Source organism: Lissotriton helveticus, chromosome 7 (genome assembly GCF_964261635.1).
Source record: "Lissotriton helveticus chromosome 7, aLisHel1.1, whole genome shotgun sequence".
NCBI classification, from domain to species: Eukaryota; Metazoa; Chordata; class Amphibia; order Caudata; family Salamandridae; genus Lissotriton; species Lissotriton helveticus.
In genome coordinates this window covers 1,596,952,236-1,597,528,951 of record NC_136068.1, presented here as the reverse complement: position 1 = coordinate 1,597,528,951, position 576,716 = coordinate 1,596,952,236, and the positions used below count along the sequence as shown (strand labels likewise).

General features: G+C 46.2%; 2 protein-coding genes across 15 annotated transcripts in view; one reads left to right on the top strand and one right to left on the bottom strand.

The window, feature by feature from the left end:
* The window catches only part of LOC144770566 (protein kinase C and casein kinase substrate in neurons protein 1-like), a 232,088-nt gene extending 10,510 nt beyond the window's left edge, over window positions 1–221,578 (top strand). For 3 of the 5 annotated variants that reach the window (XM_078655195.1, XM_078655196.1, XM_078655197.1), the window contains exons 2-10: window positions 150,944–151,029; window positions 151,440–151,596; window positions 180,023–180,258; window positions 187,934–188,089; window positions 198,263–198,438; window positions 200,433–200,553; window positions 205,968–206,065; window positions 210,256–210,350; window positions 219,918–221,578. In XM_078655195.1, the coding sequence (XP_078511321.1) occupies window positions 150,970–151,029; window positions 151,440–151,596; window positions 180,023–180,258; window positions 187,934–188,089; window positions 198,263–198,438; window positions 200,433–200,553; window positions 205,968–206,065; window positions 210,256–210,350; window positions 219,918–220,033 (1,215 nt within the window). In that variant the 5' untranslated portion in view covers window positions 150,944–150,969 and the 3' untranslated portion in view covers window positions 220,034–221,578. The remainder of the gene's footprint in view (window positions 1–150,943; window positions 151,030–151,439; window positions 151,597–180,022; window positions 180,259–187,933; window positions 188,090–198,262; window positions 198,439–200,432; window positions 200,554–205,967; window positions 206,066–210,255; window positions 210,351–219,917) is intronic. The other 2 variants (XM_078655199.1, XM_078655198.1) reach the window with 2 other exon arrangements.
* A 68,753-nt stretch (window positions 221,579–290,331) lies between these two features.
* MED25 (mediator complex subunit 25) lies at window positions 290,332–550,331 on the bottom strand. Of its 10 annotated transcripts, XM_078655193.1 has the most exons (28): window positions 550,195–550,331; window positions 539,667–539,768; window positions 515,788–515,889; window positions 512,873–512,944; window positions 512,693–512,787; window positions 512,516–512,609; window positions 512,303–512,417; window positions 496,944–497,014; window positions 484,197–484,289; window positions 436,475–436,663; window positions 429,822–429,867; window positions 429,179–429,303; window positions 428,173–428,271; window positions 427,735–427,855; window positions 419,850–420,006; window positions 416,334–416,467; window positions 410,741–410,834; window positions 408,673–408,914; window positions 406,445–406,534; window positions 405,504–405,641; window positions 404,856–404,941; window positions 402,235–402,292; window positions 378,322–378,429; window positions 377,556–377,744; window positions 331,706–331,789; window positions 331,423–331,611; window positions 322,447–322,654; window positions 290,332–291,375 (listed from the first exon to the last, which is right to left on the bottom strand). In XM_078655193.1, exons 10-28 carry the CDS (start codon window positions 436,612–436,614, stop codon window positions 291,266–291,268), a joined length of 2,418 nt encoding a protein of 805 aa, XP_078511319.1. In that variant the 5' UTR covers window positions 436,615–436,663; window positions 484,197–484,289; window positions 496,944–497,014; window positions 512,303–512,417; window positions 512,516–512,609; window positions 512,693–512,787; window positions 512,873–512,944; window positions 515,788–515,889; window positions 539,667–539,768; window positions 550,195–550,331; the 3' UTR covers window positions 290,332–291,265. The 10 variants fall into 10 exon arrangements, with proteins under 10 accessions (XP_078511319.1, XP_078511309.1, XP_078511315.1 ...); XM_078655183.1 differs by lacking the exons at window positions 512,303–512,417; window positions 512,516–512,609; window positions 512,693–512,787; window positions 512,873–512,944 and adding an exon at window positions 375,998–376,108; XM_078655189.1 differs by lacking the exons at window positions 512,303–512,417; window positions 512,516–512,609; window positions 512,693–512,787; window positions 512,873–512,944 and adding an exon at window positions 375,998–376,108 and having other exon boundaries at window positions 404,856–404,938.
* Between the last annotated feature and the right edge of the window lie 26,385 nt (window positions 550,332–576,716).

Below are 576,716 nucleotides of genomic sequence, written 5' to 3'. Positions count from 1 at the left end.
ATTCAGAGGGAGAAAACTAATAAAGAAAGCAAGCTGAGTCTCCCAAACATCAGGGGCATGAACACAAGGAGACTACATAAGTTCAATTCATCTGGCACTGGAAGATGGATAAGAGTGGGATCTGCAGTGACGGAGCGGCAAATGGCCCACACCCACTAAGTTAAGGTGTCAGCCACTGGTGAGAATCCAGGCTGTCCATTTCTTCGGTGATTCCTACACCCACTAAGTTACGTGTAGGCCACTGGTGAGAATCCAGGCTGTCCATCTCTTCGGTGATTCCTACACCCACTTAGTTACAGTGTAGGCCACTGGTGAGAATCCAGGTGGTCCATCGCTTTGGTGATTCCTACACCCACTAAGTTACGTGTAGGCCACTGGTGAGAATCCAGGTGGTCCAACTCTTCAGTGATTCCTACACCCACTAAGTTACGTGTAGGCCACTGGTGAGAATCCAGGCTGTCCATCTCTTCGGTGATTCCTACACCCATTAAGTTACGTGTAGGCCACTGGTGAGAATCCAGGCTGTCCATCTCTTCAGTGATTCCTACACCCACTTAGTTACAGTGTAGGCCACTGGTGAGAATCCAGGTGGTCCATCGCTTTGGTGATTCCTACACCCACTAAGTTACGTGTAGGCCACTGGTGAGAATCCAGGTGGTCCATCGCTTTGGTGATTCCTACACCCACTTAGTTACAGTGTAGGCCACTGGTGAGAATCCAGGTGGTCCAACTCTTCAGTGATTCCTACACCCACTTAGTTACAGTGTAGGCCACTGGTGAGAATCCAGGTGGTCCAACTCTTCAGTGATTCCTACACCCACTTAGTTACAGTGTAGGCCACTGGTGAGAATCCAGGCTGTCCATCTCTTTGGTGATTGCTACACCCACTTAGTTACGTGTAGGCCACTGGTGAGAATCCAGGCTGTCCATCTCTTCAGTGTTTATTACACCCACTAAGAATCCAGGCTGTCCATCTCTTCAGTGATTCCTACACCCACTTAGTTAAGGTGTAGGCACTGGTAGAATCCAGGCTGTCCATCTCTTCAGTGATTCCTACACCCACTTAGTTAAGGTGTAGGCACTGGTAGAATCCAGGCTGTCCATCTCTTCAGTGATTCCTACACCCACTTAGTTAAGGTGTAAGCACTAGTAAGAAACCAGGCTGTCCATCTCTTTGGTGATTCCTTCACCCACTAAGTTAAGGGGTAAGCACTGGTAAGAATCCAGACGGCCCATCCTTTCGGTGAGTCCTACACCCACTTAGTTACAGTGTAGACCACTGGTGAGAATCCAGGCTGTCCATCTCTTCAGTGATTCCTACACCCACTACGTTAAGGTGTAGGCCACTGGTGAAAATCCAGGCTGTCCATCTCTTCAATGATTACTCGAGTGCAGAGATTATGGGGGTCGTTGACTCCAAGGTGAAGATCATCGTTGATGAGGACGTGCTACAAGGGGGACATCATGAGCTGGGCCAGGGTCACGTGAAGTCGAGCAGCATCAGCTGAGGATGTGACTGAAATAAGCAATTCAAAGCCAGAAGTTGGTGGCCACCACCCAATATTACTAGCATGTGTGTCCAGGCACAACATGTTTTGACAAATTATTCTGCTGCGTTTTACTTTGAAATGGCACAAAACATGTAGATCCAGGAAATTAGTTGGTTGTGATCAGGTGGCTAAGGTAATCTGTTCCAAGGACAGACAAGGTGGATTATTTATCAATGAAACAAAAACGTGAATTGGTTGCCAGGGTGTGCAAGAGGGTACCAATCCATTCAGAAATTGTTTGAGGTTCAATCGAAGGAGTAATGTTTCGGTGTTTACAGGTGATTTCTGCATTTACTTCTATATGGTTACATTTGTAGCATCATCGTGCCACAGTCTTGAGAACTCCGAGACCCTGGAGAGAGGAGAGGAGAAGGGTGGTGGAGCGGAAGTGAAGATGGGAAGTTCCGGAAGTGAGACAGTGAGGTCTTTAATCCACACACAGGAAGGGGAAGGGGAAATTGAAGATGTGCTGTGCTTGTAATGCCCGCACTACCAGTTGACTCTCGACCATCCAAGAGCAGGGATTGGGGGTGAGACTAGAATGGATGCCAGTGAGAGGAATCAGGGCCTACACTGAACCTGACATCTGCATATGAAGGGCGGGCGAGGGGGACATGGGTGGGGTCTGAGAGGAGTTCGGGGAAAGCAGTTTGCTGCTCTCAGCTCTTCCCTATCATTCTCACCCTGCTCGATGCGTTTATCTCAGAGCCCAGAGCTAGATAGCGCTGGGGGAAGGAGACGGAGGTCTGCCAGGCGCACGCCCCTTATTGCCAGAGCTCGAGCCCTGGGGCGGCCTGAACCGCAGCGCCTGTCCCCATATAGTGCTGAATATAAACGTGCTTATTGCATTTCTGTGCTGAGGCCCCCAGTGGTCTCGGCCTGGCGCAGAGCCCTGCACTGATTTCTGGGCAACAGGTGCCAGCGGGGACAAGCTGCCAAATGCACGGCTGAAGCCAGGAGGCGTGGTCTGTGCAAGAGAGAGAGCGTGACCGAATACACGCACGCACGCACCCTTTCCCCGCGGGAAGCGGGCTGCAAAATAGCTGGGGGAACACAGAGCTTCATGGAGCTAGGGCGGCCCGCTGTTTGCCCCAGTCGACTTCGTCATTAAATGTTGCCTGGTGCTTTCTCGAGTCGAAGCTTTTAGTGAAATGTTTCAATTGGAACCAAACTGATGCCAATCATAGTGTGACCTGCAGCCAGGGTTGGATTGGTAAGGCGGGCACTCGGGCAAAGGCCGAAGGGTAGGGTGACAAGGCGTCCCGGATATGCCCGGACAGTCCCATTTTTTACCAGCTGTCCCAGCAGATTTCAGGAAAGCAGGGATAGTTAGCTGCTGGTATAAGAAAACAATTCAATTAACAGGCATGCTACTGGCTTTAAAAATATCATTTTATGTATGCTCTTACTGCCTCTTCAGTAATTCTCTGCTAGGGAGCGCTATCATTCTGTGCGCTAGGTTGAAGGGAAATGGTAGTCCCTCTTCTATGTTTGGAAAATGTCCTGGTTTTTGGCTTTTAAATTCTGGCCACCCTACCGAAGGGCCAGTATCTGAGTTCCATCTGCTTTTTTGGGCAGTCTTTGGGGGGGGGGGGGGGGGGGGGGGGGTTGGGTGGTGTCTGTGTTGTTCAGATGCCACCAGTGGTCCAGTGGGTGCCTGAGTGGACTTTCTGGAGGCAAATGGGCATCCATTACCTCCATTTTATCAACGGGCAGAGGTGTCACTCCCTTTCTCTCGCTGGGCCAACCCATTAATGTATGCATATTGAGCGGGGGCAGGTGGCCGGAGCAGAAGTGGCCTCACTTGTTTTCAGGTGTGTTTCACCAGCGTGAACTAATCCGTGCATTTTTTTTTTATCTACGTAAGATTAAGAACACATACCTCTGTCAGAAACACCCTGCCTCCCCCCTTATTTTGATAAAACTTCGCCGGAGCAGTGTTTTGCGGAAAGGCATTATGCAAATGATGGCCACTTTTTTGCATGCCTGGGCTGATTTTTAATCTCAATCCAACCCTGCCTGCAGTTTACATCAAAATGTGTATTTTTTCTCAGTAGACGGTTGTAATGTTGATCCTATCCCAGCTAATTTAAGGTATCTTTCTTTCCCATTACGTCTACATGAGCCTTCTTCTTCCACTTCCTCCCACTCAGGGTGCCTTCCAAAGGTTACTGAAATGTGTTCCTCACCAGTAAGACTCACTTCTCTTTTCCTGTCAGCTTAGCTCCCCTTACCGGAAGACTGCTATCAACACTATAGAACAGATAGTCATTGTTTTGCATCAGCCAAAAGGGGGCCTGCAGCACTGAGCGCACTTTAATAAATGGCCCATTGGTTTGAAAATGACCCCTTCTCAATGACAGGTCCCTTCAGGCAGATCAAACCACACACACACACGACTCAATCTCATGGTTTCCAGGCTGTATGTGTGACCACCCTGTGAAAGAAATCTGCACAATGACAATCTTAAAGTCCCAAAATGTTTTTTTAACACAATTAATATAATCTGTGGATCACATGGTAGGCAAGAAGGGTCTCCCAGTGCTAAAAGCAAAGTATAGAACACATATGTCTATCTTTCCACACACAATTCTCCAGTTGACTTCATGTGACAAAACCAAAACAAAAGACTATACAGGTTGATACATTGAAATCATGGGGTTGGACACAGTCACCCTTCAAACTGATACAAGAGTGTGAACTTTCAGAGTTGAGCAAGCTGTTTGAGCCTTCTCTCCTCCGATGATAGACATGAGCGTGAAGCTCTACACGTCAAAGATGGGCATGGATTTAGTATTGAGCAAGAACATGGCTGCTGTTACCACAGTTACGCTATGGCAATATTTTAAACTTCAACAGTCCTGTGAGTAGCAGTCCTTGAGAAGGTAATGAGGACAACTCTATAATAAACATTAAATGGATGTTGGTGAGGCTATGTGGGATATAAAGAATGTATAAATGCGGATTTAACCTTAACCAACTGCTATGTACCATAATGTAAAAGTCATTCATAAAGTGCTTGTTCACCCAGTCGACCTCTTGGAAGGGTCGAAGAGGTTTGTGGACATTTGTGAAATATTGAAAAAAAAAGCTATATTATAGCGCAGACAGTAAAAAGTTCCACCAGGTAGGTCTAAACAGAGGAAAGGGACAACTACCCCATCTTTTCCTGCTAGTTCAAGTGAAACTTCATAGATGAGCTTAAGCCAATCAAAATGGTTGGGGTGGAATGTAAAAAGGAACCCAAGAGCGATATGATCACACCAAGTGCGGTGGATATGCTCAAGACCTTGAAGTCGATAGAGGATCCAGGAGCCAATGAACTTTCTTTGAGAGTAATGTGTGCAGAGAAAAGAAAATGAGCAGCAACATTTGAGATGATTTGAAGACCAGACAGGAAGGTCTTGGAGGAAAACAAGTCTAAAACATTTGCAGTAATTAACTCTTGAGCCTATTACAGTGGAGTAGTTACTGACATAAACATTGTACATGACAGGTTAAGCCAGGGCAAGATTATCTTGAGCTGTTTAAATTGAAAAAACCAAGGGGCATATTAACAAGGGCCTTATCTCCACTTTTTTGGCTTTAAAAGCCAAAAAAGCGGAGATAATATTATCGTCCTATCTACAAGGGAATGCTAACATGCATTAGCGCATGTTAGCAGCCTTTACCCCGACCCTTCGCTCTGCATCTCTAATGAGATGCAAAGTGGGCGTCACTAGGCGTACCTCACACAGGGAGACTTGTATCGCGATATTTACAAGGCGGCTCACAGCATTTTAGCAGATGTTAGGTTTTGGCGAAAACCATGGGTTTCGCCAAAAACCAACGTCTGCCAAAATCCTGACTAATGTATGTGTAACGTGGGAGGTGGATTATTGTGTCATGACCACAGGATTGTATCGTCAAGCATATCACCGTTTTGCAGGGAACAATGCTGAAAAAACAGTGATGTTCCCTGCAAAAAGGCGATTTCCCCGCTATCGCTGGAATTAATATCGCCATTGCGCTATGCGTTGTTAAAACAGCGCAAGCATGGCGATAAATTCCAGCGATAGCCGGCGTTAGCAAAAACCACGCTAAGCGCGGTTACCGGTAATTAACGCTGACTCTTGCTGACAGCGTCGGATTGATAACGCGGGCATTCGGGCAATGCCCGAGGGGCCGGTGTCCGAGTGCTGCTGTGGGCCTCTTTTTTTCGCAGTCTGGGGGGCCATTTGGGCGCTGTCTCTATTGTTCGAATACAGCCAGCGTCCCAGTGGGTGTCTAAGTGGCCTTTCTAGAGACAGATGGGCGCTCATTACCTCCGTTTAGCAGAGGTGTCACTCCCTTTGTCTCGCGGGCGGGCCCATTAATGTGTGCACATACTGAGTGGTGACAGGGGGCCTGAGTAGAAATGGCCTCACTTGTTTCACCACTGTAGACTAACGCGTGCATTTTTTTTACCCCCCCGCTTTCTAAAGTTTTTTTTTATAAGATTACGCCAAAGCAGTGATTTGAGGAGTGACTATGCAAATGTGGGCCGATTTTTCTTTTTGCGTGCCCGGGCCGATTTTCAATCCCAATTCAACCCTGCTTGCTGATATGCCCCCACAAGAGGCCACTGCAGCGACCTAGGGTGTCAGAGCAACCCCAGAGCCGTTCTGCAAACTTTGAATGTGTAGCAGCACTAGTAATAGAGTTGGGAACAGTAGCAGGAATCATTCACCTCAACCATTAGAGGTTAAAACTCCTTAAAAAGCATTTTGATCTTGGATCTTGGAACTAGCAATAGATTCCACTGCCTGTGTCCGTGCACTTTTAAACAGCACCTCATGCCTGACGTTTCTTACAGTGTGGCTCCTCATAGGTTGGACCCGTGTCTGATTTTAAGTAAGGTAACATCTTTACTTTACAGGAGTAGGCAGAGTAAATCTGCAAACGCAAATCATTTATGGATGCTGCATGGTTCGCCATCTTTGTTTTTCTCTCACTTACTTTTTGCTGCTCTCTTTTCACCCCATGTGCCATTTTTCACGTTTTCCTCTGTTGTCCTCTCTGCAGCCTCCTAACAACCACCACACTTTTTTCTGCCTCCCCTGCTCCTTACCTGCTCTTCCTGCCACTCCTGCTCCTGGCTCCGCAGCAGCGTCCCCCCGCTCCACCAAAGACCTACTTAATGGCGGCCTCTGTGCAAACATGCAGCAGGCATGCCGGAGGAGTGCAGAAGGCTAGCTCGTCATCGCCAGTCCATGCCTGCCTGCGCACAGCGCCTGTAACTCTGGTCCGACCACCACCTGACGCTACTCACAGTGCTCCTCTGTGCTCTCAACTTGGGACTCCGCTCCTCCCGCTACTGCCATGCTAAAGCACGCTCCAAGGTAGGAGCTTTCACCTGGACCTACAGCCGGTTATCCGTAAGCAACTCACTCACAAGCCCCACACAAACACCAGCAACACCAAAAACAACCCCACCCATCACCACACGCCACAGCAAACTCACAGGACAACACTCGCTCAATTGCACGCTACTCAACAGACAATGACTTAGCAAACATGCAGCCACAATCTGGGACCTGCTGAGCTGCGAAGCACTGATCCCCATCTTCATCACAGTGATCTGGCTCAACTACCCATCAGCACCCAACATCGCCACAGTAATCCCAGTAGGCTACAAAATTACACACCAGGATCACATCCACAAGCCAGGAGGAGGACTCACAATCATCTTTAAGGAACCCATCAAATGCTCGACAGGTTGGTCTGCGGATCCGCAGACTTGTTGAATATCTGTAGCCTTCTGAGTAAACTGAGCAGGATCTTAATTTTGATCTAGCCAGCACTGGAAGTCAGTGAAGGTGCACTGTGACTAGGCTCACATGATCCCAGGTCTGCAGCCTGTAGATCAATCCTACTGTATGATTGTGTACGTACTGTAAACGAGCAGTAGCAAAAGTGAGACATCCTCCATAAGAGAGTGTGAATAATCCAGGCTCAAGACCTTTGTCCTGGTCAGCAGCATTCATCTGGCATAAACTGTCAGGAAAAGCAAGATATTTTTAGACAAACTGCGAATTAGAGTTGATTCTTTTTTTACTTCCTTTGATTGTTTGTGCATGGACAGACTTTAGTACATGGTTCATTTAATGTCATATTTCTCAAAGTTCAACAGTCATTGTGGGCTATTTACTTGACCGCATATTCTGTTGGAAGGTATTAATTGTTAGGCAAAAAAATGTAAAGCACCCATGGATTCTAATGAACTCAATACTATCGTAGTAGTATGTTCTCCAATGCCTTTGCTTTGCATGAACATTCTACTTATCAGCTGATTATTGTCTTTTAAACTTTTTAATCTTTCATTTAACCATTTAATCTGTAATGCACTTTACATTTATGTGAGATAAATTATGTAATGTTTAAATATAAACTAGGAATGTAATTGTACTCTTCAACTCATAGTGCTTTATGTAAACCTTGGTATAATCTATTTATACTATAAAAATAATAAAAGGTGCTATAAAAGGATGGGCAAGGGCGCTTGACACCATTAAATTGGGCTCTCCAGACAGGTGGATTGTTTTACTAATTCTCTTTGTTTTGAGTAGTGCACCTCTGGGGATTCTTTGGAAATAGAAAGCTGGGACAATAATTTAGATGTCATTAAGGTTAATGTTTGTGTCACCTCCACTGGGATGTGAGCAATCAAAAGCTTGCATTTCTTCACTCGGTTGTCAAGTTAGTGTCTGTACCACAGAGACACAACTAAACTACAACAATAAACAATGCTGGTTTCTTCCCATGAAACTTTACAGAACAGATCAATTACTGTAGACACAAATATGTGAAGGAAATACTGTCTGCATTCAAGCTGTGGCAATACTCGTATATTGAGGCATGCCAATAAAGCTTTGTTGTATTGAATTACTTTTTTTGTTCGTTATGATACTTGTATTCTTGTATTTGGAATGGGAAATATAAGAGACTTCAAGCCTCAGAATGCAAAGACATAACTGGGCAGGAAGGACTAATAATACCTGGCTTGGGGAAACAGGATCCTTTGGTATCTCACATCGGGGCAGCCTCCCCTGCCATGATTAACTGTTGGCAAATACAATCCAATTAAAGTATTGCAGCTAATACACTTGTTTTTTTCTAGGTGGTTAAACAATGTGGTCTTTACTTTAATCCATCCATCCTGGGTTATGTTGGTCAAACCGTGATTGTTTAGTTAAGGGATCCTCATAACTTGGTTAAAATGTCCTAATGATTCTTCCTTAATGTGCTCCATTTATTTCAGGAGGTCCTTTGTCAAATTGAAATAACGATCAGATATTTATAGAGATTATTAGTACTCCCACATCCAGGTCAAAATGTTCCTTCTGGATTTATTCAGGACCTCAGAGATCCCTAATCTCGTTGGTATGGTTAGATCATTGTCCATCATAAGCTGAATATAATGTGGACCACACATCTGTTACATCTACACTACATATAGGAGAACACCACAGCTATCTTAGACGTAAGTGTAATACAACAAAAATGGCAAACCACTTCATAACATTGGGACATAACAGAATTTGATTTGAGATGGGCATTTATTGACCAAGTGGAGAACTATCGGACAACTATGAAACTGTCTAAAATCCTGTTCGAGAAGGAACAGCGAAGGATCTATAAAATATCCAGAGATGTGGTGGTAATTCCCTGGACCAGATTTACCTGAGGTAGGGTAATTACTATGTGGACATTTCCTTCTGTGACATCCCTACCTCTGGGGGTAATAGTGCACAACGTCGCCACCTGGTCAACTCCCGTATATTCAGGAAATAATATGCTGAGTAACAAAAAGGACTGGAATTGACAGACAAGGCCAATTGTTTGGGTGAAACACTAAACGTTTGAGGCACCCGACTCCTGTAGACTCAAGAGACATAATATTATGCTATACATCGAATATGACGTGGCAGTCAAAGAGGCATTGCTTACCCCACACATTAATCATGGCGACCAGGTCAGGATAATAGAAAGTATTTTAAGCCCCTAGTAATGATGTATTGGATCGGTGTAGCACGGTTACAACAAATTTTTTACAACGCACTACCATTACATCGCAACTTTTACCACGCAAACCATTACAACGCAATGCGCTGGGGGGCGCTCTAGGATAGGGAATGTATTTAATATACTATCCAACACCTTCCCTGCTATCCACGGGGACTGGAGTTGGAATAGTAAATTAAATAATTCACTATCCAGCGCCTAAAAGCATTATGCGTTGTAATGGACTGCGTGGTAAAAACCGCGTAGTAAAGGCATGCGTGGTAAAAGCATGAGTTGTAGTGACACCAATCCTAAGGATCTCTGAATATTAAATAAAGCTATAGAGTGTAGAACGACCAAGACAGGGACAGATAATATCACTGTTGTGGTGCACCATTTCGAGGCAGAACAACAACAAATCGCCAAACATCTTGGCACGGTGCATGTACTACACGACTGAGAAGCCACTCATTCTTGACATAAGGCGCCAGTAACCAGTGGCAATATGATCCCTTAGCCATTTACTGACAACAAACATGGGACCTAGAGTACAAAAATACAAGTGCTAACCCTGTTAGATATTATACAGAAACACAAATCAGGCAACACGCCAGGAAGGACCTTTGACGTAGTAAGTAACGTTTATCGTTATTCCAACTATTTGCTCTTTCTCGATTGCTAAGTGAGTCTCAGTGACACTGCTGTATATTGATTTAGTAACTTGTTTAATTTGTACCCAAAGAGTGTGTCAACAAGGTCTAATCCACTATGCAGCAGGACTAGCACAATACACAAGTATGTTTTATTGAACTTAATTACTCTTTATGCTTGCATGAGTGCAACCCTTAAAGAGTACAGACATTAATTATATTAGATATAAGATACGGATGGAAGGGATCTGCCTATCTCTAAAGGACCAGCCCTTCTTCTGATCCTAGTATCAATCACAGAAACACAAAAGGACGTGGAAACCCCAGTGGTGTGCTTTGCTGGTTTACAATGATCCAACACTGGTGGAGGACATGGTTATGAGTGACCAGGAACAATGAAGCAATGCATGGTTGTCATTATACACGCAACATCAGCAATTGCGATAGGATGGAGGAAACTAGCGCTTGCACAATTATTTCATAGACTGGAGTGATTAAGAATAAAGATAATTCAGCACAGTCACGCATTAATAACCATGTGTGCAGTGTATGGCACGCCATTTAATAAAAAATGCTGACTAATGTGAACAAATAATATTGTTTTGATGTCCCTGTGCTCGCAGATCAAGGCCAGGAAGTATCTGAGTGGCTTTACTGGAGGGAATGCACGAATAGATGTGTGGTTCACATTATATTCAGCTTATCAAGTACAGTGATTTAACCATACCAATATAAGAAAGCCCGTGACCCACTGGGAAAGCATAGGCCGACGGAAACATGTAGAGCTTGAATATAAATGTGGAAGTACTAATAATCCCCAGTGGCGGAGTCTATTAAATTGCATTGCTCACACTGAGTTTAATGCCAGGAGTTTGTCCCACGCTCTAAAATCAGCGCGAATGGCACTACGCATTGCGCCAGAGGGTGCTGCTGTTTTCTGCTGCTCGAGCAGCAGCTTCCTCACGGGAGTGGCAGACTTCTCAACAAGAGCGGTCGCGACCTGCCGCCACCGCCCGCGATGAGAAATCACGCAAGGAGGAGGTCTAGCGCATTATTTTTTCTCTCAAGCGCTTGGCGAGCCGCTCGAGAGAAAAAACTCTGCTCAGCGTCACTTCGTGGAGTTTTTCGGAACTCCGCACAGAGAGCAGAGCAGGCAGAACTCCCCAAAATCCGTCAGCTGAGCTGAATTCTTCACCCACCCCTAATTAAGATATAGTCTTGCACAACCAAAGCATTCAATCGATGTGTTGGTTCAAATCAAGCTAGTACATGCATGCATATACACACATATATATTTTGGGAATAAAGGTACTCCGCACTTAATCCCAGTATTTCCAAAGAGAAAGAGTCTTACGGACAGCTACAAATTAAAAATCAGATCCTGAACACCAAGTTCCGAACTATCCGAGGGATCGAAACGACAGCAACATACAACGCAATGGAGGCGCGCAAGACTAAAAGAGCTGATAAGATGGCGACAATGTTTTAAACCGATATCAGCGTTTGACTTGAAACTACAAAAGGCAAAGGTATGCAACGTGAACAGGACCCAGCATTAAAACAACTGTTCTTACAGTTAGAACACCAATACAAGAAAGAAATTAGTAAAAGTTGGTAAGTGATTGCATTACAGAAATATCTGGAACTAGACAGAGTTCCAAGGGGCTTAAGGATTTTCATCATGCTGACACACCCGGAAACAAGTTCAGAAATGTTTGAAGAATGGAGAGCTAATAACATGGCATGCTCCAAAAACATGATGAAGATTCTAATTAAATACGACAAAATCGACTTGGAGGAAGTACATACTATAATCAAAGACTTGGAAAATAAAGGACTACAGTAAAACAAGGAAGAGGAGTTAAAACTAAGAAAGGACATGGAAATACATCTAGAGAAATACGAAGAGGAAATCCAAGAACTAAAACAGAGAACATTTGTGAGGGAGGACATTGACTACAGGCAAGAACGAATCTTCACCTTTGTCAGAAGGTTTGACGCTCTAAAATCAAACTATGGAAAAAATATTCCCAAACCAATCAGAGACACAACAAGCGAATCTGACATAAGCGAAAACGAAGCAGCAAGTGGCTTCAACTCTTCGAAGGGGATTTCTTTTTTAGAAGAAATTAGGTTGATGCATCTAAATCAGATATTAGCCAGATCTCGGGGGAAAGGAAGAGGCAGAGGGCAATCTTCCGCAGCACCTGAAAAACAAGACAATCAAAGCACATAAAAACAGTACCCCTTACAGAACCTGACACGAAGGAAATAAATGAAACAACCTCATCATAAAGCTCTCAAGCCATATACTTTCCAAAGATGAACGCTAATTATTAAATAAGGGACTGTCATTCTGTCCTGAGAGACATTTCGACTATACAGACACTAAAATTGATATTTGCAAATATGTATGAAAACAAACTAACAAAAAGACACGTGCATTGCCCCTTGGAAATAAATAAAGCAGATACAATATCAGACAAACAAGATAAAGATCCAACATTAATCACTGAACAGATTCCAGACTTAAAACATTTGTTCAATCTAATGCACAATCTTAAGGATGATGAAACCAGGAAAGTCAAGTACTACAAGAACTGGGCCTAGACACAGCTAAACATACATCAAGTGGTCATAAAAACAAATCCAAATACTGCCCGCAACTATCTCCTGGCAAAAAAATGGATCTGTTCTCGGAGGCAGTCATGAGAGAGCTGGATAACCTGGAGAAAACACAAAACTCTAACAAAAGAGAGAACCTGTCAAAGAAGGAATGCATGGCATTAAAAACAATGATGGAATACAGCAATATAATAATTAAGCCAGCCGATAAAAGCCAGAGCATAGTGAAGAACCGCGATAACCCACAAACTGGGTCTCGGCGGCGGGGGGACCGCCCAGTCTTCCATACCTTCCATACTTAGTAAAAGGAGACACAGGACCCTTCGTCTGCAGGAGGAACCCAGATTTATTTCAATAGCCTGGGCTATGGAACAGAGTCCCAAGCTAGTCAGAGACAAGATAGAGGAGGCTGCTACTTCACTCTGTTGCTTACAAGCCTTTTATACATTTTTCATTATTCTTTACAGAACAATATATGTTCCCACCCGGAGATAAAATAGTAATAGAATGCATTCACTGTAACTCCAAACTGGAAAATAGGAAAGAGAAGGAATATTACATATCACTAAAGCGATGAGTTGTCAACTGCACAGAATAGAAGGCCCATATTAATCAGAAACAGCCTCTAAGTTCATTAGAACTTAGAGGATGTTTCTGATTAATATGTAAAGAATAATCCTGAAAGTTATACCGGGGGTATGCCGATACACGGCTAGATCGTATGTAAGACCTCAGAAATGTATACCATGTACTGTAGATCTGGCGGGCGTCTTCGAGCGCAGATTTGGTAATTATGCCAGTGGTATTGTGGAAAAGTAAATTTTGCCATGTTCTGTGTCCCTACATGTCATCCATCATATGTTATATGTGCATGATTAATATGCATATGTTATTCCCCATGTTTGATTAAAGACGCAATTACAGTTGTGTCCACCTCTAGTATGGCAGTTTCCAGTTCTCGTGAATACTACGAATATCAGGCCTATGTAAAGCTACGTTGCCACGTTTCTCAGTGTGCACGTTATTCCATTGTAAAGTCCCCGTTTCTAGGCCTCAAAAGGGCCCGGACACCAGATTCAGCTCCTGTCTCCTGTCTCCTGAAGCCCCGCGGAGGAGTGACATGGCCCCCACCTGTATCCTCGACCCTTCACTTACTTCCTGCCTCGCAGTGCCCGGTTCAGCTTGGCCCTGCCTCTGAGTCTGCCAAGAGTATGTTATGATTCCAGATTATCAGTTCAGTCCTCTTCCTCTGCATTCCTAAAGCTACTGAACTGCATCAATAGTTTCCGTCATTGTCTAGCCTTTACGGCCCCATGTTAGAGAAATACTGTATTAATGGTCATTTAATATTCTTCATCACGCACTACATGTAGAATAATGCATGGTCCAGTCTTAGTGTCTGTTAGCCTTTCCCCTCCTGACTTCTAGTTTATATCAACATGTTCCCTAAACATCAGATACTAGATACTGTTTAGGTACATGTCGCCCTGACTCTCCAGACTTCAGTCTCTGCTCCTAGCACAGAGTTCATAGCCCCCAGCTTCTCCTAGTAACACGTCATTGCCAGTTTGCGCGCACCATCAGGTTAGAGGTCCCGGCTCCTTAGGTAGCCCCCTCCATGGTTTCCGCCCCATTCATGACATATTCTGTTACGTTTGCATCACATGTCTATGTATACGCCCTGTTACACCTCTTTTCACCCTTATCTTTCGCGACTGCTACGCGTCACGCCTATTGCTCCACCCACTGCTACGCCTATTGCAATGTAATGCTATGTGTTTGCGTTATGTATATATGCTCATGTACTGTTATTAAAAGTTAGCCGTTACGCCGTCATTCCCGATCCTGTCCCCGGCAGCTGCCATCCTATTCCCGTGCAGGTCGTCCTGTTCCTGTCCTTATGCTGTATTAAACCTGCAAAACTCCTACTACCTCGAATCTTGACTCTTATTTATTGAGCTATCTGTTATTCATTTATTCATTCAAAAATAGGGTATTATTTATTTATTTACCACATAATGGCGCCCGAACAGGGACTTGCCCTTTCCCCACGCGTCGGTGAAGCCACGCCGACCCCCTGACCCTCTGCAGTCGTGACGGAACTCTTCTGCGCACCGGCAGATATTTCTGCTTCAAGTATCCCTCAGGCCCACGGAGGAGACGGAGGAGGCGGTCCAGCATCCAGACGAGACGGTGGAGGAACGCGGCGAGTCCCGACCAGAGCCCAAGCCGAGAGTCCAAGGTCCGAGGTATCCGGAGGTCCACCCGTAACTGAAGTCCGAAGTTCGTCGTCCGTCGTCGTAGCAGTCCAGTCCAGTCCGAGGCCTTCCGTTCTTGCTGCCCGGTGAGTACCGTTACTGGGGTGGTATCTAGACAGGGTCAATCTAATTGACTCTGGTCTGTGTGTTGGTGGTACACAGACTCACAAACGAAGTGTCCACTTCGGTGGATGCGGGTCCTGAACGTGTCTCTTTATGAGACCGGTAAGTTTCGTACTGTTTCAGCAGTGCATCTAGTTTCTGTTCTAGTCAGTTCTGTTCTCGAGAAAATTCATGTATTCTGTGTTCCGTATTCCAGGTAGTATTCTGTTCGAACTGTTATTTTAAATGTTCTTCATGTATTTTAACGTCGTGGTATGAATGGGGAATAAGTATCGTGTTCATTGTGTATTGTATTGTGTCTAGATTACAGTCCAGTCATGCCCTTGTTTTCTAAGTTACGTCAGTTAAAAACTAGAAAGGGTCTGCTGGAAGCAGCAGTTCCAGTTCCGCCTAGGGACAGTCCAGGTCATTTTATGTATCAGAAGCATGGCATAAGCGCCATATTGTATCTAGATTTATGGGTAGAGTATACCAAACAGTTAGAAGAAAAGTATAGATGGCCCGTATCGGGCACATGGGATGCCGAGTGCATCATGCGAGTAGAAGAAGCATTATGGAAAAAGAAAGCCAGACAGTCACAGAAAGATGCCATCGAGTTATGGCGCAAAGAAGCTCATAAAAGAACCGAAAAAGAAATCAGAAAGTCAGAATTAAGTAGAGAATCCTTGGAACGAGCCCAAGAAAAAGAACTAATCGAGATAGGTGAACAAGTTAAAGCCGAACAATCAGAGAGACAGAGGAATGCCCTTATTAAGGGTATGTATCCTCTCCTTGCCGAGGGCCTGCCAAAAGCGACCCCGGAGGCATCCAGTAACTTTCCGCCACCATTAGTTCCGACCAAGCTACGTCACAAACCGACCGCAGCTGATATTTTTATTTCGTCCTATTTGGACGACACAGTCCCAGAATATGCAAATCCTGTTCGCGCTCCGCCAGTCCCTGTAAATCAGGCACTTCCCGCTCCTCCAGACACCGGAGTACCTGTTACGGTACCCCCGGTCCAGCCCGCCATACAAGTCCAGCCTACATTTCCATTTCCCACTCTGCCAGGACGAAGAGCATCAGTAGACGACTCTAGTTTAGGGGCCGCAGGGGGAGGTCCTCCTCAGACCCCGCCGCCACATAAGCGTTTAACAACAGCCGAATTACATATGCAAGCGTCACAGCGTACGCCCAGACATCAGTCTGTAGCAGAAATAAGAAAAGCCCTTAATGAATGCGGCTATGATCCAGTCCCAGGAGAGGATAATATGGTTTTATATTCATTACGTGTAAGAAGGGTGGCCGAGTATCTAGTCACCCTACCGAATATGAAAGAAGACCTAGACAGAATATATCGTTTCATCCGTACGGGGGATGATCCAGAAAGCATTGGCGAGGCCATGTCTCAAAGGAAAGCTGAGACCCAGCTCATGATATTAAAGTTTCTGATCAATTGTCTAATAAGAGAACAAGATTACCCGTCCAAAGATCAAGCCGAAATGAGAACCCTGACAAAGTGGAGTGATAATATAGCCGAGGGTAAGCACAGAACCATGAGTGCTATGGACAGTATGTACAAGAAAATTCGTAAAGAAATAATAAGGTTACACGATCAACGTAAAGCAGCACAAGTAAGCGAGAAAGAAAGTAACTCTGATACTGAAGAGGTAGATGACGAGAATCCCGACAGAATAGCGTATGTAGGAAAATCTAGATTTCCAGATCGTCATTTACGCCTAGAACACAAGTCTACTTTCCATCATCCAGCACCAGAACAAGGTTCTCTAGAACAAGTATTCCAAGCTACCGATCACATTCTGAAATCACGAATCGGTTACAGTGAGTTGAGTACCATGCATGAACAGGAACTAGTCCGATCAGCAGTCCGATGGATTACTGATTCTACCACTTTTCCAGACGAAATAGTGGCACAAATGTTTCTGAAAATGCCCCCAGCCGAGCAACGACTGGCGGGTATGTATATGATTCAGCACCTCATTACATTGTATGAGGGTCAGCACTCTGATCCAGGCCCGTTACATGATATCCTGAACGAGTTACTCCAGTATAGATGGAAAGGTTTAGGTACCGATTTAATTAGTGTCGTTCTAGAACAGCGTCACAAATATAGAACGTTTTTGAACCCGCATTTTGTTCATGTCTCACCCCCAGAAAGTAAACCATTTTACATGGAGAGACAGAATCCGTTACGAGAAGTCCACCCAGTTAGAGGAACGGGTGGCGAACTAGAACGAGTGTTTGTTTACACTCCGATTACAAAGATGGAACTCCTAGAGATGAAGAAATTAATTCCCTGTCATGATAAAGATCCAGCAGGGTTCCACCGAGAATTAAAAGACATGCTCCGTATGGGAGAATGCACGTATCCAGATATAATTAAAATGTTAAAGGTTCTGCTGCCCGCAGGGGTGTATGAAAAGCTCAAGGAAAAAGAATGGGAGGTGGGAGAGAAAAGGATCGATTGGGCAGTTCTAGAAGCTGAAGATAAGGCACGAGTACCAGGTACCGGTCTTGGAGCGAAATGTAAAGAATTACCAGAATTATTAATACAAGTTTTGCCCAGATTATTGACAACTAGAAAAGAAGACTGGGATGCAATCTCAGCCTGTAAACAGAAACAAGATGAAGACATTAGTGATTTTTATTCTAGATTTGAGAAATGTTTTAGCATTAACAGTGGTCTCAAGACAAGTAGTGAGTCATACCCTCATCTTTTTGTTACTAAATTAGTCGAGAATTCAAGTCCACCAATTAAAAATCGAGTTTTGAAAGTCGAAAGTACCTGGCAAGCTAATACCCCGTCCCAGATGTTGCAGATGCTCCAATACCACCAGAATAGAATCAGAGAAGAGCAAGACCACGAAAGGAAGCGTATGAAAGACACGAAAATGAAAGTACTAGTTGCACAATCTGTTCCTCAAGACAGTCAGAAGAGGGGTCCAAATCAAGCCAGTCATCCTGCAGCTCCCGTTAAAGGGAACTGCAATTATTGTAAACAGCCAGGTCATTTTATAAATGAGTGTGCAGTTCTGAAACATAACATAGCTACCGGTAAGACTAAAGAAAGACCACGTCCGCCTAGACAAGAACAAGTTTTACAGATTCCTCAGCCACAGAATGCACCACAGACAGTTACAGCACCGCAGCCCATCGCTGCAACACAGCATGTTACACAGCAGATGTACCAGTATGCACAGTCTGAGTATCCAGAGTACCAGCAGTATTCATGAAACAGCCTAGAGAGCGAGGTAGGCTTGCCTCTCATCGAGATACCTGTAGATCAAGAAGGTCCCTATGTTCACAGTCAAGTACTAGGGAAAGATAGAAAGTTTTTGATTGATACAGGGGCAAGTAGGACCACAATTAGTCACGCCGAAGTTCCAGGGGCTCCGCTCTCAGGCTCAAGAAATGTTTCCCTTGGATTTTCAGGAAAACCTATCGTAAATGAAATATCAAAGCCAGTTACTCTAGAAGTAGGTCCATTGTCCCATACTACTGATCTGTTACTTACTAAGTCATGTCCAGAAAACCTATTAGGCATTAAAACACTGAAAGAGTTAGGTGCAGTTATATGTTGTTCCCCAGAGGGAATACGTCTGTTCCTACGTGACTTCAAGGGTCACTATGTATTACGAGATTTTGATCCAAGATTGTCTAATGTTCCGCAGCATTTATGGGCGCAAGGTCCAACTGATGTAGGTTACATGCAAATCACACCCCATCGTGTGACTCTCAAGCCAGGTGTAGTGTTACCACGAATCAGACAGTACAGATTGCCACCTGAGGCTGTAGCAGCCTTATCCAAAATTATTGACGAGCTCATCGCTCAAGGAGTAGTTGTAAAAACTGACTCCAATGTATGCAATTCTCCGATCATTCCAGTCATGAAACGTACTGATCCAAATGCACCCCCAGTATATCGATTAGTGATTGACCTACGAGAACTTAATAAATGTATTATTCCTCAGTACCCAGTTGTCCCAGACATTTCATCACTATTGACAGCCATTGATTCCGAAGCCACATTTTTCACTGTCATAGACCTCAAGAACGCGTTTTTCAGCGTTCCCATTCATCCAGACAGCCAGTTTCTTTTCGGATTCTGTTTAAATGGAAGGAGCTATATGTTCACACGAGCTCCTCAAGGTTTCACAGAAAGTCCTAGTATTTACAGTCAAGCACTTAAGAGACAACTTGATAATGTTCACATGCCAACTGACACTGCCCTGCTCCAGTATGTCGATGATCTACTGATCACAGCCCGTTCTGAACGTGATTGCGAGCGAGCATCCCTTACAGTCTTCGTATTTCCTAGCCGAGATGGGGCACAAGGTGTCCCCTTCTAAGCTTCAATTCTGTGTCCAGCAAGTGGTCTACTTAGGACACTTACTGTCCAAGAGGGGTAGGCAGTTGACACCAGACCGTATCCAGTTAATAGCGAGTCTTCCTCAGCCCAAGACCCAGAAGGAGGTACGTGCTTTTATCGGCCTCACTTCTTATTGCCGACAATGGATTCCTCAGTATGCATTCCTAGCCAAGCCACTGATACAGTTAACGACACAGGAGGCTGCCGTATCGTCTGTCCTCCCTTGGACATCTGAACATACACTCAGTTTCAATGAGTTAAAGAAAGCCCTATGTCAAGCTCCAGTTCTAGCTACACCAAACTACAGTAAGCCTTTTACACTTTTCGTCACAGAACGCGAAGGTACAGCATTATCTGTTCTCACACAAGATCAAGCAGGACAATACAAGCCATGTGCTTATTTTTCGAGCACATTAGATCCTGTAGCCCAGGCTCTGCCTGCGTGCCTCAAGTCAGTTGCAGCCACAGCACTAGCTATCAGACAAAGTGATTCCATAGTCTTAGGACACTCCCTGACAGTACAAGTTCCACACTCCGTGGAAGTTCTTTTAAACCGAACACAGACTCAGCATTTGACAATTGCACGTTTAACAGGTTATGAATTGACACTGTTCCAGCCACACATAGAAATCAGACGCTGCAACGTTTTAAATCCTGCTACATTGTTACCATCAGTTACTTCGAATTCTGCCACACATGACTGTGTGGAAGTAGTTAACATTACGACAAAGCCCAGACAAGATCTGACAGATATTCCGTTACCAGATCCCGACCTGACACTTTATGTGGATGGTTCATGTATGAGAACAAGTACAGGAGAACTAGTCGCCGCGTATGCAGTGACTACTGACACCGAAGTTATTGAGACACACCGTATTGACACCCTGTCCGCTCAAGCAGCAGAGCTAGTTGCTCTGACACAAGCCTGCATACATGCCAAGAACCTGAAAGTTAATGTTTACACAGATTCACGCTATGCATTCGGAGTTGTACACGACTTTGGAGTGCTCTGGCAGGAGAGAGGTTTCATGACTTCTCATGGAACCAAGATTCAGCATGGTCTCCTTATTCAAGCTCTGTTAGATGCCATACATTTACCGACATCCATTGCTATCATGAAGTGCAAAGCACATACGAAAGTTATTGACATTATTTCCCAGGGTAACGATCTAGCAGATCGCACAGCCAAGCTTACAGCACAGACTCCAGACATTCCAGTTAATCCGACACAGACACACACTCCAGATCCGACTACATGCATGACAGTTAAGGACCCTACTCAAGATGTCATAGACATACAGTTACATGCTACTCCCGATGAAATCAAGAAATGGTCCGAACAAGGAGGGATCCAGACAGATCAAGGATGGTTAACGAAGGGTAGAGCCACATGGTTTCTCCCCGACTCTATGGTTCAAGTCATTATCAATACCGCACATAGTCCAGCACATTTAGGAGAAAAAGCTATGTTAGACAGTATCCAGAACATTTGGTTCAACAAGCATTTACGAGCTGCAGCCAAGCAGAAAGTCCGTACCTGTATGATATGTTGTCAGTTTAATCCAGGTAAAAGTGTCCCGGTGGAACAAGGGGGATTCCAGCCTCCTGACCACCCTTTTGAAGTCCTCCAGATGGATTATATTCAGATGGAGCGATGTCGAGGTTTCAAGTATGTCCTTGTAGTTGTATGCGCTTTGTCCAGGTGGACAGAAGCATATCCAGTCCCAGATTACACAGCCGCGACCACTGCCAAGCAGTTGGTTCGTGAGTTCTTCCCCCGTTATGGACTCCCTAGGGTCGTATATTCTGATAACGGCCAGCCATTCTCATCAGAGTTAATGAAACACGTTTCCCTATTGTTAGGGTACCAGTGGAAGTTCCATTGTGTACGCCATCCTGAAGCAGCCGGTCTCGTAGAGAGACATAACCAGACCCTGAAAATTCGCATCGCAAAAGTATGTAAAGAGAAAGGTGTGGACTGGCTAGTAGCTCTGCCAGTTGCCTTGTTTTATATGCGCATGGTCGCACATTCCAGATCAGGTCTGTCCCCGTATGAGGTCGTTTTCGGCCGCCCCCCTAACATGTGGGGTACTCCTAGACCCCGAAGTATTACCGATGTTTCAAGTAATATGCTGACAGATTACCTAGCTTCCTTGATGTCTGCCCTCAACTCTTGTCGTTCACAGGTTGCCGCCGCATTTCCAGACAATACCGAGGTGGCACCGCATGAAATCGTTCCAGGATCCATGGTCCTTGTCCGGAATTTTGACCGCTCAAGTCCGCTGGAGCCACGCTGGAAGGAGCCCCGACAGGTCCTCCTCGCCACCCGTACAGCCGTGAAGTTGGAAGGTCGCAAAGGCTGGGTGCACCTTTCGCACGTGAAGAAGTTTTATGGACTGAAACCCGTCTCAAAGAACATTTCCCAGGATTTGAAGGATTGCCAAAATATTGTTCTCAAGGACTGTCCCGCAAAAGACATTGCTACAAACCCTCCCCTGTTAGAGAAAACTCCGCAGCAGGAGTATAAGTTGAAACTCCGGTCTAGTAAAATAAGTCAGCCAGTTTGATTGTCTAAGTCCTCCCCTAGGTGAAACGGTTAGACTGTTTCTGACATGTATAAAATAGACCCCCATAGTGAGAGAGTTAGTCAAAACTCAATCCGATGTATCATTTTTCTATGTTTCATATTATTTCTCAGCATTATGATTTCCTGCACCAGTTATGCGTTCTACCTGTATTTTCCAGTTTCTCATGTAAATACGTCTTCTAATGCTACAGTAGAGCACACGTTTAGTGATCTACCTCCTCATGAACTCTCTTACCGCCTCGCTATGCGAAATAATTCTTTTATCCGCATGCTACATTACTCACACCAAACCAGCAATGCCACTAATTGTTGGGTGTGTGGTCGACTCCCCCCTTTCCAGACGCCGAAGGGAGTTCTGCCACTCTTTCCTTATCCATTTTCACATAATGGTTCGTGTGGAGCATGGTCCACGTTAACGTCATCCTCAACAGATATGTCTTTTCTTAACAGTACATGTTTTCCAGACAAGCAAGGTCTCCCCCACAGAATCGGGTTAGATCTAGAAAATGAAGTTTACAATTTAGGTAATTATTCTTCGAATTTCATGGTCCTGAATGTTCAGTCTGATTCCACTCCAGATTTACCTGCAATTTCAGTACTACCAGTCAAAGGCGAATTATGTGTCCGAAATAATGGTTCCGTACACGTAGGACATAGTGATTGTACTACTATTGTCAAGTATAGTGACAGTGGGAAATCTATCTTCAAAGCTTCACGTCATTCTTATTTTATTTGTGGTCAAACTGCATATGTTCGTCTGCCCCTCGATTGGGAGGGAACCTGTTACATTGCCTTCCTACTGCCACCAGTTTTCCTAGCCCCATCTGATTATCATAGAAACACACATCTAGTACACATTAGACATAGAAGGGAGTCCCCAATTGTCGATTATACTGAAACTGCCCTAGAACAGTATACAGATTTCAACAGAGGTTTCTTTTTCTTTATAGGACCTATCCAGAATAGTAAGCTAATCCGTAGGTTAACCAGAACCCTTGAAGCTGTAGTCAATGAGACTGCCTCTGCTCTAGGTAACTTAACCGAAGAGCAATCTGCTATGAGATTTGTCGTTTTACAGAATCGTCTCGTCCTTGACGTCATATTGGCCGATAGGGGCGGGGCCTGTAGAGTCATCGGATCTAGTTGCTGCATTTTCATTCCAAATAACGCGCCGTCTGTTTATTCAGCTATAACCAGACTCCATAAGATTGCCCATCTGTTACACCAAGATCCAGGCACCTGGACATGGTCCGGTTGGTTCTGGAATATAATTTCCGCCTGGGGATGGAAAGTCTTGTCCTTTCTAGGTATTGCAGTAGCGATCATATTCAGCTGCTGCCTCTGTATACAATGTGGCCCTGCGATTTGCGGCATTTGTGCTACCTCTTGTATTCCTAGTCCCAAGCCCCGTTCTAAATCCCGTTCCAAGACAATTCGAGACGAACAAATGATACTGTATGAAATGATAGATGGTATCATGAATATTGATGTTTCCTGATGAAACGTAGTGACAAGGAGGGAATGTGGAAAAGTAAATTTTGCCATGTTCTGTGTCCCTACATGTCATCCATCATATGTTATATGTGCATGATTAATATGCATATGTTATTCCCCATGTTTGATTAAAGACGCAATTACAGTTGTGTCCACCTCTAGTATGGCAGTTTCCAGTTCTCGTGAATACTACGAATATCAGGCCTATGTAAAGCTACGTTGCCACGTTTCTCAGTGTGCACGTTATTCCATTGTAAAGTCCCCGTTTCTAGGCCTCAAAAGGGCCCGGACACCAGATTCAGCTCCTGTCTCCTGTCTCCTGAAGCCCCGCGGAGGAGTGACACGGCCCCCACCTGTATCCTCGACCCTTCACTTACTTCCTGCCTCGCAGTGCCCGGTTCAGCTTGGCCCTGCCTCTGAGTCTGCCAAGAGTATGTTATGATTCCAGATTATCAGTTCAGTCCTCTTCCTCTGCATTCCTAAAGCTACTGAACTGCATCAATAGTTTCCGTCATTGTCTAGCCTTTACGGCCCCATGTTAGAGAAATACTGTATTAATGGTCATTTAATATTCTTCATCACGCACTACATGTAGAATAATGCATGGTCCAGTCTTAGTGTCTGTTAGCCTTTCCCCTCCTGACTTCTAGTTTATATCAACATGTTCCCTAAACATCAGATACTAGATACTGTTTAGGTACATGTCGCCCTGACTCTCCAGACTTCAGTCTCTGCTCCTAGCACAGAGTTCATAGCCCCCAGCTTCTCCTAGTAACACGTCATTGCCAGTTTGCGCGCACCATCAGGTTAGAGGTCCCGGCTCCTTAGGTAGCCCCCTCCATGGTTTCCGCCCCATTCATGACATATTCTGTTACGTTTGCATCACATGTCTATGTATACGCCCTGTTACACCTCTTTTCACCCTTATCTTTCGCGACTGCTACGCGTCACGCCTATTGCTCCACCCACTGCTACGCCTATTGCAATGTAATGCTATGTGTTTGCGTTATGTATATATGCTCATGTACTGTTATTAAAAGTTAGCCGTTACGCCGTCATTCCCGATCCTGTCCCCGGCAGCTGCCATCCTATTCCCGTGCAGGTCGTCCTGTTCCTGTCCTTATGCTGTATTAAACCTGCAAAACTCCTACTACCTCGAATCTTGACTCTTATTTATTGAGCTATCTGTTATTCATTTATTCATTCAAAAATAGGGTATTATTTATTTATTTACCACAGTATGCCGATACATGGCGAGATTATAGTTCTAACTGGCAGTGGTTACTAGCCTATAGTGATGACTGTATGTTTTAATAGGATTTACTCTAAACATGAACATCACTTTTCATGCATTTATGTTGTATAATTTAATGGCTGCCACGCTTTACCAGCGCTCTATTACGTACGATGGTGTACCTATACCGGAGTCCGTCTTCACTTTCGTGTGAGGGCGTACACAAAAAGAGCCGCGCGCAGCATACCATTGACACTGAGGAAGGACTTTGTCTGAAACGCGTTTGTCTATTCACTGTTGCTGTTGGCGTAAATAAACTCTGCCACCTTACCCGGTGTGCTTAAATCCTTTCATTAAAAAGTCAAAAGTGATTACTGAGCTTATATATATATATGTATTCTGCTCACAACTTCTTTCAAATCCGGTAAAAGAATGGACGGCACTCAGTGATTCAGATTACACCAATTCATTAGATTTATTTAAATCAAAAACAGGACGCGTTTCGGCATAGTGCCTTTGTCTGCTGTTACTCACACAATGTCAGTTTGCATTTTTAAATAAAGTTACATATTGACGTCACATCCTGTAGTTAATTGACATAGGGGACGGACTGTTTGTAAGTTTTGTAGTGGCCATCTTGAAGTTACCTAAAACTTCGATTAATTCTGGCCAATTTGGACAAACGAAAAAATAAAAAAAATATTATTAAGCCCTGGAAGGGCAATTCTTGACCACACATAATTGTGCTAATAATACATAAATAAGTACATCCACATTACTTCATTTCATCAACTGATCAAATTGAATTGCATCCTCTAGTTAATTCACACAAAGAACGGATTATTTTAAGTTTCATGGTTGCCATTTTGAAGTTACCTAAGACTTCGATTAGTTCTGGCCTTTTTGGACAAACGAAAAAAATATTATTAAGCCCTGGATGGGCGATTCTTAACCAAACATAATTTTGCTAGTGGTAAATAAATATGTACATCCACATTACTTATTTCATCAACTGATCAAATTGAATTAGACATATCTATCATATTCAGATGTCAACTTTTTTGCAAGGAAGAGCATTATCATATAAATGTAGATCATTATAGGCTATGGGATGAGGCCTGCTGAAGAAAGAGATAAAAAACTTTACTGCTGGTCTATTGGCCTAAGTGCACGGCCAACTCCTCCCCAATGTTCAACCCCAGTGGAGTTTTAGTTCGGAGATCTATGATAAATCTCGACTCTAATCTCCTCATTTGAAGCTCCCTATTTCTTCCCTGGTCTTTCAAGGGGAGGAAATAGTATTCTTTTCTTTACTGGGTGGATTGAGCTGCCTACGTAATGCAGTTTGCAGGGACATTCTAAACAATACACACAGAATAGACTTGTGCATGTGAGAAAGTTATTGATTTTTCTTACTCTGCCTGTTTCTGGTATTTCATAAGAGGTTACTTTCGTACTGCTCTGACAGGCTTTGCAGTTGTGACAAGGGGAAAACCCTGTACGGTTCCCTAATCGTGGAGATCTTGGAATTGAGTCAAAATGACTATGTATTAAGGTATCTTTTAAAGATCTGTTCCTTCTATATGTTATTTTAGGGTAGGAATGTAAATGTTTTTGAGCTTGTAAAGCGCACTGCTACCCGTCCATAGGTTTCCTGGCGCTGTATAACTCTGGGGAACCCGTCCTGGCTTTCCCTGTGGGATGGTCCCTTGCTGGGAGTCCCCAAGGTGGAGCCAGGCATCCCCGGAATTGGTGGGGCCGTTGTGGAGATTAGGCAAGCTAATGCCCAGAGTTGCCGAGTGGAACCCCTGATTAGAGTAAGCACCGAAGCGAGAATTATCGAGTCCGCTGACCAAGGTCCACGACCCTGCCGCGACGGGAATTGAACCCTGGTCCCGGGCCGACTTCTGCTCTCGGGCCTGCCGCCTCTAACCAGTGAGCCACACTACTCCACAGATCTCCACAGACAGATCTTTGCCAACTATCCCATCTGTTTTCAGAATATTCCAATGCCTGCCCAGGATTCGATGGATCATTTGTGAATCTCTGGAAAAAGTTGTAATAAAGCGAGGAGTTTTGTCCTCATTTTCCACTTTCCTGATCGAATCTTTCAATAAATTGGATCTCGGGATATGGGAGGCTTTGTCATATACTTTTTGAAGGGTGTCATCTGAATATCCCCTAGATTTGAACCTTCCTATTGATTCTTGTGAAGCCTTTTCAAAATCCTCATTTAATGTGCAGTTTCTTTTTAGGTGTAACAGCTCCCCGTATGGTATGCTGTTCTTCAGGGGTACTGGATGACAGCTACTTGCTTCTAAGGTTGAATTACGGGCAGTATCCTTCCTGAAAAGGGAGGTACAAATTTGGCCGTCCTTAATAAAAACTTTTAGGTTCAAGAAATCCACCTCCTGATTACTTATCGTGTCACTCAGTTGTAGGTTAACTGCATTTTTGTTTTTGTATATATATAAGCTGGGGTGTGTCTGTACTTGCTGTGGTTGTGGCGAGGAATAATTGCTACTGCTCGGTTACGGAATCTGGGATCTATATATACATATATATATATATCCCAGATTTTTGTGATACAGAAGGGTCATAGGAGGTAGAGATCTTGTGATATAACAGTGATTTAGAACAGTGCTAATTTCTTTCACCATGGGAACTGTAGGACCCAAGGCCAATCCACTGATGCATGTCCATCTGTGTAACTAGCACACATAGGTGGACACATGTCGTTGATGCCTCTTCTTGTGAATCTTAAGGAATACCAATGTTGACCACACAAGCCGCAGACATTTTCAACTCATAATTTGAAATACCCTCCTACTTTGTGGAGCACAGGCTTTGCAATGTTTATGAACATTTAGGGCCTCATTTACAAGTTTTTGGCGCAGGGCAGTGCAGTAAGTCACTTTGCTGCGCTGTCCTGTGTCAAATGGAAATGCAGCAATGTGCCTTATTTAGGATATAAGGCACATTGCTCTCCTTTCAGCCAGCACCGTCTCACAATTCGGTGCCTAACGCTATTGCAGTCACCCTTGCACCATGGTGTAAGGGTGTTTGTGTGGTCGGCAGGATTTTTTTTGTGGAGGAAGGGTCATCTTTCTGCACAAAAACAATCCGTGAAGGCGTTTTCCTTGTTCCTTGTGTGCTGCAGAATGCATAGAAAAAGGAAAAATGAAAACATTTCTCCTTGTTACACCTGCTCTCGGAGGAGTAAGGTTTTGGGGCTTCCCCAAGTTTATGTGATTTTGTAAATCTAGGGCCGCATCAAAGTCCATGGGTGTTGCGTGGGAACACCCACCGCAACGCCCATGGAATGCTTCCTTGATGCAGAGTAAGTGAAGGCAGCGCTTTGCGTTGCCTTGCTTTACTAGATATCTATGGGGCCAAGCAGAGCCACGCAGGGTGGCTTTCTGTCGCCTCATAGATATGATTGAGAGACCTGCGCCACTGGAGCATGCTTCGTGTAAATAAGACCCCTAATAGTTTGGACTCCATATTACCCCTCCTTTGAGAATATTTTATTGGTTGCTCACAAACTCTGCTGCAATGTGAGGTCTTGACATTGGCAGACTGCTCTATTTATGGAAACTATGTGTCAAACTTAGATTAAAACTGAAGAGCTGAGCTACAGCCCTCTGCTCTGGGAAGACATTCCTGCTGGCTGCCCCGCAGTACAAACAAGGTGAGCATGGGACGTTCCCCTGTGTTTCCCACGTCATGCTTTGCAGTTCCCCACCAGTTTCCATTCTTGAGATGACCACACTGCCCACATTTAGAACGGCCACAAAACACCTGCTATTCAGAAGTACAGCTCAGTGATGTCCAGGCAATGTGAGTTTTTTTTAGCACTACCTAAATCTGATCATGACGTTTTAACTGTTCTGAGAGGGTCCATTAAAAAATGTAAAATAAATTAGAAACTCGAGTTATAAAGAAGAGCTGAAACATTTGTGGGTGTTTTTCGTGGAGTAAGAAAATTGGACTTCATACCCAGGTAATTAAAAAAAATTAATAAGTTCAGCGTCAAAAGATTTCCTTATCAGCCTCACAGGTGCGTTACCAAATGCCAGAGTTCCTGAATGCCGAGGCTGCCTAGTCTTGGATCCATCTCTTGCTTCTTTCCTCCACCTCCCTCCACTTCTAGGATCTTTATCTCTGGCTTGTGGATCTTTTTCCATTCCTGCTTTCTACCTTTGTCACTCTTTCTCTTTCTCTCTCTTCTGCCCTTTCTCCCTAGCTCTGGCACAGAGCCTGATGATGAAAAAGAAGTTCTGGTTTCCTAAAAGAAGTATAATCTCAATATAGAGGTCTCTAAGGAGGAATTATTACCATCCACGGTACCACTCCATATAATCAATACTCACACAAAGGTAACCGGATGGTGTATCTACACTATACAACAATTATTCTCTGTGAAGGTGAGGGGACAGACGCACACAAGTGTTGAGACGAGAACCCTCACTCACCCTAAGGTGACATGCTTCATCATTGGCTTCCCTCTTGCACACTGGGACCGCAAGGCACCCAGTGTGGGCTACAACTCTCCCGCAGGAGAGGAGCGCGAGGTGTTTTTAGTCATCCAATGTAAGTTGAGTAAGGAGCAGAGTGCAAAGAAACAAGAAAGTGGTTTAAAACTATCTCCTGGATGATGAAGTCAATCCTTTATTAGTGTCCCGAGTGGTTAGAATAAAAACAACTAAGTGAGAATAGGGATATGGATGGTTCCTATTAGTACCTGGTCAACATGTTTCTGCCTTGTTAGACCTAAACGGTTCTTGGCATTCCTCAGGACCATGCGATTCATCACTCTGCTCAACAATGTGAAAAAATTAAATCAAAGGCCATACCTAAAAGGAGTGCCAGAGCTCACCACCTGCAACCACTGGCTCCTGGTAAGTACTGGAGAGGCCTGGACAAGTAATTAACTTGACACCAGTTAATTAACCCGGTCTAACCAGGTATTTCTCGAGGCCTTGCTTCATCTCGGAGTGTATAATGGCAGGCCTAACAAAACAACCCACCACAGTTGGAAGGAGGACGTGTACTGCATGTCAGCGCCGAGGACCCTTTAGAGAGTTAACCCTTACTTCCTTGGATAGAATTGTGGTAAAGAGTGATGCCACGTTTCCCACATTCCTCCACATTGCCACATGTGGCCAGCTGAGGCTCTGCCTGCTGGAAAGAGCGCTGAAGTCCACGAGCCGCCTGTGACTTTCAGCATTACTAACCACGTGACCATGTCAATGGTACATGCGTAGTGGTATTGGTAACATGTAACTATGACTGGGTAGCTACAAGAAATATCTGACAGTGTATCCATGCGAGTATTTAAGCGTGATACTTATATGACAATGGCATCTGCATGGCTACAACTAAACTAAAATACCACTGTGTGGGTATCTGTGTGGGACTGCATTGCAGGTGTAAAAGAGACCACCCTACCACTTTGCTCACCCTCTGACTTTAACTAGAAGCACAATGTGACTCTGCAGCTGCACTGCCTGTGACTTTGTGGCCATGTGTTGCAATGCTCAGGATTGCTCTGTCTACCATGTAACTCTGTGTGGATACTGTATCCCTGTGTGAGTGTGCAGCTGTGAGTGTGACAGACAGCTATGGATACTGTATCCCTGTGTGAATGTGCAGCTGTTAGTGTGACATGCAACAATGGATACTGTATCCCTGTGTGAGTGCGCAGCTGTGAGTGTGACACACAGCGATGGATACCGCATCCCTGCGTGAGTGCGCAGCTGTGAGTGTGACACACAGCGATGGATACTGCATTGCTGTGTGAGTGTGCAGCTTTGAGTGTGACACACAGCGATGGATACTGTATCCCTGTGTGAGTGTGCAGCTGTGACTGTGACACGCAACAATGGATACCGTATCCATGTGTGAGTGTGCAGCTGTGAGTGTGACACACAGCGATGGATACTGCATCGCCGTGTGAGTGTGAAGCTGTGAGTGTGACACACAGCGATGGATACTGCATCGCTGTGTGAGTGTGCAGCTGTGAGTGTGACACACAGCAATGGATACAGTATCCCTGTGTGAGTGTGCAGTCGTGAGTGTGACACACAGCGATGGATACCGCATCCCTGTGTGAGTGTGCAGCTGTGAGTGTGACACACAGCGATGGATACTGCATCCCTGTGTGAGTGTGCAGCTGTGAGTGTGACACACAGCGATGGATACTGCATCGCTGTGTGAGTGTGATTGTGAAGCTGTGAGTGTGACACACAGCGATGGATGATGAATACTGCATCCCTGTGTGAGTGTGCAGCTGTGAGTGTGACACACAGCGATGGATACTGCATCCCTGTGTGAGTGTGCAGCTGTGAGTGTGACACACAGCGATGGATACTGCTTCGCTGTGTGAGTGTGATTGTGAAGCTGTGAGTGTGACACACAGCGATGGATGATGGATACTGCATCCCTGTGTGAGTGTGCAGATGTGAGTGTGACACACAGCGATGGATACCGCATCCCTGTGTGAGTGAGCAGCTGTGAGTGTGACACACAGCGATGTATACTGCGTCCCTGTGTGAGTGTGCAGCTGTGAGTGTGACACACAGCGATGGATACCGCATCCCTATGTGAGTATGCAGCTGTGAGTGTGACACACAGCGATGGATACTGCATCCCTGTGTGAGTGCGCAGCTGTGAGTGACACACAGCGATGGATACCGCATCCCTGTGTGAGTGTGCAGCTGTGAGTGTGACACACAGCGATGGGTACCGCATCCCTGTGTGAGTGCGCAGCTATGAGTGTGACACAAAGCGATGGATACCGCATCCCTGTGTGAGTGCGCAGCTGTGAGTGTGACACACAGCGATGGATACCGCATCCCTGTGTGAGTGCGCAGCTGTGAGTGTGACACACAGCGATGGATACCGCATCCCTGTGTGAGTGCGCAGCTGTGAGTGTGACACACAGCGATGGATACCCCATCGCTGTGTGAGTGTGCAGCTGTGAGTGTGGCACACAGCGATGGATACCGCATCCCTGTGTGAGGGGGCAGCTGTGAGTGTGACACACAGCGATGGATACCGCATCCCTGTGTGAGTGTGCAGCTGTGAGTGTGACACACAGCGATGTATACTGTATCCCTGTGTGAATGTGCAGCCGTGAGTGTGACACACAGCGATGGATACCACATCCCTGTGTGAGTGTGCAGCTGTGAGTGTGACACACAGCGATGGATACTGCATCGCTGTGTGAGTGTGAAGCTGTGAATGTGACACACAGCGATGGATACTGCATCCCTGTGTGAGTGTGCGGCTGTGAGTGTGACACACAGAGATGGATACTGCATCGCTGTGTGAGTGTGCAGCTGTGAGTGTGACACACAGCGATGGATACCGCATCCCTGTGTGAGTGCGCAGCTGTGAGTGTGACACACAGCGATGGATACTGCATCCGTGTGTGAGTGTGCAGCTGTGAGTGTGACACACAGCAATGGATACTGCTTCGCTGTGTGAGTGTGATTGTGAAGCTGTGAGTGTGACACACAGCGATGGATGATGGATACTGCATCCCTGTGTGAGTGTGCAGCTGTGAGTGTGACACACAGCGATGGATACCACATCCCTGTGTGAGTGAGCAGCTGTGAGTGTGACACACAGCGATGGATACCGCATCCCTGTGTGAGTGAGCAGCTGTGAGTGTGACACACAGCGATGGATACCGCATCCCTGTGTGAGTGTGCAGCTGTGAGTGTGACACACAGCGATGGATACTGCATCCCTGTGTGAGTGTGCAGCTGTGAGTGTGACACACAGCAATGGATACCGCATCCCTGTGTGAGTGCGCAGCTGTGAGTGTGACACACAGCAATGGATACCGCATCCCTGTGTGAGTGCGCAGCTGTGAGTGTGACACACAGCAATGGATACCGCATCCCTGTGAGAGTGCGCAGCTGTGAGTGTGACACACAGCGATGGATACTGCATCCCTGTGTGAGTGCGCAGCTGTGAGTGCGCAGTTGTGAGTGTGACACACAGCGATCTGGAACTGTGCCCGTCAGACACCTCCTGCCCCCCCCCCTAACCCCGCCTTGTGATCAGCCCCTGAGATCGCCATGGCTGCCTTCAGGATCTTTCAGTCTCCACAAGATGTACCTCTCCCTCACGGTCCTGGTGAACCCTGACAAAACCAGGGAAGCACCATCTCAGCAAGGACATAGCGCTATGAGGACCGGTTCGTCTGGTGTGTTTAGGCGCTTTCGAACGAGTGCAACAAAATTCACAGTTATGTTTGCTTTGGCCCACTGTATAATTACCCCAGCATGAAGGCGTGCGCGGAGTTAGACTAGTAAATGTGTCTGTCTATGTCTGTTTGTGAGAAAGAGATACATTGTGTGTGCCTGTCTGTGTGTATGTGTTGGGATCAGAGCTGGGAGAAAAGGACAATTCTAAGAGTGAGGGGGATTTATATATCCCAGAAGCACATTTAGCCCCTTACCTCTCGCTGGACAGACCGCATCGAGGGATGTCACGGAGCTCAGCCATTGCACCAATTCATTATTTAAACTTGTTGCATTTCTAAGATTAAAACGGGTGCACAGCCTCTAAGCCCACATAATGGCTGGCCTCTCCTCGGAGAAATCAAGTTTAGAGATACAAGGCAGGACAGGCTCCATGCCAGGGGAGTCATGAATCCCCCACTTTAGCAGCCTAAGCATGGGCGGGTGCCACTGAGGAGTGTATATAAAATAAAACCGATAAACTGTTGATGGTTCCTTTGACTTTGATTGGACACGATGGCATTCCTGCAGAAAGCCACAAATACTGCAGCATGAGGATAGTATGCTGGCACGGAAAGGGAACACTGGAAACGAGAGCACAAAAGGAACGATGGAAGGGGTGACGAGAGGGATGGATAGATGGGTGGATAGATAGATTGATGGACTGGATGGGTGGATAGGATCCACCGTCGTAGGACAGGTGGATGGATGGTAGATAGATGGTAGATGGTTGGATGGATAGATGGGTGGATGGATGTATACATAGATTAACAGATGGGTGGACGGATGGTTGGATGGATGGGTGGATGGATGGATAGATAGATGGGTGGGTGGATGGATGGATGGATGGATAGATGGGTGAATTGATAGATGGGTGGATGGATGGATAGATGTGTGGATGGATGGATAACCAAATTCATTGAGAACCGCAGTGTAACGTGTCATTTTGCAACAATTTTTCATCAAGTCCCGGACTTGCTTCTTCAGTCTCTCACGCACAGCCATTCAGCATATGGCTAACCCTTGCTCCAAGCACATTTAATCCTTGATCTCTCCCTACATACAGAGGTCCACTTCGAAACACCAGGGAAGTATGGCCTCTGTGCCCATTTAATCCAGGGTCTCTCATCTGTTATGACTAGAGAACACCTGAACCATGTGGATGCTGGCTGTACACTGAACACCACTGTCTCTGTGGGGATGGACGAAGGAAGGAAGCAAGAGAATTAAGGACATTCCAGGCAGCGAGAGATAGCATAGGGCCCTCATCAGAGGAGATCTTGGAACAATCGACAGAAAGTGATGGACTAATACAGAATAGCTGTAGTACAACTGCCTGGATCTGTCATCATTCCTCCTGCAAACAGGAACAGGACATTCTCATCTCTGCAACTGTTGATATTGCTAACACTCATGGGCACTTACAATAGACCATGGTTCTATTGTTCAAACAGTGGTGGTTGGTGTCAGGGCAGAGTAGCGGGGCGGAGGGGACAACAACGGATTACAACGAAAAAAATTAAGAAATAATAATTTACCTTAAGCCAGCCACATCGCGCTCTTCTGCTCCTCTGTGCAGACAGACTCCCAGAATCCCCTGTGGCCAATCCTGATGCTGCTTTCATGTAGCATGACAGCAGCATCAGGATTGGCTTGAGCGCCCTTGATTTGCACTCCGAATGAGCCCGGGAGCCTGTGCCTGCTGCCTCCAACCCGGCAACGCAACTCGGGTTGGAGACGGCTTCAGTGTACATGTTGGTTTGGCTGTCCTGAGATGGCCGGCCAAACCCACATGGGCACTGAAGGCAGTGCATCCACTCTCCCTCAGTGCCTGTCATCCCTCTGGCCCCGCTCCCAAGACTTGGCACTCTCAGGGGGATATTTACAATAAAATGTCGGAGGGCTGTGTAATTAAAAAATTGGTGCCGCCACGCCCAACAATTTTTAAACGCTGAGATTCACCATATTTACAAATATTAGGCACATCTCTTGTTTCCCCTAGCACTGGCACTAAAAAAGGTGCCTAGTGCCAGCGCAGCCACGCTTGTGCCATGTTGCAAGGGTGCCTGTGCTGCAGTGGCAATTGTTTAATGTCATAATGCAGCACACATAGAAAGAGCAAAAAACTCTTTTAATTAATAATTTCTCCTCTTATCCCCATTCTAAGACCAGGTAGTGCCTGGTCTTCGTTTTTGGCGCAGCCCCATCCTTGTAAATATGGGGCAGCGTCAAAAAGTGATGGGTGTTGCAGCACAACACCCACTGCAACACCCATTGCACGCGCCTTTCATGCTAAGTGCTGCATGAATAGGGTCGTTCTATACAAGGCGGTGTTAAGTTTTGTTAAGTGGCTTAATGCTGCTTTTTAAATTAAGGGGATATCGCCAGCAGAATGTCACTAAATGTGACGTTATAGTGGAGATATCCCCTTGTAAATATGTCCCTTAATTAGAAGACAAATAAAATATCATCAAGGGTTTTTGAGGGTGCTGGCAGGGGGCGACGCTCCTCTGTTGTAGCGGGTGAGCTGCCGCTGCATTCAAAGAGGGCTGATGCTGGTCAAAAGCATTCCAACTGGCATAGATTGTATTGAAAACAGCATCAAAAATAATGTATGCTTTAACATATTTTTAAGGCTTAGTAAATCATAATTGGTAAATTACAACATTAAATTCGATTCCTCAGTTAAGTGGGAGCAGTAGAACAGGGTTTGCTGCAGCTCCAACCACACCCCTAGTACCAGCTTCTTTGCCAACATCCCACAAGGGCCTTATGAAGTCCCCGGCCTGAGGTCTCCTGCGGGCAGAGCCAGGCCTGGCAGTCACGAGTTTATTGACAGTGTTTGTGAAGCTCGGAGGGAGTTCCTGCTCTGAGGGAATTTGGGAGACTTGACTTCCCTAAGGCTGGAATATCTGAAGTGGCTTCTGTTCTGGGCTAATGTTTATTTGACCTGAACCGACTCCCAGAGCCTGGGCTACTGGTGCTCCAGATGTGGACGCGTAGCGTGGCAAGGAGTAAAGAAATGACTTCTGGTGCATAGGCATGGTGACAGGACATAGGATGGTAGCACAGCTCAGGAGCAGTGCACATGTTGGGTGGTGGGGGCAGAAATCAATATTGTCTGAATGGGGGTCTCGAGAAGAGTTAACCCATTTGTTGCTAGGAATTTATTTTGAGAAACGACCAATACCTGCTTTGCGACTGGGCTAGAGAAAGTGGCAGATTGTGTGTCTAACTCAGAAAATCAGTTGTATCAAGTCTAGCCACGCCTTTCCTGGACCACAAAACGTGGTCAGCAGCCAGAAGAGGGACTGATGGATATTGTTTGAAAGAGTGACCATCAGATTTGCTGAATCAGCATTGTGTTTTCGTAATGTCAATATTTGTCCTTTCAACCAATCAGAACAGGGCCCTGTGTTGGGGGTCATTCTGATTGCTTGCATCCAATCAGAATAGCAAAGGCACGAATTACCAGAAACATTTCTGGAGGTCCTTGATGAAACACTGCCTCTTGTTCTAGTATCATTATATATTGAGTGTGTGCAGTGGCCAGAAGCTTATAACCCCCTCATCCCCCCGAAGAAAATAGCATATTCTCCAGGATTTGTTTTCACTTGCCATGTACTAGACTCTAATTTCTTCCTGAATTGGTAGAGGCAGCCTAGCAGTGAGGAAGGCCTCCTTTCAGAGTTTTGATGCATTCATAGGGATGCCCCGCTTGGTCAGCGATCCTTTGCTGTACGCACTCCTTGGTGCTGATGGCCTCGAAGACGGTATACTACATCTTGAGACTGAGTCATACTTGGAGACAGTTTGCAATGTGTTTCTTTTTACTAATAATTGGGGGAAGCAGGCAGCATCCTGAGGGTGCCACCTGTTGGCAGTGTGAAATGACTGGCAAGGGCCCCAAAGTCCTTTTTAAAGTGTATGTTGGGGCAGATTTGCAAGCCCCTTCCGCCGCCAGTGCATCACGTTGCGTGACGCACTGGTGGCGCAGCCTGCTGAGTGACATTTACAAGCACAGGTAAAGTCACCCTGCATGACTTAACCTGTGCTTGTAAATATTGCCCTGTTCACGCAACACTTTGCGCGTTAGGGGCGTGACATGGGTGTTGCTCTGAGTGTCCCACGCAACACCCATGTCCACTGATGCATTTCCAGATTTACGAGGAATCGTAAATCTGGAAATGCGTCAGAATGCTATGCCATCCCAGGGGTGGCGTAGGGAGGTGCAATGAGGAGACATTTTTAAAATTGCTCCTCGTTTTTTTCCTCTTTCAATGTGTGCTGCATTCTACAGCACGCATTGAAAGAAGAAATCACCTCAATTGATTGTTTTTGTGCAGGAAGGTGCCCCTTCCTGCACAAAAACAATCTCCCCATGATGCAGGCATCCTTGCACCATGATGCAAAGGTGCCTGCGCCGGCGCATGGCAGCAGTTTGTGCGCCAGCGTAGGTGGAAGCACAGAGATGCGACATATTGTTGTAAATATGTTGCATTCCTGTGATTCGAAACTAATGCAGCGCGACGCAGCAATCAATCAATCAATCAATCAATCAATCAAAGCATTTATATAGCGCACTACTCACCCGGAGGGTCTCAAGGCGCTGCCTTAGTTTCTTGTAGATCTGCCCCGTTGTTTTTTGTTTTGTTTTGCTTTGAGTGCTGAAAGTCATTGCGCCATTCCTGGATGCAACCAGCTGGTTTGACATTTCTTGCTCACAGAGGCTTTCGAAAATGGAGGGTGTTTTTGTAGAAGCCATGTTTCTGCTCATGGTGGGGGAAGAAATGATGAAGTCGTGCCACGGGTTGGTGCTGAGAGTGTCTAGAGCTGTGTCCGGGTCCACTGCTGAGTAGTCTCAGTGCTAGGAGTACTGCGGGTGCCTGTTGAACTTTCCGATTGATTGGGTAGTGTTTTGATTGGGTTTATCTTTGTGCCTTTGTCACTGAAATAGTGCTACTTACCTGTGTGTAATTTACTCCTGGCTTATCCAAATCATCCTGTGTTGACAAGACTGAAGGAGTTTGACACGAGCGACCAACTCACTGCTCTGGATGTGGGACAGAGGAGACACAAAGGCAGTGACAAGGAAGAGCCGGAATTGGTGTTATGTTATATATTATATTATATATTAGAATATTACTGGCAATCATCAGATTGCCATTTCATCCATCACCTTGTCTCTATTCATTGCCCCAGTCCTTGCTAATTAACAAAGTACCCAAGCCTCACCTGATCATTGACCACACAAATCCCTCCGGTAGGCAAAAAGAAATACACTTGGAACAATTCGACTACTATACAAAAGGAAATCTGGTCGAATTTTATGGAGAAACACATTGGAACACAGGTAGCCTATCTAACTTCATCAAAAAGTGTTGCTCCTAAAGTGTGATTTGTAGTATATGTAGCAGCGTTGTAAATATTTTGGATGAAAAATACATGACGTTGCACCTTCAGTGCTGTCATTTCTCAAGTGGAGCCAACATGATGTTTTGCAGAGTCGCAACCAGCATCCATGTTACTAGGACATATCAGAAACAATATTCAGAAGGTAGAGATGCAGAAGCTGTGATACTTTTCTTGATGTGCCACCAGTATGAGATGGATGGCCGAGTGGACATACAATTAGATTTCTCAAGATTTTGTGTTGGTTGATGGTGTCATTTTTGTAAACCCATGTGTGATTCCTGTGCCGTCCATTGATTCTCACAAACTACACATCCACCCATTGTTTTCATGTGTGCTTCATGTGTGCTTGTCCATGGGTTGAATGTGCGGAGGATAACGTGGGTGGTGTTGCTTTAGTGCAGGGTTCTCCAAAGTCGATTCTGGAGGGCTGAATCCATGCCAGATTTTTGAGATAACTACATTTATGTAAATGGGGATATGCTAAAAATACGGCCTGGATCAGGCCCTCCAGGACTGACTTTGGAGACCCCCGCTATAGTGTGTAGAGGGTACATGTATGTTCTAGAGCCTGATGCATTTTACAGTGGGCCTCTATAATATGACATCTTGTCACAAAAGGGTGTTTTATCCGAGGTGCACGATAGACCAAGGTTTCTTAGCATCATGGCACTGGATGTGAATTGGGAGAATTGATGACAGCAATGCATGATGCACCGGTCTGTAGTTGGGCTCTGATGGGGTTTCACATGTTTGTGTTTAGAAACCCATGCTTCCTAGACTGTGGGAGACGCAGGAACATGTATTCATGTGAATTCTACGTCGCCATCTACATTTGGGAAACCCACGATGGTGTAATTTGTGCTTCTGTTTCATTGATGGTCTGCTGGTTATGCGGAAACCTAAGGTTTTGATGCAGATGCCTTAACTGTGCATGCTTTACCAGGGTGAGGATATGAGAATGTGTGGGTTGCGACCCTACAGTTTGCAAAAATGCAGGGCAGCATTCATTTGAACGTGGGCCTATGGGTGTCTTTGGTTCAATATCATGTTGGATGCTTGCCTGTAAACCATTAACTGTGCCCACGTGGTACACTGGCCTTCTGGTGGGTCACCATGTTCCATGGTGTTATTCTGATATGAAATCCTTTCATAGCTCTCCTCTGATGATAACTCACAGCCTTGTGAGCTTTCTGGCACCGCACCCCATGTCGCTCTCTGCCTCCTGCCTGGCGGGGAGCAGACAGTGTGGGATTTGCCGCAGAAGTAAGATGCGTGACGCTGGCTGCCACCTCCTTGTAGCTATGCGTACACGGGAGCTTAGTAGGAGAAATGTCATGCAAGTGTTGAGGGCTCAATTGGTAGCTAATACTGCTGTGCTTTCTCTGTGTTTTGATATATTATAGTATAATATGTGTACAGTCTCATACTTCTGGTGCACACTGAAGTGCCATCCAGTGCTGCCGGTTAAAGTGCTATTCTGCTGGCTGTGCATCGTTGGGAGAGTGTATGTTTATAGTGTTAGTACCTGTAGAATTTCTATGTGTGCAGTAGCTGCATGCGGAAATACCACATGTGTGAGTAGTTATGTTATGTTATGTTATTCGCTTTTGTATCGCGCTCGAATCACCTGGGGGCATCTCGGCGCTTTACTCTAACTCACCTCTGAGGTAGGACAGTAAGAGGACAAATTTAATACAGGAAAGCTTTTAAATGTTTCCTACAAACGAGGTAGGAGGGAATTTCTCGTAATGAAAGTGGAAGACTATTCCAGTATTTGGGGGCGATATAAGAGAAAGCCATGCCCCCGGATCGCTGGCGTCTGATACGGGGCACAAGAAGCAGCTGCTGTGTGCAGGATCTTAAGCAGCGAGTTGGCACATTTCATTCCAATTTATTCTGGAGATATTCTGGACCCTGACCCTGAAGTGCACGGAAGGTAAGGCAGCAGATCTTAAAAAAAGCTCTCTGCTTGATAGGAAGCCAGTGTAGCGGTCTCAGCAGTGGTTGTGAGGAGATGCCAGCCGGCATGGTCAGAACCAGCCTGGCAGCCGTGTTCTGAATCACCTGTAGTTTTTTCAGAGCTGTAGCTCCCACTTCGGCTAACAGGGCATTACCGTAGTCCATGCGGCTCATCACCACGGCCTGAGTTATTAATCTGCGATGTTCTAAGGAGATGAACGGCAGTAGTGCTTGTGATGTTAGCACTAAGGTTCCCCAAAACAACACAGCTTCAAGTAAAGGTGAGAGACTCTGCCGTCACAGTCCCGCAAATCTCCATCAAGAGTCCCAAAAAAATGAAACTTAGGAGCTGATTCACAAAATCAGTTTGATTATGGGAAGGAACACTACTACAGTACTATTTTATGTTGGAAGCCTTTGTGAATTGCACCTGAAACTTCCCTCCCGATTGGTAAAAGTTCAAAGACGGCACAGTCCTTCGTAATTTTATATGTATATGAATATTTCCTGAATGTTGAATTGCATTTAAGTCTCATGTTAGATATTCTAGGCAGTGCTTAATGTGAGCCAGTGATTTCTGGTGCTTTGCAAAGGCACCTAATTGCCAACACCGGGTCTTATGACAGTGTGCCACATGGTGGCGCTGTCTGCATTTTTTTTAGAGATGAGCAGAACAACTGTTGTTTATCAATTCAATATACATTAAAATCACTCATACCGGCCGCCCAAGCCATTCTTATAGCTTTGAGGGCCTGGAATGGCCTGAAGTGCCACACTTGAAGGAGTGTGATGTTCGTAGGTATGCTTGTAATTCCACCGGCAGTGCTGTCCGGGGCAATGGGTGGTGCAGACTGCTGAGACCTCTTGATGACAGCACTGGCACTTATTTTATTATTTTACAAACTAAGCACTGGTTATAGGGTCAGTTCATAATGGCCTGTAAGAGAACACAAAACAACACTACATGAGCACTACTTTCTGCACTCCAAAATGCCCTATTGGTTGTAGTTTTTAAAATATACTTGGTGCCTATCCTCCTTCCTCTCCCAGAGACTTCCTGGGTCGCTTTCTATGACACCGATCGATTATTAGTAGGGAACCGATGAAGCCAGTTTCTTACCCAGATAGGCAACGAAGGGTGAGTGTGATTCAGGTTATGCTGTGGGTCTTCCAGCACCTCGAAGAACATATCCCCAGATTCATTTATCCATTGACAGTGCAGGCCGTATCCTTTGACTAGGAGGCCAAGGGCTACTTTAAGGATAGTTCAAAGATTCCATCAAAATATTCTTTTTCTGCTGGACTCCTCCTTATCCGGTTTTAGTTGTTGTATTGTGCTTTAGTGTGATCCGGTAGTGACAGTGTAAGGATAATGCCTCACCACAGCCTTGCATCTCAGGACCTGATCTTGGGTGTTTTCTCTCTGGAGTTTTCCTCAAACCTCCCAGCCTGAACTTTGGGTAGAGTTCTGTGACTGGACTCCACCTATTCGTGCTGTGACATGTGGGTGGGGTCATCTCTAGAAGACGTTTGCGCGAGCACAGCCTGGTGCGAGTCGTGCGTGGACGAGGAGGTGTCCGATTGGTCAGGTGCCCGGATGGGGGTCCTCGAAGTCCTCCTGGAGTCGACAGGGGACACTCCGTTCAGACAGCCCGAGGAGAAAGAAAGACATCTCTTAGGAAGTTGGTGCCCCTGGGGAGGGACCAGCCAGGAAAGCATTGTGCAATGATGTGGCATGACCTAGAGGCAGCCTGTGAGTATGAGGGGGGCAGTAGCCCATCCCGAGTTTCAGAATAGTGTGCTCTTGGGACGACCTGGTTCCCTAACATTTCAGATGGACAGAGCAGGCCAGACACGGGGTCTCCTGGTACTGGGTAGTAGGGAGTTCAAGTATGCTGTGTCACGACATTAATTTACTTCTGGTTTTTTTTGCAGGGTTTTGCATTCTATATAAATGAATGTCACCTCAGAGTACCAATGGCAAGGGAGCAACAATCCATGTTAGCAGAGCCAGCGCTCTGTACTTCTGAAGGTCAGCATTGAAAGTTGGCCTGCCAATGAAGCCTGATTCACTGATGGTCTCATATCACGGGGATTCAAGCAGTGGCCATTTAAATGACTACATCTCTAACTGAGTGTAATGTGCTTAGTTTACATGTGAGTTATTGTAGTACTTTTACTATTTCTATTATTATGTCATTTAGAACCTGGTCTCGAACCAAGGTTCCTCGTGAAAGTATTGTTGTAGAGAGTGTATCTTCAAACATGTTTATGTTTGAAGTTGCATCTCTCGTGGTGTGCATTTCTCCTGTTGGCTCAAGTGCAGACGTTTAGTCAGATAGCAGTTGAGTCTAGTGCAGTTGATCGGTTTTAGGCATCTGGCGCTCTGGCTGGAGCTGGGCACTGGGCAGACCTATGCCCATGGTGGGTGATGGTGGGAATAGGTTGGATGCTGGTTCGGGAAACCTCTCAGACAAGTCCTGCTGTGGGTACCCTGAGGGGGTAAACAGGAGGGCGGCGCTCTCAGTTTAGTCACAAGGGCCCTGACTTTTACAATTATGAGAATGTCCTTCATTTGTCCTAGATCAACTGTGTACTCCAGTGTAGGGAGGCCACAGGGAGCCGTAGGGAGGACCCCCTGGAGACCAGCACCAGCAGGAACACAAGAAGCCTTGCATTGGCCTGAAGCTACTGTTCTACATCAGATGTCTATGGAGAGCCAGCAGGGCCAGAATGTGAGGGTGCAATCTCGAAATTAGAGAGACTGGTACACAGTCCCGGCTGGCATTAAACGTGGGTAATAGGTGCAGGGGGTCACGCGGGGAGAGGGGGGTCACGCAGGGAGCGTTTTAATTTAGTAATAAATAAATAACGTACCTGTCCATCGGCCGGGTCCCGTGTCGTCTCGGCTGCTGCTCCTGCTCTCCTCCCTCCCCTCCCCTAAGCCAAGCACAATGCTGCAATGGCAGCGTTGTGATTGGTGGGGCCACCGCCCAGCCAGGGGCACATGGGGAGGCCATGTTCTCCATGCAGGCTACAGTGCCGCCAGCATGGAGAAAGGGCAGAGTGCGCATGACTGGTTTGGGCGTCCCCAGAGGCCCAACCAATCAATCATTTTGCCCTCAGGTGTGGGCAAATTACTCCTCCCCTGCTTTCAGAGCAGCCTCGCCCACCTGCCCGCTTGCAACGAAACATAAAATGGTAATAACGGGACGTAACTACCATTTTATGTTTCTGCTTCTCGCACTGCGAGAAACCAGTGGGGCAACGCTCCTCCGCCCTAGTGGAGGAGCCGCCCCTGCTTGTAAACTCGTTTCTGTGACTCGCTTTTGGGAGGGAGATGGGTAGTGATGCACTTCACGCACATCCTAAATATTAACTGGAGGCGCCTTGTGTGATTTTGGTGACTAGGAAGCACAGCAGAGAAGCATTCTGCAAGGCCAGGGAGCAGTCTTCCAGGCACGAGCCGACTTTCAGGGTAAGAAGCCCTCCTCTGGCTTACACCAGGCATTGCACCACCTTTAGAACCTCTGCCCTGTCCCCTGGCCCTAGTAACACTAAAGAAACCAACATGGGCCCGGCCCATCTTCAGTTCTGTTAACGGATGTTAACAAGTCTTAGACTCCATCCATCAACAGTTCTTGACGTTGACTTGATTTGAGGTAAAGAAGAGAGTGTTCCACCTCCAACCTCCACACCCCCTGCCCTGGCTGTACCCCAGGGCCATTCGCTTTTCTATCCCCACTGATTCACTTCTGAGGACCCTGAGCCCTCCACCGCACCCACCAATAGGAACCTAAAATGTCTCAACCAGGGGTGTGAGGCAGGCCCCTGCCGCCCCTGTGATGTGGGGGCAGGGGGGTAACCTTCAGGGGAGGCCCACTTGCGTCTGACCCAGGACCTGCTGATCTTCAGGAGACTTCTCAATACCTGGCTGTTCAACCAGAAGCTGCTCTCCCCATGCCCCCCACACCCCCCTAGCGCCTTGAGACCCTCACGGGTGAGTAGCGCGCTCTATAAATTGACTGAATGATTGATTGATTATGCCTACAGCCTATGAAGATTTAGGAGATACAGGAATATCAGGGGCCCTCATCATACTGTGCAGGGGGCCCTGTCATTTCGTGCCACCAGTGGTCTTGGCTGACCTTTTGGGACGTTCATCCCACACGCAAGTGACCTGGAGACTTGTCGAACCTATATTCTAACTGAACACTGTCTGGTTTGGATGACAACATTCCATATCGCCTTTGCAAAAACAACACAAAGATAAACCACATTAGAAGAATATATGATTCAGTGCTGAATGAAACTGGAAAACAGCATAATGGAGCGCCTCCTATGACTCACCGGCAAATAGTAAAAGAGTTTTGGTGATGCCACGTAGACCAGTCCTTCGCAAGGCTTGTTTAAGACGGCCTGTGCTTAAGCATGGACGTCATTTGGAGGTAGACAAGGGTCGCACCGATCACCTCTAGCTTGCTCCTCGCTAATCTTTGCACTTCCTTTGCAACCACTAGCCTCAGAGGGGGCAAAACCGTTGCCTCCTCTGAGTCCAGAGATTGCAAAGGAAGTGTCAGGAGTAGCAGGGAGCAAGCAGGAGGTCACAGCTGCGACCCCTGACTACCTCCAAATGGTGTCCATGTGCCTATTGCTGCCTTGTGGTGAAAGTACAGGCTGATGGAACTGTCAAATTGCCTCCTTCTAAATATACCCTATAAAACGGTGCCTGTCACAACATACATTGACCATCGAAACATTAATATACACCGCTTGTTCACACACCGAAGCAGTCGACCCCCACCTCACTGCTAGCAGGTCCTACAAAAGAGTTGCTGCGGGCCACCTTTTGCAATAATGCCTCTCCATTCCTACCGGGCTCGGCTGTCTGCACCCACTGTCACAACACTCCAGACTCCCCGTGCCCTGGCGTCACCCTAATATAATATTGCCTTGAGAGCTGTGCTGGATGTTCTGACATCTAATCTCGTGATTCCTCGTATGATGTCATAGGATAGCAATTCACTGATTCTAACAGGTGCCCATTGCCATGATGGAGCCAGGCAGCCTGCCTGACCCTCGCGGCCTGCACATCCAAAGGTCTCAAGTTACCCAGTTCAATGCGTGAGTAGCTCAACTAGTCCAGGATTTTTATATTATTCCAAGACTTGTAGGCCTGGTTTTATACTGAAAATCCCGGCATGCTACGAAAAAACCCTGGAGTGGATGAGCTACTCACACATGGAGCTAGTAATCTGAGAGCTCTGCAAACCTATCCCGAAATACCATCATGCCACACTGCGCGACATGCCAGACAGTGAGTCAAGTCAAAAGGGCGTGAGTGGAGGGGGCCCGTGGGATGGGGAGCGAGGGGTGGGGGTCGTTAGGAGGGAAGTTATTGAAATATTTTGCTGCATATCAGTGGTTGACTAACAGGGACACCAGCTGCATTTCTCTGCATTCCGGCTTAGCATGCCAAGGAGGGACAGGAACAAATGGCCATTGTGCCCAGCTTAGCATAGCCTTATCAAAATAACAAGAACCCTTCTGCACAGCAGATATAGCACAGCGCCTTCTGCTGCATGTCCCAGAGATCCGCCCAGCAAAATAAGTGAAGTGTCTGGAATAGGAATACAAATATAATCCTCAATATTAATGATTCTATATAAAAAGGCACCTAACTTCAAGCAAGAGATAAAGGCCCAGGGAGTTCTTTGATCTTGTTGTTGGAAGGGAGCGGTGGATTCCAGTGAGAAAGGGGTATTTATACCCAAGTAAGGGACAGGGGTTTTGGGTAAATATTGCTTTCATGGGGCAAGTGTCCTTTGCTTTTTCTCGGATTCAGACTCATCCTCAATTAGTAAAGCCTGAAGCGAGGGACTGGCCGAGGCAGTAATGTACAGAAAAAGGTCCTCTAGAGACTCGGCTTGGTGTGGGAAGCTTCCACAAACTTGCAGGTCCGAAGGAAGAAAACTATCTCTGTAATATTGGTCTTATGTTACTTATTTCCTACGTAGGACCCTCTACCACGGTTATGGCCTTGTTATCTTGTGGGTAGCGGCGGATGTGCCTGACCGCAGAGCCCTAAAGCTGTTATCCAGACATCTCCTTCTAGGTGGCTGGTTGATAGGATGTTGCCGGCCTGCGTTAGGTGAGAGCATGGAAACATTCCTTTGGGTGTCTTCTGTCCCCGGTCGGTATCTCTCTGACAGATTTTTGTTGTCTTCCTGACCATGGACGTGTTTCATTGTGTTCAACTCCCATAATGTGTGCTTCCTGTCCCAGCATTGATGTCAGTATCTTCCTGTCCCATTGTTGTTGTCAGTATCTTCCTGTCCCAGCACTGGTCTCAGGTTCTTCCTGTCCCACTGTTGGTGTCAGTATATTCCTGTCCCAGCACTGTTCTCAGGTTCTTCCTGTCCCAGTGTTTCTGTCAGTATATTCCTGTCCAGCATTGGTGCCAGTATCTTCCCGTCCCAGTGTTGGTGTCAGTATCTTCCTGTCCTAGCGCTGGTGTCAGTATCTTCCTGTCCCACTGTTGGTGTCAGTATATTCCTGTCCCAGCACTGTTCTCAGGTTCTTCCTGTCCCAGTGTTTCTGTCAGTATCTTCCTGTCCAGCATTGGTGCCAGTACCTTCCCGTCCCAGTGTTGGTGTCAGTATCTTCCTGTCCTAGCGCTGGTGTCAGTATCTTCCTGTCCAAGTGTTGATGTTAGTATCTTCCTGTCCTAGCGCTGGTGTCAGTATCTTCCTGTCCAAGTGTTGATGTTAGTATCTTCCTGTCCCAGTGTTGGTGTCAGTATCTTCCTGTCCTAGCGCTGGTGTCAGTATCTTCCTGTCCCAGTGTTGATGTTAGTATCTTCCTGTCCTAGCGCTGGTGTCAGTATCTTCCTGTCCCAGTGTTGTTGTCAGTATCTTCCTGTCCCACCGCTGGTGTCAGTATCTTCCTGTCCCAGTGCCAGTGTCAGTATATTCCTTTCCCAGCGCTGTTCTCAGGTTCTTCCTCTCCCAGTGTTTCTGTCAGTATCTTCCTGTCCCAGTGTTGGTGTCAGTATCTTCCTGTCCTAGCGCTGGTGTCAGTATCTTCCTGTCCAGCATTGGTGCCAGTATCTTCCCGTCCCAGTGTTGGTGTCAGTATCTTCCTGTCCAAGTGTTGATGTTAGTATCTTCCTGTCCTAGCGCTGGTGTCAGTATCTTCCTGTCCAAGTGTTGATGTTAGTTTCTTCCTGTCCCAGTGTTGGTGTCAGTCTCTTCCTGTCCTAGCGGTGGTGTCAGTATCTTCCTGTCCAAGTGTTGATGTTAGTATCTTCCTGTCCCAGTGTTGGTGTCAGTATCTTCCTGTCCTAGTGCTGGTGTCAGTATCTTCCTGTCCCAGTGTTGATGTTAGTATCTTCCTGTCCTAGCGCTGGTGGCAGTATCTTCCTGTCCCAGTGTTGTTGTCAGTATCTTCCTGTCCCAGCGCTGGTGTCAGCATCTTTCTGTCCCAGCGCCAGTGTCAGTATATACCTGTCCCAGCGCTGTTCTCAGGTTCTTCCTGTCCCTGTGTTTCTGTCAGTATCTTCCTGTCCCAGTGTTGGTGTCAGTATCTTCCTGTCCTAGCGCTGGTGTCAGTATCTTCCTGTCCCAATGTTGATGTTAGTATCTTCCTGTCCCAGTGTTGGTGTCAGTATCTTCCTGTCCCAGCGCTGGTGTCAGTATCTTCCTGCCCAGTGTTGATGTTAGTATCTTCCTGTCCTAGCGCTGGTGTCAGTATCTTCCTGTCCCAGTGTTGATGTTAGTATCTTCCTGTCCCAGTGTTGGTGTCAGTATCTTCCTGTCCCAGTGTTGTTGTCAGTAGCTTCCTGTCCTAACGTTGTTCTCAGGTTCTTCCTGTCTTAGCATTGGTGTCAGTATCTTCCTGTCCCAGCATTGGTGCCAGTATCTTCCCGTCCCAGTGCTGGTGTTAGTATCTTCCTGTCTCAGGGCTGGTGTCAGGTTCTTCCTGTCCCAGCGCCAGTGTCAGTATATTCCTGTCCCAGCGCTGTTTTCAGGTTCTTCTTGTCCCAGTGTTTCTGTCCGTATCTTCCTGTCCCAGTGTTGATGTTAGTATCTTCCTGTCCCAGTGTTGGTGTCAGTATCTTCCTGTCCCAGTGTTGTTGTCAGTAGCTTCCTGTCCTAACGTTGTTCTCAGGTTCTTCCTGTCTTAGCATTGGTGTCAGTATCTTCCTGTCCCAGCATTGGTGCCAGTATCTTCCCGTCCCAGTGTTGGTGTTAGTATCTTCCTGTCTCAGGGCTGGTGTCAGGTTCTTCCTGTCCCAGCGCCAGTGTCAGTATATTCCTGTCCCAGCGCTGTTCTCAGGTTCTTCCTGTCCCAGTGTTTCTGTCAGTATATTCCTGTCCCAGTGTTGGTGTCAGTATCTTCCTGTCCCAGTGTTTCTGTCAGTATCTTCCTGTCCCAGTGTTTCTGTCAGTATCTTCCAGTCCCAGTGTTGGTGTCAGTATCTTCCTGTCCCAGTGTTTCTGTCAGTATCTTCCCGTCCCAGTGTTTCTGTCAGTATCTTCCTGTCCCAGTATTGGTGTCAGTATCTTCCTGTCCCAGTGTTTCTGTCAGTATGTCCTTTTGTTATGCAACAATTACAAGGAGGCCTGTAAATTCTGATCCCTGTACAAAGCTGGGGATTGGAAGTATACATTGTGTGGCAAAGCTGCAGCTCCTGCAGCATTCCCGTTGTACGTTTTGGCAGGTCCCATCTCCCAAGATTTAGGAGAGGAGCCTTGTAAACTCAGATGAATTTGGGACATAACGCACCGACTTCCCATGAAATTCCCTAATTGATGCCAAGCCCCTCTAGTTTTCCGGTAGCATGAGTACCTCTTTCAAAATTAAACCAATGTCCTAGGACGAGTTTAGAAAAAGCTCTGTTACATACTGCCACCTAGTGGTGACTGTGGTCACTTGCCTCATCATGAATATATCATTAAAGCTTGCATTTGGGGTACATAAATTAATTTAGTAGTACGAGCCCTCGGGCCAGCAACCCTGGCTGCTCCCCTTTATATTGGCATGGTACCAGGGGCGCAACTGGACTCATACTTCGGGAGGCTGACACTTTGAACAATGGGGCAGGAGGGCCATTTTCCAAACCAGGGTCAACATGTCTTGTAAGGGCTCTCTTCACTGCTGTTATATGCTTAACAATAGGGTGGAACATTTTTCTGGACAGCATACAGCCATTGGTGCATTTTAGAGCATACTTGACCAATAACCTTGGTTTCAATTTAATATCCGTTAGCGGATGTATTTCTAAGGAGAGGACTTCAGCGTGCTTTCAGTTGAAGCAGAGGTGATAAAGGTGTTCAGGACTTTCTTGAGTTCGTCCCTAATCGTCTTGCTCCCATGATGGCATAGTGGGGACCAGGGTCCGTGGGCACTCCAGAGTGCATGCAGATCATGATAGAGATTGTGGCTTGAGTTGTGATCGGGATCCACTGAGTGAGCAGGTGTTCGTGGTTTGTGTTAGTGGGTGTGAGCAGGCTGATGCTGTAGGCCGCAGGTGGTTGGGGTTTGAAGTTTTCATAAATGACTGAGAGCATGTCGTGAAAGAAGTCCACTGGGGCATCACAAAGTTCTTGGGAGGAGGTGATGTCGTTCTCTGCAGCTGCAGGGCTGGAGAACTCCTTCATGATGGCGAAGAGCTCCTTGGTGCGGTTTGTGCTGGCTTCTATGCTGTCTGCTTGGGCATTACAATGAGGTCTGGTAGGGCATTCTTCTTTGTTTTTTTTGGGAGGCAGTGGCACTGGGTGAGGGCTGGTTTGAAGGTGTTTTGTTCTCCTGTCTCTGTGCTGGTCTGCCACTTCCTTTCAATACTGTTCCAAAAGCATGATAATTGGAATGTTTTTATGTCTCGTGCCTAGCGTTGCAGTGGGCAGCACTGATCGCGCAGTAAGAGACTTTTTGTAGGGGGTTTGGAAATGGACCTAGGAATCGCACACGCTTGTGCGTGTGCTTTTCCTTTTGGGCCACGCTATTGGCCTTTGTGTGCGTCTTTTTCAGAAAGACTGCACGCAATTGGCCAGAGGTGAGCGCATTGCTCTGCCCATGGCCTATTGGTGTCTATTACGCACACCGCTGCCATGTGGTTTCAATTATCGTGCCAAGACACAGGCACGATAATAGAAACCACATGAAAGAAGGGAAGAGAGGTGGGCTGCAAGCGCACACCACTCGTTTCAGTTAATTAGTTGAGGGAAACATTTTGCTAATTTTTCAATTTGCTCCTGATGGCTAAGTAATGTTGCCAATATTTATATTGAACGCTTCCAAAGTCTGGCCACCGTTTCAGGGCGTTTGTAGGATATCTCGTTGACTGTAGCGCTGTTATGTCGTTTTGTTCGGATACGTAATGTTGATCTGTTCAGTATAATTTTTTTGTGATTTTGGTTTTCCCACAAACGTTAGTAGGGTGATTGTGATGTGTTCGAGCCTGCCAGAGTCCTGTGTCATGTACTTTGTGTATGGATGCCTGTGCCATCTGACTGATGTTTTTCATTCCATGAAGGGGAGCGTTTGATCATTCTTCTGGCTGAGGTGTCTATGCTGCCGAGGCATTGTTTGCCAATAGCACTGGCGTCCTCTTGTGTGCTGTGAGTTGCATATTCTGTAAGTTTGTGTGTGGAGTGGTGAGCGCCCTCTAAAAAGGCAATAAATAGCCGCCTGTAAGGCTTTGCTACACTGATGTATGCCTCTGCTTGTGAAGGGGCCTTACTCCGAAATGTCCTTAACTGATTAAGGGACGGTTGACTGAGAAGAGGGGTTTGTGTGTGGGGTTTGGCTACTCATTGCTTAGCATGTAGCTTTGGTACAGTGTTTTGCGCATGTGAGTACTGAGAGATCTTTCTACTGTGCTGATAGGGGCTTAGGGATGTATACAAGTAGACTGGAAGCGAAAGGTAATATACTCTCTTCGTTTTTAAGTGTTGTTGAAAGACCCTTGATAGATGACTATATGGCATATTTGTGCTTTGTTGGATGCAAGAAATATCTGCAGGTGATAATGTTTTGGGTTTAATAATTGACTTTCCTGCAGGAGCAGTGCGAATAAACATTTTGTCGGGTTGATCCTTAAGAAATACATTTGATGTAATGATTGGTGGTACAGGACAGTTGCCGTCAGTTGGTGTGATATAGCTCCTTTACATTCTACACATATTTACAGGTTTTTCTGTATTGGCCAGGTTTTTAAGAGATCCAGCTATGAGCCAGTTATGATCTAGTCCAATTATGAGCTTCAAAATGTTTTTTAGAGTTCCTGGGTCTGCCGATGGGTACGAGATGGCTCTGGCAGTCAGCTAAGACTTGCCCTGTCACTTGCTTATTTCAGTCTGAGATTAGTGTGTGTTAAATTGATGATAAATACAAAGTATTGTACAAGAGATGGAGGAAGTTGTTCCTATTCAGCGTTAGATGTTGAAATTGAGGGCTGAGAGCTACTTGGGTTTCAAGAACCCAGTTCCATCTGTGAGGTAACAATATTTATTACAAAACGACAAGTGTGATATAGAAAGGTCTCTGAGAATTATTGTTCCCATGGATTCACTTAATCTATTATTGCATATTAAGTATCTGTATTGTCCACCTAGACAATATTAGACAATATTAAATGAAACCGTTGAAATGATTTGGATCCTAGAGAGATGTATAGAGGGAGTGTTGGGAATGAATCATATTAGAGATGTGGTTGCAACACTGGGAGGAACTAATACAGAGCATCAAGGTTTAATCATGCCCTCATTCTAAGCGAAATGCATTGAGTGTTGTGAGAGCAAACCAGATTGCGAGGGTATAATTGCAGTTGTAATGTGAGAGTGTTTGTGTGATCAGCCCAATTTTGATTTATCTCAGATTGAATTGGCTTATAGCACAATATTTGTGAGGTCAACCAAATAAACAAGTTAAATAGAACATAGATATTTACTCGGTTCACGGTTCAAAGTAGGGGATAACCATCAGTTTAGACCTTGCTATACCTAGAATCATCACCGCAATAGGCTTCCTAGTTCTCTGATTATGGAAATGTCTTCCCTGTTTAGGACTTTTATGGCTGTGGGAGTTATACAACAAAATTGCCAATTTTTCCACATTTTGTTGAAAGCTGGCTTATACATCCCCCGCCTGCTTTGCTCTCTGAAATCGTTGATTGCTTCCCGCTACATTGAGACTCTTGAACTCACTCACTGCTTGAGCCAGAAGGTTATTACTTCGCACATATATGCAGTTTTACATTGCCAGCTCTCCCTCCCACCCAGCATAGCTGATACTCGCCCAACACACTAAGTCAAAGGAATGAATGTTCTGGGCCATCGTTGCCTTCCCAGGCGCACCCCCAGAGTTTTGGTAATAGAGTGCTGCTGAAACAGCTTTTTGCCTGGTGTACCTGCACCGCCTCTCTTATAGCCAGATCACCATATCCCCAGTTAAATCGAAACACTCTCTACTGCCACTTTTATTCAAGTAGCTGGGGAGTGTTTTCTTTTGCTCGGCTATTTTAGGGTACATCATGCATGCAAATAAACTGCAACGAGAAAGATCAGTCGGGGGGGGGGGGGATGAAATATACATGCAGCAGGAATATCTGAGGCAGATAATTTTCGAATTTACCTTTCTGTTCCTTAGTAGTATTTTTGTCTGTATTCAGAGAATTTAGCCTTTATCACTCATCATATTACATAGTTCATAAATGAAACAGCTGAACAGAGCACCTGCAGGGCACACCTGGCATCTTATTATGGATATTATTAAGGAATTCAGTGGAGAAATAAGTGAGCTGACACACCGGTCTACTAAACTGTAACCACCTGCTGCCGGGATATTGTCCATTAATGATGATTCGTTATTTACGATAGCCTGATTTTAAACAGTATTTTCACACAGGCATACAATAATTTTTTTTAGAATTGCCAGTCATTTACCGCTTTGCTTCCGATTACGATAACTCCCAATATATTTGAGCCTAACTGTTGTATCATTTCAGCTCAGTATTACTGGACCGAATATATATTTTTCCTAAAGCCTCATTTAAGGCAGTAGTTCATCTATCTGTCTTTGCCTTTCACCGCTTGGCATATCAACAAACACTGCTGCCTCACAAGTGTTTTATGTGCTCCACAAATGATTTGTGGGCCCTGTCATCACCATTATCTCTCTTATCAGATAATCTGAACAGTTTTTTTTGGGAAATACAGAAACATGGAGTGTTCTGGATGCCTGTCTTACGTTAAGCACATTGCTCTTCCGCTCAGCTATGCTTAAAGGGAACAAAAAGACTGAAAAAAAACTGTTCACAAATGCAATTCTTGGATTTATGCACGAGAGTGCTAAACAATAAATAAAAAAAACAATCACAGCCATAAACATGCCATTATTGTATCTCTCCCATGAGCAGAGACGAAATATTCAATGTCAACAAAGTCTTAAGTGGTTATCAATTCCAGAATCAGGTACAGCTGTGTAAGTGGCTGGAGGCCACTCTGGTATCAAGAGGAGAAGGAAATTGACATTAAATTGTGGAATCAGGGACCCTTAAAAAATATGGAGTATAATATGGTTGTACGGTTATAGAAAGATCCTTCTACCACATGCTGGGTTATGGTAGCTTATAAAAGCTATTTTATGGGATACATTAAATCCAACCTGATTAGCATGCCTTTGTTACCTGTGAGTTACCATCATTGATACAAGATTATATCCCCAAACTTCGCCCCAAACCTCAGTCATCATACAGCAACCATACATTAAAAAGTAATAGACAGTGTCCCTGTTAGTTGGAGATAAAGTGTACAGACAATGCCCTATAGTAACAGACTCAAAGGAGGCAATCCACATAACCATGCTCAGTACGGGGAACTTAAGTCGCACAGCTAACTGTGGAAAGGGCACATGCTGCTAGGTAAGAAGAGGGCTGATTTGTCATGCATACTTACACCAATGAATGTGAATGAAAACAGACACATAATGCATTTCAAAATAGCTCTTTTATTATGATAATGAATCATCTTGTGCTGCAATCAGTAAAACTTTAATTTGCTTTACATGTCAGGGCTCATTTCCCTAGTGCTTGGCCTCTGTGACAGCACAATCTAAAAATGGAGCCACATTGTGACAGACTCAGGGATGGTGGTGTCATTTGAACGTGTACTCACATGGGACACATTGGTAGCCCAAATTAATTTCATCACAACACAAATACACCAAAAAATACCACACCACACAATTCCACAGCTAACATATCCAAATACAACCCACATAATGCCAATCCACACCTCATACACCCAAAACACTCCAAACAATAACACATAGGTAAAAGACATTATCATTTACAACCCCACTAGCTCTAACTCTCACAAACGCAAGACCTATTGCATTGCAAATGCTTGTTAAAGTGGCAAAGGGCACACATATCAATGCAGTGGTTTTCAAACTTTTTATGCAGAGCAACCCTTGAGTTGAAAATATTTTTTACTCCCCACCCTTCCATGACGTAACCTGCTAAAATGTGAACATTGGTGACTGAAGATGTTTCACATTAGAAATGCAGGGTACTTGATTGGAATAACTTCAAAGATAGGAGAACAAACTTCATATTCTTTGGCACAGTATCCTACTCCACCCAGCCAACATGTAAACAGCTGGGATGTCACAGCGTTTCCAAAAGCATCAGACAGACCAGGGTGCAAATTCCAGCGAAATATATGGAACCTTTTTTTCATTTCACAAATATATAAGGTTGCTTGCTACAGCAGATTTTGCAGGAATCAAAAGGTGAGGGGTAGAATGCTTGAATTATATCAAGCACTTGAAATTACTTGGGACCATATTCCAGTCCAATGTTTCTTCTGTCATAAAATAGTCTATCTTTTAACTGCCCTTTGGTTAGAGTGAAGGTGTTGCAGGAAATCCCTTCTGTTATTCTGTTATTACCCATTTCACATGTGCACTTTACACAGCGAGTCACTACTCTTGATTATGGAAAGAACAATCATGTTATATAATGATAACATGAATTTGTATTATGATAGTCAAAGCAATTGGGGCACCGCGACTGTCAGGGCTGCAACTGTCCTTGCAGGAACACTTTGCTGTTGTGACTGAAGACCAGACCAGCATCTCCTGCCCAGCCAGCCTAGCCCAGGGAACCTGATGGGGGTGGGGGAAAGAGGGAGGGGGGGAGGCTAAGGTCCTCTCAGCCCCGTGGTAGTTGCACGCCTGCATGGTACCCATCCCATTCCAGCCCTCTGGTTGTCAGTGCCTTCTTCTCCTGGTTTGTTTATCAGTGTTTGCTCTTTCTGGTGGAGAGTGTCAGTATCTCCCTGTCCCAGTGTAGGTGTCAGAATCTTAATGTCCCTGTGTAGGTGGAAGTGTCTCTTTGTGAAAGCATGGATGTCGCCATATCCCTTTTACTTTGTAGGTGCCAGTGTCTCAATGTCCCAGTGTATGAATCAGACTGTGTGTGCTGGTAGCTTTCACTCTTAGCTTGGGCATGTTAAGGGTTTACATATTTCAGCTACTTGCAGTGTCTCATTGCCTTACTATCAGGAGCTTCTGCCCCAATATCTATCTTTTACTGTCCCACTGTCCGCTTCTCATTGTCCCGGCCACCGTTACGCGTTTTCTTCCCTCTCAATATTTTTCTTCTTTTCCTCACATTTCTTAACATTTTTATATTTCAATCATTTTTAATGAACTTTACAACCTCACTTAAAAACAACAAACAAGACCCACTAAACTCTACCCCACCCACAGCACCGTGGTTCTATATTGGTGAAGTTCCAGGTCCTTCTCTATGCCAGCAGTCTGTTTCCTCTAGTCTTCATTCAGATAGTCTCTTCCAATAGTCAGAAGACCCAGGGCGCGTAGTCTGTTGAGGCATGTTAAGTCTTCATTGTCCTTGTTCAAATAGGACCAAACAGTATCCCACATTTTATTACATGTAGTTGATTTGTACTTCAATTCAGACGCTACTTTCTCATATGCCACAGCCTCTGAAACCATACGTCTGTGTGCGGAGGAAGATCCTTGCCCCAGAGCCTCAATATAGTCTACTTAGCAGCTAAAAGAAGGCGAGAGATTATTTTCCCATTAGGAGAGAACAGGGGTTAGGTATCATCTATACGGAAGCCCAAGATTATTGATACTGGGTGTTTCCCTATATATCCACCCTCAATTTGGCTTAGAATGGGCAGGATGGAGTCCCAGAAATTGCCACGTTTAGAACACACCCATAATATTTGAAGAATCGTGTCCGTCTCTCCACAATGTCTCCAGTACATCATGGTGCTTTTGTTGTCTAAGATGTAAATTCTCACTCACATATAATGCCATTGCTTTAAACTCTTGTAAAGAGTTCCCATCCTTGAGCATGATGTGCATAATTGTCTGTGTGTGCATAGATTGAATCCCATTGTTACTGGTCTAGCTTAAGACTCACATCTCTTTCCCACCCGTTCTGATAAGCAAAGTTATGCTGCGGAGGACTATGGTTGAGGGTGGAATAGATCTGGGAAATCAAGTGTTTTGGGGACATAAGTCTTTGAAAGAATTGTTTAAAGCTAGTAAGTGGATACAGAGCAGCAGTTTTAGTGTGTGGTGGTGTGACCTAATGTTTGAGTTGTAAGCATCAGAACTGCCCCCTGTCAGGCATACGTTACATTGTCTTAATAGCTTCAAAAGAACAGACTTCTCCATTATGATAAAACTCCCTTTAGTTGGTATCATCCCTTGCGTTTTCCTTGATTAAAAGCGAGATGTGGAAAAGTCCATATTCCCAGGATCTGGTCAGTGAGGAGGGACGGATAGTAATTCCCTTGTAACTGATTCAGTAGTCACAATATTCTATTGCCGCTTGTAATGGGGTGGGTAACACGGGGGAAGGAAGTGAGTCTGAAGGCTGAAAAAGTGCTTTTAACGAAGGCTTTATTTTAAGGTAGGCTTTCTTTCTCCTGTTAGATAGTCTTATACGGGCGAACTCATCCGTCTCCGTCCTGACGCCTTTCGGGAAATTAGGGATGTCCAGGGTGGCTCTGCGACGTGCAGGGGTTGCTGCCGCCAGAACGTCGGGATCGCCGTCGACCTCCAGCCGGAGTCCGGGAGAACACCACCGGAAAATGAAGAAGAAGAAAAGAAGGGTTTCAGGGGGAGTGTTTTACTCACACTCGTCGAGGGGGCGGGAGTGAGGGATTCTGTGCTACAGTGTAGTTTACAAGGCGAGGTGACGGCGTGCCCGTGAGGAAGGGGTGCAGGGAAACGTAAGGCGGAAAACAGTGAGCAGATCATCCGCTCCAACCCGCCCAGCCCGCAACCTTGCCCCGTACCTTTGTTAGCCACGCCCCTCCCGCGGGAGCATGGCAGGGCGATTCGCGGAACCGTTGGCCTCCTGGCTTGACGTCTTCCGTAGAACTGTTTTCTCTCCGACCCGTCTTCAACGTCTTCTCCTCACCACAGTCGACCTCCGAGAAAGTATTCTCCGGCGTCTTCCGGGTTCCGTCTCCTTTTGTCGTGACGAGCTGTACCCTGGGCGGAGTCGGACGTAGCTGTCAGCGTTAAAGGTACAGTGTACTGGATCTGTCTCTCCACCCCATGGGTACGCAAATTCCGGGCTTGCCCACTCCTCTTCGGGTAATGAAGTGTTTTGCTGGAGGGGACGAGAAAAGGGCAATAAAGGCACAGCTGACCACCAGTCTTGCGTAACTGTTCCCTTTTCCCCGTCAACCTCATCGGGGCGACCCGCCCCGTCACACCGCTCTAGTCACTATGAAACACAGCATCTTTGTCTTGTGTAGACCAAAATAACTTCACCTAAAGATATGGCTGTCATGTTCTGATCTGATCTATAAAATCGCGATTACACCATGTAATGTATTTGTGAAGTAAAGTTTTGGTGACATATTTCCGGAATACCCAGTGGTCCCTGTTTAGGGTGTAGTTTACATGTCCATTAGTGGAATGTGGGCTGTTTTCCCATACATATAAAGTGGGCTCCACTGCTAAGGAAGAATATGTGTGTATCTTTTATGGTTTTATAACCGAAATAAAGATTATGGTGATGATGAAGATGATAAAGTAGTTGCAGAGGTCTTGCAATTATAGGATTACGACTTTCAAATGTGGGAGAGGGAGAACCTGAAAGATGTATAATGTTTTATGGATTATCAAATTATGCTATTCCCCCTAGTCAAGAAAAGAAGTCTGAGAAATCTGGTTGTTTTTTGAGTGGGGTGTTAATCATGCTCAAGCAACAGCCACAATCACAGTCAGGATGAACCACAAAAGTCACTAAATTAACTTGTGCTTAACCCTCGTGTAGTTTTGTACACAAGTAATCAGGGTTAACTTAGAGACAATGTGTAAAGTATTAATGCAGCCCTCAAACAGTAACAAAGTGAAAACACAACACAAGAAAAATCCCACACCAATATAGAAAAATATAGTAAATGTTAGCAAAATATTTAAAACCAAAACAACAAAAAAATCCAATCAGTAGATTCAAAGTTATGATTTTTTATATTTTAAGGTACACCTAAAAGATCAAACCGCAGACATCAAATTGCACGAGACCGGGTCAAAGTTGAAAAATATGCTGTCCACAGTGGGGTGCAGGTCAGATACAGAAAGTTGATTGGGCCCACTTGGGGCTTGCCTTCAGATTTAAAAGACATTTTGAAATCAAATGTTCTGAGACTGTAAACTTCAACAGTTCAAGGCTGCAGGCAGTGTCCGAGGAGGGTGCGTCGTTGTCAGGACGTTAGATGAAGTCATGGTGAAGATTTCTTCGTTCTGGCTTAGTCACTTTTTTGAAACTTAAACATCTACATTGGGGCAAAGATGAAAGTTGTAGCTGACAAAAGTCCCAGGAGGCTGGATACCGCTTTGTTGAAGGAGCGCTGAACAGGATTTTCTGCTGCGGAGAAGAACATAGCTGGAGTTGGTACAAAGTCAGGCCGACCAACAATGCACCTTGGGCGGCTAGAGAAACAGGTTGGTCCCAGTTTTCTCTCTGTTCTCAGGGCAGTTTTTAGCCCCAAACTTTCAAAGTCCCATGTTCTGGATTTTCCTGCTTCTTCTGGAGAAGAGTTTCTAGATAAAATTTTAAAAAGCATTGGAAAAAGAGGGCATCCCTGCCTTGTGCCACTCTGGATCATTATCCTCGGGGAGCTAACACCATTCACTCGCATTCTAGACTACAGTGATCCATAGAGTGCATCGATCCAACTCCAGAAACACTCTACAAAGTCTGCCCTATTTAGTGCTGCCTTTATCATATCCTATTCTACCCCATTGAATGTTTTCTCTGCATCCAGGACAACATGATTGCCCCTTTGTGGCTTTTCCACACTAGATCTATCAAATGAAGGACTTGTTCAGTGTTATAGCTTGTTAACCTGGATGGTACAAAGCCAGTTTGGTCAGCATGGATAAGGAGTATTAGGAAGAATTCCAATCAGTTTGCAAGGCTCTTGGCCATTATTTTTGCGTCTACATTCAACAGGGGTATAGATCTGTATGATTAACAACTGGTGGGGTCTTTGTGGGGCTTTGGGATTAGAGTAAACGTGGCTTTAGGCATCACTGGGGACATTTCATGTGATTGATTCTGGTCATAAAAACCTTGGCAAGCAGAGGAGCTATGAGTGGGGCAAAATGTTTACCAAACGTGTCTGTGAAGCCATCAAGGCCTGGGGCTTTATCCAACTTCAAATGCTTGATGACTGCTGGAATCTCTGCTACAGAAATTGTGAATTTGAGAAGCCAGGAGGGAAAGGAGGGAACTGACTGCAAATATGCCAAAGTAGCCTCTTCAATGGAGGAGGCCAACATGTAAAGTGTTTATAGTGCACATGAAATGCTTGAATTTTCCCTTTCTCAGCCACCTGAAACCTGATGTGTCCATCAGGTTTTCAATAAACCTCTGGGCTTTGTTTAGCCCATAATTTATTTGCCAAGAGAGACCGGGCTTGTTGTAATCCTTATAAAAGCGGGCTCCCATCCTGGCAACAATGTAATTTAGTTTGTCAATTTTGAGGGCGCGGAGCTGGCCTCGAATAGTGGTCAGCTGTCTCCATGTTTTTTCGAAAGCGTTCTGCTCATGTTTTTTTCCCCATGGGAATGAGCTCTTCTCTGAGACAGAACAGTGTGATCTCCCTCGTGTGTCAGAGGCAGCTGGCCTCCTGAATGAATACTCCCTTATGAAAGCTTCTAGGGCATCCCAGACCACTCCGGGACTCAATTCACTGGTATAATTAAGACTCTTACGACTTCTCATATTTCATGGAACACTTCAGGATCTTTCAGCAGAGAGTCGTGTAATTGCCAAGGACCTCGCAACGTTTGGTGCGACTTATCCAATGGGAGGAGACACTGTTGAAGTCACCGCAGATAATAAGAGGGTGCTCTGATAAGCATGTCAATTCTCGTGTTATGATAATCCAAAATGTATTTTGGCCTACATTCTGAGTGTATATGGTTGCTATCATGATTGGAGTGTGATTCCACTCCCCTATGACAGTTTACCATCTATTTTGTTTGTCAACTTTGACTTCTCTCTATTTATATATATATATAGAAAATGTATACTTGTCTTTCAATAATTTTGCTACTTCCACTGTTTTCGTCAGGGCCGATGCGGCCAGTTGCCAAGTATCTAGTACGTAGTCAATGCTGGTCTCTTTCAACTAGATGCATCTCTTGCGGCAAGCATATGCCTGCTCCCAACCTCTTAAGTTCCCCTATTATATTCAAACATTTGTTATGGATATTAAGGCCCCTAAGATTTCAATGACGGTGAGTTAGACACTATTTATGGTGAGCATTGAGATGTGTAAATGAGGAGCTTGAAGATCGTATCAATCTAGTACCTGATGGACTGCTCATCAACATTTTAGTTGTGCCATGACTACCAACCTCTCCCGAATCCTGCTAATTAAATGTTCAAACAGGAGGGAAACTGAACCTTAAGGTCTGTGGGGTCCTTGAGGAAAGGGGATCAACGCAAATTGTCTTGGTCAATCCAACCTTGTCTGGAGACTACTATTAGAAGACACCAACATAGAAGATAGGACAAAACCTAGTCTCCAATCTCTCCTCTGTTCGCTCAGTCCCATACTATGAAGCCTACAGTTCTCCAGAGGATGCTGGCATCTCCAGAGCACCGTCAGCCACCTTGCCGAACTATGATATGATAATCTTATTGCTTGCTGCTATTCCCTTGCTATCAGGCTTTGGGTGGCATCATTTGATCAAAACAATTGTCCTGAGTTCTTTTGTGTTATGCTTATTGGAGATGGGAATGCTGTGTCTCCAGTTTTAGTGAGGCCATGAAGAGAGCTTGCTTCTTCCAGAGAGGCAAGAGAGTGAAACTTGCCCTCCCACTGAAAGATTAAATAGATAGGTGCCCCCACCTGTATTTAACCTCACGAGATCTCAAAGAGTCTGTTATGGGTTTGACAGATATATACTTGGCCAATGTTTTGGGTGAGCAAGATTAAAATAATTGTAGGGTAGCTCCGCTGAATGAAATAGGGCTGCCATCTCAAGCGCACGACATAACAGCTTACTCTAGGCAGCCTGTCCTGAGGCAAGGCCTTGGGTGGCTGTTAGTGAATTACTCTGTGGCTTCTGTTTAGTCTGATGCAGGGTAGATTCAGTACCTTCATAATGGCTTTGAAGAGATTCTGTACGTATTTCGGGAGGGCTGTTTTTGAGACTTCCTGTGGGATTCCTCGAATACAGACATTGTTCTGGCGTAACCTATTTTCGAGGTCTTCACATTTTTCTTGCAGTAGTATGTGTTGCTCTTTCAGGATGAGCATTCATTGTTGGATGTGATCCCAATAATCTCTCTGATCATGTAGGCCTTTTTTCCACTTCCTTAACGCAATATCCTAGGTCTGTCACATCCTTTTGCACCTCTTGTCAGTCACTCCTTGAAAGAGTGGATTTCCTTCTTAAGGTCCTGTAAAGCGACAACCGACCACCTTTTGCATTTATGTCTTCATCTTCCTGTGAGGACATGGAGGCTCGACGAGATGATGATTGCGGTAGGAGAATTTTAATGGATTTATTTTTGTTAGCCCGGACACCTGTAATCAGGGCTTTCAGTGCGATGAAAAAAATGTGGGTCTCTCAAATTGGCGTGGCCTATGTAATTATGGGCGTGGCTTAAAAACACATACGTTAAAAATCTGTTCTTAGCATAGAGTGCCGCCCGATATATTTTGCTGTTTTTGTCATTGCATCCAAATATATGATACACTGAGTAACATCCCTACAAGTCAGGACAATTGGCTTTGTCAATAGTTGTTAGTTTCATAAGATAATTAGGCAGCAACTATGACTTGTATATAATATTGAAAAAGCTTCCACCAAAAAGCCCTGGTGACACCACAACAATGTTGCTGCTCCTGAGTTTCAAAAAGAGAAGGGAAATCCAGAGAGAAAATGATTTCCCTTCCCCTGCAACGCTCACCTGGCATGACGTCTTGCCGTAACTTCTCCACTAGTGAGAAGTGAGCAGTGTGAGCACGAGCACATCAATGTGCCCGCTGTCAGTGTAGTCCGGAAAAAACGAACCGCCTCTGCCAGGGCACAAAACAGAGCCAGATAGGGACCCTTTTTGAGGCCCCCTTAAAAAACTGCTGGTGCTCAGCACCGGTGAGACCCGGCCCACTTAAAGCCCTGCCTGTAATGATTGAGTTGAAATCTGGAAGCCAATATGTTTGCAACAGTAGCTCTTGTTTAGGTGGTTGGGACCAGAGATGTGTTCTGCTATGGTGTCTCTCACCGGAGACCCTATTGCACGTCAGGTGAGGAAGTGTCCAATTCCAGGTGTTCACTCAGTAGTTCACCACCACAGGTGTCAACTTGGGCCCTTTTAGGATTTGTGTAGTGGGTGAAGGTGATTAGGGGCCCCTCTAGAGCATCTGGCTCCACCAAGGGACAGGATTACTGTTAGGCCGGATATTGTTATTTGATTATGGTGTCTCTGGAGTGGGCGAACCAAACACTGTGAGCCTCCACCAGGTGCTAGTCCAAGCCTCAGCTATAGAGGTGCAGGTGTGCTACTCCAAGCAGGGTCCCAGACGCAACACATCCTCAGTGCAGGCAAATGGTGAGAACCCAGGAATCCAATCAGCCGGCCATGGCAGGGTCGACTTCCCAACCTCCACACACTCAAAAAGGTGAGGGGCCACTTCTCTGGGCCCTTTCCTCCACCCATTTCCAGCCCTGCCAGCCCCTGCATCCAATCAGCCATCTAGGCCTGTGTCTAGGGTGCAGGCATCCGCCCTTGCTCCTACCATTGCATTGATGCAGTCTGTCCCAGGCTCCTCGTGGGCTCCCCAACCCAGGTCACTACGTTTCCATGCAAACCCGCCATGAACCGCGCCTCCACTACCATTCCTCCTGCTGATTTTTCACAGCCCCCTTGTCATGGGGGCAGCACCAAGGATGATCAGCTGATATGTCGGTGAGAGGGTACCATCAAGAGAAGGTCAGGGAAGAAAGTAGATGGGATTCTGTCGAAGTTGAGCAGGAAGAGGCAAGGGCAATAAGGAAACTGCATTAATCACATCCGGATAACAATCAATTCAGGCGAGTCAATTATAGGAAAGCAGGTGGCCAGGTGGGGTGAGTCATCATTTAAATATCAGTTCTCCCTCCACCAGCTGTGATAATGGTGAGGGATCTGATGTCACTTCTTGTGATGCCACTTCCTGTAAAGTCATTGTTTGAGAAACCGCTGTCTATGATGTCAATTCCTGTGATGCCATGTGTAATGTCATGCGCATTGATGTTGTGCACTGTGATGTCATGCGCCATGATGTTGCTCGCCGTGATGTCGAACGCCGTGATGTCACTTCCTTGCTGCCTAAGTAGGTTAGTCCCCCCACTTCTTTTTTGAGGACTTGTGCCTTGCCTACTGTTACCAATCATTTAAAATATACACAGAGGGGCTTTGGCTTCACCCAGAGGAGTATTTATCTCAGCTCTTGCTATTGGCTGCTTGGTGTATCAGTCTGCGTTTTCGGAGTGTTCGCATAGGGATGTATGTCAGTACAACGCGATCTAAATGACAACGCTGCCATTACAACGCAAGTCGTTACAACGACTTGCGTTGTAGGGCGTGGATTGTGGAATATTATAATTTTATATTCTAACACCAGTCCACGTAACAGTAGGGAAGGTGTTGGAATATAAAATTGCAATATTCCTTATACAACAGCGCCATCCAGCGCAAGTCGTAGTAACGACTTGCGTTGTAATGGCATCGTTGTAAAGGCATCGCGGTGTTTTCACCTCGTTGTAAACGATGTTCCCCTCGCATAGCAGTGCATGGAAGACTATTTTACATCTCAGATGTGCTCTGAATCTGCATACATATTCTTTATCTTATGCATGCATTGTATATAGAAAGCAAACGTATTATGCTTGTGTTTTTTCATTGCTGCAGGCTCGTTTAATGTTTTAGTCAGGACTCAAAATATGAGCCAGACTTAGGGCCTGTGCCAATGCTTGTTAAGTGGATGCAGCCTGCTGACTTCACTAGAACCAACACTGCTGGCAATCCGTCCCAGGTCTGGCTGCACCCCATTATCTACTGAGCATTAACTATACTTGCACTATCTACGACCACTGTATGCCTTGGGGCACATACACCCAACAGGCATACCGCTGGCAGAAACTCTCGCCTCACCTATCAGCTGCTCCTTTGAAAAACAAGCATTAGCATAGCCAATAGGTCTCGCCTTTGGGACCTTATAAGTGTTTAGTTATCCAGCACAATATCCTTGATGCAACAACATCAAATGTTACATGGCTAAGCACTTATAAGGTCCCAAAGGCGAGACCTATTGGCTATACCAATGCTTATTATTTGGAGTTCATACATTACAACCCTTCTAGTGTAGCACAGTGAGTTATGAATTATGAACCAGCATCAATGATCTACATGCAATCTGCAACGCACAGGTTTACAACCTTATTGTTTTATTCTCAATCTGTTTGTTATTCTATGGTTGAAAAAAGGGTTCCTGTGGGTGGTAATAAAGTCTTATTAGTACAGTCAACCCTGACCACTGGGTTATGTTTAAACTTGACTTTGTGTTTCTCCAGACTATGTACTCTTTATATATAATGCCTATCAGTAGGAAACGATATGTGATTCCTGCACCCTGTAACCCTTACTGTCTTATATGACATTTTCTGTGCATTGATTTACACACTTGTATGATATATTGTCTCTGTATTCAGTGTGTGATGAAAACACTCTGACACTATTCATTGAGACAGACAAGTGATTACACGTTGTGCTCTTTTATTTTCACTATTGCACTGGGGTCTAGGTGTTAGGCTCCAGATAGCTCCCAGCCAGGAGGATACCCTAACAAAAGAATGGCTGATGGACCTTTAAATCAGACCTTTGTTTTGTGCCAGGCTGGAAGTGAAATAAGAATGACCCCTCTGCTGGTTGCTGCTTTGAACAGAAAGCAGATAGCACGCAAGTGCAGCTCAATGTGTCCTGGTGTCTGCAGATTACACCGGAAAAAAAGTTGGACACCAGTTTGGCTCAATAATAGCTGCTGGATGGGATCAAACTGGATCCCCCTCATTTCTGCATTTGTTGGGACTGCGGCCACCAATTTGGGTCAAAAGGAAAACAGAATAGCCCTTCACTAACAAACTAAAATGTATGCAGCTGTCAAAGTCGCATTATTCTGAGCTATGTTTGTTACATGTTACTTCAAGGACAGAAACAACGTATTAAAGGTCAATGAAAAACTTGTATATAAAACAGTATTTGAAATGTCCAAAAAGAAAGTGCAGAACACTGTGCACACAAACTATGCATTTAGAACACATGTAAAAAAGCATTTAATTTATATTTAAAAAATTGTATTAGGTGTCTATAAATCTGCTTGTACAATAGCATGTACCAAAAGTGTCCCCAAAATCAGAATACAGAGAATAGGTAAAGCAGAGCAGGGAAAATGCCCTAAAAGTAGATGTATAAGCTTGTGAATTAAACAGTGCGTGGGCAACAATCTTTTAAAAAGGTACCTAAAATCTTATTTAGAAAACGGCGCATTAAATGTCTATAAAATATATAGAGAACCTTTATTAGAAGTGTCAGGGAAGTGCATTTTGAAAATTCGGTATTAAAAGTGACTACAAAAACATATGTTTTTAAAAGAGGTTCACGCATGAGAGAGAGGGGGAGCAGGAGCTGAGCCCGGGAGTGGTGCGTGAGTGCGCGCGCAGTCTGCTCATTTTCAAGCACTGCACTTGTGTTTGTGGCGCGTCTCTGCTCACTCCCACAAGGTGGATCCCGCCACAAGCACGAGTGTGTGCTTCCAAAAAGAGCAGAGCAACGGCTAAAGGTCCTCCTATTCAACGCATGCGCGCTGCATAGGCGAGACCTAAAAGTAGTGGATGAAAGAATGCTGTTGGGACGCACCCTTTGCTTCTGCACTCTTGCAAATCTCTCACCCCCGCTTTTGATGTAAAAACAGGTGCAAGCGTAAATCTTTTAAGCCCCTACGGCTTTCAATTACTCCTACATTCTTAAATGATGACTCGCGATGGATTGCGCCTGCTAGAGCCATAAATCCACCACCCCCACAAGCAGAAAAAGTGAGCAGAACCGAGGTCCATGAGCAATACGTGTGGGTGAAAACATGATGTCGTCACCGCACCGCTGATGCTCACCGTGGGATTGGCCATCTCGCCATTTTGGAAAGTCCTGGCAGTGGTCTGTAGGCCAGGGAGATTCTTACAGGGCTGGATAAGATGCCATGATTCAAGCCTGACAGTGTTTATGGCCTTATTGTAGTCACAGCCACCCCAGTGCCCCGCTTACTGCCAACTCAAAATGGCGCCCACTGCACATAATTTGTTTTTCCAACGTAGAAAGAGCAACCTGTAGAACAGTGTTACATTACATGGGTGTAACATGCTTCCTCTGTGAGTGATCTGAGCAGGAGCCCGGGCTCCGTCTCACCAAAGGAGCACAGACAGAAGCAGCAGAGAGGAAGATGAAAACCCAGGCTGCTGTCTAATCTGTGATGGCATAGAATGTGCCACTTGTTGTCCCAAATAGTGATGGGCCTTGAGGGTCCAAGTGCATGGAGCCAGAGGATCCGTGCCCGCATGAGACAAGCTCCCTACCAATCAAGGGAAAGGTAAAAAGAGACAAAAAGAGGAGAGTTGAGGAGAAGAAGACAAGATGAAGGAAAGGGAGGAGGAATAACAGGAACAAAGCAATTGCATTTACTTGTTTACATTGTAATGGTGCTTTATATGGATACTGTGGTGCTTTATACAAGCTCAGTGGATTCTGGCATGATTGTAGTGCTTTACTTGTGGCATAATATGGATTCTGACTTGACATTGAGGTTTCACTTATGGCATAATATGAATACTGACATGACAGTTATGTTTTACTGGTGGAATAATATGGATTCTGACATCACAGCCGTGCTTTACTTATGTGGCATATTTGTTCAATTAAATGTTTGGTTTTTGCTTTACAGAAATATTGTAACAGTGTACTGTGGTAGACCCTGAAGAATTATTTTGTAACATACTTTGAAAAATGGTGCTGTAATGATCGCTTTTTGGACCACTTTGTTCGGAGTTTTCTTTCGAGGAAGGACCCACCCAAACCCACAGAATAAAGGCAGGTAGCTCATTCTACTGATCTATACTGTAGTGTGGGCCCCAGTCTGATTCCTTCAGGGAAGGACAGCTCAACAAGAGGTGATCGTCATCCCGGCCCATACAAGGTACCCCTGGGCACAATGCCAGTACCTGGGTGCGATCGAAACGCATTCCATGTGCGCGCACTGCAAGGGCCTGTCCCAGTATTGTAACAAAGATGCCATGGGCCCTGGGGCAAGCAAAGAAATGGCCCCTTTGACTGCCGATGGGGTAGTAAATTATAGCAATTATCAGGGTTCAACAGACCCCTCAGGGCTCCAGGCCCTGGTGCCGCTGCACCTACCCCACCTATGGTAGCTACTTGCCTGGCCTGCCACTCTTCTCTCCATTGGGCTCAGAACCCATGTCGCTGTGGTTGGATGACATCTGCTTTACTGGAGTACTTAGTCACGTGTTATTCTAAAGTTCCCCCCGAGAGTCACGTGGGGCTAATTTGGTAGTGGAGGGTAAAGGTTTCACATGTTAACTTCTCACTTGTAGAGTGGTGTGGCTCAGTGGTTAGAGGTGGCAGACCCGGAAGCAGAGGTCGACCCGGGACCAGGGTTCGATTCCCGACGCGGCAGGGTCTTGGGCCATGGTCAGCAGACTCGATAATTCTCGCCTCGGTGCCTACTCCAACCATGGGTCCCACTCAGCAACTCTGGGCAATAGCTTGCTTAATCTCTACTAACGGCCCCATCAGCGCCAGGGATGCTTGTCTTCACCTTGGAGATGCCCAGGAGGGACCATCTCACAGGGAAAGCCAGGATGGGTTCCCCAGCGGTATACAGCGCCGGGACGCCCCTTTGCTGGGGCAGCTGTGCGCTTTACAAGTATACAACATTTAACTTGCAGCAGGGGCACATTGTTAGTATCTAGTATCCCGGTGTCTCTCTTGCCAATCTCTGCAATGTTACTGTACATTTATAAGCAATGAAGAAATGTCTCTGCCACATGCTTCTAGGATCCGTTCACAGACATCTGCTAACGCCCCCACGATAACCACAAACCAAAATATTAAATTTGTCTTTGTAGTGGTGCTTTACATACCTTTGTTAGTTAAGTAAGTTGAAACACAGCTGGTGCAATCTTGCACTGATTTGTCTTTATTACATACAATGAAATGGTAATTCTGCAAATTTGCATCAACAACACAGTGTCTGAGAAGCCCAAAAGCAATATTTTGCATCAGTCCGTGTAACCAAATATCAGTGGAAAATGTTGTTGCAAAAGGTCACATGTTCAATCTATCTACTCCAGAAATGTTAGCAAAAAGTTGTATCAGTAATTATGCAAGCTACTCAAATGTATGTATGTATATGGTATTTCTAGAGTGCAAACCTAACCAAAAGGCGGAAGAGCACTGTATTACTTTCAATCCTCGATCACCTACATTTTAACCACTTCCGCGCTCATGACGAGCTGGGCTTGTCATGAGCGACGACGCTCGTTCGCTCATGACGAGCTGAGCTCGTCATGTAACGCGGCTTTTTTTTAAACACAGCACGCAGCGGGAAAACCGCTAACGCGCATGCGGTTAATGTAGAGCACTGCACAAAGCCATAGGCAAGCATAAAGTCAATGAGTGAGAAGAGCTAGCTGGGTTAGTGATGGTTAATGCATTAAGATGTATTGTTCTTTAAACAGGTGAGTCTTCAGCTCTTTCCTAAAATGGAGCAGTGTTGAGTGGTCCTGGTATGGCACAGGGTGTTGTTCTAGATCCTGGGTGCATAGATGAAAAAGACCTGCTGCATGTTTTTTGTTTTTTTACACTTCTGATGGTGTCCTGGCTGCAAGTGTACTGAGAGCCACTGGAGATGGTGGGCTTGACCACACGATCATCGGGGGTGCTAGTCGTGATGGCTTTGTAAAAGATGCAACTGGTTTTGAAGAAGGTGCAGTCACATGGGGAGTCAATTGAGTTCCATTGGGATGGGGGTGATGTGATCATATTTCTTCATGCCTTGGATGAGGCATGTTGTGGAGTGTAGAATGCCCTGAAGGGGTGTCAGTGGGAAGTCTGGAAGGACAAGGAGCAGGGCGTTACCACCATAAAGAGCCAAGAGTATAACGGGTTGAAAAGCAGTTCTGAAGTCGTTTTCTGGAAAAAACAATTTCACTTTTTTTAGAAAAGAGAACTGGTACTAGGCCATCTTTCATTTTTGGCAATGTGTTCGTTGAAGATGTGGTTTGTCTCTAAGATGAATCCAAGTGACTTGACATTCAATAAAAGTTGGGGTTTGAAGATGTCAAGGTTTATATCATTGATCTATGTTTGTACTGTTTCTTGTTTGCTGTTTTTGTAAATAACAGGAATTCTGTCTTGGTTGGATTGAGTTTAAGTAAGTGCAGGACATCCAGGTCTGGATGATACGGAGGCAGTTTTTGAGGCACCGGATGTCTGACGCAGAGGAGGCTTTCAAGCAGAGTTGGGTACCAACCACTAGGGTTTCTTGCACTCCCTGGCCGAAGAACAGCAAGCCCCAGCTCTGAGAATGCTTAATATCAACCTGATCTCTCCTGGGGTCTGGAGCACAATGCCCACAGAAACGGTCTAGAAGACTTAGACTGAGGAATTACTACTGGGACCAGAGACACAGCTGCAGCACTGCCTAGAAGACTTAGAATGAAGAATTACAGACAGGACCAGAGTAGCAGCCAGCAGCCCTGTCTAGAGAACTTAGAATGAGGAATTACAAACGGGACCAGAGAAGCAGGTAGCAGGACTGCCTAGAGGACTAAAAATGACGAATTACCACATGGACCAGAGAAGCAGCTGCAGCACTGCCCAGAAGACGCAGAATCAGGAATTACCATTAGGATCAAAGAAGCAGGTACAACACTATCTAGAGGACTAGGAATGACTGGGACTAAAGAAGCATTTCGCAGCACTGGGTAGAGGACTGAGAATGAGGAATTACCACTGGGAATAGAGGCACAGCTGCAACACTGCCCAGAGGGCTAAAAATAGGTAAATACCACTGGGAACAGAGACAAAGCTGCAGAACTGACTAGAGGTCTAAGAATGGAGGTATTACTGACAAGACCAAAGATGCAGCTGCAGCACTGTCTAGATAGAGTAGAACGAGGAATTACTGATGAGACCAGAGAAGGCAGCTAGCAGCACTGCCTAGAGGACTTAGAATGAGGGATTATCACTGGGAATAGAGATACAGCTGCAGCACTGCCTAGAGGACTTAGAATGAGGAATTATCTACAGGATCAGAGTAGTAGCTGTAGCACTGCCTAGAGGACTTAGAATGAGGAATTACAGATGGGACCATCGAAAATGCTAGCAGTACTGCATTGTGGACTAAGAATGGAGAATTACCACTGGGACCAGAGAAGCAACTACAGCCCTTTTAGAAGACTTAGAATGAGGTATTACCACTGGGACCAGAAATGCAGCAGAGTCTAGAGAACTAAGAATGAAGAAATACCACTGGGACCAGAGAAGCAGCTAGCACCACTGGCCAGAGGACTAAGAATAGGGAGTTACCATTGGGAACAGAGACGCAGGTGCAGCACTACCTAGAGGACTAAGAAAGGGCAATTACCATTGAGAACAGAGACACAGCTGGAGCACTATGTTGAGGTCTAAGAAAGGGGAATACCCACTGGGAACAGAGACACAGCTGCCGCACTGTGTTGAGGCCTAATAAAGAGGAATTGCCACTGGGAAAAGAGACAGCTGCCACATTTGTGACCAGACACTGAACAAGATTTACAGTCCTGTTTATATAACCAGAGCAATGGAGCTCCTAGCGAGTGAAAAGGAATCAATGCTAAAAACGAAAGATTGAGTGACAGGGAGCTAGCGAGTAAAGTCAAATCTCTAACATTCTAACTTTGTGACTGCTAAACTCGTGACCCAGACTCTATAGATCATAAGTGAAAGCTAAGGTGTGAAGGGGAGAACACACTGAGAAACAGTGGGTGGGTGAGGGGAGCAGTAACACTGGTGAGCTTCTCGAGTTTGCAACATTTCCAGAATACGAGGCAGGCAATCGGAAAAAATAGTTGGTGAAGTAAACTGAAATGGACAGAAGCTAAAGGAGCCCTATAGCAGGACCAGTCGCTATGGGAGGGAATGACAGAACAAAAGGAGGGACAAATAGGCACAATTTATCATCCAAACGTAAAGAATTTAGAGAGGCACCCGGAACAACCAACGACAAGCGAAGGGCTGGCTTGAAGCCCATATCCCAACTACATCACGCCTCGCAGAGCAGCGTATGCGCGCTGCTTGGCTCCAAATCTCTTTTTTTATTAGGAGTATGTGAGACAAACTGGAGGATTCTGATGTCTGGGGCCTGGCAGGATCCATAGGTGGAAAGCCTTGAGAGGTCTGGTGAGATGCTTTGGTGGAAAGCCTCAGGCAGACCCAGACAGAGGGATACTTGGAACAATCTATGAACATGTCTCTCTCCCTTCTTTCAGCCCTGCACACTGTGATTATGAGACGTGAAGAAGTGGTTGTCAAAAAGTGGGAAATCCGTGGGCTGGATCAATCGACCTGTTATAATTAGGTAGAGCTGCATCCTATCAGGAAATACCCCTCAGCCCAACTTATAATTAGGAACTAAAAAGTATGTTATAGTGCTTCATTAAACAAGGACAATTGTGGGCCAAGTGGCCATTATCTGTCACCCCTTTATCTGCTTAGCAATGAAAAAATGACAACATCTTATTGTGTGAATTAAAACCTGCCAGGCGGCCTGTCATGTGACTATGGCCTGTCGTGGGACTATATCCTTGGTGCACATTTTCAGTTCCTCTATAAGCAGAGTCCGGTGGAGAGTGATTTGCCCAAGATCAAACAGTTTGTGAAAGTAGATAAATCAAAGGTACAACTTAGTACTACTTGTGCCAAGAGCTGTAACATTCTCACTTTTGCACCCTTTGATTAATAGACTGTGCGATCAGGTACTGTCGCCTAAGTGGTAATATTCAACGTGCGTTAGGTTCCAGTACAGATTTTAATGACACACTTACTACTAGCTTTTAGCCGATTTTAAATACTGCCAAGTTGACAATAAAAAATGGGAACAGAAGAAGTTAAAAAAAGTGATTGCTCGAGAACACACAATTGACCACACAAGAAAGCTTGTATTAAAAAAAAAATCCTCACTATTCCAAAGTTTGAATCTTTACCACGAGATCACATGTTGAGTGGCAGCAATTCTGACAGCTTCCCATCGAAATGCTACTGTGTATGCAGGCAGCAGCAATAGAGAGCAGTCAAAAGCTATTACCTGGAGGAGGTATGGAGATTGATCACATGCCAAGATTTGCAAAGAAGAGGGAGATTTAAAAAATAATAATTGGCGGATATATTTTCCCTATTGACTTGAAGTGGGTACAAATTCAAGCAATACAAATTTAAATTAAAGCCATCTTTAGCTATACAAATCGAAACTCTAACGTGTGAATCTGTTTGCATATATGACCTTAATATCATGTCAGAGCTAAAAAAAATTACGAGCCTAGTGGTCTGATTTACAGAAAGACGTTATATGATACAATCTCAAAAATGTTTTCTGCGACTCGTGATCTTTACCCATCAAATATATTCTGATATCTGTGCGTTTGTACACCGTCTCTGCACATTTGCCCATCAGCGTGTGCGGTGCCAAGTGACAGTGAAAGTTGTCCATAGATCTGACCTACTTTAGGCGCCGGAGACCCAGACTGGAGACGGCGTGCGTGGCGTGAGATGGGCGGAGGGCTAAGAAGAGGCCTAAAGCCTGCCCAGCGCTGGTCCTCGTGTGCCTGGCTGTGGGCGGGGCCTCCTCTCGGAACAATCCGCCCATCGCATGCAGTCCCAGAGCATCATCTAATGCCAAGCGCTTGTTTACTTTCCGACAGCGGGGCAAGGAGACGGCTGGGAGCCTCTCCACGTGGCAGGGCCGCGCTGCCCTCCACAGGCGGAGACGCCGCTCCACGTGGCGGGATACCGGTGCCAGCAACATACTTGGGCCCGTGACTCTGGCGGCACACGTGGCAGCGCACGAGCCTTTCCACCGCTGATGCCTCCGTGTGTCTGCGTCAGCGCAGCATCTATAGCGTAGCCTGTCAGTCCCAGGAGCCTGTCCTTCCTGCTGCGGGGCGCCAATGACAAAAGTGACTCAAGGCTAGGATCGGCAGCCTATGTGCGCTGCAGGCAGAGACGCAACTAGAGTCAAATTTCGGGGAGGGGGGCCTAAGAAAAAATTTCAGGGGGGGGGGCTGAATCTTTAGGCAATCGGCAGAGTCGAGCTGCAGGGGCTCTTAGCGGGGGTGAAACAACAACAAACCCCCATTAACATGCACATGGTCTTTTAAAGACCTGTGAAGTGCTCGGGTGCGGCTTGTTGTGGTGTGCCCTGAATGGACGCTTGTGGACGGCCTCGCCTAGAGGCCTCGCGCGGGGGCAGGGTGCGCCGCAGCGAGTCACACACACGGACACTGGTGGTGAGCTCGGAAGTGACGTGCTCGAGCGCAACGTCCTTCATTTATTGACGCCGCAGGCCACGCCTGGCCTGCGGGTGTATGAATGCATGTGCGTGCATACACTAGACCGCTCACGGTCATTACATCCCTATCCAACTATGCAATTTGTTTTCTTTTAAATCACTGAAAAACAAAGTCATTCTTATAATACGTCACATCAAAATGCCTGGGTACTTGCGTGTCCCTTGTTGACCAAATCAGGGTCTCAGCAGGCAGGCATAGTCCTTTAACTTCTGGCTCGGTGGTGGATTAGGTCTCAGGTTGTACCTTCGGACGTTTCCCCTGCCACCCTCATCATTCTGATGAGTGTCTCTGGTTGCACTCGCCGACATTTGGGATTCTACTGTGGATTCCAGGTCTTCCACTTGGCATTCTAGGGGATTTGTATTTTCTCCTCGAGAGGTCGCCGCCCCATTTGGTTGATTTTCCCCTTCTGCTGTCTCTGATCGTTGCCTGCACTCCGGCTGGAGGGCTTTGAACCATGAGGTGTTTCGTGATACCTCTTCTCCTCCCTTTTGAGCTGTGACCATGGTCCCTTTCGTTGCCGTCACTGTCCACGTGCCCGGCTCGTAGCGAGTTTGGAATTTTCCTCCAGGACGTCTGTTCCTGATGATCACTTGAGTCCCTGGGCTTATGTCTCTCGGAGTGGCCCTCCTCCGCATGCTGATGCGCTGATTCCCTTGCCGTCTCCGTGCCTGGGCTTCTTCGGTGTCGGCCAGGGGTGGTGCCCAGCCCGGGGCGGTGGGGAGGAGGTCTCTCCGGGGTCCTTGGAACATGAGGGTCCATGGGCTCCTTTGGGTTACGCAGTGGGGAGTGCTCCGATATTCTCGCAGGAATTCGTGTAATCTTTGTTCGGGGTCGGCCTGTTCCACTAGGGCGATTCGAAATACTTTGTTCAGAGTCCGCATAAACCTTTCCACATCCCCATTCGCCTGGGGCCACTGAGGTGTGACACGGCGGTGTTGAATTCCTCTCGTGGTGAGGAATGTGGCAAACTCAGCCCCTTGGAACGGTGGTCCGTTGTCGCTCCGTATTTCCACTGGGTAGCCGAACATTGAGAAAATCTTTTCCAACGCCGGTCCTACATGTGTGAAAGCAGTGGAGACTACCCTCTCCACTATCGGGTACTTGGAGTATGAGTCGACGACTACTAGTGTGTGTCCTTCCCCGGGGAAGCTTCCAAAGTCTATGCTCACCTTGGTCCAGGGAGATGTACAGGCATCTTCCGTGATTATTGGCACAGGTCTCTCCGGGTCGCTCGTTAACTGGCAGCTCATACAATTCCTCACATATTCTTCTACCCTGATTTCCAGATCCGGGAACCATACCTTCTCCCTCATGCGAGCCTTCATCTTGGTCGTGCCTTGGTGCCCTCCATGAGCAAGCTGCACCGCCCGGTGTCTTAGACTTTGTGGTATGACCAGCCGTGTTCCTCGTAGCAATACTCCGTCATCCGTGGCACTCAGCTCGTGCCGTACTCGCCAGAATTTCGTGAGTGAGTCTTTGTCTTCCGCGGCCCAGGACGTGGGTGGGCGCAGGTAATCCGCCCAGGATCCGTCTTGGACAGCCTGAAGCGATCTCCGGTATGTGCTGTCAGTGGCCGCGGCTTCCTTGATGTCTTCGATGGTCATGCTGTTCGGGCATGATGTGATGGCCACCCACTGAGCATACTCCTCACAGTCGTCGTCTGTTGGTTCAGTGTCTTGCTGTGAAGGATGGCGTGACAGGTAGTCCGCAGGATTTTTGGCCCCAGGGCGGTAAGTGACCTCCATCTCGTACGATTGTAATTGGATCACCCACCGTTCGATGCGAGGTGGCGGATGAGGTGCGGTTCCCTTGAAGAGGGGTACTAGTGGTTGGTGGTCGGTAACCATTACAAACGGGTGACCTTGTAGATATAAATGGAAGTGGCCGCAAGCCCACTTGATAGCGAGGGCTTCCCGCTCGATCTGGGCATACCTTGTCTCAGTCGGGGTTAGGGCCTTACTGGCAAACGCCAATGCCGTCCACTGGCCAGGTTCATGTTCTTGGGTCAGGACCGCTCCAAGACCCACCGGGCTGGCATCGACCACCACCTCTGTGCGCTTCGTAGGGTCGAAGTATGAAAGTGTGGCTTTCTCCAGGAGTGCATCTTTGATCCCTTGGAAGGCTTCGTCTTCTCTCGAGCCCCACTGCCATGGGGCGTCGGCTTTCGTCAGTGCTCGTAGCGGCTCACTCCTAGTGGCCAGGCCTGGTATGAATCGGCCACAGTAAGTGGCCATGCCGAGGAAGCTTCTCACTTCTGTCGGGGATTTCGGTGCTAGCGCGTCCTTGATGGCCTTCGATTTTCTCGGGTCGATTTGGATGCCCTCCTGGTTGAAGACATAACCAAAGAATTCTATCGAGGGTCGAAAGAATTGGCATTTCTCTTTGTGGAGAGTTGCTCCATGAGTTGTGGTAAATAAATAAATAATACCCTATTTTTGACTAGGCATATATCATAACAGATAGCTCAATAAATAAGAGTCAAGATTCGAGGTAGTAGGAGTTTCTGCAGGTTTATTACAGCATAAGGACAGGATCAGGACAACCTGCATAGGAACAGGGGCCCGGCAGCTGCTGGGGCTGGGTCTGGGATGAGCGCGCTAACTTCTAATAACAATACAAGAGCATATATACATAACGCAAACACATAGCATTACATTGCAGTAGGCGTAGCAGTGGGTGGAGCAGAAGGCGTGACGCGTAGCAGTCGCGAAAGATAAGAGTAAAAGTAGGTGTAACTGGGCGTATACATAGACATGTGGTGCAAACGAAACGGAATATGTCATGAATGGGGCGGAAACATTGGAGGGGGCTACCTAAAGAGCCGGGACCTCTAACCTGATGGTGCACGTAAACTGGCAATGACGTGTTACGAGGAGAAGCTGGGGGCCATGAACTCTATGCTAGGAGCAGAGACTAAAGTCTGGAGGGTCGGAGCGACATGTACCTAAACCCTATCTAGTATCTGATGTTTAGGGAACATGTTGATATAAACTAGAAGTCATGAGGGGAAAAGCTAACTTGACTCCAAGACTGGACCATGCATTATTCTACATGTAGTGCGTGATGAAGAATATTAAATGACCATTAAATGCAGTATTTCTCTAACGTGGAGACGAGAAGGCTAGACAATGACGGAAACTATTGATGCAGTTCAGTAGCTTAGGAATGCAAAGAAGGAGGACTGAACTGATAACTGGAACTATAACATACTTTTGGCAGACTCAGAGGCAGAGCCAAGCTGCACCGGGCACTGCGAGGCAGGAAGTAAGTGAAAGGTCGAGGATACAGGTGGGGGCTGTATCGCTCCTCAGCGAGGCTTCAGGAGACAGGAGCTGAATCTGATGTACAGGCCCTGTTGAGGCCTGGAAACGGGGACTTTATAATGGAATAACGTGCACACTGAGAAACGTGGCAACGTAGCTTTACATAGGCCTGATATTCGTAGTATTCACGAGGACTGGAAACTGGCATACTAGAGGTGGACACAACTGTAATTGCGTCATTAATCAGACATGAGGAATAACATATGCATATTGGTCATGCACACATAACATATGATGGATGAGGCGTGGTGACACAGAACATGGCAAAATTTACTTTTCCACATTCCCTCCTTGTCACTACGTTTCCATCAGGAAACATCAATATTCATGATACCATCTATCATTTCATATAGTATCATTTGCTCGTCTCGAATTGTCTTGGAACGGGATTTAGAACGGGGCTTGGGACTAGGAATACAAGAGGTAGCACAAATGCCGCAAATCGCAGGGCCACATTGTATACAGAGGCAGCAGCTAAATATGATCGCTACTGCAATACCTAGAAAGGACAGGACTTTCCATCCCCATGCGGAAATTATATTCCAGAACCAACCGGACCATGTCCAGGTGCCTGGATCTTGGTGTAACAGATGGGCAATTTTATGGAGTCTGGTTATAGCTGAATAAACAGACGGCGCGTTATTTGGAATGAAAATGCAGCAACTAGATCCGAGAACTCTACAGGCCCGCCCCTATCGGCCAGTATGACGTCAAGGACGAGACGATTCTGGAGCACAACAATTCTCATAAAGGATTGCTCTTCGGTTAAGTTACCTAGGGCAGAAGCAGTCTCATCTACTACAGCTTCAAGGGTTCTTGTTAACCTACGGATTAGCTTACTATTTACAACTGTACCTAAATAAGGGAACACACCTTTATCTATATCAATGAATTGCTCTGCGGCAGTTTCAGTATAATCGACAATCGGGAGGTTTCTCTTGTGTCTAGTATGTACTAGATGTGTGTTTCTATGATAGTCAGGTGGGGCTAGAAAAACAGGTGGCAGTAGGAAAGCAATGTAACAGGTTCCCTCCCAATCGAGGGGCAGACGAACATATGCGGTCTGACCACAAACAAAATAAGAATGACGTGAAGCTTTAAAAATAGATTTCCCACTGTCACTATACTTGACAATAGTAGTACAATCACTATGTCCTACATGTACGGAACCCTTATTTCGGACACATAATTCGCCTTTGACTGGTAGTACTGAAATAGCAGGTGAGTCTGGAGTAGTATCAGACTGAACATTCAGGACCATAAAATTCGACGAATAATTACCTAAATCATACACTTCATTTTCTAGATCTAAACCTGTTCTGTGGGGGAGACCTTGCTTGTCTGGGAAACATGTACTGTTAAGAAAAGACATATCTGTTGAGGAGGACGTTAACGTGGACCATGCTCCACACGAACCATTATGTGAAAATGGATAAGGAAAGAGTGGCAGAACTCCCTTCGGGGTCTGGAAAGGGGGGAGTCGACCACACACCCAACAATTAGTGGCATTGCTGGTCTGGTGTGAGTAATGTAACATACGGATAAATGAATTGTTACGCATAGCGAGGCGGTATGAATATTCGTGAGGAGGCAGATCACTAAACGTGTGCTCTACTGTAACATTAGCAGACTTATTTACATGAGGAATTGGAAAATACAGGAAAAATGCGTAACTGGTGTAGGAAATCATTATGCTGATGAATAATATGAAGCTTAGAAAAACGATACATTGAATTGAGCTTTGACTGACTCTCTCACTATGGGGGTCTTTTTTATACATGTCAGAAACAGTCTAACCGTTTCACCTAGGGGAGGACTTATACAATCAAACTGACTGACTTAATTTACTAGACCTTAACTTTTGCTTATACTCCTGCTGCGGAGTTTTCTCTAACAGGGGAGGGGTTGTAGCAATGTCTTTTGCGGGACAGTCCTTGAAAACAATATTCTGGCAGTCCTTCAAATCCTGGGAAATGTTCTTTAAGGCGGGTTTCAGTCCTTTAAAAAGTTTAACGTGAGAAAGGTGTATCCATCCTTTTCGGCCTTCCAACTTCACGGCTGTACGGGTGGTGAGGAGGACCTGACGGGGCTCTTTCCAACGAGGTTCCAGCGGACTTGATCTGTCAAAGTTTCGGATCATTACCATGGAACCTGGAACGATTTCATGCGGTGCCACCTCGGTATTGTCTGGAAATGCGGCAGCAACCTGTGAACGACATGAGTTGAGGGCAGACATCAAGGAAGCTAGGTAATCTGTCAGCATATTACATGAAACATCAGTAATACTTCGGGGTCTAGGAGTACCCCACATGTTAGGGGGGCGGCCGAATACGACCTCATACGGGGACAGACCTGATCTGGAATGTGCGACCATGCGCATATAAAACAAAGCGACTGGCAGAGCTACTAGCCAGTCCACACCCTTTTCTTTACAAACTTTGGCGATTCGAATTTTCAGAGTCTGATTATGTCTCTCTACTAGACCAGCTGCTTCGGGATGGCGTACACAATGAAACTTCCACTGGTACCCTAACAACAGGGAAACGTGCTTCATGAGTTCAGATGAGAATGGCTGACCGTTATCAGAATATACGACTCTAGGGAGTCCATATCTAGGGAAGAATTCACGAACCAACTGCTTGGCAGTGGTCGCGGCTGTGTAATCTGGGACTGGATATGCTTCTGTCCATCTGGACAAAGCGCATACAACTACAAGGACATACTTGAAACCTCGACATCGCTCCATCTGAATATAATCCATCTGGAGGACTTCAAAAGGGTGGTCAGGAGGCTGGAAACCACCTTGTTCCACCGGGACACTTTTACCTGGATTAAACTGACAACATATCATACAGGTACGGACTTTCTGTTTGGCTGCAGCTCGTAAATGCTTGTTGAACCAAATGTTCTGGATACTGTCTAACATAGCTTTTTCTCCTAAATGTGCTGGACTATGTGCGGTATTAATGATGACTTGAACCATAGAGTCGGGGAGAAACCATGTGGCTCTACCCTTCGTTAACCATCCTTGATCTGTCTGGACCCCTCCTTGTTCGGACCATTTCTTGATTTCATCGGGAGTAGCATGTAACTGGATATCTATGACATCTTGTGTAGGGTCCTTAACTGTCATACATGTAATCGGATCTGGAGTATGTGTCTGTGTCGGATTAGCTTGAATGTCTGGAGTCTGAGCTGTAAGCTTGGCTGTGCGATCTGCTAGATCATTACCTTGGGAAATAATGTCAGTAACTTTCGTATGTGCTTTGCACTTCATAATAGCGATAGATGTCGGTAAGTGTATGGCATCTAACAGAGCTTGGATAAGGAAACCATGCTGAATCTTGGTTCCATGAGAAGTCATAAAACCTCTCTCTTGCCAGAGCACTCCGAAGTCGTGTACAACTCCAAATGCGTAACGTGAATCTGTGTAAACATTAACTTTCTGGTTCTTGGCGTGTATACAGGCTTGTGTCAGAGCAACTAGCTCTGCTGCTTGAGCGGACAGGGTATCAATACGGTGTGTTTCAATAACTTCAGTGTCAGTAGTCACTGCATACGCGGCAACTAGTTCTCCTGTGCTAGTTCTCATACATGAACCATCCACATAAAGTGTCAGGTCAGGATCTGGTAACGGAATGTCTGTCAGGTCTTGTCTTGGCTTTGTCGTAATATTAACTACTTCCACGCAGTCATGTGTGTCAGGGTTTGAATTAACTGATGGTAACAGTGTAGCAGGATTCAGGACGTTGCAGCGTCTAATATCTATGTGTGGCTGGAACAGTGTCAATTCATAACCTGTTAAACGTGCAATTGTCAAGTGCTGAGTTTGTGTTCGGTTTAAAAGAACTTCTACGGAATGTGGAACTTGTACTGTCAAGGAGTGTCCTAAAACTATGGAATCACTTTGTCTGATAGCTAGTGCTGTGGCTGCAACTGACTTGAGGCACGCAGGCAACGCCTGGGCGACTGGATCTAATGTGCTCGAAAAATAAGCACAGGGCTTGTATTGACCTGCTTGATCTTGTGTGAGAACAGATAATGCTGTACCTTCACGTTCTGTGACGAAAAGTGTAAAAGGCTTACTGTAGTTCGGTGTAGCTAGAACTGGAGCTTGACATAAAGCTTTCTTTAACTCATTGAAACTAAGTGTATGTTCAGATGTCCAAGGGAGAACAGTCGATACGGCTGCCTCCTGTGTCGTTAACTGTATCAGTGGCTTGGCTAAAAATGCATACTGGGGAATCCATTGTCTACAATAAGAAGTAAGGCCGATAAAGGCACGTACCTCCTTCTGGGTTCTGGGCTGGGGAAGACTCGCTATTAACTGGATACGGTCTGGTGTCAACTGCCTACCCCTCTTGGACAGCAAGTGTCCTAAGTAGACCACTTGCTGGACACAGAATTGAAGCTTCGAAGGGGACACCTTGTGCCCCATCTCGGCTAGAAAATACAGAACCGTGAGTGACGCTCGCTCGCAGTCACGTTCAGAACGGGCTGTGATCAATAGATCATCGACATACTGGAGCAGGGCAGTGTCAGTTGGCATGTGAATGTTATCTAGTTGTCTCTTAAGTGCTTGACTGTAAATACTAGGGCTTTCTGTGAAACCTTGAGGAGCGCGTGTGAACATATAGCTCCTTCCATTTAAACAAAATCCGAAAAGAAACTGGCTGTCTGGATGAATGGGAACACTAAAAAATGCGTTCTTGAGGTCTATGACAGTAAAGAACGTGGCTTCGGAATCAATGGCTGTCAACAGGGAAGAGATATCTGGGACAACTGGGTACTGAGGAATAATACATTTGTTAAGTTCTCGTAAATCAATCACTAATCGATATACTGGAGGTGCATTTGGATCAGTACGTTTCATGACTGGAATGATCGGAGAATTACATACATTGGAGTCAGTTTCTACAACTACTCCTTGTGCCATGAGCTCGTCAATAATTTTGGATAAGGCTGCTACAGCCTCGGGTGGCAATCTGTACTGTCTGATACGTGGTAACACTACACCTGGTTTGAGAGTCACACGATGGGGTGTGATTTGCATGTAACCTACATCAGTTGGACCTTGCGCCCATAAATGCTGCGGAACATTAGACAGTCTTGAATCAAAATCTCGTAATACATAGTGACCCTTAAAGTCACGTAGGAACAGACGTATTCCCTCTGGGGAACAGCATATAACTGCACCTAATTCTTTCAGTGTCTTAATGCCTAATAGATTTTCTGGACATGACTTAGTAAGTAACAGGTCAGTAGTACGGGACAATGGGCCTACTTCTAGAGTAACTGGCTTTGATATTTCATTTACAATGGGTTTTCCTGAAAATCCAAGGGAAACATTTCTTGAGCCTGAGAGCGGAGCCCCTGGAACTTCGGCATGACTAATTGTGGTCCTACTTGCCCCTGTATCAATCAGAAACTTTCTGTCTTTCCCTAATACTTGACTGTGAACATAGGGACCTTCTTGATCTACAGGTATCTCGATGAGAGGCAAGCCTACCTCCCTCTCTAGGCTGTTTCATGAATATGGCTGGTACTCTGGATACTCAGACTGTGCATACTGGTACATCTGTGATGTGACATGCTGTGTTGCAGCAATAGGCTGCGGTACTGTAACTGTCTGTTGTGCATTCTGTGGCTGAGGAGTCTGTGAAACTTGTTCTTGTCTAGGCGGACGTGGTCTTTCTTTAGTCTTACCAGTAGCTATGTTGTGTTTCAGAACTGCACACTCGTTTATAAAATGACCTGGCTGTTTACAATAATTGCAGTTCCCTTTAACGGGAGCTGCAGGATGACTGGCTTGATTCGGACCCCTCTTCTGACTGTCTTGAGGAACAGATTGTGCAACTAGCACTTTCATTTTCGTATCTTTCATACGTTTTCTCTCGTGTTCTTGCTCTTCCCTGATTCTATTCTGGTGATACTGAAGCATCTGGAGCATCTGGGACGGAGTATTTGCTTGCCAGGTGCTTTCGACTTTCAAAACTCGATTTTTAATTTGTGGACTTGAATTCTCGACTAATTTAGTAACGAAAAGGTGAGGGTATGACTCACTACTTGTCTTGAGACCACTGTTGATACTAAAACATTTTTCAAATCTAGAATAAAAATCACTAATATCTTCATCTTGTTTCTGTTTACAGGCTGAGATTGCATCCCAGTCTTCTTTTCTCGTTGTCAATAATCTAGGTAAAACTTGTATCAATAATTCTGGTAATTCTTTACATTTATCTCCAAGACCGGTACCTGGTACTCGTGCCTTGTCTTCGGCTTCTAGAACTGTCCAATCGATCTTTTTCTCTCCCACCTCCCATTCTTTTTCCTTTAGCTTTTCATACACCCCTGCGGGTAGCAGAACCTTTAACATTTTAATGATATCTGGGTAAGTGTATTCTCCCATACGGAGCATGTCTTTTAATTCTCGATGGAACCCTGCTGGATCTTTGTCATGACAGGGAATTAATTTCTTCATTTCAAGGAGTTCCATCTTTGTGATCGGAGTGTATACAAACACTTGTTGCATTTCGCCACCCGTTCCTTTGACTGGGTGGACTTCTCGTAACGGATTCTGTCTGTCTATGTAGAATGATTTACTTTCTGGGGGTGAGACATGAACAAAATGCGGGTTCAAGAACGTTCTATATTTGTGACGTTGTTCTAGAATGACACTAATTAAATCGGTACCTAGACCTCTCCATCTGTACTGGAGTAACTCGTTCAGGATATCATGTAACGGACCTGGATCAGAGTGCTGACCCTCATACAGAGTAATGAGGTGCTGGATCATATACATACCCACCAGTCGTTGTTCGGCTGGGGGCAGTTTCAGGAACATTTGTGCCACTATTTCGTCTGGAAAAGTGGTAGAATCAGTAATCCATCGGACTGCTGATCGGGCTAGTTCTTGTTCATGCATGGTACTTAACTCACTATAACCGATTCGTGATTTCAGAATGTGATCGGTAGCTTGAAATACTTGTTCTAGGGAACCTTGTTCTGGTACTGAATGATGGAAAATAGACTTGTGTTCTAGACGTAAATGGCGATCTGGAAATCTAGATTTTCCTACGTACGCTATTCTGGCAGTATTCTCGTCGTCTTCCTCTTCAGGATCGGAGATACTTTCTTTCTCGCTTACTTGTGCTGCTTTACGCTGTTCGTGTATCTTTATTATTTCTTTACGGATTTTCTTGTACATACTTTCCATGGCACCGACGGTCTTGTGCTTACCCTCGGCTATATTATCACTCCACCTTGTCAGGATTCTCATTTCGGCAGAATCTTTAGACGGGTAATCTTGTTCTCTTATTAGACAATTAATCAGAAACTTTAATATCATGAGCTGGATCTCGGCTTTCCTTTGAGACATGGCTTCGTGAATACTTTCTGGATCATCCCCTGTACGGATGAAACGATATATTCTGTCTAGATCTTCTTTCATATTCGGTAAGGTGACTAGATACTCGGCCACCTTTCTTACGCGGAACGAATATAAAACCATATTATCCTCGCCTGGGACTGGATCATAGACACATTCGGCAAGGGATTTTCTTATTTCTGCTACAGTCTGATGTCTAGGCGTACGCTGTGACGCTTGTGCATGTAATTCGGCTAACGTTAAACGCTTGTGTGGCGGCGGGGTTTGAGGAGGACCTCCTCCTGCGGCCCCTAAACTAGAATCATCGACGGACATTCTTCGTGGCGGAGCGGGAAGTTGAAATGCTGGCTGGACCGGGGGTACCGTAGCAGGTACTCCGGTGTCTGGAAGAGCGGGAAGTGCCTGATTTACAGGGACTGGCGGAGCGCGAACAGGATTTGCATATTCTGGGACTGTGTCGTCCAAATAGGACGAAATAAAAATATCAGCTGCGGTCTGTTTGTGACGTAGCTTGGTCGGAACTAATGGTGGCGGGAAATTACTGGATGCCTCTGGGGTCGCTTTTGGCAAGCCCTCGGCAAGAAGAGGATACATACCCTTAATAAGGGCATGCCTCTGTCTGTCTGACTGTTCGGCTTTGACTTGTTCACCTATCTCGATTAATTCTCTTTCTTGGGCTCGTTCTTGGGATTCTCTACTTAACTCTGACCTTCTGACTTCCTTTTCGGTTCTTCTATGCGCTTCTTTACGCCATAACTCGATGGCATCTTTCTGTGACTGTCTGGCTTTCTTTTTCCATAATGCTTCTTCTACTCGCATGATACATTCGGCATCCCATGTACCCGATACGGGCCATCTATACTTTTCTTCTAACTGTTTGGTATAATCTACCCATAAATCTAGATACAATATGGCGCTTATGCCATGTTTCTGATACATAAAATGACCTGGACTGTCCCTCGGCGGAACAGGAACTGCTTCTTCTAATAAACCCTTTCTAGTTTTTAACTGACGTAACTTGGAAAAGAGCGGCATTGTAAACTTGAATCGGAACACAATACAATACACAAAGAACAATAACAATTGGGAAAACAATTCAGGCATACCACGACATTGAAAATACATTAAACAATATCATAACATAACAGTTCGAACAGAATATTACCTGGAATACTGAGAACAGAAATACAAGAATTTTCTCGAGAACGGAACAGACTAGAGTTACTGGATGCACTGCTGTAACAGTACGGAACATACCGGTCCCATAAAGGGACGCATCAAGACCCGTATCCACCTAGGTGAACACTTCGTTTGTGAGTCTGGGTACCACCAACCCACGGACCAGGAGTCAATTTAGATTGGTCCTGTCTAGATACTACCCCAGCAATGGTACTCACCGGGCAGCACGGAACGGAAAGCCTCGGACTGGACTGGACTGATGACGACGAACTTCGGACTTCGGACTTCAGTTACGGGTGGGCCTCCGGATACCTCGGACCTTGGACTCTCGGCTTGGGCTCTGGTCGGGACTCGCCGCGTTCCTCCACCGTCTCGTTTGGATGCTGGACCGCCTCCTCCGTCTCCTCCGTGGGCCTGAGGGATACTTGAAGCAGAAATATCTGCACTTGGCCAGTATGGTTCCGTCACGACTGCAGAGGGTCAGGGGGTCGGCGTGGCTTCACCGACGCGTGGGGAAAGGGCAAGTCCCTATTCGGGCGCCATTATGTGGTAAATAAATAAATAATACCCTATTTTTGACTAGGCATATATCATAACAGATAGCTCAATAAATAAGAGTCAAGATTCGAGGTAGTAGGAGTTTCTGCAGGTTTATTACAGCATAAGGACAGGATCAGGACAACCTGCATAGGAACAGGGGCCCGGCAGCTGCTGGGGCTGGGTCTGGGATGAGCGCGCTAACTTCTAATAACAATACAAGAGCATATATACATAACGCAAACACATAGCATTACATTGCAGTAGGCGTAGCAGTGGGTGGAGCAGAAGGCGTGACGCGTAGCAGTCGCGAAAGATAAGAGTAAAAGTAGGTGTAACTGGGCGTATACATAGACATGTGGTGCAAACGAAACGGAATATGTCATGAATGGGGCGGAAACATTGGAGGGGGCTACCTAAAGAGCCGGGACCTCTAACCTGATGGTGCGCGTAAACTGGCAATGACGTGTTACGAGGAGAAGCTGGGGGCTATGAACTCTATGCTAGGAGCAGAGACTAAAGTCTGGAGGGTCGGAGCGACATGTACCTAAACCCTATCTAGTATCTGATGTTTAGGGAACATGTTGATATAAACTAGAAGTCATGAGGGGAAAAGCTAACTTGACTCCAAGACTGGACCATGCATTATTCTACATGTAGTGCGTGATGAAGAATATTAAATGACCATTAAATGCAGTATTTCTCTAACGTGGAGACGAGAAGGCTAGACAATGACGGAAACTATTGATGCAGTTCAGTAGCTTAGGAATGCAAAGAAGGAGGACTGAACTGATAACTGGAACTATAACATACTTTTGGCAGACTCAGAGGCAGAGCCAAGCTGCACCGGGCACTGCGAGGCAGGAAGTAAGTGAAAGGTCGAGGATACAGGTGGGGGCTGTATCGCTCCTCAGCGAGGCTTCAGGAGACAGGAGCTGAATCTGATGTCCAGGCCCTGTTGAGGCCTGGAAACGGGGACTTTATAATGGAATAACGTGCACACTGAGAAACGTGGCAACGTAGCTTTACATAGGCCTGATATTCGTAGTATTCACGAGGACTGGAAACTGGCATACTAGAGGTGGACACAACTGTAATTGCGTCATTAATCAGACATGAGGAATAACATATGCATATTGGTCATGCACACATAACATATGATGGATGAGGCGTGGTGACACAGAACATGGCAAAATTTACTTTTCCACAGAGTGCTCAGTCTCTTCAGGACATCCCTCAGGTGCTTGTGGTGTTCCGAGGCAGTGGCGGAGTGTATCAGGATGTCGTCGCTGACATTTATGACTCCCGGCAGTCCCGAGAGGAGTTCTCGGATGGTGTTCTGGAACACCTCCGCCGCCGAGGAAATGCCGAAGTTCAGCCGTTTGTAGCGTCGGAGCCCCATGTGGGTGCTAAATGTGGTAATGAAACGACTTTCCTCCGCTAGGGGCAGCTGGTGGTATCCGGCGTTTAGGTCTATCTTCGAAAACCACTTCGACCCATTTACATCAGCGACAATGTCATCCATGGTAGGGGTCAAATGTCTCTCCCTGCGGATGGCGGCATTTGGAAGCCGCATGTCAATGCATAACCTTATTGCGCCCGGCTGTTTGGGTTTCTCCACAATGACCATGGGTGACACCCATGGGGTGGGCCCTGTAACTTTCTCGATGACGCCCAGTGATTCTAGTTTCTCCAGTTCTTTCTCCACCAACGGGCGTAGGTGGAAGGGTATCCGGCGGTGGCGCAATGCAGTGGGGGTGATCGATCTGTCAATATGCAGTTTGACGGGTTCACATTTGATGCAGCCCAGGCCTTTGAACAATTCAGGGAAGCGTGCCAACAGCTCATCTACTTGATGGGCCCTTATGCTGTTTGCAAAAGCTATGAGTTTCAAGTCCTCCGCTGTGTGGCTGCTTATCAGAGTGTCGGCCTCCCGGTTGATGATGTGGATCGTTGCCATCACTTGTGATTCATCGGTCTGGATTGGTATCGTGATTTTTCCTTTGAGGGGTAGTGGTGTGTCCGCTCCGTAGGCGAAGATCCGCGTCTTGGATGGTATTACCTCCGGCCGTGGTCGTAGTTTGTTGAATTGTTGTAGGCCCATCACATTTACCGTGGCGCCAGTGTCGATTATGGCCTTGACCTCATTTCCCGCCATTTGTACGATGCACGTGGGTTGTGGCCGTCGTCGTTGTTTCAGCTCTCGTGCAAATGAGACGATGTATGCCTCCTCATCCTCTGACTCCGAGTCATCATACACGGTGGGTAGGAGTTTCTCCGCCCTTGTTGGCGGTGAGTCGTTTAGTGACAGCTGGCGGACAGCCTTTGTGGGCATCCGTGCCTTTCTGAACGTCTTGGGCGTGTTTCTCTTGCGGCACACCGATGCAAAATGGTTTGGTATCCCACAGTTTGCACATGTCTTCCCTTGGGCCGGGCAGTCCTTGGCCGCGTGGGGTTCATGCCCGCAGTACCCACATCGTGTTCGAGTTGGGTCCCTTCGGTATTCCTTTTGTGGTGGTCCGCGTGGTTGGGACCGTACTGCATCCGCCCGCTCCACTTTGATAGTCTCTACCTTGGTTTGTGGCTTGTGTAGTGCCTGTTCCATGGCGGTGGCTCTGATGCTTGAGAGTTCGTGGGACCTAGCGAGGATTAGGATGTCTTCTAGTGACATGCCCGGTTTGCGTAGAATCGCCCCTCTCAGTGTCTTGTCTCGGCACCCCTGAATAATCTGCCTTCTTATGGCTTTCGGTTGGTCTTCGTCAGTAGAGCTGGCCAGCTCCCTTACACGGGTGTGGAATTGGTCCATCGTCTCGCCTTCCCTTTGGCGTGCTTGCCCCAGCTTGAAGACCTCGAAGTCCACATTCAGTTGGGGGTCGAAATGGCCATTCAGAGCGGCGACTGCTGCGTCATAGTCAGTCGGAGGCCCCGTGTTGGGCAGGTGCTTGAACAGCCTGAATATTTCATCGCCTGCGTAGTGTAGCAAGAGCGACCGCTTCACTGCATTGTCTGTCTCCCTTGTTACAACAAAGTAATTTTCCAACCTTTCGAGCCATATTTTCCACCTTGGGGAGGCTGTAGATGGGTCGGTCGCTTCACTGAATGGCGGTAGTACCCCCGTGGCCGCATGCTGGAATGGGATGGTGAGGATAGGAGCGGGTGTGCCTTCGTCCCCCATGCTGACGGTGCGTTGTGGTGCTGTCTGTGGGCCCCTTCCTGCCTTGTTCCCCTCCTGCGCTAGTTCCGCAACGCTACGTGGTCGCTGTGCAGCTCACCTCGGAACCTTCGCGATTGTCGTCGATCTCAGGGACGCCACGTGGTGTTCACGCCGTAGGCCGTGCTCCTCTCATGGTGACGTCCGTCTTCAGGCAGCGTGTGTGCGCCGCGCGCTGGTCCAGAGGCTTCCCCCCCTTGACACGGGCAGAGTGTGTTCTGGGGTGCAGCAGGTACACCCCCCCCAGCGAGTTCCACGGCTCACCCTCAGTGTGGGAGCCTACAGCGGTGTGAATTCCTATCTCACGCGCGATGCGTGAGCAAAAGCAGGCACCGCGCCGTTCCGCGGCTCACGCGAAATGCGTGGGAAACGGCAGGGGGTCGCAGAAAGGCGGGCCAGCTTTGCGCTCTCCGGCGCCGGTGACTTTTCCGAGCCTCGTGGGTGTAATGGAGGCCCTGGACAGAGGGCAGGGGTCCAGGCATGCAGGCCCCAACGTGGCAGGGGTGCCGACCAGGACCTTCGCGGTAAGCACCGTGGGACGGAGCCGGACGCTCCGACGAGGCGCAGATGTGCGAGCGAGGGTTGGGCCCCCTCCGCTCGTCGCCAATGTTGTGGTGTGCCCTGAATGGACGCTTGTGGACGGCCTCGCCTAGAGGCCTCGCGCGGGGGCAGGGTGCGCCGCAGCGAGTCACACACACGGACACTGGTGGTGAGCTCGGAAGTGACGTGCTCGAGCGCAACGTCCTTCATTTATTGACGCCGCAGGCCACGCCTGGCCTGCGGGTGTATGAATGCATGTGCGTGCATACACTAGACCGCTCACGGTCATTACACGGCTGTGTGCGTGCCCGGGAGCTGTCTGAGCCCGGGCTACACACGACGGGGGGGAGGGGGACTGAAGCCCTTTGAGGCCAATGGGTGTTGCGCGCCTGGCTGCAGGGCACACGTGCCCCCAATACAAGAGCCTTTCTGCATATTGCAAGGCTGCAGGGGCGTGATGGCAGCAACTAGCGGGGGCCTCTTGCACCCCACGGCCCTCTCCACGCTGTGGGAAACCAGAGCCAGTGGTCGAAGTGGGCGGGACCGTCAGGACACGGCGTGCCCCTACTTATTTTATTTATTGCAATCCGTTCCCCCTACTTTTTCAAATGCGCACAGGATGCCATAAATAGCCAAAACATATAGATAAGGCTTGGCCGTTCGGGGAAAGAAGGCAGGGTGGGCAGAGATGGAAAAGGACTCCTATCTTCCTTCTTGCCCAAAGAAGACAATGACAGTGTCGTCTTCTGCTGTTCTGTTGCTGGCAGTTGCTGCCCCTCTCTTTCTTCTTCTTCTTCCCCCCTCTCTTTCTGTCTCTCTCTCGCTCCTCCTCACTTGCTGTGAATCGTGACTTACCCTCTCTTTCCTCCTTCCCTTCATTCCTTCCCCTGTGAAATGGATTTAAAAAAAAAGAAACACTCTTGCTGGAAAGGTCCTCTTTTTCTGTCTCGCTACCGATGCAGCGCATGCGCTGCACGCGTAGCGAGACTTATTGTCGCCGTGTAGCTCGCGAAGTGAGACAGGATAGGTGCACAAGCTTACCAAAGCCATTGCAGTCAATGGCTGTGACAGCGCGCTTTAGGAGACACGCGCTGTGAACCCGCGAAACTCTTCTCGCGCTCTACCACACTTTCACTTTCACAGCACGTGTCTCCTAAAGCGTGCGGTCACAGCCATTGTCTGCAGTGTCCGGCGGGAAGCATGAGCCAGTACCCAGTAGCATGACGTTCTTCACTAGTTCATAGACTGTTCTAATACTACAACAGCGAATGACTTGTCTGTGCAAACAATATTTCAGTAGGTTATTCCTGTTTACTCTGTAGTCGAGTAATCAGGCCCCTGTACTCGAAGTGTGAATTTCTTCCCGCTACAGTTGCCTGCATTGATCAGTGTTGCATGGTTTTCTTGCTGTTATTCAAGACCTTTCTCGCATTGTGTGCCCAACCCCCAGCTCCCTAGACAGCCCCGCTGTGCCCTCCACGGGGGAGGCGTTCACACCTCACTTCCCCTCCCCCTCCTGCAGTAACATCAGTTGAACAACTGCTGCGTGTAAGCGGATGTATTCCTACCCTTACCGCCAGCCCCTTAAACTGACTCACCAGGAACCTTGCAACAGGCCCGGGCACCCTTCGAGCCCAGGTTCAGCAGTGGCGCCCCGCTCTTCCCAGGAGCTCGGCCTGCCAGCACCAGCCGCTCTCGTGATGCCCGCCTCATTTGCATGACTGTATCACGGCCTCCTATTGGCCACCGCGTCCCTTTGGCTGCTTTGGGAAGTGCGCAACTGTTCCCGTGCTGCGTGCGTGCACGCCGAATGAAGCTGCACAGTGCAGCTAGTGGTGTGGGGCACTCTCGTTTCAGCGCTTCATCCCGTATCCAGTCTCTTTTTCCCAACAACACCGGAGGTAATACATCCACACACACAAAGATACAGGAATGGCGAGGAAGGGGATCAGCCAACATGGACGCCTTTGCCCGCAGCCAATGAGAAGCGCGCTTACTGCGAAGTGCTGTCAGGACACCAGGACTTGCTGGCTCTCGTGAGAAAGCGGGCAGCTAAAGTTCATCTGAGATAGTTGCGCCGCCTGCAGGGAGCGTCGACCATAAAGTAGTATCGCTGTGATCGGTACTGACAATTAACGTGAAGGACTCCCAAAAGCACATGTAGTTGTACCTTTCAACTTTCCTTCGTTACAAATTCAGTAGTGTTTTGGTATTCGCGTGCTGCCTCTGAACAAACCAAAAGTCTCAATGGGTTTCAATGGCATCAGCTAGGTTGTTTATATTAAAATCTATGTTAACCATCCGACTTCCCCCTATTTTAGTCACAAATTCAAATGGCCCAGCACCACAGCTCGCTTAGCTAGACTTATTGTCGCCGTGTAGCTCGCGAAGTGAAGACAGGAGAGGTGCACGAGCTTACCAAAGCCATTGCAGTCAATGGCTGTGACTTATTGTCTCCGTGTACCTGAAGTATGAATTTCTTCCCGCTGCAGTTGCCTGCATTGATCGGTGTTGCATGGTTTTCTTGCTGCTGAACAAGACCTTTCTCACATTGACACCACCTTTAACTGTCGACTTTCATTGTGAGATTATTCTTTGTCAGTTAAGTAAAAGCGCCACATAATAACTTAATGTCACATGAACGTTATCCAAGAACGTATTGTGCAAGTCTTGTTATGTTGTGGGTTTTTTGCTCTGTCGAAACCCCAATGTATTATACCTAGGATCACCAATGGTGTGATTATAATTAGGCGGTGGAATGTAATTATAAGAGCCGCAGCATTGCTGTGTTGAACAGTTCTAGATGCTGCATCGCCATACAAGTACACATTGGTGATGTGCATATCACCAATGTCATTACGTTGGCCACCTGCTGTTTGAGCGAGTGCAGTAGCCTCGAACTCGGTTTTGGATTTGCTCATTCCCTTTTCTGAAGCCGGATAACTGCTTGAGGGACATCGGCTTGTCCCGTTAAGTGCTCTATGGGCGCTGGTGCCCAGTGGATCTAATTCGCCCTCGTTCCCTGAGTGACCACCTCTTGGATGAGTGCGTGTTTTTGTCTTCAGTACCCTTGTCCTGATGATGCCATAAAGACCCCAGTGGCAGAAACGCGACCGCGACAGCGTCGACACCCTTGTGATTAGGAGTCCCTGCTTAGTTTATCTTTGTTTGTATAGTCAGGCGCCTTATGCAAAAGAGAGCGTTGAGAGAAGTTACATCTCAGGCGGTTTGGGATCTCCATTATAGGGTTATATCACTCGAATTTAGGAGTGTATATAGTGTGTGATAGGTCATCCTATGAGATCTATCTATGGGTACACGTTTTGTATATATATGTAATGTATAGATTGTATTTGTGATTTGTATATAATGCATTGTTATGTGTGTATATAGTGAATTTGCTTTCTCTTTATACATATTTGTTTTGCGCCATTCCCTTTTTGTACTTGTTTATATGTCCTCAGAATTTTGTAAAGTGATTTGTTATATATTTAGTTATATAGAACAGGATAATTTATCTTTTCATGTTCTAAAATTATAAATTGAATTTATCCCTCAATACTATTTTGTTCTATTTTTTCATCTTTTGATGCTCCTTGTCCAGGTATGGGAGGGTAATGTGGACATAACCCCTGTTTTTGCTCCATACCACTGATAGTGCCAGTCAGCAACATGCCAAGTGCTCTGCCGCTGGGCTTCTGAGATCGGTCTTTAAGGTGGCAGTGCCCTCTGGGTATGTCGCGTGGTCTCACCTTTTGCAAACAACACTAAATCAGCCGCAAAATGCACCATTCAAGATAGCAGAACCATCAGCCTATTAGCAATGTGGCACTGCAGGAGGCTCTTCACCTGTGCGTGCGAGGTAAGGAAAACCAGTCGAGACAGGACCTTTGATGAGATGTGGGTATAACTCCAAGGGCAGCGTGACCCCTGCATCAGTCAGTCTCATCAGTGTGAATCATTGGCCAGGCTTGAGTCTAGATCCAGGGGTCACATCTGGAGTATGATGCTCAGACCTGGAGATTACATCTGTGCTGTTGTACCCCGATCTAAAAGCCATAACTGGAGTCTTGTGCCAGAGTTGGACCTCACATGTGATATATTGTGCCCAGGCCTGGAGGTTACATTTTACAGTAATATAGTAGGTATAAAGGTTACAGCTGGAGAATACATATGTAGTGTTGCACCCAGACCCAGAGTTCCCAACTGTTTTACTGTGCTAGAGTTGGGACCAACATATAATGTATTGTGTCCAAACCTAGAGGTTACATATGAAGTAATGTAGCAGGTCAAAAGGTTACAACTGGAGTATTGAGCTCAGATTTGGAGGTTATAACGAAAGTGTAACTTCCAGTTCTAGACGCCATGACTGGAGAATTGTGCCAGAAATGGAACTGGCTACTGATTTATTCTGCCCAGACTTGGTGGTTACATCCAAAGTAATGTACCCAGGTCTAAAGCTTACAACTGGAGTATTGTGCACAGTCCTGAAGGTTACCTCAGATTATTGTAACAGCATTAGAACGTATACCTGATGTATTGTGCCCAAACCTGGAGGTTACATCAAAAGTAATGTACTCAGGGCTATAGGTTACGTGATGTTCACGTCTGAAACGTTGCCCAGATCTGTCGATTGAATCTAGAGTATTGTGGTTAGATCCCGAGGTCAAATACGAAGTATTGAACACAGGTCGCAAAGTCAGATCTGGAGTACTATGTCCAGATCTCGAAGTAACATCTGCAAAATTGTGCACAGTCCTGCTATGATATTTGCGTCATTAGCTGTTATCTGGAGATCACATCACAGATTGTGCCTACATTTGAAAACTACAACAGGAATATTGTGCACAGTAGTGAAAGTCACATAGGAAGTATTGTGCACAGTGCTTGAAATGGAAAAGTAGAAGTGCAGGTACTCTGTACCCAGGTACCTGCTTGTTTCTGAGAAGTGCCGGTACTCTCCAATTAAAAGTATTACATTTCTCTTGAGAAGGGCCATAATCTCCCTCTCAAAATAAAAAAGTTCCGGTACACGGGACCGGATAGTACTGGCCCATTTAAAGCACTGATTGTGCACAGATCCGGAGACCACAGCTGGAAAATAGTGCATGGTCCTGAAGGTCAGCTTTAGAGTATTGTGCCAAGACCTGGAGGACACAACTGGAATACTGTAGGGAGTTCCAGAGGAAACATCTGGAGTTTCATTCCATCCAATGGACATCACAGTTGGAATAGTGTATGCAGTTCTTTAGGTCACATCTGTAGCAGTGTAACAAGACCCAGAGGGCACAACCAAAATATTGTGCTCAGATGGTAAACATCCTATACAACGACTGCATTCCAACTCAGTCCATTGCCCTGTATTTTTTACTCCGCAAAATCTTTTACAATGCTGGGCTTTACACCGCAAACCATTAAATGCGCATTCCCCATTACAAAGCCCTGGTGGAGTTAGAATAGTGAATTGTGCTGTAATGGATAATAGGTTGTAATGGAATGTGTTGTAAAGCCCTGCGTTGTAAAAGATTTTGTGGTGTTTAAAAATTCGGGGTAATGGCACACGTAAAAGCGTGTGGAGTAAAGTGACATAATCTGCTCAGATATGGAGGTTACATGAGATTAACCTGAATCCCACAGCTGGAGTCGGATTTGGTGGGTTGTGAAAGTCCAAGCAAAAATCAAAGATGCATTGCAATTCTATATTGAACTTGTCACATTTGCTGTGCTTCAAAGACAGAGGTCAAATATCAGGCTATGTTTTATGACAAATTGCTGCTTTTTTAAACACAGGTATTGGTGTTTACAAACTCCTCTTACCATGTAGTCAGAGAAAAAAAGTTAAGTGAATTATGTGTCAGTCTTGCTGGGGTACAGTGAGTGTGAAAGGAAAGACTGTGGGATGTCATTTTATGCAATGCACAACACAATGTAAATGCACGTAAATGAACTGTACATATTGAACAGTTAGGAACACAAAAATGAAGCACATTTTTGGTAATTCTGAAGTGTGATGGAAACAAAGATTTTAATACGATCAAAACAAATCAAGACACTTTACTTGGTGAGGCACAAATTATAACTATTTACGGAAACCCAATTTCCACACATTAGCACTTGCGTGCACCGTAGTTGTATCAGTGAAGTTGAATGTTGGTGCAAATTTAGTGGCCATTTCAATAGAAAATATACTTTGCAAATGTGAGTGACTGCCACATGATGCTTTAAACATTAACAAATCGCCTGCCTCACGGCCACTAAAGCTAGTTGGTTTGCAAAAGTTTGTTGTTATAAAATGTGGGTCTTTGTTTTAAACAGTTTGAGAAGCACTTTTGTAGGCAGAGCTGATCATCAAGTTAACAAGCGTCAACTTTTCTGGAGCACTGAGGCTCAAACCCCAGCAGTATTTCAGCTAAGTGGCTGATTAGAGTGCTCCTGATCTTGGCTTCGTATATGAATACAGGCGCCAGCAGTGAGGCTTTCATCGTATCTTGTAAATTCAAACACGTTCAGTTCCCGCTGCTACTGCTACCTAGCATGATCACAGCCACGGTACAGAGAAACATGGCAAAATGTTGTCCCATGCATACTTAAGGTCATTTTTGACATTTGGGCTCACTGAAAGTATGTGGGGTGCACACATAGCAAAATTCTGGAAATGGCATATTCTATGTACTATAATGTTTGCATTCATGACATATGCGGAGCACCCATGATAAAATGCTGGCCAGTGCATGTTAGAGGCACTTCTCGACATATGGGGGACACCCATTGCAAAATGCTGGCTCTGGCATGCATGAGGTATCTGCTAATATATGAGTGAACCCGTGCCAGACTTTGAAAAAAATGGGGTCAGATCCAGGACAGGTCAGGCATCCTTGGTACACCATGAAAGCACTACCGTAGGTCGTGCATGCCTTTCAGAGCCTATGACGTTTTAGCAAATTTATGTAAGATTTGCTGGTTTGACCCATTTTTCTGGAAATGTTCTCGGGGGAATCGCATAAGCACTCCTAGAAAAAGTCTAACACTCTCTCACTGCTCACTGCAATTTGGTGTAGATAGTATGCCCCAAGACTTTCAAAGATTTCCAGACATTCATGGCGAGCAGGAGTGGCAGGTAACAGAGTGGGCAGTGTATGACAAGAGGGGTCAGTGTGTTTGGACAGGGAGCTGGAGCAGAGATTGAGCTATGAAATTAACATTGTCAATTTCTACAATAAATTACACTGCTCACTTTTCTCAAGCGGATAGGCCAACCACACTCCCCAAGAGGGCCAGCCAAGCAGTCATGCACACTTAGGGAGTGTGCTTAACACTCCTTTCCCAGCCCCATGCACTGGCCAGCCCAACCCTACCCACCCCACACCCAAAAGGAAGGAAACGAAAAGGATAATAACATTAGTTATTTTCATTTTCCTTTTTTACACTGCTCGCAGAGCAGTGGGGAGACGCTCCTCCGCCTTAGCGGAGGAGCCGCCGCTTGTATTATTTTCAGCTCTGGAGAGTGACATAGTTCTGAACGTGTCATTTTCAGTAATAGATCCAATTCTGAGATCACATGTTATGTTACGAATTCATCAAGGATCCCCTGCAGTCTGAGCAATAGTGGACCTGTTGAAACACAAAGAAAACATCATTCTGAATAGTTCCCATGTCTTCACATGCTAAAGACTGAATTTCTCGAGAAAAATATAACATCTTATTCTTTTGTAGAAAAAAAACATCTATATAAAGCACCAGGAAGCAAAAATAAATTGATGGACAGAATGTTTAATAATGTCAAACATTCACCCCAGTACAAAGATCTTTATCTAAATTGATCGTTTTTTTGCTCACCATGCCAATCCTGTTTAAACTCAGCCATATGCAAATCTGTCTTGACCCTGATCCCCATGGGAATAGTCCAGCCCTCCCTGCCAGGTCAGGCCCTCCCTGGACCAGAAACAAGCATCCTGGGACCAGTTTGGAGGTTTCAGCCCTCATCAGTCAGGCTAGCTTGACTCCACTGGCATGGAGAGCACGGGACCCACATCTGGGCATACTTGTCCCACTCGAGGTGACAAATGCAAAAAGGACAATTGATGGACAGACTGTTGAACAATGTCAAACAGTACAGAGATCTGGGTCTAAATCCATCGTTTTCTTTGCCTCCATGCCATTCTAGTTTAAACTCAGCCATATGCAAATCAGGCTTGACCCAGGTACTATCAACACATTATTTGAAAGTCTTGGTAATGCCAGTGAATGTTTCCCCACCACCTCAACCCCAGGGACTTTACCTTAAACCTTGACAATAAATAACAGAGCATCTTGTTCTCTCCACTCCTATCTGACCACCTCATAATGAGGGTCCACTGGATTTAGTACTCCTGCGAACCACATCTACCCATTCCTCACTCAGTATGGTCTGTCCCCTCTCACCTTGCCATTTTGAAACGTCCCCATCCCCATCCTCTGCACCTCAGCTCTATGTGATGTTCCCATCAGCTTCCATTGCAGCGCATAGTCATCTTCAAATGTCTCCCTTTGTCTGTTTTCTGTTTCCTCTTCTCTCCGTGAATCCCAAGAGAGCATCTTCAAATGTCTTTCCGTGTGCTTTTTTATGTCTGCTTCTCTAAGCATGCTTGCACTTGTCTCTGAGTTCCCTTGACCTCCTTGTGGCTGTCTTCACTTTATTTGTCGCTGCTTGCCTGTGGTTCCCCATGTCTCCTGGTATCTCTGTCTTTCCAGCATGTGTCTTCCAGAGCCCACATCTTTCAGTGTCTGCATCTACCGAGTGTCATGGTCGCTCTTGCCATCGTGTTTTCGCAGTGTGGTCTTGTCTAAGCATATTATATCGTCTCTCCTAACATTATTAAAAGCCTGTTACGTTTTCCAGTTCCATAAATGACTAGCTATTCCAGTTCTGGGGTTTTCTTTACGCTCTAGAAATTGTAAGCTTGTTTATCCAGGTATAAAACCTAAACCAGAAGTAGTAGAATGTAAAATAATCTAGATTGGAGTGGTTCTAAAGCAGCTCTGCTTATCAGTGTCTCACACTATCTCCTACTGTCTGTGTCTCCCCCAATATCTTGGCTTGACTTACAGAGCCTGTGTCTCTCCAACGGACTCACTGTGATTGTGTCTTCCGCACTGTATTTATGAACATCCTCAATGTCTCTGTCTAACTGGGTTCACGCTTCTCGGTTTCCACTTCTCCCAGTGTGTGTGTCTCCCAGAGATTGTCATCCCAGACTCTGTGTCTCCCAGTGTCTGTGTCTCCTCAATGATTATCATGCCAGACTATGTTTTGCACAGTGTCTGTGTCTCCCAGTGTCTATGTCTCCCCAACAATTGTCATCCCAGATTCTGTGTCTCTCAGTGTCTGTGTCTCCCCAACGATTGTCATTCCAGACTCTGTGTCGCCCAGTGTCTGTGTCTCCCCAGGGATTGTCATCCCAGATTCTGTGTCTCCCAGTATCTGTGTCTCCCCAAGTATTGTCATCCCAGATTCTGTTTCTCCCACTGTCAGTGTCTCTCCAGGGATTGTCTCCCAGTGTCTGTGTCTCCACAGGGATTGTCATTCTAGACTCTGTGTCTCCTAGTGTCTCCCCAGTAATTGTCATGCCAGACTCTGTGTCCCAGTATTTGTGTCTCCCCAGTGATTATCATTGCAGACTCTGTCTCTCTCAGTGTCTGTGTCTCCCCAGTGACTGTCATCCCATATTCTGGGTCTCCCAGCGTCTGTGTCTCCCCAGTAACTGTCATCCCAGATTCCATGTTTCCCCAGTGATTGTCATTCCAGACTCCGTATCTCCTCAGTGATTATAATCCCAGACTCTGTGTCTGTCAGTGTGTGTCTCCCAAGCGAAGGTCATCCCACACTCTGTTTCTCCTATTGTCTGTGTCTTCCAGACTTTGTGTCTCCCATTGTGTGTATCTCCCCACTAATTGTCATCCGAGACTCTGTGTCTTTCTGCCGCACTGTCTCATTGGCAGTGTTTCTGAACTTTGGTAGTGGTTTGTGTTTCTTCCAATCCTACAGAGAGAGAGAGAGAGAGATAGACAGACAGACAGAGAGAGAGGAAGTGACATGGTGCAAGTACACTAGGCGTGCATGGCTGCAGACATGGTGCAGGTTGTACTGGACACAGGTGTCACAGCTTTCTGAGGTATATCAGTCGTTTAATGGTTCAATGTGAGCTCTGTAAGGCAGAACCACACACTTTGAAGTTAGTTTAAACAGACATGTCTGGTGTGCTGGGGCATACATTATATTTCCTCTCCCTGCAGCCCGCCCTTCAGGTCCCTAAAGTGAAGTTTTTTTTCCTTTGTTCAAGTTTGGCCTTGCAGTCTTTCCTGGACAGCTCATTCTCTGGCCCAGCTCCATGTTCAAATGTAATCTTTATAGAAATAATTTCATTTTCCACAATTCAGTGGCATTTAAGCTGGAGTTTGGTCTTAAACCACAAATATGGCGTGTTACATAAAACTCTGGAAACTTTCAGGGATGGCAGAGGAGGTTTCTCTAAAGAACGTGGCCTGAAAATATGAGGAAAACAAGATTGCATCAGCAGAAAATCCACGGGCACCATATTTAAAAAGATTGTTAAGAAAACTAGAGATAAATGAAGAGTGGGAGAAAGTCCAGGGTGCCTCAAATTCCAGGCGGTATCAGCATTTCAGCAAGTCATCAGATCTGGATGGGCTGCATTATGAACAATCAAATATCAGGAAAGTGGCATTGTATGTAATTCCCTCGTATGATTTAGGAATGAGGTAAAGATAAGAGGAGGAGCACCGGCCAGGATCATGGGGCTCAAGTTCACCAGTGGACCCTTTCTACACATTCGAGTCATGGAATTAAATAACCCGCAAGGAGGCAATCATTTGTAGGCTGTGCTGGGCTGCTCACAAGACCATGTTACTCATTAGATGTTCTTGTAAATATTTGATTTGAAGACATTGGCCCAGGCCTATATTTTTGGGATGGAAAATGACCTTCTAGGCTCCTTCGATTTTTCCAGCATGTAGAAAAGAAGCCTAACAGAAAACACATGTAATTGAGGGAAGGGGGAGCTCTGTGAGTGGACAAGTTTTATGAATCCAGATTTAAAATGTGTTCTTTAAGATAGAGATCCCGTTTTTAATGTATTTTGCCGGTTTTACCTGAATAACATTATTTTCTGTAGTGTGCTCTGGCGGTAATTTCAGCTCTTAATGTGAATGCATTAAAATTATTTTAATTAAGCTAGCTATGAAAAATATTCATTCATTCACCCTCTTTTTCTAAAGTAATCTTTCAGGCTTGCCTGTTTGTAAACTTGATTGGTAGCAGCTACTGTTCATTGTATTATATGGTGTTGTAGCATTTCTATGGTGCAGTCCTTCCTCTTGGACAGGGCCTGGATTATATTATATTGTATTGTGGCATTTCTCTGCTGCTGTCCTTCCCATTGACAGGGGCCTAAAAGGCTGTACAGTTGTCTTGTAGGTCAAAAGAAAATGTTGGTTGAGGTATCACCGATGAACAGAACAACTGGAATTATGCATGAGAGGAGGGTCAAATTATGCAGCAGGGTTTACTAGATTATGTGGCAAGAAAAGGTAAATTATGTAGTTAATGCAGCTCATTTCTGATAGTATTTCTTCCTTAGTTAGCCATTTCTAAACATGTTAACACTGTCTTGTAAAACAGTTCTTATCAGTACAAGATTAACACCCAACTACAGCAATAAGCAAATGAAACAGAACTAATCAACCTTTGCGAAGGGCGTTCCGCTGCATTGGAACACGCCACCATGTTTTTAGTAACTTTTGATCAGTTTGAGCTCAAAACAGTTTTTTTGTTAAAATCTACATATTGTGCGGCAAATGCGGCAAACCAGTACTTGTGCGTAAAACAACGTGGCCGCAGTATCACATAATTCCAGTGGCCAGCCTATTAGTGCAGTGTTTCGATGGCGTGTAAGTGTCCCACACGTGCTCCAGATGTGATGCAGGGCGTGTAACGGCATTTTACACATGGAGTGGTATGCAAACTCATTGTAAGGGTTTATTTATGTATAATTTCTCAGTTACATGGGTGCATACTATGGCCATAAGCATGCGTTTTCCTCTGCCTCTTGTAAATCAAAATTTTTGTTACCTGTTAAGTAAAGGTAGACTTTCCTGTTGCAAGGAAAAATAGTAAACACTTATGGAATATCTGGAAAAGTGGGGGCTTGGCTGGATGCTGTTGGCTTCTCAGAACAGGAACCACTGTCCCTTGTCACAAAAAGCATTTTGTGTGCTAGCTTCAATGCTTTAGGAAACAAATTGTCTGCAGCTTCATCCAGGAGTTTATTTCAGCCTGGCATTCATTGGTGCCAGGCAATGTAACCAAAGCATCCTGTGGTAGCACACTTTCATTTGCAGACCGCACATTTTCCATTGAAATGGCTACTAAATTTGCACAGACAAACAGTTTTCTGATAAAACTATATTGTACACAAATGATAATGTGTGGAAATTGGGTTTCAGGGAATATTTATCATTTATGCACCACCAAGTAAAGTGTCTTATTTAGTTTTGAGCCTATTAAGATCTTTATTTCCATCACACCTCAGAAATGAAAAAAAAGTGCTTCAATTTTGCTTTCCTTACAGCTGAATGTATATAATTAATTTAGTTATTTACATTTTGTTCTTAGTTACAAACAATTACATCCTACAGCCTCTCCTTTCACACACCTGTGCCCCAGCAAGACTGTCATAGAATTCACTTTACTTTTCTTTCTCTGACTACAGAGAGAGAGGAGTTTGTAAACACCAATCCCCATGTTAAAATAATATGCAGCAACTTGTCATAAGACGTAGGCTCACATTTGACGCCTGTCTTTGAAGCGCAGCAAACGTGGCGATAAATTCAGATTTTTAAGACATCTTTATTTATTGCTTGGACTTTCACGACCCACCAAACAACAGCTCTTTTGGGAAATACTGACCAAGAGGTCTCTAATTTGCTCATTCTACCTCTCTTTCCCAAACTTCTCACTATTGCTCACCTTGGTTCTCTTTTCACCATCTCTTGCCTCCTTTGTCTCATGGTTCCTGCCCATTTAAAGCACTGGTTTCAATCATTCAGAACTGGGGACCTGTAATGATACATGCCAACCCTCCCGATTCAGATGGGTGCCTACCGATTTCAAGGCTAGTCTCCCACCTCCTGATTCCTGCAGCAAGAAGCCTGATTCCTCTGCAGGCTTCCGATGGCAGGGGATGGTCTTATGTGACTGCAAATAACCTGCTCCTGCAAGCAAGTGCCCAACATTTCTGCCACGCTTTCTCTGCCTGCCGTAGAGATTTGTCTGTGCTCCTGACATGTATGGAAAAACGTAGATTTGAATTTCTGATAGCCGATCCTGCAGCAGCACACTTGCAAGTCCCATACATGCCAATAGACCGGATGCAGGCCTCAATAGAAGTCAATGGGAGAAATGTATTCTCTCAATATGTTTTAAAAATCTCCCTCTGTCTTCTTCCAAAATGTTGGCATGTATGTCTTACTGCATCTAGGCCCCCTTACAGCTCTGGGTCCCGGTGCCACTGCACTATCTTCACCACTGATATCTACACCACGCTTCACCTCACAAGGGTAGAATGGAAGGGCTTAATGTGTGGGAATACCTTCCTGTCCACATCCTACCCTGGTGTGAGGCCATTACTCTGGCCTCGCTTTGGGCCGGACTTGAACCCTAGCGTCAGCAGTGGTCAGCAGTGGTTCTCGCGGTGAATCCAGAGTTGGCCTGCACTGTGACACCTCCCTGACCTGGTCCCTCTCCGAGACACAGCTTGGATGTATGACTGCCTGGTTTGCCCCCACTGCTTGCCAGACCCTGGAGCCGCTCTGCCCCGACTCTGCCAAACAATGCTTTGCCACAGAGCCCTGACGTTTGGGACCCTCTTCCAACACACATTTAAGCTTGATCCCTTGTATCTCAAGATGCAGTTACTTAGTAAACCTAATCCCTCATAACTATTGCAAATATGATGACCTGATATTTAGTCACATTGTGGCCTGGTGTATATGTTCTTGGATAACTTAAACAAACTCTAACTTAGTTACTCATTGATGGAATGTTAACCCTTACCCTTTGCTATGTACCTAGACCTTTGCTTCACCGCCTTGCTTTTTACTGAATCTAAATCGCTACCAAATTGTAAGGCGCTGTAACATCTCTTAGTAAGTAATGATCACACTGTACTTGGAACTGTTAAAACATAAATGCATTCTTTAAATAAGTAACAGAACCGCACTGGCCACTCTGCCACCCAGGCATGTACCCAGTGGGCTGCAGGTTAGCAGGCTGACCTGTGGGTCAGGGGTCATCACAGGTATCCGCTGTCACATGTATAAAAATCTGGGTGCTATCATTTTGCATAGTGCAGTGCCGCCCATCAACGACTTGGGGAATGAGAGACGAAACATTATAGACTTCTCCAGTTTACTAATGTCAGGCGTTACCTTCAGGTCACACACTTTATCGAAGTCGCGACTGATGTAGGTACCCAGACACTGGAAGGGCTCCGCTCTAATCGAGATCGGTAACCCCAGTAGCTCGCCCACAATCGTATCCCGGATAGGGTAAAGCTGTGACTTAGTTTAACTCACCCATAAATCAGACACAACTCCATATTCCCATACAGTGTCCAGCATGGAGAGGGGCATTGTTCTTGGATCTTTAACATAAAGCAAGACATGGTCTTCATATAAGGACAGCTGCCTACAGTTAAGCCACCATCACCACCATAACAACTGTGCCCATGGATCCAGTATCAATGTAAAGATAAGGACATCCCTGCCTCCTGCCCCCCCCTTGCTGTCCCATTTAGCTGACAATGTGATATTAGTTCTGTCCCATGCAGTTACTTCAGTGTGCAAAAGCTGGAGTGTAATGCTCATCGGGGTAAGGTTTCACGCATGCACCGAGAGACAACCATTCCAAATGCTTTGGGTTTATGTAAACTCACCAGGGCATGCATTGCACCTCTGTTTTGCATTTCTTCCAGCAGCAGGAACAGTTGTCTTATTTCCATCCTTGTGATTAGTTTTGGGAAGAAGCTCTGTTGATCCTTGTGCATCAATGAAGGTATCTCTCTGGTTACTCGATCTATCCTCACTTCACATCAGATTTTGTTGTCAACATTTGTTGTAGAAAGGGGGCAATAGGGCTGGCATTCCAATGGGTCTTTGCTGGGTTAGAGAAGCACCACACCAACCTCCCCAACTCCAGAGCTTCATTCTAGACAAGCCCACTGGAATGATGGGATGACGCAGCTGCAGGGTATTTCATATAATTATGATTTACTGCAGTTGCCACAAAATCCGCTACCTGCTGCATTACCTGCAGATTTTAACCACAACATTTGCTTCTAGCTCAAACCATTCCAATGTTACTAAATACACTGTAACATATTACCTCGCAGTGGAAGGCCCTTCACAAAGGTACACTGGTCACCTTTCGGTTGCTTATTGATATTTTGGGTGTTAAGCTAGTACTAATGAGGTGCAACCTATGCCCATACAGTGCTAACAAGTGTACACATTACAAAATAATGAAGTAATACTATAACAAAATGTGCTGCATTACACTGCATAATTGACCTTTCCTTGCTGCATGACTTAGTCAACCCTGCCCGCATAATTTGGCCCTCCCCTGCTGCATAATTCTAGTGACCCTGACAATAGACAACTAATAACCTGGTGCTAGCAAAACAGAGTAAGTTTTATAGAAATCAGCTGATAGACTGTCCACTTCACCTCCCACCAGTATTTTGCCTGAATGAATGTGTCTTAGAGCCCATCCCATCTCTTTTATTATAGGTGGATTTACTAACAGGGATCACATGATCTGTGCCTGCAGATCTCCGTCCCCATCAGCCCCAAAACCCTTCTTTTGTATTTGCTTCTGGGCATTGAGTGGTCCTGGCTTGCTGCCCGCATTCAGGTTCAACTAAATGCACCCAACTTTTATGTGCTCAGCCCAATTTTCTCCTGTCCTGATGATCGCCTTTTACTGACTTGAGGTTGAAATGCCGTCAACTACAGACGCTACATAGACTCACTTTTTTGACCCCATTCCTGTGAATCATTCGAGGAATCAAGAGTCATAAGTCTTTTCTTTATTTTGATGCACCCCTCACTTCATTATTCACTTGAGCACCTGTTCACATTTAGAACACCTCATCTCACAATATTGTTGCAAATTTTACCCGCTAATTCTGTGAACAAATTGAATTATATGTAATTGCTTTATGGCTGTATCTCAAGTGTATTATCTAAATTGTATTAGTCATGTCAGCAAATATTAAAACTGGGTATATTTTTGATTATTATACTACTCGCGGAATGTGGCTGTATCCACACCTTAATTTAATTTAATTTAATTTAAAAAAACATTTGTAAAGCGCGGCGTTCACCCTACGGTTTCTTGGCGCTATAGTAGTAGGTCCAGCAACTAAGGGCGGAGTGAACCTGGTGCAAGGAAAGGAGGGACAGGTTACAAGGAAAAGGCCTGTTTAAACAGAAACGTTTTTAGGTCTTTGCGGAAGGAGGAGTATTGTGTGGCAAATCATAAATGGTCGGGGAGGGAGTTCCAAAAGGTGGGGGCCAAAGTTGAAAAGTTGGCTCCCCCCCACTTTTTACGTTTAAAGCGCGGGATTTGCAGGAAGGATTTAGCGGAAGAACGAAGCTCTCTGACCGGGACATATTCATTAATCTCAGAGGAGATGAAGGCTGGGGCGGTGCCCTAGCGGGCCTGATAGACCATACAGCCGGTTTTAAAGAGGGAGCATTCCTTGACAGGAAGCCAATGGAGCTCCTTAAGGAGGGGTGTAGAGTGGTGAAAACGTGGGAGACCATACACCAACCGAGCCGCTTGGTTCTGGATTATCTGGAGCTTGCGCAGGCTGTATGCTGGGATGCCGTTGTACAGGGCATTGGCATAGTCCAGCCGCGAGATCACCAGCGCGGACATGATCAGCTTAAGTGCCTGGGGGGAAAAAAAACGGGAGACAGCGCGAATAGTTCGGAGAGTGAGGAAACAGGAAGAAACCACAGAGCTGATTTGTGAGTGTAAAGTGAGTTGGTTATTTATTTTAACACCCAGGGTTTTAACTGTGGAGGAAGGAGTGGGGGAGGGACCAAAACAAGAGGGCCAGAAGAGAGAGTTCCAGGGACTGGAAGAACCACCTGTGAGAACCAACTCGGTTTTGTCCGGGTTCAGCTTGAGATGGTTGTGGTTCATCCAGTCCCTGATGAAAATCATAGTAGACTGGAAATTTGAGATAGAGAGGGGAGAAGAGGAGAGATTAAAGATGAGCTGGAGGTCATCCGCGTAATTATAAACGGTGACCTCCAGCTGCTGAAGTGCCAGGATTAGAGGAAAGATGTAAAGATTGAATAATAAGGGAGAAAGAGAGGAACCCTGGGGGACACCGCAGGTGACTTGAAGTGGGGTGGTCGTGAAGTCCCCCAACCGAACCGCCTGGGTGCGGTCCCTCAGGAAGGAGGATAGCCAGACCAGGGCTGAGCCCTCAATTCCCGCTGCCCTGACACGTGAAAGTAAGATGGTATGGTCCACCGTGTCAAAGGCGGCGGAGAGGTCGAGGAGCACCAGAGCCTGATGTTTGTTGCAATCCATACCCTTCCTGAGGTTGTCCAAGACTGACACCACGACAGATTCGGTAGAATGCCTGGGGCGGAAGCCGGCCTGACGAGATGCGAGACCCCCATTTGCTTCTACGTGGGTGCTGAGTACCGAGGTGACATGGCGCTCAAGCACCTTGCCCAAGTATGGCAACAGGGAAATGGGGCGGTAATTAGCTGAGATGGATGGGTCAGCGCCGGGCTTCTTTAAAATGGGCACTATTGTAGCTGATTTAAGAGCGGGGATCACCACTCCCTGAGTAAGGGAGCTATTAAGGAAAGTAATGGGAGGCTGGGAACAAGTAGAGTAGATCTGTTGTAGGATTCGTGCTGGACAGATGTCTGCTGGGGAACCAGATTTGACTTTAGGAAGTAGCTTTAAGAATGCTTCCTCAGTAAGGAGGGGAATTGAAGTAAGGTGGCACTGAACAGGGGGAGGGGAAGGGTCAACAAAAGTAGGGGAAGGGAGGGAAATGTTAGCCTTAATGGTTGCAATCTTGTCCAGAAAGTAGGAGTTTAATTGGTCACACAGGGGCTGAGTTGGGGGGATTTGAGGTGAGGCTCTATCGGAATAGGCTAGGTCATTAACTATACCGAAAATCTCCCTAGATTTATTTTCCGCTGTCATTATTTTTGTGGAGAAGTAGGAGGTTTTGGCAACTAAAATAGCTTCCTTATACTCAGTTAGTAGTATTGAGTAGTGAGTTTTTAAAAAGGGGCAGTAGTTTCTTCTCCACTGTCTCTCTGCTTGCCGTAAGGTCAGTTTTAGTTCTTTTAAGTTGTCGTTGAACCGCCTATTGGAGTCCTTGGGTCGTCGGGTGGAGATACGACGGAGTGGGGAAACCGAGTCGCAACCTCCAGCCAGCCAGGTATTGATAGCGATGGCTTGGGAATTGGATGAAAGACCAATGAGGGTCGGGGAGGAGTTCTGAAGCAGGAGGGTCAGGGAGGGAAAATCAACTCGGTTCCAATTCCGCGCCCAGGTGTTTCTGGCATGTGGGACCTTAGAAATAGGTTTGAGAAGGATGGAAAAAGAGATGAGGGCATGGTCAGACCAGGAGCAGGGAGATACAGACACCGGGGAGACAGGAAGGTTGAGAGACCAAACCTGGTCAAGTATGTGACCACGAGAATGTGTAGGGACAGATATGTGAGGGACAAAGTTCAGGGAAAGAAGAGATTCAGTGAATTCTTTAGATGTGGTGCACTCGGAAGGGTCTGAGGGCCAGTAGTTGAAATCGCCTAGCACCAAGACCGAGGCATAATTGACCGCCAAAGTGGCCAATAGGTCTTGAAATGCTGGTAGAAACAGAGACGAAGGCTGGGGTGGACGGTACATCAGGAGGCACGTAATTGGAGGGGAAAAGGATAGGGAGCGGACTACAAGGAATTCAGTTGGGGCAATAGGGGGAGAGGGAAGAAGTTGAAAATTAAAATCGGACCGGGCAATTAAGGCCACACCACCACCCATTCTGCCCGCGGGGCGATCGGCCTTCCTCTAAATGCTGTTTTTAGTAATAAATCTACAGTGAACCATTGTTGTTTGTTATATACCATTGCCCCAGGTTCCCGGTCCAGCAGTTTGGGCATACCCTTGTTTTCTCTATAGGATAATCAAAATTATGATGTTGGGTGATGTGTTGAGCAAACCTGTGGCCTCAAGTGAATGCCTCTGACTCATTGTGGTGTGAATACCTTACCCCAGGTGCTCATAGGTTCACAAAGCTAAGAATGTTTGAAAGGGGAGCCCAATGTGCTAAAGGATCAGAACTGTTTGCCAAGAAACATAGGAAGGGAGCCAAAGTTTGCCAAGAAACCTTTTTTCATTAAAAACAAGTTTAGGATTTTAATATTCCCGGCCATGCTGTTTACCCACTTTGAATCGTTCCATATGAGAAGTCCAAGATCTTGATGGCGATGTTGCACTGTATCTGCCTGTCCGTTTTCTGTCCTGTTAATATGTGGGAAGCTTTCACTGCTGTTGTAGTGTTGTATCAGTTCTGTGTGCTGGGGAATCTTGCACCTCTGCTTCCCATGATGCACCTGTTCAGTACGCGAGGGACGCTTGCACTGCTGCTGCAAGTTTGTATCAGTTCTGTGTGCTGGGGAATCTTGCACTGCTGCTTCCCATGATGCACCTGTTTGGTACGCGAGGGACGCTTTCACTGCTGCTGCAAGTGTTCAATCAGTTCTGTGTGCTGGGGAATCTTGCACTGCTGCTTCCCATGATGCACCTGTTTGGTACACGAGGGACGCTTTCACTGCTGCTGCAAGTGTTCAATCAGTTCTGTGTGCTGGGGAATCTTGCACTGCTGCTTCCCATGATGCACCTGTTCGATACGCGAGGGATGCTTTCACTGCTGCTGCAAGTGTTGTATCAGTTCTGTGTGCTGAGGAATCTTGCACTGCTGCTTCCCATGATGCACCTGATCGGTACCCGAGGGACGCTTGCACTGCTGCTGCAAGTGTTGTATCAGTTCTGTGTGCTGGGGAATCTTGCACTGCTGCTTCCCATGATGCACCTGTTTGGTACGCGAGGGACGCTTTCACTGCTGCTGCAAGTGTTCAATCAGTTCTGTGTGCTGGGGAATCTTGCACTGCTCCTTCCCATGATGCACCTGTTTGGTACGCGAGGGACGCTTTCACTGCTGCTGCAAGTGTTCAATCAGTTCTGTGTGCTGGGGAATTTTGCACTGCTGCTTCCCATGATGCACCTGTTCGGTACGCAAGGGACGCTTTCACTGCTGCTGCAAGTGTTGTATCAGTTCTGTGTGCTGGGGAATCTTGCACCTCTGCTTCCCATGATGCACCTGTTCAGTACGCGAGGGACGCTTGCACTGCTGCTGCAAGTTTTGTATCAGTTCTGTGTGCTGGGGAATCTTGCACTGCTGGTTCCCATGATGCACCTGTTTGGTGCGCAAGAGACGCTTTCACTGCTGCTGCAAGTGTTCAATCAGTTCTGTGTGCTGGGGAATCTTGCACTGCTGCTTCCCATGATGCACCTGTTTGGTACACGAGGGACGCTTTCACTGCTGCTGCAAGTGTTCAATCAGTTCTGTGTGCTGGGGAATCTTGCACTGCTGCTTCCCATGATGCACCTGTTCGGTACGCAAGGGATGCTTTCACTGCTGCTGCAAGTGTTGTATCAGTTCTGTGTGCTGGGGAATCTTGCACTGCTGCTTCCCATGATGCACCTGTTTGGTACGCGAGGGACGCTTGCACTGCTGCTGCAAGTGTTGTATCAGTTCTGTGTGCTGGGGAATCTTGCACTGCTGCTTCCCATGATGCACCTGTTTGGTACGCGAGGGACGCTTTCACTGCTGCTGCAAGTGTTCAATCAGTTCTGTGTGCTGGGGAATCTTGCACTGCTGCTTCCCATGATGCACCTGATCGGTACCCGAGGGACGCTTGCACTGCTGCTGCAAGTGTTGTGTCAGTTCTGTGTGCTGGGGAATCTTGCACTGCTGCTTCCCATGATGCACCTGATCGGTACCCGAGGGACGCTTGCACTGCTGCTGCAAGTGTTGTGTCAGTTCTGTGTGCTGGGGAATCTTGCACTGCTGCTTCCCATGATGCACCTGATCGGTACGCGAGGGAAGCTTTCACTGCTGCTGTAGTGTTGTATCAGTTATGTGTGCTGGGGAATCTTGCACTGCTGCTTCCCAAGATGCACCTGTTTGGTACGCGAGGGACACTTGCACTGCTGCTGCAAGTATACGATCAGTTTTGTGTGCTGGGGAATCTTGCACCTCTGCTTCCCATGATGCACCTGTTCGGTACGCGAGGGACGCTTGCACTGCTGCTGCAAGTGTTGTGTCAGTTCTGTGTGCTGGGGAATCTTGCTCTGATGCTTCCCATGATGCATCTGTTTGGTACGCGAGGGACGCTTGCACTGCTGCTGCAAGTGTTTGATCAGTTCTGTGTGCTGGGGAATGTTGCACTGCTGCTTCCCATGATGCACCTGTTTGGTACACGAGGGACGCTTGCACTGCTGCTGCAAGTGTTTGATCAGTTCTGTGTGCTGGGGAATTTTGCACTGCTGCTTCCGATGATGCACCTGAACGGTACGCAATGGACGCTTTCACTGCTGCTGTAGTATTGTATCTGTTCTGTGTGCTGGGGAATCTTGCACTGCTGCTTCCGAAGATGCACCTGTTTGGTACGCGAATGAAGCTTGCACTGCTGCTGTAGTACGTGTTGGCTGCCATGACTGCCAGGCTCCAGGAGTAGGGGGGTTACGGGAGGGACTGTGTGTGGGAGAGGGTGAAGGATGTTGCATCCCGGTTGTCTCAGGTACAGACAGGACTACAGAGACGTTTTTCTTTCATTTATCTTTGTTTTTTATTATTTAAATAAGATGACATAATCAGGGCTTGTGAAATCTCTGGAAATGAGTCCTTCAAACATGCATTGAGGGAAGAACGGCCATCAGCATTGTGCCGGTGGTAGCAGCGAGTTAGCGACCGTGTCAACCAAAACAAAGATTCCACCCACTTTGCGAGCAACTGTTAATCATTCCCAACCCTCCCTGGAAATGGGTTCTGCTCAGTAGTTTCTCTCCCTTGTAGATTTTAACACAGGTGCTGAAATATTTTCCGGTCCACTGGTTTTAGCTCCTTGACCAGAACCGACCGTGTCTACCAAACACTTCTCTCAAAACTATTCAACAATCACAAGCCCGCCCACTAATTACAATTCTCCCAGCTTTAGTTCTCTGGTTTGTTCTGTTGCTTTTCACAGTGAGTGTGTTTTTCTTCCGCAAATTAGAGGAGATGGTGCCTGTAAACATGTCATGGGCTGTACTTCTGAGGACTAACTAGGCAGCCGCCTAGTGCGTCACAAGCCTGGGGACCCAGATTTCCAACGGAAATAACAATTATGGGCTCCTTTTCAGGGAAAGGTGGTCAAATGTCTTTTTGCCTTGAGAGCAGGAAAACTGTGGACTGGCCACGCAAACCATGTGAGAAAGTGAGGAACGTGTCTTTAATTGCTGGAATTATTTAGATGGATGAGCCTATCTATTAATATTAGTGCAAGCGGGCACTCACCACCAATCACGTCATTAATTTGTGTAGGCTTTTGCTCTGTGTACAAAGCAGGCATGTAGCTTTGTGTATATTTTTGGTACTCATCAGGGAATGCTTTCAGAGTGAGAACTGCCTTTTCTTCCCAGACTATGCCATATAACACTGCATTTGTTCCAGCATTAAGGGGCAGATTTATGATGGGAATGCGCCACGTTTGCGTCACACAACTGCGGCGTAAACGTGGCGCATCCCTACGACCCATTTACAACGTGACGCATCTAGGCAGATGCGTCACGTTGTAAAGCCCTGTGCCACTTGTGAGCGTTCCGGCGCAGGGTGGGCGTTCCGGGGCAGGTGCGCCTCGCAAAACTGGCTTTGAGGCCAATGCTGTGTCAAAACCCTGCGCCTGCTTGAAGCAGGCGTAGGTCTTGACGCAGCATTGTATAGACGGGGCACCCCCGAGCTTTGCTGAAGCTGCGTCGCGCTTGCGACGCAACTCCAGCAATGCGCCACCTTAACGGCACAGATGCGTCACGCATCTGTGCCGTTTTTGCCCCATGGTGCGCCGCAGCGGCGCAAAATAACTGGCGCATCCCTGGGGATGCGCCAGTTATCATAAATCTGCCCCTAAATGTTTTGTTGGTAGCGGGGCAAGTGGTGTGACTGAGATGGTTAGAATGGATGCATCTCTCTGTACTAACCGCTGACTCTAGCTCCATGACTGGATTTGCCTAGCCAAGCCACGGTCAGGGGGGCCATGGTGAGGATGGAAGGAGGTGATTCCAGCAGTCCTGCCGGTGGTTGACACAATCGTGTGGCCCTCCCTTGGTGCACACCTTAATATCCAGCCTGCTGCTTCCTTTATTCCTTCAGGGTGTAGGGGCGATCAGCCTGTAGGGGCTGTCGTGTGCATGGATTTGTATTCCCATACTTTATGACTTCATGACCAAGGCACTTTAGAGGCGTTTGCACTTTCCAAAAAGTCTCAATGAGCAGGCTTCCCCTGTGCAGCCGTCTGTCCTTGGCCACCGCCCAAAAATGTACAAGAAGGTGGGTGGTAAGTCGTGCTCGCCGCTCCCGCTCTACATACGTGGCACTGTGCCATGGGTCTTTCCACTTGGAGCTTTTCACATAGCCCAGGCAGGCAAAGATTAATCTATGCCCCCCTGAGGGTAGGAGTCACCCTTCTTAACTGAAAACGTGACTCACATCGTGCGGGGCACTCCTTGAGGTTGGGTTGGGGGCGGCCATCGATACTGTTCAGCTGCCCACGAGGGCTGAGTTGTCAGAGAGCTGTGCTCTGATGGCTACATTGTCCCCTGCAGCATCATGATGCCGCTTGAGTTGTGACCTCAGCTTCTCTGTTTGCAAAAACTGTGTGACCCTTTGAAAATCGCTCTAAGTCCCTTGATTGCTAGAACAGAGACCACCTCAAAAACCGAGGAAAGGCGGTGGAAGAGAAGGCAGTTACTCGGTAGTGTAGCAAGGATACCATGGGCCCTGCTGCAAGGAAGGAAAATGCTAGTCCCTTTGACTATTGTTGGGGTAGTAAAATACAGCAATTATCAGTGCTGAGGGGCTGCACTGGGGCTCTGTGCCCCGGTGCCACTGCACCTGCTGGACCAAAGGCAGGTACCCCTGAAGGCAGGTAGTGATAGATTAGTTGCATAGGTTCTCTGACTGGCCATTAGCTGGTGATTACTGTAGTCTGTGTTCTGCCTTGCCGTCAGTGGCTTTCTAGTGGCAGATCGTTCCTGACGTATGCACCCTAGTCATAGGAGAGCCCTGTACTCTGTCCCGCTGTCAGTGGCTGGTCAGTGGTGGGCGTGTTATCACTTCACAAGCACTCAACAGAGACTATGATTATCAGGCAGGACATTGTTCAGCCCTCCTATGCAAGTGATATGCATGAACTGTAAGAATGCCATTTGTATCTGTGTGTATTGGTCATTACACAAATTACGATCTAGATGGCACTCACTAATTCATTTCTCTTTTTCTTACACTTGCTCTCTTATTGCTTCGTCCACCTCTCATCTGCTCTTCTCTCCCTCCCTCACTATGATTCTCTCTCTTGCTTTCCCCATCTCTCTCTTTCCTTCCTCGTCCTGACTCTTATTTTTCTCTGCTCCCTCACTCTGATTACTATCTCTCTTTCTCGTTTCATCTTTCCTCTTTCTGATCTTCCTACCAATCTCTCTCCTTGGTCTTCCTTCTCTCTCTTCTTCCTGAATCCCTCTCTCCTTCTTATTTGTTTCTCTCCATCTTATCCTCTCTCGTGTACACTCTCATTTTTTAGGTCTCGCCTAGCGAACGCAGCACCTGCGCTGCATCGCTTGGCGAGCCTCTATTGTTGTGGCTTTGGTGAGCAAAGGGAGACAAACCATGTGCGCGCACGGACAGGCGATGTGCGCGTGCATGGCGTCTCCTCAGCCTCACAAGCTCCCACCGCGTGCTCACATTACAAGGCAGACACACGTTTGTTGCTTACTGAAAACCGTGACTTGAAGAAACGGTTCACAACCTCTCTTTCCTTCTTTCATTTAGTTGCTTCCCTGTGAAATGGATCCAAGTAAAGAAAAACACTCTTGCAGGAAATGCCCTTTTTCAGAAATTTTTCTTTTCTAAAGTGCAGCCTCAGGATGGAGAGAAATAAAAGGTTTTAAATATGAAAAAGAAATACATAACTAAATAAAGCAACACAGAGTGGTTGCAAAGTGGCCAGATTAGTTTTATTCAAATGCAGACACATCAGCCTCACTCTACAAAATTTGCAATGAAGCGCTACTTTTGTTTTCTCGTCTTTCTTTGAACAGCATTGTTGTCCCCAGGTGGGGAAGTGCGCCATTCCTGGATGTATTGCAATACCTGGTTGATGGGTAGTTTGGAAAACAAAATGTGTACCATGGCTCTGTGTTTATGGGCGTGGTCTTTTTAAACCATACTTCTTACGTTTTGTAAGGATATAACCAATGGACATTGAAATGGTTCTCTTCAGGGCCCTGTTGTCATGTCCTTAACTTTCCAGGTAAAACCACTCGCTGATTTCTGAATCGTGAGTGAGAGATTGTTTAGGTATCCATGTTGTTTCTGATTCCATTTCACATGCTTTACTTAATCTTGCATTCCCTATGAGTGTATGCTTTTACTTTTTTTTTTTTAGGCAGGATATTCTCTTTTCAAGTGCATAATTTGAATTGAGCCACATCCAAGTGTTTATAGTGGGCACAATTTGGTTGTAGCTGAAAGCAGTTCTCTAGTGGTGTCAATTGTGGGTTAACCTTGAAGGCCTGTCCACCGCAATCCATACTGAAGTTCATCTCCAGTCTTGCAGGCAGGCCTACAAAGCAGCACACCCTAGAGCACAGGTGATCCAGTCACTGTGACTCTGTCACATGAACCTTGTGCAGGTTAGGGCGGTGCGAATGGTGTGACCGCACAGGGTACCTATTTTGGGTGGGTGCGTAGTGTTTGCAAGTATATTATGGTTTTAAAAAACTTGCTGCTTCCTTCCTGGCCTCCAGCAATTGTCAGCAACAATAAAAATGTCATGATAACTTCGGTGATTAATGTTCTTCCTAGAGAGAGATCAGAGTTTTGTCTATTGGAAGGGTTGACTCCTGGAAAGGGTTATTGTGCCTGCTGCAAAGCACATGTACCATGCACATCACAAAGTGCTCATATTGTTAACTAGGTTAGTAGGTTACTGCTTTTGTCAGAGAGATCCTTTTGTTACTTGCAGTCTATAAGTTAAAATCCTAACATAGAACAGTGAGCTATTAAACTATACTGCCTACTAATATGGTTCTCATGTGGCTTCTACACCTTGTAGTCCTTTGTCTTATGTAACATTTCCTATACAGTGATTTACACACATATAAATGATTGTCTCTGTGTAGTGTGTGTGATGTAAAGTGCTCTGACACCGTACACTGGTATGAGTGGTGCTGTAAATCAAATTAAATGCATCTGAGAAAGAGTGTGGATATGGAGACTTGAGGGGTACTGTTAAAGGGTGGTAGTGATGGATTCCGAGGTGTAGGTGATCATTGGGGGCACCAACTAACATTGTTGCACAGGGCACCACCAGCACTAAAGCCGGCCCTTCTATCGATGCCAGTTCGCCTCACCCATTGGTACCTCTATGGGCCTTGTTTCAGCAGTAGTAGCTGCAACTCAACAAGGATCGGCAATGCAGGATTTGCACACACACCAAACTAAGTTTGCAAACTTCACAGTCTCTCTGCTTCATGCACAGGCACTTTTAACATTTGCTACCTGCTCTGAAGCCACTGGAATTATGCAGCAATGGGTGACAAAATGATGCTGCAGTGTTGACTAAATTATGCAACAAAAAAAAGGCTGCAGCGTAATGCAATATATTTTCTTATACTTTATTATTTAGACATTTTTACACATGTTAGTCTCTGCAGAGATTCTGCCTCATCAGTATCAGTATAGCATACAAATGCAGCTGTGAGAAAGGTGATCAGCCAACCTTTGCAAAGGGCCGTCCACTTTGCAGCAACTCAAGTCACATTTTTTAGTAACTTTTTATCCGTTTGAGTTACAAAAATTATTAGTTAAAACTGTAAGATTATGCAGTGGATGATGTCTTATGTGGCAAATATGGCAGAGCCATAATTATATAGAAAACATTTGCAAACTAGGGTATTTTGCCATTCATGTTTGAACTGCTCTTGTGGAAGAAGGGAGGAGAAGTGCTAATAAATGAAACTTCATGGCTTGGCGACAAATGGCTTGTGATTCCACGTTTAAGCGTATTTGGGACATTGTGTGATTGGAAATATATCCCACTTTGTGAATGTATTTAAAAGGCAATAACTCCTATTAACACTTACATAATCAAATGTATCCATTGGTTGAATTAAATAACACAATAAGCTGTAACTGGTCTGTGAAATACCAAACAAATACTAAAAATGTAGATGTTTGGCACATTCTGGCAACACCTCTGACTCCGCCCACTGATCCAATCCTTGGGTTATCTCCGCCCTCGGAGTCTCCGCCCACAGTTCCCCTTCTTTTTCCCCCCCACTTCGACCACTGCATACATGTAGTGACCCACATCAGCACTAGAACTCCCCATGTCCTTCCGCAGGACCAGGGTGGAAAATGAACCCCATTCTTTGGACGGCTTTAACCCAAGGTGTAACGGTGCCCACCATGGGTGGTAACAAAGTGCGAACCGCGCTCTTCGAACGGAAACAAGGTCCCTATACAAGGCGGTATTTACTTTGCTTTTGTTCTCTTAATACACAACAGTGCCATCTTCTGTAGCATTTGCTGCTCTGCCCAACCTCATCCCTCTACTCCCGGGGGAATCCCCGCTCCATCATGCAATAAATGTACTGCCTGCACTTGGTAAGCGGCACGCTTTATTATGCCCATTTGAAGGTGTTTGCGACTGTGTAATTCGTAAGCTATTGTGGCCAACAATTACGCAGTAGTAAAAGCATTTATGCCCGCTACGTAGTCCTTTGTTGAAAACTGAATGCCAAAAACACAGTAATTGTGGGCTGTAAAAGTATGCTTACCAACGAAAATGCCTTTGTAAATTGGTCCCCAAGTTGTTTTAGACCCCGTACCCCAGAAAGTGAACATTCAGCATTTGCACCACTTAGGGTCTTTGCCACAGTGCAAAGACGGGGCTGGAATCGGAGGAGGTTGGCGCTGGGGCGCAGCTCCCAGGAATGTGTGCAGTCTTTATGGGCCAGGCCGTTTCAGGCTACCTCTTGTCCATGTATCTGAGCACAGATCTCCATGCTCTGTGAAAACGAAGATTCTTAGACTACCTGGGCGTTATTCAACCTTTGGTGCTCAATTTATAAAGCTCTCACATTTTTAATTAAACCATTTATGACTCAAAGTAAAGTTACAACATCGTTTATTCGTCCTGGCTTAACCTGGGAAGCCTGCCAACCTGTGCATCCTTATTTTGCTGACCTACATCCGGTTTGAACTTTAGTTTGGAAGAGGCTTAGGGATGGGGGGTTGAGAGGTCATGCACTTCTGCTGTAATTTGTATATTATCTGCAAGTCACTCACTCCAGTCCAATTGTGTGATTAGTCATTTATTGCCTTTCATTTTATAGCACTTAATACCGTGGCGTGGGCTTCAAATAACTTTGAATAGTAACATTAGTTATTACCTATCGACACCGGTACCCTTTCACTGGCCTTGGTAAGATGAGAGGTGGTGATGTGAGTCCAGCTTGGTTTTTGAAGGACTGGTCTCCCCCCTCCCCTCCCCCCATCCTCGTTCGTTACATTCAAGGGAGCTTCCCCCCGCTTTAATGTGATAGATTAGTGAGCTGTTGTATCTGTGTGTCACAAGTTGCAGTTCAAGCTGGACAGCCTTTCATCTTTTAGCTGTCGAGACATAGTGTACCATTCAATTCGGTAATAGTGTTTTTCACCAAACGTTTTCTGAGACACTTCATCCTGTGATAACTTATATGAATGTTCAATAATATCAAGGCCTTTCTGAACATAGCAGAGAGGCAGCCCCTCTTTTTAGGTCGAGCCTGGGCAGCGCATGTGCTGCTCTGGGAGGCATGCTATATTCAAGTATGGACCTGAAGCTCCGCCCACTCTCCCCGTCCATAATTTTCATTGGCTTGTGTCATTGCCCACTGTGAACAGTGGCTTTTCATTGGTCAATATGCTTAGTAGTCCCTCCTTAGTACCGCTTTGTCTTATTTTGTAACCTCCCATAAGGACACCCCTGTTACGTTTTTGGTTACATGGTAGGCTTTATTTATAGCCTCCAAACACTATTTTCTTAAATCGCTTTGTCCGTGTTCTGTCATATCTCTCCTACCGATTAAAAAAAAATCTTTATAGCACGGGCGCCGAACACATTTGCAATGCTAAAGGTCTTGAATTTGCGAGAGTTTGAGCTATTGGCATTGTAAATGAGAATGCCTTTTATTTATCTGTTTTAAAAATAACACATAAATAAAAGGCTTTGTCATTTACACTGCCAATAGCTCAAACTCTCATAAATGCGAGACTTGTTGCATTGCAAATGCTTGTTTATTTTTCTCCTGTCTTCTTCCTCTGCCCTCCTATTCCTTCATCTGGCTCTCTTTCTGCCTCTCTCTAACACTCTCATTTATTTTACCCTCCCTCTTTCTTGCCCTCGGTCTTTTCACTCTTTCTAAAGGTTTTTCTTATTTTGCTAATATCTATGTATCCCCCTTAACATTCCCTCTTTCATATCTTCCATCTTTCTTATCTTGTCTTTCTACTTTTTATTTCCAACATTACCTAACATTTTAGTTCTCAATCATAGTCATTTTTTCTTTGACAAACATCAGTTTACATTTGGTTTCTCAGTCAGTTTTCACTTTTGCCCCTTCACTCCTTTACTTTTTCTCCATTGTTTCAATGTATTATCCTCTCATTCCCCTTTCCTGTATATTAATTTCTCATGGTTTTGCACTTCCTCTGTCGCACTTTCTCTTCTTCCTCTTTGTCTCCTCTGTTTATCTCTTTCCACTTTTGCGCTCAGTATTTCCCCTCTCGTTTTTTTCTTTTCCTCTTTGCTGCTCTTTCTTCTCTCCGTCTCTAGTCTTCTGCCTTCTCTCTTTCTCCGTCTCACCATCACACAGGCACTCATCCTCTGTTTCTTTTAATCTCTCCTGTGGTCATTCTTTCTGACACACACTATCTGTTCTCCCCCCCCTCTCAATTTTACTCATTCTCTCCCTCTTGGTTCCTCTATCTCTCTCTCAAGCACATACACACATAATTTCACATGGTTTCTATTCTATTGCTCTCCTCTCATACTAGCTCAGTCTGTCTTTCTCACATGTTTATTTCTTCCTTCTACACACACCCTCTTACCTCAATTTTTCATTCTCTATCTCTGACCTCAAAGCTTAGATATATATTCTACGGATTTCAGACTCTGTCGACATAGTTTCCAATGTCCCCCATTGCCATAAGAGCAGTCTGCCCTCAGAATCTGTTGATTGTCCCCTAGTGTCCCTCCTCTGCTCGTGTTGTAATTCAGGTACTATTTCCCGGCCTCCATTCTCCCGTTGTTTATATCCCCCACCAAACAAAAAAAAGCTATAAGAAACAGGCATTAGAACAGGCAGGAAGCAGTTGCCAGCATTGCAAGGACAAAAAAACTAGAAGACATTGTTTGTATTAGTTCCTTTTTAGGTCTCGCCCTGCGATTGCAGGCCAAAGGCCTGCTGTCGCAGAGCGAGACTTTTGTTATCATTCCGGCTTTCAAGGACTCAAAGGGAGCCGGAGAGGACAACAGACTGTCACGCGCACGCAGCAGCAGCAGCAGCAGCCTGCCGGGATCAGGTCGCGCGCATCAACAGGCTCTTCACAACACATGCACAACACACATACAGCCCCCCCACGCATACACACACACATACATACATACATACAGAACCCCCCCGCATACACACACGCACGCACGCACACACATACACAGAGAACCCCCGGCGCTTACACACACATCCCTTACCTCGTCTCGGCGTCTTCGCGCTCCCTTGCCCCCGCTCCTCTGGTGCGCGCGCACCACTAGTTTCGATTCCCGCGTCGGCTCCTCAGCCAATCAGGAGGCAGTACTCCTTTTAGACATGCTCCCTCTCTGGTCCGCTATCATTTCTAACTGCAGGGTGCGTCGTGGCCCCAGCAAAAACGGCAGCATGGGCCAATCACCTTTTTTCAAAACGTGACTGATATGCATCCCAGGGGTCTCTAACCTTTTCAGTAATGAGAGCTTCTTATGGCTAATGAAAATCATTCCAAGCTACTAATAATACCGCTGTAATTTTCGACGTAGACCCCAAGCGCCCAGATATGTCGAGAGGTGCTGCTCTCTATAAATTAATGTTTCACCTATTGGTGTGCTCAATGTTTTTTTAAAGATGTTGCACAGCAGCATTAACCGTGCCATGGTGCTTTTTTCTATGCACATTTTCCATCGTGTACACTGGGTCTGCAGCGAGTAATCTTTATCCCTCCTCCCGACAGGACCGTCGTGCCGTGATGCAAATGCGTGGAAGCCCCAGCACCGGTTTGCGCGCCTCGATGAGTCATGCCGGCTCCCTACGTGCTCAATTACTCTCCCCCAGGGACGGGCAGAGAGCAGTGGAAGACGCAGGCAAATGCACAGTACTGCACGTCCGTGCCGAGGCACTGGACTCGAACAAGGAAAAACACCAAAGCTGCCACGCCTCAGTTATTTCACGCTACACAGCTGCAACACAAACATATACATTGAAATGCCCTTAATATATTTTGCATTTTTGATGACAAAATGCCGGAAGTACTACCCGTGATCATTATTTGTTATGAAACCTAGCCGATGCTTGGCTAAACTTAGCGTTTAGAAGAAAATAGTAACTCAGAAAATGTAATTTGGAATTATGCCTTTGTTACAGAATTTACCTTGCAATTATCTACGATGCTCAATATGTTGTCTTTTGTAATGTGAATGCACATAAATGCACGCAGTAAACAGACACACGTTATCATGAAGTCTAGCAAAAATGCAGTCATCCGTGCACACAGTGCAGCAGAGATACAGCCAACAATGAACACAGCCAGGTATCCACCACACAGGGCACCAGAAGGTAAAGGGTTATGGACACAAGCTGAGCATCAGATGATTCATAGTGGAGTGCACAAGGTGATGTACAAGATGATGTGCATCAGGTGGTTCATGGCATGACAATATTACTCATGCATCTAAGGGACCCATCCGGCTGATATGTGACAGGGGAGTTCTGGCTGATGCACCTCATGAGAGCTCTGGGTACGTGCATCGGGGAACACTGGGTGTTGAATACGAGATGCGAACTGGGTGATGTGCAGTTAAGAAGTGCAGGAATGTGTGCATTATATGGAAACATGCTGATACGCAACATGGAACCAGGGTACAATGGTTTCACATGGTGTTGTGCAACAGGCGAGACACATTAATGTGCAATTGTTGGCAAATGGTGATGTCACACTGGATCAGGGTGTCCCTCATCAGGCATGAGCAGGTCATCCAGTCCTACTTTGTCTCTGTGTTTTAAGACTGGTAGTGTTATTCTCAAAAAACAAATTCTGAACTACTGCGGCCTAGCCCTGCATCTAACCCCCTGCAGGCAGCCTCCCCCACGCCAAGTTTCACACAGCCTTTCTACTATTAACGGCGAGGGGTTGGCTGCTTGCACCCCACCCCCCACGGACAGCCAGTCCCCCGGCAGTAGACAGCATGGGGTTGGGCTACAGGCAGCCAATGCATCACCACATATGGCTGCAGGCAATCAATCCCTTGGCATGCATGGTCTTTGGTCGTGTGCAGCGTGAGGTTGGCTGCAGAGCCTGACCTGCGCTCATCTCCCCTTCCGGGCACAGCCTTGGGCCATGAGCGGCATGTGATTGGTTACAGGCAGCCAATGCCTCAGATGGCTGAACCAACAAGCATTGGCATAGCCAATAGGTCTCGCCTTTGGGACCTTATAAGTGTTTAGCTATGCAACAGGTGATGTTGTTGCACCAAGGATATTATGCTGCATAACTAAATACTTATAAAGTCCCAAAAGCGAGACCTATTGGCTATGCCAATGCTTGTTTTATAGGGTCGTTCAGTTGTACATAATGTCTTCTTTGTTATAAATAAGTAAACAAAACTGCTCATAACACTTTTTTATTACAACTTTTCAACATGATGCGCAGCAGCCACGCTGCTCTACAACATAGCTTAAAGACATCTGCAAAGCTAATAGCTTTGGCTAAACACTTTAAGGTCCCAAAGGTGAGACCTACTGGCTATGCCAATGCTTGTATAATTTTCAAAACTAACTAGAGTACTCCCTAAAAAACGAACCCTTTCACAGTTTGCCACATGACAGGGATACGTACAATGATGTGTGTTACATGGAATGCCCTAGTACAGGGGTGAGAGCAGTGATATTCAGTGCATGGAATGCCCTACTGCAGGGCAATGATATTTAATGCATGGAATGCCAGGCTGCGAGAGGGCAAAATGAGTGTTGAATTTCACAGATTGTCCTATGACAGTGGTGGGGCAGTGTATGATCCCATTAGTTGAGTAGGGGTTGAACTGCAAGAACTACCCTGTACAGGGATGTATGCAATGTACAGTCCCACTGGTGATGTGGGATTTGACGTATTTTGCATGGCCTGTGAGAGGTAAGCATGCAGTGATATTTAATGCACAGAATGCCCTATGGCCGATATAAGTGTAAATATGTTGCATGCTCGCTGTACCTTAGGACTGGGCAAGTGCAAAGGTATATTGCACTGAATGCTTATTTTAGGGATGAGTGCAGTGTATATGGTCCCGCAAGGTGTGCAGGAGTTTGATTGCACGGAATGGCCCCTGGACAGTGTTGAGTGCAGCTGAGTGCAGTGATGTATGGGGCATGCAATGCCCTAGGACAGGGATGAGAGCAGCTGGCTTCAAGTTTCATCCTACTTTGGTTGGAGGGCTAAGCTAATTCTATTTATAGTTTGTTGTGTTGTTTTTAAGGGCAGTTATGGGTCCTGGTTGCAGTGTTTACAATTGTTACTGAAGTCTAATGCCCATGTTTATCAATTTTTCACCCAACGCAGCAAGCCACCTTGCCCTGCTGCACTGCGTGAAAGGGAGGGGGCAGGAATACACCATATCTAACATTATATGGCACATTGCTGCTCTCTACCTGTGCTGGCTCACACACTGCTGCTTAGGACCGACGCAGGCACCCTTGCACTATGGTGTAAGGGTACCTGCATTGTAGGCAATATTGTTTTTGTGCAAGAAGGGACAACTTCCTGCACAAAAACAATCCTCTGTGAATGTTCCTCTTTCTATGTGTGCTGCATAATGCAGCAAACTTTAAAAAAAAAAGGAAAGATCGTGGAGAAATAAAGATATTCCTTCTTGTTGCACCTCTGGTGGGGAGATGTACAATTCTGACACACTCCCAGGTCTACCAGTGTTGGTAAATCGGGGAATGTGTTAGAACACATGGATGGATGCATTGGAACACCCACTCTCCACCCATGGCATGCTTCCATGCAGCAGAGTGTTGCAAGGCAGCGCAAATGGCTGCCTCGCGTTACTCTAGATTTATCAAGCCACGCAGAGCCACGTATGCTGGCCTTGCATGGCTTTGAAAATCTCATTTAGGCTTTGCGCCGCCCTTGCGTCCCCTTGCGTGGTGAGAGAGCGCAAACTGATATAAATGTATGAGTACATCACACTTACCTATAGTAAGCACAAGTCATGATGAGAAATGCCATGAGTGCTAATAGTATCTGAAATTATATTCTAAATGTATAGCTAATATAGAGATTTAAGTAGAAGTGGAACTAATACAGAAATGTGTGACATTATATGATTTTATTAGACGTGATTATTTTGAATCTATGTCGTGTAGCTGTTAACATATAAGATGGTCTGTGGTAAAACGCAGAACGTGGTAGGCCTCAGGGCCAGAGCTGGAGCTAAAAGGGAAGGTGTTTCTTTTCACGACACAGATTGTTTAACGTTTTTGGTCATTGCATTAATGGGCCATGATTTAGAGTAATGTTTTCTAAATAATGGAATAAGAGTTTAACATGCTTTAATTAAATGAAGAAATTGAATGCTATAATCATAATGTGAAATATTGTAGGCCTGAAATGTTTTAGCAGTGATTTACACGTACATGTCTGGGCTGAGAAATGTTGCAAGCCTTTTTAGAAGTCTATGAGAGTTGGGTTCTTGGCGGCAGATATCTGTCTGCAACAGGAAAGGGGGGATCCAATTATAAGTGAATGAATAGAGGTCTGTTCAGTAGACGGCCCAGACATGGAGGAGGGTTCTGGAATGTTTAAGGGGTATCAGCGGGCCGGAGAAGAGACTGAGAAGCAAGGTCAACTCTAACGTCTGAGGCCCAATACAAAGCATCATGGAAAAAGCCTGAAGTTGCACCACGTGAGAGGCGTTTCGCAAGGGGCGTCTCAAATGTTGTTGACTGTTTTGTATTAGGGACAGCACCCCTGGGTGGAGTTAGAGCAGAGACCTGAGGACCCTTTAGAGAGCGGATGGGTAGGCAGTGAGGGGTCATGACTGGAGAACTTTAGGTTTTCACCAAGAGACTTAGAGTGGGTGACTTCCCTTGGGGGTCATTCATTGCTGACACCTTTGTTAGGTTGGGATTTGGTTAAGTAGGGATACCATCTAGAACAGGGTAGGGACGCCTAACCTGTGTTTGTTTTCCTCCAACCTAAATGAAGGAGAGATATGCGTCTATGCTGATAGCTTTGCTATTTTTAGAACTTGTGTTAGTGATTTCCGTTGCTCGTCTGAGGGCTTTTCGAGAGCACATGTATGTAATTGGACCTGTGTATCTCGTGAATCTCATTCTGAGATGCTTGTATTTGCAGCTCATTATATCTTTACAATAAACTTTTGAAACCTAGAAGTTGTCCGTGATCTTTGAGAGTAGAGTCCTTTCTTGGGTGAACTAATTTGCAGATAGGTGTACTGTTTCCTTCCAAGACAGGCAATAAAGGTTCAGTCGACCAGATCGAGGTTTGGATCAATAGATATAAGGTATCGATCAAAATCTCGCCCTTTCAGTTGGTAGCTATAGAGGATGGTTGCCTTCTTGAGGACGGTGACCTAGGCCAGGTTAGCTTACCCCAAGGCCCCTAGAAATCGATGATCGGAAGAACAGCCCGCAGATGAAGATCCGGATGACGTGAGACAGAAAAAGCAGCAGTATCAGAGAGAGTGAGTATAAAGGGTTATGCGTGTTAGATTGCGGTGTTTTTGTATTGTATCTATGTTGTAATGTTTGGCGGAGTTGAATGTCTGTAGAGTGACTGTGGAACAGGTTGTGAGCGCGCGCAACCGGTGGAAATCTTAAGTTCAAGGAGAGCTTAAGTGGTTCGGGTGTATCGGACACCCAGAGTAATTGTCAACTAGTGTGAAGGGGGTCATGAGGTACCATTGATCACCCGAGAGACCGAGATAGGGGGAACGTAAGAGTGAGTGCGTGAGTAACGGACGCTGGTCGGAAGTTACTGTGTGTGTAAGTAACCTATCAGAAAGACGATAGACATCTCGTCAGTTGTGTTGACAATTACAGATAGACTGTGGACGTACAGTCGAGAGAAGTGACCGCTTGGTCGGAAGTAGTCATTTTTCAGTGTATGAATGGGACGCATGCATAACCGGGAGACGAGTTGAGAAAGGAGGGGTGCTGCTGCGAAGCGGAGAAAAGAGACGTCAGGTGGTGTCGCGCAGCGATTGGCTGACAGGAGAAAGACCGCGCTGTGATAGGCCAGCTAGCGAACACGTCATACAGGGTCGCGACGTGATTGGCCAACAGGAGAAAGACCGCGCTGTGATAGGCCAAGCTAGCAAAGCCGCGACAGGATTGGTGGATTGTCATCAGGAAGTAAACAGAGTAGCGAGGCTGGATTTTGTGCGCATAATTATGAAGTGTTTTAAATGGTTGAAAGCGCTGTTTAAGAAAGAGAGGAGAGGATCGTATGAAGGGGAAGAAGCCCCGCCGGAGGGTACGCCAGCTCGTTATATGGCAGTAAATGTTGGGTTGCATACGATCCTTTGGATATCAGAGTGGAGTAAGATTACTGAAGGAAACGAGGAACTGACGTTCCCGAAGTACGGGACGTTCAGATTAGAGGTGTTACATCGATTGAAATCAGTCATGACCTCAAAGAGACCCTTGCCTAGACCAACCCAGTTTGAAGCCCTTGAAGCATGGCTTAGGGCAGCGCATGAAAGGAATATGAACAGACGGCAAGAAAGGGTGAAACGCTCGGTAAGGGCAGTACAGGATGCCAGGTGGGATGCGGATGCTAAAAGATGGAGAGTGCATAATTTGGAAATAAATAAACTGTACCCAGTGTTAGAGGCGCCAGTAAATAAAAGCCCCATAGAAGAAGATGACGAGAGCGAAACAGAGGACAGCCTGATAAACAGATTACTGACAGACAGGCCACCCCCGTATAATAGAGCAGGGGGAGAGGTCGAGAATACTGAAGGAGAAAAGGGGGGCAATGCAGGAGAGCATAGACTGCTTCCCAGTTCAGAGTGGGATCCTGAGCCAAAGAAAGAGTTGCTCCAGCCTAGTCAGGTGCAACAGGTAGTCGGTAGGTTTGTGGTACAAAGAGCGCCGGAAACGGAAAGCGCCACATCCTACCCATTACCAGATGCACTACAGGTACCTGTTACCATAGGTCCTATAATATCGATATATGACCAAGAGAGAGCAAAAGGGGAAGAACGGAAACGGAAAGACAGAGAAAGAGCAGAGCAGGCAAGGAGGAACGATACCACTAATTCCCCAAGTCAGATGCCAATACCCAGAGAGTGGAGTACCCCGATGCACACAGCAGGGGACCCAGGAGGAGATCCTGGGGGCCCTAGATGGCCAAAGGATCTGAGGGGATCTGGACGAAAATCCTTTCAAGAGCTAAATGAGTACATGAAGCAGTGGGATGAGGCAGTGAAGGCTCAAAAGTGCATCAATGCTGCAGAAGCAGAAAGGGAAAGTCAGGACAGCAGAGCACGAACTCACTGCGGGGCTGGGGAGAGTAGCCCGGAGTGGGACTGTAGAGGGAGTAGGGGAGTCACCCATTGGGCCCGAAATGGAGGTAGAACAGACCTGGAAAACGGGGGCCCCGGGAGTGAAGGGGTGGCGTGCCCAATACTCAGTGAAGGGGAGAGGAGAGCGCAAGAGTACAGGAACAGCTTTAAGTGTCCACACTGTGTGCCTGGCACCAGAGAACAGAATGGGAGTTGTGAGAGGTCGCACCATAGTCCCTGTGATGACAGAAATGAGCGCAGCCCAGGGAATATGGGGAACCAGGAAGGATCGTATCGGATACTGAGCGATACGAGGCAAAGGGAGTGTAGCGACCAGAGGGAAAATAACAGAGAGATGTGCGGTGAGAGGAGAGAAGAAGACGAGAGTGGGCAGAGAGAGAGTAGGGATAAAAGGCCCGTGTTCCATCACCTTCCAAGATTGGATGGCCGAGCATGGGACCTGGAGAGATGGGAGCAAGGGAGGCCACCCATTAATTCTCCTGAGCCCAAACGCAGAGCTCGAAGTTGGGATGGGAGGGAGACCAGTGAGCCCCCTTCAAAAGACATATTGCGAGCTGAGATAAAAGCCAAGAGACTTGATGTCTCCAGCTTAAGGTCAGATCTGGATGACATGGTAGATGGTACCCTGCCTTTAGAAAGAATGGAAATGTATGAACAGGATGAAATACTGTATATGGCAAAGGACATCACACGAAAGGCGAGAGCAGTCCATGAGAAGTTAGTCGAACTAGCAGGCAAATATATGGTGGACTTGTCAAGAACCAAAGCATTACAGGGTAACCACAGGCTACATTACTCAGATCGAGATCTAGATGAGAGGAGAACGATTGGGCTGAAAACACACATAAGGGAACTGATTACTGGAATAAGGACATGGAGGGCACTAGATAAGTGGGAAGAGAGGTGGTCCAAGAAAGGGACCGGCAGAAGAAGCATGATTGGTATAACACCAGGACAGCAGGGAATAGAAGCTTACCCTTTGCGTGAAGTTGCCAATGGGAGCTATGTACATGTCCCTTGGAGTAGGGGAGATTTAGCTGCTTTTACCACATCTTTCCCCAAGTTACGAGAGAGCCCCGTGGAGTGGTACAAGCAAGTGGAGAGATTTGTAAAAATCTCAAAGGTCCTTTGGATAGATCTGAACACGCTGTTTGACATTGTAGTACCAGGAGATCTGTGGACAGCATGCAAGGTTAGCGCTGAGTGGCCCACAACGGAGCCAGAGAGAGATGCTAGGACTAATGGGCCGTCCGAGATCGTGATGGCAAAATTCGAGAGAGTGATGACTTGGCTGAAAGAAAAAGTGCCAATGCAAGACATAGATTGGGTCAGAATAGACAGAACGAGACAGGAACCCAAAGAGACAGTCCATGAATATTACGAGAGATTGCTGAAGGCGTTTAAACAGTATAGCGGCTTGGATGTAATGGATCCAAAGGACATAGGGCAATTCGTGTCCAAGTTCGTCCTGGGACTGAGACCGGATATTAGTTTAATGATTCAGCAACACTCGATTTGTTGGCAAAGTAGACCCCTAGATGAAATACTGAGATATGCCAGGTACTGCTGTGATGAGGTAGACTCCAAGGCTAAGAAACTAAAAGAGAAGCTGATGGTGGTACAATTGCAGGCAGCAGGAAAGGGGGGACCGCAACAACAGCAGCAAGGGACAGGTACAGGAGGTAAGAAGCAGTACAGTCAGAACAAGGGTAATGAGGAGAGTACTACCTTCAGACCCAGAGTAGACATAGCTACCTTGAAGAAAACGACTAGGTGCCACCAGTGCAACGAGTTGGGGCATTGGAAACGCGAGTGCCCTTACAATGTAGAGATCGGAGAGCAAGAGATAGAGGAGGAAGAGGTCCAGAGCGCACCTATGAGAGGGGCGACGCCATACCAAGGAAAGGTGCTCAAAGGGGGGGGGGCTCCTCCCCGAGCCCAGTTCCCGCAACCTCCTCGAGTAGGGAGTATGGGTAAGACCTATAGACAAATGCCCCTGTTGGTGGAAGGTGAAGAATGCTATTATGTGGACCCATTAACCGGACAGAGAGTGGAAAGAGAAGACTGCACCCTTGGGGCAGCCTTAGAGGTAGATCAGAGGGGACCCTATGTGGAAGCAGAAGTAGCAGGGTGCCCTACGACATTTCTGGTGGACACAGGAGCCACTAGATCCACGATCAGATCAGCTGCAGTTCCAGACCTGCCCATGTCTGGAGAGACCATACAGGTGGTAGGGGTCGCAAACAGGAGAATAACCAGCCAATTGACAGAACCGGTACAGGTGAAAATAGGGAAGTACAGCGATGAGCACCAATTTGTGGTTTGCGATTCAAGCCCTGTGTGTCTGCTAGGAAGAGACCTGTTGTGCAAATTGAATTGTACTATATATTGTACACCCCAGGGAGTGGAGGTATTGACTAATGATGATGATGCAGATTTCAAAGTTGCAAACTCAAGAATATGTGTGGAGCTGTACCCTACTTTGACAGTAGACGAGCTTCCCTGGGATTTGAGAGAGACAGTGGCATCAGAGGTATGGGATTTCACTGGGGAAGAGATTGGATTAGTCAAAGGGGTGGACCCAGTGAAAATTGTAGTGAAACCGCATGCTGAGTTCCCAAGAACACCCCAGTATAAATTGACTCCAGAAACGATTGCAGGCATAAAACCCGTGATCGAGTCCATGATTAAACAGGGAATACTGAAAGAAATCGTGGGTAGTCCATGTAACTCCCCGATTATGGGTCTGCAGAAACCAAATGGGAAATTTCGGATAGTGCAGGACCTTCGAAAGATTAATAACATAGTCGTTTCATGTTGTCCAGTGGTACCGAATCCATCAGTGATACTGTTTCAGATTCCATTCCAAGCAGAGTGGTTCACTGTGATAGATCTTTGTCAGGCTTTCTTTTCGATCCCTTTGGACGAAGATAGCCATTTTCTTTTCGCATTTAAGCTGGAAAATCGCGTCCTAACATGGTGTCGTATCCCTCAGGGGTATACAGAGAGTCCATCGATCTTTAACCAGCTTCTGAAGAAAAATCTTGAAAGTCTAGTGCTGCCCCAGAAGTCAGTTCTGGTCCAGTACATAGACGACCTCCTTGTGGCGTCAGAAACAGAAGAAGCTTGCAGGGAAGATTCCATTGCTTTGTTAAATCACCTAGCTGCCAATGGGCACAAGGTGTCCCCGGGAAAATTGCAGTACTGCCTGACAGAAGTGCAGTACTTGGGACACAGAATTGAGAAAGGCAAACGAAAGGTGTCACCAGACAGGATAGAGGCGATCATGAAAATGAACGCGCCTCAGACACAGAGAGAGGTCAGGATGTTCCTAGGGATGGTGGGTTATTGCCGACAGTGGATCGTGAACTTTTCACTGAAAGCAAAGCCCTTGCAAAAACTGACGCACAAAGAGGTGAGTGATCCGGTACCATGGGACAAAGACTGTTTGATGGCGTTCCTACAGTTGCGAGAGGACCTGTGTCGTGCTCCGGCATTGGGAATGCCTGATTACAATAAACAATTCTTTCTTTACTGTTGTGAGAGAGAAGGTTGTGCGTTGTCTGTGTTGGTCCAAATCCATGGGAATGCCCGTAGACCAGTTGCTTATTTCTCGGCTACTTTAGACCCAGTAGCCGCAGCGTTGCCCGGATGTCTCAAATCCGTTGCTGCAACGGGTGTCAGCATTGAGAGATGTGAAAATATTGTTATGGGGCACCCGTTAGAGGTGTGCGTGCCACATTCTGTTGAACTGTTGATGACCAGGACCAAAACACAGCATCTGACCAATAGCAGGCTCACGCGCTATGAGCAAGTTATTCTTGCTGCAGAGAACGTGACCCTCAAGAGATGCTCTGTTTTGAACCCTGCTACCTTAATGCCACTTCCAAATGATATTGATGATGATGATGAATATACAGACCATGACTGTCTCGATGTGACTGAACTATGCACCAAACCCAGACCCGACATCGTGGATGAGCCACTGACGGACCCAGATGAAGTTTTCTTTGTCGATGGCTCATGTGTAAGAGACGAAGTTGGGCAGTTGAGAGCAGCTTATGCTGTTTGTACAATTGAAGGAGTTGTGGAAGCTGGGTGCCTGGAAGGAGTACACTCCGCTCAGGTAGCCGAGATTATTGCCCTAACACGTGCTTGCTTAGCAGGCAATCAAATTCGAGTCACCATCTACACCGACAGCCAATACGGGTTTGGGGTAGTTCATGATTACGGGCAGTTATGGTCTCAAAGAGGGTTCATGACTTCTTCAGGCTCTCCCATTCGCAATGGAGAGTTTGTGCGCTTGTTGTTAGAAGCATTGCAATGTCCAGCAAGTATCGCAGTTGTAAAGTGCATCGCACATACCAAAAATGAGGACTTTGTTTCGAAAGGCAATAGATATGCTGATGAAGTTGCGCGGTATTGCGCAGAACAAGGTTACTCTTTCACAGAGGTGGATGTGGGTGGAATAAATGTGAGAACTGAATTAGCCATGATACTGGAAACTGTTGATACTTGGGATGAACTGTCAACCATGCAAGAAAATGCTCCTGATTCAGAAAAGGAAACATGGGAAAAGGCAGGATGTGTAATGGGTGAGACTCATTTTTGGGTCTCAGCAGACGGCAGAGCAGTGTTGCCCAATGAGATGGTGAGTCCAATGGCTAGACTCATACATGGTCCCGTACACTTAGGGAGAGATGCTATGCTGAGAGTGTTTAGACAGACTTGGTACAATCCTAAGTTTAGAATAGCAGCAGAAGCAGTGTGCCAGCGTTGTGTGACCTGCCAGCAGCTGAATGTAGGGAAAAGAACACCAGTTGCGCTAAGTCACATAGGAAGGTCTGGAGGTCCATTCAACAGAATGCAGATAGATTTCATTGAAATGCCAAGATGCAACCGCCTCCGCTATGTCCTGGTGGTTGTTTGTGTGTTCTCCAGGTGGGTTGAGGCATACCCTACACGTAGGTGCGACACCCTCACAGTGGCTAAGTTACTGCTTAGAGAACTTATCCCTCGGTTCGGGGTGCCGGCCTTTTTGGAATCAGATAGGGGAACACATTTTAACAGCGAGCTTGTGAAGATGATTTGTGTTGCACTGAATATAGACCAAAAACTCCATTGCAGTTACCGACCAGAAGCCTCAGGAATTGTGGAACAAATTAATGGCACGATCAAGTCCAGAATAGCGAAAGTTTGCTCCTCAACGACCCTGAATTGGCCTGACGCCCTGCCATTAGTACTCATGAGCCTTCGTAGTACCCCAGACAGAAGAACAGGGTTGTCACCACATGAGGTGTTAATGGGGAGAGCAATGAGACTGCCATCTATTCCAGCTACTGCACTGTTAAATATCACAGATGATATGATCCTGGACTATTGTAAGGGGCTGTCTGACGCCATGCGTTCTGTGTCCCTTCAGGTGCAGGCTGCAGAGGTTCCAGCGTGCCAGGGCCCTTGCCATGACCTGTATCCTGGGGACTGGGTCCTGGTGAAGAAACATGTGAGAAGAAGCTGCTTGGATATTCGTTGGCGTGGGCCCTACCAGGTCATCCTGATCACAAGTACAGCTGTAAAGGTGGGAGGCCTGCCCAACTGGATACACGCGTCGCATACGAAAAGGGTTCCAGCACCTCTGGAAACAGCTCCTCTCTCGAATGGACGTCCAGCAGAGGACCAAGAAGCCATAGAGGGGGCTAGCCAAGCTGTAGAGGTGCCAGTGGAAGCAGGGAACGAGTCTGACCAAGCTGAGGACGGTCAGTACAACAGCGAAACAGAAGACGCTACAGAAGGAGAAGACAGCTGGGAGTACGAGTCTGACCCTGACAGGTCTGAAAGAGAGCGAGAACAGACCAGAAGGAGAAGGAGTAGAAGGGCACGTGGAGAAGCAAATTGGCCGCAAAGAAGAAGTTCTAGCCTGAGGTCAACTCCAGAAGCAACCCTTCCTCCGATATCAGAAGACTCAGACCCAGAAGAAGGTGCTCAGGGCGCTGAAGCACCAGACCGAAGAAGGTCAAGAAGAGTGCGTGTGCCTAACAGAAGATACTCCACACCTGAGTGGACATATCTGGCGACAAATGTCTGTGAAACCGGAGACAGGGAGGATCCGAGCGGTGGTGGTGTCCAGTTCTGAGCCCATTATCACCGTGGAAATACAACTGTTGGTACCCGGTGTCGAACAAGAAGGGTCACTAACATTCGTGCTCCCCAGACCTCCCCGCCTCAGCAAGTTAAAACACATGTTTCTTACAGAATTGAAATTCCCCGACTTTGGTACCACGATAACAGCACATGAAGAGCATACTCTTCGCATGGAAATATTGAACTATGCTATTGAAGCTGCAACCACAAATCTAATAGTCGATTGTTAAAGGACTTTGTAAATAAAGCAAGTAGAAGAAAAGAAGATTACCTAGCGCCCAGGAAGCAGAGAATTTTAGGGAACCCCTTGAGTGGATGGAGAAGGGCTAGGGTTGTCTTTTTGAACTGTGAAAGGACTTTTTGCGAAAAAGGCTGTCAGCCTCCAGCTGTGTGGATTCTAAAGACAAGAAAAGGATTGAAAGAGACTGTAAAGGAACGAGAGGAAAAGAACTTTTTTTGCAAAGAGAAAGGGAAAAGCTAGATTGTCTGACGAAATGGAGGCCGGCACCCCGAACCGCAGAGCTAAATGTATAATAGGTACACTAATAGTAGGAGTGATAATATTAATAGCTTTAGTGGTAACAATTTCTTATGTAAAGGGACATGAGGAAGAGGTAAAGGTAACTGATGCGAATTCTGTAGTAACACTTACACCCACTGTTGCAGGTGAGAAAAGGGAAAACACTCAAGAGAAAGCGTTATTGGCTGCAGAAGCCCGCAGGTTACATGTAGACGAGTCCCAAGGAGACTTTAGGTCAAATGCTTATGCTAAACTTTTGTATGAATACGTGGATGCCATGGAGGTTAAGGATTGCTACGTCTGCATGCAGTTGCCTGCGTCTGTAGATGAGGGAATTCGATATCATCACCTCCCTCTGACATATGGCATTACATGTAGCTTATTGCTTAGTATATTTTATGAGAGAGATAGTTTTGAATACTATTTCTCCAATTATGATTCTGTGTTGCCAGAAGTCCCGAATTATAAGCAGATGAATAAATGGGATTACTGGAAGAGTGAAGACAGATTGGCCAAGTTCTTCATTCCTTGGATTACCTTAGATACTTCACATGCCCGTAGAAATAATCTGACATGCAAGGTGTCAGAAGTCGAGAAAAAGTTCATAGGGCAGGTGGATGATCGTTACAGGAGACAAAAGATTTTGAAAAAATCAGGACAAGGGAAATTAGATTGGACCGAGGAAGAGAAGTCACATAAGAGAAAGGGTAGTAGTGGTCCAATAGCTTTAGATAAAGCGCAGAAAGGAAAGTTATGTCTTCACCGAGCCAAAACGTATTATGAAAATGTATACGTGGGTGAAGTTGACTGTGAACATGCTTTTAATTTAGAGTACTACACTAAGGATTTCCTGAAGGGAATGCAAGTGATTCCAAATGTGTATTTTGTATGTGGAAGAAATGCTTACGTGAGACTACCTGACAACTGGTATGGATCATGTTACTTGGCAATTGTCTTCCCCAAAATATATCATGCACAAGACTTATTGATCATTGAGGGCCAGACATCATCGAGGGGAAGGAGAGATTTAGGCGATGCAGAAATGGTTGGAGATGTCTTTGGAGCTATGTTCCCTCTTTTGGGAATAATCCTTAATGATGTTAAAATTAGACGACTGGCAACAGTTGTCGACAGGTTGTCTGCCAGCACTGCTCAGTCCTTAATGCTGGTAGAAGGAGAGATGCAATCGATAAGGGCTATGGTTCTTCAAAATCGGCTTGCATTAGATGTCTTATTAGCAAAAGAGGGCGGAGTCTGTAAGGCTTTGAAGGTTCAGGAATGTTGCACTTACATTCCAGACCTTTCAAAACCCCTTGAGAAAGTTATTAAGAACATAACTAATATACACAAAGAGATCGAAGACTTGAGTAGAGAAAATGTCTGGGAAAAGGTGGGCCACGGAATGAGTACAGTTGGAGGGTGGTTTTCCACCTTAGGCAAAAGCTTTATTTGGTATATCCTAAAGCCTATCATCATAATATTGATCTGTGGGATAGTATTGTGGGGATTGGTGAGGGTATTCAAATGGTACAGAGCAAGAAGGTCAGAAAGGGCCCAAAGAGAACAGTTGCAGAGATTGGCTGCCATACAAGATAATCAGTACAGGAGCCTGAGAGCTCTGGAAGCACAGAGAATGCCAGCAATAACTGCAGTTTAAATGTTAGTGATGACCCCGAGAGGTCATCAAAGGGGGGAACTGAGAGAGCGCAAACTGATATAAATGTATGAGTACATCACACTTACCTATAGTAAGCACAAGTCATGATGAGAAATGCCATGAGTGCTAATAGTATCTGAAATTATATTCTAAATGTATAGCTAATATAGAGATTTAAGTAGAAGTGGAACTAATACAGAAATGTGTGACATTATATGATTTTATTAGACGTGATTATTTTGAATCTATGTCGTGTAGCTGTTAACATATAAGATGGTCTGTGGTAAAACGCAGAACGTGGTAGGCCTCAGGGCCAGAGCTGGAGCTAAAAGGGAAGGTGTTTCTTTTCACGACACAGATTGTTTAACGTTTTTGGTCATTGCATTAATGGGCCATGATTTAGAGTAATGTTTTCTAAATAATGGAATAAGAGTTTAACATGCTTTAATTAAATGAAGAAATTGAATGCTATAATCATAATGTGAAATATTGTAGGCCTGAAATGTTTTAGCAGTGATTTACACGTACATGTCTGGGCTGAGAAATGTTGCAAGCCTTTTTAGAAGTCTATGAGAGTTGGGTTCTTGGCGGCAGATATCTGTCTGCAACAGGAAAGGGGGGATCCAATTATAAGTGAATGAATAGAGGTCTGTTCAGTAGACGGCCCAGACATGGAGGAGGGTTCTGGAATGTTTAAGGGGTATCAGCGGGCCGGAGAAGAGACTGAGAAGCAAGGTCAACTCTAACGTCTGAGGCCCAATACAAAGCATCATGGAAAAAGCCTGAAGTTGCACCACGTGAGAGGCGTTTCGCAAGGGGCGTCTCAAATGTTGTTGACTGTTTTGTATTAGGGACAGCACCCCTGGGTGGAGTTAGAGCAGAGACCTGAGGACCCTTTAGAGAGCGGATGGGTAGGCAGTGAGGGGTCATGACTGGAGAACTTTAGGTTTTCACCAAGAGACTTAGAGTGGGTGACTTCCCTTGGGGGTCATTCATTGCTGACACCTTTGTTAGGTTGGGATTTGGTTAAGTAGGGATACCATCTAGAACAGGGTAGGGACGCCTAACCTGTGTTTGTTTTCCTCCAACCTAAATGAAGGAGAGATATGCGTCTATGCTGATAGCTTTGCTATTTTTAGAACTTGTGTTAGTGATTTCCGTTGCTCGTCTGAGGGCTTTTCGAGAGCACATGTATGTAATTGGACCTGTGTATCTCGTGAATCTCATTCTGAGATGCTTGTATTTGCAGCTCATTATATCTTTACAATAAACTTTTGAAACCTAGAAGTTGTCCGTGATCTTTGAGAGTAGAGTCCTTTCTTGGGTGAACTAATTTGCAGATAGGTGTACTGTTTCCTTCCAAGACAGGCAATAAAGGTTCAGTCGACCAGATCGAGGTTTGGATCAATAGATATAAGGTATCGATCAAAATCTCGCCCTTTCAGTGGCGTGGCACAAGGGTGAAACAATGCCTTTATAAATATGTGCCTAAATGTGCAGGCACTTTTGTAAAAGAGTGGGATGTGGTGGGTTTTGCTTCTACATGTCTCTCAGATTATTATGTGTGAATTAGTGGAAAAAGAAAACTGATAAACCCCATTGGAGGATACCAAATCTCGGAAATTTAATTTCCAAGGAAAGACAATTTTGAGGAAATACAAAAAAATCGAAAATTAAAGGAAACATTTTAAAAAAAAGATAATTTTTTTTTTTTTTTGATTTCAAGAAAATTTTATTAATGAGAGTAACGGTAAGGATAATGAATATGGAATACAATACAAGTGATACAAGCGATGCAAGAGACATATGCAAAAAGGGCTAAAAATTAATAGGTAAACTAAGAGAATATATAGACATAAGGGACATTAGCCTGTGAGAGGTATAAATTGCATTCAAGTTAAAGCCTCTATCAAGGCAATAAAATAAACGTATCACTTATCAAAATGTGGAGAAGGGGATAGGGGAGGAAACAGAAAAGAAGAAGAGAGGAGAAAAGGGAAAGAGTAAAGAGAGGATGAATAGGAAAGAAGACAGGAAAGCAAGAAGAGAAAAAAGAGAAAAGACGAATTCCCACAGGACAACCCCAGCCTAGAGACCAAATAGCAGACAACAATTATGCAAACACATCAAAAGGAAACTGAGGAACCAACCCTTTGGAAGACAACTCCATATAATCATCCAAAGCATGCCAAACCCCACTAGAAATAGATGGAGAGAGGTGAGCTTGATCAACCGAAGTGTGTGCACTGCGTAAAAAGGAGACCCAAGCCCACCACGTATGATAGGAAACCGATGAAAAGGATTTCCACTCCATAAGAATAATTTTCACCGCTACAGTCAGGAGAAGATCTAGCAACTGCAACTCCAATGGATCTAAAGGGAGAGGAGTAGGGGCCGCCAGTGGACCTAATACGATTAAGGGGAAGGAAAGTTGGAGCTCAAAACCAAAGATAAGAGAGAGATGCTTCTGGATGAGGTTCCAAAAAGGTTGAAGCAAGGAGCAATGGAAAAACATATGAGGAAAGTCGCCTGCCACCAAACCGCAGCTCCAGCATAAGTTGTCATCTTTAAGGTTAAGCGAATGGAGACGTACAGGTGTCCAATGGAGAAGATTAATAGAGAAAAACGTAGATTGCATTAAAGAAGGTGCGATCTTATTACGGAGAGAAAATTTACCAATTGATTGCCAAGTATCAGGGGCTATATGCTCCGTAATAGCATGGTCAAAATGATGTAGCCATTTCTGTTGAGCAACGGTCTGTGCAGGAAGTGAAGCAGAAGACAAAAATTTATAAATTTTGGAGGCGACATGACCAGATTTAATCCATAGCTGAAAAAGTGAGATTGTAGAGGAAGTAGGATGAAGACGCACTTTAGCAATGGCCACCTTAATTTTAAGAAAAGTATAAAAATCCAGGTTTGTTAAAGAATGTTTTTGAGCCAAGGTAGAGAAAGGTAATGGTTCATCAGAAGCACGATAGAGATGTTTGACAAGAGAAATCCCTTTACCTGCCCAATAGGACATGAGATTTGGAGTAGTGATAAGCTTAATTTTGGAATTTCGCCAGATAGATGACCACCTAGTTTTATGCAAAGGAATCGCCACCTTCTTGTCTACTTTTCGGACCGCAGCAATTGTATCGAGAATGATAGCACGGGAAAACAGGATATGGAAAGTAGAAGTGGTGCAAAAAGAGGCGGGAGGCAAAGGGGATGCTAGTTCCTGTTCTATTAGCAGCCAAGAGGGAACGTGAAGGGGCGGCGGAGAGAACCATAAAGCACCTTGAGAGGCCAAAAAGGCAATTTGGTATCGTTCCCAATCAGGAAAATTACAACCTCCCATATCACAAGGGCGACGCAAAAATTTGTATGCAAGGCGAGCACGTTTGTCATTCCACAAAAATTTAGAAGTCAGAGTATCGATTTCGCGAAAGAAGGAATCTGACAATTTGAGGGGAATCATGGATGAAACAAAATTAATAATCGGCGTAATCATCATTGTGAGAGTCTGAAGGCGACCCCACCATGAAATATGTTTCGGAGACCATGTATCCAAAAGACGACGCACTTTAAGGATAATCTGGGATTCATTATAGGCAGCGGTGGCAGACAGAGTAGAACAAAAATAAATTCCTAAGTACTTCAGGTGTGTAGACTGCCACTTAAAGCCCGCTGAGCCCATATGAGAAGGGAAAGAATAGGCATTCAAAGGGAACATTTCCGTCTTATCTTTATTGAGGGTATACCCTGAAACCGAAGAGAATAAGGAAATGGTGTCAGAAATAGCAGGGATTGCCAAAGCGATATCATCTGAAAAGATGAGAACATCATCTGCGTATGCAGCAGTTTTAATACAGTGAGGCCCAAAAGAAAAACCTTTGATGTCAGGGTGTAACTCAATCAAACGAAGAAGGGGATCAATAGATAGTAAGAATAAAAGTGGGGATAAAGGACATCCCTGTCTAGTGGCCTGACTAAGATTGAAAAACGACGACGTAGCACCATTAACTCTAATGTTAGCTTTAGGTTGAGAATATAAGGACATCACCATATTAATGAAAGAGTCGCCTAGGTTATGCGCACACAAAACAGCACGAAGAAAAGGCCAAAAGACCTTATCAAAGGCCTTTTCCGCATCAAGGGCCACAGCCGCGGCGGGAAGATGAGATCGTTTAGCCGCACCGAGAATATGACAGAATGTGCGGACATTGTCTCGCGCAAGACGTCCTTTCACAAAACCAGTTTGGGAAGGGTGCACAAGGTGAGGGATAAAGGATTCTAATCTTCTGGCCAGGATTTTAGCAAAAATCTTAGCTTCCATGTTAAGGAGAGAAATAGGTCGGAAGTTTTTAGGATCCGAATGGTCCTTCCCTTCCTTCGGGAGCACCACTATGGTAGCCTCAGCAGCCGTACCAGAAACAGCTCCATCCTTAACAAAGGAGTCAAAGACAGATTTCAATTTGGGGACAAGCGTAGGGAGAAAAGTTTTATAAAATAAAATTGGATAACCATCAGGGCCTGGAGCCTTGCCAGAACGAGTAGCTTGAATCGCAGACACGATTTCGTCGGGGGAAATAGGCTTGTTTAAAATAGAGCGATCAGCATCAGAGACCGATTGAATCGGAACCGAATTAAAAAATCTTGACATTGTTCAAAAGAGGAAAGAGTAGAAGGAGTATATAACTTATTATAAAAATCACGAAAAACGTCAAGAATTTCCCCTGTTTGGAATTTTTTAGAGCCTGTGTGGTCAGTAATGGAAGAAATTTGCGAAGATTTGAAAGAAAAATCCTGAAATTTTAACGTAGCCGCCAAAAGTTTCCCAGCCCGATTTTTTAATAACAGCTTCTTGGATTTTTGGGCTTGCACCCCAATATAAGCTCGTTTAGTAACAATGGTATTATATTTGTATTTTAGCAGTTTTATTTGTTGTAAACAAGTTGGATCCTTAGATTGCCTAAAGGAAGCTTCCAGAGATTTTATATCAGAAGACAAATCCGTAAGTTCCTTTTTAATATCTGCATTACGTTTGGACATACATTTAATAACTTGACCACGGAAAGTGCATTTAAAGAAGTCCAAAAGAACAATTGGGGAAGAAACAGAACCTTCGTTTTCATGGAAAAAGGTATCTATAGCTTCAGAAAACTCATGAACCTGAGAAGGATCATGCAATACTTCGGTATTTAATCTCCACGAACGAGCACGTGATTTAGGGGCAAAGGATGACAACGTAAAAGTTACCGCAGCGTGATCAGAGATCAAAATAGGATGTATAAGCGGAGAAGAGGAAGATGAAACAAGAGAAGAATGAACCAGGAGATAGTCAATACGAGACAAGGAAGAGTGAGGCGAGGAGAAGAAAGAAAAATCACTACCAGTGGGATTATGAAGACGCCAAATATCTTGAAGATGAATAATGGAGCACATGTTGATCATTTGTTTGTGAGATTTAGGAGGACGAAACTGAAAGGCAGAATTCCTGTCTAAAAGAGGATCCATTGGTAAGTTGAAATCTCCACCAACAATGAGATCACCAGAGTGCGGGGTGTCATTTAATTTTGTAGTGACCAATTTCCAGAAGGATGGATCATCAACGTTAGGAGCATAGATATTCATCACATACAGAACATGCTGTCCATCCGACAATTTAGACAACAGCCAGCGACCCTCCGAATCATGATGAATTCTTTGAAACCAGCGTAATGACTCCATTGCGTTTACCAAGGGCATCAGAACAGCAAACATCCGAAACCCACTCCTTCCTTAAAAACAACGCCTCTTTGTTAGTAACCTTGGCCTCTTGAAAAAGAACCAAATCAGAAGACAAAGACTTACAGTAGTCTAAGATTTTTGACCTCTTCACCGGGTGATTCAAACCCTTAACATTAAGGGATAATACATTTAAACCTGGCATAGGGAAACATAAAAATAGAAAAAAGACGACCTGAATGACAGAAAGAGGACGAACATCATGAATACAAGGAGCCAGTCAGCAAACAAAAGAAATAGTACGGGAGCGTCTATGTGGGGAATCCAAGAAAAAGAGAAAGAAAGAAGAGAAGAAAGGAGAGAAGAGAGGAAGGAGAGGAGAAGCAGGAGGGGAGGCCTAAAAAAGGCCCACATCATACTAGGGAGAACGTGGAAAGGCAAGCAAGGTACCCGAATTAGCCTAAAAAACAGTTGAGAACAATAGCCCCAAAAACTACAATAATCGGGTAGCAGGAAAAAAAAAGAACAAATTGGTAACAATCAAAAGCAGTACCACAAAGCAGCTTAATAATGTAAATAAACATACTCTAACTAAGATATTGTATAAACACAGTTAAAGAACAGTCAATGTCGAGAAACATAACTATATTCCTAAGTACTATTAGAAAACTGTTAAGAAAAAAAGAAAAACATGAGGAAAACTATGAACAGTAGATTAATGCAAAACAAGCAATATGTAGATCCGAAACAAATAACTACATGGTCAGTAAATACACTACATCTATATAAAATAACAGTAGATATGTGCAAGAAGAGGGTAGGAAGAGAGCAGAATAGAAGGAGAAAAAAGAAAAAAGAAGGGTAGAGAATGTTACATACCAGAAAAAGCAATGTAACTGGTAAGAGATAAGCAGCAAGAAAATAGAAAAGTATGTCGAAAAAAAGGATGACAGAGGTGAGAGAGAAGAATAATTGAAGACAAGTGAAAGATACAGAATAAGTTGATTAAAAGAGAAAGAATAAAGAACAACAAGTTGGAGAAGTGGAGAAAAATAGAAGAAGAAGAAAAACTGTAAAGAGATACTAAGAGGTACCAAGAGAAAGAGAGCTATAAAAGGAACGAACAATTGTGGATGCCCGAAAGAAGAATAGAACAAACATGAGTGGAAACACAAGAAAAACAGAAAAAGATCATGAACATCCATGAAAGTTAAGGTCGGCCAAGAAGCTGACCAGAAGAGAAGAGGAAACCAGTCCTACAGAAAAATACATCCAGAGAAAAAGAAGGAGACAGTTCAAGTGCCCGAGGCACCAGGAGCCTGTGAAGTCGCTTTTTGAATCTCCATCTCGATCTCCAGCTGGTTGTCCAAGAAGGTAGTTAGATCAGCCGGCTCCTCGAAAATTCTAGAACGTCCTTTATAAGTGATGCGGAATTTCGATGGACCAGAAAACGAGAAGGGAATACCCATCTCAGAAAGACGTTTTCGAAGATTCAGGAATCCTTTTCTCCTTATAACCGTATCCCTGGCAAAGTCCTGAGAAATGGAGATCCTGTGACCGTCCCAAAAGACTTGTTTAGCTTTCCGCATATGAGATAGAATCAGTTCAGTATGCTGATGCCGCAATGGTTTAAAAATGATTGCTCTCGGCTGGGTAGCTGTCTTAGACCGAAACGTAGGAACACGGTGTGCTCTTTCAATTTCAAAGTCTCTGTGGAAAGAAATTTGTAAGGTGTCCGGAATCCAATGAGATAAGAACTCTATCATAGATGAAGATGACTTCTCTGAATCTTCCGGCAGACCAAAAATGCGTAGGTTAGATCTACGATTACGGTCCTCCTGCTCAGTTAAGTCTCTGCGCAATGCCGCCATGGAGCGCTCCAAGTGGTTGAGGGATCTGGAGTGCTTTTGTATACCATCCTCTGCACAACTGATTCGTGATTCCGTCGCGGATACACGAAGAGAGAGGGCCTTAAAGTCATTCCTGATAGCAGCCACCTCCACTTGTAATAAATCTGTGTTTGTTTTCGTGGACTGCGCAATATCATGTACTTCATTGAGACGCGCTAAGATTGTGTCCAGCGTTGAAGCGGCTTCTGACTGAGGAGGGTCAGGCGTAGGAGACAGTGACTTAAGCCTTTTCAACGACGTGCCAACATCTTTTGAGTCTTTATTGGTCGAAGAACGCCCCATAGTTGCAGCCATAAAGAAGCAGCCTCCAGAAAAAATATACAACCACTTGAGGAAAAAAGGAGAGGAAAAACTGCGCAGACTATACCATAAAAAATATAGATATAGCACACTGAGCTCAATGGGCGCTAAGATATGAACAGCGGCGGACTTATATGCAAGGCAGAACAAGTAGCAAAAAAATAACATAGCTACAAGAACGCAGGGGAGCACAGTAATGAGCTCGTAGGAAAAAGATTTATACCTACATGAGAGAGCTGCCCTGAGAAAAACAGCGCGTGGACAGCTTAATCACCAGCCAAGCAGCAAAGATACAGCAGAGAAAAAAAAATAATAATAATTATAAACGTTACCAATTGCAGGCATCAGTGTCAAGACGAAAGGAACATCCGCTACAAACTGCAATATTGTATCCCAGGCGGCGCTTCTGAGGAGAAGAGAAATCAGCGCGAAGAGCGGGAAGATGGCGGCCGCTCGTGAGGTAAACGAGCGCCTCTGAAGTACTAAGCAGAAGTCATGCAGCCGGTGGCCAGAAGCACATGAAAACACCTTCAGGCAGCGCTCCTCATGTTCCGGTGCCGAATGGTGACTTTTCCGCTGATAGGGGCAGCTGGACACGGAGAAATCAGCTCAACGGGCCAGACTTGCCACGGAGCTCAAGCGCGACCCGCCATACTGTAGCGGCGCGCAAGCCACGCCCCCCAAAGAAAAGATAATTTTAAGGAAAATAAAATGACATTAATCTTGGGTGGAGTTTAGGACTACTGTGGGGTTTTGGGTTCCGAGGTGTGAAATGTTTAGGATGATAAGGGGTCAGGAATAATTGGACCTCGGGCATAGAAAGGGGTTTTGAGCATTCAGAGATGGGTGGAGTGTAGGGGTGGTGAGGGTTTTTTATGGTTAGCGAAAAAGTGATGTTCAGGTGTCTGAGGTGTTTTTACGTTTCTGGACTGGATGGAGTGTAAGTGTATTGAGGGGTTTTAGGGTTCAGGATGGGGTGGAGTTTAGATGTAAAAAAAGCTTTTTTTAGGGGCCAGGGATGAGTAGTTGAGGGTGACGAGTACTTCTTATGGTTCATGGATTGCTGGTATTTAAGGGAGGTGAGGGTTTTGTAGGATTCAGGAATGGGTGGAGTTTGGGTGTACTGATGTGTGTTAAGGGGTATTGGATGGGTGGTGTTTGGGTGCAGAAAGGGGTTTTAGGGTTCAGGAATGAGTGAAGTTAGGGTGTACTGAGTTGTTTTAAGGGGAATGGGATGGGTGGCGTTTAGGTGTAGAAAGGAGTTTTAGAGTTCAGGATGGGTGGAGTTAGGGGTAGGAAGTGATGCTATGGTGGAATTTAGGGGTAAAAATGGTTTTTAGGCTTCAGGGATGAGTGAAGTTTAGGTGCGGTGAGGGACCCTCGGGGGCAGGGATTGATGTGAGTGGTCCGCAAATTAAAAGCACCCGAAGTAAGTGCTTGAGAATGTTAAAGATAGAAACATAAACTAATGTCCCCTGAAGTAAAGCACTGAAATACATATCTCTGACCAAAACTGTTTCTGAAAGTAAGACCAGCAACCAGTGCATTAACACTTAAAAAGTAAGCATTCAAAAGCCAAGTTCAACCAAAACGACTTTCAGTTAATTGGCTTCTACGAAAAGGTAAATGCCATATTCATTCTGAAAATTTCCAGTAAACAGCTTAGATAAAATGGTATCCCAGTAATGATTTTCCATGAATTTCTTTTAATGAAATCACATACAACCATCTCAGAATATGTCATCATTGTAAAAGTGGGAGGTGTGCTTGGATCTGTTTCGGCTAGGCCCATCACACACTGCTGCTGCCCTGCCTGCTGAGTTAGTTCTATATGGAATGTTAATGATGTCACCCTGTGTACATGTGAATGTGAAGATCAGTTGGAGGAGGAGGAGGCTGGGCAGGAAGCTAACCAGCCTCTGGTGGGCCGTCTAGACAGGTACTTACCACAATCTGTACTTTATTACCAATAAACAAGCTACCTACACGATCACAGGACTCCAGCGTCTTTGGACATCTTTATACATAGGTACACCTATCAGATCTAATTTTACAACTGGGTTATCTGCAAAAAGGAAAATTCTGCAGGCATTGGGCTAACATAAACGTGCATTATTTTTTCTCTTTTTCATCCCATGAAAAAAACATTTATCTGTGCAAAAATGCCTTTCCTTACTCTGTACCCTTTGTAAAAACTTTGGGTTTTTAGAGGAACTTACCCACACTCATTGCACAATTACTCTTGCTTAGTGTAGGTGTAAATAGTAGAAACAAACTGAGTCTTTTGAAAACGCGCTGCCTATTTATGCAAATACAATCTAAGCCCACCCCCCACCCCTTTGTTTGTGCTCACTACAATATCAATTACATTTCCCTTGTTACTCTTATAAGATCAGCCATCTTCCTGGTTGCCAACCCACACTTGTGACAGTGAACGTCAATACAGCTAGCAGTTTTTCATAAATTGTAAACGCAATCTACTCCCACTAATCCACTTTTTAAAAAATTCTATCAAAATGGTAATTTCCCAAACAGATCCTGGAACAGAGAAAGGATAAGCTAATCCTAATTATACAGATGACCCTCATCTTGCGAAGTTTACTCACATAATCATGTTTCTAGAAACTAGAAAGATATTTTAGACAGTTGTGTATATTTTTCAAAAAACCTGGGTTGTTTTCATATTTTGCACATATTTCTTCCTTTAGTAGATAACAGTTGAAAACTAGTTTTATAAATTGTGTACTCTTATTGAGGTAAAATATGCATCTTAAAAAAGATTCCATCATATATTTAAACCAGAATTCCAATTAATTTAATCCACAGCCACACTTTAAGTTTTCTACACACTCATATCAGTTGCTCATATTTATCCATGTGCTTTGGCAAGAGGAGTCAAAAAGCTCAAAACAAATCATTCCAGAGCCATATATTTTGCTCTAATTGATTTATGCCTAAAAATAATTGTATTGAAGCTCATTTCACTTAGTACAGTGGTCCACATTTCCTAACGAAACAAATGGGATCTTTTTGACAACTGGTAGTGGTTTCTGAAGTCTAAAGATGTTATTTCATGCACCTGTTTTCTTCAGCGCAGCAACAATTGCAGAAATGTGGTACAATTTTGAGAAAATAACAAGTGAAGTAGCAGGATATCTGATCTCAAGGTAAACTCGAGATATTGTTGGGCAAATAGGAAGAGAGGCATAAAAACGTATATTTTCTTATTTTAACCTTGATCAAGGATTATAGGCAGCTTCCTATAGCAAAGCCCATTTTAATTTAACAGCGATGGTAATGTATACATGAATCACTATCTTAAAAAACTTTCATTTCCCAGTTGAGATTGTTATCCTGCACATAACAGCTTTTGTTTATATTTAATAATTATTACCACTTGAATGTGAAGTTGCACTTCAGGCTGTTTTTCTAATTAAGGCCTCTCTTGATCTGTCACAGATGACAAGCACAGGAAATTCAACATAATTCTTTCTAGCAAAAAGAAAGAAACATCTCTGATTGTTAACAGCTCCTCTTGCATCTCAAAGCAAACATATGACTTAGCAATTTCTCTATGCAGTTTCCCACAGTTGGTCAATTATGAAGTTGTATAATTTACTCCATGTGTAATCAGTTCACATAAATTTCATGTTTGAGTCATTAATCCAGAAATAAAAACAAGACAGCAGGTGATGATAAATCCAAAAAGTCATGAGCTGGAAAAGGATAAGATATTTTCCAATCTTAAAAGCTACTTACCTTCTAAAGACATATGGAATGTGCACAGCCACAGACGTTTTAATAATAAAATAGCTATTTAGCTGTTGGGCAAGGAGTGCTAAAAAGCTGGACATTTGGGGCCTCATTGACAAAGAACTGATATAGGACAGTGCCACAAGTCATTTTGCAGCGCTGCCCTTCGCCAATTTGAAAGGACAGGAATACCCGGTTACTCACAGGTAACCTTCATTACGCCAAGTCCAGGTCTTCCCATTCCATTTCTGAGCCTGTACCTCAGAAAGCGGAGATAAAATTACCTCGCTATTACCTAGCTGTCGCTAACACCAGTTAGCAACAGCTAGTAGGAGATAGCGACCATCTTGGCCCCACTTTGCATGTCAGTGATATTTATCACTAATGACATGCAAAGTGGGCGTGCCAAGATGTTAGCGACTGGAAACAGTCGCTAACATCGCTATCTCCTATTACCAACTTTTGAAGATATTCGCGCTAAGCGCGAATATCTCCAAAAGCTAACACCTGCCCTGAGCAGTTCTTAGCCATGTTATCCAATGGGAGGTGGATAACATGGCTAAGAGCATTAGCTCGGTAATGAGTGAATATCGATGGCTTTTCAGCGATATTCATGCATTGCGGCCGTTTTTTATCGCATTTGCGATAAACCTTGGTAATACCAAGGTTTATCTGCGATAAAAATCGCCGCGGTAAAATTTTGTCTCTAACCAAGCAATAGCGATAATTATCGCTATTGCTTGGTAATATGCCCCATTGTTTTTTTTTAAAAAGGCGATCGTTTCCAAGCTGCAGCGGCATCACAGCTGAATGTAAACACAAGCGTTGGTCAGGGGGGTAGGCTGTGCATGTTTGTTTTCACCAGAGAGCTCTGTGTGTGTGTGTCTGAGCATCCCGGACGCTTTTCAGCATACCCAGCAAAGAAAGTTCACTGGAGACAAGGGGAGGGGCGGGAAGGGGTGCGAAAAAAACCACACTTTCCAACAAGCATTTGCAATGCATTAGGTCGCGCATTTAAGCATGTTTGAGCTATTGACATTGTAAATAACAATGCCTTTTATTTTTGTTTTTGTTTTTAAAACACAAATAAAAGGCATTGTCATTTACACAATGCCAATAGCTTAAACTCGCGTAAATGCAAGACCTATTCCATTACAAATGCTTGTTAACATTTGTCTTCCTAGTATATTTTTAAGAACAGAACTCCCAGGAGCTTTCTGTCAGTGTCTTGACATGTTGGAGTACTTTACTGTTCTTATACAAAGCAGTTTGCGTTGATATGTTTACTGTGACCCACAAATGCTCACATCATTTAGCACTGGGCACCCTTCTCCCTGACTTACTGGACCTGGTCTAGTGATGCATTGCTTCATATAACTGGTAGTCTTTTTTCCAAAGGAATAGGTTATTATGATAGGATAATGATGGTCTGTGGATGGGTAACAACAATGCTGTGGAACAGTATCACCTTGACATGTGGCACGTTATCAACGTGCGGCTGTTGAGGATTATCACCATGAGGAGGTGGAACTGTGGAGGGTATCCTGGCATGTTAGAGGGTTATCATCAAGAGATGTACAGTGCTAGCCCCATGTGGCTGCCAACATAGTAATACTAACCTGTGTGCAATAATGTAATATAGTTTGAGCTCTCATTCTCATCACTCTCTCCATCTTCTAGGCTTGAACATCTAGGAGGAGGTCACCATGTCTGACATCTACAGTGAGGTGGCAGTGGATGAGGACACCAACCACAGCTTCTGGATGGTGAGAGCAAGGAGAAGTGGTGCATTGTTTCCAAGGTGCACTCTTTTTTTTCAACCTCATGCTTCATCCTCTAGCATGGGTATACATCCTTAGATACGGATCCTCCATGACCTTCTGGAAAGGCCTCCATAGATACATCAAGGTCCTCAGGTACTCAAGGACATGGCGAACACCAGTGAGCCAAGATTGTTTTGTAGGGATATGCCACGTCCAGCAAGTTTTGGCCAAGTGAGATGAGTAAATGAACATGGGAGAATACTTTCAATCAGTCTAGAAAAGCTTCATCACTTAAATCTCTCCAACCCAAAAAGGGGGGTGGTGTGTGTGTGTGTGTTTGTGTGTGCAATATGTAGGCCAGGCTCCAAGTCTAGATATTTCCACTCACAATAGGCTTCTTTCTCCTTTTCCAGCCAAACCAGTACAGCAGCACTGTGAAGCGACTGGATGAGGGTTACCGGGTGTGCGATGACATTGCAGCCTGCTTTCAAGACAGAGCCAAGATTGAGAAGCAATATGCACAGCAGATGGAAGAGTGGGCTCGCAAATGGAAGCCACTAGTAGATAACAGTGAGTACCTCACCTACTTCGCTTAAGGGGAATTGTGGAAGGGTAGATATGGCATACAAGGGCACACTATCTGAATTGTTCTCAAGCTGATGCTACTTTAATACAAACGTTGCCTTTCACAGTAAGAAGCATGTGTGGCTGTTAAGGTGGTATACTGTACATGGATATTTGCATAATTAAAGTAGATTAGTTGCAACTAGAAATACAATGAAAATGCTACCTGTCCTGGAAGGGGTATGCTTATGATGGTGATCAGAATAGTAACACAACAGAGAGGCTCTGACCAAGCCTCATCTCCTATTGAATTCTTGCTATCTCACCCACCCGGGGATAGAGGAGGCGATGTTGTACCATAGGAGGGACTCCTAAGGTGCCAGAGGTGGAGTCTTGAGGATTGTTGTGGGAGCTGTGTCAGGTGTTACCAGGCAGGGTCAGACAGGCCTTTCACTCCACCGGGCATTACCCCAGTGGGCTGGAGGCTAGTTTTGAAAGCACAGGGCAGCTGCTGGCCTCCATCACTTTTCCCTGTTCTCTTTACCCTGTTCTATGAGGTTCACTACTGCGGGGATGGGGAGACTTCAAGAGAGAAAGAGGGGGAAGGTTGAAAGAAAATGATTAGGGAGGGCGAATTGAGAAAAGAGAAAAGGGAGAGAGAGTTTGTGTGAGGAAACTAAGGGAGAGAGGATGGTTTGAGCATTTTTGCCAGGGCTGCTTTTGGTTCCCTACTCCAGCCATGTTGCCCGGTGGATCCTGCCACAGCAGCACAAGATGGTGCATAGCAAAATAGCAGAGAGGGGTGACCCTCTTCACTACTGATCACAGTGTGTTGTAGAAGAGAGGTCATGAAAACAGCCACGGTCTTGCCTGTGCCACCTGGTGCAGGAATGTTATTGACCGCAGCAGTCTCCCAGCACGCTGCCCCAATCTGCTTCTTAGAGTCCTGCTGGGGTGGCACAGCCAGTACAACATCTGTGTGCCACAGCAAAGGAGCTCCTGGATGAGATGCCCCTCAGTGATGATCAGAAAAATTAATTTGGCTTCTGATATCCTCGTTGGCCTATCTCAAAACCTGCCCATATTAGAGGAGGGGGAAGTCATCTCAAAAATTAATCGGAGGGGGATAATCCTTTTTGTTGTGCTGCATACAAGCAAAGGTGCCACTCCCTGTTGCAGAGGCAAAAAGCAGCTGGATGCTAACAGATTGGTTTAAAGCCTTCCCCCACTGATGAATCTATGTCTATTTATCAGAGAGGGCTTCCCCGGACAAGTATCTGTATAGCCTTGTGCCCCAGAACATGAAAAGAGAAGTTATGATAGGGGCAGGGGTCACTCCTCCGGGAGGGGGGGGGGCAGCGGATCCCCCCCCCCGAATACCTTGCACCACAATCTCAAGCAATGAACATATTACAATGTAAAAAGCTTTTTGGGAAAGCAATGTCCTAAACAATAAGCGTTAGGAAGGCAATTCTGCAAATATGAATGGTGTCATGCCCTAAAAATCTGTTTCCATGTCACCAAAGAATCATGTACACAAACATGGAGCATTCTACTACTGTGACAGTGATAGGCTCCAGGAGGAGCGACAGCTAGACAACACTAGGGGTGAAGAGAGGGGAAGTGGCATTGGTACTCCTGTCAGAACAGCGCTTTTGAAGGAAGGCTTGATCACAAGCCTATAAATCTAAACTAAGTGAAAAAATAAAAAACTACTTCCCTGAAATCAGAACCGGGCACTAATATTGATACGATAAGCACTGATGTGTACTCCAAAGGTACCAGAGTCTTGATGGCTTGTTTGGTGGAAATAAGCACATCACATGAACCCTCCTTAGGGGATCTCAAAAGCCAATCCAACGCTGCCATTGTGAAATGCAAAGACTTGGAAAACTGGTCCAGAAGGGACAACCTCAAACTGGAGGGCAGCAAGAAGGCATAGAGAGCTTGGATCTTAAATCATTCATAATGGTGCTGTTCTCATTCCAGTTGGGAATGGCTCTCCTGAGACTATGTTGGAGGGGACTAATCCTCCAGGACTAGTGGTGGGAGGTCCACAACAGAGAAAAGGGATATCGTGGTAAAGGTGTTCTGCATTGAATCCTTGAACAGTGTTGTAGGATTCTGGTTTTGATCTTTTGCCTCATCTTTCCTACATACACATGTGCTTGTGATGACATGAATCCCACCCACTGAATTGCAATTTGTGTGATGCTTCTATGTGTATTGGCGCTGTAGATTCTTTCCTTTCCTTGGTAAGGACACAGGCCTTGTAATGTCGATATTTACAATGCTCCACTATAGGTGGTAACATCAACTGGGCCCCCACATATGGAGTTTGTGGTGTCTTAAGATAGGAGCTGACCACAAAATCTTTTACATTTCTATCCCTTTTGAAAGCATATAAAAGCTTCCATTCTGTGTCAAGTTCATCCGAGATTAAATCCAAGTGTTGGTTAATGATCCTCTGGATCTCTGTACTCCTGGTGCTAAATGTGCTAACGTACACTAGCCTGTTATTGGATACATGTTCCTTAGTGTGCACCTCCAACAGGGTATCTCGTTGGCAATACCATGCTCTTTTTCTAACTATCCTCAGCAAAACCTTGGGGTAACCTCTCTCTCTCAGCCATTCTAAAAGGTGGTCTGTCTCACTGAAAAAAATCTGAATTAGGTGTACAGTTTCTGCGGATCTGCAGAAGCTGTCTGTAGGGCAGATTATTTCTCAGGTTCCTGGGATGGTGGCTGGAATACCTGAGCAGTATATTCCGCTCCATGGAATTCCTGAAGAGTGTTGTGTACAGTACATTATCTAACACTCTTGTACTCAAGTCAAAAAAATTGATCTCATCACATTTGTGTCTATATGAAGAATTAATATATCTTTTTAATTATGTAGAACTGTTTTTGTCAGTATCAAGTTCTTATTTGTTCATGTCAAGATATGTCTGCCACTCCATGCATTGGCATTGCCTTGGTTATCAGGAAACAATTGATATAAAAAAAAAAGTTTTGGCTTCCCTACCAAACCAATTGTTCTTATATACTAGTAATTCTCCAGATTCTGGGAGTCACTCTATTGATTTTGATGACTTATATGTATTGAAGCAAAACTGTTTACAAGAATACTGACAACAAGATTGAAACCACCCTACCTCGCCTAACACATCCAGATCAATAGGCTTTATCAAGCTCATGACAATGTAAGAACAGTACATCACATGATCTAAATGGTCCAGAGGAAGTCAATCCCTGCGATTCAGTCTCAGTAGTTGTAAAGCCTTCGATAGGGTTGATTGACGCTTCCATACTAAAGTCATGTGTAAATTGGCATTGGGACCATAGTTTGTGGAAAATGGTCTTGGTTGGCTACCATAATCCCACATCCACATTTCCTGGCCTTTCCCATTCTGTATAAATCATAGGCAGGAATGCCCTCTCACCCCCTCCTTTTCTCTCTCGGTTTTCAAAATACTGGTAATTCACAATAGGGAAGAGGCTAGTATTTGGGATCTGTTTTGGTCCGGATATCAAGAAAATATTGTAGTTTGTTGACAATGACTTCTTAACCTTATGCTAATTTGAAAAGTCACTCCCACATCTATTGGTGCATTTATTCAGCTTTGAAGGGGGAGCTTGTTTTAAAATTAGTTTCAGCATACGTGAAATTCACAATATATCACTCAGCCAAGACAGTTAGGAAGGCAACCACTTCCCACAAGATGAGCAAATCAGTCTAACACCTTATCATCCATCCCAAAGTGGACAATTTGCTCGCGGCAAATTACCCGAAGAACCAAAGGTCATGAAAATGCTATGTAGCATCCTGAGAAAAATGTCTCCCCTATATATCTCAGAGTTAGCAGAATAAATGTCTACTGTGATCACATTATGTATTTCAGGCACTCCCAGTGACAGTAGATCCATACGTTTTAAACAGCACAAGCAACTCATCATTTACTTCATTTGGCATGGGCAGAAGTTTACCATTTAAGACTCTTTAGATGTACATAGAGACTTTAGAGACGAGCCCGGTTCTCCTCAACTTCTGTAGATTGCAAAGTAGCTTATTGGAGCATTGAATGGATCGCCCCTTAAATATGTACATTAGCATCACATCAATTATGGCACAAAAACTTTTGGATGCAGCTCTCAAACTGCAGGGACTTACTAACTTTCCTTTCCTGTATATCCTGGGACATGAGAGCCCTGCCTTCTCCCCCACACATAGATTGGGTGCACCGGAGAGTTGGAGGGCAGGAAGTTGCACCACTGTCATAGAGATGCTCAAGTTTTAAATCAAATTATTTGAAACTTGCAAATTGGGAATTTAAAGTCAGTGAGGAAAAAATGCTGCATTATACTTAACTGAGGCATTGGATAATGTACTTCAGATGGAAGCTAACAGCCAATAGGGATTGTACACCCTTCGAGAAGTATATAGCCTCTGCAGCAGGCTCAAAAGATACCATATGAAATTTCTATGAAATCCTAAGTGAGGCAGACCCAGTATACACCGTTGACCTCCTAGTCATTTGAGATGTCATCAGTAATGTCATCATTGATGTCACTGACCATGTCATGAGTGATGTAATATATGTAAGGTCATAAGCAGTGCATTGCGGGGGCGTAACGTATAGCTCAAGTAACTATAACTGCTGAATTTCACTGATTTTGTACGAGTGAAATATGAGCCTAAATATAACGTCCCTGTAACCTTTGTTTTTTCAGAGAATTTCAATGGATTTTTAATTCAATTTTCTAACTATAACAACCCTGTAACCTTTGGTCTTCTAAGTGAATTTCTAAGGTTTTTCAAAATCTGTTTCCTAACTATAACGTCCCTGTAAACTTTGTTGTTTTACTTGAATGTTGATGTTTTTTTAAACTAATAGTCATATTTGCAGAGTGGTGGGGAAAGGGGGTGGGGCCTCTGACCAACTCTCAGGACTCCTGCTGTTTCAGACCTACTGGAGGTAACACGAGGGCTTCAGGGACCCCAAGAACCTTCAACATCCAGGAGGACTTCATCCCCCAACCAGAAACACACCAGGAGGCGCATTTACTGAGTAGTGGAGAAAGGGAGGGTGGTATCTGAAGTCTTCTTGTAGTGTAGTCCCAAAAAGTACCCTGTCATGGTGGCAGACTGACTCTGTGTACACCCCCGCCGCATATATTAGCCTATGGTACGCATTAGCTAGCTCGCAGTGCCACTAGAATCTCCTGTTATCAGAGAGATTAGTTTGTGCAACTTTAGAACACAATAACCTCAGACTCGTGGAAACAATATATTACTTTTCACCCAGTCAATCGTGCTTGCTTGTTTTTTCTCTCAGAGAGATACAGAGAAGAAACAGTCGAACGTGTTTACAATAAGATTTTATTGTACAGTAGTCCTTCTCATGTAGAATAAGTGTGCTGTTACGACTGTAACACTGTAACAGATATATAGAGCCAGCAGTACAGTGAATAAGAAGGAATAGTATTGTTCTACCATTTTGCAACGGTCATGAACCTATACATGAATATAGAATTCATTTCTAAAATAAAGTGCGTACTCCTAAGATGCCTGACTAGATGTACCTAAGTGTACCTAGCATGTGAGTAGGTGCGAAAGAGCTAATGAGCCTAAGAGCCTAATAGCCTAATAGCCTAGCATCTAAGAGCCAAGAATCCCGCTAGGATTTAGTCCAACCCCCATACCTGAATAGTGAGAGTGTGGGACTCCGTCCTGGACTTGAGTTGGACACCTGCAAGGGATGGTTAGACCACTGTCAGCTGGAGGAGATGTCATGCAGGAGCTGCAGCGTCTCTGGTCAGTGTGTCAGCCTTGAAGTCTCGGTTCCCTCCTGCTTACTGATAGCAGGAAGTGTTGTATTTATACAGTTTATGTACATGTGTTACCCATTGTTCAGTATGAGGATGACGTTTGCGGATTAAATCTTGTGCATCTATGGGAGAGGTGAAGTGTAACTTCTGGAGACTGTACTCATTAATTATTCATATGTGCTAAAGATGATGTCTTAGCAGTATCAATCGGGCAGAACCCACCCTCGTCATGAACTAGGTGAAAGGTTTAGTCCATAAAAGGCTACAGACCTTATAAGGCGTTCTGTCCATACAAAGCAGTCTTTTCTTATTTGGAGTTATGTCCTTATAAGGCTCGTTCATATGAAATGGCGGGAGCTGATGTAGGGAAAGTGTACGATGTTCCCTGGACCTATATTAGGGTACCAATATCGAATATAACACTCTCAGCAATCACTGTCTGCGGGACTTACTGGAGGTAATAGGAGGACTTGTTGGCCACCAAGGACCCTCGGCATCCAAGGGGATTTCATCTCCCAACTAGAAATGCACCAGGAGGTAAGTTTGCAAAGTGGTGAAGAAAGGGGGCGTGGCCTCTGTAGACCTTTCAACAGTCTTGCTATGTGGAACTTCATGGAGTTAACTGAAGGGCTTGTTGGCCCCCAAGGACCCTCTGGAGCCAAGGGGATTTCATACCCCAACCAGAACTGTGCTAGGAGGTGTGTTTGCAGAGAGGTGGAGAAAAGGGGCGGGCCTCTAAAGTCCTCTCAGCAATCACGCTCTGTGGGACTTTCTGGAGGTAACAGGAGGGTTTGTTGGACCCAAGGACCCTCTGTAGTCAAGGGGGCTTCATCCGCCAACCAGCAGTGCTCCGGGAGGTGCGTTTGCAGAGTGGTGGAGAAAAGGGGTGGGCCTCTGGCAACTTGCCGGTCCTGCAACTTTTTTATTTATTTATTATGGGAGGTGGGACGTGTGGCCATTCCCTGGCCGATTTGAGTCCCAGGCACATCATTCCCTGGGGCCAGCCGTTTCTTAAATAGGGAGGGGGCCATTCATCCCCCCTCCCAGCCAATTTCGGCCCGGGGACCCCATCCCCAGGCCTCGTCTTTTTTTATTGAAAAAAACAAGAGGAGGGAACCATGAAGGCCCCCTCCTGGGCCAAACTTGGCCCCAGGGCACATCACCCAGGGCACAGCCTCTGTTGTGGATACCCTGGTCCCATCCAGGGCACCCACTTGTCACTGATGGAGACCCCAGGGGGAGCCTCAAGGCCCCCGCAGTCCCTGCCGGCTCCCTGCGGTAGGCGGCATTGCTTTTGGACAGAGGGAGCTGCAGAATATGCAGCTCCTTCTGTCCAAAATCAATTCAGCTCCACATTCAGCAAGCAAGAGCATTTTTTATGTTCTCGCTTGCTGAAAGCGGAGCAGTGTTTCATATGGCTTGACATGAAGATATAAAAAACAGCTACCTCCCAAGGGTGAGCACCTCGGGAGGTAGCAGGAGCCGCCCTGGGGAGAGGTGGTCCTCAGGGTCATCTATGGCCCCCTTCCATTTCAGGTCACAGCCCCCCGGGGCTGCGAAGGGGCAAGAGCCCCACCCGCATTAATATCAAATTTAGTCCCATGGATGTGGCAGTCCTCAGGGCTGCACGGGGGCGTGTGGCCCTCCTCCGCATTTATATTACATTTTGCCCCAGGAGGTGGCAGCCCCTGGGGCTGCCGGGGGGCAGCACAGGCCCCCTTGCATTAATAAAACATTTACCCTGGGGAGGTGGCCGTCCCCAGGCCACAGGGGTTGATCTACCCCCTCATAAATTATAAATGCCCTGGGGCTTTAGGGACCCTAGGAGTGGGCCCTCCTACATATTTGGACATGCCCCAGGAACCTGGCCCACTGGGGGCTAGGGGGGGGGGATGATTAGAAACAAAGCACAAAAGCTCACGCTTCGTTTTTTAAATGTCTTTATTTTCAGCGGGATTTGCGAATCTAGCGCAACTCCTGGCATATTTCTTTTTTTTTAATTGCCACCCTGTGGGTTTTCTGTGGGAATCCACCTCCCATCCCCCAACAGACCTAGGGGGACAGGGTATTTCTACCCTTCCCTCTTTTCTTTATTTTAAATGTTTTTTTCTATGACTCAGTTCAATCGAGTCAAAAGATGGCTATCAACACTTCCTGGTTGGAAGTGTTGGCATATCAAATCACAAGGGGGGAGAGTAGAGGGAAAAGGGGTAGGGACTCGTCCTCCACAAAACTACATAAATAACCAAAAAGGAGTCCCTTGTATATCAAAAGGAAAAGGCACCTCTTACTCTGACTGTCCCCAAAGAAAACCTTTTTCTTTCAGATAACCCTCACCAACCCGGGTTTCTCCTTGGTGGCATGCTTCGTCATATGGCCCATCCCTGCTCTCCACGGACAGGGGCGTGCTGCTACCTATGGATACGTGGGAGCACTTACTAGAAAAATAAGGGTGTCCCTGTACACCTATACACCTATGTGGTCTTATTATGAAGATGGAGTGGGTTCTTTAGAAGTGAAAAAAAGTTAAGAATATCAAATTAGGGGGACAAATACAACTTTATTCAACTTTATTTTCTACCCCTAAAATGATATGATAAAATCTGGGGATATGCGGGAAAAATCTCGAGGCGTGATTACCTACTGTTTCCCGGGTAGGTCAACTAGTTTCAAGCCCTACCCCAAGACTTTTCGTCAGGACCTCAAAGGAGAAATGATGCTCCCACTCCTGATGTTGCTGTAAACACAATTATAGTGATAAACAAAATTACAAAAACAAATATACAGCATCTAATTGGTCTGTTGTAAATATCAAAAATCCTGCAGAGGTATGAAGAGAGAGGAGAAGTTAAAAAATGCACGCCCCTCCGGTCTACAATGGGTTAAAAATCAATGGTGATTCAGTGGTTGTGGTGGTGGAAATACTCCAAATCCCAGTAAGAGGTGCCTTTTCCTTTTGGTATAGAAGGGATCCCTTTTTGGTTATTTATGGAAGTGTTGGGAGCCAATCAGATCTCAGCATGAGATTGGGAGGGGTCGCGGATCCACCGCATCCCTATATAGACAACTGGAAATTTCTTTAAATAACTCGACAACTGCTGAACAGATTTACATCATTTCACAAAAATGTCGACAAATTTGTGTAATTCCGTTCAGCAATTCGGGCTGTAGCCGTGTCTAATGTTCCTATGAAAATTAATATAGGGAAAACGTGTTTTTGGACCCCCCTTTTCTCGGCCTCCACTTGATGGAGTACCCCGAAATTTTCAAAACAGCAACTAAAGTGAGTGTCAACATAGTTCTGAAAATATTGAGCAGATTCGTTAAATGACGCCAAAGTTAGTGGTAAATGAAAAAACACTCATCCTATGGAAACCTGGTCCTACCTATAACTAACTACCTACTGGCGACCGCCGGTAGGTATGCTACTGCTACTTTGGAGTGCACAGGTGTTTTTTGTGGTGATGTGATATATCAATTTTTCTGGCTGTTTAATCTTCCCAAAAACCCTTTCGTACTTACATATGTCCCTTCCTCTTATTTATCCTCCCGTTATATGCTCACTGTGGTACTAATATATATTATACTAGCAGCCCGTCCCGACGTTGTCCGGGAGCAATTAGGCTTCAGGGTCCCCTGGAGCCTTCCTCCATATATTGCAGTATTATACCTCTATGTTTACTTTGTACGCTTTTGTAACCTGCACACGTCCTCCTCCTGTAATGCAGTATTATACCTCTATGTTTACTTTGTACACTTTTGTAACCTGCACACGTAACTTTTTCCTCCTATTATGCACCATTTGGCTCACTTTTGTAATGCTCCGTTTGCTTCCTCTTGCTCATGATGTACGCTTTTGTAACCTGCACACGTAACTTTTTCCTCCTGTAATGCACCGTTTAGCTCACTTTTGTAATGCTCCGTTTGCTTCCTCTTGCTCACGATTGTCATTTTTGCTTCATTTTTCCGCCGCTCACCGCTCCTAAATAAATAAATAAATAACCTACCTCATCCGCCGCTCACCGCTCCTCCCCGCCTGTCCGCCGCTCCTCACCGCCTGTCCGCCGCTCCTCACCGCCTGTCCACCGGTGCCTCACCGCCTCTCCGCCGCTCCTCACCGCTCCTCCCCGCGCCATGTCCGCCGGTCCTCCTCGCGCTCCTGGACGCCGCTCCTCCCCGCGCTCCTCACGTCAGCACACACGTCGCGGCCGGCGCTTCTTCCAAGGGACTACTTCTTTTTTTTGGTAAATTTATTAAATAACGTATATGTATTACGTTTATATAGCCTATGTCCATCTGCACACCCTGACGATTACAACGATGTATCGGGTGTGTGGATTGGCGCTGTGGTTTCCGAGTTTACCCGCCTCAAAGGTTCAAAGTTCTTCCTTTATAATAGTAGTATAGATTACTCCCACGATGTAATGGCAACAGATGTAAATAAATTCTCACAGAGAAGAGTCCTGATTTACTTACCTGCAATGCTGATATTATTATCCCTCGATGTCCTGAATGCCATGTAGAGGTAACACACAATAGCCGATTTCCCAACTACAACCTTCAGAGAATATACAGACTGAATGCACGCACCTGCTCCTTGCTGGCCGGGCTTCAGCCTCTATAACATTTATGTGAGGGAAAGTGCCTGGCCGCTCATGATGGCGCAGCAGCGCCATCTAGTGGTCAAATGACAAATCACGTCACTTCCACGGCCAAGTTGGAAATTACTCCCACCCTATACGGACAAGTTGGTGACAGGAAAATCAAAGGGCTTGCAAGATGCTGGTCGGTTTCTGGAGCAGGCCCAGTAACCAGCGGATACACCTTTAATGCAGGAGGACTGGGGGATGGACGCTGACAGAATATGTGATGAGATGTCAGAAAATGTGAGTCCCTGTGAAATCTGCACTGAGGGAAATCGAGAATATAACTGTATAAATGTGAGGGTGTGGCTTAGTCACAGGGAGGAGGAGAGGGTTTGATGATGAGGGGGAGAAGTATGTCTTAAATGATTCCCAATAAACTTCAATTCTTATTTATTTATTTATTTATTTATTTTATTTGTGCGATTTTTAAAGCGCTGCAATTACCCATGGGTGTCTCGGCGCTATGAGCTAAGTCTAGTCCCAGTATTTTAAAGATTTTGATGCAGTAATTTTATGTTAGCCGTAGCTAATGAGTCACTGAGAAAACAACCATGTCTTTAGTTGTTTTCTGAAGATGATCAGTGTAGGACTGGTTTTTATTTTAAGAGGGAGAGAATTCCATAGCTTTGCAGCTGCAATGATGAAACGTCTGTCTCCCCAGTTAACTTTCCTTGTTCTGGGGATTTGAATCAGGTGAGCAGTATTCGAACGTAAGGTTCTGGGGGTTGGAAGAGGCTTGAGGGAGTCACTGAGAAATTTTGGTCCTATGTTGTTTACTGCCTTATACACAATGCATAAGGACTTAAACTTGGTTCGACTCCTAACCGGGAGCCAGTGCAATTGAGCCAGGTGTTTGGAAACAGAGGTAAATTTTGGAATGCCCAATAGTATTCTTGCCGAGGCGTTCTGAATCATTTGAAGTTTTGAAATAACCTTCTCTTGCGCATTGAGGAGGAGGGCATTACCCCCAGGTCCCTTATGTCCTCGGCCCATTCAGAAACTTATGGAGATAACCATCTTCCAGACAGAAAATAAAAACAAGAGGAATGCTGGGATATCCCTACTGCCCCTCCCCCCGGGAGTATAAAGGTAGGATCTACCCAGCAGCCCTCCTGTTCTTTTTTTCTGTCTTCCACAGAATGGCTGTTGGATGCTGTTGGTGATGAGGGGCTGCACCGGCTCCTGCTGGGCTTGAGTGGCGTGCAGACTCTTCTGGCTCCTCCTGCCCGGCTGCCTGGCTTCGCGGGCAGGGGTTGGATTCCTGATGTGTCTCCCCCCCGGCCTGCCGGGCTTGCTGGGGGGGATTGACTTCTTCACGGCCGTTGTTCCGGGTTTCCGGCCCTTTGCGGCTGGTGCGCCGCCTCCCGGTTGCTTCCGGGTCACTGTGCGCGTCTCCCCGAGCCTGGCCGGGTGGGAGACGCGCTGCGCTGGCTCTTCGTTCCCGGATCCGGCTGTTGGTGTGGGGGCCTTTCTGTTGCTGCTCGGGCCCCCGCTCCGGGTGAGTCCCGCTTTGCGGTGTTTTTTACACTATCTGAGTGTGTAGTGCTGTTTCTCTGTCCATCTCCGCACTTGGGCTGGGTGTCTCAGTACAACGCTGCCGGTCCGGCACCTGCTTCCTCTATACACAACTTCGGAGGTGCTGTTTGTGTTCTATGCCGGATGTCTCGAGGCTGCCGCTGCTGATGTGGCCTGCTTCGGAGCGTGTTGCTCGATCTCGGGCTGCTTTTTCTGCCTGTCCACCCGGTGGCTGCTCAGTTGATGCTTCTCTGCCTGCGGTGTGTTCGTGCAGTGTGGCTTTGCAGTCTGCTTTTACGGCTTGTGTTGACTGTGTTACCAGCGTTTGGATGCCTCCTAGTCCTTTGTTGTCCTGATGCTCATTTTCATGTTTGCAGGGGTGTGACGTTGAATACTACTCAAATTATGTTGAATGGTGTAGTTTATTGAGGAACAACATAACAAGGGGCTTTCTGGTCTGCCCTCTTGGCTGCTGGCTCTGGTCCCGGAGGTTTCCTTATGTCCGGAGCTTCCTTTTGTGTGGGTGCTGCGATACATGCTGCCCTGCGCCCCCTCTGCTCACCTCGTCGTGGGCGTTCTTAGTTGGGGGTATGCGGCGGGTTTTTTTTTGCTCCTGCACTGCTTGTCCCGTGTTCTGTTGGGCCCGGGTCTGGGGGGTGTGCTGCCTGCCGCTGTGGTGAGGGCTGCTCTATCCCTGGCTCACTGTCGGTCTTGCCCTCTTGTCTTGGGCTCTGCCGCCTTTTGTTCTGCCACCCTTGGTTCAGGCCTCCTGTCCTCTCGCCACGCTTGCGTTTGCAGCGTGGGGGTTTGGGTCCCGGTTTTCTGGTGTGCTTTCTTGCGCCCGGGTCTGGTTGGGTGTGTGAGCTGCTGCCTGCCGTGATGGCTTGTTTGGCGGTTCTTTGGCGTCTGTATTGTGCTGGGTCTGGTGGCTCTGTGGCCCTCTTCCCTTCTGGGTGTGCGGTTTCCTTTGGCCTTGCTGTACGCTTGTTGTGCAGGGGTCTGGGTGTGTCACTGTGCGGGGTGCGTTCCTTGTTTTTGTTGCCTGGCTGTTTCGCTGCGGCTGGGTGTGGGTGCCTTTGTCCTTGTTGTAGGCTCCTCTCTGCCGTGCTGCTGCTCGTCCGCCTCCTGGGTTGCCTTGACTGGCATTTTCTTTTGCTGTATTGGTTGGCGCTTTGCCCTCTGTCGGTCCTCCGGTCCCTTGTGCGGCTTTGGGTCTTGGCGCCTCTGGGGGTGTTTGCCCTTTCCATTTTTGGCTGCCGCGGGCTGGCGGGGGTCCCGGTCGCCTCTGTGGTGTCTGGTTCTTTTCGCTGCTCCTGCCTTTGCTTGCTCTTGGGTTCCCTGTATGGTTGGGGTTTTCCTGCCTGCTTGCTTGCGCCTTGCCCTCTGGTGCTCCGGTGTCGATGTCGCTTCTTTTTCTACTGAGGCGGCCTGATTGGGTTGCCTTCTGCTTCCGGCTCTCTGCCCCGTCTGGTGGTGGGTCGTTGTTCATGCTTCTGGGGCCGCTGCGCGGTGGGGGGGGGGTTCCTGTGGGCTCCCCTCGTTCCGGTGGGCCTGCCGTGCTATTCTTCATTGGTGGCCTTGCCTCCGCTGCGGGCTGGCTGTTGTGGCCTCTGCCCTGCCTGGGGGTCCTGTTTCTCCCCTTCCTGGCCTCTGTGTAGTTGTCTGTTTTTTTGGGCTCCTGGTTCCTGGTCCTATTCCTCCTTTTCCTTGGCTGCACCTGGTTCCTCTCGTTGGTGCCGTTGGTTCTTTGGGGTGCTCTCTCCCCTCTGCCTCTGCTTGGGTGGCTTGTGCTGCCTTGGGTCCGGCTGTTCTGTTCCTCCCGGCCTGCGCCTGTTGTCGGGCGTGGTGCGTGGTGGGGGCATGCTTGGTCCTTCTGGTGCTGTGGCCTTCCCTTTGCTGGGTTCTGCTGTTTCCTGGCATCCCCTCCTATGTCTGCTGTGTTGACTGCCTGGGGCCTCCTGACGGCTGCCGGGTCCTGTCATGCCTCCTATTCTCGGGGTTGGTGTGTTGTTCCCGCGCTCCGATGTCTGCTCGGTTGCTTGGTCTGGCCTGGTTGGTTTCTGCCTGGCCGCCTGGAGCTGCGGGGTGCGGTTGGCTTCTTCCTTTGGTTTTCTTCCCTGCCTCTTCTGGTTTTGGTGGTGGTGCGGGGTGGCCGTTGTTGTTGCCTCTCCTGGGCCTGTGGGTTTTTGTCTCGCAGGATGTCTGCTGGGTCTGCCTCCCGGCCTGCCGGGCTTGCTGGGCGGCATGGCTTCCTCCTGGCCGGTGTTCCGGTTTCTCGGCCCTTTGGGGCGGGGGCGCCGCCTCCCCGTTTCTTCTGGGCCGCTCTGCGCGTCTCCCCGTTGCTTGGCTGTGTGGGGGGCACGCTGCACTGGTTGCTGTGGCCTGCGTTTGCTTCTGCTTGGCTTTCGGCCGTGGCTTTCTGTGGTGGCCTGTTGCCTTGGGCTTCCTCCCTGTTGGCTCCTGTTCTGGGCTGGTCTGCCTTCTGTTTGTGCGTCCTGCTCTGGGTTGCCTGGTTGTGCTCTTTCTGCGGTCCTGGGCTGCCTGGTTGTGTCTCTTCTGGGCGTTTCATGGGTGGCTTGGCACTTCTTTGCGGGTGTCCTGTCTGCCTGTGGGGTGGCTGGTCCCTGTGTCGTGGGGTTCCGGTTGCTTGTGGGTGTGGTGTGTTCCGGTCTGATTCTTGTTTCTGGCCGTCACACTGTTGCCTTCTTGTTTTCCCTTCTTGCCTCTTCTGGGGTTCGTTGGGGCTTCGGCGGGGCTGTTGGCTCTCGGGCCTGTGCTCTGTTGGGGTCTTGCCCTCTTTGTCCTTCCCTTGTTTCGGGTTGGTTCTGCGGGTTGCTTGGGCTTCGGCTTTGGCTTCCTGTCTGTATCCTTGGTTGCGGCTTTTCGCCGTGCGGGGTTCGTCCCCTGTGCGTGCCCTGCCTTGGGTCTTGCCGGGCTGTGGGGTGTGGTTTGCTTGTGCTTTCCTCCCTGGCTGCGGTTGCTTCTGTGGGGTCCTCTGGGGTGGTTTTGCCTCTGTCTCTCTGGCCTCTGGGTTTCTGCCCCGGTCCTTTGCTTGGGCTGTTTGGGGTCTTTGTGCCTGGCCTGTCTCTGGTTTGGCTTGGCTTGGCTGTGGTTGTTGTGTCCTTCGTGGTTCCCTTGCTGTTGTCTTGGGTCCTCCGGGTCCTTGGCCCGTCCGGTCGCACTCCTGCTTTGGTGTTCAGGTTTGCCTTCTTCGGGCTGTTGGTTCCTGTTCCCATTTCCTCCGCTTTGGCTGGAGTTCTGTTTTGGGGTTCCTGGGGTTTCTTCGGTTCCCTTTCCTCTTTTTCCGGGTCTCTTTGTCCTGGTTGGTTGCCCTTGTTGGTTGTTCCTGCTCGGGTTTCCTGGGGGTGCTGGTTCCCTTTGCCTTGTGTCCTCGTCTTGCGGGACCTGGTGGCTTGGCTTCCTGGGGTTTGCTCTTCGTTCCCTGGTGTCTGGGTTTTCTCTCTTTCCCTGGCCTTGGGCTCGGTCTTGCCTTCCGGGTTGGGTTCTGGTGGGCTTCCGCTGTTCTTTGTTGGGTCTTTGGTTCCTCTGGTCCGCTTGTCTCCTGCCTGTTCTTGCGTGGGTTGTCTTCTTCTGCCCGTTTCTGGCTTGTTGGCCTGGTGGCTCTTGGCCTTTCTCTTTGTTTGGCCTCTCTTCTGCTGTTGTCCCCTTGCCTGTGGTGGCTTGGGTGTCTGTGCTCACCCTCTCGCTGGTTGGCTGTCGGGTGTTCCTGCGGTGGGCTGGTTGGCCTCTGTGGTGGCCGGTCTGGTCGTCTGGCTGTGCGCCCTTGCTCTTGTCGGGGGCTCTGCCTGGGGTTTCCCCGGTTCTTCCTTTTTCCTTCTGCGGTTGCAGCCTTGGTGTGGTTTCCTGGGTTGGCTTCTGTTGGGTTGGGAAGGCCGGCTTTTTCTGCTTTGGTATTTCTCCATAAGTTTCTGAATGGGCCGAGGACATAAGGGACCTGGGGGTAATGCTCTATTACTTACCGGTAATCTTCATTACTCCTGGTCCCGTTGTCCTCGGCCCATTCATACGCCCCTCCCTCCCTCCCGGGCGGCCGGCCTTCCTGTCTGGGCTTGTTTGTACAGGAGGGCTGCTGGGTAGATCCTACCTTTATACTCCCGGGGGGAGGGGCAGTAGGGATATCCCAGCATTCCTCTTGTTTTTATTTTCTGTCTGGAAGATGGTTATCTCCATAAGTTTCTGAATGGGCCGAGGACAACGGGACCAGGAGTAATGAAGATTACCGGTAAGTAATAGAGCATTACAATAGTCGGTGCGAGAAAACACCAACGTTGAAATTAGGGTTTTGCCTGTAGTGGTGGGAAGATAAGGCAGAAGTTTCTTAATTTTCCGTAAAATGTTAAAAGATGATGAAACTACGGAGTTCACATGGTGATGAAAAAGGAGTTTGTCGTCAAATATTACTCCTAAGTTTCTAACTTTGCTGACCGGTTCAGGTGGAGTGCCCATTTCCTCTGGCCACCATAAGGGAGACCAAATAGGCTGAACTTTACCGAACAACATTACTTCGGTTTTTGAAGAGTTCAGTTTAAGACAATTGGAGGCCATCCAACTGCTGATGGCCCGCATGCCATCCTTGAAATTTGCCGCTATGGTGGAACCATTTTTATGTATGGATAGTACCAACTGTGTGTCGTCAGCATATGTAGTTAAGTTGATGTTGTATGCTTTTATTACCCTCGCCAAGTCCGAAACATAGATATTAAACAGGGTCGGACTTAGCGAGGAACCCTGTGGGACACCACAGGGGAGGGTAAACGTCGGAGAGGTGAATGAGCCCAACTTAACTGCCTGTTTGCGGTCGGCCAGGAAGGATGCAATGAGGTCCTTGGCCTTGTGTTTGATACCAATGGCCTCGACACGGCCGATCAGAGTAGAGTGATCGACCGTGTCGAAAGCCGCCGATAGGTCCAGCAGAATCAGGACAGCCTGTCCATCATTGTCCATTGTTGTTCTTATTTCATCAGCGGCCTTAATCAGTGCAGTTTCGGTCCCATGTCCTTGTCGGAAACCGAACTGTGTATCATCTAATAGGTCGTTGTTTTGAATATAGTCAGACAGTTGTTCGTTCATGACAGATTCAAAGATCTTAGCTGGAAATGGCTGGAATTCTTCTAGTTCTGCGCACCCGTCACACAGTTGCTACTTATAAGGTGTCCCCCCCACTGCCGCGGTAGGAAAGCTGTAGTACAAAATACGAATTAGGAAACCCCATAGCTCTGAATGAGGTGCCATAAAGGGAGTGACACAGGTCACCACCAATGACCGCACAGCACGCGGGGGGCTGTTGGGTGATTATGACTGATTTGGAAGAGTAGAACTAGAAGGAGTGAAGATTACCAGTCAGTTGTCAGCATTCTGTGTTGGATATACAACACTGAACAGGGCCTAGCACTTCTTTGGGTGCATGGCTAGGAGAGATTCCCTACATATCAGATCTCCCAGGCTCCCCCTTCCGAGGGATGTTGCACCAACCAAGAATTGTCAAACACCTTTTCATGATGAATTGTTTGGGAACATGTATGTTTTGTTATTGTATTTTTAAAAATCCACAGGCCCTATTTAACCCCCATAAGCTATGCTGTGCAAAGCCAACTTGTGGTACCAAACCCCAAAATACTGCTTGGGCAATGGTGCTCAAGCATAGCATTCTGTGATGAAGAGAGGCCAGATGGTGAAATGTCGCATTTTGGTGGAACAATCCAGCAAATATTCGCAAGGAGACCAGAACTGTGTATCTGTCAGAAGCCACTTATACTGCAGGTGGCGCTCTCTAGTTCTTAAACAAACCAGGCGCATTCCTTCACAAGATATTATTCAATAATGAAAAGTTAAAAAAAGAAAACTGCATCTCTACCTCTCTTCTCCTTTTCCTTTACATCTCACTACACTGTTCTCTTTGCCTCTCCATCCTTGTTCTATCTCCCTCCCCTACTATCTTCTTCTTATTCGGTACAGTCAGTAGTCCCTGACAAGCTGAAGAAGTGTACACTGAGAAAGGGGAGAGGAGGGACAAGCAGGAGAAGGGTATTAATGAGTCAATGATCAGATTTCACGCAATGAAATGATGGAAATATTCTTAGAGTGCTTTGATTTTCAATGTGCAAAGAGAATGTCAGTTAGGAAGATGGGTTTATTTGGGATTATGAATTTTTAGCAATTGAAGCTACAATTTAGAGCACTGTGTGCATGTCTTTTTTATTGTTTTGCACTGATCCATGGAATAGCCACCAAGTCACCCTACTTGGACAGCCTTTGTTATGTTATGTTATGTAATACTCTTTTGTATAGCGCTCGAATCACCATGAGGCATCTCGGCGCTTACTCAGAAACGTACTCAAGGAAAGAAAGAAAACAGAGAGGAGGAAACCTTTAGAACAGGAAGGCCTTTAGCTGCTTCATAAAAATTTGATAAGATAAAATTTCTCACAAGGAGAAAGGAAGGCTGTTCCAGTATTTGGGGGCCAGGTAAGAAAAAGCCATACCTCCTACCCTGTGACGTCGGATTCGGGGTACATGTAATAGCAGCTGCAAGCTCGATCTCAGAGGTCGACTTGGGGCGTGTTTTACCAGTTTATTTTGCAGATATTTTGGGCCCTGACCCTGAAGGGCATTAAAAGTCAGACAGCAAACTTTAAAAACGGATCTTTGTTTTATAGGCAGCAAGTGCAATTTTCTCAGCAGAGGCAGCGAAGATGATCTTGCCGGCATATTCAAAACCAACCTGGCCGCTGTATTTTGGATCACCTGTAGCTTATTTATAGAAGTTGTTCCTGCTTCTGCTAAAAGAGCGTTGCCGTAATCCAAACTAGTGAAAAAGAACATGAGTAGGACCCATAGACCAAACTGGGACTGGGTATGAAGTATATATAGAGCACAATGTCCCAATAGGTAATGATTGACAGGCAATTAAATTGTGCATGCAAAAAGCATTACATCAGAAGGAAAACTAGGAGGCTCAATTCATTAGTACATGGCTTGTAATTCACCAATTTTCTGAGATAATTGCACATGGAGATACAGTTGAAAAGCAGCACTGTACACGAAAAATCATGTGACAACCCAAGAAACACTTGGTGACAAGGTGATATGTACAAGTGAATGTGACGACGCAAGTGAGGGGAGTGAACAGCGTGGACGGCGCAAGGTAACAAAGTTATATACAGCGGTGGCTGAAGAATTGATAAATTCAAGTTTTTTAGAATATATTAGAGCACAGTTATGAGCCAAATGTTGTAATGCGCCAAACAATTGCGCTGTAGTGTCGACGGCGTTTCGATCCACAGTTAATTGGGATCCTCTTCAGGACAGGGTTGGCGGATTGTTGTAGTGCTGGGCTTCAGGTAGGCGCTGGTTCAAGGTAGTACCCAGTCGTCGTGGAACGATAAATTCAAGGGAACGGTTGGAACATCGTAGGTCATCGGGGGTCGGAACCCTCGCTCCTGATTCAGTCCTTGACAGCAGAAGTACAGATTTATTCAGACGCTGCCTCTGCATCGACTAAGACGCCTTGCATTCAGATACGCCGACTTAGACGGTATCCCGTATCTGTACTCACTCGCGATGTTCCAACCGTTCCCTTGAATTTATCGTTCCACGACGACTGGGTACTACCTTGAGCCAGCGCCTACCTGAAGCCCAGCACTACAACAATCCGCCAACCCTGTCCTGAAGAGGATCCCAATTAACTGTGGATCGAAATGCCGTCGACACTACAGCGCAATTGTTTGGCGCATTACAACATTTGGCTCATAACTGTGCTCTAATATATTCTAAAAAACTTGAATTTATCAATTCTTGAGCCACCACTGTATATAACTTTGTCACCTTGCGCCGTCCACGCTGTTCACTCCCCTCACTTGCGTCGTCACCTTCACTTGTACATATCACCTTGTCACCAAGTGTTTCTTGGGTTGTCAGATGATTTTTCGTGTACAGTGCTGCTTTTCAACTGTATTTCCATGTGTAATTATCTCAGAAAATTGGTGAATTACAAGCCATGTACTAATGAATTGAGCCTCCTTGTTTTCCTTCTGATGTAATGCTTTTTGCATGCACAATTTAATTGCCTGTCAATCGTTACCTATTGGGACATTGTGCTCTATATATGCCGTAATCCAAACGGCTGACCACCATAGCTTGAGTCAGGGTTCTACGACGCTCTAGGGGAATGAAAGGAAAGAACTTCCTCAGCAATCTTAACCTATAATAACAGGATCCAGCAACAGCCGTTACTTGATCCTGCATAGAAAGAGATTGTTAGATCTTGATACCCAGGTTATTGACACACTCTTTGGGTGTGGGAGATTCACCCAGCTGTACAGGCCACCAATCATTGGACCAGATCGCCGACGCCTTTCCCAGCAGCATGACTTCCGTCTTCCCAGGGTTCAACTGGAGAAAGTTGTTATTCATCCAGTTGGAGATCTCCAAAATACCTGCGGAAAAACGTAGTCTATCTGCCTCCTGATTTGGGCCGATGTTAAACAACAGCTGGGTGTCATCGGCGTATGAGATAGTTTCGAACCCCAGAGCTTCCACAACCTTAGCCAACGGTGCCATATAGATATTAAAGAGGGTGGGGCTAAGGCAGGAGCCCTGGGGGACGCCCTTGTCCAATAAAATTTTCTCTGCCTAATAGGGACCCATGATGACCGTTTGGGATCTGTCAGTCAGGAAATTCTGTAGCCATTTGAGGGCCAGCCCCCTCAGCAAATGTTAGGAATAGGCTGATAAGACATTACACTTTTCATAAACTTCATTTCTTACAAGACAAAAAAATCTATCTCCTTGAACAAAAATAAGTTACTTTGTGTAGACTTCAAGCTTTCTTTTGGTGCTTACTGACTGGCAGATGCCGGGCAGTTTGAGCTATCTGCTGTTTATGCATGCTAAATTATAACATATAATATAATATTGTTTGGCATCACAAGAGCTTGAATTAGTTGAATATTGGGAAATACATTGAAAGTTGTTCTCTAACCTGCCCCAAACCTCCCTAAGCTGGCACTGTAACATATTGTAATCATAGTACAATCTGAATTGAGGCTATGCTCCTTTAAACTGTGATTTTGTGTTTACAGTTTGTCCTTCATGCACATTCTCAGTTGTTATTGCAAGGTGTTCATGCATCTTTTTGCTAGTTGCATTTGTCTAGAGCTAAAAGGCTGTTATGGCTTCACAGTTCTCCAACGTGGAATCCATACCTGATCCAATCTCAAATTTCAGGACAATAACATACCCTTGAAATTTTAGACATATACTTGTTAATATGTTAAGAATGCACCACTGGACCGCACACTCCTTCACTTCTTGCACTAAACAGGAATCCTTCATTAAATACACCTGCTGTTTAGGTAAAATCTGGATTTTTTACACGTCAATGGCTCAGCTATGAGTTTCCACTTGGAATAGGTGTTATTTATCACACATGATAAAATACAACTTTTCTGGGGTCAGAATTTATTTGTTACCATGAATACCACCCATTCTGAATTTTTGAGTTATAATATGCGGATATTGGTGCTAAAACAGCACTAACATCTGCATGTTACAGTAAATGTCAGACTATTTTCCCCTTGTATTCTCAAGCAGGCTTGGCCTGCAGAAATGTAAAGAAGGGGTAGGTATTTAACACACCAGGTAATTAATGAAAGTGGTAAATACATACAACTCGGAATTTTGACTACGCAACCTTGGTATTCAGCACCCCTGACATTCAGCAGTGATGGCCATGAGCTGATCAACATAACTTTGGGCCCCGGTACTTACTGTTTTACAAATTAAGCACTGCCGATCACTCTCACTGTGCCGCATATATAATCACCAATTCATGCATTGTATACTTGGCATGATTTTACTGTAATTAAGTACACTGTGCCGTTGTACACAGATGAGTGATACAGCTTGTTTTGCCACAGAAATGTTGGCTTTAAAGCTTCTTCCAAGGGAACCTTTGTTGCTTGTGAATCACTCACAATCAGGACTCATGGCTTTCGTGAGTTGATGTTACCAGCCCTCTCCCCCACTCTCAAAACCAGGACTTTTGGCATATGAAGTATAAGATGCAGGATAACTATTACTATTTACTGATAATTAGTAAATCAACCTTCACATTCCGCCGGTCATATTCTCGAAGCTATTTTTTCTGTCAGGTTGATCTTTTGGATATTAAAATGAATGACGGGTCAGACCATACAACGATTCACTTTGCATGGAAGGTGGAACAGGGTCCCTTAGGTTGAAGGATTATTCCTTCTCTACCTTATAGAAACTGGGCTAAAGTTCCTGGTTTAGAGGTAATGTCCACTCTTGGTGGCAGCGCCCCGACTATGAGAGGCAATATCACGGATGATACTCCGGCAATTAATGCCTCGTTTCTGCAAATGGCAAATGCTGTTGCTCCTATTAACCGCTTAACCATGGTGGCAATTCTGCCACGGTGCGGCGTTTTAAATAAGTGGCAGGATCGCGTCGGCCAACGGATGTGCGCAGAACTATGGAGGTAGTGCTCGCGACGGCCGTTGCCCGATGCACGCATGGAAGGGGTTAAGGAAAGGTCTGATTTTTCTAAGGGCAGACACCCATCTGCTCCTTGGTTCGGCGAGGAACTCAGGAAGCTGCACAAGCAATGTAAACGATTTGAAAGAGGTTGGAGAAAAAACTACCTGTCTTCAGATAAGGAACATTACAAAAAAAACATTAAATGATTAGCATCGAGCAATTAAGACGCTCAAGTGGACTCCTTTGCCAATTGAATAGATGAATCTGGTTGTAAATCTAGAGATATTTTTAAGATTGTGAAAAAGTTCACTCACCCTGATGCACTCCAACAGCCGTTAGAGGCCTCTCCTAGGCTATGTGCACAGCTAACTGATTTCGTTGACAACAAAATTAGGGGCATTTTAGATGCACTTAACACCACCGGGCGTGATGGTTCCCTTGACATGGACGGGTTAGAAGTTCAATTTGTGATCTCGGGGAAGACTTCTTTTTGCTCTTTACAAGAGTTTGTGTCCTTTTCATTAGAAGAGTCTGAACAAGCTTTAAAGGCTTGTGAGTCCGGCGGGCCAGACAACGTGTGACCTCCTCATATTCTTGCGGCTACCCCATAAAGTAATCAATCCCATCCTCAACCTCCTTTTAGATAGTACCAAAGGCTCAGCCATGGTACCTAGATGCTGGAAACAAGCCAAACAAATTCCCCTGCTGAAGAAGACATCAACTAATAGATACATTTTGGCTAACTTCATACCTGTTTCTTTACTGCCTGCTTTTTCTAAGATACTGAAGAAGTTGGTTAATTGCAAAATGTCTACTTAGAACAATACCAGCTGCTGCATGCTTCTTAATCGGGCTTTCACCCAGGTTATAGCACGGAATCCACCCATGCGGAAGACACTAACACCATTAAGCTGGCGGTGGATCAAAGGAAACAAGTTGCACTGCTACTTTTAGATCTAGCCGCAGCTTTCAATACAGTGTCTTACTCCATTCTTCTACAACGGCTGGAAAATATAGGCATAAGTGGATTTGTGCTGGCTTGGATCCGATAATTTCTGTCTGACAGAAGTCAATTGGTCTGGATGTCACCTTATGCTTCTGAATCTATGCCTTTAAAGTTCAGTTTCTCAGGGCTCTGCTTTGAGTCCGGCACTGTTCAATATTTATATGACCACTGTGGCTGTACTGGTGCAATCATCCGCTGATGACACTCAGATCGCCCTTTCTTTGGACAGAAACATACCAATGCCTTAAGTAGTTTCAAGGCTTGCCTTACGCCCGTGTTCCAATGGAAGCATTTTAGCAATCTGCAGTGTGACATGAGCAAAACAAAATTCCTGCTATTCGGCATACCTCCCCCATTTGGGATGGCGAATGCTGGCCTAGCCTTGTCCTGTCCCTGCCAGCCCCTGCCACCATTGCACTGAATCTAGGGGTACAATTTACCAACAGAACTTATTTTCAATCAATCAATCAATCAATCAATCAAATCATTTGTAAAGCGCACTACTCACCTGTGAGTGTCTCAAGGCGCTGGGGTGGGGAATGCTGCTACTGCTCGAAAAGCCATGTCTTGAGGAGTTTTCTGAAGGTCAGCAGGTCTTGGGTCTGCCCTAGGTGGAGGGGGAGGGTGTTCCAGGTTTTGGCGGCGAGATGGGAGAATGATCTGCCACCTGTGGTCGCTCTTCGGAAGCGGGGGACTGTGGCGAGGGCGAGGTCGGCGGAGCGGAGCTGGCGGGTGGGGGTGTAGAAGCTGAGTCGTCTGTTGAGGTACGTTGGTCCGGTGTTGTGGAGTGCCTTGTGTGCGTGGGTGAGGAAATGAAGGTTATCCTCTTGTTGACCGGGAGCCAGTGTAGGTCTCTCAGGTGGGCTGTGACGTTACTGCGGTGAGGGATGTCGAGAATCAGGCGCGCAGAGGCATTCTGGATGCGTTGGAGCTGTCCAGGAGTTTGGCCGAGGCTCCTGCATAGAGGGCGTTTCCATAGTCCAACCTGCTGCTGACAAGGGCCTGGGTGACTGTTCTTCTCGTTTCAGTGGGGATCCACTTGTAGATCCTACGGAGCATGCGAAGGGTGTTGAAGCAGGAGGAGGAGACGGCGTTGACCTATTTAGTCATGGAGAGGGTGGAGTCGAGGATGACCCCTAGATTGCGTGCGTGGTCAGTGGGTGTTGGAGCGGTTCCCAGTGCGGTCGGCCACCAGGAGTCGTCCCAGGCCGAAGGGTTGGATCCGAGGATGAGGACCTCCGTCTTGTCCGAGTTCAGCTTCAGTCGGCTGTTCCTCATCCATTCAGCAACGGCCTTCATTCCTTCATTCCTCCAGGTTGGTTTTGGCGGTGTGGGGGTCCTTGGCGAGGGAGAGTATCAGCTGGGTGTCATCGGCGTAGGAGAGCATGTTGAGGTCGTGCCGGCGGGCGACGTGGGCGAGCGTTGCCATGTAGATGTTAAACAGAGTTGGGCTGAGGGATAAGCCCTGGGGTATGCCACAGATGATCTCGGTGGCTTCGGAGCAGAAGGGGGGAAGGCGGACGCTCTGTGTTCTGCCGGAGATGGATGGCTTGGTTGGCGTTTGCTTCGGACCTCTAAAATCACCAAAGAAATTTCTGTATCTGTTACCAGTCCAGTATCAGAAGATAGTAATATATGCCATTATCACTTCTCAGCAAGACTACTCCATCTCTCTATATTGGGGCCCTTCGGCATACCAATGTAGGAGACTCCAACTGGTACAGAATGCTGCTGCTCGGCTTCTGTTGAAACTGCGGAAAGGTTAACATTTCCATCATCACCTTAAAGAGCTGCACTGGCTGCCCATCAAGGAGAGAGTGCGGTTTGAGGGGCTTATGTTGGCCCACAGAGCCTTCCATCAGGCAGGGCAGCTGTTCCAGGCCAAGAGGATCATTCCATACTATTCTGCAAGACCCCTGCGTTCCTCTGACGCCATGTTGGCGGCTGTGCTTCATTTGTAAAAAAAATAAGTGCCAGAGCCTCGTCAGTAGGCCACTGCGGGTTGCGACACCTATTTCCCCTGCCGTCGCTGCCAATGTCAGCACCAACACTACTGCTAACCATCACACTCCTACAACTGTGACAATTCAGACTATTCCAGGCCCCCAGTGTTTTAAGAACGGCTTGGGCGATAGGTATTAGTAATTTTTACTGTATATTGAATAAATTAACAACTTTTGTTATCCTCATCTTTAAATTAGATATACAGCGCCACCATGTGGCAGACTGTTATACGTCCCAGTGTTGACAATTAAGTGCTGGTGCCAATGACCGGAAGCCACTGGCTCAAATTAAGCACTGGTTGGCAGTGGTCTTGAGAATAAAGAGGAACAATTGGGTGGCTCCTTCTTTTCTTGCCACCACAGCACGGAACCCCCTTCCTTCCCACCTACGGGTGTTGGAGGACGAACATGTCTTCAGAAGCAACCTTAAAACCTGTATGAAGTGGCGTATCACTAATTTGCTTTTGGTGCAGGTGGTCAATGAGTTGACACTCTTTGATTAGCTGTTTACTTTATAAAACCGTTGGTTGATTGAGTGATATAAAAAAACTGACTGTCTCACGCAGCGCATTTTTGTACAGTGGTTAGGGGTACGCCACAAAATGTTTTACACCCGCCCCTCAAAAACCCTGGAGGTGCCAGTCTCTGACTAACAAGGTCACGTATGAAGACGTAGCATTATTCAGAGTTTTTTCACTGGCACATTTTGGCTCTGACAGAAGCTGCAAAAATTTAACTTTTACTTTAGCCTGCTTTCTGGGCGAGGCTGCTTGTAAAAGGGCTTTGGCATAGCTGCCAAGGTTTCAGATTGCTTATATGTGGCTGTATGTAGAAGCTTCGTTTTGCTGGTGTGTGGTTTTGTGTTTCGGTCTTCCAATCTCTGAACTTCTTTTAGCTTGGATATGATTTACACCAACCTTCTTGTGACCTTTGGAAAAAAGTACTCAGAGGTCATGTGTCCATCTCAGCAAAGCAAGAAACTGGAACTAGACAGTTTTACTTCAGGACACGATTCTTTTGCGTGCCAATCTTAGTCATTGCGGAAATGCGGGAAAATGTCCCAGAAATGCGTTATTCTAATGCAGATGCGTGGAACTGACAACACCGTTTAATTACATGTATGACAACTTCCTCAAAAACCACACAGGCTGCAAAACAGACTCACAACATACACTGTCTAAATACATATTCTCAACAACCATTCCAATCTGCTTTAGATTCCTAAATTCCAGTAAAATCTGACTTCCCAACTACTGCAGAACGGGATTACTTTACTATTTTAACTCAATTCTTATTATATTTTTGTGCAATTTATTAGTTGTGGCTCCAGATCAATTTCATCGTTCTTGTAGAGCAATATTCATGTAGCACGAATGTTTTTATACCTTGATTTTGCAGTCAGTATTTTTGGTGTCTGTTTTGCATGTATCGTTAGTTCCCACGCAGTGTGGTCCCTGTTCTGCCTACCACAACTCTTGACCTTAAAAGCGGGCAGGAGTAGACAGTTAACATAGATCTTCCGGCCCTTCGTCCATAGGCCCTGAACGTAGGTGTGCTGGGGGCCCTGCAGCACCCCCAAAATAACAATGCTGGAGAATGGAAGGTGAATGAGCAATGAAGGTGCCTTTATATTAGGAGGCATATTTACAAGCCTTTTGCGCCGTCGGTGTGTCACTTTTTTAGACGTACTGACAGCGCACCGTGCTGCTCCATATTGGCAAGGCACGTAAAGCCATCCAGTGTGGCTTTTTGTGGCCTTGTAAATACAGCCCCTTTTCACGCAGCAGTTTGCGTGAAAGGGGTGTGCAATGGGTGTTTCTGTGGGTGTCCCCATGCAATACCCATGGATTCTGCTGCATTCCCAGATTGACAACGTTTCGGAAACATGGGAATGTGTCAGAATGCTAGGCCTCCCCAGAGGAGGTGTAAGGAGGCACATTGAGGAGGAATCCCTTTATCTCTCCTTGTTTTTTCCTTTCAATGTGTGCTGCATTCTGCAGCACATATAGAAAGAGGAAAGCACCACTTGTGATTGTTTTTGTGCAGGAAGGTATTCATTCCTGCACAAAAACTGTCATTCCGGCAACGCAGGCACCCTTGCACCTGAGTTGACACATGGTAGCTAATTGTGCGCCAGCTTAGGGTAGAGCTCAGGGATACATCATATTGTTGCAAATATGACACATCCCTGTGCTTTGCAAGTGACGCAGTGCGGCACGGCCAAATGGCTTGCAGCACCTCTCTGTGTTTCTTTCTTGTAAATAAGGCTCTCTGTTCTTATCTTGTCACATTGACTCTGTGTTCAGTGACAGGGGCTATGAAAGATTGCAGCTTATTTTTTGAACATGGAGACTGGTGTTTACTTTTCTTTCTATGACAACAAAGTGGGAAGATTTTGTAAAGTGAACTATGACAATCTTGTTGGTGTGAAAAGAAAGGCTGTAGGATGTCATTTTTTCTAACAGACAACAACATTTACATACTTGTAAATCAAATATTTCAAAATCAGCAGTTAGGAAAGCACAAATGAAGTGCTTTTTTGTAATTCTGAAGTGTGATGGAAACAAAGATTTTAATAGGATCAGACCAAACCAAGTCACCTTAACAGTGATGCGCAAATCACAAATATTTTCTGAAAATCAATTTACACACATTATTGTTTGTCCACTGCATGTTGTTATCAATAAGGATAGTGCCCATTACAATGTGCTGTATGATCTTGCCAAATATTTGTGACGTGTGCTCCAAATTCACCACTAGCCACATTCTATACCATGCTAGATGGTCGTGGCAGATTTGCTACACCTACTCTTTGTCTGACTTTTGAATTTTTCACAATCCTTATGAGATGAGTGATGTAACATTGATGGCAGCACCCCCACTCTGATAATTGTTCCTGCATCACTGCCTAGGTCCCATGTATGGCTCGCTGCTGACGGCATGGCAGGCCTTCATGACTGCAGCGGAGCGCCTCAGCGACCTGCACGTGGGCATCCAGAAGACGCTGGTGATCGACGATGGCGACAGGATCCGGAACTGGCAGAAGGACGCCTACCACCGCAAACTCTTCGGTGGCTTCAAGGAGTCATACGAGCTCGAGAACGGGTTCTACAAGGCACAGAAGCCCTGGGTTAAAAAGTTCAAAAAGGTGAGCCGAAGCTGGGGTGACAGACGATGGAGGAGTACAGGTGACCTTGTAAGAAGTGGACAAGTCTATGGAGAAAGGCCAGACAGGCCTTATATTCCACAGGGCATTTTCCTGGTGGGCAGGAGCCTTTGGCGGCCCATTTTGAAAGCCCGGGCCACTTCTGGTGCCTCTGTCACTATCTGAAGCTCCCCGAGGTGAATTGCAGCAGGCACAGGGAGGCTTCAAGAGAGAGACAGAGTGGGTGGGTTGTAGAGAAGGTAGTGAAAGAAGAGAAGGAGTGGATGGAGAGAGACAGACTGCGTGAGGAGACGAAGGGAGCACCTCTTGTTCGCGTATTTGTTCCAGGGCTGCTTTTGGTTCCTACGTCAGGTTCTGCTATAGGGAAAACAGGGGGATCAGTAGTCAGCGGGCATCTGTTGAAGGCTAGTGGCTAGGGCTGTGGCTCGCCATTTAACCAAAAATCAAACTTTGTCCTAGATCTACTGGCCTTTCAGAGGCAGCAGCTTGCTGGAGGATCTCTAGATTCACCCTGCCTGGGTAGGCAGTGGTTTAGCTCTCAACAGTTCAGCAGGTGCAGTGGCACTGTGGCCACATCTTTGAGGGGATCTCACCGCTTTCCTAATTTGCGTTAGGGCACAAGGCACCCTCACTACGCCACTGTGGGCATTTCCTACAGCCACTTTCATGTAGTGGGGCTAGATCCTTCTGATGACTTCCCTATGCTATATCAGTAGAGTAACAAAGTTGTAAATAGTATAGGGTAGTGGATGAAAAACTGCTCTCTTGTAAAATCACAGTGTAACCCGGGGTAGGCCAGCTGCCCCTGTCTTTCGGAGACTTAACTGTTTTCTTCATGAATGCAAGTGCTACAAGAGCCACCCTGCTGCAGATGTTCTAACAGTTTCTAGGCTGTAAAGGAAAAAAAGCATTTTATATGTTTTTGTTGTTGTTTATAATGTATAACGCACACACAGGATATAATCAAAGCTAATTTCAAAGTGGAACATGCTGAATTATCATAGAAAAATGAAATAAGAAGAGTAGCAAATTAAAATATCCGAAAAGGACTTACTAGAAATTAAAAACTGACCTCTACAATAAAATGTTACACAGCAACAACCCACCCCGTAGCAAGCCTCCAAAGAAGGCCAAATGTACTGGAGTCGAAGTAATCAGGATTGATTTAAAATAAATAACACTTTACAAGCTTTTTAAAGACCGAAATGGAATTGAAGTCTTATAAGGGCTTTGGCAAGTCATTACAAGTTTAACACTTGCTAGTAAAGGACAGTGTGTCCACCCTGGGAATTTATATGTGACACTGTGAAAACAAAGGTAAACATGGTAACCAAACACATATCTTTATCTATATCTGTGGTTTTCCAGTTTAATCAGGGAAGAACCGATGTCAAGTGAAACAGGTAAAATGAACGCTCAGAGGTCATGCAAAACAATTGTTTGCCATGCAAGCACTTATATGATGATGCCTCTAATCCTACCACACAGGATGCAAGAGACACAAAAATGTCAACCCTCTTTTACGCCATTGCCTCCTATTCCAAATGGCCTGCTTTGAGTTAGTGTAGCACTGCATTTCTTTTTTAGGTCTCGCCTGGCATTAGCAGCGCGCAGACGCACGTGAAGGTGGTTGTAAAATACCCTCACTTGTGTTTTTAACTCGATTATGAAATTTCATTTGTGCACATTATTTGTCTGAAAGCTCACACTGACCTATGTGCTGATCTACTGTCCTCCGTGCCAGTTTCCCTTCCCCGGTCCATCGCAGGTCTTAGTCCCGTTTGTGTGGAGTGAAGTGGTAACTTCCGGTCGGCGGTTGGCGGTCTTGTTCCCAGACTGGGCCTCACTAGAAAAGGGGCATGCAAAGCGTAGCGCGCAGCGGACTCGCGTGAATGTGGTTGTACTTTATTTCAGGAACTGCCCTGCGCTAGCTGCTTGACGTTATTGCCTGAAACTGTTAGAATTTTAAAATACCCTCACTTGTGTTTTTAACTCGATTATTAAAATTTTATTTGTGCACATTATTTGTCTGAAAGCTCACACTGACCTATGTGCTGATGTACTGTCCTCTGTTCCGGTTTCCCTTCCCATCGCGGGTCTTAGTCCCGTTTGTGTGGATGGAAGTGGTAACTTCCGGTCAGCGGTTTAGTTCCCAGACCGGGCCTCACTAGAAAAGGGGCATACAGAGCGTAGAGCGCAGCGGACGTGGGCAGGGAGCGCCCCGGATGCGTGCAGCGGGCACGCCCGACGCGCGCCGAAGCAAGCCCGTCTGCGCCAGGAGCCAGGGACCCTGGTCTTTTTTCTCTAAAACACAGCCATTGCATACAATTATCATATACCAGACAAGAGCTTTTGAATTTACAGACCAAACTGCCTCATAGCTGTCAAACAGAGTCTTGGCCATGCCCTGAAGGCCCATTCTCTTGCCGAGGCTGCCATTTCCAAGCAACCCTCAATCTATCTAGCTGCTCAAGTGATCCCTCCTCCAAGACCTCTCACAGAGGGTGGACAAATATGCTGTGCAACATCAGGTCTCTGCCAAAACATTTGATTGAAGTCTGGGACCTTGTGTCCTCAGCCCAACCTGAGAAAGGCTTTTTCACTGAGACCTGGATGAAACCCCACTCGGTCCGTGCCATAACTCTAGGTATACCAGAGGGATATAAAATGATTAGATCAGACGGGCCCATAAAAAACAGGGGGGGGGCTTAGCTATTGTACACAAAGATCAACATCTCTGTCTTAGATTAACGCAGCGATGCAACTGTAGAGATGTTGATCTTTAGAATAGACCTGCCCCCGCTGGAGAGCTGGAAAGGGGCTCTAATTTATCACACCCCGGGACCTCTATTGGACTTATCCTTACTACTGGTGGAGTGTCTTGCTCCTCATGTGAAAGGGGGAAATAATTTCCAATTATTAGGAGATTTTAATGTCCATAGCGAATGTCACTCCAACCCTGATGTCCAGATTTTTTTGGCGGATCTATCCCTCGTAGGTTTGTTGCAACTTAATGAGGGGCCGACTCATATAGATGGCCACACCTTGGACATTCTTTTTTTTAACTCTTCTAAGATCAAGTTTACATCTCCTCAACAACTCACCTGGTCAGACCATTCAGTCATTGAATTTGATATCCAGCACCTTAATAATCCCAAAACCCCTAATCAAGCTGTACCGTATCTGTGGAGGCAGTGGCAGAAGGTGTCAGCAGAAAACTTTCAAAGTATATTTATGAAGCCGCAATTTCTGGCATCAGACTATACTGAGGAAGCACTGTCAAAATTTAATTTGGTGGTCATCACAGCTATTGACCATATTGCGCCTCTTAAATCCTTTCTGAGTCAATCTAAACGCACGCAAGTTACTTGGCTTACACCCCTCTTGCAAAGTCAGAAACAACTATGTAGGAAACTGGAAAGAGTATGGCGCTCATCACATAATGAGGTAGATAGGGAAAAGTATTCTGCTTCCCTGACCAGCTACCACAAAAACATAAAGGTAGCTCGCAAAATGCACCTTATTTCTCAGCTGACTCAGGCTGGCAACTCCTCAAAAATATTGTATCAAATTCTCCATTTCTTCACTCATCCAAAAGCATGTGAAAGCTTGGAAACTCCTTCCCAAAAACTGTGTGATGACATTGCCTTACACTTTGCCCAGAAGATTGAACTCATATATGAGAAAATAACATCAACTGGTAATTTGTCACAGATTCCTATGGCCTTGGAGCATTTGGAAATGACGAATCAGCAAAAGTTAGAGTTCTTTCCTTCCATTACCTTAGCAGAGGTTGAAACCCTGATCCACAGGATAAAATCCAGATCATGTCCCAGCTACTTTCATTCCATCTTTGGAGAATCAGCTGTCCCCGTGGAGCAGCCTATTATCAATCTCTCTCTCTCAGAGGGATATGTCCCACAGGATTAGAAGGTTGCCCAGGTCAGACCCATCCGCAAGAAATCCAATATTCCGTGGACGGACCTCTCTAACCTTCGTCCCATCACTCTTCTTCCATTCTGGAGCAAGATAATGGAGAAACATGTGAACACCCATCTGTCCAACTATGTCGAACTGTCTGGATGTTTAGACCATTCCCAGTCCGGTTTTAGGCCCAAATACAGCACCGAATCTGTGTTACTTACAGTAACAGATAACATCAGAATGACCCTAGATAAGGGCCATTCTATGATTCTGTTGCTGTTGGACATATCCGCGGCGTTCAACACGGTTTCCCATAGTTTCTTGCTCAGAAGATTGGAGGAAGTTGGGTTAAGAGACTCAGCACTAACCTGGATGAAAAGTTTCTTGTCGGATTGCTCTCAGATTGTTAACCTGGGTCCGTATCAGTCGGCTCCGGTGGGTATGACCAAGGGAGTACCTCCGGGCTCATGTTTGAGCCCAACTCTTTTTAACATCTATATTGCTCCCTTGGCCAACCTTATGAGAACGTATATCCCTTTATCATATGCTGATGATACTCAGCTCCTCTTTCCATTCAATAAATTTTCCTCCCCGGTACAACTGGCATTCTCTAACGGGATGAGGGCCGTATCGCACTTTAATGCGGAATAACTTCCTTGAGTGCAATGTAGGAAAAACTGAGATCATGCTTCTGGGAGAAGCTCCCCTCCTATGGACGCCGGATTGGTGGCCAACGGATTTGGGCCCTCTTCCCTCTCCTAAGCTCACAGTTAAAAATCAGGGGATTCGCCTTGACCGTGATCTCAGTCTGAAAGAACATGTTACCCAAACAGCGGGTTCCTGCTTCCATGTAATCAGCCTGCTACGTCGAGTCTTCCCCCTACTCTCCAACTCTGCACGAAAAACCTTAGTCCAGGTGATGGTCTTCTCACCTGGACTACTGTAATGGTCTGCTCATCTCGGCAAATGATGCCTTGCTCAGCAGACTACAGGTGGTGCAGAACACGGCAGCTCGGTTGGTCCTCAATGTTCCAACTCAGACCCCTTCTCTACCCCTTCTTGCGAAATTGCATTGGCTCCCTATCCGTCAACGGATTAAGTTTAAAACATGTTGTAAATAGATTACATTACTATTTTGCACCGTCTTTTCACAATAAAAAGATTTAAACCTAAAACATGTTGTATCATCCACAAGGCTTTGGTTAATTTGAGCCCTTCCTATCTCGCCGAAAAATTCCTGCCTTATGTTCCCCCAGATCCCTACGTTCAGGTGCTAAACACCTTTAGGTGGTACCGTGAGGAAAAAGGGCCAGATTAGGAGGTAGACCTCATCATATCGTGGACCACACTTATGAAATGAACTTCCGCTCCCCTTAAGACAGCGCTCTGAGCACCTGCAGTTCAGGAAAATGCTTAAGACCTTCCTCTTCTGCCATTGCAGATCCTGTTGAATGTTCTGCTATCCCCTCACAGTCCTGCTGAAGCGCATAGATACCCCTTCGGGGGTCGATTCTAGCGCTAAACAAACAATTACAAATACAAATACAAGCGATGTGAGGGCCTTTTGCAATCAATTCAGCCAAAGCTGAATGCACGCGCTTACAGATGGACAACGATGGCTGCTCTCGCCATTCACAAAGCTAAACATGCACACGTGTGGACACAAAAATGTACGTGCTTGTGGACAGCCCGACACCATCTTTGTTTACTTTAATTAGCGTAGGGATGTGCACACACGCGCACATTTTTTTGTCCATATGCGTGCGATGGCCCCCGTGCACTCGCCTTGGTGCCTCCTCTTCCTTTCATGCACGCATGAGTGAGCTCCGTGCCTGACCAGCGCTCCCGCTCAGCTGATGGCTGGCTTTCCTTTCTCTGCCGACACGGCATGTGCGTGCGCCTTTATTTATTTATTATAGTGCCGCAATCACTTTGGGCTCGCCAGTATCTGTGTTGTCTTTAGCTCCTCCCTTCCCTCCTCATGCCGTTTGTTTGGATTGTGTTTATGTGTGTATCACAGTTTCAGCGTGTAGTTCCATGCTACTGCTCATAGCTTCGAACACCGCCCGCATCTCACTTTTCATTCAACCGGTGTCCGTGTTGCCTTTAGCCCCTCCTCATGTCGTTTATTTAGATTGTCTTTTATTGTACCCCATCTAAGACATTTGATCGCCTCTATAAATGCTAAATATTTCTGCTCAACTTAAAAATTGTTTACAAAATATTAAAAGGGCATAAATGCAGCACGCTGCCTAAAGTGGCTTCCGCCCACTGCCTGCAAGCTCTTTCAATTTACATTTACAAGCCTCGGAGCGGGAGTCTGTGTCTGTAGGTATTACAAAATACAAGAAATCTCCCAGCATGGAGCAGAGACCAGGTGTCCTAGAACAGCTTCCTTTGCACTGCGCCCCCAGACTTGTCCACCGACCTCTTCCCACTGCCACAAATCCACAGCACACCACCCGCAGCCAAGTCCACCTCTCACCACCACTACAAACCCCCCCAGCAAACAGGCACCGCGCAAACACAACAGGCTGCCGAAAACTACTTCTGCCAGTTGTGTTGCTCCATCGATCAGGGTTAGGTGCATTGTGCGGGCCTTTATCTTCGAGTGCTGCCCTCACAGGGTCCCTGCGTGGCGAGCACTCAGGCCTGGAAAGAGCCAGAGGGAAGGTGAGGTGCCGGGCAGAGGCGGGCGCTGTATTCATGGCACAGATCAGAGGCACTTCGGTGAGAAATGGCGGGTCACTTCATTGCCTGCAGACGGTCACCCCGCTCAAACCACACCTCTGTCCTCTCACCTTGTCCACACCTTTCTCTTTGACCCCTAGCAGCAGGGCTTTAAGTGGGGTGAAAAAACCTGTGGGGTCTCTCAAAGGGGCGTGGCTCATGTAATTAAATGCATGGCTTAAAAACACATAAGCTAACAATATGTGATTAGCATAGTGTGCCCTCCAACTCGTATTTTGCTGTTGGTCATTGCATCCAGATATGCGATACAAGTAACATCATACCTACAACAAGTCAGGACTATTGGCTTTGTAAATGGTTGTTTGATGTATAAGATAAATAAGCAGCAACTATGGCGTGTATATAATATTGAACAAGCATTAGAAATGGAATAGGTCTCGGCTTTCATTAAGTTAAAGCCATTTCCTTTGCTATACAATACCATTAGCAAAGCAACTGGTTTTAACTTAATTAAAGGCGAGACCTATTGCATTTTCAATGCTTGTTGTTATTTAGCAATTTAATGTCCTACTGCGGACTTTGCATGCTGAGAGTTTACCTCAGTCAGTTCCCTATACAGCCTACTGACACCCCCGGGTTGAGTGTGCGATATTAGAATGATGTGTAAAAGAAATGCAGGAAAATAAGCAACTTTAAACTCATAAAACACACACCACACAACGGCAACACAAAATCAATAGTTATTAAAATGCAATACTGGCCAAACTAGTATGAGAAATCCTGCAAGAGTTTAGGGGGCACTAAAAAGATTATACAGGAGATGACTTGCAAATCATAACGTCCCCATTAGCAGCAAGGCCGGCTTCACAGAGGAGAACATCAGGGGAACAACGGAATGGCACAGGGTTCTTAAGAAGTGAGCAAGTCGACATGATGTTGTGCTATAAATGTATGATTAAAAATAGCAGTGGTGATGCAAAGGGGTCTAAATTCAATCAGCCATGCCCAGGCCTTTCTACCATTCTCCATGTTTCTTCTGCAGGTGGAAAAGTCTAAGAATTCGTACCACAAGGCGTGCAAAAAACAGCAGGTGGCGACGATAAGAGACAGCAATAGCAAGGGTAACCCGGATGTGTCCGTCGACAAGCAGAGAAAGCTGCAAGAAGAGCGCGAGAAGTGTGACCAGGTGACGGAGAAGGTGAGACGCGTGCATCCTGTTTGACTTGTCAGCCATCTTACTTCCAGGTCCCTCTTCTCTAGGTCAAAGAAGCGAACCAAATTTTCTGATAGATACATCTGCCAGTGGATTCCTCACCTTGTGCTTGCGCAGCAGCCAATCGGAAACTTTTGTAGCTCCCCATGCCGGCGAGGTCATGGACGACGTCACAGAGGGTACGACTCCGCTCGCGACCCCGCTGACGTCACTGGATCCATAATAGGCCCTCGTCGGCGTGATGACGTCAGTTCCCTTTTTCCCGCGCCGTTGACGCCAACGGTTTTTTGGGACTCTCCGTAGTTACTTTGTAAATTCCTAGTATTCTCGTCTGTTCTTCTTGTTTCCTTTCTAAAATGTCGGGAAGAAAGTCCGGTTTCAAGCCCTGGAGAGAGTGCGGGAAGCAAATGTCTATTACTGACCCGCATCAGGACTGTGTTTGGTGCTTGTCTTCCGATCACGACGTCGAAGAATGTGCGTGCTGTAGGAAGATGAACCCGAATGCATTGAAAGAAAGGGAGGCGAAATTGTTTATGGCCAAGATGAAGAAAAAAGAAAAGAAAGCGAGTAAAAGAAAATCAAGATCAAGATCGAGGTCAAGGTCTCGATCCGAATCCAGGTCGGGTTCGAAGTCGGCTTCGGGGCATTCGAAGAAGCATAAGAAGAAGAAGCATTCTTCGAGGCGCCACTCTGATAAAGAATCGGCGCCAAAGTCATCTTCTTCTCGGCGTCACAGAGATGACGTCGGTTCTTTGCCTTCGAATCCGGCTTCACCAGTGAAGGTTGTAACTTCTGAAGTCGAGTTCTCTCGATCTCCGACGCCGGCTCCCTCGGATTCGGTTCACTCTCCGAATCTTAATGAGGTTGAGCCAGAGCATGAGGATCAGGAGCAGCCTGAGGAGGTTCCTTTATCGGCGCCGGCTGGCCCGACTCCAGGAGCACCGGCTTCAGGGACGACGACGTGTAATTATCCTCCATTCCCGGCTCCAGGTCAGGACCCATCACATTACCTTAACGCAATGTATGGCGTCTTTACGAGGGCTATGTACCCATCCGGTGCACCTGCGGGTTCCATGGGTCATTTTGCATTTAATTTGGGTGTTCCCCCAAACTTATGCTCAGGCTCTGTTTATGCCCTTTATGCCAGTGACACAGTCCTGGAACTTTCCGGCGCCGAGAGCCACGATGCCGTTTCGAGAATCTCCGGCGCCGTATCGAGATTCTCCGGCGCAGTCTGGTTGTACTCGTTTGGAGTCTGTGGCACCATCGGATCCGCGTTCTACGCCGATCCCGAGGCCGACGGAGTCGGTTGTGGAGCCTTCGACTCCAGCCCCCAGGATCCGATCCAGGAGGGAAGCCCAGAGGGCTGTAGAGGAGGAACGCTATCGGCAAGAGATGGAGGAAGGTGAACTTCCTGAATCTGAGGACTATTTTGCGGAATTAAAGGACGCAAGTGGTCTTGATGTCTCACCTGAGTGGGATTTTTCGCCTGGCCCGGATGCTCCCTCTAAGGATGCAGCTCCCTATCATATCGTGGTGAGAAAAGCTGCGGAGTTACTGGACATTACTCTGCCTACCACGGAGTTTAAATCCAATCTTCTAACTGAAGTGTTGCATTCTCCCTCATCTGTGTCTGAACCTCTTTTACCATTTAATGAGGCAATTTTGGAGCCAGTGTTGGAGGTTTGGAAGAAGCCTTTATCTGCTCCTGCGGTCTCCAGGACTGTGGCACGGAGGTATAGGGTGGCACCTGAAGATCCAGAATTTCTGTCGGCTCATCCTTCACCTGAGAGCCTAGTAGTTCAGGCGGCTTGTTCAAAGAAGTCTTCAGGGGCTTTTCCTCAGGTTCCGGCTGACAGAGATTCAAAGCGCATTGACCGGTCTGCCAAAAAGGTATTTTCATCTGCAAGCATGGCGTTGAAATCTACAAATGCTACTTGCTTGATGGGAAGATATATCCATGCCTTGATGGATTCTTCTAAGCAGTTGCTGCCAAAACTGTCTGATGAAGATAAGAAAAATTTTCAAGAGGTTTTGGATGATACCCAGGCTGCAGCTCGTCAAGTCATCCAGAGCGGCCTAGATACGGCTGACTCAGTGGCAAGGATAATGGGCTCTGCAGTAGCTACGAGAAGGGGGGCTTGATTGAAGTCTTCAGACTTTTCTTCTGATGTGCAGGCTACTCTTTTGGACTTACCATTCGATGGAACAGGACTCTTTGGTAAGAAGGCGGATGCCGCTCTTGAGAGATTCAAAGATTGCAAGGCCACAGCAAGATCTATTTGCTTACAGACTCAATCTAGAGGATCTTTCAGAAGGTATAGAGGATTTGGAAAGTCGTCCTTTCGTCCGCAAGGACAGCCTCGACAGCAGCAACAGCAGCAACAAAATACGCTGTACAAGTCCTATAGGGGAAAAAGCAGAGGTCGTCCTCGAGGTCGTCAATCCTCCTCCTCCTCTTATACCTCACCTCCTATCACCGCAGCAAAGCAGTCCTAGATTCCCCATTCCCAGTCATGTTGGTCCTGTTGGGGGTCGGCTTACCCACTTTCTGCGGGATTGGGAATCGGTCACTACAGACCAATGGGTTCTCAATCTTGTGGCAAATGGATATGCTCTTCCCTTCAGGGAATTCCCTCCAACTTACCCTCCTTGTCAAGTGGCTTGCTCAGAAGATAGAGGTGGTTCCAGAGCAGGAGAGGGGTCAGGGATGCTACTCCCGGTATTTCCCGATTCCCAAGAAGGATGGCAGGTTGTGTCCAATCCTGGATCTCAGGATCTTGAATCTGTATCTGAAACAAGGAAAGTTCAAGATGCCCACCCTTACGCAGGTTCTTCAAGCGCTGTTGGAAGAGGACTGGATGGTGTCGCTCGACTTGCAGGACGAGTATTTTCATATTCCGATCCTGGAGTCGCACAGGAAGTATCTCTGTTCCACGGTGGGTTCGCAGCACTACCAGTTTGCGGTCCTTCCGTTTGGAATTATTACTGCACCTCGAGTCTTTACCAAGGTGATGGCAGTGGTGGCAGCACATCTCAGAAGGTCGGGGATTCCGGTTTTCCCCTATCTGGACGACTGGCTGATCAAAGCAGAGTCTCCAGAGAAGGTGCTACATCATCTGCAGGAGACAACTCAGTTGTTGTACAGGTTGGGTTTTTCGATAAATGTACCCAAGTCTCACCTGGTGCCCTCCCAGCGCAACCTGTTCATAGGTGCGGTACTGGACACAACTGTATGTCGTGCATTCCCTCCTCAAAGGATTCACGACATACAGGAAATGATTCCCTTATTTTACAATGGAGCGGTTGTTCCAGTCCTGAAGGTCCTTCGCCTCCTCGGTCTGTTTGCTTCCTGTATTCTCCTGGTCAACCATGCACGCTGGCACATGAGGGCACTCCAGTGGTGCCTCCGCAGGCAGTGGTATCAGCACAACAGAGATCTCAGGGAGTCTGTGAGGATCTCCAGAGAAACTGCAGCGGATCTGTCTTGGTGGAGCGTGGAGGGCAATCTGTCTCAAGGAAAGCCCTTTCATCTGCCTCCATTGGTTGCCACAGTGATCACAGATGCCTCCACTCTATGGTGGGGTGCTCCTCTGGGGGATCTGGAGATCAAGGGTCTTTGGTCTACAGAGGAAAGGTTGCTTCACATCAACCTTCTGGAATTGAGGGCGATTCGTTTGGCACTCAAGGCCTTCCTCCCTTCCCTTCGCGGTCAGTCGGTTCAGGTCCTGACGGACAACACGACCGCGATGTGGTATGTCAACAAGCAGGGAGGAGTAGGGTCGCATCTTCTCTGCAGAGAAGCTCTGCGTCTCTGGTCCTGGGTTCAGGACCACCAGATTTGTCTGATGGTAAATCATCTGGCCGGAGTTCTGAACATTCGCGCAGACACTCTCAGTCGGCAGTTCTCAGCAGACCATGAGTGGAGGCTTCACCCAGAGGTGGTTCGTCACGTCAGGTGGACCTGTTCGCCACTCGCGAGAATGCTCACTGTCCCTCATTCTGCAGTCTCCAGTGTCCGCTGCAGGGAGCTTTGGGGGACGCGTTTCAGTTGAGTTGGGGTTCACGACTCCTTTACGTGTTTCCTCCCATACCCTTGATTCCTCGGGTTCTGAGGAAGATTCGCCAAGACCGGGCCCAAGTTATGTTGGTCGCACCGGATTGGCCAAGAAGGGTGTGGTATACAGATCTTCTCCACCTCTCCTCGTGCCCGCCGCTCTGTCTCCCTCTCAGGGCAGATCTCCTCTCTCAGATGGAGGGGCAGGTTCTACACCCCCACCTCCAGACCTTGCACCTTCATGCCTTGAGATTGAACGGGGCAACCTGAATTCTTTTTCTCTCCCACACGATGTGGTGGATGTCATATTATCGGCCAGGCGTGACTCCACCAAGTCGATCTATTCCTATAGATGGTCCAAATTTGTTTCCTGGTGTGGAGAGAAGTCTATTGACCCCTTGAGGGCTCGTTTGGTCAACATTTCTTAATTTTGCTCTTTCTTTGGCCCAGCAGGGTTTTGCTGTGGCGACTGTAAAAGGCTATTTGTCGGCCTTGTCGGCATTCCTTTGTTTGCCGGACCAGCCGACTTTGTTTAAGTCACCTATTGTTTTACGTTTTATCAAAGGTCTTACCAACAAATTCCCTCCAACTCCATTTATTGTGCCTCAATGGGACTTGAATCTTGTCTTGACTTACTTGATGGGTTCACCCTTTGAACCCTTACATAAGTGTCTCATGAGACTTCTTTCTTTCAAGTTGTTTTTCTTGTAGCAATTACCTCGGCAGGGAGGGTAAGTGAGCTTCAAGCTCTAAGTTCGAAACCCCCATTCCTGACTATTGATGCTGAGATAATGGTTCTTAGGACCAGGGCTGCTTTTCTGCCTAAGGTGGTAACTCCTTTCCATCTGGGGCAGTCCATTATCCTCCCGACCTTTTATCCTCCCCCTCACCCTACCAAGGAGGAGGAGCGGCTTCACCGTCTAGACCCTAAGAGGGCGGTGAGTTTCTACCTCGATAGGACTAAAGACTATCGTGTGGACGACCAGCTTTTCGTTGGATTTGCTGGCTGTAAGAGAGGAAAATCGGTGCAGAAGCACACTCTGTCGAGATGGATAATCCTGTGTATAAAGATCTGCTACGCCCTTGCTGGTAAGGAACCTCCTGAGGGTATAAGGGCTCACTCTACTAGAGCAAAGTCATTAACGTCTGCTTTATCTAGGGGTGTACCTGTTGAGGATATTTGTAGAGCCGCAACTTGGGCCTCCCTCCACACTTTTGCATTACTGCTTGGATTCCGAGGTGAGGAGGGATGGCCACTTTGCGAGCTCTGTCCTCCAAGATTTCTTGGTATAGCAGAGTGGACACCCTCCTCCGGGAGTGGGGACTGCTGTGGGATTCTATTCACAAGGTGAGGAATCCACTGGCAGATGTATCTATCAGAAGAGCAAGTTACTTACCTTCGGTAACGCTTTTTCTGGTAGAAACAGTATCTACTTGTGGATTCCTCACTGACCCACCCGCCTCCCCATTGTCCACTCTTCTATTCCTGCTAAGTGTATATTTGTTTATACATTTTGAATAGATATATTTATATGTTCATGCATATTGCATTGGTTTCACACTGTGTGTGCTGTTTTAAATACTGTGTACTATGTATACTATTACTGTTATGTCGGTCCGTCCGTGTGCCTCGGGGGCACGGAAAAAAGGGCGTAACTGACGTCATCACGCCGACGAGGCACTATTATGGATCCAGTGACGTCAGCGGGGTCGCGAGTGGAGTCGTACCCTCTGTGATGTCGTCCATGACTTCGCCGGCGTGGAGAGCTACAAAAGTTTCCGATTGGCTGCTGCGCAGGGGATATTTACAAGGTGAGGAATCCACAGGCAGATACTGTATCTACCAGAAAAAGTGTTACAGAAGGTAAGTAACTTGTTCATTGGGGCATGTGGAAAACCCTTCCCTTCGGTCAGTGCCTCTTAAAGGTCGCTTGATTGCGCGCGGAGTCAGTTCAACAACACCTTGGCTTACCAACTGGTATTATATGCCTTGGACTAAAATGCTGTGGTTAAACAAACAGTAGCGATTTATCAGTGATAAAACCAACATCCATAATGATAAAAACATGTATCATTTATACAGGGAAGAAAGGGAAAGAAGGAAAGTGTACTCTCTATGTACTGCTTATTTGTAACGCTAAAGATCTCAAGAAGAGTGCCTTTACATTTCAGAGGAGTGGGGCAGGGAGTAGCCATTCACCATGCTGCGCCGTGCTTGGAAAGGACAGCACCATGACACAGATGAGCAGTGCATCATGGGTTTCTCTTTTAACTCGAGCTGTGGACATAGAAAGGGGACTGATTAGCAGTGGCCCTGCTCTGCCGTGGAGACACATCACCAGGCATCTGGCGCTAGAAGCAGACCAGCTCTGTCTTCAGGGACAACAGAAAAGTTGGAGGTGGGAAAAGAGACGCAGGGGAGTGGGATCTCTTCTGCGTCACGAGGACACTCCCTGTATAAAGAATGTGAATAAAGTGATAGGACACATGCATCATAAAGTCAATTTGCAGAAATATTTTCTGCTGTGTAACTTACATCACAATATCATGGCTTTAATATCGACCTGCAAAAGTACCATTCTAATCATATTGACGTACATGCCAACACACCTGTTTCAGATGGGCTTCTGACCGGGCAGGGGCACTGAGTGGGTTGAGGCTTCAGCTATTGGTAATCTATGTATAACGGAAGACAAAGGAGGCTCGGGTGCCCTAGCAGTACTTACTGGATTTGTCGGCAGCCTTTGACACGATTGTTCCCTCTGTCATAGTGTAAAGGCTGGCTGATATAGGTATGTCTAGTAAAGTTGTGGAATTGTTGCATCTTTCTCGTCAGATCATAGACAAATGCTTACAGAGTGAGTGCAACAACTATCAACTATCCCTTAAGCTTCCAACCTATCATCAGCATTATATAATATCTACATGCTTCCTTTAGCTTAATTGCTTTCTGCTTTGGGAACCTCATTTTACATGTATACAGAAGATATCCAACTGAATGTCTGATTGTCAAACCTAGTGATGTCTTTCGTGGATGGAGTGTCCACTTTGGCCAATTCCTTATCCATCATTCGCTTGTGGATGTCCCCCAACTTCAGGAAACTCTACCTGGACAAAACTAAGATGCTGATGGTTGAACAGTATTATACAGTGTGTTATTCCCAATAGAATTGCAATAGATTCCCAAATGGTACGACATAAAAAAAGACAAATAATTCATCAAAGAAGTAAGGTTAAGCAGACAGATTTATTTTTTCTTTCACATATTCATGCACTCTACTAGGACACCTTTAGAGAAATAAATATGGCATCCCAGGCACATACTCAAGGACCGCAGGGACCGAACCAGAGTGAAAGCCAACCCCGCCTATACATGGTATGATTCAGTAACTCTCTATCTTTCGGCCTTTTCATGTTTTTCGTTCCTGCTAGTAAAGTGCGGAGCATCAATAATTTATCCGAAACTACCTGTATCTTAATTCGCTAAAGCCAATATTTAAAATGTAGAAATCTAGGAGACAATTGTCTTTGGTACTCGTCCCAAGCAAACACTTACCGTTTTAACAGTTCAACTTCTTCTCCTGAGCCAAACAACAAGGGGGCATATTATCAAGGGTGGCGATAGAATTATCGCCGCTAAAGCGGCAAAAATTCCCTATTACCCTATTAGCAAGCTGTTGCTAACAGCAGTTAGCGACAGCTTTTAGGTGATAGCGAGCGGTTTGGGGCCCGCTTTCCATGTTAGCGATATTTATCGCTAATGACATGCAAAGTGGGTGTACCCAAACTGTTAGCGACTGAAAACAGTCGCTAACATTGCTATCGCCCATTAGCAAGGCAGGCGTAGCGATGGAAATATTCACGCTAAGCGCGAATATCTCCAAATACTAACATCTGCCCAGACCAGTTCTTAGCCATGTTATCCAATGGGAGGTGGATAATATGGCTAAGAGCATTTTGTCGCTAATGCGTGAATATCGCTGTATTCTCAGCGATATTCACTTATTCTCAGCGATATTCACGCATTTCGCTGCTATCGCCGGAAAATGTATTGCTTTGTAGATAAACGTTGCTAATAACACGTTATCTCAGTGATAAATTCCGGCGATGCTCAGCGATAAAAAATTGTCGCTAAGCCTATTTAGCTAAAAATATCGCTACTTGTTGGTAATATACCCCATAGTCTATAAAACAAACCTTAATTTAAAAAGATCTCCGCGGTCACCATTAGAACATGAAAGTTAAGGAGTTATTGCAAATGGCAAAATGAAGGGAAACGTAAGGTAACCTCATTGTATTATGCCAGTGAATGTTAATACTTTCTACCAAATTAAGTAGCAGTATAAGAAATCTTCAATAGTAGTATAGATACATTTTTTATCATAGACTTTTCCTTTATTTTTTCACCCTTCACAAATTACACATATTGACTCAGGATAAAATAAAAAGTACACCATCTAGCTGGATAGCTATTACATGTGCAGCGTTTTCACAGGGGTGCAGTTCATATTCTTATAGCATGCCACTTTTTTGACAAAGGCACTATAATGTAAATACAAAAAATTCAGTAGTTATTGTGTATTTCTTCAGTTTTCTGTCTTGATAAAGCCCCAGGCTAGCGTGCCAATGTAGGGGGTGAAACAAGTGTTTGGCTTTACTAGTATTCATTCATCTCTAGTGACTAAAAGCTGGACCATAATTAAGATTTTTACCCAAAATTATATATATTTCTGTTTATGAAATAAAAGATTGAAGAAAAAAAAGAAAAGGAAATTCAGTCTACTAAACCTTTAAAAAAAACTGTACGATAACTGACATTTTTACCAAAGAATATATTAGAAACTGTTCTGTATATCTTGGGGAAGAAAATGATAAACTGGATATCTAAATGAAGCTCTAATAAAAGATTGAAAGAAGGAGGAAAAAGAAAGCAAAGAAAATTCAGTCTACGTACCAAACCCTACATCTTCAATTAATTATTTTTATTTCATAGGAATTTATTGCAAATATATTGGTAATAAAAGACTCTATCTAATACCCTTCAACCACAAGTGAGAGGTTGCAGGCCCTACCCTCAACAAGTGTTTAATTCTCCCACTAACATGACTATGACATTATGGAACAATACGCTTTAACAAGCAGGTTTACAGTGTATCGGGCGTTTACTACAGAATTGTAAGCTGCTGATGGTATCCACTGAGGTGGTATCCTCTGTTTACTATGAATGGCTGGGCACTATAGGCAGCTGTCCTACAGCTTCCTTGATGGTCGGTTATCTAGTCATCATGAGTGTCATCAAACTATCACTGAAAACCCACAGTATGTTTTTTGACAGCTTAAAATGTTAAGATCATTGTGGGCCGTCATTGAACCTGTTCAGCATGTGACAATAGTAAATGCCTTGATTCAAAGAAGGCTACTCTATGGCAATGAATACACAAAAGAAACTGCTCAGAGTATGACTAACCGAAAGCTAGGAGTTACGAAGGGAAAGTGCTGGCATCTCACAAAAAGTGAAGGACTGTCCTCACACACCACCTGGTGTCATGCTTCATCATTGACATTCCTCGCTCTCTAAAAACTTGGTTTGATAGGGAGCGGGCCTACACCTGGAGACAGGGAGGCACTTCTAAAACTAAGTGGGGGCCCGTGACAGTGAGTGAAAGTCTAAAAATCAGTATAATTGCTAAAATACATTTATTCAAATAGGCAATTATATGATGTTAAAAATAGAAGAACGGTGAAAAAGGGGAGTTCACCGTTGGCATGGACTTCTCAGCCCATGCCATTCAGAAACAGTTTTTGGCGTTCCAATTGTGGTGCCTGTTTTTCGAGGCACCACATTGGGAACACCAAAAAAAGCCCGCCAGACAGGGGGGAACTCCTAATCTAGTGAGCAGCCTCACCACGGGTTTGGTGATGTGGCGACAGGGCAAACCCGGCGCAGTACTGCCAAACTCGTAATCGGACTCCGAGTCTCTTTAACTTGGTGAATGTAAGGTCTTGCTGCGTTTACCCTACCTGCGTTGAATATAGGTGGTGATGTATGTTGAGTGCTGTTCTGGCAGGTCCATGTTGTCAGTGCTTCCATCCTCTTCCAGGTGAAGCAGAGGTATGAGAAGGCCTTGCAGGACCTGAACCGCTATAATCCCAAGTACATGGAGGAGATGGAGACGGTGTTTGAGCAGAGCCAGCAGCACGAGCAGAAGCGTATCCTCTTTCTCAAGGACTCACTGATGTCCATCCACGAGCACCTGGACATCACCAGCAACGAGAGGTGCGCCACGGCATGGGGAATGGGATTTAGAGGTGCTCCAAGGGGGTTGGTTGATGCACATGCAACATTTTCTGAAGTGCGTGGTGTTCACCATGGTGGGAGGTTAGATAAAAGGATTCAGGAGGAACAGGGGTTGGATGAGAGAGAGGGGGCTCAGCAGCTACATGATGGTTATCCATGGAAAGAAATACAGCTCTGTAGGTGGGAGAGGTAACCTCTAGAGAGTTAATTTGGGAACATTGGTGGACCACAAAGATGGAGAAACTGGTAACTGAGTAGAGTGCCAAGAATTAGTGATGCAGAGAGAAGTGAAGTGACTCTGTACAGACAGAGAGGGCCATCAGAGGTGTCCTTTGGCAAGAAGCTTCTCAGAGGCTTTTGGGGGACTAAACGATCGTGTGATCTGGAAAAGATTTGGCAGTGCTACAACATGTATGCGATGGCAAGTAAAGAGGGAGAGAAAGAAAGAGGATAATTTGGGACACAATAGAAGCAACAGAGGGGCCCAATTGTGGAAGAAAAAAGGAAGGCAACTAATTCAAAACTATGGGGGAGTCAATAGAGGTGTGCTGCAGTTTGAGGGGTGTTAGAAGTAACTCATGGGAGAAGCACAAGAAGTGTGGGGTGGTGGAAGGAGAGAGATGAGAAACTTTGGGGAGCTTGGAGGAGCCTGATGAGGGGGAACAGAACGAGAGGATAAAAAGAAGTAAAACCAAAGGGGATGATGAACGGAGTGTTGAACATTGCAAGCACTCACCTCAAGTCAACTGATCTGGGTTTAATCCATCATCATTCTTTAGCTCACTCGGCTACCCCAGTTCAGACATGGCCATATGCAAATCATTCTTGACCCTGTGCCTCATGGGAACAGTCCAGGCCAAACTATCAAGCCATGTCTTCCCTGGACCGGAAACAAGCATCCTGGGACCAGTGTCTGGCTAATCAGCCTTCATCAGCCAGGCAAGCTTGAATCCAGTGGCAAAGTGAGCAAGGGACCCACGTCTGGGCATACCCTGCCAACTTAGGGCGAACAAAGCAAAACCAAAGGGGATGATGGGTGGAGTGTTGAACATTGCAAGCACTCACCCCCAGTCAACTGATCTGGGTTTAACCTATCATCATTCTTTAGCTCACTCGGCCACCCCAGTTCAGACATGGCAATATGTAAATCAGTCTGACCCTGTGCCTCATGGGGACAGTCCAGCCCATGAGGCACGATGGATTTAGGCCCAGATCTCTGTACTGGGGTGCATGCATGGCATTGTTCTGCATTCTGTCCATTAATTGTTGTTTTTGCATTTGTCACCCGAGTGGGACGGGTATGCTCAGACTTGAGTCCCATGCTCTCCATTTCAACTGGAATCAAGCTATCCTGGCTGATGAGGGTTGAAAGCCCGAAACCGGTCTTAGGGTGCTTGTTTCCATTCCAGGGAGGACCTGGCTTGGCAGTTCGGGCTGGACTGTTCCCATGGGGCACAGGGTCAAGACTGATTTGCATATGGCTGGGTTCAAACTGGAATGGCATGGTGAGCAAAAAACTATGGATTTAGGCCCAGATCTCTGTACTGGGGTGAATGTATGACATTGTTCTGCATTCTGTCCATCAATTGTTGTTTTTGCATAAAAAGAAGTGACTTAAGTAGACATCATGGACCCATGAGAAGCGGTCATTATAGAGGGGAAGGAGTCGGCGTAGGGGCAAACAAAGGCCAAAGAATATATAGTGATGCAAGATGGCACAACTGTGGTACGGGGTACTGTAGGTATCCAATCACTAAACCAGTAAACCCCACCATACATCTATACCACAGCGAGAACAGTACCAATGGCATGTGCGGAGTGGGGGGTTTACTGTGGAGAGGCAGCTACTGAGTGAGAGGGTAGTGGGTTTGTTGAACTAATGGCTCATGTCAAAGTGTTTTGTTCATATCAATGGCTTCTGAAGGAGACCCCAGCACTGTCTTCAGCTCAGCATTGCTCTCCTGTATCCGCAGCATCCAGGCTGTTTATCAAGATCTGAAGCAGGCCATTGTATCAGTCAAAGACCAGGATGACCTCAAGTGGTGGCGGAACAGGCATGGCCCTGGGATGATGATGAACTGGCCACAGTTTGAGGTGAGACGTGCTGTTGGAATAAGTAATAGATGAGCACAATGACCCAGATGTACTAAAATGTTGTGCTGGTGCTCATGCAGCGGGAAGCGCCCCCAATTGCAGCATTGATCAACTTTCCCATGCTAAGCGTTTTTAGCCTTGAAAGTTGTCGTTCGAGCAGCAACAAAGCCAGTTGGAGCTGTGAAGGGCCATCTCTGGACATATATGCAAAAGGTGCGGATCAGCATAAACGCCAGTAGGTTTTCTAGCTTTACATCAAAACAATAACAAGTGAAAACAGGCGCAAATAGTGGGGCAAGCAAACATCCACACCAGAAGAGAACAGATGTCATGTGTGCTGGATGCACATCACACATACTATATGTTTGACCTTTCTGCAGTCATCTGCGTGCAGGGATTTGCACTGGAGGGTATACCAGCAGAATAAAGCCAAAAAAGAGTAAAAACTCACCTTAGTGTCGTAGCACTAGGACGAGCATCATACAAAGCAGCCATTTTTAAAGTGAATGTCACCAGGGGACTCCTTGTATAAGTAAAGCTGCGCTGACCTCTCTTACCTCGTAGGAAGCGGTCGCTCCCATTGCCCCCTGCCCGACTGCCATAGCGCTTTGCACAGCTTGAATTTGGTATCGTAGCGCTATACGCCTGCCTGCTATTGCCGCATTGTTTTGCCTGCCACTGCTGCCGCTTTGAAAACGTGCACTTTGTGTCCTTTTAAATTGCATTCTGTAAACGTGCACTTCGTGTCATTTCAGTCATTTTATTTTGCATTTGCAGCTAGCGCTCAGGTTGTATTGGTGTTTGGCTTTGTAATTCGATATTTATATTCTGTTTGTGCCGGTGCCACTGCCCTCAGCGTCTCTCCTCCCTGTGCCCCACTCTCGCCCAGGCTCAGTTTCAATTTCCCCACCATTTTGTTTGTTGTGCCTTAACCAGCACCTCCAGCCCGCCTCCCGCCTCCCAGCTGACCCTCCCTCCCACGGACTGAGAAGGCTTGCCTTGCCTGCTGATCCTCTGTGACCTCTCTTACCTCGTAGGAAGCGGTCGCTCCCATTGCCCCCTGCCCGACTGCCATAGCGCTTTGCACAGCTTGAATTTGGTATCGTAGCGCTATACGCCTGCCTGCTATTGCCGCATTGTTTTGCCTGCCAATGCTGCCGCTTTGAAAACGTGCACTTTGTGTCCTTTTAAATTGCATTCTGTAAACGTGCACTTCGTGTCATTTCAGTCATTTTATTTTGCATTCGCAGCTAGCGCTCAGGTTGTATTGGTGTTTGGCTTTGTAATTCGATATTTATATTCTGTTTGTGCCGGTGCCACTGCCCTCAGCGTCTCTCCTCCCTGTGCCCCAATCTCGCCCAGGCTCAGTTTCGATTTCCCCACCATTTTGTTTGTTGTGCCTTAACCAGCACCTCCAGCCCGCCTCCCGCCTCCCAGCTGACCCTCCCCCGCCCCTCCCCTTCCACTATCCATTTATGACAGATGCCTTTGCGCGCAGCGTTCACGCGCAGCGATCGCGCCCCATGCGCGCCGAAGGTTCGCCAAAGGTAAGCCCGTCTACGCCCGTCCGCGCCTGGACCGCGCCCAGCGCCAGACCCCCTGGCCCCCACAAACCGCACCCCTCCAGCATAACGTATGACGCCGCCACCCTCCTAGCCCTTAACCCCGGACGCACACCTCTATGCTGCGTAGCTGCCCCAGGACACACCCATGGACCCTTCGCCTGCCACTCCTGCAAATTCACCAGCATCAAGACCCATACCACTTCCACTAACCCCAAACACAGCCCCGACTCTAACCACCTGAAGTGCATCCTGCTGAACACCCGCTCGATCCACACGGAACTCTGGGATCTACTCGACACAACATCACCGGACGTCGCCTTCCTTACTGAAACATGGATGAACGCATCATCAACACCCGACATCGCCATTGCCATCCCGGCAATTACAAGATCATCCGAAAAGACCGCACCGTCCAAACAGGAGGAGGCATCGCCATCGTCCACAAGAACACCATCAAAATCACGACCAGCTCCGACGATAACCTTACATCCGCCGAACACCTCCACTTCCAGATCCAGATCCAGATCCACACCGACCCTAGGACCACACTCAGAGGCACCCTCATCTACAGCCCTCCAGGAACCCGTAAACAATTCAGCGAAGACATCACTGACTTCATCGCTCCACATGCCCTCGCCTCCGAGAACTACATTCTACTGGGAGACCTCAACTTCCACCTGGAAAAGAAGAACAACAGCAACACCACCACCCTTCTTGACAACCTGGCCAATCTCGGCCTCAAACAACTTGTTGACACCCCCACCCATGTAGCCGGACATACGCTCGACCCAATCTTCACCTCCAGCAAACACATCTCCTTTGATCGCACCACAGCTCTCCATTGGACGGACCACAGTTGTGTTCACTTCAGCTACAAAACTACCCCGACCCACAACCCCCCTCAACCTATTCCCCGAAGAAAATGGAACAAAATCACCACCGACCAACTCCTCACATCGCTCAACCAAAACCCACCCGCCCTCTCATCGGACCCAACCCAAGCTGCCATCAAATTCAAACAATGGATCACTCACAGCGCGGACGAATTAGCACCCTTGAAAAACCATCAAACCAAACAAGACAGCAAAAAGGCCCCCTGGTTCAACGATGACCTTAAGAAATCCAAGAAGTTATGCCGTACTCTCGAGAAAACATGGAGAAAAAACCCAACCACCGACAAAATGACCACCTTCAAGACTGCCACCCGCAAACACCACCAGCTGATTCGATCCACCAAGAAATCAGCATTCAAGAATCGACTCGACAACAACGCCCATAACAGCAAGGAACTATTCAACATCGTCAAAGAATTCACCAACCCCACCGCAGCCTCAAACGACATTACTCCCTCCCAAGACCTCTGCGACTCATTATCCTCTTTCTTCTACAACAAAATCGCCGACATACATAACAGCTTTAAGAACATTGCGAAAGAACAGCCCACCCCACCCACTTCCAAAACCAAACAGCTCTCTAACAACCTTAACGCCTGGAACCCAATCACCACCGAAGACACCATCCGCCTAATGAACTCCATCCATTCAGGTTCGCCAACCGACCCCTGTCCCCACCACATTTTCAACAAAGCAGACTCAATCATCGCACCCCATCTCCGTGATGTCATCAACTGCTCCTTCAACTCCGCTACCTTCCCAGAAAGCTGGAAACACGCCGAACTCACTGCCCTCCTGAAGAAACCCACAGCTGACCCCTCTGAACTTAAGAACTACCGTCCCATTTCCCTCCTCCCTTTCCCAGCCAAAGTAATTGAGAAAGCCGTCAATAGCCAGCTCGCCGCCTTCCTTGAATCCAACAACTCCCTCGACCCCTCACAGTCCGGCTTTCGAGCCAAACACAGCACCGAAACCGCCCTCATTGCAGCAACAGATGACATCCGAATGCTACTGGACAACGGAGAAACAGCTGCCCTCATCCTACTCGACCTCTCCGCCGCCTTCGACACAGTCTGTCATAGCACCCTCATACATCGCCTCAGCAACATCGGCATACAAGGAAAAGCATTAGATTGGATCATCTCGTTCCTCGCCGGGAGAACCCAAAGAGTCCGACTCCCCCCTTTCAAGTCAGAGGCCACCGAAGTCATCTGCGGAGTCCCACAAGGATCATCACTCAGCCCCACCCTCTTCAACGTATACATGAGCCCCCTTGCATCCATCGCGCGACAACACAACCTCAACATCATCTCCTACGCTGACGACACCCAGCTGATCCTCTCCCTCACCAAAGACCCTAACACCGCCAAAACCAATCTTCATGAAGGCATGAAAGAAGTAGCCGAATGGATGAAAAACAGCCGCCTAAAACTTAACTCAGACAAAACGGAAGTTCTCATCCTAGGATCTTCACCCTCTGCCTGGGATGACTCTTGGTGGCCATCGGCCCTGGGCACAGCACCCATACCCACAGACCACGCACGCAACCTGGGCTTCATCCTAGACTCCTCCCTATCAATGACCAGACAAGCTAACGCCGTCTCATCCTCTTGCTTCAACGTACTCCGTATGCTCAAAAAAATCTTCCGTTGGATCCCCACCGAAACAAGAAAGACGGTCACCCACGCACTGGTCACTAGCCGACTGGACTATGGAAACACCCTCTACGCCGGAACCACAGCCAAATTACAGAAAAAACTCCAACGCATCCAAAATGCATCAGCCAGACTCATATTGGACATCCCTCGCCAAGCTCACATTACCGGCCACCTGAAAGACCTGCACTGGCTTCCCGTCAACAAGAGAATAACATTCCGTCTCCTCACCCACGCTCACAAGGCCCTCTACAAACTAGGACCTGATTGCCTCAACACACGACTGTCCTTCTACACACCCACCCGCCAACTAAGATCCTCCAACCAAGCGCTTGCCGCAGTTCCGCGCATCCACAGATCCACCATGGGAGGAAGATCCTTCTCCTACCTGGCGGCCAAGACCTGGAACTCTCTCCCCACTCACCTCCACCTCACACAGAACCACATTTCCTTCAGAAAGGAACTTAAAACCTGGCTATTCGATAAATAATGCTCCCCCTCCCACAAGCGCCTTGAGACCCTATGGGTGAGTAGTGCGCTATACAAATCTCTGAACTTGAACTTGAACTGTCTTCTATCATCCTTGCAGCACAGCGCAGCAAATTTTCATGATGCGCTGCATTGCGTGAAGGATTGAGGTCTCTGTGCAGATAGAGGTGTCTCCATAGAGCATTTTGTAGTTGCAAGGAGGTGACTGTGCGAGGGCCTTTAACTCTGAAGGGGCTTGAACTTCCTGGGCAGGGGGTGGTCTTGGACAAGATTCTAATAGATGAGGGAGTTTCCAAATGTATGCCCTTAATTGACAAGAGAGTGACGCTGTAAAATCCGACAGCAGGCGTGGACATAACCCTGTCGTGGCCGACAGGGTACCAGCTAAGGGATTTGCCCTTGTGTCAGAGGTGGCTCCGAGCAGGCAAGAATGAGACCCTGCCATGCCCCACCATGCTTGCCACTGGTAAGGTCCAACCCGTGCTGTGTCTCACAGTGTTATCTAGGCTTAGAACAAGCCTTTTCATTCTTGTGGGAGACTATGTTAGATCAAACACTTACCCTTCCAATCCTCCGTATTGAAAACAAGGGGCAGTGTCTGGGTTTTGTGGTGGAGGAAACAAGAACCCAAATGCCAGCCTGTTACACTGACCAATCATCAGTCATTCCTGCTCCTGAGGAAGGCCACGCCAAAATGTATTCTGATTTGATAACAGGAAGATTTGCAGCTCTTTGCAAATAAACATGCTTTGAAACTCCTCCTCAGGATTACATGCATTGCATGTAACACATGCTGTTGTCCTCTTCCTCAGGAGTGGAACCCGGAGAAAGAGAGACAGATCGTAAAAAAGAAAAAAGCGAAAGAGCCGGACAAGGTGAGACTGCGCAGCATCACCCCGACCGAAGGCAGGTGAGAGCACAGTAACCGTGAGTGGGAAGGGGAGCCAGTGTTTGGGGATCTGGGGCTACAATGTTCCTCTGTGAATGAAGGCCAAGGTTTATTAACACTGAAATGGGTTTTCATTGGGACACAAATCGGTGCAAAGTGTTGTTTTGGTATTTACTTTCCAGAGAAAAACGTGTTTAATGCTGTAAAGTAATCCTAAAGAAATGCAAAGTAGTCTTATGTGCTGCTTTGCGTCAAGGGCTTGTACCTTGCGTGGTACGTGAGTATTTTCATTCAGCTAACCATGGTAAAGGTCCCTAATGTATTGGAATGAAAGCACTCCATAGGAGACAGAATGAATCAGCAAAGCCTAACAGAAAAATGCTCACCTGTAACAAGTGAAAGCCTACTATTTCTATATTTTAAAGTAATGAATAGCAAATCAAATACACCATAGGTGATGGAATGATACACAAGCAGCCAATAGTGAGGTGAGTGAGAAATACTACTCTGGGCGCAGCTAATGCCCAATCCATGTATATTTTAAAGAATTAGTAACATGAGGTCGTGGATAGATATACTGTCAAACCAGAACTAAAACATGCCAGCAGGGGTAGATGGAATTTCATCGAACATGGGCTCTGGTGAAAAGATGCACTGCAGTTGGCTCTCTGCCAGTGACATTAGGGAAGCATATTTATTTCTCATACTGCAAGTGAAAGTCCACAGCAAGTACACATCTGCCCTGTGCTATATATAGTATCACGATTGCTCTATATAGTATCACGAGTGACATGATGCCAACCTTTGAACTGTAAGAGTTTATGCTAAATTTTATCTCAACATGTGGCAAGATGGCAAGTCTGATGTTCTCATTTTCTCCCTCAAAAAGACAAGTTTTACTGGCGAGTTAAAATATTTCCTTTGTTTTGACCCAAAACATGATAATAGTAGTAAAAGCAGACTGGCCTGGATCTAAAAACACACACTTAATGGTAGTAATAATAAATATCTTAATAGTAGGTAATCTAGCTGTCCATGTCTTGAAAACCTCCCAGTTTTTTCATAGTAAAGACTTGGACAGAGCCAGAGGCAGGTTTAGAGGCTGGCTGAGAGGAGGGAGGAGAGACCAAGTTCAGAGCCTACAATGTTTTTATGTCTCATTCAAGCCTTGGGAGCTCACACGGTCAGCCCACTTTACACTCACAGGCACACAGCAGTGTGACCTACCCTGCTATCACAAACTGAGAACACAGGGTCCGAAGGGGGCAGACCACCTCTTGGTATAATAAAGACTGTCTTTTGCCCTTTCCCCTCTCCAGACATCGCCGGAAGTCCATAAGAGATACATTATAGACGATTGGTGCTCAATAGTTAGACTAACTGGGCAATAAGTCAGAAAAAGTTATTTTTTCCCTCTGGCTCCACATTTGGGAAGAAAAATTGGGGAGCACTTTAAATCTAAGTCTGGCAGGGCTTCAGAACAAACAAAACCCTAATGTTAGATTAATAACGTTTCTTTAGAAAATGCGTACATTTGGATCATGTATGGATTCGTTTGTGACACTGCATCGTCTTGGGCTAAAAATCGGAAGTCTTCTGAGATCACAAAATTACAAAAATTGAACACTGGACAATGCAGTTGCAGAGGCAAAGGCACAGTAATACATGGGAGCCTGTAATTCCTGTATAAAAGCCTCTCTAATTTCCTTATTATAGCAGACTTGTAACTTCTCTTGTTGCCTGTAGAAATTACTTAGCTGCTCAACTGTAATAAGTTATTACAGTTGATTTCTGACATCAGCATGCCTGCTGCCAGAGCATGCAGCGAGGGTGAAAGGGAGGTAGACCATAATTACAGCAGCAGTTTACATGAGGAAAATAGGAAATGGCTTTTCCGTCTAGTGATATATATTTTTCTAAAAAAGGAAAAGTGGTCAGAAGAAAGGAGATATGCATGGCAACATGTTATTTTTTTCCATACAGCAGGCCATTAATGGAAAGAGAGAATCTCTGCATGTTTCTACACAAACTAAGTTATATCATGTTTTAACCTAACTTAAATGAAACTGATTCTAATATATTTTTTTAAATTACTAACTGCTTTTTGGTGCGTTTAATTTCTCATTACAAATTCTGCTTTTAATCTTGTTTCTGTTAAGAACATGAAAGAGCAAGACACTAAGGTTTTAAGCAATTAATGTGAAGGGTAATGTATAAAAAAAAATAAAAAAAATCTGCAGAACATTAAAAGAATATTGCAAGTCACCTTGAAGTTCCATTGTATTATAAATGAACTCTGCCTTCGCCCTCCTTCCTCTATACAGTCATAAAACTTCTCATTGACATGCAATATCCTTATAATCAGGGCCACTGGAATTACGCAGCAGGGAGTACCAAATTATGTGGCAAAGGTTGACCTCATTAGTACCAGTCTGTAACACAAATAAATCAATATGCGACAAAGAGGACTGGTCAACTTTTGCGAAGGGCCTTCCACAGTGCAGCAATATGTGTTGCTGCATTTTTTGTAACTTTTGATGAGCTAGAAACAATGGGGCATATTTACAAGCCCATTGCGCCACTTTTGCGTCATTTTTAACATGGGAAAAGTGACGCAAAAGTGGCGCAAGGGGCTTGTAAATATACCCCCATGTCTTTTGTTAGGATCTGCAGATTATACACCAGATGATGAATTATGTGGCCACTTCGTAATACACATAATTATGCAATAAATTCTCCGGCTGCAAAATTGCATAATTCCAGTGGCCCTGCTTTTAATGTACGGCAGGGGGTACTTTATCCCACATATAATATGGATATAAGGAATACAAAGGCATTTGAAACTCACACACTAAGGTTTTCTTGAAACAATATGAAATAGGGCTGGAGTAACAACTAGTTGAACAGCAATGTTCAAGGGTTAGTACATATTAACTCAGGGTATGTATGGTGTGCAGTGAACTTCCAAGATCTTCAGTATGGGATTTATCACCGTTTAACATAGCCAAATAATTTGGGAATGGATGCAAACGGAAATGTTTCCATCAGAATCATGACCCAAAAATGGGTAAGGATTTAATAGAGAACAGTATATACTATTATAACAAAGAGTTCAGGCTCTGTGTGTAACAAGGACACCCATTGACCGATGATTTACTGTGGATGAGAACTGGATCGTGATACATTTCTTCCCAAAGGTCCAGTTAGGTGGGCTTAGAAAGGGAAGCAAGAGATGATGACCGTGCATAAGTGTATAACCAGGCCATATCAAGAGTTAGCTCAAACCTGTTCACCTGCAGTATGATAGAGTATTCTGACATTTGTTGAAGCTGGAAGAAAGGAAGCCTGAATGGATGTGTTCTTGGTTATTTGCTGCATAAGTGGGTTCTAGGTGTTGCAGTAGTGAATGCTACGAGTTGCAATGGTGAGTGCTGGATGTGTAATTTGTGGATTCTATGTATTGCATTAGTTGGTTCTGGATGTTCCATTTGGGGGTTTTAAATTCTACATTGGTGGGTGCTATTTGTTACAGTGTTGGGTGCTAGGTCTGGCATTTGGCGGTCTCTGTGATGCATTAGCGGGTGGATGTTGGGTGTCACATTTTATGTGTTGTTGGTGCTACATTGGTGAGTCCTAGGATTGCAATGGTGAGTGCTATGTATTGCATTAGCTGGCTCTGGATGTTCCATTTGGGGGGTTTTAAATTCTACATTGGTGGGTGCTAGGTCTGGCATTTGTGTGTCTAGGTGATGCATTGACTGGTGCTAGGTGCTACAATGGTGGACGCTGAGTGTCACATTTTATGGGTTATTGGTGCTACGTTGGTGAATGCTAGGGATTGCAATGGTGAGTGTTAAGAGTTGCATGCGTGGGTTCTAGGTGCCCCATTGGTGGGTGCTAGGTGTTGCTAAAACATTAGGATTTGGCTGATTTTTTTGGGTCTTCCAGATCCTAATGCTTTGGCATATGAATGTACATTTCTGTGGCCTTCTTTGTACTAAAAAGGGGATAAAGTCCAATGAGGGTTTCTTTCACTGCTCCTCAGGGTCAGCATTGGAAGCACACTGATGCTTGCTACTTCAGCACATTGTTTGGGTTGTTGTCGATCATTAATAACTGTGTGACTCACCCGGAGAACCGGACGGGGTGCTGCTCTCCCCTCCCTCGGCCGGCTGTCTGTGACTAACCCCGCTCCTGTGTTTGATTTGCAGCATGACTAGGCCGCCTGTGAATGTCCCCGGAGTGCGCGTGCGGGCCGTGTACGATTATGTGGGGCAGGAAGCCGACGAACTCAGCTTTAACGCAGGTAAAACAACGCAAGCCACATCACTGCTTCCTGCCCCATTCCTGCCACTGCTGCCTGGCCACAGCAGAAACCTGCCCGCTGGGCCCTGGCGCAGTGCTGCGGGAGATGCGCCTGCCTCAGCACCGCCTGTTCTGTACAACTGCTCACCTGCTGCTCTTGAATGAGAAGCTGTGCTGGTTACCTTGTGCTGCTACTACTTCCTGTTTCAATATCTTGTGCAACTACTTCTTACTGTTTCCATACCTTATGCTGCTACTTCTTCCTGTTTCCATACCTTGTGCTGCTACTTCTTCCTGTTTCCATACCTTGTGCTGCTACTTCCTCCTGTTTCCATATCTTGTGCTGTCCTTACCTTGTACTGCTCCTTCTTACTGCTATGTACAGCCTTCCTATTCTTCACTTCTTGCTCCTGCACAGCCTCTCACTGTCTCTTCTGTCCAATCAGCCTCCACTTCACTGAATTCTGAATGCCTGTGCTCAATGCTGCATGCCTGTTCTACATGGTGTGCCTGTGCTCAATACAGAATGTTGCATGCTAATTTCTACAGAACATGCCTACTGTTCAATACTAATTGCTGCATGCCACCTTCTATACATCATGCCTGCTGCTGAATACTGAATGCTGCATGCCTGCTTCTATACAGCATGCATTGCCTGCTGCTGAATACTGAATGCTGCATGCCTTCTCATACACCACCACTCCCCTATTACTTGATATACATTTCTCTATGCTAGAGTGCAAGGATTTTTGGTAAAGTGACATTTTTCGTTTTAGTTTCAAAGAAAATTTTATTAAGCATAAAGAATGCAACAAGAAAAACATGGTACAATATCAAAAATGGAATATAATGCATTTCATAATGTGAATAATACAATGAAATATGGGAGAAAAATATAAAAGAGAAAAAAGGGGGAAAAGAAAAAGGGGAGAATCAGCAAGCAATTATATTACAGTCTCTATAAATAAAACGTATCAAGCAAAAAATATTCAAATCTTCCAAGGAGAAAATTCATAGTAGAACTAAAAATAAAGAATTACATATAATAAATAATACAATGATAAGAATTTATATCAACATCAAGGAGGTTTGGGTACTTCTTCCAAACGGGGAGAATGTAGCGGGAGATTTTGGGCTGATATATCTAAAAAAGTGGTAATGGGCAACCATAACAAATCACGCTTAATAGCAAGCGAAACAGGATAGACATAAGCCCTATCTAGTCTATGGTTAAAGCAAACGCCATACCACCAAGCCTGAAATGAGACATTTGATGTGTTTTTCCAAGATTTAGTAATTTGCTGAAATGCCACTGCTAAAAGAAGGTCAATAATGGAGGTATTAGAAGGAACAGAAGACCATATGTCAGAGAGACTTCCTAGAAAAATATGAGGAAGGGAAAATGGGAATTGAGTGGAAAAGATTTTATTAATTTGTTGCCATACCTTAGACCAAAAAATCTGAATCAGAGGACATGTAAAAAGCATATGTTTGAGATCTGCTTGTGTATCTGAGCAGGACCAACATGTGGAAGGAATGGAGGGATCTAGTTTATGTAATTTGGAGGGAGTGATAAAAAGTCTATTATAAATAAAAAATAGGGTTGAGTAGTATTTGTTGCTCTAGAAGATTTCCTTATTTTGTTCCATATTTATTGCCATTCTGGGATAGAGAGCGATTCACCTAAATCTAGTTCCCAAGCTTGTTCAATTTTTGATTTTTCTCCAGTGATAGAGGTGGCTTGTAATTTTTTGTATATTTGTGAAGCCGAAGAAGAAGATAATAGGAAGGGGATATTAAGAGCAGAAAGAGCAGAGACTTTGGTCTGAGAAACAGAGGTAGAAAGGGAATCATAACTAGTTTGAACAACCATGCCTAATAGATTATATTTAGGAAGGAAAGATGGAGGGAGAGAGAAAGTAGATTGGCGAGAGGAAAAAGGAACGCAAATACCATCTTGAAACAACTGATGAGTCCAAGTAAGTCCACATTCATGCCATTCCTTACAGAAAAAAGTCCTATTGTTAATTTTAATAAGAGGATTGTACCAAATAGGAGATTGTAAAAATCTAGCACGGTCATTAAGGCCATCTAGGAACAGGGGAGAGAATAGTTTCTTGGATGTTTTGAGACTAGGAAGAGACATTTTCTGAGGAATACGTGAAAGATAAACACATTTCTTAAAAGTAAAAGGGTGAAAAAAGAAGGATTCAACCTCAGCCCACAACGGAGAAGAAACAGTATCCGAAGTGGATTCCAATAATAAAGAAACTGAATGGGAAAGAAAAAATGAGGTATGATAAGAAGAAAAATCTGGGAAATTGACTCCTCCTAAATGTTTAGGTTGTTTAAGTTTGGAAAAAGACATCCTAGCTTTTTTATTTTGCCAAAGAAATCGAGATAAAATGGAATAAATGGATTTATAACAGGATTGAAGAATATTAACTTGGAGGTTAGATAAGAAAAATAGGATTATATGGACTAACATCATTTTAATAGAGTCCCATCTACCCCACCAAGATAGAAATAAAGGGTGCCATCTCTTGGTAGAATCTGATAAAGTGGCATGCAAATGCTTAATGTTGAGATCCACCGTATCCTTAATAGAAGAAGTGAACCATAGGCCTAAGTACTTTATTTTAGAGGGACTCCAATGAAAGGAAGAGGCCAAGAAATCAGCATGAAAACAAAATGTATTAAGAGGAAGAATTTCACATTTATCGACATTGAGCTTATAGCCCATACCATTGCAAAATGGGAAACTTCAGAAAGAAAAGCTGGGATAGAAGTCTGAGGATTGGGGATAAATAAAAGAATGTCATCTGCATAAGCAGATAGTTTTAGATGAGTCTTAACATAAGGAAAACCAGTGATATCATTGTTCAAACGGATCTTTGTCAGAAAAGAAGCGGAGAATGAAGGACATCCTTGACGAACACCTCGAAAAAGAGGAAAAGAGGAAGACACAAGACCATTAGCAAAAATAAAGGACCTGGGAAAAGAATATAGTAACAAGACATAGGAAAGATATTTAGAGCCAAAACCAAACCATGTAAGTGTAGAAAAAATAAATGTCCAATTAACTCGATCAAAGGCTTTTTCAGCGTCTAAAGCAATAGCAGCTAATGATTGATTGTAGGTTTGAGATTTACTAATAACATTAAAGAAAAGACGGGTATTATCCGAAAGATGACGCCCCTTAATGAAACCACATTGTTCTTTACCAATTAGTTGGGGGAGAATTTTGTCTAAACGTAAAGCTAACATTTTTGCAAATATTTTATAATCGAGATTAATCAAAGAAATAGGTCTATAATTTTTACATAAGGTATGATCTTTGTTATCTTTGGGAAGAAGGCATATCAGAGCTTCCTGAAAAGAACCCTCAGACTTCTGAGAGGCAATAAAAAATGAAAATAACTGATGAAGTTTGGGAACAAGTAAGTTGGAGAAATGCGAATAAAATTCTATCGAGAACCCATCTGGGCCAGGAGCTTTTCCCTTTTTAAGAACATGAATGGCATCCAAAATATCTTTAGAACAAATATCTTTGTCTAAAGAGGAAAAGTCCACATCAGGCAACGAGGGAGAGGGAATGGAGGATAAATATCGATCAATGTAAGTGGATAAAGGAGGTGATTCCGGAGTATAAAGGGTTTGATAGAAATTGGTACATTCGGCTAAAATATCCTCATCTTTGTGAAGAGTAGTGTTAGAGACTATCGATTCAATCTTCATTCGTTCCTTTTTAACTTTAAGGTAATTAGCGAGTACGTTTCCAGCTTTATTTTGTGTGGAGTAATATTTGGCACTAGACTTAAGCAAAAATAAGTTGGCAGAATTTGTGGATAGTTTATTGAAAGAAAGTTTAGCATTTATGAGCTGAGAAAGATCAGATTGAGATTTGGTCGAATAGTAAGAATGTTCTAATTGTTTAATTTGGGAGGTTAATGATGTTAAGGACTGATTAGCTAGACGTCTTTTCTTAGCAACATATGAAATAATAAAATCTCTAGAAGCAGCTTTAAAAGTGTCCCAAATTAATTGAGGAGACGATTGAGGACATTCATTATCAGTAAAAAAGTGAGATGCAAAATCATGGAAAACAGTTGTAAAAGTTTTGTCTAAGAGAAGGGAATTATTGAACCTCCATCTTCTAGTGCCCTTAACAGGAGGAAGTAGGTCAAGATGTAGGGAAACTGGAGCATGATCAGAAATCAAAATCGAACAAATGTCTGAGTGAGTAATGTGTTGGGATAAAGCCTTAGAAATAAAAATGTAGTCTAAGCGAGATTGGGAGGAGTGGACAGGTGAAAAATATGTATATTCTTGCAAAGTAGGGTTGCAAAGTCTTCAAGAATCAACAAGAGACCTTTGAGATATAGCGGAGGTGAATTGAGAATGGACTTGAGAAGGAGAAAAACGAGATTTAGATTTCCTATCTAGAAATGGGTCCATAATCATATTACAATCCCCACCTAAAATAAAATAGTCGTCAGTATATTGCATCATGGAAGAAAGAATTTGAGGCCAAAACAATTTATCAGGTACAGTGGGAGCATATAAATTAAAAATAGTTAAAGGAATTTTGTTAACCAACAACGATAGCACAATCCACCTACCCTCAGCGTCAGTATCTTGATTGATAAGTTGAATGTTCAATCGTTTATGACAAAGAATTGCCACACCATTACGTTTGCCCGAACCAGGAGATGCAAAAACATGGCCTACCCAATTACGACGTAATTTGCAAACTTCAACATCTTTGATATGAATTTCTTGTAGGAGCACAATATCCCCTTTCAAATGTGCTAAATGAGAAAGAACACGTTGCCTTTTAATGGGAGACCCCAAACCTTTAACATTCCAAGAAATTATGTTAATTGACATTTAAAACTCAAGGAAATGTTTAAAGATAGGAAAATAACCAACCATAGCATGAGAAATGAGTAAAAAATTGAACTGGAACAAGTGTGAACAATATAGCAAGATAATAAAAGAGAAGGAAGAAGAAGTAGAGAAGATAGAAATAGTGGAAGATAAGAAGATATGTAGAATTTGATAAGAGAGAACTAGAGGCTAAAACCAGGAAAGAAAAGAGACTAAAGGAATTGAGAAAAGAAAAAGAAGATAAAAGGAAATAGAAGAAAAGAAGAGACAAGGCAGAAAAGGGACAAGTGAAAAAGAACAAAATATGAGAAAAGATCTTGAGAAAATATTGCAACAAAGGATATAATACAGAGAAACGATAAGGACCGAAATGGAACGCCAAACAGGAAACTCCAGGACGAGACCGCCAGGAGGGGAACAGCATCCAGGAAAGACATAAGCAGTAACAGACAATGAGGAACCACGAAACCAATACATGGGAAAAAGCGGGAGAGAGAAAAAATTATAGAGCGAAGCACAACATATCAAAGAAGACACATGGTACAATAATAATAATACAAACAAATCGTCACATGATACAAACGGGAGAAGGGAAAAGAACACAACAAGGACAAACATTGTCAAAAATGAAGTATAAGTCCCTTATGGTCGAGGTATGTCCATGGACTCCACTCTGCAGTTGTTCAAAAATTGTTGGAGAAGTTCAGGATCCTCGTAAGTAGTTGCCTTGTTATTATAAGTTACCTTGAAGAGGCAAGGGTGGAATAAGCCATATCTGGCATTCAATTTGCGTAGAGCTGGTCTCATTTCCAAAAATCGTTTCCGACGATCTGCAGTTACCTTGGCATAGTCTTGAGCAAAAAAGAGACTAGAACCATTCCAGATGATCTTTCCACGTTGTTTAGAAGCTTGAAGAACCTTGAGCAAATCGGTGTATTCTAAAAAATACAGGATGACACCTCTAGGTTTTGAAGAAGATGTTGCAGAGCGAGGAGGTGGGCCAAGTCGATGTGCCCGCTGAATATTCAAGACTGGACTGTCAGGGAGACCTAGAAGAGTTGGTAAGAAAGTTTGAAAGAAGGAAATCGGAGTCGGACCTTCAAGACCTTCAGCCAAACCATAAATGCGTAAGTTGTTACGCCTCTTGCGATTTTCCAATTGTTCAATCTGCTGCTTGAGGTGCGTTATCTCCTTAGACATATGAGGAACCTGAGTGGTAATTTCCTGAACCAAATCCACACGATTCTCCAAGTCCTCGACTCTCTGTTCAGTGAGCGACCAGGAAGTTTCTAGGTTTTGTAGTCGGGCATTAGTTTCCTCCATGTGAGGTTTAAGAGCACGAATTTCATCAAGTATAAGCTCCATAGAAATAGGGGAGGTCCAGTAAGTAGGAGATGGTGGATTTACTTTTACTCGTTTGCCAGAAGTAGACGACGACGCAGAGGCAGAAGGGAGTTTGGTATTTTGTTTAGTAGCCTGACGGGAACCAGAAGATGATGCAGACCCCTTGGGGGTGTTAGAGTCTTTAATAGAGTCTTCCATGGGTTCCTGTAGGACACTGAAAGGGTTAAAATCCTCCAAACCCGCCTCTTTAGATTAAAGAGACCCACTGCGGTTGTTGCGAGGTGTCGCCATGAAAGCCCACACAAAAGTAACCTCTATGTGAGAATTATGCAAGCAGTCGCAGGATTTTGAAAACTCAATTTAAAGCAGGAAAGTAAAAAAACACAAAGTAACAGCATATTTAACGAAGAGCAGATAGTCCAATATAAGTAAAATGAGTAAAAATGGTGAAAACACGAATGAAAAGTAATATTATGGCCAAAAATGCCTGTCTTCTGAGAGAAACATTCCTCTCACGCAGTAAAAACGGTCATTAGCGGCAGCACCCAAAAACAAAATGGCGGCCACGAAATTGCGCCGAGGCGCGACAACAATTTGAAGAAAATAAGGGCATTGGGCTCACCATGAGCAATTTCTTTGGCTGCACAAAAGCAGCCGTGGTTCCGACGCCTGGTGCAGAGAGAATTTCGGGTCAGAACGAAGAAATGAGTCCTGGAGCCGAACCGAGTCCTCACGTCTCGGCGGAGCTCCCGAATTCAGCGGCCATTTCCAAAGGCTCCTTAGCCACGCCCCGACATTTTTCGTTTTAACCCACCACCCACTTTCTTCCACAGGGCAGGGCATCATCGATTGTTGCTTGTAGAGGACATCTGGGGGCCGCTGGGAACAAGACTCCTGTGCCTGTTATCATAGAGCTCAGTTGCTTCTTTGGCAGGTCGAAAGTCACATGCTTTGCACACTCCTACCCTCTAGTAGTTCAATCCCAGCAGTGGACTGGAGTAGGGGATGGGGAGAGATATGTTCATCCGGATAAAAGGAAGACGTGCTGGATCTGTCTTTCAGCCAGTGAAACAGATCCTGCTCTAGAGCATGTTTGAGTCAGATCACCAAACCTACCTCTTATAGCCTCATTTGAAGTTTGTCATCTTCCCCATACATTGATGGCTGCTACTGTAGCCTTCATTGGAGCCGGCCAAAGTGTACATCTTGGTGTATGATTAGGATGGGGCATGTTTAGGGCATCCCCTTCCTAATAGCGACTCACAGAGCTATGTATGAATGTTTTGTCACCGAAATGTCGCAAAACATTTGCATTTTACCACCTACTTCAAGTAGGTGGTTACCCATTTGCAAACAGGAAGGGGTCCTCTTCCCCTTTTTAAATGCATGTGAAAACACTTTTTCAGAGAGCACTGACCACTGCCTGTACTTAAATAATCAAACTAAAATGTTTGATTTTTCTTTTTGCAATACATCCTGTTTTCCGTTAATTTAAAAGGAAGCACAGACATGGTGGTCTGCTGTCCACCACCATCCCTGTGTTTTTAGAAATTCACATTGGGTAGCAAATTGCAACCTACCTCATGTATATTAATGAAAGACACATCAAGCCTGAACCGAGTTCAGCTGTCCCTCCTAGTCCTCCGCCCTCGGCCCTACCTAGCCAGTCGAGCAGCGCTCCATAGCTAATGGTGTTAAAGAGCAGAGAGTATTAGGCCACACACAGGCCCCACCTCAGGCAACCAAGAGCTCCCATTCTGAGGTGTTACAGTGTAGTATTAGTCCCACAATTTGCTGGCAGTCAGTCAGGCCGGTGCTCTGACAATTTGTGGAAAACAGCCAGGGACACAGTTGCCAGAGGTTTTTTAATGCAAATTAGTGGGCCTGTAGTTGGATACGATGCATGAGCCTTCATTCTTATTTTTCAGGAAAGGTGTTTCACTCATGTGTTTGAGCTCCCAAGAAATTAGTGCATTTATGATCTTGGTGATGAGGCCCATCAGAAAAATAAGTTTCAAGATGAAAATCCTTGTTTTACAGATGTATCTCTGGGATGCTGAATTAATAAATATCAATATATTTGCAACTTCAGATTCAAGTGAATTCTACAAGGGTGCGAGTCATAAATTGTTTGCTTATTGATTCTAGACGCAGTTAGAATGATGAGCATAGGCCTACCCCTGCCCTGAATGCCCAACTGCTTACGAAACTGGTATCCAGAGTTTTTATTTTGTTCTTGGCATTCCGCAGATCTAGTGTGTACAGAGCCCTTGGTCTGTCCATGGTAATATCAACTCCAGGACCTGTTTTATGACCTCTGGGGTTGCACAACATGTGTCCTCATAATGGGCATGGGACTACTGTCCATGCTCTGGCTGAATCACATCTTGGGGTGGCGGCTGTTAAAGTTGACAGAACCTCACCTAAAGTCTGCACTTTCTGTTGGAGAAGCTGTAGGCCTGCCTAGAGCTTGGAAGCATGACTGCCTGCCTGCTGAGAAAAGGAATGAGTGTGCCTGGCCCCACAGGATGAGTGACTATCCAGGAGGAGAAGCCCAGCATGAGAGATACGCTGAAGAAAGCAAGAACACGTGGGTTCGTTGATGCCCATAATAGTTGGGGGATCTCCATACACCCCCTCGGTTGGTGGGTCAATAATGATCCATACCCACGTCTGTTTGTTGTGTCCAGTCTAAGTTGTGTTGGGCATATTGTCAGACTTGGCTTCGAGAGCCAAAAATAATGTGTCCTATTCAGTAGTGATGGAGCCTCTCCTTGCCTGCTAAATACGTGTCCTTACACTTATCTCTGCCGCACTCCATTTAAGTAGCTCTCACATACAACTGGGATGCATCGGACTGTACAGATGGCACAACACTTCTACAAAGGACCGATCTCCATCCGATCGACCGAATTTCCAAAAAGAGATTTTTTGTCTACTCTTGTCTGAACCACTAGATCAGGGTTTTCCAAAGTCAGTCCTGGAGGGCCAGATCCATGCCAGATTTTGAGCATATCCCAATTTAGATACATGTAGTTAGCTTAAAAGTCTGGCATGGATCTGTCTCTACAGGACTGACTTTGGAGAACCCTGCACTAGATAGCAGGGATGTGCGAAGTATGTATGTGTGGTGTGTGTGTATTAGACAGTAAGCTGCAGGACAGTGCTACACATAAGTACCCTCTGTCCTCCTCTCAGTACTGAATGCTGCGTGTTTGTGCTTATACAGACCGCCTGCTGCTCAAAATTGAACACTATGCCTGCTCTAGCACAAAGTGCTTTCTGCTCAATATAGAATGCTGTGTTCCTAAACTACTTTCACTTCTGTCTTTAGGGGAGGAGCTGACCAAGATTGAGGATGAGGATGAACAAGGCTGGTGCAAGGGGATCACCACCCATGGCCAGGTGGGCCTCTACCCAGCCAACTATGTGGAGGTGGTGCTGAAGTAGAAGAAGCTAGACTACAAGGCGTGGATCTCAAATTTCCCAAATGAGGAAAAAAGACATGGATTTGTAGCTGGACTTGTGTGTGATACACAGACCTGTCAGAAATTAATATACAATGATCCTGAAGCGACACGAGGTTGAGGAGATCTTGATGGTAAACCAGCTAAAGCTGGAAAGGAAATTTCAAATCTTCACTCAGTCATATAGCATTGTGTGATCTGTAACAGATTACATTCCACTCTGTGGATCACTCACATCGGGAATGACTGGAATTCCTCATAATGTGGCAACAGGTGCTAGACAAATATAGATTCTATGTGCATACCCGTCCCACTGCTTCCCAGCCCACCTGGAGGGGCAACCATTATTCAAAGAGCCATTTTCCCATTTCACAAATAGGATAGCTTTGTAGGATGATCACCTGATGCAAAGATCTGGATGGAACCTGCAGGTCACAGGTTCCAGTGCTGACGGGGGTCGCCTAAGCCTTTCCGCCTTCGGACACCGATAAAATGAGGACCACTAGGTTGAGCAGTAATAACATCCATTATTAAGTGTCAAGAGACAATTCGCTTTGTGGTGTTTCCTATATGAATGATCAGTATTATCACTACTATGATGCAAGTGCCTTTGAAGTAGGGGGCTACAATAATTTGGGACTGCTAGGAGCTGCTAGTGCCCCTCTCGGCTGCCATTTTATTGTGCGTCTCTCGATTGTACCCACCTTCTCCTTACAAACCAAGGGTCAAATTTACAAAGAAGTAATGCAATGCAGCACAGCCACAAATATTGCAGCACTGTGTTGCATTAAAAGAAGACAACAGATCAGAGCCATGTGTACTAAGATATAGTGCTGTTTCTCTCTCCCCCTGCACTAGCTTAATTTTGGCTGTCTTGTGCCATGCACACACCCTTGCACCTAGGTGCAAAGTGTATGTGTGATGTTTTGCACAGTTTTGTGTACAAAATACAATTCCTAGACATAGTTTAATACTTTTCCAAGTTTTTGTACAATACAGTGCACTTCCAAACTTTTCCCTAACATTAAACCTATCTCGAGAAGGTGTAATTGTTTTACGCAAATCCCGGTCTACCATAGTTAGTAAATAGGGCTTTGTGTCAAACCGGTTGGCTGGTTGCATGGGAATGCCCATGTACCACCCTTGGTACACCCGTTGAAGAAAAGTAGCGCTATGTAATGTTACTTTAGGGTACTTTCCAGTAGAAAACAAGTTTTGTGCTGGAAAGTAAATAACAATTCAACCATTTGCTCCAGTTTGCATCACGTTTGTGACACAAACTTTGCGCAAAAGGTCAGTAAATCTGCTTTCAAGCCTTTCTTCTCCCTCTCTGCAACCCAAGAGATTTGTACCACTGTGTGCCTTTTTTGCCGTGCTGGAAAATTCAGTAGCAATCATTTACTCTACGTCGGTGAACCTAATGAGGGCGAATACATCTCTCCTGTCATGTCTATTTAACAACACAGGAGATCTTCGTGACCAGACTTGGAAACAGTTTTGATTATTAAAAAGCTTTTTGCCTAAAGAATTGTGCCTCTCATTCCTACTGTCTCACCAATATAAAAGGACTAGGTGACAATAAGAAATGCTTTACTACTCATCCTTAAGACTAATTCGGGATTGAAATTTTCAATTGATCTGCGGTTGGCCTTTAGAGCAGTGGCACCTCTAGTGAGTTCACTTGATGTCAAGTTTGTGAGGACAACAACAGGGCTGCCAGAATAGGGGCGAGAGGAGAGTAGCAAAGATGCACAAACCCATACAGAGAATCTTAAGTCTAATTAAGACATGAAAGCAAGAATGAGAAGCTCTAACACTCCGAGGCGCTCTCTGATCTTCAAAGCATCCTAACTCTGAACCCTTTTCATCATGTATTTAGACTCAGAGCCAAATACTGGTGGGTCTTAGGAACCCAGATGGATTATCAGATTGCACTTAATTTAGAAACAATATAACAAATATAAGACCTATGACGGCTGATGGTGTGGCACCAACTCTAAAGAACTAAAAGTAAACCATTCTGAGCATCATTCACAACACAGTGTAAAGTAAAATGCACAAGCAGTAGACCACACTGAACAACATTCACAGCACAGTGTAGAGTAATCCACACAAGAAGTAAACCAAACTGAGCAAAATTCACAACACAGTGTAAAGTAAAACACAGAAGCAGTAAACTGCACTGAGCAACATTCAGAACACAGTGTAAAGTAATACACACAAGCAATAAACCACACTGAACAGCATTCACAACAGTGTGCAAAGTAATAACCGCAAGAAGTAAAGCACAAGGAACAACATTCACAACAGAGTGTAAAGTAATACACAAGCAGTAAACCACACTGAGGAACATTCAGAACACAGTGTAAAGTAATACACACAAGCAGTAAACTACACTGAAGAACACTCATAACGGAGTGTAAAGTAATACACAAGCACAAACAGTAAACCACACTGAAGAACATTCACAGCACAGTGTGAAGTAATACACACAAGCAGGTAATCACAGGGAACAACATTCACAACAGAATGTAAAGTAATACACAACACAAGCACTAAAGCACACTGAACAACATTCACAACACAGTGGAAAGTAATACACAAAAGCAGTAAACCACACTGAAGAAATTCATAGCACAGTTTGAAGTAATACACTAAATCAGTAAACCACACTGAAGAACATTTACAAGAGAGTGTAAAGTAAAACACAAGCGGTAAACCACACTGAAGAACAGTCATAACACAGTGTATAGTAATACACACAAGCAGGAACCCACACTGAAGAACATTCACAACAGAGTGTAAAGTAATACACAAGCAGTAAACTACACTGAAGAACATTCACAGCACAGTGTAAAGTAATGCACAAACAGTAAACCACACTGAAGAACATTCACAGCACCGTGTAAAGTAATACACACAAGCAGGTAATCACACGGAACAACATTCACAACAGAATGTAAAGTAATACACAACACAAGCAGTAAAGCACACTGAACAACATTCACAACACAGTGGAAAGTAATACACAAAAGCAGTAAACCACACTGAAGAAAACTCATAGCACAGTTTAAAGTAATACACTAAACCAGTAAACCCCACTGAAGAAAATTCACAAGAGAGTGTAAAATAAAACACAAGCGTTAAACCACACTGAAGAACAGTCATAACACAGTGTATAGTAATACACACAAGCAGGAACCCACACTGAAGAACATTCACAACAGAGTGTAAAGTAATACACAAGCAGTAAACCACACTGAAGAACATTCACAGCACAGTGTAAAGTAATGCACAAACAGTAAACCACACTGAAGAACATTTACAACACAGTGTAAAGGGATACACACAAGCAGTAAACCACACTGAAGAACATTCACAAAAGAGTGTAAAGTAATGCACAAGCACAAGCAGTAAACCACACTGAAGAACATTCACAACACAGTGTAAAGTAATACACACAATCTCCATGATTCCCAGCAAAACGGAGTAACGCAAAAGGATCTCCTGTGATACTGTACATCCTGCTCTTAGGTGAATTTCCAAGCCTGTTATGTTCACCCTAACAGGAATCAAGGAGAAATGTGCTGTTGTCACTCATTGTAAGATAGGCGGCTGAAAGAAGAGGCAAAGCAGAGAAGGTGGTCCTGCTTGTGGTGGTCATTTGCAACTGATAAATAAGAAGGTATCTGTTTATGTAGCCCAAAACTGTTGTCAAACTTGCAAATAGAGGTATCTCCCATTACAACACTGGTGACAACTGGAAGAAATGGTGCATGCAGAGACTGACTGCCAACCTTAACCCCTTCCACGCTGATGACGAGCTAAGCTCGTCATGAGTTACACCTCTCGTACGCTCATGACGAGCTGAGCTCGTCATGTAACGCGGTATTTACAAACATCAGCGCACAGCGGGAAAACCGTTAGCGCTGATGCGGTTAACAAGGCAGTCTCACAATTTGCTATATTCCGCCACCAGAAGATCTTTGCCTCACAGGCATTCTTTCAGGTCGAATGTAAGTGAACCACTCCCGTGAATTAATTCAGGGCAAACATAAGAGAAACCCACATACATGGTGATTAAAAGATAACAGATTTGCATCTATTCTTGCATCCATTCAGGTCAAGCACATGTGAACCACTCACATGCATCCATTCAGTTCAATTAAGTGAAACACTCACATAAACAAGTGCATCCTTTCAGGTTGAACGTAAGTAAAACACACTTACATGAACACATGTATCTTTTAGGTTCGGACCCAAGTAAAACTCACTCACATGAATGCATGCATCTATTCAGGTTGGATGTAAGTAAAACACACTTACATGAACGGATACACCCATTCAGTTTGGACGTAAGTAAAACACACCCACATGTACACATGCATCTATTCAGGTTGGACGTAAGTAAAACACACTCACATGAACACATGCATCTATTCAGGTCAAATATAAGTAAAACACACTCACATGTACAGATGCAGCCATTCAGTTTGGACATAAGTAAAACACACTCACATGAAGGAATGCACCCATTCAGTTTGGACGTAAGTAAGACACACTCACATGAACACATGCATCTATTCAGGTCAAATATAAGTAAAACACACTCACATGAATGCATGCACCCATTTAGTTTGGACATAAGTAAAACACTCACATGAAGGAATGCACCCATTCAGTTTGGGCGTAAGTAAGACACACTCACATGAACACATGCATCTATTCAGGTCAAATGTAATTAAAGCACACTCACATGAATGCATGCACCCATTTAGTTTGGACATAAGTAAAACACTCACATGAACACATGCATCTATTCAGGTCGAACGTGCGTGAAGCACATTAACATGAACACATGTATCTATTAAGGTCGGACCTACGTAAAACTCACATGAAAGCATGAATCTATTTAGGTTGGACGCAAGTAAAACACATTTACATGTACACTTGCATCAATACAGGTTGGACATAAGTAAAACGCACTCACATGAACACATCCATCCATTCAGGTTGGACATAGTTGATATACATTTACATGAATGCATGCATCTATTCAGGTCGGAAGTAAGTAAGCCACAATCACATGAACACATGCATCCATTCAGGTCCAACATAAGAAAAACACACTCACATGAACGCATGCATCCATTCAGGTCCAACATAAGAAAAAACACAATCACATGAACACATGCATCCATTCAGGTCCAACATAAGAAGAACACACTCACATGAACACATGCATCCATTCAGGTCCAACATAAGAAAAAACACAATCACAAGAACACATGCATCCATTCAGGTCGAACATAAAAAAAACACACTCACATGAACACATGTATCCATTACGATTGGACATGGTTGAAGCACATTTACATGAACACATGCATCTATTCAAATCAAATGCAAGTAAAACACACTCACATGACACATGCATCTATTCAGGGCGGACACAAGTAAAACACTCAAAACACAATGTAAAGTAGTACACACAAGCAGTAAACTACCCAGAAGAACATTCACAGCACAGTGTAAAGTAATACACACAAGCAGTAAACCATACTGAAGAACATTCATATATATCAATCAATCAATCAATCAGAGTACTTGTAAAGCGCGCTACTTACCCGTGAGGGTCTCAAGGCCCTGAGGGGAGGGGGTGCCACTACTGCTCGAAGAGCCTGGTCTTGAGGAGTCTTCTGGCCCATACAGACACGTGCAGGGGAGGAGTCAAGATGGCGGGCTGACACCGCCGAGTGAGGACGCTACATGATTCTGCTCTGCTCGCCGAGATTCTGTTTCGAGTAGCGAGCAGTGAGATTGGGGTGATCGGAGAAAGCCACAGATATACGGAAGCAGAGAATAGCAGAGAAGCGGAGAAACGGAGATAAGCACAATAACAAGGGATTACGCGCGTTTAATCCTTCGGCTGGAAAGAACAAAGAAGCTCAATGTTAAGGGCACTTCTTCAGCTAGGCAATAACACCTCCCGTACCTCCCGCGTTTGGTTCTACGCGGCAGCTCGACCGGTCAGCACGCCGGGAGGCAGAGGGAGAGGGAGAGGCGGAGCTGGCTCACCTCAGCAGATTGCGCACCTGTTCCAGGAAACAATCATCACAGGTACACAGCGGCAGCCACAGCGAGTGGAGGCGGAGGCATCAGGGAAATCGATGTCCGGACGGCAGAGGACCACACGGAGCAAGAAGACCGCCCCAGCCCCAGCAGGCAGACAACCAAACGCAAGTAAAATGGCTGCAATTACAGGGATTGTTGGGACAGTGGTTGTGGGGGGGCCTAGCAGCAGTAAAGAGACACAGCTCGCTCAGGAAAACAACGGTGTGGACAAAAGCGGGGGGTCGAAAGTAAAAGAGAAAAACGGTAAACCGGCTAATGAGACCGAGGAGAAGATACAAGGGGAAGGGGCAGGCACTTTTGTTAGGGCTGAACTTGAGCTGAACTTAGAGCATGTAACGGCGCTCCAAACTCCAAAACAAAAACTGAATAACACTGAGAAAGAAGATGAAGAATTAGAAAATAATAGATCTAATTCAACAATGGTGGTAAACTCGGATACAGAAATTGATAAAGAGCTTTCTGCCACTGTTAATGTCTCATGTGTAGATATGTCAGAAGCTGTTTTGGAGACACAGGTAGCAAGCAGAGTGAATACCTCTAACATTGGAAGCTTAACCTTGCAAATAACAGAAGTGGTAGAAGATTCTGAGAAAGTAAAAACTAAAGTTCAATCTCATGATAATCCTAAAAACAGGGTGGTGCAGTCTATCGCCGCTACCGATAATACTTATAATGACCCAGTCGAAATAACTGAAATCAGGGAGAAAGGAAACGGCGAGAGTACAATGTTGGATTGCACGGCTGTAGCTGATGATGACTCGAATCTAGAGTACGAGGAGTTGACAGAAGATGAGGGAGTTGAAGGAGCACTTAAGAACCCAGCAATTATAAAAACCACCATCAAGAAAATTAAGATGAAATTCAAAACTAAACAAAAAAATGCTGTACTTAAGACAATCAACAAGGAAGCCCTTGGAAATAAGAAAAGCCGCCTAATTGACGATAGCCCCCTGAGAAGATGGATTGAGGCGAAGGGGGGAGTCAAGAGTATGGCTCTAAGATTGTCAGGCGCCAGCCTAGACGAGGCCCTCAATACTCAGAGGGCTGGCAAAAACAAATTTGTAGACATTACTAGCGAACATACTCAAGACGATGCCTCTATTAACCAAGAATCCCCGCTACATTCCGTCTTAGCTATGACCGACTCAGTGCTTGCATCTGGGGTACTCGCAACAGGTACAACTCCCTCGCCTACTCTAACTGACAACACTGTTTCAACTCCCGCCGAACATAATATTGAGACACTCGAACTAAGTGACCGAGATCCTGATCATGTTATCATCAGTTCAGTTCAATTAAATGAGGAAAATCAGACTATAATATCTAAACTGAAAAAAACGCAGATACCGATTACTGAAAACGTTATTGAGAATACAGCCAATAGTAATGGAGAAAAAGACATAGTGGTGAGATCAGACGATTCTCTTAGTAAGACCCAAGATACACCAACAGGCTCTGGAGTGCTATCTGAAATATGTCTTCAATCAATGGTACCACAGGAATCTCATGACTCCATTAACTCCATTAACCCTTCCATTCTTTCTAGTCTTCTGAATACCCATGAGACTCCAGATCCAACAAGGATGTTCATGGAATCAATAATGCAGACTCTCCTAGAGCAAAGAGCGGAGATTCAACAACAGTATCTGCAACTCAGAGAAGACAACACCAAGATGCAAGAAACAATGAGTACCATCTGCCAAGGCCTGGGAGGCGCGACTAAAGATATCGAGGATATTAAACAACGGATTGTAGAAGTAGAAGGAGATGTTAATAAGACCTCAGCAACTGCAAAACAAAATACTCTAAGAGTTACCAAGCTTGAGGCCAAGGTGGAGGATTTGGAAAATCGCGCTCGAAGGCAAAACCTTCGCCTATTTGGTATACCGGAAGGAATGGAGGGGTCTGATCCTAGGACATTTGTGGTGAAAATTTTACAGAGATCCTTTTCTGATCTTGCGGACTGGGATTGGGACTCACAGTTGCAGAGAGTCCATAGACTGCCTCTGATACAAAAAAACACTAATAGTAAATTCCCTAGACCGTTTCTGATTTATTTTGGTAATTTTCTTTTGCGGCAAGCTGTATCATTGAAAGCAAGACCGAACAATCCCGTGTCTGTTGATAATTTAACGTTTTTTGTGAAATCGGATCTTAGTAAGGGCACCATGGACAAACGGTGGGAGCTTAGGAAGCTGATAGATCCTTTCAAAAATTTGGGTTGCATGGCCTATCTCCAAGAACCTGCTCGCCTTAAGGTTATACGAAATGGCAAGGTGGTTTTTTTTACAGATGTAGAAGATGCTGAACAAGCTCTGGAAAAATATTCTAGGGATAATGAAAGAGAAAAACAGAATGAAAATTAAATAGCATCTTGGCTAAACTGTTGTAGATAAAACGAACGAGCAAACAAGGAGTAATGTGATTGTGGCATGAGCATGAGCAGTTTATCATGTTAGCTTTCTCTCTCTGCTGCCTTTTCAGCGGCAGCACTAGATAGAGGGGTGCTCCCCCCCTAAGGGACGGGTGGGTGCGAGGGCAATGCTGGGGTCCTTGCAGGGGAGGGTCTGACCGTCTTGGTCAGGGGTGGGGGGGAAAAAATGTGCGTAAAAAATGGATCGCAGGATTCGATTGTTTCTTTAAATTCAGTAAAAAAAATGGGATTTATATGAAAAGGGAAAAGGTAGTTGGGAGAAATTTGTACCGGATAACCAACAGGATAGTAACATGTCTAAATTAAGAATACTAAGTTGGAATGTGGACGGACTGAACAGTAAAAATAAGAGAAACTTAGTAAAGGAGGAGATTAAGATGTACAATCCGAATATAGTTCTGCTATCAGAGACACATATTAAATATCAAGACCGTAAGCTGCTTTCACAATTGAATTATAATTTGGTGGTATGCTCTACTTTAGATGAGACCATAAGAGGGGTAGCTATTTTAATACAACGAGGTGCCAGATTCGTAACAATAAAAACTGCTTCAGATGTTCGTGGGAGGTGGGCAATTGCACAGATGCAATGTGATAATTTTAAGATAGTACTATGTGCAATATATGGTCCAAATATCGATGACCCTAGAGTTTATGAAGAACTAAGTTTATACTTATTGGATTGGGAAGGAGAACTAGTAATAGCTGGGGACTTTAATTGTACTATCAATTATAAAATTGATTCCACCGGGCAAAGTAAACACAAAAGAATGAATAAAGTTAGAACTGCTATCTTGGAATTAGCCAGATTGAACAATGTCAGAGACATATGGAGATCAAAATATCCTCTTCAGGCAGGGTATACATATTATTCTGTACCGCATAGATCTTGCTCAAGAATTGACATGATTTGGGCCTCAGAACAAATTTTAGATAATTGCTTGATTAATATCTGCCCTAAAATTACCTCTGATCACAACCCACTATTACTTGAGGTTATGTTTCCCGACCAAACTAAAGAAACTCGAAAATTCACTTTTCCGAGACATCTATTGACAGATACAAGATTTTCAACTTTACTCAAGCAACATATTCAGGAGTTTATTTCAATTAATATTAATACTGCTAACATCAACATGGTATGGGATTCATGTAAATGCAGTATCAGAGGTTTCGCCCAACAATATATATTTAAGCAAAACGCTGAGATTCGCCATGAGAAGAAACAAATAATAGATGAGATACGAAATCTGGAAATAGCCTTGGCAGAGGCAACGAAATATGCAAAGAATAACACTGAGAGTATTAGGCTAAAGTTGGCGAAATCAAAAGCAGGCTTATTAAAAACACTGAGAGAAAGATACACTTCACAACTACAAAAATATAAATTCAGACAATATGAGGGCGGCGATCGCATTGGGAAATTACTGGCCTTTAAAACCGCGGATAGGAAAGCTAAAACAAAAATCAAAGAAATAGTAGGGAATGACTTAAACACATACGATAGAACGGATCAAATATTAAACCAGTTTGTCAAATGTTACCAACAATTGTACACTCCAGAGACATTACCTGCAAAATCAGCCATAACACAATATTTAGAAAAATACATAACTGCATCTCAAACACTCAGTGTAGAAACAATTGAACAACTTAATTCTGTAATAACACTAGACGAAATAAAACGGGCCATAGATAATCTACCATCAGGGAAAGCGGTCGGAGAAGACAGCCTACCAGGTGAACTTTACAAACTTTGCGCACAAGAATTACTACCTCTATTAGAGAAAGTGATAAACTCAATCCGCTTATCCAAAAAGGCACCTCCTTCATGGAAAATAGCGAAAATAATATTTTTTTTGAAAAAAGGGAAACCGGAAAAAGAATGTGGGTCTTATCGACCGATTTCTTTACTTAACACTGATGCTAAAATCTTTTCTAAGATACTGGCAAATCGGCTGGCCCCGAGTATGCCTTCTATTGTTAACCTACAACAGCACGGTTTTGTTATGGGAAGGGATACCACTACACACGTTAACACTTCAGTAATCGCCTTTGATGTTGCTGAAGGTACACACACCCCACTCGGTATGATTCTGTTAGACGCAGAAAAGGCTTTTGACCGAGTGGGGTGGGATTATCTGTGGGAAGTTTTAAGGAAATTGGGGCTTTCCGGTTATTATTTGGATTGGGTTATGTCCCTCTATGACGAACCATTAGCTTTGATTAGTTATGGAGATAAAGAATCAGCAAATTTTAAAATACTAAGAGGTACGAGACAGGGCTGCCCTCTTTCCCCCTTACTTTTTGCTCTATCCTTAGAACCTTTTTTAAATGCTTTAAATGACCAAGTAAACATTATCCCAGTGAGTCATGGAGGAACTGTTTTGAAATTAACGGCTTATGCTGATGACATAGCTATTTATACGAGCGACTTTAACAGAGCTATGCCAGAAATTATTAACGAGGCACAAAAATATGGCCAAATCTCAGGTTATAAATTGAACGTGAGTAAAACTCAAATTATAGCTAACTACACTCCTGATATACATATCTATGACACTTGAAGAGAAGCTACTTATTTAGGTATCAAGTTACTGGCTAAAGTAGGGTAAATATTGGAAACAAACTATGATAATTTTCTAAAAGAAACTTCCACAACTCTTAAAAAATGGCACAAAATCCCTCTTAGTCTAATAGGCCGGGTAAATTTGATTAAAATGAAAATACTCCCCAAGCTACTCTATTTGTTTAGAGCCATTCCACTACAACCGAACCAATCTTTTTTTTAAAAACTAGACTCTGTTTGTTGCAGCTTTATTTGGGGATATAAAAAGGCACGCAGGGCTATAAAATTTTTGAAACTATCAATCTCAAAAGGGGGACTTGTTTTTCCGGATTTTAAATTATATTTTTTGGCAACTTTTTTCTTTCGAATTCGGAGCTTATTAAAGAAAGAGTCTTGCATATTCTTTTATCAATACTTGTTAGGTACTGACTCAAACCAATTTTTGCTTCGCATACATGACCCTAATTACCACAAACGGGTGAAATTTAAGACTGCTAAGCATGCTATAAATATTTGGAAGAAGATTATGCACATCAGTCAGATTTCATTTTATAATTCGGAACTCAGACTATGGGACAACCCGGGTCTTCCTGGAATTTTCTCGGATGGGACTGGGTATCGTTGGATTAATTGTGGTCTTAATACACTAGGCGACATATTTGGAAATAATGGTATGTTAGATTTCGACACCTTGAAAATATTAAATGGTGTGACAAACGATATGCACTATCGATATCGCCAACTGAGAGACTTCTTTTTCAATAAAATGAAATTAACATTAATTACTCAGTCTGAGATTATAGAGTGTATATATTCCGATAAAATTAAATCACTTATAAAGTTGGGATATCAACTTTTAATCAAGGATAAAATTGAAAATACTACCAATATAGCTACTAAATGGTCTCGCCGGCTAAATCGGGACATAAACTCAGAACAGATCAGTAAAGCCTTAACTCATATAAATGATGCTGTTCATTCCTCTAACTTAAGACTGCAATCATACAGGACTATTTCAGAATTATATTACACTCCAGAGAGAATATCTGCTTGGGCTCAAGGGAACCAAACATCAGAAAAAACAAAATGTGTGAAGTGTAACACATATGCTGCTGATGTAGAACATATGCTCTACTCTTGCCCGGCATACTCTAGCTACTGGATAGGAATTATAAAACACCTTCAAGACAGTCAGATTAAGTTACCGGATTTATCCCCCCAATTGGTTTTACTTGATATTTATGAGACTCAATGTCCCAATCAAGATCTCATAACAATCTTATTAGCCTGTGCAAGATTAATTATAGCAAGAGCTTGGATATCTAAGAACACTCCAACTGTTGCTGAGTGGCTAACATTGGTTATAGAAATCAGAACCATGGAACTTACACTCGCAAAATATAGAGGACCAAAATCCTTAGTTAGAAAGGAAAAAATCTGGAAGCAATTTTTTGAGGTATAAAATTGGGGGTTAGTGTACATATACGAAGATATTTGTGAGAAATAATCAAACCACCATTATTTGTGTTTGTGAAATAGCTCTTTTATTACTAGGGCCGTCCAGAAGCTGTATAATTTAACTTTTGCTTTACCTCCTTTTTCTTTTTCTTTCTTTCTCTTCTGCATCCCAATACCCTAATCCTTTACTACAAGCAATGTAAATTTATGTTTTCGAAAAATACTTGAAAATGCAACTGTATTTATGTATTATGTTTGTTTCTTATGGAATCCTGTGACAATAAAAATATTAAAAAAAAAAAATAAAAAAATAAAAAAAAAGAGGAGTCTTCTGAAGGCAAGTATGTCTTGTGTCTGCCGTAGGTGGGTAGGGAGGGTGTTCCAGGTCTTGGCGGCGAGGTAGGAGAAGGATCTGCCGCCGGAGGTTGTTCATTGGTTGCGAGGAACAGCGGCGAGGGCGAGGCTGGCGGTGCGAAGCTGGCGGGTGGGTGTGTAGAAGCTGAGTCTGCTGTTCAGGTAGGCTGGTCCGGCATTGTGGAGTGCTTTGTGTGCATGGGTGAGAAGCTTGAAGGTGATTCTCTTGTCGACGGGGAGCCACTGTAGGTCTCTCAGGTGGGGGGTAATGTGGCGGTGGACGTTGATGATCAGTCGGGAGGAGGCGTTTTGAATGCGTTGTAGTCGTCGTAGGTGTTTGGCTGGGATTCCTGTGTAGAGTGCATTGCCGTAGTCCAGTCTGCTGCTGACGAGGGCCTGTGTCACCGTTCTTCTTGTTTCGGTCGGGATCCACTTGTATATCCTGCGGAGCATGCATTGGGTGTTGTAGCAGGAGGTGGAGACGGCGTTGAACTGTTTAGACATGGCGAGGGAGGAGTCGAGGATGAGTCCTAGGTTGCGTGCATGTTCGGTGGGTGTCAGTGCTGTTCCCAGTGTGGTCGGCCACCAGGAGTCGTCCCAGGCTGAGGGGGTTGGTCCGAGGATGAGTACCTCCGTCTTGTCCGAGTTCATCTTCAGACGGCTGTTTCTCATCGAGTCGGCGACTGCCTTCATTCCCTCGTGGAGGTTGGTTTTGGCGGTGTGCGGGTACTTGGTGAGGGAGAGGATGAGCTGGGTGTCGTCAGCGTAGGAGATGATATTGAGGTTGTGTTGGCGGGCCACTTGTGCGAGGGGGGCCATGTAGACGTTGAACAGCGTCGGGGTGAGGGATGAGCCCTGGGGGATGCCGCAGATGAGGTCAGTGGCCTCGGATCGGAAGGGCGGGAGGCGGACGCTCTGGGTTCTGCCGGAGAGGAAGGACGTGGTCCAGTCAAGGGCCTTCTCTTGGATTCGGGCTTAAAGGAGGCGTGTCTTTAGAGTGTGATGGCAGACCGTGTCGGAGGCGGCTGACAGGTCCAGGAGAATGATGGCTGATGTTTCGCCGTTGTCTAGTTGGCGCCTGATGTCGTCTGTGGCGGCGATAAGGGCCGTCTCGGTGCTGTGGTTTCGTCTGAACCCAGACTGGGACGGGTCCAAGATGTTGTTGTCTTCCAGGAGGTGGGCCATTTGCATGTTGACGATTTTCTCGATGACCTTCGCCGGGAACGGGAGCAGGGAGATGGGCCAGAAGTTCTTGAGGTCCTTGGGGTCTGCCTTGGGCTTCTTGAGGAGGGCGTTGATTTCGGCGTATTTCCAGCTTTACGGGAATGTCGCTGTTTCGAAGGAAATGTTGATGACCTTCCGTAGTTGGGGTGCGATGGCAGCATCTGCTTTGTTTAATATGTGGTGTGGGCACGGGTCTGACGGAGATCCTGAGTGGATGGAGTTCATGACCTTGCGTGTCTGGTTGTCGTTGACGTTGGACCAGGAGGTCAGGCGGTTGGCGCTGGTGGTGGCGCTGGTGGTGTATAGATGTAAATACTGGGGGGGCTCCTCCATTTCAGCGGATGAGCGTTGCCCCACAAGCCCCAGAGCTGAAAAATAAAATTGTAACGCATTTTGTTTATTACCATTTTATTTTTCAGCAATCCTTCCCGCACTAAGTGTCAGGGCGGGGCATGGCCAGTGCTGCTGAGTGGCAGCAGAATGGAGCTGTGTGCTTTGAAATGTGCATGTCTCTTTGGCTAGCCGTCTTGGGATGGCCAGCCTGACATGCACATTTTAAACTTCTCTAACCTAACTGTCTCAGAGAGGTGGGTTAGAGAAAGTGCAGGCCTCAAATGCTTTAAGGAGCACTGAGAGAGCCTGTTCTATCCAACCCTGGCACTGCTCTCATGCTGTGAGAGCAGCACCAGGATTGGGTAGTGCTGTTCCCTGTATCCAGAGCTTCCAGAAAAACAGAGGGAGGAGGATGTCATGCTGCACGTGGAAGGTAAGTCTATTTTCTTTCTTTCTTTTTGTTTAGCCCAAACTTGTAACCAAAAAGTATCGACAGATGGACAATGAAACAACATATCCATACGCAAATCCACAACTCCAGCATTTATTGTCTTTGGTAAGATTGTATTTATGACGAGTGACTGGGGTTAGAAAAAACATTTTCTAAAAATAATACAGAGTTTGTGTAGTGCTAGCTGAACAAAAGGTGGAGGTTTGTTCAAATAGCATACCAAGTTTGGAAGAAATTGGTTGAGATCCAGTTCACAGTGTAATTCCACTTTAGATTTGAAACGGTTGGTAGAAGGACAATCAAAATATTTGTAATATAGGAAGCTTTGACAATGAGGGAGTAGTAACGTGCTACGAAATACTCAATTTCAACAATTCATATTTGAGCATTTAGGCAAAACTATTTCAATTCTGAAGTTCAATAGGGGAGAGAAACACCGAATCGGAAAATAACAGTTTGACTTTGCCAACCATTCCTTCCAATAAAGTGTGCTTTTGGATATTATAATGCGTTAATTGTACCCTATGGGGTAGACTAGAAACATTTGTAAAATGCCAATGACCAGAGGAGGATTGATTTTGCCAGGTGGATCGAATTCTGAATAATAGGAGACAAGAAACTTGATTGAGGCTGCGAAATATGAACAGCATTATTAAAAGTGAAGAGAGAAATGAGCGAATGTTCTAATTTATGCCATAGATAACAATAGCAGGCATCATTCCCCGAGACTCAAGGTCAAATTTGTTTCAGGGCAAAAGCAGAGTGTGTTTATGGAGGTCTGGAAAATGTATTTCTCCCAAGCCTTTAGGATTACACAGTTCTTGTAAGGAAATATGAACTTTCCTTTTGTTCCATAAGAACTTCCACACAAGACTAATAAGAATTTAAAAAAATGTCTTAGGGAGTTTTGTGGGAAGCATTTATAGACGGAAATTAATAAGTGGTAGCATCATCATGTTAATGGTATCTAATCAGCCCCACCATGATAGATATAGGAGAGACCATTTCTCTGACATGGTGAGAATTTTAAGGTTGAGGTCCGCCATGTTAATGCGAATTGTTTCATTGATAGAAGTTAAGAATTTAATACCTAAACATTTAATACTGTTCGAATTCCATGTAAATCATGAATCTGTGAAGATTTCCTTTAAGCAGTACCTGTTTAAGGATTTAGTTTCGACTTTTCAATATTCAATTTGTATCAGAGTATGCGTGAAGCAAATAAAAAGAAAATCTGAAATAGAGGTTATCAGGGTTTAAGACATAAAGTAGAACATTATTTGCATAGGCAGTGAATTCAACATCTGGGTCTTTATCTTTAAAACCATAGAGGGAAAAGGATTGACGAAGGGGCTCCAAAAGAGGTTTTAAGGATAGAATAAACAACAACGGTGACCGAGGACATCCTTGTCTTGTGCCTCTGTGCAAGGTGAATTAAGAAGACCATTAACATGGATAGAAGTCTTTGATGAAGATTACAGCAGGTTGATATATTTTAAAACCCCAGGGCCTTTGCCATGTCGTTTTAAAGCTCACGTCATAAAGTTCCAGTTGACACGATCAAAGTCCTTTTCTATATCTAATGGTATGGCTGCAATGATATCTTTGTATTTTGATGCGAGATGGATAATATCCTAAATGCCCTACAGGGATCTCTCATCTATCTACCATTTACAAAACCTGTTTCTTCAAACCCAATCAAGTCTGGAATAAAGTCATTTATCCTCAACTCAAGGCCAAATGTTTTGCAAATATTTAGGAAGAGATATGGGCCTATAATTACCACAAATAGATAGATCCATGTCTTTCTTAGGAATTAAGCAAAGCATAGCTTCCAAAAAGAGACCACCAGCTTTCATTGTTAGGAAAAAACTTATGGAAAAAGGATAATAATTGTGGTACTCAAATGTGAGAAAACTGAGCATAAAACTCAACTGAGAAGCCTACTAGACCAGGAGCCTTATCTTTACAGAGTTTAGTGGGGGCTGCTTTTATATCAGTGACAGACATGTCGTTATCTAAGGACAAATGATCTACAGATGAAGCTGAGGCTTTGGAAGAGAATTTTAAGTATCTAAAACTTTGTCCATTGGATTGTGCCCTGGAATATATGAGAATAATTCATAGTAGCACAGAGAATTATGTGTGGAATTAATCTTCATGTTAACAGTCTTAGTTCAATCATTACAGATATTTAGTTTAAAAAATGAAGGCAATATAGAAGACCAGACAGTATTTCCAGGTTACTTGGATTCAGCCGAACCAAATTTTATTTGTAAAAACAATTATGTAGTCTCAAGGTATTCATCAAAAACACTTTGTGAGTGATTACAAGTTTTTTTTTCAAGAAGAAAAAGAGAGAAACAAATAGACCCCAAATGTAAGGAAAACCAAAACCGAACCAAAAAAAAACACAGAAATGGGTATATAAAGCTGTAGTGGGTGTTCATAGATCTTAAAGCCTGGCAGAGTGAGAGTAATTCTTTCCATCTTTTAGCTGCTACTCTAGCAAAATCCTGCTTAAAGAAGATTTTTTGACCTGACCATAACAATTGTTTTCGTTGTTTGTATGCTGCCATAACATTCATAAAGTCGGAGACATACAACATACACTGTGGTGTCCCGCAATTGTCAACCCGCTCACCCTTTCTGGTTAACATGGACCTATGGCCCCTTGCTCAATTGTTCCACCGGGCAAGGTGCATGTTAAAATATAGGCTGATTGTCTTCAGCATACATGTAACCTAACGAGTGCCCAAGAGTCTCCCAATCAAAAGATGGGCCCTTTAATAAAGGCCCTCACTTCATGAGGATGGATGGCCATAACTTCATCAAGAAAGACTTGGACAGGTCTTTTATTGCAGCAGGCATTTCACCAGTGGGCTGACACCCTTGGAGACCAGTTTTAAAAAACCAGGGCCACTCCTAGTGCCTTTGTTACCTACACCAGCTCCTTGAAGTTAAATGCAGCAGATGCAAGAAGGAATCAAAAGACAGAGACGGAGAGGGGTAAGTTAGAGAGTAAGCGATTAGAGAGGAAGAGAGAAGGTGAGGGAGAGGATGGATGGAAAGATAAAGATGGTGCAAGGAGATGAAGACAGCAGTGCTGGTTTAAGCATTTTGCCAGGGCTGCCTTTGGTCCCGCCCTGCCTCAAGATGACCCGACCAAACACCAAGATTTTAATTACCTCTACTCCATTGGTAACACCTTATGGCCAGATATAATTTGCAGCTCTCCAAATCCTTTAAAAAAAAAGCTGAATTTAGGAGTTCTCTCGTACAGCAGCCTGTCCCTAGAAGCTCAATCCATGAATGTGGTAGCCGCCCGTTTCACCCACCGTCTACTTAAAAAAAAAAGGTTTCTCCTTACACGGATCCCGCTTTCCAAAAGGTAGTAGTGTATATTGTCACTCAATCACACATTAACCACACTAATTCCATCTACTTTGAATTGCCATATATTGACTGCACTTTGCTCAGAATGCTACGCCACAAATGCTTTTAAAAACGGCCAGAAGATTGTATTTGTTACCATTATTGTTATCTGTAAAGCCCACAACCAATGTTATCCTGGGTAGTCTTCAAGGTCCTAACTATTGTGCCTAAAGCCCTAATCCTCAGATCACCTCCTTCCTAGTCAATAAATGTTTGTTCTATCAACTATCAAGCTCCCTCATATCAGCAAACTACTTCTTGCATTCTACTACTAGGACCAGAACAGTCACTTATGGAGCCCATGCTCTTTCGAGAGCAGTTGCCAAAATGTAGAACTCTATCGCTTTCTTAAGGCCTTTTTCCGAGATTGTTGTTAGGTTTTTAGGGTTGTATCTTCCTAAAGTGCCAATAAGAATCTGTGTATGACGACACTACAAATGCATTATAATTATATTAGAACACCATTAAGTGTCCTAGATTTGCCTAGGGGTTTGTACCTCAGAATCAAAGTCACAACCACATTTTTCCTCTGGCAGAGCACCCAACAGCACCAAGGCTTCGAGTGGTGGTTAGAAATCAACCACAACTATAAACAACAATATTGTTAGAACCACTTGAGTTTGAGAGATGGTTCAACCAGTTTAGGAAAGGGGGCGACTTCATCTAGCCAACTGGGCAAGTTCAGATGGTTGACACCAATGTTTGAAATGCAGCACTATACGTAAGCATGGAGATATGTTGTGGCAAGTCACTTACCTCACCTGGTACAAGGATGGAATAGTTGTTTTTCACCATTTTGACTTCCCATCCCAGTGAGTATGGGTACTTGGAGCCAGTGATTAGAAGACATGTCGGTGACACAATTGTCCCCTCATTTTTGCCTAGATTTATTACATAATGAGGCCGCCATTCCTCACAGATATACCCTTTCAAATCCAAAAACAGCACTCATGAGTTGATACTGAGTGGCGACTCTGGCTATATTTACTTATTTTTTTCAATAGAGAGGAGGGCTCTATGTCCACAGAAGTCCTCTCGGATGGCTATAGTGTTATGAAACAGAAGTAAATTATGTTGGGCAGCACTCTGCGGCATAAACCCTGATTGGTCGAGGTGGACAAGGTGTGTGATCACCTCCGCAAGGCGAATAGCCAGCATCTTGGTCCATATTTTGACTTCGAGTTTTAGAGTGAAATTGAACGATAATCCCCGTAGTGTGTGTCCTCCGTGCCTGGCTACGGTATTACCACTATCTCCGCTGTCCACATGTCCGCTGGCAGTTCACCGTCCCTCACCGTTTCTCGAAAATCTCTAAAACTAACAGACCCGTCTGTGGCCACACTAGGCACCAAAACTTGGCTGGAAACTCATTGGGGCCCGGACCCTTCCCTGCTTGTAGCTGGGCCAGGGTCGCCCCTAGCTTGTCACCCGTAATGTCGGCCTCCAGCGACTCCTGCTCCTCCGAGGTAAGCCTCAGCATTGGCAAGTCTAGGGCGAATTGAGGCAGGTGTGTCCAGGGGCCCACTAGGTCCGAGCTATATAGCTTCCTATAGTATGCTCCAAACTCCTTTGCAATAGGCTCCCGGGAGCCATCCCCAGTTAATAAAAAAGCTTTTGGGCCCCCACTACCCTAGGGGCCCACAGCCAGTGCAACCTCTTGATGGCCTTATCGTCCATTGATGTACCCTGCTGCGATTGGCTAACTACTCCACTTTTTCCTCCTGTGTGTGCTTCTGCTGGAGCAGTCTGGGTGTGCAGCGAGTCCCTCAGGAGGGATTCCTGTTGCTTCGACGCATACCTGTACTCCAAACCAAGAATGCACTCCTTCAAGACCCTAGCCTTCTGCTGGTCTCTGTCCCTCTGGCCCCTCAATTAGCTAATGATCCGGCCCCTCACCACAGCCTTCTGAGCGTGATCTGGGAAGGTACTGAACCCTTGTAATCAGTTAGGAATTGCTGGCATGAATCTTTACACATCTCCCGAAAGTCCTCCTTTTGAAGACACCAGCGGTCTAAGAACCGCCTTGCTCCCCACCCTGCCGGGACCCACATCAGATCCACAACCACTGGCGAGTGGTCAGAAAGACTCCTAGCTATCAGCCGATCTTTGTGACCCTGTGATCATCCCGTCCCTGCATGAACTCATAGTCCAGGCGAGAGAATGAGCGATGTGCCCCCCAAGTAAAGTGTATAAGACCTCTCTTCCGGGTGTGATACACCCTCCATAAAACTATCAGATTCCAGTTAATCGTTATGAGGGGGAGAGGGGCTATGTCCCGTGCCCGCCGAAGTCGACGATGAAGACCCACATCACTTACCCCTTTAAAATACCCCTCTATCACCCAAGAGTCATCTGGCTCTTTGCTTCGTGCTGGACGGCCCAGATACTGTGCTTGACCACGTGGATCTTTGAGGAACTTTTGCATTCTGACTGTTGCTGAGTTCTCCTGGTTGCTTCTAGTTTGCCGGGACGTTGTTTTGCGGAGATCCCACCGGCTTTTCCTGACTGGTATGGACCCACTGTGTTCTGCTGTTTTTTGGCTGTGGCGGGGTTGGGAAGCTCGACTCTTCATAAAAGTGGACAGGGGTGATCATGCCCGGATGTCTGTGGGACCCTTTTTACATGGCATCTCCGGGCCTCGTTATTCTGGATGGTTCCTGTTTACATCCTGGTGTAGGCTTTTCTTGACTCTCCTTTTCGACCTCGATTAGTGCATTATTGTTGCGGGGGGGTAGTGTTTTATGTCTCGGTCGCTGGCTCCTCTCCTCTCTCTTTCTTCCTTTTCCTCTCCTTCCTTTTCTTATTCCCCTCTCTTTCTTCGTTATAATTCCCTTTCTCTTTTTCTATATTTCGGGTGACTCTGGGCGACAGGCACGCTGTTTAGTGGGGTAGGCCGTAGCCATTACAGTGATGTAGGGTGGGGGGGTGTTTGTTATTTTAGTTTGTTTTATTCTATGGTCCCTTTTTTGCCTTTTCCAGGGGGTGGGCTATGTCCCTTGGTGTTTACTCCTCTGTTTCGCTAGCGTCTGCACTTTCTCCTTTTTCGGGGCGGGTGGGCTGTACGTGTGGCGTCCACTTTATTTGTTTGCTGGTATTCTTCCTCTATTCTGCACCTGGTATGGGCGTGTGAGGTCTTTGGGCTTTGCCCTACTGTGGTCGTCTGCTTGCGTGGGGGGCTATTTCCCTCCCGCCCCCCCTTCTTTTCTGTATATGTTGCATGACGCGCTGGTAGATATGGTTGCCGCCTCCTGTATATAATGTAAAATGAAACCTCTTTTATCCTGGCGCTGGCGATGTAACGACTTTATTTGCATCCATCCTGTATTTACCCTATCGTATACATTGCTTTGTTATTTTGATTCTCCTGACTTTGCGGCCGGCCCCTGTGGTTGTAGGCCAGCGCTTGTACTTATACGTGTCTTTCAATAAAGGTTTTAAAAAAAAAAAAAAAAAAAAAAAGAGTCATCTGGCAACTCCTGCAGAAGTTCCTCAAGTCTAACCAAAAAGTCCAAAGAGAGAGGGAGAGGAGCATAAACGCTGATCAGGCATATCGGGCAGACATGAATGTCACCGCAACATATCGTACCAAGTTATTGTGCTACACCCTCGACACCGCCAAGGGGGGGTCTGCCCCCTAACTAATATGGCCTTGCCAGAGGAACCCCGATGGAATCCAGAATGATATACTTGAATGAAGCCCTTTTGGGACAAGAAAGGGCATTATTGGCTATGAGATGGGTCTCTGAGAAGCAGCACTATATTTGCATGGACCTCTGCGCTGTCCGGAGCACCGCTTCCCATTTGATCTTATCCAGCACCCATTGACGTTCCACGACAGGATGGACAGTGAGCCCCTCCCACTCGTTCCTCCGACTGGCCCTCCAGGGATCCAGATTCAGCCATACCGTGAGTAGTCATGTACGTGTGAAGGAAAAACAAGGATAACAACAACACCCCCCTCCTCCCACAATAACTCCCCCCATACTTCTAGAACTGGAAGTACCTGTAGTGTGCGAATAAGGACCTAAGCCAACTGGGCTGTCATGTGGTGCCTATCGTCCCAGCCGCCCAACTCCCTACCCAAACAAGAAAATCCCAACTCAAAACGTGTTAGTGAGGGTCACGGCCAAAGATGAATATAAGCCAAACCCGCAAGTCCGAGCATTACGGACATGTGTGCATCACTTCAAAGTAAGAAAAGCTTCCCCCTTCCGTAAAGCATCACAATAGATCCAGTCACCCTTGTGGGCTGATCAGCACTATATTCCATCAAAGGAGTCTCTTCCACCACTGTTGAGGCCCCTCCAGAGACCTCCTACCCAGGACTCAGCCACTGGGCCCTACGTCCCCTTCTCTTGGATCATATCCGCAAGGTCAACCGCCACTCTTGTGTGGGTCCTCCGCCATCTCTTTTATTTCCCTTCCATCTCTGAAGGGAAGAATCAGTTGCGCAACATTGTGGTGGTCTTTCCTCCACCCACATACAAACTGCTGCCGGGGAGTTAAAGAAAAGGCTTTTCTCTTGGTACAGGACATTCAGGCGGGTTGGGAACAGCAGCATATATTTATTTCAGTCTCTTAGCTTTCAAGTTTTTTCCTGGCATCCTGAAAGTACCACCACTGCCACTGTGGTACCTTCAAAGAGTAGTCTGGAAAAATCATCACAGGCTAAGAACTGGCTGGCCTTACGTGCCGCTCGGAGGACTGCATCCCTGTTGGCGTAATGAAGTATGCGCACAATAAATGATCTGACGTGATCTTACCGGTGGTTTGGCAATGAATGCTCTATGGGCCCATTCTACTATAAAGCAATTTGAAATCTCCTCCTTGGGCACCCAGCTGGCCTGCTACTTCCACATAAATTTCATTGGGGTCGACTACGCCCCCTCCGGTATGCCCACCATGGGGAGGTTGTTCCTGCGGGACCTTCCGTCCGCGTCCTCAGCTTGTGCCTCCAGCTGATTCACAAGGCAGATGTTCCCCCTGTGATTTTATGGTGTCATCAGCCTCCGATACCCTTCCCTCTACTTCCGTCACCCTGTGTGTGGTGTTGCGGAGATCCTGGCGGATTAGAGCCAGGTCCAGCTTTACCTCTACCATCTTACCCTCCATGGTAGCCTAGAGATCTTGAATAGGGCTGAAAATGTAAGAAGTATGGGGGTCTCCCCCCTGCACAGGCCCCCCTCCCTCCACTCCCAGCCCCCACCAGTAGCCTGCTGCTGGGTGTGTGGTTGGAACTGAGGAGTTGGCCCTTTGGAGAGGGCCCCCTCCCTATCCTGAAGGGGCACAGCTGAGGAGGAAATTTGGCCCCTTGGTTGAACACAGAGACTTGCAGTTGGCTGCCCCCTGTCTGGCAGCCAGTGTGTGGGGTTTTTGGGAGGCAGTGCCACTTGCGGGAGCCTGACAAAGTTGTGGAGAGTGGGTGGGCCAGAGGTGGTGACCTGAACCGTCCTCTGCTCCAGGACCATTGTGTTACTGGCCCCTTGACAATGGCAAACTGGGGCTTGGGAACGTCGTGAGGGCTCCTGTGGCCGGCTCTAGGGGTTCACCCCTGATTGCTGTTAGGCATCGAGGATCTCCCTGCCCCTGATTCGAAGGGACGTGAACTTACAGCGGGGGACCCCTGCAGCCTCCCAGCAGAAGATGTATCTCTATCCTCAGCTATCAGGAAGATATGGATTATATGGATCTTCTTCTGTAGATGGATAAAGTGGAGATACTGCAATCAGTTGTGCCAGCTCGGATCAGTTGGTACTCACTTTAATCAAGTAAGGATATGTCAAAGGTTGTGACACCTCGGGTGGGCAAATTGCGCCAGGAGGGCATTGTCATATTCCCTTACCTGAGAGATTGTTTAGTAATATCATCATCTCAGCAGGACACAGAGATGCAGATTACATGAGTGCTTTCAATATTGAAACATCTGGGTTTTCTGGTAACAGGTCAAAGTCTCATCTGTGGCTAGCTCAGCACCAGATTGTTGTTATGGCACAGGATTTCTAAACAAAGTAGGTTGGAGACTCTCACAGAGGATGATATTGTTCAGGTCCTTAATAATCCTGAGGATAGCGAACAGGGGAAAGCAAATTTCTTGTTAGATGCAGTCATCATAATTCTCGAGAGGAGTTCAGTCACCACTCATTTGGATGATAGATACCAGTACAGCAGGATGGAGGCCCTGGATTATATCTTAGCAGATTCATGGCTTCTGGTCGAAGGTCTAAAAATTGAGATTGTCCAATTTAAAAGAGTTGGAGGCAATTCGTCTGACACTTCTGTTGTTTGCTTTTTGTATGGCAGACACACACCAATATGGACTTCAACTCGGCCGAGTTTTACCACAACGAGCTGTGGACACGAGGTATTCAGCATTGTCAGGGATCGCGGATCAGATCAAGTGGGTGCAGGACAAGATCTTAGATCTGGAATTGATTTATATTTTGGGGAAATTTTATATATTTACATAGGAGTCACAGGTTAATTAATTTCCCTCCAAACTTCTATCTAAGCAGTAAGGTATTACCAGGTCTTCCAAGGGCAGATATATTTTTATTAGCATGGATCCCCTTGCTTCCCCTATTCTGTTCAAGGGAGAGGAAGGAAAAGACTGGGGCAGTAGATGCCTTTTCATGCACTTGCCCAGAGAACATAACATACACCTTTCCCTCTTCTTCTCAGGTTAGGATTAGGCTTTTGACAGGATAGATCTGAAGGATCTGGATAGCTCCAGTAAGGCCCACACTAGGTAGTTCTATCTGATGTGAACATCGAGGGCCAGCGAACGTATACTGCTAGTAAATCTCCTCTAATATTACCTTCCTTCAGATAAAGGCCTTGAAAACCCCCAGGCTAAAGGTCTGGAGGTTGAGAGGACTGGTTTGATGGAGAAGGGAGTTCGGAGATGGTGAATTCCTTCATTTCAAATATAGTAGGAATACACACACTTCCTAGCTCAGCTTTTTAGCTAGTTGGGGTGTTGGAGCCTTCACAAGCGAGGGTTGGTTCTAGGGTTGACGGTTCTGCCCCACTTATAACGTCATGGGTGTCTATTAGACCTTTAGAACTTCTTGGAGATCCTTCAAGATGAGAATAGTCTTATTCAGAGGATATGTAGAAGGTGTATGTGGAAGTCAAAATGATCACGGCTAACTCAAACAAATTGTCAGCTGTAGTTCATTTATGTCATCGCTTTACCAACTGCCACCCCCAAATCAAACAGTACATTCCAACCCAGAATGTAGAACATATTAGGCATGAATATTCTTTAGCATCATTTAAAATGTCAAGCATTTAATATCACATCAGCACATCTTCCCCCCTTTACATTAACACTTACATTTCCCTAAGAGCTGGCAAAACAACCAAAATAAGAACCATACAATAACAAAAGAAATACATGACCGACAAACACCAAGCAAGAATAAATCATATGAGGTGACTGCTAACAACTTCAATTTTAGACTACCTAATAACTTTGAATCTATTTACGAACCCTCACTGTTTGTTTTTTAATTACTTTTTTCTCTCTGCTACTGCCTTGATACATTCCAGAATGATTTGGAGATGCAGTACTCTTGAAGATTGTAGCTGATCATATCTGACCTGCAGTATTCGTCAATATCACTTTCCTTGCTCACTTTCACTACTCTACGGAGATTCCACCATTCATGCCCCTTTTCTCCGACTACACAACCCTGGACTGCATCCCCCTTAATAGGCTCTCTAAAATTAGATTAACAGTTCGGTACATGAATGGGCTCTTTAATGCAAACCCAATCTCATATTTGGATTCTATTTTCAGCCATACTGACACAAGGTTTGCCATTAAAATATAGTTTCATTTTCATCTGAGAAGCTTCAACTTTTGGGCGAATTTCCATATGTTTGTGCGATGCGTTTGTGCTCTAAACAAGACTTCCACCCCTTCAGCCATGGTTGGCACATCACAAATGCTGGCAAACGACCCATCATGATTTCAAACCGAGTATTGTCAGTAGCATTATTACGAATCGTGCGTTGGGACAAAACATGCTGTCTACAGCTTTGTATATATCAACTTTATGTTTAACTGCCCACTGCACACATTCCACTAGCGTCCAATCATTTTTTTCCACCAAACCATTTACTTGTGGGTGATATAAAGCCCCCCATTTGTGAGCAATAGAGCATTTTGCCAGAATCCTTTCATTTCGCATGACACGAACTTAACAAAATTGTCATATACTACTTCTTTGGATAACCCCTCTTTGAATATTTTTGGGGAGAAATGTGATGAAGGCCTTGGTGTTTGGTGCATGAACAAATTCAACCTCCTAGCTTTTGCTGTAGTAATCGAGCACCCTCAATGCAAACTTTAAGCTGTGAGGCAGAACCCTAAACAGCCAATGAAATCTACAGAAAACTTTGACCATGGTCCCTCCTGTAACTGCACTGGATGAAAAGGAGATGTTTCTGACTTCAAAGACGTATTGCTAGCTGAACAGACAAGCCATTCCCTGACTGCTCGAGTTATGTCTGCATCCATGCTGGGCCACTAGTATATTGAGCGTATTTTACTCTTGGTCATTGTCTGACCCAAATGCCCCTCATTCCTAGTACGTATAATTCTGGCATGTAACAAACTAGGAGGTACAAATGTGTCACCCCCATCGCCATGTTCCATTTTTCCAAAGTTAACTCATCAGCAACCTTTAAATAAGTTTGGAGCCTTGGATGCAAAGACTTTTCCTTCTGCCACCCTTCCATTACATACTTTTCCACTAACATCAAATCTTCATCAAATTTTAAACAGTTGAACCACTCATTTTCATCCAAAACCACCCTCAGGACATACATCAATTGCAGTAATGAAGCACTTTTCATCATCCTGTTCTGGTGAACACGCCATGCCCAAGAGCTGGGGTGCCCTCGACAGATAATCTATGCTAATATTTCTACCTCCTCGAATGTTTAGGATGTCGAAATTATATTGCAACATTGTAGAACTTATTCTAGCAATCCTTGGTATATGATACTGAATAACACATCCATTCAGAATGTTCACCAACGCCTTGAGGTCTGTCAAGAATGTAAACATCTTTCCCAACACAATACTCTTAAACCATTGTACTGCCAACAGCGTACCAACAACTATTTTTCAATCACTGAGAACATTTTCTCATTGTCACAAAATGCCTTAGATGTCAAACCCACTGTTCTTTCACCATTTTGCTGTGCTGAGACAAAGTTACCCATAACCCGCGGTTGTTAGCATCCACGGTGATCAAACACTGAGAATCAGGATCAAATAGCACTAAAATCTTAGCAGATCCGATCTAATCTTTCAGCGTTTCAAATTCAGTTAAGCAGTTTTGTTTTCTTGATTAAATCTCGCCCATTTTCTGTTTTGGTTCTTGATGAACTTCGCTTAGAACTCACAAACCCTTAGAAAAGACGAATCCAGTTCTTTGTTTTCGGAAATGTGTGCATTTTTGATTGAATCTATTGACCATGGCTGTGGTCCCACCTCATTGTCTTATATGAAATGGCCTAGATATTCTATGGTTAATCTAGAAACACACATTTCTTTATATTTGATACATTGCCAGCCTGTTCAAGTCTCTCTTAAACTACTTGCAAGATTTCATCATGTTCTTGAATGTTCTTTGCCACTGTAAGGTATCATCTTGAAATGTGACCACACCATTGATACCATGTAGCACTACCTCCATTATGTGCTGAAAAACTGATACGGCTGAAGCCAAACTGAAAGGCTTTCTTTTGAACTGAAAAGTACCAACAGGAGACACAAAAGCTGTAAGGTATCGGCACAACTGGTCTAATTCAATGTGATGATATGCTGATGCCAAATCGATCTTACTAAATATCCATGCCTCTGCAAAATTCATAACGATATCATCAATACATGGCAGAGGATGAGAATCCACCCAAGTGTCCTTGTTCAGACTTCTCAAATCAACACAGACTCGCAACTCTCTATTTTTTTTCCCTGCGATTACCACCGGGGACATCTACATATAGGATTCCATGAATTAAAGCACCAGATGTCCCTCGGTCGCTTTATCCTCTCGTATGATAGCGGTCACTAGAGAGTATATCGTGTCACTCAGCACTTCTAATGTTCTCCAATCTATTTTATTTTCGGGAGCTTGAGTCAATTAGTTAATCCCACACTCGACAGTCAGTTTCTGAGTGACACGATATACTCTCTAGTGAGCGCTAGCATAAGAGAGGATAAAGCGACCGAGGGACATCTGGCGCTTTAATTCATGGTGCAACGATTATCATCCGGAGGATGGTCTCGTGGAATTGATTTGTTTGTGACCGAAACGTCTACGCCATTACACCGTTTGTGTTTACAGAGTTATCAATGGAAACAGAAAAGTATAAGATCACTATGAACTGTTTGTAATGTATGGCTAATTATCTGTATTGTCCATACCAGTGCACAGAGGGTGTAAGATACTACTGTGGATACTATATGAACTAAGACAGTAGTCATTAGTTTGCCATATATGATGTGATTTGAATATGTGTTTGTTAGACCTGCCAGCCCTTTGGGTGGTCCCTCCTACTTATTTATTTATTTTCGTCCCCTTTCTGCCTCCTAACTTTTGTTTTTTTATGCCCACTGGAATTTTTAGGTGATGTCCCAGTGGCTCGGTATTCCTTGACCCTATAGTTTTTTTTAGGCCTAGGTGACTCTTAATAATAATGAAAATTTAATCCCACAAAATGGTGGCTAGTAACTGCCACAACCGACTACCTCAGGGACTGGCCCATAGACTTATAGTAGGGAGATCTAGAACCTTCTGGCCCATTCTGGTAACCTGGACCAAAGGTATATAAGGCCAGAACCTGGGCGGCCATTTTAGGACACTGTTGGGCTGGTTGGAGGACAGGCTGTAGTTTTAGGGGGATTGGGCGCTATGGGAGATTAAGTTCTCTTAAGGGTAGCCTTCTTCCTGCTGTCGTTACCCACCCTGCTTATAGATCTAGCCCCACCTTGGAAATCCACCTCCTGAACCCAGCTCAGGCGTCACCACCTGAGGAGAGTTGACCCTCCCTTCTTAACCAGTGTCATCTGAATCGACAGGGCATCTGAATGGTTGTAAACAACGCTTACTTGCCCAAAAGCTCATGTGCTGGGGAGCGCGGGGAAGATAGACAGGCGTAGAATCCTGGGAACAGTTCCATTGGGGCTCAGCTGTGGAGAGAGGTTGAGCGCAGTGTCCACGAGTTGGGGCGCCCTCCTGTGAAACTCTGCGATTTCTGCGAAGAAGAAGGGGGAAAATTGGCAATCAGACGACCGCCGTAATGAGGAGAGCCCTACAGCGGTAGCGTGCCCGTGTGCAGTGTTCTTCCCCCTGCGCAGGTCAAGTGAAGGGAAGAACTTCACCGCCGGGTAGGCGGAGCCGCCCTGTAGTGTTCTCTATTCCGCGCAAGCCTGACAGAGGAACAGCCTTCTCTTCAGAGGGGGCGGCGTTGCGCTACAGTGTCCCACCTCTCACGCAGGCCCAGTGAGTTACTCGGCAACGTCGGAGAGAGGCAGAGCGACGACGGCGTGAAACCGGACAGACAACAGATTCACCGTTACAAGCTGGCTGTAGGGGCTCCTCCGGCCCCGAGTAGAGCGGAAGGGTGGGTGTGCCTCTCAGCTCAGGGGGTTTGAAATATATGCCAGAAGTTGATGGCAAGACTGGCGATTGCTGGTAACATCTGAATTCTTAAACCCGACTTCAAACCACAAGTAAGCAGGGATTTGGGGGCAGGAGCGGGACATGTAAACAACGAACACGCTGCTGGGCCTAGTGGCTGAACTGCTTACTGGAACCTCATCTAAAGCTTACGTATAGATCAAGGGGAGCTTGGATTGACAGGACTGCCAAACTAATCACAGAGATCTGCCATATCTAGAAATACCACTGGCTCTTTACTAGAGTTAAGCAGAAGCCAGAACCATTCAGGTTACCAAAACCAATACATGAACCTGTGAGAAATTGATGCTTCATCTTACTTTACTAGTGGAAAATAGTTCTGGAAATTGCTAGGACCTCACATACTCTAATGTTATTGTAAACAGGAATATGCAAAATGGTCCCTAGACTGGGGTGGTGCATAATCTTACTTCTTTGATTTGATGTAGAATGTTTTCATCCTGCTAAGGTTATTTGACCAACAAAAGTACTGCCTGAAATTTTAGAACATTAAGTGAATTATTGAATTCATCTTCGCCTATAGAACAAGGTGTTTGAACTGAATGTATTGTTAAGTTTTTTTTATCAATGCAGACAAACAGAAATAGAAATGCTTGATGTGTTCAAACAATTGATGACAGATGGAACAAGATAACTGAGAGAATTTCTTTATAAAAGGTATCCGTATTTTTCTACAAACTGGTGTAGTGTCATTTTTTTTGAGTGGATGGACGCTGGGCTCCTGTGAGGGTGTGACGCAAGCTTAACACTTTTGCCTTGGGAAGGACCTTCCTACTCTGTGTCAAGCTACCCTATGAGGTCTGGTAACCCCAGGTCTAACATAATTGGTGTCTAGCGGTGGGATGAGAACTGTGCTTGTCTCCACCTAGCAGTAGCCTAGTGTACTCCACAGACCTACACCTGGAGTTTTCTCCAAGCGGACTTCCTAATTATATTTTTGTTTTTCCAAATTTGCTCCTGGTGGTGGGTGGAGGTAGCTTCTAATTACCCTCTAAACTAATTCCTTCCAAGTGGCTGTCCCTGACTCTCATTGGCAAAATGGAATTTGCTCTGGAAGAATTAGAGACCTATACTGTGGCTCAACTCCGAGAATTTTGTCAAAATATGGGAGTGTTCTTCAAGCGTGGTGCTAAAAAGGGGGAACTCCAAACCAGCTTGAGAGCGTGGGTGACAGCGCACCCAGATGGGAAGGAGGAGGAAGAGGGGAGCGGGACACTGTCATCGGGATAGATGTGTTGTACCAACCTGAGAGAGAGAACCTACTGACAGGTCCCAGAACACTCTCAAGGGAGGGCAGCAGTGTTTCCGTGAGAAGTTTGACTGAAGCCGAACTAGCGGACAGGAGGGAGGAGAGACAGTTAAGATGGGAGTTGGCATAGTTAGAGAAGGAGAGGGAGGAGAAGAGGCTAGCTCATGAGTTGAGTCTCATAGAGTTAGACTTTAAGGCCCTGCAAGAAGGGACTCCCAGTACTCCTAATGGTGGCAGCGAATCCAAAGATACAACCAGGGAACCCAGATCCTATTTACCAAAGGATGTAGTTGCCAGCTACAGTTCAGGGGATGACATCGCCAAGTGGCTGGCCGCCTATGAGGTTTCCTTAAGAGCCCATGGGATACTGGAGAAACACTGGGGGGGTGGCTTGTATAAATACATGCCTCCTGCAGGAAGGGATACACTATTGGCCCTAGAGCAGGGAGAGCAGACCCACTACCCCACCATGAAAGTGGCGCTGATAAGAAGGTTTGGGCTGACCCCAGAAAAATACCGACAGAAGTTTAGGGGTAGTCACAAACTAGGCACACAGAATTGGGGGGATTTCTTGGACTACGCAAAGAAGGCATTAGAGGGTTGCTGTTGGGTACAAGGCAGCAAGGTGAAGGACTATGAGGGGTTGTATGACTTTATTCTCAAGGAGCACCTACTCGAGAAATGTTTTTCCGAGCTGCGACAACACCTGGTGGACAGCAAGCTGACCAGCCCCAGGAAGCTTGCTGAGGAGGCGGACATCTGGGCTAGTACCCGGTTGTCCTCAAAGGGGACTGGAGGGGATTCCCAAAGGACCGGACAGGGCGCCCCTCAGAAGAAAGAGGGGGGAGATAAAAAGAGGGAGTTCTCAAAAGGCCCCCAAAACAGTTTCCAGGGAAAGGGAACAGGATTTACCCCCAAGGTTAACACGCCCAGAAACCCTCATCCTGGCCAAAGTCAGCAGCCAAGGGTTGTCCACTGCTTTGAGTGTGGTGGCGTTGGACACTATAAGGGAGATGTCAAGTGCCCAAAGAGACCACCCCCTCCCACTGGAGGAAAGGCCCCGGGAGTAGCTAGTGTAGTGCTTGGGGAGGAGTTGCCCTTAGATAAAGGGGGGAAGTGGGCGGGTGTCACCTTAGTGTCCCTGGGAGATCGGGAGATGGTTCCTAAGATCCAGGTGCCCTCAAATACTACCAAGTATGGGCAATGGGTCACCATCAATGGCCAAAGAGGGGAGGCTCTGAGAGACACAGGAGCCAGTATGACTATGGTAAGGAGTCAACTGGTGTCTCCAGAGCAGGTGATTCCACATGTACTCCACCCCGCCGCGATGGCTGACGGCAGATTGGGCCACTACCCCGTGGCCGAGGTTCCCTTCGAGTGGGAAGGAGTTGCAGGTTCACTTCGAGTTGCCGTAAGCCCTGCCAGTTGATTGTCTGCTGGGGAATGATATGGAGCACAATGCTTGGAAGGAGGTGGAATACCGGACTCATTCTGAGATGCTGGGTACACCTGACTGGGCCTGTGCTAGCACAAGGTCCGCGACTACCCGGAGGGGGAGTTCGCTTGGGCTGGAGCCTGGAACAAGGGCCCAGACAGCTGCCAAAAAGGGAAAGAACTGAGGACAGGAGAAGCCTGCCTCGGTTTCCACGCTTAATGAGACAGATAGGCCAACTGCGGGGGTGGACCAGGAGTCCGTGGAGGGGGAAGTTGTCTCCCTGGAGAACTTACCTATCCCTGCTCAGTGGCATGTGGAAGGAGGGCCTACCAGGGAGGAGTTTTGTAAGGGCCAGAAGGAGTGCCCTACCCTTGAGGGACTGAGGCGACAGGCCGAAGCCCAGGCAGCAGGGAACGTTACTGGGAATTACCATATTTACTGGGAGGATGGACTCCTCTACAGTGAACCTAAGGCACCCGTGCACGGGGCATCACGGGCCTTGGTTGTCCCTCAACGTTATCGAGCCTTTCTTTTAGAATTGGCTCATGAGATACCCTTGACAGGACACTTAGGACAGGACAAGACCTTTGCCCGGCTTGTCCCCCACTTTTATTGGCCTCAGATCAAGGTGGCGTCCGACACTTACTGCCGGACATGTGTGTCTTGCCAAGCCAGTGGGAAAACAGGGGTGAAGCTGAAAGCTCCCCTGGAACCACTTCCAGTCATTAGCACCCTCTTTGAAAGGGTGGGCATCGACATTGTGGGGCCATTGGATCCACCAACTACAGCTCGTCACAGGTTTATCCTGGTACTGGTGGATCACGCCACACGGTACCCAGAGGCAATTCCCCTGAGGACCATTACTGCACCTGCAGTGGCTAGGGTCCTGATGGGGATCTTTACCCGAGTGGGTTTCCCCAAGGAGGTTGTGTCCGACAGGGGGACCAACTTCATGTCAGCATACATGCGGGCTATGTGGAAGGAGTGTGGAGTTATCTCCCGGTTTACCACTCCTTATCACCCACAGACCAATGGTCTGGTGGAAAGGTTCAACAAGACCTTGAAAGGCATGATAAGGAGTCTGCCTGAGAGCCTGCGGAGGAAATGGGACGTCCTCCTACCCTGTTTGTTGTTTTCCTACAGGGAAGTTCCACAGAAGGGAGTGGGCTTCAGCCCCTTCGAGCTTTTGTATGGGCACCCTGTGCGTGGACCTCTCAGCCTGGTGAAAGACGGATGGGAAAAGACTCCCAGGAAACTTCCCCAGGATGTGGTGAGCTACATGCTAGCCTTTCGGCGCCAAATGGCTAAGTTGTGGAAGCAAGCTTCTGACAACTTGGAAGCCAGCCAAGCAGTGATGAAGGAGTGGTATGACCACAATGCTCACCCGGTGGAATTGGAGCCTGGACAGAAATTGGGGGTGATGGAACCTGGAGAGCTAAGTGCCCTCCAGGACCGCTGGACAGGCCCCTTTGAGGTGATGGAGAAAAAGGGTAAGGCCACTTACTTAGTGGACCTTAAGACCCCTCGACAGCCCCTATGGGTGCTTCATGCCAATTGTCTCAAACCCCACCATGAGAGGCCCGAGGTCATCTTAATGATGGTGACTGATGGAGCAGAGGAAGCGGAAAGAGAGCCTCTCCCTGATCTCTTTTCGTCTCAGGAAAAGGATGGGTCGGTGGAAGGAGTGATCCTCTCACCATCCCTGACTCCTGAACAGCAGAGGGACTGCCGCCAGGTCCTGGAGCAGTACTCCTCACTGTTCTCCCTTGTCCCGGAAAGGACCCACCTGTGTACCCATGATGTGGACACAGGAGACAGCCCACCAGTGAAGTCTAAGACCTACCGGCTGTCAGACAAGGTGAAGGCCAGCATCCACAATGAAGTTACAAAGATGCTGGAGCTAGGAGTAATTGAACCTTCTAGCAGCCACTGGTCCAGTCCGGTGGTTCTGGTACCAAAAGCTGCCCCACCGGGCACCACTCCAGAACTAAGGTTCTGTGTGGATTATCAGGGACTGAATTCAGTGACCAAAACTGATGCGCATCCGATCCCTATGGCGGATGAACTTATTGACCGGCTGGGAGCTGCCCAGTACTTGAGTACCTTTGACCTTTCTTCTGGGTACTGGCAGATCTCCCTTACAGATGGAGCAAAGGAAAGGTCAGCCTTCTCCACGCCTGAGGGGCACTACCAGTTCTGCGTAATGCCCTTTGGGCTCAAGAACGCCCCTGCCACCTTTCAGCGGCTGGTGAACCAGGTCCTCTCTGGGATGGAGGCCTTCTCCGCTGCTTATCTGGATGACATGGCCGTCTTCAGCGGCAGTTGGGAGGACCATTTGTGTCACTTACAAGCTGTTCTTCAGGCCCTGAAACAGGCTGGCTTGACAATCAAGGCCAGTAAATGTCAGATCGGGCAGGGGTCGGTTGTGTACCTAGGCCACTTGGTGGGCAGGGGAACAGTGCAGCCCCTCCAGGCAAAGATTGAGGCTATCATGGCCTGGGAGCCCCCCAAGACCCAAACTGAGGTCCGAGCCTTCCTGGGCCTCACAGGTTACTACCGTCGCTTTGTGAAGGGGTATGGCAATATTGTGGCACCCCTGACTGAGCTCACATCCAAGAAGAAACCTCGACGGGTAGTCTGGACGGAGGCTTGTTAGCAAGCCTTTGAGAAGTTGAAACAAGCAATGTGTGCAGCACCGGCCCTGAGGGCCCTGGATTTTTCCAAAGAATTCATTGTCCAGACAGACGCATCAGAGCATGGCATTGGGGCAGTGTTATCGCAACTCAATGAAGAGGGTCTGGATCAACCAGTTGTCTTCTTATCTAGGAGACTGCTTCCCCGGGAACAGAAGTGGAGTGCAATTGAGCGGGAAGCCTTTGCAGTGGTATGGGCTCTGAAGAAGTTGCGGCCATACCTGTTTGGCTCGCACTTCCTGGTTCAGACCGACCACCGACCCCTTCGTTGGCTGATGCAAATGAAGGGGGAGAATCCCAAGCTGTTGAGATGGTCTATCTCCCTACAGGGAATGGACTTCCGGGTGGAACATCGACCTGGAGTGGACCACGCCAATGCAGACGGTCTCTCCAGGTATTTCCGCCTTAGTGATGAGCACTCCCAAGGGGTTGGGTAGCTCTCCCCACTTTCAGCTGGGGGGGGACGCGTGTTAGACCTGTCAGCCCTTTGGGTGGTCCCTTCTACTTATTTATTTTTGTCCCCTTTCTGCCTCCTAACCTTTGTTTTTTTATGTCCACTGGAATTTTTAGGTGATGTCCCAGGGGCTAGGTACTCCTTGACCCTATAGTTATTTTAGGCCTAGGTGACTCTTAATAATAATGAAAATTTAATCCCACAAAATGGTGGCTAGTAACTGCCACAATGGACTACCTCAGGGACTGGCCCATAGACTTATATTAGGGAGATCTAGAACCTTCTGGCCCATTCTGGTAACCTGGACCAAAGGTATATAAGGCCAGAACCTGGGCGGCCATTTTAGGACACTGTTGGGCTGGTTGGAGGACAGGCTGTAGTGTTAGGGGGATTGGGCGCTGTGGGAGATTGAGTTCTCTTAGGGGTAGCCTTCTTCCTGCTGTTGTTACCCCCCTGCCTATAGATCTAGCCCTACCTTGGAAATCCACCCCCTGAACCCAGCTCAGGCGTCACCACCTGAGGAGAGTTGACCCTCCCTTCTAAACCAGTGTCATCTGAATCGACAGGGTATCTGAATGGTTGTAAACAACGCTTACTTGCCCAAAAGCTCGTGGGCTGGGGAGCGCCGGGAAGATAGACAGGCGTAGAATCCTGGGAACAGTTCCATTGGGGCTCAGCTGTGGAGAGAGGTTGAGCGCCGTGTCCACGAGTTGGGGTGCCCTCCTGTGAAACTCTGCGATTTCTGCGAAGAAGAAGGGGGAGAATTGGCAATCAGACGACCGCCGTACTGAGGAGAGCCCTACAGCGGTAGCATGCCTGTGTGCAGTGTTCTTCCCCCTGCGCAGGTCAAGTGAAGGGAAGAACTTCACCGCCGGGTAGGCGGAGCCGCCCTGTAGTGTTCTCTATTCCGCGCAAGCCTGCCAGAGGAACGGCCTTCTCTTCAGAGGGGGCGGCGTTGCGCTGCAGTGTCCCGCCTCTCACGCAGGCCCAGTGAGTTACTCGGCAACGACGGAGAGAGGGAGAGCGACGACGGCGTGAAACCGGACAGACAACAGATTCACTGTTACAAGCTGGCTGTGGGGGCTCCTCTGGCCCAGAGTAGAGCGGAAGGGTGGGTGTGCCTCACAGCTCAGGGGGTTTGAAATATATGCCAGAAGTTGATGGCAAGACTGATTGCCGGTAACATCTGAATTCTTAAACCCGACTTCAAACCACAAGTAAGCAGGGATTTGGGGGCAGGAGCGGGACATGTAAACAACGAACACGCTGCTGTGCCTAGTGGCTGAACCGCTTACTGGAACCTCATCTAAAGCTTACGTATAGATCAAGGGGAGCTTGGATTGACAGGACGGCCAAACTAATCCCCGAGATCTGCCATATCTAGAAATACCGCTGGCTCTTTACTAGAGTTAAGCAGAAGCCAGAGCCATTCAGGTTACCAAAACCAATACATGAACCTGTGAGAAATTGATGCTTCATCTTACTTTACTAGTGGAAAATAGTTCTGGAAATTGCTAGGACCTCACATACTCTAATGTTATTGTAAACAGGAATATGCAAAATGGTCCCTAGACTGGGGTGGTGCATAATCTTACTTCTTTGATTTGATGTAGAATGTATTCTTCCTGCTAAGGTTATTTGACCTACAAAAGTACTGCCTGAAATTTTAGAACATTAAGTGAATTATTGAATTCATCTTCGCCTATAGAACAAGGTGTTTGAACTGAATGTATTGTTAAGTTTTTTTTATCAATGCAGACAAACAGAAATAGAAATGCTTGATGTGTTCAAACAATTGATGACAGATGGAACAAGATAACTGAGAGAATTTCTTTATAAAAGGTATCCGTATTTTTCTTTCTACAAACTGGTGTAGTGTCATTTTTTTTGAGTGGATGGACGCTGGGCTCCTGTAAGGGTGTGACGCAAGCTTAACACTTTTGCCTTGGGAAGGACCTTCCTACTCTGTGTCAAGCTACCCTATGAGGTCTGGTAACCCCAGGTCTAACAGTGTTCATGTTCTTCGCTTTTTTTGATAAAGTTTACTGAATTGAATTCAAGATAAAAAGAAGCAATTTTTGATGAAACTTGTTTCGAGTTCTGATAAATTTTGTTCACGATTGTGACAAGATCTAAATAATAAGTGATAAGTTGAATGATTTCTCAAGGACCACCTTCTTAGCTACAGACCTTCACAAATATGTTTTTACCATTAAATTGTAAATGGCTTTCTTCCCTTTGTATGACAGGTGATACAAGTACTTTCTTTCCCCACTTGCTAGTAAACAATTCCTTTGTAACAAAAGTCATTTTGGCACCTAAGTAGACAAGTACATTTAGAATTTTGCCATACACACAAATCTCAGTGTAGGGATCAACACACTCCAACTCATATCCCCCACTTATGACCAACAGTACATCTTTTGTCCTCTCCATAACTTCAAACAGACCCTCATCCCTTTCATTCTCAGCAAGAACATTCACACTGTTCTTTTTGCTCTGACACAGTTTGGTGAAATGTCCTACGTTACCACAATTTCTACAAATTGTATTTTTTGCTGCACAAGGGCGACCCATACGTGCATGACTAGGAAAACCACATCTAATACATTTTTGTTTGAAAAATAGATTTTTGTCCCCGTTAAATACCTCTTGCTTCTTCCTCTGAGACCCAACTCTATATGTACTTTGATCTTTAGCCATACTTTCTGACATTGCGTGTACACCTACATTCTCTTTTTTGACCAATTCTTTGGACTCTGTGTAAGATTTCAATACTTTTAACAATGTCGATGGTCTCTGCTAGTAATGGATTCTTCAAGGTAAGTAACTTTTCTTGGACTTTTTTGTCCCAATATTTGCCAACAATTTGATCTCTGATCAACTGAGTGGTGACTTCTTTAAATTCACAGTCAGCAGCCAACATGCGCAGAGCTGCTACATACGAGTCTATTGACTCTTCCTGTTGCTGTTTGTGCGTGAAAATTTTGTGAATGTTGAAAATCAAACTTGGTTGAATATCAAATTGTTACTACAATTTTTTTACCACTTCCTAATACTCATCAAAATACATTTCTTCATCGGAAACCTCATGTGCTAGTAGTAGATGCTCATAAATTGCTTGCCCGTCAAAATCTAAATTGTGCTCGAGTAGAAACCTTATCCTTCAAAGACAATACTTATTGCCACCGAAGGCACCCAAATACTTAGTGAAAGCTCTAAACCAGGTTTTCCAGTTACTTGGGGAATTTGCAAAAACGGTGGGGGTACATTTACACTTTGCATTGTTTTTGACTCTTGTTCCAGACACCACTATGACCAATAGCTTTCTTATTGCATTAACCTGAGGCACATGCACCTGTTACCATAACAAAATTTGATTGACACCACCTAAATAAGTGATTTGTACACATGAACAGTGTTGGTGTCACTGGGTATTTCCACTTTCTCACACAATATACTTTCTTTGAAGTGTATCACTACCTTTCAAAATGTAAATAATACAAACTACCAAATGATGTGTTGAATTGAAAAGTGTGCCTATCACTGGATGTTTCCAAACAACACGCAACGCTTTTCTTTTCTTTTCAAGTATGCTTGTCACTGAAGATTTAAAAGTGTGTGGGTCACTGAAAGTCTACCGGTGTTCCTATTGTGTAACACGCAGGATTCCTCTAACAGTGTTCTTGTCAGGGTGTACCTAATGCAAATTGGTGCACGTGTTGTCCCGACTGGAATCTTTCTGTGAATCACACCATACACTACAAGTGTGCACATCATGGTTTTTCAAAATAAGAGGTCACCCATGTTGCTCTGTGACATTACAGCACTGGGATCCACATGATGGCGACACAGGAGTGGATGGAAAAATGAGCTCACAATTATGTTTTAAGTGATGCAAACACTGGAAAAGCACATGCTCACAGTGGCACGGGGACTGCAGACAAATTCACTAAGAGGTGTGGACTGCGTGCGGTAAGTACCACCAACGGTAACTGTGCAGCAAAAGCACAAAATCTGCCACAAATGTGTACGCAAGCCTTTATTGCGCCTCTAAAACTGTAACCCTCTGACGGCTTGCACTGTGACATGTCACTGGGTCTTTGCATCGTCGCTCCATGATACCACAGTTTTAATAAATCACCTGATAGTAACTGTGATAACATAGCTTTGTACAAAAAACTGCCCTCCACAGTTTACCACGACCAATGTATCCCGCCTCTGATAACTGGCACACACCTGGTTCAGACCTCACTTTATTCCAAATCTTCCCGGTATGTCCTTGAATCTTTTTGTACTGGCAGGGTAGATGATGGGTTTGATGAAAGATCATTGCCAAGTTATGGAAGTTAAAAGCTCAATTAAATTGTCAGCTGCAGTTTATTCATGTCATCTCTTTACAGCACAAGAGTTTTGAGGTGGAAAAATATGAGGCTGGTGACCACTGGGAAACTATAGCAGTTCTTGATTTGTGTGAGCCAGTATCCCCGGAGAGGTTTTTGACTTTAGAGATGTCCTACCCGCGTAGGCTCACAACAGGTTTAGACACTATGCATCTTCAACAATTAGCATCCCTTCAGCAAGAGGAGATGATTCCGATCACCCCTATTCATGTTGATGATGTAATTGTGTGGTATAATAATATTGTGCAAAGAGTATTGGGCTGCATTTTAGTGAAAATAGGTGAAACGGGTGGACAGGCAAAATCCCACCCGGGCTGGTTCGATCAGGATTGCTAAAAGTTGAAACGACTAGTGAGACAGAAAGCAAGGAGTGCTAGGCGTCATTTTGTTCTCTTAGCTACCCAAGAGCTGGTCAAACTCAAACGCCAATATAAATCCCTTGCGCAGATGAAAAAGGCAGCTTTTTATTATAGGAAGTGGGAGGAGATGCAGGAGATTATATCAAATCAAATCAAATCAAATCAAATCAAACTTTATTTCGATTGAATTTACAATCATAAAAGTTCATTGTAGTAAAATTTTCCAACAATTAAAAGAGAAAAGAGAAAAAAAAATAAAAAACACTTATTAATTGCTATATACAAAGGTATAAAATTAGTATTTCCTAACATCGTCTATACATTTGGAACCTATGTGATCCCTGTGGGAGTTTATACACACAGTCAACAAAGATATTTTACGATGCAGAGACAGCAGATAGAGAGCGAATTTTCAAACAAGCCTTTAAGAAGCAGGGTATAGATTTGGCAACATATGGAGTGTCTAAAAACTGTAATGCCAAAAGGGCAGGTCTGCATCTTCTCAGCCCAAACTGACGTAGTAGTGGAACCAGCCAGCGTTTACGCGGGGTCTCATACAAGCTGCAAAATAATGTTAAGTGCAAAGTGGACTGGACGGAACAATCGTCACAGGGACATCTGGATAGTTCGCGAGACCAGTCTAGAGGCACAGGGAACGACACAAGACGATAAAAGTTATCAAAGCGAAATCTGGCTAGAACATATCTATCATAATTTGATAGATAAAAAGATAGATATGGTTGCATACCAAAAGAGGATTGTACCATCATTAAATGAGTATTAGTGTGCTTACCAATTTCAGAAGACATACGTAAAGCTCTCAAATGGGTGACACATAGGTTCTTCAGAGACTTTCTTGGGATAGACATTAATGAGACAGGGTTTGTGAAAAACGCTGGGCAATTCAAATCATTCAGGAAATTAAAAACATACAAAAGCCAAGGGATCCTTTTCCAGTGAGCCAGAGTCAGGCAATCAGTAATTAACAGCCGAGTAAGGAGACATTGCTCCTTAGTCCAAATACGGTGCCAGAGGAGGATCGGCTGGTATCTGATGGTATCAGTGATATAGTCCCAGCCGAGCTCAACATGGCTACCGTAGTTGGGGGCACTGCGAGGGAGAGCTAGTACATATTTGAAGAAATCATTTTCAATAACTTGGAGCTCATTGACGGGGGCATAGCCCCATACCCCCGCTCCATAAGTGGCCACACTCAGGCATTTGGCTTGGTATATTTTCATAAGTACAGCAGGGGCAGGTTTACCCACTTTCCTAGAAAATGAAGACAGCGCCGTTGTAGTACGTTGAAATTGCAGTGTCTTACTAGAGGTGGCAGGTTTCCACGACAACCGGTCGTCGATAAGAATCCCTAGATATGGATATTTTCTGGCAGATTCTAACCTAGTGCTGTCGATGTAAAGAGGCTTACATTTAGAGGCTTTTTTGCCAGTTTGCATAACGTAGGTCTTGGTTTTGTTGACTTTTAGGCCTAACGAAAGCATATACTGACAGTACTTATCCAGTTGGTGCTGGAGTTGGATTGGTGTTCTCGCTAGGATGACTGAATCGTCGGCGTACAGTAATGCGGGGATTGGGCGGGTATTTATGCATGAAAGATCTTTACTGTCCACCAGCATCGCTTGCTCCAGTCCATTTGTGTAGATATTAAATAGGAATGGAGCAAGGACGCACCCCTGCCTGACGCCCTTTGTGATGTTAAAGGTATCCGATAGCTCACCGTTGATGCCATACCTCACGCGAGCGTTGGCATCCGAATAAAGCTCACGTAGGAATTTCAGTAGTGGAGGATCAATACCGAGGTTGTGCAGGGTCTCCCATAATTTAGAGTGGATAACGCAGTCAAAGGCGGAGCTTAAGTCCACATAGACCAGATAAAGCTTACCGCCTTTGGCCCAAGCGTATTTGCCCATGAGTAGAGTAAGGTTGAGGGCCTGCTCGACAGTACCCAATCCCTCTTGGAACCCGAACTGTAAGTCTGTTATGATCTTCTTCTCCGTAGCCCAATCCTGGAGGCGTTCCAGGATGAGTCTCCCGGCGACCTTACCCAACGAGTCCAGGAGGGAAATGGGCCTGTAACAGGCCGGGTTGTCGCGATCGCCCTTTTTAAAAATAGGCAGAAGCACTGAGGAAGACCAAGAATCGATGAGACCAACCTGCTGTGCAGCTAACATCACTTGCGTGACAATAGGAGCCCATAAGTCTAGGTTGCTCACAAAGATGTCAAGAGGGACTCCGTCCGGGCCGGGAGCTTTCCCGGTCTTTGAGGAAGTCAGCGCGGTAGTCACCTCCACTAAATCGAAATTGATGTCGATAGGGTAGATATTATCCTTGGTGATGTCTGAGTCCTCAGGACTTGTTGTGTCAGGTATTAAAAGGGAGTCCCCAAAGATCTCTGAATAATGAGCAACCCATTTTTCAGCGGGAACCGCCACATCCAAGTGTCGGATGGATGAGTCATTCGCTAAAAAGGGAGACTTAACTGTGCGCCAAAACAAGGTAGAATCCTTGTTCCCGGCACTCTCATGCAATTGCGCCCAGAGATTATTTTTTAGTTCCTGTTTACGTGTTTTTTGGGCCAGCTTATATTTCTTTCTTAACGAAGCTATTAGTATCAGGTCTCTATCCTGGCTATGTAATGCACGTTTGAGTGCGCTGAGGGCTTTGCGACAGTGGGAGTCAAACCACCCCCGCGAATCCTTATCAAATTTCTTGTGCTGGCAAGTAAGCTCCAGTCGAATAGCTTCTAGGATGTTCGCAAAACTGGAAAGAATCAACTGGGGAGAGGAGGACTCCACCAAACAGTTAGCGATTGATGGCGAGGTTTTTTGGATGATACTACGGGTGACCTCAATGGGGTTGATTTTTGACCATTTTACTGCGAAACCGTTAATTTTACTCATCTCCAAGGAACGCTGCATTAGTAGACTATCCTTGCGGTGGGAAGACGGAGCTGAGTTGAATGTGATAGTGATACTATTAGAATAATGGTCACTAGAAGGGTCAGTTCCAGTTGCAAAATTTTTTAAACGGGAATTAAGAGTTTGGGAACAAAGAATAAAATCAATAGTGGTAGTGAGACCTCTGCCATGGAAGGTCGGCTTAAATTCAACGACAGGATTCACTGGCTCGTTCGCGAATTCAAGAGCTAGTGAAAATAAACAGTTGTTGAAACCGATCCCAGTGCTAGAATGGGAAAAATGGGTAATGGGAAGATCATGCTCATCTTGGAGCCCACAAGTACCCTTATTATAATCACTGCAGAGATGAACATTGAAATCCCCACCCCACACAACATAACTTTGCAAATGTGAGTTCTTAGTCATCTGATCTTGCAGGTATGAAGAAATTTCGATCAGTGACTTTACACAATCATTAGGTGAAGAGTTGTTATACATGTTAACAAAGTAATAGTTAGAACTTTTGTCAGGGGCAAGCATGAGAATTTGGCAGGTTGGGGACACCAAGGGTACTACATTAATCGGAAGTGAGATTTGATTGGAGACATAGACAGCTAAGCCTCCCTTGGGTCTTCCATGGATAGACGGGGGGGGGGTTTGAAACCCAAGATGTGAATTGGGTCAATTGCCCAGGTTTCCTGGAAGCAAGCTAGTTTATGACTGTTAACCACGTCTATCCAGGACTGGAGAAGAATCTTAGTTCTAAGCCCCGCAGTATTCCAGAAGATTACTGGAAGATCCCAGGTTGTTATTAGAGTAGCGTTTGCACCTTGAGAGTGAACAGGGGGTGGTAGGTCATCAGACTGGATAGTTGGAAGGGAAGAAGAGGAAATAAGGTGGGGGTCAAATGGGGTAGGAGAGAGGTGTTGATCCCTAATACCTGGCTCCTCAGAATGGGTTGAGTGAGCCAGGCAAGGATCTTGCAACCGAGAGGCTATTGGGTGGAAAGGTAAACTTGACAAGGGGGTACTGAGTAAGTCGGGTGATAATGCCAGGATATGCTTTGATGGTGTAACTTCGCTGGTTTTAGATTTATGAGGTCTCTGGGCATTAGGAGTAGCTTTAAAGATTGGAGTGATTGGAGAGGAGACTGGTGGTCAGTCGACCATCTCTAAACAATCGTATCTATTGGATAGTAATGGGCCATTCCAGTTGGAGAAGTTTCCAGGGACTGAGTTGTTAAATCCATAGCCTGGCCATTGACCACGATCTCTATTTCTGTCCCAATTTCCCGCTCTTGACCAGCTCCATGGGGGGCCGGGATTGGGTCGCGGCACCGGGGGACAGAAGTAGGACAGATTATGTGTAGCTATCCCATCTTTGGGTGTGTGATCATTCCAGGAGCAAATATGCTCAACTGTGTTTGGGTCGGCAAAGTTCACAATAACGCAGTCGCCCTTAAGAGATTTTGGTGTGGTACCCAACCAGGGCACTCTGCGCACTGTGGTAACTCTGTTGTCCATAAAGTTGGGTAAAGGTCTATTATTGGACAACCAATATATCACTTTGTTTTTTAGTGACCATACCGATTCGTTCTGGTTAGGGGGGAGTACCGGAACACCTGTCATGATAACCACGAAAGGTGATGCTTCAGGCGGGAGGTGGATAGGGTGGCCCCTCCTCCTTCGGTTACTCGGGATGTTGTTAAACCCATCCGAGAAATTGGGAAGGGTAGGGGCCGGGAAATGAAGAGCAGATGAAGGTTTTGATTGAGTGGACGACTGGGACTTGGAGGTAATTAGCGGCTGGGGTACTACCGGATTGGGTAAAGTAGGTGGTGCTTGAGGCTTGGTGGAAGTTGTGGATTGCTTGGAGGAAGTTGTGGGTTGCTGATTCTGAGTAGATATCTGCAAAACCTTTTGAATACTAGTAGCGGGAGTGGGGGCGGTCAAACCGCTATTGGATTTTTTAGTGGTGACAGGGGGAGGTCTCTCCGGGACTGGCTTAGGGTCCTTTGCGGTGCTCTTGATGGAGTTCAGAGCCGAGGACAGCTGGGTAAGTTGGGATTGGACCTGGTACATTATCTTTTCTATAGGCTTTAGATGGAGTTTAATTAATTCTCTTATTTTGCTGAACAATAAGATGTCATTACTACGAGTGTTGGAGATTGAAATATCGTTCACCGTCATGCAACTCTCGTCGTCGCAGCTACTGGGGCAAAAAGAACTATTGTGAGAATTGTCTGTGGTGGAATTTGTTACAGTTACTGGTGGAGGAGGGAGTGGTTGGAGGGGGGTTGGGACGGAATTAATGGTTGGAGAGTGAGGGGGATGAGAAGTGGACGAGGTTAAGGAATTAAGTGGTTGGGGAGGATTAGTTGTTGAATGGGATTTACTAGTGTTCCTCTTCCTTTTTTTGGGGATTGCACCCTCGCGTAAGCCCTTTTCAATGGTTGGGGAAGGGGCAACAGCGGATTGGGTACCAAAAATATCAGGGGTTTTTTCAAGTGACTGGTGGAGGTCAGAAAGATCTAAGGTTGCTGACAGGTCGACAGTACGGGGGACTGAATGCAAATCTGCGGATACTGTCAGAGGCAGGGGGAGCTCAACAGGGCGCTGGGGTGTTTTAGCGAGAGCCAGTAGACCCAGAGAAGAGCGTCTGGCGATATACAAGTCCTGTGAGACTCTCCGCTCCAGTAGAGTGATACCCTGATCAATGGCCTCGTTGGCTTTGGTTATGAATTGGTCTATCGGACCGATAACCTCAGCAGCAGACAGGGCCTGTTTTTTCACAGTGTTCCTTGTAGTTCTGGGAGACATGATAACAATATATAGTGCAGTAGGTGAACTTTAAATACTAGTAGCAAGCTAAATGCAGAATAATTTCACAGTGCATGCAATATCGGTAGGTGTGTAGGGACGAACAAACGTTAAAGGGGTGGCCCAGTCCAGTCCTTCCCGGTCTTGAACGGGCTTAAACGGGCCCGCCCTTGGCCCGGGCTTCGCCCCGCGCTTCGTCCCGCGCGCGTCCCGCGTTGCGGGTTGGCCTGGAGACTTAATAGGGAACCTGCAGGGGGACGCGGCCGCCGGGGGAAGAGGCACCAGCTGGTAGGTCTAGAGGCTGCTGGTCCTCGCAGTCCCCCGGTGAAGGCAGCTGGTGATTTAAAAGTCAAGCGCACGCTGGGAGCGTGCAGGCAGACCGCCGAATGCGGTACGGCTCCCACCAGCGGCGCTGTCTCCCAAACTGACCTTCCCTGACGTAGTGCACCCTCCGTGTGCAACTAAAATCCTCCTTCCAAGGTTAGCAAAGGCAAATGAGCGGCACCCGCAGAGCGGGTGTCGCGAACAGTAAATAGTGAGAGGTAGGGGGCGCGGCCGCCGGGGGAAGAGGCACCAGCTGGTAGGTCTAGAGGCTGCTGGTCCTCGCAGTCCCCCGGTGAAGGCAGCTGGTGATTTAAAAGTCAAGCGCACGCTGGGAGCGTGCAGGCAGACCGCCGAATGCGGTACGGCTCCCACCAGCGGCGCTGTCTCCCAAACGGACCTTCCCTGACGTAGTGCACCCTCCGTGTGCAACTAAAATCCTCCTTCCAAGGTTAGCAAAGGCAAATGAGCGGCACATTATATCATTAAATGATCAGCAAACATTCTGGACAAAGGTCAAAGAGTTTAATGGTCAAAGCTGGGGTACTCTGGCCTGTATGATTCCGGAAGCCCAGTGGGCTACTTCTCTGACTGAGTTATATAGGGGACCTTTAGGTTCAGATGGCCCTCCGCAAACTCTCCCAGCCAATTGGTTTTCAGTAAAGGAAGTTAAGGCAGTTATTGAGAGAATAAAACACTCTTGTGCCGCCGGCCCTGACAATGTTCCAGCGGTAATAATCAAAACAAATAGTGTCTGGTGGGCTACAATTTACTCTACCTTGTTTAGCTGGGTCGCAGGGTCTGGCCTTTACCCCTTTACCTGGAAGGGGTCCATAGTGAAACCGATTTAAAAAAAAGGGAGCAGTACAGACCCAATGCACTATAGGCTTATAAGCTCATGGATATTTCATTAAAGATATTCTCCAAGATTATCCTAGCCAAACTCGAAGAATGGTCCACCAAAACTAAGAGAATCCCACTAGAACAAGGAGGCTTTCGGGAGGGTCATTCAACCATAGACCACTGTTTTGCATTGTGTGCTATTACTCGAAAGGCTCTGGAGGAAAATCAAAGATTGTGCAGTTGTTTTGTAGATTTCCGGACAGCCTTTGATGCTGTTGACAGGGATATTTTGTGGGGAAAATTTGCTGCTTGGAACCTACCACCATACCTTCTTGGGCTCTTCAAGGTACCACGGTCCAGGCTATAAGGAGAGGGTGCAGTCTGGTCTCTTGGAACATGGCAGCCGCTACTCGGGTTCTAAGATACTTTAACACTCTCTTGGAGGCTGATGAGGAAACAATCGTGATTGTCTGAGCATCTCTGGATATTACCTGGATAACTCCGTGCAAACCGAGTAGATTCGCTTACTCGCAAGGAACTCACAACACAGCCCAACAAGCGTCACGGGACAGCACCCGGACATTATAGAGCCAACTGCTCTTTGCCCGCATCACTTTCCAAACTGGCAACCCGGTCCTGATGAAGATCCTGACTAGATAGGATCGAAACACCGTCGACCCAACGTACAGCGCGACTCACAGCGCACTTTCAACTTTGGTTCCCAAACGAATATTTGTTGTCCATTCATTGATGACGAATCATTGCTTTTGTACATATTGTCTTTCACTTTGTCACCTTGCGTCCTTCGCCATGTTTTCCCTCCTGTCACTCGCGCCGTCACACTTTGTTTCACGAGCACCAAGTGCACAAAGCCCCCTTGGGTTGCCATTGCATTTTATGCTAACAGTGCTTTTACAACTGTCCTATATAAGATGTGTTTTTTTAATATATGATGCTACATGCACTTTCCAAAATTGATATTGAGGGTCTCTCCTTCTTTAACGACCTTGTAATGTCTGTATATTTGCCTTTCTCATTGAATCCGATTGAGACACTGTTGCTTAAAATACATATATACCCAGATCTCAATCTGGTCTATAGGTTATACTCCTGTTGTTTTCTCCTTCTGCTCAGTCCCATAAGCACTTTAAGATATACAGAAAGTAGGAAGGTTTCTTGACACCTAGATGTATATTGCTACGAAGAACATGCAGTAGAAGCTTCACGATTTTAAAGAAATTCATTCAAAGCTGCTGGCTCTGACAATAAACAGAGAAGGGCAATAGGGGCACAGCAAACAGTCAAGAAATCCATGGGGGACAAAGGACCCTAACAACAAAGCCAGCAACGCGCAAAACACACACACGTCTCAGGGCTCTCAGCTCAGACAGACTTAGAAATCATCCTTCCTGGGAAATTCATGGTTGCTCTGCCTTTACCAAATTAGGCTATAACATGACAAACTGGCCAGGATCAGCCTTCTCTATCACTTCCTTCATGTAGATTAGGGACACACCACTGACCAAGGTGAACTGTCTCCCAACACCTATGAGCACCTCTGCAGCGTTTGTGGATCGGAAAGGTGTCACTGCTTTTTCATTCATTCATAAGACTTTATTTCGGCAATCAAATGCCATAAAAGCGTCAATTAAAACAACTAAAAGTACATTAATTCCATTGGATATGTACAATTGTTTAAAAATAGAGTTTAAAAGGCAATTGGTACACATACAATCAATGATGAGGCCCCACCATTATCCCCGAGTACAACCAGACTAATGCATTATTTAACTCACTCATAGTGTTCCTGGACTATCATTTTGCTGGGTCAGAACTTTCAGGATAGCCCTTCGGGTGCACCACATATTGAATAAAAAGCGTGAGATGGAATAAACAATGGGCAGTTGCATGTTTGTTTTGAGTATCCCATAGGCTTCAGAACAGTGGTGTGTCCCCAGATTTCTGCATAGTTGGAGTAGCCATCTTGCTCTGGCCTTTCTGTACCCCTTGCAAAAAAATAACACATGCAACTCAGATTCATCGGGGTAGTTGCAGGCTGGGCAACCCCTATTTGAAGTCTCCTCCCAATTTTGAGTAAAGGTACGTAACGGGAGGACTCCATGCCTGAACTGGGCATAGAGTTTTTTAGCGAGTAAGGGCTGAATATCATCCAGCACCAGTTCAAGTTGTTACCTATTTTCATAGCCAAGAATTCCACAGTTAGACGGCCAGCGGTAGTTCTTTGTTCAAGCTCATTGAGCTTGTCCACTCTATAGCTCTCCAACAGGGCTTTTCTTGCTAATGATAGAGATGAGACTTCTGCATTGTTCCATAAGTGCCCCTATCCCAGGCCCCCACAGATATTCCTAATGTTGGTCAACAAGGTTATCCTCCCTGTGCTTCGCATGCCCATGACATCAGTTAGTTCGTCTCTATAGGCAGCTAGCTCCGGGGTCCTCCAGAGGCGACGCCAAAAAAGGAGGGGCCTAAGGGCCACCTCTTCCGATATCGGCCTAACCCCAAGATCTAGACGGAGAGGTGTTAATGGGGTACTATTCGGGATGCTCAAAAACTGTCTGGTGAAGATATTCTCTATTCGGGTTAGCGGATTCACTGCACAATGGCCCCAAAGTTCTGCTTCATACAGGGTAGCAGGCCTAGCCTGGATCTTATAAATTTCTAACACTGGACTAAGTGTTTTTTGGAGCAGTTCCTATATAGTTTTAGACTACACCCCGTTGTTTGAGTAAATTTCAGCCCTGCTTTTTTAATTTGGGCACCCCAGTCCATTTTCTCGGTCAAAGTCAGACCCAAATAATCAAAAATGTTCACTCTCTCTAGGGGTCTGCCATCCAGGTAGGGATTGGGGTGGGAAGATCTGCCTATGTTAAAGGCCATATACTTTGTTTTTTGCAGGTTCATTTCCAGGCCTGATGCTTGCAGAAATCGCTAAAGTTGTCAAGAATCCTCTGCATTCCTGTTGGGGATTTTGCGAGGAGAAGCGTATCGTCCGCAAACATCAGGGCTGGGATCTTTCGCTGCGCTAACCTGGGAGCATCAATGCTCTCCCCTTTGCTCAGGAAATCTATTAACGCGTTGATGTAAAGGAAAAAAGAGTTGGAGCCAGACACAGCCCTGTCGAACCCCTCTTTCCACGGGCAAAAGGGCTGAGAGTTCTCCATTCTTTCCATATCTAATACGGGCATAATTGCCCTCATGGAGACGTTCTATCTCATGACACAGGTATTCTGGGACTCCCATGTCTCTTAAGATTGCCCAATGTGTATCCCTCGGGACCAGGTCGAAGGCAGATTTTAAGTCTACGAAAATAAGGTAGAGACAGCCTCCCTTGATGGAGACTGTTTTCCAATATATCAACTGCAGCCTAAATAGTTGGTCAATCGTGGATGTCCTGGTCCGAAAACCGCCTTAGAGGGGGGTTAGGATATTGTGTTCCTCCATCCAGCTTTGTAGGCGTCACAAAAGGACTCTGGAAAAGATTTTTTGCCCGATGTCAATAAGGCTGATCGGGCGGTAATTAACGAGGAGCCCTTTTTTAAAAATCAGTATTATTTCGGCTCCCGCCCTGGTGGTTGGAATTGCCATGTCTTGTAATACAGCATTAAACAGCATAGTCAGGTACGGTGCCCAGATGGTGGGTTCTGATCGGTAGATATCTCGGGGGATCCTATCCACATCTGCCGCTTTTGCAGGTAGGATCTTCACTAGTGCATTGGTGGTTTCTCTTACCGAAATTAAGAGGGCGACTTCCTGATTTATGCCTGAATACCCCGGGTGCCTAGCATTTCTTTCTTCTCCTCCCTTATCCATTCTATAGAGGGTTTCAAAGTGTACCCTCCAAACAGTTTCATCGATGTTTGGTTCAATAGCCGGTTTACCAACCTTGGGATCATTATTTAAGATGTTCCAGAAGGACCTCAGATCGTGAGTGTTTAATGCAGTTCTGAGGTCTTCCCATTTTTGGGCTTCCCAATGTTGTTTAGCTTTAGTTATGACACTTTTGTATACGGCTCTAGCTTTCTTGATTTTAACGTCATCGCTACTTTTAATGGCAGTTATTAATTGTGTTTTAGCAGCTCGGCAGCTGGCATTGAACCATTTGTGTTTGGTCACTGCTTTTTGTGACTCAGCGCTCATGGCCGCCACCTCCAATTCCTGATGATATCATCAAAGGAGTGAAGGAGGTGCTATATGCAGTCAACAAGCCTCCATTCTTCTGTGACCCCAACAAACAGTTAATTAACCACTTAGTACGCAATAGTCTTGTCCAGTGCTTCATTTATAAGAAATATAAGTGCCAGGGCTCTCGTTAGGCCACTGCGGCTTGCACCACTCATTGCCCAGCTATGCTGTCAATGATGGTAACAACAACCCTACTCAACATCCTACTCCTAAAATTCGGCCTAATTCAGGCCCCCAAGGCTATAAGAATTGCTTGGCGGAAGGTAATAGTCATTTTATATGTATATCGAATTAATAATGAACTGTGGTGATCTCTAAATTAGCCGGACATCGCCACCTTGCGGCAGACTCCCACAAGCGCCTATCGACAGTTCAGTGCCGTGGCGAGTACCGTAACCAAGGGCTCAAAATAAGCACTATTCTCTGGACCTGCTTGGCATCGTCTGGGAATTACATTATGAGAGATGTTGCCGACTCCATTTTGCGTTCCTATGGCCCACAATACCATATCACATCCCTGAAAATGAAGGTGCCTGGCAAAGAGTGGGCAGGCGTTGACACCCGAAAGCAGACGTGGCCCGAGTTGTCGGTGGACTCCAGGATGAAACATGATGACAATTCTTATTTGCGGAAGATAGTTTACAGACATGTTTTGAGAAAGGACTGGGGTCCGACCCCTCAACCCCTCTGGGGAAGCATGCACGGGGGAGTGTTCTGTGGGACTGGCCCCCTGCATGTTCAACAAGCAAGGCGAGGTCCCCAGGTGTCGCCGAAAGGCATGTCACTGCACACTTGTGCACTTTTAGGGGCTTCTAGCCCCGATATCAGACTCTCTGCCCCCTCACCTTTTCAACAGCACTTCGGAGGTCTTGCAGGTTTGTGTTGTTGTGCTGAGGTATAGAGCATTGCAATAATCAATCCTGGATGAAATTGGAGTTAGGGCTATTTGCCAGAAGAGGAAGGAACAGAAAGAATTTCCACAGTGTTTTGATAATCCAGAAGCAAGTTGTCATCGTGCGATAAACCTGGGGGTCCAGTGCCAGCTCACTGTCCAGGATTACTCCTAGATTTTTCACGGAGGCCGTTGGAGTGGGTAATGCCCAGCATACTTCACCACCAGTTGCTGTCCCATATAGTTGGTTGGCTCCTAAAAATCAGAACCACCATCTTATCTTTCTTTCTTTCTTTAATCTTTATTTCGTTGTTTAACAACATAAAAGATAATCAGTAAAATACAAATGACGCATCAAAAAAGCAATAATCAGTGTTACATTTCATCATAATAGGTCACCTTATTAGCAATTGTACATTTCATCGTGTTTAGGACACACTTATGGAGATGAATTATCACAGAAATTTGAATAAATATATTAAAAAAAATTTAGATTCACATTAAGAAAACATTAAATTGAGTATATAACAGTCAAGACTTTTTTAAAAAAAGAAAGATACTTTCTGTCTAATAAAATTTACAGCCAGTAGGAATTTGCTAATTCCGAACACAATTACTTGACTAGTGTCCGTGCTTAGGATTCTGCCAGCATCCTTATGGGAAGTGCAGCCAATGTTATAACACAACGGAACTATCCATTTTTTCCTTGCGTTGCCATAACTGGGACAAAAAAACAATATGTGAAAAACATCCTCCCTTTGGTTATTAGTACACAAGGTGCAATAGTCATTATTTATCTTCCCCCAGCTTTTCTCAGTAGTCTTTGTCCTCAGAGTCCCATATCTAAATTTTAAATACAATGATTTGGCCAAAGGTGGCTGGATCTCGTCAAAAAATGATTCAAAAAGAGCCTCACTTTTTGCCATTAGAAATTTTTCAGTAAGAGGACCATGTGTTCTTGTGTACACCGAGTCATGGCTCACATAGGACCAGAAAGACAATTTAACTATTTTCTTAGAGGCAAAGGTTAAAGTTTCCGGCTCATTCCAATAGTGTATTAATCCAAGATTAGTTAACCAAGCTTTAACATGTTTAAACCAGAAAATTTTGCTGCCACTATCTAGGTCCAGGACTTCTTTCAAGCCATGTTTATAATCAATCAGTTCGGGGGTTATCCATAATCGTACCCAAAGCAATAATGGTCTCAATATTGCATGATGGTCAGTATGCTTGATATCTAAGTCAAGAAACAAAGGTATCAGTGGAGTGTTATTCGGAATTTTTAGTAATCCCCTGATAAACTTATTCTCCTGTACTTCAAAGGTCTTTCTACATACTGGACCCCATATTTCTGCCCCATACAGGGCAGCTGATTGAGCCTTATATCTAAAAATCTCTAGTGCTGGGGTGACTGCCTTATTCACGCTTTTATTGTATCTTTGTAATATTGGCAAGCAGTTTTGCTTAAACACCAGTTTTGATTTTTCCAACTGTGGGCTCCATCCCATTGACGAATCTAGCAGGACCCCCAGGTAGGTAAAACTATGTTCGTAATCTAATTTATGGCCGTTTAACAATATATATTTTTTTTAACTTTTGTGCGGGTTTAGTGCCATGTATTTGGTTTTTTTTATATTGATTTCTAATCCCTTTAAAGTGCAGTATTGCTGGAACCTATCTAGTAAGGTCTGGAGACCCCGAGGTGTTTGTGAAATGAGAATCGTATCGTCCGCGAAGAGGAGGGACGCTACTCGTTCCCCCCCCAATCGGGGCGAATCGTTATCATCGTTCTCCATATAGGCTGCAATATCGTTAACATAAAGGGATATGTGGGAGCAAGTACGCACCCTTTTAATGGGGATCGGGTCTGTAAGTTCCCCATTTGGACCCCACCTAACTTTGGCATAGTTCTCCTGGTGCAGCCCCATCACAAGTTTTAGCAATTCACCTGGGAGCCCCTGCCTTTCCAGAGTTTTCCAGAGTAGTTCTCGCGGGATTAGATCAAATGCTGCTCGCAGGTCTACAAAGGTCACATACAAGTGACCTTTGCGAATGATGACATACTTCCAATACAAGCAGCATAACTTTAATACCTGGTCAATAGTTCCAGTTTTTTCTCTAAACCCCGCCTGATATTTAGATAAAACTAACTCATCCTCCAACCACGTGTTTATTCGATTTAAAATGTGCCTGGCATATATTTTTTGTGTTATATCTAAAAGGCTAATGGGGCGATAGTTGGCTGGATCGCCACGATCCCCCTTTTTAAAAATGGTGATAATTTCTGCGCCATTCCATGTGTCCGGGATTTGATCACCGGCCGCAATGATGTTAAATAGATGATTAAGGTAAGGTGCCCAAACATCAACATTATAGAGATAAAGATCACCTGGGATTTTATCTAACCCGGGCACCTTCCCTTGTTTTACCGTAGCAATTGCTATCTCTGTTTCTGTCAAAAACTACCAACGGGTAGGACTTCTCTAACGATACAACCATAGATTCTTCTATCAAAACTTCAGTAGAAGTTTTGGCTGCATACAACGTTGTGAAGTGTTTGACCCACGTATCCTCATTCAGGAAAACCTCTCTGGAGCCTTTTTCGCGATTATTCCCCTTGGCCACTAGTTCCCAGAAATTTCTTTGGTCCTTGATTTTAGCTGCTGTCAACATACTAAGCCATAGTGCCTCATCCCAGGAGGATTTTGCTTTTAATAATGTTTTATTATATGTCTTCCTTTTATCTCTAATTTCTATTGGACCTTTCCGTTTAACGGCATCAATCAGAGCAGTTTTAGCAAGACGACAATCCTTGTTGTACCAGGGCTTTCCTACCGGTTTTGCCTTTACCATACCCATCCCTTTTTTAGGTTTTTTTGTAAGAAGTTCTAATAGTTTACTAAAAAGGGATTTATGCAGTTTAATAAATTCATTGGAGTCACATCTGTGTAAACAATATGATTCAAATGTATTTACGAAGGTACAGTAAATGTTAGCCAGTAGATCCTCTCTTTCCAATATGTATGCCCATTTAACAGCCCTACGATTGTTGCTGAGGACGATATTATCTGAAATAGGTAGTGGTGCCAAACTATGACTTCCCTCAATATCGCCCGGGCCCTTTATCAGACTTTGGAGAAAAACAGTTTCTAATGGATAATGATCACTGTCAAATCTCTCCTTGACCCTTAGATCGATTGTAAATGGCCAAAGATCGAATGAGACAATGACATAATCTAACTTGCTTTCGTACTCTCGCCTCTTAAAAGTGGGTGCTCTCGGGCTGTCAGATGGCATACGCCCATTGCATGCCCCCAGACCATGGGCTGTAAACAATCTTGTGATCTGGAGAGCTAGTGTAGTGCCAGCAACCATTCTATCTTCAGTCAGGGCAGGTATCCCGTTAGCAACATCCTCATCTTTAAACAATTTTGCTATACCTACAATTGGTTCAAAATTACAATTCATGTCACCACATAGGATTACACTAGCGTCTGGTTTTAATGTATCCATGAAAGCCTCCAACTTCCCGATACATGGTGACTCCTTATGAGATGGATAAGGACTGTTGTACACATTGAAAAGATAAATTACCCTGTTATCCACTGTGGTTATTTCCAGACCGAGGATATCTGGAGAATCTATATTAAGGTTCTTTACGCCAATATTAATGGATACACTGATCCATATTAAAAGACCTCCAGAAGCACGGCCTCTACGTGAAGACACAGCCTCTACTTGGTAAGATTTATAGCCAGCCCTGTGCATCTGCACCGTGGCCCAAGTTTCTTGCAAAACACAGATATCAAAGGTATTCATATAATTGTTCCAGTCTGGGTCACATAGTTTAGCACGCACCCCTGCTATATTCCACGAAACGAGAGAAAACGGGGGAGGTCCCTCAATTGTCTCGAAGGGCACTGGGGATATAGGTAAGGACGTGCTGCTAATAGACTTGTTTCCAGTTAGAATAGTATGGTGGTCTACTTTTGCAAGTCTGGACCCTTCTTCATCCTTTGGCCCTACAGTACACCTGTCGTTGGTATCCCCCTCCACATCCCCCCTGTTCTTTAAACTTCAATCACACTCCTCCAAACCACTAAATACATCAAACCTGTTTGATAACTCTAAGGGTGTAAATGGCATCAAATGTGCCATTTTACTGTGTTCCCCAATATAGGTACTTGGGGGTATGGTATTCCACCCCGGAGTCACAGGAGTTGGAGCTGATTGGTACATATAGGTGGGATTCATAGCAATTTCCATGTTAGAAAAATGGTTAACAGAAAAGGCTTTGTTGGTTGCATATTGGGGAGGGAATACCGTAGATCTTGGGTAAAAGTATGTCAAAGGGCGTGGTACAATACAGTTATTTTCATTGCCATAAGGCCAGTTCAAAATGTATTGTACAGCTTTTTTATCCCTAAAATTTACAACTACGATATCTCCCCCTATGTCCTTAGTTCTTCCACCCAACCATGGCAGGCGTCGGACATGGACTATTTCGCCATTTAAATGGCTTGCTTTAGGTCTATATATTGACAACCAATGCATTATTTTATTTTTTAGTTGGAAGAAACCTTCCCGTTTGCTACTTGGCAGTTCAGGAACACCAGTAAGTACCACCACATATGGTACGGCTTCTGGCGGGAGTTCGATGGGTGGTCTCCTTCCCTGGCCCACTCTCACATGGGTAAATTCATTCTCCTCCGATCTTGTAGGTCTATTTGGAGGGATGCTTGTTTCCCTTGCTCGAGTATTGGCTGTAATGTCTGAGGTACTGTTGGGTATTATAGTTGATCTGGCCACTGTTATTTTGGGTTGTTTTGGATTAAGATTAGAAGGGTTTTTGCTTGCAGATAATACTCTTATAGGCTGGTGGTTAGACTCATCCAAAGTAGCTGTTTTCAAATTGTTATGTATAGCAGAGGTTGGGGGAGTTACTGCCACTACATCTGTTGCAGAGATATGGGCCATGGTAGAGGCTATGGGAGGCTTTGATGATGTTCTTGGCCCTGTTGACCTGATAGAGTTCCCATATATTACCAAATCCTCCTCTATTTTCCCCAGCCTCAGTTCTACTCCCTTTAACCTTTCGGCTATAGCCAACATGTAGCTCCTCACAATGAGTTCAATGTTATCCAATAAAGTTTTAGAGGGGTCTGATTGGGTCCCTTCAACCATTATAGCATGGTCGTTGTCAAGCTCCGAAGCATGATGGGGAGATAATAGTACAGATGTGGAAGGCACTAGTGCAGTTCTTAATGGTTCTTTGACAGCTAATACTCCCGTTGCCTCGTTAGTAATAGTTTTGGACTTCCTCCCGAACTCAGTATGACTCAATTTTGGCTTAGAAGGGTCCATCCTCTTCCGTCTCTTCTTAGTTGGTGGAGGACCATGGATTTTATGTTGCAAGGCCATCGTACTTTTGCCTCTTACTATTTTCCCCGGCCTAGCTGTGGGTGAGATCATGACTTTGGACAAGTTTGATATACTGGAAGAGTCATGAGTGCCAATGGGGGTTTCTAATTGAGTGAGTGTAGGACCAATGGCAGGTGCTAAACATTCCCTCAGTAATGCGGGCACACTGGAAGGAGGCGATATAACCTCCAAGATGGTACTATTGTGCTCGCTATCTGGGGTGACAGCAAGGATGGGCTCGGAAAGAGTCCTATTCTTGATGCGTTCAATAGAACGACGGCGGTCCGCCCGTCGCTCATCTAGGAGATGATCCTTGGATCCCTCGGAGTTCGATTTGACACCCCCCCAATTTTATCAGGACCTGAAGTAACAGGACTAGATGCGATAGCAGCCATAGTAATGTAAGAGGATGCACTACTCACTCGTTAGATAGACGACAGTCAAGGGGTCTGGCCCAGCCCAGTCTCCTCAGGCCGTAGAGGGCCCGCCCTTTGCCCGGGCTTCGCCCCGGGTGCTCCCGCGCGCTCCCGCGACGCTGGGGTGACGCCTCTTTTCAGCGCCGCCTGGCGCGCTCTGAGTCCGGGATTCCCGCCGCTAGGGCAGGCGGGAAATGTAGTTGTTCGTCTTCCGTCCAATGCCCCCCTCTGCTCGGCGGCCGCGAGGATGGCGAAAGCGGCGGCAAGAGGGGGACAAATACAGACCCAGCCACGGAAGGGAAAGAGGCCCACAGCGTCTTCAGGAGGTAGGGGTCCCAGAGGGTTTCAACAGCGTCACCCGCTCCACCGGGGTGACGCCTCTTTTCAGCGCCGCCTGGCGCGCTCTGAGTCCGGGATTCCCGCCGCTAGGGCAGGCGGGAAATGTAGTTGTTCGTCTTCCGTCCAATGCCCCCCTCTGCTCGGCGGCCCAGAGGATGGCGAAAGCGGCGGCAAGAGGGGGACAAATACAGACCCAGCCACGGAAGGGAAAGAGGCCCACAGCGTCTTCAGGAGGTAGGGGTCCCAGAGGGTTTCAACAGCGTCACCCGCTCCACCGGGGTGACGCCTCTTTTCAGCGCCGCCTGGCGCGCTCTGAGTCCGGGATTCCCGCCGCTAGGGCAGGCGGGAAATGTAGTTGTTCGTCTTCCGTCCAATGCCCCCCTCTGCTCGGCGGCCGCGAGGATGGCGAAAGCGTCGGCAAGAGGGGGACAAATACAGACCCAGCCACGGAAGGGAAAGAGGCCCACAGCGTCTTCAGGAGGTAGGGGTCCCAGAGGGTTTCAACAGCGTCACCCGCTCCACCGGGGTGACGCCTCTTTTCAGCGCCGCCTGGCGCGCTCTGAGTCCGGGATTCTCGCCGCTAGGGCAGGCGGGAAATGTAGTTGTTCGTCTTCCGTCCAATGCCCCCCTCTGCTCGGCGGCCGCGAGGATGGCGAAAGCGGCGGCAAGAGGGGGACAAATACAGTCCCAACCACGGAAGGGAAAGAGGCCCACAGCGTCTTCAGGAGGTAGGGGTCCCAGAGGGTTTCAACAGCATCACCATTGAGCTTAAGACAAATCTTGCCAATCCACATGGCCACTGACTTCATCAGTTATTGAATTTATCCGCAATGGCATTCGTGTCTTTTGATGATGGACACAATTATCTGTGTGTCCTCAGCATAAGACACAGCCTACAACCTAAAGAAGCAGATTCGCTTGGCTAGTGTAGTGAGTAGAAATATAGGTTAACAGAGTAGGGCTCAGGGTTGAACCCTCAGGAACCCCCACACAGCAAGGAGAACGGTTCAGATTTAAACTGATTCACGATCACCATCTGGGATCTATCTGTGAGAAATGTGGCGAGTAGTTTCACAGCCATATCTTCAAGTCCCAATTCCTGTAAGCACTTGGGCAGCAGGTTGGAGAAATTGTATCGCAGGCAGTGGACACATCCAAAAGGATCACAGCAGCGGCCTGCACTGCGTCAACTAGACGTCTGATGCTGCGTAGTAGCCTAACCACAGCCTCCTTCCACAGACGTGGGTTGCAGCCTGTATCGATAGCTTTATTCATAATGGAAGTTAAAGGTTGAGCAATAGTACCAGCTGCCAATTGTGGACAGGGTTCAAGCGAGGATCACAATTTGATATTAAGGAGGTGAGACTCCATTTGATCACATGTCAAAAGTGGAAAACAAGAGAGCACCACCAAGTGTTTCTCCTCATCCTCCTATGTTTCTGGGGAGCTCAGCTGCGACTGAGCACTTAGCTGAGAGGAGGTATAAACTTCTATATTTGGAGAAGCAACTTATTTACAGATGTTTGTAATTTTATTTTGAAGGAATTCTGCCAGCTTGTTGCAGAACTCGTGAGCCCCCTATTTTAGAGGGGACTGATGGGGCCAAGAGCTGGTGGATAACTTTTAAAAATTATTTTGAGGAGTTGGCAGACTTAATTTTCTTAGTACAATAGAGTACTTTATTTTCTCGAATGGCTAATTTGAGTTCTCCGTTAGCTGGCTTATATGAAGGGTTTTCCTGCTCTTCATAATGTTTCCTCCAGGACATTGCTGGCGTTGACAGGCATGTCTTAGGAGTCTTACCCATTCCGTGAACCGAGTGGCCGTGGTCAACTTCCGCTGATCCTTACAAATGCTACCTTGCCTACTGCTGAACTGAGCCAAGCTGACAATTCTTCCACCCCTATGTCCACATCCTCATAGTCAATGCAGTACTTGCTTCTGAGAGCACCGGAAAAGGATTCTGTTGAGACCCTGTTGAGACCCCCTTCCAATTTCGTTTGGAAATCTTAGTGTCTTTTTCACTTACCCTGCCATTCTTCCAAAATAATACTATCAGTGGTCAGATCAACTTAGTGGTAGCGCCTCTTGCACCGAAAGTGGAGAATAGTTAGAGAAAGGAAAATGCTACTTACCAGTATGCATCTGTTCTTGGCATGTAGAGCTGCAGAGTAGTACACTTAGCATTAGATCGCCACCTGGTGTTGGGCTCGGATGATTGCATGTTGTTGTCTTCTTGGAAGAAGTCTTTGTAGTCATGAGATAGGTGACTCCTCCCTTGGACAATAGTGCGCATGGGCATTGGCTCCATCTTGTTTTTCGCCATGATGGGAAATGATGGAGTTAGTAGAGGTAAAGAAAAGATGTTCATGCATGTGCATCTAAGTAAGATAAAACTGGAACAGATACAGGTCCCGGGGAGTCGGGAGGGCGTGTACTACTCTGACGCTCTACATGCCAAGAACAGATGCATACTGGTAATTAGCATTTTCCGTTCAAGGCATATGAGCTGCAGATTGTACACTTAGCATAGATTGTGCAGCAGTGTCTCCCCTAGCGGTGGTCACCTGTATCTGTTGCAGTTGTTTGACAAAGAGTTTCAAGGACAGCTTGGCCTACAGCAGCTTGCTGCTGGGCTTGCACATCAACACAGTAGTGTTTAGTGAAGGTGTGTGTTGTAGACCATGTTGCTGCTTTGCATATGTCCTCTAGGGGTATGTTTCCTAAGAAAGCCATTGAGGCTCCTAGTTTGCGTGTTGAGTGCGCTCTAGGAGGAACTGTTAATGTACGTTTTGCTTTTTGATAGCATATTTGTATACATTTTACAATCCACCTTGCAATTCCACCTTTAGAGATGGGGTTGCCTTTGTGCGGTGGAGAGAAAGACACAAACAGTGGTTTTGTTTTTCTAAAAGACTTAGTTCTATCTATATAGTAGAGAAGAGCTCTTTTAACATCTAATGTGTGTAGAGCCCTTTCTGCCACAGAGTCTGGGTTTTGGAAAAACACAGGTAACTCGACAGATTGGTTTAAATGAAAAGGGGTTATGACTTTTGGAAGGAATTTTGGATTAGTTCGTAAGACCACTTTGTTACGATGTAGTTGTAAAAAGGGTTCTTGTATTGTAAATGCTTGTATCTCACTTACTCTTCTAAGGGAGGTAATAGCAATAAGGAAAGCTGTTTTCCATGTAAGTAATTGCAGTTCACATTTATGTAAAGGCTCGAAAGGGGGTCCCATGAGTCTTGTAAGAACAAGGTTTAGATTCCATAACGGAGAAGGAGGCAACCTGGGAGGAATGATTCTCTTTAATCCTTCCATAAATGCTTTAATTGCAGGCACTCTGAAAAGAGACAAATGTTGTCTATTTTGTAAATATGCTGTAATTGCTGCAAGGTGTAAGCGTATGGATGAATATGCCAAGTTACACCTTTGTAAATGTAAAAGGTAACAAATGATATTCTGGATGGAGGGCATCCAGGGGATCAATTTGGTTATTGTTGCAGTAAGTGGCAAACCTCTTCAATTTAGCGGCCTCTTTAATAATGTTCATACAGTCTGGTGGTAGGTTAAGATAACCAAACTCTAAGACTTCAGGAGCCAGATCGCTAAATTCAGTTGATTTGGGTCTGGATGTCTGAGGTCTCCATGGTTCTGTGTTAGCAGGAATTGAGTCAGTTGTAGCTTTTGGTGTGGAACTAGAGACAGTTCTAATAGTGTGGTGAACCACGGTTGGCGTGCCCATGTGGGAGCCACTAGGATTAGTTTGAGAGACTGTTGTCTGAGCTTGCGTACTACTAGTGGTATTAGTGGTATTGGCGGAAAAACGTACGCAAATCTGCCTGACCAGTTCATCCATATTGCATTGCCCTTGGACTGCGGGTGTGGAAACCTGGCGGCGAAGGTTGGGCATTTTGCGTTTTCTTGTGTGGCGAACAGATCTATGTCTGGATGACCCCACTTGCGAAAGAATAGTTGAAGAACTTGTGGATGTAGTTCCCATTCGTGAATTTGTTGTGTCTGCCGACTCAACAGATCTGCTATCTGATTGTGAACTCCTGGAAGGTGCTCTGCCAACAGATATATGTTTTGTGGAATGGGCCATCTCCAAATGTCTTGTACAAGCTGGGACAGTGGTAGAGAGTGTGTCCCTCCTTGTTTTTGTATATAATACATGGCTGTCATGTTGTCCGTCCGGATCAAGACAGCTTTGTTATGTACTTGGAATGTTTTGAGTGCTAAGAATATTGCTAGCAGCTCTAGATGGTTGATGTGGAACCATTTTTGTTGACTGTTCCATTGTCCTTGAGTTGTGTGATGTAGGAGATGGGCTCCCCATCCTGTGAGGGATGCGTCTGCTGTGAACACCAGGTGTGGAACAGGTCCGAGGAACGGTCGTCCTTTTGTTAAGATTTTGGTGTTCCACCACTGCAGAGAGCGATGTGTGCGGCTGTCTACCAACACCAGGTCTGTTAGTTGACCTTGAGCCTGGTTCCACTGATGTGCTAGGCATTCCTGTAACGGACGCATTTGCAGTCTTGCATTAGGCACTGTGAAGATGCAAGATGTCATCATGCCTATTAGTCTCATGAACACTCTGGCTTGCAGAGTGTTGTTGTTGAAAGACTGTGACTAAGGCTTGAATGTTCTGTATCCTTGCTGGACTGGGATACGCTAGAGCTGTAGACGTGTTTATTGTAGCCCCTAGATACTGATGTATATGCGACTTGGTGTAGTTGATTGAGAACCCTAAGTCGTGCAATGTTTGAATTGTCTGATGTGTGTGTTGAACACACTGGTTGAATGATTTTGCTTTTATGAGCCAGTCGTCCAGATAAGGGAAGACATGTATTTGTTGTCTTCTGAGATGTGCTGCTACTACTGCTAAGCACTTTGTGAATACTCGTGGTGCCGTTGTCACTCCGAATGGAAGGACCTTGAACCGATAATGTTGTCCTTCCAGTACAAACCTTAGATACTTCCTGTGAGCAGGATGTATAGGAATGTGGAAATAGGCGTCCTTTAGGTCTAGTGTTGTGAGGAAATCACCCTGTTGCAGCAGTGGGAGCACTTGTTGTAAAGTGATTATATGAACATGATCGAACTGAATGTAATGGTTGAGGGACCTGAGGTCGAGAATTGGTCTTAGTGTCCTGTCCTTCTTGGGAATTAGAAAGTACAGCGAGTAAACCCCCGTTCCTTGTTCTTGTAAAGAAACGAATTGTATTGCGTCCTTTTGTAGAAGTGACAGAACTTCTTGTTTGAGCAGAGTAAGGTGTTCTGCAGACATTGGACGCTGTTTGGGTGGTATGCGTCGAGGGGTTGCTGTAAGTTCTAGGCAGTAGCCTTACTGGATAATCTGTCTTACCTACTTGTCTGATGTGATGGATTTCCAGACAGGTCAGGAATTGCGTTAATCTGCCCCCCACAGTTGTGGAATGCTGTTGGGAGAGCAGAGGAAAGTCACTGTTTTGAGGCGGAAGAGGTTCGATTACTGTTGTTACCACGACTTCTTCCTTTGTTGTTATTCCCTCTATATCCTCCTCTAAAGTATCCCTTGTTAGAGGATGTTTGTGTGTTAGATTTGAAGGATGTTGTATTATCTGCACCTGTTTGTTTGGAGCCCCCTCTATAAAAGGAGCGACAAAAGGAACCTCTAGTTTGTATGGACTGTAGAGCCCCCATAGATTTGGCGGTGTCTGTATCCTTCTTCATTTTTTCAAGTGCTGTGTCTACTTCAGGTCCAAACAATTGGTTTTGATTAAATGGTTGGTTTAAAATGGTAGTTTGGACTTCCTGTTTAAACCCTGAAATGCGTAGCCACGCATGTCTTCTAAGTACGACACTGGTATTTACAGCTCTAGATGCAGTATCTGCTACATCTAGTGCGCACTTGATTAAGGCATTTGAGATAAGCTTGCCTTCCTGTATAAGATTATTTGCCTGTGTTCTATATTGGTCAGGTAGATGTTCTAGCAGTTTCTCTAATTGGTCATAATGAGCACTATCATATCGTGAAAGGAGGGCTTGTGTATTAGCTATACGCCATATGTTGGTAGCTTGCGCAGCTATTCTTTTGCCTGAGGCATCTATAACCTTGGATTCTTTGTTAGGTGGGGGTGCTTCACCTGAAGTTTGTGAGTTTGCTCTCTTCCTAGCATTTGATACAACTAATGAGTCTAATGGTAGTTGTCCCTTAATGTAGGTAGGATCTGTAGATGCAGGCCTATATTTTTTCTCAATTCTAGAGTTTAAAATCCTAGTACTTACAGGGTCTTTAAAAACTTCTGTAGCATGTTTGATGACCCCTTTGATCATGGGAAGAATTTGAACAGATCTTTGCGATTGTTCGAATGTGTCTAACAGAAAATCCTCCTCTGCCTCATCAGAATGCATAGTAACCTTATGGTACATGGTAGCTCTGTTCAATAGGTGCCCAAAACCAAAGTTATCTTCTAGGGGAGAAGGTTTTGATGGGTATGACTGTGGGTCGGGAATGTCTGGTATATCCTGTGGGTTTGGGTACTCCCAGTCTGTATCATGTGTAGGGTATGGGAAAGGCTCATCTGTGTCTATCCCTTCTCCTAAACTATACTCATCATCATTTTGAGGTGACTGTGGAGGTAACAGATGAGAAGGATACATTTGTGGTGAAATGTTAAGAGGAGCAGGAGAGGAAGGAGAAGGAAGTATTGGTGAAGAAGGGTGCATAGGGGATGTGGCAGAGTCCTTCTTCTTGGCAGGAACCAGAGGTGTGGGTGTGTCATCTGCCTTCCTCTTCTTGTGTGGTGTAGTAGACACGTGACCTGTCTTTGGGTCAATGTAGATCTTCTTTTGGAGAGGATCTGGCTGGAAGAGTTCTTCTCCTTGAGAAATCTTTGTCGGCGTCGTTTTTTTCAGTACCGGACGAGGTTGCTACTTGTCTTTAGCCTTAGGAGTGGTTACAGTGTCATTTGGCGTAATTTTTGGCACCGAAGGTGGTGTTTTCGGTGTGGTAGGCTGTTTCGAGGGCTTTGGCGCATTGGAATCAGGCCTTGTCTGTTTCGGCATCGAAGACGAGGTCTTCGGAGTGGAAGCTGGTCTCGTTGGCTTCGAGGCGTCGGACACTGGCTTCGTACCCTTGTCTTTAGAAGTCGGCGGTTTCGGAGTCGAGACTTCTTTCGGTTTCGGTGCCGAGGGAGCTGGTAGGATCGGCACGTGCGGCCTGCTCGGAACCGAGCTACCGGAAGGCTTAGTTATTTTCTTCGGAGCTGGGCTCGATGGCGGGGCTGTCAAAGTGGATTTTCGGTCGCGACTGGGCCCCGGAGTGTTGACCTTTGCCTTCGATCTGGGTGCTGTGTGTGGTGCAGGGGCAGTAGTACTCACGCGCTGACCCGATGGTGTGGAGTCATCTGAGTCGTCTGCCTCTGATACGATCTGGAGATCATTGGAATCTTCTTCGGGAACGAGCGGAACCTCGGCGAAGATGTCCACCGGTTCCGGAGCTGATCTCTACATGTCGTGTCGATGGGCCCTCCGATATCGGATGGTTTTCTTGGATCGAAAGGACGCGCAGGCTGTACAGCTGGATTCGTCGTGTTCTGGCGATAAGCACAGGTTAGAGACCTCGTGGTGGTCACTGTGTGGAAACTTTGCTCCACACCTTTCTTGAATGGCGTTCTTTCCATGTGGTGTAGGCCTCATGGCGTGGATAGGCCCAACGGCCCGCGTCGACGACCGGAATTGAGCTGATGGAGTCGAAACTATGTTAGTTGATATCGAGAGTAGTTTGGAGAGTTTTGGGAAGTTTTTTTGCGCTTCCAAGTGCTTGAAAGGTCTATTTCTAGCCGGAGCGGAAAACTTTCATCCGAACCCAATGGCGGAAAAAAACAATCTAAAGATGGAGCCGATGCCCATGCGCACTATTGTCCAAGGGAGGAGTCAATATCTCGTGACTACAAAGACTTCTTCCAAGAAGACAACAACATGCAATCATCCGAGCCCAACACCAGGTGGCGATCTAAAGCTAAGTGTACAATCTGCAGCTCATATGCCTCGAACATCCTGTTTAGTGTGTGTCCCGCTGCATGTGTGGGAGCCCTGACCAATTGTGAGAACCAGAGAAAAGCCAGAGTGTCATTAAGTACTCTGGACTCTCTGCTCCTAAAATCCTTATAACATAAATTGAAGTCACCCCCTTTAAAGAGAAAATAGGGGAGAGGAGTTGGCCTAACGGCTAGGGCGCTCGACCTCGGAATCTGGGTTCGAGTCTCGGTAACGACGCCAAAACCTCCTGTGATTCTGGGCAAATCACTTAATCTCCCCGTGCCTAAAATTAAAGTAACTGGAAACGTAAAATGTAACGTAACTGGAAAAATATGTAAAGCGCTCTGATACCTGATTCGGTTCGGGTCTAGTTCGCGCTATATAAAACTCTGCAAAAAAAAAAAAATTAAATGTGAAGAAATGATGCTACAGCAGACATGGGTAGAAAACGATATATAAGTATATGTTGTGAAACAGCAGTGCAGGCCTAAATCTCGGTCTGATGCCAGAGAGGTGAAGAGTTCACTTGAAAATAGAGTGCATGACCTGCAAGGTTTTAGTTAAAGGAAAACTCATGTTTGTAAGCATGAAAGAATTTAGGATCTTAGCACACAGGCACATGTTCTGTGTTCTCAGGAAACTGAAAACATGATTAAACAATAGGAGCAGGAGAATGAGTTAGCCAAGAGCACACAGAATGCGATTAGGGGACTTGGGAGCAAAATGATAAAGTACATACGCAAATAAACATGTATCCAAGAGTAAAGAATAGTTTGTTAAGCACAGTTAGAACTGCAATAAATGATGCGTAAGAAATAGGTTAAATGTTTTGGGGCACAGGTGACAAATTTTTTTTTAAAACCAATATGTAACTTCTAAGTAATTCATTATTTGACCGATTTTATCAAGCATTGTCGAAGTATAAAAGTGGCTGGCTGTGAAGCAGCAAATTGAGACGGGCTGTTAGCCAAGGTGGAGATAACTACTCTCCCTTTCGAGACAGTATAAGGCTGTGTTTGCCTTACCAAAGAGGAGTCGTCTTTTTTTCTTTAAGTTTCCCCACAACACCCCGAACAGTAATGCTGTTTTCTTTTTCTAGGTGCAGTTCAATGAGATTTGCAAGTTCGGTCGAAAACACAGTCCTTGGCCCTGGTGGTCTGTATAGTAGCATTCTAGCAAACAAGTTGATAGGGGATAGTTTTATGGTGAAATATACAGCCTCACAGTGACTTGTACACTAAATCATCTTCATGTGACACTATTTTAATTTGTGTATGATGGCCAGACCTCCTCATGGTCTGCCTACCCAGTCTATTCTGAGAGATGTGTATCCTGAAGGGATTGAATCTACCAAGTTGGGAGCCGATAAATCATTAGCCCAGGTCTCCGTAATAAAAACCAAGTCAGGGTCATGAGCAAGCAAGAATTCTGTAAACTCAGTTTTGTGCTTGATCTGCAAACTCAGGTTTGTGCTTGATCAAAGACCTGGCATTGATCAGGATTCCCTTAAGGTTTAATTCCTGCAAGGCTGACCCCTTTTATGCCATGCCTGCTTTTTGAGAGTTATCGGAATTGAGAGATGTACTTGCGATGGGAGGAGGATAGGTGACCGTAAACCCATATGTGGCACAAGTACAGATTTTAGATTGATACAGTTCCTCAAACCCAAAAGGAGAACATGGAGGTGGCTTACCCCGAAGTTGTAGGCTCTATAGTTGTTCTTTAACCCCTTCGATGCTCATGATGGAACGGTTCCGTCATGAGCGTCGGTTGGCCTGTGCTCATGACGGAACCGTTCCGTCATGAGCCCGTTGACTCATTAGAACGTTCAGCACAGCGCAGGAATCTGCGCCGCGCTGATGTGGTTAAAATAAACCAAAGGTGAAGACCTTCTTGACATTGAAGAACCAGGGGTTCTGGAGTTGGGTGCAGTCCAGAAGTGTGAGCATGGGTTCGCCCGTGCACTCATGAGGATTAAATAGCCATCCCCAATGAGAAGAAACGACTAGTTCATTGCCTTACAACATGGCTTCCAAGAAATGTCAACCAAGAAGTGGACAGCACTGGCTCTCCTTCTGCAACAATCAGCTCCTACTAAGCAGTGGAGGCCCAAGGAGATGGTAAATTACTGGCAATTAGGCTTACAGGCGTTAAAAATTCGGCAAAAAATCAAAAAGAAGGAAACGCCAACTCAGGAGTTAAAATAAAAGTAGTGCTCAAGTGGTATCATCGTTGACAATATAAGCATGCCCTCAGGAAACCCAGAGCCTCTCGTCGCTTAAGTCCAGTCTATAGACGGGCATAGGTGTTGTCACGCTCCTACACCATTCTCTCGGGTTCCAGTTGACTTAATCATTGTCTGAATGGCCAAGCGGCTGATGCCAGATATCAGTGCCGGAGCACTCGCTTACTACATGGGAAGTGAGCAGTAGCACGAGTGGCAGGAGAAGCACAGGTCCTATTATTTCATCACTGCAGGGCCCCATGTAGAATTTGAGTGCCGTTCTGGCTATTTCGGCTCAGCAAAATATGGGTCGCTGTCCAACCTTGCCTTTGGGCACATGATCACTCACTGGGAGACAGCAGGAGGGTCAGGATCCCCCCTGGATGCAGTGTCGAGCCACTTTCATAATGCAGAATGGTCTGTGGCTATGGCAGCAGCTTGCATACTGCCTCCTGTGCTTTGGTGAGACTCCTTCATTGAGATTATGTCAGCCGTCAGCCGCTGCGTGGTCAGCCAATCACTGCCTCTCAACTATCTCCCCAAGAGAGACATAGAGACCTCTACTGCAGGCTTATACAGGACTTAGAAATCCACGGGCGAAGTATAATCGGGACGCGTCTGCCTTGGTGCCTACCAAACCACACCCTGGGACCCTCATTTCTTCTTTGTTCCTGCTTGATGGAACGGAGTGAAACATTCCCGGAAGGAGCTGAGGTGGATTAACTTTTTTGGGGCAGTTGTTGCAAAGATCCATCAATTGGCACCAAAGTAATTAGAGAAAACAAACATGCTGTGTGCATGTGCCCGTAATTGCTCCGGTCTCATAATTGTAAACCACGAAAGGCGGCACTCCAGGATTTTTTTTCCAACTCTAGAAATTCATTTATTGCAGCAAAAAATAATTTTTTGCTGCAATGAATGTATTTTTGGAGTTGAAAAACTTCCTTGGGTGCCGCCTTTCATGTTTTGGAATTGTGATACAGGAGTAATTTTCCGTTCCAAAGAAGGGATAACAAGCAGTGCATACTGATAAAAACAAACCACATTATTGACACACACACACACACCTACATACAGACACACACACTGCATATAATGGAACAAGCCCTGGAATAGTATTCAGTAGAAACAAGACACATTGACATAAAACAGAGGAATCTGGTATTGGATGTTTATTATTAAATGTAACATTATGCTTTCTGGTTGGCTTGGAAAGACAGTGACAGAAAAACAGCCACAAGCAAGATTGTACCAGTTCAGTTGAGCTATGTTCATCTCCCCGCCCCACCATAAAAAAATAATCTACTAAACAGGATTTTTGCTTCCTCTCCAGGGCTAAAGGAGATATTCACATAAGAGTCAATCAACTGAAACTATGCCTTCTAAGGCTCTTAAACCGTGATTAATAGCTAACAAAGACGCACAAACTAAATGTGCCTTTAATGCAACTGTCTAGCAGCTGAAGTGATAAAGAGCAGGCCAGCCGCAGAGTTCCACCTCAGTCATTTTAAAACCAATAAATAAGTTCCTGTTAGTGCTGCAAAAAATGAACAGGAGTAGGGCCAACAATCATTGTGCCATATCTGTTCTCATTGGTGTTGGTAGTGCCACTGAGAGGGAGTTAAGCATAATACCCTTCATCTATCCTCAAAACATTTCAGAGCATCAGCAGGCAGAAGCCAGGTTTACAAGCAAACACCATGCTCCCATACTTTCTCACCAGTGTCTGGGGTGCGGCAGAGCAGGAGTATGACCTACCTACTATCATTATGCCCATTTCTCTTCAATAATATTATAGTGCACTATGGAATGAAAGCAGGGCCTAAAAACTGAAAAGACACCAACTACACGCTTCCTTAATGTTGCAGGATGGTCAGAGTAGTCTATAAACAGAAAATATACCCACCCTCCATCCTGAATGGTACACCACAGATGACATTATGAACAGGTGAGGCCTACAAACAGTAATGTACGTCAGCAATATCCTGGAGTTATTCTGGGAAAACCAAGGCCTAAAATAAAGACATCACCCCTTCTAGCGCTAACGCAGAGGAGAAGAGAGTCTGTGCAAATGCGTCCTCAAAAATATCTTTAGATAAGGTCCATCAGAACGTCGTCCTCAATGACACTAGCAGTTTGAACTTGCTGCAGTCCTGGTTGTGTGATGGGTCCGCGAGGCCCAGAACTCATCATCATTGAACCTACACAGAAGTAAAAAAGAAAAAGGAAAACAACAATGAGGACACATCTTAGTGACACAATTGCAATAAGGAAGGAGACCACCAATGTTAGACACTGCAATACACAAAATGAAGGCCCTTTAAATCCCAGGCAGTGGATTTTGTGGAGAATTTCTCTCTAGGCCTTCATATTAGTCTTGCCACCTTCATATAGCTACAAGTGTAGCTATATGAAGGTATATGCTAATCATGCTTTCTGAAGGTAAAGTAGCAAATAATGTCCTATACTGATTGTTTAAGAGGCTCTTATCAGCCCCTCTCGGTGAACATGGCTGTCCAGTCTGTAGTACAATGCAAAGGGCGATGGCCCTATTCAGCGTGACCTTTTCTTTTTTTTGCCTCAGTAAACCCCACAAAACTGATCGTCCACCTGGAGTTCTTTGGCCTGAACAAGGTAAAAACTCAGCGTGCTTCTGGGGTCCAAGCGGTGGAGTCTTTTCTCCTCAGAGGAGTTGTAAGAAACTGGCTCTATATATACTGCACCAAAGTGAGGTACAGTGTGTAAATAGTCCAGGGGGTCTCCAGAGGTCTGGCAGAGGTTAAAGTTAGATAGAACCTTACTCTATAAAGGGGTAGCTTGGTCGAGCAGTAAGGCAGTATGAGAGGACAGTGTTAAGCATTTGATGTACACACTAAGTCAGCAAATGAATTCACACACTCAAGAATTGAACTCTAGGCAAATTGTTTTTGTATAAAAATATACTGTTGTTTTATTTCTAGAACCAAGCAAGCCTGGCACAGGTAAGCATAAAAATAATTTTCAGATGCAAGATGCTGTTGTTGAATACTTTCAAAATACAGTAGGACTTTGTACCAATTCAAAGGTACAGGGGTTGCAATGCAATGCACAAACTTAGTAGACTTAGTACATAGGAATCAATAGGCTTTTTAAGTAAAATGCAGTTAAATTACTTTTCGGATTACTTTTACTAACACAGTACTGGATCCTAGATTCAGCACCGGGACATTTCCTGAAAACAGTTGAGAAAATGCGTTTTAGTTAGATGTATGATTTTTAAAGAATATTCTTGTATTTCGAAAGTTGACACTTCGAAACTTTTTCACAAAGAACCACCAATGTTATCCTATGGAAAGAACTTCAATCCACAGGTAAGTTACTTCTACGTTACTTTTTCTACTCAGTGCTGGATACCTAGATTCAGCACTGGGACCTTTCCTGTAAACAGTTGAGAAAATGCGTTTGGTTTATTTGTGCGATTTTTAAGGAATATTCTTCGTTTTCAAAACTCGACACTAAGAAACTTTTTGGGGAGAAAAAGTGTAAATGTTATTCTCTGAGGAAAAATAGGGTATTGGTTTTGAGGAACGTAATCGGTCTTTGGAGTTAGGGTCTGAGGTTAGACTCAGTGGTCTCCCAGGGTTAGTGATGCACTGTATTTGCACCCTCAGCGGCACTAGGGCAGCCGGGTGCAGAGTGTTGAGGTCCAATGTTATCTTATGGAGGATAGGGGGGCTCCGGTTGGTGGCTGCTGGCAAGCAGGCCACAGGGTTGTGGGAGCAAAGCTCCCAGGTTTTAGCTCAGGGCAACTTGGGGACCAAGTTAGCACAAAAGGGTCACCCTCAGCGGCACTAGAGCGGCCGGGTGCAGGGTGCCGTTTTGCGGTCGGGTGCCCTGTTGATTTCAATGGAGATTATCCGGGACAAAGAAACACAGCAGGCTCGGGGGCGAGGATCTTCCAGGAGCGACCACCACTTCGAGGGGAAAGTTGGGATGTTGAGGGTTGGTTAGGCACTGCTGGGTTGGGCACACAAGGCCGTGGGGCGTTGGGTGCAGGGGTGCCTTGGGACGTCGAATTTTCTTACCCGCTCTAGTCGTGGATTGAGGCTGCAGGCGTCGTCTGGAGGTTTGAGGCAGGTCAGGGGTTGCTGGTTCTCGGGTCAGGATCGCCGGGGGGACCCCCTCATGGTGTTTTTCCACTCAAGCTTGGGCAGCGTTCGGCGGGTGCAGAGTGGGTTGGATTCGCGGTTTCTGGCTGGCACCAGAAGCTGCAGTTTAAACACGTCCGGTGTACCCGGGAGAAACAGTCCTTAAAGTTTAGGCAGGCAGGTCCCTCTGTAGTTTTTGAGGTTGCTGGTCGCTGGACACCCAGGGTTTTGCAGGAGCAGGTTCGATTGGAAACAGGCCTGTGGGGCTGGGGCCAAGTCAGTGGGTGTCGCCCTCTTGTTAGCTCTACATGGCTTCTCATCCTTCGTCTTCTCTTCTTTTCTTGAGGTTGCTGGATCTGACGAAGGAAGGTTCAGGTTGCCCCTAAATACTAAATTTAGGGGCGTTGCAGGTAGGTAAAGGGCAGGGACCAATGGGTCCCTTCCCTGGGGTGGGTACACCCCTATTCTGCCACTCTCCAGTGGGAGGGGGACAGGAGCCTGTCCCTGGTTAGCTGGGTCCCCCCATCCTAAAGATGGCGGTAACTCGAGGTTGTGCTTTACCTCGCCTCCCCCACCCTAAGGGTGGAGTTGGCAGAGGTGGGCACACCCCTCTTTCTCACTTGTTTTTCCTGACGGTTCTCCCGCCCAAAGGGGGGGGGGGGGGTAGAACCAGTGGGGACCAGTTGCTGAAAGCAGCAAATCGTCTGGAGAGGCTCACAAAGGCGGCATGCCTTTGAAGCCTATCCTTCATGAACCCTGCCCAGCCTGGTGGAGGAGGCTTGGCACCTCGTCCCAGGATGTGCATTGTTTCAGGCCCCCGAGAGCAGCAAGCTCTCGACCCAGGGGTCCAGAAACATGTCTGGTGGTGGCAGCCTAAGCAGCCACTCAGTCAGGTCACTAGGAGTTGGTCGAGTTTCAGGGGGCATCTCTAAGATGCTCTCTGTTGTGCATTTTACATCAAATCCCACACTGGCATCAGCGTGGGTTTAATGTGCTAAGAAGTTTGACACCAAACTTCCCAGTCTTCAGTGTAGCCATTATAGTGCTGTGGAGTTCGTAATAACAAACTCCCCGCACCATATAGTCTTAATGGCATCACTGCACTTACAGTGCCCAGCAATGGACTTGGGCACTGTAGGGGTACAGGGCTCATGCACCTGTACCCTCACCACTGGCTTAGGGCACCCAGCAAGAGGGGTGACTGGTGTATGCCAGGGCAGTGGTTTGTGGGCATGGCACACAGGGATGTGTGCCATGTCGACTCTTCACTTTGTTCTGCACCAAGACATGAAGCCTGCAAAGGCAGTGTGTGAGTGTCATGGTGCAGGGCCCCTAAGGGTGGCACAATACGTGGTGCAGCCCTTAGAGGCCTTCTCTGGTCACAGTGCCCTGGGTACCTGTGGTACCATTTACCAGGGGCTGACATGTGGCAAGATATGTCAATTGGGTTAGTTTTGTGGAAGAACACAGGCCCTGGGCACCTGACTGGCAGGGACCCAGGGCACACCAAGAAAAAGTGCATCAGGGGTCTGGCAAAAAGTGGGGGGGTTACTGCAACAGAAACCCACTTTCCTACAGGAGTGAGGAGAAGCACAGAACACTGCTAGGGTGATGATTTGGCGGATGTGGAACTGCAACACAACTTTAAGCAAGAAAGATGCTCATATCCATAGACCCAGGTTGTCCAAGAAGAAGTATGTATACGGTGGATGGACACATAGCCTGCAGCTCGCTCACTCGCTGCGCCGATGTTATGGTGATAAGGAACACCGGCTTGAGGGTAAGAAGCCACAAAGGAAAGATATGAAACATCTCAAAGAGAGTACACATCAAATTTGTGAGGACCTTAAGGTCCTACTGTGGCATGACAAAGGAGAGACAGAGAGGAATCAATTGTTGGAGACCTTTCGAAACCAGTATCACTACTGGTGATTTAAACAATTAGGGCTGATCCGGCAATCTCAGAAAGGCTGAAAGATATTCCTCAACTGTGTCCAAAGTAAAGCTTTGTCAGGCGAGCAACAAAACAAACACTGTCCGATAACTTGTTCTGGATGGGGTAAATCTGGCATGTGCTGCGCCAAACCATAAATTTGTCCTAATGACAGGGGTATACATTTTTTGGGGAGGGACACCTGGCTGCAAATTATCCAGGTGCTAAGCCCTGCTCAGTAGCTGAAACAGGAGGTCCTTACCGAGGGGTAACTTGATCAGAGGACAGATGCTCAAGCACAAGAGCTCTGGATGCCATACTTTTTGTGCCCAATCTGGTGCTATTGGGATGACTTGGGCCAGATTGGTCCTGATCTTCTTCAGAACTCAGGACAGAAGAAATATCAGAAAGGAAAGCAAACAGGAGTCCCGCTCTAGACGGAACGAGCCTCCTAACAAGAAGCGCCTTGGAAACCCCAAAGTGCAGAACTGGTGACATTGCACGCTCTTATAGGTGTGGAATAGATCCAGCCAAGATTCTCCCCACTCGAAGAAGAGACCCTGCTCCACTTATGGGTATAACTACCACTCGTGATCTGATGGGCGCGGCGGATGAGCTCTTCGGCTCTGGCATTCAAATATCCTGCCAGGTAGTTTACCACTAGGCAATAGTGCCTTATGGCACAGGGTACAGGACTCCACACTGCCCTGCTTGTTGCAATCCCATGCAGGGGTGGTGTTGTTCATAAGCACTGGCACCCACTTCCTTTGCGTTGAAACCCTTCCTTCTGTCCATCAAAGTGGATAGCCCTCACTCCAGGTTGATGTGGAGGAAAAGGGAAACCAAGTATCAGCGTTAGTTGACCACGGCCCCTCGGTTCATGGAATGGGTAAGACTGCTAAGACATGCCTATCAACACCAGCAATGTTCCTGGAGGAAACATTATGAAGAGCAGGAAAACCCTTCATATAAGCCAGCTAACAGAGAGCTCAAAATAACCATTAGAGAAGATAAAGCACTCTGATGGAGACCAGAGATATCTTATCTCCACCTCGCCCAGATGGCCACCCTAACCCAGAAGGGACGAATGGTCACCACGGTCAACTCTGCGTAGGGTAAGGAGAGGGGTCTGCCGTTGCCCCAATCGCGTTCCAGCAACCACCACTGAAGATCTGTGAAGAAATGGGGTGTATTATATATGGTGTGGTTGTGAGACCTCATCGTATATTACACTACCAACCCTTCTTAAGACAAGTTAGGTTTTGTTTGTAAAAACTTAGCTCAACTCTAGTTATGGCTTCAAGCAGTCAGGATGCAAGAAAGGAACAAGTGTAAAGCAATTAAAAAGCACCCAAACAATTGAAAAAGAATGAAACGTGACTCAAAATGTAACCTACTTTTATAAATTGCCATTAGATTTCTTAAGACGAAAAATTGAATTTAAAAGGAACAATAAATTAAGACTGTTCAATTAACATCTAACAAGCTTAGGCAAATTCAACAAATTTGACACTTGGAAATTTTTCAGCAAAAAGCTACAGTAGGGATTGATGCAGACACATATAAAATTTGGGCACAAAGCCAGTCAAGAGAACAGCAAAGGTCCAAAAAACTAACCGTGCCGAGAAAAGCAGTCTTGAGTCCAGTTCCACTGTCAGTTGTCCCTTGCCATTGATTTCTAGTGAATGGTCATGATACAACGGATAGACACTAAATATGTTCCATGATGCTGAAGAGTCTGTGAGGTCGACGAGGTGTTCCTGGGGCTAGCCCTCGGACCATGGTCTAGCTGGGGCTTCGTCCCTCTAAGTCCTGTTTGATCCAGCAAAAGTCCAGTCGCCATTGGACTACTGGTTACGGGGCGCAACAAAATCAGCCATTCCCTTCTTTTCACCATAACTCACCTTCCAGGTGACCCAGCTGCACTCAGACGACTTTCCCAGGTCCAGCAGACTTTGGTACAACTTTTGAGTATCAGGTTTTGGTCTCCTGGGCTGTGCTGCAACATGGAGCGAGGAATGAGTGCTCTGGTCTACCTCCTAAGATTTTGTGGCCCTGTGCTGAGAACAGGAAATCAACCAACTGACTCTTGCAGTTTCTGCTTCTCGCTGGGCTTAGGGGACAACTTCTCCATAAGCATGCCACAGCAGGCACAGTCCTTTCCTTCGATAGCCCAAGGAGCAGCAGGTGCAGTCCGACTTTGATGCAGACTCTCTTTGCTGGTTCCAGGGTCAGCAGGACACTCCTTCAGTATTCTACTGCAGTCCAAGCTATATGTGAGCTATGGATGCAAGGGGTGATCCTTTCATGCCCAGAAGGTGCCCTGAGGGGAGGATGTGGTCACTAGCCAATGAGGTACCTGGTTATCTCCCACTTGACAACTTCCTCTGAAGTGTGGCATCTTGCTATCCCAGAGTGGGTGTGGAGCTTGCTAGCCTGCCCTGGAGGTGTGGCTACCTAGGGGCTATATGCCCATGGAAGAAACAGTTGTGCCAGTGTTTCCCCCATCTCTGTTCCCGAAACCAATCTGTCTAACAAAACTAAGGAGCAGCCCCTCTAAGCTTCTTCTCAGGAGGAAATAACACCTCCTCCAGCACCAGGCCTCTAATGCTACCTGTACTGGGAACAGTTTACACGTCTCAGCAGGCTGGAAGAAGGCTGCCTCGTGACCAGCATTTGCAAATGGGCACTAGTGAACTTGGGCAAAGGAGTGCCAACTTTCTAAAAGTTGCACGTAGCAACAAGTGACATTAATTTCGACCTGGGAAACAAGTTGGGCTTAATGTAAAGAATTGTTCAACACCTTGGAGTACCAACTTTAGTAGACTTAAAAAAAATTCTTTCTGTATGGTCACCCCCAAGTTATTGGACTGAGGCTGGTTGTTTTTCGACTAAGAGTGCACTGAAACCTGCTAACCAGACCTCAGTGCCTGGCCGGTATGTAGACTTGGCTTTTACCCAATTGGCTGAGCTAACTTACTTGTAAGTCCCTAATAAATGATACTCAGGGTTCCCCTGGCAAGTAAGTTAGGAGGCACCCCCAGGGTTTGCAGCACTGGTTGTGCCACTATGGGGGAGGCACAAGTAAAACAAGAATCCAAGACGCAGTTTTAACTGCTGGCCGACTGTCATTTAAAGCAATAGCAAAGCCAGACTTCCCTAGGTATATGTGCAAGCCACCCCTATGACAAGACTATTGAGTCCTAAGGCAGGTTGCAAGGTATTCCATAGGCAGAACATGGAATTTTACATGTTTTGACAGTAAAAAAGCAGAACTGCCATTTTTACTATGGAAAAGCTTTGTTGCTCTATTGGCAAATGCAGATTTATATTCTGACCACTTAGTTATGCTATTACTGGAACAGTGCGACCCAAGTAGGTAATTAAAGGCATCAAACAACTTCTTAAATTCAGCCCAACTTGATTGTCAGGTCGAAATTAACGTAACAAGTTGAAGTGTGCAACTTTAGCAAAGTTGCCACTTTGCTGCCTTAAGTCTCATGTCGATACTGGTTGCACACAGTGTCCTGTCACCAAGACAGCTTTCTGGCCTCACTGGAAGACGTGCTAACGACTCCCAGGAAAAGATACAGTGGGGGCCTGCTCTGGAAGGTGGTGTCACCGCCTTCCTACAGGAAGCCACATAAGTGCCGACCGAAAAGATGAGCTTCAAAAGAGAAACAGCCTTTGGAGAGCAAATGGGTAATACTTGGGAGAGGGGCTTCTCCATTGTTCAGGCAGACTGGCTGACACTAGGGACAGGAGAGGGGAAACCAGGTGCCAGACTGGTTTTCCAGTGGCGTGTAGCCCCTTTGGCAGCCACACCTCTGAGTTGGGTTAGGAAGCTCCCCACGCTGGGAGAGGGGTCTTGCCATCTGGGAAGTGGGAAGAATGGTGCATCATGGGATGCCCATATGCCACACTTCGCAGGAAGTGGTCATCAGCTGGGAGGGAACCTGGTAGCCCATTTGCTACCAAACATATTTTTCTCAAAAGGCATTTTCTGAGCATAAGTAGGGCACCCTTTGCACCCAGAACTCAGGTCTCGATTGGACTGGAAGAAGGATAGAGGAAGGACTGCCCTTTTGCATTGTGGAACCGGCAAAGAGAGGCTGCACCAGTGTGGACTTCACCAACTGATCCTGTGGAAATCAAAGGAGAAGGAGTGTGCCTGCTGTGTCCTGCTTGAGAAGAAGTTGTCTCCAGAGCCTGGTCTAAGCCAAGAGACTACAAGGGCAGCCAGCTAACCTCCTGTTCACAGCACAGGGACACAACAGCTGAGAACCCTTCTGGGGCTAGTTGATAGCCCAAAGTCTTCAACTATCTGCCAACTACCGTTGTGCAGCACGAAGGACCAGACACACAAAGTTACACCCAAGTTCGCTGAGCTTTGGAGTGTCGTCAGTGTGCAGCTAGGTCCCCCAGAGGATGCGTTACAGACCCAAGAAGGATTGGCCTGTGACCGTGATACTGGGCAACCAGTAGTCCAGCGGCAACTACTTTTCTTCCAGCATCGAGAGGACTTCGAGAGACGTTGACCCTGTGACCAGGATCTCTTCACCCCCTTCGTAGACCGAGGCGCAGTTGCAGCAAGACCCGCCTTCAACCGCATTACATCCACAGCATCCTTTGAGCATCTTTCACACCTTGCATTAGGACCACTTCCATAGGAAAGCCCTGAAAAGGATGAAAGTGCCCGGAACTGACTGAAGGCTGTTTACCCTGCTGAGGTAACTTTCTGAAGACTGTGCTTGTCCCCCTGACTGGCTCCTGATTGGAGTTGGTCACCTAAAGTAACTGCAAGTGACCACATTCCAACTAGCCCAAACTTTTTGGTGAAAGCTTGTTTTTGGCTGAGTGAAATAACTTGATTTACTATACCTTATATATTCTATATCTCTGGAACCCTCTGGGGGATCTTTTTTGTTGTGGTGTCTATAAATACATAAAATTACAGTCTATTTTTATAAATTGATATCGGATTTCTTTGGTGTCTTGTCGATTTCTTCTTCAATTGTTTTGGTGCTTTTTAAGTGCTTTACACTTGCGTCTTTGTGTAAGCCTTGCTGCTTAGTGCCACAGCTACCCAGGGTTGGGATAAAGGTTTGACCAACGAAACCTAAGGGTCCTTAAGGGGTGGGTAGGTGAATTACACGGTGAGGTTGCACAACCACACCATATAATACACACAATTTCCTCACATAGTCCCATTCAGGAGTTAGCACAGCTGAGTTGTCTGCGTCTAACCCTGTACTGCCAATGGAGGTACTAGCCTTCTTCACAGTAAAAACAACAATTGCGAGTTTTGACTGTCAGGCCATGTGAAGCACACGTTCTACTTTTAATAGGCTGGACCACGCCTTAGGACTCGATAGGCCTGCTGTATGGTGACTTGCATTAATTGGAAAAAAAAGAGAGTGGGGATTTGCCACTATTTTAAATGGCAAAGTTAGGATATCAGTTTTAAGCATGTTCGCAGGGGTCCCTTTAATATTGGGCCCACTGAGACTTCAGAACCCACTGGAGAGCCCACATTTGCCACCTGGCATGCTTGAGCAGCAGGATGCAGGAAGCCATCAGTCCCAGTAGCCTCAGAGACAACTTCATTGAAAATCAGGACAGAGGCTGAAAGATTGGGATTGTAGCCTGAAAGTCCTAGACTCTTCTTTGTGAGGGACAAAACCAAACCATAGCTAGAACGGTTCTGATGAGGGGGGTGTGTGTGAGAAGGAGGTAGGTGCGAATTTCGCACATTGATAGTGAACCCCAAAGATGGCAGGAGGTTTGCCATATTGTGAGGTGGTTGACAACTGCAGGGGCCAAGCCCACCATCAGCAGCCAGTCCTTGAGGTAGAGGGAAGACTGGAACTCTCGACCTCCGAAGGTGCGCTACTATCACTGCCATCACGTTCGTGAACACCCGAGGTGCATTGGTGAAAACAAAGTTGATCACAGCGATCTGAAAATGCTCCCATCTCACCACGAGCCACAGAGTGCGTTGATGGGCCTGCTGGACAGGCTCCCCCTCAGTACCCCCTTTGACCAAAAGGGCTTGCACTTTCTGCTTAAAACAGACATATGGCTGTCTGACAGTCACTCTGGGGATGGTGGAAATTATGGCAAAGTGGCAATGAATGGCAAGATGTACCCCTTCTGCGCTATCTGTTGGACCCATCAGTGTGACATTATGGTCTGCCAGCAAGGAAGCAATCGTTGGAACCTGCCCCCAACCAGTTGGAAGGGGGTTGGGGAGTTATGGATCAAGTAGTTTGCTGACCCTGACCGCTTGGGCGGTGGCACTTTGGCCTCGAAACTGCTAAGCACCTTGCTGTGGTTGAACTGGATGACCCTATGGGGCACCTCTGCTGAAGCTGTGAAAGGATAAGCTCATGGATTGTACTGTGGCCTGTACTCCTTGAACCACTTCAGAGTGGAATGTGCCATGTCTCCAAACAGGTGAGTCCCGTCAAGGTACATGTCCATAAGGGACGATTAGGCATCGCCTGAAAAACCGGTTGACCGCGGCCAGGCATGGCAGCAAAAGGCAACGCTGGTGCCAATGGCTCGCCCAATGTAATGGATGGTGTCCAAGCCACAACAAATTGTGAACTTTGTCACATCACGACTATTCCGAATTGGCTAGGTTTAGGACAGGTCATAAGTCTTCTGGTACACCTGGGAGTACTTAAGCCACCTGTTAGACCTGCAATTGCAAAAAACAACAAGTGATGGACTGAATGTGGATCAATGTCACACACTCCCCCAGTCAAAAGATCTGGGCCCAAATCCATCGTTTTTTTGCACTCCACACCACCCTGGGTCAGATAATGGCTTTATGCAAATCAGCTCTGACCCTGTTGCCCCATGGGAACAGTCCAGTCCGAACTACAACAGCCATATCTTTCCCAGACCGGAATCAAGCATCCGAGGACCGGACCGGTTTCGAGGTAACACCTCTCTTCAGCCCAGCTAGCTTGACTCCAAGTGGTGTGGAGTGCCTGGGACCCACGTCTGGGCATCCCCAGCGCACTTAGGGCGGCAATTGCAAAAAACAACAAGTGATGGACTGAATGTGGATCAATGTCACACACTCCCCCAGTCAAAAGATCTGGGCCCAAATCCATCGTTTTTTTGCACTCCACACCACCCTGGGTCAGATAATGGCTTTATGCAAATCAGCTCTGACCCTGTTGCCCCATGGGAACAGTCCAGTCCGAACTACAACAGCCATATCTTTCCCAGACCGGAATCAAGCATCCGAGGACCGGACCAGTTTCGAGGTAACACCTCTCTTCAGCCCGGCTAGCTTGACTCCAAGTGGTGTGGAGTGCCTGGGACCCACGTCTGGGCATCCCCAGCGCACTTAGGGCGGCAATTGCAAAAAACAACAAGTGATGGACTGAATGTGGATCAATGTCACACACTCCCCCAGTCAAAAGATCTGGGCCCAAATCCATCGTTTTTTTGCACTCCACACCACCCTGGGTCAGATAATGGCTTTATGCAAATCAGCTCTGACCCTGTTGCCCCATGGGAACAGTCCAGTCCGAACTACAACAGCCATATCTTTCCCAGACCGGAATCAAGCATCCGAGGACCGGACCGGTTTCGAGGTAACACCTCTCTTCAGCCCGGCTAGCTTGACTCCAAGTGGTGTGGAGTGCCTGGGACCCACGTCTGGGCATCCCCAGCGCACTTAGGGCGGCAATTGCAAAAAACAACAAGTGATGGACTGAATGTGGATCAATGTCACACACTCCCCCAGTCAAAAGATCTGGGCCCAAATCCATCGTTTTTTTGCACTCCACACCACCCTGGGTCAGATAATGGCTTTATGCAAATCAGCTCTGACCCTGTTGCCCCATGGGAACAGTCCAGTCCGAACTACAACAGCCATATCTTTCCCAGACCGGAATCAAGCATCCGAGGACCGGACCGGAAAAAAAAAAAAAAAAAAAAAAAAAAAACGATGGATTTGGGCCCAGATCTTTTGACTGGGGGAGTGTGTGACATTGATCCACATTCAGTCCATCACTTGTTGTTTTTGCAATTGCCGCCCTAAGTGCGCTGGGGATGCCCAGACGTGGGTCCCAGGCACTCCACACCACTTGGAGTCAAGCTAGCCGGGCTGAAGAGAGGTGTTACCTCGAAACCGGTCCGGTCCTCGGATGCTTGATTCTGTTCTGGGAAGGACATGGCTTTTGTAGTTCGGACTGGACTGTTCCCATGGGGCAACAGGGTCAGAGCTGATTTGCATATCGCCATTGTCTAACCCAGGGTGGTGTGGAGTGCAAAAAAACGATGGATTTGGGCCCAGATCTTTTGACTGGGGGAGTGTGTGACATTGATCCACATTCAGTCCATCACTTGTTGTTTTTGCAATTGCCGCCCTAAGTGCGCTGGGGATGCCCAGACGTGGGTCCCAGGCACTCCACACCACTTGGAGTCAAGCTAGCCGGGCTGAAGAGAGGTGTTACCTCGAAACCGGTCCGGTCCTCGGATGCTTGATTCCGTTCTGGGAAGGACATGGCTTTTGTAGTTCGGACTGGACTGTTCCCATGGGGCAACAGGGTCAGAGCTGATTTGCATATCGCCATTGTCTAACCCAGGGTGGTGTGGAGTGCAAAAAAACGATGGATTTGGGCCCAGATCTTTTGACTGGGGGAGTGTGTGACATTGATCCACATTCAGTCCATCACTTGTTGTTTTTGCAATTGCCGCCCTAAGTGCGCTGGGGATGCCCAGACGTGGGTCCCAGGCACTCCACACCACTTGGAGTCAAGCTAGCCGGGCTGAAGAGAGGTGTTACCTCGAAACCGGTCCGGTCCTCGGATGCTTGATTCCGTTCTGGGAAGGACATGGCTTTTGTAGTTCGGACTGGACTGTTCCCATGGGGCAACAGGGTCAGAGCTGATTTGCATATCGCCATTGTCTAACCCAGGGTGGTGTGGAGTGCAAAAAAAACGATGGATTTGGGCCCAGATCTTTTGACTGGGGGAGTGTGTGACATTGATCCACATTCAGTCCATCACTTGTTGTTTTTGCAATTGCCGCCCTAAGTGCGCTGGGGATGCCCAGACGTGGGTCCCAGGCACTCCACACCACTTGGAGTCAAGCTAGCCGTGCTGAAGAGAGGTGTTACCTCGAAACCGGTCCGGTCCTCGGATGCTTGATTCCGTTCTGGGAAGGACATGGCTTTTGTAGTTCGGACTGGACTGTTCCCATGGGGCAACAGGGTCAGAGCTGATTTGCATATCGCCATTGTCTAACCCAGGGTGGTGTGGAGTGCAAAAAAACGATGGATTTGGGCCCAGATCTTTTGACTGGGGGAGTGTGTGACATTGATCCACATTCAGTCCATCACTTGTTGTTTTTGCAATTGCCGCCCTAAGTGCGCTGGGGATGCCCAGACGTGGGTCCCAGGCACTCCACACCACTTGGAGTCAAGCTAGCCGGGCTGAAGAGAGGTGTTACCTCGAAACCGGTCCGGTCCTCGGATGCTTGATTCCGTTCTGGGAAGGACATGGCTTTTGTAGTTCGGACTGGACTGTTCCCATGGGGCAACAGGGTCAGAGCTGATTTGCATATCGCCATTGTCTAACCCAGGGTGGTGTGGAGTGCAAAAAAACGATGGATTTGGGCCCAGATCTTTTGACTGGGGGAGTGTGTGACATTGATCCACATTCAGTCCATCACTTGTTGTTTTTGCAATTGCCGCCCTAAGTGCGCTGGGGATGCCCAGACGTGGGTCCCAGGCACTCCACACCACTTGGAGTCAAGCTAGCCGGGCTGAAGAGAGGTGTTACCTCGAAACCGGTCCGGTCCTCGGATGCTTGATTCCGTTCTGGGAAGGACATGGCTTTTGTAGTTCGGACTGGACTGTTCCCATGGGGCAACAGGGTCAGAGCTGATTTGCATATCGCCATTGTCTAACCCAGGGTGGTGTGGAGTGCAAAAAAACGATGGATTTGGGCCCAGATCTTTTGACTGGGGGAGTGTGTGACATTGATCCACATTCAGTCCATCACTTGTTGTTTTTGCAATTGCCGCCCTAAGTGCGCTGGGGATGCCCAGACGTGGGTCCCAGGCACTCCACACCACTTGGAGTCAAGCTAGCCGGGCTGAAGAGAGGTGTTACCTCGAAACCGGTCCGGTCCTCGGATGCTTGATTCCGTTCTGGGAAGGACATGGCTTTTGTAGTTCGGACTGGACTGTTCCCATGGGGCAACAGGGTCAGAGCTGATTTGCATATCGCCATTGTCTAACCCAGGGTGGTGTGGAGTGCAAAAAAACGATGGATTTGGGCCCAGATCTTTTGACTGGGGGAGTGTGTGACATTGATCCACATTCAGTCCATCACTTGTTGTTTTTGCAATTGCCGCCCTAAGTGCGCTGGGGATGCCCAGACGTGGGTCCCAGGCACTCCACACCACTTGGAGTCAAGCTAGCCGGGCTGAAGAGAGGTGTTACCTCGAAACCGGTCCGGTCCTCGGATGCTTGATTCCGTTCTGGGAAGGACATGGCTTTTGTAGTTCGGACTGGACTGTTCCCATGGGGCAACAGGGTCAGAGCTGATTTGCATATCGCCATTGTCTAACCCAGGGTGGTGTGGAGTGCAAAAAAACGATGGATTTGGGCCCAGATCTTTTGACTGGGGGAGTGTGTGACATTGATCCACATTCAGTCCATCACTTGTTGTTTTTGCACCTGTTAGACCTGGCATCATTGGCGTGAGTCTCCATCCATTTTGACAGATTGCCTCCTCTGTTTTGATATGTCTTTGCTGGATTTATGCTTTGGGTACTGTGCCACTGCTAATCAGTGCCACAGTGCAAGTGCTCCCTATGTTAAATTGATGTACTAATTGGTTGTTCCATGACTGGGTTATTTGATTTATCTGTCAGCCCCTAGTACAGTGCACCATGTGTGCACAGGGCTTGTAAATCAAATGCTGCTAGTGGGCTTGCAGCACTGGTTGTGCCACCCACAGAAGCAGTTTGTAAAGTGTGTCTCAGGCCTGCCATATTTATTTATTTATTTATTTTGAAAGTTTTATATAGCGCGAACAAGATCTTTGCAGATATCAGAGCGCTTTACAGACGAAAGGAACAACGTGTGAGTAAAATAGCAATTGGGGTGGGGAAGATACATGTGGGAGCATAGTCAGCCAGATACATCAATAATGATACAAGTGCAAAATAATTGATAGCGTAAACACTCAGGCAGGTCAATAACATGCGTCATACAAAAATGCAAAAAAAGATTAGTAAGAATGAATGGTGCACCGTCTGTGAATATCGTCCCCAGTAATAATTCAAGTGTATTTAGCCATGAGGATAGCCTTTACTTCTTTCTTAAAAAGCATGGTAGAGGAGATGAGTCTGATTTCAGGGGGGAGTGAGTTCCAGATCCTGGGTGCCATTCCTGAGAAGGAGCGTTTATACGTTTTTTCCTTGCGGAATCTTTGGGGCTTTAGCAGAAGGTTGTTTGTGCCTCTGGTGTTCCTAGAGCCTCCGGAAATCGTCAGCTTTTGGGCGAGGTATCCGGGTGAGCTCAGGTGGACAGCCTTGTGCGTGATGCAGGCGATTTTCAGATGAATTCTGGCTTCAAAAGGCAGCCAGTTCAGGGCTCTCAGGTCAGGGGAAATGTGTGAGTGCTCTCTTGAACCGGTGATGAGTCTCGCTGCAGCGTTTAGAGAAGCTCTTATGGGTGCCGTGGTAGTTAGGGGGAAACCGCAGAGGGCGATGCTGCCGTAATCTATTCGAGGGATGACTAGAGCTTGTACCGCAGTTTGGAAATCTTTGGCTGGAAGGAAGGGTTTGAGTTTCCTTAGGGTATTGATCTGATAGTTCGCCCCTTTAGTTGCTTTGTTGGTGTGTTCCTGCATGTTGAGGTTGGTGTCAAGTGTTATGCCTAGAGATTTTGCTGAGTCTACAATGGTGGGCTGAACATTGAGTGCGGTTAGGTGTTTAAGCCAGATTTGAGTGCTAGTGATCTTCGCAGGAGGTGAGATCAAGAGGAACTGTGTTTTAAGAGCATTGAGCTTGAGGTGATTAGCAGCCAACCATGATTGGGTGCTTCTGATCGTTGAATTCAAGAGCATAATGTCTTTGGGTGATTGTACTTTGAGATAAAGTTGAGTGTCATCGGCGTACATGTGGAATTGAACATTGGATGCTTGTAGCAGGGTGGTGAGAGGTTCCATAACTAGGTTAAACAAAGTTGGGGATAGGGAGGATCCTTGTGGGACGCCTAGCGTTACCGGTATTGGAGAAGACATCAAGTTGTTACTCTTGAATTTCTGCGTTCTGTTGTGTAGAAAGGACGTGAACCACTTGAGCACAGTTCCAGATATACCCATTCTTGAATTTAATAGGTCAAGTAAGTTCTCATGTTTGACGGTGTCGAATGCAGAGGAGAGATCAAGAAGGATCAGGAGGCAGGTATCGTTTTGATCTAGGATTTGGAGGGCGTCGTCAATTATGTGTATCATAGCAGTCTCTGTACTGTGGTCCGCTCTGAAGCCTGATTGATGGGTGTTGAGTAGATCAAACTGATTAATGTGTCTAGCCAATTGAGTTTGTGCGCATTTTTCGAGCAATTTGGCAAGAGTCGGAATGTTGGTAATGGAACGGTAATTATTTAGATCAGAGGGGTCGGCAGTAGGTTTCTTTAGTAGAGGTGTGACTTGTCCAACTTTCAGGGAGTCGGGGATGGTCCCTTGTTGAAGTGAGCTGTTGATAATTTTACTCCAAAGTGGGAGGAGCGACGGGGTAAGGTCTTTGACAGCGTTGGCAGGAAGGGGGTCCGTGGGGTGGTTGGCTGGTTTCACAGTACTGAGCAGTCTACCAATTTCTTCTTCCGAGTAGGTGGCAAAGGATGACCATGTAGCATTGTTTTTTGGTTCAGTGGGTGCTGTGCAGAGGGGTTTGGGGTAGAGACTTACGTCAATGAGGAGCTCGTTCTTTATGTTGTCTGTTTTTTGGATAAAGAAGGAAGCGAAGTCTTCACAGGAGGGTGCTACGCCCAGAGTACTGAGTGGTTGGGGTTGTTCCTTGGATTGTGTTCTGAGTAGCTCAAACAGCTTTCTCGGCCGATTTTTGGCATGGTCGAGCTGACGGCTGAAGAAGTCTGATTTTGAGCGTTTTATTTTCCTGAAGTAGGCATTTCTCTTTTTCTTCAGCGTTTTTAAGTGCAGTGCGGAGGGAGCTGATCTCCAGGTGCGCTCTGCCATTCTCATGGCCCGTCTATCATCATTGAGACTCCCGTTGTACCAAGGATTGGACATTTTTGTGGATGCTCTTTTTAGCTGCAGTGGTGCAGCTTCATTAACTAAGGCGGTCATAGCGTTGAGATAGTGATCCGTCAAGGATTGGACATCCGTCATGCCAGTGGGAGGAAGTAATATATTGCAGCTGTTGGGGGGTAGAGAGTTTGGATTGAGTTTTTTCAGGTCTCTTTTCCAGACTTTGGGCTTGAAGGATTGAACCGGGTTAGCTTTGACTTTTTCATTGATGATGAACGTGACAATGTGATGATCTGACCAGTCGCAGGGTTTGATAGATGCGAGTTGGATAGAGTCTTCTTTGGAGATGATAAGGTCAATGATAGAGCCTTTCTCGTGGGTCGGGCTGTTGCATATTTGGGTGAGGTCGAGGGCGTCGAGGAAGTTTTTAAGACTATTTACCACCGCGTCATTATGATCGTTCCAGTGGAGGTTGAAGTCACCAAGGTATATTTGTGTGAGTTGTCGCCCTGAATTGGTTGTGATCAAATCCATAATTTGTTGCGAGAAGGTGAAGTTGTCCCCCGGTTGGTGGTAAATGCCGTGAAGAGAGCAAATCGGTTTGCCTTCACTGATAATATCAAGGCAAATGTATTCATAGGAGGTTGGGGAGGGTAGGGAGGGAGAAATTACTTTCGTGACAGAGAGGTTACTCCTGGGTATACATGCGATTCCCCCACCTTTTTGACCAACCCTGTCTAATCTGGTGATGTGGTAGTTGGGGGGAACCAGTATGTCCAGTATGGGTGTAGAAGATTCATTTAGCCAGGTTTCAGTCATGACGATGAGGTCAATGTCCAGTGATAAGATGAGATCAGCGATTGCACAGGAGTGTCTAGAGGCCGATCTGCAGTTGAGGAGGGTGCATTTGAGACGGGGTGTGTCGAGGGTGGAAGGGGCTTCGAGAGAGAGGGGGACTTTTCTCAGGTTACTAAGGATAGAGTTTCTGTTGTTTTGCGTGGGGGGGGTCTAAGGGGATTTGGATGAATCGTTGTAATGGCGCGGGAGGTGGAGGGTATGTTGTTAAGGGGAGCTGGGCCGTAGGAGCGGAGGAGGAAGACTGTATCGAGGTCCGATAGTGTGTTGCAGGTGCGATGGGGACGGTTTTCCCGATTGCGAACAGGGATTGAGGTCCAGGGCGGGGGGCGTTGAGTGCGAGAGTCAGCCGACCAAGTGGAGGTCCTGTTAGGCAGGGTGGTGCTGGTGAAGGCGGGTGAGGGGTGTCTGGGATGTGTGGAGAGTAATTGTTTGATGATGTGGATGTCTTGCTTGAGCTTGAGGAGGGTGGTGGGTGAGGAGTGACTGGAATGCGAGCAGAGTAGTTGTTTGATGATGTGGATGTCTTCTTTGAGCTGGAGGAGGGAGGACATAACGTAGTCTAGTGTGGGATTTGTGTTGGTGGTGGGTATTGGAGGGTTGGGGGAGGATGACATTATGGAGGAGGGTATTGGTGGTGGGTGGAGAGTGCATGGTGGAGTATGGGCGTATGTTATTAGTGGTGGGGGCGCATGTAGGGTAATAGGGGGTGAGAATGGGGGGGTGAGTGTGATTGTAGGAGGTTCTCTTTTGCGGAGGCGGAGTTGAAATGATAGAGGCGCGCTCAGTGTGGCTAGTTAATGTGTGGAAGAGGGGGCTGAGAGTGGGGGGGGGATAAAGGGTGGGGATTGTCTGTTGGCGTGTCAGTCTGGTGCTGAACCCGGTTAGGCGGATTGTGAGTGGGAGCTGTGGTGTCATGGATGGAAAGAATGGGAATGTGGGCTGGTGAAGGGGGGGAGGGGGTACGGTTGGTGTATATGGGTGACAGATCTATGTCTGTGATTGAGGGGTGTGAGGTATCAACCCTAGGTGGGTGTATGACTAAGGTGCTCGTGCTAGAGGAGAGGTGCGAGTCCTTTTGGGGCTGAGGTATACTAGAGGCGTTGTTGTTGGGGGCTGTGGTGACAGGGGAGAGAGGAATGGGAGTGGTATGAGTGGAGGTCAGGGTGTTGGTGGGACGGGAGGGGGTGCGGCTGGTGTATGTCGGGGAGAGATCTAAGTCTGTGATTGAGGAGTGTGAAGTGGTTGCAGTAGGTGGGTGGATGACGACGGTGCCGGTGGTGGGGGAGAGGTGCGTGTCGTTTAGGGACTGAGCTGTGTTAGTATCGTTGTGGTTGGGGGCTGTGAGGTCAAGGGTGGTCGGACTGAGTGGGGTCCGCGCATTGGAGATGTGCTGTAAGAAAGTGTGAAACAGGTTATCTAGTAGTTCCAGGTTCCTGTCTGTGGATTGGATTAGGACAATCCCGTTGTTATAGATAGTGATGGAGGTTCTGCCTGGGAAGAGTTGGGATGGTGTTATGGAGAGTGTTTGGCCATGAGCGGATTTCCTGGAATTGGATACGGTGAGTAAAGAGAGGAACGTTTTTCTCCATTGAGCTCTGCGTGCGGTGTGGAAGATGATATCAATGTTTACGGCACCATTGACCGGTGAGTGGTAGGTGTCTGCAAAGGGTATTTCAGGGTGGGACCTCAGTAAGTTGTGTTTAAAGCGTTTAGCGGCTTTTTTGGTGAGTGCAGGTGGGTAGTTGATTCTGTATGTGTGCTTGCCGATGAGCTCCATGTTGGGGTGAAGGAGTCGGTAGGTGTGGGCGGGTGCTCAGTAATCACCGGTTGCATGGAATGAAGGTGACACTAGCAGGCAGCCAAAGTGTATGCGGTAGTAGTCAATGCAAACAGGGCTAAGATCTATTGTGGGTGCGTGTTGCCCAGATGTAGGGTGCACAATAATGATAAACTGGAGCAGAATACAAACACATACACTAATACCCAATTGATTGTAACAACAGTGGCATTAATGAGCAGCCAGAGTATATGAGGTAGTAATTGGTGCAAAAAGGAATGAAACTTGAAATGGGAGCAGGTTACATAAGTGTACCAGGTCAATATGAGCAATTAATCAGTGCATTACATTGAAATCGCAGTGTGTTACAAACAAGTACAGCATAGAATATAGGTATAATCCTGATGATATACTAGACTGAAATACCAGTGCGGATGTATGACGTTACTCCGCATACCGTTACAACTACCTACCATTACAACGCGACCATTACAACGCATACCATTACAACGCATAGCGCTTTGGGGTGCTGGATAGTGGTAAGTATAATTTACTATTCTAACTCCAGTCCCCGTGGACCCTAGGGAAGGTGTTGGATAGTAAATTATACCATTCCCTATCCTATAGCGCCCCCCAGCGCAATGCGTTGTAATGGTATGCGTTATAAAAGTCGCGTTGTAATGGTAGTGCGGAGTAACGAATGCGTTGTAACAGGTGCATACCACCAGTGCAGATAGTAAAATACCTAAAATCAAAAGTGACAATAGTGAATAGTCAAAAATGGGTGTTTCTAAATAGTTGAGGTGCCTGAATCAGTAGCAAGAGAAAGATGCCCCAGAAGTTGTAAGCTATGTAACAATAGTGAGTAGTCAAAGATAGATGAGGTATATGAGTCATTAGCAAAATACAATTACAACCAAAAATTATATGAGACCTGAAGTGTCACTAGTGAGCAACCCAAATATATGGGGTAGCAATTGGTGCATAGGGTGATGAAAAAGTGGGATGTGCAGTATAAATGAGGTGTAATAGTCCGTAGCCAGAATACTGAGTAGTCAAATAGTGTCAAATAGTAGTCATAGTGAGTAGTCAATAACAAATGAGGTACATGAGTCAGTAGACAAAATACAGTTGCAACCCAATTATACGAGACCAAAAGTGCCCCTAGTGAGCAGCCAAAATATGAGGTAGCAATCGGCGCATACTGGTAAAGAAAAAGTGGAGTGTGCAGGATACAACTAGGAATAGAGACATATATTACCACTGTAAAAGGTAGACACCCTATCTTCGTCTGACGTGTAAACATATGATGTATATATATGAGGTAACATCGGTGCATTACAGGTGAGGACAGAGTGATATGTGCAAGATCCAGCTAGGAATAAAAAGCCCCTGTAAATAAAATACTACTGTAAACATATAATATAGTAACATAAAGTATAGTAACATATAATACCACTGTAGAAAGGTAGACACTCAGTCCTGAGGAATGACTAGCGTAAATAAAATACAACTGTAGACACTCAGTTCTGAGGAATGACTAGCGTAAATAAAATACAACTGTAAACATATAATGTAATAACATATAATATAGAACATGTGATACCACTGTAGAAAGGCATATAGTATAGTATAGTGACGTGTAATACCACTATAGACAGGCAGACACTCAGTCCTGAGGAGTGATTAGTCCATGATGGTCGCCCAGGATAGACAGTCTAAGATGGCCGAACCGTTATGGGAGATAGGGGAATTAGTCCTCTGTCTGCTGCTATTACTTTGAGCACAGGAAGGACAGTTTCGCTTTCCATTAGAGCAAGCCCTGTTCATAGCATGATGGGAAGGAGGCTTATCTCTACTTCTGGCAGTCTTGTGTGGGGGAGTTGAGCTGGGAGCCTCGTGGACATCGGAGGCATGAGGGGGATTTATTGCTACAGTTTTATGGCCCTAGCCATTTTGAACAAAGGAGATAGCTTAGAAAGGCCTGTGTGCAGTCTAGCACTGCCATGTCGACTTGGCCAAGTGCACACACTTGCCAGTCCCTAAACCTTCCCTTTTTTTCTTATTAGACACCCCTATTGTAGGCTCAAGGGCAGGGTGCATTGTAAGTATAAGGTAGGACATGCTCCAATGTGTGTAGCATGCTCTAATACTGAATTACAGCCATTTTTGTTTTTCACTATTGAAGGCTACCTATTCTCATAGGCCAGAATGGGCAGTTAGATTATTACATTCTTATAATCCTAACTGACTCAGGGAACATGGTAGAAATTCGAATTCAGTATGCCTGAACTCAGAATAATAAAATACATATTTTAGTAAAGTTGGTTTTAATATTCTGTGTTTGAAAATACCACTTTTAGAAAGTAGGCATTTTCATGCCTGCCTATCCAGGCCTGCCTCTGCTGGGTTGTGTATTCCTTGTCTGGGTTTGTGAGCGACTGGGCCTGGGGGATTCCAGGAGACAGGCTGGGGCAGCCCAGTGGTGAATAGAGGGATCTGCATCTAGATGGGAGGGAGGAGTTGCACCTGGGACCTGAATAGGGCTGGGCCTTCCCTCTACAATGCTGGCTCCACTTCCTGTGGCTTGTCTGATGTCTCTGCCCTGCACTGTGGAAGGAGAGGAGGAATCATGTCACAGAGTGCTCCAGAGCTGTATCTTCCCTCCCCTGTGCTGACTCCATCTCCTGTGGGGCGGCTGATGTCTCTGCCCTGCGCAGTGAAAGGAAGAAGAGAGTCATGTAAACAAAGTGCTCAGAAACTGGTTTGGACTAGGCAGAGGCCTCTCTGCCTTCAGAGAACAAAAGATTTTGGGGTATAAATATTGGGATCCTGATCCCAAGAAATTAGATCACTTCTGGACAAGAAACCTTTCTGCCAAGGAGAAGAACCAAGGAAAGCTGCAGGAGTTGGACTGCCCCTCTGCTAGTGTGCTGTTTACTGGGTTGGCCTGCAGTGGTTGCTTCATTGCCAAGGGAAAGGAGAAGGTACTTTGTAAGGACTTTCATCTACAGAATATTCTCCAAGGCCTTGAACTGTACTTGCCTCCTGCTGAAGTCTCAGGGACAAAAGACATCACCTCCAGCTCCCCACTGAATTTCCTTGCTGGGAATTCTGACTACAGACACTTACGTGCCGCTGGGAGCTGGAAGCACGACGCATCGAGAAGAAGCGTGTCGCCGCCGGACCTGAAATCGTGGCAACGCCGGAGAATCGAGCCTTTGCCGCATCTCCCTGGAAGCGTGTGTTCATCAAAGCTGCCTGCTGTCGCATCACCGGAGAAGCGTGACGCCATCGTGAGAGACACCATCGCATCACCGGAGAAGCGTGTTGCAGGGCCTGTCGTGGCTCCAAAGTACTGAGTCGTCGCAAGGCTGCCAGGGCGTCATTGCATCGCGGGCGCCATCTTATGCATCGCAACTGGATCATCGCATCGAGGCACCATCTTGCGCACTGCAACGGGCCCGCATGCCGAAAATCTACGCATCACCTCCGCACCGGTAAGGCTAACGACGAGTCCCCTACTCTACGGAAGCATTGAGGCAGGACGCAACCGTTCTCCCGGATCACGAAACCGACGCATCTCCCCTTTTGCGAGCCTTTTGTTTACTTTGCTTTACGCATCCAGGTACTTTGTTGAGACCTTTGCCGCATTTACCATCAACTTGAATCATCTTTTAAGCAATTTTAACAGTAGTATTGTGGATTTTTGTTGTTTGCAGTCTTGTGTTCATATGTTGTGTCCATCTGTAGTGTTTTCACTGTATTACTGTGTATATTCACAAATGCTTACCACACTGCCTCTGAGATAAGCCTATCTGCTCGTGCCAAGCTACGAAGGGGGTGAGCGGGGGTTATCAAGGAGTGTCATCCCCTTATCCTGACTTAGAAGTAAGGGTCCCTATTTGGACAAAGGTGAATACCATTGCCAACTAGAGACCCCCAGATCTAACACCACCAAATCCCAATTAGAATGGAAGTAGTGGCCTAGGAGGCAGCTGGCATTCACAGATTTCACAGCCAAGCTGGTGGAAGAAAATACCCTCTATCCACAGGCTTCCAATTGTTTGGATTCCTAATGGGGGAGGGGTTGAGCGGGGTGGTTGTGAGGGGATAGTCAGAAAGGTATTAGGGTTTGTCCAACTTGTAGACGCCACGACCACCAAATTTTCTGGGGAGGGATACTGGGGGGGGGGGGGTCGACCGGTACAGAGCAGTGATATCTTGCAAATTGTAGGTTGACAGACGAAAATTGAACACACACTCGGTTGGAGTCGTAGCAGTGCCGACTCAGAATCAGAGAACATAATGCACTTTTCGTCCTTCGCTGTGGATGGCGTCGACATCAGCAGAGTCCGAAACGGTAACTGGAGAAGGCCCAGTGGTGGATTCGGTGTGGTAACTGACCCCCAGGTGAACCTGCCAGTGGTACCACAGACGGGTGGCTTCTCTGCTCCTTTTGGCTAGGACTGCACATCAAGTGATTCAATAAGGATCCAAATACTCCAAGCATAGTCTTGTAGAAATATGATCTGCCTTGGTGTTGCAGAAGGCCTCAAAAGCTAGGGTTGTGCCAGAACAAATCGTGAAATTGCCTACAGCATCGATCAACTTCAGGAGCAAGATTGAGTCGCATGGGGATGCCCTTGCCTCTTCTTAGGAGTATGTGAGCGGCAGGAAGGAGTGGAGACCTGCTTGGAATTTATTGTGTTTTTAATTCAACCCGAAGACTTGAATGACACGATGATCAACTTTGGGAACGACTCCTGAAACTTGGACCAGTCTCGTTGCAGAGATTTCTGGTGCTTGGTGACATGGCGTTTTGCCTTGCGATCTCCTATGTATGGCCTTCCGGTTCATAGACGTCAATGAAGGCTTTGGAGCCTTAGAGTCATGGCTCGTCCCCAGCCACCCGAGCGAACTTAATGAGGGACCGTCACAGATGTTTGTTTGCAACAGTCCTTACACGGTTTGAATCATGTTGTCTTAGGAGGTGGCATTTCTCTTGCACACTATAAATGTTTTGATTTTGGTTGAAAAATTGTCTCAAAGAGAAGTTATGTAGCTCTGGATTGACATCTGGTGGCGCAGGAAGAAAGGAACTGATATTAGCGCACCCAGGAGTGGTGCCAATATGGGCCTGCATGTCATTTCTGCAGCGGAACAGCATCAGTGTGGAGCTGGATGGCACCACCCCCAGCACCCAAAGGCTCCAGTCCAGTCTGACGCCTGGGGAATATTCCAACAGTGAGGAATCTGCAGTTAAAAGCCTCTATCAGAAAGGAATATGCTACTTACCAGTATGCATCTGTTCTTGGCATAGAGGGCTGCAGAGTGGTACATTTATGAATAGATCGCCATCTGGTGTTGGGCTCGGATGATTGCACTTTGTTTTTCTTCTGGAGAAGTCTTTGTCGTCATAGGTGACTCCTCCTCTCGGTGTTAGTGCGCATGGGCATCGGCTCCATCCTTAGATTGTTTTGCCATAGTAGGGTTAGATGGAGTAGTGTAGTGTAGTACATAAAGATATGCCCATGTAAATGTATCTAAATAAGATAATGTTGGGACAGACACAGGTTTCCGGGGAGGCAGGGAGGGCATGTACCACTCTGCAGCCCTCTATGCCAAGAACAGATGCATACTGGTAAGTAGCATATTCCGTTCGAGGCATATGGGCTGCAGATGGTACATTTATGAATAGATTGTACAGCAGTTACCTCCCTAGCGGTGGTCACCAGTGTCTGTCGCAACTGTCTGAAATAGAGTTTTTAATACAGCTTGGCCCACTCTGGCTTGTTGTGCAGCCTGTACATCAACACAGTAGTGCTTTGTGAATGTATGTGGTGTAGACCAAGTTGCTGCTCTACATATGTCATCTAGGGGAATGTTCCCTAAGAATGCCATAGATGCTCCTAGTTTTCTTGTGGAATGAGCTCTAGGAGGAACAGTTAATGTTCTCTTTGCTTTAATGTAACATATTTGTATACATCTTACAATCCATCTTGCGATGCCTGCTTTAGAGATAGGATTGCCCTTATGTGTTGGGGAAAATGCTACAAATAGTTGTTTAGTTTTCCTGAAGTCTTGTGTTCTTTCTATGTAGTATGAAATGGCTCTTTTAACATCTAGTGTATGTAGAGCCCTTTCTGCCACCGTCTGTGGCTTTGGAAAGAAGACTGGTAATTCCACTGGCTGATTGATGTGGAATGCTGAAATTACTTTAGGCAAGAACTTTGGGTTTGTTCTAAGAACCACTTTATTCTGGTGTATCTGTAGGAATGGTTCTTGTATTGTTAATGCCTGTAACTCGCTTACTCTTCTGAGTGAGGTAATGGCTATAAGGAATGCCACCTTCCATGTAAGGAATTGTATTTCGCACCTATGCATAGGTTCGAAGGGTGGCCCCATTAGTCTGGTGAGTACTACGTTGAGGTTCCAGACTGGGGAAGGTGGTAATCTTGGTGGAATGACTCTTTTAAGCCCTTCCATGAATGCTTTTATCGCTGGTACTCTGAACAGTGATATGCGCTGCCTATTTTGTAGGTATGCTGCTATAGCTGCTAGATGTACTCTGATAGATGTGTACGCTAGATTACATTGCTGTAAGTGTAACAAGTAGCAAATAATCTCCCTTGTTGATACGTCTAGAGGGTTGATATTGTTATTAGTGCAGTGTATAGCAAACCTCTTCCACTTAGCTGCATAGCATGCTCTGGTGGTTGGACGTCTCGCTTGTTTGATTATTTCCATGCAATTTGGGGGGAGATCTAAGTACCCAAATTCTAGGATTTCAGGAGCCAGATCGCTAAGTTCAATTGAGTTGGATCTGGGTGCATTATCTCTCCATGGTTCTGTGTAAGGTGCATGGGTAGAATTCTTAGCTTTTGATGTGGCACTTGTGAGAGTTGCAGGAGCGTGGTGAACCACGGCTGTCTTGCCCACGTGGGTGCTACTAGTATCATGGTCATTGAATGTTGTTGCAGTTTCCTGACCACTAATGGGATTAGTGGGAGAGGGGGAAAAGCGTATGCAAATTTGTTGGACCAATTTATCCATAACGCATTGCCCTGCGACAGGTGATGTGGGTACCTGGACGCGAAGCTTTGGCATTTTGCGTTCTGATGAGTGGCAAATAGGTCTATCTCTGGTTGTCCCCATCTTTGGAAGAATGGCTGCAGTATTTGTTGGTGCAGTTCCCATTCGTGTATTTGTTCCGACTGTCTGCTTAAGATGTCTGCTATCTGGTTTTGAACTCCTGGTAGGTGTTCGGCTAACAGATAGATGTTTTGAGGAATGGCCCATCTCCAAATCTCCTGTGCTAGTCTGGATAATTGGAGAGAGTGCGTCCCCCCCTGTTTTTGAATATAATACATTGCTGTCATGTTGTCTGTTCTGATCAGGACTGCTTTGTGGATAACATGTATCTGAAAGGCTTTCAATGCTAGAAACACTGCCAGTAGTTCTAGATAGTTGATGTGCAGTGTTTTTTCCTGCACACTCCACCTTCCTTGTACTGTGTATTTGTCCATATGTGCTCCCCATCTGGTGAGCGATGCGTCTGCTGTTATTGTCACCTGTGGAATTGGCTCTAGGAACGACCGCCCCTTGGTAATGTTTGTTCTGTTCCACCACTTCAGAGAGCGGTGTGTGCGGTCGTCTACCAACACCAGATCCGTAATCTGTCCTTGAGCCTGATTCCACTGTGTCGCTAAGCATTCTTGTAGCGGACGCATTTGTAGTTTTGCATATGGTATTAGCAGTATGCAGGATGACATCATACCTAGTAGCTGCATGAACACTCTTGCTGTTAGTGAGTGTTGTGGCTGAAATCTCTGAATGATTGTAAGCATTGCTTGGACTCTTATTGGGTTGGGGTACACTTTGGCTTTTTCTGTGTCTATGGTAGCCCCCAGATATTGTTGAACTTTGTTTGGTTGTAGGTGTGACTTTGTGTAGTTCACCGTGAACCCTAGCTGGTGTAGTAGCTGAATTGTCTTTTGTGTGTGTTGCAGACACTCCTCTTGCGACCTGGCTTTTATTAGCCAGTCGTCCAAGTATGGGAAGACATGAATTTGTTGTCTTCTTAGGTGAGCTGCTACCACTGCCAGGCATTTTGTGAACACCCTTGGTGCCGTCGTGACACCAAATGGGAGGACTTTGAACTGATAATGTTGTCCTTCTACCACAAACCTGAGGTATTTCCTGTGGGCTTTGTGAATAGGGATATGAAAGTAAGCGTCTTTTAGATCCAGTGTAGAAAGAAAGTCCCCTTTCTTCAGTAAAGGAAGTACTTGTTGGAGCGTGACCATGTGGAAATGTTCCGAATTTATGTATGCGTTGAGAGGTCTTAGGTCCAGTATTGGCCTTAGAGACCCGTCCTTTTTGGGGATTAGGAAGTATAGGGAGTATACTCCTGTTCCCTGTTGGTGCTGTGGAACCTTCTCTATGGCATGCTTTTCTAGCAGTGATATTACTTCCTGTTTTAACAGTGTCAGGTGATCTTGTTTCATTGGACGCTGTTTGGGGGGGATGTTTGGTGGGGTAGCTGTGAGTTCTAGGCAATAACCATGTTGGATAATTTGTCTTACCCACTTGTCTGATGTGATGTTTTCCCAGACAGGTAGGAACTGTGATAGGCGTCCCCCTACCGGTGTTATATGGTCTGGGGGAAGCTCTATGAAGTCACTGTTTTGGGGTTGGAGAGTTGCGGTTGTTGTTGTTTCCGCGACCTCTACCCTTGTTGTTGTTACCCCTGTATCCACCTCTAGAATTACCTCTGGGTGATGTAGGTGTAAAAGAGGTTTGCTGTTGGTTTGTACCTGTACTTTTGGATCCTCCTCTATAGGTGGATCTACGAAAGGAACCTCTTTGTGTCGGCTGCTGCAATGCTCCCATTGATTTAGCCGTTTCTGTATCCTTTTTCATTTTTTCTAGGGCCTCATCTGTCCCTGTGCCAAAAAGTGTTTTCCCATCAAAAGGTTGATTAAGTAACGAGGTTTGTACCTCTTGTTTGAATCCTGACACTCTGAGCCATGCATGTCTCCTTAGCATGATGCTTGTATTTGTCGACCTTGCCGCAGTTTCTGCCGCGTCTAGGGCGCACTTTATTGAAGTGTTAGTAATTAACTTCCCTTCTTGTATAAGTTGATCAGCTCTCTTTTGATGTTCTTTAGGGAGATGTTTGATGAGTGTTTCTAATTCATCATAATGCGCTCTGTCATACCTTGCAAGTAGTGCTTGCGTATTAGCTATGCGCCAACTGTTTGCCGCTTGAGATGCTACTCTCTTGCCAGAGGCATCTATTAGTTTAGACTCTTTGTCAGGAGGTGGCGCTTCTCCCGTAGATAAAGAGTTTGCTCTCTTGCGAGCGTTTGTGACCACTAGTGAGTCTAGAGGAATTTGTCCCTTAATGTATATTGGGTCTTTTGGAGCTGCCCTATATTTTTTATCAATTCTTGGGTTCAATACCCTAGCCCTCACTGGATCTTTGAATATCTCTGATGTATGACTGAGAAGGCCTTTTAGCATTGGTAGTGTTCCTGATGTTCTTTGTGCAGTAGGTAGTGTCTCTAATAAGAAGTCCTGTACTAGAGGTTCTGTATGTAGGTCTACCTTATGAAATGTTGCTGCTCTAGTAATGAGTTGTGCAAACCCAGTATTGTCATCAGGAGGTGAAGGTTTTGAGGGATATGACTCAAGGTCGGTATCATTACCTGATCCCACATTATACTCCTCCCATGGGTCTGCCTCCTCTGGGATTGTGTCCTCATCATCCCCAGGGTGTCCCCCCTCCCCTGTGTCACTTTCTCCATCTGTTGTAGGTGTAGATGGACGTGTGGGAGGAATATCTGGCCTATTGTGAGGAATAGGCGAAGATGGTGTGTGAGGTTTGGGAGAAGGGGGAGGAGTTGTATTCGTCCCCATTGTTCTCTTCTTTGGATGAGCCTTGTCGTACAAATGTTCATGTTTCCTCTTTTTAGGTAGCTCTGTGACTACCTTGCCAGTCTTTGGGTCAATAAACAAAGTCTTTTGTTTAGGATCCGTTCCGTGTTCCTGTGTCGGTACCGCAGTTTTCGGTTCCGAAAGGTGTCTTTTCTTTGAAATGTCCATTTGTGTTTTCGGTGCCGAAGTTTTGTTCGGATCCGATTTCTTCGGTATCGAAGATGTCCCCGGTGTCGAGGGTGTTTTCGGCGCCGAAGCGTGCTTCGGTGTCGACATGGACTGCTTCGACTTCGAGCTTTCCTTGACCTGGTGCTTCGGTGTCGATGTGGTTGGTTTATCGGAACCGGAACCACTATGATGGGGGACCGAGTGTTTCGGTTTCTGTTTCGTTGCCGGGCTCGAAGGCGGGGCGTTGGAAACTTTTTTCGGTTGTCTGACCGGGCTCGAGGGCGGGGTCGACACCGTGCGGGGTCTGTTTTTCGGTAAAGGGACGTCGTCACTCACGGTTTGTTGGACGTCGATCTCCTCGACGTCGGACTCGTCCGCTTCTGACCCCGCCTCGTCGGCCTCTTCTTCCTCCTCTTCTGGTTGCTGGTCCTCGAACAGCTCCGGGATTGCTTGTGACTGCATTCTCGATACCTCGTGTCTTCGGGCTCGACGGTTTCTAATCGTCGACTTTGACGAGAACGCTGCACAGGCCTCACAGTCCCTGGATTCGTGTTCAGGGGACAAGCAGAGGTTGCACACTTCGTGTAGGTCCTTGTGTGGGAACTTAGCACCACACGTTGGACATTTTTTGAATGGAGTCCTTTCCATGGACCCCGGGCTGGACTACGTCGAGTTTCTCGTAGTCGTCGTCCTTCGAATCGCGTCGGTATGGAGTGAAGTCGCGTTCGATAACGATACCGTCGATTTGGAAAGGAATACGCGCCGGTTATAACCTTCTTTGTTGAAGTCGGTCCGGAGCGCTTCGATCCTCATCCGAACCCGATGGCGGAAAAAAACAATCTAAGGATGGAGCCGATGCCCATGCGCACTAACACCGAGAGGAGGAGTCACCTATGACGACAAAGACTTCTCCAGAAGAAAAACAAAGTGCAATCATCCGAGCCCAACACCAGATGGCGATCTATTCATAAATGTACCATCTGCAGCCCATATGCCTCGAACACTAGGTTATAAGAATAAGAATAGAGAAATAACATAACAGAAGGGTTTGCACTACAAATAACACTGCATGCAAGGCCTGCGAACTGTCCCGTCACTAGTGGCAAGTATATGCCCGAGTGCAACATTTTATGCGGAAGTTCCTTCTTACCCAGGAACTACCTCACCACTAAAAACCTGTGATCATGCATATTCGCAGCCCAACCTGTGCAAATTTCATACCTGGCAGTGAAGACCTTGGACCCATTGGAGCACCCCACTGCTGGCCAGCTGCCTGGTGCATGAGTGAGGACCCTGGTATTTGGAGTTGTGGCTGTCCCGCTGCCTGGTGAGGCATTTGTTGTCCCATAGATTGGTGCTGTATCATTCCCTGGGCCGCCTGCTGCATGTGGTGCAAAGCCTGCTGCGACTGTTGGACTCCGGGTTGAGTCTGTCAATCATAGGGAGAGAATGTGAACACATTAGTGATGCCTGGGAAGGGAAGGAAGCATGAAACGGAAACAGGGGGCATTCAGTATAGATAGGCAAATCAGAAATGGATGTAAAAACAGGCACAATGGAGGGAAGTATGAGAGATGTGAAGAAAGGCTAATAAGCAGGACAGCAAAACTAAAGGAGAAGAATACAGGAGCAAAGCACAAGAGAAGAAGGGGAGAGTAGTGCCTGCAGGAATGGAGAGACAGATAGCAAATATAGATGCAGGGAGAGACGAACACCAGATGGGAGGAGGAAGAGACTAGCACCAGGTGGCAGGGAAAGATGGACACCAGATGGAGGGGCAGGGAAAGACGTGAAGCTGGCACCAGGTGGGAGGAGGGGGGGGGGAAGACAGGTGCCATATTACAGGATGAGAGAAGGGTGCCAGCTAGGTTGTCAGCCGAGCAGGATGGAGAGAAGGGCGCCAGGCCATCGGGATGGAGAGCAGGGGGTCAGACCAGAGAGCTAGAGAGAAGGGTGTAAGACCAGAGGGCTAGAGAGAAGGGCGCCAGACCAGAAGGATAGAGAGGAGGGCGCCAGACCAGAGGGATAGAGAGGACACCAGACTAGAGGGATTAAGTGAAGGGCTCGAGGCTAGAGGGTGGAAGTCCAGGCTGCCAAGACAGTGGGAGGAGAAGGAGGGAGCCAGGCAGAGAAAGAGCAGAGTGCAAGATGGAAACGGTGAAAGATCGGTATGGGGGGAGGGGGAGTGGTGATATAGGATCCAAGGGCAATATAGAAGGGTGTCAGACTACAGGGAGAGAGAGAAGGGCCCCAGATTAGAGGAAGGGGGAGGGGGAACAGGACAACCACAGGGTGGAAGGGAGAGAGAAGGGTTCCAGACAATATATATGAGAGATGAGCACCAGAGAGGGAGCCAGAGAAAGGGGCAGTCAGAGGGAGAGCTAGAAGGGCACCATGCAGGAGAGAGAAAAGGGGGCCAGTCAGCAAGAGAGAGAAAAGGGGGCCAGTCAGCAGGAGAGAGAAAAGGGGGCCAGTCAGCAGGAGAGAGAAAAGGGGGCCAGTCAGCAGGAGAGAGAAAAGGGGGCCAGCCAGCAGGAGAGAGAAAAGGGGGCCAGCCAGCAGGCGAGAGAAAAGGGGGCCAGCCAGTAGGCGAGAGAAAAGGGGGCCAGCCAGCAGGCGAGAGAAAAGGGGGCCAGCCAGCAGGAGATAGAATAGGGTGCCAGAAAGGGGAAAAATGAGAAGGCTGACAGAGGTAGAACGAGAAGTGCGCCAGACTGAGGGAGAGACACAAGGGCACCAGACCGAGGGAGAGAAATAAGGGCGTCAGACCGAGGGAGAGAAATAAGGGCGTCAGACCGAGGGAGAGACACAGGGGCGCCAGACCGAGGGAGAGACACAAGGGCGCCAGACCGAGGGAGAGACACAAGGGCGCCAGACCGAGGGAGAGACACAAGGGTGCCAGACGGAGGGTGAGGCACAAGGGCGCCAGACTGAGGGAGAGACACAAGGGCGCCAGACCGAGGGAGAGACACAGGGGCGCCAGACCGAGGGAGAGAGATTAGGACAGTCGTATAACTATCAAAGCAGTCTTAAGAATTTTTAACTAGAAAATAGCCAGGAGGAAACATGTTTGTACATTGGGCTCTATGCTGTTTTGCATTTTCTTCACAAATTAAAATGTATGCAAGTGGCAGGGCCAAACATACAAAAAGACTTTGGGAGCACTGAGTGTATATCATTCAAGAAATATTGCAATTGTATTCATTTTTTCAATAATGAAAAGAATATTTTCAAATGCTTAGACAAAAAGCTATTGATTTTCAGAGGCACAGGTGAACTAGCAAAAGAAGCTTCAGTCCTGGCCACATAATAGCATCCCTCATACGGACAACACTCAGAGTCCTCTAGAACCCCAATTTGCAGATCTCTGGTTTAGCACTTACTCAAACCTTTAACAGTACATGGTATGATCCTGAACTACTGATGCTCCAATTGAAAGAAAAAACAGATTCCGATCTTAGACGGCATCATTGAGCCCAGAACACGAAGGTACTGGAAGCCTACCCAATGGTACTGTACTGCATAGCAACCTTTACATTGAAGAATGACAAACTGCTCGCCCTAGGAGCAATGTGTTCCAAAGACAAAAGTAATTTTCTTTGAACAGCCTATCACTATTTAACTTTGCCCAGGTTCAAAAAGGAAAACATTTCAATGATTTCAGTTCCTTTGATCCAAACAGCATTCATATATGGAGGGAACTGGCTACTGGGGCGATCTTTATTAAATTCCCCAGTACTGCTACGTCCACTTTATCAGCAAGCCTACTCTACAATTCCGTACTTCAGAATCAGAAGAACATGACCGAGAATGAATATGCTACTTACCAGTATGCATTTGTTCTTGGCATGTAGGGCTGCTGACATTCATATCTATAGCATAGATCGCCGCCTAGTGTTGGGTCCGGATGATTGCACATTGTTGTCCTGGAAGAGTCTTCGAAGTATCACTACACGAATGGATCCTGGACTACAGTGCGCATGGGCATCGACTCCATCCCCAGATTGTTTTTAGCCATTGTGGCGAAGATGGAGTAACAGTGTGAGCGATGACCATGCTAAGAGTAAGTTTGAGTTCTGCAGCCGCTATAGGCGCCGGGGAGGAGGGCGGGCGATATGAATGTCAGCAGCCCTACATGCCAAGAACAGATGCATACTGGTAAGTAGCATATTCAGTTTGAGGCATGTGGGCTGCTGAATTCATATCTATAGCATAGAATAAATAGCAGTCCCTCCATTAACGGCGGCCGCCTGTGCCAGCTGCAGACGTTTGAAAAAGTGTCTTAAGAACAGCCTGCCCTACAGCTGCTTGGAGTGCACATCTACACAGTAGTGTTTAGTAAATGTGTGTGGTGTAGACCATGTGGCTGCTCTACAAATGTCTTCCAAAGGGATATTACCAAGGAAAGCCATGGAGGCCACCAACTTGCGGGTGGAGTGGGCTCTGGGGGGGACCGTTAAAGTGCGTTTAGCCTTGTGATAGCAGATTTGAATACACTTAACAATCCACCTGGCTATACCTGCTTTGGAAATGGGGTTGCCTTTGTGCTGGGCCGAAAAGGCAACAAAGAGTTGTTGTGTCTTCCTAAAATCTTTGGTTCTATCGATGTAGTACATCAAAGCTCGTTTGACGTCAAGAGTGTGGAGCATTCTTTCGGCTACGGTCTCTGGGTTTTGAAAGAACGCGGGCAGTTCAATGGTCTGATTGACATGGAACTGTGAAACCACCTTAGGAAGAAATTTAGGGTTAGTGCGCAGCACCACCCTGTTCAAGTGAATTTGTATGAATGGCTCTTGTACAGTGAGCGCCTGGAGCTCCCTAACACGTCGCAGAGACGTAATGGCTATTAGAAAAGCCACTTTCCATGTTAAAAACTGGACCTCGCATGAATGCAGAGGCTCAAAAGGTGGGCCCATCAGCCTGGTGAGGGCCACATTAAGGTTTCATACAGGAGCTGGCGGGGTCCTGGGAGGGATGACTCGTTTCAGTCCTTCCAGGAAGGCTTTAATGGCAGGCACTCTGAAAACGGAGAGATGCTGCCTGTTTTGGAGGTAAGCTGCTATGGCGGATATGTGTATCCGAATGGAAGCATATGCCAGATTGCATTTGTAAAGATGTAACAAATAACAGATGATGTTGTGAGTGGATGCATCTAGCGGGTTGATGTTGTGTTCCGTACAGTAAATGACAAACCGCTTCCATTTTGCTGCATAGCAGGCTCTGGTGGTGGGCTTCCTTGCCTCCCGTATGATATTCATGCAGTCGGGAGGTAAGTTAAGGTAGCCAAATTCTAAGACTTCAGGAGCCAGATCGCCAAGTTGAGCTGTTGCGGGTCTGGGTGCTGAATGTCGCCATGGCTCTGCGTCAAAAGTCTGGGCGTGAGGCGCAGCCTTTGATGCGGTACCACGGAGAGTTCTAGAAACGTGGTGTACCATGGTTGGCGTGCCCACGTTGGAGCAACCAGGATGAGTGTCATCGAGTGTTGCTTTAGCTTTCGTGCCACCAGCGGTATGAGAGGTGCTGGGGGAAAAGCGTACGCAAATCTGCCTGACCAGTTCATCCATATCGCATTGCCCTGCGACTGTGGGTGAGGGAACCTGGCGGCAAAGTGTTGGCATTTTGCGTTTTCCCTTGTGGCAAACAGGTCTATCTCTGGATGACCCCACTGCTGGAAGTACGGGTGGAGTACTGATGGATGTATCTCCCACTCGTGCATTTGGTGGCTGTACCTGCTGAGCAGATCCGCCATCTGATTGTCCTTGCCCGGGAGGTGTTCCGCCATGAGGAAGAGGTTCCTCTGAATGGCCCACTTCCACATGCTCTGAGCCAGATGAGACAACTGTGGAGAGTGCGCACCTCCCTGCTTCTGAATGTAGTACATGGCTGTCATGTTGTCCGTCCGGATCAACACGACCTTGTTGCACAGATGTACTTTGAATGCCTTCATCGCCATGAAGATTGCCAGCAGTTCTAGGTAGTTGATGTGCATCTTCTGTTGCTGCGTCGTCCATAGTCCCTGCACCGTGTAGTTGCGTACATGAGCTCCCCAACCCTGGAGAGATGCGTCCGTCGTCAGGATAAGTTGTGGCACAGGCTCCTGGAACGGTCGGCCCTTGCAAAGGTTGTGTGGATTCCACCAATGCAGAGAGTTGTATGCCCGACCGGTCACCAACACTAGGTCCTTTAACTGTCCGTGAGCCTGATTCCACTGACGTGCCAAGCACTCCTGAAGCGGACGCATATGTAGCCTCACGTGCGGGACTATGAAGATGCAGGAGGCCATCATGCCTATCAACTGCATGAACACTCTTGCTGGAAGCGAGTGTTGCGCTCTGAACTTCTGGATGAGCGACTGAATGCTGTCGACCCTCACAGAATTGGGCTGAGCCGTGGCCGCCAGAGTATTTATCGTCGCGCCCAGATACTGCCGCACATGGGCTGGCTGAAGGTGCGATTTGGGATAATTTAGTGAGAACCCCAGACTGTGAAGGTGAATGGTGTGGGACATGTTGGCGGCGCACAGCTGGGCCGACTTTGCTTGGACAAGCCAGTCGTCCAGATAAGGGTAAACGTGAACGTTCTGCCTCCTGAGGTGCGCAGCCACTGTAGCTAGGCATTTTGTGAACACCCTGGGCGCCGTGGTCACTCCGAAAGGGAGTACCTTGAACTGATAATGCCGACCCTGAATTGTGAATCTGAGGTATTTTCTGTGTGATGTATGTAGTGGAATGTGAAAGTATGCATCCTTGAGATCCAAGGTTGCGAGGAAGTCTCCCTGGTTGAGCAACGGAAGAACTTGCTGCAGCGTCAGCATGTGAAAGTGTTCTGAGAGAATATACTGGTTTAGGGGTCTGAGGTCCAGTATGGGTCTGAGGGACCCGTCCTTCTTCGGGATTAAGAAGTACAGGGAATACACTCCTGTGCCTTCTTCCACCGGCACGAGCTCGATTGCCCCTTTTTGCAGCATGACAAGTACCTCCTGCTGCAATAAGTGCAAATGCTCTGTGGACATAGGACGGTGTTTTGGTGGCATGTTGGGTGGAGTGGATGTTAACTCCAGACAATAACCGAACTGGATAAGTTTCCTGACCCACCTGTCTGTGGTGATGGATTTCCAGACTGGCAGGAACTGCTGGAGTCTCCCCCCGACAGGTGTTGTGTGGTCGGGGGGCAGTGGCATGGCGTCACTGTTTGGTGGTGGCGGAGGAACGGGAGTTGTTATTTCCACGGCCTCTGCCCTTGGCACTGTTGCCCCGATAGCCGCCTCTACTCTGCTTGGTGTAAGAGGACTGCGCCCCACCTTTAGTGTATTGCGTTTGCTGGGACATCTGGCCTCTGGAAACAACTCTATTGCCTGAGCGACGAAAAGTACTGCCCCGAAACTGTTGGGACTGGAGAGCTCCCATGGACTTTGCAGTCTCGGTATCCTTCTTTATTTTTTCCAGTGTGGTATCCACCTCAGGACCAAATAACCTATCAGGGTTGACCGGCTGATTGAGGATGGTTGTTTGTATCTCCGACTTGAAACCGGAGATTCTGAGCCATGCTTGACGTCTCAACATCACACTGGTGTTAATGGCCCTGGCCGCGGTGTCCGCCACGTCCAGTGCACACTTAATAGAAGCTTTGGGGATGAGCTTCCCTTCCTGAATGAGCATTTCCGCCGCATCTTTATACTGATCGGGTAGATGTTGTAACAGGGTCTCTAGTGTGTCATAGTGCGCCCTGTTATATCTGGCCAAGAGTGCCTGAGTGTTGGAGATACGGCAGATATTGGCTGCTTGAGCCGCCACCCTCTTCCCTAATGCCTCCAGCACTTTAGATTCCTTGTCTGGGGGAGGAGCATCACCAGTGGTTTGCGAATTCGCCCTCTTCCGGGCATTAGAAACGACCAGAGAGTCCAATGGCAACTGGCCCTTGATGTAGGTAGGGTCGCCAGGTGCCGGCTTATATATTTTTTCAATTCTAGGGTTTACCACCCTGGCACGTGTGGGTTCTTTAAAGATGTCTGCTGCATGTTTGAGAACCCCTTTCAACATTGGGAGAGTTTTGACAGTCTTTTCTGCCGTGGAAAAGGTATCAAAAAGGAAGTCCACGTCAACAGGGTCAGCGTGCAGCTGGACATCGTGGTTTTTAGTCGCACTCTCAATGAGAGCATTAAATGCCGCAGAATCCTCAGTAGGAGATGTTTTGACATTGTACACCTGAGTGTCCGGGGCAGTTTGCGGATCTTCTGGGTCCCCTGCAGCTGCCCAAGAGTCCTGGTGATCCTCAGGATCAGTGTTGTCAGGAAAGTTATACTCTCCGTCATCACCTTCCCCAGCCTCCACATCTGAATAAGTAGGTGAGGGTGTAGCAACTCTTGGAGTCTGTAGAGCAAGTGGCTCAACCAGAACCGGGGAATCCGTAGAAGGCTTCTTGCGCTTCAAAGGAATCGTGTAGGACTCCAGAGGCTGTGTCGCCGTGATCTTTCTCTTGTAGAGGGTAAGTTTACCGGTGTCGGCGTCGATAAAGTGTTCCGACTGCTCCTCCATCAAGGGTTGTCGATGCTTCAAGCTCCCAAGCTGCGGAGAAGGCTTCGACCCTGCAGAAGGCTTAGACCCTACAGACCCTTGCACGGGCGTGTTGGCGACCGACCTTGGTGCGAAGGCCTTCGGTGCCACCTTCGGCGGCAACGTAAACAGGAGGGGCGTCGAAGACTTTGGCGTTTTGGCAGCCTGCTTCGGGGTGGAAGCATCCTTCGGATCGACCGCGGAAGCCTTGTTCTTGATGCGCTGCAGTGAGCCAGACACCTGCTTCGTAAAGGAAGCGGACGGTTTCGTCGACCCGACAGACGTCCTCGGTCCACCAGCGTGTGAAGACTCGAGCGTCGATGTCTTGGCCTTCTCCGGCCGAGGTACAGGAGCAGCTTTCTTAGGTGCGCCGTGTCCTCCTTCCTCGCCAACGGCTTTTGGCGCCAACGACTTCGGGTCGGCGGCCTTGACACCCGGGGTTGGGGCCCCAGTCTTCGGCTCGACGCCCTTGATCGATTTTGGATCGACGCCCTTGACCGACTTCGGCTCAACGCCCTTGGTCGACTTCACCGGGTCGACAGCCTTCTTCGGCTTCGGCTGCCCCGACATATCGGAAGACGAAGAGGCGGCCAGAGGGACAGACGTCTTCTGTTTCGTCGGCGTCTCCATCACTTTCGGTTTCGTCGACACCGAGGGTTTCACTTTCGGTTTCGTTGTGACCACCGGCGGCTCCGCAGAAGTGTCCGTAGCCGGGCCCGTAGGCGAGGCCGTGGATCTGGGTGGAAGGTCTTGGGTAAGGCCGTGTGGCGATCCCGCGACCTGAGCCTTAGTGAGAGTTCGAACGGGGCATAGCTCCTCGCCTGAGCTATCTTCCATGGCCCCATAGGCCTCATTGTCGTCTCCTACCTCGTCGACGACTTCTTCTGCATTGAGCGCTTTGACGTCCGCGTCGTAGTCGATCTCCTCCGCTGGAGGTGAAATCTGCAAATGAACTTCTTGTTCGTCTGCTTCTTCTCTCACGAAGATGTCCGCCGGTGCCGGGGCCGACGGCTGGGCCTCCAGGCGCCGAAGTCGAATCGTCTTCTTCGATCGAAACCGGGAACAAGCCATACAGTTGGCTTCATCGTGGTCTGGCGACAGGCACTTGTTGCACACTGGGTGGACGTCGATGTGGGGATACTTCGATCCACACACGGGACATTTCTTGAACGGGCTCCGTTCCATGATGTGTCGTCGTAAGGTTTTGCGTTGACTGGGCCTGGAGTACCGAAGAGCCACGCGACTCCTCGGGATGTCCGACTCGGGAACTGAGCCGGAACAGAGCTGGGACCGAGCGCAAAACAATACCGACGGAATAGGAAAAGGCCTTCAGGCCTTAAGAAAAGTCTATATCGATTCCGAACTGGAGATAACGAATATACATCCGAACCCAATGGCGGAATAAAACAATCTGGGGATGGAGTCGATGCCCATGCGCACTGTAGTCCAGGGGAGGAGCCACCTATCTCGTGATACTTCGAAGACTCTTCCAGGACAACAATGTGCAATCATCCGGACCCAACACTAGGCGGCGATCTATGCTATAGATATGAATTCAGCAGCCCACATGCCTCGAACGTAGAATTACACTATAATGCCAACGTTAGAGAGGTTCTCCATCTGCTCCAATCAAAGCCACACTCACCGGCTGCTGGTTGAGGAGAAGGCTACGAAGCTGTGGGTTGGCCCCTGGGTTCTGTGCTCTCAGCATGGGCCCAGTCTGGGGAGGCTGGCCGGGGGCCTGAACTGAAGCCTGAGGAGGCTGGGGGTTGGCCTGTTGCTGCTGCTGCTGCTGTTGCTGCTGAGCAGCCTGCTGCTGGGCTCGGAGCTGTAACTGAGGAGTAAAGAGAGGCAATCAGTTCACAGTGGTGTCCTCAATTCTCAAGTTCATTTCTTAGGCTAAGAAAAGGAAAAACAAGGTAACTCACCAGGTTCTGTTGCCTTTGCTGCTCATCCATCATTGCAACCTGTCCAACAGAATTCATTCCCAAGGGCACCTGCTGTCCAGCCAACTGTAAAACACCGTGCATTGGAGAAAGTGTGTGAGAGAGAGGTAGGAAGAGGAGAAAGACGAGGAGGAAGAGGAGCAATAAGATTGATAGATAAGAACCAGAAATGCCACTTTGATTCCTTAGTCACTGTCCTCCAGAAAAAAACAAAAACAACCACTACTGTCTGTACATGGTAAAACATTTGAGATGTGGTCACATAAGACCTACCCCGGTGCGCCTGCATCAGTTTTCTTCGGAGAACTTTTCTGCACCACAACGCAGAATCACCAGATAAAAAACTGTGGAAGCTTAGGAACAGTGTGCGAAGAGCAGGAAAATTGGAAAGAAGCGGTGACTAACAACACCACACAGAATAGTGGCAACACCGTAGAACCCAAAGACAGGGAAGAAGAAAGAGCAAGCAGAGCCCTGCGCAGCCACCCTGTCAGAACATAGACAGCCTCCCACTCCCGTGCCCCAGAGGCAAAGAACATGCATAAAGTCATGGTACAGGTAGTAAACCTACCACCCCCATCCAGAGCGAGGAAGGGGACCAATCCCAAGACAGACAGGGACAACAACCCTCCAAGTCTACGCCTCTTTTGAAAACTGGGCGAGAGCAGAAAGCGCCACACAGCATAGAGAGGAGACGACGGGACTGAGGAAGTTCCCCATTGCGCAGCTCTGGGATGATACCCTGAAGGCCTTCCAGCAGGCGAGTTTGGATCAAGGAATCACTTAGAAGGTCCCCCTTGTCGGGCCGGGCCTGGGAAGCGGGCGGGTTGGGGAGCTCCATGCCCCCATCAACACTCCCTTATCTCGGACATGTGAAAGACGTAATTATATTCACGCTGTGAGGTGCTGCTGCAACATCGTAGGGCAGTGACCATCTAGAACCCCCCCCCCCCCCTCTTGCTACAGGCACCCTGGTGCTTGTTAATCACTGCCGAGCCACTCTTTTCCCCCCCCCCCCTGAGGGGGACCCGCACCCCACTGGACCCCTGCTGCCCCGCGCCCCTAGTTCTGGAATCGGGGACTTACTCCCGTAGACACACATTGACACTCTTCTCAATCCATTGGCTCTTCATCTCCTCCTTTATTCCACATCTTGTTTCTTCTTCAGCTTCCCCCACCCCCCCATCTCCTTATCTTGGAGATCTGTTACTCTTTATTTTGTCCCATCTCATTTCTTCCTTGTTGGTTAAGTTCTGGTGTCATGGGAATTTCCCATTTGGCACGATTGTTAAAAAGTTATGAATATTGTATTAGTTGCCAATAACCATCTAACACACAGCACCTCTGTTGCGACCTTATAATGGAAGGTACACATCATGCTAGTTGTTGGGTGAGACCTGAGGAAGGAGCGCAACTGCAAGAGCGTGCTGCCTCACATCTCATCCCCGAACCTCAGATCGCACTGCTATTAACAACATGCGACCTAACGCTCTCTAAAGCCTCTATCTCTTTTTATTTTTCTCACAATCAAGTTATCGCCGTTTGCTTCATTTCCACCTCGGAGACCACTACGTATCCGTATTGCATCATATGTTGGTTCCATACATCACAAACTCATTGTTGGATAGAAATGTGTTACATATTGTTCATCTGTAGAGCCCCTACATATCGAGGAGTTTTCCCCTCTTCTTTTTCTGTTTTTTCTATTTTTTATTTCCTTCCCCTTCTATTATCCGTTTGGTCGAAAGTAATGTGATGTATGTTCAATATCCCGTTGTGTAATATCATCATGTCGGATTGTCTTCGTAAAGTATTAGAGATTATATGTGATATTTTTTGCTCATTACATCACTGTGTACTGAAAATAAGTGCTGAAAACTATAAAAAATATTTTGGAAAAAAAAACTCCAAGTCACCAAAACATAGAGGGCAACCACCCACAAGGGACAAGGGCAAAACATGGCCAGATGACCCTTAATCAGGGAATAGCACTGGAAGGAAAGGAGGGGAGAGAAGGACAGGGATAGAAAGCAATCTCCCCCAAACCTGGATCAGCCAGAGCAGCAGGGCACCAGAGCACCGGAACCCCATCCTCCAAGAATCAAGGAGGAATGAACCACCCCAAGACGGAGCCCCCGTCAAGAACAAGGAAGGCACTCATAGGAGACACAGCCCCCCACCGGGAGGCGTGTACCGAAGACTAACCAAAGGGTCCTCGCAGAATAGGGGAGGAAGGGCAGGCCATGAAGGAATCTGCGGCTAGAATCGTCTCTACCAGATACATCGTTACCGAAGGCAAGTATCTTGTACATCTGATAGAGACTACTAGCCGCAGATTCCTTCACGTAGAATAGATACCCTAGCAATACCCCCTGGGAAGGAAGGTCTGCGAAAGGACCCCACCAGCCAATACAGAACAGAGGGCCTCCCAGGGGTCAGATCTGTGGACCAGGAAGAACCTCATCCCTGCCAGGCAAGGGGAACCCTCACAAGCGGAACCCTACCTACCCCAGAGGGGATGTAGGAGGGAAAAGAAGGCTGAAGAGGCTCGTACACTCACAGCAGAGGAAGCAAAGGCAAGCGTCGAGAGGCAGAAGCACCCCACTCCCTCACAAGGCAACATAGTTTCCGCCCAATACCAAGACAGGAATAGCGGAAGAAGGAGCCTAGAGGGCCCAAGGAAACGAGGGAAAAGAAGGCGCACCCACTCCAGATGGACAGCAGCCTGCCAGCCAGAACAGCGCCGGCAGTCAAACCGCCAGAAGCAAGAAGAAGAACAGCCCGAGGCCCCAGGAAGGCCGAGTAGGCGGCACCTGGCAAGGGAGAACACACGAGCGTCCCAGACTCAGGCAGGAGCAGGCAAAGGAGGAGATGCCTGGGCACACCACTACGAGTGGCAGCGCACACTACCTCAAGGAGCAAAAGCAACCTACACCATTGCCATGGAGAACCCTCCAGCAGAGAGCAAGCCATATGACCTAGGGTAAGATAAGTCCCAAAACATAGGAACTCTCTGTGGAAGAACCGCAGCAGCAGAGGAACAAACAAAAGAGCCACAGGAACCCCCCCCCCCGCGAAAGGCTTGACAAGCAGCCCAATCAAGCAGAAGGCCTAATCCCAGGGCCAAGTCTGCGCAACAATTCCAACACATACACATAATCAACAAAAGGGCCGTCCAGCAGCCAACAATGCCAAAGTCCCAAAGAAGGACGCAAATGGCCAGAAAACACACTCCACAGCCAGAACAACCGGCCTAAGAAGGCCCAGAATCAACCTGACTCAGGAATCACTGAGGAGGGGACGGAGGAGGAGGATGATCAGGAGGACAGCGCTCTGCCAAGAGCCTCTGGATGGCGGAGTCGGCCGGGGTATGGAACAACAGGCTGCCATCAAACGGAAGGTCAATGAGTCGCTCCCGAATATTCTCAGGGAATACTCCATCCCGAAGCTAAGCATGACGGAGAGCGACAGAGGAAGCCATGGCTCGGCCCAACACCTCTGAGATGTCCAGAGCGGAGCGGAGAATAAACGCCTCCAGCTCCCGGCCATCCAACGCATGATGCCTTAAGTCCACTTGACCACCCTCCTGGGACGCTGCGGATTCCAGAGACTCAGCCGAGTCCCACAAACAGGAGGGGGCCCGAGCCAGCACACACAAGGTGTTCACAGCCCGCAGGGCAGCGCTGGTCGAGGCGAACATGTTGCGCCCCCAAGAGTCCAGCCAGCGGGCCTCTTGGAATGGTGGAGTCAACAGCGGCGGCAAGGAGGGAAAAGCAGTCCGCAAAAGAGGACTGGAGGCCGAGGGGAGGAGGGAAAGGTACGCTGGGTCTCGCGGCGCCGGGAGATGCTGGTGCAGAAGATGTTGAGAGACCGGGTCCCCTGAGGCAGGACGACTCCAAGCCCCCATCAAGGAAGCAAGAAGGGAATCTTTAGAGGGAAGTAAGATTTACCTCCCGCCAGAGCCCTGGTGGAGGACTTCCAGTAGATGGTCCGCCGGAAAGTGATCCACCGGGTCACCCACACGCAGGATGCCCACAGCCGTGGACACCGTGTGAGCGAAGGCCACACCCGCCTCCGTGGGGCCCTGCGGCGGGGAAAGCAGCTCCTCCGTGGGCGACGGTTGCAAACTAAGGCGGCGGTCCCCGAGACCAAGCGGGCGGGCAAGGGCCAGACCTGGAAGTCAGAAGGAGCCGAAGAATGAGGGACCTGCCGCTCTTCCGAAGAACACCGCTGCTTCAGAAAGGGCGGGGAGCGGCCCTTCGACGCCGGTGAAAAAGACACCACATGACCAGTCTCCAGGGAGGATGACACCAATATACAGGTTGCCTCCGGAGAAGGAGCATCCGAAGACTAATCTGCAGTACGACCCCCAGCGCGGAGCGGTAGAGTCCGCTGCCTGATGCAAGTCGTCGGCCCAGGGCGGCGTCGGAATGACACCAACCTGACCTCCACAAAGGTAACCACCAGCGTAAGGGAACGTGACGGGCCTGGGGAGTGACACGAAGCCCTCTGCCAGCCGCGGCCCAGAATGAGGCATAGATTGCTCGGCAACCCATGAGGCGGTGCTAGGGACGATTCCACCTCCGACTCGCCCCCCCGTCGAGGCAGCTGCCTGTGGGGAAGGACGAGAGGGGCCCGGAGAGGGGTCCTCACCCGGCCTTAACCCGGAGCGGGATGAGGAGGGCTCACCGACCGCTGTGGCTCCGCACGGTCCAGCTGCTGCCGGTGCTGTAGCGGCGTCACAGGACCACCTTTCAAGGGACCGCGAGGGGCTCGGGGATGCGACTCAAGCCATGGCGACCTCCCACGACACCACAGGGACTCCTGCAGGAGTTTGCGGCGAGGCAGAGACGCCGTGGCCTGAAGGAGGTGCCCCAGAGGAGTCGCACCCCAACAGCACCACAGCCGCCAAGCCTGGATCTGAACCAGTCGACGCCGGGGCCGGAGCCACCGGCGGCGCCGCGGAGGGCCCAGCGCAAGGCGAGAGGTCCGCCGATGCCCCAGGAGGAGGAGATGCCAGCGAGGCCTGCAAAGCCGCCGCATATGTCTCCATTTGGACTCTCGATGTCCCTACACCAGGAAACGGTGGACAGGACGACACGCGGGGCCGCATCACCCGCGGAGAGACAACGCTCCCGGTAGGCGCCAAGAAAAGTTTCATGTGGCATTCCCGCCGCAACTTTGTCTTCAACTGTTGACAGGCCTCGCAGTCGGTAGTGCCGTGATCCTCCCCCAAACACCACATACAAATGAGGTGCGGGTCCGTTGCCGACATAAGACGCCCACAAAACGTACAAGTTTTGAAGCCCGAAGGCATTCGCACACTGTTCCACCAAAGAAATTGAGAAAAAAGGGCCTGAAACAGGCCTGTGGCAAGGACCGGATCCGCATTGCACGTGGGAAAGGAAAAAACTGACGTAGGCGTGCCGGGGTGGGTCTTATGTGACCTCGCTGACGTCACTTACGCGGACGACGCATCGGCGGAGTCGCGTGATGTCGCCCCACCCCCGGCGCACAGGGATGCTGTGGCAAAAAAGTTTTCGGATCCAGTCTCACGACTGGGGATAATTCTACATGAAGGAATCTGCGGCTAGTAGTTTCTATCAGATCATAGTTTTACAGGAAGTGTTCAGAGTAGCCGACTTGGATGACATGTAGATGGGATCTACAATGACAGGCCTTGGCTCTCACTGTATACACACACAGGCGCCATACAAGGGAGGGAGGGCAGTAGCCTAGTACCATTACAGAGAGCTAATTGAGGGAATGATGCCTTGTTTACAAATTGAAGAAAGCACTGCAGTAAGCGACAAAGGGCCTGACTGAGATGCAATTTGCCATAGTCTTTTCAAATGAGAAACAGTCCACCAGCCTTCGAATCGAAGGAAGTACTTGGATAAATCAGAACACTTCATCCCTAACTATATAGCAGCTGTAGAGACCATAGATTACTGTTCCCAAAGCTTTGCATAGTAGGGTCCCAATTTACCTAAATAAGAACTTCCCAAATTACCGATCAGTTGTTTAAGGTCATCGCCCCTGAACTTGCTAATGACCGATTCAGTAATATAATTGTTATTGAGGGTGATCTTTCCTCAGCTCTCAAGGTCCTATATTCTGACCTCCACACTCAGACTCGAAGATTTCCTACAAAGGATTAAAAATCGACTCATAGTATATATTACAACCACCTCCTTTCGTTTCTCACCATTTTTATGCACCACTTAAAAACAAAACATAAAATAAATATGCTTCGATTCAATTAGGTCTAGTGGCACCAGATAGCTAGCTTTGGTATTATGTAAACTGTAAATCTCAGAGATGTTGCCAGAAGAAATGGGATTGGTGTGGACTACCTCCTTTAATACCAAGCTTTTAACAATTTGTCAGGGCCAAATCGAGTGTAAAGTAATAACAATTCCTACGGTCATAGCTCATAAAGTTCTGACAAGCAAAACCTTCTGTCCCATTCACTGGATATGCACAGTATGTGAATCTAAATCAGATGTACGCCGGGGTAGGGGCTCCCGAGAATAGCGAACTGACAGCAGAGTGTATATTAACCCTGTATGATACAACTTTATCTACTGATCCTATAGGGCAAACTGAGGTTGAGTCTGCGATCAGTAAAATTGTCCCAGGCAAGGCACCGGGCCAGGATGGCATTCCCGGTGATGTTTCGCGCCAGCCCTAAGCAATGGGCCAAGTTCTTCTCCCTCTTGACTAATGCCCTCCTCCTTGGGTCTCCAGTCCCAAGCTCATGGAAGGGGGCTGAAGTGATACCTATTTACAAGAAGGGGCCAAGGGGTGACCCTGCCAACTATCGTCCGATCAGCTTGATCGACGCTGGTCAGAAGGTGGTTGGCAGAGTCCTCCTGGAAAGGATCCTCTCCTGGGCAGAGGAGAACAATATTATCTCCCCCTTCCAGGCAGGTTTTAGGGCTTGTACAAGCACTGTAGATCAGGCTTTCAGGCTGTTACTACTCCATTGGAAGACAGTCTCGATCGGTAAGGGCAGTTTGTACCTGGCCTTTATCGATTTGAAGACCGCGTTCGACCTGGTCCCTCGAGGGTGCCTGTGGGCGGTTCTTCATGATATGGGGTTTCCTTTGCCCATTCTGAACCTGTTGGCCCGCATGCATGATGGAACGTATGCATGCATTCGGTGGGGCACGCAGGAGCAGAAAACTGCAAAAATCCCGGTGAACAGAGGTGTCCGCCAAGGATGCGTCCTGGTGCCGACCCTCTTCTCTTTATTTGTTAATGGGGTGGTTTCTTTTTTATCTGATATTAATGATGTTGCCCCTAGTCTGGCCGGTGTGAAAGTTCCCGCCATGCTCTTTGCTGATTATATGCAACTAGTCTCCAAAACGCCCCTGGGGCTCCAAAAATTGCTGGATCGGTTCTGTGTCTTTTGTAATTTAAGGGGCTTGGTTATTAACACCTCTAAAACCAAGCTCCTCTATTTTAATCCCAGTAGGAAAGCCAATCACCCACTCACACTTAATGAAGAGCCATTGGAGCGGGTTAAAATGTTTGACTACCTCGGGATTAGAATATCCGACCAACTTAAATGGAACTCTCATATTGAAAAAATAGCTTTAAACCACAAACGGGATGTGGGCGTCATAGGCAGGGAGCATAGATCTTCAGTATTAAGACCCATAGCTCCCGCTCTGGAGATTTATTCAGCAAAAGCAGTAGGCAGTGCACTGTACGGAGCAGAGCTCTGGGGTTTCAATAATGTCGATTCCCTCATAATGGCCGAGAATACATTTTATAAGGAGCTTTTGTCTGTCTCTAGGAGTACCCCAAGGAAACCCATCCAATACGATCTTGGACGCAGATCTATCAAAGATCTTATAATTCTGGGTCAGCTTCTTTATTGGGCCCGCCTGTGGCGCACACCAGAGCTAGAGAGCTACGCAGACGGCCTCCAAGAAGTGATGATCTTACAAAATTGCTTGGCTCTCCAAAGTGAAGGAGCTCCTAATGGCCATTGGCCTGTGGGTTGTATGGGAATCCGGTGCTTCAATATCTAAACTGGAGATTAAGCGGGCATTCTGGTTGTGGGTCGATGCCCAAGAATCCAAAGTGGTTAATCCAGGTAGACTCACAGACGAGTTTCGTCTGCATAAGGCAGTACCCTTGCTTGAACCCTATATGGACTTCATTGGAAAACCCAAAGATAGGGCCTTATATATCCAGTTTAGAATGGGAACTCTACCAGTCCGTGAACGCACCTCTAAATGGAAACCCCCCCCATCAGACGCTTGCCACCTGTCCACACTGCAGCGCTGAACTGGAAACCATCCCACATATCTTTTTTGTCTGCAGTGCCTATAACAAGCCCAGATCTAAATGGCTAAAACCAGTCTGTCGCCTACTCGAGACTAGAGGCTATGCCCCAGCATTAAGAATCTTACAATCCGATCCTAATACAGTACTGGCCTGTGGGGTTGCTAAGTGTCCTAGCTGGGCGTGGGTGATCAGATTCAAAGCTATGTGATTAACTTTTTGTCTGGCGATCCCCTGTTTTTTTTTCCTAACTAACTCAAAGCTGTAAATGGTTTAATGTTGTTTTATCCTTGTCTTTTTAATTATTTATTAAGTGTTTTTATTAACAACATGAATTGTATTTTTATTGTTCTGTGCTTTTAAGATATTTCTATATCGAATAAAGCTTTGAAGCTAAGAATCTAAATCAGATTCAAAGAAGAAAGACGAGAGAACCCTCACACATATAAACCACTGTACACCTCATCTAGTTCTAAGTAACAAAACTGAACAATGTCTGCGGGCTGGCAAATCTGAAAATGTGTTTCACTAAAGGCATCTATTCTTCAAGAATGAAAATAGTGTGCTGGTTAGGCTACAGAGTCCCAGAAATCAGTAGTGCAGGTTAGCTTCAGAAACCCAAACTGAGAAATGCTGTATCACTTGAAGCTGGAAGTAACAGGCACAGACAAATAGAAAAGCTGATCAGGAAAGTCAATTAGAATAGAGGCAGTCCTGAAAGAAGTACAGTGGAAGCGCCGGCTTAAAAATAAATTGAGGTTGGGGAGCTCTGAGACACAATGGGGCAAGAAGCATTCAGAACTTCTGGGCACAACAGGTGTAAGAAACTCCTTGCAAAACTGCGATCCTTTTATTTTTGCTATGGAAAATATATTTAGTCATTTGGGCGGCAGCCAGGACACTGCAGCAGTCGAGAGGAAAAGTAAAATGGACATACCATTAACAATTAAAATTGCAAGTAATTTTTTATCCAGGTCTTCAACAAACCTGTTAAAACATATTGATACGCGCTGGTACTACAGATAATGGGAATTAGCAGCAAAGTCAGCAAAAGATAACTATGTCCTACTCTTACATCCTGGATCTTTCCTATTCTCAAATATATGTGCTATTCAACAAAAATTGAGAATGACAAAGGTCGAATGGAAAGTCTACAACAGGCACCCCAGGGACAGAATGTGATGATTTTTTGGCCAAATTCGACATTGCACTGGGAGGATAACTCAAGAGAGATGGTCATGATAGCAGAATCTGTGTGAAGCAGCCCACATAGCAACATCTCTAACAAGTATATCTCTGAACAATGCAAATGAAGTACCAGACAGAGTACCGAGATGGTTGATACTGGATTTAATCCAAATGGCAATGGTGGCCTCAAGAAGCTGCTCACTGGCATACTGCCTACAAAAGCCACAAACAGTGGGTCAACAGAATGCAGATCTGAAGCAGACCTGCAAAGCCCACCTGACATCCAGATTGGAAGAGACTCATCAGTCAAGGAGGCATCTAGATGTGGACTGAATGCCGAGAGGGCCAACTCATCCAAGAAGAACTCCAACACAACATTTTGGACAAAGTTGGGATGAGTTCAGCAACATCTTGTCCTTTTAAAAGGCAGTGAATAGTTCAACGACACAAACAGCCTGGTGCTTTCTTATGCGGCCACCTGATGTTATAGACTCCAAAATTAAGTGTTCTACGACAGCACTTGAATGTCACATGAAAGCTTAATTGTTTTATGCTTTGGTTTTATTTATTATTTTCAACAACGCAACATGCAACCATTCGAGTTTCAGCGTACAAAGCACTGAAATAAGAGGGGTTGGTGATGCATAACGTAAAAAAAAGGCTGGAATGCAATACGTAAAGATTGTAGATATACGTACAATACACTTTGAGAGAAACAATCCTAGAAAAGCTGTACAAGCATCTATAATATTAAGTGGTAGAAGTATTGAACTAAAATAATAACGGTAGCAGTACTGGCATGCTAATAAATCAACAGAAAAAAACAGATTAAATGGCATCTGACTGGGACATGTCGATTGAGTGTTGGTTTATACATAAAATAAAAATGGAGATATACGAATACATGCAGGTGTGTTGACTGATGCAGCCAACCAGAGAATGAGCACTTCAATGTGGAAAAATCAGAGCCTGGTGCACCACAGGCATAAAAACGATGAGTAATTAGGCATTACATTGGGAGGGTAGCAGACTTGTGTCATAAGTCTAAGCATCACTGGTGAAGTGAGGGCAACTCAGAAGATGTTAGTACAGAATAGTAAGCAAAAGCTTCAAAATAAAGCGGGGACATGTTTAAAGATATGTGAAAGCAGAGAAAGAGGGGCGTTCCTGGTAGGTACTGTTTAAGACTGTTCTAAACAGAAGAGAATTTCCCGAGAAGGATCTCCATATTGTTTCTAGCGAGTCTGGAAACTTAATCAGGCTAGAACACGTATTGAGGTTCCAAGAGTTTGACAGGTGCCCCTTCAAGGCATAAGGCATGTTAAATATTTTTTGAAAACCAGCTGGTGCTGAAAAAAACAGTCTGCACGGGGTTTTCCAATAGGCCTCATTTGCTGTTAGATAGGTAGTGCAGATGTACTTCACAAGCTACATGTCGAAAAGACATTCACTAAGGAAATATTGCAAATTAATTCATATCGCAGCGCCTACACGTAGAATCAGCCTTTTGCTCAAATATTGTGCTCTGGTGGACAACTTCCTGCCATTCATCACACTGTTCGGCTTATTGCAGAAAGGGTAGAAGGTCTCCTCTGTGGCAGAGGAGAATGTGGACTCAAAGAGCAAAATCTGACAATGCAAAGTTGGATCCACTACAATGGCTGAACCTGGAAGTATCCTATCCTCTTGAGAACCCTCTTATTCACAGGTGCTCAGAAGACAGGCAGACAAGAACACCTCTGTCCAATTCAACAAGAGGCCATGCCCCAAGGACCAAACAAAACCAGGACGAAAACGGTTGCATTTGTAATTTAAGTGGTTGTTCACAGATGGAAACAAGTGTTGCAGGGTTAACCAGGCTGTTGTAAACTATGGAACACTGATGAGCGGTTTACCAATGGTTCGTTCATCTATGTGGTTGTTCAGATTTGCTCCTTGTCTGAAGAAGGATTCATCCGTCAAAACCTAATAAGAGAATTGTTGTGTTTGACCCCAAACAACGCTTCAGCAGGATGTCTGCAAAACACACACGTTGAAATCTGCTGGCTCTTATTTCTCTTTTGCCCAAATTGTATTGAATTGGACACAGATAAGCGACAAAATGGGACAAGTGGAATACAAGATGGCATGAGTTCCAGTAGGGATCTGTAGCATCGAATTGTGTACAGAGATCATACATTAAATTTCCAGAGCCATGAAAGTTATGGTCGTCGTCTTCGCTAGCAATAGACTGACTTTCACTAGAATGGTGTTACAGCTTGCAGAAAATCCGTTATTAGACTACATTTCTTTAGGTCTGATGAGACCCAAGTACACAGAGATCACTCTTTCTGCCTGCTAGAGCTCAGACATCTGCTGCTCTGGAAGGGTTTGAAAAAGTCCATCATCCACTTAGATGCATCAGGTGATGCCCCCTCTCTTCAGCTGTTGTACCACATGGATAAAACTCTTTGAAAAAAAACTTTAGGGATCTACCAGAGCCCAAAAGCTAAGTCTGTGAATAACTGTTTTTTTGTCAACTAAAAAACGTTTACTATTGCCTAAGCCTATTTTGAATGGACATATTAAAGTAAGTGTTGTCTAAGGCAGCCTCCAAACACAACTGTGTTGTGACCATCTTCAATCTCCAGACACTAAAACAACATAGAATTCGTCTCCACATGCCAAACTGCTCTTCTTGTGGGGCTAGGGAACTTTGGGGTTAGGTTGAATTGTGTTCGATTGTGAAGCCCTGGGATGCCCGGACCTTTATTTTCAGGCTTCTTGGATAATGATTTTACTCAACTATACAAGGATATTCCAACAGCGCAGATGCTCCTTTGCTGACGTTAAACAGAAGCTCAGCACTCTCAATCTCCAGTATACGCTCCATTTCTGGCAAGAATGAAGGCGTTTCTTAATTCTAAAAACGTATTTCTTTGGCTCTCCGGAACTGGCCTGGGAATGGCTGGGTGAGAGGCCTGTGCTGCGCCGAATGTTGCTGCCTACAGCCCTGCAGTTGCATGGAGTGCTTCCTAAACTCCAGGGCCGCTCCCGTGACTGGCGAGACTCTTCTGGCTCTGACACAGGGCATCCAGTTGACGGCGTGGAAAGCGGATTGTAGAGGTTGGACTGTACACCAGAGCTTTTCCCTGCCCCACCTAAAATTATTAGTGGCCCATCAGGCAGAACTGCTGGATCCTTCTGCCTGCGCTGGTAGCTGTTGCTCCCCTTTGGGGAGGGGCATAGGGAGGGGTGAGGCGGAGTGCACTCAGATGATGCACTGCCCCATGTGTTAGGTTGATATATGATCCTGCAATCGAGGATGCCTTTTAAGGTTTGTTGTGCTTCTTGTTATGCTTTGGCACGGGCTAAACGAATGTGGTGGGGAGGTGGAGAGTTATGTTATGTTGCGGTTTGTTTTACTTTACAGTCCTTATGTCATAGATGCCCTCGCCATTTACCCTGGCTTCGTCACTACTGGGGTGTCTGGCCCTAGACCGTCCCTCAAGCACCATCCGTTCTGTACTCACCCAGTCCTTCCAGTCATGGAGGTTAAAATTCTGTCCTGGAATGTGAATGGCCTATTGTACAGAATCAAGCACATGTCTGTTCTCTGCACTAGCTGCTTTCAGCCCGCAGTCCTTCTGCTGCAGGAGACCCACCTACTGGGGGAGCATTGTCCGCTCCTCCCCACTACGGCTATGATAGGGTCTATGACTCTGGATTTACCAGGGGGTCCCGTTAGGTAGTGATTCTGCTCCACAGGGCTTTCCCCCTCGTGGTCACCAGTAGTTACTCAGAGCCCCATGGGAGGTATATCGTGGTGGAGGTGCTTCTCGAAGGTAGAAAATATAACTTGCTGATGTTCAATGTGCATAAGCAGCTCTTGCCCACACACAGGCCTCCCTGTGCCTGATACTGCTGGGCTTTCAACAGGGCACCATTGTTGTTGGAGGGGGAATTCAGTGAAGTTCCCAATTCAAAGCTGCATTCCACCATCCCCTCCGGGGGTGTGGGGTCAATCTCGGTCCTGCCAACTCTGGGCGTGTATAGACTCCCTCTGGCTCTGTGATAAGAGGAGGGAGCATCTCAGCGGCCCATAAGTTGTTGTCACAGATTGAGTTGTTGATCCTCCCTGCCACAGATCTCTTGCAAATGTCCCTGGTTGATATCCGTCTGCAGGGAATTTCCTACCACTCGCCACTTATTCTCCATATGGGAGCCTCTGAGCCTGCCGGGCAACCCATTTGGCGCCTTATTGTGTGGCACATGTCCGATATGGATTGTACAGACTATTTAGAGGCCGAGTTGCAGGGATACTTTCAGATAAACCATGGGTCTGTGTCCTCGGTCGGCAGGCTGTGGGCCAGCATGATACGGAGTTAGGCAAATGACTATATCCGGGGTAAGGAGAAGGAGAAGCTTGCGTACATTAGGACCCTTGAGTCTACAGTCCTTGCTTTAGAGTGTTGGGCGCTCACCAAGACTTCCGATGTGCTTGCTCACAGTCTGGCACTTGCCCGCACTGAGTTGCACTAGGTCTCCCTGGAGGAGGCCAGGCAATGTTGGAGGGCCACAACCCGACAGGTCTACGAGCATAGTATCAACTCTGAGAAACTCCTTTAGTGGCTGGCCACCAAAGAGGATGCCTCAAGAGGGGTCCCCCACATTAGGAACACTGAGGGCAGCCTTAAAGTCTGCACCTCGACATTCTGTGGGTGTTTATTGCCTTATTACCGGAAGTTGTATGCCCCTAGGCCTCTGCCTCCTGGAGGTGGCGAACACACTGAAGGGTGAGATCCCTCTCCTGACGATCCATCACTCACAGGCCTGCGATCTGGATCAGCTGATCACAGTCGATGAGATTGGGGCGCCACTCCACTCTCGGTCATGACCTCCCTCGCTCACAGGCCCCCGATCAGGCTATGATAAAGAATTAAAATTGAATCCTATGATAAAGAGTTACAATTTAAATACTCTATTAAATCAAAATAATATTACCTAAATAATAAGTAGGCACAGCATTCGTATTTATCATAATGAATAACAAATATGTCAAAGAAGCTTTTTAAAATTGGCAAGGAATTGCAGGTACTTGTTATCAGCCAAACAAAGAAAACACTCTTTACTCAAAGAAAATATGTTTAGGAAGTCAGGAAGAGGTGGAGGACTAGGGATAATCTTCAGGGACTGTTTCCAATGTCGCTCCCGCTCTGCCGAGGTGCCCAACTGTGAAAGTATGAGCTTCGCACTGGAGTTTTCATCTACACAAACCTTCTTTGGCCTACTACTCTATCGGCCTCCCGGACAGATGGGACAATTTCTTGATTCGCTCCCCGCCTATGTGGCTGAGTTAGCTATATCCCAGGCAAATTTTACAGTGCTTGGTGATCTTAATATTCACCTCGATGATCCGGCTGACCACCAAGCGAAGGCCCTACTGTCCAATCTAGAAGCCCTCCAATTCACACTGAAGAGCTCCGAATCTACACATGTGAGGGGCCATCTGATAGATGTGGTACTTAGCAACACTCACAAGCTCCATGTGGGCTCTCCAACTTCCCTCCCTTGGACCGATCATTTGCTTGTGCCTCTTACCTGGGAAACTGACTCCTTCCCCGGCTCCTACCATAGCTCCGCTAATGAGGAGGAACTGGTCGAATCTCCCCACCAACCAATGGGTCTACTCCCTGACTGCCGCACCCCCGGTGCTGGGCAAAGACCCAGAGATATCTAATAGGAACTTCAACATCTGGATCCAGACCTCGCTGGATTCGGTAGCCCCTCTAAAAATTCTATGTAAAAAAAGCAAGGCTAAAGAAGCACCATGGTTCACCCCTAAATTACGAGGGATGAAACAAAAGTGCAGGAAATTAGAGAGGGAATGGAGAAAGGCTCCAGAGGTAGAAAGTCGAATAAACTATAGAGAAACGATCAGGAAATATAAGGTGAAAATAAAAACGGCGCAATCCTCCTTTTATGAGCAGAAAATAAGGACTGCAGCCAATTCCCCAAGGGAAATCTTCCAGATCGTAAAAACACTCGTTAACCCCTTCGATGCTGATGACGGAGCGGTTCCGTCATCAGCATCGGTTGGGCTGTGCTGATGACGGAACCGCTCCGTCATCATCACAGCCCTCGGGGCACCGATCTGTTTGCCAGTAGTGGGGGTGGCAGCGGAAGACTTTCCGCCCGCCCCCCCCCCCCCCGCAATTTCCTGGTGACGTCAGCGCGCTGTCGCGCGCGCCGACATCATCAGGAAGTGCTAGACGCACTGGAAGCCATTTGCTTCCAGCGCGTCGAGCAGGTAGGTGTGTTTCCTGCTCTCCGGTCGGGCGGGGGGGGGCGTTTCTCGGTGCCTTGAGGCATCAGGGGGGAGGAAACACTGTTTCCTCTCCCCTGATGTCCCAATGCAGGGCATTCCTGGTTCAGGATCACGCGTCGCGATCCTGCACCAGGAATGCCCCACTAGACGCCAGGGATATTTTTTTTACAAAAGGAAGCGACCCCTTGGGCAAGGGTCGCTTCCAGGGGCCTCCTAATTTGAATTAGACTTTTCTGCCCCCCCTGGGGGCAGATTGCCCGATTTAGCGCGTGATCTAGACCCAGGGGGGGGGGCAGAAAAGCCCACTGGACACCAGGGATTATGTAATGAAAGGAAGCGACCCCTTGGGTAAGGGTCGCTTCCTGGGGCATATAATTTTTGTTTAGACTTTTCTGCCCCCCCGGGGGCAGATCGCCCGTTTTTTAGGGGAATCTGGACCCGGGGGGGGGGGGGGGGGGCAGAAAAGCCCACTAGACACCAGGGATTGTGTTTATATTAGTAAAGGAAGTGACCCCTTGGGCAAGGGTCGCTTCCTGGGGCATAAAAATTCAGTATAGACTTTTCTGCCCCCCCCCTGGGGGCAGATCGCCCGTGTTAGCGCATGATCTGGACCCGGGGGGAGCAGAAAAGCCCACTGGACACCAGGGATTATTTTTTTGTTGATAGGAAGCGACCCCTTGGGTATGGGTCGCATCCTGGGGCATATTATTTTAGTTTAGACTTTTCTGCCCCCCCCCCCCCCGGGGGCAGATTGCCCGTTTTTTAGGGGAATCTGGACCCAGGGGAGTGGGGGGGGGGCAGAAAAGCCCACTAGACACCAGGGATTGCGTTTATATTAGCAAAGGAAGCGACCCCTTGGGCAAGGGTCACTTCCAGGGGGATACACATTTAGTATAGACATTTCTGCCCCCCCCCCCCCCCCCCCGGGGGCAGATCGGCTGTTTTTTTTACCGTTTCTGGACCCCGGGGGGGGGGGGGGGGGGGGGGGGGATAGAAAAGCCCACTAGACTCTAGGGATTGTTTTTTTTTATAGGGAGCCACCCCTTGACCAAGGGTTGCTTCCTTGGGCCCATGTGTCTTTATTTGGCCTCTCTGCACTCCGTAGGGTTGCTTCCAGGAGGCCCACGTTTATAATGATTTATATTCTGCCACCCATGGGGACAGACACCCCATTTGTGACATACCCTGTGACCTAGCCTGTTGTAATGTGTGTTGTTTTTGTTTCTTCTAATGTGTATTGTTTTATTTTCTCTTTAGATTGTTGCAGTGTGCGGTTCCGTTACTGGTGGTTCTGTTGTTCTGCTGTTTCTGTAGTTGCATGTGTTTGGTAAGAGACCTTTTTTTGTTCAATTGTAATGCAATTGTTTATTTTGCAAAGTGTGTAGTAATACGAGTATGTTTGGTTTCTGTTTTATGTGACTGTAAAACATGTTTTGCATTTGTTTTTGATGTGTACTTCTGTAGATGTAAGTTTTTTTTCTTCTTCTTTCTAGTGGGATATCGTTGCCTATTTGCTGTGTCTTTGCAGAGTAGGTGCTGGTGAGTGTAGCTGTGTCTTGTAAGTGAATTGTATATTTTTTCTAAATATAGATATTTGTGATAAAGGCTTACATTTTTTATCTTACTTTGCACTGTGTTGGGGTTGTTGAGTTGTTTGTGCAGACTCCTTTATTTGTAAGGATAATGGCTAGCCGCCGGATTACTGCTCAGCAAGTTGTTGGACTGCTTTTTGATTCTTCCTCTGACCATGGTCCAGAGACTGACTCTGATTCTGAGCCAGAGGTGGGAGGTGAAGATTCAGGTAGTGAGTTTTCTCTACACATGGCTTCATCTGATGAGGAAGACACTCTGACTGCTGATGAAGCTACTTTTGGTGTGGATGATGTGCCTGTGGTTGCAGAGGACATTGCTGTGCCAATAGTGCGGCAAGAGACATCTGGGCAGCAGCCTCGGGCTGCTAGACTTCCAGTTGGTGTAGTGAGACAAGAGGCAGCTGGGCGGCAGCCTGCGGCTGCAAGACTTGACGTTGAAAGTTCTGACCTCTGGGTTGCACCAGGCATGGTGCAGCCGGCATTGCCTGAATTTACTGGTGTTCCAGGGTGTAGGGTGAACACTGAAAACTTTTTGCCTATTGATTTTTTCAAGTTGTTTATGGATGATGTGTTTTTGGCAGAGACTGTAGAGCAGACTAATTTGTATGCTGAAATTTTTTTGAGGGTGAACAGTGCCAGCCTTAAGCCCCACGCTAGAGCTACCCGGTGGACTCCCACAAATTTGGAGGAGATGAAAAAGTTTTTGGGTTTAACTTTTTTGATGGGCTTGCTTAGGAAACCATCAATGTCTTCATATTGGTCTACTAGTCCCTTGATGGCAACAGCTATATTTCCGGCAGTCATGAGTCGTGATAGGTATTTGCTTCTGCTTCGGATGATGCATTTTGTTGACAATAGTTCTGCTTTGGCACGAGATCACCCTGATTGTGACCGTCTTTTCAAGATTCGGCCTGTCATTGATCATTTTGTTGATCGATTTCCTGAGATCTTTTATCCTGGGAAAGAAATAGCAGTGGATGAGTCTTTGCAGTTGTTCAAGGGCCGCTTGGTTTTTCGGCAATACTTTCCTAGTAAGAGGGCACGCTATGGAATTAAGCTTTATATGCTGTGTGACAGTGAGACTGGATATGTCTCTAATTTCAGGGTGTACACTGGTAAGGAATCCAGGATTAACCGCCCTGGTTGTCCGTCGACTTTTGGAGTGACTGAGAAAATTGTGTGGGAACTTGGTCGTGGATTTTTTAACAAAGGCCATCATTTGTATGTCGATAACTTCTACACTGGTGTGCGGTTGTTCAGGGAATTGGCCAAAGTGGACACTGTTGCTTGTGGCACAATCCGCTCAAACCGTAAAGGTTTCCCAAAAGAACTTGTTTGTCGAAAGCTTGCTCGGGGACAGTGCAGTGCATTGCGTTGTGAGGAGCTTCTAGCTGTGAAGTTTTCAGACAGGAGAGATGTCTACATGTTGACTACAATACATGATGAAAGCACTGAACCGGTGACTGTTTGGGGTCAGGTTGCAGAAGCGCGCAAACCTGTGTGCATAATGCACTACAATAAGTACATGGGTGGTGTTGACAGAGTAGATCAGAGGTTGGAACCGTGTGCTGCTCTTCGTAAGGCTTACATTTGGTACAAGAAGTTGGCTATCCATCTTTTCCACTTGGCAACCTTTAATGCTTTTGTTGTGTTCCAGAAATCTTGTCCCCAGTCAAAGATGACTGTAATAGGCAGCCTTGTTTTAGTGGAACAGGCAAGTGTTCCTAGAGTTGGAGTGGTGGAGGATGTTGCCAGATTGAAAGATCGCCACTTTCCTGATCAAATTCCTCCTACAACCTCAAAAGACTTTCCCAGTCGGAGATGTAGAGTCTGTTGGCGAAGAGGTTTGCGGAAGGAGGTTCGTATGTACTGCCCCGACTGCCCTTCAAACCCCGGGCTGTGTGTACCTGCTTGTTTTAGATTGTACCACACGCAAAATAATTTTGGGAGCATCCATGAGTGGTAAAGTGAACTGGTTGGTCTTTATTCTTTAAAACTTATTGTTCAGTTTCAAAGTTTGCATTTGTGTAGTCTTTTTAGATTTGGTTGTTGAGTTAGTAGATTTGTTTCAATTTGCAATTTGTTTTTGTTTTATTTTTTTTAAAAACGTAAGTATGATGTTGGTTTGCGTGTAGTGTCCATTGTCTGACGGTGTGCATGGTTTGGCGCTTGGCTGCCGGTGTCTGTGGACTGGTGCTTGTCTGGCGGTGTCTGTGGACTGGTGCTTTGCTGGCAGTGTGCGTGGTCTGGTGTTTGGTTGACGGTGTGCGTGCTTTTGCCTGGTGTGTTTGGATTTGTCCTTGGGTGGTGGTGTGCGTGGAGTGGTGCTTGGCTGGTGGTGTGTGTGGAGTGGCGCTTGGCTGGTGGTGTGCGTGGAGTGATACTGCGTGGTGCTTGGCTGGCGGTGTGTGTGGAGTGGCGCTTGGCTTGTGGTGTGCGTGGAGTGGGGCTTGGCTGGTGGTGTGTGTGGAGTGGTACTTGGCTGTCGGTGCGCGCTGAGTGGTGTTTGGCTGGCGGTGTCTGGTGCTTGGATGGTGGTGTGGGTGGACTGGCGCTCGGCTGGCGGTGTGTGAGTAGTTACTTTCTGTTGGTTAGTACACACACCGCTAGTCGAGTGACACTCCACGCAGTCCATCATTTTGTGTAGTTGCAGTGTCAGAAATGTGGGCGTGTGAAAGTGATGGGCCCTTGAATGGCGCTGTCTGCTGGTGTGAGTGTTGTAATGTGATGGGTCCGCGGCTGGCGGTGTGAATGTTTTGATGTGTCACACGTACGAAAGGTGTATGAATAGCCTGTAAAGAGGTTGGTGCCTTGACGTGGCTTTGCAGCTCATGAGCTGTGAGTCAGTGGTTCAGTTGATCATACTTTCAATTATACGCAGTGTATTTCATTTTTGTGAAATTACTTGCCAATACAATTGTATGTACTGAATCATCACTCACCCTCGTGTCAAATCCAACCAGTATGTGTGTGTGCTTGCGGATTAGATGGCTGTGCAGTAATAATTGTCTTTTTTCTCTTTCTGAAGTAGGGTGTACCTTGTCCCTTATTGTGAATGTTGTAATGTGTTGCTTTTCCTTCTGGATGGTGTCAATGGTCGGGTGTGTATCAGGTATGAAAGGTGCGTGAATGGCCTGTAAAATGGTTGGTGCCTTGTCGTGGCTTTACAGCTCACGAGTTGCGAGTCACTGGTTCGGGTTTTATGCATTTATTTATTGACAGAGCATTTCATTTTGTTGAAATATCTTGTTAATAAAATGTTATGTACTGAACCATCACTCGCCCTCATGCCAAATCCAACCTGTATGTGTGTGTCTTTGAGGAATAGATAGCCGTGCTTGAATGTTTGGCTTTTGAGTAACTCTGTTAAGGTGTACATTATAGCTATAAAGAACTTACTAAATTTTGATATTATTGTTAAACCATGGGAGTATATGGTCATGTCTTTCTGGTGAATTCTATTGTTTTTTTTATCAACAATCTCCTGCAAACTTGAAATTGTCTGTCACAATTTCCATGCAATATTGTCCCAAGTATCGCACGCTCTCAAATTGAAAACTTAATTCATTCAAAACATTTTGGTTTTGCAAGGGGGTTCCCATGAGTTTTTGGCCCGGGGCTCGGCGCCCATCTTTGGAAACTACCAAACCCCAACAGTTCTGAAATCTAGACACCCGGAGGAGTTCAGGGAGGTATGGCATGCGTGGGTCCCCCAAAGTTTTCCTACCAGAAATCCCTGCAAACCTTACATTTAGGTTAAAAAAAATACTTTTCCATACATTTTTGCGTGGGATCGCCGTGCCGGCACAAATGTCCTACCACCCAGCGTTCCCCTTGATCTCCCGAGTAAAATGATACCTCACTTGTGTGGGTGGGCCAAAGGCCTGTGACTAAGGTGAGGTGCTTAATTTGTCAAACCTAAATACTACAATTTTTAAAAATTCATTTTTAGCCTGTTCTGCTTTGGGGCACCCACACAAGTGAGGCATCATTTTACTCGGGAGAACAAGGGGAACGCTGGGTGGTAGGACATTTTTGCCGGCACGGAGATCCCACGCAAAAAAGTTTGAAAAGTGATTCTTTTACCTAATTTTAAGGTTTGCAAGGAATTCTGGTTAGGAAGACATTGGGGGACTCACGCATGCCATACCTCCCTGGACTCCCCTGGGAGTCTAGTTTTCAGAACTGTTTGGGTTTGGTAGTTTCCAAAGATGGCCGCCGAGCCCCGGGTCAAAAACTCAGGTGCCCCCCCCCAAAGAAGAAGGTAGTTTTGCTATAGGTTATTTTAAATTCTCCACCGTACAATTTGGACCTTTTCCTGTTGCAGCCACTATGCCTACCCACGCAACTGAGGTACCATTTTCATCGGGAGACCTTGGGAACGCTGGGTGGGAGAAAATTTGTGTGAGCTCAGTAATGCCACGCTTTCCCATACAAAAAAGTGTGAAAAAACTGATTTTTTTCAGCTAAAATTGAGGTTTGCAAGGGATTCTGGGTAAAGGAACGTTGGAGGATCCAGGCAAGCCATACCTCCTTGAAAGCCCCCGGGTGTCTACTTTTCAGAAATGTGTGGGTTTGGTAGGTTTTCCTAGATGCCCGTCTAGCACGGGGCCAAAAACCCAGGTAACCCCTCTTGCAAATGCTGGTGGTTTTGACATTCAAAACCACCAGCTTTTGCAAGAATGGCTTGCGTGGATCCTCCAACATTCCTTTACCCTGAATCCCTTGCAAACCTCAATTTTAGCTGAAAAAATCAGGTTTTTCACACGTTTTTGTATGGGAAAGCGTGGCATCACTGAGCTCACACAAATTTCCTCCCACCCAGCGTTCCCCAAGGTCTCCCGATAAAAATAGTACCTCACCTGCGTGGGTAGGCATAGTGGCTGCAACAGGAAAAGGTCCAAATCGTACGGTGGAGAATTTAAAATAACCTATAGCAAAACAACCTTCTTTTTTTGGGGGGGGAGAGGGGGGGGGCACCTGAGTTTTTGGCCCAGGGCTCGGCGGCCATCTTTGGAAACTACCAAACCCAAACAGTTCTTAAAACTAGACACCCGGGGGAGTTCAGGGAGGTATGGCATGCGTGGGTCCCCCAATGTTTTCCTACCAGAAATCCCTGCAAACCTTACATTTAGGTTAAAAAAAACACTTTTCCATACATTTTTGCGTGGGATCTCCGTGCCGGCACAAATGTCCTACCACCCAGCGTTCCTCTTGATCTCACGAGTAAAATGATACCTCACTTGTGTGGGTGGGCCAAAGGCCTGTGACTAAGGTGAGGTGCTTAATTTGTCAAACCTAAATACTACAATATTTAAAAATTCATGTCTAGCTTGTTCTGCTTTGGGGCACCCAAACAAGTGAGGTATCATTTTACTCGGGAGAACAAGGGGAACACTGGGTGGTAGGACATTTTTGCCGGCACGGAGATCCCACTCAAAAATGTATGAAAAAGTGTTTTTTTAACCTAATTTTAAGGTTTGCAGGGAATTCTGGGTAGGTAAACCTTGGCGGACCCACGCATGCCATACCTTGCTGGACTCCCCCGGATGTCTAGTTTCCAGAAATGTGTGGGTTAGGTAGGTTTCCCTAGATGGCCGCTGAGCCCCGGGCCAAAAACTCATGGGAACCCCCTTGCAAAACCCGGTTGTTTAGTGATAGGTTATTTTGATGTCACCTCCTTAGGTTTGGTGACCTTGCCTATCGCGGGTCCTTGAGCCACCCATGCAAGTGAGGTACCATTTTTTTCGGGAGACCCGGGGGAACGCTGGGTGGGTGAAAATTTGTTGATCCACGCAGATTCCTGAACTTTCCACCACAGAAATGTGAGGAAAATGCGTTTTTTTTGTCAATTTCTTAGATTTGCAAGGGATTCTGGGTAACAGAACCTGGTGGTAGGCAGTCGAGTCACCCCACCCTGAATTCCCCTGGGTGTCTAGTTTTCAAAAATGTATAGGTTTGCTAGGTTTCCCTAGGTGCCGGCAGAGCTAGGGTTAAAAAACAAATGGTAGTCTCTTTGCCCAAAAAGGGCACGATTTCACTGCGAAATTGAGGTGCGACCACGTTGCGTTTTGCGCCGTTTCCTGTCGCGGGCACTAGACAGACCCAGGCAAGTGAGGTACCATTTTTTTCGGGAGACCCGGGGGAACGCTGGGTGGGTGGAAATGTGTTGATCCCCGCAGATTCCAGAACTTTCCACCACAGAAATGTGAGGAAAATGCGTTTTTTTGTCAATTTTTTAGCTTTGCAAGGGATTCTGGGTAACAGAACCTGGTGGGAGGCAGTCGACTCACCCTATCCTATATTCCCCTGGGTGTGTAGTTTTCAAAAATGTATAGGTTTGCTAGGTTTTCCTAGGTGCCGGCAGAGCTAGGGTGCAAAAACTACAGCTAGGCACTTTGCCATAAAAGGGTCCATTTTTAACTGCAAAATTGAGGTGTGACCACGTTGCATTTTGCGCCGTTTCCTGTCGCAGGCACAAGGCCGACCCACACAAGTGAGGTACCGTTTTTACCGGGAGACTTAGGGTAATTCAGATTTGTAAATCAACTGTTATTACCTATTGAGTTTTCATGCATTTCTCCCTTCCCAATGAAAGACATTGTGTAAAAAAAATTTGAAAAATGACCAATAATTCTCATGCTAGTAGGAGTATTCCCAATTTTGAAAAGGTGCAAATATATACTGTTTCTAAACTCTATAATTTGTACCCAATTCAGAAATGTCTTGCATACAGATTTTTCCATGTACACAATTTCCAAGAATAAGGGCTCTATACCCAGTAAATAAAATAATACCATTGCAAGTTGCTGCCCAGTTTTTGGATCTGGGTTCGTCGGGTTCTTGGTGAAACTACAAGTCCTATATATCCCCACAACCAGGAAGGTTTAACGGATGTAACGGTATATTGCTTTCCAAGAGCTGTCAAAATTACAAGAAGTTATATGTGAAAACGTTGAGACAAAAGGCTGTTTTTTTCAACTAATTTTCAATTATTCCAATATATAACTGTTAGTTTCTATAAAGAAACCTTCATGGATTTAGATAAATGACCCCTTTCTGAATTCAGAATTTTGTCTACTTTTCGAAAATGTATAGCTTTCCAGGATCCATTATTGCTTTCAAACTCATTTCTACCATTAACTGGAAGGAGGTTGAAAGCTAAAAAAATAGCAAAAATAGGCTATGTCCCAGAAAAATGCCAAAACTGTGTGAAAAATGTTGGTTCTCTGACAAAAGACTGTCATTCCCTAAAAGCTGAGAAAATTGAGATTTCAGCCTCACAAACCATTTTTTGATAACATTTGCAGGGAAAAACCCAGAGGCTTTCATTTTCAGCCCGTTTTTCCCATTTTTTGAAAAAAACAAAAATTTCACTGTATTTATTTTGAGAGTTTTATATAGCGCGAACAAGATCTTTGCAGATAACAGAGCGCTTTACATAGGCAGGTGGAGGGTAGGGGAACAAGGGGGCATAGTAGGGAGGTAGATCAACAAGTTCATGTACATAGCACCAATATAGTATATAACATAGCACCAATATAACGTATAGTACAGGTATGAGGTAGCAGGCATAGTTGGAGCGTAGGCCATCAACACGCTGTAAATAATACAGAGTATTATTATTATAAAAAATCGTACGTATAGTACGCATAGTACAGGTATGAGGTAGCAATGCATAGTTGGAGCGAAGGCCATCAAAACGCTGTAAAAAATACAGAAGGACTAATATACGTCAAAACACACGTGCATAGGAATATATAGGCAATATCATAACACAATACTGGTAATACTGTTCATAATGAAAATCAAACGAATTGTTCAAGTGTATTTAGCCATAAGGATACTTTTGACTTCTTTCTTAAAGAGAAGGGAGGAAAAGATGAGCCTCGTTTCAGGAGGAAGTGCATTCCAGATCCTGGGCGCCATTCCAGAGAAGGAGCGTTTGTATGTTTTTCCTTCCGGAATCTTCGCGGTTTCAGCAGAAGATTGTTCGTGCTCCTGGTAGTTCTGGACCCACCAGAAATTGTCAACTTATGAGTGAGGTAGCTGGGTGATTTCAGGTGTATAGCCTTGTGCGTCATGCAGGCAATTTTCAGCTGTATTCTGGCTTCAAGAGGCAGCCAGTTCAAGGCTTTGAAGTCAGGGGAGATATGCGAATGCTTTTTGATCCAGTGATGAGTCTTGCAGCCGCATTTAGTGACGCTCTTAGGGGTGCAGTTGTCGTTAGGGGGAGGCCGCAGAGGGCCACGCTGCCGTAGTCTATGCGAGGGATGACTAGAGCTTGTACTGCTGTTTGGAAGTCTTTTGCTGGGAGGAAGGGTTTCAGTTTTCTCAATGTATTTATTTGGAAGTTCGCCCCCTTAGTAGCCTTGCTGATATGCTGCTGCATGTTGAGGTTGGTGTCTAGTGTTATGCCTAGGGATTTAGCTGAGTCCACGATGGTCGGTTGGACATTGAGTGCTGTTAGGTGCTTAAGCCATGTTTGTGCGGAAGATATTTTCGTGGGCGGTGAGATTAGGAGGAACTCAGTCTTCATAGCATTGAGTTTGAGGTGGTTGTCGGCCAACCAAGATTGGGTGCTTCTGATCGTTGAATTCAGACTCAGGATGTCTTTGGGAGATTGTAACTTGAGGTATATTTGAGTGTCATCGCGTACATGTGAAAGTGTACATTGGATGCTTGTAGCAGGGTGGTGAGAGGTTCCATAACTAGGTTGAACAAAGTAGGGGATAGGCAGAATCCTTGAGGGACGCCTAACGATACCGGTACTGGGGAAGACATTAGGTTTTTGCTCTTGAATTTTTGAGACCTGTTGTGTAGAAAGGAAGTGAACCAACGAAGCACAGTCCCAGAGAAGCCCATTCTTGATTTTAGGAGTTCGAGTAAGCTCTCATGTTTCACTGTGTCGAATGCTGAAGAGAGATCAAGAAGGATGAGGAGGCAGGTATTGTTTTGATCTAAGATTTGAATGGCGTCGTCAATTATGTGAGTCATAGCGATTTCAGTACTGTGCCCTGCTCGGAAGCCTGATTGGTGTGGGTTGAGGAGATCAAACTGTTCTATGTGCTTTGTCATTTGTAGTTGGACGCATTTTTCTAGAAGCTTGGCGAGAGTGGGAATGTTGGTAATCGGACGGTAGTTGTTTAGATCAGTGGGGTCGGCTGTTGGTTTCTTCAGTAAAGGTGTAACTTGTCCAACTTTGAGGGAGTCCGGGATGGTTCCTTGTTGTAGTGAACTATTGATAATTTTAGTCCAGAGTGGGAGTAGCAGAGGGATGAAGTCTTTTATGGCGTTAGCAGGAAGAGGGTCAGTGAGGTGATTGGATGGTTTTAGGGTGCTGAGTATTCTGTCAATTTCTTCTTCAGAGTAGGTGTCAAAGGATGACCATGTCGCATTGTTTTTTAGTTTAATGGGTGTTATGCAGTTGGGTATTGAGTAAAGGCTTGCGTCATTGAGGAGGTCGCTCCTTATATTGTCCGTTTTATTGTTAAAGAAAGCTGCGAAATCTTCACAAGAGGGGGTAGTGCTGATAATGTCGACAGCTGGGGGTTGTTCCTTAGATTGAGATCGGATTAGCTCGAACAATTTACTTGGACGGTTTTTTGCTTGGTCTAGCTGGATTCTGAAGAACTCTGACTTTGAGTGTTTTATTTTCCTGAAGTATGCATTTCTCTTTTTCCTCAGAGTTTTGAGATGCAATGTCGAGGGAACTGATCTTCAGGTACGCTCTGCCGATCGCATAGCCCGTCTCTCTTCATTGAGACTCCCGTTGTACCAGGGGTTGGATATCTTAGTGGATACTCTTTTCAGTTGCATTAGAGCGGCCTCATTGATTATTGTGGCCATGGAGTTGAGATAGTGGTCAGTTAGGTCCTGAACGTCAGAAGTGTCGGTAGGGGGGAGTAGGAGATTGCAGCTGTTGGGGGGTAGAGAGTTTGGATTGAGTTTCCTCATGTCTCTTTTCCAGACTTTGGGCATGGCGTATTGCACCGGGATGAGTTTTACTTTTTCCTTGATGAAGAATGTGATAATATGGTGGTCTGACCAGTCACAAGGTTGGATTGAGTTGAGTGGTGCCTTCTTTGGAAATGACCAGGTCGAGGATCGAGCCTTTGTCGTGTGTCGGGGTGTTGCAAATTTGAGTGAGATCGGAAGCGGTAAGGAAACTTTTGAGGCTATTAACTACTGCGTCACTGCAATCATTCCAATGGAGATTGTAGTCACCAAGGTAAATTTGTGTGTTTAGCCGTCCTGCGTTGATTGATATTGTGTCCATGAGTTGTTGGGAGAAGACGAGGTTGTCCCCCGGGGGGTGGCACATGATGTGTAATGAACATACAGGTTTGTTCTCACTGGTGACATCAAGGCAGCAGTATTCACAGGAGGTAAGAGAAGGGGCGGTGTCTTTATTAATACAGAGGTTGCTCTTGTAAATGCAGGCGATTCCGCCACCTGTCTTGTTGGACCTGTCAAGTCTAGTGATGTAGTAGTTGGGGGGGACTAGGATATCCATGATATGATTGGAGGATTCAGTTAACCATGTTTCAGTTAGTATGGCCAGGTCAAGGTTCCTAGACAGGATGAGGTCAGCGACCTCCGTCGAGTGTTTTTGGGCCGATCTACAGTTGAGAAGTGTGCATTTGAGACTGGGGGTGCAAGGGGAGGGTTCCGTAGTGAGAGGGACTTTAGTGAGGTTGTTGGGAACAGAGCCTGTTGCTATGCGTGGGGTGCCTACTAGGGTTGGAGAGAATCGTAGAAATGGACATGTGCGTGTTGGTTACGCTGTTTTGGGTTGCCGGGACATATGTGCTGAGTAGGGTGTGTATGTCGCGGTCCGAGAGAGTCTTGATTGCGCGCTGGGGGCGGTTGGCGGTATTGCGAGATTTTGTATTGTATTTTGGTTAATTTCTGGGACCCCTCCAAGGGAATCCACAAACCCTTGACACCTTAGAATCCACATGATGTTGGAAGAAAAGGACGCAAATTTGGCGTGGATACCTTATGTGGTCAAAAAGTTACAGGGGCCTAAGCGCGCACTACCCCAAATCGCCAAAAAAGGCTTAGCACAGGAGGGGAAAAGGCATAGCAGCGAAGGGGTTAAGATCCCTCAAAATCTCCCCGACCCCAAAGAGGCCCAAAACCGCTGCGATAAACAGGCGGAGTATTTCCATCAAAAAATTGAGCTTATTTATCTCTCCTTCGCCTGTATCTAATCCTGTGCAGGCCGAGGACATCACTGTACCCACTCACTGCCCTCTTACGGAATTCCCTGTGCTTGACGAGGAATCATTGCATACCTTTATGCTAAAAGTCTCATCTGGCTCTCCCACTAACCCAGCCCCTCCCCTTTATCTGCTACCAGTCGCAGATATAATTAGACCTGCGATTTTGAGTATACTAAACGCCTCCATTGCCAAAGGATCAGTGCCGTTGGCATGGAAGTGCGCACAAGTTAGAGCCCTATTGAAAAAACCTAATCTTGACCCTGCAACAATGGCCAACTACCGCCCGATCTCCCTCCTGCCGTGGCTGGGCAAACTGTTAGAGAAGCACATCAATCTCTCTCTGGTCAACCATCTGGAGTCTTACAATTTACTCCATGATTCCCAAGCAGGCTTTCGTCCGAAGCTCGGAACGGAAGTTGCCCTTCTGGCAGTGACAGAGTGAGTCAGGAGAGACATGGATCAAGGCGGCACCACAGCAATTATTTTGCTAGACCTAAATGCCGCCTTCGACACAGTGGATCACAACATCTTGCTAGCTCGTGTTAGGCGGCTCGGAGTAACGGGGCTAGCTCTCTCCTGGCTCCAATCCTTCCTAGAATACCGGGTGTTTCAGGTCTTGGAGGGTGCTACTCAATCTAAGCCATGGCCCCTCATCTGCGGGGTCCCGCAGGGTTCCTCGTTAAGTCCAACCCTGTTTAATGTCTATATGGAACCCCTCACAGATATTGTGCGCCCGTTTGGCATTGAAATTGTCACCTATGCAGACGACACCCAACTGGTGGTTGGCCTAAACCATCCCAAGGGCTCGTCGAGCACTCTGGGCAGCTGCTTAGAAGCAGTAGTCAACTGGATGGCACTTTCCCATCTGAAACTGAATGGGGATAAAACGGAACTGATGTTCCTGGGGAAGTCCCCTTCTCCCGGATCATTTGTCGACTGGCCAACCTGTATGGGCACCATGCCAGAACCCAAGGATCAGATAAAAAGCCTTGGAGTATGGCTTGATAACACCTTAGGGTTCAACCATCAAGCCACCAAGCTCTCGGCGACATGCTTCGGGCTGATGAGGATGCTGAGGAGAATCTTGCCGCTCCTCCCCTTCCAGGCCCGGAGGATCATGGGGCAGGCTATTATCCTGTCCCACCTTGATTATGGGAACTCCTTGTACTTAGGCGCCCCGGCGAGTACCATTAAAAAACTGCAGGTCACTCAGAATTCTGCAGCTCGCCTACTGCTTGGACTTTCTCGCAGACATTCAGGGTCAGCCACCCTGAAAACACTCCACTGGCTGCCAATACAGGCCAGGATCGAATTTCAGGCAATGTGCTTAGCCCACAAAGCTATGTGGCGCACTGGTCCAGCATTAATCTGTTCCCTAGTCTCTCCTTACCATCCGCCAAGAACCTTACGATCTGGAGGTACCTGCCTGGCAGTAACTCGCAAAATCAAACGAGCGAGGTGGGGGGGCGCTTGTTTTCTTGGAATGCCGCCTTCCGCTGGAACTCCTTGCCCCTCACCCTTGCTAGTGTACCAGATCTACTCAAGTTCTGCAAACAGCTGAAGACCCTTCTTTTCCATTAACGTGCGTCTTCTCACAGTTGCTCTCACCAACCCGTCCTAAGCGATACGAGGCCTCAGGGCAGAAGTGCGCTCTATAAAACCCCATTACATTACATACATTGCATTACATTAATTATACAAATGCCACTCAAGAGAAGAAGATTATCCAACCCGCTTATGTCAGCTCTCTTCCACCAATGGCAATTCCTAGTACCTCTCTTACCTCAGGACTCTGATCTTTCGGAGGTGTTACAAGAAAGTTATCCTAGTGGATAACCTTTAGATGTCTGCCTAGCCAAATGCATACAAAAGCTAGTACTAGTGCTGATCATATAATTGTTGCTTTTTAACTGCTCCCTTGAAACTCTATCAGTACCTTAATTATGGAAAGAAACAGAAGTCAAACTGTTAAAAAAAATACTATCATCCTTTATCAGTTCTCCTATATTTATCAAAGTTACTAACACATCTGGTTTTGCTGCAATGTTATGAGGAAAATAACCTACTAGACTCTAATCAAGCAGGATTTAACCAGGCAGAAGCACAGAATTTGTGGCGGTCTCAGTTACAGATGACTTGCGAAGACTGATCACCTCACACAGTGGATCACCAACTGCGCAGACGACCTCGCACCACTGAAGACCCCTCCCAGCAGACCCGGCAGCAAGAAAGCCTCTTGGTTCACCGACGAACTTAATAACTCCAAGAAGAACTGCCGCACCCTCGAGAAAGCCTGGCGCAACGACCAGACCACAGACAACATGACTGCCCTCAAGCACCCCACCCGCAAACACCACCAGCTGTTCCGCACCACCAAGAAGACAGCATTCAAAGAACGACTGAACAACAACGCCCACAACAGCAAGAAACTCTTCAGCATCGTCGAAGAGCTCTCCAACCCCAGCGCCGGAAACAACGACATCGCTCCCTCGCAAGACCTCTGCGACTCACTCGCCTCGTTCTACCACAGCAAGATTGCCGACATACACAACAGCTTCGGCGCACAGACCACGCACCCAACCTCCGAACCAACGCCCCCACCACCACCCTCTGCGCCTGGACCACGGTCAGCACCTAAGACACCACCCGCATGATGAACACCATCCACTCCGGATCACCAACCGACCCCTGCCCCCACCACGTCTTCAACAAGGCCGATTCCATCATCGCACTCCAACTCCGGGACATCATCAACACCTCCTTCAACACCGCCACCTTCCCGGAGAGCTGGAAGCATGCCGAGCTCAGCGCCCTCCTGAAGAAACCACCAGCGGACCCCACCGACCTCAAAAACTTCCGCCCCATCTCGCTCCTCCCATTTCCCGCCAAAGTCATCGAGAAGACCATCAACAGACAGCTTGCCGCCTTCCTCGAGACGAACGGATCCCTCGACCACTCGCAGTCCGGTTTCGAGCCAACCACAGCACCGAGACCGCCCTCATCGCAGCTACAGACGACATCAGATCCCTGCTCAACAACGGGAAAACAGCGGCCCTCATCCTCCTGGACCTCTCCGCAGCGTTCGACACTGTCTGTCACCGCACCCTAGTTCAGCGCCTCAGCAACACCGGAATCCACCACAGGGCACTGGAGTGGATCATCTCGTTCCTCACCGGAAGAACCCAGAGAGTCCACCTCCCCCATTCAGATCCGAGGCCACCGAAGTCATCTGCGGCATACCACAAGGATCATCACTCAGCCCCACCCTCTTCAACGTCTACATGAGCCCCCTCGGAGCCATCACACGCCAACACAACCTCAACATCATCTCTTACGCCGACAACACCCAGCTGATCCTCTCCCTCACCAACGACCCCGCCACCGCCAGAACCAGCCTACACGAAGGGATGAAAGACGTCGCCGAGTGGATGAAGAACAGCCGCCTGAAACTGAACTCAGACAAGACGGAAGTGCTTATCCTGGGATCATCGCCCTCCGCCTGGGACGACTCCTGGTGGCCCCCTGCCCTGGGCACCACTCCCAAGCCAACGGACCACGCACGTAACCTGGGCTTCATCCTGGACTCCTCCCTCTCGATGACCAGACAAGTCAACGCAGTCTCATCATCATGCTTCAACACCCTACGCATGCTCCGAAAGATCTTCCGGTGGATCCCCACCGAAACCAGGAAGACGGTCACCCAGGCACTCGTCACCAGCCGACTGGACTACGGAAACACCCTCTACGCCGGAACCACAGCCAAACTTCAGAAAAGACTCCAGCGCATCCAGGACGCCTCCGCACGACTCATCCTGGACATCCCCCGACACAGCCACATCTCCGGCCACCTGAGAGACCTGCACTGGCTCCCCGTCAGCAAGAGGATCACGTTCAGACTCCTCACTCACGCACACAAGGCCCTCCACGACCTGTGCCCCAAGTACCTCAACAACCGCCTGACCTTATACACTCCCACCCGCAAGCTACGATCAACCAGCCTCGCCCTCGCCGCCGTTCCACGCATCCGCAGAGCCACCACCGGAGGAAGATCCTTCGCCAAGACCTGGAACTCCCTCCCCATCCACCTCCGGCTAACCCAGGACCATCTCTCCTTCAGGAAGCAACTCAAGACCGGGCTTTTCGAGCAGTAACGTGCCCCCTCCCCCCAGCGCCTTGAGACCTCTACGGGTGAGTAGCGCGCTATACAAATGTTATGATTGATTGATTGATGGATTCCAGCTGTTCAGGGACCCACATTCTTATTATCAAACATTTTTGTACGACTGCCACCAAGTAATTGCTTTTCCGCCTTTTTCTTCTTAGCTGAGGGGGAAGTTCATATGAGGTCCTGCCAGGATCAATTCGCTGCCCCTACTCTTTACCATATACAAGCCTACTTTAGCACAGCTTCACAAAAGGGAAACGAAATTCTTAATTTACACCCAATTAAATGTTGGTCTTCAATCTCTCTAGAGTCAGAATGACAAATATACTTCGCTTTGGTGGATAAATTTCAGTTAATAAATGGCGAATATTAACAAATGATCTGAAGCTAACAAAGTGGAACGGTTGTGGACACCCACCAAAACAAATCTAAATGGACGATGGGCTTCCTCCTTCTACTACCATTTATATTTAAGCATTCGTAATCACCCTAACTTAGATTAGCAACTCAGGATGCATATATTATCAAGTCTTGCTTCCTTCAATAAAAAATTTATGCATACTATCATGCCTTTTCTAGCATAAAATCCTGGAATAGAAAGGGTCAGTGCCGTTAATGTAGGTCAGCAAATGTTACCTTTCTAGCTGCCCCAATATAATTATTTCCCCAAGCCAGTTAAAACAAAATGCACCTGCAGGCCTTGCCAGTGGTCCAAAGAACTCTGAGTGCATCACTATGACACGGAGGAAATGTCACTGGTTACCACTCCATAACAAGGTCATTTTAAAAACAAGGACAAACATCAACAAGAGAATTATTTCCAACACTCTAGAGCTGATAGGGAAAACAATTTATCCGGACCCATAAGGCATTTATGGTTAGCCCAAATATCTGTGCTATAGCTTGCAAAACTTCACAAAACATTTGGGAACAGATCCTTTTTGAAGCCATTAATTGCTGAATTGCTCTTCTTGTCCTTTAATTGGCCTCTTACCCTCTAAAGTCAATCATCTCTTTCCTCTTTTAAGGAAGTCTCCTACAACTTATTTGTGTAACCCATAAAATGCTAATTATACACTTCCCACATTTTTACAGTTTAGCACCAAGAAACGACTGGTATATGCGGTGTTTTACAAATACTTTAACCATAACCTTATACTATAAGAATTGGTTGGGTCTTCACCCTAACGTTTGATTTAGTTCTTAGATTAGAATTGAATACACAAGTCCAGTGGGGGAAGCCTGCCACTCTCTCCACTCTCTCCAGGCGCTGACAACATAATCCAGCCACTTTAGCCGCCATCTTGGGCAGGGGAAGGCTGCCGGTCTAGGTGATCGCTCCTCCCGCCCTCCCAGGATATTTAAGGGCGTCTCCTACTTCCCCCGTGGATTCTGCTTATTTTACCCCTGAGGCGGAAGCCGGGGGATCTCAGCACTCTCTTGTGTTCTCTGTGCATAGCGCGAGTTATTGACTACTAATAACCCGTTTTTAAACCTTGTACATATTTTAACTTGCAGCTCTTAAATTGATTTGTCCCCACCTTGGTGTGAGATCTGCTTCGCCCAAGGCTTTTCCCAGACCTGCCTGACACAGCGCCGCCGTTATTAGGCGCTGACAACATAATCCAGCCACTTTAGCCGCCATCTTGGGTAGGGGAAGGCTGCCGGTCTAGGTGATCGCTCCTCCCACCCTCCTCCCACTTCCCTCAATCATGGATAAAAACAACAGACCCGCCCGTCCGCGCAGCGGGCAGGCGCAGCGGGCGCGCCGGCGGTGCGCCGGCGGGGCGCCAAAGGCAAGCCCGTCCGCTCCCGTCCGCGCCTGGACCGGGCCCAGGGCCACCCCCCCTGGTTCAGCTCCCAAGAGCACACGAGGATCATACACTTCAAGTATGCTCCGGCAGCTGCGTCCTTCTCACTATCAGTCATGCTTGGTACTTGACCCATTGCTCCTCGCTCGAGATTTCGCCCACATCTGTCCCTGTTGTGGTTCCTCTATACCCTTCTTGTTCAAGCCCTCTCTCACCACTAATCTTAAATCTCATAAATCTTACCCCATGGCCCTTATTAATGTCCGGTCACTCGGTAAACACCGACAGGAAATAGCTGATCTGATTGAGGACAAAAAACTTGACATGCTATTCCTGACCGAAACCTGGATGGACAGCTCATCCGATCCAGATCTAGTGATCGCAGTTCCCAAAGGCTTCTCTATCCACAGATTGGATAGACAGCGTAAAAAAGGCGGTGGAATTGCAATCATCTTACGTGATGCATTTACGGCCAGAATCAACTCAATCTCTCTACCATCTTATGAGGCTCTACAATTCTCCATCAAATTGACCCCATCCTATAATTTTAAAGGGATCCTATTATACAGACCCCCGGGGTCAAGGATCGGATTTATTTCGGATCTCAGGGCCATCCTGGAATCTTTAGCCTTGGACAGCTCTCTAACTGTCCTCGGCGACTTCAACTTTCATTTTGATAAAACAGAGGACAAGGACACAGCTACCCTCCTAGCTGATATGACTATCTTTGGTCTCCCACTGCTGGTCAAATCCCCCACACATGATGGGGGCCATATTTTAGACGGCATCTTTTCCAATTTAGTGGAGCTACAGGTTTCCCGAATCCTCCCCCTTACCTGGTCAGACCATCAAGTCATGTTGGCATCACTGACGACTCATGATTCCGGCTCTCCTAAACAACATTCCATCCCACGTCAGCCTTTCCCGGCATGGAACGATATCGACGCTGTCAGCCTGAAAACTCTTTTGACTAATTCTACCCCCTCCCTATCAGCCGATCCCAATATCGCCATTGCACAATTTAATGAGTGGGTGGGCTCCGCAGCCACCCATCTGGCCCCTCTTAAACAACGATCTCGTAATAGATCTGTTCCGTCGGCCCCCTGGTATTCAGAGGCTCTAAGAAATCAGAAACAACAGTGTAGGAATAAAGAGAGGCACTGGCGGAAAGACTACTCTGCTGAGGCCAAAATTAAGTACAAAGAAACGCTGGTTATATACAAATCCATGATTAGCGAGGCCAAGAAAAAGTTCTTTAGCGACAGAATCGAATCAGCCAAAAACTCCAATAAGGCACTGTACGAAACTACCAAGCAGCTAGCCGGTCAATCTTTTAACGTAACCCCCCCACCTTCTCAGTCGCTATGCGACGCCTTGGCCAATTTCTTTTATGGCAAGGTTAATGACATCTATTCCGCCTTTGCAAACAACACCAACCCCCCCTCTAATTCGCCGATAATCATTCGGACTGGACCCACCCTTTCTCAGTTCAAAGACATCTCCAGTTCGCAGGTCGCGGACATTATATCCACCATAAAATCGGGCTCTGCTCATGATCCATGTCCTCTCAAAGTATTACTTCCTGTCATCGAAATGGTGCTCCCTGTCATCACTTCTATCTGCAACTCCATGCTCACCTCAGGTATTTATCCAGCCTTTTTAAAACAGACCCTTATCAAACCTCTGTTAAAGAAACCTCATCTTGACATGAAAGAATTAAAGAGCTATCGACCTATCGCCAACCTCCCAATTTTGGCAAAAATAGCCGAAAAGGCTTTGAATTCACAACTTTCGGCCTTTATAGAGGAACATCATCTCCTTGACGACTCCCAGTTTGGCTTTCGCCAATATCATGGGACGGAGACGGCTCTGATTAAAGCCGCGGATGATATTAGATCCATCCGGGATGCCGGGGGGACTGCAGTTTTAATACTGCTTGACCTGTCGGCGGCTTTCAACACGGTCGATCATGTGACTCTGATCGACCGTGTCGAAAACATTGGTGTCCAACACAATGCCAGGAAACTGCTGGCCTCCTTCTTGGCCAACAGGACTCAGGTGGTTACAATGGGTTCTTTCCATTCCTCCACTCTGTCTCTGCCATGTGGAGTTCCTCAAGGCTCATCCCTTAGTCCGACACTTTTTAATATCTATGTGTCGGACCTTGCCAATACCATTCGTGCACACGGGATGAGCCTCACTTCCTATGCGGATGACACTCAGTTGGTCCTTGCCATTAAGAATGATGGCCACAAAAAAGCCGATGATCTCAATCAGGGCATGCTGGCAATTGGAAATTGGATGGCTTCCAATTGCCTAAAATTAAATTCCGACAAGACGGAAGTAGTCATCTTTGGTCATCTGACCCCGGAATGGTCCTCTTGTTGGTGGCCCGCGTCATTGGGCCCTCCCCCTGAGCCTGTTAGCAAGGTGAGGAATCTCGGAGTCATTTTTGACGACCGTCTCACCTTTCTCCCTCATGCTAACCAGATCACGCCCGCCGCTTTCCATAAATTGAGATTAATCAAGAAAATCCTTCCTTTCCTTCCCGATTCTGCTGGCAAAACATTGGTCACCTCACTGGTACTGTCAACCTTGGATTACTGCAATGCTCTGTTCTTGAATGCACAAGAAAGAGTTTTGAATAAAATGCAAATAATCCAAAACTCAGCAGCAAGGCTCCTGGGCAGAATCCCCAAATACCATTCCGCTTCTGCAACCATCAGAGAACTACACTGGCTACCTATAAGGAACAGGATAAAATTCAAAGCGCTCTGCATAGTGTTCAAGGCCATGCATAACATGGGACCTGCTTTCTTCGCCCAAAATCTGATTCCTTATTGTCCCTCCAGAACCGTACGTTCCTCCAGTTTAAATGATCTCGTGGTTCCACGCAGCAAATCTGTCTCATGGGGAGACAGAAGATTTCTTGTTTCAGCCCCTAAACTTTGGAATACACAGACTCCCTCGATCAAATCAAGCCATTCACTCTGGTCTTTCCGCAAACAACTCAAGACCTGGCTTTTTAATCAGTAGACCCACTCTTCCCCTCTTCGGTTAAATTCAGCAGATATCTTAGCGCCGAGACGCCCATGGGCCTTTGTTCGCGCTCTACAAAGTTTATTAATAAATAAATAAATACATAAATAAACTGTCCCAAGGGTGCCCCAGCTACTAGAAAGATCAGACAACAACTAGCCATTTTTGGAATACAAGGCTCTAAAGTTTGGTACGTCACAGTAGGTGCAGATCCACTTTTACATTTGCTCCCACTGAAAATGCAGAGACAAGCTGGGCTTTTAGTTGGTCTCGAACAAAGAGCTGTATTAAGCATGGACACTAATTACTGTATCCCTGATAACTAATGAAAGGGGACATCAACTTTTTTTTGCACTCAAAAAACAACACCACTGGGGTTGGATCTTTGTTTTTGAGGAATAGAAAACAAAATAAGATTAAAAAATAAGAATGCAATCAAAACTTAAAAGTACAAACTTTAAAAAGAATATTATTGTATTGATGGTCCTGGAGCACCTGTGGTAAACAACAGTTCTCAAACAATGGCGGACCCTCAATCCCAAGAAAAGGCCTCATAAGGAATATGCTACTTACCAGTATGCATCTGTTCTTGGCATAGAGGGCTGCAGAGTGGTACATTTATGAATAGATCGCCATCTGGTGTTGGGCTCGGATGATTGCACTTTGTTTTTCTTCTGGAGAAGTCTTTGTCGTCATAGGTGACTCCTCCTCTCGGTGTTAGTGCGCATGGGCATCGGCTCCATCCTTAGATTGTTTTGCCATAGTAGGGTTAGATGGAGTAGTGTAGTGTAGTACATAAAGATATGCCCATGTAAATGTATCTAAATAAGATAATGTTGGGACAGACACAGGTTTCCGGGGAGGCAGGGAGGGCATGTACCACTCTGCAGCCCTCTATGCCAAGAACAGATGCATACTGGTAAGTAGCATATTCCGTTCGAGGCATATGGGCTGCAGATGGTACATTTATGAATAGATTGTACAGCAGTTACCTCCCTAGCGGTGGTCACCAGTGTCTGTCGCAACTGTCTGAAATAGAGTTTTTAATACAGCTTGGCCCACTCTGGCTTGTTGTGCAGCCTGTACATCAACACAGTAGTGCTTTGTGAATGTATGTGGTGTAGACCAAGTTGCTGCTCTACATATGTCATCTAGGGGAATGTTCCCTAAGAATGCCATAGATGCTCCTAGTTTTCTTGTGGAATGAGCTCTAGGAGGAACAGTTAATGTTCTCTTTGCTTTAATGTAACATATTTGTATACATCTTACAATCCATCTTGCGATGCCTGCTTTAGAGATAGGATTGCCCTTATGTGTTGGGGAAAATGCTACAAATAGTTGTTTAGTTTTCCTGAAGTCTTGTGTTCTTTCTATGTAGTATGAAATGGCTCTTTTAACATCTAGTGTATGTAGAGCCCTTTCTGCCACCGTCTGTGGCTTTGGAAAGAAGACTGGTAATTCCACTGGCTGATTGATGTGGAATGCTGAAATTACTTTAGGCAAGAACTTTGGGTTTGTTCTAAGAACCACTTTATTCTGGTGTATCTGTAGGAATGGTTCTTGTATTGTTAATGCCTGTAACTCGCTTACTCTTCTGAGTGAGGTAATGGCTATAAGGAATGCCACCTTCCATGTAAGGAATTGTATTTCGCACCTATGCATAGGTTCGAAGGGTGGCCCCATTAGTCTGGTGAGTACTACGTTGAGGTTCCAGACTGGGGAAGGTGGTAATCTTGGTGGAATGACTCTTAAGCCCTTCCATGAATGCTTTTATCGCTGGTACTCTGAACAGTGATATGCGCTGCCTATTTTGTAGGTATGCTGCTATAGCTGCTAGATGTACTCTGATAGATGTGTACGCTAGATTACATTGCTGTAAGTGTAACAAGTAGCAAATAATCTCCCTTGTTGATACGTCTAGAGGATTGATATTGTTATTAGTGCAGTGTATAGCAAACCTCTTCCACTTAGCTGCATAGCATGCTCTGGTGGTTGGACGTCTCGCTTGTTTGATTATTTCCATGCAATTTGGGGGGAGATCTAAGTACCCAAATTCTAGGATTTCAGGAGCCAGATCGCTAAGTTCAATTGAGTTGGATCTGGGTGCATTATCTCTCCATGGTTCTGTGTAAGGTGCATGGGTAGAATTCTTAGCTTTTGATGTGGCACTTGTGAGAGTTGCAGGAGCGTGGTGAACCACGGCTGTCTTGCCCACGTGGGTGCTACTAGTATCATGGTCATTGAATGTTGTTGCAGTTTCCTGACCACTAATGGGATTAGTGGGAGAGGGGGAAAAGCGTATGCAAATTTGTTGGACCAATTTATCCATAACGCATTGCCCTGCGACAGGTGATGTGGGTACCTGGACGCGAAGCTTTGGCATTTTGCGTTCTGATGAGTGGCAAATAGGTCTATCTCTGGTTGTCCCCATCTTTGGAAGAATGGCTGCAGTATTTGTTGGTGCAGTTCCCATTCGTGTATTTGTTCCGACTGTCTGCTTAAGATGTCTGCTATCTGGTTTTGAACTCCTGGTAGGTGTTCGGCTAACAGATAGATGTTTTGAGGAATGGCCCATCTCCAAATCTCCTGTGCTAGTCTGGATAATTGGAGAGAGTGCGTCCCCCCCTGTTTTTGAATATAATACATTGCTGTCATGTTGTCTGTTCTGATCAGGACTGCTTTGTGGATAACATGTATCTGAAAGGCTTTCAATGCTAGAAACACTGCCAGTAGTTCTAGATAGTTGATGTGCAGTGTTTTTTCCTGCACACTCCACCTTCCTTGTACTGTGTATTTGTCCATATGTGCTCCCCATCCGGTGAGCGATGCGTCTGCTGTTATTGTCACCTGTGGAATTGGCTCTAGGAACGACCGCCCCTTGGTAATGTTTGTTCTGTTCCACCACTTCAGAGAGCGGTGTGTGCGGTCGTCTACCAACACCAGATCCGTAATCTGTCCTTGAGCCTGATTCCACTGTGTCGCTAAGCATTCTTGTAGCGGACGCATTTGTAGTTTTGCATATGGTATTAGCAGTATGCAGGATGACATCATACCTAGTAGCTGCATGAACACTCTTGCTGTTAGTGAGTGTTGTGGCTGAAATCTCTGAATGATTGTAAGCATTGCTTGGACTCTTATTGGGTTGGGGTACACTTTGGCTTTTTCTGTGTCTATGGTAGCCCCCAGATATTGTTGAACTTTGTTTGGTTGTAGGTGTGACTTTGTGTAGTTCACCGTGAACCCTAGCTGGTGTAGTAGCTGAATTGTCTTTTGTGTGTGTTGCAGACACTCCTCTTGCGACCTGGCTTTTATTAGCCAGTCGTCCAAGTATGGGAAGACATGAATTTGTTGTCTTCTTAGGTGAGCTGCTACCACTGCCAGGCATTTTGTGAACACCCTTGGTGCCGTCGTGACACCAAATGGGAGGACTTTGAACTGATAATGCTGTCCTTCTACCACAAACCTGAGGTATTTCCTGTGGGCTTTGTGAATAGGGATATGAAAGTAAGCGTCTTTTAGATCCAGTGTAGAAAGAAAGTCCCCTTTCTTCAGTAAAGGAAGTACTTGTTGGAGCGTGACCATGTGGAAATGTTCCGAATTTATGTATGCGTTGAGAGGTCTTAGGTCCAGTATTGGCCTTAGAGACCCGTCCTTTTTGGGGATTAGGAAGTATAGGGAGTATACTCCTGTTCCCTGTTGGTGCTGTGGAACCTTCTCTATGGCATGCTTTTCTAGCAGTGATATTACTTCCTGTTTTAACAGTGTCAGGTGATCTTGTTTCATTGGACGCTGTTTGGGGGGGATGTTTGGTGGGGTAGCTGTGAGTTCTAGGCAATAACCATGTTGGATAATTTGTCTTACCCACTTGTCTGATGTGATGTTTTCCCAGACAGGTAGGAACTGTGATAGGCGTCCCCCTACCGGTGTTATATGGTCTGGGGGAAGCTCTATGAAGTCACTGTTTTGGGGTTGGAGAGTTGCGGTTGTTGTTGTTTCCGCGACCTCTACCCTTGTTGTTGTTACCCCTGTATCCACCTCTAGAATTACCTCTGGGTGATGTAGGTGTAAAAGAGGTTTGCTGTTGGTTTGTACCTGTACTTTTGGATCCTCCTCTATAGGTGGATCTACGAAAGGAACCTCTGTGTCGGCTGCTGCAATGCTCCCATTGATTTAGCCGTTTCTGTATCCTTTTTCATTTTTTCTAGGGCCTCATCTGTCCCTGTGCCAAAAAGTGTTTTCCCATCAAAAGGTTGATTAAGTAACGAGGTTTGTACCTCTTGTTTGAATCCTGACACTCTGAGCCATGCATGTCTCCTTAGCATGATGCTTGTATTTGTCGACCTTGCCGCAGTTTCTGCCGCGTCTAGGGCGCACTTTATTGAAGTGTTAGTAATTAACTTCCCTTCTTGTATAAGTTGATCAGCTCTCTTTTGATGTTCTTTAGGGAGATGTTTGATGAGTGTTTCTAATTCATCATAATGCGCTCTGTCATACCTTGCAAGTAGTGCTTGCGTATTAGCTATGCGCCAACTGTTTGCCGCTTGAGATGCTACTCTCTTGCCAGAGGCATCTATTAGTTTAGACTCTTTGTCAGGAGGTGGCGCTTCTCCCGTAGATAAAGAGTTTGCTCTCTTGCGAGCGTTTGTGACCACTAGTGAGTCTAGAGGAATTTGTCCCTTAATGTATATTGGGTCTTTTGGAGCTGCCCTATATTTTTTATCAATTCTTGGGTTCAATACCCTAGCCCTCACTGGGTCTTTGAATATCTCTGATGTATGACTGAGAAGGCCTTTTAGCATTGGTAGTGTTCCTGATGTTCTTTGTGCAGTAGGTAGTGTCTCTAATAAGAAGTCCTGTACTAGAGGTTCTGTATGTAGGTCTACCTTATGAAATGTTGCTGCTCTAGTAATGAGTTGTGCAAACCCAGTATTGTCATCAGGAGGTGAAGGTTTTGAGGGATATGACTCAAGGTCGGTATCATTACCTGATCCCACATTATACTCCTCCCATGGGTCTGCCTCCTCTGGGATTGTGTCCTCATCATCCCCAGGGTGTCCCCCCTCCCCTGTGTCACTTTCTCCATCTGTTGTAGGTGTAGATGGACGTGTGGGAGGAATATCTGGCCTATTGTGAGGAATAGGCGAAGATGGTGTGTGAGGTTTGGGAGAAGGGGGAGGAGTTGTATTCGTCCCCATTGTTCTCTTCTTTGGATGAGCCTTGTCGTCCAAATGTTCATGTTTCCTCTTTTTAGGTAGCTCTGTGACTACCTTGCCAGTCTTTGGGTCAATAAACAAAGTCTTTTGTTTAGGATCCGTTCCGTGTTCCTGTGTCGGTACCGCAGTTTTCGGTTCCGAAAGGTGTCTTTTCTTTGAAATGTCCATTTGTGTTTTCGGTGCCGAAGTTTTGTTCGGATCCGATTTCTTCGGTATCGAAGATGTCCCCGGTGTCGAGGGTGTTTTCGGCGCCGAAGCGTGCTTCGGTGTCGACATGGACTGCTTCGACTTCGAGCTTTCCTTGACCTGGTGCTTCGGTGTCGATGTGGTTGGTTTATCGGAACCGGAACCACTATGATGGGGGACCGAGTGTTTCGGTTTCTGTTTCGTTGCCGGGCTCGAAGGCGGGGCGTTGGAAACTTTTTTCGGTTGTCTGACCGGGCTCGAGGGCGGGGTCGACACCGTGCGGGGTCTGTTTTTCGGTAAAGGGACGTCGTCACTCACGGTTTGTTGGACGTCGATCTCCTCGACGTCGGACTCGTCCGCTTCTGACCCCGCCTCGTCGGCCTCTTCTTCCTCCTCTTCTGGTTGCTGGTCCTCGAACAGCTCCGGGATTGCTTGTGACTGCATTCTCGATACCTCGTGTCTTCGGGCTCGACGGTTTCTAATCGTCGACTTTGACGAGAACGCTGCACAGGCCTCACAGTCCCTGGATTCATGTTCAGGGGACAAGCAGAGGTTGCACACTTCGTGTAGGTCCTTGTGTGGGAACTTAGCACCACACGTTGGACATTTTTTGAATGGAGTCCTTTCCATGGACCCCGGGCTGGACTACGTCGAGTTTCTCGTAGTCGTCGTCCTTCGAATCGCGTCGGTATGGAGTGAAGTCGCGTTCGATAACGATACCGTCGATTTGGAAAGGAATACGCGCCGGTTATAACCTTCTTTGTTGAAGTCGGTCCGGAGCGCTTCGATCCTCATCCGAACCCGATGGCGGAAAAAAACAATCTAAGGATGGAGCCGATGCCCATGCGCACTAACACCGAGAGGAGGAGTCACCTATGACGACAAAGACTTCTCCAGAAGAAAAACAAAGTGCAATCATCCGAGCCCAACACCAGATGGCGATCTATTCATAAATGTACCATCTGCAGCCCATATGCCTCGAACGGGACAGTTTCACAGCAGATTGTCAGAAGAGATTTAAGAAAACCAATTACCAAAAGGATACCTTGGAAGATGGAGGGAGGGAGGGAGATGGCCCAAGACATTTGGTAAAGGAACAATGAAAGCAATCAGCCACAGAAGAGATAGTGAAATTAAGTGACATTTGCCTACCACATTTGCTTGACAGACAAATATAACAGCAATCAAGTCAACTAAAATAACATACAAAACTGCGCAGAAAGCCAATCAAGGCATGCATTTCACACCTGTTGCTGGACTCCCTGTGTCATTGGCAACGTTCCAGGTTGCTTCTGAAGAAAAGCTTGGGCACCCGGTGCTACAGAGCCAGCAGCCATAGCCTGGGCGTTTCCCATTTGCTGAAATTGCAGAAGGACACATTTTTTATGTGGAATCCTTTTTCTCAAACCAATCTCTTACCAACCATCATAATGCTCATCTGTCGATAAATTAGCATTCAAAATATTCATATAATACTAATTGATGGATAGATGGGCAATGTGATGGGTGGTAAGATACTGGCGGTCTTATTAAAATGAAGAGGTCACAGCTACGACTATGGGGACGATGAAATTAGAATGATATTAGGAGGGCACACAAATAGAACTATAAACATACAACTGAGTAGTGATGGTATCAGTGGGATTGAGGGCAAAAGAGAAGAAAAGGTGAAGGCTATCTGTTGGAGGGGTCTTTGGATAAGATCATAAAAGTAGTTCAGAAGGGATGGGAACATTGTTGCCAGACTATTGGTGGTTGAATGTTTACTTTGGTAAACAAAGATAATATCCGCCATTGGTGGCCAGCCGGATTTCCATCACTGAATGAATGACTTAGAGGAATAGATTTTTGCGTCCTTGCAGGAGAATCAATATACAAAGCAGGTGTCTGTCCTCCAAAACATACATGGATTTAGGGCCCATGGTGGGAACACTTTCAATGAACCGTGAATGTCAAAATATTAGCTTTGTGAGAAAATTGTAGCGTTCATAAGTTTACAGGTTCACCGAGATGGTGCTACGGTAAAATGGCAACCAGATTTATGGGTAATTCTCTATTGTGTGTAAAGTTACAAAACAGTAACACAATAAAACAGTGTAACAAACAATTCCAAAATTCAATAAACAGAATGACATATTTATTGAAAAACAGGTAAATAAGCGATGCAGAATGTAGCCACACTTTACAGATTTGTGCGGATGGAGCTCACGTTTTGACCAAAAATAGAGAAAAAGACAATTTTCATTCACACATTAAGGCTAGTAAACTATGGTTAAAAAATGAAAGTAGCATCAGAGAGATTAAAAGGTTAATTGGAGTGATGAGAGGCAGCTCAGAGATTGAGGTGTGAGAAAGGGCAGAGGAAGGGAGATTTTACACTGACTGTGGAATGGGTGGGGGTTCCAAGAAAACTATTTCAAGTAGCCCAGACAAGGAATAGTAGGGAGGGATCTATGGTAGAGAAAGAATGGAGAGGAGGCAAAGGAGGAGGATCAAGGGGCACAGAAAGACACAAATCGGGTGGTGGGCAGTGAAAGGCAAAGTTAGGGAAGGCAGAGAAGGGACCAGATACCAACAAAATGGAGGGTAAACAAACAGGGTAGAGAAGGGACAATGGAGAGAAATAGAGAGGTTTCACAGAGGGATGAGGAGGAGATGGGAGATCTAGCCAGATAGTATGGTGGGAGAATCAGAAACGAAGAGGGATGAGGGAGTTACACAATCAGACAAAAACGAAACCATACAGGGTGAGGAGCAAGGGAAAACTAGCAGGGACAAGAGAGGGTGAGACAGGTTTTCTCTTACACTGCGATGCTGGTCAATCTTCTGCTGCTGAACCTGCTTGTGATTGGTGATCACCTGTCGAATGCCATTGACAAAACCACTCTGATCGTAGGGGATGAGCCCCATGAAAATTTTCTTCTTTGACGAGTACAGCAACATTAGGACCCTCACTTCACAGGGTGCAGTATGCGGGAAGTGTACACAGCCTGCCTGGAAATCAAGGTTCAAGTTGAATAGAGAGGCAAAAAACTATTGGCATATAACAGAAACATGGAGACAAACATCATTCAAACATCCAAGATACACATTCCAACAAAGTGAGTAGGTAAAAACTCAAGGCATGAGTTAGAGTGACATAATGGGTTGATGGGCGTAAATTTAAGACCAAGATAAATAAAGGCAGGCTAAAAGGCAGACACACATGGATCCCAAGGCACAGGCTACATTGATAAAAAGCCTAAACCTAAGGAGCATGCCAATAAGATCAGCAAACCCAAGTCACATGTTATAGAGTATGGAGGAAAGGAAAAGCAAACCACAATGAACATATAAAGGATAAGGAAGAGAAAACAGCAAAACTCAGGCACATGATGAGAAGATAAGCAAAACCTAGGGCAAAGGTTCCAAAACAGACAAGACAAGCACTAGAAAACTAAAGGTTAGAATAACAGACAACTGAGAAGACCTACAACAGCCCAAACAAGGGGTACAATGACATGTGAAGCTATACACCTAGATATTAAATCAAAGATATAGCAAGAAGGCACAAAGTGAGAAGCAGTCTTACAAATCCATTGCCCATGATTCTGTAGAGGCCCTTCAGAGACTCCAAGTCTTTATTTGTAAAATGGAACTGGACCATTCGAGAATTTCGAAAGAGCGGGCCCAGTGTGGTCTGTAAGAAAGAGGAAGAGTTTTCAGGAGTGTCAGTGTTAACAGAGATTTCAACATCAAACTGACTTCGAACTAAAATGTTTAAAGCTCATGGACCAGGCTACTATTTCAACATTATAGTGGACTCATTCTGTTGAAGCACACCCAGAAGCAATCAATATGATGTATGTTGCAATGAAATAAGAAATCTAATTGCATCCACAAACAGAGACCTCCATTTCGCAATGTAGGAGTTACCTTAGGGGTTTAAAAAGGGCTTGACAAAGTTAATCAATTTAATTTAGGGTCAGGCGAAAAAGTAATTAAAAAAAACCAATAAGCAGGATAATGCGGACTGTAGGAAAGTGGATTATTATGTTGTGTGGTTGTGAGACCTCACCATATAATAACGTCACAATCACCATCAGGTCCAGTTAGGTTCTTTAAAAAAATCCTTAGCTGGCACAGAGCAGTTAGGCTTAATCAAAGGAACAACTGTAAATAACTGTAAAGCATTTGGACATACCAAAACAGTCAAAAAATAAGAAACAGAACACAATAAAAATCTGACACCAATTTATAAAAATAGGGTAAATTTCTATCTTTAAATAGACTCCAAAAATCGATCGAGGGAAACCAAAGATATGATTTTTCAAAGTTAAGAAAAATCACCGTAGTCCAATCCTTAAAATGCAATAAATTGTTGAATGTAGCTTAGTGGTTCTGACTTACTGGGCGTGAACAGCTAATAAAACTCTTGGATGGACCGCAATGGGTTGAGAGCCAGTCGCAGGCACCGCATGAAACCAGGGAGACAGTTACCTGTCGGGTCCAGTGGCCTTAGGGTCCTCACTGTATTTTTATTCTTTACTGCGGCGCAGCAAAGAAGTGGTTCTGATGCTGGGCTTACAGGATGCAGAAGAGATGTGGGGGAGTCTTCCTGGGGTCAACCTTGGATCCATGAACGTCAAGGATAGTCTCAGGCCCAGCGGCACTCATGCATTCCTGGGCAGCTGGACTCTAGAGGGAGCAGGCTTCTTTAGCTTTTTTACTACTGATGATTAACAGGAGGCGAGAAACGTAACCTTGAAGTCAATTCTTCTGCCCTGACAGAAGTGGAGCTCTTTTTCACGAGTGGGCACAGTGGGCACAGTCCTCTTTGCGGGTCCCCTTGGGTACAGGCTCTTTTTGCTGGGTCACGGGATCAGCAAGCCAGTCCTTTTTAGGTTTCGCCTCGCCGAAAGCTGCGCAGCAGACTTTAGCAAGGCGAAAACTTTTGAGAAGAGTATGGTGCCTTTGTCACGCCTCTCACTTCCATTGGCTAGCTATATAAATGGAGGCTAGCCATTGGAAGTGAGATCTGTCTGTCATGGTTCGAGGCGATTCGTGGGCGTTCCTGCGATGTTTTTCTCATCCTGCCCCTTTTCTCACGTCATGCGGCTGTGGGCGTGAGTTTTTTTTTTTTTTTGTAAAGCTTTGTTTTCACCATTTCGGAAGTGTCCTTTGCAGGGACTGCTGCGTGGCTGTCCTTTGCCTGCCCGCCCCGTGTGACCCGCTCTGACCACGAGCCGTTTTCACACTGCCAAGCTGGGCTGTCCACACCCACCTCGCCCTCCTGAAGGACGCCCTGATTTGCCTGCTGTATCCCCACTGGGGGGAGAAACTCAAGAGATTCGCCCTTTGCCTGTGGAGACGCCGCATACGCCACAGCGTACCCTCTCCCCGGAACCGCGTTATCCCCAGAAGAAGCAGTTCCCCGCTCAGACTCGCCCTGACTGAAATACGCGTCATACGCCAGAAGCGTACGCCTCGCACCAACCTTTGATTTTCAGCCCCCCTGCGAGACGTACCGCCTTGCGTTTGTGGCCGTACGCCTCGCACCAACCTGCCCGCAATAAAGCACAGCACCTCTGATCCTGCGAGCCTGCATTGGTAGAGGTTCGCGTCGTACGCCTGAAGTGTACGCGTTGGCCCCGCACCTGTCCCCGAGGCCGCACCGCACCCGAGAGCCGCACTGTACTTAAGTACAGGCCGCCCGTGCCGCTGCCGCCTCTGGGGGAATCTGCCTGTCAGAGAGGACGTCTGCCCCAAGCCGGACCGGCTCGACAAGACCAGCATCCAGAGCCCGCCCTGCACCCCGCGTGTACCGCGCAACAACTACTAATCAGGTACTGGGCATTCCTTCCAAGGCAGCAAGAGCTGTACTGTACCACCTCGGGGCGCCCTTAATCCAGAACTGCATAGTTGGGGGAAAGTAAAATATTGTTAAAGCATTTAAGGAGGAACTCAAAGTACTTTCAAGAAAGCCTCGTTTTCTTTCATCACTGAAGTATTTTAAAGAAAGCCTTAGTTTTGTGCATTATTGAAACGATTATAAGCTGATACTGATACTTTCGGGTCGAGTTTGCGCTATATAAAACGGCAAAATAATCACAATGTGTACTTGTGTGCATAGTACAACCCTGCTCACCGCTTTTGTGGATGTCCATGATGACATTTCCGGCAGGTTTTCTATGTCTGCATTTTGCTCACACATAGATATGCCTCTTTCGTCTGCACCAGCCTATCAATGATGTGTGGTCATTTCTACATCACCTCGAACACCACCCCTCCCGAGTGTCATCTACCACGACCCCCTAAGCCCCTTTCACCCATCCCTTCACTCTTGTCTCGGCTCTATACTTGCCAAACCTTCATTCCAAGACACCTTCCAGTTACCCCAATCTCTCAGTCCACCACCCCTTCATTTCCTCCTCCCTGCCTGTCTCTCCTGAGTCCGTCTTCTCCTCTGGTGCCCCTTCTTCCCACCATCAGTTCACGACCCTTCGCCTCAACTACCCCTCCATCACTCCACACAGACCCGCGCTGCATCCCGTCTGTTATTCAGCTCCAGCCTCTGCCGAGCCTCAGCCAGGCTCCCTTCCAATCCTCTCATCCTATCCTTCTCACATCTCCTTCACTTCGTCCCTCCTTCTCTTCACTACCCGGTTTCACTCAGCCATTATTCCCTCTCCAGCCAACTTGTCCGGCCCCCTTCCTTCAGCTCTCCTGCGTTTCTTCTCTTCATTCTCTTCATCTCCTCCCTCGTCTCCCCCCTTCCATTCCGGCCCCTTCCCTTCGTACCCACTTCCTACGACCCTCCCTATCCCTACACCCAATAACTTTATCCCTCCCTCGTCCTTGTATCCCACGTCCACCATCCGTCCTTGGTGCCCCACCCCCCTCCCTACGACCCCCTCGTCCCTCCTTCACCCCATCTCTTTTTGCCCGCCATCCCCCATTCACAGCATAATCTGAAAAAGTGTGGGAAGAAGGTGAGGTGGGGAGATAGAAGGGGGAAGGAAGGGAGAGAATCGGGTGCTAGAAACGTTTACGCTAAATAAAACTGCATTAAGTAAAATAAATACTTGCACCCATTCACAGCATAATCTGAAAAAGTGTGGGCAGAAGGTGAGGTGGGGAGCTAGAAGGGGGAAGGAAGGGAGAGAATCGGGTGCTAGAAAAACTCGAGGAAGATTACTTCATATAATTTTTTACACATCGTTTTATTTTATTTTAATTGTAATGGATCTTTATGCAGAGTGCAGAGTGAGTGTGTAGAGTGCAGAGTAGTGAGTGCAGAGTAGTGAGTGTGCACAGTAGTGGGTGCAGAGTGCAAAGTGAGTGTGCAGAGTAGAGAATGCAGAGTAGAGAGTGCAGAGTGACTAGGGAGTGCAGAGTGACTAGGGAGTGCAGAGTGACTAGGGAGTGCAGAGTGACTAGGGAGTGCAGAGTGACTAGGGAGTGCAGAGTGACTAGGGAGTGCAGAGTGACTAGGGAGTGCAGAGCGACTAGGGAGTGCAGAGCGACTAGGGAGTGCAGAGCGACTAGGGAGTGCAGAGCGACTAGGGAGTGCAGAGCGACTAGGGAGTGCAGAGCGACTAGGGAGTGCAGAGCGACTAGGGAGTGCAGAGCGACTAGGGAGTGCAGAGCGACTAGGGAGTGCAGAGCGACTAGGGAGTGCAGAGTGACTAGGGAGTGCAGAGTGACTAGGGAGTGCAGAGTGACTAGGGAGTGCAGAGTGACTAGGGAGTGCAGAGTGACTGCAGAGTGCTAGGGAGTGCTAGGGAGTGCAGAGTGCTAGGGAGTGCAGAGTGACTAGGGAGTGCAGAGTGACTAGGGAGTGCAGAGTGACTAGGGAGTGCAGAGTGACTAGGGAGTGCAGAGTGACTAGGGAGTGCAGAGTGACTAGGGAGTGCAGAGTGACTGGGGAGTGCTAGGGAGTGCAGAGTGACTGGGGAGTGCAGAGTGACTGGGGAGTGCTAGGGAGTGCAGAGTGACTGGGGAGTGCTAGGGAGTGCAGAGTGACTAGGGAGTGCAGAGTGACTAGGGAGTGCAGAGTGACTAGGGAGTGCTAGGGAGTGCAGAGTGACTAGGGAGTGCTAGGGAGTGCAGAGTGCAGAGTGCTAGGGAGTGCAGAGTGACTGCAGAGTGCTAGGGAGTGCAGAGTGACTGCGAAAATGAACTCTGAGCAGTTTGATATGTTGCTTAGAATAACTGATGTTAAACTAGATAAATTGGTTAAACCCCTAGTGGCTAAATTAGATTTGATGTCCAAAGAAGTAGCCAGACTGGGTGACCGTCTGGATGTACATATTAACCAGGCCGGATTACTAGGTCCTAAGGAGACAGGCAGTAGGACAATGAAAGATGTAGCAATCCAATGCAAGGGGGTGAATGAGGCAAGTAAATTAGTAAAGTCCCCTCAATTGCCCACACCGAGGGAAGAAAATCAGGTGCCCAAGGTAGTCGATAACAAAGTGGGATGGTCTGAAGTGAGGAGAAGGCGTTTTATTAACCTTCCTCCTGAATGTGCTCCCTATGTGGTTGTCCTTACTAACGTACCCCAGGTTGATACGCACATGAACCCCATGATTCCTTAAAAAATAAAACGGTTTCCTGGTTACATAACCAGTGTGGGTTTCCAACAATTTTCTCTAACGATATATTAAGTACACGAAGGGTAAATTGGATTGGAAATTCTAACAAAAACTTAGCGGTGACTGTGTTATCATTAATTTCAAGTACCCTCAACACGTCGCCTCCGTTTTGCTTAGGGCTGCATCTCTCGCACCCAACGCTAACAACATTTGTGCACGCCCGCTTGGCTTCTTTTATAGCCATCTTATCAAGACATCCCCTAGTGACAGTAATTTGGAAAGGCCCCTTTTACCGTTTCAACGACCTGGGTTAACTATCCCTCTGCAAAATCGATTCCAGGCTTTGAGTCGCCTGGATTCCAATGATTGACTCAGTGAGGATGCTCTGCCCCCTGTGTCTGAAGATATAAACAGAACCACTATCGAGATTGTTAATGATACTATGGACAATGGGTTAGCTAGGGAAGCGAACTCCTTGGATAACATCTGTATGGTTCTACCAACTGATGACCATAGGGAGGAAAATACTGTTAATGTAATTAAGTTTTCAGATACAGTTAATAAAGGAGCAAAGGGGACCTCAATTGTAAGCTGGAACATTGCTGGCCTAAAATCTAAGGGGACGATTCTGGGGTGGCAGAATTTTATTAATGCTTATGAAATTCTTTGTTTCCAGGAGACTTGGTGCAGGGAGGAAGTTAATTACGAGGGGTTTGCATCATTTAATTTGCCCGCACGGGGGACAGGACCGGGCAGGGCAAAAGGGCTTTATTGATATTGGTCTCAATTAACCATCCTATAATAGTAAAAAGACATATAACAGTGGGAGAATATGCTCAGATTCTTTGGCTATTGGAAGAACCTAATCATAATATCTTGCTGGTAAACTATTATAATAATATTTTTAATAGCACCAGGGTTGAAGTGGTTCATGATTTGGCCAGTAGTATTGAAAATTTGAATCTTGATGCTAATGTTCCCTTTGATATGATTTGGGTTGGGGACTTTAATATCCCCTTGTGTAAATCTCCAACAGGAAAAGTATGTGGATCTAGGGATGAGTTCGGAGCTGACGATTTGCATTTTTGTCATAATAATTACGGAGAGGCATTAAATTATTTCATGGCCTGTCATGAGCTGGAAATTTTAGGCCTCCCCAAGGATGAAAATGGACTTAATATCCCGACCTTCAATAACTGGCAATCTAGTTCAGTTATTGATCATGTGATTATATCCCCTGGTATCATTTCCTGCTGTGCACCCCCGAGGATCGAAGTAACCACTATTAGTGACCATAATTGTGTTATTTTGGAGACTACTTTATGGGGTGGCAGTCACGTTAAAGTGGGTAATACGGTTTCGAATATGGAACCGCATAGACCTAATGGAGTTCGTTTAAGATGGGCAGGGAACAAAGCCAACGAATTAATCGGTGCCATTATCAGGGATTGTCTTATAGACATCTTTTCCATCCTTGACAATGGAACAGAATCAACGCTGGTTTTAAACTCTTTCAATGATATTAACACAATTATTAAAGCCAGGTTCACCAAACCGATAGGTGGCCAGTGTAGATTTGGACCGGGCTGGTTTGACCATAAGTGTACCAGCCTATTAACCAAATTAAAAAAAGCTCTGACAAATAAACCGAGGGACACTGACTCTGTAATTAAACTGAGATTAGAATATAAGCTTGCTTTAAAACGGCGGAAGAATGAATTACAGCAGTCTGCATGGGATTCTTTAAATCAGGCAGCCGAGCTATCTAATAGTACTCTTTTTTGGGCTACTGTCAACTCTCCTTTTCTTAAGGATGAGATGATCCCAATGCTAACTTCAAATGTCCCGAATGATGGTTGGATCGCCCATTTTTCAAATATATTTGACTCTAATAATAGCACGGCCCCAACCCCGAGCAGATGGCCTGTCTTGCCATTGAATATTACAGCTAGTGAGGTGGAATCTGGCATACTCGCCAGCAAGGGGGGTAAAGCCCAGGGCCCGGACGGGGTGCCCATAGATGTGTATAAAACAGCGTCGGAGATGTGGAGCCCTCTCCTAGCCATAGTTTTTAATGCTGCCATTTGTGCCGATGCCCCCGATACCTGGGGGGAATCCATTATTATTCCAATACATAAAAAAAGGTAGCAGGACGGATGTAAAAAATTACCGGCCTATTTCCCTCCTTGACTCCTCAATCAAAATCATGAGTAGAGTATTGCTAGTGAGGTTAGAGGACTGGGCGGAACAAAATGGTGTCCTTGTCGACTGTCAGTACAGATTTAGAAAGGGCAGGGGCACCATCGATCAGTGTCTAAATTTAGACCTGCTGATCGGGAAATATACCTTAGCTAACCCTGGTTCTTTGTACCTCTGTTTTGCAGATCTTAGTAGCGCTTTTGATATGGTTGATCATTCAATTTTATGGTCAACCTTGTCGCAGTTAGGCGCTCCAGAGGGCATAATTTATTTTTTGGCTAGGTTGTATGGGAGATTAAAAACATGTGTACGGTTCGGCACCCAAGGCGAATGTACGCCAAAATTTTATATCAAAAGAGGGATTAGACAGGGCTGCGTACTAGCCCCCTTCTTTTTATTCACGGAATCGACAAGATTTTAAAAACTGTAAAAGCAGACGCTCCAGTGGTGAAGGGTTCCCCTGTACCAGTGTTATTGTACGCTGATGATGCTGATTTGCTATCTCAAACACCAATAGGATTACAGCGCCTGATCAATTGATTTTCAACCTTTATTAAGGATAGGAAGTTGATCATTAATAAGGGGAAAACCTTTACTATGACATGTGGGCCTAAGAGGAAATGTTTAAATTCTTTTTTTATTGATAAGGAAATGGTGCACCAAGTAGATACTTTTTGCTACCTAGGTATCACCTTTTCTAAAGAGGGAAAGTGGCAAAATGAATTTAAAAACATACGTATCAAAATGGCAAAGAATGCCCACGGTGTTTTCAGGTTCGCAGCGAAGGTTGGGGATCGACGCACCAGAGACATGCTCAAGATTTACCAAGCTAGATGTATTAGTATAGCACTATATGGGGCAGGTGTCTGGGGACACAACAGTGCACACTCCCTGCAGCTGGAGGAAAATACTTTTTTTAAAAAGCTTTTAATGCTGCCATCCTCTGCTGCAACGGAACTGACCCACCGTGAACTAGACATTAATTTCCTGACTGATCAACTATCCTTGAGGCCACTTATGATCTGGCGTTCAATTTGGCTTCAAGAAGAAAAAACTTTTACAAGATTGATCATTGAGGATTGTTTCTCGTTGGACAAATTCCTAAATATACCTTGGTTAAAATACATTGTTAGATGTTTTTCTGAAATTTTTAACCTAAACATCTTGGTTGACCCTGGAGCAGTCCTTTTAATATCTAAACATGAGTTGAAAAACAAATTCCTATCCTTTGCTGCTAGAAAACGGGCAGTCGCCAGTGGGTCTTTAGCTACTGTTATGTTTTATAACAATTATTTAATTGTTGAAGGCTTCCCTATCTATTTAGCAAGTGTGACTAGGTCAACTCATAAGTATGTGCTGACTAGATTGCGGCTTGGTATTGTCCATCACCTTGTGGCTCTGCCTACACTTAAGAAACACCCGCAGGGGCCATGTATGTGTGATGGTGTATCCAAACAAAGCACCTTGCACTTTGTTTTAATCTGTAAACTGTATTTAAATTTTCGTATTACTTATTTAAAACCCTTGTTTTTAAAATATGGCACACGTACAGTACAACAGGCCATGAGCTTAGTTTTTAACTTACAATATGTCGATATCTGTTTTTTTACGGCTACATTTTTGATACAATCAATTAAGGCCAGAAAAAGTATGTGTTTTTAATTAATTTTGTAAATTTTTTAACTGGGTGGTTTCTCCTGTCTGTAATCTGCTGTATCTGTAATTTCATGTATGTCTTTTTGTGCTTTTATGGTCATTTTTTACATGCACCGAATAAAGCTTCATGAATTGAATTGACTGCAGAGTGCTAGGGAGTGCAGAGTGCTAGGGAGTGCAGAGGGACTGCAGAGTGCTAGGGAGTGCTAGGGAGTGCAGAGTGACTAGAGAGTGCAGAGTGACTAGAGAGTGCAGAGTGACTAGGGAGTGCAGAGTGACTAGGGAGTGCAGAGTGACTAGGGAGTGCAGAGTGACTAGGGAGTGCAGAGTGACTAGGGAGTGCAGAGTGACTAGGGAGTGCAGAGTGACTAGGGAGTGCAGAGTGCTAGGGAGTGCAGAGTGACTGCAGAGATTAAGCTAATGGCAATGTAAATGACAATGCCATTTATTTATCTGTTTTCAAAACCAACACATAAATACAAATGTTGTCATTTACAATGCCAATAGCTCTAACTTTTCCAGAGGCGAAACCATTGCATTGTAAATGCTTGTTCTGTTTTCTTTCCAGTCTAGTTTTATGCCAACTTCGTGTTTGTGAGAGGGAAGGACTCACTAGCCAATGGGGCAACAGTTCTCACAGGGCAACCTTTCCTACTATACATCACTTCCTGGAGAGATGGCCAAAAACAGTCCCAGGGTACGCTTCCCTGACTGAATTCAAGATGACTCAAGTCTTCTTCCCCTAGGGAGTACCCAGTGCAATGAACCACTCCTCCTGGAAAAACGGTTCTACAACAGGTTTCCGCCCTTTGGAAAATATGTCAGTCCTTCTTCCAACACATAGGAGTCGGTAGGATAAGGTGTGATCACCATTTGCTTCACTGAGGTGGCAGCCTCTTTGAAGCTGGGCCAATTGTGGCCACCACCAGGTAGTCATCCAGGTGGAGGAAGTCACGTCTCCTCCCCCAAAAGTCCACTTTGTTCCCATTTCCAGTAAGGACTTCAACCTTCCTAGGAGGAGGGCAGCCTGTTGTCTCTGGGGACAACAGCTGTGGACAGTCAGGAAGGGCTACCACAGGTTTGGGCAACAAAGTGGTGAATTTCTAAATTCACCTTTGGCTTAAAAGTTACTTTAAACCAACTTCAGCAAAGAGTCAGACTTAATGAAACAATTTATTTGTTACCTTGAAGTACCATATTCGGTGGTTCCATATGAAAGTTAGCAGTGAGTGTATGGGCTAGTGAAACTCTATATTAGCCAATGGAGCTACTAGCCTTACTACAGTAAAAGGACAATTGCAAGTTTTTACTGTCAGGGCATGCAAGGTATAAATTAGACTAGTCCTTTTTAATATCAGCACCCTGGCATATGGGCTTATAAGGCCGACTTATAGATAATAAAAAAGAAGGTTTGGGCAGGGGAGTTATTTAGCCATGCAGTTTGAGTTGCCAGATTAGAACGCAGTGACAGGCCAAGAGTCACGTTTTTATCTTTGTTCCTGTAGTGGTGGCACACGCAAATGTTGCAGACCACTAGTGACCTAACTTACTAGCCCTGGGTACCATATAACAGGCACTTATGGGCAAGTTAAATAGGCCAATCAGGTATTAGCCAATAGTACAGATACTTCGAGGGGTCAGAGCACATGCACTGGTGGAACAGCAGGACTAAGTGCACTACATAGTAAAAAAAAACAAAAAACACAGCAGAATCAGTCCAAAATCCGAAAAGAGAGTGTGCGAGAGAGTAAGTGAATATATATATATATATATATTGAATATGCTACTTACCAGTATGCATCTGTTCTTGGCATGTAGGGCTGCTAACATTCATATCTTAGCATTAGATCGCCGCCTAGTGTTGGGCTCGGATGATTGCACATTGTTGTCCTGGAAGAGTCTTCGAAGTATCCTGAGATAGGTGGCTCCTCCCCTGGACTACAGTGCGCATGGGCATCGGCTCCATCCCCAGATTGTTTTTCGCCATTGTGGCAGAAGATGGAGTGAAAAGTGTAAAGGATGTCCATGCTAAAGAATAAATACAATAGTATATCTGCAGCTGCGACAGGCACCGGGGAGGAGGGCGGGCGATATGAATGTTAGCAGCCCTACATGCCAAGAACAGATGCATACTGGTAAGTAGCATATTCAGTTCGAGGCATGTGGGCTGCTAAATTCATATCTTAGCATAGAATACATAGCAGTCCCTCCATCAGCGGCGGTTGCCCGTGCCAGCTGCAGAAACCTGAAAAAGTGTCTTGAGAACAGCCTGTCCTACAGCTGCTTGCTGCTTGGAATGCACATCAACACAGTAGTGTTTTGTGAAGGTATGTGGTGTGACCCACGTGGCTGCTCTGCAAATATCCTCTAAAGGAATGTTCCCTAGGAAAGCCATGGATGCCCCCAGTTTGCGTGTGGAGTGCGCTCTGGGGGGTATTGTTAAAGTGCGCTTGGCTTTTTGATAACATATCTGGATGCACTTAACAATCCACCTGGCTATCCCTGCTTTGGAAATTGGGTTGCCTTTGTGTTGTGGTGCGAAGGCAACAAAGAGTTGTTTTGTCTTTCTAAAGGGTTGTGTTCTGTCTATGTAGTACATCAACGCCCTCCGTACATCTAAGGTATGGAGCATTCTTTCCGCCACCGTTTGCGGGTTTTGAAAGAATGCTGGTAAGTCAATAGTTTGGTTAAGATGAAACTGTGACACCACCTTAGGAAGGAATTTAGGGTTAGTGCGTAGCACTACCCTATTTGGGTGAATTTGAATGAACGGCTCTTGTATGGTGAGCGCTTGCAGCTCACTGACACGCCTCAGAGACGTAATAGCTATCAGAAAAGCCACTTTCCACGTAAGGAATTGGAGCTCACACGAGTGCAGTGGCTCAAATGGTGGCCCCATCAGTCTGGTGAGAACGACGTTGAGGTTCCACACCGGAGCTGGTGGCGTCCTTGGGGGAATGACTCTCTTCAGACCTTCAAGGAAGGCTTTAATGGCGGGCACTCTGAAGACAGAGAGGTGCTGCCTGTTCTGAAGATAAGCCGCTATGGCTGAGAGATGTATCCTAATGGAAGTGTACGCCAGATTGCACTTGTAGAGATGTAACAGATAGCAGATGATGTTGGGGATAGATGCATCTAGTGGGTTGATGTCATTGGACGTACAGTAGATGACAAATCGCTTCCACTTAGCAGCATAGCATGCTCTAGTAGTTGGTTTCCTCGCCTCCTTGATGATACTCATGCATTCTGGAGGTAGGTTAAGGTATCCAAACTCTAGGACTTCAGGAGCCAGATCGCTAGGTTGAGCTGTTGTGGATCTGGATGCTGAATGTCTCCATGGTTCTGCGTCAAAAGACTGGGCGTGAGGCGCAGTCTTTGATGCGGCACCACTGAGAGTTCGAGGAACGTGGTGTACCAAGCCTGTCGTGCCCACGTTGGAGCAACCAGGATGAGAGTCATGGAGTGCTGCCTTAGCTTTCTTGCGACCAGCGGTATTAGAGGGGCTGGCGGAAAAGCGTACGCAAATTTGCCGGACCAGTTCATCCATATCGCATTCCCCTGCGACTGTGGGTGAGGGAACCTGGCGGCAAAGAGTCGGCATTTTGCGTTCTCTTTTGTTGCAAACAGGTCTATCTCCGGATGACCCCACTGCTGGAAGTACGGGTGGAGAACAGAAGTGTGTATCTCCCACTCGTGCATCTGATGGCTGTATCTGCTGAGCAGATCCGCCATCTGATTGTCCTTGCCCGGGAGGTGTTCTGCCATGAGGAAAATGTTCCTCTGAATGGCCCACTTCCACATGCTCTGAGCCAGATGAGACAGCTGTGGCGAGTGGGTGCCCCCCTGCTTTTGAATGTAGTACATCGCGGTCATGTTGTCCGTCCGGACTAGCACGACCTTGTTGCTCAGATGTACAATGAAGGACTTGAGCGCCATGAAGATTGCCATCAGTTCCAGATAGTTGATGTGCATCTTCTGTTGCTGCGTCGTCCATAGTCCCTGCACTGTGTAAGTGAGCACATGAGCTCCCCATCCCTGGAGAGATGCGTCCGTTGTCAGGACAATCTGCGGCACGGGCTCTTGGAACAGTCGGCCCTTGCAAAGGTTGTGTGGAGTCCACCAATGCAGAGAGTCGTATGCCCGACTGGTAACCAACACTAGGTCTGTCAATTGCCCACGAGCCTGTGTCCACTGATTCGCTAAGCACTCCTGGAGCGGGCGCATATGTAACCGTGCGTGAGGGACTATGAAGATGCAGGAGGCCATCATGCCTATCAACTGCATGAACACTCTCGCTGGCAGGGAGTGTCGTGCCTGTGTCCACTGATTCGCTAAGCACTCCTGGAGCGGGCGCATATGTAACCGTGCGTGAGGGACTATGAAGATGCAGGAGGCCATCATGCCTATCAACTGCATGAACACTCTCGCTGGCAGGGAGTGTCGTGGTCGGAATCGTTGGATCAGCGACTGAATGCTGTCGATTCTGACTTGGTTTGGCTGAGCCATGGCTGTCAGGGTGTTGATCGTAGCACCCAGGAACTGCCGGACATGTGTCGGCTGAAGATGCGATTTTGGGTAATTTAGGGAGAAACCCAGATCGTGAAGAAGGTGAATTGTAGTCGACATGTCTGCGGCGCACTGTTGCTCTGACTTGGCTTGTACGAGCCAGTCGTCTAGGTAGGGGTAGACATGGATATTCTGCCTCCTGAGGTGCGCCGCCACTGTCGCTAGACACTTGGTGAACACCCTCGGGGCTGTTGTGACTCCGAAGGGTAGGACTTTGAACTGGTAGTGCCTGCCTTGAATAGTGAACCTGAGGTATTTCCTGTGTGACGGGTGTAGTGGAATGTGGAAATAAGCATCCTTGAGATCTAAGGTTGCTAAGAAGTCTCCCTGGTTTAGCAAGGGAAGAATCTGCTGCAGTGTAAGCATATGGAAATGCTCTGACAGTATGTACAGATTGAGGGGACGTAGATCGAGAATGGGCCTGAGAGAACCGTCCTTCTTTGGAATAAGGAAGTACAGGGAATATACCCCTGTGCCTTCCTCCCCCACCGGCACGAGCTCGATTGCGCCTTTTTGCAGCATCGCCACCACTTCCTGCTGCAATAAGTGCAAGTGCTCTGCGGACATAGGCCTTTGCCTCGGTGGGATGTTGGGTGGAGTGGATTTCAGCTCTAGGCAATAACCATACTGGACTAGTTGTCGCACCCACCTGTCTGTGGTGATGTTTCTCCAGACGGGCAGGAACTGCTGCAGTCTCCCCCCGACAGGTGTTAGGTGGTCGGGGGGCAGTGACAGAAAGTCACTGTTTGCTTGGAGTAGAGGTGCGGGAGCTGTTGTTTCCTCTGCCGCGACCTCTGTTGCTGTTATTCCTGTAACCTCCCTTGTTCTGTTTAGTGAACGAGGATTGCGCCCCACCTTTGGAGAACTGGGATTGTTGACCCATTTGTCCTCTGGTGACTCCACGTGCACCTGAGCGACGAAAATTGCTGCCACGAAACTGTTGGGACTGCAGGGCCCCCATAGACTTAGCAGTTTCCGTGTCCTTCTTTATTTTCTCTAGGGTGGTGTCAACATCCGGACCAAACAGACTATCAGGATTGACTGGCTGATTCAGAATTGTTGTCTGAATATCCTGCTTAAACCCTGAGATGCGGAGCCAGGCTTGTCTTCTCAGCATAACGCTACTGTTGATAGCCCTAGCAGCTGTGTCCGCAGCGTCAAGTGCACACTTGATGGCTGCGTTTGATATTAGCTTTCCTTCCTCAATAAGCATTTTGGTGCCTTCTTGGAACTGTGGGGGCAGGTGTTGTATAACCTGTTCTAGGGTGTCGTAGTGCGCCCTATCATAACGCGCCAGGAGCGCCTGTGTATTTGCGATGCGCCAAAAGTTTGCCGCCTGTGCAGCCACTCTTTTGCCTCCTGCCTCAAGCACTTTGGACTCCTTATCCGGGGGAGGAGCTTCACCCGTTGTCTGGGAGTTGGCACGTTTCCTGGCATTGGCAACCACAAGAGAGTCCAGTGGCAATTGTCCCCGGATGTAGACGGGGTCCGCAGGTGCAGGCCTGTACTTCTTTTCAATGCGAGGGTTGACCACTCTCGCCCTCGTAGGCTCCTTAAAAATGTCCCCAGCATGTTTGAGAACACCTTTCAGCATAGGAAGTGTCTTTACTGTCCTTTCAGATATGGCAAAGGTGTCGAAAAGGAAGTCTTCCTCAACCGGGTCGGCATGCATGTCCACATCATGATTGGCCGCCGCCCTTTCAATTAGTGCATGAAATCCTGCTGAGTCCTCAGTCGGGGATGCACGTGCATTAAAGGTCTGCGGGTCTTGGCCCACACCTTGGGTGTTCTGGTCACCAGTGTCGTCGTATGAATCTGGTTGTACATCAGGTTCATCGATAGGGAAATTGTACTGCTCATCCTCATCATATTCCTCACCCACAGAGTGTTCTGGGGAGGGAGTAGGGCTCCGTCTTGGAGGAGGCTGAATCGGTTCCGTGAGGCCTGAGGCGTCAAGGGGCACCCTCTTCTTTTTCAGTGGGATGATGTAGGGGTCCACCGGCTCAGAAGTGATCTTCCGTTTATAGAGTGTCAGCTTGCCGGTGGCAGCATCGATGAAATGCTCTGAATCGTCTTCCGATTCGAGTACACGACGTGGAAGAGGGTCAGGCAGCGAGGAACCCTGTTTCGGAGCCGATTTCGTCGAAAACGCTTTCGGCGCCTCCTTAGGTGGCAAGAGAAAGAGGAGTTTCCCAGAAGGCTTAGCCGGAGCGTCCTTTTGCGGCTGCGGTGATGGCATCGGAGCTGATGGAGCAAAGGCTTTCTCCCTGATTCTCTGCAGTGACTCCGCAATGGGGGACGGTACACTGCCAGTGGGTTTCGTCGCCGACAAGGATGCTTTGAGCGGTCCCTCGGATCCGACGTCCTCGCGGGCCTTGTGCGTTTTGGGCGCGGAAACCGTCTTCGGCACCTCCGAATCTTGAGGCCGGGGCGCAGACTTCTTGTGCGTAGCCTCTTTGGAGCCGACCTTGGCGGGCTTGGACGGCGCCGTAGCCGCTGATCCGTGCCGACCATCTTTCTTGGGGGCCCCTTCCTCGGGCGTCGGTATCGATTTCGGAGCATCGGAATCGACAGACTTCCTCGGCTTCTGCGGACCGGAGGTCGACGGAGCCGATGGGGTGACGGGCACCGACTTCTTCACAGGCACGGCAGCCATCTTAGGGACACTCGAGTCCTTAGGTTTCAGTTTTGATTTCGGGTCGGCCATTTTAGGTGTTGACGACCCCGATGGTTTCAGTTTCGGTTTCGAAACAGCGTGCCCAGCAAGTGAGTCCGTAGCCGGGCCCGAAGGCGGGGCTGTGGCTTGCGGCAACGGGTCCTGGGTAAGGCCGACAGGCGATCCCGTGTCCCGGTCGGTATCCTCGTAACCTTCGGGGCAGAGCTCGTCCGCTGAGCTATCCGCCGCGGCCCCATAGATCTCATCGTCGTCTCCTACCTCTTCGACGTATTCGAGGACTTGACCCGCGACTCCGTCGTCGTCTCCCGGATCCGCCTCGACCTCCGTCTGTGATGGGGAGATTTGTAGATGGTGACCCTGGACCTCTTCTTCCTGGTCGCCGAAGATGTTCTCCGGATCCGGGGCCGCTTGCCTAGCTTCCAAGCGCACCGCGCGCCGAAGCTTGAGAGTTTTCTTGGAGCGGAACTGTGCACAGGCCTTGCACTTGCCGTCGTCGTGGTCCGGTGAAAGGCACTTGTTACACACGGGGTGTAGATCGATGTGTGGGTACTTGGACCCACAGAGCGGGCAGTACTTAAACGGGCTCCGCTCCATGTCCGTAAAGGCTTGCAGTCGTGTCGCGATGAGAAGGCCTCAAAAATTAGAAAGCGAAGAAAACTCCGCTTGTTCCGGCTCCAAGAGACGGAAGACTCGAGACCGTGCGCAGACAATACCGACGCAAGAAAATCGAGGCCTTTTGGCCGCTAAAAGTTAGTTTTACTTGGTTCCGACAGTAAGACGTCGAGACCACATCCGAACCCAATGGCGGAAAAAAACAATCTGGGGATGGAGCCGATGCCCATGCGCACTGTAGTCCAGGGGAGGAGCCACCTATCTCAGGATACTTCGAAGACTCTTCCAGGACAACAATGTGCAATCATCCGAGCCCAACACTAGGCGGCGATCTAATGCTAAGATATGAATTTAGCAGCCCACATGCCTCGAACATATATATATATATATATATATATATATATATATATATATATAATTCAAGTGCAGATTAGCCCCTTGAAGACAAGCCACAAGAAATTATTTCACTCACTTTTATTCTTTTCATCACTTGCCAGCAGACGAACTGGAAGGTACAGATCACAAGTTCTTGATAATTGCCAGACGCATTTTAGGATGCCCAACATCCTTTCTTCAGTGGCTCAGGCAAGGGAAGGAATATGCTACTTACCAGTATGCATCTGTTCTTGGCATGTAGGGCTGCTGATATTTATATCTATGCATAGATCGCCGCCTAGTGTTGGGCCCGGATGATTGCACATTGTTGTCCTGGAAGAGTCTTCGAAGTATCACGAGATAGGTGGCTCCTCCCCTGGACTACAGTGCGCATGGGCATCCCCTCCATGCTCAGATTGTTTTTCGCCATTGTGGCAGAGATGGAGTAAGATCCAGTGAGTGATGACCATGCTTGACAATAAAACTGAGTGCTACAGCTGCGACAGGCACCGGGGAGGAGGGCGGGCGATATAAATATCAGCAGCCCTACATGCCAAGAACAGATGCATACTGGTAAGTAGCATATTCCGTTCGAGGCATGTGGGCTGCTGAATTTATATCTATGCATAGAATAAATAGTAGTACCCTCCTTATTGGCGATTGCCCGTGCCAGCTGAAGCAGTCTGAAAGAGAGTTCTGAGAACAGCCTGACCTACAGCAGCTTGCTGTTTTGACTGTACATCCACGCAGTAGTGTTTGGTGAATGTGTGTATGGTGGTCCATGTAGCTGCTCTACATATGTCCTCTAGAGGAATGTTACCTAGGAAAGCCATGGATGCCCCTAATTTGCGTGTGGAATGCGCTCTTGGGGGAACTGTTAACGTGCGTTTAGCCGTTTGATAACAGATCTGGATGCACTTAACAATCCATCTGGCTATACCTGATTTAGAAATCGGGTTGCATTTGTGCTGTGGAGAGAAGGCAAAGAACAGTTGTTCAGTTTTCCTGAAGTCTTTAGTCCTGTCTATGTAATACAGGAGAGCTCTTTTAACATCAAGTGTGTGTAGTGCTCTGTCTGCCACTGAATCAGGATTTGGGAAGAATACAGGTAGTTCGATAGTTTGGTTAATGTGGAACTGTGACACTACCTTGGGCATAAACTTGGGGTTGGTGCGTAGCACAACCCTATTAGCATGAATTTGAATGAAAGGCTCCTGAATAGTGAGGGCTTGCAGCTCGCTAAATCGTCGTGGTGACGTAATTGCGACCAGAAAAGCCACTTTCCATGTGAGAAATTGTATTTCACAAGAGTGAAGAGGTTCAAATGGTGGGCCCATGAGCCTGGTGAGGACTATGTTGAGGTTCCAGACCGGCGAAGGCGGGTGTCTTGGAGGAATGACTCTTTTCAGTCCCTCCATAAAAGCTTTAATGGCTGGCACTCTGAAAAGGGATAGGTGCTGTCTATTTTGAAGATAAGCCGCCATTGCTGCTGAATGTATCCTGATGGAACTATACGCTAGATTACACCTGTATAGGTGCAGCAAATAACATATGATGTTTTGTGTGGAAGCATCAAGTGGATTTATGTTATTATTGGAACAATAGATAACAAAACGCTTCCATTTTGCCGCGTAGCAAGCCCTGGTTGTAGGTCGCCTAGCCTCCTTTATGATGTCCATACAGTCAGGAGGCAGGTTTAGGTAGTCAAACTCTATGACCTCAGGAGCCATATTGCAAGGCTCAACTGCTGCGGATCTGGGTGCTGAATGTCTCCATGGCTCTGAGAGAGGAGACTGGGTGCGAGTCTTAGGCGCTGGTGGGGAACCACGGAAAGCACCAGGAACGTGGTGTACCATGCCTGTCTTGCCACGTTGGAGCAACCAGGATGAGTGTCATGGAGTGCTGCCTCAGTTTGCGTGCCACCAGCGGTATGAGTGGTGCTGGAGGAAAGGCGTACGCAAATTTGTTCGACCAGTTCATCCATATCGCATTGCCCTGAGACTGCGGGTGTGGGAACCTGGCGGCGAAGGCGCGGCATTTTGCGTTTTCGTCTGTGGCGAAGAGGTCTATCTCTGGATGACCCCACTGCTGGAAATATGGTTGGAGCACCGAGGGATGTATCTCCCACTCGTGCATCTGATGGCTGTGTCTGCTGAGCAGATCCGCCATCTGGTTATCCTTGCCCGGGAGGTGTTCCGTCATGAGGAACATGTTCCTTTGAATGTCCCACTTCCACATGCACTGTGCTAGGTGTGACAATTGTGGGGAGTGTGTCCCTCCCTGCTTCTGGATGTAATACATCGCAGTCATGTTGTCCGTCCGGATCAACACGACTTTGTTGCAGAGATGCAACTTGAATGCCTTCATCGCCATGAAGATTGCCATCAGTTCCAGTAGGTTGATGTGCATTTTCTGCTGTTGCGGTGTCCATAGTCCTTGCACTGTATAGTGGAGGACATGCGCTCCCAATCCCTGGCGAGATGCGTCCGTTGTCAGTACTATCTGTGGTACAGGCTCTTGGAACGGACGTCCCCTGCAAAGGTTTTGTGTGTTCCACCAATGCAGAGAGTTGTATGCACGACCGGTCACCAACACTAGGTCTTTCAGCTGTCCTTGAGCATGGTTCCACTGGCGTGCCAAGCATTCCTGAAGCGGACGCATGTGTAGCCTCGCGTGGGGGACTATAAAGATGCAGGAGGCCATCATGCCTATCAGTTGCATGAACACCTGCGCCGGGAGTGAGTGTTGTGGCCTGAATTTTTGAATCAGCACTCGCATGCTGTTGACTCTCGCTGAGTTTGGTTGCGCTGTGGCACCGAGCGTGTTTATTTCCGCGCCTAGGTACTGCTGTACATGTGCGGGGTGAAGATGGGACTTTTGGTAATTGAGCGAAAATCCCAGACTGTGTAGGAGGTGAATTGTGCGGGACATGTGGTCGGCACAGTGCTGGGCTGACTTTGCCTACACAAGCCAGTCATCCAGGTATGGATAGACATATAAGTGTTGCCGCCGAAGATGCGCGGCCACTGTCGCTAAGCACTTCGTAAACACTCTGGGGGCTGTAGTGACCCCGAAAGGCAGGACTTTGAACTGGTAATGCTGGTTGTTGATGGTGAACCTGAGATATTTCCTGTGACTGGGGTGAATGGGAATGTGGAAGTAGGCATCCTTTAGATCTAATGTTGCTAGGAAATCTCCTTGACTGAGCAACGGCAGAACTTGCTGTAACGTTAGCATGTGAAAGTGTTCTGACAAGATGTATTGGTTTAGAGGTCTGAGGTCTAGAATGGGCCGTAGAGACCCGTCTTTCTTTGGGATTAAGAAGTACAGCGAGTACAACCCTGTACCCTGCTGTTCCAAAGGCACGAGTTTTATGGCACCTTTTTGCAGCATGGATATGACTTCCTGCTGCAATAAGTGCATGTGCTTGGCGGACATAGGACGGTGCCTTGGGGGTATGTTGGGTGGAGTGGAGGTTAGTTCTAGACAATAACCGTGTTGTATAAGTTGTCTCACCCACCTCTCCGTGGTAATGCTTTCCCAGACGGGCAGGAACTGCTGGAGTCTCCCCCCGACCGGTGTTATATGGTCGGGGGGCAGTGACAAGACGTCACTGCTTGTTAGTGGTGGAGGACCTGGTATTATTATTTCCACGTTCTCTGCCCTTGTTGCTGTTTCCACGGTATCCACCCCTATGGTTCTTGTTATAGGTGGTTTGTGTGCCCCCCTTGGTGTACTGGGCTTGTTGTGACGCTTGTCCTCTTGAGGCTCCCCTGTTACCGGAGCGACGAAAGGAACCGCCCCTGAACTGCTGAGACTGCAGAGCTCCCATGGATTTCGCAGTTTCAGTGTCCTTCTTAATCTTTTCAAGAGTGGTGCCTACCTCCGGACCAAACAGGAAGTCAGGGTTTACTGGCTGATTGAGCAGGGTAGTTTGGATCTCAGACTTAAATCCAGAGATGCGGAGCCAGGCATGCCTCCTGAGCATAACGCTAGTGTTTATGGCCCTAGCTGCTGTATTAGCTGCATCCAACGCGCACTTAATGGACGCGTTGGAGATTAACTTCCCTTCTTGAATAAGCATTTCTGCCCCCTCCTTATAAGCATCTGGCAGGTGTTGCAGTAACTGCTCTAACGTGTCATAGTGTGCCCTGTCATATCTTGCTAACAGGGCTTGGGTGTTGGAGATTCTCCAAATATTAGCAGCTTGAGCTGCCACACATTTTCCAGAGGCCTCCAAGATCTTGGATTCTTTGTCCGGAGGAGTGAGCATCACCCGTTGTCTGAGAGTTCGCTCTCTTGCGAGCATTAGCCACTACTAAGGAGTCCAGTGGGAGTTGACCCTTGATGTCGGTAGGGTCCACAGGCGCAGGCCGGTACTTCCTCTCAATTCTTGGGTTCACCACCCTTGCTTTAGTGGGCTCTTTAAAAATGTCACTTGCATGTTTGAGCACACCTTTGAGCATAGGCAGAGTTTTGATAGACCTTTCTGATGTGGAGAACGTATCAAAAAGAAAGTCTTCCTCCACTGGGTCAGCGTGCATATCTACGTCATGGTTATGCGCCGCCCTCTCAATCAGCGCGTTGAACGCAGCAGTGTCTTCCGTAGGTGAAGGCTTGACAGCATATGAAAGAGTATCAGGGGTGGTGTGTGGCTCAGCAGGGTCCACAGTGTCAGCCCACGGCTGGGACTCATCCTGATCAGTATCAATGGGATAGTTAAACTGGTCCTCATTGTCCCCTTCCTCCACATCTTCAGTGACATTTGTGGGAGAGTAGGTATAGTCCTGACCATATGATGGCATGGGCTCAAAAAAGAACAGGAGAGGTGGTAGAGTCTCTCTTTTTCTTTAGTGGTATCCTATAATGTTCCATAGGCGCCTCAGGCCTGATTTTATGCTTGTAAATGGTGAGTCGACCCGATTCGGAGTCGATGTAGAGTTTCGACTGGTTGTCATGGGACGGTGGCTGGAATACAACGTCTTCCGACCGAGGCTGAGTGGTTGAGGCAACCAACGTCGATTTGGAAGAGTCGGTAGCCTGTGTATGTTGAACAGGTTTAGGCCATGATGTTGGGGGTAGTCCGAACTTTATTGGCTCCGTAAGCATCGGCGACGGACTGACTTTCTTTGATGGAGTCGGTGTCTTCGATTCGACCGACTTCGATAGTTCAGTGCGTTTGAGGCTGTGCGTCGATTCGAGCCGTTGCTGCGCAGCAGGAACGCCCTTGGGCTTCGACGTGGTAGGGACTTTCGATCAAACTTTCGGCGTCGGGTCGAAGGCCTTGACCAACAGTGGCTTCTTTATCTTCGGATTTATGGTCTTCTGGGCCTCGAGTCCTTCGGAAGAGGCGCCATGTTTGGAGCCGGAAGTCGACGTCGACGGGAGCGAGACGTGTTTTACTGTAGACACAGGCGTAGTCGATCTGCCCGCTTTACAGTGATGAAAAACGAGTTCCAAGCAGCGTCGTTCTGCAGCGTGCTGCTTACCTTCTTTCCAAACTGCAGGCTGTATTCTGAAGCCTGCATGGACCCGCCTTCAGGTGATGGGCTTGTCCTCGTGGCTGGGCAAAAACCATAAACATAATTCAAGTGCAGATTAGCCCCTTGAAGACAAGCCACAAGAAATTATTTCACTCGCTTTTATTCTTTTCATCACTTGCCAGCAGACGAACTGGAAGGTACAGATCGCAAGTTCTTGATAATTGCCAGACGCGTTTCAGGATACCCAACATCCTTTCTTCAGTGGCTCCGGCAAGGGAAATGAATGCACTCTCGTAATTTTACACTTTTAACTTGTTACCTCAGTGGGTGTGGTTTCTGTGCAAAGCTCTCTGGTCGTTGTAGTGCTTTATTTAATTGTACCTCTTGTGGGGGGAGGCTTTCATGTCCCAATTTACGCCTATTAAAGTAATTTCCCAGTGGAAAGGTGAAAATGTCTCTCCTGTCATCTGCCCCGCTTTACAGTGATGAAAAACGAGTTCCAAGCAGCGTCGTCCTGCAGCGCGCTGCTCACCTTCTTTCCAAACTGCAGGCTGTATTCTGAAGCCTGCATGGACCCGCCTTCAGGCGATGGGCTTGTCCTCGTGGCTGGGCAAAAGCCATAAACATAATTCAAGTGCAGATTAGCCCCTTGAAGGCAAGCCACAAGAAATTATTTCACTTGCTTTTATTCTTTTCATCACTTGCCAGCAGACGAACTGGAAGGTACAGATCACAAGTTCTTGATAATTGCCAGACGCGTTTCAGGATACCCAACATCCTTTCTTCAGTGGCTCAGGCAAGGGAAATGAATGCACTCTCGTAATTTTACACTTTTAACTTGTTACCTCAGTGGGTGTGGCTTCTGTGAAAAGCTCTCTGGTCGTTGTAGTGCTTTATATAATTGTTCCTCTTTTGGGGGAGGCTTTCATGTCCCAATATATATATTGGGAACTTTTGTACAAAGAATAACCACTGACTGCCATAAAACTCCAACAAAAAGCCTCCTATTTAGGGCCATAATCCTTGCTCAATGCATTAGATCAACTCTCTATTCCTCCTTGAACTTGTTTACTGAAACAAGAAGCTTCCTCTTCAGGCCCCAGAACGGTTACGTGTGTGCATCTCCTACACCACTATCTGCCCCATTCATAACCCACTCTCTCTGCTCTTAAATGTTTCTACTATTGGTCTAAAAATAAATGTTTCTCTTCAGAGTTCAGTCTTGAAACATGTGGCTCAAAGTCAGCACCACTTTCAGACTTTCTGCCTGCCTCTTTGCGCACATCTAGATAGGTCTATTGGAGAGAAAAAAAGAGCTAGGGAACCAACGTGCTACTTACCAGTAATTGCTGGGGGATGAGCTGCATGATGAGCTTCTGGGGCCACTGGTCCGTTTTCCTGCACACAAGGTCATGATTAGTAATGTTTAAATAAAGTAAAAAGAGCAATACATGTGCATGGCAGCACATTAGCAAAGTACCCATGCAACAACCCAAGTGCATAACACCGAGAATACACACCTGCAATGCCAAGCAAAGGCTCGTCCTCCCCCCGTTCCTCAAAAATCCTATACAAGTCCACAAGATATTGGTAATGCAATGTAGAATCTTATCTGTCAAGGTTCTATAGCATCCATGTGATAGATCAACACTGTAAACATAGCAAGCCACAAGAAGATGCCTGCCTCAGCACAGTTTCAGGAGAGCAACTCCAAGCCATGACAAAGCTACCAAGATCCACAAAACAAATGCAGTATCCCAGGCTAAGCTCCCTTTCTTGCCAGGCTTTGTAAAAAATGTCCATTTACATAGTAGCAGCACAATACAGGTTGGCAGGCCAAATTTCTCATCTCATTGTGCTGCAAGTGGCTAGTTCCCGTTTACTCCAAAGAATTCACTATTTTTAGAACATTTTGAGTAAATGAATAATTTCAAATACTTTTACGCAGGCGAAAGGGGTCTCTTTTTTTATTTTATCTTTTAGGCATCCATTGTTTCTATTAGCCATTGTTACTTCTCAAAGGCTCTTTCCAGAGACTCTACACACCACATGCTGGTAGAAATCTGAACTACGGTGACCTCTAGGGAAACTTCCAACTCAATGGTTGAAGTTTGCGTTGTTTCAAATGAAGTGGTCATGCAACTACAACACTGTTTTGAGTTTATGGATAGGAATGCGTGAAATGTGCATTATTTGCTTTTCCATAGTTACGTAAAATGTCAGCAATATTACATGAAATTACATGAAATACAAATCCAACATTTTGCACTATATTTTAGCGTGAAACTTGTCCTCACGTAAAATCTTGACACAAGGACGCACGCATTCTGCATTAAAGAAAAATGCAAACAAACAAAAGCACTGCAAACAACAGCTGCTCACCTTCTATTGTTTCTGTGCATTCTTGGTAAATTTTTACAACAGCGAAAGGCGTGTAATTGAGCGCAACAACAAACTCACTTTTGATATTATAGCATTATCCCCACTCACCTAGCTATGCAAAATAAAGCCTGATTGATCAGGGGTAATTAGCTGCCGTGTATGTCGGTGAAGCCTGCTAACTAAGAAATTAGTCAAGATTTAGAAATCAGAGTAGACCTAGAGATGATGCATAGGAACAGATCTTTCGCTGGTTTCGGGACACCGATAAAGCAGTAGTGACCGAACCAAGATATCGCACGGAGAGATCTTGTCAGAATCTAGTGTTAATCAGTAACAGGGGAATAGCATTTATATCGTAGATAGAGTGCTGCCATATTGTTTTGACAGTGTGCCATACCTATTTCCTTATGCATCCCTTCATCGGCTGTCTTACTTACAAAGCTTATGCAGTCCTGCTTGCCTCAGTTTCAACTCACCATCACAGACTAATCCACATTTTAGACCTGCCTCTAAGTGTCTCAACCATGGTGCTCCTATTCTTTTTTAAAGGTCAACAGAGAATTAAGCGTTCCATCTCAGAAAACTGTAGCTGCATCAGCTATTGAGCTAAAGCAGGGGTCACTAACTTTTTCTGTAATAAGTGGCAATTTTGGTCAGTGAAAATCCTAGTGAGCTACTATTAGTAGTATTGTAATAGTGACTGCATCTGCCAAGTGTACCTCCGTGGCAAGATTACCAGCAGAGATTACCTAGGTTCATCAGGAGGTTTGCAAGCAGTAATGTAAAAAAACACTGTCAATTTAGAATTACTTTAATTGGGTATTACATAGCAGCCATAGCTGCAATGCCCCTAGTGTCAAAGTAATAAGGTTAGTAATGAGTCTCCCCATAGCCACATGAATTAGCACTTAACTATCAGTTTTCAATAAATTTTGGAAATTCTATCATTTTTCACCAATCATCATCTTATGAGGTATGAAAATACACACATGTTCATCTCAAGTACACACTTTTGAATTTTGGTATACATATATTCATTCAATGAAGCAAAATCTTCAAATGTAATAGGCAGGGCTGCACACAGGAGAGCTACTGCAGGTAGCTGCAGAGCTACTAGTAGCTCATGAGCATCTTGTTGGAGAAGTCTGAGCTAATGTTTGTACACTGCTTTATATTGTTACAAACGGTCTCTTCAGGGCTTATCAATTATTGAAGGTATCTATGTATTGAGAATGTAGTTTTGACTCTCTTTTCCTCACCTACTACTCTATTGTTACAAGGCCTGTGTCACCTATTTTAATGTCACTAGTGTGTGCCTTAAGGAATATAGTCTGCTGAGTTAAGTAGGAAACTACAGCATTTCCTTACAGTAAAAGTGTATTTGAAAACCACCAGCTTCTAGTCCTCTAATGCCACACATGATTATGGAAATCAATGCTTGTATAATGCACAATGGAAACTAAGTTGTAAAAGAAAGTTGCAGTCCCACTCAATGCACTCATACTGCAAAGCACAAAACATGCATCCTTTAGTTCTCACACTGCACATTTGCAAGACACTGATGGCACTTCACACTTACAAGTTCTCTCCGTGGTTGACGTACACTTGGCATGGCAAAGAGCGAGTGAGCTTGGCGTTGGTATCGACGGATGCTGGTTTGGGCTTCTGTGAAAACACAAGAAACAGAACAATCGGAGCACAGGCAGAGTTGGCCGCATGCTGTGGGTTCCCATGGCCTCTGCTTTCTTATCGTGTCGTAACAGAGTAGTAATACCACCTCTTTTAGCACCACAGCTTTCAACCTCTAACCTCCCTTAATCACCTACTGGTTACTCAATGTAGGTTCTAATCTCCCGGCTGTATATAAAGACACAATTTCCTGAGTTTTTCAGGGAGTATTTATAAACACGGAATGAAAACCCACCTAAATCTAAACAGGTCAAAATGAGACCCCTGCAGTATAAGAAGACAGTCAAATGAGAAGATCTGTCTACTCCTGATGAACTGTTAACTGCAGCTACTGCTGGCTTGAAGGGGGGCTAAATGAAAGTGTGAGTACAAACACTGATTCTCTGTGACTGAGCACAATGACAACATTTGCCTGCCGTCTACTCCCACTTTTTCAAGCAGTGCACAAAATATGGACTGGCAGACAAGCTTGTCCAACAGTTGGGAGATCTTATTATATGAGGGGTTCCTATCATAAGCCAACTACAAGATTACTCACCTCTTGCCATTCAAGAACGCCACTCCAGGCCAACAATTTGTTTGTCACAGACTGCTGTGCTACCGGGATTTGGTTAGGGTTCATCTGTGACGTTGCTGGCTGGGGCACGTTTACTCCAACAGAGGGCACAATGCCAGGCTGCAAGGGGGAAGAGAGCAATGACAGAACAAGAGAAAGAATGAGAACAAAAAAAGGAATGAAAAAACAAGGCACAAATGACACAGATATTAAAAGATGTTCAGTGCAGCCAATGTCCTTTCTAATGTACATTGATAAGTGCACAAACTCAAGAGTAAAGATCGCAGCCATCTGCTACCCCAGTCCCTGCCATGCAGCGTCTCTTAGCTAAGCTAATGGTAAGCTCCTATTACTCCCACTATATGCTCGTATTACTGCCACCGTACTTGTGATTGCCTGATTCTCAATCATTCTCCCCCCAAACTGCTACTCATAACTGCCTTTTTCTATCATGCTTCTTCATAGCTAATTTATCTTAACCCACATTCTCCAAGGACCTGAAGGTCAGCTTTTCCATCTAAGCTCCCTATGATCAGCTTTGCCAACCCCAGAAATTCATGACCAGTTATTCCTTCCCCCTCATTGTCAACTAGTTTCTCCCAAGTTATCTCTCATAGTGTGTTCATCCCATGCAAGCTCACTATCTCCATACAAAAGATTAGAAGTCCCACAGTGCCACATGTGGGAAGGTTGTCTGTCACCACACATGTTCTCTGCTGCTGGCTCATGAGTAGTGGTATCCTGGACCCTCATGGGAGCCACGCGAAATGAAGTGTCCTGAAGTGAAAAGAACCCAGACGTCACTGGTGATTAACAAGCTCTACCTCCAGAGGACGCCCTCGCCCAAGCCCTCAGAGGATATTGCGGGCCAACAGGCAGTTGCCTGGAGTGGGATTTTGGGAGTCAGTAAGAAGCCCACCTACCGCGAATCGATCCTGATGCAGGGCACCTGGCGGCTCCAGGCCACACCCGACTCCTTGTGGGTTTATGGCTGTTGGCGCAGGAATGTGGGGCTGCGGATGCGCCAGTCCGGAGATACAGAAGCAGCAGAATAAGTGTGAGTGGAAAATAAAACAAAGACAATGAAAGATGCAAGCAGGTGACAAGTGCACATGTGTAACAGCAGCACAAGGAACGAAAAGTAGTGGCTCAGAACCCTACAAGCCCTTGCAAATCATAAGCAAGTGTGTCAGTGACCCATCAATATTGCTTGAATGTTCCTTAGGACCTCCCAGAAGAGTAAAACATCATTTGCATCCTGCATTGGACCATAATCTGTTTTGCTACTAGTCTAGGTCCTACTAAAGTGTTTACTATCAAGTTTATGTGCAAAAAATATACATAAAGCTTAGTGATGATCCCGACAAGCTCTCCAGAAAAGTCCTGATTGCTACACAACATGACACAAGACGGGAAACAACCTTTACAACGCAACTTTTACAACGAACTACCATTACAACGAAACTTTTACAACGCAAAAACTTTTACAACGCATACCATTACAACGCTGGATTTTACAACGCAAGTACCTTTACAACGCATACCATTACAACGTAAGTATTGGTAAGTATATAATTATTTTTAAAATATTATATGTTTGGGTTTTTGGGTAAAGGGGTATTTTTAGGGTTCAGGGTCAGTTTTCAGTTTTTGGGTAAAGGGGTATTTTTAGGGTTCAGGGTCAGTTTTCAGTTTTTGGGTAAAGGGGTATTTTTAGGGTTCAGGGTCAGTTTTCAGTTTTTGGGTAAAGGGGTATTTTTAGGGTTCAGGGTCAGTTTTCAGTTTTTGGGTAAAGGGGTATTTTTAGGGTTCAGGGTCAGTTTTCAGTTTTTGGGTAAAGAGGTATTTTTAGGGTTCAGGGTCAGTTTTGGGTTTTTGGGTAAAGGGGTATTTTTAGGGTTCAGGGACAGTTTTGGGTTTTTGGGGTACAGGGTTAATTTGTAAAAATAAAATAAGATTATATTTAAATTAAATTAATTAAATGTAATTAAATAAAAATTAATTATATTTTAATAATTAAAATTAATTTAAATTAAAAAAAATATTTTTAGGGTTCAGGGTCAGTTTTGGGTTTTTGGGGTACAGGGTTAATTTGTAAAAATAAATTAAAATTATATTTAAATTAAATTAATTAAAATTTAATTATATTTTAATAATTTATATTAAAAAAAATATTATATACTTACCAATATTTACGTTGTAATGGTATGCGTTGTAAAGGTACTTGCGTTGTAAAATCTTGCGTTGTAATGGTATGCGTTGTAAAAGTTTTTGCGTTGTAAAAAATTCGTTGTAATGGTAGTCGTTGTAAAAGTATGCGTTGTAACGTCATACATCCTTATTCTTCCTAGTTTATTAACAGAAGAACTCAAACTGCCAAATACAGCATGCATTTACATTTTTCTCACATTTCTTTAATCGTGCTCTGCTTCCCTAGTCTCCAAATAGTGAGAGATAATGCTATTTGCAGGTGAAGAATTTAGGTTTCTGTAGTGCAACACGGCATCTTTCTATACTTTAATTACAATTATTAATCTCAAGACCAAAATATAAATATTTCATACACCGCACCCATCGGATTCCTACAAGGTTTTGGTATGTCAAACTGGATGCTATCCAATTTATAACTTTGAGCACTCTATAAGTCCCCCTGTGACAACTTACAATCAGACGTGTTTACCAGTATGATATCACACAGACCACCCCTATATTACCACTCGTCTCAAAATGAGAAGCCACTGCACCAGTGTGATAACATAAGACTCCACCACCCACTTTTTGATGAGAGAATGCGCCTCCAAGACACATTCAGCTTCATGATGTCAGCTTTAATGAGTCACAATAAAGCACCTAAGCATTTTGACCTTGGTGATGATACGATGAAGTGCCTCTACATTTCAGATTTTTGTGAAGACATACACAGAAGCGCAACGTTTGCACTACAACATCATGCTGACATTTACTTGTGGGCTTTGATGATTCAAACCTCTGGGCCCTGTGATCTAGTGTGGTAAATGAGCTCAGAGTATCTGAAGGAAACACAATGGGGAAAAGGGAACATGCACTCAAACAGGACCAAGGAGGGCATGGATACATTTACAGGAAGGGTCTGTTTTAATATTGTTACTTGCATATAAATGTGTGAGCTTACCATAACCTGAGGTCCAGGTGGAGGAGTCTGCTGAAGTTGTGGCTGTTGGACTAGGCTAGGACCGGTGGTGACAGAGGAAACCAAGCTGGGCTGAGAGGATGTGATCATTATGGGCACAGAGGATGCTGGCGGCTTGGGGGCCATGGTAGGCACAACACCTGGAGTAATCCCCTGTGGCACAGGAGCATGGCTGAAAGGTGGCACAACACCTGTAGGGTTCTGTAGTGGATTTAGGCTGGGGACTGTTAAAAGAGCACAACAAGACAAGGGTAAAGTATCATAAGGATAAAGATGGGGAAAAAGAGCGAGATAGCCATGGATAATAATGCAATATTTAAAATATCAATAAAAGGCGAGGGTGCATAAAGAACAGCAGCACAAGTTATTGGGGGTGGGAGAAATCGGTGAGGCAGGCATCAAAGTCCAAATGGATTTCCCAGATCCATAATAGTAAATTCCAAAGCTATCTACCTCTGGGAAATCTCCTTAACAAGCAACTGTTTGCTCTGTAATTGCCCTGGCCATAAGACGTGGACTGGAGGCAGAGCTTCAGGCTCCAGGCAGTATGTCCATAGAACTAGAAGCCTCTCACATTCTGTTACAGAAATATCATCTCACATTCTAAGGAATATTAAATACATGGCTGTTCGCAAGGCTAATGGGTAATATTTGTTTTCAGAGAGGCTTCAGTCGGTACAAATTAGTTTACGTAAATGGATAAGAGATTAGAACCATTAGACTTCAAAGGAAATTGCAGGGAGATAGCAACAGCAGAAAGCATTCCAAAGTATTGGAGAAAACTAATTTTAGGTGGGGCAGCACAAGGCGTGGGAGTCTAGATAATCTCTGTACTTGTTGGGACATTAAGCTGTTATAGGGTTTTCATAGCCATCGCACTGAGCAAAAGAAGACCACCAGTGCATTTTGATAACACTGAATCTATGTTCCATCTGTTCCTAAAGATGAGGCAGGTTACTGCTAAGCACAGTCCGCTGTGGCTTGAATTAGTGGGGAGTGGGCCACAGGAGTGAGACTGTCTTTATGCGCATAACGTAGAAGTTTTTAGAGTGACTGGTTTGGCCTGAACCACTGATCCACCTTTCCCATAAGAGGGGCGGGGGACACCAGTAGCAAAAGAGATTGAACAGACCTACCCTAAAGAAATCATGAGCCATAATAACATGCCCGGGTGCCTTTCGGCTAATTCATTGCAGCCTACCCAATTACTTAGTGATGCCCAGGAATGGGAGTCAATTGCTCCTGGAGTATCCTTTAAACTGCCTGCACCCTTTTTACATTCTAATTGAGTGTCTTGCTTTGGTGTCTGCTTTAACACACAATTCTTCATGAATTCCAGAAAGCAAAATGAAGACACAATCTCGATATGTCCTAGAAAATACAGAAAAAGTGCACCCAGTTGGTTACCAAATGCACCTCTCACTAAATGTAATCATGAGCTCTATTAATGAGAATAAATTTGCTTATACATATTTGAGTGTGGGTGAAAGTCTCTTGATTTTAATGATCACTGTACTGTTGAAGTGAAGTGGAAGGGTGCAGTGAGCGGAGTTAGTGTCTTCTTGTTATCGAGAGGACATCTCTTGAATTTCGGGTTAAAGACTTAAGGATTTATTTCTCCATATGTAAGAAAGCACAAGGAAAATATATACAGCAAGTGTGGTAAAACAGCAAGCTAGAGGGTAGGATAAAGGGGCGAAAGTGGAGGTAGGAAGTAGTGCACAGCATCATATCAGGAGAAGATCCGAATTCAGAAGACATCAATGAAGAGAGCGGAAAAAATAGAGAGCAGCAGTTACAATTTAAGGGAACACGTAAAAAAAGGAGGTGAATGAGTAATGGTAGCATGTATCATGGAAAGGAAGCATGTATGTTAGGTTCATGATACTCTGGAGCAACTGAAGCAGTTGTGATTTTGTCTGGATGATGACATTTAGTGTAAGAAGGTGGTATGCAGCAGCCATGCTTGCAGCTGTCCATGGTATAGTGTTAGCAATCAGACTGTTATAATTAATCTGTGGAGGCAGACATTCACCACAATGGTACTTACAGCAACTGGTCATGCTGTTCTTTTGGTTCTTAGCAGCCTCTACAGCAGACAATGCAGCAGCCTTTGCAGCATTCAAGGAGTTCACTTGCGGTCCCTATGACAAACCAGCAAAGAGTTATTAGTAGGATAGGAAGAGAACTTTAGGAAAATCAGAAGGAGCAGGAGGCATGTACAAATAAAAATGAGTGGCCACTTCGAGGACACTACAGGAACAAAAGCACAGGGGTCTCGAAGAGGATCACTGGGGAACTTGGACGTGAGTTGATGGTTCATGGGTTGTAGGGAAAAACAGAAACGTGGCCTGCAGGGGATGTCAGATGGAATGAGTAGGGGATGGCGATTAATTCCGCTCTGCTGGTGGAGCTTGCAAAGTTTTGCCACTCTGCTTGGAGAGTGGAGTTTGGCAAATAAACTCCGCCTCCCATGAAGTTTAGCAGATCTTCCCGGAGCTGACCCACCCCTTCCTGCTAGAAGCACTTTGATTTAGGAGCGGATTGATTCTACCGGCAACACAAAAACAAAAAAAAACAAAATAGCCGGCTGTTTCCTTGCAATAATAAACGGTGACCTCTGATCCTTTTGCTTTTTAAATCTAATTGCTGCAGGTGTTGTATAAAAAAAAAAAATCAAATTAAAAAAGTGTTTTTGGGGGCGGCAGTTCTGGCTGAGGCATCTAACCATTTCGAGTATAATGGCTGCTAGTTTGAATGTTGAGCTGCTCCCCCGCCCCCTTAGGATTATCTGGGAGCGTTCTTATGTTCATGTGCACATTAGGTGCCATTTTGGTGTTATGTTGGCAAGTTCTTATAAAGCTCACGTACACCCGAGGACTACTTGTAGACTTGTCTGAACAACCAAGTCTTGAGGAGGCTCCTGAAATTCAGGAGGTCTGTATAAGATCTGATTTCGTAGGGCAGGGAATTCCAGTAGCTGGGAGCTAATACGGCGAATCTGGCACCACCCATGCACTTCAGTTTGAAGGAGGGGATAGATAGAAGATGCTTACGTGACGAAAGCAGGTTGCGTGTTGGGATGTGCTTTTGGATAAGGTTATCCACAAATTTGTGGCTCCTACCATTCAATGACTTGAAGACAAGGCAATAGGCCTTGAAGGCACATCTCTGCGGGATAGGGAGCCAATGTAGATTCCCCGTGAGGGGAGTGACATGTTGCCACCTTGGCTGCTGAAAAATCAGTCTCGCTGCCTGGTTCTGTACCAGTTGCAATTGTTTAAGTAGAGAGGGATGCCGAAGTATAATGAATTGGCGTAGTCTAAGTGGGACATAGCCATAGCTAGAACTACCTGAATTATGGCTTCCTGGTTAAGGAATCTGCTATTTTTCCTAATTTTCCTCAGTTGGTGGAAACAGGTCAAGATCAATGAGCCGATTAGAGTCCTCATTGTAAGCTCACAATTGACTGTTACTCCCAGACTTTTGCCAGAAGCAGACAGGGTGGGAGGTTGTCCTAATTCCTTAGGCCAAAATTATGGGCTCCAAGGGTTGTGTGATTCCACTGTTAGGACCAGTACGGTCTTATCTGGATTGAGTTTCAAGTGATTGCTGTTCACCCAGCTGCGGATGAACAGCATAGTAGATTGAAAATCACTGACCGATTCTGGAGAGTCACTGATTGAAAACCTAAGTTGAAAGTCATCCACATAGATAAAGGTAGTGACTTTTCTTTCCCTCAAGGCATGTATCAGAGGGAGGAGATAAAGGTTGAACAAATGTGGGGATAATGAGGAGCCTTGCGGGACTCCACATATAGGGCCCCATTAGGCTGGCGGGTGGATCGCCCCCGCCGGGGCGGCGATAGTCACCACCAGCCCGGCTAGGGCGATCTGCCGGCCATCCATGCAGCAAAGACCCCGCGCCATATTACGATGGCTGGGGGGTCCGCGGCGGACGGAAAGACCATTCGCCGCTTTTCCGCCCGATCGGCAAGTCGACCGGGCGGAAAAGGGTTCATTATGATGGCGGTGTCTGTTAGAAACCGCCAGCCATATTACAATGGGGGCAGAAACATGCATGCAGAGTTTACTTGAGGGGGCCCGTTGCGGGCCACCAGGGACTCTGGGAGGTGCACATACCCCCCCTGCATTTCAATGTACAATGTGGCAGGTACCGCACGGTGCCAGTCACGTTGTGCACTGAAAGGCCAACCTGCCTTTGTGGCATTGCGGCGGGCGGTGCTAAAAAGCACAGACGGCCGCAATGTTTCAAATGAGTGATGCGCCTGCCAGTGTGGCAGGCGCATCCTAATGGAAGGTGCGGGACCGCTGCTAGCATTGCGGCGGTCCCGATTCCCGGGGGTATGGTGGGCGGACAAAGTCCGCCACCATACTAATGCCCTTCTTAGTTTCCAACTTTGGGGCTGTAAAGTGGGCAATGCAGACTGACTGAGAACGATTTTCCAGAAAGGATCTAGTCCAGTCGAGGGCCAGTCCCAGGATTCCCGCGTCCCTGACCCAGGCGACCAATATGCCGTGGTCAACAGTGTCAAAGGCGGCGGCAGAGAGATTCAGCAGCACCAGGGCCTGTGGGGAGCCCCATCGACCTTCCGAAGTGTGTTCAATACTGCCAGTATGTCAGCCTCTGTGGAGTGTGCTGGGCAAAAACCTGCTTGATGTGGATCAAGATATTAGGACTGTTCCAGGAAGGCAGTGAGGCATCTGAGGTATGGGAGCAATGAGATAGGGCGATCATTACTCAAGATTTGAGGATTCAGACCTGGCTTCTTCAAAAGGGGGACCACAACGGCCTCCTTGAAGGTGTCAGAACATAGCCCTGAGATAATGACTTGTTTAAGAGGGATAAGGTTGGTGCAGGGAGCGCTGGGAAAACTTCACTCAAAATGCCTGCAGGATCCCGATTTTACTTTGGATAGCAATTCCCCGAAATAGCTGGTGACTTATTTTCGGAAACTGCTCAAGGGAGACAGTTTGTTGGCATGGTGGCGCATGCCTCAGGGGATGGGCATGTGGGAATGTTAGCCTAAATTGTCGTAATTGTATTGATAAAAAAAGGGGTTCAATAAATCGCATAAAATTTGAGAGGTCCTGTTACTTAAGATAAGTTACGTAAGATGGCCGCTCCAGCGGTACGGGAAGAAGCTGACCCTCTCATTCACCCATCTGCCCAGAGCTGGTGGTACTACTCTGACGCTTCTGATGGGAAGGTCTAGAAGTTTCCTAGCAGTAGCAATGGCAGCCCAGGCTTCCAGGTGAGTGTATTCTAAGTACTTCCTCAAAGGACCTTCTTTCTGTCTCCCGAAGGGACACCACCTCATGCCTCGTAGCTGTGGGTATGTAATGCATGGGTGTCAGTGGAATCTGCAACCCATGCTAGCTAGCAGTCAACATGACCACTCACCAAACCCAACACCATTTATGAGCGTTAAGCAGCACAAGTAGTTAACTGGAAAAAGATGCAGGTGAACAATACCCTGCCCCACATTATTTTAAAAAGTTGTCACAAACAAATCAGGAGCAGGAGCATTGCCAGGCTCCCGTTGCTATGCCCTCCTCACAACAGCCCATTATTGACAGCACCAGCAATACACCATTGCCTCGTCAACGAGCTATAAGCATTTACGTGTTATGCGTTTTGTGGCATATATCATGTTGCAACAACCACCACTGTTGTGGTGTTGCCGCGCCTTTTCTCTCCTTGACATTTTGTGCTACTAATGCAGGGAGGCTACCAATCGAACATGTGGTGACATTGTGCTGTAGGGCAGAGCGGAACTCCACAGAGTTTTTATACAACTCTGCAGAATTATGCGTAGTGCAATCCGCAGATTATGCCCACCCCTAGAAATTAGGGTTTACTTAGGGCGTTAGGAAGATCGGAGGCTAGAGGACTGCAGGGTTCTCTGGAAAGAGGTAAAGGGCTTAAAGAACCCTGGGGGAAATTTGTGTGGAAGACAGTGGATACGAGGCAGCTGGATACTGTGGATGGGGGAAAGCTATGTATCAGCTCAGACCACGAGCCAGTTGTGCACTGACAGGAGTGGGGCCCATAGGACAGAAAGAGACTTTATGGTCAAGGGTAGAAGGGGATCAGTCAGGAACTGAAGGCGGAGCAGAGAGCCCTGAGAACATAGGACAGCAGGTAACCTAGAGAGTAAAGGGGGAATGTTTTTCTCCAGTTCATGGAGATCTCAACACAATAGGTGTCTGATGGGAAAGGAGGTGTAAGGCAGATGCAGTCGACGTAGCTGCTGATACTGTTCGCTCCCACGCTGTTCCCCATCTCATTGTTTTTCTGTGCCTGTGACCAGTGCCGGCTTTTGGCATCGGCGATCTGGACACAGGTCCAGGGCACCAATCTTCAGAGGGCAAAAAGAACCATCTGCATTAAGGTCATGCAAATAGAAGCGCCCTGCTCTCTTGGGAACAATATTTCCTTTTAATCATTGCTAAACATACCACATATGCGTTGTTTTAACACTCATTCAGTCTCTTTCCTTGCCCTCTAATAGGGCTCTCACCCACTACCGCCACAGATCACCGCTCTTCCTCCTAACAAAACAACTTGGCACAAGCGTTTACGGAACCAAGTTGTGAGTGTAACTAGTGTGTTGGTGGGGGAGTCGTGCAGATGTTTGTGTTCAGAGGCCAGTCACAAAAGAAACCATCTTATTGCCTTGTTTTATTCATTAGCAGCAGGCAAGGGCACCACATTTCTTTCCACCAAGGGTGCTATCCGAGCAAGCACCAGCTCTGCCTGTGACCCCACCCCACACTACAGAGACTGCCACAAGCCTGTCTGGCTGCCCGTTCCCATGCAGAGAAGGAGAGAGTCCCTGGCCAGTGTAAGGGTCACCATTCGTCCGTTGAGGGGACTACCGTCAGCAGCGGACAATGAAAGTATCCATTGCTGACTCTCTGATGACCAGACCCTGCCAGTCCCTCTCTGGCCCACCATACTTTCTCGCTCGGGCCCGAGAGCCGAGCAGGGGCAGCCCTGTGCTGGTATGCTGCAGGCGGGCACGGGAAAACATACAACAAAAACGAGCTACCTGCGAGTTGTAGGGGTAGAAGATATTTTGCACCTAATGTAGCCCACACAATCATACAGCCGAAAATATTGCTGCACTTCACGTTTATGTATAGATGCATGGCATTGCTGGGGCTATGCAATCACACATGTAATCACAATGGGCATGGTAAGATGACAGAAGCAGGGAGATCAAGAAGAGCCATCTAGGAGTGTGAGAGTCAGGAGTATCCCCTCAAGGATTGCCAGTGCCCATTATTCCATTCACACTCACCTAATTGTGCTTCTATCCCACGTTTAAGACCCTTCTGTGGTTCTATGCATATACATATATCTAATATATTCGCCAATAATGAGAAGAATTTGCAATACACTAAAGGCTAGTGAAAACTGAAAGAGTGCTGGTGGCTTTTCCCCTCACCCTTCAGCAAAGATATTTAATGTAAGTAGAAAAGGACTGGTACCAGCAAAAACAGTCCTACATGGCGAGGGGCTAATCGGGAAGAGAAGCTAAGCAGAAGAAAAAACTTTGAATGGCCCTGGCAGAAGACAACTACCTTTGTCTGCAGGTAGGATACAGCTGTACATACCGGGTAGGGCTGCTGGGCTGGATTCAGTTGCTGAGGTGGAGCTGATGGGAGCTGTGCTGGTGCTGTCTGGATCTGTGGTTGAGGAATTACTTGCTTCGGTTGAACAGCCCCAGGGGTTACAGCTACACCTCCCACTACATTGCGAAGAAGAGAATGAACATCAACAGTCATATACTACCTACAATAGAAATTAGTCTCCTTTTTCCACCCTGCCCTCATTATTACTTTACATGTCCCTTATGCCTGTTCTTTTACACCCTCCTTGACACTTCATTGTCACTCACTACTTCTCCCTCCAACTCCATGTTGCACTGCACATCTTTTTTCATCCCCTCATTATCCCTGGAGACTTTGACATGAAAAACCATCTACAGGGCACCCTCCCCGTCTATTTCCCTGTAGCAGGTGGCAGGAATACATCATCAAGATATCTATGATGTTTCAGCAGTTTACCATGAGGAAAGTCCATCCAGAAATCCCCTTCCAAGTATTAAAGAATCAGATGGAAACCCTGGCAATGCAGACGACGGACTACAGCATTAGCGTACAGAAAGGCATCTTTTTAGGGACACTGAGGCAGTCAGGGGCAGCCAGGTATTATTCCAGGTAGATCTCCCTAACTGCCCCAAGGCCTGCGATGGTATTGCATTGACACTGAATTCTGAACTTATTATGCCCAGCACGCAAATAACGGCACAGCAGACATATAGACATACAGCGAATACTAGCAGAAGACAACATGTTCGGGGGCAGAGACAGGAGTCCATTTGTTTTTACTGCATTTAAGTCTAGGCAATAGATTTAGTAGGGTTAATGTTATTCTACCATGTAGTGTGTGGGTGATTTATGCAACATTCAGTATCAGTACTTATAAGGTTTGGTCTGCTGTCTGCAAACAAAGTTCAATTAATCGGACAGAGATGCTTCAGAAAGAAATAAAACTCCATGAGGGTTTGAGATCATGATATGAAGTTTCCTAAAAAGTATGTCCACAAATTCTGTAGGCCATAAACCCTTGACCAGACTAAGGGCCCAAAGTCAGATCCAAACAAATTATGGTTTTAGTTTGCAAACAGATTTGGCGTCCAGAGCACAAACTACCTGGATTCTGGTACATGGTTTGTAGTCTAGACACAGTTAGGAGAGACCAGTCAAAGATCCAACTGCTCTCAGAGTTCTTAGTTATTTCAAGAGCTGAAAAACATATCTGTGGGTCAGCACACCGCAGGACAAAAGATTTTATGAAGGTGCAAGCATCCACTAGACTGGAAGCATTCAAAATACCACAAGGTTTCACCAGTCACCACTAGGGAATAGGATTTAAGCATATGGTCCAACTGAAATAACTCAGGAACCATATAGGCTGAGGGATGGTTCCATAATTAATGCTACCAAAAGGACACAACACTGTCACATGTAGGTTAAAGTACAGGCCACAAGAGTACTTGCCTGGTTGGACACTGCAGGCTTACCACTGAGAAGATGTTCCATTGCTCCACAACCCCAGATGACATTATTCAGCATTGCTCGAGTGTTACTGTTCAACTGGATTACTAGTGTCTCATGGCTTTGAGAAGAGGCACTTCTTTCAATGAATCTCTATGTAGACCTTTAGTTGGATGAGCCTTTAAATAATATTCGGTTTAATCAGGGGCATATTCCTCTCCTCACTGGGCAGTTCAGGTTCCTCTTGCTCTGGCTAGTCACAGCTGCATGGGTTCTTGAATGTCACTCCCAACAACAGTCTGAAAGGTCTCCTCAGAGTACAGATGGAGTACAAGTTACTGGATGAAAGGAGGTGGATAGACTCCTTCTACGATGGCAGAGGCAGGAAGCATGAGCCAAACAGGGAACTTGCTTGGTTTTAATTTTGAAGTATTTCTCCAATGCGAGGAAGTGTGTCTTGACCCTTTGTTCTTGTCTTAGACTTTCTGTCACTGGAGAACAGCCCTCTACTTGGGAGATCCCCACCAGGGATGTAGGTAAAGTAGCATGCGACCTATAATAAGCTGCCACAAGTCACTTCTTGCCATCGTACGAGGAGACAGCAGTCTTCCTTTTTGTGGGTGTGGGTACATTTTGGGAAACTTTTTTGTGCACAGCTAGGCTCTCTTGTTATGGATCTTATCTAGACAAGACGAGCTTTCAGGGTGTTGAGTACACTCAGGAGTTACTGAATACATGCCAGTAAAGTGAACACCCAAGGAATTCCACCAACTTTGGCATGGCCCGTTTTTACTGTGATGACCTAAGTACTAAGTATCATTCTTACTCCGCAGTAAGTGTTTTGGGTCTTGTAGCCTGTGTCACTTTGAAATGTCATCATGCAATAGGAGTCGTAATGCCTTTTGGAATCCATGATGGAAACAAACCCCATCCTAGTCAGGAGATCTGGAAATTGCGTAACATTACAAATTATGCGCATAAATAAATAAGAACCAATTATAGGTTTGCCATTGTAATCTTCAATGGTTCACAAATTAATTTTACCCCAATAAGTAGCAGTATACTTACAGAACACATACAGCAGTTGTAGATTTCACCTGTAGATAAAGTGAAGCAATTGTATTCCAGATAGCTAGCTCCTTACCAATGCCTGCTTAACGAATTGGAAAGGACAGCTCTTCCCCAAAGCTCATGAAATGCAACTAAAATCGGTGAGCCACCGCAGACCACCCCTGGTGCCAACTTCCTGGAGAGGATTGGAGAGGCTGGTCTGTTTTGCCTCCCTAGCACTTGCAGGCAGGACTATCCTGTGGGCCATGACCCTGACACTCTCTGGTTGATGAGAACCCCATGTGGCTTGGTAGCATTCACCAGTGATGGCTAATGGTCAGGGTATGGAGCTGAGCACTGCTCAGTAGCAATGGAGTGGCTGCTGTTGGCCGGCCAGTTAAGTCAATGGGCTACTGCAATGTGGTTAGACTTTGGAGGCAGTTGAAAAATTGATAGCCCATACTGAGCTCACTTCTAAAGGCCCATTAGCTGGATCCTGTCATTTCTGGCTTCGAGCTTGACCAGGTGGTTCTCCTGAAAGCTGTCATGTCCTGCTTTTGTTAATTTAGACCGATAACCTGCAATACATTTTAGTCGTGGCACTCAAAATTAGAGTTTAATGGCAGCAGCTATGTCGGATTGAATAGAGCTCATTTGATAATTGAGCACTATGCCCCAGAAGCAATAAATGGCCACTTTAAAAGTAAATTGAACCTCCTATAATCATTTACCTACCCAAACCCATGGTAAACAATGAAGGTTGAAATATTTTACCATAAGCTAATGTATGCGAAGAGTCTGCCAACAACTGTGAGATGCCGAAGATAACTCAGCTGGACCCCTACCTGGATTACCTCATCTGTTGTCAGAATACTTAGCTTGTCTCTTTGAAACATAGGTCCCCACAGCAAAACAAGCATTTGCTAAATAAGACAGGTCTGGTGTTGAGCTTTTCGAGCCTTTGCAGACACCATTCTGACTTCAGCTGGAGAAAATGCTCAGAGACTGATTTCAACTTACATGGAAGGACCATCCCTCGTATTAGGATCATGTGCCGAGGATCCTGGCTGTAGTCTTTGGGCTGGGCTTCCAGCATACCGCCATGAGCTGCCTTTTCATACAGCATACGAAGGGCAGGTAGTTTGCGTGGAGAGATGATGGAGAAGTGAATTCCTCTCTGTAAGGGGAAAAAGCAGCACACACGTTAAAATGCACCTAGTATGTCATACAAAATGTACCCATCCCTTTGGAAATACACATGCTATATAAGGGCCCTGGGGGCCTATACACTGGCAGAGGCCTGGCTCAATGCAGACAGTGACTTGAACCCTAAATGGTAGCATTAAAATGCTGATCAAAAAAGTATGTGATTGGTTATGCCCAAATAACCTGCACAGAGAACTTGTTCAGTGCAAGGCAATTCCTTGCATCTTAACCATCTAAAGGCATCCCGTCACTGTCCTTAAGAGTCTGCGATGCAGCTTCCTTTGGGGGACATGAAGCTCTAGGATGGTGGGTGAGAGTTGTTTCTGTGGATCTTGTGTACAATGAAAATAGTTCTATTGCAGTACATATCTCATGCAAGTACATACAGGGCGGAAACCTGCAGACTGCTCCAATGATATTCACTCAAGTCAAGAGGAGAGGGGACACAGTGTGCAGTTGTGAGATTTTATTTTGCTCTCATAGAACATGTACCAAATAATGGCTGTAAAATAATAATATGAAGATAAAGAGCCATATTCAAAAATCATTCACTTCCCTACTGAATTCTAAAACTCAACAAGCACAGGGTGCCATGCTATTCCGGGCATGTTCAACAAAGTCCAATCCATGGGCATGCTAAACCTCAAATTTAACCAGGAACGGATTTCACTGATTCACAGGCCAGATATGGAGCCCATTGTATGCACCAGTTATAGATTGATTGAAGAACACTGATGTTAAGCTACTATCAAAAGTCTTTACCAACTGCCATAAACCCTTCATGGCTGCCCTTGCCCACCCTGTGCGGGTAGGTTTTATTCCAGGTAGGTGATCTAGGGCCTTGCCGCTTGAGGCAAAGAAAAAACAAGTATTTGCAATGCAAACGGTCTCGCCTTTGGGACCTTATATGTATTTAGCTATGCAGCACATTAGGCTGGGTGCTGAAACATCTACTGTTCTTTAACATGGTCGGAAAGTAAGCACCAAACTGCGTGACATGCCAGGTATGGGAACACAAGGAGAGAAATATTGCCTTTCAGCAGGAAATGGTATAGTCTAAAGCTATGTTATTAAATATAAAATCAGGGCTTTCGGTGGTCATATCTCTGAAAAGACAAGATTTGAATAAAATATTGGCTACGGGTGCTCGTGGAAGACAATTTCTATGGACTGGAATCTAGAGAATGCTAAAGTGATACTGGTATTTTACTGACCTCTGCTGGTCATTTTCTATCAAGAGGGTTAAATAGAGGCGTTTGACAGAAAAATCTAAAAAAGAAAGTCCCTTAGTAGAAAGCAAAACTTGTATTTTACTGACCTCTTCTGGTAGCTTTCTATCAAGACAGTTAAATAGAGGCAGTTGAACAGAAAAAAAACCTATGCGGAAGCAGACAAGTCCTAAGTCTGATCTCCAGAGCCCACAAAGTACATATACATATAAGTATACATATAAGTATATACTCTCCTGGCAAGACGGGCGGGGGAATTGCATGCATTTTTAGGAGCAACCTCTCCGTCACTAAAGTCACCTCCCCCTCCCTTTCCTCCTGTGAACTCCTCTGCCTCGACATCACCAGCGAGGGCAAACAAGTTTGTGCTCTACATATCATCTATCACCCGCCTGGTGACAATCTCATATTCACCCAACAACTCATGGACATGATCACTTCCAATGCCGGTCGGCAGACCACCCAAGTCTACCTAGGTGACTTCAATCTCCACTGGAACGATCAGAAAGACACAGTGGTGAATAGTCTCAAAACTTACCTTAATGCGCTTGACCTCACACAAATATGCGATAGACCAACACACGACAAAGGCTCGATACTCGATCTCATCATTGCCAAAGAGAACTCTACACAACTGGAGGCGATTCTACCCTGCGACTGGTCAGATCACCACATTATCACCTTCTTTATCAATGAGAAAGTTAAACCTAACCCGGCTCAACCAATCAAATCCAAAACATGGAAAAGGGACATGAAGAATCTTAACCCCTCTACCCTGCCTCCCCACATCGGCAATCTCCTCCTTCCCCCTGCAGGTGCCTCGGATGTTCAATCACTGACCGACCACTACCTTGACTCTATGAATACAATAGTCCATGAAGTCGCCCCACTAAAACTGAAGAGAGTCTCCACCAAAATTTCTAACCCCTGGTATGATGATAGACTCAATGACGACAGGCGTACTATGCGAATGGCAGAGCGCACCTGGAGATCGGACCCTTCAGCACTGCACCTCAAAAGGCTTAAGAACAAGAGAAATGCCTACTTCAGGAAAATAAAGCGCACAAAGTCAGACTTCTTTAGCCGCCAGTTGGACCAAGCAAAAAACAGGCCAAGAAAGTTGTTCGAACTAATGAAGACCCAAACAAAGACACAACCCTTACAATCAAACAGCACAACAAGCGACACCCCACACTGTGAAGCCTTCTCTGCTTTCTTTAAGCTAAAGACTGACAACATAAGAAATGACCTCATCATGGATGTAAGCCGATTCCACAACCACACCAGAATGGCTAACACTCAATCTAAAAACAAGGCATCTTGGCTGTACTTCGATACCTACTCGGAAGAAGCAGTACACAAACTGCTCTGCACCTTGAAGCCCTCTAATCACCTCACAGACCCCCTACCTGCGAATGCTGTAAAAGACTTCATCCCCTTGCTCCTCCCTCTCTGGACCAAAATCATCAACAGCTCCCTGCAACAAGGCCTCATACCAGACTCCCTCAAGGTGGGGCAAGTCACGCCTATACTCAAGAAACCTACAGCTGATCCGTCTGACCTAAACAATTACCGGCCCATCACCAATATCCCCACCCTGGCCAAACTGCTGGAGAAATGTGTCCAACTCCAACTAACAAAACACATTGACCAATTTGACCTCCTCAACCCTCATCAATCAGGCTTCCGAGCGAAACACAGCACGGAAACAGCTATGACGCACATAATTGATGACGCCCTTCAAATTCTTGATCGCAATGAATCCTGCCTCCTCATCCTTCTTGACCTCTCATCAGCTTTTGACACGGTCAAACATGAGAACTTGCTGGAGCTGCTAAGCACTAGAATGGGTCTTTCGGGAACTGTTCTCAAATGGTTTTCGTCCTTCCTTCACAACCGGTCTCAGAAGTTCAAGATCGACAATGTGCTATCTACACCTGTACCTGCAGATCTAGGTGTTCCACAAGGATCCTCCCTCTCCCCCACACTGTTCAACCTCGTCATGGAACCGCTCGCCACCTTGCTCCAAGCTTCCAATGTCCAATTCCAAATGTACGCCGACGACACACAACTTTACCTAAAGCTACAATCCCCGGAAGATATCAAACATCTGAACTCCACGCTTATTAACACTCAATCTTGGCTGGCCGATAATCACCTCAAACTAAATGCTCTGAAAACTGAGTTCCTACTCATCTCACCCCCGGCGAAAATTTCCCTCCACCCAAACCTGGCTCAATAACCTAACAGCACTCAATGTCCAACCTACCATCGTGGATTCGGCGAAATCCTTAGGCATCACACTCGACGCCAAGCTCAACATGCAGCAGCACGTTAGCAAAGTCACAAAAGCAGCTCACTTCCAAATCAACACACTGAGGAAAATTAAACCCTTCCTTCCTGCCGAAGACTTCAAAACTGCTGTACAAGCTTTAGTCATCCCTCGAATAGACTATGGAATTGTGGCCCTCAGCGGACTCCCGCTATCCACAACAGCACCCTTAAGAGCCTCCCTGAACGCTGCCGCGAGACTCATTACTGGCTCAAGAAAACATTCGCATATATCCCCAGACTTAAAATCTCTAAAATGGCTACCTTTTGAAGCCAGAATACAGCTAAAAATTGCAGTCATGACACACGCGGCCGTGCACCACAACGCACCCAACTACCTCGCTCAAAAGTTGTCTATATCAGGAGGTTCGAGATCCAATAGAAGTACAAAAAATCTACTCCTGAAACCTCGTAGATTCCGGAAAGAGAAAACATACAAGCGCTCCTTCTCAGGAATGGCACCCAGGATCTGGAATGCGCTCCCTCCTGAAACCAGGCTTATCTCCTCCGCTGCACTCTTCAAGAAAGAGGTGAAAACCATCCTTCTGGCCAAGATCTCCTGAACCTTATAGGTACTGAATCAGAGACTCTGCACTGCTTTGTATCACTGTTCACCTTGTCCTTTGGCACTATACTTCTACTTGATGGGGACACTACTACGCTACTCTCTTACTACCGACCAATATATGATACACGTTGGTCTACTGATTCACTCTCCCGATGCCCCCACTCAGTGTTCTCTCTATACTAAAACACTGGTATAAGCCATCCACACACCCAAGCGGTACCTGAACACCTCTGTAGTGGGTTCAATGACTTGTGCCGTCTTATATTACTTGTTTACCTGATTGTATATTGATATGTTTTATGTATGTTATTATTATCCTACCATGTTAGTGACTATTATACTGCTCCCATTATCTCTGTTTCATTCCTACTGCCCCTACCCTGTCTTTGTGAAGCGCTCTGATATCTGTAAGGATCTTGTTCGCGCTATATAAAACTTTGAATAAATAAATAAATAAATAAATACTAAAGTATATACAAGAGGTCTCGAATGCTCGACCTAATGAATGCGAGTCTACAGTGCCCCTCTCAATAAATGCTAAGGAACCTTTGATTATGTGTATGGGGTTTTATTTCTTTAGAACTAAAGGGCAAGAACAGGGTCCAAATTTGTGTCCAAGCTTTGCTGGCTTTAATGCGGGACCTATAGCCCAGATTAACTGTCAAGGATAAATGTCTAGCCTGTTCTGTCGGAAAATGGGGACCCAACAGGAAAGCCTTCTACTTAACCTCCGATTCATACTTGTGATCAAACCTGGTGCTGAAGCAATAAGGCATGAATTTGATTCACTTATAAGATCTCAAATAAATCTGCTATAAAGAGATGGCGCTCTGGTTATTCCATGTCAAACCGAATCAACATTTCTAAATTTGCAGCCTTTTCAGCATACTAGATTAACCAGCCCAAGAGTGAGGATATGCTCATGAGAAAGCAACACTTTGAGACCTAAGATTCAGGTAGTTTCCACAACATCCTAAATAGCTGTGTGTGTTGGTCAACCAAGGTCTACGTGACATGGTGCAAGTCAACATTTGCCCACTGCTTCTGAAAATATTCAATTTTTTTCTGCATTTGTCATCTTTACATTTATCATTATGGGGTAGAGACAAGGCTATAAAGAGGACCATAGCCCTGAGGCTCCAAAAGATTTTTTTGGCTGGATCCTTCTAAATGTGCCTACATTCCTTATGGAACTTACAGCAGAGCCTGAGTCTCTGTTTAAAATGTTCTTCTGGGTCGATGCTTAAGTTTGCAAAGCTGCATGTCAATGCAACATCATGGGCAATGCAGCACACATGATACTAGTATCTTATGATCCTAACACATCAGTTGCCTGCCTCACAATTGTGAATTGTGAACAATGACCACTGTAGACAGAGATCGAAAGACATTTTTCCCAAAATCTGACGCTAGTCTTTTGTACAGTGCCCCCACCACCAGAGGACTGCTGAGTCTCTAAATACTTTCCCAGAGTCTATTGCTTAGGCCGGCAAATCTGTTCCCAAACAGCTAAAAATCTGCATGTATCTAGGGAAATGGGACGTTCCTAATGGGTGAGAAACCTTTATATTGGTGACAATGGTCTGAAGCAGTTTCTCAATTTCAGACTTGCTCCACGATGGTCGGATTAAATGATTCAGGAACTGCACAGAATATGGATTGGAGACTACAGAACAACAGAAACACAACCAGCTTGTACACTGTGGATTGGCTTAACTAGTTCAGCCGGACTAAGATTAGTGCATACCTCCATACTTCGGGTGTGCTTCAATGGGGTAATTTCAGGGTTATTTGGTACCGTTAACGATGTATTATTCTCCACCCCAATGGTCAGCTTCCTTAAGTTTCACTGGTAAGAAAAGCTGTTGACCCAGTTGTGAGATGATAGCTGGGTGGACTTCCTGCATTCACATGACAAAATGTTCACTGAGGCGAGGCTGAAATGTATCTATTTCAAGACACTGCACAACTGGCATTGAACACGCCACATACTATTCTGTAAAGATTTCGGCCTGAACTTGAATTACCAAAAACAGGACTACGACTATATGCATATTTACTGGCCTGTCCAGCTCTATCATGCTGGTGAGAAACACAACTCAATGCAGGGTTGTTATGGTTTGCCTTTCAAGTTTCAGCTCTCCTAGCTCTGCTCCATGATTTGTGAGAAGTCCATGGAATTTACAACCATTAGTGTAGATGCTTTGCAACATCCTTAGCTGTTGTAAAGCTCTGTATCATAAGGAGATGGAAGATATTGAAGCACAAATGAAAAAGAAAACACAACAAAAAATTTTATACTCGTTTATGGGGTCACTCTGACGCCGGCCGGCCTCCGGGTTGTGGGCCGTAATTGGCTGTGTATTTGCTTTGGAACTGACCTTCCTGTTCCTTACATGTCAACTGACTTGATGACTGTCTTATTTGTGCCTTTTTGCTATGTACTCCACAATAAACATATTTAAAAATAAAAGGAGATGGAAGATGCCTGTAGTACTGACCCAGGAAAAGTAGTTTCAAGAAATTATGAAAATAAGCTATGAATGTTTGATATATAGACTCAAAAAACAATCTGAAATCTTTGAATATTTGAAACAGAGCATACATGTACTACATTAGTCATATGTTGTCACGCCTGCTGCAACAGGCACGATGCAGACAAATTTATTTCATACCAGCCCGCCTTCATTTGTAAGTTCCAAAAAGTCTAGAGTCTCTTCTATGCGGAAGTCTTTGGCATATTTTATTCTCTCACTTGACAGTCACAACAACCCATCAGAAGGGTAGAGCCAGTTACTTTTAATGTTGTGTGCAGGATTCCCGCATGTTTTCAGCCAACTGAATGATCTGTCTACTTGCCTTATCTGGTAAATAGTAGGGGATACAGCTCCAGGTAGAAGTCCACCAGTGGATCCTTCTTGAGGAAAGTTGGGTCTGATTTAGCAGCTTTATACCTTCTCTGCAGCCTCAGATATATTTAATTTGTTGATGGTGGTAGTTCAGGGAAAATATTAGGAGAAGCACAAGGCTATGTATAATCCTTCCAAAACAGTGCAGGCGTTTAGAAGCCATATGCTCAAGAGTATCTTCTACCATAATACATGCGCACAGCAGTAGGCCCCAAAGACCACCTATGTGCTAACCCAACAGGAAAATACTAAAAACACAGCTTCCAGATGCTAAGAGCGCCTTTCTCTACTCACTGTCAAGCAGTGAGTAGAGAAGGGCTCCAACTCTCTGTACAAACGCTTCACTGGAAGAGAGCAGTAGACTTCTCATTTGCTATCATGAAATACTTGAATAGACTTGCAATCTGGATTCTTTCAAATAACTCTACAATGGCTGCTGTTTGCCCATTTTAAAGACTAAGCTATTAAGTCTGATCTGGGAATGTGTCTGTGCTAAAGCTGGATCTTCTGCTAAGGCACGGTTTTTGTCAAGTTTTCCTTTGAAATGCTCAGCCTAAGATTGCGTTTCGGGTTTCTGAAGGACTGAACTATATTTTATTCTTAAACAGTGTTTTTTGTGTCAGAAAGCAGCAGAATAGGAGCTTATGGCATTCCATTCTCACCTCTCCGATCTTCTGTACCAGGTTCTCAGTCGTGTAGCCACAGTATGTTGTGCTCTCCACAGCTGGCAACAGGTAGGGAGGGGAGTTGCAGATAAGTATGCACACTTTGTGAGTCTGTCCTCTGAAAAGCAAAGTACAGAGGTATCAAAACCTTAAACACAACACAACAGGAAACATTTGGAGGAAAGGAAACTGTTGGACGAGCAATGTCTAGGGTAGGATGAAAAGTGATAAGATATAATCTGAGAGGGGCAAAAGAGCATGAACTGTGCATACACTCCATGCTCTCAGAGGTCTGTTCTTTCACAAGGGAAAGACCTGAAACCGAGGAAGGGAAAGTGGGTAACTTTCACTGACACGGATTACAATGAAGAGCAAAGATTTTGCAATGCTGAAAGTTTTAAAGTTAAACTCTAGTTTCCTCTTTGAAAGACTCACATCTGCTCTCTCATCTTCTTGAAATCATCAAAGAGCTGCAAGGCTGTGCTGAGACCTTCAGCAATGAGACTGCAACTCTCTCCTCCACCTCCCATGAACCTGTATGAAAAAAGCAAGCAACAAATGGAATTGGTACAGTAGCTTGTAAACACTTTTAGAGATTGCAATAAGAGCTAAACACATCTAAATAGAGGACTAGTAAAACCAAAAGCACTCGAGGCATTTCCAGCAGAGAAAAGTGCTACCGGAAAAACAAATAGCAGAGCCAAGCAACACTAAAATGTATTTGAAGAGCCAGAGAACCAAGGACGAAACCAGAAAGGCTGAAGCTTAACAAGGGATGAAATTGGACCAGCACTTTCAAATAGTACTAGAGATGGCAAAAGCAGTGTCAAACAGCCTTCACGGGCTGAGCAACTTGGGATCTCTTATATGATTTATGTAGATGACAGGAAAGAAAAAGCAGAGCAGAGTCAAACATCACCAACGATGGAACATCTATAACAAATGCTTATTTCATCACATATGAACTTTTTCAGATAGCAAAACCGGTAGATCTTCCCCCAAAAAATAAGATACACCTTAGACCCAATACAGCACAGCTATTTTAGCTACAGAATTTCAACAGCTCAAGCCTCATACAGTAAAGCTATCCCCGAGACTATGCACATTTTTTCCATGTTCAAGACTTTTGCAGCAACCCACAGCAGTTACAGCTTAGGACAGAATAGCTGGCTCTTTGATTATAAGTGCACCACATCCAGGAATAGGACCTGAAGTAGCCGAGCTATGCCTTATTGACCATGGCATTGAGCAGCCGAACTCTTCAGCTCTCGCATCACTACTTCCAATAGCAGATGAAATCGCTTCACTATAGTAGCAGTTAGCAGGCCTTACCCTTGTCTAGGGGAAGGTGCACAAAGGGGGCGGTGTGCAGATACACATAGTTTTCCAGTGAAAGCAAGGCCAAATACCCATGAAGAGTTAATGACAGGATCATACTTACTGGATGCTGTCCAGCCACATTACAAACTCATGGGCACTGCTGGTTGGGGCATGGCACTGCACATAGGATTCCGGAGCACAGTCCACTGTGTTAAAAACCACCAGGCTGTACTGGGTGCCACCATACTGAGAGAGAGAGAGACAGACAGACAGACAAGAGAGCATAAGAGGGAGAGGAGAGGACAAAAGATAAACGGAGGAGCACAACATTAGAATCAGCTCTGCTAAGGATCCTAGGACCAGCTCAGGGGACTTGGGGCAGGAAATAAGACGGCTACTGGAGTAAATGTAACCATGCTTACCTTCCTTCACAGGCCAATATGTCTTCCTGCATTCCAATCTACAGGGGTACATCTTTAGTCCCCTACAATCAAATCAACCCACAATCTACTGTCCTTCACACCACTTCTCCCACAATCTATTATTTTTTTATTTCCCTTCATCCACTATATATCACCATATATCTACCTTTAGCCTCTATCTTCCAAGTAAGGAACAGATGCTCTGTAAACAAAAGCTGCTCCCTCCCATCTTCCAAAAAACAAACTTAGCCTTCTTTCTTTGCATTCTCTGTGGCCCTATGTTCATGATCTCTGAAACAACCATTCCCAAACAAAGGCAAGGAGTAAAATGCTTCGACTCACATCACCGCCGAAATCCGTTTCTGCCGGGGGGCCCCCATTAAAGTATCTAAAGAGAGGGAGATAAAAAGAACACCTGAACCCTGGCTCTAAATCTTCACTCACCTCATCAACAGCTGTGTTTTCTGACACATGGACATCCGCTAAGAACATTCTCACACTTTCACTCAATTTCCAAATACCTCAGCATCAGATCCCCACACAAGTCTAAGCCTCAACTCAGATCCCCCACACAGATCTCAGCACCATCTCACGTAGATCACAGCATTACTTCAAACCCATCACATGATCTCATCATTACTTCAGATCCTCACACATCTCAGAGTCACCTCAGGTCTGTTGAATCACTTCCAATGTTTTGAAACCAGCTCAACAATGTCAAACTGCCTCACACATATATTGCTCCACATCCCTAACACTGCAGCATCACCTCACATTCTGTACACATTGCTGCGACGTCAGACCTCTCACATATCACAGAATTACATCAGATGAATCAGAAAGGCTCTCTATCCATCTTGTCTTCGTGCCAGGCACACCGTTCAGCTCTTTCAACACATCAGCACAGGCTACAGAAAGGAAGGATGGTTCAAAACCAGTTTCAACAGATACTGTGTCAGAAGCAGAGGCTGTACTTGCATATTCGAAGTGGTGTCCTACATGCATATTTTGATTTGGTCTTTCCCAACAGGGGTCCCCAAAAAGGTGTATTATGGGGTATTTTCATGGGGCCATGCAGCAGTCAGAGGTTACTGGGCAATAACTTGTGTGGATACGATCTGCTGCTCCTGTATATCAGAGGTACCACTGCTACTGCACTCCAACTAAATAAACAAATTACGCATTTTAGACCCTCAATCCTTCTGGGGCAGCAATTAAGCAGTTCCCTAAGAGGAGGAGTGCGAGGAATAAGAGGGTTGGTATATTATATTACCCCCAACACAGACATACACACAAACTAACAGCATAGTGTAGGACTTGGCCCTTTCCCCAGAAATTGTTCGCTTTTTACTTCCTTAGTTTAGGATGTCCCCCATTGTAATAAAAGGGTATAGGCCTTGTGTAGTGGAGATGCCCTGCGTAATGTTAAAGTAATGTTAAGGTGCAGGTGCCCACTTCCCCTAACATGGCCGCCACTGACCCCTGCTACTGCAGCGCGGTCTTTGTGGGCGCATTCTAGTGGCCAGGGGCTGGCTGGAACCCTCAAACAATGTATCCATACTAGCCTGCCAGCCTGGCCATAGCCATAGCCATACTGGTGGAACCTCCTAGAACCTCCTGGAACCTTCTGGAACAGGTGAGGTGGCACCAACTGCCATTGCCAACTGTCAACTGGCACTATATAAGGAAAGGGAGGGAAACTTTCCTGTCAGATTGAGGGAGCACAGACCTGGGGAAGAACCTACGCAGGAGTTTTAGGCAGTGGGGCCTAGTCAGGGACTTATGATACTGGGAGTGACAGGGCTTAGGTGTTGCCTTCCAAGTGTTGAGGAATCCTGAACTTACCCCCTGATGTAGCCCGGCGGGAGGGGAACCCAGAGTCCACCTGAAGGGAACTGGCTGAGGAGATTTGATACCAGCCATCAACTCCAACACCCCCCCTTCAAGGAACCCAGAGACTGCTATTTACAAGGGCGCAAGAAACATAAAGCGCCGAGAAGAAACCAAATCACCACAGGACTATTGAGAAATCAACCAGGTATTGGCGCTGTGTCGCTCCCCGCGCTCCCTGACGCCACCTGGGACCCCTTTTGCTGGTTTGCCACTGTTGTGTGGCCTGTCCTGTTGGTCCTGCTGATCTGATTCCAACTTAAATAAACAACCCAGCGCTCTCCTGCTGTCCCTGTGAGGAGCACTGAGGTACTGGAGGAGGTTGCTGCCTCGAGACGTGCTGTGCCTGCGGAGTGCTGGGATTCCCCCTGTGCCTCCCTTGAGAAGCGCTGTTATGGTAGTCTGTCCCCAAGCGCTATATCTACCCAGCGCTGTAATTGTGCCTCAAGCGCTTATCTACTGTGCCCCTGAGTAGTGCTGGAGGCTGCCGATAAAGCGCTGTGGTAATTGCCCCCAGAAAAGCACTGCCATTCGTGTCCTGCTGACTGAGCCCAGCGCCGTGAATCCCCTGGCGCTAGGCCCCTTTGAAGAGCGCTGTGTTGCCCCTTCAAGCGCTCGCCTTCCACGTCCTGTGAAGCGCTGTGGTGTTGTGGGCTGCGGCCGTCCCGCCAGCGTGAAGCGTTTGCGGCGGCCCCCGGAGCCTTGGGAGTCCGTCGCGATCACCTGGGAAGCCTCGCGGCCGCTGCGTGTCCCGTTGTGGCGGCCCTCGGTGTCAGGAGAGGGCCGCCGGAATTCTAGTCAGGCCGCACTAGGCCTCGTTAGGCCTGAAGCCGGCCTCTGCCTCACGTGACGGGGGCGCGTTCTCTGCCCCGCCCCCGTTGAGCGCCGCGCAGCCATTGGTCCTGGCTGCCGCGCCCCCAGGAGTTGCACCGTCATTGGCCGCTGTGGCCGGGCCCCTCAGAAGCCGCCTTTTGATTGGTTCCCGGGCCGTGGGTGCTACGGAAGGCCCGGGGACAGCCTGCTGTCACCGGAGGGCTCAGGAGAAGTGCGAGAGCCCCCACCAGCCAGCGTAAGCCCCGAAGGGGCTGAGGGAGAATCCCCAGGCCGCGTGAGGCCTACCAGAGGGCCGGAGCCCTCCACACCGGCTGCACACCACCACAAGAGGCCCGAAGAGAGGTAAAACACCGGGGAGGAGGGCGGGAGGTCGCGGAAGGCTCCAAGTTCGCCCCTCCCCCTGGGAAAGTTGAAGTTGGGCCCCGTTGGCCCCCCATCGGCTCATGTAAGTGCTGGAACTGGGCCAAGGCCCCAAAAGACACGCTTGGGGGTCTGGCTGGCCTTACCTGCCCTTAGGCAGGTCTTAAAAGAGTACTGTTGCGGGGCCAAAGTGTTTTATGCCCAAAGAAAGGTTGTACCGGATGAGTGGGACGTTTCACCCCTGCCTAAGGGAATTGTGGTCCTAGCCCTAATGAAATGGTCGCCTTCCGCCATGTTAATGCCTTTTGACTGTTAATTCAACCTGCTTAGTGAAGAGGGTGTTCTCAAGAAATTAAATGTTTTACCTATGCTTAGGGAATGGTTGTCCTATTCTGAATTAACAGTCCTTTCTGCACCAATGTTCTTACTCCAAAATGGGGCTAGTAGAATGCACCCCTGGCTGGGGGTCTGTTACTGTGGTTTGAAATGTTACTAAAACCTGCTTCATAAGAGTAATTGCCCCAGGGATCTGGGTTTATGAACTGTTAGCACTTCCTCCTTAGGAACTGTGGCCCCATCTTTCATGAAATGGTGATGCATACCTAATGAACGGTTTTACCTGTGCCAATTAAATGTTTTACATTTAAGGGAATGGGTAGCCCTGATCAATGAAACGTCATTCCTGGTTACTGAGGTGTTTACCCTGGTATTGGACTGTTTTAGAGGTCCCAAGGCCCACAGTTTATAGGCCTAAATTCATACAAAGGTTAACCCCTGATTAGGGGCTGTAATGGAAAGCTTACCGTTCCAAGATGAAGAGTATTAGTGAGTGCTAGGCCCAAACCCAGGGATTATCTGTATTTCGCCTAGTGTACTGCCCAGCCTAGGCCTTATGCATGGTTTACCTGTTATTAAATATTTACTTCTGCTCAGAGAAGTGGTTACTTCCTGGATGAAATGTTGGTGCATAACTAATTAAAAGTTCTACTTCTACTATGGAACTGCTTAATGCTCATTCCTGCTGGGAGTGATTCTTAAAATGGTTAATCCTGCACAAGGGGTTGTTTATCCTTAATGAAATGTTTTCTGCCCCTTTAGTGCCGCATTTACGGGAAACCTACAGTTATTTATTTACATGTTTACTGCTGTAAAACGCTTGCCCGTGCTTGGTGAGAATTGGGTAAAATGTCTACAGAACTAATATGATGCAATGTCATTTGGTTGCCTTTGTGATGTATTCCTTACAGGTGCTGACGAGGAGCAAGGCTGAGGTCAGGCCTGTGTTTATCTATTATATAGTATTATCCAATATTTAATATTTATTCCTCTAAGTATTTATTACAAGTGTTGAAACCTATGTATTCTGAAGGAAAACTAATGAGATATTGATACTGTAATTTTTGATTACCCTGACTCTGCTCTATATAAAAGTTATCTAATTTTTATACAAACTAACTGGAGTGGCGTCACTCATTGCGTGCCCAGTTTTCTGTCTCAGTGGATGCGTGTGCTGTATGGTCGCTTTACACATAAGCTTTCGGATGCCTACCCGCTCGTGCCATGCTACCCTCGGGGAGCTGGTGACCCCAGTTCCAACACCTAGCAAACCTGCATCTGAAATAAATCATGTATTTAGGAAGGGTCACCAACTTAGGACATTGGCATTGGACACTCACCCACCATTGGTGGCATGCTTTATAATAGGATCCTATAATCATTCAGGACACATTCGCCTGAATGAGCTTGCCAACTTCAGAGACTTTCCAGATGCCCTTTCTATATGATAGGTGGCAATCTAGTATAAGGCGGCCTCATCGCTCAGCACTGGACTGGCCAGGCCCATACTGAAGTTTAAAATATAATTTTCCTCCAGACAGAAATAGCTGTTGATTATTAGGTTTTCCCAATTTCTCGGCAGGAAAAGGAGGATGAGAGATTGGATATTAATTTGCGTGATTCAGGGGGTTGGTGACGGGCTTCTTGAGTAAAAGTTGCACATTCGCATGTTTCCAAACTACCAGAACACTGGCTTCAGTGAGAGAAGAATTGAAAAGCTTAGTTAAGTGAGCACTAAACAAAGTAGGATAAGAAGAAATATTGTTGTACAGACACAGGTCATCAGGAGATCGAGAGTGTATTGACTGTATGGCGAGTTTATTGTCCCAGCTGGTTATTTCTTTAATTATACAGAGGTTGCTCCGAGGTGCTGGATGTGGCTGCTCTGCAAACAGTTGGATGCCAAAGTTGTCATAAATCTTCTTAAACATGTCTTGAATAAAATGGACAAAGTTACATATAGACCAGAGAAGGCAAGAATGGAAGATTTTCTGGCCAAAGGATGAAAAACTTCTTTGGCGGAGCACAAACTATTCTCAAATGTTCTATGTAAGAAAATGTATATTGGCCAATCAAATACTCATGATAAATACTGAGAATAAGTTTGTACTGAGCTTTATCTGTTTCAGATTTGGATCATCTCCATGCCGGTCTGTTTAATGTGTTGTTTTTGGGCTCTCAGTTCTTCAGAGTACCACTTATCTGAGAACTCTTTCCTTTTAACTTTGCTCATTTTGATTGGGGCAATGGTATCAAGTGCTTCTACCATAGTTGTGTGGTAGCTTTTCGCTGCTATATCAATATAAGAGAAATTATCTCTGGATGGTAGTGAGAGCATCTCTGTAAGATTGCCCCTATTTACCTAGGTCCACTGTTTATATATTGATATATCTCTGGAGGAAGGGATAGGAAGTTATGCTTTTTCTGTTTGGAAAAACAAACTAAGTAGTGATCAGTCCAAGGTAATGGAGTTAGTACATAAATCTGGATGGTCTTCAAGTTCGTAAAAATGAGACCCAGTGTGAGACAAGCAATATGTGCGGGACCAGTCACATTCTGAAGAAGTTTGGCGGCTTCGGAATTCTCCTTAAGTTTGATATTAATAGTGTCCTCAAGATGGATGTTCCCCATCATTAAGAAGTGTTTTGATTTAATAATATGATGAGCAAAGAGATACATCACTTTGGCACTAAAGTAGGAGGTCTTTAAATTACAGCACCCCTCAAGAAACTAGGGGGAGTCAGGTCCATTTTATAAATAAAATGTTGTATTTGTTTGTAAGGTGTGGGTCTATAATAGTGCAATTGAAGTGGTGTTTAAAAAGTATGGCAATACCACCCCCATCTTTTCCTCCCAGTCTAAGATGATGATCTCAATTTTGGGGAATGGCTATAGAGTTCAATGTGGTACAAAAGGGGGTGGTGATGGACGGAGCATCCAAATCAATCAAACACTCACACCCAGTCAAAAGTTCTGGGTTTAATCCATCACCGTTCTTTAGCCCACTCTGCCACCCCAGTTCAGACATGACTATATGTAAATCAGTCTGACCCTGTGCCACATGGGAACAGTCCAGCCCGAACTGCCAAGCCATGCCTTCCCTGGAGTTCAATGTGGTTTTAAGCTATGTATCAGTTATGAGGCATACATCTCAATTTGTGGTGTGAATGATATCCCCACCCTGCAGCAGTGTGTTTAGAAAACAATTTGGCACCGAGGTATAGAACTTTCACAATCTGGTTAGAAGCAAGTTTCATGGTATTTAATCGCTCCTAGAGATCAGAATAAAAGACTAACATGTGCCAACAGCTAGCCTTGAGGATATCAAGGAGGACCAGTGTATTAAGCCTACCAACGGTCCCCTGCCAATTACCTTCAAATGGTTTTGTTACATCTCGTTCTGAAAGGCCAACTAAGGCTTAAATCTCTCAGGGATCAGTACACTGAGTATCATTACACTGGGTTATTTGCAGCACTTACAACTAGCAGAACAGATGTAATGCGTGCTTATATAGATATATATATATATATTTAAATCTTTAAGATACAGTCACCTAAGAAGTCCCAATACTTACTCAATGGCAGGCAGTAGGTAATGTTTCCGAAGTGACTCAAAGTATGGTCCCAGGTTTGCCGTGCCCTCAATTACAAAGACCACATCCGATACAATACCACTGTTGCCTGCTGAAGGGGTATCCAGTCCAGGGACCACCATGGCTCATGAGGAGCCCAACGACAGAGGACACGCTTGTCCGTTCAGCAGCCTAGAGGGTGCAACAAAAGTACATGGAACATTATTAGAGCCCTGTATCTCCGCTTTCCTTGGACACACTCTTCTAGCAGTCGGTACTGTTAATAATGGCACTCACAAACATTCCATATCACAAGTGAATTAAGATGAAGACATTTTCTAATCTTTCTTGCTTACAGCAAGCAATCGGGGTGGTGGGGGTGGTGGGGTGACATTTATTTTTTTAATTATTCACAATGCTATAAATTCCAAGCACTGGCAATGACTTACAACTGAAAGTGTCTCTTCAACCAATGCTGAGCTAAGACACTCAATAACACGTCGTACATGCACCCTGTCACTCATTCTTGCAATCACACATTCCAAATCCACCCACTGACTCGTTCTTGCCTTTATTTAATCATCTGTCCACACTAAGAGATGCAAAAGCAGCAAACATATGCAAGAAAAGTTAAAAGAAGGAAAAAGAAGAAATTGTGCTGCCTAAATGTGGCAGGCAAATGATTGCAATTAAACAAATGAAGTAACAAATGTAAACATAGCAGCGGGTGGCTATCCTGGAATGGTATGACGACTAGCGCATCAGAGTTTTAAAATTCCAACACAGTCATCACATTTAGAATCAAAGTTCTGGCCATCTAGCAATGGTAAAACAATGATACACTATGCACAATAGCAATCCATGATGGCAAGGCGAGGACAGGTAGCTCCTTCAGGAGACCTGCTGACGCACTTTTATAAAAATAAATAAATAATAAAATGTTAGCAGAAAAGAAGAAAATGTTAACACTAACAAGGATATTTGCAGGCTCTACATGTTACCTATGTATAATCTGGTGGAAGCAGAGTGTGAATGATACACAAAAAGACTAATAGCTGAAAATGGGTGGCTGAAAGACCTTTGAAGCTCCCCTGCCACAAATGGCTCCTCTTGGCCTGGGGAAGGTGTGAACACCTCCGCCCAGGAAAAGCTCTGTTTCTGGGCTATCACTTCTAGAGGCTACTGCAAAGGTTAGGGGGCGTATATTACTTCATAGACTGGAAGACTGGGCAACCACTTATAAAATATTAGTGGACACACAATATGGTTTTAAAAAGGTGTTGGGCACAGTTCACCAATGTCTGAATTTGAGTATTATAGGGATGTACACAATGGTTAAAAAGGGTAAAATATAGCTATCATTTATGGACCTCAGCAGCTTTGGACTGCGTTTCACACTCAAAACTGTGAATAATTATGGATCTAGGGGTAGAGGTGGGAATCATCACCTTTATAGGCAGCTGTATTGCGATGCATATGCCAGAGTGAGAATCGTCAGGGATGGCGAATGCTCAGGGAGCATTAACATCACTAGAGGGGTTAGGCAGGGGTGCGTTTTAGCCCCTTCCTGTTTTCCATGTATACCATCTGGGTGCAATCAGTTTTAAGGTCATGAGCGAGGGAAACAGCGTATATTGGATCGCGCCCCCCCTATATTACTTAACGCCGATGATGCAGTATTAAATTACTAGAAAAAGGAAGGGTTGCAAAGCTTAATTGGTGATTATATTGCTTTTATGCCCGATCTGGATCTGAACGTCAATGGTACCAAAATGTATAACATGACCTGTGGGGTTAAACCAGGACAAAAACAGTCTTCTATCTATTACACTGGGATATTGAACCTTGAAGGAAGTGGAGGGGATGAGGGGGTGGGGGGCGCGGGGTACTGCTTGATGGTGACATGCTTGTTCTATGTTTTTCCTTGTTGCAAAGCAATAAAAATGGTTTTTTTTGTTTTGTTTAAAAACAGTCTTCTATGCTGAAGAATTCAAATTGAGTGAAACCCCAACCTTTACCTACCTCCGGATCCTTTTCAGTAGTAATCATTGCTGGATCTCCATGATAGCGAATAGGTGTGCCCTGATGGCGAAATCCATCAATGGGATGCTTTTTTTTATAAAACAAATTGGGTACAAAGGCGATCGGGGAACTCTTCATCATAGAGTAAAAGAGTGTCGTGGCTTCATATGACGCCGAGGTATGGGGAATGGGTAACACACCGAGCATCCAAAGGGTGGAAAATTAATTTGTTAAAAATATTCTAGCTCTTACCCCAAGGTTCTCGAACTTAATTTCTCATTCTGAAGTGGGAGACCCATACATAAAAGACAACATTAAGATTCTGCTGTGGCAATGTATATGGCCGCGAGAGGAAACAGGTCTCAATAAACTGATCCTTATGGATAGCTTGACCTTTGATCATGCTCTGGCGATCCCATGGTTTAGATACGTAAAGACTTGCTGTGAGGAGATTGACAAGTTGAAAGGCCATGAGGAAAAGATGGAAGATGGAAAAATCAAAGTCATCTGTTGTTGCCTATAGCATGAAGTCCCCTCAGGAGGGTCTCCAAGCTTACCTGATCCTAGAGCAAAATGTCCAGCACTGGTTTATTTTGACCAGATTTTAGAGCTAATCTTTTGCCATGCCTACAAAGCCCTCCACGATGTAGGACCAGCATACTTGAACCACTGCCTCTCATTCCACATACCCAACAGACACCTTCGCTCCGCCCAGCTGGCCCTGGCCACCGTCCCTCGGATCAATAAACTAAAACCGGAGTAAGATCCTTCCACTATCTCGCCGCCAAGACCTGGAACCAGCTGCATCTCCACCTCAGACAATCCCTGACGCTGAACCAATTCAGGAAGAATCCCAAGACTTGGCTCTTCGACTTGCAAGCGGGTTAGCTTTTGCATAGGTTTTTAATAATAAGTACGCAAGTCTTACTGCCTGCCATAACCTTTTATAATAAACATATCAGACCTACGGCATCTGACATAATGTTTGTGCAAAGAACCAAACAGGACGATAACCTTTATCAGTGGCTTGTCACTATAATCCTTACTGTATTGCGGATACTCTGGTCACCACAAGCACTCCATCAATGGAAGAACACACCATCAACAAAGAAGTGGGTGTAGTCTATGGATCTTTCGCACTACTTCTTCTTAATGCCCCTTTTCTGTTGATCACTCCTCAATGGTCAAGACAGACCTAAAAACAACATGACTGTGTGTGCTATTTGTTATCCTTGCAACACCAAACATGTTGTCCTGCAGCACGCTCTCTGAAGCTGTAATGCTTAGTGATCCAAAATATCAGCTGGATACATATTCAAGAGTTAACAACAGGAAGGAAGCTTACAGAAGCAGGGCCAAATGTTTGTACCGCCCAATTGCTTCCCTTCTAGAGTAAAACGAAAGTGCTCTTCTTCCAGACAAGCAAGATGCGCCACCTCATATCCTACCACCATGTTAGTAACATGGCCACTGCTATGCAATGTCGGAAAACACAAACAAACCATCAAGCAGCGGGCAAAGTGGTTTGGCTGTATGAGAACTAACTTACATGCCATCAGAAGTTCTAAACGCAAAGCCAAATACATGAGCAGTGATGGGCGGCAGAGGAGCCAACCCTGCAGAGATAGGTACAGAGACCAAAAGGAAGCAGAATGATCTGAGGAACATGGAAGAGGTTACTGACATTACCACAAGGGACTGTTTAAAGTCAAGCCCAATCAGAAGAGCCAATAGTGAAATTAATGGTAAATTCTTGCAAACTTCCACGAAGTGTCATGGCTTGCTTTACAACAGAACACCCAACTAAACCTTAAACAAGCATTTACAATGCAATGGTCTCGGCAGCATTAAAGGTAGAGCTATTAGCATTGCTCATGATTTTTTTTTTTTTAAATCATAAATAAATGGCATTGTCATTTACATTGCCAATAGCTTCATCGCTTGCACATGCGAGACCTATTGCATTAGCACCCACACACAGAGTAAGTAGTAGAGTGAGAAGTTGATAGTGAGTAGAAGAGAGTTATTAGTAAAGAGTATTAGAGAGCGCATCAGAGCTGTGTGAATAATAACAGCTGTGAGCCCGTGCCTGAGGTGCATCATCAGAGCTGTGTGAATAATAACAGCTGTGAGCCCGTACCTGAGGTGCATCATCAGAGCTGTGTGAATAATAACAGCTGTGAGCCCGTGCCTGAAGTGCATCATCAGAGCTGTGTGAATAATAACTGCGTCAGCCCTGTGCCTGAGGTGCATCATCAGAGCTGTGTGAATAATAACTGCGTCTGCCCCGTGCCCGAGGTGCATCATCAGAGCTGTGTGAATAATAACTGCGTCAGCCCGTGCCTGAGGTGCATCATCAGAGTTGTGTGAATAATAACTGCGTCAGCCCCGTGCCTGAGGTGCATCATCAGAGCTGTGTGAATAATAACAGCTGTGACCCCCTGCCTGAGGTGCATCATCAGAGCTGTGTGAATAATAACTGCGTCAGCCCGTGCCTGAGGTGCATCATCAGAGCTGTGTGAATAATAACTGCGTCAGCCCCGTGCCTGAGGTGCATCATCAGAGCTGTGTGAATAATAACAGCTGTGAGCCCCTGCCTGAGGTGCATTAGAGCTGTGTGAATAATAACTGCGTCAGCCCGTGCCTGAGGTGCATCATCAGAGCTGTGTGAATAACTGCGTCAGCCCCGTGCCTGAGGTGCATCATCAGAGCTGTGTGAATAATAATAACAGCTGTGAGCCCCTGCCTGAGGTGCATCATCAGAGCTGTGTGAATAACTGCGTCAGCCCCGTGCCTGAGGTGATGACCTCGAAGACTAATCGGTTTTTAAGTATTTTACTCACCAACAATTTCACGCAAATAGGGATTTTTCCGATCACCTATTGTTTTTACCCCACCCCACCTCACGTCATCCACACGTTTTTCGTGCTAAATTGTGAGCCCGAGGCGCGCGCGCAGGTCAAGGCACGCACACAAGGCCAGATGAGAAACACTCGTACCACTTTTATTAAAACCATACGAAGTTTTCCCAAATACTTCACCAAGCACGTCAGTATTCTCAAGTCACTCGCAGGGGTGATTAATGTCGCTGCCCGCCATGAAAAAAAAAGAGCTGGGGGAAGATAATGAGTCTGCTGGGATCCCTCTGTCCTCCCCGTGAACCCCTGCGCCTGTGAGCTCCGTGCCTGCCCGATATTCCGACACGCGCCTTGGGATTGGGTCGCGCGCGTGAGCTGTCTACGTTACAAGCTCACGCGCGCGACCCAATCCCAAGGCGCACGTCGGAATCCGCCTCCGCCATAGACAATGCTGCGCGCGTGGCCAGCTCTGGTCTCCACTCCTGGTCGGGTCTTGTCGGCTGAGCCGACGACTATGGTTCTCTGGCGAGAACGAGCTTCGCGCGCTTCTAGCCGAGACCCAAAAAGGCCAGTAGCTGAAGAGAGCGGACTAAAAAGACCATTCTCTTTTTACTGCATCACGCATTTGTATATGCATATATTTTTGTATTGGTAACATAAGGTTTCCCACAACTCTCTACAGGAAAGGCCTCCAAAAATGCTATATTATTTCAGCTTTCCTCACAAAGTCACAGTGCTGAACGCTTTTATACCCTCCAGATTGGACTACTTCAACATCAAGTTTTTGGTTTCCCGAAAACAGGGATACACTGTGTTGTATAGTCCAAAACAGGGTGGCCAGACTCCTACTACATCATGCTCTACCTACCCCCAAGAGAACAAACACTATAGTAGTTGCAGATGACTGAAGAAAAAAATGTTAAGTCACTGGCATGGTCCACAAAGCACCATTCTCTCAAAAGCATTTTCCCTATAAATGGGAAAGGCCACGAGGCAGAGAATTTTCCATACCAACAGCTTTATTATGTAACATGCCTTCTTCCCTACACAGGAAGCGTGATCTTTTGATACTTAGGAATGGTTAGTAAACGTAGTTATTTCCTTAACGAACAGTTACTTACCTTCGGTAACGATATATCTGTAAGAAACATTAGTTAGTTAGATTCCTTACCTTAGAATAACCCCCAGGCATCAGACTGGATCCGGAAAATTTTGCGTAGCAGTACCCTTGCGCGTCAGTAGGCGTCGTCTGCGGCTCCGCGTCCGTTGTCGTTGGTACCGGGATGACGTTGTCTGAGTACTTAGACGCCGCCCTCGTGAGCGGACGTCAGTTCTTATACACAGCTTTTCCGCACCAGAAACGCAGAGCCAGGATAAAAACAGACACTGGTGCCATGAAACTAGGGACCTGAAAGGGAAGACCTTAACCCTAGATATCGATTCGCAGAACGGGGAGGATGGGTGGGGCGGTAAGGAATCTAACTAACTAATGTTTCTTACAGATATATCATTACCGAAGGTAAGTAACTTGTTCATCTGAAAGAAACACGTTAGTTAGATTCCTTACCTTAGAATAGATACCCCAGCAATACCAACCCCGGTGGTGGGTCTGCGAACCAAGATCACACCAGAAAGTCCCGGAGAACGGCCAAAGAAGCCATCTCTCCGGACTTAGCTGTCCAGGCAGTAGTGTCTTGCGAACCTGTGCAGCGAGGCCCACGTAACTGCCTGACAGATGTCCTGCAAGGGGACTCCCCGACCAAGGGCAGTAATAGCCGCTGTGGCCCGAGTAGAATGGGCCCTCAGCCCAACAGGAGGCTCCTTCCTCGCCAAAGAGTAGCAAATCTTGATGCACAAGACGACCCACAGAGAGATGGTTCGTTTGTGCACCGCCCGTCCCTTCTTAGCGCCCACGTAACCAACAAAGAGTTGGTCATCCACCCGGAACTGGCGTGTGATCCAGATAATATGAGAGCGCACGTTTTGGGTCCAGACGGTGGAGCCTCTCTTCCTCTTTCGAGGGATGCGGAGGCGGAAAGAAGGTGGGCAAGGTGATGGACTCCCCGATGTGGAAGGCTGTGACTACCTAGGGCAGGAAAGAGGGTCGCGTCCGCAACACAACTTTGTCCAGATGGACAGTAAGGAAGGGAGGTTGTGAAAAAAGGGCCTGGAACTCACGCACTTTCCTGGCAGAGGTGATGGCAACCAGGAATGCAGTCTTAAAAGTGAGAAGACGAAGAGGACAGTTATGAAGTGGCTCAAAAGGAGCGCACATTAGATAAGTTAGAACAAGGTTCAAGTCCCACTGCGGCATCACGAAAGGAACAGGAGGAAACATATGAGTGATGCTCTTCAAGAACCTATTTACAACGGGGGACTTGAACAAAGAGGGCTGATCAGGTAGCCTTAAGGCGGAAATGGCAGAGAGGTAGCCTTAAATAGTGCCCAGAGCAGAGCCCTGCTGGGCAAGAGAAAGAAGGAAGAGTAGAACCTCAGAAAGAGGGGCAGAGAGTGGATCCACAGCCTTTGCTGTGCACAATGCCACAGATGTGTTCCACCTGCAGGCGTATACCGATTTTGTGGTGGGACGCCTGGCTCCCAGAATTGAATCGCAGACTTCAGGAGGCAAGTCAAATGGCCTCAACTGTCGGCGCTCAATCTCCACGCATGGAGGTGGAGACTGGACAGGTTCGGGTGGAGGACCGTCCCATGCTGCTGCGACAGAAGGTCCTCCTGAAGAGGCAGATGAATCGGGGGATCAACTGACATGCTGAGTAGCTCGGGATACCAGGATCTTCGTGCCCAGTCTGGAGCCACAAGGATGACTTGGGCCCGGTCGCGCCTGTTCATCTTCAGCACTCTGGGCAGAAGTGGTATAGGCGGAAAGGCGTACAACAGACCGCAACTCCACTCGCGACGAAAAGCGTCTCCGAGCGAGTGCCGCCTTGGAAATTCCAACGCGCAGAACTGATGAAATTGCACGTCCTCTTCTGTGGCGAATAGATCTAACCAAGGCTCTCCCCACTGCTGAAAGAGACCTTGCGCCACGTCCGAGTGCAGACACCATTCGTGATCCATCATGCACCGACGGCTGAGTTCGTCCGCCCTGGCGTTTAGGGAACCTGCCAGGTGTTGAACCACCAGGCTCACGCCCTGATGTTCCAGCCACAGCCAGAGGCACAGTGCCTCCTGGCATAGGGTCCACGACCCCACCCCGCCCTGTTTGTTGCAGTACCACATGGCGGTGGTGTTGTCCGTGAACACCTGCACTACACTTCCCCGGACAGAGGGAAGGAATGCCTTCAGTGCAAGCCGGATCGCCCGCAGCTCCAGAAGGTTGATGTGGAGCTGGGACTCCGCCGGAGACCAGAGGCCTCCGATCTCTGCCTCTCCCATGTGGCTCCCCTAGCCCAGGAGGGACGCATCCGTCACAACAACATATTCCGGTTGGAGAAGGGAGAGGGATCTGCCGCTGACCCAATCGCGGTCCGTGAGCCACCATTGCAACGGTCTCGCAGTGCCCTCCAAGATCCGGACATGGTCGGACCGGTTGTCCTGATGCTGGGCCCACTGAAAGTTCAGGTCCCACTGCAGAGCCCGCATCCGCCACCTGGCGTGATGCACCAGAAGGATGCAGGTGGCCATCAGCCCCAGAAGCCGCAGCGTCAACCTGACCGAGACCCGGGATAAAGGCTGAAAGATCAGAATCAGAGCCTGAATATCCCGAACCCCCTGCTCGGGAGGATAAACCCAAAACTGCGCCGAATCCAGAACCGCTCCGATGAAGAGGAGCCTTTGAGAGGGACACAGGTGCGACTTCGGCACATTGATGGAAAACCCCAGCAAGTGCAGGAGGTCGGCCGTAGTCTGAAGATGGCTGACGACTGTCTGGGGCGAGCCCGCCTTCAACAACCAGTCGTCGAGGTGGGGGAAGACTGACACCCCTAACCTGCACAGATGAGCTGCGACCACCGCCATCACTTTCGTGAACAACCGTGGGGCGCTGGTAAGGCCAAAGGGGAGCACGGTGAACTGGAAGTGCTCGTGGCCTACCATGAACCGCAGGTAACGCCGGTGGGCAGGCAGGACGGGATGTAGAAATACGCGTCCTGCAAGTCCAACGCTACCATCCAGTCTCCGGGGTCCAGGGCAGCTAAGACCCGAGCCAGAGTGAGCATCTTGAACTTCTCCTTCCGGAGGAAGCCGTTGACGTTCCGTAGGTCGAAGATAGGGTGCAGGCCCCCTTTGCACTTCTTGGGAAGTAGAAAGTAGTGGGAATAGCAACCACACCCTACTTCTGGCCCAGGAACGCGCTCGATGGCCCCCTTGGGCAAGAGGGCCAACACTTCCTCTTGCAGAAGTTGCAAGTGATCCCCCGACACGCGGTGGTACTGCGGTGGCATGGCTGAATGGGTTACCTCGAAGGGGAGGGAGTAGCCCCTTCGGACGATTTGCAGCACTCACCTGTCGAAGTGATGGTACGCCAGTGAAGGAGGTGATGGCGGACCCTTCCCCCCACTGGCGTTAAATGGGCCTGAAAGCTCGGACTAGGAGGGCTTTGAGGAGGATGCTGCGGGAGTGGATGTGGGCTGGCCGCGCCGTTGTCCCCTGGCACCGCCACGGCGGTTACCACGTCCACCGCCGCGCTGGATGTTAGACTGCGGCCCGTGGCTGGCAGGACGTGAAGGGGCTCCCCTTCCTTGGCCACGAAAGGAGCGAAAGGCAGACTGCTGCTCACGCTGCCCCGAGAGGCTTAAGAACTCGGCCGTAGCCCTGGAGTCCTTGAAACGTTCAAGCGCATGATCTGCCTTGCCACCAAAGAGGTGGCTGCCATCAAACGGCATGTCCATGAGGGTGTTCTGGACATCGGCTGAAAAGTTGGCGGACCTCAGCTAGGCGTGGCGGCGACCCGCCACTTTCGTTGACATCGCCCTGCCCAGCGAGTCCGCGGTATCCAGCCCACATCGTATAGAATACCGAGCTGCGTCTCGTCCCTCCGCGAGGGCTTGAGCGAGTTTTTCCGGGGCCCCCTCCGGACGCTCTGGCAGCACGGCTGCAACCATATCCCACAGAGAGTGGGTATAACGGCCCAAAAGGCAAGCAGTGTTGACTGACCGCAACCCACAGCTGAGGAATGAAAACAGTTTCTTACCAAACTGTTCATACCTTTTGGATTCCCGATCTGGGGGTGCAGTGGGGAATGCGGATTGGGAAGTAGAGGCCTTGGTAACCAGGCTCTCAGGGTGGGGTGGGTGGACACGAAGCTAGGGTCGCCCGGAGCTGGGCGGTGGCGACGTTCCTATCTACAGCGGGGCCTGTAGCGGGCCTGGACCAGGTGCCCAACAGGACGTCCATGAGAGCCTCATTAAACAGCAGTAAAGGCTCTGGAGCACCAGTCTGCGGTTTCGGGGAGCGTAAGCGCCAAGCCCTTGGCTGCCCGCGTCAACACCACACTATAAGCAGCCCCCTCCTCCGTAGCCACGGTAGGAGGGGAGACAAAGCCAATGTCAGGGGAGGTGTCAAGACCTCTGGCCTCCCCTAGCTCCTCTGTCCAGTCCTGGAAGGACTGACACTCACGTGTCAGAGGGTCCTCAGACCCCTCCCAATCCCCTTCGTTCTCAATCTCATGATACTCAGGGTCAAAGGATGGAGCCGGATCAAACAAGAAAGCCTCTTCAGCCAGCGTTGACGCCGGTCCGGCGCTGGATCCGGACCCAGAGAGGGATCAGGGACGGTGTCGTGCAGGGACGGCGCAGGGGCAACACCGTGGGGGTCGACGCCGGTGGGGTCGTGAGGTCGATCAGCGGCGACCCAGATCCGGAACCGGATCCAGTGGGAGCCTGCGGCATTGGGACCGAAGTCACAGACGGCACCAGGGCGAAGCACCCGACGGCGCCGGAGCACCCGGCCCGCTTGGACTCCCAGTCGGGGCCGGGGGTCCGGAGGCACCGCTGGACCAGACGGAGGAGAGAGAGACCTCATGGCCTCGATCTCCTCGGGCGTGTTGCGTGCAGCCCAGGGACCAGCGGGTATGGAGCTGGCCGCGGCGCCTGCGGCTCCGGCGGAGCCGCGGAGGCGGTGTCGCCCGAACCCCCGGCCACGCCGCGCCAGCATCGGGGGGAGTCAGAAGAGCGATGGCGTCTCTTCGACTTCTTGTGCCTCTTACCTGAGGGCTTGGAGCCCGACGAATGGTGTCGACTCGTCGATCTTCGATGACTGTGGCCCCGTGACTGGTCCCTCGACCCCCTCCTGGACCGGGACCTTGAGCGGCGCGGGGCCGACTGCCGGAGCTCGAGGTGCTTACGGGACCGCTCCCGCATAGCCTCCGATGTCAAGGCCCGGCAGTCGGGGCACGACCGGTCATCGTGGTCGGCCCTAAGGCAATACAGGCACCGATGGTGGGGATCAGTAACCGACAGTCGGTTGCAGTCGGTACAGGGCTTGAACCCGGGCATACCCTACCGGCACCGAGAGTCGTGAAGACTCGAGAAGAGATCAAAAAGATCAAAAAGTTTTAGTCAAAAAGTGACTAATGTACTGCTTTCTCCGGATCTGCGCTAGCTGGCGCGGAAAAAAGAAGAACTGACGTCAGTGCGCGAGGGCGGCGTCTAAGTACTCTGACAACGTCATCCCGGCGCCGACGACGGACGCGGAGCCGCAGACGACGCCTACCGATGCGCAAGGGTACTGCTACGCAAAATTTTCCGGTTCCAGTCTGACTCCTGGGGGTTATTCTAAGGTAAAGAATCCAACTAACGTGTTCCTTTCAGATAGCTAGCTAAAGCTGCTAAGATCACTAGGCTTCTTTAATTTGTCAATTCAATTTTCAATTGCACCTAGATGCCCATAGGCAAGCTGCTCTGTTATATAAATAAGCAAACCAACATCAGCTAAATAGGAAAAATTGCAAAATCAATATGCACAATGTATTTTTCCTACAACTCTTGTAGAGAGCCAAACAACTAAGGAAGTGAAAATACATTTGCAACAATGATTTCCAAATGGGACATTGTTGTGTGCATATATTTAACTGGAGTTTTATTTATTGTACACTCACAGTAAAGATTGAGATGTTGTTAGATAAAGCATTGGACGATTCATGTATCCAAAGTGGGTTTGGCACATATCTAATGCTATCACAGCTGGGAGAGCATGAACTACTGCCATTCTACCACATTATACTTGGTGAGGCTGTGATCTATAATCACGCTAGATACCAGCCAGAATTCAGCGCTAAGCTTCTTACATAGTTATTTTCAGCTTGCCTAAAATACAAAAATGTTATGGTTATTGGGGACTTCATGTCCACTTTGAAAAATCTAACAATACGGTGGTAACCCATCTAAAGAACGACATGTGGATCCTTCAACTAAAACAATGGATCAAGGCGCCCACACATATCGCAGGGCATACACTGGACTTATTGTTCTCCAATATAGAATTCACCATAGTCAAGGAGGTCAAACCTGTCACATGGACCGATCACTCACTAATTACCTTCTCATTTACCCAACACGCAATACCAGCAAAAGCTCCCAAACCTACGCACGGAGTTTACAGCGCCTGGAAGTTAGTCACCCCTGACTCATTTCAACGCCACTTTGCCCCTAACGATCTAGAGGCTCTGGGAACCATCCCCACCAACAGGGGTGCAGTGAACCTCGAAACAGAGATCACCAATACACTTGACCAATGCGCACCAAAACTTAAACCTAAATCTACAAAAAGACCTATATCCGAAAAGTGGTACACAGCAGAACTTAAGGCAAATATAAAATATTGGAACGCAACAGGAGACTGTCCAGATTGGACCCCGACAGGTCAGCATACAAAACAGAACTCAGGAGCTACAATTATGCAATTAATAAGGCCAAAAAGACGTATTTTGCACAACGAATAAATGAGAACAGCAACTCGGTAAAAGAGCTATACAAAATAGTACGAGAATTATGCAAACCGACCTGTATGTCCCAAACTCTGCATCCATCAGCAGAATGCTGAGAAATGATCAGTGAATTGTTCAAAGATAAAATATGCACAGTGTACTTGTTATTTAGAATTAATATCCCATTAGATCCCATCAACTGGGAAAATATGGACCTTCATCCCGCCGCCCCCGTACGGCTGGGGAATTTCGCCCCCTTTACAGAAGAGGAGGTCACAAAGGCAATGGGGAAAGTTAATTTGGGATCCCCTCTTTACCCCTGCCCACATTTCATCTTTGCACAGATCATACCCACCCTGGGCCCATTTATCACACAGCTATTTAACCGATCTCTGGAGACAGCAGCTTTCCCAGAGATCTGGAAACAGGCCACAGTGACTCCCATGCTGAAGAAGGCGGGCTCAGATTTAAATAACCCAGCTAATTAACAGCCAATCTCATAACTCCCAAACTATTGGAGAAGTTGGTCAATTGACAATTTTCTAACTATCTAGAGACCAACGAATTACTGGACTCCTCTCAAACGGGCTTCATGGCCACCAAGAGTACAGAGGCAACTCTCCTGGCAGTCCTAGATAATGCAAGATCATTGCTGGACCAGGGAAAGGCAGTAGCCTTGATCCTGCTGGACCTGTCGGCAGCGTTCGACACGGTCTCCCACCGGCTTCTACTGGAAAATCTGCACGAAAAAGGGATACACGCAAAAGCCCTTCAATGGCTAAGTTAATTCTTGAGCAACAGAACACAAACCGTGCAAATGGGTGCCTTCTCCTCAAGTCCAAAAAATCTCAGTTGTGGTATCCCGCAGGGAGCATCCCCGAGCCCTACTCTATTTAATGCCTATGTATCATCCTTGGCAAAAATTGGCACAAAGTGGGGCTTTGGTATTTGTTCCTATGCGGATGACATGCAACTGACAATAGCCATCAAAGACAGGCACGAGGACACCAGGGCTAAACTTAACAACTGCCTCACTGAAATGGCAACCTGGATGTCGGAACACTGCTTAAAGCTCAACCCTGAGAAATCTGAAATCCTGTTCCTCGGCGGAGCAAACCATATTTGGGATGCGTCATGGTGGCACCACTTGCTGGGTGATGCCCCCGCACCCCAGCAGTGTGCAAAAAATCTGGGTGTCTTTATTGATAACACCCTATACATGCAGGATCACATGCGGACCCTGTGTGGAAGAAGCTTCGCTACGCTGAAGCTTTTAAAAAGCTCTTCCCCTGGATCCCACTGGAAAGCAGGAGAACATTCACACAGGCCCTACTTGTCAGCAGGCTGGATTTTGGAAATGCACTCTTTGTTGGCTTGCCAGACTACTTTTTCAAACGCCTTCAAGTGATACAAAATGCAGAGGTCAAACTGGTGTGCAATAAGGGCTGATACAGCTCAGCAACTGATTGCTTGAGGCAACTTCACTGGCTGCCCATGCGTCAAAGAGCAAGTTTTAAGCTCTTAGGACATGCACACAGGGCACTCTATCATACTGGCCCTATGATTCTTCGGAATAGAATCAAATTCTACACCCCTTCCAGGTGCCTAAGGTCACACCTTGAGGCACTAGTTGGCACTAAAAGGATCAGAAAGAGCAGGGCAGGTGGACGCACCTTTTCATACCTTGCACCTCTGCACTGGAACAAGCTTCCACTGGAACTACAGCTGATCGAGGATTACACTTGTTCAGGAAGAATCTTAAAACCCACTTATTCCCAAAGGCCTGATGTCACTGACCTTAACAGCCCTAGCTCTAAACACCACCCTCCAGCTACAGTAGCGCCGTGATATCCCTATTAGATGAATGTTGCGCTTTACAAATAAATAAATAAATATACAAATAATTAAATAAATTACAGGACTTAATCCACTCAAACGGGCAAACCCGGACGCTGTATTGCTGTGGAATAATATCAACCCAATAACTTGCATGGAAAGTTATGGATGGGGATTTAAATATGGAGAACTACTGGATCAAATTATGCATAGATGAATGTAATCAATATATTAGATAAGTCCCACAAGAACTAAGCCCCATTTTAGCACCAAATCAACACCCAATCCACACTTCATCTTCATTTACTTAGAATAATGTGCAGTGCTTCAAGACATAACATGGTCTTCAAACTTTAACATCATTTACATAAAACATATCACACTCTGGGCCTTGAAACCACAACTTCTCAATGTCTTCACAGCAGCACTATAAGTTCCAAAACTCTATCCATTGCTCCAAAGAGCCAAGCGAAGAGACTCTTAATACAGCGGCATCTATAGCTGACAAGATGCCTTCAGGATCATATCTTATCAAAGCTTATTGTTATTGAAAGTGAACCGCCCACCTACTGGTTGCGTTGAGGTTCACTCACAGAATCTAAGGAGTCTCTGAAGCATTTTCTCCCAGTTATACTTTTTATTTGTTTGCAGTCTTCAGCCGGAAGTCCCTTCCACTGGATGATTTCAATTTCTCTCTAGATAAGGCATGACACTTTGGATGGAATATGCTAATTTTGTACTGTTCAGGACTTATCCCACGTCAAACATTTAAAAGCTATGCCTTTGTTTATATTACTCCCTCCCTCAAAATAACTTCCCATTTTAGGGGAAGTCCCAAAAGGCTACCATCCGCATGGAATGGTCAGCCGCAAAGTGTACAGCATTTCTAGACTGGTTTGCAAATTATCATAACGAGTCAAATCATTGCAATACTGTTCTAATAGAGCTCTTTACATGAGCCCAGAGGGTAAGCAGAAGAGGGAGTTTGTGCTGTAACCTCCTCTGCTGGGGACCGGGGGAAATGGGTATGTGATTCTAGATACATGTAGCATGTCACAAATCCAGATAGCCAGCAGTTGTGACTGTAGACTTAAGATGAAAGGTAAATAGTCACATGGCCCTAGAGTGTAGGTTTCCACGTCACTGAAATATTGAACAAGAGATAACTAGAGGTAAAGAATTGTACTAGGGTAACAAAAGAATGAGCCATCAGACCGTGTTAGAAGACGGTTTAACATATCCTTGTGCGGTCAAAGAGTGCAAGGATAGCAATGATCTGTTTTATGCAAATATATACCACAGTGCTACAACAGGACCTTTGCTGCTGGCGAACAGAGACAAAAACAACCACATGCTACTTTACTTGTTGCACGCCGCCCCACTCCCCTAGCTCCTCTCTCAGCTCCTCTGTGCTACTGGACTACAGACCGAAGCCCTTACTAGCACACCTGGGGCACTTACTTGTCGCCACACTACATCTATGCCTCAGCACAAGGGTGCATGACTCGAGATGCAGGGCCTCCCGTCCACGGTCCAAGAGCAGGGTCCTTCGACCAGTAATGCACGAATGCCAGTAGCAGCTTATTTTTCCTCACTGTTTTCACCACACCCTCAAATCACAACCAAATCGACCAGCTGAGAGACCTGAATAAAATAAGCATTGGCAAAGGCATTAGGTCCCACCTTTCAATGGTGTTACCTGAGGTTTTGTGCTGCCAATCGGTTTTACTGATGAAGTCCCTTCTCATAAAAAGTTAAAAAAAAAAAAAAAAAAGGTCATAGCACAATAATATATAAGCCTGCCTGTGTCCGCATGCATTCGAATGCGCCATAATTCCATGATAGTGGGGGCCAATCTCGGAGAAGTACATAAACAAGCGTGAAAATGCATCTGAGGAATAGATGTCCCTCCTAGCAAAAATCAGCTGCCAGACCTCGGTAGGAGTAATACGAACGCAAAGACCACAAAGGGAGGGTGAAGAAGTCCATGCCAGGAGAAGGGAGCATGTATGGGGATTGCAACAAGGTGCAGGGGAGGAAAACAAAAAATATATTAAAATAACACTGTCAGAAAAATTGGGGTAAGCAATGGACAAGCTGGGGGGAGAGGGGGCAATAGATGAGAGCAGGTCCCGATATTCAAGTGGGGAAGCAGACCATGATTGAGAGAGCAAGAAAAGACACGCGTCCCAGGGAGAGCTTAAAGAAAAAAAGAAACAAGTAGTTCCCTGAATGTGAGTAGTCGATGGATACATGTCATCCATTTACAAGGATAATGCAGAAGCACTGCTTCAGGGGAAAGAAAAACCCAAGAAGAGGAAGGAAAGTTATCGACCAAGAGGCAAGCAGATTAGATTGACAAGAAAGCAAAGGAGAGGTAAGCAATCGGTTAACTGACAGTTGATATTTGTGATACTGCCTGTACAGGGGGTAGCAGGAAAGGAGAGGGCAGCTGGTGTTTCCTGGCCTACGCTCCGTTGCTTAACAGGTCAACTAGTTTCCCGCCACTGCCTGCCACAAAAACATACATCTGGAAGGGAATTTAGAGTTTAGAAAGCATTTAAAGGGAGCACTAGAGTTTGATGAAAACGGTAAGGCACCCCAGATATAAATACGGGGTATGTTTCTATGTGAGATTTTATTGCCCTACAGTGTTTAATGCTGGTGCATGCCGCAACACACTGGCATGCCGCAATGCGATGTAATGTTTATTGCACGCCCTTCTGTGACTTTCTTTATATATAGTCTCACAGTGAAAGACACTGCTTTGCAAGTCTCGGCAGCTACAAAAGCAACATGCCTGTACACATCTTTAACTCCTATACAACTTTATATCATGAAAATAGTTGCAAAAGTGAATCCAGGGTGGAAAGAGATTCACAGCGTGTCCTGTCCAGCACCTTGGCCTTCACCCAGTGCAGGATTTGAATTCACAAGCGCCAAGTATTCCATAACTTGCATTAAATACCTATAATAACGGGAAAGGTTAAACAGCAAATCGTGAAAACATGGGACTGGCTGAGTGTCATTCTCGGGTCCGGGGTTGTATGTGATCTGCACACTCCTGTCTGGTCAGAGAGTACATTTGTATTTTCCACTCCACCGAAGGGTCGTTCTTTTTTTCAGAAATTAGCATGTCTACTGTCAATTTCGTCAAGTGGGCCAGTAAGCAGATATGGTGCCGATGGAGCATAAATGTGGGTTTGCTTCTACAGTGGGTGATGTAGCACAGTAGATAATGTACATGCTGCAAAGATTTCGGAGCAAACTACATAACACAGATTATTGGGTGGGGCGTGAGATCAGAAAAGGGAGCTGCTTTTACTCTGTGTGCTTGATGGATGCCTGCAATGCTGCTGCTATGACACACCCATTCTGCATGCCACTGAGGGTTGCACTGATTGGCAAGCATTTACTTGGAGAGAGAGAAAGGGAGTAATTGGCCAGTTGCCAATGACACCTCCCATTCAGTATCCGAGACAGAAATAGGTCAAGACAAAGGAATACAATGTCTCTTGAGAACTCGCACCGTATGGTATGGGGTGGATCCAGACTACGTCCTCCATCGTCCAGAAACAGCTTAGATTATGTAACTAGGCCTACAGACTAAACTCGTCACAGCCTACACAAAGCTGTGGTGAACTACTACTTGCTTCTCAACACTTAACAATGGGCGAAAGGGAAAATAGTGAGGGCTACACAAAGGTCATGAAGACAACTTATAGGTATGCAAGGCTCAATTAGAGGGATGAAACATGTAAACCAATGAAGGCTAGTGATGCAGGAACTCCAATAGCTATAGTGACTCCACTCCCTACCCTTGTTTTAAGCTGTACACACCAGTACTAATGATTATGTTTAAATGTGTTTATTAGCCTTTTCGATATTGGAAAACAATACAAAGGCGTAGGCAATAAATTGCCAAATAGTATAAAATTCACATATTTTCTTGTACTAAAGAAAACATATTGCCATTGTAATAAGGTGTGCAAAATGAACAGTTTCGAAGCAATAAGTGAATTGCGTTGTTGAAAACTCAACCGTTTGCAAGGAACCAATAACTTTAACTGTGTAGCAGTGTTTCCTCATTGTCGCAGCCTCTCCAGCAGATAGGGTTCCTGTTTGGGTTCTCTGCGTTTTCTTATTGATTGGGTGTTTTTGATTTCAATTTTTTCCAAAATAAGCCATCTTATTTCAGTCTCACAGTGGGTTATTTCTAGATAGTGTTTGACTATCGGTGCCGTTAGTTTTTTGGTTTTAATGGCGAGCGGTGTTCTATCAGGTGGAACGAGAATTGTCTCTTTATAGGAAGACAATGTGAGATATCATATCTTAGTTTAATTATGGGTCATTGCCACAGTATGAAATCATTAGATCAATTTACAATAGTGACACTAACAACTATATTTTCATGTATGTGATATATATGTATATATTATCCTTTACAGAGCACAATATTCTGAGGGGACACTCCTGATGAAGACAGTGTTTGTCGAAACGCGCGTAGTCAGTCTTGAAAACACCTAAAAAAAAGCCCATCATTCATCAAAATGCGGTTACTGTTTTTTCACTACATCCTATATCAATCCTATCATGTTTGATGAAAAGACCATGTATATCAATAGGAGTAAGTGCATGTAGTATGTGTGGTTGTGAATGAATGTGCACAATTGTTAGTCTGTGTATGAATTTTTCTATTTCTAATAAATGTTTTTATAATGAATCAAAAAAAGAAAAGATAACTAATAAATACATTTTGATATTTTTCGAATTCTTTAGTGTCACTATTGTTTGTTCTTTTCCTCATATTGGTCTGAGGGATTTAATAATTTGAAGTAGCCCTAGAGTATTTACATTAATGTACTTTCCCTGTCTAGGTGTACTTCTCATCAGTATCAGGGGGCCCTTATATTTTGCAATTGTTTTGCTCCATAGTAAATCCCTTCCCAGTCTTTCTGTGTGAGGTCACCTCCCAGTTCTCTCCCCCACCTCTTTTGACTCGGTGTAGCTTGTGGATGTGGGCCGATTCTGATCATATCATACATTTCGGAGATCAACCCTTTATCAGTGTGTTTGGTGATTAACCATTTTTCGTATTTGGTCAATCGGCGGCTCCCCTGCTCGCTCATCCCCTTTTGAAGTACCCAGTGTCTTAATTGCAAGTATCGCAGTCTTTCGGACTCGGGGATCCCATAATCTATCTTCAGTTGAGGGAATGGGATTATTTCTGATAGGTCAAATAAATGACGCACCGAACGACAGGGGGTACCCCACCACACCTCAAATGCTTTATCTGACATTCCCGGAGTGAACTCACTGTTTCCGAACAGGAGGGTTAAAGGAGACGGAAATGTCGTAAGTTTCTTGGTTGTCGCCACCCCATCCCAAACTTTCATGACTGACTTAGTGATCGGCGAGCCAATCAGGCTGCGAGGACACTGCGACTTTTTCAGGAAGGGGACCTACCACAATGGAATACCTGCCAGTGCTCTGTCCTGAAAAAGCCAATGTTTTTCGGATCGGGCCTCGCTCATTCCACTAAATCTCTCAATTGGGCAGCTTTATAATAGCTGAGGAGGTCTGGCATCCCCAGGCCTCTGTTTTCGGGGCGCATATACCCTATAGCCTTGCTCATCCGTGGTCGTGCCCCTGCCCACACAAATTGATTGATGTTGCATTGTAGTGAGACAATCATTCCCTCGGGAGGCAGTGCACTGCCTGTCTGAAATCCGGCCGAATGTTTCTAACTCCTCTGAAAAGGCAGGAAGTGAGGCCTTTGGTTCTGTTAGTGTCGCTTGCACATTGTCTTCGTATAGGCTAATGGGATGTTTCTCCCCCAAATGGAAGCCCTCTAATTCTAGGGTTATCGCTGACCCTCTGTGCCAGGGGCTCTATGTATAGAGCAAACAATAGCGGAGACAACAGGCAGCCCTGCCTGGTTCCTCTTTGAATGGCAAAGGGTCGCGAAGAGATGCCGTTGACTCTAATGGATGCTGTAGGCCTGTCGTATCAGCAGCAGCGTGCCAACTTCAAGAATTTCTCCCCCAAACCGAATCTTGCCATTGTGGGTCCCAGGAACCCCCAGTCCACCCGGTCGAACGCTTTTTCCGCGCCGACAGTCAACAAAAGCGCATCCATTTGTGTTTGGTGGGCCTTGTCTATGAAGTGGAGTACCCTCTTTGTATTATCTTTGCATTGTCAGGATTGAATAAAACCTGCTTGATCGGGTTCTATCAGATTGGGCTTTTGGGGGCTTAAACGTGTTGTGAGTATTCCCGTTAAGATTTTAAAGTCTACATTAAGTAGAGATATCGGGCAGTATGAGCCATATTGCTCCCTATTTATTTATTTATAAAATTTTATATCTTTTCCTGGCCTAGGGTAGGACCGGGTTAGTGCTTCCAAAGGAATTAAACAGCCTCGTTAAGATCGGTGCTAAAATGGGACAGAATTATTTGTTAAAAAGGGCGGGGAACCCATCCGGGCCCGGGGAATTGAGCACCTTGCGTCGCGAAATCGCAGTCACAACTTCCTCTATGCGGATGGGGGCGTCCAATGTTGCTGCCTGGTCTGCAGTCAGTGTGGATATATTGACTGACTATAAGTAGGCTGTAGTATCGTGTTCCGATGAAGTGTTCACTGCGTATAGATTCTCATAAAACTCCCTGAAAGTGTGAGCTGTCTCTTGATCCCCTATGCCTTCAGTTGTCTCCAAGCCCTAGGCGCCCCGTCCTACTATGCACCCGCTCGAGTACTTGCACCTGAGCTGATATGTTTGATCTCATTTTCTTGCGCTCTCTCTGGCTGGCTGCCGAAATTGCTATTAACTCCCCCCGTACTACTGTTTTCATCGCTTCCCATAATTTTGTAGACTATTGTAGAGCCCCTCCAGGATTCTGGAATTCTGTTTATCAGCCTGATTTCCAGGAATGAAGGCTGCAGGATCTCCGCCCACACTTTGCTCTTTGCTTTATAGAGAGCAGGTGGAATGCCATTCGGTCCCGAGGCACCTTCTTTCCTGCCTTTGGCTATCTGTTTTTTTAATTAAGTCAGACTGCTGGCGCCTCGCTGCCCCCAAAGGATTGATTTTTGGATCTGGATAGACCTGCTCCCATTTCTCTGAAGCGCTTGTTTCTGGCTGTCTCTCTGGAATTCAGCTGGTGACCATTTGGACTCCTGCGTTTTCTGTATGGTTGTTGAAGTGGCTGGAGAGATATTTTATCCAAATCGCTTCAGAGATATGAGACCCTATACCTTTGTGTTGTGGACGCATGATCCCGTTAACTGTTTTCCAGAAGCGGGTTCTGTTGTTACTATTTATATTGTGTAAGAGTTTTGCCCAGACTTCGTTCTCCCCATCTCTCTTGATATTTTGAGCGCTGCCCTTTGATGTTTCAGAGATACTCGTGCGCTAGTGTTCCCAGGGGATCTTCTCAACTTGCGCAGAGTTTAATTTATTGAGCTTTTGAGTTTTTTTAGCTGTACTCTCTGCTCTTTTTTTTAAGTTGTTGTTACTGCCCTCTTTCCGAGGGTTGTCTTTTGAGGGGCGAGTGATTGCAAGCTTTTTTAGCAGTGTGGCGATAAAATGACCCCAGTAAGTAATATGGCCATCGAAGGTCGAGGCTTGCATATTGAAGAGTTGTATTGCAGCTTCGGCCTGGAGATTAAAATTGTCTGTCGTGCATTTGATCCTTTTTAGGTCTTGACTATTATATCCCGCAGGGATTAATAGCTCAAACCTATAGCAGGGGAAACAAACTTCTTGAACACGCGGATAGCATCCAGTTCATGTGGAGCACTCGTGTGAGACGAGCGTGCATGGCAAACCCATCAGCCTTGCACTAGACTTCAATGAACCAGCCACGTCACACCACCATTTGTCTGTCCCCAATCACACTTCAAGGTCTGCCCCTCCACGCCCCCCACCACTCTCCTACTTTCCTCCCACCTCCCAAGGCCGCTCTTCCCATTCACGCGCTTCTTTTATCACCAGCGCCTCTTGGTCATCTGCCACCACATTCCCATATTTACTAGCTCTTCTTGTTAGGTCTTGCCTTGCCTATCGCGTAAGCGATCGCAATGGCGAGAGATTTAGTAAGAGGGGCATTTGTAAGTGCTGCCAACGGATTGTGTGTCGCTTACGCGCACAATCACGCGCTTTGTGCACATGCTTCCATTTGCCACCATGCATCTGTGAGCCACTTCGTGCGCGAGCCGGCTCCTCTCCGCCCCCTTCCTTTCATGGCCGTTTGATCTGCATCTGTGAGCCACTTCGTGCGCCAGCCGGCTCCTCTCCGCCCCCTTCCTTTCATGGGCCTCTGCATTTCGATCTTTATCTTTGACGAGTCTTCCTTCCTGTGCGCCGTCACCGCCACAAATGCCTGCAGTCTCTTCCACCGCTCCACAGAGCCACATTAAACTATAAAACAGCCCGAAATACCCACAGTGAAAAATGCATGCCACAATTAAATACCCACAGTGAAAAACGCATGCCACTAGAGCCACCCCCTCATACCGCTCATCACACTGCTTATTTAAAAAATTATATTTCTTTGCAGTGTTATATAGCACCAACTCGACCTGAAGGGATCAGAGCGCTTTATCCCACTTCATTTAATAGCCCTCCCCCTCCCAGCACGGGCCTCTGGCAGCAAGTTACACCTTTGTCGCCACTTAATCTCCTCGTGTCGGCCCCGCACAGCTCCTACAACACTGCTTTTATATATATATTTTTTGTGCAAAATTATAAAGCGTAAACTGGACCCGAAGTGATCAGAGCGCTTTACATAAACAGCATTACAGATGGACACATTACATTTTCAGGCATGGGGAGATTAAATGATTTGCACCAATCACAGGATGCCTGAGCCGATACTCGAACCTGGTTCTCCATCTTGAAGGTAGGCTGCTCTGGCCATTATCCCACACCTGACCGCTGCTCAGTGGACTGTTTACTTCCTGCACTGGCTTCATGAAAGTCTTAGAGCTGCAGTTTCAATTACCATGCTCTTTGTGTCTGTGTTTATTAAGCTTCTGCCACCACAATCTCCTCGTGCTGACCCGTCAGCCAACACAGTTGTTTTTTGCACCTTTGCCGCCACTTAATATCCCTGTGCCACCCCCACCAAGTCACCCCCTCTTACCGCTCACCACACTGCTTATTTAAAATTATATTTCTTTGCAGTGTTATATAGCACCAACTCGACCCGAAGGGATCAGAGCGCTTTATATGATCACCAGTTACATTACAAATGGACACATTCCTTTTTCAGGTACAGGGAGATTAGGTGATTTGCACACAATCACAGGATGCTTGAGCCAACGCCGAGATTCGAACATGGTTCCCCCAGCTTCACGGTCGGCTGCTTTGGCTGTTACGCCACATCCGGCTACTGCTCCCTCCTCTCCTGTTCCTCCCTCTTTCCTCCTCCTTATGTGGTCACTCAATCTAGGCACACCTCCCTCATCATTTGCCAATGCTTGTTGTTATTTGGCAAACAGTGGACACACACAATATTTCTAAAAAGCGATAATATAGTATTCAATGCCGCTATGAGCCTTAAAGCAACAGCCTAAGAAAGTTTAAGCACAACAATGTTTTTACAGTCTGAAATAACGAATGCTTTTTTATTTCACGGGCACATTTCAGTAAATGCAGGTTTTTGATCATCCCAAGAGTAAGAGGATGTACTGCGGCAGGCGCAAGCGGCTGTCTAAGCATGCACTTGTGCACTAGGGATGGTGTATGCAACATTTGTTGGCACTTCGTCCGGAGCACATTGTTGCTAACGCCCCCCCTACCACAACACTGCTTTTTGTTTTTTACACCTTTGCCGCCACTTAATCTCCTTGTGTCGCACCCCCACAACTCCTACAACACTGCTTTTTTATATATTTGTCTGTGCAAAATTAGAACCCCCACACACACTGCACCCTCACACACACTGCACCCTCACACACTATCATTCAGTGCCACATAATTACACTGCACTCAATGCAACATACACTCCAAATCCCACTCAGTGCCACATAAGTACACGCCACATAATTACACAGCACTCAATGCAACATACACTCCAAATATCACTCAGTGCCACATAATTACACACAACATAATTACACTCTACTCAATGCAACATAAATACACTCCACATAATATCAGTGCCACATAATTATATGCTACATAATTACACTGCACTCAATGCAACATACACTCCAAATACCACTCAGTGTCAGATAATTACACACCACATAATTACACTCTACTGAATGCAACACACACTCCACACAATACCACTCAGTGCCACATAATTATATACTACATAATTATATGCTACATAATTACACTGCACTCAATGCAACATACACTCCAAATATCACTCAGTGCCACATAATTACACGCCACAAAATTACACTCTACTGAATACAACATACACTCCCCATATTACCACTCAGTGCTACATAATTACATGCCACATACTTACACTCTACTCAATGCAACATAAAGACACTTTATCTGTCTATCTGTCGCTCTCACTCTGTCTACTATCGCACTCTCTATCGCCATCACTCAATCTAACGATCGCCCTCACTCTGTCTATCTATCACCCTCAGTCTGTCTATCTATCGCCCTCACTCTATCTATCTATCACACTCACTCTAGCTATCTATTGCACTCACTCTAGCTATCTATCGCACTCACTCTATCTATTGCATCACCACAGCATCACTCAGCACCAACACAGCATCACTCAGCACCACCACAACATCACTATGCGCTACCACAGCATCACTGAACGCCACAGCATTACTCGTAGCCATCACATCACTCTGCGTCGCCACAGCATCAATCTGTGCAACCATTCAACAACGACTGGTTCAAATATGTTCTCTCAATGTTTCAAGCTTTATTACAAATGTCACAAAAAGATGTTAATATTTCACTTCTGTTCTTGGATTTTCGTCACAATAAAATACAATGAACATAATCGTCACAAAAGTTATTTACAAAAGCTATCGCCATTTAAGTATTAATGATTAAAAAAATTAAAAGCCATTGTTATTGGTAATATCAATACATCTAAGTCACGTAAATACAACACATATTGCATTACAAATGCTATAGGTGTCACAATGCTATAGGTGTCACATTTCCGAAAGTATTGGAAATGCAATAGGTCTCGCAGCATTAGAGTTAGTGCTTTTAGAATTGTTTATGGGTTTTTTTTGTAAATCTTTAGCATTTTTGTTTCCTGTAGCCAATGCTAAAGAATTACAAATAAAAAAAGCCATAAACAATTCTAAAAGCTCTAACTCAAATGCTCCGAGACCTATTGCACTGTGTGAGGGTGAGTGAGGGTGAGTGAGGGTGGGTGAGGATGAGTGAGGGTGAGGATGAGTGAGGGTGAGGATGAGGAGTTGAGGGTGAGGAGTTGAGGGTGAGGATGAGTTGAGGGTGAGGATGAGTGAGGGTGAGGATGAGTGAGGGTGAGGGTGAGGAGTTGAGGGTGAGGATGAGTGAGGGTGAGGATGAGTGAGGGTGAGGATGAGGAGTTGAGGGTGAGGATGAGTGAGGGTGAGGATGAGTGAGGGTGAGGGTGAGGAGTTGAGGGTGAGGATGAGTGAGGGTGAGGATGAGTGAGGGTGAGGGTGAGGAGTTGAGGGTGAGGATGAGTGAGGGTGAGGATGAGTGAGGGTGAGGATGAGTGAGGGTGAGGATGAGTGAGGGTGAGGGTGAGTGAGGGTGAGTGAGGGTGGGTGAGGATGAGTGAGGGTGAGGATGAGGAGTTGAGGGTGAGGATGAGTGAGGGTGAGGATGAGTGAGGGTGAGTGAGGGTGGGTGAGGATGAGTGAGGGTGAGGATGAGGAGTTGAGGGTGAGGATGAGTGAGGGTGAGGATGAGTGAGGGTGAGGAGAGGAGTGGAGGGTGAGGAGTGGAGAGTGAGGAGTGGAGGGTGAGGATGAGTGAGGGTGAGGAGAGGAGTGGAGGGTGAGGAGTGGAGGGTGAGGAGTGGAGGGTGAGGATGAGTGAGGGTGAGGAGAGGAGTGGAGGGTGAGGAGTGGAGGGTGAGGAGTGGAGGGTGAGGAGTGGAGGGTGAGGAGTGGAGGGTGAGGAGTGGAGGGTGAGGATGGATTCGCCATTGGTGTGACGGTCAAGAAGGGTTGCCCTAAATTCAATCAAGAAATTGTACTTGCATACCTCAGATGTGCCAGGGCGCAGGTAGCTTGAAGTACACGCAGCCGCCAGGGCCTAGTAACACCACACACGCAGGAGATATAAACACAGAAACAGACGGATTCGGGAAGGGCTTGTGCTGACACCAGTCACGCAGGGGCACTTCCAGGGCTAGATGATTGCGAGCGTCAGTCACAAACACGTGCTTACGTTCAAATGCAAAATGCGCACTCACAAATAAAGTATATTGAGACGCCCGCGCATAAGGAGCGCACGCACAGATTGGGGCACAGCCAACATGTACAAGTGCACTTAATGCACACCCAGAACACACCATTCGAGTCAAAAACTGACAAGCACACACAATGTACACGGACGGGGTCTGACAGGCATCTATGCACAGTTCCTCCACAGTGGCACCTACTGATACCTATGTGGAGTAAACGCACGCACTGAAAGAGAAAGCTCAGTTTTATGCAATTTACAAAGAATAGCCTCGTTCAATAGCATAGGGTGACCAGGCGTCGCGGATTTGCCCGGACAGTCCCGGTTTTTCTCCAGCCTTCCCTGCAGATTTCAGGAAATTAAGGTCATGTCCCGGTTTTTAGAGACGGTCGGCTGAACTAACAGTGGGAGGTACCTTTTAATGTTTTGCAAAGCATGGATAGTTAGCAGCTGTTATAAGAAAGCAATCTAATTAACAGGCAAGCTGCTGTGTTTATGGCTTTTTATGAATGTTCTTACTGTCTCTTCTGTAATTCTCTGCTGAGGAGCGCTGTCATCGGTGCGCTGGGTTGAATTACAATACTATTACGAATGGTTGTTCTTCTTTAAGGCACTTGTAGCGTACGATACACTCCGGGCGGTGTCAGGGTGCTAGTCCGGGCTTTGCCTTGCTTTGCTCCGTTCTTCTGTCATGTACCAGTTTGTCCGACATGGAGTATGTTTATTTAGGCATTAATACATAGTGCGAGTTGTTTATAAGTTTATGCATGTATGCATTTTTATATAGCGCGGACATTAGCCAAAGGTTCCAAAGCGCTTTACAGAAGACATACATATTACATATTCCTAAAATGTTCCTACATATAAATAAAGTAAAGACAGTAGAGTGTGGTATAAATTGCAGCAGTCATAATATTTGTAGAATGTACCATGTACCTGGATGCAGGGGCTATATGTGTAACACAGAGATCAATAGTTCCACAGCCATTAAACACAGGACGTGTTCAGCCGGTTGGGGATGCTCTACAGCCATTAAACACAGGACGGGTCAGCAAGTTGGGGATGCGCAATATTATATTTGAATGAATGAATAAATGAGATTGCTTGTATTACCCACGCTAACAGCAATAGATACCTTGGCATACATTTACAATTCCAAAGGTCACTAAGAAAGAGGAGAAGCTACTATTAAAAGGAAAGAATCGTACAAAACAATTACAGCTCAAACAGAAGATGAATGAGCGCGTTTTACAGAAAGATAAAGCGGGTCCTTTAAACCTCGCAGCTCCCCTCGAGATTTCACACGGGTTTGTGAAGATTAGGCCATGGGGAGAGAATGTGACATCAGTCTGGGCTAACCACTTCTGAGCGGGGGAACCAGGTTCTAATCTTGGGGTTGGCTCGACATCCAGTGATCCTGGGGAAATCGCATCATTATCCGTACCTACAAAAACCAAATTTGTCCTTGTGCAATGTAACGGGTACCATGTTAACCGTTCCAATCAATAGCTTAGAGTTGAATTTGCGCTATATCAAAACTGCAAAAAAAAAAAACCTGCAAAATACAAGTGTGCAAGATAGGATCCTTCGGTTTGCTGAGCAGCTGAACTGCAGTATAGTCCGGAAAACGGGAACGCTTCAAGACTTGTATGTTAGTTTGTTGCGTTAGGGCCCGGACAGAGTAAGTCACGTCAGTCTCATGTCTCCATGGGGCTTGAGGGGCTGTGGGGAAGGTAGTCTCATGACTGACATCTCAATGGAGGTTCTGGCCTGGAGCATAAACAGTCACGGGTCAGGTTGGTGTCTCTATGAGGCTTAATGGACTGGGGCAGAGGCTCTGCCGCAGAGCCAGTCACATTTCTTGATGCTGAAGGGCTGCATGTAGTTAAGTATACTGCCGGATGTAAATTGCTACAATAACTCCTCAAGTGTATTAAGTGTCACATAAACGTTGCTGAGCACCGCGCTGAGAGTAAAAGTGTGTTTGAAGGCAAGCCTCGATGTCCATGACAAAAGAAAGGCGCGCTGCCATACTTGAAGAAGGTGGGCCTCTTCCAGCAGAGAATGGACCCCGGGGCGGGCCAAGTACGCCTCTCATAAAAGAAATGGCGGGGATGGTGGAGAGTCAACCGCACAGCATTTTTATATAGCGCGGACATTAGCCAAAGGTTCCAAAGCGCTTTACAGAAGACATACATATTACATATTCCTAAAATGTTCCTACATATAAATAAAGTAAAGACAGTAGAGTGTGGTATAAATTGCAGCAGTCATAATATTTGTAGAACAGGACGAGGACTGGCGCCAAATTTAAGACATGAGGTAGAGAGGGGCGCCTCGAAGCATGATCAGTGTAAAGACTAATCCAGCGAGGTAACATCCTAAAAGAGACGCCAGGGCCGCGAGGGCAGAGACCAGTTTAGGCACACCGTGTGTGTGCGCCCTTCTCTTCTGACAGTCACTTTAATTAAACCAATACACTGCAAATTAAATTAAATATAACTCGCATTCAATCAAGGTTCATTTAACAAATGCGTCACGCGTTGGGCAGCAGCCTCAGCATTAAGCCGGAATCAAAGTGACAACAAGCTCTCGGCATTGCGTGGCGGGAGGGGGCGGGGGGAACGTCGAGGGCAGGCAGGATGACTCAGGGGAGGGGGCGGAGCGGGGCAGAGCGGCATGTGGGTGTGAACAAGCCGGGCCTTTGAAGTGAAGCTAAGCTTCACTTCAAAGGTGTCGGAGGAATGCGGGCGGCTGTGCACGCGCTTTTAAGCTCAATGCACATGCGCATTGAGCTTAAAAGTCACGGGCACTGCAAGGAATCGCCACGATTCCTTGCAAGTTAGATAAAGTGTGGATGAGCCCCTATAGTCTCGCTTGCTCGATGCGCATCGACAGGCGAGACCTAAAAATTGTCATTTACAATACCAATAGCTCAAACTTTCCTAATGCAAGACCTATTGCATTGCAAATGCTTGTTTGTTTCGAGTTATGGATCGGCCCCATAGATGTAACTGGCCTGATTAAACTCGGCACAGTTGCTGTTATATGAAATTCCTGAGGGTGATGATCACTGTTGCCCATATCGCCCATTCTGAACCCAAGAATATATGGGAACAGCGCGACGCTTGTGATGGTGTAATCCAGTATGGAGCTTGTTGTCGTGGAATAAAAAGAGTTAACTGGAGGAGAGTCTGCCGGAAATCTTCCGTTTAATGCACGAAGGTTTTGAAGTTCTAAGTCGTCAAGAAAGAGACTATTGCGGCATTTTTTATCCTGGTCTATCGGGACACTTTGTGTAGGTATGTTGTAGATTCTAGTTAAAGCCAGTAACTCCTCCCCTTCTTCTAAGCCAAGGAGATAATGGTTTAGGTCCCCTGTCAGGATGAATAGTGGATTTTCCATCTCAGTAGCGTACTCGGCCAATTGGTTGATAATTTTGGTCGAGTCCTTCGCTTTGATTTTTGGATGTACATACAAATTGATTATACAGACCCCCATTTCTTTTCCATCAAGGAAAATGATAATTTTGGCTGCTAGTATTGCACTGGTCATTGAGTCCATGAGTGTTGCTGAAGCTATTGTTGTTGTAGAGACATAGGTAACCGATCCTCCGGAGTGATGGCCAAACCTACTGGTCCTGGTAGCTGGTATGGCGAAGCATGTATAACAGTCGATGTGCTGTGGGTCCTTGAGCCAAGTTTCTTTCAGCATTATTATATCAAAGAGTGTGACATAGTTCAGAAACTCAGGATCTACTATTTTTGTGGCTAAACCATTAACGTTCCACGAGCATAGGCCTAGGGTTGGTTGCTTTGCCCCGCTGTGATCTCTATCTTGTGGGGTGCGTCAATCCTCCTTGGAGCGTATAGTGATCGTGCGAGACAATACTTCCCTTGTTGGGCCTTTGTTTAGATGAGTGACTTCCTTCGACCATAGATCTGGTCGATCCCATTGGCTGCTGGAGCTCCTTTTTGGCGATCTTCCCCGTGCACCTCTGAGTACACTGTTTGAGTGTGCCTGGTGTTTTTTTGTTACTGAGCTTGCCATGCTCAGAAATGGAAGAGGGTAGGCTGGTTTTTGAAAGGGCGCAATATTGATGCCCAAGTTTTTAAATAACTCCAGCTCAGCTAAAATTGAGTCTGCAATTTTGCTTGAGGACCAAGTTGTCTTTGTTGCCTCTGAGCTTTGGGGATTGAGAGTGGGTAATAATTCTACAGAAAGTAGATCCTTTGAGCTTATGCCATTCAGCTTTGGGATGGATTTTGTTAATCTGAGGATATTTTCTCGATTTAACAAGTCATGTTGTCCCTTTGAGGTGTGTGGAGGATAGAAGACCTCAGTTCCTGCGGTCTACTTTCTGATATTTGTTATAACACTGGTTGTAGATGTGTTATAGCCGTTGATTCGTTGTTTGGTTTTTCAAGCTGTATTTCCAATTGGTTGCTTGCTCCTTCTAAAATGGGGTTCTTTGTATTTAGTTTTGGTGTTATATGCTTTAGAGGAGTTTGCTTTGATTCTAGCCCCCAGTCCTGTACCCTTTTTTCCGGTGGCTTCCACCTAGGGCGGATTGTGGTTGATGTGATAGTTGTTTCTATCTATCTAGAAAATATTTCTTGATTTGGCCTAGTTATTGATCCATGAATTTCTCTTCTGGCCCCTATGTTTGAGCTTGAACTGGTGTTTTTTTGCTTGCTTTCGAGCAAGCTTATTGCTGCCAAGTTGTACATCTGTCCGCGTGCCTGCTCTGCAAGTGCAGGTTCATTGAATGAGAGACTTATTTCTCCCCTTAGATCTTGACTGTTTATTGACTGTTTGTTCTTGCCACTGTCAGTTTTTAAAGATAAACATTAATAGGAATGGAGTGACCCAAATAGTCAATAGGACCTGGGTAGCAATTGGTACGGGAAACAAGTGTTCCTAGACAAATATTTTCAAACAACAATAAATGTAACCATTCTATTCAATCTACCTATGTGGTTATGACCTGCAAAGTAAGAAGGGAAAAACAAGCCTAATGCATGTATAAACATAAAGCAGTACCCACAGGCTGAGTTTCAAGTCAAAAAAAAAATTTGCAATGCAATAGGTCTCGCATTAGGAACGTTTGTGCTATTGGTACTGTAAATGACACATTTTTCATTTATGTTTTGTTTTTGAAAATAGCGAAACTAATAGCTTTGTCATTTACAATGCCAATAGTTATAACTTTCGCAAATGTGACACCTATAGCATTTGTAATGCAATATGTGTTGTATTTACGTGACTTACATGTATTGATATTACAAATAACAATGGCTTTTAATTTTTTTTCAATATTTAATACTTAAATAAAAGTTATTGTAATTTATAATGACAATAGCTTAAAGTTTTATAAATAACTTTTGTGAAGGTTATGTTCAGTGTATTTTATTGTGACGAAAATCCAAGAACAGAAGTGAAATAGTAACATCTTTTTGTTACATTTGTAATAAAGCTTGAAACATTGAGAGAACATAGTTGAACCAGGTGTTGTTGAATGGTTGCACAGATTGATTCTGTGGTGGCGCTGAGTGATGTTGTGATGGCGAACGAGAGATGCTGTGGCGTTCAGTGATGCTGTGGTAGCGCATAGTGATGTTGTGGTGCCCCTGAGTGATGCTGTGGTGGCGCAGAGTGATGTTGTATGCTATGCTATGTTTTGTTTTGCTATCCTATGCTTTGTTATGCTATGCTATGTTTAGTTTTGCCATCCTATGCTTTGTTTAGTTATGCTATGCTATGTTTTGGAGTATTTTGTTATGCTATGCTATGTTTTGTTGTGTTTTGTTATGCTATGCTATGCTTTGTTATGCTACATTTTGTTATGTTATGCTAAGCTTTGTTTTGTTATGCTATGCTATGTTTTGTTATGGTATGCTAAGCTTTGTTTTGTTATGCTATGCTATGTTTTGTTATGCTATGCTATGTTTTGCAATGCTATGTTTTGTTATGTATGCTATGTTTTGTTGTGTTTTGTTATGCTATGTTTTGTTGTGTTTTGCTATGTTTTGTTAGGCTATGCTTTGTTTTATGTTATGTTTTATTATGTCATGCTATGTTTTGTTGTGTTTTGTTATGCTATGCTATGTTTTGTTATACAATGCTATGTTTTGCAATGCTTTGTTTTGGTATGCTATGTTTTGTTGTAGGAGAAGTGTGGCTCAATGGTTAGAGTGGCAGACCCTGATGCAGAGGTCTAGCCCGGGACCAGGGGTTCAATTCCCCGTCTCGGCGGGTCTTGGGCTGAAAAAATTCCACGGACCTGATAATTCTCGCCTCGGTGCCAATTCCAATCATTGGGTCCCACTCTGCAACTCTGGGCAATAGCTTGCTTAATCTTCACAATGGCCCCCACAACGTTAAGGACGCCTGGACTCCACCTTGGGGGTGCCCAGGAGTGGACACCTCACAGGAAAAGCCAGGATGGGTTCCACAGCGGTATTCGTACAAGCGCCTTGAGACCCTTGCGGGTGAGTAGTGCGCTATACAAGTATCAATTTACATTACATTACATTACGTTGTGTTTTGTTATGCTATTCTATGTTGTGTTTCGCTATGCTATGTTTTGTTTTGGTATGCTATGCTTTGTTTTGCTATGCTATGTTTTGCTATCCTATGCTTTTTTTGTTATGCTATGCTAAGCTTTGTTTTGTTATGCTATGCTATGCTTTGTTATGGTATGGTAAGCTTTGTTTTGTTATGCTATGCTATGTTTTGTTATGCTTTGTTAGGCTATGCTTTGTTTTATGTTATGTTATGTTTTATTATGTCATGCTATGTTTCGTTATGCTATGCTATGCTTTGTTATACTATGCTATGTTTTGCTATGCTTTGGTATGTTATGCTATGTTTTGTTATGCTATGCTATTCTATGTTTTGTTTTGGCATGCTATGTTTTGTTTTGGTATGCTATGTTTTGTTTTGCTATCCTATGCTTTGTTTTGCTATGCTATGTTTTGCTATCCTATGCTTTTTTTGTTATGCCATGCTATGCTGTGTTTTGTTATGATATGCTATGTTTTGTTATGCTATGCTGGTGAGGGTGGGTGAGGGGGTGTGACTGAGGGTGTGTGAGGTGTGTGAGGGTGAGAGGGGGTGAGGGGGGGTGAGTGGGTGAGGGGGTGCAAGGGTGTGGGGTTGTGGGGGTGAGGGGGTGTGAGGGGGAGGGTGTGGGGTTGTGAGGGGGAGGGTGTGGGGTTGTGAGCGGGTGAGGGGGTGAGGGTGACGGGGGTGAGGGTGACAGGGGTGAGGGTGACAGGGGTGAGGGTGACAGGGGTGAGGGTGACAGGGGTGAGGGTGACAGGGGTGAGGGTGACAGGGGTGAGGGTGTCTGATGGTGAGGGTGTGTGATGGTGAGGGAGGGTGTGTGATGGTGAGGGAGGGTGTGTGATGGTGAGGGAGGGTGTGTGATGGTGAGGGAGGGTGTGTGATGGTGAGGGAGGGTGTGTGAGGGTCAGCCGGTGTGTGAGGGTCAGAGGGTGGGTGACGGTGAGGGTGTGAGGGTGAGAGGTTGTGTGAGGGTGAGAGGTTGTGTGAGGGTGAGTGAGGGTGAGTGAGGGTGTGTGAGGGTGTGGGGGGGAGGGTGAGTGACGGTGAGAGGGTGTGTGAGGGTAAGAGGGTGTGTGGGGGTAAGAGGGTGTGTGGGGGTAAGAGGGTGTGTGGGGGTAAGAGGGTGTGTGGGGGTAAGAGGGTGTGTGGGGGTAAGAGGGTGTGTGGGGGTAAGAGGGTGTGTGGGGGTAAGAGGGTGTGTGGGGGTAAGAGGGTGTGTGGGGGTAAGAGGGTGTGTGGGGTGTGAGGGTGTGTGGGGGTGAGGGGGTGTGAGGGTGAGGGGGTGTGAGGGGGAGAGGATGAGAGGGTGTGAGGGTGTGTGACTGAGGGTGTGTGACTGAGGGGGTGTGAGGTGCGTGAGGGTGAGAGGGGGTGAGGGGTGTGAGTGGGTGAGGGGGTGTGAGGGTGAGGGGGTGCAAGGGTGTGAAGGTGAGGTGGGGGAGGGTGTGAGGTTGTGAGGGGGAGGGTGTGAGGTTGTGAGCGGGTGTGAGGTGAGGGTGAGGGGGTGAGGGGGGTGTGGGGGTGTAAGGGTGAGGGGGGTGTGGGGGTGTAAGGGTGAGGGGGTGTGGGGGTGTGAGGGTGAGGGGGTGTGAGGGTGAGGGGGTGTGAGGGTGAGGGTGTGTGAGGTGTGTGAGGGTGAGAGGGGGTGTGAGTGGGTGAGGGGGTGTGAGTGGGTGAGGGGGTGTGAGTGGGTGAGGGGGTGTGAGTGGTGAGGGGGTGTGAGTGGGTGAGGGGGTGTGAGGGTGTGGGGGTGTGGGGGTGTGGGGGTGTGGGGGTGTGAGGGGGAGGGTGTGGGGTTGTGAGGTGAGGGTGAGGGGGGTGAGGGTGAGGGGGTGAGGGTGAGGGGGGTGAGAGGGGTGAGGGTGACAGGGGTGAGGGTGACAGGGGTGAGGGTGACAGGGGTGAGGGTGACAGGGGTGAGGGGGTGTGAGGGTGAGGGGGTGTGAGCATAAGGGTGTGTGATGGTGAGATGGGTGTGAGGGTGAGGGAGGGTGTGTGAGGGTCAGAGGGTGTGTGAGGGTCAGAGGGTGGGTGAGGGTCAGAGGGTGTGAGGGTGAGGGGGTGTAAGGGTGAGGGGGTGTAAGGGTGAGGGGGTGTAAGGGTGAGGGGGTGTGAGGGTGAGAGGGGGTGTGAGGTTGTGTGAGGGTGAGAGGGTGAGTGAGGGTGTGTGAGGGTGAGTGAGGGTGGGTGAGGGTGTGGGGGTGAGGGTGAGGTTATGTGAGGGTGACAGGGTGTGTGAGGGTGAGAGTGTGTGTGAGGGTGAGAGTGTGTGTGAGGGTGAGAGGGTGGGTGAGAGGGTGTGTGAGGGTAAGAGGGTGTGTGAGGGTGTGTGAGGGAGGGTGAGGGAGGGTGAGGGTGAGTGAGGGAGGGTGAGGGTGAGTGAGGGGGTGTGAGAGTGTAGGGGTATGAAGGGGAGGGTGAGGGTGGGAGGGTGAGGGGCTTGGGGGCGTGAGGGGGTGTGAGGGTGAGGGGGTGTGAGGGTGAGGGGGTGTGTGAGGGTGAGGATGCGTGAGGTTGAGGGAGGGTGAGGGAGGGTGAGGGGGGTGAGGGAGGGTGAGAGGGTGTGGGGGTGTAAGGGTGAGGGGGTGTGGGGGGGTGAGAGTGAGGGGGTGTGAGGGTGAGGGTGTGTGAGGTGTGTGAGGGTGGGAGGGGGTGAGGGGGTGTGAGTGGGTGAGGGGGTATGAGTGGGTGAGGGGGTGTGAGTGGGTGAGGGGGCGTGAGGGTGTGAGGGTGTGGGGGTGTGGGGGTGTGAGGGGGAGGGTGTGGGGTTGTGAGGGGGAGGGTGTGGGTTTGTGAGGTGAGGGTGAGGGGGGTGAGGGGGGTGAGGGTGAGGGGGGTGAGGGTGAGGGGGGTGAGGGGGGTGAGAGGGGTGAGGGTGACGGGGGTGAGGGTGACAGGGGTGAGGGTGACAGGGGTGAGGGTGACAGGGGTGAGGGTGACAGGGGTGAGGGTGACAGGGGTGAGGGGGTGTGAGGGTGAGGGGGTGTGAGCGTAAGGGTGTGTGATGGTGAGATGGGTGAGGGAGGGTGTGTGAGGGTCAGAGGGTGTGTGAGGGTCAGAGGGTGGGTGATGGTGAGAGTGTGAGGGGGTGTGAGGTTGTGTGAGGGTGAGAGGGTGTGAGAGGATGTGTGAGGGTAAGAGGGTGAGAGGGTGTGAGAGGGTGTGTGAGGGTAAGAGGGTGTGTGAGGCTGAGAGGGTGTGTGAGGGTGAGAGGGTGTGTGAGGGTGAGTGAGGGAGGGTGAGGGTGAGCAAGGGGCTCTGAGAGTGAGGGGGTGTGAGGGTGAGAGGGTGTGAGGGTGTGAGGGTGAGGGTGAGGGGGTGTGAGAGGGGGAGGGGGTGTGAGGGGGAGGGGGAGGGGGTGTGAGGGGGAGAGGGGGAGGGGGTGCGAGGGGGAGGGGGTGCGAGGGGGAGAGGGGGAGGGGGTGCGAGGGGGTGACTGAGGGTGTGTGAGGTGTGTGAGGGTGAGAAGGGGCGAGGAGGTGCGAGGAGGTGTGAGGGGGTGAGGTGGTGTGAGGGGGAGGGTGTGGGATTGTGAGGGGGAGGGTGTGGGGTTGTGAAGGGGTGTGGGGTGAGGGTGACGGGGGTGAGGGTGACGGGGGTGAGGGTGACAGGGGTGAGGGTGACAGGGGTGAGGGTGACAGGGGTGAGGGTGACAGGGGTGAGGGTGACAGGGGTGAGGGTGACAGGGGTGAGGGTGACAGGGGTGAGGGGGTGTGAGGGTAAGGGTGTGTGATGGTGAGGAAGGGTGTGAGGGTGAGGGAGGGTGTGTGAGGGTCAGAGTGTGTGTGAGGGTTAGAGGGTGGGTGAGGGTGAGGGTAGAGGGGGTGTGAGGTTGTGTGACACCACTCCACTTAACACAACGCCACTCCATGCAACGTCATGCCACTGGTCTTTCAGTCACGCAGCTCCACCCCATGCCACTCCATGCAAGAAATCTCCACCCTATACAAAGCAACTCCACCTGAGTACCAGCTCATTACCACCACTTCAGCATGACTCAGCACCGCCTCAGTATCACTCGGCATCACCTGAGCACCACCTCAGCATCTGCACAGCACCACCTCCTCCTCATCATCATCATCATCATCATCATCATCAGTGCACAACCAGTGCACAATCATTGCAATACCAACTCGGCATAAGCGTAGCACCACCTCAGCACCATCGCAGCCCCAACACAGCACCACCTCAGCATCAGCGAAGCATCACCTCAGCACAGCCCCAACTCAATATCACTCAGCACCACCTGAGAACAAGTTCACCACCACCACCACCTGAGCACCAGCACAGCAAAACCACCGCAGCATGACTCGCACCAGCATAGCATCACTCAGCACCAGCATCTCCTAAGCATCACTAAACACCTCAGCATCAGCACAGCACCACCTCCGCATCAATTACACAACACCAGCGCAACGACTCAGCACAAGCAACGCCCCACCACAGCATCACCAACTCAGCGCAGCACCACCTGATTAGCAACTCCGCATCAATACAGCACCACTTCAGTACTAGCACAGCACCACCTGAGCACCAGTGCAGCATCACTTCAGCACCACCTGAGCACCAGCACAGCACCATCAAAGCATCACTCTGCAACACTACCTCAGCATCAGCGCAGCGCCACCTCAGCATCAGCGCAGCGCCACCTCAGCATCAGCGCAGCGCCACCTCAGCATCAGCGCAGCGCCACCTCAGCATCAGCGCAGCGCCACCTCAGCATCAGCGCAGCGCCACCTCAGCATCAGCGCAGCGCCACCTCAGCATCAGCGCAGCGCCACCTCAGCATCAGCGCAGCGCCACCTCAGCATCAGCGCAGCGCCACCTCAGCATCAGCGCAGCGCCACCTCAGCATCAGCGCAGCACCACCTCAGCATCAGCGCAGCACCACCTCAGCATCAGCGCAGCACCACCTCAGCATCAGCACAGCACCACCTCAGCATCAGCGCAGCACCACCTCAGCATCAGCGCAGCACCACCTCAGCATCAGCGCAGCACCACCTCAGCACCAGCGCAGCACCAGCTCAGCACCAGCGCAGCACCACCTCAGCACCAGCGCAGCACCAGCTCAGCATCAGCTCAGCATCAGCTCAGCATCAGCGCAGCACCACCTCAGCACCACCTCAGCATCAGCGCAGCACCACCTCAGCATCAGCGCAGCACCACCTCAGCATCAGCGCAGCACCACCTCAGGCACAAACTCATAAGTCCACCACCACCAGCGCAGCAACACCTCAACAGCTTCAGCACAGCACCTCCTCTGCATCAGTGCCCACAACCAGTGCAGCCTCACCTCAGCACCAGCTCAACCCCACCTCAGCAGCAATTCAGCACCAGCACAACATCACCTCAGCACAGCACCAACTCAGCATCACTTAGCACCACCTGAGCACCAGCACAGCACCACCACCTCAGTATCACTTTGCACCACCTGAGGACTACCACAGCACCATCTCAGAATCAGCATAGCCCCACCTCATCAGTGCACCACCACCAGTGCAGCTTAACTCAGCATCAGAGCAGCACCCCCTCAGCACAGGACCACCACCACAGCAGCAGCTCCACCCCATGCCACTCCATGCAACAAATCTCCACCCTATACAAAGCAACTTCACCTGAGCACCAGCTCATTACCACCACCTCAGCATGACTCAGCACCACCTCAGTATCACTCGGCATTACCTGAGAACCCCCTCAGCATCTGCACAGCACCACCTCATCATCAGTGCACCACCAGTGCACAATCATTGCAATACCAACTCGGCATAAGTGCAGCACCACCTCAGCATGGGAAGCTTGATTCCGGTCCAGGGAAGACATGGCTTGGCAGTTCGGGCTGGACTGTTCCCATGAGGCACAGGGTCGGACTGATTTGCATATGGCCATGTCTGAACTGGGGTGGCGAAGTGAGCTAAAGAACGGTGATGGATTAAACCCAGATCAGTTGACTGGGGGTGAGTGTTTGCATTGTCAACGCTCTGTACATCATCACCTTTGGTTTTTCTTTGTACCACCTCAGCACCAGCGCAGCCCCAACACAGCACCACCTCAGCTTCAGCGCGCATCACCTCAGCACAGCACCAACTCAACATCACTCAGCACCACCTGATAACAAGTTCACCACCACCTGAGCACCAGCACAGCACCACCACCACCGCAGCATGACTCGGCACCAGCATCTCCTAAGTATCACCAAACACCTCAGCATCAGGACAGCACCACTTCCGCATCAATTACCCAACACCAGCATCAACGACTCAGCACAAGCGCAGCCTCACCAACTTAGCGCAGCACCACCTGAGCAGCAACTCCGCATCAATAAAGCACCTCTTCAGCATTAGCACAGCATCACCTGAGCACCAGCACAGCACCATCAAAGCATCACTCGGCAGCACCTCTGCACAAGCACACCACCACATCAGAATCACTCAGCACCACCACACCATCAGAGCAGTACCACCTCAGCAAAAGCGCAGCATCAGCGCAGCACCACCTCAGCATCAGCGCAGCACCACCTCAGGCACAAACTCATAAGTCCACCACCACCAGCGCAGCAACAGCACCGCAACAGCGCAGCAACACCTCAGCACCACCTCCGCATCAGTGCCCACAACCAGTGCAGCCTCACCTCAGCACCAGCTCAACCCCACTTCAGCAGCAATTCAGCACCAATGCAGCAGCACTTCAGCATCAGCACAGCATCACTTCAGCACAGCACCAACTCAGCATCACTTAGCACCACCTGAGCACCAGCACAGCACCACCACCTCAGCATCACTCAGCACCACCTCAGTATCACTTTGCACCACCTGAGGACTACCACAGCACCATCTCAGAATCAGCAGAGCACCACCTCATCAGTGCACCACCACCAGTGCAGCTTCAACTCAGCATCAGAGCAGCACCCCCTCAGCACAGGACCACCACCACAGCAGCAGCGACATCAGTGCAGCACCATCTCAGCATCAGTGCAGCACCATCTCAGCATCAGTGCAGCACCATCTCAGCATCAGTGCAGCACCATCTCAGCATCAGTGCAGCACCATCTCAGCATCAGTATAGCACCATCTAAGCATCAGTATAGCACCATCTCAGCATCAGTGCACCACCCCCAGTGCAGCCTCAGCACAGCCCTACCTCAGCACCACTTCAACATCAGCATATGGCTGGGTCCAAACTAGAATGGTGTGGCGGGCAAAATAACGATGGATTAATCCCACAAATGTGACAGGGGGGTGAATGTTTGACAATGTTCAATATTCCATCCATCATCTTTTTGTGTTGCATATCCACCCTAAGTGGGATGGGTATGCCCAGACGTGGGTCCTGTGCTCGCTATGCCACCGGTTTCAAGGTAGTCTGGCTAAGGAGGAGTAATGCCCCAAAACCGATCCCAGGATGCTTGTTTTCCGGTCTAGGGAGGACGTAGCCTGGCCTGGCAGTTCGGGCTGGACTGTTCCCCATGGGAAGCAGGGTCAAGGCTGATTTACATATGGCTGGATCCAAACTGGAATCGTGTGGCGAGCAAAATAACAATTGATTAAACCAATTCAAAACAATTATAGATGGGTTCTTTTGTGTTGCCTTCCTAGCCAAACATTGTTTTTAAATAACTAAAAGAGGCATGTTGGAAGACTCAAATAAGATTTAGAATAACAAAGTTAGAAACATCTCACCAGTGAATTTAATCTTCCCCTTTCTGATAATTCCACTACTGGAGTGATAATACCATTCTCTCCCAGCCCAATCACATTTATTCTAAACCTCACAAATGGTATTAAACAGTTCAGTCACCACCATATTTCCACATCTAGAGTGAGGTCACTACAACAACCACCAACCTAACAGTTTCACAAACAGTCTGCTCTTCCTTCTGCCGCTCCACACCTCTATTATGCCAAAACATCACCCTGTGATGTCAATCATACAGTCTATAAGCACCAGATCCCTGCCCTGCTCACCAAGCCAGTCACACTGTTCTCTCCAGCCCACTCTTCATACTGCTCCTCAGATGCTATGATTCTGCTACACGTACCAGCTCTTCACACTGCCACACCATTGAGCCCTGGCCTATCTACTTATGCTACCTCCCTCAGGGCAGACTCACACTGCCCGCATGCCACCTTAAGGTCAACACCTCATACCGCACAGCTTGCCTCATACATCGGGTTGGCTCCTCCCAGAGCTAATTAGTTGCATTATATCACACATTGACTACTAGTGCCAGCTTCTTACGCTGGGCTCATGCAAGCAACAGACCTGGAACCGGACTCTGGTTTTTAGGGTTCCATTGCCATTCTACAAATGGCTACCCTAGCGAGGCGGAAGCCATTATGATTTTAGTGATTGTTTATTTGGATTTCTTTGCTCTCTTTTGCGCTTCAACCTATTTTAATAATAATCTTCTCAACCCCCTTCCACTACTATCCCCTTTCTCTCCCGAGATCTTCCACTCTTCCTTTAACACTATCCTCACTTCCACCCTAGTTTATTTCACTATTTCCCCCTCTTCCCTTCAAAGTCTCATCTCATCCTAGTTGCGCCTGCACTTCCTTCTTTTATCGTGAACAGAGACACACCTTAAATCAATCTATATGAGCCTCGGATATAAAAAGGGGTAGAGTGATGCACGTTAAAAATCAGTTTGTCTTGGTAAACAGTGTAGGAATAACCTAGTTACCATGTTACATGCAAAGAGGCACATCTACGTACAGTAACCATAACACATATCAACGTAGTTAATTTTTATTTCATTTTACAGAGTTTTATATAGTGCGAATTTGACCCAAAGGTATCATGTATCAGAGCGCTTTACATAGCACCAGTTGCGTTACATGAGGAGACATTCATTTTTTGTTAGGCACGGGGAGATTAAGTGATTTGCCCAGAATCACTGAATGTTCAGCGTCGTTGCGGAGACTCGAACTCAGTTCCCCAGATTTGAGGTTGCCCGCCCTAGCCGTGAGCCCAACTCCTCTCCACAAAGTTGAGGTATATTTAGAGAATGTGCTTGTTGAGGATTAGAGACTACCTATTGGAATAGAACTGACAAGTTTAGATGATCAAAAGAGTTTAGGCTCGATGTTTATGAATGTGCTGCAGGAAATTCTCCTGCAGAAACCTGTAGCTATGAAATGCCGCTCCCGACAAAAAACACACAAAGATGATATAAATTACCCTCTTTAAACTTCTCTGGACTATCATCGGGATGATCAGAAAATAGCCAACAAAATAAATCATAAGCGAATATATGGTTTTGCATTAAATACCACACTCCACTGCGCAGATCACCTAAAATCTAGGCAACTTAGCTTGACCAGTCAACTAGTGCTCTATGACGCCAGATATGTTCATCACATTTTAAAGGTAATTGTTACTTGCACTTCTCTTGCCAGAAAACACAAGAAATCATAGCAATGCACTACAACAATTAAATTAAAAGTTTAAAGGCATCAACATATTTGTACGAGACACTTACTACAACGCTGCTGAGGCGCGGCGCAACTTTGCTTTTAAAAACCCGAGACTCTTTTAAATTTACCTTGCCTTCATCTTGCAGGGGCTGCGCTCTGGACATCGCGCACCCCCTGACGCCTCCTGACTCCCCTGCCGGCCGCCGCCAGAGCGCCCCACGCTGCTCGTTCCCTCACCCTCTGACGGGCAGGTCACGAGGGCGGGGACGGGCGTGCCCACCATCTCGGGCTGCTCTGTGGTTGGCGGGGCTGCTCCTCTGTCCCTCCCCCCCTGGCAATCTACTTCAGCTGGGCGAGTTCAGGCCCTGACACTGATTAGATCTCCCGAGGCTCTGCCGGGAGCTACAACGCTGCTGAGGCGCGGCGCAACTTTGCTTTTAAAAACCCGAGACTCTTTTAAATTTACCTTGCCTTCATCTTGCAGGGGCTGCGCTCTGGACATCGCGCACCCCCTGACGCCTCCTGACTCCCCTGCCGGCCGCCGCCAGAGCGCCCCACGCTGCTCGTTCCGTCACCCTCTGACGGGCAGGTCACGAGGGCGGGGACGGGCGTGCCCACCATCTCGGGCTGCTCTGTGGTTGGCGGGGCTGCTCCTCTGTCCCTCCCCCCCTGGCAATCTACTTCAGCTGGGCGAGTTCAGGCCCTGACACTGATTAGATCTCCCGAGGCTCTGCCGGGAGCTACAACGCTGCTGAGGCGCGGCGCAACTTTGCTTTTAAAAACCCGAGACTCTTTTAAATTTACCTTGCCTTCATCTTGCAGGGGCTGCGCTCTGGACATCGCGCACCCCCTGACGCCTCCTGACTCCCCTGCCGGCCGCCGCCAGAGCGCCCCACGCTGCTCGTTCCCTCACCCTCTGACGGGCAGGTCACGAGGGCGGGGACGGGCGTGCCCACCATCTCGGGCTGCTCTGTGGTTGGCGGGGCTGCTCCTCTGTCCCTCCACCCCCTGCCACGCCCCCTCTTAGACCCCCTCCCATGTGTCCCTATATTACAACTTCCCCTCATAGACGGCGCAGCGGGCGCGACGAAGTTGCGCCTAAGTTAAGCCTGTCTGCGCCCGTCCGCGGCCGACCGGGGCTAGGGGCGCGTTACTCTGCCCCGCTTATCACCTACACCCGGTCCAACTACGCCGCCTCCAGGGACCCTGGCCCATCGCAGCCTCCATTTGTTCTCACATTTCCTCCCTTGGTCTATCCCATGCTGTCCCCCCGCACACCCCCCCTCCTATAGCTGGCCCTTCTCTCTCACCTACATGCACCACTCACCCTACAACCTTCAAACCTTTAACAGCTTTTTATCTTAACACCCGGTCCGCTGTCGCCCATACGCACGAACTTTCGGTCCTGCTGGATCTTCATACCCCAGATCTTCTTTTTTTAACGGAGACCTGGTTCGGCGATGACTCCCTCCCCGCCCTACTGGCCACCTTACCGGCTACTTACTATGCCCTTCGGGCAGACCGCCCTTCTGACAGAGCTGGGGGCGGCGTGGCGGTCATCGCACGCACCGATCTCCCTTTCCAAACCGTGTCCTTGCCTGACATTGCAACCACTGAATACCTGGTTATCCGTACCACCGCCACCTCTCCCCCTTTGACCTGTTTTCTTACCTACCGCCCTCCTCAATCTCCCTTACAGTTTCTTTCTGATTTCTTGGAAGTCTTGGCTACCATTACAGTCAATAATTCCTCTATTCTACTCCTTGGCGACTTCAACTTCTGGCCTTCTGACCCAGCTGAATGCTCGTCCTCAAAGGAATTTTCTGAAACTCTTCAATCCCTTAATTTCACTTCCTTTGTTCACTCCCCCACCCACATCAAAGGTCACATGCTTGACCAGATCTGGTCCCTGAATTGTCCCGTGGAATCTCTTTCTATTTCACCTTGCACATGGTCCGATCACCACTTGATCTCATTTTCTCTGCCCATTCACCCCCCAGCCAAGCCCCCTCGCCCCAAAAACATCTGGGTCCGAGCTTGGGGCCGAGCCAACTTGGAAGAACTTTCTTCCCTTCTTACCACCTCCCTCCCTTCCCTGCAGGGCCTTTCCACCCTTTCCCAGGTCGAGGCTATAGATCAGTGGCTCTCCGCTGGCAGTGATTCTGCTGCCCCGCTCAAACGCATTACCTCCAAGCGCGATAAGGATGCCAATCGGTGGTTCAATGGAGAGCTTAAGGCCACCAAACTTACAGTACGCCGCGCGGAGCGGGCTTGGAGGAGAAGTTATTGCCCCATTTTACGACTGGAGTATACCAACATCCTTACCCAGTACAAAAAAGACATCTTGGAGGCCAAAACCACCTACTTCTCCTCTAAAATCCTTGCCGCAGCAAACCAGTCTAAGGAGATATTTATGAATGTTCATAATTTGGCGCTCTCGGACAGATCAACCCTTAAGCCCGCCCCGTCCGAAGAACTCTGCCAATCCCTCAATAACTACTTTATTCACAAAATCGTTACCATCAAAGCCAACATCCCGCCCCCTTCTCCCTCCTTTGTTGATCCTCAACGTCCCCCTCCCAAGGGAAAACTCACTACTTTCCCTCTCATATCTAAGGAAGCTTTTACTTCCATAGTACCCTTGGTCAAATCTGGCTCCCCACTTGACCCCTGTCCTGCTCACATCCTTCGTCATATTTTTGTTACTTGCCCAGATCCCCCCCTTCATCTCCTCAACAGCTCCCTGGCCCAAGGTGTAGTACCCAACCCCTTGAAGTCTGCGGTTATTGTGCCAATTCTTAAAAAACCTGGGGCAGACCCCTCTGTCCCTGCCAATTTCCGCCCCATCTCCCTTTTGCCATTTTTGGCAAAGGTGCTCGAGCGCCATGTCACCTGCGCTCTGAGCTCCTTTGTGGAGATGCACGGAGCTCTTGCTCCCTGCCAGGCCGGTTTCCGCCCCGCACACTCTACGGAGTCCGTTGTCATCTCGGTCTTGGACAACCTCAGGGAGGGTATGGATACCAACCAGTGCCAGGCCCTTGTGCTCCTCGACCTCTCAGCCGCCTTTGACACGGTGGATCATACCATCTTACTTTCCCGTGTCGAGGCGGCGGGGATCGGGGGCACTGCTCTGGTCTGGTTATCCTCCTTCCTGAGTGACCGCACCCAGGCCGTTCGCCTTGGTGACTTTACAGCGGAAATCCGGAAAGTTCAGTGCGGGGTTCCCCAGGGTTCCTCCCTTTCCCCCCTCCTGTTTAATCTTTATGTTGCCCCTCTTATTTTTTCTCTTCAACAAATGGAGGTCGCCGTATTTAATTATGCGGATGACCTCCAGCTTGTCTTCAACCTGTCCTCTTCCCCCTCTTCTGTTCTTAACTTCCAAACTATTATGCTTCACATCCGGGACTGGATGAACCACAATCACCTGAAACTCAACCCCGATAAGACCGAGTTGGTGTTGACGGGTGGTTCATCCAGCCCCTGGTCTTCTCTTTTCTGGCCCCCTGTACTGGGCCCCTCTCCTGTACCCACTACCTCTGTTAAAACCCTTGGCATAAAACTTAACTCTCAACTCACCCTTCATTCCCAGGTCAGTTCCGTGGTATCTTCTTCTTTCCTTTCATTGCGCACTATTCGCAGGGTGTCCCGTTTCTTTACCTTCTCTGCTCTCAAACTTATCATCTTGGCCATGGTGGTGTCCCGCCTGGATTATGGCAACGCCCTATATGCAGGTATTCCTGCATATAGTCTACGGCGTTTGCAGCAGATACAAAACCAGGCGGCCCGCCTGGTCTTCAATCTTCCGAAATTTCACCATTCCTCCCCCCTCTTGAAATCTCTACACTGGCTCCCTGTGCGAGCTCGGGTTCAATTCAAGCTCGCCTCCATCACTTTCTTGGCTCGACTGGGCTTGGCACCCGCATTCATCTCTTCTGAGATCACCCCCTATGTTCCCACCAGGGAACTACGCTCTTCCTCTCAGTCCCTCCTCACCATCCCTCGCTATCGGAGAAAGAAGTGGGGAGGCTCGAAATTTGCTACCCTTGCCCCGATCCTGTGGAATTCCCTCCCCCTTGAACTCCGTTCCTTCACTCTGTACTCGCAATTTCGTAAACACCTCAAGGCTTACCTGTTCACTAAGGCCTTTGACTAAATTCCCAATAGCTTCCCTTGTCTCTTAGCCCCGGATCTTATCAGTTGTAGCGCCAAGAAACCGCAGGTGTATGTGCGCTTTATAAGTAATTTTAAACTCAAACTCAAACTCAAACGTCTTACTAGACAAACATCATCTTCAAACGTGTTGGAATACGGTCATACACTTCTCCATTCACAAGCACTGTACGGATGAATAAAAAACAGAAATAAACATGTCTTCGAAAAACACACCTTTACACTTTATCATAATGTTGGTGGTAACAATAATAAATACCATAATACACAATAAGATCCTGAATGCAGTAAAAATGCAGAACCTTTCTTTGTGGTGTGTCTATGTGCACCAGTACTTGGAATGTACAGAGACCCTAAGTGGGCAACCCTGTCCCTGGTACAAGATCCACTCCAAAAGCAATGTGGCATTGAGCCAGGAGGATGAGCGCATGTGCAAAAGCTTCTCAGAAGGTTTACAGAGGAGCATTATTTGTTAAAGCTGGGTTTCCACAGTATGACGGAGCGCATTATATAGTGACATATGTGAAAGCCAGAGACAGGCTTGGCGAGAGCAAGTCACAGCAGGACTTACCTTAAAATGAAATGTAGATCCTTTATTACATGATGGTGATGTAGTGTGGGCTCTATCTACGGCATGCGTCACTATGGCTTTTCCAATGGCACCCTAAAAAGAACATAAAAGAGTTCAAATGTATCCAAACCAACTATATGACTCCATTTACAAATAAGTTTGAAGGGTGGAATTTGGAAAGTTTGACACGCAATGTAAGTGTAATAGGATCAGGTAGGACTCCCCTTGAAAACATTGGCCTGTGATGCACAGAACCACATGTCCTTTGAGACATTTTGCAAGCCTCTTCACAGGGTGCATAATATGTGACCCGTCTCTCGGTTTCCTCTTTAGTCACTATTGTGTGTTAGTTCAATTACGTATCTAATAACTCTTCAGCCCTAGAGAAACGACACCTAAATTAAATATTAAAGTAACAACTATAGTGCACGTGATCTTACTACGGTGTGAGTCAAATTTGAGTTAAGGGCCACATTTTCCATTAAACTTTAGTGAGTGTACGGATGATGCAATGTAATTGATAGTTCCATGTCCTGCCAATTGCAGAGCATTCTCGCTTTTCCACATACCCCGCCTCACCACACCTCTGCATCTGCCCAGAATCCCAACAGCATCGCTACACGAAGATGTGTGTTCACACTGGTAGCCATGGAAGTCAGGGAAGAAGGCACACAAGTTCCTGGTAGCGGCCAGGTCTGTGGCATCCTAGGTCCCAATCTCCAGTGTACCTCCAGTGTACCTACTGCCACTTACATAGCCCAGCGCCTCGCGGAAGCTTAAATGACTTCTGTGGCAAGTGGTGAAAGTACTGAAGTTTGGCACTGTTGGTGACCAGTAACCATGCAGCCGGTCCCTTGGGCAGGGTTGTCTAGCATGAGAATAGCTGAACCAATGTGTGTGTACTCTACTACCTGGGACAGACAGCCGACATCATCAATTCAGCAGCATTAATGGATCAGCAAAATATTAGAGGGATTAATCTCTCTATGGACTGTTAGACTAAGAGGCTAATGAGAATTTCTGAGCGAGACTACACACACATGCCTGCGATAAGAGCACAGCCACCCTATCTGTAGGAGAAAAAACACCCCATACAAAAGATCAAGAATTCCACCATGCCCATAGACAGCTCGACATGGGCACTCTGCACCCACATTGCCTGCACACACGCATGCACACTCTACCAGGGACTGTGGAGTTTTCTAGCAAACATTATAGAACAGTTTATGTTCCTAACACATCATACAATGTAGCATCAGGTTTTATGTTTATTTATTTTGAGAGTTTTATACAGCGCGAACAAGATCTTTGCAGATATCAGAGCGCTTTACAAGTAAAAAATACAAAGTAGAATATACAAAGTAAAAATACAAAGTAAAGAAGCGAATATACAAAGTAATATATGAGGTAGTTAGGTACAAGGTGCTAGTTACATAGGTAGGTCAAAGGACATGAGGTAGGTCATAGGTGAGGTAATGTAGGTACACTGAGTATAGACAAACAGTTGTGTCACTAGCATAAAGTGCAATAGCAAGGAGCATATACTTGCTTAAGCGTCTTTAGAGTATCTAGAGTTTAAAGGTGGGCCTAGTTGAGGTGGGTGTGTGCAGGATGTAAAGACCCACAGGTGCGAGTAGAAGGGAAGTAAGGATCGTTGAGGTGGAGAGGGTAAAGTGTGCAAAGTCAACCAGGTGCGTCAACAATATAACAGTAAACATAATCAACCAGGTGCATCAAACATTATAACAAAATACAAGGAGTGAGCGTATACAATACGTAATTCGTTAATACAGGGTACAATAGGCCATGGACGGGCAGGACTTACAGCGCAGATTCATGAGTGATACGTAGAAATAGGTCATGTGTATTTTGCCATGAGGATCGCTTTAACTTCCTTCTTAAAGATAGTGTTGGAGGTGATGAGCCTTGTTTCAGGAGGGAGTGAGTTCCAGATCCTGGGCGCCATTCCTGAAAAGGAGCGTTTATACGTTTTTTCCTTCCGAAATCTTCGGGGTTTCAGCAACAGATTGCTTGTGCTCCTAGTAGTTCGGGAGCCACCCGAAATTGTCAACTTTTGAGTGAGGTAGGCGGGTGAATTCAGATGCACAGCCTTGTGTGTCATGCATGCGATTTTCAGTTGGATTCTGGCTTCAAAAGGTAGCCAGTTCAGTGATTTAAAGTCCGGGGAGATATGTGAGTGTTTTTTTGAGCCTGTGACGAGTCTCGCTGCGGCGTTAAGGGACGCTCTTAGGGGTGCCGTCGTAGTTAGGGGGAGCCCGCAGAGGGCGGTGCAACCGTATTCTATGTGCGGGATGACTATAGATTGTACTGCAGTTTGGAAGTCTTTGGCAGGAAGGAATGGTTTACGTTTTCTCAGGGTATTGATTTGGAAGTTCGCTCCTTTGGTTGCCTTGCTGATGTGCTGCTGCATGTTGAGATTGGTGTCAAGTGTTATGCCTAAAGATTTTGCAGAGTCTACTACGATGGGCTGTACATTTAGAGCCGTTAATTGCTTAAGCCATGTTTGAGCCGTTGATATTTTAGCGGGAGGTGAGATCAGGAGAAACTCGGTCTTCAGAGCATTGAGTTTGAGGTGATTCTCTGCAAGCCAGGATTGGGTGTTACTGATCGTGGTGTTCAGCAGCATGATGTCCTTGGGAGATTGTATTTTAAGATAAAGTTGGGTGTCGTCGGCATACATGTGAAAGTGCACATTAGAAGCCTGTAGCAACGTGGTGAGAGGTTCCATAACTAGGTTGAACAGTGTTGGGGAGAGGGAGGATCCTTGAGGGACGCCTAGCGATACTGGAACCGGAGATGACAGCAGGTTGTTGCTTTTGATTCTTTGTGTCCGGTTGTGAAGAAATGAGGTGAACCACTTTAGCACAGTCCCTGATATGCCCATTCTTGTGTTTAACAGTTCGAGTAAGTTCTCATGCTTAACTGTATCGAATGCTGAGGAGAGATCCAGAAGGATGAGGAGACAGGTATCGTTTTGGTCTAGGATTTGGAGGGCATCGTCCACTATGTGAGTCATGGCAGTTTCGGTGCTGTGCCCTGCTCGGAAGCCTGACTGATGAGCGTTTAGGAGATCAAACTTATCTATGTGTTTAGTCAGTTGTAGTTGAACGCATTTTTCCAACAGTTTAGCGAGAGTGGGAATGTTTGTAATAGGGCGGTAGTTGTTTAGATCAGTGGGGTCTGCTATTGGTTTTTTTAGTAGCGGTGTGACTTGGCCTACTTTGAGGGCGTTGGGGATGGATCCTTGTTGAAGAGAGCTATTGATAATCTTAGACCAGAGTGGGAGAAGCCAAGGGGAGAAGTCTTTTACAGCGCTAGCAGGAAGGGGGTCAGAGAAGTGATTGGAAGGTTTCAAGGCGCTGAGCAGTCTGCCAATTTCTTCTACGGAGTAAGTGTCAAAGGAAGACCAAGTAGCATTGTTCTTTGGTTGAGGTATTGCTGAGTGTCGGGGGTTGGAGTACAGGATAGCGTCATTGAGGAGATCGCTTCTTATTCTCTCAGTTTTTTGGGTAAAGAAGGCAGAGAAGTCTTCGCAGGAAGGAGTAACGTCCATGGAGCTGATTGTCTGGGGATGCTCTTTGGATTGAGTTCTGACTAACTCAAACAGTTTTCTTGGACGGTTTTTAGCTTGGGCGAGCTGGAGGCTGAAGAAGTCTCTTTTTGAGCGTTTTATTTTCCTGAAATAGGCGTTTCTCTGTTTCTTTAGATTTTTTAGGTGTACTGCAGAAGGGGCTGACCTCCAGGTGCGCTCTGCCATTCGCATCGCCCGTCTATCCTCATTGAGGCTTCCGTCATACCATGGGTTGGAAGTCTTCTTGGACGAGACTCTTTTCAGTTGCATGGGCGCCACCTCATCGATTATTGTGGACATAGTATTGAGATAGTGGTCAGTCAGAAGTTGAACGTCTGTAACGCCAGGAGGGGGAAGTAGCCGATTGCAGCTATTAGGTGGTAGGGAGTTTGGGTTGAGTTTCTTCAAGTCTCTTTTCCACACTTTGTGCTTAGGGGGTTGAACTGAATTAAGTCTGGTTTTTTCCTTGATGATGAAGGAGACAATATGGTGATCTGACCAGTCACAAGGTTGGATTGACTCCAGTTGAATAGCGCCCTCTTTGGAGATGATGAGGTCAAGGGTAGAACCTCTCTTATGGGTCGGGCTGTTGCATATTTGGTTGAGATCAAGTGCGTTGAGAAAGCTTTTGAGGCTGTTTACCACTGTGTCACTGTTGTCATTCCAGTGGAGATTGAAGTCACCAAGGAAAATTTGGGTGTGCTGACGTCCTGAGTTGGCTGTAATTGTGTCCATGAGTTGTTGGAAGAAGGAGAGATTGTCCCCAGGAGGGTGGTATATAATGTGTAGTGAACATACCGGTTTGCTTTCGCTGATGATATCAAGGCAGAGGTATTCACAGGAAGTAAGAGAGGAGACGGTCACTTTGGAGACTGAGAGGTTGCTTCTGTGAATGCAGGCAATTCCACCGCCTATCTTTTTGTCCCTGTCAAGTCTAATGATACAGTAATTGGGGGGGACTAGGATATCCAGTATAGGTGTGGAGGTGTCAGACAGCCATGTTTCAGTCAGGATGGCTAGGTCCAATTCCAGGGACATGATGAGTTCGGCGACCTCCGTGGAATGTCTTTGGGCCGATCTGCAGTTGAGAAGTATGCATTTAAGGCTAGGGGTGCATAGGGTGGAGGAAGATTCCAAAACGTGATCATTCATGCTCAACACAGAAATTTCCAGCATTAGAATATAGTTTTACCTAGAGCTGAACTGCGGAGGGAAAGGACCAGAAGTTAAAAATTAATAAAGGGTATAGGCCACGTTCACAGGCAAGCCCAGGACTACACGGCACCAACTACTTCAAAAACTGAGAGACTGTAATAACACAGAGCTGCAGAGTCTGTTAAAGACATAACTTTTAAACCCAACAAGCTAGTCGCTTTACAGGGCTAAGCCTCCTTCTGGCAATCACACTGGAAAAATACATAGTTTGGTACAGACAAATGTTTATGACTGTCTAAAGTACTATAAAGTGCAACGTAAATACATATTATGCTTTAATGACAGTGCCACAGTACCAGATTAATGGACTACAGACTGGCCAGGAACATGGCGGCCTGCGGCCAAGGAATACCGCAGCACAAAGCTTACAGAATGATAAGCACAGAGATAGCTGTTCCATGACAGCCGAGAAACAACCCATGCTGATGGCCTGATTTAAAACCACTCATTTCCCGCATTCAAACAGAAAGGAACAAAAAAACAAGCATTTACAATGCAACGGTCTCGCATTTGCAAAAGTTAGAGCTATTGGCATTGTAAATGACAACATTTTTATGTATGTGTTGGTTTTGAAAACAGATACATAAATGGCATTGTCATTTACAATGCCAATAGCTTAATCTCTCGCAAACGCGAGACTTATTGCATTTGCACACACACCGTGCCACACACAGCCACACACACACACAGAACCACACACAGAGAGAGAGAGAGACACACACACATGCTTCCGCAAAGCATATTTTACAATACTTTTATTTCCGTTTGACCCCAGGAAGGGCACTTCCCTGCCCTTGAATCCTGCCCCATCGCCACACCGTGCTACCACGAGCCTGCACACTAAACACCATATATCAGTGTTACCACAGCCCTCATACAAAACGGTCCAGACAGACTCCCCTCCAAGATCACTTACAAACCGCTAATAGACGGCAGCGAGCAGTTTATTCACCATTTCCTCTTATGGACTCCCACAAAGCTCACGTTCCCTTTATGCCTGACCCTACTTGATCATGCCTCAGATGCAGGTCGGCGCTGGAAGGGTCGCTGTGCGTCTAATAAGCACCTAATTCACTCTAGGCGCGAAGGACGCAGCCCACCAGCACCTCAGCCCAGGCTACTACACCTAGACACAGAACGCTTCCTGTTGCACTTATTTATTACCAACACACGGCAGTGCATTTTTTGCAAACAAATGAAAGCACGCTGCCTCTTGCGGGCAGATATCACGTTCACTTAGCCAGGATAAACAACAACCGATCTCTTCCGATATATACAAGCGATGCCTGGAGAGGCAAACTATTTCAAAGGAGCGACGCAGGGACTGGATCCCTGCTCAACACTCCCCAGCCTCGTTATATCTGTGCCACCAGTTTAAAACAACTTCAGACGTCCATAGTGCCCCCACCCACTCACTAACAGCGTAAGCAGGGGCGAAAAACATTCAACCGGTGGTTGAGGACTTCTTTGACTTTAATCGGAGATGCTCACAAACACCACTGATTAAAGGTTAGCACGATGGAGCTGGGGGGGGAGGGAAAAGGGGAGGGGAGGGGAGGGGAATAGCAATGGGAGGGGGATAGGGGGGGGGGTTGATAATCCAGCCAGGGTGGACGGGTGCAGAGAAGGGCTGAGGTGCGTTTTTACTCGCCGTCATTTTGGGATATTGTTAAAAGTTGGGGGTACTTTCGTTGTCTGGTTCTTCCCTTGCTTTACGTCTCCAAAGTGGAGGGAATGAGGAACAAGTTGGCACATTGCACAGACCAAAAGGGGAAATTTGATCTTTGCAGTGGATAAACATGAGAAGCGTGTTCAGCCTGAAACAAACAGACTAACACGATGTGAGAGCTACACGGTGTGCAGACGGCGACGAGGAACACAATTTAGTCGGCGACGAGGAACACAATGTAACTGAGAGCAATCACAAAGTTGAATACAACACTGTTAGAAGGTGGTTCTGACACTATGGGCCGCCCGGATTTTTCGCTTTTTGAGCACCTAATTGTTGAGCTTTTACTGTGGGGGAGCCTCATTATCTGGGACTCACCCACAGTGAACTCATAATGAAGCAGACTGCATGGAGATTTTACTGGTGTCCCCCTGGCTTGTCTAGGCCGCTGCGCAGCAGCTGGAGTATGGGGCACCGTGCTGGTTAAATGCAGACACAGGTGTACATGCGTGTGCACACGTGTAGGGGCTGCGCAGGGGAGATTCCTAGCGTGCGCAGTCCAGGAGCAGCTACAGAGTGAATGGCGTGGCCGGCTTATGCAGAATTGGGTGGTGACATGGAATAGGCTTTATACACTGGAAAGGAACATGGCAGGGAAAGTCAGTGTGTCTTACTGTGTTTTACTTCATTATTTCCCTATGGGGATGTGGGGCCCATGGCTAAAATAACTTCCACAAAGCCTACAGATTCCAGACATGCACTAATGTACAGTGTAGCAGATGTGAAAATGAGTATTCTGCTAAGTCCAAAGTCATATTTGTACTGCTTTTGGGTCATCCAGAAATGTCAAATTTCTCTGAGTCCCTGGCTGGGGTCTGGCCATGGCAGGTTAGATTAATGACCTTTCCTCCCAGAGCGAAGATCTTCCCTTCAAGGAGAAAAGATAGGTGGAGCTAAAAGCCAATCCATTAACTGCTGTCGGTGGGTGCCAGGCACCAGGTTGCCTCATGTGAAGGCAGTGAGGGGGGAAGGAGTTGGGTTTCAGAGGCCATGTGGCCAGAGACACTGGACGACGCCATGTTTGAACAACCCAGAGGCTGGACAAGGAGGAGGGAGCAGGGGCAGAGAAGTGATGTGTCGCTGTTTGATAGGACACACAGAGACTTCCTGCCAGCCCCCTACTCAACTTTTAAAAAGTACTTGCACAGGAAGAGAAGCTCTCTCTGGGGTGTGGTCTGCGGAGGCGAAAGGTGCTGGAACCTGGTGCAATGGGCAGTTGGAAGGGGAGACCCCCTGACTGCTCCCCAGGGCACTAACAGCGCCAGAAGAAGAGCCCAGGACCGGTGCGCAGAAGAAGAGGCCTCTGCACAGGGAGAAGAGAGGCGCAGGGGGAGAGCCAGGCAAAAGGCTGGCGCAGGGAGCCAGTGCAGACCGCTCCCTGCAGAATGCACCCTCTTGGAGACCCGGAGGGGAAAGGAGAGTGCTCCCAGTGGCTGGAGGGCACCGCCAGGAGCAAGAAGACGCGAAAATGGGGCAGATCGGACCTCCAGTGGCTGAGATATGGCCCCCAGAAGACGAGCGACCTTTGAACTTGTGGCCCCCTGATGGCTAAGCGAGTGAGGCTCCGCCACCGGTCCAGAAAAGGTCCCCGGGGTGGGTCAGGTCCCGGGGACTGCCCTCCAATGTGGAGAGCCTGCGGGGGTCCCGGCTGGGACCGGGGCCCCGGACAAGGAAGGAGGAGCCAGGGGCCCAGGTGGGACCGGGCCCCCGACCAAAGCACGGAGCGGCCGGGTGAGGGCTCCCCACATCGCATACCCTTACCCGGGGGTCCGGGTGGGACCGGGCCCCCCACCGAGGCCCCAGAAAGCGGCAGGAGCTTTAAGCGCCCCATGATGCCTTGCAAGGCATGAGGAATGGATTGTTTTTGGCTTTTTGGTGGCCCCCAGAGGAGAGGGGTCACCCTTGAGTGTGAAAAGGTGCTGGGGGGAGCTGCTGGAGCAGCGCAGTCTCGCCCCCAGCACAAAGCTAAGTCCCACCCTAAGTTTCTTGAGGATTTAAAAAGAATAACCCCTCAACTCTCAGCGAAGATTGCATCACCTCCTAGGCTGGAACTTTTGTTCTACAGCTGGGGGTTCATTGGGAAGTGCATCAATGATTGAAGGGCGGAGTTGGAGATGTCTCGAGAAGGGCATCCCCTGGAGGTGAAATGACATAATTGCACTGAAATGCATTTATTAATGGTTATTTCTTTTAGAGGGACTGATGTTCAACGTGAAGTACTGGTACAAGGTGATGTCACAAGCAAAGTGGATTTAAGTGGCTAGACACTCCTGCTAGGGTGTCTGACGGTATTTACAACTTAATCCTGTGATCATCTGTGATGCCTTTAAGGGCTGTAATTGCAATGCATTTTTATTGATATCCAAATGTGCTGAGTACTGTCATTCTAAAGTGTGCGTAAACATGTAGTCTTGCTGCTGCGCTTAGGTGAAGACCCCAGACTGTTAGCCGTTAAGATGTAGAGGTGTATACTTTAGGGTCAGTAGGAGATGCTTGGTCAGGGTCATGTGTCACCAAGGCAGGTGTATCCCTGTTTAATGCTTGTTGAGGTAATGGGAGGGGGACGCCACTGGGATGGTGCCAGTGCGCAGGACCCTCGCTCCAGGATAGGTTCAACTAATTGCATTGGGGGCAAGATAATGTGCATACATGGGAATGGTGGTACTACACCCCACACCCCCTGCGGGAGGGGTGGAGATGTTATGCAATGTCACAAAGTAATTCCAACAGCTTATGTATATTTGTAAATTGGTGTATAGTATTGAGGGGTGTGTGTGTTTAATAAATGTACTCTTACTTTTATAAAGCAAAGTACAGACTGGACAATCAATTATTGAGTGTTATTTTTGCGCACCTGCAAATGGCGATTACTAGCCCACACCACCTCCCTTGAGACTGCTCTGCAATGCTACCCTCAGAGAGTCAGGCGCTGCCCTAGGGTGCTTGGTTCCCAGTGAAGGACAAATGTGTCATGTTATTTGTGCAGGCCTCACAGATGCTGCCTCGTTTTCCAACAAACACATAAGCTCGTTAGAGAGCAATGCCCTGCTGCCAACAGGCTGCTAAGCCTGCACAGCTATATCCGACCGGGACCCTTTAATAAGTGTCTTTTGTAGATCCGATCAGATCTCAAAGGAGTCTCGCATGCCAGAGTTTGATCACCTCATAACTTCCCTACCGCTGGCCTCAATTCTTACAGCGCCTTGTGCTATGAAACAAGTACCGAATTGTTAGCACTTTATTTAGCAAGCTTCGGGAGGGTAGACAGCCCGTTATTGCCATGTTATGGGATCCCGGGAAATAGATTCTCACCTGGAGAAGCAGCGCAGAAGAGCAGAGGCCGCCGCTGTCATGGAAATCACACTTAAAGCACCTGGCTGAGACATAAAGTGTCACACCCTGGTTAGAAAAGCTGTCATTCTCCGACGTCAGGTGTGTGCAGGTATACCCCAGGTGCCCACACCTGTGCTTCGCCCGGACACACCGATGCGGCCTGTAGCGCAGCCGCAACACCCCCACAAGTGCGGCCCGCGACAGTGCTGGCCCGAGCCCCATCGCACAGCAGCAGCATGGGAAAAGTGGGCCCGGGGATTAGAGGAAGCGGCTCTGAGCGGCCAGGTGGCAGCCGGCCGGCGCTGTGCCAATAGCAGCCTTGCACTGCTAGGACTGTCTGCAGTCCCGCTGGGCGTGAGAGGGAGGCCTGCATCTGCGAAGGTGACCGTCCATTCCGAAGGTGGCGCCCGGCTGGACTCTACCCCCAGGGCCTGCCTGCAGCCCCACGGCGGTAGACGGAGAGGTGCCTCTGCACAACCAAGGATCGCACAGTGCGCAGGCTTGCCCTGCTAAGGTGCTGCCAGGCGGATGCAGCCCCCAGGGAGTGCCTGCAGCCCCACTGTGGGATGGGGAGTTGCTTCCAACACATGGGCTGTGCACCACGTAGAACGCGCTGCTCCTGCAAACACGTCGGCTTTGCATCCGCCGAAGATGCTTTGCTAGGAACCCCGTGTGACATCTGACGCCCCGGCAAACACACACGATGTATGCTACCAGACAGCGATCACCCACCCACTGCTGTGCTCCTGAAAGGCAGCGTGAGCGTGGCATAACACAGGCTGTCGACAGGAAGTAATTTTGGTATAATAGCGGCACCCTCGCATTACTTTCAGCGTGGGTGCCGCGATTATACTAAAATTAAAGAAATAGATGTTTTTTCTATTTCTTTCATTTTGGTATAATCGCAGCACCCGCGCTTTACTTGTAACATTTTGAAAGTAATGCGCGGGTGCCGCGATTATACCAAAATGCAAGAAATAGAAAAAACATCTATTTATTTCATTTTAGTATAATCGCTGCACCCTGGCTTTACTTTTAAAATGTTACAAGTAAAGCGCGTGTGCCGCGATTATACCAAAATGAAAGAAATAGATGTTTTTCTATTTCTTTCATTTTAGTATGATCGCGGCACCCGCGCTTTACTTGTGACATTTTAAAAGTAATGCCGCAATCATACTAAAATAAAAGAAATTACTCTTCACAGTCCCATCTCTTTCAGACTGGGTACCCAGACTTCCTGCTGGGGTAAAAGGTTCCTTATCTTCTTTATGGGGCCATCTTTTACGCCAGCAGTAAGTCAAGTAACCCAGTCTGAAAAGGACGGGGCTTAGAGAGAAAGAAGTACGTCACTAGGACCTCTTCTCCAATGGCTGGCCACAGTTTTGCATGAACGGTGACACCAGCCAATGGAGAAGAGGGGTGGGGCATAACCTCGCTAGTAGAAAATACCCTAAATCATTAAATCTTGCCAGCTCGACTGCGCATGTGCGCAGTTTTTCGCAGGCCGAGACCTAAAAACACGAACGAACATCGGAATTAAAAAAAACAGGAAAAATGCAAGGCGTAGAATTATAAAATGTAAAAGGAAATACTTTACACATACTAACCCACACAACATATTTGGGTTGGGAAGATTACGTCACAAACCATATACATTTTTAGGTTTCGCGTGGCGTACTGCGCACATGCGCAGTCGAGCTCACGAGATTTTATGTTTTTAGGTGTACTTCACTAACGAGGGTTAAGCCCCGCCCCTCTTCTCCATTGGCTGGCTTCCTAAATGGTGGCCAGGCATTGGAGAAGAGGTCCTAGTGACTTTCTTCTTTCTCTTTTAGCCCCGTCCTTTTCAGACTGGTCTCCTTGACTTACTGCTGTGGTAAAAGGTTTCTTATCTTCTTTATGGGGCGAGAGATGGCCCCATAAAGAAGATAAGAAAACTTTTACGCCAGCAGCAAGTCAACCTGAGCCCGTCCGACTTTTCATGACCCATAGTGCTGCTCTTGTAGGAGATAAACAGTAAGGAGATAAAAGCCACGCTCAGCCTTGTGAAAATCTTCCAAAGAACAGCCACGAGTGAGGTAGGAGGGGCATCGACTTTTCAGGGGGCACAGATGCAAAGAGGCGCAGCTTAACAATGAATAATGACCCAGGGCGACACTGAAAAGCATGGGCAGAGCTGGGAGATGGTTACCTGGGTCTTGTTAGCTGACATCTCTATGATCTTAGACCATAGAGTCAGCAGGCTGTCAAGGGATCGGCAAACACAGACACTAGGCTAGAATGTTGGAGACTTCAGTGTGCAGCGAGAATGTTACGCGCAGGTAAACCACAGATCACCAGTGCCTAGAAGCTCCCGGCTACTAGCGCTACATAAATATCGCAAAAGAGAACACGCAGTGGGAAACGATGACAAAACCAATAGAAAATGTTCCTACGCCTTCTGATGGTTGGCAGGTATGCAGTTTTTGAAAAATAGTTTTGCCCCAAAATGATATAATTCCGATAAGGCAGTATCGTAAATCTGACTCTTTCTCTATCTTGTCCTGTAAAAAAACAACATGGCAAGAAAAAATAAGAGTATCAATCAGCACTGTGAGAGAACACACTCGGAGGACACGATCCGTGCCCACTATTGCTTCCCACCCATGGCAAGTGGCCAGCCATCAATCAACAAAAAAATGTAAAGTGCTGTTACAATGAGGACTGATGCGTTTATAACAAATACATGAAAATTAGCACAGGTACTACTCCCACTAGATGCTACATGCAACGGGGAATCAAGTTACGACTTTTGATGCAATTACGTAAGATTAGTCGAATTAAACAGCAGGCGTTGGTTTTATTTACACACTTCGTGAGTTTGGGCATCATCGCTTACCTCAGACACGTGCTGGGCAGCGCTGCCAGTCAGAATCCGACGAGACGATCGGTCCTCACTTCTGATGCCACCTAGGGAGAGTGGTACAAACACATGTTTATTCCAGTACAGAGAGCCTTTGCTTTTACTGCACATTATCCGCCCACCAATCTCTGGCGGGTGTTCTCTTATACAGACCACCAGGCCACTCAGGACCTTTCTTAAAAGGAATTACCAATACTATAGCACCACTTGCCCTAAGATATAACCAATTTTTGGTCCTAGGAGACTTTAATGTCCATATGGACAAGCTAGAGAGTGCGGAGAGCATTACACTAGGTGAGACCCATAACTCTCTGAACTTGCTACCCCTCAGAAATAGACCTACTCATGAGAAGGGATACACATTAGACCAAATCTTCTCAACACCCAGTGTCAAGCTGAGGAGCCCACCCCTCTTGTTTGGACTGACCATTTCCTGCTAAAAATCACAATGGCTAAAATCAGGAACCCAGCACACACCGTCTCAAAACCCCCCATTCTCAAATTTAAAGCTCTCCACAAGCTAACCCCAGAGGCCCTCAGCTCTGCCCTGCAGGTGCATCCCCTCGTTAGCAGTAATAAATTAGAGCTGGATGCCCCCAACTTGGAAAATTGGATAAAACAGGGTGTGGAGACCGTAGCACCCGAGACCCTACGGTCCCAACGGACTATACATCGCTCTGCACCATGGTTTAATGAAACCCTGCGCAAGTACAAAAGTGTCTGTAAACAGTTGGAAAGGGTGTGGAGGAAAAACTTTAGTAATGATAGTAAATCTCTTTACAAAAAAAGAACTAAAAATGTACCATCAGAAAATTCTGGAGGAAAAGAAACAGTTCTTTGAAGCAAAGATTGAGATATCAGCCAATAAAAGTAAGGAAATATGTCAAATTGTAAAACACTTTACTTCACCCCCAGCAGCAGCCTCCAAATGCGAAGCCTCTAAAGCCTGGACACACAAAATAGCAGATTTCTTCCACAGGCAGATTTCTTCCACAGGAAAATAGTCTATATACAGACATCCCTCAACCCTTCCTTCAATACACTGACCAACATACAACCTGCACATGCCAATCCACTATCTAATGCCACCTTTCTCCAATTCCCCTCGATTACGCTAGCACAATCTCTTAAAATCATGAAGAATTTAAAATCTGGCTCACCATCAGATTCTTGCCCTGCTAAAATATTGGCATCGGTGGCTGAGGTGATTAATGCCGAGGTCAATACTGTATTGAACTTATCTCGGAGGAGTGGCCAGGTTCCAGCCATTTGGAAACAAGCCAAAATCCTGCCACTGTTAAAGAAGCCTACAGCAGATCCTCTAATAGTGTCTAATTATAGACCCATTTCGCTCCTGCCTTCCATTGCTAAGGTCATTGAAAATTACGTGAACTCTGTCACTACTGAATTTATGGAGTCGAACAACTGTCTCCACTCGAGTCAATCAGGATTCCGTGCTAATTTTAGCACCGAATCAGCTCTCCTTGAAATATCGGAATCTATCAAAATGACCCTTGACTCAGGCGGGAGAGCGGCTCTAATATTGCTGGATCTATCTGCAGCGTTCGACACCGTGCCCCATGAGAGACTCCTACAGAGACTGAGAGACTGTGGGGTAGGGGGCACGGTGTTGAAGTGGTTCTCTTCGTTTTTAGAAGACCGAAGGCAGGAAGTCTGGAACCCACCTTTCTCCTCCCTCATGCCTCCGACGGAGGTGGGTGTTCCTCAGGGTTCTATTTTGAGCCCAATTATTGTTTAATCTTTACATGGCTCCCCTTGCCCTTTTGGCTGAAGCGGCTGGAGCCATGATTATATCTTACGCGGACGACACCCAGCTACTGTTCACCTGTAAAAAGGAGGAGGCTCTGGATGGCGACAAAATCAGGAACTGTTTAAGACAGGTCTTTTCCTAGTTTAGTCACAATCAGCTTCAGTGTATCTCCGCTAAATCAGAAGTAATTCTTTTCGGAGCTTCGGACCAGGAAGTGTGGAGAAGAGTGGTGGCCGCCTGATGTGTCCCCCCCGCAGACCTCTGTGGGAGTAGCCAAAAACTTAGGGGTTAAACTGGACAACTCCCTGAACATGAAGACCCAAGTTCGATCAGTGGTCGGTACTTGTTACGGAACCCTGAAAATGCTCTGGAAATTTCTTCCCCTTCTGTCCCTCTCCCACAGAAGGACAGTGGTCCAGGCCCTTATCACCTCCAGGCTGGACTACGCTAATGTCCTCTATCTGGGTCTCCCAGAAGCCTCCTCAGTTAACTCCAGGTCGTGCAGAATACGGCCGCCAGAGCCATCCTTATTTTGGGACCCAGAGTCCACATCGCGCCCCACCTCAAGAAGCTACACTGGCTCCCCATCCGCCGCAGAATCCAGTTCAAAGCCCTGTCCATCGCCTTTAAGGCCTTACATGGTATTGGGGCCACCTATATTAGGAGAAGTGAGCTACTACACAGCTGGTAGAGCCCTCAGATCATCTCACCAACATCGGATGAGTGTGCCTAAATTCGATCGCGCCCGCTTAGGAGGGCGCTCCTTTCAAGTCCGGGTTGCTCACCTTTGGAATGAACTCCCTATAGCAATCAGACAAGCGCCAGACATTCTGCACTTCAGGAAATTACTGAAGACATGGCTGTTTCAGCAGTAATTCTGGCTCAGCTCCGTACGCGTGCCTCCCTTTATCGCTTTGTTTCCGCTAGCACCGGGACACTCTTCTGAGTAGCTGTGCGCTCTACAAATATGGTAAAATAAATAAAAAATAAAAAAATTCCAACATGATGTGCAGAGGCTGAAGAGCAGGTGCCCTTCCGAGACGTGGATGCACGTGCCCCAACGTCACTGCGAGGGCCTGCCCTGTGGAACTGACGCATTTAAAATTATTACACATGAGAGTAAAGGCTTATATTGCAAATAACCCTCCCCCACCCAAAAAAAAACAACATACATAAATAAATAAAAACACAGCTGGTAACCACACCTGCAGCAGATTCTAATTCGGGCAGGACTGGTGCCACACCAGAAGTCACTATTTGTATTATATTATGCATTTATGGCATTTATAAAGCGCACTGTGGCCAGATTGGTATTTTTGCACTAAACGGAACACTGATGAGTTAGAAAATAGCACTTGACGTTGCACTCTACAGATGCCCCTAACTACTGTCTAGTTCAAAAATATAGATTTGGGGACAAACATGTTACCCTTTGTAAAATGTTTAGTTATTATACAATTTTTCCATTTTGTTTGTTTTTGTTTACCCATGCCTTTATCTAAAATAAAATTATTTCAACTATGATAGGGATATGATTGGTAACTGTGGGGGTGAGGGCACTTAGATAGCGAAATGAATGCAATAAAAAGGTCAGGCAAGGGAGAGAGAGTGTGCACAGTGGGTTTTTTTGTATAGTGATACAATACAGTGGACGCAGTATCAGGGAACTTTAAGAGCTGATTGTGCCTAAATTCGCAGGACGGTACCAAACATTCGGCAAACTACACTACATTAGCTACTGCGTTTGAGTGAGTGTGTGTGTGTGTTTGTGTGTGTGTGTGTGTGTGTGTGTGTGTGTGTGTCTGGCTCTGTGTGTGAATGTATGTGTGTATCTGGCTCTGTGTTTATGTGTGTCTGGCTCCGTGTGTGTGTGTGTGGCCAGGTAAATGAGTTACTGCTCCTCTCCTGAGAAGCCAGACAGTTGCCCTTGGCAAAAACATGCCCGGTAGTTCCAGAGTCAGCCTTGACATGTTTAGCTGTTCGAATCGTTGTCTTTTTACCGAGCGAACAGAACATCAAGAGCAGTCAAGGGGCACTGCATGGAGAGCTTTGAGACTGTCTGTGGCAAGTTTGTAAGGAATAAAGGTCGGTGTCCCGGGCGATTAGCGCCATTTGGGGACAAATTGTCTACACGATTTACAGCAGACTGCCAGAAACAGATGAGAAAAGCATATGGAATCTGTATTGCACCCACACGGCTCTGAAGCTACAAGGGGCTAAAAATTACACACAGATTAAAAAGCGCATGTTGAAAATACATGCTTTGATCATAAACATTAACATTTAATTTCCATTAGGAGAAAAGACTTTTTAATATTAGAAATTATATAATGTTTTTTAGGGATATAGATTTAAAAATAAACTTGATTGCCCTTAAAAGGAAAACAGATTTCTAATCTGACTTTCTAGATTTAAAAAAATATATATATTTTTGATTTTACAGAGTTTTATATAGCGCGAACTTGACCCGAATCGGGTATCAGAGCGAATTACATAGCACCAGTTGCATTACATGAGGACACATTCCTTTTTAGGTCTCGCTGGTGTTAGCAGCGCGAAGCGCTGCACCAGCGAGAGACCTCTTGTTGTGGGTTTGCCGGGAATGGGGCACATGTGAGACAGGGGATGTGCATGCGCAGGAGATTCCCCCATGTGACCGTGCACGTCTCCTGTCCCACATTGCCAGGTAGCAGATTTTGTTTGTTTGTTTGTTTGACACTGACACTGACACTGACACACACACACACACACACACCCCCCACCCCCCCGCCCACCCCCCCCCCCCACCCCCCCTACCTACCTCTAGGGTGTATTGTCTTGTGCCGGGACCTATTTTTTGTGTTTGCTTCACTGGACAGAATATCCCGCTTCTTGCCTGGGGTTGTTTCTAAAATACTATCAGCAAAGCGATATATTTGGCATCAGGGTGCAGTAATCGTTCCCATGCCTATTCATAGTTCACTACTTGTCTGACACAAAATGTGTGAAGTTATTTAAGTTTGCCCCTAGTATGATGTTTGCATGACACGTGGTGTGGCATGCTTCAGTAATCCTTTATCGCAAGCAGAGAAGTGGTGCGGCGTTAAAATCGTCAGTTTTATTTTATTTCCTTTTAGGGAAATTTCGTTTTGTGTTTACGGTATGAATATCAAAACAGTATTCCCCACAATCACATGAGAGACCACTGATCAAGTTGAAAACTCTGAAGTTGCCCCATGTCAGGACTCGGCCCAATAGATATTTATCACACAGACCCACATACTGATCTTTTTTTTACAATGTGTAGGTAGGGGATCTTTTCACCGTCCTGTTTCTCATTGGCTTTTGCAACCACACTCGCTGTCTCTACTGTTGACTACCCTTTCCATGTGCAAGCAGGCTATGCTGTAATATTGGTGGTAGAAGGAAACTTGGAAATGAAGAGTAATTGCCCCATAATTAACTAAAAACAGGTAACTGACTGGCGTGGGTGCTCCTTGTTTTTCTAAAGTTACCAACCGTAATATAATGCCTCGCAGAGACCTGGTGATGCCAGTGTGCAGTCACTGCCTTTGCTGCCCCCCAGCTGCATGCACCCTGCTCAACATAGAGCCCAGCCAGAAATGTACAAGTAAAGGCTTCTTCCACAGACGTATTTTTAGAATTTTAAGTGATCTCTGCCACCCCCCTCCCCCATTCTTAGTGCTTTAAGAGGGATCTGCGTTCAGAAAGAACCTTAAAACCTGGCTGTTCCCTATGAGCTAGCCTGCGCTTCAACTCCCTCCTGTATTGTCATGGTTTCAGAATTACTAGCGCCAAGATGCCTGTTAGGTGGTAGTGCACTTAATAAATTGGATAAATAATAAATAACAATAATAATCAAAAAGGTGAGGGCTGGGTGTTCCAAGGGGGCATGGCAAAAAAAAAAAAGCATAGCGAGAATTACTTTCCAAAAAGCTTTAAAAATTTGAGCCCAAATCCTGTTCTTGAGACAGAGCGCCCCGTGATCATGATTTAGTACTGGAGCTTTCTTTAAGTGCATCAAATATATATCGCACAACAATGGCATGCACCTAACACAAGCCAGAACTATTGACTTTAACAATGCTTACTGTCAGTATCATAGAATGAGTAGCACCAGTCACAACGTTGTGAATAACAAGAATAGAAGATGTTTCAGTTGCACTGAAATTTTACAGTCCTGTGGAAGTCAGAGGCAGATTAGCAGTTAAACATTCACTCCAGTTCTTCCTTCTTTCCATGCATTCTCTCTTTCTGTTGCATCCATATTTTGCTGAAATGCGCCCCTGTTTATTTCACACATCAGCTCCCTCTTCTTCATCACGGTCTGGTCACTCGGACCTTTTTCAGACTCTTACCTGTGTCACCCCTTCACTATGCCCTTGCACACACACAAAGACTAACACGTGCAACAGACTCGCGCTGTGTCACACAATCGAACATCGCTCTGAGAGGCCAATAAGTGCATGAGCATGCAATCTGCATCCCTTCATGAAACACGCCTTGCTTAATGGGGGCCTTTGATGAACACCCACTCATGACCTGACATCATCTAGACATCTAGAGGTTCCGTTCAGTGCATGCTCTGTGGAAGAGTCATGCGTAGCATGAAAAATCTACAGAAACAAGACATCTGTAAATTGTAAACAATCTGAGTGACTGCAAGATGAAGTGAATAATGTGAAATGGAAAGAGGGACTTACTTCCCCGATGACATGGGTTGCCCTAAGGGTCGTGAATGTATTGATAAACGACCCGTGTTCGGGAGTGTACTATTAATGGCGCGTTTTGCTGTGAAGTTCAATCAGTGTGGGCAAAGACGTTTTAAGTCTAAGATGCACACAGCCACGAAAAGACTATGAAATGTTGAAAGTGGTGCATATCAAGCAACTAACAGGTACTTGAGTAGCCAGCTGACGCACTTTTTAATTCAACATTCAATGCTCTTTTTCAAACGCTGAGTTGTCTAAGCAAACCAATATTGTAATCGTTCAACAAAAATATAATTTTTTTTCTTTTATTCATCTAATGGTAGCAGATTCGAGATGTGACTATATTTTTTTACGAATTGAGTACTTCTTAGCACAATGTAGAATTGCGTAACGCAGAACAATTGTGTGAAATCGTGTATCATACACCGGAAATTTAGAGTCATTAAAACACTTCATGCAAACGGTCCGTCTGATAAACAAATCATTTCACTGAGTAATGGATTGTTGTAATTCGATAACAGAAGGAACAGGAGCTGAGAGTAGGATAAACAAACTCTCTCTACACCCCTCTCTCTACACCCCTCTCTCTCTACACCCCTCTCTCTCTACACCCCGCTCTCTCTACACCCCTCTCTCTCTACACCCCTCTCTCTCTACACCCCGCTCTCTCTACACCCCGCTCTCTCTACACCCCGCTCTCTCTACACCCCGCTCTCTCTACACCCCTCTCTCTCTACACCCCTCTCTATACAGCCCTCTCTATACACCCCGCTCTCTCTACACCGCTCTCTCTCTACACCCCTCTCTCTACACCCCTCTCTCTCTACACCCCTCTCTCTCTACACCCCTCTCTCTCTACACCCCTCTCTCTCTACACCCCTCTCTCTATCGCCCTCTTTTTATCTATCTGTCTATCTATCTATCTCCCTTACTCTGTCTATTGCACTCTTATCTATCGCCCTCACTCTATCTATGTCTATCTATCTATCGCCCTCCCTCTATCTACCGCCCTCCCTCTATCTATCGCCCTCCCTCTATCTACCGCCCTCCCTCTATCTACCGCCCTCCCTCTATCTACCGCCCTCCCTCTATCTACCGCCCTCCCTCTATCTACCGCCCTCCCTCTATCTACCGCCCTCCCTCTATCTACCGCCCTCCCTCTATCTACCGCCCTCCCTCTATCTACCGCCCTCCCTCTATCTACCGCCCTCCCTCACTCTATCGCACACACTCTATCGCGCACACTCTATCGCGCACACTCTATCGCGCACACTCTATCGCGCACACTCTATCGCGCACACTCTATCGCGCACACTCTATCGCGCACACTCTATCGCGCACACTCTATCGCGCACACTCTATCGCGCACACTCTATCGCGCACACTCTATCTATTGCATCACCACAGCATCACTCAGCACCACCACAGCATCACTCAGGGGCACCACAACATCACTATGCGCGACCACAGCATCACTGAACGCCACCACAGCATCAATCTGTGCAACCATTCAACAACAACTGATTCAAATATGTTCTCTCAATGTTTCAAGCTTTATTACAAATGTCACATAAATATGTTAATATTTCACTCCTTGTCTTGGATTTTCGTCACAATATAAAACACTGCACATAATCTTCATAAAAGTTATTTACCAAAGTTTAAGCTATTGCCATTATAAATTACAATAACTTTTATTTAAGTATTCATTATTAAAAATAAAAAGCCATTGTTATTTGTAATATCAATACATCTAAGTCTCGTAAATACAACACATATTGCATTACAAATGCTATAGGTGTCACATTTGCGAAAGTTAAAACTATTGGCATTGAAAATGACAAAGCTATTAATTTCGCTATTTTCAAAACCAACACATAAATACAAAATTTGTCATTTACAATACCAATAGGTCAAACTTTCCTAATGCGAGACCTATTGCATTGCAAATGCTTGTTTTGTTTTTTTGTTAGGCACGGGGAGATTAAGTGATGTGCCCAGAATCACAGGATGTTCAGCGTCATTGCAAGACTCAAACCCAGTTCCCCAGATTTGAGGTCGACCGCCCAAGCCATTAGGCCAACTAAATGTTACGATATTCTTAACACCTTAAATAAAGATATCATATTTTTCTTGAGTCGTTCAAACAGTACTTGATAGGGAAGAAAAGGCAAGAGTTTCGGAGTGGGCGGAGGAAACAGATAAATGGAGTAAGACAAGTGTGTATGCTTTAGACAGAGAATGCCACAGAGAGCAAAAAAGAGACACGGGGAGAGGATACAGAGATGGAGAGCGAAAGTGTGAGATAAAGAAAGGATGAGAACATGAGAAAGAGGAGAGGACTAGAGTGAGGGAGAGAGGCAGTGAAGGAAGGGGAGGGGGAGGAAGAGGAAAACAAGAGAGACGGAATGCGTGCAAGAGAGTGTAATCCCAGGGTGATGAAGAGTTAAACTTCCGGAGTTTACAATTCCTCACCACACAGAGTAGATATACATCTCCTTGCTGCACTGTTTCAAGTCCATGATTGTACCCAGTGGTTGAAGTGGGGGAAAAAAAAGTAGGGGAACTGTGGGTGGAGACTCCGAGGAAGGGGATAACCCAAGGATTGGATCAGTGGGTGGAGTCAGAGGTGTGGCCAGAATGTGCCAAACATCCCAATTTTCGGTATTTGTTTGGCATTTCACCGACCAATTACAGCTTATTGTGTTATTTAATTCAACTAATGGATACACTTGATTATTTAAGGTTTAATAGGAGTTATTGGCATTTAAATACATTCACAAAGTGGAATATATTTCCAATCACACACTGTCCCAAATACGCTTAAAAGTGGAATCACAAGCCATTTGCCTCCAAGCCATGCAGTTTTCTCATTAGCACTTCTCCTCCCTTCTTCCACAAGAGCAGTTCAAACAGGAATGGTAAAATATCCTAGTTTGCAAATGTTTTCTATATAATTATGGATCTGCTATATTTGTCACATAATACATCATTCACTGCATAATCTTGCAGTTTTAACTAATCATTTTTGTAGCTCAAACGGATAAAAAGTTACTAAAAACGTGACTTGAGTTGCTGCAAAGTGGACGGCTCTTTCTAAAGATTGACTGATCACCTTCCTCACTGCTGCATTAGTATGTTATACTGATACTAATGAGGCAGATTCTTTGCAGAGACTTAACATGTGTAAAAATGTCTAAATAATAAAATATAAGAAAATATATTGCATTATACGCGGGAGCCTTTTTTCGTTGCATATTTTAGTCAACACTGCGGATATCTTTTTGTCCCTCATTGCTGCATAATTCCAGTGGCTCTAGAGCAGGTAGCACATGTTAAAAGTGCTTGTGCATGAAGCAGAAAGTGTGAAGTTTGAAAACTTAGTTTGGTGTGTGTGCAAATCCTGCATTGCCGATCCTTGGTGAGTTGCAGCTACTACTGGTGAGTTGCAGTTACTACTGCTGAAACAAGGCCAATGGAGGTACCAATGGGTGAGGTAGACTGGCCTCGATGGCAGGGGCAGGGCCGGCTTTAGTGCTGGTGACGCCATGTGCAACAATGTTTTTTGGTGCCCCCAAAGATCACCTATGCCTTGGACACTACACAGAGACAATCATTTATATGTGTGTAAATCACTGTATAGTAAATGTTACATAAGACAAAGGACTACAAGGTGTAGAAGCCACATGACACCCATACTAGTAGGCAGTCTAGTTTAATAGCTCACTATTCTATGTTAGGATTTTAACTTATAAACTGCAAGTAACAAAAGGATCTCTCTGACAAAGCAGTAACCTACTAACCTAGTTAACATCATATGCACTTTGTGATCTGCGTGGTACATGTTCTTTGCAGCAGGCACATTAACCCTCTGTGCCACCTTTCCAGGAGTCAACCCTTCCACTAAACAAAACGCTGATCTCTCTCTGGGAAGAACATTAATCACCAAAGTTATCATGACATTTTTATTGTTGCTGAAAGTTGCTGGAGGCCAGGAAGGAGGCAGCGAGTTTTTTTAAAACCTTAATAAAACACTACGCACAGACCCAAAATAGTAAGTAATTCTTTATTGCTCAGTTAATTAAAACCATTGCAATCAGCTAAATGTAATATGTGTAAACGAACTTAAAATACAATTGTATCTGGTACAACCCTTTTTATAAATATATTTGTTAAAATTTCATTAAAAACATTGAGCAAAATTTCATAAGGCTAAAAAGTGCATTCTTAAAAATTAGGCATCTTTAGCACTTTCCGTGAAATAAGATAAAAATACATTGTTATGTCGCCCAAAGGGTCTATATTAAACTCTTTGCGACTGCAGGTTCTTGGGGCGATTTTGAGCACTACCGTCAGGTGGGCGTGACAGTCAAGCAATAGGCCTTCGAGGGAGTCTTATAGATGGTTGCAAACAGCTTCTGCAGTTTTGTAACATTGTAATCGGTCCATAGTGACGGAGATATACAGACTTGCTTAAGAAAGGAAGAATTTGATCTTTTTTACGAATTAAAATGGGCACTGCCAGAGTGTCTGGGCACGCAGCTTGTAATTTTTGATGACGAATGCCATTTCTTACAAAATTTTTACGTTGGGATGGTTGTTCCTTGTCGTTGCTGAGTGGGGCAATAGGACTCAAATGCCGAATGGGTTTCCTTCATCCAATCTCTCCTTTCTGGCGTTCTGCTTTTTTTCCAGAAATTTAACAAGATGACTTGCTAATTAGATGTTTTTCCAATCAAAGCATGCTTTGACCGCCTGCCGACATGTTCTTATTCCCAGTTTCTTTATAGTTGGTTTTAAATGATATCTGCGCTCCTTTTCCAGTTCTTTGCAAATGCATATTAAGTGAAGGATATCCTCTTTTGGGTCCCCGCATAACCGGCAATTTGTTTTCGTTTGGAGCCGTTTCCACAGGGAAAGGTGGTATTGTGATGGAAGAATGCCCAGCCGTAGTCGTATAAACTTCTCCTTTGTGATCCATGTGTAAACGACTCCTAGGTAGCTTTGACAGGAGCTGCTAGTATAATTTTGGATGAGGGTCCAGCCGTGAGCCCTGTTGGCTAGTGTTGCTTCGTCCTCTACTAGCGAAATTATCCTTACAGATTTATTTACTAGTTGTTTGAAGGTATTATGAGATCCAATGCTCTTCCAGGCGTCTTGTAGGTCCAAGGAGTCTATTGAGTGCTTTAAATAGTTTGCAGCTGCACACTTATTTTTTCTTTCTAACTCCTTCCAGATATGCGATTCAAGCTTGAGACTTCAGCTCCCTGTATTTTAGGCAAACTTTTGGCATAGGCGCCCATTCTGTCTACTCTTTGATTCCTCAGGCCAAATTCAAGCCTTATTTGTGCCTGGGAGGTATAATTAGGCAGGTTGAATATCTTTTGCATTGCTCTGGCTGTTATATTGTCCAATATCTGCGCATCCCTCCCACTGAGGCATTCGCTTCCGTTAGTAATAGCCGGTGTCAGTTTTGCTTGGATCACTTTTAGTAGTGGGGTAAAGCTACAGCCAGCTGCTTTTATTTTAAGATTCCTCAGTGCGACCGCTATTGTGATTCCTCTCCTTTTTATTGCTTCTTTCTGTGGCTGAAATGTCCCTTTTCTATCAACAATTACACCCAGATATTTGTATTCCTCCACAGTTACCAGTGAAATAGGTACCCAGTGCGGTCACACTGTTCGCACCGCCCTAACCTGCTCAAGGTTCATGTGACATCAGTGACAGATTCACAGTGACTGGATCACTGTTGCTCTAGGGTGTGCTGCATCGTAGGCCTGCCCGCAAGGCTGGAGGTGAACTTCAGTATGGATTGTGGTGGACAGGCCTTCAAGGTTCTAAGGTCTAGTGGGGCTTTCTAAGGTCTAGCATGGGAATGTGCTCCCTCAGGAGAGTGGTCTGGAGGACTGGTCATGAAGGCTGAACCCGGCTCCCTGGTTCCAAATTCAACAGCTCTGTTCATAGTGCCACATCCTCTCCCCCACTGAACACCATACTGCCCCACTGAGAAAAACTCACACTGCCTTCAGTTACAACCCAATTGTGCCCCGCTATAAACACCAGGATGCGACTTAAGAGTAATATACTGCCTGGAAAAAAAGTGAAAGCAAACACTCACAGGAAGTGCAAACTTAAGTAAAGTATGTGAAATGTAAGCGGAAACAACATGGTTACCTTAACGATCTCTCACTCACTATTCAGAACTCAGCAAGTGGTTTTACCTGTAAAGTTAAGGTCATGACTACGGGGCCCTGAAGGGAACCGTTTCAATGTCCATTGCTTATAGTCTTAATAAACGGAAACAATATGGTTTAAAAAGACCACACCCATAAACACAGAGGTGCACATTTTGTTTTCCTATCCACCCATCAACCAGGTATTGCAATACATCCAGAAATGGTGCTCTTCCCCATCTGGGGACAACAATGCTGTTCAAAGAAAGACAAGAAAAGAAAAGTAGTGTTTCACTGCAAAGTGAGGCTGATGAGTTTGGATGTGAATAAAACCAATCTGACCACTTTGCAACCACTCTGTCTTACTTTATTTATTTATGTATTTATTTTTCCTATTTAAAACCTTTTATTTCTCTCCATCCCGATAGCTGCACTTTGGAATAGAAAAATGTCGGAAAAAGGGCATTTCCCGCAAGAGTGTTTTTCTTTTTTGGATCCATTTTACAGGGAAGCAACTAAATGAAAGAAGGAAAGAGGTTGTGAACCGTTTCTACTAGTCACGGTTTTCATTAAGTGAGGAGCAAGACAGAAAGAGAGGGAATAATAAGAAGGGGGGGGGGGCGGGAACAGCTGCCGGCACAGAAAAGAAGAGGACATTGTCCCTGTCTTCTCTGGGCAGTAAGGAAGAGACAGAGTCCTTTTCCTTCTCTGCCCGTCCCAGATCGAGCACAAAAGCAACCACGCTCACACATGTTGCCCCCTGCCCCCCCTCAGAAGTATTCTCGGGCCTCATTGCGTTACAGAAAAAAGGAAGAAGGAGACGCATAGCGAGCATTGGAGAGGCGGAGCGAGGCGCACGCGCATGTGTGCATACCCGCAAGCTCTAGGTCACCACAAGCAAAAGTGTGTGCTAGCATTTTCTGGAGCCTCACACTAAATGTCTCGCTCAGCGAGACCTAAAAATTACAACGGATGTTGATCGAATAAGATTCCTGCGAAGTGGAACTGTGTCATCAGTCAGAAATTCTGTAAGGGTTTTAGATTCTAGTGCCAACACAACCCAGTGGTATGAGGACCTTAAATTTAGGGTAGAGAATACCTTAACACCCTTTAACATGCACAATCATTGGTGTTAAGCAACGGATGAGCACGCCTCAAATTGTTGACATTTAAGGCATAAAAGTACACACACAACTGGAGTTTGCTGCCTGCCTTGCAGGCTAAATCTATAGCGGAGACCCAATCAGAGTAATTTATTTCCTCTATAACTCTATCCTTATTCGTACTATCCAACACCTCCTTCAACTCTTCCCTTACACTAAGCGGAGACCCTTTCTGCTTTTGTTTTCCAAGGTGCAACATTACCGCTTAATTTGAATTTAGAGAGAATCTTTTCGGCAACCCAAGTCTCTCAGAAAACACCATAGGAAATCACTTGATTATCCAGCCTCCTTTATCAATATCACTCACCACAAGCGCCTGGTCTGTGCTTCTTGGACCTATGATTTTTTCAAGTTTTCATAAATCTTTCCAATAAAGGAACATCCACTCCTTTGAGCGCTATATACAATTTAATGTCAGTATTCCTCCCCCTTAAAAAACAAAAAAACACATTGGTGTGGAAAAACCAAAGCATATCTATTTTGCCTCCATCAAATGCACCAGCTACTATGTCTGAAGGTTCCAATTCATTCACATCGACCTGACCTCCAGATTCCTTATCAAACACATCCTTCAAGATCATTGTCAGTGGAACAGAATCATGTTTTCACATGAGAGAAGACCCCACTAAGTTCCAGGGAACAGGGTACTGTAGACACTGAAAGTCAAAAAAGGATCCCTGGACTACATCTGCTTTCCTTCACACTCTAGAATTTCATATACACCCACATATTCGGCACAGCAGACTTTCTATATGTGTATCACTCCAACACAAAAATATGACGTTTACAATCTTATTCTTTTATTTGTAGTTGATTACTGTTGTTAAAATTCAGAACTATACTGAAGGACATTATTTGAAAACATACATTGTATTGTCACACATAAAAAACAATTGTTCACATTAAATTCATAAAACATATAAATGTTTAAAAAACAAATTATAAAAACATTACAGATTTTTCGCATATAAAATTTCAAAACTCCAAGGTACACAATTAATCACAATCTACGACCCCTATTCACCTGTAGGATCAAAAATTCCTACTCCCTTGATTTACTGACCCAATAGCCTCATATCTAAACCGAAATTACAGTATCCAAACTTTCGGTAAATCTGTTAATTCGTAGGGCTTTTATTGGATTCTACTTTTCCAAGCGTCGACGCGTTTCGGTGTCATTTCATTGATATAGTAACACCTTCTTCAGGACAGCCACAATTTCATGGGGTCAATCTTTCTACGTTTCTGTATATATAAAACAACAATATATCACAATTAATAGAAAAATCCTCGCAGTTTTCTCTTTACCTAACCCATTCCACTCCAGTTTACATCATAAATCTCCAAAGGAAAAACCTTTCAACTATTGTTGTTAGCCCTATTCAAGACTGTCATAATAAATGGTTTCCGATACACATGATTCCTATCCCTTCCGTTATATTTTAGTGTTGGGCTTAACTTCATATATGTTCAAACCATTCGTTACCCTCACTCACACTCAGGTCCCTATACTTGCCTTAGTTTCAGAAAAGACTGGTGGATGCTGTTGTTCCTACCCAGGAAGAGATTCTATTCCTTACAAGATTTCTTCCTTTTTCCCAGGGCATCAGGATGTGATTACACGTGTCGCCCTGTCGGATCAATAGACGATATTCAAATTATATTTCTTTTTTTTTAATTTTCATCCCACTTACTTCTTCCGAGTTTTTATGCAGTAAGGAAGAATTACCTTTATCTTCTAAGATCGATGGAAAATTTAGTGGTACTGGTCAAATTTCTGCACCACCCTTGTCTTCAGATTCTTCGTATTTTAGTTTATTAACCTAAAGAATTGGAGACATGGTTTTGAATGGCTTGTTCACTAAGTCCATTATCTCATTCATACTTTCTATCTCTCTTAGTTTACCTTCGAGCGGTATTTCAGGGTACCCCGCCGATTTTCTGTTTACCAGGTGCTATTTCGTTTTTATTCTTCTGTATTTTCTTTTTTGTACGTATGCCCTGTTAATAATATTACAGTATATTACTCATTGGTCCCCCTACCCTAGATTATCTTTTCGGTTGTTTTTCGTGTAGTCATTCTTACCTTTTCTGGCTTTAAACTTCTCTCATCGAGGTATAACGTCTAGTTTCTGATTTTCCTTGAACCGGATATCTTCTGTAAAGTAGTATTGGTATTTTTTTGAGATTTTCGGACTTTTTTCCTATTATCGTACATATAATCACGAAGCACACTATATTAAAAGGTATGTTGTATAACTACCATTTCTTATATCTTCAACTAATAACCTACTTTAATGATATATATATATCGGAGGTCCCATCCTAATTTAATTTAAGATACACATGTGTATCGTCGGGTCTATTTTGGTTCAACAAAGGAGGCCTTCAATTATTAACTGGACCCCCCTTTCTTTAAACCTATATCGGTACCCCCTACCACAGATTCTTCCGTTATTTATCACCTTTATAGGTGATTTTATCCTATACATAAAACAGAATCAGCCATAAGTGCAACATTGTTTCCACCACACCGTGACGTGATCCTTGGGTGGAACTTGAGGCCCTTCTGTTTTATAAGTAACGGTACCACCAACCTCCTTCAAAACTAACACCAATCCATGGGTCTCCGTTTCCAAACCTTCTTTACTAACATACCCACTATCATCCTCCTCACTCTCTACAACACATCCAATCTTGTTCTTTTTGCTCTTGGGAAACATCTTTGACTTCCTACAAAATCTGGGAAATACACCACGTTTCCACAGTTTACACTCCTTGCTAATAGTAGGTCACACAACGAGGCAACATGGTTATTGATACCACATTTAAATCAAGTAAAACTTCTGATTCACTACATACCCCTTAACTTTTTGCAACCTTTCTGTCATTACTGACAGCTCTAATCCACACCATGGATTGTTCAGTGGCTTTTGCAGTACTAACAGGGTCATGTAAACACGGGTTACCTGTATCCAAAGTTGTTCCTATATTTTTTAAATTTCAGACAAGGACTATGAGTTGATCACAGATCATTTATTCTGCTCTAGTCCAGAAACTGCATGAGGAAGATGGCAGAGAGTGCCATTATAAACTTAGCAAAATACTCCCCATCCCCTTGGAAAATTTTGAACTAGTCAAAACCAGTGCTCTCACTTGATTTAAATATTTTCTCCATCCTTTTGAGAGCTAACTCAGATTCATTAAAGTCGACGGGCCCCTCTTGGTGTCTCACTTGGGGAAGAGTTATAAAAACAACTTGTCTGCCAGATGCCAAATAATAGTGAAAAAACGTTTTTGCATATCTCCACATATAGTCTATCAGGCTCCAAATCTATAATATAAATCTGAAAATATTATTTCCCTCCGGACTATGGAATAGGAATACCATCCTTATTTGGGTGGAACTTAGAAGGTGGTTCAAACTGTATGGTGAAATTAAGTAAAGTGTATCAAAATATGAACCACAAAATATAAATAACTGACATCGAATTGACATATTAATCAACAACTGAATGTGTGCCTGTCACAGGTCAAACAATAGTGTCTCAAACACAGCATGGTTGCCTGTCACAGATACGTTTGACAGTCAAGAGAGTGCATCATACAAGACACTAGTACAAGCATTCACGGCTACTTTACAGTCTTGTAAAATGTGTGCACATCACAAAACATTACAATTATTTTCCTTCCTTAATGTTTCAGAGGAAGTAGTCCAGTGTGAGAAAAGGAGTAGCTCACTACTTTGTAACTGAGGTAACAGAATGAACCATTAAAAGCAATCACTTCATTCATGCCTTTGTTAAAAACGCAAGAGATGTAATCTAGCCAGCGCACCTAAGCCTACTGATGGAGTTCTTAAAATTGGTCATTACAAAAGCTGGGTCTCGTAACCATTCTAGTGTAGTTTAGGGGGATACATCCGCTCTGCCGGTGGCACGTCTTCTTGAGCCTCCTTTGCAACTTTGCTATGCAAACCGTACTTGTAGGCTGAAAGAAGCCGCTAATTTGTTCAATGCACTTCCTGCTGAACAATGTGGAGACCAACAGGAAGATGGCAGTGTGTAGTCAGCCTGTAAGAAGTTAGTGTGAAAGACAGCACTGTTCCTGAAGATGACGGAGCAGGACGATCAAAGCAGTCGACAGAAAATACCACTCACACGAAAGGCAGTACAAAGGGAGCTATGGGTAGACTGAAACAGTGTCAGTATGCACTAGGTGTCAGTCTAGCACTTGTCACCACAGTACAGGGAGTAAATGCATGCCATGGATTCTATAAGAGTGCTTGACTAATTTCAGTAACCAACCATAAACTAAAAAAAAAAAAACTAACTCTGGGTTCCAGAGCAGCATGTGGTTCAGTGTAACACGCTACCACACCTCATCCTAGGTAATAATTACTATATATATGTGCAATTACAATATAATGATTATATAATGATACATTTTATTGTATTCTTTGTTTTATCTGGCTTAGACCAATTATACCAATGACAGGCTAAGTGGAAATAGGGTGGTGAAAATGGACCATCGGCGATGCTCTGAACCACTGATGCCATCTAAAATTATATACTGCAAGCAGTTTTTAGATCTCGACCTCTGCCAATGCGCTTGCGCATTGCAAATGTCGAGATCTATAGGAGTTGAAACAAACTCTTTGAACAAGCGCGGATTACGTGCAGTTCATGTGATGCGCGTGCCCGTCAAACCCATCAGCCTCGCACCAGACTTCAATGGAATGCCTCGTTCCCTCCCACTCGCTCACTCCCCCCACTCCCTCCACTCGCTCGCTCGCTCCTTTGCTCCCCATCACACAACCATTACACCATTTGTGCCTCGCATTCCCCCCCACCAGACTACAAAGGAATGCCTCCCGCTCACCAGCCCCCTGACTCACCAGATGTTTGTTTTCTCTTTTCTCAGTTGGCGCTTGGCAGCTAACAAGACTTTACATTTGGACAGAGCGTTACTCATTTGCACTATCTTGGAACACTGACTCACCCTTCCAGAGGCCGAGCCCCCCTCTCTCTCTCCCTGCGAACTGTTCTCATCAAGACGGACCAGGAATGTGCGTTGTTCTCCAATTTGTCAAACTACTCGCTCCTAAATAGAAAAGACACACACAAACAGTCACACACAATTACACACCCCATAAAGCCAAGCAGATGCGGAAGCGGGTAAGCAAAAGACAAGATTCTCCTGGGAATAGTTAATCAAGCGGACATCAGCGCTACTCTTAGATTTTACTCTAATAGTGATCTCACTCTATTATCTGCATTCATACACAGCACACGGGAAGTAACCAATTGTAACCAAACACACGACCCAGTGGGACCCCAGCAGTCAATTATGTCAAACAATACTCAAAGTCACTATTTATAAAAATGACAAAGAATTTTATAAAATTAACCTGTACATAGCAAATTAGTTCAAAACTACACATGTACAAATTTATAATGTACACGTACAATTAAAAAACACACAAATCAATTGACAATAACAGATAAAAATAGGAGAGCAAAAAGTGACAGTGCAAAATTATAAAAACATCCTCATTTTTGTTACTCCATATAGGATACAATATGATATCACGTGAATGTCCTTGGATTATATCATCTATTTGACACCCAGCCAGATCCTTGGATGTAACACCATGTAGTGCGTCGACGCGTTTCGGTGAAGTTAATATTATTGTAGATCACCTTCTTCAAGACAGTATGTATATATAGCGATCTCTCCCAATAAGACACCATGAATTTGTCCTCTCAAAAACTCTGAGGGGGTCCAATGGGCCGTTGCAATTATTTGCGGGGATTTTTAATACTCCATGCGCTTCTTCCTTTAAATATTCGAGAGATTCAGGTGAATGATCCTTTAGATTTGCAATATTAAAATTAAGTCGGGCTCTTAGAGCTCCAAGTGCTTCTTAGTCATGTTGCATTATATTGGGCGTGATGGGTCCACTGGTGGAGGGATCGATAATTTAAAAATACAGGAGAAACCAACGTCTTCTCTATGATTCAAGGCTATTGCGATGGTATGTTTACACCCAGTATAGTTAGTAGCCTTGTATAGTTATTGTTTAAAGGTTGAATGTCTCTCCCATTCATGTATCCTCCGTTGCTCGATAAGAAGGACAGGTCTGGCTGTGCAGTCACGTCGCAGCTCCCTCCACAAGCGCCGTGTGCCATAGTTTTTAACTATTTTGCTATGTAAAGGTTAATTTTATTAAAATCATTTTTGTCATTTTTATAAATAGTGACTTTGAGTATTGTTTGACATAATTGACTTCTGGGGTCCCACTGGGTCGTGTGTTTGGTTACAATTGGTTACTTCCCGTGTGCTGTGTATGAATGCAGATAACAGAGTGAGATCACTATTGAAGTAAAATCTAAGAGCAGCGCTAATGTCAGCTTGATTAACTATTTCCAGGAGAATATTGTCTTTTGCTTACCTGTGGTACCCCTTCTCTTGGGTGTGGGGTCGCTCCCTTTTCGTTTCTTTGAGCGGAAGCGGGGCCTGCGGTTTCTGTAACCGTGCACTGTAGTGTTTAGAAGCAGGCAACTCGACGTGCAACATGCACATCTAATTAGGATCGGGTACGATGTGTATGTGTAATAGTTTTACCGCCTAGTGTAACCTATTGCGTCTTCTTGGATTGAGAGGACGTTGCAAATGTAAGGGGACGCCACCCGCAATGGGAACGTGATAGTAGCTTATAGATAACAGTGAAAGGGTTTTTATATAGCGCTGTTTCCACGTTTTTGTATTTTAAAGCACTGTGAATTAAGCAGTGTTGCTTGTTTTATCGTGGTACGATGAGAGACTGAGTTAGCCTGAGACGACTTTGATAAAATGAAAATCACAAAAAAATATATACACATTGACTGACCACTCTGGAACTTCTCAGGAAATTGTGTTCCATTGAAGAGCACTCCCTCCTATGGTAATTAAAACTGTGGAATGTGCCTGTCTCGTGTTTCCTGGCACCGAGCTCGCCTTCTCTGTGTGCCATATAAATGACATTTGTTGAGCCAGCATGGAGCTGCGTGACCTGCGCGGTTCACATTCACACCTCTGCTGTGCTGGTGAAGTGACAGACTCCCTCGGTTGGCAACGCGGCCAACCGCCTAGAAATGGCCTGTACTGTCCGTTCGCCGTTGGCCCAGCGTGTGACTAACATCAACGGTGCAATCTCTTAGCTTTAGATTGTTGCATTGATGCCCTCTGCTGACCTTTTCACCCTCTACTCTGACTGGAATATCAAACTCATGGACTGCCGAGGCAGCCCATGGAAAAGTACGGAAAAAGGGATTTTCGGTATTTCTGTATGAGCAGACGCTTCATCAGAACAGCTCATACAGTAGTACTTCTAACAAATATGCACCTTAAACAATATTTTCTGCTAAAAACACTTCATTTACTAATTTATTATTTTTGCAGTGTTTCTCCAGCATGAATTTGGCCCAAGGACTTTACACAAGCACCAGATAACATTACATGTCGGATTCATTTTTTTTTTAGGCACAGAGATTAACTGATTTGTTTAGGATCGCGGGACGTTGAGATAAAGCCACGACTCGCATGCGACCCCCCCCATTCAAAGGTCGGCAACTCTATCTGTTCGTCCACGTCTTCTCAACGTTTCCATGCTGAAATTTTTGTTCATATGTATTTCTAGGAAAGAATGTCCGATTGCATTACCTTATGATATGTTTTTCAAGTGAAAAGTGCTTCTACTAACCCCTGCCCTTCAGTGACTATAAGCTGCAGTTTTCAACACAGTTTAAAAAAGATGAAGGAAAGAAATATGTTGCTTACTTTCTCCGTAGTTGGTGTCACCGCTTGTTTTTTTTTTTACCGGAAGCATCACATCACATCTTTAAAGTACACTCAGTCCCCCCCCTTCCCCTGCCTGCCTGTAATTGCATATTTTATCACCTATGTTGTGTTTTAAATGTGTGATTTTCCCTGCCCATGATTGCCTTCATTTAGTGTGTTGAATTGTGGGATTTGCAGTCCAACCTCTGTAGTTTGTCCCTCTCATTCCTTGGTGACAAATCTGTTTTCCCTCCAAATTTCTCCTTTGCTCTGTGCTTAGGCATGTGTGTTCAAACAGTGCACCCCCAGCCACCATTTTGTATTCACAAGCCAGTGAGGCCAGACCCCCTGCCTTCCCCCCCAGCAACAGGGATTTTCTACCTACATCAGAGGGTGCTTCTGTGAGCTGTTTAACTGTATTTACTGGGGCCTGTGCACTTCGTTCGTTTTTTGGCCAGCAGGGAGAGTAAAGCTTTATTCAAACAGTATTGTTAGATTTCGAGTTAGTGAAGCCTTTACCTGCAGAAGTCCAAAGTTGTGGATTGAGCTTGTCTGTCTCCTAGGAGATTCTGAACAGGAGCAAGCAGCTGCCCAGACCCCACCCCCAGGCCAGCAGACCATTGGCTATTCAGATACCAGGCAAGTCTGAGCCCTCCTCTCACACCTGCCCAGGCCCCTTAAGGCCTTGCTGGGTGCACCCCAAATCATTCTCCTCCATCTTGTGAGTTGCAGCCTACATGTGCCCCAGATTGCAGTGAGCAGAGTCCAGGAAGTGGTAAGGAGACAGACTAGTGCTGTCTCTTCCCAAGGCAAAAAGTTGTTTAAAAAACGATTTTCACTTTCTGTGTTTACTGTCTATGCCTGTGGTTGTTACAGTTAGAAAATTGTAGTTTTAGCCTGCCTGTAATTACATATTTTATCACCCGTGTTGTGTTTTAAATTTGAGGTTTTCCCTGCCCATGATTGCCTTCATTTAGTGTGTTGAATTGTGGGATTTGCAGTCCAACCTCTGTAGTTTGTCCCTCTCATTCCTTGGTGACAAATCTGTTTTCCCTCCAAATTTCCCCTTTGCTCTGTGCTTAGGCCTGTGTTCTCAAACAGTGCACCCCCTTTCCCTCCAAATTTCCCCTTTGCTCTGTGCTTAGGCCTGTGTGCTCAAACAGTGCACCCCCAGCTACCATTTTGTGTTCACAAGCCAGTGAGGCCAGCCCCCTGCCTCCCCCCCCCCCCTCCCAGCAACAGGGATTTTCTACATCAGAGCGTGCTTCTGTGAGCTGTTTAAACTGTATTTACTGGGGCCAGTGCACTTCTTTTTTTGGCCAGCAGGGGGAGTAAAGCTTTATTTAAACAGTATTCACACACTGTCCCAAATACGCTTAAAAGTGGAATCACAAGCCATTTGCCTCCAAGCCATGCAGTTTTCTCATTGGCACTTCTCCTCCCTTCTTCCACAAAAGCAGTTCAAACAGGAATGGTAAAATATCCTAGTTTGCAAATGTTTTCTATATAATTATGGCACTGCTATATTTGTCACATCATTCACTGCATAATCTTGCAGTTTTAACTAATCATTTTTGTAGCTCAAACGGATAAAAAGTCACTAAAAAACGTGACTCGAGTGGCTGCAAAGTGGACGGCTCTTTGTAAAGGTTGACTGATCACCTTTCTCACTGCTGCATTTCTATGTTATACTGATACTAATGAGGCAGATTATTTGCAGAGACTTAACATGTGTAAAAATGTCTAAATAATAAAGTATAAGAAAATATATTGCATTACACGCTGCAGCCTTTTTTTGTTGCATAATTTAGTCAACACGGCAGCATCATTTTGTCCCTCATTGCTGCATAATTCCAGTGGCTCCAGAGCAGGTAGCACATGTTAAAAGTGCTTGTGCATGAAGCAGAAAGTGTGAAGTTTGCAAACTTAGTTTGGTGTGTGTGCAAATCCTGCATTTCCGATCCTTGGTGAGTTGCAGCTACTACTGCTGAAAGAAGGCCAATGGAGGTACCAATGGGTGAGGTAGACTGGCCTCGATGGCAGGGCCGGCTTTAGTGCTGGTGGCGCCCTGTGCAACAATGTTTGTTGGTGCCCCCAAAGATCACCTATGCCTTGGACACTACACAGAGACAATCATTTATACGTGTGTAAATCACTGTATAGGAAATGTTACATAAGACAAAGGACTACAAGGTGTAGAAGCCTCATGACTGCAATACTAGTAGGCAGTATAGTTTAATAGCTCACTATTCTATGTTAGGATTTTAACTTATAAACTGCAAGTAACAAAAGGATCTCTCTGACACAAACAGTAACCTACTAACCTAGTTAACATTATGTGCACTTTGTGATCTGCATGGTACATGGTCTTTGCAGCAGGCACATTAACCCTCTGTGCCACCTTTCCAGGAGTCCACCCTTCCACTAGACAAAACTTTGATCTCTCTCTAGGAAGAACATTAATTACAGAAGTTATCATGACATTTCTATTGTTGCTGAAAGTTGCTGGAGGCCAGGAAGGAGGCAGCACGTTTTTTTAAACCTTAATAAAACACTACGCACCCACCCGAAATAGTAAGTAAGTAATTTTTTATTGCTCAGTTAATTTAAACCATTGCAATCAGCTATATGTAATACGTGTAAACAAACTTAAAATACAAATGTATCTGGTACAACCCTTTTTATAAATATATTTGTTAAAATTTCATTAAGAACATGGAGCAAAATTTCATAAGGCTAAAAAGTGCATTCTAAAAAATTAGGCATATTTAGCACTTTCCGTGAAATAAGATAAAAATAAATTGTTATGTGGCCCAAATTGTCTATATTAAAATCTTTGCGACTGCAGGTTCTTGGGGCGATTTTGAGCGATACTGTCAGGTGGGCGTGACAGTCAAGCAATAGGCCTTCGAGGGAGTCTTGTACCTGGTTGCAAACAGCTTCTGCAGTTTTGTAACATTGTAATCGGTCCATAGTGACGGAGATATACAGACTTGCTTAAGAAAGGAAGAATTTGATCTTTTTTATGAATTAAAATGGGCACTGCCAGAGTGTCTGGGCACGCAGCTTGTAATTTTTGATGACGAATGCCATTTCTTACAAAATTTTAACATTGGGATGGTTGTTCCTTGTCGTTGCCGAGTGGGGCAATAGGACTCAAATGCCGAATGGGTTTCCTTCATCCAATCTCTCCCTTCTGGCGTTCTGCTTTTTTCCCCAGAAATGTAACAATGTGACTTGCTAATTGGATGTTTTTCCCATCAAAGCATGCTTTGACTGCCTGCCGACATGTTCTTATTCCCAGTTTCTTTATGGTTGGTTTTAAATGATATCTGCGCTCCTTTTCCAGTTGTTTGCAAATGCATATTAAGTGAAGGATATCCTCTTTTGGGTCCCCGCATAACCGGCAATTTGTTTTCGTTTGGAGCCATTTCCACGGGGGAAGGTGGTATTGTGATGGAAGAATGCCCAGCCGTAGTCGTATAAACTTCTCCTTTGTGATTCGTGTGTAAACGACTCCTAGGTAGCTTTGACAGGAGCTGCTAGTATAGTTTTGGATGACGGTCCAGTCGTGAGCCCTGTTGGCTAGTGTTGCTTCGTCCTCTACTGGCGAAATTATCCTTACAGATGTATTTACTAGTTGTTTGAAGGTATTATGAGATCCAATGCTCTTCCAGGCGTCTTGTAGTTCCAAAGAGTCTATTGAGTGCTTTAAATAGTTTCCAGCTGCACACTTATTTTTTCTTTCTAACTCCTTCCAGATATGTGATTCAAGCTTGAGACTTCAGCTCCCTGTATTTTATGCAAACTTTTGGCATAGGCGCCCATTCTGTCTACTCTTTGATTCCTCAGGCCAAATTCAAGCCTTATTTGTGCCTGCGAGGTATAATTAGGCAGGTTGAATATCTTTTGCATTGCCCTGGCTGTTATATTGTCCAATATCTGCGCATCCCTCCCTCGTCGGCATTCGCTTCCGTAAGTAATAGCCGGTGTCAGTTTTGCTTGGATCACTTGTAGTAGTGGGGTAAAGCTACGGCCAGCTGCTTTTATTTTAAGATTCCTCAGTGCGACCGCTATTGTGATTCCTCTTCTTTTTATTGCTTCTTTCTGTGGCTGAAATGTCCCTTTTCTATCAACAATTGCACCCAGATATTTGCATTCCTTCACAATTACCAGTGAAGTAGGTACCCAGTGCGGTCACACTGTTCGCACCGCCCTAACCTGCTCAAGGTTCATGTGACCTCAGTGACAGAGTCACAGTGACTGGATCCCTGTTGCTCTAGGGTGTGCTGCATCGTAGGCCTGCCTGCAACCCTGGAGGTGAACTTCAGTATGGATTGTGGTGGACTGGCCTTCAAGGTTCTAAGGTCTAGTGGGGCTTTCTAAGATCTAGCATGGGAATGTGCTCCCTCAGGAGAGTGGTCTGGGGGACAGGTCATGAAGGCTGAACCCGGCTCCCTGGTTCCAAATTCAACAGCTCTGGCCTTAGTGCCACATCCTCTCCCCCACTGAACACCATACTGCCCCACTGAGAAAAACTCACACTGCCTTCAGCTACAACCCAAATGTGCCCCGCTATAAACACCAGGATGTGACTTAATTCAAATTAAGCATTTGATGAGAGTAATATAGTGCCTGAAAAAAAAAAAAGTGAAAGCAAACACTCATAGGGAGTGCAAACTTAAGTAAAGTATGTGAAATGTAAGCTGAAACAACATGGTTACCTTAATGATCTCTCACTCACTATTCAGAAATCAGCAAGTGGTTTTACCTGTAAAGTTAAGGGCATGACTACGGGGCCCTGAAGGGTACTGTTTCAATGTCCATTGCTTATATCCTTAATTAACGGAAACAGTATGGTTTAAAAAGATCACACCCATAAACACAGAGGTGCACATTTTGTTTTCCAATCCACCCATCAACCAGGTATTGCAATACATCCAGGAATGGTGCACTTCCCCACCTGTGGACAACAATGCTGTTCAAAGGAAGACAAGAAAAGAAAAGTAGCGTTTCACTGCAAAGTCTGTAAAGTGAGGCTGATGTGTTTGGATGTGAATAAGACCACTTTGCAACCACTCTGTCTTGCTTTATTTATTTATGTATTTATTTTTCATATTTAAAACCTTTTATTTCTCTCCATCCCGAGGCTGCACTTTGGAATAGAAAAATGTCAGAAAAAGGGCATTTCCCGCAAGTGTTTTTCTTTTTTGGATCCATTTTACAAGGAAACAACTAAATGAAAGAAGGAAAGAGAGGTTGTGAACCGTTTCTACAAGTCACGGTTTTCAGTAAGTGAGGAGCAAGACAGAAAGAGAGGGAATAATAAGAAGAGGGGGGGCGGGAACAGCTGCCAGCACAGAAAAGACGAGGACATTGTCCCTGTCTTCTCTGGGCAGTAAGGAAGAGACAGAGTTCTTTTCCTTCTCTGCCCGTCCCCGATCGTGCACAATAGCAATCACGCTCACACATGTTGCCCCCTGCCCCCCTCAGAAGTATTCTCAAGCCTCATTGCGTTACAGAAAAAAGGAAGAAGGAGACGCATAGTGAGCATTGGAGAGACGGAGCGAGGCGCGCATGCATGTGTGCGTACCCGCAAGCTCTAGGCCACCACAAGCAAAAGTGTGTGGTAGCATTTTCTGGAGCCACACACTAAATGTCTCGCAGAGCAAGGTGTGCGCTGGCTCAGCGAGACCTAAAAATTACAACGGATGTTGATCGAATAGGCTTCCTGCGAAGTGCAACTGTGTCATCAGTCAGAAATTCTGTAAGGGTTTTAGATTCTAGTGCGAACACAACCCAGTCCTATGAGGACCTTAAATTTAGGGTAGAGAACACCTTAACACCCTTTAACATGCACAATCATTGGTGTTAAGCAACGGATGAGCACGCCTCAAATTGTTGACATTTAAGGCATAAAAGTACACACACAACTGGAGTTTGCTGCCTGCCTTGCAGGCTAAATCTATAGCGGAGACGCAATCAGAGGAATTTATTTCCTCTATAACTCTATCCTTATTTGTACTATCCTACACCTCCTTCAACTCTTCCCTTACACTAAGCGGAGACCCTTTCTGCTTTTGTTTCCCAAGGTGCAACATTACCGCTTAATTTGAATTTAGAGAGAATCTTTTCGGCAACCCAAGCCTCTCAGAAAAAAACATAGGAAATCGCTTGATTATCCAGCCTCCTTTATCAACATCACTCACCACAAGCGCCTGGTCTGTGCTTCTTGGACCTATGATTTTTTTCAAGTTTTCATAAATATCTTTCCAATAAAGGAACATCCACTCCTTTGAGCGCTATATACAATTTAATGTCAGTATTCCTCCCCCTTAAAAAACAAAAAAAACACATTGGTATGGAAAAACCAAATCATATATATTTTGCCTCCATCAAATGCACCAGCTACTATGTCTGAAGGTTCCAATTCATTCACATCGACCTGACCTCCAGATTCCTTATCAAACACATCCTTCAAAATTATTGTCAGTGGAACAGAATCAGCCATAAGCGCAACATTGTTTCCACCACACCGTGACGTGATCCTTGGGTGGAACTTGAGGCCCTTCTGTTTTATACGTAACTGTACCACCAACTTCCTTCAAAACTAACACCACTCCATGGGTCTCCGTTTCCAAACCGTCTTTACTAACCCACCCCCTATCATCCTCCTCACTCTCTACAACACATCCAATCCGGTTCTTTTTGCTCTTGGGAAACATCTTTGACTTCCTACAAAATCTGGCGAAATACACCACGTTTCCACAGTTTACACTCCTTGCTAATAGTAGGTCACACAACGAGACAACATGGTTATTGATACCACATTTAAATCAAGTAAAACTTCTGATTCACTACATACCCCTTAACTTTTTGCAACCTTTCCGTCATTACTGACAGGTCGAATCCACAGCATAGATTGTTCAGTGGCTTTTGCAGTAGTAACAGGGTCATGTAAACGCGGGTTACCTGTATCCAAAGTTGTTCCTATATTTTTTAAATTTCAGACACGGACTATGAGTTGATCACAGATCATTTATTCTACTCTAGTCCAGAAACTGCATGAGGAAGATGGCAGAGAGTGCCGTTATAGACTTATCAAAAGACTCCCCATCCCCTTGGAAAAATTTTAACTAGTCAAAACCAGTGCTCTCACTTGATTTAAATATTTTCTCCATCCTTCTGATAGCCAACTCAGATTCATTAAAGTCGACAGGGGAAGAGTTATAAAACAAGCATTGAAAATGCAATAGGTCTCGCAATAGAAGAGTTTGACATTTTTCGTTTTGCAAATGGATGAGTGGCGTTGCGTGGATGAGTGGCGTTGCGTGGATGAGTGGCGTTGCGTGGATGAGTGGCGTTGCGTGGATGAGTGGCGTGTGTGAGTGGCGTGTGTGAGTGGCGTTGCGTGTGTGAGTGGCGTTGCGTGTGTGAGTGGCGTTGCGTGTGTGAGTGGCGTTGCGTGTGTGAGTGGCGTTGCGTGTGTGAGTGGCGTTGCGTGTGTGAGTGGCGTTGCGTGTGTGAGTGGCGTTGCGTGTGTGAGTGGCGTTGCGTGTGTGAGTGGCGTTGCGTGTGTGAGTGGCGTTGCGTGTGTGAGTGGCGTTGCGTGGATGAGTGGGGTTGGAATGCAATAGGTCTCGCATTAGAAAAGTTGTAGTTATTGGTCTTGTAAATGACATATTTTATTTATTTTTTCATTGTTAAAATTGCTAAATTGATGGCTTTGTCATTTACAATCCCAATAGTTATAACTTTCGCGAATGTGACACCGATAGCATTTGGAATGCAACATGTTTTGTATTTACGTGACTTATATGGCAGCTCTCGTCGTTATGCTACATCTCTAGAGAGCAGGAGAGTGCAGCAGGGGAGAGAAGCACAGCAATGCAATATGTCTCGTATTAGGAAAGTTTGAGCTATTGGTATTGTAAAGGACACATTTTTTATGTATGTGCTTGTTTTTAAAATAGCAAAATAATAGCTTTGTTATTTACAATGCCAATAGTGTTATCTTTCGCAAATGTGACACCTATTGTAACACAATATGTGTTGTGAGGGTGAGTGAGGGTGAGGGGTTGAGGGTGAGGGGTTGAGGGTGAGGCGTTGAGGGTGAGTGAGGGTGAGGGTGAGTGAGGGTGAGGGTGAGTGAGGGTGAGGGTGAGTGAGGGTGAGGGGGTGAGGGGTTGAGGGTGAGTGAGGGTGAGGGGTGAGGAGTTGAGGGTGAGTGGAGTGAGGGTGAGGGGTTGAGGGTGAGTGAGGGTGAGGTGTTGAGGGTGAGTGAGGGTGAGGGTGAGTGAGGGTGAGGTGTTGAGGGTGAGTGAGGGTGAGGGGTTGAGGGTGAGTGAGGGTGAGGGTGAGGGTGAATGAGGGTGAGGCTGAGGGGTTGAGGGTGAGTGAGGGTGAGTGAGAGTGAGGGTGAGGGAGGGGTTGAGGGTGAAGCATTGAGGGTGAGTGAGGGTGAGGGTGAGGGGTTGAGGGTGAGTGAGGGTGAGGGTGAGGGATTGAAGGTGAGTGAGGGTGAGGGTGAGGGATTGAAGGTGAGTGAGGGTGAGGTGTTGAGGGTGAGTGAGGGTGAGGTGTTGAGGGTGAGTGAGGGTGAGGGTGAGTGAGGGTGAGGGGTTGAGGGTGAGTGAGGGTGAGGGTGAATGAGGGTGAGGCTGAGGGGTTGAGGGTGAGTGAGGGTGAGTGAGAGTGAGGGTGAGTGAGGGGTTGAGGGTGAGGGGTTGAGGGTGAAGCGTTGAGGGTGAGTGAGGGTGAGGGTGAGTGAGGGTGAGGGTGAGTGAGGGTGAGGGTGAATGAGGGTGAGGCTGAGGGGTTGAGGGTGAGTGAGGGTGAGTGAGAGTGAGGGTGAGGGAGGGGTTGAGGGTGAAGCATTGAGGGTGAGTGAGGGTGAGGGTGAGGGGTTGAGGGTGAGTGAGGGTGAGGGTGAGGGATTGAAGGTGAGTGAGGGTGAGGGTGAGGGATTGAAGGTGAGTGAGGGTGAGGTGTTGAGGGTGAGTGAGGTGAGTGAGGGTGAGGTGTTGAGGGTGAGTGAGGGTGAGTGAGGGTGAGGGGTTGAGGGTGAGTGAGGGTGAGGGTGAATGAGGGTGAGGCTGAGGGGTTGAGGGTGAGTGAGGGTGAGTGAGAGTGAGGGTGAGTGAGGGGTTGAGGGTGAAGGGTTGAGGGTGGGTGAGGGGTTGAGGGTGAGTGAGGGTGAGGGTGAGGTGTTGAGGCTGAGTGAGGGTGAGTGTGGGTGAGGGTGAGTGAGGGTGAGGGTGAGTGAGGGTGAGTGAGGGTGAGGGTGAGTGAGGGTGAGGGGTTGAGGGTGAGTGAGTGTGAGGGGTTGAGGGTGGGTGAGGGTGAGGGTGAGTGAGGGTGAGTGAGGGTGAGGGTGAGTGAGGGTGAGGGGTTGAGGGTGAGTGAGGGTGAGGGTGAATGAGGGTGAGGCTGAAGGGTTGAGGGTGAGTGAGGGTGAGTGAGGGTGAGTGAGGGGTTGAGGGTGAAGGGTTGAGGGTGAGTGAGGGTGAGGGGTTGAGGGTGGGTGAGGGTGAGGTGTTGAGGGTGAGTGAGGATGAGTGTGGGTGAGGGTGAGGGTGAATGAGGGTGAGGCTGAAGGGTTGAGGGTGAGTGAGGGTGAGTGAGAGTGAGGGTGAGTGAGGGGTTGAGGGTGAAGGGTTGAGGGTGAGTGAGGGTGAGGGGTTGAGGGTGGGTGAGGGTGAGGTGTTGAGGGTGAGTGAGGGTGAGTGTGGGTGAGGGTGAGTGAGGGTGAGGGTGAGGGTGAGGGTGAGGGTGAGTGAGGGTGAGTGAGGGTGAGGGGTTGAGGGTGAGTGAGAGTGAGGGTGAGTGAGTGTGAGGGGTTGAGGGTGAGTGAGGGTGAGGGTGAGTGAGGGTGAGGGTGAGGTGTTGAGGGTGAGTGAGGGTGAGTGTGGGTGAGGGTGAGTGAGGGTGAGGGTGAGGGTGAGTGAGGGTGAGTGAGGGTGAGGGTTGAGGGTGAGTGAGAGTGAGGGTGAGTGAGTGTGAGGGGTTGAGGGTGAGTGAGGGTGAGTGAGGGTGAGGGTGAGTGAGGGTGAGGCTGAGGTGTTGAGGGTGAGTGAGGGTGAGTGAGAGTGAGGGGTTGAGGGTGAAGGGTTGAGGGTGTGAGGGTGAGGGTGAGGGGTTGAGGGTGAGTGAGGGTGAGGGTGAGGGTTGAGGGTGAGTGAGGGTGAGGCGTTGAGGGTGAGGGTTGAGGGTGAGTGAGGGTGAGGGTGAGGTGTTGAGGTGAGTGAGGGTGAGGGGTTGAGGGTGAGGGTTGAGGGTGAGTGAGGGTGAGGGTGAGTGAGGGTGAGGGGTTGAGGGTGAGTGAGGGTGAGGGTAGGTGAGGGGGTGAGGGTGAGTGAGGGTGAGGCTGAGGGGTTGAGGGTGGGTGAGTGAGGGTGAGTGAGAGTGAGGGTGAGTGGGGGGTTGAGGGTGAAGGGTTGAGGGTGAGTGAGGGTGAGGGTGAGGGGTTGAGGGTGAGGGGTTGAGGGTGAGTGAGGGTGAGGGGTTGAGGGCGAGTGAGGGTGAGGCGTTGAGGGTGAGTGAGGGTGAGGGTGAGTGAGGGTGAGTGAGGGTGAGGGTGAGTGAGGGTGGGTGAGTGAGGGTGAGTGAGGGTGAGGGTGAGTGAGGGTGAGTGAGTGTGAGTGAGGGTGAGTGAGGGTGAGAGGGTGAGGTGTTGAGAGTGAGTGAGGGTGAGGGGTTGAGGGTGAGTGAGGGTGAGGGTTTGAGGGTGAGTGAGGGTGGGTGAGGGTGAGGGGTTGAGGGTGAGTGAGGGTGAGGGTGATTGAGGGTGAGGGGTTGAGGGTGAGTGAGGGTGAGGGTGAGTGAGGGTGAGGGTGAGTGAGGGTGAGGGTGAGTGAGGGTGTGAGGCTTATTGAGAATGTGTGTGGGTGTGTGAGGATGTGTGAGTGTGTGAGGGCGGGTGTGTGTGAGGGTAGGGGTGTGTGAGGGTGGGGGCATGTGAGGGTGTGTGGTTGAGGTCATGAGGGTGAATGAGGGTGTGTGAGGGTGTGAGGGTGAGTGAGGATGTGTGAGGTTGAGGGTGTGAAGGTGTGTGAGTGAGGGTGGTGGTGGGTGAGGGTGTGTGAGTGTGAGGGTGTGTGAGGGTGTGTGTGTGAGGGTTAGTGAGGGTGAGCGTGTTGTAAGGGTGGGGGGGTGAGGGTGAGGGTGAGTGAGGGTGTGTGAGGGTGAGGGTGTGTGAGGGTGTTTGTGTGTTGTGTATTTGTGTGATTGTGGCGTGTGTGCTTGTGTGACTGTCCCATAATTATATTAACGTATTTAGTTATAGCGTTCTAGTTTTTATTTGGAATCCCATACTATTTTGATTGACGTCCGTGTCAGCCAATGAGATTTTCAAAATCCTCTCACGTTGCGTAACAATTTACTCGCGTCTAATTGGAAATCCCCATATTGTTGAAAGCGGGTCCCGTGTAAGGAGTGTTGGCTTCGTTGTCTGTTCCGTGCATCGTTCGACAGGTAAGTTGTTATTTGTTGTTTGTTTTGTGTGTGTATAGTGTTATGAATTATTCGATTTGCTGTTTCCTATTAGTTTTATTGGCATAGTAGTGTCTTTGTTTTGCAACGAAGGATGTTTATTTTGAATTGTCGGCTCTTTATGTATGTAATGCATTGTATCCTATTGTTCAGATCTAATTTTTAAAATGGTTGTTTTTGGTTAGTAGTTGTGTTAATAATTAGAGAAGTTTTTTTTTTTGTGTGTAATTGTGTAGTATGTTGTATATCTGCGTGAATAATTTATATTGTTTCATCTTTTCCTTTATGTTATTTCAGTTATTATTAAATGTATGTTTGTATAGCTTTTTATTTTGATGTGTATGTAAATTTCGTGCTGTGGTTTGTGATACTTCCTCTTCTTTAATAATTAATGCAATGTCTCCGCTTTGTGTTACGATGTATTTTTAAAGCAATATTGTCTTGTTATATATGCTTTCTCCATGTTGCTATCAGAATTTTGACTTATGTCCACATTACTGTAGAGTAGGGAAAAAATTTTTGGGGTATATTGGATGTAATTTCGTGTGAATAAATGCTCGTGTTATATGCGTACGGCTTTTTGTGTAACTCTTGACAATTGTGTTTAATCCGTCCCATTCCCCGGGTGAATAATGCTTATTTATTCCCCCAATAAAAAATAGGCTGTTTCACATTTGTGTTTGTACATCCTCGTCCTCGCTTCCTGCCAGATATTTCTTCGTTGTTTTGTTGGTGTTATATTGTCCGAATAATTTTTGTTTTGTGACCTGAAGCCTGATAAACATCATTGCATGCTGTAGCTCACATTTGTTTTGTGAAGCTAAGAGACCTATGTAATGTTTATTGATGCTGTTAGCGCTGAATCCAAGTTGCGTAATATGTTTCTTATATTTGATGTAATTCCGTGTGAATAACTGCTATTGTTATATGCGTACGGCTTTTTGTGTAACTCTTGACCATTGTGTTTAATCCGTCCCATTCCCCGGATGAATAGTGCTTGTTTATTTCCCCAATCAAAAGTTGGCTGTTTCACTTTTGTGTTTGTACATCCTCGTCCTCGCTTCCTGCCACATATTTTTCTTTGTTTTGTTGGTGTAATATTGTACGAATGATTTTTGCTTTTTGGCCTGAAGCCTGATCAACATCCTTGCATGCTGTAGCTCACTTTTGGGAAGTATATTTTGTGTGTAACGTATCTGATGCACTACTCCGTAGACCCCCTTTTTTTTTCCGTCCTAAAAGTTGTTTATGTCTATAAAAATGGCATAACATTCATCAATTTGCAGAGTGGGTGAATGATGCAGAGTGGGTGAATGATGCAGAGTGGGTGAATGATGCAGAGTGGGTGAATGATGCAGAGTGGGTGACTGAAGCAGAGTGGGTGACTGAAGCAGAGTGGGTGACTGAAGCAGAGTGGGTGACTGAAGCAGAGTGGGTGACTGAAGCAGAGTGGGTGACTGAAGCAGAGTGGGTGAAAGATGCAGAGTGGGTGAAAGATGCAGATTGGGCGAAAGATGCAGAGTGGGCGAAAGATGCAGAGTGGGCGAAAGATGCAGAGTGGGCGAAAGATGCAGAGTGGGCGAAAGATGCAGAGTGGGCTGGGCGAAAGATGCAGAGTGGGCGAAAGATGCAGAGTGGGCGAAAGATGCAGAGTGGTTGACTGAAGCAGAGTGGGTGACTGAAGCAGAGTGGGTGACTGAAGCAGAGTGGGTGACTGAAGCAGAGTGGGTGACTGAAGCAGAGTGGGTGACTGAAGCAGAGTGGGTGACTGAAGCAGAGTGGGTGACTGAAGCTGAGTTTGTTCAATTAGCCATTAGAAATGTAAATTACTTTACTGTGTTATGGTTTTATATTTTAATGGATGCATTTCTTTAACTTATTAAAATAAAAATTTGATAAGTAAACACACTTGAGCTTCATATTGTTTCGAAATTTACCCCCATGGATTTTCAAAATCTGAAATAATTATGTCGACACATGGTATTCATCCATCTCCAAGATGCCCTCTGAATTAAATAAATTTCAAGAACAAGAAAATAATTGACACGTCATCAACCCTAAATTAAACACTTGTATAGTTTCACTACCAACTATAAAGCTCTTAATATGTTTAGAACAGATAGGGACACACATTGCTATATTTTTTATTCTTTGGTTTGGGCCTGGCATAATGATGGGTTGTTTGACTTTGGAAAGATAACATGTCGGAGGACGTCTCCACACAAAGAGTATAGTGCAGGCACACAATATAGACCCCATCAGATTTGGAACCACATGGCTTACTGCTTAAATCAAGGTCAATCATTGATCTGCTGTTGGTTGTTGGGTTGTGAGTGAGCCTATTAAAAGACCATATTTTGCAGGTGCTTGAAGGAAGAAGAGGTTGTTGTTGGAGGCGGTGAAAGGGTAAACACATGTTGTTTTAGTACGAGTATAATAGTTTGATGAAGCAGAGGGAGCTGAAAGCCACCAGCATCCAATCCGAACCTGTCCATACAGCCTTCCACTTATCCTTCCATTCAGCTCTATCTTTCTGAATACCTACCGTACCACCTGCGTGTCTGTCTGTCTGTCTATCTATCTATCTGTATATATTTATTTATCTGTCTGTCCATCCTATGTGAAGTGGCTCATCGAATTATAGCTGGCATGTTTACTCTATTGCAACAGATTGAAACCTAACATCTTTAAATGCTGATTTAACACGTCAGCTGCACTTGCTGCTTAATCATCCTTGGCTTGCCTCTGAAATACCCATTCAGCAGACATCATTGCTTAATTGCTGTATAAAGACATTATCTGACATCAACGTACTGTTCCGTGACTGGATCTTCGAGTGATGAATTACTAAATTAATAGCTGTGTTCCTACTTTAAGTGAAGCTACAATGCTCAGCGATTATCCACACATGTAGTGTGAATGTTCATCAATATACATGGAGAAAATTATATTAGCAGGGAAATTGACTTTTAGAAAATGCAATAGGTCTCGCAATAGAAGAGTTTGACATTTTTCGTTTTGCAAATGGATGAGTGGCGTTGCGTGGATGAGTGGCGTTGCGTGGATGAGTGGCGTTGCGTGGATGAGTGGCGTTGCGTGGATGAGTGGCGTTGCGTGGATGAGTGGCGTGGATGAGTGGCATGTGTGAGTGGCGTTGCGTGTGTGAGTGGCGTTGCGTGTGTGAGTGGCGTTGCGTGTGTGAGTGGCGTTGCGTGTGTGAGTGGCGTTGCGTGTGTGAGTGGCGTTGCGTGGATGAGTGGGGTTGGAATGCAATAGGTCTCGCATTAGAAAAGTTGTAGTTATTGGTCTTGTAAATGACATATTTTATTTATTTTTTCGTTGTTAAAATTGCTAAATTGATGGCTTTGTCATTTACAATGCCAATAGTTATAACTTTCGCGATTGTGACACCTATAGCATTTGGAATGCAACATGTTTTGTATGTACGTGACTTATATGGCACCTCTGGTCGTTATGCTACATCTCTAGAGAGCAGGAGAGTGCAGCAGGGGAGAGAAGCACAGCAATGCAATATGTCTCGCATTAGGAAAGTTTGAGCTATTGGTATTGTAAAGGACACATTTTTTATGTATGTGCTTGTTTTTAAAATTACGAATTAATAGCTTTGTTATTTACAATGCCAATAGTTTTATCTTTCGCAAATGTGACACCTATTGTAACACAATATGTGTTGTGAGGGTGAGGGGTTGAGGGTGAGGGGTTGAGGGTGAGGTGTTGAGGGTGAGTAAGGGTGAGGGTGAGGTGTTGAGGGTGAGGTGTTGAGGGTGAGGTGTTGAGGGTGAGGTGTTGAGGGTGAGGTGTTGAGGGTGAGGTGTTGAGGGTGAGGTGTTGAGGGTGAGGTGTTGAGGGTGAGGTGTTGAGGGTGAGGTGTTGAGGGTGAGGTGTTGAGGGTGAGGTGTTGAGGGTGAGGTGTTGAGGGTGAGGTGTTGAGGGTGAGGGGTTGAGGGTGAGGGGTTGAGGGTGAGTGAGGGTGAGGGGTTGAGGGTGAGTGAGGGTGAGGTGTTGAGGGTGAGTGAGGGTGAGGTGTTGAGGGTGAGTGAGGGTGAGGTGTTGAGGGGGAGTGAGGGTGAGGTGTTGAGGGTGAGGAGTTGAGGGTGAGTGAGGGTGAGGGTGAGGGTGAGTGAGGGTGAGGCTGAGGGGTTGAGGGTGAGTGAGGGTGAGTGAGAGTGAGTGAGAGTGAGGGTGAGTGAGGGGTTGAGGGTGAAGGGTTGAGGGTGAGTGAGGGTGAGGGGTTGAGTGTGAGTGAGGGTGAGGGTGAGGGGTTGAGGGTGAGTGAGGGTGAGGCGTTGAGGGTGAGTGAGGGTGAGTGTGGGTGAGGGTGAGTGAGGGTGGGTGAGGGTGAGTGAGGGTGAGGGTGAGTGAGGGTGAGGGTGAGTGAGTGAGGGTGAGTGAAGCTGAGGGTGTGTGACGGTGTGTGAGGGTGTGTGAGCGTCAGTGAGTGTGTTTGCTGCATGTCTGATGCTTGTGGATGTCTGTAGCTTGTGGATGTCTGTTGCTTGTGTATGTCTGCAGCTTGTGATGCTTGTGGATGTATGACGCTTGTGGATGCCTGATGCTTGTGGATGTCTGATGCTTGTGATGCTTGTAGATGTCTGATGCTTGTGATGCTTGTAGATGTCTGATGCTTGTGATGCTTGTAGATGTCTGATGCTTGTGATGCTTGTAGATGTCTGATGCTTGTGATGCTTGTGGATGTCTGATGCTTGTAGATGTCTGATGCTTGTGATGCTTGTGTATGTCTGACGCTTGTGTATGTCTGTTGCTTGTGTATGTCTGATGCTTGTGGATGTCTGCTGCTTGTGATGCTTGTGGATGTCTGATGCTTGTGGATGTCTGCTGCTTGTGGATGTCTGCTGCTTGTGGATGTCTGCTGCTTGTGGATGTCTGCTGCTTGTGTATGTCTGCAGCTTGTGATGCTTGTGGATGTATGACGCTTGTGGATGCCTGATGCTTGTGGATGTCTGATGCTTGTGATGCTTGTGGATGTCTGATGCTTGTAGATGTCTGATGCTTGTGGATGTCTGATGCTTGTGGATGTCTGATGCTTGTGGATGTCTGATGCTTGTGGATGTCTGATGCTTGTGGATGTCTGATGCTTGTGGATGTCTGCTGCTTGTGATGCTTGTGGATGTCTGATGCTTGTGGATGTCTGCTGCTTGTGATGCTTGTGGATGTCTGATGCTTGTGGATGTCTGCTGCTTGTGATGCTTGTGGATGTCTGTTGCTTGTGGATGTCTGCTGCTTGTGGATGTCTGTTGCTTGTGGATGTCTGTTGCTTGTGGATGTCTGTTGCTTGTGGATGTCTGTTGCTTGTGGATGTCTGTTGCTTGTGGATGTCTGTTGCTTGTGGATGTCTGTTGCTTGTGGATGTCTGTTGCTTGTGGATGTCTGTTGCTTGTGGATGTCTGTTGCTTGTGGATGTCTGTTGCTTGTGGATGTCTGTTGCTTGTTGTGGATGTCTGTTGCTTGTTGTGGATGTCTGTTGCTTGTTGTGGATGTCTGTTGCTTGTTGTGGATGTCTGTTGCTTGTTGTGGATGTCTGTTGCTTGTTGTGGATGTCTGTTGCTTGTTGTGGATGTCTGTTGCTTGTTGTGGATGTCTGTTGCTTGTGGATGTCTGTTGCTTGTGGATGTCTGTTGCTTGTGGATGTCTGTTGCTTGTGGATGTCTGTTGCTTGTGATGCTTGTGGATGTCTGACGCTTGTGGATGGGTGAGTGGGTGAAAGGTACAGAGTGGATGAAAGGTACAGAGTGGGTGAAAGATTTAGAGTGGGTGAAAGATTTAGAGTGGGTGAATGAAGCAGAGTGGGCGACTGAAGCAGAGTGGGCGACTGAAGCAGAGTGGGCGAATGAAGCAGAGTGGGCGAATGAAGCAGAGTGGGCGAATGAAGCAGAGTGGGCGAATGAAGCAGAGTGGGCGAATGAAGCAGAGTGGGCGAATGAAGCAGAGTGGGCGAAAGATGCAGAGTGGGCGAAAGATGCAGAGTGGGCGAAAGATGCAGAGTGGGCGAAAGATGCAGAGTGGGTGAAAGATGCAGAGTGGGTGAAAGGTACAGAGTGGGTGAAAGGTACAGAGTGTGCGAAAGGTACAGAGTGTGCGAAAGGTGCAGAGTGGGTGAAAGGTGCAGAGTGGGTGAAAGGTGCAGAGTGGGTGAAAGGTGCAGAGTGGGTGAAAGGTGCAGAGTGGGTGAAAGGTGCAGAGTGGGTGAAAGGTGCAGAGTGGGTGAAAGGTGCAGAGTGGGTGAAAGGTGCAGAGTGGGTGAAAGGTGCAGAGTGGGTGAAAGGTACAGAGTGGGTGAAAGATTTAGAGTGGGTGAAAGATTTAGAGTGGGTGAAAGATTTAGAGTGGGTGACTGAAGCAGAGTGGGTGACTGAAGCAGAGTGGGCGACTGAAGCAGAGTGGGCGACTGAAGCAGAGTGGGCGACTGAAGCAGAGTGGGCGACTGAAGCAGAGTGGGCGACTGAAGCAGAGTGGGCGAAAGATGCAGAGTGGGCGAAAGATGCAGAGTGGGCGAAAGATGCAGAGTGGGCGAAAGATGCAGAGTGGGCGAAAGATACAGAGTGGGCGAAAGGTACAGAGTGGGCGAAAGGTACAGAGTGGGCGAAAGGTACAGAGTGTGCGAAAGGTACAGAGTGGGTGAAAGGTACAGAGTGGGTGAAAGGTACAGAGTGGGTGAAAGGTACAGAGTGGGTGAAAGGTGCAGAGTGGGTGAAAGGTGCAGAGTGGGTGAAAGGTGCAGAGTGGGTGAAAGGTGCAGAGTGGGTGAAAGGTGCAGAGTGGGTGAAAGGTACAGAGTGGGTGAAAGATTTAGAGTGGGTGAATGAAGCAGAGTGGGTGACTGAAGCAGAGTGGGTGACTGAAGCAGAGTGGGTGACTGAAGCAGAGTGGGTGACTGAAGCAGAGTGGGTGACTGAAGCAGAGTGGGTGACTGAAGCAGAGTGGGTGACTGAAGCAGAGTGGGTGACTGAAGCAGAGTGGGTGACTGAAGCAGAGTGGGTGACTGAAGCAGAGTGGGTGAATATATATGTCTGATGCTTGTGGATGTCTGATGCTTGCATGTCTGCTGGGGTGACAGCGTCAGTACAAGTCAAGCTCTAAGTTGGTGTGTGTCAGAACTGGTTGCCTCGGGGAAAAATACAAGTTCTCCCTGTAAATAAAGAAAGAGGAGGTGAGAAAGGAGGGTCCGGCTTGGAGCTGGGAAAGAGGCTGAAAGGGAGGGGAGAATGCATAGAGCGCATTCCAATGAAGTCTGTTGCGAGGCGTGGGAGGCAGCCTTTGATGTGCGAGAGAGCTGCCGTGAAAGAAGTAAACAGCAGGCATGTAATTAGGGGGGAGGAGAAGTCGCGCTGGGGTGAATACCTGAGGCCAAGCTGCCCGCGGGAGGGAGGCTGATGGCTGTGATGTGGACGCGCGTCGTGAACTAGCCTCTTGTTGCCTGTGGGAGGGAAGACGGAGGGAAGGCAGAGAAGGGGAGGGGGGATGAATGCGACACGGCGGGCAGGGGAGGGGGCGGAGCGGGGAGAGCGGCATGAGGGTGTGAAAGCAGCAGGGGCCTGGAGTGCGGCTAAGGGAACTGAAGAAATGCGACACGGCAGGCAGGGGAGGGGGCGGAGCGGGGGTGTGGGAGGAGTGCGGCTGAGGGAAAATACATGCAAACAGGCGGCTGGGGGCATGTGCACGCGCTTTTAAGCTCAATGCACATGCGCATTAAGCTTGAATTTCACGGGCACTGCAAGGAATCGCCACGATTCCTTGCAAGTTGGTTAAAGACTGTTTAAGCCCCTATAGTCTCGCAAGCTCGATGCGCATGCGCATCGACAGGCGAGACCTAAACAACTTGTCTGCCTGATGCCAAATAATAGTGAAAAAACTTTTTTGCATATCTTCACATATAGTCTATCAGGCTCCAAATCTATAATATAAATCTGAAAATTTTATTTCCCTCCGGACTATGGAATAGGAATTCCATCCTTATTTGGGTGGAACTTAGAAGGTGGTTCAAACTGTATGGTGAAATTAAGTAAAGTGTATCAAAATATGAACCACAAAATATAAATAACTGACATCGAATTGACATATTAATCAACAACGGAATGTGTGCCTGTCACAGGTCAAACAATAGTGTCTCAAACACAGCATGGTTGCCTGTCACAGATACGTTTGACAGTCAAGAGTGTGCATCATACAAGAGACTAGTACAAGCATTCACGGCTACTTTACAGTCTTGTAAAATGTGTGCACATCACAAAACATTACAATTATTTTCCTTCCTTAATGTTTCCAGAGGAAGTAGTCCAGTGTGAGAAAAGGAGTAGCTCACTACTTTGTAACTGAGGTAACAGAATGAACCATTAAAAGCAATCACTTCATTCATGCCTTTGTTAAAAACGCAAGAGATGTAATCTAGCCAGCGCACCTAAGCCTACTGATGGAGTTCTTAAAATTGGTCATTACAAAAGCTGGGTCTCGTAACCATTCTAGTGTAGTTTAGGGGGATACATCCGCTCTGCCGGTGGCACGTCTTCTTGAGCCTCCTTTGCAACTTTGCTATGCAAACCGTACTTGTAGGCTGAAAGAAGCCGCTAATTTGTTCAATGCACTTCCTGCTGAACAATGTGGAGACCAACAGGAAGATGGCAGTGTGTAGTCAGCCTGTAAGAAGTTAGTGTGAAAGACGACGGAACAGGACGATCAAAGTAGTCGACAGAAAATACCACCCACACGAAAGGCAGTACAAAGGGAGCTATGGGTAGACTGAAACAGTGTCAGTATGCACTAGGTGTCAGTCTAGCACTTGTCACCACAGTACAGGGAGTAAATGCATGCCATGGATTCTATAAGAGTGCTTGACTAATTTCAGTAACCAACCATAAACTAAAAAAAAAAAAACTAACTCTGGGTTCCAGAGCAGCATGTGGTTCAGTGTAACACGCTACCACACCTCATCCTAGGTAATAATTACTATATATATGTGCAATTACAATATAATGATTAAAAATGATAAATGTTATTGTATTCTTTGTTTTATCTGGCTTAGACCAATTATACCACAGACAGGCTAAGTGGAAATAGGGTGGTGAAAATGGACCATCGGCGATGCTCTGAACCACTGATGCCACCTAAAATTATATACTGCAAGCAGTTTTTAGGTCTCGACCTCTGCCAATGCGCTTGCGCATTGCAAATGTCGAGATCTATAGGAGTTGAAACAAACTCTTTGAACAAGCAAGGATTACGTGCAGTTCATGTGATGCGCGTGCCCGTCAAACCCATCAGCCTCGCACCAGACTTCAATGGAATGCCTCGTTCCCTCCCACTCGCTCACTCCCCCCACTCGCTCGCTCCTCTGCTCCCCATCACACAACCATTACACCATTTGTGCCTCGCATTCCCCCCCACCAGACTACAAAGGAATGCCTCCCGCTCACCAGCCCCCTGACTCACCAGATGTTGGTTTTCTCTTTTCTCAGTTGGCGCTTGGCAGCTAACAAGACTTTACATTTGGACAGAGCGTTACTCATTTGCGCTATCTTGGAACGCTGACTCACCCTTCCAGAGGCCGAGCCCCCCTCTCTCTCTCCCTGCGAACTGTTCTCATCAAGACGGACCAGGAATGTGCGTTGTTCTCCAATTTGTCAAACTACTCGCTCCTAAATAGAAAAGACACACACAAACAGTCACACACCATTACACACCCCATAAAGCCAAGCAGATGCGGAAGCGGGTAAGCAAAAGACAAGATTCTCCTGGGAATAGTTAATCAAGCGGACATCAGCGCTACTCTTAGATTTTACTCTAATAGTGATCTCACTCTATTATCTGCATTCATACACAGCACACGGGAAGTAACCAATTGTAACCAAACACACGACCCAGTGGGACCCCAGCAGTCAATTATGTCAAACAATACTCAAAGTCACTATTTATAAAAATGACAAAATATTTTATAAAATTAACCTGTACATAGCAAAATAGTTCAAAACTACACATGTACAAATTTATAATGTACACGTACAATTAAAAAACACAAATCTATTGACAATAACAGATAAAAATAGGAGAGCAAAAAGTGACAGTGCAAAATTATAAAAACATCCTCATTTTTGTTACTCCATATAGGATACAATATGATATCACGTGAATGTCCTTGGATTATATCATCTATTTGACACCCAGCCAGATCCTTGTATGTAACACCATGTAGTGCGTCGACGCGTTTCGGTGGAGTTAATATTATTGTAGACCACCTTCTTCAAGACAGTATGTATATATAGCGCTCTCTCCCAATAAGACACCATGAATTTGTCCTCTCAAAAACTCTGAGGGGGTCCAATGGGCCGTTGCAATTATTTGCGTATTTGCGGGGATTTTTAATACTCCATGCGCTTCTTCCTTTAAATACTCGAGAGATTCAGCTGATTGATCCTTTAGATTTGCAATATTAAAATTAAGTCGGGCTCTTAGAGCTCCAAGTGCTTCTTAGTCATGTTGCACTATATTGGGCGTGATGGGTCCACTGGCTGAGGGATCGATAATTTAAAAATACCGGAGAAACCAACGTCTTCTCTATGATTCAAGGCTATTGCGATGGTATGTTTACACCCAGTATAGTTAGTAGCCTTGTATAGTTATTGTTTAAAGGTTGAATGTCTCTCCCATTCATGTATCCTCCGTTGCTCGATAAGAAGGACAGGTCTGGCTGTGCAGTCACGTCGCAGCTCCCTCCACAAGCGCCGTGTGCCATAGTTTTGAACTATTTTGCTATGTAAACGTTAATTTTTATTAAAGTCATTTTTATAAATAGTGACTTTGAGTATTGTTTGACATAATTGACTTCTGGGGTCCCACTGGGTCGTGTGTTTGGTTACAATTGGTTACTTCCCGTGTGCTGTGTATGAATGCAGATAACAGAGAGATCACTATTGAAGTAAAATCTAAGAGTAGCGCTAATGTCAGCTTGATTAACTATTCCCAGGAGAATCTTGTCTTTTGCTTACCTGTGGTACCCCTTCTCTTGGGTGTGGGGTTGCTCCCTTTTCGTTTCTTTGAGCGGAAGCGGGGCCTGCGGTTTCTGTAACCGTGCACTGTAGTGTTTAGAAGCAGGCAACTCGACGTGCAACATGCACATCTAATTAGGATCGGGTACGATGTGTATGTGTAATAGTTTTACGGCCTAGTGTAACCTATTGCGTCTTCTTGGATTGGGAGGACGTTGCAAATGTAAGGGGACGCCACCCGCAATGGGAACGTGATAGTAGCTTATAGATAACAGTGAAAGGGTTTTTATATAGCGCTGTTTCCACGTTTTTTGTATTTTAAAGCACTGTGAATTAAGCAGTGTTGCTTGTTTTATCGTGGTACGATGAGAGACTGAGTTAGCCTGAGACGACTTTGATAAAATGAAAATCACAAAAAAATATATACACATTGACTGACAACTCTGGAACTTCTCAGGAAATTGTGTTCCATTGAAGAGCACTCCCTCCTATGGTAATGAAAACTGTGGAATGTGCCTGTATCGTGTTTCCTGGCGCCGAGCTCGCCTTCTCTGTGCGCCATATAAATGACATTTGTTGAGCCAGCATGGAGCTGCGTGACCTGCGCGGTTCACATTCACACCTCTGCTGTGCTGGTGAAGTGACAGACTCCCTCGGTTGGCAACGCGGCCAACCGCCTAGAAATGGCCTGTACTGTCCGTTCGCCATTGGCCCAGCGTGTGACTAACATCAACGGTGCAATCTCTTAGCTTTAGATTGTTGCATTGATGCCCTCTGCTGACCTTTTCACCCTCTACTCTGACTGGAATATCAAACTCATGGACTGCCGAGGCAGCCCATGAAAAAGTACAGAAAAGGGATTTTCGGTATTTCTGTATGAGCAGACGCTTCATCAGAACAGCTCATACAGTACTACTTCTAACAAATATGCACCTTAAACAATATTTTCTGCTAAAAACACTTCATTTACTAATTTATTATTTTTGCAGTCTTTCTCCAGCATGAATTTGGCCCAAGGACTTTACATAAGCACCAGATAACATTACATGTCGGATTCATTTTTTTTAGGCACAGAGATTAACTGATTTGTTTAGGATCGCGGGACGTTGAGATAAAGCCACGACTCGCATGCGACCCCCCCCCCCATTCAAAGGTCGGCAACTCTATCTGTTCGTCCACGTCTTCTCAACGTTTCCATGCTGAAATTTTTGTTCATATGTATTTCTAGGAAAGAATGTCCGATTGCATTACCTTATGATATGTTTTTCAAGTGAAAAGTGCTTCTACTAACCCCTGCCCTTCAGTGACTATAAGCTGCAGTTTTCAACACAGTTTAAAAAAGATGAAGGACAGAAATATGTTGCTTACTTTCTCCGTAGTTGGTGTCACCGCTTGTTTTTTTTTTTACCGGAAGCATCGCATCACATCTTTAAAGTACACTCAGTCCCCCCCCCTTCCCCTGCCTGCCTGTAATTGCATATTTTATCACCTATGTTGTGTTTTAAATGTGTGGTTTTCCCTGCCCATGATTGCCTTCATTTAGTGTGTTGAATTGTGGGATTTGCAGTCCAACCTCTGTAGTTTGTCCCTCTCATTCCTTGGTGACAAATCTGTTTTCCCTCCAAATTTCTCCTTTGCTCTGTGCTTAGGCATGTGTGTTCAAACAGTGCACCCCCAGCCACCATTTTGTGTTCACAAGCCAGTGAGGCCAGCCCCCCTGCCTTCCCCCCCAGCAACAGGGATTTTCTACCTACATCAGAGGGTGCTTCTGTGAGCTGTTTAAACTGTATTTACTGGGGCCTGTGCACTTCGTTCGTTTTTTGGCCAGCAGGGGGAGTAAAGCTTTATTCAAACAGTATTGATAGATTTCGAGTTAGTGAAGCCTTTACCTGCAGAAGTCCAAAGTTGTGGATTGAGCTTGTCTGTCTCCTAGGAGATTCTGAACAGGAGCAAGCAGCTGCCCAGACCCCACCCCCAGGCCAGCAGACCATTGGCTATTTAGCTACCAGGCAAGTCTGAGCCCTCCTTTCACACCTGCCCAGGCCCCTTAAGGCCTTGCTGGGTGCACCCCAAATCATTCTCCTCCATCTTGTGAGTTGCAGCCTACATGTGCCCCAGATTGCAGTGAGCAGAGTCCAGGAAGTGGTAAGGAGACAGACTAGTGCTGTCTCTTCCCAAGGCAAAAAGTTGTTTAAAAAACGATTTTCACTTTCTGTGTTTACTGTCTATGCCTGTGGTTGTTACAGTTAGAAAATTGTAGTTTTAGCCTGCCTGTAATTACATATTTTATCACCTGTGTTGTGTTTTAAATTTGTGGTTTTCCCTGCCCATGATTGCCTTCATTTAGTGTGTTGAATTGTGGGATTTGCAGTCCAACCTCTGTAGTTTGTCCCTCTCATTCCTTGGTGACAAATCTGTTTTCCCTCCAAATTTCTCCTTTGCTCTGTGCTTAGGCCTGTGTGCTCAAACAGTGCACCCCCAGCTATCATTTTGTGTTCACAAGCCAGTGAGGCCAGCCGCCCTGCCTCCCACCCCCCCCAGCAACAGGGATTTTCTACATCAGAGCGTGCTTCTGTGAGCTGTTTAAACTGTATTTACTGGGGCCAGTGCACTTCGTTTTTTGGCCAGCAGGGGGAGTAAAGCTTTATTTAAACAGTATTGTTAGATTTCGAGTTAGTGAAGCCGTTACCTGCAGAAGTCCAAAGTTGTGGATTGAGCCTATCTGTCTCCTAGGAGATTCTGAACAGGAGCAAGCAGCTTCCAACTCCCTGGCCAGCAAACCTTGTCTGAGGTTGCTGGGACCTTATATGGTGTGCTAGTGGTTGGCACATGTGTACACTGATTGGTGGTTGTATCTGGTGTTTCTATTGGGTTAGGGTTAATGTCCTCATTGGTTGGGTATTTGAGAGTTCTGATTGGTTTTTCGGTCTGTGATTCAATCATTGCTGGGTTGGGACTAGGGCTAGGGTTAGGATTTCTATTGGAAGTAGGGACTAGGACTTCCTATGTTATTGGTTGTTGGGAGTAGGGTGGGACTACGGCTAGGGTTAGACCTTTAATTGGAAGTAGCTATTTAGGGCTTCTGGTGTGATTGGTTGTTGGACCAGTTGTAGGAGTAAGAGTAGGGTTAGGCTTTCTATTGGAAGTAGGGACTAGGGCTACCTGTACCATTGGCTGCTTGGACTTAGGTTGGGACTAGTGGTAGGGCTAAGGCCTTCATTGGACGTAGAGATCAGGGTTTTTGAACTGATTGGGTGCTTGGACTAGGGCTAAGATTGGCTCCAAGGTCCTGGTCTCCTATTGGTTCTAGATGTTAGGGCTAGTGTTGTGATTGGATAGTGTTAGGGATAGGGTTCCCATTGGCTGAAGGGGTCACCTGATTACTAGGGCTACAAAAAAGGCCAGGCTTAGGGTGTCTCAGCCCGGGCGTCAATGGTAAGGGCGGAGAGGACACGGGTAGTTTCCTGTTTGAGCCTGTTAAGGGCGGAGAGGACAAGGGTAGTTGCCTGTTTGAGCCTGTTAAGGGAGGAGAGGACAAGGGTAGTTGCCTGTTTGAGCCTGTTAAGGGCGGAGAGGACAAGGGTAGTTGCCTGTTTGAAAGGGGGTGGTGATGGAAGGAGCATCAGAACCAATCAAACACTCACACCCAGTCAAAATATCTGGGTTTGAGCCATCACCGTTCTTTAGCCCACTCTGCCACCCCAGTTCAGACATGGCTATATGCAAATCAGTCTGACCCTGTGCCTCATGGGAACAGTCCAGCCCGAACTGCCAAGCCATGCCTTCCCTGGACCGGAAACAAGCTTCCGAGGACCGGTTTCTGGCATTCCAGCCGTCTTCAGCCCGGCTTGCTTGAATTCAGTGGCAAAGTGAGCAAGGGACTCACATCTGAGCATACCCTGCCACACTTATGGCGGCCAAAAGCTGTACAAAAGGGGGGGGTGATGGACGTAGCATCAGAACCAATCAAACACTCACACCCAGTCAAAAGATCTGGGTTTGATCCATTACCGTTCTTTAGCCCACTCTGCCACCCCAGTTCAGACATGGCTATATGCAAATCAGTCTGACCCTGTGCCTCATGGGAACAGTCCAGCCCGAACTGCCAAGCCATGCCTTCCCTGGACCGGACACAAGCTTCCGAGGACCGGTTTCTAGCATTCCAGCAGTCTTCAGCCCGGCTTGCTTGAATCCAGTGGCAAAGTGAGCAAGGGACTCACGTCTGAGCATACCCTGCCACACTGATGGCGGCCAAAAGCGGTACAAAAGGGGGTGGTGATGGACGGAGCATCAGAACCAATCAAACACTCACACCCAGTCAAAAGATCTGGGTTTGATCCATCACCGTTCTTTAGCCCACTCTGCCACCCCAGTACAGACATGGCTATATGCAAATCAGTCTGACCCTGTGCCTCATGGGAACAGTCCAGCCCATTGACTGGGGGTGAGTGTTTGATTTGCTCAAACGCTCCGTCCATCATCCCCTTTTGTATTGCTTTGTTCGCCCTAAATGTGGCAGGGTATGCTCAGACGTGAGTCCCTTGCTCACTTGGCCACTGGATTCAAGATAGCCTGGCTGATTAGGATTATGAATCCGAAACCGGTCCCAGGATGCTTGTTTCCGGTCCATGGAAGACATGGCTTGGCAGTTCGGGCTGGACTGTTCCCATGAGGCACAGGGTCAGACTGATTTGCATATGGCCATGTCTGAAATGGGGTGGCTGAGTGGGCTAAAGAATGGTGATGGATTAAACCCAGATCAGTTGACTGGGGGTGAGTGTTTGATTTGCTCAAACGCTCCGTCCATCATCCCCTTTTGTATCGCGTAGTTGCCTGTTTGAGCCTGTTCGAGACTGGTCGGGACTAGGGCCAGAAATTCTGCCCTTATTCTAAATCCTCCCCTCTGACTCCTTCCCTCCAAAACTCCTTTTTACTCATCCAAAAGCCTCTTCCTACTGCTAAGACTAACATATTCACTTCTCAAATTCCATATTCCACATTCAACTATACTAATATACTGCCCAAATAACTGAATAACATATCTACTACTCAAATTACTTCATATTTACACTATACTAATTTTCAACACTAATCCTTTATGGGATCCGGAGTGGCGTGCTACTCGCCAGAAAAGCGCTTTAACACCCATCAGGGGTAACAAGTGCTATATGAATGCACATCTTTCTTCCCCTTTTATCCATCCGCTATCCTTCTCACTCCAAGTAACAGACTAATATCCACCACTGAAATTACCTCATATTTCACCATATTAATTCACCACTAATCCTTTATAGGCTCCCTAAATAGCATGCATCAACAAGCGAGCGATAAATAAATACAAACCTTTGTCCTACTCTATCCTTCTGCTATCATTCCAAATCCAAATAACTGACTAACCTATCCACCACTTAAAATGTTCTTGCATGTTTCACTATACTAATTCAACACTAATCCTCTATGGGTCCCGGAGTAGCGTGCTACCCGCCGACAAAGCGCTTCGGCGCCTCGTCAGGGGTAGTAAGCGCTATATAAATGCAATTACAATACAGTACATATATTACGCTTCCTCCTTTGTTTCCCCTCCCTCCCCCATCTATGCCCTTCATGTGGCTTGGTGTTTTTTTTCTCGGAGCATCGTGGTATATCTGCTCTGTACCTACTCCCCTCCCCCCACTGCAGGAACACCCGCAAGGCGGGCACTGTCTTAATTCAAGGCATCTAGTCTCGTAGTTGCATACGAAACTCCTCTGCTTTGGCCCCTAAAACAAAGCTGGCTTTCTGCAGATGAGTGGAACAGGCAGACATTTCGATTATGGGTTGAGTCAAAGAGCTCATCTCATACAAGAAAATTAGCCACTGATTTCAGCTGCTAATGTTGAGCTGACGTCGAGCCTCGTTCCCAATCTGCCAGGTCGGCACCTCCAGCCACTGCACCACACCCACTTGAGCTCCATCTGCCATTCCTTCTTCTATTCTTTCTCTCTCGTTTTTGCTCCTCCACTTCCCTGATCTTTGGACTGCAGGTTGTAAACATGTACACAGCAGGCAAGGAGACTCTCCAGCGGTCTTATTACAGTACTGTGTAGTTCTAACATATAACTTACAGTTTGTATCTTTTGTTCAAATCCATAATCTATTTATGAAAGTTTTTTATACCTATCTATTGTCACACATTCTTTGTTAGATGGATGATTTTTCAGACAGCAGCATTAATTATTACATTGTGCACTGCTGTATTCTGAAACAAGAAGGTGTGACGGGACACATTATGCTTAGTTTAATTTGCAACATGCACTGGCAAGCTATGGGCATGCTGCAGCTCCCGATTTATGTAACTGCTGCTTTCAAGCTTGTGAACAGAAGCTGCTCGGTTGCAAGTTAAATGATAATTCAACCCCACACACACACAACCCCCCCACACACACAACCCCCTTACACACACAACCCCTCCTACACACACAACCCCACAACCCCTCCTACACACACAACCCCTCCTACACACACAACCCCTCCTACACACACAACTCCACACAACACACACACACAACCCCCACACACACACACAACCCCCACACACACACACAACCCCCACACACACAACCCCCCCACACACACAACCCCCCACACACACAACCCCCCACACACACAACCCCCACACACACAACCCCCACACACACAACCCCCACACACACAACCCCCACACACACTATCTCTCTCCCTCACTATCTATCTATCTATCTATATCTATCTATTGCCCTCGCTCTATCGCCCTCACTCTAGTGCCCTCACTCAATCTATCGCCCCTCACTCAATCTATCGCCCCTCACTCAATCTATCGCCCCTCACTCAATCAATCTATCTATCGCCACTCACTCTATCAATCTATCTATCGCCCACAATCTATCTATCGCCCTCAATCTATCTATCGCCCTCAATCTATCTATCGCCCTCAATCTATCTATCGCCCCTCACTCTATCAATCTATCTATCTATCTATCGCCACTCACTCTATCAATCTATCTATCGCCCTATCTATCGCCCTCACTATATCTATCACCCTCACTCTATCACCCTCACTCTATCACCCTCACAGCATCACCCTCACAGCATCACCCTCACAGCATCACCCTCACAGCATCACCCTCACAGCATCACCCTCACAGCATCACCCTCACAGCATCACCCTCACAGCATCACCCTCACAGCATCACCCTCACAGCATCACCCTCACAGCATCACCCTCACAGCATCACCCTCACAGCATCACCCTCACAGCATCACCCTCACAGCATCACCCTCACAGCATCACCCTCACAGCATCACCCTCACAGCATCACCCTCACAGCATCACCCTCACAGCATCACCCTCACAGCATCACCCTCACAGCATCACCCTCACAGCATCACCCTCACAGCATCACCCTCACAGCATCACCCTCACAGCATCACCCTCACAGCATCACCCTCACAGCATCACCCTCACAGCATCACCCTCACAGCATCACCCTCACAGCATCACCCTCACAGCATCACCCTCACAGCATCACCCTCACAGCATCACCCTCACAGCATCACCCTCACAGCATCACCCTCACAGCATCACTCTGTGCAACCATTCAACAACAACTGGTTCAAATATGTTCTCTCAATGTTTTAAGCTTTATTACAAATGTCACAAAAATATGTTAATATTTCACTTCTGTTCTTGGATTTTCGTCACAATAAAATACACTGAACATATTCTTCACAAAAGTTATTTACAATAGTTTAAGCTATTGCCATTATAAATTACAAGAACTTTTATTTAAGTATTCATTATTTTAAAAAATGTAAATCCATTTTTATTTGTAATATCAATACATCTAAGTCACGTACATACAAAACATGTTGCATTACAAATGCTATAGGTGTCACATTTGCAAAAGTTAAAAGTATTGGCATTGTAAATGACTTAAAGCTATTAATTTTGCTATTTTCAAAACCAACACATAAAAAATTGTTATATACAATACCAATAGCTCAAACTTTCCTAATGCGAGACCTATTGCATTGCAAATGCTTGTTTAATGGTTCTTCTAGGAATTACACACTTGGTCTGTATGTCTACAAACATGTTTTTTGTAATGGACGTGTCCTATAAGTCTGTCATGCTGTACCTTGTCATACTGGACTGTTACCACTTCTTTTAAAGGAAATAACGAGAGTATACAGCAGATCTCAGTTGATAAAGACAGATGTGCCTAGGGCTGTCACCTGGCCGTTTTATTTACCGGCATGACCAATATTTTCATGTCTCAGCGGGTAATAAAAGTAGGAAAATCACCTAAAGCCTATATTTTTTCTTCCTATAAGTACATACTTGAATCAGCAAATATAAATAGAAAGCACTTCAAAGTGTATTCTAGAGCTCCCTTAATGATTCACGACTGATGGGTAAAGTAAACCAAGGAAACGAAGACACGTTAAAAACGAATAGGGACAATCTTTTATAAAGTCATATTTAAGTATTACGTCCTGGCCCTTGCAAAACCTAAACACAGGAACAAACGGCCAATATTCTCCGTGCGAAAGGCAGTAAACTTAGACATGCCTTTAACCTGCGTAAATAAGTTGAAACTTAAAACTAGTAATGGACTATATGAAAATAGCTCAGAGTCGGTAACGAAACATAAGCACTGAATCCAGATCCATTCGGTGCCCAAATGCAATTTGACAATCAAATCCCCATCCGTATAGCATGCACCCGCCAAATGGTGCAATCCAGATGAAAAGGAGCCTGCCGACCTGCACTCAAAACATAATTGCTTATCCACAATGTTTGGGCAGTTAGTCTCCAAACTTAGCTTGGACAAACGACATCAACTAGATCTGTCAAGGCATCATGTTAAATTACCACCTATGCCACTGAAGAACAGCAAATGGGCGGACTCACTCTGCCAGCAGACAAACGAAGCAGAGCAGACCCCACTCACAACAAGGCTACCTTGAGACTCGAAAAGATGCCTTGCTATCTTCTTTAATACGTTGTTGATAAAAGGCGTTCTGATTTTACTTATGTGACCAATTAGACATTACTTACAGATGATTCCCGTAGACGAGACGAGTGTTGATCTAGCTGAAATAAACACTTTAGCGGCCCTTGCGCGTAATGTTTGTATTTCCGGGTCGCATAATAACCAATCCCACAGCTGAACATATTCTGGAGTCGTTCGAGAGTGGGATGTACAGCTGCAGTAAGGCAACCTAGGATTGGAGCAATGAGGACAGTTGAGCCAATCCTAGGCTTGCACTGAATTGCGAAGTGCTTATTGGTTGTGGAGTTGGAGATCGCGCCTGCCTGTATCCGAAAGATTCTGAGACAAACTCTGGGGACTGGGTGTGTTTTCACCTCACTGCACCCAAGGCGGTGATAACCTGGGTCAGAGACAGGCAGCTGCGTTGTCACAGCTGTTTCTAGATGGGAGGAGGAGAGGGATAGAAGAAGTGTAAGGGATTGGTACATTTGCGCATGACTCAGAACGGCCCCGATGCGGTGTGTGATTTATTTTGAGGCCCGGTTGAAGGCACAAGTGAGGTTTGTTACAGACACGCCCATGGCTGTAGCTCATCACTTTTGAGGCACATGTGCGATCGTTTCCAGCGGTTCTAGCCCGTTCAAGACTGCTAAAACAGAGATTCGGCCTGTTTGAGACTGCTGAAACGGCTTTGAGAATGGAGCAAAAATGTTTTATAAGAGCAGGGGGGTCACTGCCTAACCTTAAACAAGCATTTAAATGCAATAGGTCTCGCATATGCAGAAGTTTAAGCTATTGGCATTGCAATGATAATGTCTTTTATTTTGATAATTAACACTTAAAATAAAAGGCATTGTCATTTACAAAGCCAATAGCTCAAACTCTTGTAAATGCCAGACCCAATTCATTTCAAATAAGCAGTAGCCATGTTCCAGGGCAGCTTGGAAAGTGAAAGCGCGCATGGCACGCAGAATATTCTAGGAAAGCATGTCTTGATTGCAGTAGGAGAAACTCATTAAAAAAAATAGTGCTTACAGACTTAATAAAGCATACAGTGTAACCAGGGCTCGAGTCGGGGTACCACGCGGCTGGACGGCGTCCCCCCACTTATTTTAGCAGTTGGACGCCGCCCTGTTATATCTAAGGTTTTTACCTTACATCTTCCCTGTTTCTCTGCCTCTGCTGTTCAGCCAGTGTGAGTGGAATGTTAGTGTGAGTGTGATGTCATTAGAGTGTTTAGTATTCTGTGAGTGGACTGTCAGTTGGATCCTGGGCTGAGCAGCAGAGAGGATGCTCCTGGTGGGGCTTTGATTACATATATACTGGAAAACCTATCTAACCATCTAAGAAGAATAAAATTATCATCTGTAACCTAAAAAAAAACAAGCACTGGCGTTGCCAATAGGTCTCGCAGTAGGAAAGTTGGAGCTATTACAATTGCAAATAACAATGCCTTTTATTTTTGTTTTCATTTTAAAAACATAAAGGGCTTTGTCATTTACAAAACCAATAGCTCCAACTTTCCTACTGCGAGACCTATTGGCAACGCCAGTGCTTGTTTTATTTATGTGTTGGTTTTGAAAATAGCAAAATTAATAGCTTTGTCAGTTACAATGTCAATAGTTTTAACTTTCGCAAATGTGACACCTATAGCATTTGTAATGCAATGTGTGTTGTATTTACGTGACTTAGATGTATTGATATTACAAATAACAATGGCTTAATTTTGTAAATAATTAATACTTAAATAAAAGTTATTGTAATTTATAATGGCAATAGCTTAAACGTTTGTAAATAACTTTTGTGAAGATTATGTTCAGTGTATTTTATTGTGACGAAAATCCAAGAACATTGCATTTTCTCTCTCTCTCTCTCTCTCTCTCTCTCTCTCTCTCTCTCTCTCTCTCTCTCTCTCTCTCTCTCTCTCTCTCTCTCACACACAGGAGGATCTGGGGGATATGGTGGATGTGGTGATGGTGGATGTGATGGTGGTGGATGTGGGGGTAGATGTGGTGATGGTGAATGTGGTGGTGGATGTGGTGTTGGATGTGGTGGTGCATGTGGAGGTGGATTTGTAGGTGATGGTGGATGGATGCACACATGGATGGATGCAAATGTGAATGGGTGGGTGAATGGATGCATGGATACGTTTATAGTTGATAGGTGTATACTTGGATGAATATATGGTTGGATGGGCGTGCCTGCATGCGAGAGTGGATGGGTAGAAGTGGCAGCACACGGAGATGGATGAAAGTGTGAATGGGTGGATTTATAGAAACTGGATAATTTCAGATACAATTCATAATAAGAGACGCTTTGCAGGCAGAGAAGGTAGCATTTTCTATTGCCTCAGAAGACATGGTTGATAAGTATGTCCATCGCACTAGTGTTAAGATAATTTTGAGCCTTAATATTTTTTAATAGATCGTTTGGGAAAATCATCCATCTATAATACCATGGAACGGTGTAATCATTCTAAAATGGACAGTTCTTTTTCTAAGCTAACAAATCAGCCACTCATTAAAATGCAATTCCTGTACATTTTACATGTCTCCGCAATTTGAAATAGAAAGAAAGCCGGGTGGCAGAAAAAAATGACGTTTTCTAGCCCAGATTCTGTCTGTAAAGGTGTTAATTCTATAGCCAAAACGCCCGACTACAGTTGCGAATTGCATTAGAAACCTGGTATGAAGCAGCCATCGGAGCAGTTCTCAAACGACCCTCCCAGAAAAAAAAATATATACTTTCGAATTAATTGGTAAACACAACAAGCGTACACATGGCGGAAACAAAGTTATCGAGGTAAAGCTTTGTAAATAAAGGGTGCAGTCATTTCCTTGCAGTCATTATATGTAGGAAAAAAAAGGCTACATCCCTTCCTTATCGTACATATTTGTGCAAGAGAAATTTTTTGGGGCTTCTGTGATGTCATAGGTGATGCTGTAGGGCAAGTCATTGAGCTGAACAGTGCATTTCGATGTTTCTTTCTTGTGTGGGTGTGGGTAAAACAGCAGGGAGGAGGATGAGGTGGGTTAAAAGCAGTGGGGGATTTTGTTAAAAACAGCGGCAGGCGATGGGTGGTGGGTTAACACAAATAATGCGTGTGTGGTATTTGTAATAGTTAAAACAATACCAGACAAGAGCTAGGAGACTGAAACAAACAACAGAAGGCATGCGGGCAGGGAAGGAATAGTAACAGGGGAGGGATATAGCAAGAAGATGTAGGGAAAGCGCCAGGGAGGAGAGATGACTGTCTGCAGATGCAGTTAAATTGAGTGCTCGGTAGCAAAGCTGGCTCTCGGCATTGCGTGGGCGGGGGTCGCATTCCCGAGAGTGTGGTTCAGTAAAAACAGACTCACTCAGAGACCGTGGGAGAAAGGTAGGAAAGAAGAGACAATGAAGGACAAAGAAACAATTTATCGTTTCCCTCTTGCCAAAAAAGAAAGAGCTACTTGCTTATTAACACTTCAGTGGCGGTTAATGGCATGTTATGCTATACTAGATTGCTACGTGGCGTTATGTTATGCGGCATTCCTGAAGACCTGGCTTCTTGGCGCTGCTAGGTATTAAAATGGAGCTAAAACAAGTAAAAGTGCAAGATAAAACAGAGGTGGGGGCCAAAGGAAGAGATGGGCAAAGACTGCGGGAAAACAGGGATGAAAACAAGTACTAAACAAGCACTGGGGGGAAGCGACGCAAACTGGGGGGATGTGATCAGCCCAGTGATTCACATGCATGGAGGCTTCACGCTGAATGCAGCCTGTAGTGTTACACCAGCGCACTGCAGAAGCAAAGATCTTTCACCTTCTGCAGATAATTACTTCAGAAGGGAAAAATGTGAGTGAAGGTGTGGTGTAATGGCCAGAGCAGTTGATTTTTGAACGGTGGAAACAGATCCGAGTCTCGGCATGGGGTCCAACATCCTGTGATTCTGGGTAAATCACTTAATCTCCCCTTATCTACCAAAATGAATGTGTCCTTGCATAATGTAAGTGGCGCTTATGTAAAGCGCTACAGTACCTTCGGGATGAGTTCCTGCCATTAACAAGGAACCAGTCTTAACCCCCAGTGTGGGTCACCGGATTCCAATCATTTTTCTTTGGGGGTCCCCAGATTCCAGTTATGGTTAAGTGAGGAGCACAGAAGTCAACAGCGTTTTTTTTAAACCGATGTCATAGAATTAATTCTCAAACTATTGTTGAATGAGGTATTTTTTCCTTACAGGAGAGTAAACTCTTTAAAGTGAGTTGGAATGTTTCTTTGAATGATTACACTGCAAAGTAACCGGTAAATGGCATGTATACACCTCCATAAATAGTGCAGGGAAGCGTCATGAACAGCATGGGTGGAATCCCAGTGCAGTCAGGAGCTCTGCAGGTCTCTGCGTTGCTTTCAAAGAGTCGAGTGCTTCATAAAGAAGAGAAAACTTTCAAAGTCCTGCTCAACAGACTCAAGTCTCACAGCCCCTTAAAAGCACAGAGTCGTTTTGAGGTGGGGCGGGTAGTGGGAGAGGGGACATGAGCCAAAGGTGACTAAGTGATCTGCTTCACTGGGCCATTTGACAGGGGAGTACCAGGCGGTGTCACCCCGCCGGCGAGGGCGCACGCCCCCTGTGAAGAAGTGAAATCAGCCAGAGATTACAGAACGGATTAACAGAGGTGGAGCAGAGGGTCAGTGCTGGGGATGGAGCGAGGAGGGCGATGGCTCACCCGAAACAAGCACTAGTAACATTACACAGTAACATGTTTGTATTTTTTGTAGACACAGGGAGATTAATTGGCATCTCTGTTAAACACATTTAAGTAATGCTCTGAGCTGCCGATTAATCTTCCTGTGTCTACAAAAAATATCAAACTGCAAATTGTATAATGTTACTGGTGCTCGTAGAAAGCGCTTCTATTGTGAAACAAAAAGCCTGAGAGTGAGCTCATGCTAATGCGAGCACAGCCTGCAGCGGAGAGGAAGTGTCTTAACAGCGGGATCTGCAGCCTTCAGCACTCGAGCCCCAATTTCTCGTGCCTAAACACAACGTTTAGGCACAAGCGGACACCGTGCTTCCAATCAAAGTAGAAATAAGTAAATCAAGAAGCCAGAGAATGCTGGGGGGAAACTCTGCGAGGCACGGCCTGCGGCCGTGCTTCCAATCAAAGTAGAAGTAAGTAGTGAGCTCATGCTAATGCGAGCACAGCCTGCAGCGGAGAGGAAGTGGCTTAACAGCGGGATCTGCAGCCTTCGGCACTCGAGCCTCAGCGTGGGTTGAACGTCTTGGGAATGATTGTGGGAAATGTTCGCTCTAATATACACTGTAAAATAGAAACCATTCATCGATATTGGAGGAGCGTTGGGGGCAATCACTATTGTAAGAGGGGTGGGTTAGAGATCGCCATAGGTGAAGATACTGTTGGGCATGCCTGCGCAAAAAAAAACAGTGGCAGCTACGCTTAACAAGAGCCAGAGTGAAAGCGGAATGGTGCAGAGAGAGCCCGGGCAGTGTCGGAAAATCACTTAATTCCTTGTGCCACAACGTTTAGGCACAAGCGGACACCGTGCTTCCAATCAAAGTAGAAATAAGTAAATCAAGACGCCAGAGAATGCTGGGGGGAAACTCTGCGAGGCACGGCCTGCGGCCGTGAATAAGTGACGGGGGGTTCGGGGGGCGGGGAGCAGAGCCTTTGAAGAGGTAGAGTCACGGCCTGCGGCCGTGAATAGAATAAGGGGAGGAGAACTGGCTGATAGCCATGATTAATTAGGGGAGGAGAAGCCTTAGGGGAGGAGAAGCCGCAGAGCGCACGCTGGGCGAATCCCTTTGATGTGCTGTGCGGCCGTGAATGCGCGTGCTTGTTTGCTCACGTGATTCACATGAACTCTAAGAAAACCGCAGTGCAAGAAGCCCTTGGTTTGACGAGGATTTCGAGCACTTGAATTCTCGATCCCTCAATGCGCTTGCGCGCATTGTTGGTCACGAGACCTAAAAAAAAAAAATCTACTTACAACGTCTGTTGCTAGCAGCACGACCTCTTCCAACGTCCGTTGGAAGCTGCGCGAACACTGTATTCTCCTCGCGCAACGCCCTGCTGCCTCTTTGATAAACTGCCAAGACGTGCCTGCAACCACACAGCATTGCGTCCCCTACGTGACGCCATCTTGCAACGGCTAGCTTACTCTTCAATTTCTGTCATTGCCATCCACGCTGCGCATTTGTTAAAGTTCATTCTTATTTTACATTGGTTTCATTACTTACGGAAAATTCTTAATCGGACCACCTATGGCAACACAAGAAGTGAACCTTTACCGGCGGAATTTCAATTTTATTTCCTATAAGTACTTTCAGCGCGGTGACGCGCACACCTTCTTCAAAAATGTAACTTTCAATTTTAATTTCCTTGGAACAAGGTTGTGAAATATTTCGAGGCATAATTATTAAAATACAATTCTATACAACCTTATTACCCTTGGACTAGAGACACTTTTCACTTTTCCTGATTACTTCACCTTGAGCATTGATATTCAGGTCATATTGGTTACACTTGCAACCTGTTTATTTTTACTATTTGCATTTTCTTTCCAGTTACATTTGCTTTTTCATTCTCACATTTCTTTAATGTTACAAGTGTTAATGCTCAATTTTACGGTAATATTGCCATTTTTATTCTGATGCATTTATTAATGAATCTTTGCTAGGCATGCAGATTTTCTACATCTCCTCTTTCCTCTGTTCTGTACATAATTTTATTTATAATGCCCTTATTATATTGTGCACAAGTTTTGTATGTGGTCTAATTTGAGACGTGTCTGAATCTTCTTTACTATGTAATTCAGTTCACGCAGATCGCACTTTTCCTATAATAATTTTCTTGTACCTCTGATGTTTTCATGATGATATTTACTATGCATTTTCCATTTAGTGCGCAGGTTTTCATACATAGTCTAACTTGAGGCGTGACTGAATTTCTTTGCAGTGTAGTTCAGTTTACCCAGATCGTATTTTTCCTGCAATTTCATATGTGGTCTAACTTGAGGCATGAATGAACTTCTTTGATATGTAGTTCTGATTACCCAGATCGCATTTTCAAAGAGCAAGTTTGTTCCTCTGATTCCTGACTTGAATACTTGATATTTACTGTTTAATTATTATTTTGAGCGCAGTGGAATGTTAGTGTGAGTGTGATGTCATTAGAGTGTTTAGTATTCTGTGAGTAGACTGTCAGTTGGATCCTGGGCTGAGCAGCAGAGAGGATGCTCCTGGTGGGGCTTTGATTACATATATACTGGAAAACCTATCTAACCATCTAAGAAGAATAAACTTATCATCTGTAACCTATCCAAGTGTTCTGGAATTCCTTACCAGGATGTAACCCGCCCCCCGCCCAAAAGCCTTGTAGTTGGAGAACAGTTCTGTTTATCTTGGAGCTCGCTGGCGTGTGATTCCGTGGAATTGGTCACCAGCACTTCCGTGTACTAGGATGTGTGGTGCGTAAGTAGCGAGTTGGCAACGCGCATTTAGTAAGTGATGTCAGGCCCCTGGTAGCCTGTGAGAAATCCGACCTGGATGGCATTGTATCGAAGGAAGGGATGTTCTGTAAACTGCTGATCTGCGCGCCGAGACTGTCAGAGAATGAGGCTACATTAAACAGTGGGTTAACGTGGCCCCCCAAGTGAAGTGGGTCTCCCGGTAATTAGAGGGGACTACCTTTCGTGACGTCACTTCCTGTCATGACGTCACTTCATGTGACACCACCTAACTTGGAGCGTCCCCTCACTTCTTTTTTTAGGACTTGTGCCCTGAGTGTAACAACAGAAGTTAAAGGGCCAGTCATTATCTCATAGGAGGTTTCAAATGAAGGTAAGGCGGTACTAAAGAGGGACTAACAAGACTATTAACAAATCAGAAGCCAGCATTCACAAAGGACAATGACAAATATGTGTGAAGAGTGGGTAGAGCTTCAAGTCAATACTCTAATACAGCATGCCTCGCAGAGCAGCGAATGCGCTGCCCAGGCTCGACCTAAAAGTACAAAAGTAGTAATTTGATTTGATTGGAAAACAAGCATTTACAATGCAATGGTTTCGCCTTTGTTAAAGTTTGAGCTTTTGGTATTGCTTTTGACAAATGGTCTTTTCTAACTTCTTTGAATTATGTGTAAAACGTTGATGTGTTTTACTTTACACAGAAATATGGAGTGCCTCTCTGGAAAACACCCTCTGAACACGCCCTCTTTACACATGCCTTATCTTCACTTGCCCTCTCTACACATGGCCCTGTGCAGAGAGATTATATGGAGAGCGGCATGTGCAGAGAGGCCGTGTGTTGAGAGGCTGTGTGCAGTGATAGCGCATGTTGAGAAGAAGAGGGAAGCGACAGCTTGCGCATAACGTCCACAGCATGCTGGTTGCCAGGCTGCCAGGGAATACAGGCAGGACCGACGAGTAGAGTGAGGCAGGTGGGGAGTAACTGGAGCTAACATGGCATCATATGCCTGCTAAGGGGCCCTGAGCATCTAGAATACCTTCATGGAGCTGGGTCTGGTGTCTCAGTGGACTAATGCGAACACTGCTGGGACCTGTGTACAACCTCATGGTCACAGGTTCAAATTCCGGTGGACCCACTCAGCCATTCATCCTTCTTAGGTCGATAAACTGAGTACCATTGAATTGGGTAACAATAAACATCTGTTTTCAGTGCCAGGGTGCCTATGGGTGAGCCTAGAGAAGTTGGCCTAACGGCTAGGGCGCTCGACCTCGGACCTGGGGATCTGGGTTCGTGTCTCGGTAACGACGCCAAAACCTCCTGTGATTCTGGGCAAATCACTTAATCTCCCCGTGCCTAAAAATGAAAGTGTGTAACGTAACTGGAAAATATGTAAAGCGCTCTGATACCTGATTCGGTTCAGGTCTAGTTCGCGCTATATAAAACTCTGCAAAAAAAACAAAAAAAAAACGTGCGCTTTACAAATACACATGCTATGTTATGGAAGCACACTGAGTACTCTGAATGCACAATCCGGAGACGCAGGGGATATCACTCCATCCACAAGGCTCTCTGCTTCTTTACCCTATGTAGCACCTTTCATCCTTGTATCCCTGTCCTTCCCTCCATCATTTCGGGTCATCTGCACTCCCTTCAGGGCTATGAGATGAAATACCTTAGTGGACATCACACGAATTAGCAACACACCCTAATTTATCACAAAATCCAATCATTATGCCTAGTCCAATGAGAGATTTCAATTAGTCCCCATGCTGGTATATCGAGTCACTTTTAAACACCAGGTTTGCCTTCGATGTCAATTTCCACTACATATACCCCAAAGTGTATTTTGCGTATTTAGGATCCACGTGATAGAAATTGTCGAAAAATGATCATGTCATTCTCAAATCATATTTTTGCAATAGTGACAAAGAACAAAAGTTTGCCAAGTTAGTTAGATTGGAAGATTTTCCATAAACCTTTGCAAAGATTGCAAAAAAAAAAACATTTCAAATTCGCACACATCTCATTTATATGGGGGGGAAAAGTGTAATCCACCAGTTTGACAACAGTGATATTTTTAAACCAGAGTCAACCCAAGAATCTCCCACGATAGACCGAGGGCAAAGGAGAACGTTTGGAATGGGACTCCTCGATTGGCTGAGGTGCTTTTCATCGAATGCTTCGAGCATATTACGAGTGCTGTCAACACAAAGGAGAGCAAACAGCGCTCGGATCTTGTTTGAGGACGGCAGCTGAAGGGACACAGCGCCCGGCTGGGCTCAGGACAGCACCCCCGCCCCCCAAACACCCTCCTCCATGCCTAAAGACCCCACTGGCTGAGAACTCGACTTGTTAGCGACAGAAAACAATCTCCCCTGCTTCTCCCGTCTCTAAACGGAAGCAGATGAATTGTTACAAGTCCGAGGCAGCTCTGCATTCCGAATAAGGAAAAATTACCGCCTGAAAGGACGTCAATTCTGTGGAGGAGTCGAGTGCATTATAATGAAGTGAAACTGTGCTCGCCCTCAGAGAGAACGAGTGAGATCGAGCGCCGGGGCTACTGAGACACGCCCGCGGGGGGCGACTGATACACGCGGGGGGGGGGGGGGGCAACTGAGACACGCGGGGGTGGAAACGGGCAACTGAGACACGCGGGGGGGGGGGGAGGGGGACCCGGGCTACTGAGAGTGAGACACAGAGGGGTGGGGGGAAGGGGGCGGGCTACTGAGACATGGGGGCGTACCCGGGCTACTGAGACACGGGGGGGGCACCCGGGCTACTGAGACAGCAGGTGGGAGGGTGTAACCGGGCTACAGAGACACGCGGGGCAGGGGGGGTACCCGGGCTACTGAGACGCAGGGCAGGGGGTACCCGGGCTACTGAGACACGCGGGTGAGAGGGGTTGTACTGAGAAACAGCAATATCACCCGGGCTACTGAGACACAGCAGGGAGGGTCTGGGGTTACTGAGATAGGGCAGGGGGCACAAGGGCTACGGAGACACCAGCAGGGGGTGGCGGAAGGTTGCCACGCATGTCCCGCCTCTGAGAGGTCAGCGGGCTGGGGCGAAGTCAGTCACATGTCTGGTTTGCAAGGTGTTTGTAAACAGGTTGGACAAATGCAAGAGGTTCTGGGGTTGGGGGGAGGCAGAATGGGGCTTATTTCCTGCCAACAGATGTTCGAAAGAGGGTACAATGCGACTTGTTATAATAGTGTATCGCAAACTGCGCTTTAAACTAGACCCCAGTCATGCCTAAACCTGGAAATAAGGATTACTAATGCCTAATTTAATTCACAGCAATCTTCTAACCTCGAAAGGATGGAAGGCTAAAGTGGCCTTTGCAACTTCAAAGCAGATGGCGGCTTGAATATTTCATTGACAGTCAGCGCCTACAGTTTGTGGCAAAGACGCATTTTTCCAGTGCTGACCGGATGTGTCTTTTACAAATAATTAAGTTATGGATTGGTGTGTTTAATTAAACAAATCCAGGACTACAAGTCCCAGAAAGCACTGGTGTGAGCGGCCAATGAAAGCCTAGGAAAAGAATCCGGCTGAGAAGAAACAGGCGAGAAGCTAAGCACACAGCCCGCACTATAATGGGTAATTGAACAAGCACCTACGGGCACACGGACAGCGGGGCGGGGGGGGGGGGGGCGGGGACGGACAGCGGGGCGGGGGGGGCGGACAGCGGGAAGGGGGGGGGGCTGACACGGACAGGGGGGGGGGGGCGGGAACAGCACACGGTCGGCGGGAACGGGCACTCACCTGGACTTCTTCCGGCGGCCGTGGTCGGCATGGAATGAGGAAAACAAACAGCAAAAAAAAACAAGTCAGGTCCCGGGCCGCGCTGTGATTGGCTGACGTCACGGGGGTGTCCCGGGCCGGCAGCCAATCACAGCGCGGCCCTGGAATGACGTCACGGGGGTGTCCCGGGCCGGCAGCCAATGGCAGCGCGGCCCGGGACAAAGGGGCGGGGCTTAAAAAAAGCACCAGAAACGCCCCCGAATCGCGTTTTCGTGAGAAAGCGCGATTGACAGCCTCTGCCTCCCAATGGCTAGCCTCCATTTATGGAGCTAGCCAATTGGAAACAGAGGCTGTCCTAACCTCACTACTAAAAACAACAGATTTCGACTGGGAGTGGCTTCGCCCCTCCCTAAAAGTCGAAACCTAAAAATGAATGCTATGCGGAACGCGAAAAAAAGATTCCCAGCAAGCTGAAGGAACTCAAATTTGAAAACCACACAATTCCCCTTACATCTTTCAAGTAGAGGGCCTACCCATTCTACCTTCTTCACTAATAGAATGTTATCATAATAATCGTAATGGTGACATTAAAGTCAGAATTTTTGGTTAGCCAATGGCTTACTTTATTATTTAGCTGGGCTGTCATTGCAACTTTATTGGGCTGAAGCACAGGACTATTTGGTTGGATTGCCACATATGGGAGGCTTCCAGGAGACGATTGAGGCAGGGGGACGGGATAGGCTGTTTTTCACCCCTGTATGCTCATGATCAAATCCCTCTCTGCTGCCTACTCGTGGTCATTGGACTATGACCCCTGATAGTTCTACTATCCGGTCCCTCACAACTGTCCACCTTGGAAGTCTGTGGACCAGTGGAGATAGAACTATCGCCACCTGGGTGCCAGGGGACAATCGGCAGCTGGGGCTAAAGAAGAAATAGTAAGACTAGCATCTGCACCATTAATAGTGTTTTTATATAATTCAAATTAGCTTCAAGTCTGGCAATTGCTCCATCAATTAGACATAAGCGCTTTAAAAGGAGGTTCAAACTGTTCTCTATCACTCCTATCACTCTTTTCTGTCTCAAAAAGAAACTAGTGATGCCTCCTTCCAGCCTTGACACCACCAAAGTGACATGACACCACCACCAAGTCAGAGAAAGGCAAGAAGAGAACTCTCATAGTATATTATCCCAAGGTGACTCAAAGTTGGATCTACAATGCAGGGGCAGGATATGTGGTCTAGCGGCTAGAGCTGCAGGATTCAGAATGTGGGAAGCAGGTTAGAATCTTGTCCTCAGCTCAATATCCTGTGATTCTGGGCACATAACTTACTCTACCCATGCCTTCAAATATAAATAAATTAAGAACATGTAATGTATAGTTCTCATCTAAAATGTCTGGTTATCATACAAAGTGCTCTTATGCCTTTGGGTTAAGTTTGCACTTTATAAAATGGCATGCAAAAGAAAAGGAACTGAAACCCTGGTAGGCACTTGTTGAGGCAACCCCAAACAATGACAGTGGTACGAGGCAATACTAATGAAAGACTGTGCGCTATTGAAACCCCAACAACAACATACCATAACAGAGAGCTTATGTGACAGATGTGTGACAGGCCAGAGGCACAATGATACAGGCTCAAGACAATAGGACAGGAAAGAGGTAGAACCCAGAGAACTCATGGGGAAGGAATGTGAGAGGAGAGGTCACACTGTCGACAAGGGACTGTCAGAACAAAGGCATCAACAGCACAATGAGAGCGCCAAAATGCAATAGTAACGCAGGGAGGACTGATGGGGCAGGCATGTGAAACAAGAAAGGAGGTTTTACTGTGGATAAGGAAATGGAATATGTGACGTTACAACGCATGCGATTACATCGCATGCCCTTGCAACACAAAACTTTACCCCGACTTTCTGTCGGGGGAGCGCTGGAAGTTGGAATAGATTCATTTTCTATTTCAACTCCAGTGTGTGCAACAGTAGGGAAGGTGTTGGAGTTAAATCCAACACCTTCTACCCACTGCTGCACACCTTTTGCGTTGCAAAGGCATGCGATGTAATCGCATGCGTTGTAACGGTTGTGTGGAAACGGCTGTTTCCCAAGGAAATGTAGAGCACTGGAATAGACAGCACTATGGAAGTGAGAGGACAATGATGCCACAGAGATGTGTGAGAAGGAGGGGACAGCATAAAGAGAGAGGCTGAAGATAGAGAGAAATATAAGAGGAAATTAATAGGAGAAGAGAGGTGAAGATTGTAGATATAGAGAAACGTATGAGGGCAATAAATAAGACAAGAGAGGTGTGATGACAGTCAAAAATGGCATTAAAGGAATGAGATGACACCAGGAAAGTGGGAGGACAGACATGTGTGGCACAGCAAGAATCAGACAGCACCAGGCAAGTAATACGACAGACAGGTGTGACTGGACCCGAACAAGAAAACGCCAGAGTGGTGGCTAGACAGAAACATGCGACAGAGTAGGGATGAGAAAACATCAGTGAAGTGACAGGTCAGGAAAGACAAAAGGGCAGGATTGAGGGAGCACTTGCGAGGTTATAGGACAGACAGATTGCATTGTGTTGTAATTACATTTATATATTGCTTACTACCCCTCACGGGGCATGGCAGTGCTTAGTCCGGTATCAAGGAAATTATCCATGCGTCTACTCTAGTATCTGTGTGAAACATTCTATCAATAGCAGCTAGGTGTGATCATGAATGTGGCATTGTAACAAACAGGTGGAGAAAGGGTCAGAGAAGTGTTTAAAGACCTAGCCTAGGTTGTACCCCCCATCAAAAGATATTAATAACAAAGAAACCTAGGGGTCTCATACAGAGGAATACACGGAAACCTCAATACATTCTAGATCAAATCTAAATGGATACAACGATAATTGGAGTGGGATAAACAATATTTAAACAGCAGGTGTGTCAGTGATTGTGGATAGAACCCGCTCAGTTCATAGGATACCCATCAAAGTATTGTATGATCAATTTTATCATCTGGTCATCCCTCAGAGGTAATGAGTCTCTAGATCATTGAGACCAAATATTACCCTGTAGGAGAGCGGGGTCACTGCCCACAAGCACATGATGACCAAATAGATATAGACCAATGGGTAGAAGTGCAGTGCAAAACAAGAGTGTGGTGAGTTAAAATAGGATAGAGGACAAAAAATAGACAATTTTATTAGGAATATGGCCTCTTCCTAATTAAAACAAATAGAACAGTGCAAGAGTGCAGTGTGAAACAAATTTACTGCATTATGGCCAACATGTTTCAGCCTCAATGGGGAAGACCCAAGGCTCTCTTCAGGGCCTCTGTTCGTAACGTTGCTACTGCAAAGTGTAAGGGCAAAATTGCTAATAAATGTAACATATATAATAATAAGTGAAAGAATACAATAGGTTGGTTACTGCTCCGCCGTGTAATTGGATCCTAATCGTGATCTACGACAACACAACCACAAACATAGAACCACTATTAAAAAAACTAGGGAAAATATTATGCCACTTCATCCTTTGAAAATTGAATGGAAAACTCACTCACCCAGCGATACCGGGGAATGGACCTCACCTCTCCTGGACTCAAACTCAGGGTTAAATGAGGCCACGCTCTAGGAACAATAAGGAAATAGAAAGCTTGAGTTCAAACGGGCGAACAAGTCTATTCCGCTCCAACTCGCATTCTATCAGCTAGCATGCCTGAACTCCTTGCTCCTAACTTCTTTACTAACCGTGCACTCTCAATTCACAGAAGGCTCGACTTTAAAAATTAATCTCGACTAACGTTATCATCTAGTAATGTTAAAAAGCTACAAGTAGCCTATCGTGTCAACATAGTCTCCTGAATAGGCTTCCTTTTCAGCTTATTTCTAAGCATTAAATAAGTGTTAACAAAAGCAGGCTGTATCATCGCTCGACCTCACCTCTCCGTCGTTACCTCATGCAGGTCCCGAGTTAGGGGGAGGCAACGATTGAGAGGGGCGAGGTGTTTTTATTTGTCACTAGCGTGACCCCGCCTCTCGGTAAACACCAGCTGTAAGGAGTCGGGCGTATCTCATGAGTTATTTGCGAGATAATACGATGTTTGTATAGCTCGTTGAGAACATATTGTTTTACATGGCTGGGCGTCTTACCTTCCAGCTATCTCTACTTGTAAACAGGAAGAACCATCGCCCACACGTAGAGCTCGCGCGTAGTCTCGCGATAGCTCGAAAACTACAGAATGACGTCCGACTCTCGCGAACAGTAGTTTTATAATTAGCAAGGACGTCCGTCCAACGTGTGATGGTATAGAACTACAAAATGACATCAGACCCATTCGAACAGTAGTACTACGAGGGCGAGAACGTCCCTCTAGCGTACGATGCTTTATGTGGTGTTTACATGCCATTATATAAATATGAGAGTTTTCTATAGCAAACTATAACAAGTGCTCCTCTGATATAAATGGCACGGGAGTTGTAAAAACTAAACTGTTTGTATGAAATATATAGAAAACATCCCCTTCTTCAAAAATGGATGAAATACCCTGGACCACCATATAAGCCCACGTGAACACCTGCTTTAATTGGTGATAAGATATTGACAAATGTACTCATATGTGCTCTATTATGGCTTTTCCCATATAAGCAGAATCTGGGTGCTGAGTATAACTATACAATAAAGATAAGTGCTCACCCCCTAGATAAAGCAGACCATGTACGGAGCCAAGTTAAAGATCCAGTCATCATGGGCGGTCACAAATAGAGACAGGGCGGTTACAAGGAGGGACTAACAAGTCTCCTAATTAATCAGAAGCCAGCATTTACCAAGGACAATGACATCAGCCAATCAAAAATATGGGCAGAGAGAAGGCGAGGCTCAACTGCAGCGTGCCTCACTCTGCAAGGCTCGACCGAAAAATGAAACAGAAACGTTTCCCTTTTCTTTTTGTAATGCGTCTAGTTTCTCTTTAAACAAAACAGGCTGCATTTTTAAAAAAAAAGTTGCAAGCTAACACAGGCATGGTGGTCTGCTGTCCTCATCAGGCCACCATTCCTGTGTTATTGCCCATTCTCAATGGGTCGCAAATTGCGACCTGTCTCATGAATATTGATGAGGCAGGACAATTTTGACCCCTTTGGAAATCGCTAATGTGTCTAACACAATACATTTCATTTTATGAGTCTCTAATTGCGAGTTGCAAAAAATCGCAATTAGAGACTCGCATAGTGAAATTGTCGTACGTCTGGCCCATAGCTCTTTACCAATCCGTTTAATTTTAAAGAAACAGCTGCTATGAGGCATGATCATCCAAAAAACCTGGATCCAGACATCCGTTATATCAAGCTTCAGAACTCAGGGTCATATGTCTGACCAATTCATTTTGCGACTCGCAATTTGCGAATTTTAGCAACTCGTAATTTGCAACTCACAAAAGGAAATGTACTAATGTGTCTCAGACATTTTACGATTTCCAATGGGGTCGGCCAATAACCTGCCTCATCAATATTCATAAGGCAGGTCTCAAATGGCAACCCATTGGGAATAGGCAATAACACAACCGGCCCCCATGTCTGCGTTTGCTTTTCAAATAATGCAACTTAAACAAGAAAATTGCAGATCATTTTTCTTAATGGAAAACGGGATGTGTTAAAAAACAAAAATTAAGCGTTTGAGTTTAATTTTTTAAGAGTAGGAAGTGGTCCGTGGGACTTCTGACGCTCTTAAAAAACGTTTTCATTGACAATCACAAAGGGGAAGTGGTCCCCTGGGGCCCCTTACCCTTTGCGAGTGGCTTGCTACGTACTTGTAGGAGGCAGTAAACTGCGATTGTTTTGCAACTGTATTCCGGTCGCAAAACAATCGTACATCCCCCTGCGACTCGCTATTAGAAAAAGCCACCTTGGCACACCCCTTTCATGTGAAGTTGAATCCAAGTGGGGGAAATAGAGAAATGTATTTACAACAGATGGAGGCTGAATAGATAAGTAAACTTAGAGCCTACGAATGAGGACCTCAACATGTAGAGACTTGCATTATCTACTGTAAATAAAAGGATGATTTTAATCTACTATAGGATTATATTTGTTACAGAGAGAATGGTATACGATGGAGAGCAGGCTTCTCCAATGACTAGCTCACGAGTGGTGCTACTGGTTTTATAGTATTTATTTTTTTAACATTTCCATCTCTTTTTATCCATATTTATTTTTTGCCATTTTATCTGTATTTATCCATATTTCTTTTTTTGTTTTGCGTATAAATGTAGTTGTACAACTGTACAGTTCCATGTTTATTTAACTGATAGATGCGTGCTTATAGTTTGATTTCTGTCATGTTTTAGCTATTTAGGCTACCAAATATTACAGAGCAATACATCCACTGGTAAATACTAGCATTATACCACAAATGTATATTGACAAGCTGTTATTTAAAGAAATGTCATCCTGTTTTCTAATTTCCCATGCTGTCCATCTGCTCAGCTGTTTGGCTATAATTCATGAAAGACAGCACAGAGAGACACTTTAAAGCAGAAAAATGTTATGTATTTATCCGCTTTTAAAAATAAATGCAGACAGAAAACACATTGTTTTCTGTCTGTATTTATATGTAAAAACGGAAAACAGAGAGCCTTACTCAAGAGCTACTGGTCGCTCTCCAGCTACCTTTTAGTAGCTCTCTTCTGTGAAGCTCACCCTACTAAATTAAAAGCTTTTGCTTGGTTGAAATTATATGTATACCCACATTGAGCTTGTGTATTTGAGACAAATATGTGTGTATTTTTAGCTGTTCGGAGAAAAACAACTTAGGGCCTCATTACGATGTCGGTCGGAAAGCATTCTGACCGACCCCTTGTTGGAATAGTTTCCGACCAACTCGGGTTCGGGGAGTCCAACCGTCCGATTACGATGGTTTCGTACATCATTCGGTCAGACTCAATGGGAGCCTGTGTTCCGACTGACAACACAGGCTCCCATTGAAGAAAGGGGTGAACGCAGAAAATTTGCACCCTGTGGCGGGCACACCATGGTGCCTGCCACACTGTGCATGGTTGTAAAGAGGGGTCTCATGGGTACCCCCACAGCCCCAACTGGAGGCCTCCGGGTGAAGGGGTGCCTATTATGGGCCCCCAAAATCAGTTTCCGCCAGCCGTTCTATGTTGGACAAACCAAGTCGGAAAAGCTGGCTGAATCTGACATCATAATACGTTGGTCGGAAACGTGGTCCGTTGAGCTGTACGATTCGGCTCTGACTGACTCGGTTTCTCTGAATGTCGGTCGGAACCGAGCTGGTAAGACCGAATGGTTACCTTCTATCGTAATCAGTCGGAAATGTTTCTGAGTCGGTTGGGAACACGGGTTAGGAAAATCAGAATGCCATTCAGAGCCTTTCCAACCAACATCATAATGAGGCCCTTAAAATTTCACAATATATTTTACGCTATTATCTGAGTGCTAAATCATGTGACATGGGGAGGATAATAGCTAACATTATTACTTTGGTGCCAGTTGTGTTGCAGCTATGGCTGTTATTATCCACGTAGAGGCATTCCAAATTGACAAAGCCTTGTTAGGTCTCGCCTACGCAGCGTGCATGCGCTGCATACGAGGCGACCTCTTGGAATTGATGTGCTTTTTCGCCCCAAAACGTGCTCGCTTTCCATTGCTTTCAATGGCAACACGTGCACATTTCGCGATTCCCTTGCGCGAGTGAGCTTTGGCGACATCTGTTTGTAATTAACTTTCGCACAGATGGTGCCCCTGCTCGCTCCCGCAAGGGAAACAGGCCCACTCCCCAGTTTGAAGACCCATGCTCTAGTGGAAGCTGAGCTGCAGAAAAGGAGCAAGTGAGATGGTTGCGAGGCTGCTATCATTTCTGACAGACCTATGAAGAGAACATGTACCAGTAGGTGGCAGTGTTGCACCACCTTGCCTCTACATAGCAACATAGTCAAAACACGCAATTGAGCAGGCCTTACATTGCAGTCGTCCAAGTTTATTAAGAACATATTATTGCTTGTTTTTGTTTAAAACTAACTACACGTAACCTTTTGAACAAACATTCAGATGTACAAAGAGCATGCTGTTTATTATATGTAAGAAAGCAATGCGGTTGTCCGTGTTCGCTTTGCTGGAACATTTGGATAATATTTTCTCTTTTTTTTTATAAACATAATGAGAATACTTCTCAGTATATGTTGATAGCTGACGGATTCTCGACCGTGTAAAAGAAAAAAAACACATTGGCTAAAAGTGAAAATGTATTTTTGTTTAAAAAAATCACAGATTGCCATAGTAGTTTGCGAATGTGCTTCACATGAAATAGAAGAATGTTGTCACTCATAGTGAAGTTAGCCAATGGATTCAAATGGCTGATCTGCTGCTAAATGCTGTAGTGGGTAGTTGGATGAAAATGTGATAAACATAATAACAGACCAATCAATGAATAAGGCTGGCTTAACGCCTCTATAAGTTATTATAATATACATACAATTTGAGTAAATATAAATAGCTCCAGACCAAAGGTGTCCCCCCATACCCGAGCATCACAATGCCTGAGCCCTTTTGCTTGTTCAGCCCAACCGGCTTTCTAACCAGAACCTTACAGAGACCTATCCCCATTGAAACGTTTCGGGCTCCCAACGCTGATTTACACACTGCACCCGGCCGCCCTCATGCTACTGGTGGTGTACTGTTGGATCTGCCTGGGACCTTGTTCACCACTCACCTTAACTCCTGGAGATTGGTCTGGTAAGTTGTGGTACTATACCTGTTTGCAGAATGTGTTCTTCCTTCCATAGGATAACATTTGTAGTGACCGATTTTTGTTGTTGTAAATAATCGGTTTGACTATGACCATCGCCCACCACCATCTCAGGCTTATTTAGCATATTTTAGCCTAATATAGTGATATGTAGGCCTGTTTCTGACTTTGTCATGCTCTCATGTCATCTTGCTTTGCAATTTATACTGTCACATAACATGGTGATGTGTAGGCCTGCCACACTACAAAGTAGGGTTTTATTATGTGCCTTTCTGTTTCTGACTTTATCTTGCTTAATTTCAGGGCTTGCCTATTGGCTTTGGCATAATCTTATGCCATCTTGCATACTAATTTTGGCTCTTTGCAGGAGTAGTGGCCTATGCTTAAGCGACTCCATTTTCTGAGCTGTCTTCATCTTCTGAGCCTTTCTAGGTGAGAAGTTATGTTTTGCTTTCACTTGTTTTCTGCACTCTGTGTGCTAGTAGAAACCGTTTTTTATCAGAGGAATGTACAGCCTCTGTCTCGAAGTCATAGCAAAGGCCTGATCAACCGATGCTGTGTACCTGGCACGGAGTGGTATGGAATCTGATGAGAGAGAGAGAGGGCGAGGCTTGCTAGAAGTTCTATGCGTCCTATGTTTCCACTTCTACTATAGGAGCTGTCTGAGCTCTGATCTCTGGTAGTCCATCACGGGTAGTCCATCACGTTGCAGACGCGCGGCTGTGACAGTGGAGCAGAGAATCCTGTTTTGGCTGGAGAAACGGACACCCCTTTAGCAGAGTGGAAGCGAGATGTGTAGAAACTTGGTGAAGTGTTCCACTAACTCTTATTTTCTAACTGTTCTTATCTAACTATCGTCTCCTATTTTCAGGTTATGTGCTGATTTACATATGAGCTCTACATATGTGTATTCAAATTGCATTAGCAATTGCTGAGGGATTGATGTGAAGAAGGCCTATCGTGAAATATTAGTAATTTCTTTCTTATGTCATTCTATCATTGTGTAATAAAGAAACCCCAGAGCATATCATTATTTGCCTGTGTTCCTTGGGATGGGAGGTCAGGACCTTTCTGGTCCAAGTGCTGTCACACCAGAAGGATGGTAGGTTTCCCTTCCTGCAGGTAATTGTAGAAGGAGAATTGTTCCGCTCTCATCCAGGGAAGTATAAATTCTAATTATTCCACCCCAGGCATTGTTAGGAGGAGCGTGCGTTGCTGCTATTCTGAATCCTCTCAGATGTGGAGAGGTGTGCGTTGTCCAAATCCTCTTGGAGGTGGAGAGGTGTGCGTTGTGATTTCCGAATCCCCTCATGTGGGGAGGTGTGCATTGTCCGAATCCTCTCGGAGGTGGGGAGGTGTGCTTTGTGATTTCCGAATCCTCTCAGAGGTGGAGAGGTGTGCGTTGTGATTACTTGCGAGCTCCTCGAGAATGGCCTTATATCTTTAGTTTGTGGTTAGTGTTTATTCCTTTCTTAGGTAAGTATTGTGAAATGTGGTGTTCTTTTGGGTCCTGAGAAAGGATGTGGTAAGTAATGCACTGGTGATTGGCAGAATTACAGAATTATCGGGTCATTACAACATTGCAGAACTCAGAAATTGCACTGTATCCAATTTTTAAATTGAAAATAAATTATATTTAAAAACGTACTCACCTGAAGTATTTTTCTCTGATGCCTAAACACATATAAAGATACTTGCAATTTTTATAAATTGGTGTGGATCTCTTCCTTGAGTCATGTTGTCTTTTAATGATCAGTGTGTGCATTTGCAAATGCCTTGCACTCCCCGTGGAAGAGGTGTGGCGCCGCGGCCAGGGCGACTGACGCTGGAATCTGGGGATCAGGGTTCGATCCCTGGCTCCGGCGGCAGGTTAGCCCAGCACCATGTGACTCTGGGCAATAGCTCGCTTAATCTTCCCGACGGCCTCCAGCGCCTAGAGACCCTTACGGGTGATTGTGCGCTTTACAAATGTGGACTTTACTCTGTGTTAAGCTTAAGGCTGCTTGACCACACTACTCCCTAATAGAGCACTTATTAGGATTGCTGACTAGTAAGGGAACCCCTGGACTCTTTGCATAGTATATCAGATTATTGATATATAACATAAGGAGCCAGCTTCCTACAGTGAATATTCGGATCAATAGAGAAGCAGAAGTGTGACAAAGAGTACTAAAAACGTGTTTGCAAATACACACTCCAAAGAATCCAACTAACCCACGTGAAGGAAAACCGCTCTGTAATCAATGCACAGCATGTGAATCCAGAAAAGATTCACGCTGAAAAACAAAATGGTTACTAACGGGAAGAGATAGTTTTGCACCTTGAAGAATTTTCTGGTTTCACATGCGACTCAGCCACCTCCACCAGTAGAGGTGTACCTACAATCTCAGCTCAAGAGAATACTGCCATCCAGAAGAAAAAAAATAATCTAAAAATGGTGGCTGCATTGAGGGATTTTCAGGACATATGTCTGACGTCACAAAAGAAGTGTTCAAACCCAAATGGTCATTGTTGCGCTCAAGAAAAAAAATCAAAAAAGGAGAAAAAGACTTCAAAGAGACTTTTCAGGACCCAACCACATGATGGCGGAATAATGCACAGCATGTGAATCCAGAAAATTCTTCAAGCTGCAAAACTACTCGTACTGGTAAGTAACCATTTCATTTTAGGGCAGTTGCAAACTTTCCAAACCTTTCTTTACAATCTGACTAAAGATTGAAGGGCTTTCTGTATGCTTTATTGACCAATGTGCACAAACAGACAAAAGAAAAAGTTAATTTAAATGATTTAAACAAAAAAGAAAAAAAGATTGAAGAGATTTCTGTGTACTCATGTGGAATTTGACACCAAATGAGAACTTTATTGAGGAATCGATATGGGAAAAGATATTTTCTATCAACTGAAGAGGAATGGAGAAGAACGCTTGGCAGAAGTCAACAACTCTGTACCATTCTGCAACAAAATGAAAGCAGGATTTGGTACCAATGAATGACATGCAACTACAATTTTATTTGTCTAAGATCTTGTACTACTGTCCACTTCCTACTCAGTTTTAATACCCATCACAGTTTAGTTGCATGGACTACCAAGCATGTCTTTATAGGATACCCTGCTCTAGTGTCTTTCCCATGACAGACTTCAGTCCTTCTTTTGCTTGTTGAGAATGTTTGTATTGTCAAGTTCTAGAGTAAACTGCATCTGGTTTGATCGTGATTCTAACTGGTTTTGCACTCTTTATTAATCCTATTTCTTTGCATGTGCAATCTCATACCTCTTCTTTCATTGTGTCTTAAATCAAGAGACAGGCCTTCGTTTGTGAGAAATGAGAAAAACCTAACTCTCAACCCTTGTGATTTTATTTTAAATACTGAGTCTTTGTTTTGAGTTTCAACTGCGACACCATCCAGTGTGCAATAGATCACACAATTCATCTTGCAAAGAAAGTCTCTGCCAAGTACATTAACAGGACTTGAATCACAGAATATGAATTGGTGATCATTCTCCAAGGACCCTTTTTTACCTGGGGTATTTGGTGAAACATGATTACTAATCTGTTTATTGCTTATGCATAGAACGTGGACTTCTTTTCCCAAGAGGAGTAGGTTTGGGATCTCCATGGAGTAAACCGTGGAGCGGATAGCACCAGTACCGATTTAAAAGGATATGGGGAGGCCATTCACCTCTCCATCTATATGGGCCTTACTGGGATACCTCTAAGCTTGCGGCAAACATGCGATCATCCTACCTCCGAGGCACTGTCATTGTGAAATTGTCGCATTTGGTGAAAACAGAGGAAAAGCATTGCTCAGAATCAATGGATTGTGTGGAAATCTTGGGTTGTGTGGCGTTTTGTTCTCACAGTTTGCTGCAACAATGGAGCTAAGGGCATATTTGTATGGAATTGCAAATGATTTTGCTCATTTTGCACACAACACTGTTCAGGTGGGACAGTAAACTGTATGTAACTGATTTCCATTCTACTGCATCCGTGGAACAAAATTATTTTGAATACAACCTACGTTCGACCTAGAGTTGTGCTTCCAGTAAACGATTTTCCAGTAGAAATGATAAGCAGCGCTCTTCTTTAGCAAACTGACATTCATGTTAATTCCAGAATTATTCACAAACCCTCTACTCCTACCTTGGGCTTGCACCGGCACCATTTCTCACATCAATCCAAATCCCAATATTATCATTTTTATTCACACTGGAATTTATAGATGGCTAAAAAATCTGTATTTGAATTTGTCACCTGCTTTTTGCCACTTCTCTGAATCTGCTTCGACTGCACAATCATCAACTTCTCCTTAACTTTTTTCTGCTTAGCATCAAAACAATCACTATTGTATTTGGCATACTTGAGTATCTCATCAATACTCTTGGCATGCGAGCACATCACACTCTGCTGGATATGTGAGCTAAGTTCCAGACACAAGCCCAAAACAAAAGCAGATACGAATCCACTGCACTGTATTCACTTAAAATGTACACAGTCCTCTCATAATATGCGTGCACCAACTCTTCCTTTGGTGGCTCTCATTATCTTTACCCTGTTCACATCTTTCTATCCACCTCTTTCTCCAGCACCTTCTGTTTCAAATTATCTATAATCGATTTGCATTAACTCATAACAAGAGCAGCCAGAACATTATTAGTCTAAACTCTTCGCAACTCCTCTGTCAGCCATGCAACAGACATTTTGCATTTTGACCCCAAATCCTTGGGAACAACAATCTTAAACAATATATTCAAATCAATAGACAGCACTTTTGATATAGCCACTAATCTGTTGACCTCTGAGTACTATCTGGCCAGTTCCTCCATCAATTTTAGAAAATCTGTTGTAAAAGCATAGAGTTTGTCCTTGGACCAAGGAAGATGCACATAATTCCCTCTATGCACTTCTCGCAAAGGAAATACTGTCAAAACTCACTCCATTTCAGGCTCACTCATGACCACGTGCACTTTCTTTTCTATATTAATCTTTTTCTTTTTAGGGCTAGCTATCTTTTTGCACTTGTCCTTGTATGTCCTTATCGCTCCAATCCTTTATGGAATATGTAATCAATCGATTCCTTGATGTGAGTTCGCAGAATCAGTAGACCCACGTTTTTAGGTTTCGACCTGGCGATCTGCGCAAGCAGTTCGCGCAGGTGAAATCTTTTGTTTACCATATTGGCTATCGGAACGCCCCCCACCTCCCATTAGCTAGCTCCATAAATGGAGGCTAGCCATTGGGAGCCGGATCTGTCCGTCAAGGCCGGACCAGATTCGGGGGCGTTCCCGCGATTTTTTCCCTCTCCGCCTCTGCGATGTCGTCATCGCGGCGGTGGGCGGAGTTTCGTTTTTTTTCCTTCTGTGTTTGTTTTGGTCATTCCATGCGAGGAAGCCCAGGTGAGTGCTTGTTTTTTAGTGGTGGAGCACGTGAATTCAGTGTACGTTGGTTAAAAATACATGATGAAGACACAGGCCACGATCTGGCTGTTCATCAAGTGCATGGGCGCTAAAAGTAGTTTTTGCCCCTTTATTTGTAGTGAGGACTCCGCAGTGGTTTGTCTGATGTGAAATTGCTCGGCTGATCCCCTTTGTTGCAGCATGCATAACTTTTCATTCTTTCAGTTCGACTTTACAGTCCGTTTTAATAATGTCCTTAAAACTGCGGGTGTCCAGTACCCAAACGGCCTAAATAGACTCGTATGGGCTAAGCATCTCGTGCCCCTCGTGAGACACTTGTAAAACTGCTCATAAGATTTGCAACAGGGAGTTTTTTCATGGTTTGGCATTTTTCGTAATGCATTACAGTTGAATTTATATAGCGCTTCATATCCTAACCGCACTGCAAAGCGCTGAAGAGCATCAGAGGCCATAAAGTACGTGCTGCAAAGGTGATTAACAGCAAATGGGTAGGGAGTGCAGAGTGGATAGGGAGTGCAGAGTGGAGAGTGCATAGGGAGTGGAGAGTGCATAGGGAGTGGAGAGTGCATAGGGAGTGGAGAGTGCATAGGGAGTGGAGAGTGCATAGGGAGTGCATAGAGAGTGCATAGGGAGTGCAGAGTGCATGGAGAGTGCAGAGTGGAGAGTGCATAGAGAGTGGAGAGTGCATAGGGAGTGCATAGGGAGTGCAGAGTGGAGAGTGCATAGGGAGTGCAGAGTGGAGAGTGCATAGGGAGTGGAGAGTGGAGAGTGCATAGGGGTGGAGAGTGCAGAGTGCATAGGGGTGGAGAGTGCAGAGTGCATAGGGAGTGCATAGGGAGTGCAGAGTGCATAGGGAGTGCAGAGTGCATAGGGAGTGAAGAGTGCATAGGGAGTGAAGAGTGCATAGGGAGTGAAGAGTGCATAGAGAGTGAAGAGTGCATAGGGAGTGAAGAGTGCATAGGGAGTGGAGAGTGAAGAGTGCATAGGGAGTGCAGAGTGCATAGGGAGTGGAGTGGAGAGTGGAGAGTGCATAGGGAGTGGAGAGTGCATAGGGAGTGGAGAGTGCATAGGGAGTGGAGAGTGCATAGGGAGTGGAGAGTGCATAGGGAGTGGAGAGTGGAGAGTGCAGAGTGTATAGGGAGTGCAGAGTGCATAGGGAGTGCAGAGTGCATAGGGAGTGCAGAGTGCATAGGGAGTGCA

Bases quoted from the DNA above. Each gene is read 5' to 3' on its own strand.
- MED25 (XM_078655183.1), bottom strand. From the start codon at position 436,614: ATGGTGGTCCCTGGACTGGATACCCCTTCAGCAGGCAACAGTGGTATT. The intron at 410,835-416,333 runs GTATGTACAGCT...GGTTTGTCATAG, and splicing joins CAGCCCAGCAGCCCTACCCG to GGACCGCAAGTGAACTCCTT. The intron at 377,745-378,321 runs GTAAGACTGCTT...CTTGATTTCCAG, and splicing joins GAATCATGGGCAATGGATTT to GCAGGCTGTGTACACTTCCC.